Source organism: Acanthopagrus latus, chromosome 7, assembly GCF_904848185.1.
Source record: "Acanthopagrus latus isolate v.2019 chromosome 7, fAcaLat1.1, whole genome shotgun sequence".
NCBI lineage: Eukaryota > Metazoa > Chordata > Actinopteri > Spariformes > Sparidae > Acanthopagrus > Acanthopagrus latus.
In genome coordinates this window covers 18,801,275-19,377,990 of record NC_051045.1, presented here as the reverse complement: position 1 = coordinate 19,377,990, position 576,716 = coordinate 18,801,275, and the positions used below count along the sequence as shown (strand labels likewise).

Sequence of the window (576,716 nt, the reverse complement as noted above, 5' to 3'; positions counted from 1 at the left end):
GAGTTAATCCACAGTGTGTTTGTTTTTCCCCCTCTTTCCTCTGGTGCCTTGACAGCTGAGAATCACCGTCTGGTCCCTGTGCACCAAAGCTGTGTCTTACATCAAGTATCCCAAAGCATGTCAGAAGGGTCAGTATGAGAATAACATTGTTTTATTTGTTTTCTTGTGGCTTATGAGGTAAATGTATCACCAGGAGTACCTGAGGACAGGGCCAGTGGTCTGAGTGCCTCAGCATGCCCCCATGAATCACATGCCGTTCTCTACCTTGTGGCGCGACCCTGGGTATGCGGCCAGACTATGGTCCTCTTTGCTGACAGCTGTGCCCCTCTTCAGTAAATGGGGCATGCTCCTCATAACAGGCCTGTCAGCAGCTTGGGGAAAAATGATTGTCTATGACTCTCCCATTTTCTGCGTGCAATACTTTGCCCTGCTGCAACCCACAGCCGCCATATAAATAATATTGCCATGATAGTTACATACCACTGACCTGATGGTGCCAACGTGACGAGATAACAGAATATCCATTACATAAAGATTTTTTTATGAATATATTTTGTGTGGTGTCATACCCCTGAGGGATTCACTTTTATCATTAGGGGCCAAAAAATAATATTATAAGCATTTGTTTACTTGATACATGCTTTTCAAACATGGAAGAATTAAACCTAAATAAGGTGGATATACTTTTAGGATATTTAGTATATTTTTCAATTCAACTCTGCTGTTACTCTGTAATTCTAAGATATTTACATCATACTGGGGATTATATACCAGAACATGGTAGTGTCTTCTGAAATTAAAGTTCTCGCCCATCATCTTTCACCCACAGGTATAGATTTCAGCAGGGATGGCTGCTACATGGCCTTGGCTGAACGTCGTGACTGCAAAGACTATGTTAGTGTATTTGTGTGTGATGACTGGCATTTACTCAGGGTAAGTATGACATTAGAGTTTGAACGTTTTATGGTCATTACAAATGTAACAGTTGAGTAAGCTCTGTAAACAACAGTGGAAGAAACTTAAACTTTTGGTTTAAGATTTGGTATTAAATCTTCACCACCCAAATATTCATTCTTTGAAATTGTCGCTGACCGAGATGGAGAGTAAACTCTCATCATTTGAGACGCCCTTCAGATGTGTTCGTAGACACATTGAGGCCGTTCTCCCATCTTCTTCAGGAAGAAGTTATGAGAAGAAAGCTGCCTATGTTTTGTGTTTTTTTTTTTTTTTTTTTTTTTGTAAATGTGTAGTGAAAACGTAATTTTAATCAAACTTTCCTCTGTCACAGCATTTTGAGACTGAGACACAGGACCTGGGAGGGTTGGAGTGGTCTCCCAACGGCTGTGTGCTGGCAGTGTGGGATAGCTGTCTGGAGGTGAGTAATTTGCTGCATAGACTCAACAAGAGAATGTGATGGATTAAAGGTTGAGGTTTGTCATTAAGATATACAATCATGTTTTAAACAGTTTGGCTTGTTTGGTGTGAGTGACATCTTTTCACATCATATCATAAATTATAAAGAAGTACACGAGTGTACAGTGTACAGTAATCAAGTACGTCTACGTACTAGCATCATAGAAAAAAAACAGCCTATGACATCATGTCAGACCCCTGTGTAACAGAGCTGTAAAATAAAGCATTGTTATTTTTAAAGCACTACAGTATTCCAGTTGACAATGTGTTTTGCGTGTGTATCATATCCACAGTACAAGGTGTTGCTGTATTCTTTGGACGGCCGGTTGCTGTCAACCTACAGTGCCTATGAGTGGTCGCTGGGTGTCAAGTCTGTGACCTGGAGCCCCAGCAGCCAGTTCCTGGCCATTGGCAGCTATGATGAAAAAGTATGGACAAAACAAATGACGGCTGATGACAATGAGAAAAAGTATTCAGCATATCACTTAATAGCTGACACAACACAACTGCCACAAAGGAGAAGTAGTCATGTGTAAAGCAAACCCCACTGATTTAGCATAACCAACATTACACTACACTCTTACATTTTCAGTTACAGTTACAGTCAGTTTCACAGACACCACACAGATTTGGTTATGTTATGCCAGACAATGCTGCCTCAAGCAGCGATGACCAGTGGGCTACAGAGGTGTACTCATTTTGAACTAAACACCTGTTTTTCTTTTGTTTTTAAACTTATCTTTCACCAACCAACACTGACTTATGTGACATCACTAATTTATCAGACTTTGTGCAGGTATCTAAAATATCTGGACTATTATTTGGAATGTGCATTCATCAATAAGAGTACAAAATGACTAACAGGACTTTACTATCCTCATGTCAGGTGCGAATCCTCAATCATATCACATGGAAGAAAATCACACAGTTTGAGCACCCGGCAACCATCAACAACACAAAAGCTGTGAGTATTTTCCAGCCTTCATGGTGATGGGCTGCAAAGACACTGTAGTGCAATTATTTATGGTTTGTTGTGTTTCCAGGTTGTGTATAAAGAAGTGGAGAAGAGGCCAGCTGTTGGCGCTGATGACCTGTCACTACACAGCATCACAATGGGCACCACTCTCTTCAGCACCCAAAGCAAATGTATGTCAGTTTTCATTTAAAAAATATTCTAAAAGTAGTATTTGAGTGAATCTGCTGAAGTCTGATACAGTTTTGTCTAATCATAAACTAATTTGTTGTGGTCACCTACTCCAGATGAGATCTGCTCACCGCCAGTCCAAATACCTGTCGTCAAACCAGATCCAGACCGAGCCAACCCCAAGATCGGTGTCTCTTCTTTGGCTTTCAGCTCAGACAGTCGCTATCTTGCCACTAAAAATGGTAAGACTTCTTACAGCTGCTCTCTTTCACCTTCATTGGCAATCCAAGAGACCTGTATTATGTGAAAATTACAGTTTCTACTTACATAACACTGACTGTAGTGTTAGTAGTGTTCTTGTTGCTGTGAAGCTACTGTTTCATGGCTCCACAAACTGAGAGTGGTTTTTGACTGTGTGTCTGTGTCTCTTTGACTGTAGACAACATGGCCAGTGTTGTGTGGGTGTGGGACATGCAGAATATGAGCCTGGAGGCCGTGCTTGAGCAGAGCTCGGCTGTGCGGTGCTTTCAGTGGGACCCCCGACGCCCCCGCCTGGCGCTGTGTACAGGCAACAGCAAACTCTACCTGTGGTCCGCGGCAGGCTGCGTCTCCGTCGAAGTCCCCGCTGAAGGTAAAATGCTCTAAGTCGGAGATATCAAGCAGCTGATCACACAGCTCTATTACAGTGTTCTCAGATGTAGAAGAGGGCCAGTGCACTCAGGATTATTTAAGCTTCATGAGAGAACTTCTGCATGCTGGCAGCAAGAGGTCACTGTTTCAGTTTAGAAGACTAGCAAACCTCGAGCTCATGTGGCAGGTCATTGGATTGATCGCAGTGAATTGCTTTTAAGTAAAAGTTTTTGCTCTATATTTTCCAGTCATTACTTCCCATGCACAGGGAAGATATCTCACCAGTGAGCCAGTGTCAGAATTTAAAATCCAAACAGAACGAGATCTGTGGTATCTCAGTGAAAATCTATGTGAAGCTCGTGTGTCACATTTTGGTTTACAAACTGAGAGAGGCAGGATGTGGATTCAGGATGCACAATAAGGTTGCCACGATACCAGAATTTAGAATTCTGATGCAAACTAGTGAAGAAAATTATACTTGATGCCTGTTTCGATACCACTGCAAAAAGAATAATGTATCAATAGGAAAATAGGATAACAAAATTAGCTTCTTTTTTGTTTAAATTAGAATGTAGATCTCTTTTATTTATTCATGTATTTTTTGAATGCATGGTATCGAAATAGTATCTAAGTATTGATACTTTTATTTTCACCTTTTATTTGATGCATAATCATCACACTTCTCTATCTCGTCCCTGCCAGGTGGCTTCCAGGTCCAGTCACTAAACTGGCACTGCAGCGGAGACTCTCTGATCCTGCTCGGTAAGGAGCAGCTGTGTTTGTGCTACATGGACACCGACCAAGAGGACAAGTAAAACATACAGAAACACAGTGCACACTTGAGTACACCTCAGGCTTACCTAACCACACACACCTGGTGGGGAATGTATAAGGTGATGACTACAAGACTCCTCAAAATCACAACCATCACAGGTTGAGCTCGGAGCCGCTGAAGAGCCTCAGTGCAGGTTACTGGGTGCTGCTTCTCTCGTCAAGTTGAAAACATTTGAAAAAAAAATGGACCTGACTCTCTTCCTGAGAGATGTACAATGAATAAATATCACCTTTTAGGTACCAAATGTGTACAGAGGCACTACTTTAAAACACTGTGAGAAAAATAGAGATTTACCAAATTTTATAGATTTCACTGCATTTCTAGTTTTAAGTATTTTGTATGTGTGTAACTTTGAAATTGTGTAATTATTTTTGAATAAAATTTGTCTTAAATAATCCAGCATAAGAAGAATTATTCAAACTTGTGTGTGTAAATCTGTCAGTTTATCAGCTCTGTAACCATACACAATAATGTTCCAAAGAAAACTGTAGCAGAGTTGTAATTAATCGATATTTATAAAAAACAATACAAAGATCCATGACTCTGCACAACGCGTATTTGTAATGGTGAAGACTACAAAGGGTCCTGGAGGATTGGAAATGACTTCGATGTGAAATGGATACTGAGTGGGCTGGAATAAAGAATGGTTTAGCAGCAGGACATTCTGGTTTACAGAGTACATTTTCAGCTTGGTGCCATAAAAGGTTTTAAGTGTTGACATCTGATAAAAAAGCTTTTACTATTTGTGGTGATGAATCTACTTGATAAAACAAAGACTTAAGAGGGTTTTTAAAGCACTGTACAGTGTGCGGTTCTTACATACACGTGGATGACATCTTTGATCTGGAAAAGAAATGCATCATTACTGTTTGGATGTAATAGTTGATACCTGCTATGAACAAACTGAAATCCCAGTAAGAATCCAAACTGCTAGCAGGCAGTACTAAATATGTAAGGAGTGCATTACATGGCCACAGGGCATCATCTGTCAGTCTGTATGATGTCCCATTTATAAAAGCTTGAATTGTGCACCAACCCGGTCGGTAACTCATTCACATTGTTGCAGTCCTTGACAAAACAAGCATGGTGTAAATGCACTTCTTGACACTGACCAGAGCTGAGGCCCCTGATGAGAACATGTAGGCATTTATTAATCTTTGTTGTGGCTACTGTGCTACAGATATCTAGAACAAAAAAGGAAGCCTTCACATTATTTGTGACAAACAAAATCCCTACATAAAATGCTTCAGACTGTGCACTGAAATATTCATTATCTAGAACCCTTCATGAGTTATCTGCAAAATAACAACAAATAAATAAAACCTATTATTTAGTATTTACAAATCCATTTAGGATCGTCCTTTAAAAACATCAGTCATGCAAACTCAACGTGCAGGGAACAGGCAGAAGTTACGACCAGGAAAAAGGCATTTTAAGACAATTATTCATCGGCATCGTTGAGCGTGAAAATATGGCCGGTTAACCTTTGGTAGCACAATGATTTAAAAAATAATCAGCTAATTCCTGGTCACAAGAAATATACAGTATGTTAATAATGAACTAATGCAAAGCGCTGTCTGCATGTTTTTCATATTGTAACCCAGATATTATTAATAGTGCAAAGGGGTGCCTAACATAAATGCAAGCTGCAGGATCTTTTAAGGCGACTTACAAACATAAAGACATGGTTCACAAGTTTATGTTGCATAAAACATCTGTAACGTACAAGAACGTTTTAGAGATCGTAGCTATTGCAGTTCCCTACTCTGAGCAATGACATATATCAGGCTGATGTAAGCATGGAGAGCACGACATTGGCCAGTAAGAGAGGAGGGTCACAACATGTAACGTATTTCAACTTCGACGTCTGTTTTCTAGCTCTTATTTTCCACAAGCAACAGCTGAGCCCAGGGCTTTTCAGTAAAGCAGCGCAAATTGTTGAACATTCTTCCCGGTTAGTCACATTTATTACAATAATCATGTGACATTGTGACCGTTAAACTCAATCGGTCAGCTGCTATTCCATACCAAGAAGCTACTGTACGGCCTTGTGATCTGCATAATGCAGTCCTTTTATTTCAGACCTTGTTAAATTTAGCAAATATTTAACATATTCTTGGATGATTCACTGCATGTTTCATTACCCATCTCTGTGTGGCCTGTTTTTCTGCAGAAAAGTAAAAGCTCAAAGCACATCTTTAACCCTGAAGAGACGACCCTGGCGTTTGCGCTCCTCTACCAGACTCTAGACATCCCACCAGTTTCAGTGGTTACATGGGGAATATCAGACTACAAGAAGCTCCATCTACAGTATGTACAGAGGCGATTAATTGATGGTAATGCTGTGTCCTTCCTCTCCGACTCTTTGTCACCTGGGCGTACACTCCTGAGGGCCCATGTTGGTATGGTGGATCTGCGAGCAGCTTTTTTTTTTTTTTTTTTTTTGAAGAGAAACAAATGAGTAGACAGTCCATGCAGTGCTGCGCGCCATTTACCTCCAGTAGGCTGACCACTTGTCTGCAACACCAACCTCGGGAGGTGTGGACATCTCATGGGCTCAACTTACACACACAGACTGGTTGCGCATTGCACTGTAGTGGAGCGACAGCTTCCCTCAGACAGCGCAGTTTTAACACAGACACATGGGTTGAACTCTTTTGTAATCAAGAGAGAAGCTGTGGGCCTTAGAAGCCGATCTTGCCACGGGTCATCGAGTAGCCGAGCTTGGCCTCGTTGTTGATGAAGGACATGATGCCCAGATAGGTCTCGATGAGCAGGGGTCTCTCCAGGATCAGGACGCCGTTGGCTCGACCGGGGATTGGGTGCTCCTTGTGGGCTTTCTTTACTGCCTGCACCAGCTGGGTCCTGAAGTTATCCATCTTGGCAAGTAAAGGGAAAAGAACATGAAGCTAGAACTGATCCTGAGGCTGATACCGATATTAGGAAGTGAAAAATGCTGCTCTTGAGGGTGAATTGCTAATGGTTCTGCACGAGAAAAATCAGTCATGTCCCCAGAAAGTTTCCCCAGATACTGTCATTGCCTTGCCAATAATAAATAAATTACCAGCTTTGAAAACAACGGCTCGCACACAAAGTCACGACTACACTGTTAACAGTCTTTCTCTCAAGGGGTGAGTTTCGCAGCAGTCGGTCTTTTGTTTTCAGCTGGACTGTGACTGCTAGAGCCATTGTGCCACCTACTGTGCATGAATGACCTGCTGCACCAGTGCTCACCACTGTTTGTCTTGAGAAATAAGCAAAAGGCCACCATAAAAGATGTTAAAATACCTTATAGGGCTGCGACAATCACCTGATTCCTAAGCTGTTTGTCTATAAATGTCAGAAAATGGTAAAAGTCCTCAAATATTATCATCAGTTTTGTCCACAACCCAAAAGTATTCAGTCTTCATTCATAGATGAAAATAGAAAATAATCACATTTAAGAAGCTGGAATTATTTAAAACGTATGACTTAAACCAACTGAATAACTGCAATAGATAAAGAGATACTACCTGGCAGAGGGAGGCCACCTTCTCATCAGCGTGGGCCATGGGGTGCTCTGTGAAGGTGGCGTAGGGCATGTCTGTGGACCAGGGGTTCCAGCGGTTCAAGAATGAAGCCCGAGGACGTTTGTCCCACTGGACACGTATCCCGTAGCCCTCTCTCCTGCAGAAGGACAGGAGGATTAGCCAGAGATAAGGCCCGCTTTGATTCAGAAATTTGTCCCAATTCTAAAATAATGATTAATGATTAATGATTGCTCATGTCGCAGCTGACATACAAATACTGAGAGCGAAAAACTCCAGATGTCGGCCTACTTGTTTAGGGACTTGGGCGGGAACTCAAACTCTCCCACTGAGATGGTGTCCACAGCGTTGAGAGAAATCCTGACGACCTGCTGACACAACAGGTTGATGAAGTCGTACTTGCAGACCAGCAGCGACCTGCACACACAGCAGAGCATGTCACACGTGTCAGCAGACAATCGTCACACACTAGGTACACCATCTGAACATTTGGACTTCGCCTACCGGAGGAGAGTAGGACAGCAAAATCTATGACTTCCTTTAAATCACTTCTTAAAACCCACTTTTACAGACCTGCTTTAATGTGAAGATGACCTTTTCTTCCTAAAACATGACTAATCTGTCTATCCTTTTATTCTTTTTGCTGTTCTTATTGTATGTATCTGTTTCTAATCCTCTAATGCGATGTTGTCTTCTTTCTGTCCTCTATTGGTTTTGTCTATTTATTTGATTATTTGTGTAGCTATGATGAGAATTTACCTTTTTATTGATCGCTTCTATTCCTCTTATCTGTATTTATTCCTACTGACACTTTGTGTTGGATTCTGCAGATGTTTTTGTTTTTAATTTTGCCTTCTTGTTTTCGCTTTCTGGTGTTTGGCCTGACTGTTTAGTGTTTCTAGCTTTGTCAAAATACTTATTACAATTATCATTATTAGCATTACTATTATTACACTGATGACTTCTTTGCTTTCAATAATGGCTATTTTAATGTAAATATAAACAGTATCAATTAGATATCGATTATCAGTGAACATGACTTATCAGTGAACCACATTGGTGCAGGTGGGCACTTCCTTCAGCCCTTTGCAGTCTACTATTAAATTAAATATTAAATATATTGATATTCTGTGATCAGTTCTTAGTAGTGCTTAAGAAAAGCGTTGCTAAGGCAGACACGTGTTAACTCCAGCTTGTTGTAGACATCAATGTGCACTTGGTACTGAAACAGGAACATGTTCCTATTTAAATGTGTGCAGACTTAAATGTGAAGCTTCCAGTTTCTTTTACCAATGAGCAGTGCTTTCTTTTATTCCAACTGAGCTGTTGCTCAGATTTTTCTTTGTCTCTTTCTGCCCTCTGAGCTGTCAGTCTGGTTGAACTATTGTACTGCGTGTTCTTCTCCATGTACAAAACATTACCTAAACCAAAAAGAATCCTGTCTTACAAAATATCATCTCCTTGTAATAGTCACCTTTAACAACCTAAAAAGCTTTAAAGATAACGAGAAGTCCTCGCAGACACCTGGTCGTACTGAATCAAAGCTTTGGCAGCGGATGATTCCAAACTTTTAACAGTATTGTGTGTTGTAGGTCAACAGAGTATTATTTCTGACTTACCGATCAGTTATGAGCACAAGTCTCTCCCTCTCATTGTTCCAGTGATCAACTCTGTAGGAACAGACACAATATACCAGCTGTGATTTGATGGTCAAAAAGCACACGTGTCATTTACTGAGTCATATAGTTGATTAAAAGTGAAAAATATATAGATGAGGAGGAAAAAGCATCAACTTGTTATCATTTAATAAACATTTAGCATGAATACATGGTCCAGCTGGTGTCACCCCCCCGTGTAATGTAACAGCCACATGCTGCTGGGATACTCACTCGGCCAGCAGCCACACACTGAGCACCTCTCCATCCTCGGAAGGGAGTGCCACGGTCCTGATGTCGCTCACCGCCTGCTCGATGGTACCTGGCTGAGATCAGCATCACGCATCAGCATCATCATCATCAGCATCCTATCCTTCCTCCCTGTGGTGTGCTGGTGCAGCTCTGAATATGCTCTGCTTCTTCACTTGTGTTTGTTTACCACGGGGGGTTATTTTGAGACATGCGCATAGGATCTAATTAAAAAAAAAAAACAAACCGGCCTTGGTGCCTGTTGACACGAGCCGTCCTCTACAGTGGAAGCAACTTACCCTGAACACGAAGTAGTCCTTCACCTTCGCCTGGATCGTGGGGTTGTGCACATGAAAGGGCGTCAGCGTTTGCAGCGGGGGGCAGCAGGCCACCGCGGCTCCGTGCCCGAAGCCTCCTCGTCCGGCCTCGGGCGGCGTGAAGGCAACCTCGACCCCCTCCTCGGTCTCCGCGGGGTGGAGGATGGCAGCGCCCGGGCTCTCCGGCTCCACCGTGTCGTTCAGCTGTAGCATGGTGCGACGGAATAACGCTGACCGCGGAGCCTCCCGACGATGTGCGCCAAGTGCTAGACGAGAAAATGTCCTTTCGGGGATGCAGACTCACCCATTGCGCACGAATAGTGTTTTGATTCTGAGAGCCGCGAGGAAGTAGGCTCGTGCCCTTCTTACTTCACCCCCCCCCCTTTCATTTACTTCCTCTTAAAGGGACATGTTTGGTTTTAACCCAGCCAATTACATAAACAGGTGTTTAGAGAGAGGATGAGCCCTCTTCTATGTGACTAAATACTAATAATTCTGGTAGCTAAATTACTTTAAATTTATTTGCTTATTAAAACAGGGTTATGGGTTATGATAGTTTGATTGTAGCCCTAGTCTAAATGCTTGGACTGAAAGTACCATAAGTTATGTTGAAAGTCTGTTTTCCTTCTGCCTGCAAAGCATCCCGCAAAAGCAAACTCACAGGTTTGCACCATGATCTAAATCAGATACAGAATCTGCTTTATTGGCCGGGTTTGTGTGTTCACATAAAAAGAATTTGGACAGTGGTTACAAGTTGCTCTTAGCATCAAACACAGTTCCAAGAACAAATTTCAGGAAGATGACTCAAAATAATCAGGGCTTCTCTGCCCTCTTGTGGTCACACTGCAGAACTACTGACAGTCAAGTCAAGTTACACAGCATTGTACCTCCCACAATAGTCAAGATGTAATGATAACGTGACAGGCACCAGCCTGGGGGTAATTGCTGCTTCTTAAACCCAGACTTTAAGGCTAATGACACAATCCTCATGAACCAAATAGAGTTGTAAAGCTCATCTTTCCCCAGCTTACCTTCTTACAGCACAATCTTACAGTAGCAGTTGTCTCACTAACACAAAGGCTACCAAACTTGTCCTCGAGAAAAAAGGCAACGTAGCCCGAAATTCTGGGTTTAAGAAGCTAAACAGTAGCCACAGTGTGTTTCCTCTCATGTCACTAGGTGCAAACTTGTGGTTAAGCTCTGGTCAATTGGGAAGCCATGGAATACTCCTCACTCAGTTATTGTTTGATCATTGATCAGTGAAAAAGAAGAAGAAGATGCATTTACAGATAATCAGGCCTATCCTTAAATCAAAATTACACTCCAGTCAGGCACCCAAAGTTGGCAATGCTGGTATGACTTACAATAAATGTTGGTCAGTGAAAAAACACAATCAGTGTCAGTTAAGGTGTATGCTTTATTAGCATTATCCTATACAACTTACTGAAACGTTATTGGCCCAATACCTGAGATTAAAAAATGGAAAGGAAAAAAAAACTTTAACGAGAAAAATTGATTTTTATACTTGTGAAAGTTTTAAAGAGAGCCGATGTCAGTTGATTTCAGAAAAGCTTTGCACGGTATTGAATGGACAGACAAATCATTTTCAATTCAGTGTGCATCGTGTCATGAATCATGCACCATGTTTGTCGATTAACAAGATAATTTTCCATGGAAATGTAGTTGCAGTTTGTCATGAAACTTAGACTGTGAAAATACGTAATTATAAAGAGGACACAGCCAACAGTCATGGAAGTGACTTGTCTTTGAAGAGTCACCAAACTAACTTAAACACTGTAATATATATAAAACTGACAAACTCATTTCACATAACTGCATAACTTGTCGATACGACCAAGTTTATTGTGATTTTCATCTTTTTTAGTATCTTTTCTGTGCCAAGTTGCCGGCCATGTTAGTGTTTTCATGTGTTGCAGTTTACTGAGAAGTTTAACACAAAGTAGATGATATTTAACTTACATTGAGACAAACTGCCACTTCAGTATCTTGAAAAAGTATCTTTTAACAGACATTACATGTGTAGTTCACGGCCCAGTTCAAGTGGGATCAAAAAGGGATTTTCTCTCTCCATTCATCAACATGCAAAGTTTTTTCAGAAATAAAGTCCCATGGGGCAAACCGGAAGCGGCGTGAAATAGCCAGATCCTCCAATATAATCCACAAATAACGGTTTTCGCACCTGAAAACTAAGCGGCACGGCCGCCATTACGGCTCTGAGCTGTACACGAGTACAGTGGAAGGGCGATCCCGGTCAGAGCCAAAATGGTGCGTTTTCCCCTTTAAACGAGACACCAATCAAAATAATGGAAGTTTTTTCTAGCCAATCATAATCCATTTGGAAGGCGGGAGCTTCGGAACCGGGAGGAGCTGATTTGGGGTGTTGTGAATTCATATAACCACGAAATCTTGAGTGGGAGTTGTCGGACCGATTAGTTGTGCATTTTGTCCGTCGATTGGCACAGATTACCGACGCGCCACCCGCAGCCATGCCCGGGATAGAGAAGCTGCCGATAGAGGAGACGCTGGAGGACAGCCCGCAGGTAACGGCTCTGTTTCCCGGGGGCTTCAGCTGGCAGGCTAACGTTAGCCACTTAGCTTATACGGCTAGGCTAACTGTCTTTGTAGACACCCTGTTTGCCAACAACCAGCGAATAGATGCCAAGTTCACGCAGCTTGCTAACCGCTAACGGCCCAGCTAACCGTGGCTGTCAAGCGGACAGTGGACAGGGGGGGAGCAGCTGTGCATCGGCATCGAAATGTGACGGCTACTCCGATCAGCTGGTGGGAGTTTCCGTCAATAACGTGAGATCAAAATGTCAAGCGGAGGCATGCCGTTCAGTGATGTTTCGCCCAGAAATGAAGTCTGTGAATGAATAGTTAGCCGGGTACTTCCTTAGCCACTTGGCTAGCTTCCCACATAGTTTCTCCTCCTTTTGTTAATCCTTTGGCCAAGCAGCAGTGTCATCCCGCTGCTTAATGTGAGACTTGAAAGTTACACGGGGCAGAAAGCTGCAGCTGCAGATGAGCTTAGTACCCCCCATTCAGTGGTGCTGTCCCCTGCAGCACATCCAGGGCAAAACACCTGCTGTGACGTCACTGATTGGGATTTGGCCAAATGAAGTCAACATGATTTCACAGCCCAAAATCCCAAATCCCATTGCTTCAGTGGGCTTCATAGTCTGTACAGTGTTTGACACCGTCTGTCCTTAGACCGTCGATTTGAGTGAGGGAAAAAAAAAAATCTTTTAGCAGGGAAATAAATGGAAGCAACCTCAGGATGAGTCACAGAGGAGAGATCCCTCTACCCTCTACAGAAAGACTTGGTGTGGATCCAGGAGGATGACTTAGTGAGCCGTGTAATTCCAGTTAACTTGAGCCAATATTGGTCTGTTGTAGATTTAAGGATATTGACATATGTTGTCCCATATATGATATGATAAGAACACTTTTTTTTTTTTACAAAACATTATGCAGAGAAAGATGCTTGGGGTAAATTATTATTCTGTTTCCAGTCAGTTGAACTATTTAAGTGCACTGGTGTCTCTCATTGGTATTGGCATCAAAGATCAGCTCAGACTCTACAGGTAACATCATCAAAACCATGAGTGGAGTTGTTTGACACTGAGCAGTGTGACATGTAGGGAACTTTGGTCATTGTGGCAGTGAAATATGTTCATTGTAATCGCACAACAAGAATGTGCTATACTGACACTGATCTCTTGATGATGACTCAGTAGTTATTACAAATGCTTGTGCCATCTGTCCTTATGTGAGCTAGGAGTGGGATTAGAGCATCCACCCAGCCTCAGCAATACCAGTGTTCAAGATCTTTCTTATCTTTCACAGTGACAGAGAGGCAGGCTTGCTGGCTAGCTGAAGGGAAAAAGAGCAGTTTACACAGAGGGTTTGGTTTTGGCAGTTAAGCTAGGGTTCATTTGTGGCCATAACTTGCTGAGGTTTTTTGATTTTGGTGAAATGATCAACACCGACTACATTTTCACCTGTTTCATTGTGTGTTTTTTGTTTGCAGACGCGCTCTCTGCTGGGAGTGTTTGAGGAGGACACTGCAGCCATCTCCAACTACTGCACACAGCTCTATCAGGCCATGCAGAGGATTTACGACGCACAGGTACACACCCACACACATAGGTTCACAGGTGTAGCCCCGCTGGCTTTGCAGGTATGGGCATTACAAACAGTAATACGTGGCAGCTGACTGGAAAATGTGCCTCCAGCTGCTCAGTGCTGTCTGCTGTGTTCTCTTTAAGAATGAGCTGAGTGCTGCGACACACCTGACGTCCAGACTGCTGAAGGAGTACGACAAACAGGTAGGTCTTGAAACCAGCCAGCCGTCCTGCGAGCTTAGCCACACCTTTATGACATTAGCCATCAACCCAGTAACACCTGCAACTGACCGTATAACATTAATCACAGTTTCATAACATTAGCTGTTTTTCTCGTAACACTATCCATCAGTCTTTTTACATATAATCTAAACGCTAAACACAAACCTTATAAAATTAGCCTCTAGCCTTGCAGCATGAGCCATCAGCCTTACTGCATCAGCTATCAACATTGTACCAGTAGTCTTATTGCATCAGCCATGGACATTACACTATTAGCCACTAGCTTACCCGCCGTGTAGCCATATCACTTTACCCATCTAGCCACTTTAAACAGAAGCCATGGACATTAAAACACTTACATTTGCTACCACAGCAACAACAGCACGTCGTTGCAGAAACCTGCCTAATCTTTCCTCCGCTGTTACTGTTGTCTGCAGCGTTTTCCTCTAGGGGGCGATGATGAGGTGATGAGCTCCACGCTGCAGCAGTTTGCAAAAGTCATAGATGAGGTGAGAGAGGATGCTAACACAACCAAGTTCTGTCCTCTGCTGTCGGTTGAGTTAGAGTCAACCTGACATGATGACATCAGAATTGATTTCCTATAAATATCTGTGTGTGGGAGAGTAAGACACAGTTTCATGTAATCATCTTTTTTGGTTGCACTGTGGTCAATCAGCTGATTGATCCATAATTTCCTCTGTCTCTCTGTCTCTCTGTCTCTCTGTCTCTCTCTCTTTCTCTATCTCTCTCTGTGTCTCTAGTTGAGCTCCTGTCATGCTGTCTTGTCCACTCAGCTCGCAGATGCCATGATGTTTCCCATCACTCAGTTTAAAGAAAGAGACCTGAAGGGTAGGAAACACACACACACACTAACATGCAGTACACTAATAACCTGTCGCAAATCTGTTAGCGGGATCTGTTGTCTGTTGTTGACACAGCACACTAACACACACACTAAACATAGTCAGTGTTCCAGTTCATTCCAAAGATGAGGGTAAAGTCAGGGCTCTGTGGGGGCCATTGTTCCCAAAAGTGACTCTTCCTATACAATGGGGGAAAAGTTCACTCGTAAACAAGTACATAAACAGAGACAGCGATGATAACTTGCAGTTGTTTTTGTCTCCCTCCAGAGATCCTCACTCTGAAAGAAGTCTTCCAAATATCCAGTGATGGTAAGTTAGTGTTACTACAAGAACTGCAATTTATATTCTGTATCTGTTTATTTCTATCTTCATTTTCGTTTTCAATTATTGCTATTCTGAATAGCCATCTCAGCTGTAAACACTCATATCTTCAGTTCTGCAATGGAACTTTACACTGCGGTGCACATATTCATGTCCGCCGGAGAGTTGATGTAAATTTTATGATTAAATCACATTTGTTGACGTTTCTCCTTTTGTGTCACCACAGTTAAAAACCCCAAAGGATTTAGTTTACAATAATCGGAGAAGAAAAACCTCAAATCTTTATATTAAAGAAATCTGTACATAGAAATGTTTGCCATTCTAATTCACTTCAAAACAATTAAACCTTGAACCTTTTTGCTTTTTGTGCGGTGTGTATGCTAATGTTAGCAAAGATAAGATGAGAATTTGCAGCTGCTAACTCTGACAGAGACTTGACGAGCCAGAATGTAACGCAACAGTCTAAAAGAACAAAATGTCAAATGTGTCAATCAAGATCTATGTGTTACAATGACTCTTGGCTCCAGAGAGCACATTTGACTTTCTCCCACAAGACTCACATCTGTTGAGGATGACCCTTTGCTTGTTTTTTGAAATGCTTGCTGGTTCGGTATTATTGTTTCTGTTTTATTTGAAACACATACATGGAAAAGAAAACAGAAGGAAAATGTTTTATCACCAAAAGTCTTATGTATCTGTTTCTGTATGCAGATCATGACACGGCCATTAACAGATACAGCCGCCTGTCCAAGAGGAGAGACAACGACAAGGTAATCACTTTAGTGACATAAACGCTGCTCATATTAGGTTTTATCTCTCAGTACTAATGATCTGCTCTGTAATCTTTTCTGACAGGTTCTTAATTTTTGAATAATTTTCTGGGCTGTATCCTCAATATATCGGTGTAGTTTGGTTACAGGGATAATCCAGATTACGCTCTGAAATTGATTTGAGTTTGTTTGAGTTCTATCTTGAGTTTTTGTTTGTATAATCTGTAAAGCTCTTTGTGTGACATGTGCTCCATAAATATATCTGCCTCGCCTTGTGATTAGTTTATCCAAGGAAATTGGCTGTAGACACACTTTTCATCTGACATGCTGCACTCGGGCAAAAAGACTCTTTAGGACATGCCGAAAATTACTTTAAATTGAATGATTAATGAATGTAAAATCTATTTGTCTTTACCAAAATGACATTATAAAACATGTGCAGAAATTATTATGAGATTATAGACTGAGCTGTCGCTGTCACCACCACTTGCAGGTTTTAACCCATTAACTTCAACCTGGTACCTGCCGCGGAGCAAAGCATAAGTCAGTAGTATATTTTGTTAGCGTTCCAGTAAGTGATAGTTATGTGAGGACGCAGCTGCGAGGGGGCGAAGTGTCCTTAAAACCCTCCTGTGCATCATCTGTGGAACTGTTCAATTGTTTGCAGGTTGATTTTCATAGAAATTGAGATAAAGTAGCAGCTACCTGAAAGGTATAGTGTCAGCCGACGTTATGTAGCAGCTACCTGAAAGTATTGGCCGGTATTGGCTTATCTTACAATCTTGATCCAAAGTATACATTACATTATACATGTCCGATTGTCTCTTGATGCTAAAATTAGTCCTGTGTGTTGTAGTTGCGGGCGGAGGCTGTGGAGGACGTCTACACCTCTCGTAAGAAGCAGCACCAGACTATGATGCACTACTTCTGCTCACTCAACACACTACAGTACAAGAAGAAGACGGCTCTGCTGGAGCCGCTGCTTGGCTACATGCAGGCCCAGGTACACACACACACAACACACACAAACACACACACACACACACAGGCACGATCCACACCAAAGGCAGCTGCCCCTGTGCAAAAGTGTGATTGGCTAAGGAAAAGCAGAATGAAAGTCTAAACTTTTGATACCAAAGTCAGTCTGTTAACACAACAATATATTTATGTTCTGTGCAGATCAGTTTCTTTAAGCTGGGTTCAGAAAATCTCACCCAGCAGTGGGAGGACTTCCTGGGAACCATAGGAACCAGTGTCCAGAAGTAAGACCCCTGAAAAGTTGTTAGTCGTTTTGTTTGGTCTACACTCAAGATCCTAAAAACCTGGTGTTATTTACTTGGTGTTATTTATTTACTTCCTCTGTTTCATGGATGGAAACATGACGGCGGCAACATGAAATGTCACCAGTGAGTGCCAAATGTGAAGGGAACGTGTGAATTCAGTGCGCGTGTGTGTTTGTGTTTGTTCGCAGTGTGCGTCGGGAGATGGAGGAGGAGGTTGGGCAGATGCAGCAGACCATCCAGGACATGGAGAGATCATGTGACCCACTGTACGCACCGTGTGACCCTGACCCCGCCCACTCACCTGTCTGCCGCAACCTGACCAGGAAACAGGGCTACCTGTACATCCGCAAGTAGGACAAACATATATTTTGATACCTTTTTTATTTAATGTTCACGTTAAATCTCACGTCTGTCTGATTACGCCATCAGTGTTATGTTTATTAAAATCAGTCTGAACTTACAAGGTGAAATTACCAATCCTTCACATATAAACTTGAAACTTGCAGGCTTAGTATTAAGTTAGTCTTAAACATTTCCTTCATTTTAACTGTTTTCAAGGTAGGTAATATACATTCATTTGAAATGTTTCATGTTTGATCCATAAAATCAATTATGTAAACCTCAAATGTTAAAATTATTATCCCATCGTCTTATTTTGATGTCTCCCGCTGTCAAAATTGGCAAGATTCAAATATTCATGGTCAAACTTGGGCTGTTGTTGTGCTAATGTTGGTATCTGGTGTTAAGATTAAGAATAAATTGGGAATTATGATCTTCACTCTTAGTTTGTTGTCATCCGAGGCGTCAAAGTAGCTCTTCTGTGTGTCTCTCAGTAAGACGGGGCTGGTGTCGACGTCCTGGGAGCGTCAGTACTTCTTCACACAGGGCGGTAATCTGATGCAGCAGGGCCGAGGCGAGGTGGCGGGCGGGCTGGTCACAGACCTCGACAACTGTTCCGTCATGGCGGTCGACAGTGACGACCGCCGCTTCTGCTTCCAGGTCACTTCCTTCGATGGCAAGAAGTGAGAATGCAAAAAGAAAATTGATACTTGTCTTTCATGAATACATTCTATCGCTTGTCTCCATTTTCGGTAGTAAACTGATTCAACTTTTTTCTTTTTTCTTTGCGTCATGTTCTGTCAGAGTGGTGACGCTTCAGTCAGAAAGCAGGAAGGACTGCGAGGAGGTAAAATGTCTTTTCTGCCATGCTTCCATTTCTGTATTTACTGTTGGCTGTTCTGTTGTCTCCTCACACCGTCTATCTGCTGCTTCCTCCATCAGTGGATCTCCACCATCAACAACATCTCCAAAAGGATCTACCTGAGCGAAAACGCAGAGGTCCGTGTCCTCCTTCTCTCATTAGCCTTTATTTCTCTGGTCCCTAAAATCTTTTCCTATTGACTGACTGTTTTGTCATCCTATTGTCAGGAGCTGGCAGCCAGAGTGAATCAATCAGCTCTTGAAGCTGTGACACCGTCGCCATCCTTCCAGCAGAGACATGAGAGCATGAGACCCAGCAGGTTTGTATCAGATGTCTGTGGTAAAACTTGACCAGTAAGTCGTAAAACCATCATCTCAATCAGCTGATTGATCCATAATTTCCTCTCTGTCTCTCTGTCTCTCTCTCGCTCTCTCTCTTTCTTTCTTTCTTTCTTTCTTTCTTTCTTTCTTTCTTTCTTTCTTTCTTTCTTTCTTTCTTCCAGTAAAGGGCGTGCGGGCCGAGCGAGCAGTATTAGCTCTGTGGGCTCAGAGCCTTCGCCTGCTCTTTCTGTGCTGTCATTGGATGCTCTGGTTGCCCCGGAAACACCCATTCAGTTTGACATAATTTCCCCCATCAGCGAGGAGAACTCAGCACAGAGCAAGACGGCAGCACAGTCCGGCAGGTAGGGGTGTGTGTGTGTGTGTGTGTGTGTGTGTGTGTGTGTGTGTGTGTGTGTGTGTGTGTGTGTGTGTGTGTGTGTGTGTGTGTGTGTGTGTGTGTGTGTGTGTGTGTGTGTGTGTGTGTGTGACGACAGATGTCAGTTTCCTCTGAGTCCCTGTTACTCTGATTAATACACAGAACACACAGAAGACAGTTTTAATTTTAACTAGGAAAATTCCCTCTGACAGTTGACTGAAACTAATTATGATTTCTAGTCCGGTTAAGTTTGTATGTGATTGTGAAAGCTTGTGTCCTATTAATGTAGCAGCTGGTTTTCAGTGTTCAGTGTTGATGTGTCCACAGAAGAAGTAATCCCTTTGGAGAGTCAGGAGGCGGCACATCAGAAGACACCGAAGGTACAGTAAAATACATAATTCGTGGTTTCTGTTGAAGTGATGTTTCCAGTTCCATGTTTATCAACTTTAAGTTTATGAAACTGTCCGAGTAAGTCTGCATCCAAATCTCCACCCTCCAGACATGCGGACTGAGCCCTCACAGGCTTCAGTTGTACGTACCGTGACGTGTTCACTGTCATCTAGTCAAGTGTGCGAGGTGTATTTAAGCTAGGGATGATGGCTAACATGAATCCTGGGCTGTGTGTCCAGACTCGATCCTCCACCAGCTCTTCATCGTTCGCTTCCTCGGCTCCATGGAGGTGAAAACTGCTGAGTCAGCAGATGTCATCTCTGAGACCATGAGGCAGATCCTGGCAGCCAGAGCCATCCACAACATCTTCAGGATGACCGAATCACACCTGCTGGTCACCTGTGACTGCCTCAAGTATGAACCACAGAGTGTGTGTGTGTGTGTTTGTGTGTTTTGTGTTAGGTTATCATTGTGAGATGAATACTTGGTAACACACAAAAGAGCAGGACCGTCGTTGTTTAGTGGGTCAGATACAACATATCATTGCCAAAGATTAAAACATAGAAATTGAAACGGTAAGAATGAGAATGAATTTCTTGATTTGTAATTTTTTGCAACTCTTTGATATCGATGTTTGTATTTTTTTCTTTTCAGGCTCATTGATCCTCAGACACAAGTCACCCGACTCAGGGTAAGATGATCTCTGCTTCTCTGCTCTGGTTTTAGTCTCTGACAGTTTTCTAGTGATTTATCGTCTCCTCCTTCCCCCTGTCCTCCTCCTCTCTCCTTCTGCAGTTCCCCCTCTCCACTGTGCTTCAGTGTTCGTCTCATCAGGACAACAAGAGGCTGTTTGGTTTCGTTCTGCAGCCAGCAGGCGGGCGCGGTGACAGCCGACTCGTCTGCTACATCTTTGAGTCCAACAACGACGGAGAGAAGGTTCGCCTGGTTTTCATCTGTTCGTCTCGCTGCCTCACTATGTGTTCAGTCTGCGTGACACGTTTTGTCTTCTTCATGTGTTTCAGATCTGTGACAGCATCGGTCTGGCCCAGCAGATAGCTTTCCACTCTGAGATGGTGAGGCTGATTTGAAATTTCATCGTACTGAAGCTAATGCTAACACCGACCGATGATGGTGCCTTAAAGTGTGTGAGGAGGTTGATTATTTGTTTTTTTATTGTGTAGGACCGTAAGGCTGACGAGAAGAAGAAGGAGCAGGACAAGGCCAAAGAGAAGCAGCAGGAAGAACTCAGCAAACAGAGGCAGATAGAGAAGGTGACCTTTAACCTTTGACCCCACACTTACACGTACTCTTAAACTAGAGAAGACTTGCCTGCACAGGTACAAAATTGATTTCAGATAACTGATTTACGTTAATCTACTTGTATTTGAATACATTTGTGATTTATACTCTGAGTGTTTTCTTCCACTCCCCCCTCCACCCCTGCAACTCTCACCACCATGAAAAGAGAAACAAATGCAGTGTGTCATGTGTTGTTGGTAGTTGCTAGGCTTTGCAGAAATGGAACGCGATCTGGTTGTCTTTGTGATAGCAACGCCAACAATGAGTCCCTTTAAAATACCAAATACATGAAGTGACTATTAGCCCCTGTTTCTGTCTGCTTATGCTGTATTCTCAGTTATAGGGTCTGTCGTAGAAGCAGATTAATGGGTTCATTGTTTGGTCAGTAAAATGTAAATTCTACATTTGGATCCGAATTTTGATTATAAAAAACAAAAAAAAAAAGAAAACAGCAGTGTCTTCAAATGACTTGCATTGTTCAGAATCCCATTCCCTAACCCTTCGCAGCTTGAAAAATGGCTTAAAATTGTAATCGCTAGTCAACAAAGTTATTTGCTGTTTATATGAGATTGTTCTTAACAGTTTGCAACTTTATCCAAAATGATTATTGTGTTGATTTATCAAACAAAAATCAAATGTTTCTTAATTTTTTAAAAATGGCCTTGTTTATTTTTGAAACAATGCACATGCTTAAATCTTATGAGAGATTTTCACAGGCCCATTAATGGAAGCAGGTCAAAAGCTCCCTGGTGGATCATTACAACTGTGTCTTAGAAAGAAATAAAGTTCTTTAGAAACATGCAGACTGAAACATAATTTAGAACCCACTGATTTGATATTTAACTTGTTTTTTATGTCATTTTGCCTGCAGGATCTTGAGGAGCAGAGCCGCTTGATCGCTGCCTCGAGTCGCCCCGCTAACCCGCCTGGCTCTGACGGACAGTTCCTTGTGCTTAGCAACAGCCAATCGGAGGACAGCGACGCCGGAGAGGAGGGGAAGAAGAGGGGCGAGTCTGAAGCCTAGCGAAGCTAACAGAGGATGCATGTGTTACCACCCAGGCAAGACCCAGCTGGTACTGTCAAAGCAACAGCTCAGGAATCAGAGGAGGGGAACACCACCCGCCCGCTCGCCCGGGCCGTCAGGGACTGAAAAACATGTGCTCCCTCCCTGCTGAACTCTGTTTGAAGCTTGTGGTGGAGCGCGTCACTCTGAAAAATGGAGGATGAACTAAACGCACCCTCACTGTAAGAGGAGGAGGGGAGAAGGCGTGGAAACGTCTCATCACGTGTTTTATCCTGTGTGTTAAAATGCTGCTTTTTATACCGGCTCCACAAATATAGATTAACCTGTAAGTTTTTGTTTTTTTTAATGTTTATTTTATAAAAAGAGATGGCAGCAATGAGATGAGTGGAATTATGAGCCAGGATCAGGAAACGTGGGAGAAAAACACAGGAAGTCAGATTGGGACGGCATCAGCTCTCGCTCAAGGGCTCCTCAGCAGGAGGTGAAGGTTTGATGAGGAGGAGGTCCAGCAGAGTGCTGTTGGTAAAAAGTATGAGATACAATGCTATTAATGGAGAGAGAGAGAGAGACAGAAAGAGCATGGAGTCTTATTTTGAAAAGTCCTACCTGTTGTGATGTGTTCATCAGCTGATCAGTTTTTCAAAGCATCCTGCAGAGTTTTACATTTTATTTAAAACATGTTCCTTCCTTCCAGGCAGCCGCTGGTTTTCAGTCATTTGACTCCAGGATGAAAATCAACCTGCAAAATCTTTAACCTTGCTGCATCATCATTACAGTAAAGCTCCAATGATCGGTCAGTTAGTCCGATAAGACGATCAACAAAAAACAGTATACTTGACAATTGACTTGACTATACATCATTTTAGACTTTTTTCAGGCAATAATGTCAAACATAAATGTGAGAATTTGAAGTCAGTAGTTGTGACTATTTTTGGATTTGGTATTGACGAATTGATTAATCAAAATTTTTATTTCATTTTTTAAATTGGCAGATTAATCAAAAACCATTTGTGATGCGATTGTGATGATAAGCGAATAATCCATAGATGATTTTCTCAATTAGTTAATTAGATGTTTGGTCCAGAAAATGGAGACAATGTTGATCAAGATGGCGTTCTCAAATGTCTCATTTTGTCCACAACCCAAAAATTATCGGTTTACTGCCACAGAGGAGAAAAAAAAGTCAGAAAAAATTTGCATTTAAGCTGGTAAAATGTTGCCTTTTGGAAAAAAAAAAAAAAGACTCAGAACAATTGATCAATAAACAAAATAGTTGGCAATTAATGTGTAGGTTTCATCCAACATCACGGTGTATGTTGTGATCTACTTTTACTGTCCGTGCGAGCTGATTTTTATAGCTTACTAAGATGAACTGAAAACAGCGGCTGCATGAATAAAACCTATTCAGAATTCTGCAACATCATCCAGTCGGCAAGGATTTGATCATTTGCAGGTCAAAAGGCTTTCTCGACCTCTGAGGTTAAAATTCGGCTGAGTTTGGTAGAAAGCCGCCAGTGCGTCCTTCAAACTACATGACAAAATATTTTGGTTGTCATTGTTTTCAAGGAAATGCCTCATATTAGCATTAAAAACCTGGTCACGGTTGGGGAAGGTCATGGTTTAAAAAGATATCAACACTGACTGTAACATTTTCCCGACAAAGCTTGATGTGGTGCGACAGGCACGCTGAAGATCAGTAATCATCAGTCATTTTGGGCTCACAAACAAACAACAGGTGCTGTTGTTTTCCTGGTTAGCACGACATTCTCCAGACTACATCAAAAATAACTGTAGTTTCAACATGTAATCACGATCTGCTTCACGGCGAAGTGTAATCAATAAAATGCCGCTGAGTGAGAGGTTCAGCCATTGTAATTGTCTAAGAAAAGTTGCTCAACTTTTCAGTCCAATTTTACCCAGATATTACAAGTTTTGACTGGTAAATCTTTAAATGAGTGCTCACTGAGTGTGTTGTGCCTTGAAAACACAGATACTGTTGCAGTACGTACTGCAATTTTCTGCAACACTAGTATTGAAAATAAAATGATCTGTAATCTTTTAAGTTAAAGCTAAACCACTGAAATTTAAGCACAGCATTTTCTTTTTGTCCTGTGAATAAATGACCTGATGCACAGGGAACTCTGGGGGTCAAAGGTCATCTCTAGTTTGGCCACTGTGAAAATATTCTGGCCCGACCTCTTTCTGAGCTGTAAGAAAAGATCTATAACCTTCAACAACCTCCAGTTGACAAAATTAACCTTTTATGTTGCTGTGTTTGTTGAGGTCATTTGCTGAAAAAAACATATCATGAATCACGCTTTGTCCAGCATCCCATCTCTTCTTATGCCGCTTGTATGCAGTGTTCTTTAGCATGTTCTCAGGACAGGAGCCAACATGGCTGCCACAGGAGATCCTGAAAGTCTGAAACTACAGAAAAGTTAATATTGTACCCTTTTCATTTGAAGATTTTTATTCCAAAATGAGAAGTCCATAGCTTCTGCCTTTTGCAAAATGGAATAGTTGCATGAAAGTAGTGCTCATTAATAAGAATCATATTACAGTTCAGATTTAAGGCCTCAAAAAAGACCCAGAGATGCTTCGCCTTCCTTTTTAGGTTCGTTCAGATTGTTAAACACTGATTTTACATTTGAAACCTCGAGATCTGTCAACATGAGCACGAATCTGATCAAATGTCCTTACTTTTGCTGTATCTGCTACAAGACAGTTGTCTGTTTTGAAAATTGTCTTCTCTGTTTGTCTGATCTGGTGAAGGTTATTCATCCAGTAAACTTTACAGAAATTCAACATTGTTAAGGACCATGTCTCAGAAAAACAGTTTGACATCCTCTCTGCCAAATAATGAGCTGGGTCAGTGCGTTTGTCCTGGCACCAAAATATTTCTCTGCGCATTCATAAATGTTAATCTGGGTCACTGTTTGAGGCCTTTTTTGTTTTTCACCAGTTTAATCAATTAATCTGCCTTTTTATCCAGAGTGATTCACAGTGATTATCTGTAGATCTGAATAAGCTTCAGTTTAACATCATTACCTGTAGGGATGTTAAAGGTCAGAGGTCACGGCTGTGGGGGGGAAGATGTTTCTAAAAGCCTAAATCAACAGTTACTGACGGTGATTTTATTTTTCTGTATTGTGGGAGGAGGTTTTCTCGCTGTAACCAGGTGAAGGACTCGCTGCACTTTACCAATGCAGGAAAACACAACAAGATTGATCATTTTGAAGTGTAAATATGTTCAGTGATGATTGTGTCAGTGTCATGAAAAATATATTAAAAAAAGGCTTTTCAGTGATAAATAAAGCACTAACTCCACCCGCCCGAGTCAGGCTGCTGATGTTCTCAGATCAAATAAACCTCTTCAAGAAACATTTACTGGTGTAAATTTAGGACAGAGCCAAATGGGTTTTTTATATTTTTATATTTCAAACCACTTTATTATCAATTAAATACAGACAAAATGCATTCAGTATACAAAAATATACATTTCGATTCAGATGAAATAGTGGAACAGGAGACCTTAACTGATTGTCCAAATACTGACAGAAAAACTTTAAATCTTTGAATACAAATGTACCCAACAAAACCATTAACATTAAATAAAAACATTAGCTGACTTGTAAATGTTTATGTCAAGTGTAAAATCACTATGAGAGATGACAGAGTAACTGAATATCAGCGAAAAGAGGAAGAAAATCAGTGCAGTAACTTTTAACCCACAAATATAATCCACATGCTCGTCCTCAAAGGTTGGACGAGGGTCACTGGCTACTTGTTAAACACAACAATGTACATGCTTGATTTGGGTCACTCCATTTTAGAATCAAAAGATTTGGCTTCAGCACTGCAGTGTCATTTTGTGAATAATGATCATTAAGTTATTGTGAGAAAAAATAGAAATACATTAATGCCTGTCTTGTGAATGTAAAGTAAAGTAAACAGCACTTGTAGGAACGCTATACAGGCACAGGAGTTTGCCAGTTTTTATGACATTTACAAAAGTAGAACAGCAGTTTGAGGTATTAAAAATCTAAATTGATCTATTTGTGTCTAAAAAAATTATCTGAATATGACACAATGTGTAAATCATGTTTTCCAGAAGGAAGCTGTGCGTGCTGGGCAGATCCTTCATGTTTCTTCTGGGTTCTCTGGCACGTTTAAGGACTGTGTGAAGATTCAGCAGGAACCAAAATAAGGCAGAACATCGGAGCATCACATCAGTGTCGCCCGCTTTTCATGATCTGGTCGGAGAGCCAGTCCAGACCCTCAGCCAGACCCGTACCGCTAACAGCACAGGACGCCTGGACAAACCACTGCATGGACACACAGAGGGACAAACGCATTAGCTCAGCTGCAGTGTAGAATTACATTTAGACCCAGAGTGACTGGAAAAAATCAGTTAACACTGTGAACATCTGAACATTCCTTGTAACAACTGTACAGCTCTTTCATTTGAAAAATGATGCCTGGTCAAACTTGGCCGATTGTTATGTGCGAGTGCCACGGACACCTACCGGCTGTGAGACTCCTGATAGGCACAGGGCCTCTGTGATGTCACTGACGGACATGGCTCTGGGCAAATCTTGTTTGTTCGCAAATACCAGTAAGGCCACGCCCCTCAGCTCGTCCTCCCCTAGCTGCAACACACAGACATAAGCAGGGTGAGTGAAACAGAATGGTTGGAGGGAGGTTAAAAAAAGCTAACCAACATTCAGATATCAGTGATGTCCTCTCTGGATGTAAACCAGTTGGATTTGAATTAGAATTTGCAGATCTGTGCTGAACAATTTATGGTGTGTGTGTGTGTGTGTGTGTGTGTGTGTGTGTGTGTGTGTGTGTGTGTGTGTGTGTGTGTGTGCGCGCGCGTGTGCGCATTTACCATCCTATGCAGCTCGTCAGCAGCTTCTTTAATCCTCTCGGGGTCGTTGCTGTCGACCACAAATATCAGCCCCTGAAGAGAGAGACAGAAAGATAGAAAGAAATCACTGCAAATGACTTCAATTAGACTTTTTCGTGGGTCTTTCTGTAGACATCGCTGTAGCAGTCATAGTCATAGTTAGTATTTGTAGAAGCATTACCTGTGTGTTAGTGTAGTAATGTCTCCACAGAGGTCGGATGATAGTCTGACCACCAACATCCCAAACTGTAAAACTGATGTTCTTGTATTCCACTGTCTCCACATTAAATCCTGCACACACAGAGTGTAATTATTGCATATTTTATTATTCATTTTATATTTGTATCTATTTATTTACATTAGGTGTGTGTAATAATATGAACACATATGAAAATCACTGACCAATAGTTGGGATGGTGGTGACGACCTCGGCCAGCTTCAGTCTGTACAGCAGAGTGGTTTTACCTGCCGCATCCAGCCCGACTGCAGCAACACACACACACACACACACACACACAAACACACGTACAGACACAGCACAGTTACTCTTACTGTTTACAGTGTAACTAATAGGGCAGCAACTAAAGACTGTAGTATTGTACTTTAGACTGTAGTTTTGTCAGACATACACTCCAACAGTGAAAGACATCTAGTACACAAAGGTTAATTAAGTGCACTGTGATATAAAAAATACTCCATTACAAGTGAAAGTCAGGCACTGAAAAATGTCCTTTCAGTCAGAGAATGCAAGTTATTGTATTATTTCACAACATTCATTGTTGTAGTTGTTCAAGGCAGTACTTGTAATATGCTGTCAGGTAGTTTCAACTATAATAGTGCATCAAATGCATCATACATTTTGTTAAAATGTAGATTTCGTTATGATCTCTATCTGAAAATGTTCCTCTCCTGGCATTAATTAGACCCCTGAAAACTCCTCTCTGATTCTAATAATTATGTATTTGGATATTTATTCCACGACAAACAGGTGTGAATGGTTGGTAAACTGTCTGGGCAGGGAACTCAGTACTGCATTGTTGGTGGGTGATAAGTAATGTTGTAGGCCACCTCCTCCTGTGTTGTGCCATTCGTTCATAGAGAAGTTGTTTTGTGTGAAGCAGTTTATGCTGTTCAGTGCACATATTTGTACTTATTTGTATGCACATGTTTGTGGCACAACACAGGAGGTCCAACTCCTGAGAGGACAACAATGTAAACATCTTGGTTTAAAAGAGGAGATAGACATAAAGGACATATACTTGAGTAAATATGAAAGAAATGTGTTACTGCTGCACATCGTTACTACTACTACTAAGAATACGAAGAAGCAGCAAAAGGAGCAAATTAAGAAGAAAAAGAAGAGGAAGCAGCAGGAAAAAAAGAGTATATGATGAAGAAACAGAAGAAGAATATGGCGACAAAGCAGAAGAAGAATAGAAAGAAGAAAATTAAGACGAAAAAGAAGCATCAGCAAAATTAGAATAGAATAGAATTTGAACAAGTAGAAGAAGAAAATTGAGAAGCAGCAGAAGAACCAGAAGAAGAATATGATAAAGAATATGAAGAAGAAGTTCTCATATTAAAATTATAATTAGAAAGAAAGAAAGAAAGAAAGTATAAAATCCAAACTGACCCATTAAAATCCTGACCGGTGTCTTGGAGGCGAACCTGGAGAAGATCTGTGAGATGATGACGCCCATTGTTCAGGTGCTGGAGGTTCAAACAGCTCGTTGTTGGTCTCCGTCTCAGTTTGTGTGCTTTTATAGAGCCGCAGCAGCAGCGGTGCTGTGTGTGTGTGTGTGTGTGTGTGTGTGTGTGTTCTCCATGGTGTCACCGCGGCTGCTGTCAGCTCGGTACACGGTGGCAGAGGAGACACAGGAGGAAGAGACGGGACAATGCTGGAAAACACACTTCCGCGTATATAACCTTCAGAATAAAGGCACCGTTTTGATAATTTTAAAAAAAAAATAATCAAAAATCAAATGTGAACTTGCGTTAAACCGTATAATCACGTGACTTTGACTTTCACTGGTGTATGAAAATCTTGAATACATTACTACCGAAGAGCAAACAAGATGGAAAAATTCAAGTGTGTCACCACACACTTGGTCAAAGGTGCGCATATGGGATTAGAACACACATTACTCCACTGTGTTCCAGAATGTTAATGTTATCCATGTCTTGTTTCTTTTCTTTACTACTTTTACTACACCACCACCCTATCAGATGGCTGTCTACCTGTAACATCTGGTCAATGTTTATTCATTAACTGCATCATAAACATGACATCATGCCATTTTTCAGGTTAAGATCAAAAACATACTGTGATCCAATGACAAGACTGATATGTGTTTTTCTTCTGTACCATTGAGCTCCATTGTAACATTAAAAACACATCAGGGAATCACACTGTTGACCTGACACATACCTTTATTAGCATGAGCACACAAACTGCAATTTATTCTGACTTTATCCCACATACACCAATGAGGTTTGAGTCCGAGAGGGGTAGGGAAGTCAGAAAGAGAGACCAATACATTTTTGGGTTTGGTCTTTTCATTGGATTTGAGTATGATAATATAGTACAACGCCAGTCTGATTCCAGTAGAAGTTTTCAGTAAAAGAAGAACCCACACATTTTCTCCAAGACAATTCTGAATTTAGTTTTGTTCTTATAATGATTTGAACTGCTGATGTGAACGTTTTATTTTGATAGTAAGAATGTGTTTCCTGTGTCTTCCTGCAGACTGCAGGTATCAGGAAGTGTTGCTCTGTGTCTTCATCTTGTTGCTGCTGGCAGAACTGACGCAGTGTGGAGTTTTTATGTATTATGCAAGGTTGGTCTCAGAGGCCGTTATTGCCTTTACTCAGGCTCTATTAGGTTTAGTCTCTCTAGGATTCAGATATATATTCAGACCTTTTAAATACCTATTCCTATTCTTTTAAACTCTCAGGACGTGCAGTCTCACACATTTGTTTATTTTAATCTATGTGACTTACTGTTTTTCCATACCTCTGTCTTGGATTCCACTGTACTGTCATGTAGCTGTAGGCAGCACTATTGCCCAAACAACATTTCCCCAATAAATAAATGTACTTTTTAATTTTTAAGTGTTTATGAATGTATTTTCGTCAATAACTCCAACTTTTTTTTTTTTAAATTTTCTAATGATTACATAATTAGGATACATGTATTATTATTACCACTATTATGATGGTGATGATGATTATTATTATTATTATTGTTAGTAGTAGTAGAAGAAATAGTAGTAGTAGTATTGTTATTAATATTTATTAATCACTTAACTATTTATCTTTTATAAAACCGCCTTCATTCTCATGAAAACTAAGCAAACTCAGTCTGCTACTGAAAGGCCTCAAGATGCAGCTGAGAGATCCAGGAGACATCGAGTAAGTGGACCTTGAGTTCATTATTTCCAAAGTCACGAGTGAACTTTGCTGCTCTGTTTGTCTTCATGAGCTCTGAACAGATTCATAAACTGTTTTAAACACACCTGTGAAAGATTTGTACACCTGTATGAATGTAACACGTTTTAGAACACACTGAAAGTATTTTCTCCTGTGTGTTTGTTCATATATCATTTGATAATATTACAGTTCTCATGTTGCGTTATCAGTAATACTCTACCTGTTTATAGATGCAGATATAATAGATGCTTCATCAAGTGAACAAAATTGTTGACAAAGACATTAGTAAACACAGTTATGACCCCAGTCTAGTTGAAACGTAGACATAACACGACAAAACGGCAGTTTAATATAAACTATAAATTATTTAGAGCATTCCCCCCCCCCAAAAAAAAAAAAAACCGAATAAAAATCATTTATATCAAAACTCAAAACTTCTCTGACAAATAAAGATATAAATCACATGTTCCTAACATTAACTCCCAAAGTGGAAAAGGGAGGGGGACGTTCACTGAACTGCTTATACATTTAGAGTTTAATATTTACAACAAACTATTTGAAAATTAGCACAACTGTAGCAAAACCAAGCCCATCAGACTAAAGCTCAAGGTCAGAAAGCTGAAACTGTACTCACAAAACACTGTCACATGTTTTAAACAGAGCTACAGTATACTGGCTTCAAAGCTGTAAGTCACAGAGGTGAAGAAAGGCTGGTCATTGTCAGTTGGGTTAAATTGGCAGAGGTCATCAGCTCGTCCAATCTGAAGGAAGCAGTTATTTCTAGTCTGTAGGAAGTGGTCACAAAACAACCATGGGGCACCACCTCTTACTCATTACCATACACTTCCACACAGTCTGAAGAAAAGAGGTGGAGAGAGTTATTTGTCACATCAATCACCCAAACATATTCTGTATATTCTGTATGTCTAGGTTCTTCGGGGCTGAGGGTTCACCTGTCACAATGACTGGAGACCTGAAGTTTAGTGATTCTCCAGGATCCAGCTGTGACCAGTCTAAAGACAGATCCTCAGACATCAGTAATGAACCTGGGCCCTCAGACACAAGGCGAGAAAGAGTTTCTCCTGTTAACTGAGTTGAACAGTAGAATTATTAAATTAATTGTGACTTTCTACTGTAAACACATAATTGTTACAAATAGGGATTGCCCGATCACATGTTTTGCCCTTGATAACAATTGTCGATCTTCCTGAAGCCATATCGACTGATACCAATCGTTTTTATGTTTTGTTATGGCAAGTGGTATAGCAGTATTATAGATCAGTGAGTTTAACTGCTTTGTAGTGTATTGAGGTATATGTCCACCAGGTGGCAGGTAATTTTGACCAGTACTGTGCTGTGAGGTCTTTTCCAATTGACATTTCATGTGTTTGAATGTGAGCAAGATATTTTAAAGTGTTCCGAGTGACAGTTTTCAAGTTTTATGTTGTGCTATCATGAGGCTAATAAGATATGATTTTGCTATTCAGGTTATCAATTAAGATGCTAATCTGCTACAGTTTCTCCATTTCATGACAATACACTGTATTATCTGGTTCTTTTGTTCTTGTGAAGTAAAACGGCTACACAGTCATGCACACATGACTGTACTGTATTCATACTATTTAGTGAAAATAGTAACGTTTTTGTATGTTTTTTTTCATTTTAAATATGATTGTGTTATGATGATTAATGAGTCATTGATTGATTGATTGATAAGCATTTGTTATGATGAAGTACAGTCAGCGCATCTACAGTGTCTTCTTGATGCTACCACCAGGGGGCACCAGATGACCAGCTGATCTGCTCTCTCTGCACGGCTCAGCTTCAGTCAGAGTCTGACAACCACATTATTCCACTTGGAGATCAAACTGAAGCTGAGAGAAGAGAACCAACAAATGCTGCTGACCAACAACAGAGATGAGCGCCTCGTTGGCTAATTTGGTGTCGATTGAGTCAATTTTGAAAAAGAATGTCACTTTACTGTTTCAGTGTATGCTGACTAGAGCAAAATCCATCATGGCGGCCCCACATGCTCCTGGAGACTTTTTACAAACAGCACTTTGAGCTGGACTTAGTAGACTGAGTGTCCAATTTCAAGTCAACCAGACTTACTGTTTTGTGGCTATGGCCTCTCAAAATTTGCATTAATGATAGCACCACTATGTGACCAATTTAGTTTATATTTCTTGAGAAGCATTTGCACCACAGGCCAAGTTTCATGTTTCGACTCATGGGACTTTGAGTGGCGATACAAGACCAATAATTTTAAATCGGCACCAAAACAATAATTTTGGCTCGAACCCTAATTAGCACTAACATAGCGTACAGCAGAGGTAGATATGAGCATCATTTAGCATTATAGATGAAAAGTTAGATGGTTGTTGGAAAGACACTTAAAACCACAAATGTCAACATCATTGTGCTAATTGATTGAAATGTTGAGCTGATGATAGCAGCAGATGAAATGTCAGAAGAACAGCCAAATTCTTACAATCCATCCTATTGTGAACATGTCTATCATGCTGATCTGTCCGGTCATGGTGACAACATGTGACTGAGCTAAAAAAGGTTTCCTGCTGATGGCAGAAAAGTCAATCCACTCGGGACCAAAATGTCCGTACAATATGTCCCAGATAAAACAGCTGTGAAGATATTTCAGTCCGGGCCAGAGTGGTTGAATCACTAACAGTGTCATCACATAAAGTCATGCAGTTTACGTGGCTACAAAAATAAATCAATTTTTTTCAAGTTTCTCAAGGAAAATGATGATGCAGTTCATAAAAACATACAGACATTTATTTCTTTAATCAAGTGCAAGGAGCTAAACTGAGAGTACTGGAGTTACAGAAGATTAAGATGGACAAGTTGAAGCAACAACTTAAAAGTACAGTTAGGACAATATTTTGGCTACGATAACAAAAGTGTAATATTGGATGGACCATAAGAAAATTTACAAGTGTTTTATTAAGTCCTATCCCAAATGTACCATAAATACCCAATGGCCAAAGCAGACCTTAATAAGGAAAGTAATGATTAAATACTTATAAATATTGTTATGTCATGATGTGACTTTTCTCCAGCACAAACAGCAGAGCTGATCTCCATTAAAGCCAGAACTAATGTCACAGAAAACCAGGTGGAGGCTCTAAAGAGAGATGGAGAAGGTGAGACTGACAACTAATCCACAATTCAATATTCAAACAGTTTAGTTCTCATAATATTCGTCAAATGTAAGTGAGTAACACAGAAACACTGAGAACAATATGAGTCTTTAGATAACTTCATTTTGAAACGTGCTCATCGTTGCTGTAACATCAGACACATTAAAACAAGTCTGTTTCTCTCTCAGTCAAACAGGTGGCTTTCTCAGCTTCACTATTGGCTTCTGGTGGTGGACATACGGGACCATTTAACACACACACTCCTCTGGTCTTTAGACACGTTGTGACAAACATCGGAAGCGCCTACAACCCAAAGTCACAAAATTAAATAATTAATTTGAATTTTTGACTATATTGACATCAACCTGGTTGACAGATGTTGTAGCAGTTGATTCTTATTAAAATGTCTCACAGGTTTTTTCATTGCACCAGTGAGAGGAGCCTACCACTTTGAGTTCCACATATATGCAGGTGGACATGCTTCACATGGTTCTGGTGCTGTGTTGGTCAAGAATGGAGAACATATTTTTTTTCCTTATGAAAGTCAGCTGTCTTATACTGTGAACCCTTCTAATGGTGTCACGCTGCTTCTAGAAGTTGGAGATGTTGTGTTCATGCGTCTGTGGGCTAACACACGGATATATGATGATCAAAATCATCCTACCACCTTCAGTGGTCATCTGCTTTTCACCATGTGAGCAGGAAACACTCCTTTTCTTCAACTGTATGTAAACCTGACCACACAGTAGCAGTGTATTAGTACTTCTTGATAAAAGTGTAATTTTGTTTTCTTTTAATGAAAGCTGATTGACCACCGTGCACAAACAACAACGACAACAACAACAATCTTTTTGATATGAAATGGTTCATACATTTTTAATATGCATTTTTTTTCTGGAATAAAATCAAACTGCACAGTCATTGACTATAGAGAGTACTTCTGCCATTTCTTTAAACAATGTATTAAATAAGTGAACTAATTTGTGAGAAAACTGTAAATGTCTGTTTTTTGTAAACATCTAAGTCTTTGACATAAAGATTTACTGCATGAAAAAGACTCAGTTAATGTTTTAATCCTCATTATCAAAGCTGGATGACAAAACTTTGCACCAGTAATTATTTGTACGTTAAATATATATATATTAAATATATTCTTATTATGTTCTTCTACATTTGAATAAAAGCATACACATATCAGTGCAGTACTCTTTGTGGACCTTTCTTCAAAACATTTTACATTTTAGTTTTAAAATGAAATATCTTCTTATCGTCGGCATCTGTTTGGAAGTATGAATTGTTAGGCTGACCAAAGTTTTCATGCCCTCCACCTCCTCAGCAGTCTGTTTCTCTCTCTGCAAGTGTGTGGGTGGATGTCTGAGTGGAGACAGGTGAGTGGACCTGGGCGGAGCCACATCAGCTGCATCCTATCCTGCAAATAAGAATCCTACAAAGACTCAGCTCTGCCATATCCACCTGCTAGGTCGTAGTACTTGCTCATTCCTTCGGCTTGGCTCCAGTCCAACCCCGTTTAACTGCTCTGTGTCTCTGTTCATTCACACTGAACTTCTGAAAAGCTGTTGTCACAAATGTTGATGAGATTAAAGCTGATCACCAGCCACTCTGATCCATTTTCAGCAGAGAAGTTCTACGCTTATCATATTATGACTTTATGACTTTGCACTTGTCTGTCAGTGGATGTCGTTAAATGTGTTGTTGTTCTTCCAAAGTCAGACTTTATGATACTGTATTTATTGAGGAAACAAAGAGAGGAAAATGTTTTTATCACTCATCTAACATGTTTCTGATGTTATCTCAGCCAATTAACAACCTGAGGGAGGTCACTACATCTGACTGTGTCGTTAATGTTTGAACAGGTTGGGCTGATAATGTTTTATTTGTTACTCCTTTAATGACTTGTTTTTCATGTCAGCTCGTTCAATGTTTACACTCTCAAACTTCAGTGAGGATGATAATTATATTGATCTGATGCTGTCTTTCTTACCTGCCAGTGTTATGAACCATGAGGTGATTTTATACATGATTTTGACCTTAATAATGCACATTTTAACAAGAGAAATGTTTCAAATATTGAGAGCTACATACCTACGTGCACAGATTAGCCACAATATTAAAAGAACTAAGAAATAAAGTGAATAACATTGATCATCTTGTTTAAATGTAGCGCTCTGCTGGGAAACTTTAGGTAAAAAGTATTGAATAAAAGGTATAAAGTATTGAAGGTGTCAATTTGGATTTAAATTTTTCCAGTTCCAGCATCCATGGTCTGAGAAGGAACAACTCTGATCATACATGCTCTGCAACAGTGTTCTGGTGGGTGGTGGACGTCAAGTAGCATCCACATGAATATCAGGACCCAAGGTTTCCCAGAACATTTCATTGTAACAAGGTGATCAATGTTTTTCACTTCACCTATTAGTCTTTTTAATATTCTGATTGATGGGTGCACAGGTTCTAATGAATAATTTGTGTTTGTGTGCTGTGTTTTCATTGTTCTGATGACATGCTCCATGTGATCAGTGTTATCAAACTTATGTCCTGCACATGTCTGTTTTCTGGTCATTTGTGGTAATGATTGATCAGCATGAGAAACTATTTAAGGCTGAGATGAACACAGAAACTACACAGTAGAACTGAACAGACCGTCACTTTGAGAATGGAGATGACAATGTGTTTCCCTCTGTTGCTGCTGATCTGCTCTCTCTGCACGGCTCAGCTTCAAACAGAGTCTGACAACCAAATTATTCCACTTGGGGATCAAACTGAAGCTGAGAGAAGAGAACCAACAAATGCTGCTGACCAACAACAGAGATTTACAGAAGACATCCATGCTGTGCTGAGAGAGATGAGCGCCTCGTTGGCTGAACAGAGGGTGGAGATAAGCCACTTACAGAGAGAGAATGAAGGTACAGTAGTATGTAAGGTAGTGAGGGAAGTTATACCAATAAGAACCACTGCTTTGTTACAGGAGGTTTTGCTATAATGTTGTAACACTGAACTGTTGTGCAGTCTGACCTGCAGGTAAAGATGAGTCAAAGAAAAGCTCCTGGGAGACTTTATAGTGTTCTTCTTCATGTGCACAGTGTGTCAGTTTAACAAAAGCAACAGAATGTTCTCAGTCTATAAATCCTTGTCATCTACACCTTTGAAACTATTTTGTTTCTTCAATTTTTCAATTACCGCAACAAACTCAGGTCACTGTTACAGTGTCCTACAATATCACAGCTTCATGCACCATTGAAGGACAGAAACAAATCAAGACCAGCGTGCTCAGATATTAATCAGCACAATTACAAAGTACAGTATATGTGTGTGATGTGTGCATCTGTAGGTTTGGTCATCAACCAAAGTATTGGACTGATTAAGATGTTTACCTGATGGTGGCCTAGATAAAAAGATGAGGGATCACAGAGGATGTTACTATTCATCCTGAGGAGAACATGGACACGGTACCAAACATCATGACTATCATCAAATAGTTACTGAGACGTTTCAGTTGTTAAATGTTAGCTGAATTGTGTAATTGAAATCCTGACCTGCTGATCGCAGTAGATAAAATGTAAATATAAATTTCATTGGTCCGATAGTTGCAAGGATCTTTCAGTCTGTGTCAACGTGTTTGACTGAGTGACTGACAGTGACATCTCATAGAGTCATGCAGCTAATGTGGCTACAACAGTAACTCAGTAACAACAGTAACACTTTACAGAAGCTTTCTAAATAAACTGATGTTGCAGTAAAAACTCACATACAGGGATTTATTTCATTCTTCAAGCTCAAGCAGCGAAACTGAAAGCACTGGAGTTACAGAAGACTGAGCTGGAGAAGCAGAAGACTGAGCTGGACAAACTAAAGCAAGAGCTTCAAGGTACTGTGTGGAGAACACTGTAGCCATCATGATGTGTAGAGAGCAATGACAGATAATACCATATCAAATCTACAAATTAAAAACAGGAACAATCAAAGCTGTTACATTTAAAAAACACTGAAAGAAAAGACAACTGAGGTTGACAAGTTAAATCAACAACTTCAAGGTCTGTGTGGAGAACAACTGATGATTGATGAGTGATTTACTTTCATCATGAAAAGAAATCAAATGAGAAAAAATCATGCAGAGGTGGGTTGAGTAGCCAAAAACTGTACTCAAGTGAAAGTACTGTTACTTCTCATTAACAGTTACTCAAGTAGAAATGAAAGTATTCATCAAAATAACTACGTGAGTAAGAGTACAAAGGTGCTGCTTGAAAAAGGTCATTGAGTAGTTATTGATTGAATAAATAAAAAAGAAGAAAACTGGCACATTTCTGTCTTATTTGAAGCGGGTCAGGCTGAAATGTTTCCAACCACACATGAGCTTTATCAGGTAAAGACGTGAGCACACACCCATATTTATTTTAGACACAATAACAAATCGTCTGTGGAAGGACTGATAACAGAGCTCCAGCAGACCTGGACCCAGCTGCCTCTTAACAGAATGAGCATGAGTGCAGAAAATAACAAAAGTAGCGCCTTTGTTTCCAAATGTAACAGAGTAGAAGTACAGATCTTTTGAAGAAAATCTCCTCAGGTAACAGTTAAACTAACTGCATTAATAAGTCTCCAAAAAATACAATTTACCCCTTAAAGTTACTCAAGTACACGTAACATATTTAATGTAACTAGTTACCTCTGAAATCAGGACAATGAAACACTGAGTAAACACATTACAATTAATTCTGTTATTTATGTCTGAGTCCTGCCGACCAGTTTAAGCGCTTTTTAATCACAATATCTAAATGTTAAATGCCAACCTTGATGAAGACAGCTGTGGTGAAATACATGTGTCTATCTATCAAACACAGGTGTATGTGTAGACAGGTTACAGACTAATATGTCATGATGTGACTTTTCTCCAGCACAAACAGCAGAGCTGATCTCCATTAAAGCCAGAACTAATGTCACAGAAAACCAGGTGGAGGCTCTAAAGAGAGATGGAGAAGGTGAGACTGACAACTAAACCAGCAATTCAATATTTAATTTAGTTCCAATAATATTTGTCCAATGTAAAACCTTATCTAATGTGAGTAACACAGAAACACTGAGAACAATATGAGTCTTTAGATAACTTCATTTTGAAACGTGCTCATCGTTGCTGTAACATCAGTCACATTAAAACAAGTCTGTTTCTCTCTCAGTCAAACAGGTGGCTTTCTCAGCTTCACTGTTGGCTTCAGGTGGTGGAGATATGGGACCATTTAACACACACACTCCTCTGGTCTTTAGACACGTTGTGACAAACATTGGAAACGCCTACAACCCAAACACAGGTACTCAAATTCACAAGATCAAATAATTTGTTTGAATTATTGACATCAACCTGGTTGACAGATGTTGCAGCAGTTGATTCTTCATTAAAATGTCTCACAGGTTTTTTCATTGCACCAGTGAGAGGAGCCTACCACTTTGAGTTCCACATATATGGACATGGACATGCTTCACATGGTTCTGGTGCTGTGTTGGTCAAGAATGGAGAACATACTTTTATTGCATATGAACATCAGCCGTCTTATAGTGTGAAACCTTCTAATGGTGTCACACTGCTTCTAGAGGTTGGAGATGTTGTGTTCATGCGTCTGTGGGTTAACACACGGATATATGACAATCAAAATCATCATACCACCTTCAGTGGTCATCTGCTTTTCACCATGTGAGCAGGAAACACTCCTTTTCTTCAGCTACATGAAAACCTGCTCACACTGTAGTGTGCATCACTACTTCTTGATAGATGTGTCATTTCTTTCTCTTTGATATGCCAGTTGATTGACAACAACAACAATCTTGTAGATCAGAAAAGGTTTATGAATTTTTCATTTATTTCTGATTTACATGAAAACAAACAGTGATGACAGCTAGAGAGCTTGTGACATTATTTCAAACACTAGATTAGAGAAGTGAACTCATTTGTGAGAAACTTTTGGAAATGTTTGCTTTTTCGTAATATATAAATATGCTGACATACAACATTACTCTCTATTTTGTTATGATTATGAAGGCTGGATGACAAAGGTTTGCATCAACATTCATCATTTGAACATATTAAACCTTTTTATTGTGTTCTTTTCAATTTGAAAAAAAAACCAAACCATAAAGATATCTGTCTGTGTCTTTTCTTCAACATGATGTGACTGTAAACTAATTTTAATTTTTGAGTCTCCACCTTGGAGTAAATAAAATGTGTTTGCAGCTCCTAAAATGACACAGTAAGATTTCCTGTGTTAGTGACATACACAACACTGAGCCACATATTAAAACAAACTCTCTGAATTTTGGTAAACTGATCATTGAAGTACTGGGAGCTACATTCAAACATACAGCTACTAATAAATCATTTATGTTTGAGTGCTGTGTTTTCAGTGTTGTTTTCCTGATGTCATGCGCAACATAATCAGTGTTATCAACCAAATCTCCTGCACATGTCTCATATAATATCTCTGGTAATGATTGATCAGCATGAGACACTATTTAAGGTTGAGATGAACACTGAAACTACACAGTAGAACTGAACAGACCGTCACTTTTAATGTGGCTACAACAGTAACTCGACAATTTACAGAAGCTCTCAAGGGAAATTGATGTTGCAGTAAAAACTAACATGCAGGCATTTACTGTATATCTCAAGCACAAGCTGCTCAACTGAGAGAACAGAAGAGGTGGAAAAGCTGAAGCAACAACTTCAAGGTACTGTGTGGAGAACATCGCGGCTCTGATGAAGAAAAGAAACAATGAAACACTGTTTGAAGAAACAAATTACATTGCATGTTATTCAACACTTCTGGCTTTGGCTCAATCTTTCATTCTATACATTACATGCCATGTTGTGACTTTTCTCCAGCACAAACAGCAGAGCTGATCTCCATCAAAGCCAGAACTAATGTCACAGAAAACCAGGTGGAGGCTCTAAAGAGAGATGGAGAAGGTAAGACAGAGAAATAAAGTTGAAATTTGATGTTAGGAGAAATATTTGAAGAAATACAGATAATGTTGGTCAGATTGTTGTCTCCACTGTGAGTTCAGAGCAATGAGATGTCTCTCTCTCTCAGTCAAACGTGGCTTTCTCAGCCTCTCTCTTGGATTCAGGCTCTGGAACTCTTGGACCATTTAACACAAACTTTATTCTGGTCTTCAGACAAGTTGTGACAAACATTAGAAACGCCTACAAACCCAATCACAGGTAGTCATATTCTCAAATCCAAAGATCTGGGGTATTTTCTTGCTATCCTGACTCTAACCTGATGTTGCAATACAGGATTCTCATTTACATTCACTCACAACCAAAATGTGCCACAGGTTTTTTTTCACTGCACCAGTGAGAGGAGCCTACCACTTTGAGTTACACATCGATCCCTCAAGCGAGTGTTGGAGTGTTGGTCAAGAACGGGCACAAAATCTTTGCTGCATATGAGGTTGGAGATGTTGTGTCTGTCCATCTGCAGACAAACTCAAGGGTGTTTGACTATGAAAATCATCGTAGCACCTCCAGCGGTCACCTGATTTCCACCATATAAGCAGCAAACAGTCATTTTTTTGTCAGCTATTGCCACACATACACTGCAGCAGTGTGCCAGAACACACAGAAGCTGTAATCTATTTTTGTAACGTCTGTCTAATATTTCCTCTTCCCTGCCACCTCACATTCAGATTTTAAAACACTGCTCTCAGGCACTCAGATCCATTTTCAGCTCAGAAGTCTATGCTTGTCATGTATTGACTGTTTGACTTAGCACCCATCTGTATTTATTCCTCCTTATATAGAAAAATGTTCTTGAGGGTAACACTCAGGGTATTGTGATGTCCTCACGTGCTCATTACGAGCACTTTCTGTGCTTCTGTTGTGGGATGTGATTGATCTGCACTCATTAACTTTTACCTACCTGATCACCTGGACTAAGTGTTTCAGCTGTCCACAAATAATGAATTGGACACTAAGAGGGAAACCACTTGAGTTGTCTTTCACTGATCACTCTTAACTCCCTTAAAACACACACACACACACACACACACACACACACACACACACACACACACACACACACACACACACACACACACACACACACACACACACACAGTGGACTTCTCATTTAAAAAGCACACAGGTTTTATTGCATATCAATTTCATGTATAAATTCTTCATAGCATTGGAAAGATTACATTTGGTATACATTGCTATTCTACAGAATTAACATCAGAGTCATATCTTTTCAATGAAATTTCTCTAAAGTACATCTTCAATAATCACAAGCATCAAAAGAACTGCAATTTCAGAATTGTTCAATATTATTCTACAATCCTTTATTGTTTTTCATTATGTCGTGTCCCACAAGTCTTTTCTATGTCTTTCAGAGCCACCTGTAAGGCAGTCAAGAACTTGAAGTCAAACCTACTAACCTAACCACATGTACAATAAGTGCATCTACGGATTTCTTTTTTTCTTTTCTTTTTTTTTTTTTCTCGCATTTTTTGATTTGATACACATTTCACAAATGGACATCATTATGACTGCTAAACACGTCATGCACAATATCTTTTTTTTGTTTGTTTTCAATAAACATAACAGAGGCGATATACAACTCAGATTCAAACAAAACAAGCACCATCCATTTAAACCCATATTTTTCAATGATTTTTTTTTCTTCAGACAAATGCATCATTGTTTTTCATTCTTTAAAATACTATACAGTTCAAAAGAAACAATATGTATATTTTTTTTTTACTTTCTCCTGTAACAGTGGGGGGAAAACAGCAACCATGTTCGATTATGCTGAAATACATTTCAGCGACCATCTGCCAGAATACTTTCTGAAGTTGGCAGAATGGAATACTTCAATGCCTTCGATTCCTTTGCTTTACACAGCGCGTACTTATTACAGTAGTCCATGACATGAATTACTACATATAGTCAACCTAAAAACTTAACAACCCAAGTCTTTACATTTTATAACCACAAGTTGGAAAACAATGTGTTTACCATGAATGAAATCTCATTCAGTAGAATTATAAAAAAACAAAGACTTCTGTCTTTAGAAAAATGAGATGATGCATCAGTCCTCGCATCAGGCCACCACCTGCTGTGGTGAAGAAAAATTACAGTGCTTCTGTTTCAGATTTTTCTTATCCCTCCATGTCGAGCATGAGATGCTCCATCTACTGAAAGTGAAACTAGTCTAATCTATCGGTGATCGTAGTTCTAGAGACCTAAGCCTGATCAATTTATGGCTTGGACCCATATTGGTTTAAGTACTAGTTTGAAAATACAGCATCAGGCCTAGTTCTGAAAGTCCCAGTACGCAGGGAGGATCAAGGCAACAATGATCAACAATGCTCACCCCCCCCCGCCTCCTGCAGCTATCTACAGTTATCTACAGTAAATGACTCGTGCCCTCCGCGGCACAGCTACCTTGTAGACCACATGGAATGAGTTTTCAGTATGATCTCACAAGACGAACAGGGAATATCAAGTTCAATTCACGATCAAGTGTTTTCTGTTTTCCCTGTCCAGAGTAGACATTTTGTTTTTTTTACATGTGTTGGAAGGACCGACCAGCAGAATTATGACACCCATGCTTGACACTCTCCGTGGTTAACTTTGCTCTTGTTTTTTGGTTTCATCAGTCCTTGCCTTCCTTCTAGCGCAAATAGCGAATTTGTCACTCCAATGCAGCAGAAACCAGATTTTCATGCAGATGTGACTGTGTGTTTTCAACTTTTGGACCACGTCATACAGGACAACTACTTTTAAAGGGAATATTTATTGGTTACACTTCATGTATCGGATGAAAAACAAAGGGAAAGGGGAGCTTGATGTGGTGGAAACTAGTCAGATTCAATAGCGACAATGTGATGCCCCTTTTCTGACGTTCATAGTGAGAGTTGTCCAAGTCTGCTCCCGCCATTATAACCCTCGAGCCAATTTGCACGCCAATTTGAACAAGACACATTCAGCATACTGGGTAAAATGGTTGAACTGAAACAAGAAAAAAAACAAAACAACAAAAAACTAAACACTGCAGGATGTTACAATGCCAAATAGGACCTAATAACTAACTACAGCTATCTTCCACTATAAATAAACAACTATTAATTTCATGGGTTCTTTCCATTTTGGCACACTAACGCATCAATACCAGAGATTCAGAATCTCCCTCACGCTCTGACAGGCGTTCATTCCTTCAGCAACAAGAAAAGAGGGATAAAATGACTTTTCTTCATTTTCACTCCTCCAGTCATGACAAAACAACCAAAAAATAAATACATACACACACTTCTGAAATCAAATTTATAAGAGCGTAATAAGAAAAGAAAAGAAAACAAAAAAACTATGACAGCAAAGGCGAGCCCCTTGGAAATGAAATGATTGTCAGAGAACAAAACATTTTCTATGGGTTATTTGGCACATACCACTCTTGCTATGAACATCTAGGTTATTTTGTACACCATATGACAATATCATACAATTTTGGTCCTTCTCTAAAATAATTATATTAACAATTTTAGCACTGTGGTGCCTACAAAGAAACAATACTGTGGTATCTAAGAGGACAGAAAGTAAATAAAATTAACAAATGACGATGAAATAAACAAGCAGAGAAAGACTTTCCTCATTTTTCGATTTCAATTCATTTGCAGCGTGATCACATTGGGGAACCAATCACGATGGCTAGTGTCCCAAATAGCTCATTAAAATCACCAGTTGCCATGCACATTTGAACATCATTCTCCATGTAATCATTCCAAAAACAAAAAAAAACTAAAAAAAATCAACAGTCTACTGGAACTGTTCATTTCCTCAAGTAACATTTAGTGTGGTGCTATCGTTGATTCTGCAGTTAGAACTGAAACAAGATCAGTAAATGAGTCGCCCATGATCGATGGGGGAAACCTGGAGACAATAGTGCACGAGCCCACTATGTTCCTAGTGAAACAGCACCACCTTGTGGACATGCAGTGCTGATGCAGTGCTGATGCTGCAGTGCTTATAGTAGGCGGTGTACACAGACTTTAGAGACATACTAGTCATTAAGTGTCTTTATGAGAGCCTTCCGTAGGGTCTCTGTGGTGCCGGGGGGCTTTGTGGACGTGGGGAGGATCGGAGTAATGCAGAGTTTCAATGCTGTTGAGAAGCATTCATCATGTCCTTCACATCAACAGGAGCTTAGCAGTGCTTTCTCTTTGACAGAGTCTTGCGAGACGCCTCACCAAGGGACAGTCTCTCCCTCCTCTCTCTCACACACTCACGCACGCACACACACACACGCACGCACACGCACACGCACACACACACACACACACACACACACACACACACACACACACACACACACACACACACACACAAGTGAACACACATATCCACACAGACATATTCTCTCTAACTTGAATGAATGTGAAACTGAATTCTTCTCCGGCCGCCGTGACTTCTCAGTACTCATGTCCACATGTCACTCTCTCGCTTCTGTCTATCCTCTTCCTCCCACTTCCTCTCTCTCGCTCTCTCTCTCGCTCTCACTCTCTCTCTCACTCTCTCTCGTCTAGATGTGGTTGAGCGGGTGAAAGCTGCTCGTCTCAGACGGTCCACTTCCCATGCTCAGCCAAGCGTCCAGAGAGTTCTGGGAGGGCCCGTGCAAAGGGTTGTTCTCCGAGAGGGACAGCATCATTGCATAAGCCTGCGGGACAAGACAGACGACTTTTAACAAGAGGAAACTGCACAGTTTCTCATTCTCACTAACATTTCCTTCTGTCCAATGACCTGTTAAGAAATAAAAGGACGGTTCTAGTTTATTAGGTCTCATTTCTGTTACTTTGCGTTCTTCGTAGTGATGTTGCCATGTTCCTAGATCTCAAGTTGTGATACACCATATTATCTTTTAAATTCATGACACTATACCATGTAATTATACTTCTTTATACTGTTTTGAGACTGGAGATAAGAAAGAGCGGTTAAAGGTAATGTTAGTAGGTTAAGTGAAAGGAAAAGACATGATTGGGCAGGACAAGAGGCACTTTCAAGCTACAGTTTCAGCTATCAGGAACCTGAACATGTGAAAGGGTCCCTCTCATCTCTCTATCAATCAGCTTTGCTCCCCTTCTCCTGTTATCAGAGCATCTTTCCTGTCCCTCCCTCTTTCAGCGGTCATCCAAAAGCCAGTCACATACCTGGGTTTTAGCCTGTCTGTACAAAGTCTCTTTCAATGCCTCCGACTCTAGTGAAGTGTTAAAAATGTCTTTAACGTCAAAGGGTTGCTCGCCACTGGCTGCTTTACGTAACCCCTCCAGGCTCTTAGGAAAGCTGGGCAGACCCTCCAGGTCCAGGAGAGAGCCCTCCTCCTCTATACACCTGCACACCGAGGGATGGATGGACAGAGGGGTGGCAGAAATAGGGCGGTGTGGATGGGTCGTTTGGGGAGGGATGGATGGAAAGTTAATGCGATGGAAGGCCGAAGGACAAGGAGGAAGTTTAGGTGAAAGGAAACACGGAGAGAAGAGAAAAGGAGACGTACATTTAATAAAAGGACGAAGAGGAAAAAGGAGAGAAGAGAAGGAGCAGAAGCTGACCTCACAAGCTGACCTTTGAGTGTCTGTTCAGTGAATCTATATGTTCAGTCTTTGTTTTACTTCTGTCTGTCCTGCTCAGTAGACAGTGCTGTTTAGTATTAGCATGAGTTATAAAGACAGAGGTTAAAACAGGCAGTTTCGGTTAATAGACACATTATATATGGTTTACCTGCGAGTGTGTTCATAGCTCATGGCTAATGGAGCTGACTCTTCCTCCTCCTCGTCCTCCTCGTACACTCCTGTTGTGACGGGAGACGGGGACTCGGGCGCCTCGTCGTGAGACTTCTCTGTCAGACTGCCTTCCTCCTCCTCCTCATCGTCGCCTTCTACTTCCTCTTCTTCCTCCTCCAGACCCTGCAGCCCTAGCTTGGAGTTGGACAAACTGTGGCTGGGTGGGCGATCCTCCTCAGCTTGGTCTGATCTGCAGGGAGGGGGTCAAAGGTCAAAGAAGAGAGGAAGTGTCACCAACGTTGGGAAGTGTTTCTGAGGCCACTGCCTTCTTCCTCATGAGTTAGTGACATTTCAGTGTAGGAAACAGCACGTGAAGTTACTTTTGTCTAGTCTTGTCTTGCAAAAACAATGTATAAAATTGTATATAACAAAAACTGGTGATACAATGGTGGTTGGCACTGCTGCTCACTGTTTTAAATCGTGCAACGAATGTCCAGTAAAAGAAAAAGAGACAGGAAACAAGTTTTGCTCTAATAGGACAGATGGAAGGATAGAAAAACAGATTTACAGACAAAGGGAGGAGATCTGACAGTACCCCAACCTCATTTGCAACTTAAATCCGCTTGGTGCTCTTTTAATTGTTTACCAGCTCTGATCTAAAAGTGAGAAGGATTTTTTTCTCTGAGCGGTGTGTCCGGACCGGAGCTGGGTGGTTGTTCCACCATTTCCCGACCATTTAAAAACATGACTCATCAAAGGCAGAGAGAGAAACATAAATAATCTGTTGACAGCATGCACGGTCTCCAACTCCAGTGTCCACACAAACAACATGGGTGCTGACAGTCTGCCCGCGGCGCTTTTCAAACGGCCCTCGCATGATTAATTGGCGAGCTCCTCAGACACAGAGCAGGAGATGCCCCGCTTCAGACCGGTTCCCCCACACTCCGTAATGGCGGAACATACTTTGTGTGACTGAGAGAAGACGATGGCTGATCTGCAAACAGGCTATCAGCACGCCACCATTACGACCTGCCATCTGTACATTTTCCAGCCAGCACCCCGACTCCCCCCCACCCCCACCCCTCCATCACCCCCAGACCACGATGTCATGGCTCATGATATCATTTCCTCCGGGACGGCAAATTTACCCTTTCCATTTTTTGCCACACAGTGGACATTTATCAAATCAGACAGGATTACCTCTGGGGAGGGGTGCACAGGGACAGGATTGGGTCACACACAGTGGGTGGGTAAATGTGGGAAGGGGGGACTTTTAGGGGGTTGGTGGGGGGGAAAGTTCTCCTCTTTCAATCTAGATTAAATATCACCATAATCAAATTGCAGAGCTAGTTGGCGGGGAAAAAGTCCATGCCTGTGTACGGAGAAAAGAAGCGTAGCTCTGACATAGGGGGCCCTGGGTTTTGTCATTTAGTCTAAACACGTCAGTTGGGTGTTTGTGTTAGCGGGCTGGGGGTATGGGTATGGCGGGTGGATGGGGGAAGAGCTCCATCATCAGTGGATCTCCTAGATAAATGCCTCAACCTGAGTCCCCTCGGGGTCCAAACTGCCAGCCCGGTCCCAGACAAGGAACCAGCTCCAACTCTACTTTTATCCAAACCATAGAGCTCAAGCCATGGCCTGGCTCCTCGTTCCAGCCCTAATTACGACCTGGATTGTGGTCCCAAGGAGACAGATACCTCTTAGTCCTTCAACACTGCAGTGCTGGAAATATCCATGTACGTCTAAACCCTCTAACTTTTTGTTTGAAACTTCCCACCCTCAGAGCAGCAGTGCTGCCTCAGCATCTACAACGTCCCCAGCCTGGAAACCGGTCAAACAGAGTTTTCATGTGAAAACAAAGAGCTACCGGGGGCTTTTATTTTGACTGGCTAGGATGCTGAAAAAAGGAGGTTTAAAAGGGGGAGAAATGTTGCAAGAGCGGTTAGGAGCGATTACAGATAGTCACCCATGAATGTGTGTTTGTGTTTGGCGTTTAACTTCAGTCACTCAGAGGGAGAATAAACAGTGGGCTGTCTGGTGGGAGGACAGAGAGCACAATACTTAGTCTGAATTACAGATATTAAAATGTCAGGCCAGCTTGTTGTGGATGAGACTCAGTATTGATCCCAGATGGCAGAGGGGCTAAATTGCCACTGGGTCTGCAGGCCATAATGCGTGTTGACAAGAGGGAGGAGGGGGTGATGGAGGAAGAGACAGACAGAAAGTGAGATGACCAGAAAGGAATTCGCACTGAGAACGAGAAAGAGAGAGAGAGAGAGAGAGAAAGAGAGAGAGAGAGAGAGAGAGAGAGAGAGAGAGAGAGAGAGAGAGAGAGAGAGAGGGAGATGAAGAGCGTCAAGGAAAGAGGTAAACCGCTGACCAACAGAGAAAAACATGTCGTCCCCCTTTTCTTTTCGGAACACTCTTCTACCCTGAGACCTCTGAAGCTTCCCACCGGCTGAGCTAATAACACTGAATGCATATGAGCACTTGTAGTAGGGAGCTGACCTTTTCATCCAGCCATTTTCAACATTTTACAAGTAAGTTGTATTTTTTTTGAGTGGGATGATCACTCCTGCCAGGGTTACCAGCAAGCAGAATAAAATACCAACTACAGTGGCACACAGTAGGTATAAATCAAAACTCTGTTAAAGGAATTTATGATTCATTTGGAATCATAAATGACACAGTGCCTGAAATTACAAGTTTAATCTAAATAGTTGGCGATTCATTTTCTTTCGATCGACTGATTGATTAATCAACCGATCGCTGCAGCTCTAATTCAAAGCACCAAACTGCTGTGAGGATTCAAATAAAATGTTAAAACAGCTGCAGAAATATATCAAAAAACAGACAAAATATATAATAAATGTAATTCAATTCAAATAATTTTAACTAATGTAACTACAGCGACTTTCCTTAACATCTAATCCAACAGCAAATACTGTTAGTATGTAGAGTGGTAATGGGTTGAAGCTATGATATTGGTGACTGCTGCCATACAGATTTCAGCCACTAGAGGGCACTGTGCACCAAGTATAAATTTGTATGCTGTCGTGCACAGGTAGAGGGAAGGAGAACACAGATAAATGCATTCGTGTTATTGTTCCTGCTTATTCGTATCTCTCATGAGGACGTGTCCTGATAAGAGGAGAGGTACAAAAAATGTCTTCAAGTGGGGACATTTTACTGTTTGCTTCAGAGTTGGGTTTACAGTCGGATGGGGTTGGCATGAGGAGCAGAAGGTTAGACTCACAGATCAAAATGTAATCACTGAAGGCCTTTGCAAAAATCTTAACTCAAATGTGGTTGACACGGGCGAGTTTTCCTGTTACCTCTTATCCGTGGAGCTGGAGGCCTGGTTCATCTCACTGTTGGAAATGAAGTTGCGTATTTCTGAGAAGTACGAGTCCTCTTTCTCATCTAAAAGTGCATGATTGTCTGGCTCGGAGTTTGGGGAGGAGATGGTGGTTCCCAGGTTGGAAAGCATCCCGGACTGTTGGCTCACTGTTGGGGGAAAGCGTGCAGACATACACACGAGACACACAACCAAACACACACGCTTGATTAGTTTGATGATCATCAGACATCCTGTAATAAATGAACTGATGAAAAAAAAAAGCTTAACAATATGAGGGTTGTTGTGCATGTTGTTCAAATTTAAATACATATCAAAAAGCTGTGTATTGTACATTTCTGGGGGTTGCAACTTTGACAAACAGGAAATTTTCATAACATTTTGTGCAGAAGATGAACAGACGATCTATCTATCTATCTATCTATCTATCTCTTTTACATAAGGTTTGTATCTATATTTTACTGTTTATCGTACTTATCATCATCATATTTTATTTATGTTTTCTGAATCAACTTTTACTTATAAGCTTTTATTTTATCTTGATTCTTAATTTTACTGCTTGTATCTATCTTTAATTATTTATCATGTTAACTACTCTACATAAGTGTGCATTAGTCTCTAAATCCATTTTTTGTTTTCTTAAAATCCCATGTTTTTTTCAATCACCTGTAAATCACTTTGAATTTAACTTTGAGCCTTGTTATGATTTCAACAGGTGAATTATATAAAAGGTTATATAAAACAGGTTAAGTTCCCATGAAATGGTTAATTAGCTGTAGTTTAGTTTAGCTACAGAGACCAACAAAGTGTTTTTTGCACCAGGTACCAGCATGTTCATTTCTACTGTGAAGTTTTCAACTCGGGCGCTTACAGGGTTTGACTCGCTTTTGGAGCCAGCCCCAAGTGGCCATGCGAGGAGCTGCAGTTTTTGGCGCTCCCATGTCGGCTTGGTTCATTAGAGGTGACCACTTGGCAGCACCCAGCTCAACACTGAGGCAGGCGCGCACACACAGGAGATGCCCAGTTCCACCACAGTTTTCTACTGTTGGCCAATGTGTAGTCAAAGTCGAACCTTTCTTTAGACTTCATATTTAGGTTGCATTTATGGGTCAAGAAAAATATTTTTCTCTTCATGTCGTTTTATTTCTGCTCTCTTTCTTACAGATTCCATAACATTGCTCTTGGATGAATCACAGTGGTATTTAAGGGGAGAGGATGGTGTAAATTACAAGATGTAAGAATAACTGTATTTGTGTTCAAGTTAAGGACAGTGCTTGGGTACATGCAACAATTCAAATAAAAGAAAAACAGGCTGCAAATGCACTGTTTTGCGAGAAGGAGTCACTCGGTGTTCTCTCAGCCTTTATATTTCAGCAGATGTGCAATAAGGATACAACAGGAAATAAAACACCTGGGTAGTCTGCCACAGAGAAATCCTATATATTAACATACATCATTAACAACAGCAGTCCTTGGTATTCAAGAAATGTGGTTAGTATGTTGATGATGTCACAGCAGTTTACAGCCCCACTGGGGACAATTTGCATGAGGTGGAAACCAAGTGAATTGCCTTGTTTCATAAGGCCGCTATTTCAAAGTTAGAAATGTCAGCACACTTGTGAAGCTCCGCTCAAATACGTAATCACTGAGTTCACAAAGTTTCTGTTCCTTCCAGATTCAGCTGCATGCTTCCATGCTGGACATGAAAAGGCTGTTTTTGGCATTGCAGTCGGAAAAGCGAGTGTGATTTCTCTAATTAAGTGGTTTTCCTACTTTAAATCATTCGCAAAAGCAAGCTAAACATTTATTGAGGTGAAGATTTGAAATTTTCCAATTGGGTAAAGTGAGCCATTCATTATTCAGACCATTAACATAGCACAGAAATACCAAGTCCCTGTTTAATAACTCCATGTCAGTTCTCACAGCCTCACTTCTCTCAGAGAAAACGGAGTCGCAGATGTTGCAGACTAACCAGGAATGTTCTCATGCTCGTGCTTCTTGAGATGGCGGTCGAGGTTGGTTTGCTGACCAAAGCAGCGGTTGCACAGGTGACACTTGAAGGGCTTCTCCTTGTTGTGGATGTTGCGAACGTGGCGTTGGAGGTTGGATGAGATGCTGAACGAGCGGTCACAGTATTTACACCTGGCAAAAGAGAACAGAAGGAAGTGGGTTAAAAGAACAGCACAGTGGCACTTTGAGTGAGGGCTGCCCTTCAACCAGAGACAAAGGCATTATTTATGGTGACTTTATTATCCACCTGCTGAGGTGAGCAAAAGACCTCTTAAGGTTCAACTTACGTGTGTCACTGGAGTCCTGCAAACGTGTTTTACCTCTCGTTCCTACAGTTGAATGTTTGACACTAGACGGCTCTTTTCTCATTCAGTGTTTTCTCTGAGCTCAATAAAAATCCGATACTAAGAGGTGGTTTTACGAGCACAATTACAAATAGTTTGTAAACCAGTCCAGGTCTAAAATTCAGCATACACATTTGCGATGTGTAAACTCCAGTGAACTTTACAGGGAGACTTTACAGGGAAATATGAGATGTATTGTTTCCAGCAGTTAAACTTGTGAAATTATAAATATTTGCATACTCATATTTTGAATTATACAAAAATTATAAGTATCTTATTCATTTTATGATAATAAAATTATACTGCAGGGCACAGAACTCAATGAGATTACTGTTATAGAAGTAACTGATAGAGGACACGCTTGGATCACTCATGTCTGGCTGATACTCGATCCACCTAACCAATCTGGTAGATCCAACAGATGCAGCCCTCATTACTGTGCCTTGTTTAAAATTAGATTAATTCCTTGATGTTTTGAAAAAAGATAAATCAACAATATCCATGTCGTCAGTTGATTCAGCCGAGCACAAACATCATAAAGTCTCAGAAAAAGCAGCATTAACAGAAGGGATGTCAAGAGTGTAGAATAGCAGTGAGACAAGCATACGCAGGGAAATACACAGGTGGACAAGGTCTGTGTGAGCAAAGAGTGTTTCACACAGATTAAAGACTTGACTGAACTGAATGGAATAGAATACCTGTAGGGCTGTTCCCCTGTGTGTGTCCGCAAATGTCTGGTGAGGTTTGCCGAACGAGGGAAGATTTTCCCACAGTACCTGGGGGGTGGGGTGGGGGGGGGGGGGGGGGGGGGGGAGTGGAAGAGAGTGAGGATGGTTTAGTAATGCAGTTCAATGTCACTGCAAACATTTCATTTAACATAATACATAATATCAGTTTTATCAACACTGGAAAAAAACACGCCGCACCACACTTTACCTGCATGCGTAACGCTCCTTGCCTTTGCGAAGGATGGCGTCTGAGAGGGAGGGTGGCGGCGAGCGGAAGTTGAACAGTGGATGAGCCGACTGTTGCAGTGAATTGGGCGGCGCGTCCAGTTTTAGAGCGCCAAAGCTCTCCAGCTTCTCTGTCATGTTCTCCATGGCTGACATCTGGGTGGGAGGATGACAACGAGATGGTAGAAAACAGAAAAATGGGAGCTGAGGACAAAATATTTTCACGAGGGTTAAAATATCGCATTCAAAACAGATGTTTGTGTATTAAGGTTATACCAAGAAACTCTGTAGTGACAAGCTCAATGCAGCACATCTTAAAAGAAGCCACCAATTCTGGTGTATATATAGATGTAAATGTGTGTGTGTGTGTGTGTGTGTGTGTGTGTGTGTGTGTGTGTGTGTGCGCGTTTGTGTGTGTGTGAATGTGTGTGTTAAAGAAGAAAAGGAAGCATTGAAAACAAAGACACAATGTCAGAGAAAAAAAAAAAAAAACAGGGAGCGAGGGAAAGAGACAGAGTGCGGAAGCAGTATATCAGACTTTAGCCTTGTTGTTTGTGCTAAAGGCCAGTCACCTCCATGACCTATAACACATTCACAAACACTCAAGTACCATTCCTCCAGCCAGTACCCCCCTCAGTACACCCTCACCTCCAGCTTCATCCAGGGCTTTGTTCTCTACCTCTTGCTTTCTCCTGCCGAAGCTACTGCTGCAGGCCGGCAAACTGGCCAAACGAGGCATTCAACAGCCCCGATAGGAGCAATACAATATAGTTTGAGATACCCCCGACTGATAGCTTGCTTCCCCTCCCGTAGAAGCTTGTGAACAAAGGGGGCCGGTTATGCGGGAGTTTATTTGCCAAAAACAGCTTACATCCTTCCTTTTTTAGTGAATACGGGACGGGAGAGACACAGGGACAGACACTCCGTCTCAGTGTGTTTATTCGCAGTCTGAGAACGGGTGGAGGGGGAGCGGGTCATTCCGTCATGAGACTGAATTAGAGGTGGCATTGTGTTTGGATCACTGGGAGTATCACAGCTGAGACACTCTGATATGATAAGTTTCTGGATGGGAGCCTGTGAAAACTTTTCATCCTGGGTTTATTGGTCAATTACGACTTGAGAGGAGTCTGGAGCTGAGGTCATATCGGTAACATTCAATGATCAGTTAAAAATATTGAATAACACCACCACTCATCTGGTTAAGGGTTAACTCCCCACATAAATGAGTATTGTAAATTATGCAAACACATATATGTGTATATTTATCTGTCTGCATATGCACCAAATGAGCCTATTGCAAAGTCACAGTTGATAGAGGACACAGATTTCCAGGTCAGATTAAAACCGTTTCCCCAACGAGAGCCCCCCATTCTCCTGGAGACAAACACAGGATGTCCTTGATGGACACGGTGCTATTATCTAGCCAGCCAGCCAGCCACAGAGAGAAAAAAAAAATACTTGGAGGGGGTTGAGTTATTAGCTGGCCTGTGGGCTCCCAGTACATGAAACAATGCCACAACTAAGATTAGCGTGGCCAAGAGAGGCAGTTTGTTACAATTCAAACGGCTATTATTCTCTCTTTTATTAATACTATCATTCCTTGTAATCAAGATTTGTAGAGGTAGGGAGGGTCTGGGGACAGTCTAACAATGTGACTGATTATCAAAGGGGCTGCGATAACAGACTGTGTCTTCTGAAAAAGGTAGAAGTGACGAGGTACACAGGCGCCACTCAGTAAACAAAGGAAGAAATCATACCGAACCCTTGAGAAAATAACATCAACACTGTGGAATGATGGTGCATAGGGCCCTATCAATTCAGGGTGAAGCAGCGTGGGAGGCAGGAGTGAGGTATTTTCACATAATACATGGTTTGAAAATAATAGTCGATAGCATCTGGGAATAATCAGCCTGTATGCAATACCTGGAGGTCGATTTCTCTGTTTGGTATTCCCTTGCTGTAGTTTTTGTTCAAACATGTACCATTTATTGTTTCTACCTACATTTACACCAAGTGCCCTTCTAGATTTGAAATGTGTGGGTGCTGTAAGCCTACCTGTGGATGGAAGAGTGGTGGTGAGGGCCTGAGGAACTTCTCCTTCAGAGCTCCTACGGGGTCGAGTAACTTCCTCTTCTCCACCCTGCTGGACCAACAACAAGGCAGAGGGTTACGTACCAAGGTCAAAGTTCATGTACAAACTCCAACCGTACACTTAACACCTGTCTCTACCTTTTATGAACATAGAACATAAGTATTGTTCTTGTGGAAATAGCAGTTTCTGGTCTAATCGGGGCTGAAATACCTGTATATGGGGTCCATGAAGAATGCTGATGGCTTGGCGTAGTGTAGGTGTGGCGGCTGGTGTGGCTGTGCCTGAGGCTGCTGGTGCTGGGCGATAGAGGATTGGTGTAATAACTGGGAATGAGGATGTGGAAACCCAGCTGGGCTTTCGTCCTTAATCGAGACCCCCTTTCCAAGTCCAAAGATGTGGTTCTTTCGATTTTGTGACTCAGCCACCACACCGTTATGACCACCTCGGCTTCGGCTGCCAATGCTGAGGTCCAATGGCTGTTCTTCACCACTAGATATTGCTAAAGGTCCACTACTGGTGCCAGTACTACTGTTGGTGTTTGAGGGCTTTGTTGGGGTGGGGGGAGCTAACTTGGTCTCCTTGGATTTTGTTGTGAGATCAAATGGTGACTCAGCTGTGGAGGCGGGAGCTCCTGGGGCACCGGACACCATCTTATGAAGCTGCTCACGTGAGGACTTGGGGTCTGCCTTAAAGAACATGCTAGGATTGAGGGCACCTCGATCAGCGCTGAAAGGATAGAGGGAGTTGTGGAAGTTGGGCAGGAACTGGAAGGGAAACATGGAATGGTAGGGCAATGGACCCATCTTCTTCTCCTGATGAAGACCAATCAAACCTGGACCAAAATATTTCTCAGCAATGGAAGCGATGGCTTTGATGGAATCTGTGCTGGCTGCATTGGCATTTGTGGTGGTGGGTGGGAGGGCTTGCTCATCTGGCGGGGGAAAGAAGGAGTGCTGGGATGATGCAGACGAGAGAAATGGACGATCAGCAGTGAGGTTACCTGAACTCGAAACAGCTGATAACAACGCACTGTTTGAGTCTACTAACTGGTGGCTTTCTTGAACTAATATGGCTCCAGATGGCTTCCTTCTTTTACCACTTCGCTCACGTTCACTGTCTCCATCACTCTCCAGGTCAGAGCCATCACCTGAAGCAGTACCAGTGGTGGTGTCCAAATCTGTCCCACTTGTAGTATTAATGTCTTCAAGGTCACTCCCATCAGACATGTCTACCATCTTGGATTTTGGCTTGGCTTCTCCACTAGAAGACAAATCCAGTTTGTTCTCTTTTTCTTTGTCTTCCTGCTGACTAAAACTGTTACCTCCATTGCTGTTAGTAGAGCTAACTAGGGACATTGGAGGGGCATCTAAGGGACTCCGAGGCAGCTTCACCTCCTGACTGCTACCACCCAGCGGGCTCTTTATCAACGGACTTGCCGGCAATAGAGGTGGTCGCGGATACAGTGATGGTGGAAAGATACCTGGGAAACCATGTGGGAGTGACGGGAAGCCATGGGGTCCTGGGGAGAAGGGCAAGCCAGCGTGAGGATGAGGCTGTGAGGGAAAGTAGTCAGTGAAGCCTAAACCTGACTGGTTTAGACCTGCAAGGTGGGGATGGTGAGACTTGGCCTTGGCCATGATGGGGCTGGAGCTCATAGGGATGCCAGGGTTGAACATCCCTGCTGGAGAGCCATAATGGTTTTTGCCCTCACAGAAGCGGCGATGCTTGTTGAGGGAGGAGGTAGTGCTGAACAACTGCCCACAGTCCTTACACTTGATCTGGGTGCGGCAGTCAGCATGCATACGCTTGTGGCGGCAGAGGTTGGAGAACTGGGTGTAGGACTTGTGGCACACCTCGCCTGGGGGAGCAAAAAGACGCAGCCCATCAGGGCCTGGTTAAACCCATTTTAACACTGTCTCTAACTTTGTATACCAAATCAACAACAAAACGTGCATCTGAATGGAAAATGCTGATGAAATAATTCTTGAAAGGAAGGGATTTTTTTCAATGAATGAAACCAACCACTTATTCTGCAAAGTGAAACTGCAAAACCATTCCTGATTTACTGTATGTACACTGTATGCATTTTACAGCAAAGAAATTGCTCACCATAGGCAATAAAGTCCAAAAAATACAATAAAATGTATTCTATTATCTTCAACAGAGAATTAAAATAAGTCTTTCATTCATAATTTAAGTTATGTATCAAATTTACCACTAATCTGATCTAAAATATAATATATATCATAAAGTTCTAATGAACAAAAACAATAAAATGTATTATTTACGGCATATGATCAAATTAATAGCAATACAAATATGATTCTTGTACGTGTGCGCTCGGTTCAAGAATCAAAACGCTGGTGCAGATGAAAGAGACAGCAAGGTCGATGAGGTGGAAAAAAGAGCGTAAAAAATAAAATGACTGACATGAATGTTTTCTACTTTCAGGTGAAGGAAAAGGCAGTCGCTAACTTCCAAAGCTCTCACTTACAGATAAAGGGTTTGACACTGCTGTGGATGTGCTTATGCTGCTTGAGGCCTGACGAGGTGGCGAATGTCTTGCCACACTCAGGACATGTGTGAGCACGAGCCCCCACGTGCTGGGAGCGGATGTGACGTTGAAGGTTGCTGGGATCTGTGAAGACCTGAAAAGTTGAGACAAGCATATGAAAATACAATGTATTAACAATACCAAAAAAGGAAAGGAAAAAAAAAAGAAAATCCCCTGTTTGTATTACATTTTACCATTCTTAGCATTAATGAAAATATATGTTTTTTTATTACTTTAATATATATATCAATATATATATATATATATTGGACATGTTGCTCTTACAGGATTAATCTATGTCCAGTTCCGTTATAAGTGAAGCCTAAAGACAAGTCCAGCACAATTTCTTAAGCAATTAAAGCCTGTGTGTCCAGTGCACAACTTACGTGCTGGGTATGCTGTACCTTATCACAGTTTTCACACTCAAAGCGCTTGCCACTGTCATGTGACATCTGGTGACGGATGAGGTTGGACTTCCAGTTGAAGGCTTTGGGGCACTGGTCACACTTGTACTCCCTCTCCTCTGTGTGGACTATCATGTGTTGGCCCAGACTTGATAAGGAGAGAAGAAGCTCATCAGTGATTTCAGTCAATCATACAAAAACACATTAATAACCCAGTGCATAGATATGTATCAACAATTTGTGCTCACGCATCCGTGTACCTGTACTCATTTGGGAAGATCTTCTCACAGTCTTTGCACTCGTGGACGGGCTCATCACTGTCCTCGCGTTCCTGTTTGAAGTCTTCTCTCAGTGTGTCAAAGATGGAGCCGGTGCTGGAGCATGAATACTTCTGGTGCCGCCGCAGCTCGAGCGTCGAGGAGAACAGCTCATCACAGTCTTCACATCGGTACATCTGCTCATCTGCACACAAACACACACAGATTTGTTGAGCCATTACAAAAATTGAGGCATATAATATCTATTGTCATCCACCGTAACTATGTGAGGAGAACTTCTGTTACGAGTTATACAACATCACACTTTTAAATTCTATAGTTTAACATGAGGAGTCTACTTTTCTTAAAAATCAAATCAAAAATACAACTTTTAATTTCTTCATTTATTCCTGTAGTCAGAATACTTTTCTTTTCTAGTTTCTCCATTCTTTAAACAATTTGTCTTGTATATTATACTATAAAATAATATAAAGGATTAAGCAGTTTTTGATTTAATACCACATATTTATCAAAATGAAAATAAACTGAATGCAAGACTCATAAAGAAAAAGAGGTGTAACTTGGAATAACATTCTCCACTTAAACCAACCTGTCCTTCACTTAAACCAGCTTAAGATTGTTTAGTACTATAAGATTGTCAACATTTTTAGGCATTGGAGGACATTGTGTTGTGTCCGCTGGTTTTTGATGTCTGCAAAGGCAAAAGCAGATTTCCTGTGCACAAAGAAACAACTAGAAGTTCTGGTTTGCATCCTGGCATTTACCCCTGCATCTTCTCACCGATGCAGAACCAAATATCCAGTTGTATAAAAAAATGTCGATACCAGAGGGGAAAAAAAACAACCCATTAGCTATCTGTGCGTTAGTTACCGATAAACAGACTCCCATTCAAATGGTGAAAGCAACAGTCCTGTAATTGACATTCACATAAAATGGAAATCAATTAGCAGTGAAATGTAGCCTTCATTAACACTGTTAATTGCTTGTTAAAGCAAGTATTTGCTTGAGTCTTTAGGTGTAATAGCACACAGGGGAAACAATAGGGGCCGGTCTTCCCCTTCCATGTTGATAACCTTTACAATACTTCTCACCAACAAGGTCAAACACATAAAACTTGGGCCAGCTTTTTCAATAGCCGGTTCCTGAGTCAGACGCCAAGTTCAACAGATCAGGGGAAAGCCCAGCGGAGTGTCTTTGTGCACGGACTGTGTGTGTACGTATGTGTGTTTATGTGAACATTTTCCAAAAAGAATGAGGCACAAGGAACGGAGGTAAGCAGGGGCACTGTGGCGCCAACCCCATGGTGATTTTAGTGCCAACCTGCCATACCCTCTTTGCCATGACCCAGGCAGCCAGCGCCTGAGTCGGCCCCCCCCAGGTGTCCCAACATGCCGTGCACGCCCATCCATCATTTCAAGCCGCACTAAATGAGTTTATCCAAAATGACTTACAGTGCACGGCTCACCTGTTTTCTACTGCATGTGACCGTTTATCCAGCTGGAACTTCTTGGACACATTAAAAGGGCATTAGTGTAGCAACATCAGTGTGTCCAACCTTGGGGAGAAGGATAAATGACCTTCTGGTCAATGGGCCATTACGCTGAGCTCAAATGCTAAACTAACTCGCTCCCTCTGACACCAGTGTGCACATTATTTCATCGAGCGTGAGTGTTTTACTGTGAGAGAGTTGGTCATCATTTGCTTGGATGCTCAAACATCTCAGAACTTTTTGTCGGCCGTCGTTTAGAGCAGGGGGATGGTTTCGGAATCAAGGATCTGGTTCATACCCAACGACAACAAACTCCTCCTTGGCAGAAACTCTCGGGGTGTATGGGCACGTCCGCATGCTCGAATGAGGACGCACGTTAATAAAGCCACTTACGTACGTGCATCGGTGTGCCTGTGTTTCTTCAGCTAGTCTGGTCCGGGCGACTATGGCGGGGTGGAGTGGGAGGGTTATAAAGGGGAGACTAATAGCTCTCTGGGAGACGAAGGGAAGCACAATTATGGGCAGTTTAGCAGCTAATCTGGGAGCATGGGTGAGGTCTCAGGGGACTCCTCAAGTCCTCTACTTCAAATTCCTTCTCCGATAAGCCAGACACAGAGAGCAGGGCTGCGCTGCCAAGCTCCCACTCAGCCCTGCTACCTTTCTCTCTCTGTCTCTCAATAACGAACACACTCACACTCACACACACAGACACACTCACACACACAGACACACACACACACACACACATACACACACTATAATACATTAAGACAAGCACACAAAACAGTCGTCCCCATAGTAGGCTGTCTGTCTTTGCTGTCTCCCTCACTCAAAAATGAACATCTTCAAACAACAGTCGGACTGTTGCACTCGTTCCTTCCCTGTGGCTTCACCCCTCTCTCACACCAACACACGACGCCAAATACTTTGGCTCTGACACACACATTCTGGCAGGTGGAGAGTCTCTCTTTTCTCTCTGTCTGCCTCCGTCCCCCCGGACTTCACATACGTTGCTACATACACTCGGAGGAATTGAACAAATCATTTACAAGTCTGCTCCGTCTTCGACGCACTCCTCCAACATGCCAATCTGCTTCTTCTCAATAATCAAGCTCGCTTTGAGCTCCCGTTTCCTCCTGTTGCTTTGACATGGAGATCCGTGCATCATGCAGGGGAGAAAAACTGGTGAGCTGCGGAGCATCTCACGAAACATCTTGTTCTGCCCTGCACCATTTTATCATCAACGACAAGTAAGAATAATCTGATTTTTTTTTTTCCTTTTCATCCGCAGTTCCAGAGAAACTGGAAACGCAGCAAAACAATGTTACCTGACAACAGCAGTTCACCACAATAAGTCCAAGATGTTTCAAGAAATACGGCGGAACTACGGGCCCTTTTCCGCTCGAGTGAACTTTGAAGAAAAAGCCCAGATTGACAGTGAACAGCTGTCTACGTTAGATGGGGAGATAAAATATTGGAGATATTCGCTCTGACGTACAGAGGCACGGTTGAAAGGTAGTGAGCACGGTGAATCAGGTTACCCACTCAGAGGGGAGACAGGTGGGCGAGAGCACCTTAAAAACATGACGCACTTTGAAATGCGAGCCAATTTCAAGACAACCAGTACTATAGAGAGATGGATGGATAGATGAATCAATAGATCATATATTTTCTTACAATTGTTATTTGAACACCAACCTACAGCCAGAGTAAAGGAAAACAATTATTTTTTCCCTTCCACATAAATAGTAATTTGCTCATTCTGCAACATACATTAAGCCTCACTTGTTTCTTTTCAATATTGTATCAGTGCAATTTATCAATCTTATGCAATGCTTCTGTGATATTATAACCGATCAAATGTTTTTTCTTTCTTTTGTATTTATCCTTATTCCAAACTGATGAGACCCACATTATTAATTCTGAACACAAAATTAAGAACACACAAAGAGAAGCAGTGTCAACAAGGAGCTGATTCCCAGGAGGATTATCGGAAGTTAGTCTGATACTACATTTAGCCTAATGGTCACTAAAACTTCCACCAAAACACAAACAACAAAAACAAAAATGAGGCTAAGGCTGAATTTCTGGGGACAAACATTAATGTACTTTTTTCTTTTAATTCCAGCATTACCATGTAATGTGTTCTTATGGATCAGGCTTCCTAATAATTCCTGCTTGATCTTGGCTTTCCGTCAGCAGCAAATGTCCACTCACTTTGGATGGAATCTGACAAGTGCCAATTGATACAGTATTACAGGCAGGCAGGCATTGTGAGCGCACAATTCAGACCAGACCCTTCGGAGTAGCCCTTCGATATTGGCAGGCCTATTTTAAACGACAGCTCCAAAAAGGGCCTTCAACCAGATGCTTTAATGCGGGATTTAATTCCATCCTGGAATTTTATGATTCGAATAATTCACATTTCTTGAGGAATGAAAAAAAAAAAACTTGGAGAGAGAGATGGTGTCTTTTTTTTTTTTTTTTTCCTTCTCCCCCCCCTCCCGTCACATTAGCGAGGTTATGGAGTGTGTTGGCCGCGAACGCAGCACAGGATGCAGGTTGGAGTTTGTTTAAAATGTGCGCTAATGACGCGCATTAATCTTACCTTGCAGGTTGGGTGCCATGGATCCCTCGGGGAAAATACCGTCCTTCATATACACTAAAAGCTCCTCCCCTGCGTCAATGTCCCGGACAGCTTTATAATAAATCTGAGGAGGGAGAGAAAGACAGAGAGAGACTTTAACTTCAGCTCAGGACGGAATTTACAAGTCTGGACTGACGCTTATTTAGTGTCGCGCTTAAAGGAAAGGCCTCGTGTTGTTGCGATACTATTCGACTATAAACTGGGTTTTCAGTGAGAAAACTGCACGCAGACTAAAATCAGCTTCAGAAATGTTCATACAATTTCACAATTATTATTATTATCTTACTAATTAAAAGTCGTGTCGCCGAACTTTTTTTTTTCAATACGCGATGCGCACAGTGATTTATTTCATTCCACATTTCACATGATAAAATAAACAAAACGAACATAAAACACACACACACACACAAAAATCCGCCTTCCAAATCACTTGAAATAGAAAAAAAAACTGTTCTGCGGTCTTTTCTAAAAAAACAATTACTCAAATGTTTTTTTTTTTTTTTTCAATTTTAATGAAAATGTAGAAGGAATCCAGACGATACAAACACTGCTGTAATGAGTCTAAACAGTCTGAAGGAAAAGTGGCGAGTGAAACGAAAATAAACATCAAACCGCTCAACTGCTCTGTGCGTGTTTTTTTTTTCCTTCTTCTTTTCTTTCTTTCATTTACAGCTGCAGCACACCGGGAAATGTCGACTGTGTATCTGCACACAGCGACTCCTTTGACTGAGACTATTTAGCGTGTGTGATCAGCCAGAAATTACTTTTTATTATTATTAGTATTTATTTATTTATTCATTTATTTATTTATTCATTTTGCAGCTAAAAGTAAAGACGAGGAAAAATGGCAAAATTCGACGCCACTCAGGAACGAGGGCCTCATCCAGTGTGTGCGTCCAACATCGAGAAAACCTGCGAACCAAAGTAAGTTTACACACACACACACACACACACACACACACACACACACACACACACACACACACACACACACACACACACACACACAGTCTGAAGACAACTCGGTCAGAATCAACGTGCATAATTCACCTGTGAACAATATTACAGCTTCATGCAATTAAACCACAGCGCAAACTTCCACATCCAAGCTGCTCAAAAGAAGCTGCTGCGGCCTCTGAACACATGGGGGCGCTCTGCACCAAGTCAACGAAGCGGACTGAACACACACACACACACACACACACACACACACATCGAGTCGCACACACAGTAAAAGGCCGGTGAAACTAACTTCCGAGACTTAGTCCACTGAAGACGACACAAGGAGCAAAGGCCTAAAATCATTATTATTATTATTATTATTATTATTATTATTATTATTATTATTATTATTATTATTATTGTAACTATTATTATTGTAACTATTGTTATTATTATTCTCATTGTTATTATTGTAATCGTAGGCCTACATATTTACAACAACTACACAACACGGCGGCTGCGGCAGCCTGATGTTTTCCGACCTGACCTTTCTTTTCTCCGTGAGACGGAAGAGTTGGGAAAGTTGCGCGGCGCTGCGGAGAGCCTCCAGCTGCTGCAGTAGCACTTCAGTCCCGGTGGAGTTGGCGACGCAACCCATAGTAGGTCTGCCGGAGAGGGAGCGGAGCGCTGGGGCGGACAGGGGCCGGGGAGAGGAGGTCGCGGAGCGGCCGGGCGCGCGGCGGACGGTCGGTGATCGTTCCCTCTGGCTGGATGAAGCTCCTCCGCCGGTGCTATTCTCTAATCTAGTCTGTGAGCGCGTCTTTCATGATGATGATGAGCCTCTCTCTCTCTCTCTCTCTCTCTCTCTCTGTCTTTCTCTCTCGCTCTCTCTCTTTCTGACTCTCTCTCTCTCATTAGTGATTCCCTATTGCCCCTTGGTGCTCTCTCGGTTACCCGTCGGCCACTCCTCCTCGTCTTATCTCCAGCCAAAAGGATTGAGGGATCTGCGGCGCAGACCCCTCCCCGCATCTCCGATCCCGGCCGTCGCTTCGGCCGCCTGATAAATCTATTATTGATGTAAATAATGGATAAAGCAGCCGGACGGACTTGCACTCACGGTGTCAGTCACTCGATCACTCACACTCACACACACACACACACACACACACACACACACACACACACACTCCTGTGAGAACGCGCAAATACGCGCGCGCGTACGAAGATAAACGCTATATCAGTGGGGCCTTTTATTGATTATTGTCAGGGGCCTGGTCAAGTTTTCTTTAAAATGCAGCAACGTTATTAAACTGGTCAAACCATGGGAGCAATTTATTCAGACTCTGATGGTTAAACTCAATCAATTGGGATTAAAACAATTCAGTAAACTAGAGCGTTTAAAGATGGTATTTTAATACTCTAAATTTAAAAATGTCTCTCTGTATTAAATCAGCATCGAAGTTATTTAAAGAGCCCAAATCATTAATATCATTATCAGTTTTTTTTTCCTTAATTATTTTAATCAGTAGTTGGGCAAAATCATTCTGAACGCAGGACACAAAAATGGACTTGAAAGAAAAAAACAGTTTATAAATATAAAGGATGAACAACGTGGAAATATCACATTTGAGTGCTTCAATATTTCATTTTAAATTAAATTAACCTTGTTGTCTTTTCATTTGAAATCCTCTAAAACCACTTCATGGCAATATTAATAACATATCTTCTTCATTATCATCAGAGGCCTATGAGGATATTTTAGTCATTTTTTTTCCTTTCAGTGAAAACGGGTGTTTTTCCGGGTGATAACTGAGAAAATAAATATTTTTCTAATAAATATTTATTGCATTTTGTGTCTTTTTTAATCTTTGTGTGTTCTACAGTAACGTCCACACACACAGACCTGTCTTGACCTCTTCCCATCTCTGTCCAGTGTTCATGGGACAGATGCCTCATCGATCAATGCCAGCCGCAGGGCTCGCAATAATCCCCCACTGTGGCCACAAACACACACACACACACACACACACACACACACACACACACACACACACACACACACACACACACACAAACACATGCACGCCAGTGTCTATTTATTGATGGATCCATCGTGGGGTAAGAAGGGCAGATCAAACAGAGCTCCAAAGGGCTCCAGTCCAAAACACAAAAGATGAAGGAGTGACAAGAAGGTGGACAAGGTTCATCTTCTCTTCAAACCCCATTCAACTACCCACGCAACACACACACACACACACACACACACACACACACACACACACACACACACACACACACACACACACACACACACACACACCAACCCCCTGCACTCTCTCAGCTGTTTCCTTCAGTGCAACTTGGCCCTAAAAACACTCAATGGGCTCGCTTACACACCAGTTTTGGGTGATTGTTGGCATTCGAAATGAATGGGAACTATTTAATCGGGATAGACACACACACACACACACACACACACACACACACACACACACACACACACACACACACACACACACACACACACTCACTCACTCTCTCTCTCTTTCTCTCTCTGTCTCTCTCTCTGTCTCTCACACACACAGGAAACTGTTGATTTGCCTTGTTTTGCTGGGCCATAATTTAAGGCATCTGAATATTGCATTAGGATGAAATTGCAAGCGGGATTAAGTGAGAACAGTTACTGGAAACGTGTGTGTGTGTTTGTGTGTGTGACAGAGAACTGATTGGGAAGAAAAGAAAAAAAACAACATGGCCATCTGCGGATGCATGCACAACGCACTAGTAAATCTTTCTGACACACACATTTCTCTAAAAACTCTCAACACAGCAGCACTTCAGGAGAAACTGTCCTCAGCACATTTATTTTCTGTACCTGAGGTATATGGGAGAAAATATATAAAACAATACTAAATTATTGCACGACCACAACTATCTAAATTATGCATGATCGTGCGCACATTTGTTCATCTTACATCATTAATGACAAACAAATAAACAAATAAATTATCCACTTGCTTTTCTGAAAGGTTACTGCCTGCATTTGAATTTGCCTCGTGTGCAGATATTTCCATAAAGTCATGCATTGTGCAAAAGAAAAGAAAAATCACTGAAATAGTCTGTTAAATTATACATTTTAGCACTTAGCGGCTATGCATGTGTGTGTGTGTGTGCTGTTTCTGAATAAATGATGGGGTCTACCTGTGAGCCACCACACAGAGCAACTGGTCAGGCAGACAAAAGCCCCTCGCTAAGTACAAACAACCGCAAAACACGCCGGAAAACAACCGCACGCGTGGCCTTTTCTGGCTCTGATAATTCTCCGCAATTTTCGCCAGTGCCCCGATTCTTTCTTTGACATTGTGTGGCAGTGGCAGGGGGCACTGATGTGAAAATCTTAAAAGGATTAGACGGGTTGGTGTTGCCAGCCAATTGGTGCTTGTCAATCTCGGAGGCCCCTGTGCGTTTCCCCTCTCCTGGCCGGTCCAAGCCCCCTTTTCTCTCCATCGGTCAGGCTTAATGTCTGAAGCTTAAACGGACACACTAGCCTGTCCCCTCGGTGTGACAGAGTGACAGGTGGCAGATCAAGACATGAGGACGGAGAAAGGAGACAAAGACAGCGAGAAACAGGCGGCTCGAGACCGAGACAGGCGCGGGGGGGAGAGCGCCGTGTAGGCAGGGATTAGGAGACAAATAAGAGCAGAGTGACAGGAATGTGGAAACACTCGGGTAAGTCATATGGATACATTTGGCTGTCAACCATCATGTGTTGTTTGTTTCTGGCAGACGAGTTTTTCATTCCCATCACTCCTTTGCAACAATAATTTTCGTTGTAGTCAGCATGGTTTTTCCAATTGATCGACTGTTTTTATTGTGAATGTAAGAAAATGGTGAGATATGTTGATCAGTGTTTCCCAAAGCCCAAGATGACACCCTCAAATGTCTTGTTTTGTCCTCAATTTGAAGACATCCACTTTACAGTCATGGAGGAGTTGTGGAACCAGTAAATTATCACACTTAAAAAGCTGGAATCATAAAATCTTGTCTTTTTACTCCTGAAAAATCATTTATCAAAATAGGTGGCGCTTAATTTAGTTGATCAGTCATTTGCAGCTCTATTCCTTTTTTTTTTTTTTTTTTTAAATCTTTCTCTTTTTTTATTGGTGCAACTTCTGCATTTATTCTATCCCAGTGCATGCCTGTGGGTTATCATAATAGTCCAAACTGAACTGAAAGAGTGAAATGTGTGTCAAGTAACACTGCTGGTATTTCATTTAAAGAAACTGGGACAGGAGTCGGCAAAGCAAAACAAAAAAAAAAAAAAAAGAAAGAAAAGAAAAGAAGGAACTGCCTCTGCAGGATAAATAGAAACAGAGAAAAACGGTACCATACTGCAGCAGTAAGTTGTGGCACACACGTTGCATGGGGTTGGGGTTAGGGCCTAGTTAAGCAGTTGGGGCTTTTATGGGCACTGGCTCGGGCATCTTTCCAAACGTATCCAGTGCATCACCCAGGTTTCTTCGGGGGGAGAGATGGGACGTAAGCAACTGCTGCCTCCACAGACGAGGACGGGGCCCTTGATAACGGTTATTATGGGACTCAGGAGTGTCAGGCTATTCTTCAGCCTCTTTACATGGGTCATTTCCTAACAGCAACTGGCAGCTGGCCCGGCCGCCGACACACAATAGAGCCATTCCTTGATCATTTCTAGCGCACACGGTAAACACACACACACACACACACACACACACACACACAAATGCCCATGCGCGGATTCAAATACATCAACCCAGCGTTCCCGCTCTCTCACGTCTCTTGTCTTGTGCTCACAACACAATCCTTGTCATGTCACTCACCTGGTCTCCGGTGAGGTGACAGGCGGCGAGATTCTGCTCCTCAAATGACGGGGCAGAGCGGACGTATTTGAGCCAGCTGTTGCCGTTGGCGTCCGGGCCCGTGTCCAGCGCAAACTTGACGTTGCCCATGTCGTCGACCACCTGTTGGAGACAAGGGCGACAGGTTAGAAATTGACAAATATAAACCACCGCATCAAGTGGAATATTTCTGTGAATGACATTTTCTGAGAATGCTCTGAAGCAATTTTTTTAAGGTGCACATCAAGGTATAAAAAAAAAAAAAAGTCTGCGGCAGGAGTCTGATGTCAGTCACCTTTAAGACAGACGGAGGCAACATGTCAGTGGGTGTTAGGGCCACCTAACCCTGTCAATCCAGACAACAAGAAGAGGAAAGAGAGAGAGGAGGAGAAAGGAGGAGGGAGTAGACAAACTGTGGCTTCTTTCACTTGTCTAAAGACTTTCTCTGGCACATATTGATCACCCTTTGTAACCCCTACGCCCCCCTGAGACTCCGAGAGCGGGTTTCATGTTACCTGCTTTCACAGAGAATGAGGGAGTATGGAGGCAGAAGTGAAGGAGGAAGAGGAGGAAGAGGAGGAGGAGGAGGAGGAGGAGAGGACAATAGGGGCTTACTGTTGAGCAAAAGGAAAAACAAAGAAGGGGTAACAATCTGTGATGTATGTATATACATATAAGAAAGAGTATTTATGAAACAGCAGCGATCTCAATCCTTCAACTCTTTACTACTTCGATTGCTGTGTGTGTGTGTATATATCTGTCTGTGTGTGGTGGAGTTTGGTGGTGCTGGGGAATCTGGGGGGGGGGGGGGGGCAGCTCAGTTAAAACCCCCAAACTCACCCTCACCACCAAGTTGTGGGGCTGAATCTCCGGTTACGCCCCAGCGCTGCATGTGATACTGAGCCTGTGCGAATCCTCTGGGGAGAACTGGCCTGAGACAGAGCAACTCCTCTAATTACAACTCCCAATCAGCCTGGCCTGAGTTCAGCGCTGACCTCTAGCTTGACTCTCTGCACTGCTAATCACAGTCAAATGTCTCTGCTGAGGGAAATCGAGGTGTGATGGAGAAGAACCAACGAACCGCCTGACGTTTTTAGATGCGCAAGAGTTCTTGAACCTCTCTAAACTGGCTGCTTTTCTCATGGTTTTTTTTTTTTTCCTACTCAGCTCATAAAAGTGTGAATGGTCATGTTCTTGTTGTCTGGGCGAGCGCGTGTGGAAGGTGTATTTTCGTGGGTGGGGGTGCAGGTGCCAAGTTTGGTGAGTAAATATGTAAAAGGGGTCTGGCTGGAGGTGTGGAAGAACTGCCATGTGCATGTTTGTGCAAATGCGGCAACTGTTTTTAGGCGAACGCATGTGCGCATGGTCGAGTTAACAGCTTTAGGTAACACGAATGTTGTGCTACTTTGGAGCCAAGGTGTGAGTTTACCCTCTCTGCTGAATGCGCCTGCTTTAGAATAACAATGCCTGTTAGTGTCGCGGCTAAAAATAATCAAAATCTTGCCCCTGCACTGAAAAACCCTGAAATAAAAACTGCTACTGCTTATGTAAATTGTATTTGCTGATTGTGAGAGTGGGAAAAGAGACAGTTTATGCAAATCAGTTCCTGGTTTATATTTTCCGTCTTCACACTGAGATACTCAGAAGCACATAATGTGACAACATCCCCTGGAAAAAGCTTATAAATAAAAAACTGATCCGTTCCTCACACACTCACATCCACAGCGACTCCCTCTTCTGCTTCCAGTTTACAACTTAAAACACTTGGCTTGATCGAGTCCAGGCCTTTATTTTATGTGTGAAAACAGTCACTGAAAACTAACCAGGCATACCCCCGCCTACACACCTACTGCTCCACCCATTATCCTTTTGTGCAGGCGGAGGAGTGCACTTGTTGCAGCGTTCCCGGGGAGCTTCGACAGGTATCGTGCATGTTTTATGAACACATGGAGAAAAGCTGAGATCCAGGTGGAGTCAAGGTGGGATTGTGTTTTTTTTTTGTTTGTTTTTGAGGGGGAGGGAATATGTGTGTTACACACTCGTAAGAAAGCTGCCATGCAGCGGGCACGGAGGTGTACACACACAGTGGTTCCCTCGTTCTCCTACACACACACCCAAAGGGTCTGATCATGGGCTTAATGAGCAGCAGACCTGTGTGTGTGTGTGTGTGTGTGTGTGTGTGTTGTCGGGGAGGCCTGCTAACACCCTGTCTCCGGGTGCAAGTCTGATTTATAAGGCTTCAAATGAGGTGCAACAGAGAAGGAGAGCCAGAGTAAGCCCGCGGCTGATTGTTTGTTTATTTACCTTTCTTTTTCAGTTGATGAAACTCCCTCTCCCCCCCAACAACCTTCCCTACGTCATGGGGGGAGGACACGGGTGGAAATTATCAACTCCACGTGCTAAAGGTTTCAACAAAACAAAGCCAACTCGGCTGTTCAAAGTCAGACCCTTTAGTCCTCTCTACTCCTTCAGAAACGGAAACTGACACTAAAGACGTCAAGAACGATGTTTCAGGAGGAGGGATCGTTTTCATACTTTCATACTCTTTCACACTGCTTTGATAGTTTACACTCATTCAAAGTTTTGATGATTATTCCTGTTAATAATATCTAAACCACGTTAGCCAGGTGTTTTTTGCGTCAATCTGGAAATGCAGCAAAATGTCTTTAAAGAACTTTGACAGGACAACAAACGCCGGCAGTCAGACAAATCAAACCTCATCGGCTTTAAATCAACTCCCAGGTTTAACAAAAACAAGTCGAACAGTAGATTTATTACCCGGACTGCCCATTGTAAACATCCATCACAGTTTAGAGATTCATTTCCTGGTTCAACTTTGACCCACAGAACTTGCTGTAGTTGTGAGCGCACACTGTGTGTAATGAAGGATTATTGTCCACATCTCAGGACTGAATATGTGGTTTCAATAAAACAGTCACCCTTATCGTGTTTATTCATACTTTAATTTACTTATATATGATTGATTTTAGTAGCAGAAACAAATTTCAAATGTTAATTTCAGAGCCTGACCAATAGTCTTATTTGATTAAACAGCCTCAGGATGTGACTCCTATGACAATGTGCAAACACACACACACACACACACACACGCACACACCCACACACACACACACACGTACCAACATGAGACACAATGAGACTTCAGTGAAAGAGAAGCAGCACTGAGTGGACAGGATGCAGAGCGAACTCCACAGGAAGCTCTGATAAGAGCACGACACTTATATCGCTCCTCACAACACAAAGGGGAACCTTTGACAGCTAGGAACCTTTAATGGATGTCTCGGCATGCCCTCTCCTCCACCAGTTATATCTGACGGATGTGTGTGGCGCGCAGGGCTGAATTAGAAGAGGAAAGTTGCTTGTACGGGTAGACGTTGATGACAAGGTACATATTATTTTCTGCTTGACGGAGGGCAGAAAATGGAAATGGCAGCTCGGAGCGCAGTGGTGATTGTGATTTTGATGTGAGATGGAGATAGAAGCAGACTTACAGCATGTGAGACATAACTGCTAGGTTATTGTGTGTCTCTGAGGGGAATATTTTTATGAAGTGTGATGTTGGTGCTTTGTTGCACCCCCCCCCCCCCCACCGGCCTTCAATGTGTGTGAACACACCCTAGTTTGCATGTATTTGTATATGTGCCTGTGATAGAAAGTAGTTGCTGTTGTACTGTTCCTCTCATTCTGATTTTGACTTCGATATTTTCCATGTTAGGATACAGACAATGCTTTTGTTTTTTTAATTGTATTACATGCTTAAGAAGTTTGAGAAATCAGTGATCGGTGGTGATCAGTGATTTTGCCTTGGCTTTTTCACATCACAAGTTAACACTAAAGGCAACCAGACATGGCCATCCCCCAGCATGAAAGTCGAGCAACATCTTGTTTTGAAGATCAACAAAAGTCTCTTTTTTTGAAAAAGGTTAGCCAAGAGATTTCTCTAAATTGAAGGTTTTACCACCTTTGGTAAACAGGAAAGCAGCACTGTGAACATGCAGATGGAAGGCCAACTCCTCTGGTTCACCTCTGCATACCTATGCATAGAGACGGAGGAGAGGTTTTCTCATCCTGGCCTCTGTCAAAGAACTGGCCGAGGAATGAAAAAAACATTGCTCCGAAGAGAAGGAGCAAAAAAAAAAAATAGGGAACAGAGTACCTCTCAATATGCATTTCTCTTTAGCTTATCTCAAGAATATGTTAAAATATAAGGAAAGACAAGGAGGTAAAAAAGAGTGGGGTGCAGGATAACATGCACTTCTCCTTGAAGCAGCTAGGGGGCAGCCTGGAATGAAATCTCTCCAGGTAGAAGAGCAGAAGTGGAAATGAAACTTCCCTCCTCTCTCCGCAGCTGTGCACACACACACACACACACACACACACACACACACACACACACACACACACACACAGACACACGTATACAAAACAAAATATATAAATGGTAGAATGGTAGAATTACATGCATGCATATGTGTGTGCGCGCGCACACACACACACACACACACACACACACACACACACACACACACACACACACACACACACACACACACACACACACTCTCTTTACCCCAACGAAAGGGCCAGTCATGGAAACAGAGCAGTGACAGTGACAGATTGAGTGGCTGTGAAACGGGCTGCGGAGCTGGTTGTTAGAGGTGTTGCAAATTAAGGCACAGGACGACTAACAAGAAATAAAGAAGTGTGTGTGAGAGTGTGTATCCTTTCTGGAGAAGGGTCTGTTTCCAGTTGGGAGGCCCCTTTAACATGCATGCACACACACACACACACACACACACAAACACACAGGCGGACTAATAAAGTGTCTGACAGAGTACAGATCCCCACAGCCTCCAATGTGTTTCTGCACATCCACATGTGTGTGTGTGTGTGTGTGTGTGTGTGTGTGTGTGTGTGTGTGTGTGTGTGTGTGTGTGTGTGTGTGTGAGTGTGCTGGTGTGTGATGGATGGGGGCCTGCAGAGATGACCCTACCCTGCCACATCACTCAACAGTCTAAATGAGTGTGTGTCCGTCCCTGTGTGTGTGTGTGTGTGTGTGTGTGTGTGTGTGGAGGTGAGAGGTGGACAGACACACAAGGGGGCCTGTCAATAAATGTTCTCTGAGAGCAGGAAGGGAAACGACAAAATAAAAAGACAGAAATTAATAGGGAGAATGGGAGATTATTCATATCTTATTAACTTCAGTGGTCTTTGGGTAAAAACGATGTGGATGAAGAGGAAGACGAAGAAGGAAAGATGCAAAGAATCTTAGATCTTGATGCTTGTTAATGTTAATGTTAGTAAATGTGTGAAGACTGTGTTTTTGTCTGTGGATATGAGTGTACATGTACTGTACATATAATGTTTCTGCAAAAAACAGTTTAAGCGTTTCTACATACATACACAAGTTGTTATTTACAGGTTAACACAGGAGGATGTGCGATTAGAGGCTCGGAGATTATTTCTGAATACCATTTCACAAGCTCAAAATCTTTGAGAAAACACTGCACACAAGTTGGTTCACAAAAAAAAGAAAGATATAAAAAACCAAGATTGATGAGGGGGAAACCATACACCTGAACAGTTATGGGGGAGTTGATATATAGTTTGATAAGGCTTCATTTAATTTCAGTTATTTCAAATCCATCTTTCCACCTGAGTGCATTGTTATCAATAAAGAGAACTTTGCTGTTCTCAGAGTTTGTCAAGCATGACTCGTTCAATTTCGTACCCAAATTTTCCCAGCCAGTCCAGAGATTTACAAACAGACACGAGCCCGAGCAGAAGGAGTCGGTGTTAATGTGACCCGTCCCTATATGAGACTCCTTTCTCAATACTTCCTGACTGATTTTTTTTTTTCCCGCCTCTCCTTCTGTCCATCTCATTCCTTGCTTTCCATGCATACACAGAAACACACCGAACCGCCTGCACGGCACAGCAACAAAAAACATAGCAGTCAAATGTAGCAGTTGAGAATTTGTTTGTCCAGCTAAATTCAAATTGCATTCAAATATTATTCAAATATGTTCTTCAGACAGCTTGAACCTGAGAAGACGCATACACTTGAATCGCCTTAGCTCTTTTGTTTATAAATGAGTTAAAGAAATTAACAACGAAATCATTTAATTGCAGATTAAGCTGTCAGACATTAAATTGAAAGATTTGAAATAGTCCAAATAAAAAGAATCAGCAGCAGAGCCAAGTGCAAGTGTTTCATCGCGAGGAGCCATACCATGAGTATAGATTTGGCCTTTAAAAATAGAGTGTATATGTGCATACGTGTGTGTGCATGCATGTGTATGTGTGTGTAAGGCCAATTACTGATGCTGGTAATAGTACACCTGTGTAGCCATGTCTGGCAGCCTAATGACAGCTAAAGAGGAAACAGGCTGTAAATCCACACACACACACACACACACACACACACACACACACACACACACACACACACACACACACACACACACACACACACTTTCTTTTATCATTATGTGGAATATCGCATATTTCTTGCTTGTCTTCTTTGTATGGCGAGTGTCCGTACGCCCTATGAGCGTAAGTATGTATGCAAGGTGTTTGAGTGTGTACATGTGGATGCATGGTGTGTGTGAAGGTGAGTGAAGGCATGTTAAATGTGACCCATTTTATCTGGGCCGGGCAGCCATCGACATAATTAAAAACCAGGCAGGCAGGCCAGGGAGGGCCTGGGGCCTTGTAAAAGCCATCTGGGTTGTAGTGTGTGCGTACGTGTGTGTGTTTCTACTTGCATTGTGAGTGTCAGAATGTGGCCCGGCTCACTAATGACCCAACTTGCTTCTCTTAAATCAGCGTCTCCGCAGTCAGCTATCATTTGCGGTGAGTGTGCATGTGCCACACTGGAAACAGCATGTGGAAAGTTCCTGTTTCTATCTCCCACACTCACCAAATCATCGTAAAGTCCAATCTCATTTCGTCTGAGACTGACACATCTACGTTTTCCCTTTGAGTGAGACAACAGCTCCAATGCAGGTGGGGGATACAAACCTTAATGTGGGGATTTAATTTCAGAATTGTTGAGTGTGGTAGATGTAATGATAATAGACAGAACTGATATATAAAAACAACAACTATTATGGATCTTTGCATTAATATGTTGCAAAAAGATTTTACTTATTATTCAATTCACCCAGTAGCACCTCATCATTACTTTTGCTTTATGTTATCAGCAATTGCATTAAGTCTCTCTTTTACTCTCCAACAGCAGGAGGTCAGACATCAATTTTGCCTGGAACTGCAAACAAATCAGAGGCAGCATATCACCAGAGTAAGCGCTAACCATTGCTAACTGTAGTTTCTGTTAGTTTGCAGTCCAGGCTGGGAGCTGCAAGTGGTATGATGATAAAGGATGGGCTGGGGCTAGCTGGTTAGCGTGCTAACTTTACGGATATCTCTCCAACACATCAGCTTCTTTGAAATGAGATCAAAACTCTCTTTCTGCATTCTGTTGATCACTTTAGTTAATTCTAAACTTAAATTCCTACATATTGCACCTTTAAAATCTTCTAATAACCATGTTTCAGGTCTGGGTTGCTCCTATGTCTAATTGAAACAGCACATGAGCTTTTTCATGTGTGCAGCCAGTGATTACATATCTGAAGCCACGCTGCGTTATTTTTAGCATCACGCCACGACCTCCACCTACGCACCCCTGCAGCTCATCTGAATGAACAGGTTGCCATGTGCCGGGTTGCCAGGTTAGGGTAGCTTTAAACAGGAAGTGTGCGAGCTTTAAAAGAAGAGAGGCAGCGAGTTTTCAGGCTGGACCTCGTTAATGAAATGGCTTTGTGTTATTTACAGCCCCTTGTTAAAAGGCTGGATGAGTGTGTGCAAGACTGTCTGTGTGTGTGCGTGCGCATTCATGCTTGTGTATGCCGCGTGTCCGCACAGGTGTATGTGCTAATGTGCACGACTTTTTGCCTGTGTACATGTGTGTTTTTATGCACGTGTGATGTGTTCAGTGCATATGTGTGTGTGTGTGTGTGTGCGTGCGGAGGTTACCATCATGCCATGTCTGTTTTACTGTCGGACAGCCTTTTACAGGCCGGCCTTTATGATATGTATTTAGGGCAATTAGTGAGCAGATATATTGGCTCATTATAGTGAAGCAGGTGCAGTGTAAATGGGGAAATATATGAAGAGTACATCAGGGTCACACACTCTGTCTGTGGCGTTTGAAGAATAACAGCTAGACTTATGTGTGTGACACACAGCAGCACACATACTGATCTCGGTGAGAACCAGACTGAGGAGGCATTTTCTCATACCGGCCTCTGTCAAAGAAACCATATGATCAACGAGGAACATTTATCACATTTAAGAATGGCTAAAATAATTGTTAGCAGGCTCAAGAGGAGAACAAAGTGAGTTAACCGATTAAATATCCACTGAGCGGGAGGCAGAGTCAGTTAAGAGTATGCTGATTGGCTGGAAGGAAGGCACAGTGAGCAAAGTGGTTGTTTATTATATACGAGGACAAATGTTTGATGGGGCCGCCGGGCTTGTCCACACACACAGACACACATGTGTCTAGTGAATCACTGCCAGTGCTGTAAAAAATACTCAAACATCCTACTTGAGTTCAAGTAACGATATGGTGTTGAAATATTGCTTCGGCAAAAGTGAAATTCACTCATACAAACAGTAAGTCGGTAAGTAAGACTTCAACTGTAGAGCCCTTTTCTAAACACAGGTTACAAAGTGCTTTACATCAACAATAATGTAGATTAAAAATGAATTACAAGGGAAATAGCAAGTCGTGCAATACAAAATACAGTCAAAGTGCATGCAAAAACAGCAAACATACAGAGAAAACACAAACAGAGATCCACACTCACACAGATGAAGCCTAATGATCATGGGAAGGCTGGACTAGAAAAGTATGTTCTAACAATGGTCATTGTACCACTATCAAGTTATATTAAGTGATATTAAGTGCACCTAACTACCAATATATTTACATGAATGCACAGTAGATACTACGGGTCAATTTTTCTGATCATTAGAACGTCTTTTAGTTTTTTTGTTTGTTTTGTTTATTTTCTGATACCTGATGAAATTAACGTGACAATCCCTGTAAAACTCTTCTCAAATAGTATGGTGGATATAAAGTCAACCTTCCTGAGCTCAGGCAAAGCAACTAAATCCATCAAGCCTAAAGCATCCATGCCAAGAATAATGGGAAATAATAAGACGAGGAAGCTTGCATTCAACACGGACACAACTCGACCTCCACTCTATCGACTGACATCGGAAGGGAAACACAAAATGGGACAATTCCTGGAACTGTGCAAACACAAATAGGGAAGTGGTGCTCGCCACAAATTTGTAGAGCACGCAACACTATCAATTATTTATTAACACCCTAATAAAGGAATACTTCCTTCAACAACATTTGCTTTTGTGATACAATAGGGAGTGATGGAGGGAGAGAGAAGCAGAGATGCAGCAACAAAAGCTTTTCATTTGCATTTGTACGGATCTAAACCAGACAACAGGGGTTTCCATTATGATCTGAAAGAGAATTTTTCCCTATACAAGTAAGCTGCTGCTCAGTATCAAATCAACACTGGCCTCAGCATTCATCCCAACAAGTGCTTCGGTCCTTGACTCTCAGACAATCGACTGATACAAAACAGGAGATGTCATGTCCAGTCAGCTTCAGAAAAGTTCATTTTTTGGGTGAAATTTTGGTCCCTGTGTTGCAGATCAGGACAGCAGAGAGAAGAGAAACTGGACTCTCTGAAGTACAAACCATTCAAAGTGAGGAGAACCTGCAGGAGAGTGATGGACACATATTCCTCCTTCTTTTTGTCTTGTAGTCTTCCTCGCTTCCTCTCACATCTTTGTCAACCGTGCTCCAGCCCGATTTAGGAAGGAGGCTGAATTTGAGATTGAGTTAGCTCAAATCACCCAAAAGTGCATTGTGCAGTAAAAAGGAAAAAAAAAATGAAGAAGCATTTTAAAGCAGCTAGCCGGGACAGCATGTGGCAGAACCCCTGTGTGGCTGCAGGCCTGGGACTTATTGGAACCATCTGAACAGAACACTTCATTTACCGAAACAAGCAGACTCCACTTTCTCCTCTCACCACCTCCTCCTCACCTGTAGTGAGTGACCAGACTGTTACTACTACTAACACAAAGACGTTTGCGAAGTTGAACAAGGGACATAAACATGGCTCAATAAAAGAGCCTTGTCATTAAAGGGCCATACTCTAATTTATAAAGACCAGTTTATTTATATAAAAGCTTTTTGAAGATAAGAAACAGAAGAAACTGAGACATGCAGATATAGCAGGTTTTTAATGTTTATTCACATAATTAATAAAAATAATAATGATGATTTCCCCCTGAACACCCGTTTTAAAAGAAGTGCAATTGGAATCAGATCAAATAAACACACTAAACTAGACCTCCTGATTTTATCATTTATCACACACTGTTACATGAAAATGTGACAGGGCCGTGGCCATTTCTGCAGCATGAGAAGAGCCTTGTTTTAATTTATATGCTCCCATTGCAGTAAAACATGTGTCATTAGCAGAACATCTGTCATCCTGTCTTGGGCTGACAAACTGTAGACTGGCGGGTAGAGAGTGGCAAAATGAAAGCCTTCAAATAAAATAAAACAAGTTCTAACTCTCGACTGCTCTTGTGCGGCGATGGTGAGGAGAGGCGCTCTGCCCAGAAGGATTAGCTGTGGCCGCAGAAGCATGCGTGATGCTATGAGACGTGTTACTCTCCTCGAACAGGATTAGAAGAATATCTGGCTATTCTCATTTCTACCAAAGGATAATTTCATGTGTGTGTTCTCATCTGCGCTGCATGTGCTGCTGCTGAACATGGGGCCTGCCTATCTAAGCATGTCTCAGTCCAATACTATAGCCTCTGTCTACACACATGTTGGTCTGGCCCTCCCCTCCTTTCTGCCCGACCGGGGGCTGAGACTAGCCAGGACAGGAGGGCCAATAAAGCTCACTCTCTGAGTGTTGGGCCTGCTGGCGAGAAGCAAAGGAAAAGACCTATTTCACTGTTGTGTAAACCATTGTTTCATTTCCACACTTCTCTCTCCCTCTCTCTGCTCTGATATTTCACAGGGTTTTTGGCCCCCGTTCAAGTGTGAACACAATACAGCTATTGAGATCATGACTCGCACCTCCTGGTCTGAGCCAGGCCCAGCGCTGGCTTTAGCGCCCGTAGCTAACAACTCTTGCTCAAAAACGCGACATATTGATATCTTCCTTTTCTTTCATGTCCTTGATTTTTTGTTTTGTCTCAGGATGCGCCACACCACTCCCTCCCCATGCTTTCACCCTAACTCTCACTCTGGAGGGCCCCAGTGTGCAGGTAATGGATCCTACTTGACCACCTCCACCCAGAGGCCCATATATCTAACTTTTAATTAAGAACGCTCATCCCCTCTCCTGAGAGAGAGGCTAACGGTAGAATAGGTAGGGGGTAGCTGTGTTTGAGTATTGTGTGTGTGTGTGTGTGTGTGTGTGTGTGTGTGTGTGTGTGTGTGTGTGTGTGTGTGTTGCAGAAGAGCCCTGCAGCCATCTGGATTGTGTTAGACACAATATTAAGAGTGTGTCAGTGGCCGAGGCCTGGCTGACGGCTATCAATCTGCCCTTTAATGTACGATGGGACGTATGGAGGGATGGATGGATGGATATGGGCCCCCCTCAGAGAAGCTAATGGCTAAACGGGCGCATTAAGGTGATTGAGGCCCTTGGTGGAGATGGGGCCCATAGTGAAGCTGCACAAGGACGCTTGAGGGGCCTTCCCATCACCAGTGGCCTTGAAGCCATTGGAAACGGCAGGATAGCTGTTATGGGGATGGATGGAAGGAAGGATGGAGGGAGGAAAACTCAGCAGCGAAGTGGCGACGGATACTTAAGTGTAACGTCAAAACAGCAGGGAAATATAAAAACAAATTGCCAAGATGATCTGTCAATTAATCAGTTGAGTTGATTAATCGTTAATCACATTTTTTTCTTCAAGCAAAAGAAGAAATTGGAAGACATTTAAAATATGATCAACAGATTGAACAATAATTCATTTAATGATTCATTGTTCATCAGTCAAATGAAAGGTAATCAACAATCATATATGGCCATAAGAAATCACTGCATGAGCTTTTGATTTGCGAGGAAGAAAAAAAAGAGGACAGAACAGAGAGAGATAAATGAGGAGGAGGAGCAGCTGTTGACACAAGCCCTCTTCTCTCTGTCAGATAAGAGATAACTGGGCTGCCAGTGTTTAGACACACCATTAGTAGTGTCATCAATCACACACACATATACATTCACACACACGTACATATACACACAGGGCGAGGAGACGGAAGAAGATTACTCGGGGGTGACACAACATATTGCTCTATTACTGCTTCGAGCTTGTCAGACTACATCCTTTTTTTTACAGCTCATCACACACACGTGCACACACACACACACACACACGCACATGCATGCATGCCCCCCCGTAGCTGCTGGAGAGCATTCAGTCCCTGTTCATCTGCGCTGCACAGAACAGAGCCAACCAGCATCAGAGACTTGATGCTTGCTTGCAGCATATCTAGAGACTCTTAATCCCACTGTGGCATAAGAACACAGGCAGCAGTCCGTCATCAAACCGGGCTGAAGAGCAGATTGATGCATTTATGGGATTTTTAAAAACATTTGGTCTAGCTCTCCTTGATGTGCTCTTGTGTTTCAGAGTTAAGGAGATATGCTAATGTTGTAGAGGGTCACTACTCTTAATGGGCATACAGTAATTGTCTTTATTTATGACTGCATATGTGGGAGGTTTATGTGTGTATGCATATTAAACTGTAGTTAATAGTTATATATTATTCATTATATGCTACATTATTAGTTCCAGAGCTAAAGCATGCAGTCAGAGTTAGATATGCAGAGTAGGGGCTGGGCACACAGGGGTCATGGAGGACAGACAAAGGGCGCAGATCCAACGTTTACTCCCACCTGGATACTTCTCATTAAAAGCTCAAACGGCCCACGGCATCCAGGTCGCCATTAAAGTCACACCACAACAACAATGACTTTCAAAATATCCGTTGACTAATAATGCTGTCATTACAAGTTACTCGTGGCTTTGCAAAGACCAAAAAAAACTTTTTTTGAGTGGTCCTGGGTTCCCCGCGGTCACATTAAAGGCTAAGGCATAATTTGGCCATTCACTAACAAGTCTTGGAGAATTCTTCCCTCAAGGAACACAATCAGGCATAATTGGCCAATCAAGATCGGGAACAAACACAACTATATACCTCACACAGTGAGGCTGTCGGATACAGTCATGCAGACCGGACTCCAAACTCAAAAATAAACAGTATTACTGGTATTCTCCTGAGATTAAAAACTGCTCTGTTAGGAGGCTGGCTGGCTGAAAAATATGACCCACTAAAAATGTGTTTTGTTTTTAAAGTAGGTAGATGAACCGGCATATGGACAGTGGAGAGAAGAGAGAAAGAACCACTAAGCTTTCATTCCTTTCATTGATTCACACAATATGTTTTTCTTTAATGGTCAAGTCACGACAATGTCTGAGAAATTACAGATGTTGTAACATAGGAATGTATATAATTACACTGTACTGATTGTTAACATATTTCAATATGTTATGAGTTTTGGTGATGAGTGTACCTTTGGTTTTTTAGGAGAAGACAAATTACTCAGCTGCAGTTTGTCGAAAAAGTGATGCAAATATTGAGCATTTAAAATATCATAAGACATGATTTAAAACAAATCCTGTCTATTGGGTGAAAACCTCCACATTTACCATTTTTTTAAGTTCAGGTGCAGCTTCAGTACAGCAAGCACTCTCAAAACCTGATCAACTCAAATCCCCATGGTTGTCTTTTCTGTCTTGTTTTTGTTAAAAGTTGTACATTTGGAGATTTGAGGCTTCTAGCCGACAACAGGGAGATGAATTAAACTGATGCCAGTAAATAGAAGCTGATCTATGAGGCTGTTTGAGAGTGATCAATAACGCTGAGGACACTTAAGGTGCAGCGTGTCATCGCTCAGCACTTAGACATCGTTATCTATTATTGACTGACTATGGATCACTTCACCCCAAAGGAGTCGATACAAGCACAGCTCACTTAATTTGATAGACTTTGTGAAGTCAATTGAAAGTATTATAATTTCCGAGGGTTAACTCATCTTGTATGTCGAGGAAACTCTTCCCATGTGTTTTGGCACTGTTTCAGTACTTAAGTGCACCGCATGCATTTTATCACTGCAATAAAATGAACATAATGGAATTCATTTATGTAAACAACTTCAGTATGAGTTTATATGTATGTACACGTGTGTGAATGTACAGTGTGGCTCTCCTAATGTTGGCTTGAGCTTGTTAGTTGTACTAATTACTCCAAACAGCACAATGGATCTTTTTAGCCTGAGGGGCGTATCCACTGTGACCTCCCCGTGTGCTGGAGCTCAGTGGTCCTGGGGGGTATTTAGGAGGTAAACATGTTGACTGCACCTCTACTCCGCCGTACCACCATCCATTTAGTTCCCCACATGTCCAATTAACGAGCCACTAGCTAATTTGGGGTTGGCGCATATATGTAAATGAAAGGCAAACAAAAGGAATGGGTGATGGATGACAAGAAAGGGGGCTTGGGAAGGGTCCATGTGGGACACTTAGCACCGCAACACTAATTAAAAAGCCATAGCACTGTGAGCGCTGAGGTGACTCATTAGCCGCAACCTGCTTCTGAGCCACATGGCACACTGAGTGCTATCGCTAGCTAGCTGTGAAAGAAGGAAAGCCACATTGAGAAAGAGAGAGAAAAGAAAACAGTAAGGGAATGATGGACGTGGGCATTGTGCTAGACTGAGGTGTCCGTGTGGGCATATAAGCCCTGCCAAATTAGCTTGGTTGCATTAGCCCTCTGCGCCATTAGCCATTAGTTTAGTGCAGGGGGTAGCAAGCTGAAGAAAGGTTACCATAAGCATGGCAATTAGGGCTATAATAGGATAAACAACAACCTGGCCAATGGAGGGAGCGAAGCAGAACACAGTGTAGCGAGTGATTACAGAGGCCAAGTTTGTGGAGGTGGGTGACTTCAGCTATATTGATCTGTGGCACCGCGGTGGAGGGAGCTCAAAGTGGCACCCACTGAGCCTGCATGGCTTCTCCGCTCAGTGGAGACAATGCCAACAGCTTCTACAGGGAAACGCAGGCACAAACAGATGTGCTCTTATCCCCTCGTACCTGCAAGCGCGTACACAAATGTGCGCGTCTGTGTGCATGTGGTATGCAACGTAGCCTGTGTGAGTGACCAGTGTCTGTGCGGTGTGTGTTTCTCCTCCGGTTATTCATTTCATCTCAGTATGAATCGTCACGGTCTTTCACCTGCTGCTCTTTATAAAACATAGTCATCTCCTACCATTTACTTCGTCGTTGAACAACAAAACCTCAAGAAAACATAATTTTCGTAGAGGAGGACCAGGAGGAGAAGGACGAGGGAAAAAAAAAAAAACACAGGCAGGAGAAACAAATGCTGTGGGATCAATGGTGCAAAAAATTGTTTTTATCGAATGCTGCGTGGCTCACATTTCCTGCAGACACAGATAAGAGAATGGGAGCAAGCAGAACCTTCTGTGTAGTTGTGTGTCTGTGTTCGGTAGGGAGGGGGAGAAGGAGGGGGCGAGAAAATAAATGAGATTATTGATGTTACATGTCAAATATAATTGCTGAGATTTGAGCAAAGAGGAGGAGAGGGGCAGGCTGATGGGCTCGCTGATCCGTGGAATGCTTCATTTGGGAGAAAGGCCAACGAGTCACTGAATTTGGATTGTGACCTCCGGTGTGTGCATACAGTATGTGTGCGCATGTGTGTGACACTGTGGGGGAATGAGATCGCTTAGCCTCCAAACTGAGGTGTTAACTTTTAAACTTTAACACACATGTCGTAATCCCAAAACAAGGCGTCACAGAGTCACAATCTGTCAGATGTAATACAGTATGTTTGCCTGTGCATGTACTCTTCATTTTTCACCTTTCAGGTCGGACTTTTCAGAAAGTCAAAAATGTTCTGTTCACGCTCGAAGAGTAGTAAAGAAACCTGAAAATGTTTTCTTAACAAATTACTCAAATAGGTTCATTGATCATCAAAGTAGTCGGAGAATAAGATAATTAATAACTGATAAGTAGTCAGTTAACTGATTAATTGTTGTAGTTCTAAAATGTGTCAGTTGAACAGAAGTGTGCTCATGATATCAGATGCTGTCGATCATAACTTTCCAGTTGGGGGCCGACAGCTACTGAATTACATGAGATGAAAAAGCTATGGCAAACATTTAGATAAAGATAAAGACAGATAAACAGCTGGACGAATGGATTGGTGTGTGTGTGTGTGTGTGTGTGTGTGTGTGTGTGTGTGTGTGTGTGTGTGTGTGTGTGTGTGTGTGAATATGTGGGTGTTTTGGATAGTGTACAGTGAAAGTCCCACAGCTGGTGGCTGCTGTCCCACAGAGAGAGATGTTCAGAAATTGTATGAAATTAGTGATTAAATGCAAGGCCAAATAGACATCCTGTCTGTGTATGTGTGTGTGTGTTTGTGTGTGTGTGCGACCGCTCACAAAGACACATTCACGGGCCCGATGGCTCCGGAGAGTTTTGGGCTTCGTGATGGAGTCAGAAATCTCATCTCATTCACAAAGCAAACATTCCAGCTTTGCAGCGCTTTTCAACACTTTCCACTAATTCTGCTCATTTCCAGCGTACATCGTCTTCGAAAGTAAACAGCGGCCCTCTCCTGCAGGAAAATCTCAAATCCCGACTTATCCCTCTTAAAAGGTAACGTTTTCCAGCTCAGCGGCCAAGATGGCTCGACCATTATTTAAATGTCAAACGTCAGCATCGGCTTCAGGACAATTTGTTCCTTTTAACAGAGAGATGTGTTTGCGGCAACAGAGGAGAGTTATGAAGACACATGTGAGAGAAGGAGAGCTGCTCCCGATGGCTCAACACTGTAGTTCAGACTGACTGAAGCAGGCCTGAACTGTCCATACGTACATACAGAGGAAATGTGTGAGGATTTCATCAGGAGACAATTTACAACTGTAAATGTTGCAACGTGGTGTTGTAGCTCGGTTTGAGAGAGTCGCTGGCTATGACACAGCCACAAATTATTTAATATTGTTATATAATTATTTGAAAAAAAAAAGTTTAAGACCCTTTTACGGAAAATGCAGCTGCAATGGTGAATCAATCAATCAGTCACCCGAGAGAAAATGTGTCGTCAACTATTTTAAAAATTGCTTAATCTTCTTATCAATTTAGTAAAATTGTTCAACAGTTGCTGATTCCAGCTTCTTAAATATCAGGATTTGCTTTTGTTCTTTGCCATTTATGATAGAAAATGAGGAGTCTTTAGATTTTGGACTGTTGGTTGGACAAATGAAGCAATCCGAAGATGTCACTTTGATCTCTGGGAAATTGGATTAGACATTTCTAATTTTTTTTTCTTTTCCATTTTATCAAAAAAATTAAGAATCAATGAATCATGAAAATAATCATCAGATGAATCAATAACATTTTTTTTTATTTGTAGCCCTAAAATCAACTTTGAAGTCCACACACAATCTTCTTGCCACAAGAAAATAAAAATCATTGCAATTTATGCAAACAAACAAGACTGTAAAGAGCAAAGTCTGCACAAATGTAAAGAAAATGCAAATGGGCGCTCATAAGTACCATACATGAACTCAAATATTTGTAAGATTTTTTTTTCAAAATATAACCCAGCACATTCATTTTCCAATTAACAAAAAACTTAAAGCCTAAAGACACATATCAAGTGAAATGATGTATGTAAGATTACTTTGATTGAATCTGTCCTGTAGGGATGCACTGATGAAACTGTGGACTGACACTGATGTTTAGCTGTTGTTGTTTATTAATCATTATCATTATTTTTTCTTTTGCTGTTTTGCAGCACCGCCCCCTGTCGTACCAGGAAACAAAGAATTTTTTATTGTAAAAAAGAAAAAAAAAAAAAAGCTAAAATTTTTAAAGTCATTAAACACTTGTCCTAACAATTATATCACAACTTTTCAACATCTACAACATGCTGCCTCACAAACTGTCTGTCTGTTGAAGAGCTCGTGCTTTTTCCTTCTTTCCTGTGTATCTTCAAGCAAACCCTTCAAGGAACATCCTGTCCATCCCCTGTTAAAGCAGGCCAATTTGCAACAGGATCCCGAAGGTAGTCAAGTCCCCCTGCCAGGTCTCTCATATTTTCAAGCTGACCGTTTTATGGTAAGATCTATAAAATAAGCCCTCCACCTTGGCCTTGGGTTCACACCACCTCCGTAAATACTGAGCTTATGACAACAGGGCACAAGGGTCGGGCCGGATTAAAGAGAGTGGTGGTTGTCGGAGAACATCTCCAAGCCAAATGGTTTTATTGGATCCTGTGAGTTTTGTTTCATCGCAGTTTAATTCCTGCTCTACGTCCAGTGTTCACAGCGCACCTTTCAAAAATAGGACTATTACAGTTGTGTTTATAGTGATTTGTGGTTGTTTGCCAGCAGCCGTTTTTATTGCTTTAAGTGTTGCATTTTAAACTTGGCAGATATGTATTCCCCAGTACTGCCTCGCTTCTCGCTCCGCACAAACACTCCTTCACTCTTCTGAGTGCGTTTGTGTGTGTGTGTTCAGACGCTGGTCGAGAATGTATCTAATGAGTCCGGTGCTGCCCTATCCATCAGCAGCCTTCTGTGGACAGTGAAAATCAATGGTTCCACACAGAGCTACCTGAGGTCCCTCACACTTCCTTTGTCATAACCGCTCAATACGTCAATGAGCAGAAACTACAACACATTTCAGTTAAGGGGGTTATTGGCGAGCGTGGTGGGTGTAAATCTTTTTGGTGTTTTTCTGATGATTGTGAACTTCTCCATTTCAAAGCGCCATTGTGTCGTGTCAAAGATCACCTATTCAAGTCTGTGGCTGTAGTCTTTCTTTCATTGATAATTCATTCATCCGTTTCTCTTTGTCACCCCCCCCCCAGCCTCTCATATTTGGCGTGCATGATCTTTCTCTGATGGATTCAGTTTTTTCTCTCTCTTTCCTGTCTACATTTTTCTCCCTCACTTTCCCTCCTTCCAGCTCCGAACTCTCTTCTCTCTGGGCGCTTATTGACATTTCCCTGCTAACCTTCTCTTTTACGCTCACCTTAATGTGTGCTGCCTTATCAGATGCGCAGGTGGTTTGGAGTTTCATTCGACCTCACTCCCTGCTCTCCTCCTTTCCTCCGGGTTATTCATCCCTCCTTCCTGTGCTCTGAAAGTCAAGCTTCCCTTTACAAAACCCCTGCGGTCTTATCTGGGAGACCCCGCGACCCCGCAGTCATTGCTGCAGCCAGCGGGAGAGAATAGAGACCACAGCTCCCTCGGGAGGAGGACAACGGGACGAAGGTGTGTGTTTGTGCGTGCGTGTGTGTGAGTTCAGTGCCATTAGAGCAGTCTATTTACTGCCAAACTGTCCAAACACTTGTGATAACATACAGTGGTGCAGCGGTGGAGTACAGTACTCCAGGGACACTGCTGAAGCTGCTCAACATGGAGTGAAACTAAAAACTAGAGCTGCAACTAACAATTATTATCCTCAATGATTAATCCAATGTTATTTATTTTTTTATTTTTATTAACAGATTTGCTGGTTTGTCACAGGTTTCTAGAACCAACAGTAATGTTCTCAAACTGCTCGTCCAAAGCAGTCATGGTAAAGCATGGTATTTTTGCGTGATCAATGGTATAAATGATTAATCTATCAATAAAGGTGCACTATATAAGAAATAAAGTTAAGTTGCAAATGCAAATAAATACGAGTTTTGACGTTATTTCAAAGACGGTGATGTACTGTGTTGCAGAGTTACTCCATTAGCATGTTAACTAGCAAGTTAGCAGTGAAAATCCCACTCAAAACTGCAAGCTCATTGCTAATTGAGCAAACAAATTTTACATATTGTACCTTTATTCATTTATTTTTTTCAGTCACTTGCTCAGTCATTTCAAAACTAATACACCATTGCCACAACCTTCTGCTCGGCACACTAACCAAGATCTACACATCATTCGCAAATGTGTACATTTCAAGAATTACACAGTTAATTAAACAGTTTTGTTGTCATTGTTATAACAATAATTATTAACAGAAATTATGAATAAGACCAAGTGACTTAGAGAAAGATGGTCGCCAAGTTCAAGATGACTTGCAACGACTCACAGCAACATCGACACATTAACAACTTGCTCTCATAGTAAAACAGCCAATGAAATCCAGTTTTAAGTGTGTGACAGAATCTCACATTTCCTCCCTGTGTCGTTTGTTTGTGTGTTTGCATGCTTTGTTTTTTTGTGTGTGCCTGTGTGGTCTTTTTCCACAGTCTCTGCAGGTGCACCACAGTGCACATATCCTATATTCATATCCTCATCCTTTTCTGACCAAGAGAGCTCCCCAAGGAGAGCACCTGCCAAACACACACACACACACATACACACACACACACATACACATACACACACACACACACACACACACACACACACACACGCACACACACACACAGGCACACACACACAGATTTTGATTAATGGAGAGAACAATGGAGAAAATACGTGTGGAAGAGCAGGAAAGAAACCGACACCAGAGGGAATATATAGGAACTAGAATGACATGAATGGGTATTGAAAACACAATGAACTCCGGAACTAAACAGAGAAGGCATCAAACAAATTAAGAAGTCATGGGTGAAATCCTAGCAAACAGATAATACAAGATTGAAGAGCATAACACAGTCTGAGACTTGCTCAGACAGAAGTAAAGTGGTTTTTATTTGAATCATAAACTTTATGTCAATTTTGGACTGAAATGGTCTGGGCTAAAATGTCTTCATATATGACTATTTAAGGTCATACATTCCAAAATGGTGAGATGGGCAGAGATAGACAGACAGGCCCTGGCTGTTGCTGCTGCCTAGTGTATTTATAGGTATTATCATCCAGTCTGTAATGCTGGTGATCTGCGCTGAAGGCATGCTATTAGGTTACAACGGGAGAATGACATCACATCAAAACGAGGACAGATGATCAAGAAATTAGAGTTGCTCACAAAACTTTACTTCAATCACCCTTTTTGGAAAAAAAACCCCAAAACAAACAAAAAAAAAAACACCCCAACTTGAGATCTGATGTCAGATCTTTTTTAAAAAACTGAATTCAGAAAACAGTTATGAGCTTGTGGTTACAGATGCAAACAAACCAGGTCCATTACAGCTACCTACAGCGATACGGTTTTTTGACAAGCTGATTACAGTCTGTGCAAACCTGCTGTTTTCACCCAAGTACACAAAGATGATAGAGCAGGGATGTGTCTGTTTGTTGACTGCAAAGTGCTTGATCCCACAAAGGGAAAAAAAAAATTAAATGATGCTGAGTTAGGAAGTGTACATGACTTTTGCAAACAGCACAACCCACAAAAGAACCACAGGACTGTCCTGGAGATGGCATGTGGTCTATAATAATGTCATCATGCTTACAACACACTACTTACTTGCCTCTTCACACTTGATCAAGCTCAGTCATGGTGTACCTAACAACATGTTTCTTGTGCCATATTAAGTTTAATGCAAACTTTTCTGAAAGTCAGAATCAGTACACACCTACAACATTATAATTAGGTGTAATTACCATATAGGTTAGTACTATTTCTTAAGGGAGACCCACCATACTTTTTCGTGTCTCTATGGGTTCTTGTCCATATAATAGTTTTTAAACTGTTCCAACTTCCTCAGCATACAATGCAGTATACCAGTTTGTTTTGCTTGTTCATTTATTTGTTTGTTTCACATATAGTGCGGCTCCTACCATGTTTCTCACCAATAGAATCTCCTACAGAAAATGCTGCCCCTGAATGCCTCTTCAGTGGTCTTTTCAATTCACTGACTATGTGACATCACACTATGATACAAAGTCACATATTTGGACAATGTATGCCAAGTGATGAGTTCGGCATTAAATAATTAATTAGCACAGCTGTTCTGTTGTTGTTAGCAGTGATCGGCTCAAGCATGTGTGAGCTAACCAATCACAGGAGAGAGGGTGTTAATGATTGGGGGGTCCTTAAAGAGACAGGAGTTAAAACAGTGTTTCAGACAGAGGGGGAATACAGTGCTGCAGCACTGGGCAGTATGTTGTGTTTTGTGAGAACTTAAAACTATTTTAAAGCTTTTTCTGTGGTTGTTGGGCCAAATGTTAATGTTGTATGACTTCAAAACTGTGATATTTTGAGGCAATTTCAAACAAAATATTTGCTGTGAAAAAAGCTTCCACCACATTTAGACTGTGCAATCAATATACTGTGTCTGTTAATGTAAACAGCACAACACATGCAGTATTTCTGAGTGCTAATTTCTCACTATTTTCAGCACAAACACAATTCATGTATTCCACAAGTTGCTGCCTAAGTGTTTCAGCCATGTTCCTTTTATTAGGCTTTTAGTGAACATTATAAGTGATAACAGGATGGAGTAAACAGCCACATTATAGCCTTTGTAGAATTTGTCCTGTTGTGATGCTAAGAGCAGCAGCTGTCTACATCCACAGCCTGAAAAGATGGATGATTTGGGACATATAAAGAAAGAAGGAGGCATAATAAGAAAGTGCAGAGAGAGAAAGAGAGAGAGCGAGAAAGCTCTGTGTGAAGTTGAAGGCAGGAGGTGAGAGCCTGAAGCAGCATTATGCAGGAAGTGACAATTTGGGTGTCACACCGCGCTCTATAATCTACACCTCATTCTGCAGCCATGCTCTGCCTGTTGGACACTACCCAAGGTCGGTGCGTCCATGTGTTCGCGCGTGTGTGTGCGCCAACAGTACATGCTTGTGTCTCGGCTGTAATGGGGTATAGTGTTTCACTGCATGCACACATAAGCTGGTGTCTGCAGAGGTTGATATGTGTTGATATTCAAGCCAGTTTCACTCGGTGTTTAGTTTCATTTTGTTGGTCGCGTGTCCGTCCTCATAAACACGTGCACGCACACCCAAACAAACACTCACTGGACTCCCCGTCTTGATTCCCCCATCTCCTGCTAACCTTCTTCTCTCATCTTTATCTTTATCCTCAACAGGGCATCTGTAAAATGTGCACAGTGCTGTGCCTTGTCTCTATACTCTCACATCAATTTAACTCTAATGTGTTTATCATATCCACTATATTGCATGCCATAATTCCTACTCTCTAAGGCTTGTGCGCCCTTTCATATGCTCCGCAGACACAGTGTCACGTACACACGTGTTTGTGTTTGAGTTCACGTGAGCACAAAGCCTCTCTGTATCAAACAAAGACTAATATGTGAGGCTCAGTGCATGATAACCAACAATCTAACTGGACAGTTTGTTACTGAGACCTGGGGATCTGTGAAACTGCCGAGACGCCAGCACGGATTAAGCTGACATGTTTGCAGAGGGGCACCGGGAGTCCACACACGCACACCCGTGCACGCTCACACCAATGACATCATAATCCAGACAGCCAAAAGTTTAGATTCGACAGAAAAATATAAGGCAAAGAGCACTATGAAAAGGAGTGTGTTTGAAGCCAGTATGTGTGTGTGTGTGTGTGTGTGTATTGGTTGGACACACAGACACCCAGACACACACACACACACACACTGAACATCCAGCTGAAGGATACAGTAGCCAAACTCCCCGGCAGAAGACAAGTCTTGCCTTTCACCTAAACACTAAAGGTTCTCTGTCTTTTCAACTATTAGCCCAGGGGCCAACAGATATGTTGTTAATGGCTAAAATAAATGGTTCTCCAATCACGAAGGGCGACCGGTGGAGGTTATCATCCCTGGTGCAGGGAAAGAGAGAGGGAGAGACAGCCTAATTCCTTCCAGCTGTAAGGCTCTCGGAGTGTGTGTGTGTGTGTGTGTGTGTGTGTGTGTGTGTGTGTGTGTGTGTGTGCACGCGCGTGCGTGTGAGAGTGACTGAATGTTCAGGGGCTAAAATGACAGATTTACTCGGCCCCTTAAACGCACCAGACAGGCCGGGATGCATATACTGTAAGAGAGGCCTTGTTAGAAGAAGACGAGGCCCCTCAGACCAGACTGTAGGCATGTGTGTGTTTGTGTGTGTGCATGTTAAAGCGAACAATTTGGTTTTAAACAGATGTATCAATTCTATTATCATCACCCAAGCGCTGCTTTTTGTGGGACAATTTCCTCGCACCTTTGCCGTGTGTTTAATTTAAATATACTGTAGCAGCCACCTGGACACACACACCGTCCACACACACCTTTTTCTCCAAAGTCCACTTAATTCATTTCCTCACTTATGTAGTTACAGTAGTGGGACCACCACAACCTCTCCTGCAAAGCCCACCTTGTGGCGAGGGGCACCTAGTTCACGGCCTCTCACAAACACATAAACATACACACACTTAAGTGGGTCTCCCGGTCCTATACGTTGCTCTTGGCCAACGCTCGGCCAAAACGCACACTATGAGAGAGGTTGGCAGCGCTCACTGTAAGGGAAGCCACACGTTTGGAAAGGGAGAGGCAGAGGTAGGAAGAGCAGTGGAGTGAGGGAGGGACAGGAGGTGGATGGAGGAAAGGTGGAGAGGATTCTCAAGGTTAGGGTGTTAATTTGAAAGGTAGATCTGTTAGAGAGAAAAGGAAAGAAGATGTACAACATCCGGATGCTTACTTTAGGTCTTCTTTTTTCTCTGATGTTTGGTTGATTAGGTATGTGTTTCAGGAAGTGGCTCTTTATTGTCTCATTATAGCCATATCCATACAAAAATAACAATTTCATTCCTACACAAACATTACAATATTGTTATTGAGCTATTTGGTTAAAAATATAATCAAAATGCATGTATTGTGTTACAGCATGGAAATACTGTGATATTGTTTTAAGGCCATATACTACCCAGCCCATTCTCATTGTAAGGCAACTGAGCTCCTGATAACAGAGGTACATTAGAAATACCCTGAACTCACTGCAAACCTTGACACAAACACACACACACACACACACACACACACACACACACACACACACACACACACACACACACACACAGAAATGTATCAAGCACATGGAGAGCAGAGGCACATCGATATCACACTTATACAGTAAAAGCACACACACACACACACACACACACACATTCATGTACATCGATCCAGGAACACACATCCAGAAGTACAGATTAAGCCACGTACATTTGGTCCCTTGACATGTATGCATATGTGCAGATACAAAGAGAAAGAAAAAAAAAAGACAGAGGGGGAGCACAGAAGAAACTGCAAAGGGTATAATTTTCCACAATCAACCTCCGCTTGAAACAAGCAATTAGGGGGAATGTGCAGAGCATCCCCTTGTGCTGGGGGAGGCTTAGAGAGTGTGTGTGTGTGTGTGTGTGTGTGTGTCCGTCCATGTTTGTGTAGACCTTTCGTCTCCTCCTCTAGGTCTTTCTTGTGGTCGGGTAGGCTGGTTCAGGGGCAGTGCACAGCAAATTCGATAATTCCACCACCAAATGGGCCAGAGCATGCCCTCATATCACGGCTATCCCACACAGCATCGCAATGCAGTTTGTCTGTTACACTTACAGCAAAACAACAAACATGTTCTATACTGTGTTTAAAAATAATTACTCCCACTGAGGTTATTTATTACAAGCAGGATAGTTGCATTTTTTTGAATATTTTATGACTATTTTGGGTAAATCATTAAGAACTGATTAATAACTGAAATATAAATCACTTTATTGGTTAAATTATTTCCACAAACAGCATCTTTCAGTGTCTGAAATATTAATGACAAATTAATCCCACGCAGTAAACTTGGTAATAATAAAATAAATCAACAGAAGGGTCAAGAAAAAAAAAAAAAAACACCTCAGCTTATAAAACAGCGCCTAGTAGGCTGCAGTGAATATATAGTACATCATAAATGGATATATGCTATTAGTGCTCGTCTTGGGGGGGTGGCGGGGTTACTTTATGATGATCACGCTGATGAAGACAGGAGAAGCAATGGTACAAGACGAGCAGAACAGAAATATATTGTCCGAGGCAGCCACGGCAGAAAATTGGGGAAACACAAGCCTTAATCCCAGAGGTGGAGTTTCCTCCTTCAGGTTCCTTCAGGAGGAAAAAGAACAGAGCACGCTCTTTTATCTGTGTGGTCCACCGGCTCAGCTTTCTCTCCCTCTGTCTGTCTCTGCCCCTCTCTCCCCTCCTGCTATGCCTCGTTCACAGTTCACAGATGCGGCTTGTTCTCTGTTCAGGTAGTGTGTGTGTGTGTGTGTGTGTGTGTGTGTGTGTGTGTGCACGTGAAGTCTGATCTCCTCCCCCGAGATACCCCCTTACCCCTCAAGTCACCTGTATGACCTGTCTTCCCTATTAGGACCCTGCATTTATACTAAAGACTATTTCACCACTTCTGATTTACTCGACGAATCCTCTGGTGTTTATTTTGTCTGGTGACCTTTAACCTTTCCCCTTACCAGTTTCAGAATCCACCTCATGCAACTGCAGAACATGTGAGGTAACAGGATACGTGGTGGCTGCTATCGTCTTGCAGCCTCATCTGTCTATAGAACAGACACCAGTGTTTGTCCACCAGATCGCTTCAATACGCGTTCCCATCCAAAGTACACGGTGGCAGGATCTTACGCTGCTCAAAAACTCTGCATTCTCCGAGCGTGATTATTTTCCTACAGGGTACTTCTGCCTAACACATGTCTATGTGTGAGGCTGTGTGTTTATCTTAGATTAATTACTGAGGCCTGTGTGTCTGTAGGAAGAAGTGAGGGTGCGCGTGCGTAGGTGTGAATGTGCGTGCGCGCGTTATGTGTGTGCAGGGGCCAGGTTTATTGAAAGCCGCCGTCCTTCGGATAAACATACAAGCACCGACAAGATTCTCCAAAGAGGAACAAGGTGTCATGGGAGATGCAGGGAAAATAATCGAGTTCAGAGGTGGAAGGGGAGAAAAGCGGCGGACGGGAGAGGAGCACCGAAAACAACATGGGAGAAAAATAAACGGCAGGTGTTTGAGAAGATTTAGTGTAGCACTTGCGAAAACGGGAAACGGGTTCACTCAGAGGAGGAGGAGGAGGAATTCCACATTCTTGGGAAAAGACTAGCGTCAGGGGTACTTTGGAGTAGCAAAGCAGGCAAGAAGACTAAACGTAAACCTTTCTCTATTGTTATGCTGCACTCCCCCTTTTGCTTGGAAAAACACAAGGTAATTCAATAAACATTTAGTGCTTGGACGAGAGGGGGCTCACTCCGACTGCAGACTATGGACTGAGAGGGGACTGTGCACAAAAAAGTGGCAGCTGGATCGAGGCTGGCCGGGTTTTGCTCGGTGGGCTGGTATTAAAATGAAGTGCTTGTGGCTGGTGTGCAGAGAGCGAGGCATCTGATACGGGGTCTGTAAATGGGAGCAGTAAAGGACGGAGACTCATTCCACCTCCTCATTTGGGGGAATTACGGTGACAAAGAGCAGACCTAGCAAAAGCAGCGGCATAGCGCCATACATATGGGCGAAAAACACACACACACACACACGGGCATTAAAATAGACACACATCCACAAAAGAATTCTCAAGCATCTCTGTTTGAATCTCTGTCATTCACTGACTCAGTAAAGGAAAAATAAATTATGCTGCGATTCAGTAAAAACGGTGTAGTCCAATCCTGAGCAGGAACACAGATTAAAATAGGAACACCTCACAAACCACAGACCTGCTTTGTTGGGGAGAAAATCCCAGAAAGTCCCAGAGGGGGAAAAACAGGGCAACGTGTGTAGAAGATGGGGAGAAAAAAAAAAAAAATAGTCGGCTCGCTCTAAGAGGTTCTTCCTCGCTGCCACGGCAGCAAAAGCCACAAAACGACGGCAGTACCTGCTTCCCAGGACTGGAAATACGAGCGCTCCTAAAATAAACCTTTAACTCTTGCCACCAGGCAAAAACGGGCACTAAATGGGGTTTTCAAAACAGCAACAGCTAAAAATACAATATTGGTGGAGTGTGAGGTCCAGCAGCTGTGCATGTGTGTGTGTGAGAGGCTGGCATTTCTGTGGCGGGCCATGAAGCGTGAGCCAAAGGACCCGAGGCAGGCTAGCCGCCGGAATGCCTGGGCCAACCACCGGCTTCCTCCTAACAGTTATTGACAAGTCGCTGCTGGCACCTGCTAGGGACGCCCGTGGGACAGCAAGAAGAACCCCTCCACCCCCCCGCCTCCTTTTTCTCAGCTCAAATAGCAGGAAAAAGAATGAATTTCATATTTAATCACAGTTCATCCTCTCCAACATTACAATATAAAACAGGAAAGCATAACTAGTTGCTCCATAAAAAGGGCTGCAGTCGCTTCACGGTTCATCTGATGTGGACGCCGTAACCCTCAAATTAAAGCTGAGAGTCACTACTTTGACCTTATAAACATTTCTGTCTTTCATATTAAATGGGTAAGGAACCAAAACAACAAGTACTTTCACAGAGACTGCACAGTGTGTCTTAAAGAGACATTTCACACCTTTTCTTCCATGTGTGTAGATTATAAACACAGCTGCTGAATGTTTAGTCGGTTAATCTTTATTTGACTCCAAGAAAATTAATTGATCAGCATTTTCTAGGATTTCTGGACATTGTGAGGACAAAATCATTATTTCACTTATCAATAATTAAGGTTATTGTTAGCTGCAGTTTAATAAGCTTTACTTAACAACAGGGTATCAAATGTTTTAGATCATTCAATTTTCCTCCTGATGCTGGCTTGGTACAGTTATGGACAGAGAGACTGACACAGGGGAAGATTTCTGGAGCATGCCAGGGAAAACATGAGCCATGTTTCTTTTGGACAAATGGGGGGTAATGTGAGGGGATTGGAGGTTTAATGGGGGGGCAATGGACAGCGCATCTCCAAGCACTGTCAGCGTCTGGCACTGTGTCTTTTCTTGTTTTAGGAGGCCAGAAGAAACCACCGTGGGCCTTTGTGTGTGTGTGTCTGTGTCTGTTCTGGGCCCATCTCCAGAACCAATGTATTACAAGTGTTCCCACTGTAAGATTATATTTGGATTCTCTAGGCCCGGTTCCAATTATTACTGGCACTTAATACTTTTCGCACCATTCACAGATCCCCTTACCCCAGCACCCGTCATCCTCTCTCTCTCTCTCTCTCTCTCTCTCTCTCTCTCTCTCTCTCCATCTCTCTCTCTTCCACATAATGTGTGTATATATACAGTACATGCACACACACACACACACACACACACACACACACACACACACACACACACACACACACACACACACACACACACACACACACACATCTTGTCTGCAGCTCCTGCCATTTTTTTATCGGTTTAAGAAGACCCGTATAGGGGCAGGAGATTGAATAAGTAATGGAGGAAGTGATTTGGCCCTTTTTAGGCTGAAACACAAATGTTACGGGGGGCCACTACACCACGCACACGCCAGCCTGAGGACAGGAGTTTTAGTTTGAGAGCACATGTACATTTGGTCATTCAGAAGAGAATTCTGGCTGTATAGAAATAATCTGACTAAAGACAGACACCATGTTCTGTCCATCTGTTAAAGGAATGGCAGAGAATTATAGTCTGTATATTTTACTGTTGAAATGTCTCTCCAGACAAAGAGGAAATCGGACGAAGTGACTATCGGGCAAGAAAGTCAGACAGCAGGGGTGAAAGAATGAAAGAGGAGATGTGGAGACTCTTCTGCATGAGAGTGAGTGACGGGCTATAAACAGAACAGGGATTGTTTCAGTGCTGATCTGTTTTTCATTACACGTGAGGTGTGTGTGTGTTTGTGCGTGTGGCATGAGAGGAAAATCTGAAAAGGTAAGGCTATCAGGGAGAACATCAGATGAACCTTCTATCATCCCATGTGTGCATGTGTGTGAACGGTAAGTGAAGAGGGGTGAAAACAATAGCCGTGCCTGTTAAAATTAATCATGCACTTTTGCTCCAACTATCTGCATAAATGCGTGTACTTTCAGCGAAAACATCCATAATCACCACAGCATTATCCGACATTATCCCAAAGCTGTGATGATTCATTCTCTTCAATCCAGTGAAATGTTTTAAGATGTCGTTTTTGCCATTAGGAAAGCCCAGAGCTGGGAAAAGACAAGAACTGTAATGATGTTATTTTTCTTTCCTGGCGTGAAATGGAGGTCGACACACTGCCAAACAGTGCCAAGCGCACAGTCACTTTTAACAACCCTTTCAAATAGTACAAAGGACACGAGCTGCCAACCAAAAGTAACACAACTTCTTGCTTTATAATGAACGGAGACTGTGCTTGTTTGGATTTTATTACTTTAATAATAGAACAGCATAGTTACATGCATATAACTAGGTGCAAAGTCTGTGTAAACGCGGCCATTTTCGAGTGCAAAGTCTGCTCGGTGAATCAAACTCAATTTTTCATTTAACTATATACTTGTGTGTGGTTGTGGTTACCAAACATGTTGACTTGGCAAGAGTCCATTTGAGATGGTAATACTGCTTTACTGGTTGTGTTAAATTGCGGACAGGATTTTGGTATGAAAGCAATACTCTGGATGAATCTTTTTATTTGAACCATAAGCATGCATCGATTCTTTAAGGCACTTGACAGCCTGTGAATTAGCTTACATGTCTGTTATTGCAAGTGCAAGTAAGATATTATGAAACTCTGGACCACCACAGACCATTTGTATTAAGAAAATACTACATTTGCTATGGATTTGTTTTCTCTTATCACCTCGCTGCCACTCATGTCAATATCATGGCAGTATTGACAGAAAATATGCTGAGCAAATAGAATCCGTAGCCTGCTTATTTTAGAAAAAACACATCCCTCCCTCTGTCTGAAACAATCTGTTATAGCTCCTGTCTCTTTAAAGTCCCCCCTCCTGGATACCCAGTCTGCTCTGATTGGTCGGCTCACACATGCCCGACCCAGCAACAGAGCAGCTGTGCTATTTAATCATTCAGTACCAAATATAAGAAAAACCACTAGGCATGAATTATGCAAATGTTTGATATGGTAGTGTGATGTCACAAAGTCAACAAATGAAAGTTGGGACTTCTGACTAGAAGTTTCAGGAGCAGTGTTTTCTGTGGGAGAGAGGAGCTTCCATTGGTGCAGACTTCGACCTTTTTAACTTTTACTTGCACAAGAACCTATATTACATGCTGAAGGAAAGGAAAAAAAAGAGAAAAAATAATACGTCTTCTAAATTTAGTAGCAGGAATATTGTTTTGGACAGAGCACCTTCCAACCAGACCCCAGTCGACAGGCACACTAAAGCTCTGTGCTTGAGTTTCAACCAAGTTCTACTTTATGGAGCAGTGAGACACACTCTTCCCACTAAGTCTGCTCGCCACCCAGCTGTACGCCTGGTGTGTTTGAAGCTTTCTGCTCTCATCTTTGGATGAAGGCGGTTTGTTCTGATTTATTCAACAAGACTGAAAATAAATGCACAATCTAGCAACATGACACGTGCATTAAGGTGCTATTACAAAGAGGTATAAGGTATACTTCAGCTCGCAGATGCTCAAACACTCACACCAATCAATTGGCCATGCCCCAGGAGAGCACACCTTTCTTGGGGAAAAAAGGAATTATAATAATTCAATAAATAAAGACGTGTATTTCCCAAGTCAGCGGAAAACAGTATATTCCTTTGTGCGCGCGTGTGTGTGTAAGATTCCTTTTAGTTCACAAAGGTACAACATCCCCCCATACCAAACACACACACACACACACACACACACACACACACACACACACACACACACACACACACACACGCACACACACACACCGCCTGACACAAACGCACACACAGCCACACAGCCTGTGTCTCATCATCTGTGAAGAAATAATGGAATTATATATATTTTCTCCCCTGCGCGCGGCGAAGCATCAAAGTTCAGTGCTGTGATAAGTTGCCTGTGTGCTTTGCCCCTGGCCATAACGGTGTGTGGTGTTTTCCTATTACTGGCATGTCCTGTTTCATAGATGGATGGACCTCAGGCTGACGTCTGCCACTGCCTCTGCTCTGCTCTCCGTGTTATTACCGAAATCGATGTCCATGTCTGCCGCCATTTATTATCCCCCCACCAACCCCAACAAACAACCACACACACACACATACGCGCGCACAACCAAATACACACACACGCACGCAACATAAACTGAAACAAGATGAAGGGGGGATATTGGGAAGTTCTATAGCATGGAAATTCTGCTGGGCTTGTGAATCCCTGAGTGTGTGTGCTTGCATCAGAGTGCGCTTTCGCCTCGAGATAAGCAACGGTTTGCACATTTCGAAAAGTAAGTAATGTTATTTGTCTCATGGCGCCTGTTTCTTCCTCCCAGTTTAATTTGCTCTGTACGCACAGCCCATAATTTACTTTTTGTATTGTTTCTCATAACATGAGATCATCATAACAAGGCAGAGGGAACACATGTTAATGAGCAGAACTAATGGAAACCAAATGTATTAAAGTAACATGCAGTTTGAGAATATAAATGCTAAAAAAAGAACAGATGACATCCTCACTGATGATAGGGATATTATACATTTGACTGCACTGATACAAAGTCTCGACTGGGGTGAGTGGAGATATTTTTCTCTATAAGTGCAATTTTAAATTGTCAGTTGTCATTTCAACAATACTGATCAAATTGATAATTTGGCTTTGTTTTCATGTGCAGTACACTGATGCAAAATGTCAGATTGTTTTCCATCAAACGCCTCCCGGTGGCAGGAAAGACTGGCTTTCTGATGTCCCCTTGGAGCAGAAGTTCAAAAAAGTGAGATATTTTAAGCTCCATCTGAATGTATGCTTGCATGTGTGTATTTGCGTATACTTGTATGGATACGACCGTGTGTGTCGGGTTGAATGCACGTGTCCTTGCCCCTGTGTGTGTGTGTGTTATGAGAGGGTAGCGTCTCAGCAGAGCCCCCGTGGAGCTCCGGCCCTTCTGTCCTCCCCTCATAACCTCACAAAGACACTAATAAGCCCCCCGATGATGGACGCTTATGGATTTCTGCGCCGCTAATTTCCGTAACTATCACTGTTTGAAAGATAGCTGAGGGATTTAGCAGAGGGGGCCAAGAGAAGGCCCCCTTGTATTCTGTGGGAACACAAGAGCTGTATTATGCGATATAAAAAAAATGGAACGTCCCCCCCTTTTCTCTGCCTCAGGCTAAGTCCATGATATTTATCTACGCACAGTCACATGAGACCATTATGTTTATGGAATATCAAATGCAGGCCAGCACTGTTGTATTGAGCAGAGCCTCCATAATTACCAGGAGGGACGCACACAAGTTACCTGTCACAGTCCGTTCTTTCAGAGGGGACATTTGAACTTTGGTTAATAGTCTGAGATACATTTGTGTGGCCCACTGTGTGCAAAGTGCAATTCTAATATCACAGCTCACCTGGTTTGGAAACAGCAGCGTCCCTCTGATAAACACACAGAGAAAAACAAAAACCAGGATAATCAGAGTTCTTTCAAAAGCGACAACCTGTAAGGTGGCTACAGAATGTATTAACTTACTACAATTGATCTGCCTATAGATTTCCTATCAAACGTCGAGCTCTTCGAGCAAGAGGAGTTTGTGATTCAGAGGCCGTAGGGCCCAAAAATCCCTTAATTACATTGTAAAGACAAATGCAGGCAAACTCCTGTAACCCTACCCCATGCAGCTGAACCAAACACAGGCCAGAGACTGCAACGTCTGATAACGGCAAAGAGCCAGAGAGCACAACTTCTACATAATACTCCCCACATAACCCCACAACTTCTTGTGATTCAAAAATAAACTTCTGCTTCAATAGAGTTTAAGTGTTGCTTATTTACACCGCTTACGATATCCACTAATGTTACAGTAATGTTTACTTTCTTTCCTCGGGATCTCACACAGATTCACACATGCTGTCTCTCAAAGGTGAATGCGGAACAGGTTTGCCCCCCACTTACCGCTGAGTCCAACACTAAACACCCTCCATCACTGCCTGTCATATCAACATGCTACGGAGCTCAGTGGATACACCAGACAGGGTAAGTCAAGCCACATGCACAGTAGCTACACACAAAAGAACATGAGTGTATCAGTGTATGTGTGTGTGTGTTTTTCTCTTCCACTTGCATTAATTAATTTGTCATCACCGGTTATACCCCCCCCCCCCTCCTGCCTTCACCTCTACAGTGGCTGGATCCTCCCCGTGCTCCAGCCGTGCTATGGTGGGTTTCGCTACCTGGGCCTTTTTATGGGGGTGGTCAGGGGCCAACTTTCTGTCAGTGAGGAATGTAATTAGGGAGAATTAAGCGGCATGGGGCTACAAGGGAGGTCAGGAAGAGCTGGCAGGGTCGAGGCGGGTCACTACCAAGCATTCTCTCTCTTTTGCCTTTTTTTTCTCTCCCTTACTCTTCACTTGTAAGACAGGGTCAGGGTGAAGAGGTGTCATATTTAGTCCTTTGCCGCACTGTGGGAGGCTGACACAATAAGCCAAGGATGCTTTCTCCCTCGGGTCCTCCCTCTCTGTTCAGGTCTACTGTCTTCCCCACTCATATATGGTCCCTCTGTAAAGATTTGACTCATTGCTCTTATTATTTCAAGCCTGTGCTTCACATAACTCTCTGCTTTTAACTCTTAAGAATGATGAAATTCACAGATGACACTTATAATCCTGTCAAGTTTATCGGATCCAGTTAAAAATATTAGCCACCTTGGTGGTCACCCTCGCACTTCCGTTTGTGCTTCCCCATGTTGGAAAAAAACAGCATGAAAGTGCCCTCTCGAATGCCCCTGTGGTAGATAAAACATGATAAAGTCCCCTCTAGAGTTCCCTTCCAGCGTCCTTAATGCTCACTGGTGGGTGCCCCACTGCAAACAGCTGGTGCCCCTTTCCCTTTTTTATTCCCCCCAGACATCAAACATCCTGAGTCCGCCACTGCCTATAAAAAGGTGTCTCACTTGCTAGCTCCACATTTTTCTTCAAACCAAGCTCGATGCACTTTCCATGTGAAAGTTTCCTCAATGATTTTCAGCCAGAAAATTGTCAATGGTGAGAAAGAGAAAAGATGAAGAAATGCACTTGTAAATTACACTTCTCGAATATTGCAGTGCCTTTGGACATCTGCTGTGCAATCCTAGGAGGTTAGGTGTGTAAGCTAGGATGCGAGTGTGTCTGTGTGCAAGACATAAAAAACACATGTGTGTTAAGGCCATCAGTTATAGTGTGGAACAACATTAAGACAAAATCAGGCAGGAAGCCCCAGCCAGAATACATCCAAACGAACAGAACTGCTCCCGGCCATCTGACAGAGTGGGAGGCCTATATGGCTCTGAATATATTAAGTCCTCTGTGTGTGTGTGTGTGTGTGTGTGTGTGTGTGTGTGTGTGTTCCAGCAGAAGGTCTGTATAAGTGCTTTTGGATGACATAATATAGACAGGGAGTCCTAGGGGTGGAATACACTGTATAAACTGAATACACCCCTCTGACTGTCTCAATTACAATGCGCACGCGCACACACACACACACACACACACACACACACACAGAGTGCAGCTGGGTGATTTTATTGAATGTGTGCACAGAGGGGATTTCCCCACTCATCTCCGGTTCAGTCTGTCTGTCATTGGGCTACTCACTCGCTAACTCACCCTACCCTCATCTCTCCCGGGACGTCTCCTCTTGCGCTGCCTCTGCATCTCCTCGTCTCCTTCCTTCCTTGTTTTTGGCTCTCAAACTTTCTGTCTCTTGGCCCCGGTCTTTGTTTTCCTTCCCCGTCTCTCCCTCTTGCTTGTCTTCAAAACTTCGCTCCTCATCCGTCACTGCTACACCTGCACTGTATGCCTTTTCTGTCATCTTTGTATCCCAGTCTCTGTGTGTCAGCACGCGCCCTGCTTGAATAATGAAGGGCGCTCTTTGCTGTGAAATAATCTGACAATCCAAAAGGCAGTTTTTGATCAATAAAAAATGTGATGGCTAAGCGTCTTTGAAATGTCTTTTGAACAGACCAGAACAGTCCAGACCAGATCTATCTTTTGCTCACTGATGGCTGTTTCCAAAGTCGGCAAAAACAGCTGAGCCAATCACAGCTTTACAGGGGGGTTTGGGAGTGTTCCTTCCTGTTCCAGCACCAAAAAAATAACATTTACTACGTTTACATATACACTACTAATACACTATCCACTACACAACCCACTATTACTCAAAAAAAAAGATGAACAGAATTTGTAAAAGGTCATGTAAACAGCCTACTACGTTCGGGTGTTCATGATTAGGCCTTATCCTAAATGTAGCATGTTCGTATTAAGACATGTGGGATATGCTGATATCATTCTGTTCTTCGGATCATTTCTTTGAACACGCAAAAAGCCCATTTGGATTATGAGTCTCAATTTGGGTTCTTTAAAAACTTGTGAAAGATTGATTTAAATAGATGTATGGATATGCTCAAATATTGGAATGCCAACCTTTTTACAAAAACAACATTGGTGGAATAGTCCTTTTCATGTGCCATGTAACCAGCCTAAGAGGATCACTGTTTTTCATCTTTTTGCAGGATAAGGGCACGTAAAGGTCGTCAATGACACAACTTTACAGGTTGTCTGAAGTCAAGTTACATGAGAATTTTTTTTTTTAACTAGCCTGATCTTTGATCAGAATGACAGATGTTAATTCACCGAGCAACCAGCACTGCAGCTTCTGTGTCAGCTGAAAACGGGATGAAAACGTTAGTCACCACTGATCTGTTCAGTGTGGAACAACCCCTCCTCCCACACATGGAGTCAGTGTCAGACTGAGGAATGAAGTGCAAATGAAATGGCAATTCAGGACTTCACTGGTTTCGAATAGGATTCACAGCTTCACCTATGACACACACGAACTGTCAACTCATATTAAAACATGTAAAATACATATTAAAAGTCTTTTCAGTGACAGGAGGGAGAATTCCTTTGTGATCTAACCAGGTTTTTACAGGGCTGCAGTGAAAACAAAAACCTCCTTTCCTTCCTTTCTCCTCCCAACATCTCCTTCTCCCCCTCGCGTTTCCAAATACTGATGAGACTGACAGGCAGCAGTGTACGCTCTACACTCCTCTCCTCTTTTTAGCTTATGGCAGCTGCCAAATCCTCTGAGGTAGAAGTGGAGGGGCGAGGGTGATCGAGGGGAAGGGAGGGGAGAGAAGGAAACTCCTGAAGTTTGTGTTTTTCTGCTGGATCCAATCAGCGTGTAGATGGCAAGAGACAAAGACTGGCTAGACAGAGTGAAAAGGAGACTAAGGAGGGATATTTCATGAAGGTTAAATCATGTCCACACCGAGGAAATAGGAATGGGGAAAAAGAATGAATTCTGGTCCACTGCACGATGAATTCAAGTTGACCTGTAACTAAAACGTAAAGTATTTTGGACATTTAAATCATGTGCTGGGTTTCAAAAAAGCTTTTCACATTATGCTGTTACACAACGTTAAAAACAACCTCATTTGTAGCATTAGCCTTGTGCTACATTCATGTGGGCACACAGAGAGCGTAAATATCTCTATCTTGGTCAAGTCGGCTTTGAACGCCATCCATCCCCGACGCCTCCCGTCCTCCATATGTTTTATGATACAGCTGGAGAGAATTACAGCTATGTAAGGTTTCGGAAAGCGATCCGGAGGTTTTGAAGAGACAAGCCAGATTTAGGCCTAACATACAGTGTTTTAGACCATAATTACATATGTATCGTATAATGGTCCGAAATAGAAAATGCCTAGTAAAAAAGCATAATTAGGAAGAAGTGCTGCTGCTGGTGACAGATCTGGAGCCGGAGCTCGCTGTGCAAAGAGGTGATCATGTTTTATTGGTGGTGGTTATTTGCTAATTTTTTGAAGTCACCTTTTTAAAAGAATACTATGCACATATACAAAAATAAGTCAAAGCATTTTTTTTATCCATTATTTAGATGTTATGAAACAATATTCCTTATGATGTGAGTCCCGCTCTGCATTGACGCATTTGTCGAGTAGTACCAGCAGAGATCGAGCAGATGTGTCATATCTGAGTAAAGGAATAGTTTTTATGGTTTCACTAAAAGTTCAGTTCAAGTTTTATCTTCCGATTTAGGTAATGAAGACAGATGTATCGCCCAGGTCTTCAACTCTCAACTTCCTGTCTGTGTCTTAAAGCCTGAGGTTGCCAATCATGTTTTTGCAACTCAATCTTACTGCTGAAGCTGAGACAGTCACACACACACACACACACACACACACACACTCTCTCTCTCTCACACACACATATACATAAACACACGCTAACAAGTATCATTACGCGACGGATGGTTGTATGGGATGGTGTTTCTGTAGAAACAGTGGGGGATATTGGAGCCAGACGTGTGGAGCTGTCAGGGTCTAGTGATAGGAATAGGTGTCAGTCACATCCCAGGGGTCCACACACACACACGCGCACACACACACACACACACACACACACCCCCACACTCACAAACACACACACACAACTTTATCATTCACCCTTTTGCTTGCCTTTGAATACACACACACACACACACACAGATGAGTGTGATTTGATGTGCTGTAGCAGATGTAAGTGGACACCCTTATTCTCTTTAATGAAGATATATTCCTGGCCAGGGGTGGATGTGGGGCTCTGACTCTGCACCTTTACCATGCAGGGCTCAGTCCACATCTGCTTCCCATCAGCCACAAGGCTTACCTTTTTAAGGCAGCGGCGAGGGCGGCCGGGCGAACGAAGCAGCGTTCAGTTTTGGCTTGATTCAATTACTAGCACCACCGTAAGAGAACATTCCCCCTCGGGTGTCTAGCTCTGTGAATGTGTGCATGTGTATGCATGTGTTTGTATCAGTCCTTGAGTGCTTGTGCGTATACATGTGCGCAGTGGTTCGCAGTGGTGTGTCTGTGTGCGTGTCACATGTTGGCTGGTCACCCATGAGGCCCGAGAAAAAGTTTTCGGTCTTCTCATTATTTCTCACCTCATCTAACTCTTATCTTTTCCCATTTGTTTTGGCAAATCAAAGTGACTGTTTCTTCAAATACATGGATTCAGTCAGGGGAGTTAGTGGAGAAAAGACTATAACCTTCTTCATGGAAGAATTATTTTATCTGTGTTGAAAAAACGGGGATAAATCCCCGTTTGTACCACTTCATAGAATTTAATAACAGTTAAAAAACTGGCGTCGGTTTTTAAGGGCAACAGCGGTTACCACAAATATTCACTCGGTGCCCATGATAACAGCCGGCAGCACATGGCCTGTGTGTTGGCAAAGAGGGTAGCTGACAACTACTCATCAGGACCCTTTAAAATAAAGTGGATGAATACAGACCAGACGCTATTCTCCTTCTGGTTTATGTTATTTTCATGTTGCTGCTGGTTACAATTACAGGAAAGCTTGAGTTAGTTATGAGGGCTCATCTCTGACTACAATCATGGCAACAGGAGCCGGGTTATACGACGGTATTTAACAGTTGTCAACAATCATACAGTTTGAATTTGTTCACATTCAATCCAGTAATTACATTCTTTGCGCAGCGGCGACTAATGGATTCATGAAGGTGTTCTTCCCAATCAAAGAAGACATGAGATGATTAGCACAACCACCACAGAGGGAGAGGTTACATTAAGTGCTGTCACATTTCATAGTGATCCATCATCTAAATGTGTGAAAAAGTGCTTACTTTCATCTCTGCGGTGATTGTGTAATGCATACATTTACATGAAAGCTGCTGACATTATCATTTAGTGAAAGCAAAACTAATTGGATTTTTCATCATGTCCTCCTCCTCCTCCTTCTCCTCCTCCTCTTGAAACTATGTGACATTTTCATTTTAATAAATGTCATACTGATAAGGAGCGAAGGTTGGCCACGTATGGGCTAGAATGGACTGTTGCACTGTACCCTCTCTAATATATATTTACAAATGATGACAGAGCTGCTGTCTCTGCTTCTTATATGGACACACCTTTGTGGATTTATGGTCTTATAGCTAAGCTAAGCTATAGCTTCATGAACCTCCAACATGTTTCCATTGCATTCATTGGTACAACATGATGCGTATCCACAGTAATCCGCAAAACAAGATTAGCTATATTTGTGGCATCTTTACACATCTCAAATACAGGTTAAAACAAAAAACAAAAAAAACAGCACCTACTCAGACTTATGAACCACAATAAGTACACAAACACAAACCCTGCATATCCATCAAGAAGCCGACTAACTACAATAACCTTTGCTCAAATACTGTAGTTGCACTTCTCTGATTCTCAAAGACACACACAGACCTTTCCACTCTTTTCGCCCCATGTGGCATGCTGTGAGTTTCAGAGAGCGGCTGCCTGATGGGTTCCCTTTTTTTTCTCTCCCTCTCTCTTTTGAGAGGGGGTGTTGGTGTCTGAGACGGTGAACAATGGCCAAACTGTTGAGCAGCGACTTGACTTGGCCCAGAGGATTTCCTCCTCAACTCTGGACCACCTAATAGTACATGACACGCTACATCAGGAGAGGAGACACACATAAAAAAAAAAAAAAAAAAAAAACACAGGAAAGGAGAAAGTGAACTACATATAAGGCTGTTTCTTGGTGAATCAAAGCTTTTGTGTGTTTGATTGTAAAGAATTAGCAGTGAGACAGTTACACCTCTCACTGCACACACACCCTTACCTTCTCTGCACACAATCAAATCGACTATTTAACTCACACATGGGTTCGCTCTGCGCTGGCCCAAATGCTTTTACACCATAAATCAGTAGTAAAAACATCGCTCCGTGTAGCAGCTCCACTCGTCACATGACTAGCTTTGACCTCCTCCATCAAATATCTCCCACCTTGGCCTACTGTAGCCTTTAGCAGCGCTGCTAACCAGACACAGATGGATATTTACAACTGACAGCAGATGGAAAGAAATTCACACTGCTTCAGCCTTGACGCTGTAGTTTCATCTGTGGTGACACATTAAGCCCTGTTTTTATAATTATCTTTGCTGCAGCATTAAAACACATTTAATCCACTTTCTTCTGTGCTCGGCTAGACATTGCCTGTGACGACGAGATGTTTGCTATGAAACATGAACTCATCAAGATTGATAATTCACTCAAGTTTGTACTTCAGTGTTGCCTGTGATCATCATGCTTATTAAACATAGATGACACATGAAAGCTATTAAACATCATCCAGTCCATTATCTTGCATCGATTCTCTGCTCCTGCTCCTCTCCTTGTAACCCCACCTACCCTAAACACACCCGGGGTTGCCCCGCAGTGGTCAGACAGGGCTTAGGCCCGGGGATAAGAGAAAGTGCTGGGTAGACGACGCGGGCTAATTTGTAAAAGATACAGCGGCTGCCTGGCTTTTCCAAGGCGCTGTGGGGGAACCAAAACATTCAGCAGTTGTCCAAACAGATTCCTCGCTCTACTCCGCAGTGGACGACGACACAGCGCTGCTATAATTTACACACATACACACACATGCACACACACACACACAAACACACAGGATCTCTCTTTCCTCCGGCGCAGGAATTTATTTTGCTTGGGGTGATTGCTGTGTCTGCAAGTTTTGAAGCCTTGTTAATGAATTTGAAACGGGGTCATGCTGGGATTGATGGGTGAGAATTATGCGTGTGTGTGTGTGTGCATGCGTGTGTGTGTGTGTGCTGCTGGAAAGGGAAGTGAGGTGTGCGGCTATTACGAGATCACGCAAGCTAAGCACCTTTGTTTCACTTAAAAGTCTGATTTCGATTAAGCTGATCAGCTGCGGCAGGTTTGATGACCGTATGATCTGACATATGTGTATGATAATGTGTGTGCATTTACGTGTTTATGAGCTCACATACGTTACTTTTGACCAGTTTGCTTTCTGCAGGAAAGTGAAAGGTACTAAGCGATAGGGGGCGCCTGCACACAGCTGGACATTCAAGTAATACCTCTGCATCCACACGTATGACACACACTCACACACACACACACACACCCACACACACACACACACACACACACACACACACACACACTTACTTGTGTCTTTTTCAGCACTGATAACTTTGGCATAATGTTGTAACGTAATGTTGTCTGCTCCTTGGGCACAAGCTGTGCCACTGTGTGTGTGTTTCTATGTGTATGAGTGCGTGACCACCGCTGCCCTTCCCATATCTGTCTCCCATCGCTCTGTCTTATCACAGCACACATACCTCAGCATTGCCTCCTGTGATTGTGTAAAAAGCCTGGGGCTTTTTTTCCACGCCACAGAGACAAGGAGAGGAAAAGTTATTTGTGACAATACCAGGGCGAGTGGGCGCTCGGGTACTTGGGAGATTCTGTTGTTATAGGGACAAAACAAATAAAGTGTCAGCCATTCAAAAGATGGCTCGGCTCAAGAGGGTCAGGCCAAGCTAATTCCTTTGGAAAACAATCAGCTGCCATCTTGTTCTCTCTCTCAGCAGCTGTCTTGACTTTTGCAGCTTGGATAACACTGATGGACAGTTTGGAAAGCTCTCCAGTAGTGGCACCAAGGTCAAAGGTTAGGTTACAAGTTGATATATACAATAAACTGAATGTTAAAGGGTCAGTCCAGCCAAATGAGAACAAAAAAGTCTCACTTGCCACTAGTGGTATCTAATTGGTAGCAGATAGTCGGGGTTTTATTTTTCCACGGTTTGGGATATCTGTAACCAACCATTAACTTGTGATGATCACAGCTGTTAACATGACATACAAAAACATTAATGTATATAACTTGTTCTCCTCCCTGTTGTTCTGGAAGTGTTCATTGGAACTAGAAAAAAAAGAAAAAGAAATGTTCCCTATGAAAGCTGCTGATGATGTGGATTATCAGAGTCTGGGCAAAGATGTTTGTGATAATACCTTTTTTGGAAGTTTGGTGAAGTAACCCTTTGAAAAAAAACTTTTTTGAAGCGCACTTATTATGTTGACGCTACCTCTTTAAAATTTCTTAAAATATTTGCTCAAATGTTTGATGCCAGGTGGGGCAGGTTGCCAGTTCATCCCTTGCCTGCCATGTCATTTACGGGCAGCAGTCCAGTGGCTCCCACTGAGAGTCAGAGCTTTTAACTTCTGTTAGCAGTGGAAATGGCTGCACTAGCAGGCTCAATACATAGGTCAGCCAGGATAACCCCCATATCCTGATTACTGACACAGAGTGCCCTCTGAAACATAGGCCGGCAATAAAAAAGGCTTCAATGAGCTGCTGCAAACCCGCCTGTGTGGCTGTATGGGCGAGTGGGACAGACGCTGAAACTATAAAGACGGAGATTTATTCACTGTGGAGAAAATGTGACACTGTACTGTGTGCTTAGCTACTGAGAGAGGACTCGCTGAAAAAATGTTACAAACACACAAAAAGCGAATATGCGTGTGTGTAGAAATCAATAGGATGTGGATCCAAAGAAGGACTAATCAAAATGGTTTTGTGGCCAGCACATTTGAGAGCTCTTTGTTTCCCCTGCTGCCTCCAATCTCTCTTAACAGGCTGTGAGATTGATGGGGAAAATGATGGAGCCATAAAAAGAGAGAGATACAAAGAACAGGAGAGTGTGTATAAGAAAAAAAACAAAAAAACAGGGCTTTTAAATCTTCAGCTGATATGGAGTGGGAGCCCCCCCTACACATATGTCTATGAATATCTCTTTTATTATTACTATTGACCCATGCACCATAAAGAACAGCAGGGGCTCTGCATCACTCAAGCCTCAGAATTATGCAGCTACTACTAAAGGCCAACGGGCGCGCAAACACACAGACAAGAAAGCACTGCCACATACGTTTTATTGTGGCCATGACTAACTGATTGCTCTCACAGCTCATTTGAGTTGCATTGTTTCATTACGATAATTCAAATCCGAGTCTGAAATGTGAGACACACTCGCCTCATCAGTTCTATGTAAGCTAAATAGAATAAAAAATAAATAAATACGATATTTTCTAATCTTGAAATTTAGACATGTTAAACAGTGAGACCTTCTGTCCATAATATGAGGAACACTTCTAATGAAAGATGACAAAAGATAAACTCAATAAGAGACTCAAAAAATGTACTACTGCCAATGTACCACTTAGACAAAACTCTGGCACAATTCCTTTTATACGTTAGTGTGTGAATGTATGTGTTTGTTTATGTGTGTGTGCACGTCTTCTGTGTGTGTGTTTTTGTGCTTGTGTGCAGGCCTTTGTATGTGTGTGTTCTGGGGGGACACTTTGATAAATGGCCAGTTTATGGTGCTGTCACACTGAGGATGTCTATGGGGAAATCCCTCCCCACAAGCATTAGTGTGTACGTGTGCATGTGTGTGTGTGTGTGTGTGTGTGTGTGTGTGTGTGTGTGTGTGTGTGTTTGTGTGTGGAGAAGGGTCCAATGCTCTGGTCATCTGATTGCAAAACCGTGCTCCGGCGCATGATTAATCAAACTGATTGGATGGGGCAAATATGGTGTGTGATAGCACAAAGGGGAAGTGAGAGAGAGAGAGTGAGAAAGAGAGAGAGAAATGGATTACTCTGTTGTATGTGAAGACGTGTGTGTGTGTTTGTGTGTGTGTGTGTGTGTGTATGATGATGCAGAGGTGTGAAGTGAAGCTGCTGTGTGTTTGAGGGTCAGGGGTCAAATAAATGGAACATGAAGGAGTAGAAACACAGTGCGGCGCTGCTGACACAGCCACAACCCTGTTAATATCTCACAGGGGCTACGCACACTGCGTGTACACAGACTTGCTCCTCGAACACACACACACACACACACACACACACACACACACACACACACACACACACACACACACACACTCACCTACAAACACATGTATCCCAATGCGGTACACAGCAACGTTTGAGTAATTGAGCTGTGCCGTTGCAGCTTTGTAATCGCTGACGTGTCTTTACATAGCCTTTGTGCCTGAACAATAGAGCGCCTGGACTAAGTTGTCGCTGGTCACAAGAAAGGAGGAAGAGAGGGAGAGAGAGAGAGTGTGTGTGTGTGTGTGTGAGTGTGAGGGAAGGAGGGGGTAAAAAAGCAAACAAGCAGCTCAGCCTGCATGTATGGGTGCCACCTGGTCTTAGATCAATGCACTGACACATAGGTCATTTTTAATATGCTTTGATCTGTCACCCCAGCTGGGCCGTGCGTATGTTTGGTGTGTGTGTGTGTGCATGTGTGTGTGTGCGTGCGTGTGTGTGTTCAGAGAGGTGTTTGGGTGTGCTCTATCAAGCACATCTTGTTTCAGGACACCAAGACACGGTTTGTGAACCATCAAATTGTCCCGTTAATAGCCCCATTCTTCTTCACTCATTATCTCTCTAACTGCCTCCCGGGAGATGTGGAGGGGGGAGACTGAGATGGACTAACTCTCTGAGGAAGGAGTGACACGGGAAGCTTTTTTATTTAGCTATAGATTACAAATTTACTTTTCTAATTCTTGAAAAACTCTAGTATATATATTTATTCATTTTGTCAAGTGCCCTATGGAAGTTAGTAGCACTTGATTTTTCAGAGAGATTATTTGTCATCTTTTGAACCCCGAAAATCATTTATGTTAGCTGAACCAAAACACAACATTTATCGCAGCTCTCAAAACACAAAAGCGAGGCTCAGCTAAGTATCTTTTCATATTTGCATGTTTCTTCGTATTTACACAAAAGCAAACTGTCAATCACTGTCAACCGTACTTCTTACAACCTCACATTCTTCTCCCCTTGCGCCACACCGACCTTGTCAATCATGTGAGAAAAACAACTCCTAATTGTGAGAGGGTGGCGGTGGCACATAAGAGCATCCCCGGGTTCAGCGATTCATTGCACCCAATCAGCAAGACATAAAGATAATAATACACGTTTCTCCTTCTTTCTTTACTCCTCACTCGCTTTCATTTTCTTGTCTCTTTCCTCTCTTTCTCTCATTAAATCTGTTCCACCCTTTAACCCTGTGGGCAGGTGCTACAGTAATTAGCCATTATTTGACTATCAAAAGTCAGGAGTTGATTAAATGGCCGCGAAGCAGCACGCAGAGCACTTTCCCTCTGAGCCCAGCCCCATAATTTCAAAAGCTTCTTGCAACCTGCTGAGGGCCTTTCAGGTCTGTGAGACGCCGCTTCCGACCGCTGGTAAGAGCCTGTTGCCGGCGGTAATCAAAACTGATAATCTTACAGGAGAGAAAGGGGGGTGGGGGTGCGGGGTGTGAGTGTAGGAGAGAAAAGAGAGCGAAAGAAAGAAATGGTTGGGGGCTTTTGGGAGGTTGGAGCTCAAGCAGAGAGCCTTCCATTAGAAATGTGTTGTGGCTCTGAGGGGGCCGGTGGCCAGCAAGTGGTGAAAAATGCTGCCTTCTTAAGGCAAGTGAATGGCATCTCTTTAGTGATTAGGAGCGGTAATAATGGGCACCCCCGCCTGTTACCCCTAAGTCCATTTTATTGCTAATTCATTTACCTGTTATTTCAGACAAACTTGACAGGAGTCACCTGCTAAGAAGTCATGTTTGTCAGGCAGGTATGCCCATTAGCTGGGGATCTTAAATCAGCCTCACAATGGTGCCGGTAGGGGACTAGAAAGGCCGGCCTTGTTGTTAGCAGATAACACCACACCGCAGTTATCCGAACCAATGTGGAAAATCTTTTCTGCTCCAAAAATAATTAGACTTCATACCCGGAGCGTTTCTTAATTAATGCATTTTTTTTTTTCATTGTAAGTGGATTTTAAGCCGAGCTGATCTGCTTATATGCTCTGCTGTGAAAATCCTGTACACTCCGGAAAAAAATATTACATCTGACCCGGTACATTAAGGAAAAACAGCTGATTGAAAATGAGTTATGAAAACGTGTAATAATCTCTTTTTGTGTGAAATTAAATCTTGCTTTTGTGCCCAAAGATCTTGGATTTGGCGCAGTTTCAGTTGCGGAGCAACCCTTTTTTTTTTTTTTTTGCATTTTCACAGCAGGATCTGTTTTCTCACTGAGCAAATCCATTAACATCCAAATAAATATTAGACCAGATATAGTTTATATTAGAATAAATCATGTCATATACATGCTATTATATTCCCCAAGGAGAGTTGGGGCAAAATAATCACTTTGACTCCCTGGTTAATGTTCTGGATAATTCTCCCCAGGGAAACACTCTCTATGATAATATCCTCATATGAGCATCTCGATCTCAAATGTCACAGCTGAGATTAGTGCGGGGCTGACTCCAAGTGTATTCCCATGGAGTGTGGAAAAACTAAATGGAATTCAGTATGAACCTAGCAGAGTAAAGAAGCACAACAAAATATGTAAATACATACAAAGATCTGATTGGATTATTACGTTTGGGTACAGATTTTTTTTCTGTGGAAGTCTAATGCTTCAGACAATAATCACCAGTGAGAAAGAAAAGAGGTGTAATTTCATTTATATTGAGCCTTCGCCTAACATCTTTGTATTGTCATCTCCTTCAGGGCCCAGGCCACAGGCATTGTCTGTGAGGGACTGTATCAGCAGAGTGCAGGTCACTCTCTCTGACTGCAGTGTTCACATCACTTTCAAAGTTGCTCGCTGAATAAAAGGATTATCCACTATGAATTAGTACTAGGACAGAGAAAACCCCTCTCTCCGGATGATGCTCTGTGTGTGTGTGTGTGTGTGTGTGGGATCCCCCTCTCAGTGCCGGCCTCTCCTGGGATCCCCCACTTGGCCTAATCATTGTTTCTCTAACAGATAATTCTCCATGTCCTCACGCGTGTCTGTGCGTGTGTTTGTGTACGTGTTAATTAGCGCCGCGCCGGCTGAGTGTGCTCTTCCTTGTAATCACTTAATTAGGGGTGACAGCCCCGATGCTTGTTTACTCAATTAGCCATCCTCTTTAATTATCTAATTCACAGCAAGTCCACTGTCCTTGTTAGCGAGCTCAGCGGACGAATGATTCATTGCATTTGTTAAAAAAAATATACTTCCACCTGAGAGAAGAACAGAAGAGTGAGAGGGACTTTTTTTTAAAAAAATGGGTAAGCCCCGCACAATGAAAGGCCAAGTGCAGAAAAGTGAGGCCAGACCTATGTACATTTTTCTGCATGGCATTTTTCGTTTCAAAAGAACACACACACACACACACACACACACACACACACACACACACGTGTGCATCATCAGACACTAGGCCATGCTCACGGACTGCATATGAGTGCTTAGCCACATGCCTCAGATTACTGTCGCTCCGATTCCCTGAGATTTAGTCATTAATGATAAAATCTATGTCAAAAAAAGAAAGAAAGTGAAATCTCATGGTGAGCATGATTGATGGTTGCTTTAAATGGAAGGGTCCAGGGCCGGCTCTATTGTTTCTCCTGACCAGCCTCGCCACCTACCCCACCGCGTCCACCCCCGCTCCTTCACGTGGATTAGGGCCTGCCGTTTATTTAACAGTTCATTTGAGCGAAGGGGTGACCAAGGTGAAGCTGGTGGGGGTAGAGGGGCGGGGGGGCGACGGGGGTTGGCAGGGTGTCTGCGCTGTGCCGTTGCGGGACGTCCCTTGCGGGACAGTGCCAGGCTGCGCTGTGGGGAGACGAGACAGGGCCTCCCCAGTGGACTAATGCCCTGTAATGAAGATTAAGACTCAGTCAAAGACCATACTGTTCAGCCGAGATCGGAGGGGAGGAGAGAGGGATGGAAGGAGGGGGAGAGGGAAGGAAGTGAGGATAAAGGATAAAGTAGGGATAGAGAGGACAGAAACCCTGGTTTTCAGAATGTGTTTGAGGCTGGATTATCCTAATTTGCAGCAACAGGTACTGATACCGCCGACTATAGAAAAAACAAATTCTGTGACTCATTGTTTGAGGAACCGTATAAGCCAACATTTCTTTATGTTCAAATTCTCTGAAGCAGCAGGGAGACTGTCGTCAACATCACGCTGATTGAATTACAAGCTAGTGATCACCTCTTAAAGCATCACTGCAGCCACAGACCTGCATAGAAAAATTCAGTGAAACAAAAAACTGTTATATGAAACACTGTTCTGCATTCAAGCTGCCACAAAGTGCAAACTAGGGACAAAAAGAAAACATCCATTACAGTAAGATTGGTTGAGTTTATTTTAGCTCTGTTTCAAATGCACATTTTCATGCCCCTTTCCTCCGTCTCGCGTGGGATCATGACAATTATGTAAATCCAGATGTATTGTGAGAATCGAGCCAAGTTAAGAGCAGCCAGAACTGTATTAACAGAAACAGACCAACACAGACTGTAGCAGTTACAGACTGAGACGAAAAAGTCAAACGCACACTGGGATAAAGTGCTGATATATAATTTTTGCTGTTTACCAACACATCTAATAGATATGTAGCTTCATTATCATCCAACATTCCTGTTGAAACTCAATATTCGCTGTGCTGCTAGATGTTCAACTTTCATCGAAACACATTTAGTCACTAAATTAATCCACTGTGCCGGCCGGCCTATCGGCAAGTGATGAGCCTGCATCGCATGTGATTTGTCTAAAATCAAACAAAAGAGATGAAAGTAGGGATAGGAACTGATGAGATTTTAATAATACCAATGCCATTATCCATTCTGCTTATTCTTTATTGATTCTCTTAATAATTCCCGATTATTTTCGGTGTGAAAAAATCGTGCTGAGCTTACCCATATGGCGCTCATGTTAGAACTTCAGGATATTTACCTTCCGTAAAAGACAGTGGGAAGTACCAAGTCCATGTTTCATAAGACATTTCAGCATATTGTTAGTTTGTACACTCTGACTTGAAATTATGATTTTACAGACATTATTACTGGCACTACAATTACACTTTTTTTTGTCTTTTTTTAAGTTAAGCAAAAAATGTGACCATTTCTTCACTTGGTCACTGAGACTGATGGGACGACTTCAAACCGACTCTGTATTCTTGTACTTATCCTTAAAAAAAACAGAGTTGTAGAGTTGGCTGATCATTATCACTTCAAGTTACCACTTCTACATTACACAACATTCGATTCAAGGTAAACCAAATAAAATATTTATTAATTCAGCTTTAAGTAGTGATGAATGGGCTGCTTTTTATTCATTTTAAATAATTCCTTGCATTAGCTGTTATCAGAGCAGCAGCTACTCTTCCCTAAGCTAAAGAGTTGTGTGTGTTCTCTTCAAGAACAACTTAAGGGTCGTGGATCTCACTGTATGAGAAGTCTTGTTTTTCCCTCTGATTTTATTCTGTGCTGTTACAAAAAAATCAATTCATGTGTGATTTTAGTTAAAGTAGCTCCTGGATTTTAAAACTCTCTAGCCGCTGTAGCTGATATAGAAAGCCGTCCATTTTCTGGCCCAACAAACACTAAAACACATTAGCAGAAATACACACACACACACACACACACACACACACACACACACACACACGTGCATTTGTGAGTGTGTGTTTCTGAGGCTCTTCCTTCAAAGTGCGATGACAGTTAACCAGAGCTGCCTCAACACACGGCGCGCTTCACTTACCACTCCATCGCTAAAAGCTCCCCTAAGACCTGTTACGCCCAGACACACTTCCACTGTCTCCCGCCATCCAGTCCCTCCTCTCCTCTCTCCTTTTCTCCTCTTTCTTTCCAGAGCAATTTTTGAATGTTTTGTCTACGTAAAATATTCAAGGGGGCAGAGTGATTGCAGACACAGGGATGGACAGATGGAAAGATGGATGGATGGATGGATGGATGGATGGATGGATGGATAGATGGATGGGTAGGTGGGTGGGTGGAGAAAGGGGGATCTTTTTTCACATGACCTTGTGTTGGCGGGGGCCAGCCTCTCACCCCCACTCTCTGTCTCTCCTCCCCAGACGGACTGTGTCTGTGACTAGCCTGGCAGTTCTTGCCTCTCTTGGGCATTCTGGCATTCCTCCCCGTCGTGCCCCCCCATCCCCCTGCCTCCGGCTGTTTCTTGCCCTCTGAGGGTTTCCATCTTTACCGACGCTCACTCTCTATCCCGCACTCTGTCTTTTGCCCGTCCATCTATGGAGGTTCTGGCGTGTCAGCAGCTCATCGTCTCTTGTGCCGCCTCTGTTTCTCTGGCGGCTTTGGAAATTTCCCCTGTTCTGCTCGATTAATTAAATGTTGGGGAAAACAGCGGCAAAGGCTAAGATGTTGCGTGTAACACGAAGCCATTTTCTTCCCTCAAATGCTAAGGTATTGTGGGAGATATTCTAAACTGATGATCCGGCAATATTGATATAAGATTCTGTACGAGATCTCGTTCGCTGCAGCAGCGGAGGTTGATTTGTTTGTGATACAGTGTGACTGAGAACTTCTCGAACACAAAAGGAAAAAAAACACTCCCCCTTGCGATGCGGAGCCTCAAACGCAGCCAGTCGTTCTCACGCACAGATGAACCTTTATCTCCCTCGTCTGACACGTGAAAATATTTCTGACAAGCAGGACCACACAACTCTCTGTTCTCCGCCTCCCCCCTGGCTCCCAGGTCTCCGTGGCAACGGCATGCGGGTCGTCGTGTTATTATCACCAATGCTTGACCAGCCGGCCCTGCGCATTCACTCTATGTGCTTTAATGGACTCGCTGCTTTCTTGACAGACAGGACAGAGTGCATGTGAGTGTCTTTTGTGTCGCTTTATAAGCCCATGAGCATCAGAACATCATGAATCCTCAGAAGTCTTGACATTTCATACCAACAAGTGGAATGGGATTGTCAAGTTCTGTATTTAATAGGGAGAAATATTGATGCTTTCAAAATGTCCATTCACTCACCAAGACATCAGCACTGGGAATAAGATTAGGAAATAGTATGAGTTAAAGGAAAATTTACACTAGTTTGTGACGTGTAAGTGTTAAAATGAACTTTCAGGCTGCTTTGGATTGTGGTTTATTAATACTACTCGCATTCCCCTCCTCTGCAATGGCTTTGATCGCTGAGTACAAACAAAAAAATGGGGAGCCCAGACATCACCCTCTCTGGGCTGTTTCTGCTGTAAAACACCTCTCCAGTTGCGAAACATTTATAAAACCAAGGTGTTACTTCATCTCAGCCTGTGTTTCACAGGCTACCCACAGGAGCAGAGACAAAAAAAAAGACCCAATATGTCAAAATGTATTCCATTTAAAGTGCTCCAGAGGAGAACTCTTTATTGGAGAGGGTGAAAATTAGGGAGCAGCAGAATGTTCTTATACAGATAGTAAAGAAAAAAAAGAAACAAACGTGTGAAAACGAATGTGTGTGCGTGTATGAATTTGTGTGAGGAAACTCATACGACAGCCCCCGCAACTGTCAAGACCATCGCCCTCCTCCTTTTGTTGGGTGACCCCGGAGAATGTGGTGGGAATGGCCACTGGGAGAGAGATTACGGAGAGAGACAAAGAACGAGAGAGAGGGAATGAGGGAAGGACAGAGAGTGAAAGGCGCAAGAAAAGAAAGAGAGGAAGCGCGAGAGAGCGAGGGAGAGGGAGAGAAAGAGAAACAGAGAGAGAGACAGAGAGAGGGAGGTCAGGGAGCCAGCTGATGTGAAAGTGCCTCCGATCACCTCGTGCTTCTCCTCCGCCCCCTCGTTCTGTCTCTCTCTATCTGTTCCACTCTTTCTTTCCCTCGTTCCCACTTGAATTCCTCTCCCAGCGCTTCACTCCACTGTGACGTCGGCTTTTCGATCGGCGATAACAACAGAGATGCGTCAGTCAGGGCCCACACATGCACACACACTGGACGCACAACACACACACACACACACACAAGTGCCACTGCAAGTTAAAAGTGGCCGCTCACAGTCACACACACATGCATGAACGCAGTGACACACAGCAGTGGCCTTTGAGTGAATGCTCCTCACGAGGCATAATGACAGCATTCTGCAGTAACCATAGCTGGGACAGTTCCCACAGACGAGACAGACAGAGAGAGAGAAAGACCATTTCTCTCTGTCTTCACCTCTCCTCCTACTCCCCACCTCCTCTCCAACAACCCTGACTTTGTCCGGAACATGTGACCTTACAAAGATCAACGCTATTGACTGGCAAAGTCTGGACAGATGAATCTTTTAACGCAATCGGGGATTATGGACACATTAAAGAAATATTCCTCCAAAAAAAACCTTTGAGTACCAAATCTTTTTCACTTGAAAGTTGGCTCCAGAAATTGTGACTTATATTACTAGAAATATCTCCAACCATTCCTTGAGCATAATCTGTCCATGATCAATGATTCATTGTTGAATGGGTTAGGAGGAGGTAACTGCATGACAAAGAAGGTGTGAATTTGAATATGTTGAGTACTTTTAAGGAGGAACCGGATAAATTTTCTTCTTTTAGAGATGGATCTTTGTCACCGGTGATATTGATCCATACGCTGCTGAGGAGCACGCTGCGAACTTTAGTGGCCTCCTTTCAAACTTGCGGTGATTGTTTTAGTAGTCCTTCGGCTGAGCCCAGTCAGAATTTAACAGGATGATGTTAGGAGGTATGCTTTGAAAGATTATCCTGTCTTGGGATCCAAACATTCCACAACATACATGATTTCCACCATGTGAGCTAAATCTCTGCATATTTGTCTGTCTGTCTGCGTCGGACCGCTCCCCGTCCCTCCGTAACCTACCACACAAACACTACATGGAGGCTCAGTGCTGACTGCCTCCGGTTTCAAACCACTTTTTTTTTTCTTCCTTGTCTGACCCAACACAACGCAGGATTTGGCAGTGTATATTTTGAAGGGGGGGGTGGGGATGAAGGTGGTGATGGTGCTGCCAGTGGTGGTGCTTGATGGGATGGGATTGAGGGGGGGCAGGTTACGGAGCCAAATGAAAACATGTCACTCAGGGCCCATTAAAACGTAACCCTGCCTAGCAGAAGAAAGGGACCCATATCATCATTAAGTCATCTCGGGGCAAAGTGAAAACCGCAAATATTATTCCTTCACCCCCCCAACACCACCGCCACGCCCAACACACACACACACACACACACACACACACACACACACACACGGTCTGACACTCCTCCCCTTCTTTTCCTTCAGATGACAGAGAAGACGGGATGATTGGAGCTACGGTGTGTTTGCTCACTGCCTGAGAATGACAAGATGTTTTCTTGGAACTTCCTGATCATGGAACATTTTGGAAGTTTTCCGAGCAGACATGAAGTAATTCATACCAGTAAAGTTGTCTCACTTTGGGTAGACAAACTGGTCCATCTGTATGTATGTATGTATGTATGTATGTATGTATGTATGTATGTATGTATGTATGTATGTATGTATCTATCTATCTATCTATCTATCTATCTATCTATCTATCTATCTATCTATCTAATGTCTGAAGAAGTTTCAGCTGTAAATCACAATATCCCAGAACGCAAGTGATGTCATCAAATTGCTAATTTCATCTGAGAAACAGTTGGAAATCCTCAAGATATTCAATGTACAACAAATTGGCACTCAGCCAAGTGTACACCTCCACCAAGGCCCAACTGTCCCCGTTTTATACACTCAGAGACACCAAGGAGGCTGAGACACTGGAACATCAAAATGATCTGGAGCTGTTATTTGGAGGTAAAGCAAAAAACACAATATTGCTTTAAACAAATCCGTGCTCAACAGAAACTGACATCTGCCTTTGGTTGTTAGAAGGCCATCCCAAAGGTCTGAAGAGCCTCCCATGCTGCACTCTGATGTCAGCTATTACTGCACTGTGCTAAAACCAAAGATGGAGGATTAGTCTACAAAAATAAGCACGGTGTGGTCGAGTGGTTTTGTTTTGTTGTGGAATTCACAGAGATATTTTTGGTCAAATTCAACTTTCTAGACTGTCAGTATAGGCTTTGTGTTTATGTCTGTGTGTGTGTGTGTGTGCGTGTTCAGGCCATTTCCTGCTCTTTTGGCTCATCCCTCCACAGTCAAGTCATGGCCCTGGGGAGCCCACTGCCAAGCCCTGGGCACTCACACCCCCACAAACAGATAAACACCTACACGCACATAGACACACACACACAAACACACACACACACACACACACACACACACACACACACACACACACACACACACACACACACACACACACACACACACGCAGGCACACAGAGTCACCCCGTAACCAGGGGGCATTTGTGACGTTCACTTTATGAAAAATTACTTGCCCCCATGGCACACCAGGGTGGCAGTGATTATAATATCCAGATAATCATTTCAAACAAATTATCATAATTATCAATCAATCATGAGCCTATTTAAGCAGGGGGGAGGGACGGGAGAGCGTGGTGCTGTTGGCAGGGGGTAAACTATGGCCCGGAGCACTGGATCGCTTCTGTGACCCATGAGCCTCCCTCTGTCCACATGATAGCCCTCATACATTTAGGGTCATTTAGATAGCGTATTTAGAGACTCAATTCCCCAGCTTGATGTTGGAAAAAATAATATTCACACACGCGCACACACAACTGCTGCGTGCACACAGAAACGCACACACACACACACACACACGTAGAGTCGCGACAGCTGACCCCCATTTGGTGCCCTAGTCTTTCAACATGGAGTGGGAAAAAATCTACTTATAGGTCAGAGTTCAGATCAACCCCTCTCATTTTCCCATTTACAAATAAAGCTGCATCTAAAAACACACATTTGCTGCACGCTAAAGGAAGAACAACTCGCACTGAAGTTTGACCGAAGGAAGAACATCCCTGTCGTGTACAGAAAGCAAGACATGTAGCGCTATCTGGAAATCAGAAATATGTTCACTCACACAAATAAGAGAGGCAGACTGACACGGACTTAAAGAGGTATTCCGCTGTATTTCCTTTTTTTTTTCACGGTAAATCCCCCGTGAATAGCGGCGTGAATTGATTCAATCTCAGTGGTATTGAGAGGTGAATGAATGGGGATTGGAGAGAGGGAGAGAGAGGGAGAGACAGAGACATTGAGAGAGAGATAGAAAAGGAGAGAGAGATAGATAGTAGCCTTCGGGGGGAGATGATCGTCTTGGGAAAAAAGCAATCAGTGCTCATTGATTTTCTCTGCTGGTTGAATGGAGGGTGTCTATCTGGAAGTCATTATCTGCCATCTGATCTGCTGGAGTGTTTACACACGTCGGGATGGACAGCGGCGCTCCTCTGAAGATGGGGATTAACACACACACACACACACACACACACAACACATGCAACAGAGCACAGACTCCTTCTCTAACCCTGCTCCCTATCTGGTAACCACTTTTAAATCCAAAGATTCCAAAAAAAACCCCACAAGTCCTCCGATACCCCATTAACGTCCACACACACACACACACACACACACACACACACACACACACACACACACACACACACAGACTTAAGTGTATATTTAGGGTGTAGATGAGAATATACGTAAGCAGGGCCTAGACAGCTAAACAGACAGAGAATCCTTTTTTATGTGGCTGGACCAGACCAAATCAAACAATCCTCGATCCTATCGCCAATAGCCACTGATAGTAATCTATAGCTCCAACAACATGCTGTCTGTCAGAGAGAGAGAGGGGGGGGGGGGAGAGAGAGACATTGGGCGAAGTGAGCAGAGAGGGGATTCAGATAACACATCTTTTTTTATTTTCTGTCCGTGGGTGGGATGTGAAGATGCATGTGCGTAAGCCAATATTGCTCGATCCACGTCTGAGCAAGGGCAGGATATGAATCCAAAGCCTTAAACCTCACACACTCACACACATGCACACATAGCTGTAAGCTCTGGGCAGCTTTCAGTAAGTGGGCTTGTGAAGCTACAATAACATCTTTGCTTCCGTTTTATCCCTCGCCTTAACCCGGACTCTACTAGTGCCCCCCGCTCCTCACACTCACTCAGCGGCGTGGAATGAGCCCGTATTGGTGGTCAGTTTGAATGTGCTAACATGAGGAAAGTGTGAACACATGTTAATAGTTTTAATATCACTATAAAGTTATTATAACTGCTTTTATCAGAGAGAATACTGACTCAGAAAATCAGCAGCAGCTGCAACATTGGACACATTATGTATGTGATTCCTTGAACACTATGGCGAAAAGTGCTCGAAAAGTTTTTGCCCCCACATCCTGGTGGACTTACAGAGACACCTTAATCTCTTACTGGATAAGTATCTAAGATTATGAAATTAGGAGCATGGACTTTTTGAGCACTGACTGCACATGTTCTGTTACTGAACACTGCTAAATTCATCAGTCAGTCAGTCAGTCACTTGTTCCTTCCTGTGAAGCTTTTATGTTTTTTACGCCTTGGCCTGGACCTTTGATTTGCAGCCTTTTGTGACTCACTTTTTAACCTTTTTTAAGTTATTATTTCAATATCATTATACAAAACTGTTATAAAATTACTACCCCATTTGATATATTGGTAGTAGCTCCTACTTATACTTGATTTTTTCGGGCAGGTGCTGATACCCATATTAGGGAGTAAAAAAATGTGATGTACTGAGGCATATTTATAAGTAGGATACACGTGCTATTATACAATTATGAACTTCATTGTCAACAACATAAGTGCACTAAAACAGAACTCTTCACTCATAATTTTAACAAACATAAATTACTTCAACCATCTTTTTTTGCAGTGCAATCTCTAAAAATATTTTTTTTTCATATCAACGCGTGTTGGATAACAAATACACCGATATGGTTATATCTGTGACTGGCCGATATCAGCCAACAATAAAGGGCCACCGATATGTCAGCCAGGCTCTAGTAGCTTCTGCCTCTTTCTAATCATAAAGTTTGCTTTTTGCAACTTCACTTAAAAATGAGTATAGAGTTTATATGCACAGAGAGAAACAAAACACAAGTGCTTCGTGTTTTCCAGTGCCTACACTGTACATGTCAGGTCATCCAATAATCAGTGGGTGTGTCCAGCCTATTTCATGCAGCCTTCCTTTTTTAAACTAATCTGCGACTAACAAATGGCAAAATAAAGTTTACAACAACTTTATCAGTTGTTTGCATATAGATATTTCCCTCTATATAAACTATAAAACATATTAACAGAACAACAGATCCGTTTTACTGTTAACGTTAAGCGCAGCAGTAACACACACACACACACACACACACACACCTTTCAGCAGTGAACTAGTTTATTCACAAGCTACAACTCAATTAACATTCTGCCTTAATCAAGCATAGCGATGGTAATGACACAGTGGAGGCAGGAGAAGTCAATGTTTACGTGCCTGTGTGTTTATGTGTGTGCCCATGCCCTGTGCTTGTGCGTGCGTGTGTGTGTGTGACTGCCCGATGTGGATGAATGAGTCATGTCATAAGGAATGGCTCATGCATAATTTCATTCATATTCATAACAGGCATGTGGTCTGCCACCACCCGATGAGGGCCCACCGCAACTCACACTCTGCATAATGAGATGTGGCCTGTGTGTGTGTTTGTTCGCGCACGCTTGTGTGTGTGTGTGTGTGTGTATTTTATGTACTGTAGGTAAGTGCACTGTATATCTGGGTTCTGTCATCTGTGTGAATGTGTGTATTACAACTTCTACAACGCTTCTGTTGGTGATGTGTGTCTGCGCGTTTTTTCTGCACTTGCGAGTGTGAAAATGTGTGCGCATGCATGAGCGAGTGCACAGACCACTCTCATATGGGAGGTGGTTAGGTAGTTTATAAAACCGTGTACGTTTTTCCACATTGTACGAACATGTGGGGAACAGGGACCAGCCCAAACCACCTGCGGTCAACTCTTAAAATAAGCTCATTGACTAATGTAGGATCTCAAATCAACCGAGCAGTCGGTGATTTGCATGCCTGCCTGTTTATAAACGGTACGGCAATGAGACCCTTGACCTGAAATGCAAATGAGGAAATTTAAGTGATTTTGTTTTTCTAAGGACCAAATTGGCCATAATTGTAAATTACGCCAAAAGAGATTTGAGGTGAAATACGTCTTGCAAAGGTTGAAGTGTCTCTGCACACACACTCTCTCTCCACACACACACACACACACACACACACACACACACACACACACACACTGACTTTATTAAGAGGAGCTTAACAACACATTGAAAGTTACCATTAGTTCGGCTCCTGATGTTTTGGACGTCCTGTCATGTCAGATAAGAAGCTCAAAGGAGACAAAATCCAAATCTCAGTTTTATTTTCTTTGCTTGCTAAAGTATAAACGTGACATAATTAATATGTTTTGCTCCATTTGTCGACCACCATTAACCAAAGTGCCCATGAGAAATGTAAAGAAATGTTTGCATTCAAAACTCCTTTTTCTACCATCTTATACTGATATTTATTGTACTACAAGCTCAGCCAATCAATTCTGAAGTTGAAAAAAGAGAAGAACAGTCTATTTTTCAAGACAGTGCCAATAATGGTGTTTGGTTTGCTCTAAAACTCAAATCAGACAAAAAACAAACAAAAAACAAACAAAAAAAAACCCCACATAATTTACGACAGTCCCATTTTCAGCCATTGATTTAGGTTTCAACAGCCCTGCCATTGACTTGAGTCGGAGCTACGCCTGCGCGGCTTCGGTCATTTTCACAAAGAGTGCCCACTCTGCTGTAGCCATTGTTCTTTCATGGACCATTAGATGGACATGAACTCTCTCGCTGTCCTGTCTTGACCTGGCGACACTGGCCGTAAAAACAAACTGCCCAGCCTCCTCAATAAATTTATCACCTCATAAAGTGGTCAGTGACTGGTCAATGGGACGTATCGGCCACAGCGAGTGTGTGTGTGTGTGTGTGTGTGTGTGTAAAGAGAGTGAAGAGAGGGTTACCTAGAGTGCTGATCATATGAAGTTCACGCACTCGGCAGTGAATCTAGTGTTAAAAACTGATTTATTTGTTCAAGCCTTTAGTCTTTGATCTTCATCCCTCGTATGTCTTGTAGAAAGCTCAGCAAACTTTATACTCATAAGAATATTCAGTTATATTAATGAAGACACTTAATTGCATTAATCAAAGCATGCTTTTTATGTGTGTTGCACAACAAGCATCTGGTTCATTTAGTTACTGTGTATTCATGTGCTGCCAGAAAATTCACGTAAACGACTTGGAAAGTCAGAGAACATTTTGGTAAACGTGTTGCTGAGTTGATGCATAAGATGCTGACACATGGCGGATGAAAACAAACTCTGGGCTGATGTTAAGAAACTTTTAACATATTCATGTATTGTGCAGTCTTTTCTCCTTTGGGCTTCCTTGTCACTCCAACACTGGAGACAGCTGTGATGTTTAAATGCACACGAACACACCAAAGTCGGAAGAACAACTTCTTAACTTGGCAAAAGGGGCCATCGATAACATTTGATAATCCTGTATTTACACACATGAAAAAATGTATATAAAACCACCAACATGTACACACACACACACACACACACACACACACACACACACACACACACACACACACACACACACACACAGAGCCACACATAACAAAACAATCACAAAAATGATTAGAACTACAACCTATTAAACATTTGAAGTGAGTTTGGTTTAAAGCCAAAATCTCAGTCCACCATGAAACATTTGTATAATTGTGCTATTAACTTTACTCTCACAATGACTTTGATACTTATGATGTGGAGGTAAACTCAGCAGGATAGTTGTCATGCAGGGCAAAGGGACGGAGACTCAGGTCGTAAAATCATACAGATATAACAAGCCTACCTTTTTGATGCAGCTGTCAGGGGAGGCGTCTTCATGGTCATTCATCATCTGCTGAGAGAAACAAAAAAATATGTATTTGCAAAGTGCTTTGTGGTACCAAAATCCACACCGGAATCCAAATATCTGTTTATTAAAGCATTAATAGTGAATACGGCCATGGGTTGCGACCGTAGCTGCTTGATGACACGAGCACAGGGTGTTCACAGTTCATCGCACAGACCCTCTGGGCTACAAATGTGACCGGAGGGATATCATAATGGTCGGAGAGGTCACAAAAACACACACACACACACGGAGGCAAACATAACACAACACACACACACCCACTCTGATGAATGAATGCCCCACAGATTTGACGTTAATTCTCCGCTTCAGCGTTGCAGGAAATTTTGCTGAGACTGTGTTTGTGTGTCTGCGTGTGTGTGTGTGTATGTGTGTGTGTGTGTGTGTATAATTAAGCCTTCGAGCAATATTTACTGGGGGCAGATGGGTGGTAGAATGCTCCCAGTGTCTGCCAGAGGAAATGAAGGAAGTTGGGGAATGATGAAGAGATGGGGCTGCTCTGCTGCGACGAGGGTGCATTTCACATATAATGGCAACCCAGAGTCTCTCCCTGTCTTTCTCTCCCTCTCTGAAGCCCATTGATGGCGGGCGAGCATCAAAGACGAGATGCAGACTGTTTTCAGAGCCGTTTTAGGCGGGGTTGGGGAGATCAGCGTGGCACTTTGCTGAGCTGAAGTGAAATTAGGCCCATAAAACTTCCTCAAGCACAGACACACAGCGTATCTGAGCCTCCCTTTTCCTGCGCCCTATCCTCCCCATCTGCCCTTTAACAGTAGCTGTGTTGTTTGGGTGTTGTGACAAGACTGGCTGCCTTTATATTAGAGCTGACATATTAAAGTTTGTATTTCCTAAACCGGTGTGGCCCACCGCGATTGGGAGAGAGACATTTATCTGCTGTGGAATCTGCCGCGGAAAACTGTGGAGCTTTTCTTTGAGTTCTGGCGCACAGCAGCTTCTTTTATGCGCCTTCCTATACAAGGCCCCGATTCACAGGAAGTGATGATGAATTGTGCCTATGAGCTTATGGACGTGGGCACTCATACGCACCTCAAGATAAAGGTCCATAAGTTTGTCTGTAAGGCTATTAATTCTCCAGTAAAGGGAAACCAAGTAGCACATAGAAGCTCGCTCTTAATTCCTCTTACTCCCCTCTCGCTAAACAGTGAGCCAGATGGGCCATATGTGCACCCATGTGCCGTACGCCGTGGTTTCCTACATTAAGCTGTCAGGGGATCTGTTTCTCAGCCTCACCAAATGGGAGCAATTATGCCACAGATACTTATGACAGTGTTCTCAGCCTACTTACACATCATCTAACCCTTTACAGAAGCATCCCGTTTCTGAAATCAGTTCCAAACAACGCAACGGTAAACATGTCATCCCCCCGGGAGCTGCAGTCTCCCCCTCACGGCCGATGCAATTTGTCACATCGTTTGGACCTGTAACTGTGAGGGATGCAAGTAACGATTGTTTTCATTGATGATTAATCAATCATTTATTTCCTCTACCAATTGATTAGTTGTAATCTATAAAATGTCAGAAAATGTCAATCAGGGTTTTAGCTGTAGATGACGTCTTGAGCGTCTTGGTTTTTTTTCCACAACCCAAAGGTTTACCCAAAGTTTACTGTCACAGAGAAGAAAGACACCAGGAAATATGCACATTTAAGAAGCTGGAATGAGGAATGGGCTGATGGAAAGGGGTTTAAAGAGACAGGAGAAAACTGATGCGTTTTTCGAGCAATAAAGCAAGTTCTGAACCTGAAAATGAGCATAATACGTCTGAATTAAGTAAACCAATTAGTCTGTCATCAAAATTCCTGGCGATTAATTTAAAAGTTGACAGCTAATCGATGAACTGTTGCAGCTATAGTCCCTATTTTGTAGATGTGCAAAACAAATCATAAAAGTTTCATTAAAAACTGATGTGTGGCCATGATGAATGAACGGATGTGCTCACAAAGCAAAGGAGTCTGGTTTATCGCTTTCCTTCAGTAAAGAGGGAACAAGAGTTATTACAACAGTCGATACGAATGATGTAAGGTGTGCTGGATTCTTTGATTTCTTTGCAGATTAGGTTTGAAATTGTTATTTAGTTGTGGCATAGAGATTCGTGTATCCGTAGATAAGATCTCTGGCCTCTATGCAGCTCTCTAAAGACGGTGTGTATGTTCATGTATTGTGTTTCAGATGTGCTTTTGCTCTTTGGGAAGAATAGCCACGGGTGCACACACGCTGGTGTGCGGCAACAAAAGAGAACGGTTATAAAATGCTCGTGTAGCCCAAGTAAAACAAAAATTTATTTCTCTCTGTTTTTGACTAACTTATAAATTGTTTTTTTTTCAGTGTACCCCTGTGTGTGGGGTAAAGTAGGAGAACTGTTTTGTGGACAGATCAATTAGGATTAATGGGTCTGCTCTGTAAGTAAAAAAAACAACAAAAAAAAACAGCAAAAAAACATGCATGTGAACTTTAAACATGGCGATAGAGTAGATAAAGAAAGAGAGAGTGAGAGGGAGAGAGAGAAAGAGTGAGTAACTGAGAGAGAGAGGACTTCCCCTTTCTTGTAATGCACAGGACCAGCTGCAACAGTTTACAAAACCAACAGCTTGGCTGGCCCGTCTAAAATGCTACCAGGCGTTCAACAACTATAGGGCAATTTCTGGACTTTCCCCCTGCTCTGTTCAGCTGCATGCCAAGTGTAAATATGTGTGTGTATCAAATTGTGCAAGAGTAACCTAAAACTGTAGAAGACATGCAAGCAGACATGAGTGGTTTTTACTGATGCCTTAATGTCTTTCAGCTTCAGGTGGGGGGTCGAGCCGCTGTGGGCCTTCTACCGTCCAAACCTCAAGTCTTCGGGTCCAGAAACACTGAGCTGACTGTCAGGAAAATGCTAATTATAAACCTTCCTGGCTTTGAATTCTATGTAATTCTAATCTAAATTGTTTGTCTGTTGAAAATAGTTAGCCAGTGAGGGTTCTGTTGTTGTTGTCTTTTTAAAGCAACATTTAAAGATCGGTGGTAAACAGGGTTTCCAGTGGTGAAAAGCAAAGGCTTGTGCAATGATGATAATAACTGTAACACAAAGGCAGGTGGAGTTGCTCTTTCAACACTGGTATACCGCGCACGCACGCATGCACACGTGCACGAAACACACACACGCACACACGCACACACACACACCAGACAGACAGAAAAGCATAGAGAATAGCCTTGCAGCAGGACCTGCCAAGCAAATAAATAAGCTATTAATTAGGGAAGGAAAATGTGATTGGCCACCGACTGGCCGTGCTATGATTTATTGCACGTGTCACCGTCATCTCAAAGTGACTTTTACTCTGGGTTGGTGAGACAGGTCCAAATAGAGACTGGCCTATGTTGGGGAGGGATAGGTTTTCCACTACACACAGTGAGAGGTAAAATTGTCCATTTGTTCTGTATCTAGCCTGCTGAACGCTGACATGTCAATATGTCTTATGGAAAAGAGAAAACACTGAAGCGAGGGTAATTAGAAAGTGTGTGTAAGTGTGTGTCTGGGCACACAAACTTCTCTCTCTGGCCCATATGACCTCAAACATAAACAAATCCAGTCGTGGCTTGATGAAAGTGCAGCCACCTGCAGAATCCTTCCACCGAGAGCTGTCCAGACCCTCATTAGGGGTATGCGTAAAAAGTGTATGTGTGTGTGTGTGTCTCTCACCATGTCTGCGCTGTGTGCTTTCACACTAGGCGAGAGAGGGAAAGCCCCGCCATTATTAGTGTTTCATAGCGCAGCTTTTGTTATTGGACAGAGTCAGGAGTTTTTCAACAACACGTTAGCACCATGCGTACTGACATGCCACGATGACCAAGCGGACAAAAAGAAAACACGACGTGGGGAGAGACACTCAGTGAGTTGACTGCCTCATTGTTTTTACAAGACCTGTCACAGCCTAAAACACATGACGGAGCGAAATCCCGCTCAGTTTATTTCCAGAACTCATTTAACGTGAAAAAACAGCAGAAATGCCCCGAGGGGGGTTTCCGTATAGAGCCCATAAAGCATATGTGGTTTTTCACGTACAGCTCAAAGTCAAACCTAGAGAGAACGACCCATACAGTGATATTCTCGTCATGAAATTCACCAGTGAGAAGGCTGAGTGAGTAGCCATAGCAACTACAGGACCTCACAAAGCTTGCTCATCATCATCCTCAAGAGAAGAAGAGGGCCCCACTTGGAGGTTTTGCGTCGTAGGAAAATGTTAGCGTTCTGTTGCCAAAAACAATTCTCCTCAACTCTGGATAATATGAGGCAATACAGCAACACGGCCCAATGGATGGCTGCGGATGTCACAAAGCCGCAAGTTTCCAAAAAGAACCAGCAGCAAACAAACCTCAGGGCTTTTTGAACCGGGGCCCTGACTGACAACCCATTGGCTGCAAGAGCCACACCAAGAAAGCCACAAATTGAAAGTTTTGCTACGCATTTATTGGGAACTTTTGCAGCTTCTTGGCACGTTGACAGGGCTTCACTGTGGTGGCGATGCCTCGGACGGGTTATTGATCTTTTTGACGTAAAGCCGGGAGAGGAAGCAGTCTTTCACTGTGGGTCGTGTTGAATAATAAACTGCAGAGAAAGTGTATTTGCGTCAAGCGGGAAAAAGAGAAAAATGAAAGGCGAGACTGTTTCTCATTGCTGGAGCCGTTCAAATCGGAGCTAACTATCATGTCAAACATGATCTCAACAAATGGATCTGACTCCTGTGACTCCCAGATACTTGCAAATCTGATCGGAACACTTTAAAATCAATGCAACGACATGACTGCCCCCAAAAAAGGAAGAAAAAGAAGTGGGGATATCAAGTCTCCAGTGTTTATTTCTCTGGGGTCTGGTGCTATCATTTCAACTCTGTGATAAAGAACCTTTACACGTTCCTGCCAGAGTCTGCCAGATTGTTTGACTAAGGATACGCGTCTGATTCGGTCTGCTTCTTAGCATCAGGTCAAGACGGTGCCTGGTTGTGGTTCCAAGACCTTTCTCTTGCATGTCCTTTAAAAGGGTGTAAAATGGGGCTATTTCGGGACTTCCCAGAGATAGGGGCCTTGACAGCTGACCCAAAACAAGACCAGAGCTACGACTTCTTAAAAACATGCCTCAACAATGAGGTTGCTCGCAGGGCTTAAGTAGGGAGGTGGGGAGACTATGGCAGGAGAGGAGGAAACGGGGTCGAAATTTGCACTGTTAAATACCAGGAAGTTGGGCGTCCATCAGATAGAATATATTTATGATGACTTTAATAAGCGGAAGACTTGAGGTGCTTTGGCCAAGACAAACATAAAGGGGAGTGCTGGGACTAAACTTTCCCTCTCTTTCTCTGTCTTAGCTGATAAAGAAGGTAATTATGAATGTAATCACTGTTCGGTCCCTTATCTCCACTTTGCTGTGAAGCTTAATGTGAGAAAATTATACAGCTCATTGGCAAAAGCAAAAGAAACTGATGCCAAAGGAATGCATGTGATGCCATTAGAAAGAGGAAAGGTAGCCTGACACTTATCACACCAGGTTAAAGCTAACACTGTTACCCAACCCTACATCCAGATGGGTCTACGCAGGGTGCGGCCTGTGACGGAACTAAGAACTGTTGGTGAGATAGAGCTTAGTGCACAAAGGTTAGATTTGGAAGGCAAACACTCAGAACTATTGTGCGTCTCTGGAAAGTCACGGCCACTTGTCAAATACAAACGGCTGGTATTTACAGAACGAGCAATGACCCTGTGTGTCCTAAGAGTCTTTGTGTGATTTATGAAGAAAATGCCATAGTGAAATATCCTGGCAGGGTTGATGTTGACCTCAGACAGGCTTGTCTCATCATTTCAATGTCTTTTATGATTCACTGGTCTTGCATAGACATGCGTGGCCTAGGTGCCGCACAACACACACTGGGTACAAACGAGGGATTCAAACGTTTGTATTCATACACCCTGACAGTTGTAGCGTTTGATGTCTTTTCTCTGTAAGAAGGTGATGTCTCAGGGCGACGTTTGAACTTAGTCAGCAAACAAACCTTGGAGCTGAAGCACACTTTCATGAAAAAGAGAGTGAGAGGAATGCGAAGGGAGGCGGAAGAGAGCAGGATTCTGCAAATTTATTAAAAAGGGTCATATTTTCATGGCAGCCATGTACAACCATTCATCACCTGACGTCCAAGGCCCCTTATCCTTTTAAGGCCGTTGACTCTGAACTTGATATCGACAGAACCATACAGATAAATTATCTGCCTGGCCTCCGCTTTATTGATAAGTCATTTGGGCAGATGATCAGTAATAATCATAAGTGAATAAGGGTGCGCCAATAGATCTTCTGCCACCAGATGCTGTGACAGCCACGGGGTTGAGGCCCAATAAATAACCCTACCTTTTGGCCTAAGAGGATTGCCTACACAGCATCGGCAGCTGCTGTGGCATGCCTTTCAGATAATGATATATCACGTCCTCCCTCTTCATTTTGATAAAGGTTGCAGTTTATCGATACGTGGCAGCAGGAAGAAAAATAATATTGCCTTATTTCTAATGATCTCCTCTTCTTCCCATGACATGTATTGCCTCTCAGCAAGCAAGGGGGTTATGGGAATAAGATTTAGGGTCTTGACTTGAGGGCATATAGATCGAATCAAAGGTCATGCCACGGATACTTTTCATTTCACAGACCTCAGCTGAACGAGATGCCTACGCAGCCTATGCATATATGAATGTTTACATTTATGCGCTACATAAATCTGACACTGGCTTTTCAGCTCAGCAATGTCATATGTTTCATATCTCCATTTCCCCTTGCAAACTGAATTTGTGTATTTAGAAACATACTCCAGACCACACTGTCTGTTCCTCTGTCAAGTGCCAATATGAATCCCTAATTCAAACCAGGAATTCCTTTAGGTAGGTAGAAAAGGACGCGGAAACACGGAGAAGGGGATCTCTCATCACGCCGGGGGCTTTTCTGGACGGCAGCCACTGAGATATTGTCACGTGACGACGGATAACTGGCGAGTAAATTGCATATCGTTTATCGGGGTCCGACTAAATATTTATACCGTTTGCATATTTCAACATAAACAGAGGGGTTTTAGTAGCTTTTCATTTCTACTCTCTCTCTTTCTCCTTCTCTCTCTGTTACTTCAAATATATGCGCAGGAAGCTCAAGCTGGCTCAAAGTGGCTAGACATAGACGAAAATGAGGAGGAAAAAAAGGACATTCAGAGAACACAAGTTTTAGAGAGTACAATTGTTTTAGATCTGTACTTGTGTGTAGTAGCCGGTCAGGCATCCTCCCCTGCAAATCCATCCTGCAGCTTTTCTGCATGTTTGGACCACATGTACAAACACGCACAAACACACACACATACACACATTCACACACACATCCACATATACATACACACACACACACACACACACACACACACACAGACCATGGGCACGGGCCCAAGCATAGAAATGAAAAGTCTCTAGTGACTTGGAGGCTAAGTGCATGTATATATGGGTCGGTGCCTAGGACAAGCAAGGGCTTTCTTCAGGGCTCCGAGGGTTAACACTGAGGTCAAGCCCTACACACGATGAACATGATGATGATGATGATGATGATGATGATGATGATGCTTGAGAAGGTCAAAGCCACGCCAAGTGACTCTCTGATGAGATTGCTTCAGCAGATAAATAAACAAGGCCTGGCCGTGGATTTCCTGCTCAGGCGTATGTGTGTTCCTGTTTGTATGCAGCGGGGTGCTCCAGATAGTTTGAGCCGATGCGCCAAACAGACAAATTGTATATATACGAGAACCATTACATGATAACAGTAGTAACAGGTCTTCAGGTCAATTATCAAACACTACCCGCAAGTTCTCTGTCTCCTGCATGCTTCGAGTATCGACATACTTAGCTCTTTGGCCTGTCTTCACTCTCTCAATGGTCTTTTTGTGCGGATGTGTTTCCAGGGAAGACGCAAAGCTTAGATGTTAGGTCATCAGTAGGACAGAGGTGAATGGTGTGGCGTGTGCTGAGGAACGAGTAAACAGATCCTAGTTTTCATAAGACACTCTTTGTTAAACAGGTAGCCAGTGATTATAGTAGCTTTTTATTGCACCAATACACTTAAACACACACTTTTTTTTTTCAATATATATATGATTAACCACAACAAACAGAAAGCTGCATCTGTTCGTCTGTCCTACTGAAACTGGTCCACCAGAAGAAATAAAGACTGTTTCTGTATCAAATGATTGATTCTACAAAGCCATCATCAAACTCAAATCAAAACTTTTTGTGATGTTTTAATTCAAACGCAATTACCGCTGACTGAAGCACGTACGCGATATAAATACCAACAATAATAACGGCAGCTTAATAGTTCTAATAGCTGCCATTAACATGTGTATTATTTTGAGTTTGATGAGGAGATAAAACACAAAAAGCATTTGTGTATAACAAATGGACTGTAACGAGTGCACTGTTTATCCTTTGGATTTCTTTCGGTGGCCAATCAGATTATTTACACGGTGGAAACATATAAAAGCGAGAGCAGTTCAAGGCAGCTGCTACTGCCAAGAGATACCGTCTGGAGATAATGGCTACAAATGGTTTCTTTGACTATGGTGGCCAGTGAGGAACATATTTTGCACGGGGGTTACACAAAGAAAAAAGAAAAATACAAACTTCATTGCCAAATGCATATAATGGCCCCTAAATCATGATGACTTGCTATTTTCAAATTCTGTTCTTCCACCAGTCGTTAAGTACATGAACGATTAAATACATTCCAAATAATGGCATAAAAGTCTCCACAGTCTTTTAGGCTATAACAGCTGAATAATGAACAATACAATCACAGCTATCTTTAGATAATTTTGACCATTGTCACGCTCAACAATCCACATGAAAAGGACCATAAAGAACTGAGAAAATACATCAACTGGAAACACCAAGGTTACACTGAGAGATGGTAGATCGAACCCATTGTGCAAATGGGTCATCCACCGTTCTGCGCTCATTGATTCGCTCAGTTTAACATTTGTTGCTGCACAGCAGCCTCTTTGGGGCTCTCGTGCTCTGTGTCCAGTCTTTTCTTTCTCTCCAGCCCTCCCTCTGTCTCTCTGAGCACACATCATATTTATCCTCACTCTCAAGAGATAGCAACATTTATCACCACGCGAGCTGTCTCCAAGTCCACAGGATCAACCCATCACCCCCACAATAAATGTCAAGCTGTCATGATTTATGCAGCTAATGAAATTGATTAGATGGCTACAGAACATTGTAATCGCATGATTCACTATTGTCCTGTTTACTCCACTTGCTTGAAAGACGTGTGTGTGTGAGTGTGTGGCTGGGATGGAACCGGCAGCGGCAGGGAAAAACTGGTTTTGAGACATCTTGTCAGCCACCACCAGTTAAATTTTTGAAGCCACGGTCTTTATGATTTGGCCTTGAGGACTCTTCGTAAGAAGATATAATTGAGTGGAGATAATGTAGCAGTCCCACTCCCTTGTACAAAGGCCATTGTCTGATGTTTTTGCCATCAGAACCCAAGATGAGTTGAAGTGTTACTGACAGTGATAATTTCAGGGATGGTCACAGACTTCAAAAGACTGCGCGGTTATGATGTTGCAAAAGCGATGATACGATGCTGCTGGTTGTTCTGGGTCACTGAATGGAAAGACTGTGCATAAGAGTGGACTTTGTGGTGCGAGACAGTGCCAAGTAGAATTTTAATATCTGACAGACACCTCATGTCAATACAAAGTTCAATCTCTCTTATGACATATGAACGGTCACATCAAAACCAAAGATCGCAGTTTTAGGCACTCCATCACAGAAACATCACACACTTCATACTTCTATCAAACATGAATGTAACACCCCCAATATGTGGGTGAATGTGAATATCAGCCCAGCTGACCTTCGGGCTCATCACAAATGGGTTTATTAGCTGGGCCATATAAGGTGAAGGCCCTTTACAACCCTATTAGTGAAACAGAGACTATCTCTGTCACTGAGATTGATGTTCCCCGGCTTATCGAGCGCTTCCGTTATCAGCAGAAACCTTCAGCAAGGGATACTAAGTCCCATTTGCGCACCTCAGACTTGAGACTCATCAAACTTGCAGCCCGTTATCATCGGCATCATCAACGGTTAAACCTCTTATCATTTTTATCTTCACTGGTGTCAGTTTTATTTATTTAATGTAGAGCTATCATCATCATCCCGCCTGTTAGAATGACAAAGGTACGATATGATACAGATAGGATGCTCCGTCGTGGTCTCTGAACCCTGGTTTATAGCTGTCTGTCTGGCCAGTCCACGGGATGATGACGGATGACTTTATTGGGGGAGTTGCATGGTCACAACTTGCAGCCGGGACTTTCCATTAGTCATCTAACTAGAGCAATCAGCATGGAAAATGTTTGTGAACACCCTCCTGACCCTTTTTTGTTGTTTTTGTATCTGCGGAGCCAGAACGTAAGCTATTCTTCGCCCACGCCTTCGTCTGTGTCAAAAAAAAGGACCAAACAAATCGATTTTGGAGCGTTTAATTTCTTCTCATTTTTTTGGCCCCTGCAGTTTTTAACAGATGACTTGGGGAGAGAGTTATTGGACAAAGGAGGAGGGAAGGTGAGGGGCGAGCTTGGTGAGAGGAAACTTATCTGTCCTTGGGCTGTGGGACAGAACACAGTGCCGGCTTTATTCAGCGTCTCAGCCCCGTCGTTAAGGAACGATGACACACTCCTCCAGGCCCGCATTAATCTTTAACAGTGTGATTTCTAAAATAACACCAGTGTTTTCCCTACGGCACGTGGGGAGAGAGAAGGCCCCGTTTCAGTGCTGCTGAGCTCAGTCGGGTTTTGTTTTTTCTTTCTCTCTCCCCACACTGTTAACATCGGCAAGCGTAGGGGAACGGTGGGGAAAGAGTTAGAAAACCCAGGAGTTTGAACAGCGAGGAAAGAGGAGACACTGGGAGCACAGAGCAGAGCTGGAGTGGATTCGGTGCAACGTCACCAGATGTTAAAAGCCCTTGACCTCACTTACTCACCCTGACAGTGGCAGCTCCAGTGGCTCCCTCGCGCCACACATTACTGTTGTTAACAGTGTTATCACAGGGCTGCCCTGGGCAAGATAAAGACTGTGGCCGCTGATTGGTCTTAAGTGAATGAGGGACTGGCTGCAGACATATAGACGGAGAGGGGAGTGTCAGTCAGCCTGCCTCTGGTTAATGACAGTGGAGAGATAGAAGCTGAAACAACAACATTTTGTGGGGAGCTGTGTGTGTTTAACAGCAGGCTGGGAAAGAAATAGGACAGTGCCACTAATGTTGTTTGGGTTTTGGGAGCCAGACAGGAATCTCTCTTTCTCCCTCCCTATCAGGGCCGAGGGAGGTAGCTTTGGCCGCTTGCGAGTGACCATTACACAGCACGATAGCGCCGCAGTTTTGAGGTTTACCATCGGGACAAGCGGGGGGCCTCGTAAGGCACAGAGAAAAAGATGGAAGATCCAGTGAGCTGATTCTGACAGATAACCGCGTCCAAAAACCGCTGGATTAAGAAGCCAACGGATTCTTGCAAACATCTTGTCTCACAAAAATCGCATCTCACTCCCTTTATTTCTCTCTCCTTCTCACCCCGCTGTGTAGATTCAGTATATCTTGTTTCACAGCGTTTTGTTTTTTTTAAATTCGGTAGATGTTACAGTGATAGGAGCCCTCTCTTTTACAGACTTTTTTTTTTTTTAGGCTGTTAAGCTGTCGGATAGGCTTATCCTCTCTGTAGCTTCCAATAACTTCCATGTGCATTTCATTTCTCATCTCCTCCCTCCTTCCTCTGTCTCCTTTCCGCTGAGTGCTCCACACAGTGTACAGAAGGTCGGGCCAAGGCTAACATGTATCTATAATGTGTTCGTCTCAGGCAGCCCCCTGAGGAGTGGAGCGCTGCTTCGGCTCCTTGGCACAGTGGACAATGTGGGTGTTGTGTGGAGGAGCTGGCTGGCTGTACACTCACAGACGAGTCAATCTGGGGCCACTGCTGAACTGCTGCCTGTCCTGCCGCTCTAGTGCCTCAATAAGACCCCTCTTCACTGATTTTTTTTTTTTTTTTTTAATTATGCTTCCTTTATTTGTTTTGCATTAATTTATTTTTGTTTTTTTGAATGACTCAACTTTTTCTTCTACTCCCCATGCTGCATTTGATCTGTTCTCACCCCTCACACTCACTGCAGCATGCTTTTCTTTTATGGGCCCGTGTGTCTCTATAAGTGTGTGTGTGCCTACATGAGAGTCCTCCTTTTCACAGTGCTGACACCCGGCAGATTGAGACATCAGGCGCCTGCTCGCTGTGGTAAATTAGCCATTCTTCTCGGGGGCTAATTGGAAATCTAAATGTTTTGCAGGGGGAGAGAAGAGCTGTGAAGGAATGCGGTCTGCCTGGGAGCGGAAAATCAGATTACACATTTTTTTTCTTCAATATTTTCATTCAGGGATATTTGATATAAATTTACTCTGATCATCACTATGTTGAGGGAAATTGCACAGAACAAAGCCTACTTAGTGAAAATGGATAGTGGAACAGAGTAAACAATCTTTATCAAGAGCCCTTTGTGGAGATGAATTCCCATCCTGAAACCCTTGCCACTTTTAATGAGCAAAAACTCAAAGCTCTGAATTAGAGGGAAATACATTTCCATGCATAATGACCCAACCAGAAAAAAGAAAAAAGGGCATTAATTACAGTGCCTCCATCTACATAATTCAGAATAAAATATGAAACAAAAATGCCACCAACACTAATTGACTAATTCATCACAGGGCCTTGTTGGTAAATGTTCCTCCCTGCTTGAGTAGTTTCTGCAAAATGAAAATATTTGCATAAAGTTAAGGTTTTAGGCCTGCCAGTGAACACTGAAAAGTGAGACAAAATATTGTTAAACAACGCAGCATTTCTTGGTGTGATAATTACGAACACAGCTTTCTCAACCCATCAGTAATGAGTAGTAAATTAGGGCTGCACAATTAATCAAAGCATTATCAAAATTGCAATATGACCAAGTGCGATATTCCAATCGCGGAAGCTGCAATTTTTTTGTGATGAAGGTCACATGTATGGCCTATGAATCTATTTCACCAGATGATGGCAAACGTGTTTATCTCGTACAGACCCCGCCACATGTCACATCACTGTGATTTTAATAGTTTTCCCAGTGAAAATCTACTTTGTGAATCAAAGCACAATCAAATCACAATCGAATAACAAATAGTCTTATTTTCTTTTTTAAATAGTGACTTTCTTGCAATAAATGTAGTAAAACATGTTGTTATTGCACAGTTGAAATTGTGACATATATCTGCTTATTCCGTTGAAATTTACCGTTGAAACTTAAAACCTCAAACATGCACATGCACTACAATGTTGAATTCCCTGCCAAGCGTCATCTTCAAAGTATCTTGACAAGTCAAAGTGGTGTGACTTTGTTCTTTCTAAGCAGACGGTCCTGTGAATGTGGCCGGAGGCTGGCCCGTGCACAGTTATGGGCGGTACTCCCCGTTGTTGGGGGTGAGTTTGAGGTGCTGGGAAAAAGGGCCGTGCATTCACAGTAAATGAAGCCTTCTGAGTAACCGTGGAGAGAGTGCTTCTTAACTGATGAGTCCAGAGACAACTTCCCAGATCTTCTCTGCCACATGGAGACACTCACAATGCTAAAGACCTACTGCCATCTTTAGAGCAAACCACAGAAAGCCATTGAATAGCCTGGTTTTAGCTTCGGCCATGAAAACAAACCTAAACACTGTGAATTGAGTTTTGTCTCATTCTTCTTAATTGGCAGCAGCAGGTTTTTGCCTCTTTTTCTTCTCCGCTCAATATGAATAAAAACGACAAGCTTCTGATCCCGGCTTTTCAGCCTATGGCTGTTTATTTATCTATTTCAACTACACCCGAGGGAACAAAAGGCATGCAGAATGGCCACTGACAGCCATGTCGAATATCTCTTTCTGCCAAATCTGGCTGTTTTCTCTCACTGCTGTCACTTGATGTCTTTATGCAAGGCTGAGAGTTCGCCACTATGAAAAGGGCGGGGGCGAGCTGAGTGAGTGACCCCCACAGGAGGGGAGTATTAAAGTAAAAAAAGAGAGCGAAAGCGAGGGATGGATGAACCAGAGGGCGGGAGAAAAGTGGAAGGGGGGAGACGGGGGCACCCCTGCCGGGTCCCAGGCATCTCGGCTGGCAGTCCCCATCTTGGCTTCAGACGGCTTTTGTCAAAGAGGGGAAAAGAGGGTCTCTTCTTCACTTGGGCATGGGACAATAGATGTTTTGTCAGTCAGGGAGGGGGTGTCAGTGGGGGAGTATGGAGGGATGCTGAAAGAGGAATAAAGCCAAGGACCCATCTTCACAAGGGGTGGGGTAGCGGTGGTGGTGGTGGTGGGCAGCCCTTTGGGACTGGGCAGATGTTGAAATGAGGATGATTTATTAGCCTTAGTGTCCTTGGTGGCACTTGGCCACCATCCCAGATTTGGAAGTGAGAGAGAGTGACTGAGAGCAGGAGACATGGGGAACAGGAGGAGGAGGAGGAGGAGGAGGAGGGCAGCTATGTATCAGAGACATCTTAATACCTTCTATGGTCATGGGGCACTTCTTGCTCTCCGACCGTCATGGTATTTTTGTCCGATTCTCTCGTAGAAAAATAACTTGGTTGGGAGTCATCTGCATCACTGAGCTGGACCTTGTCACCCAGCATTACCCTCTCCTTCCACCGCAACCCCCCAGCACCACCCCAACAAACCAAAACACACAGACTGTGTGTGCTTCCCCTCGCTGCTGCACCACCACCATCACCGCCATCCCTCCCCTGCTTATATAAAACAACAAATTACCAAATTAACATTCCCAACCGTCCTCACTCTCCCTTCAGAGTTCTGGGCAGAGACACTCCCAAACTTGCCAGAAAACAAGTGTAAAAAGAGAAATGGGCACAAGTGGCTGTGTGTGTATGTGTGTGTTTGTGTGTTATTCACGCTGAGCGGTCGGCGAGATCTACACTTGTTGCCTCTGTTGCTAAAAAAGGGAAAATTTAAAGAAATTAATTGAGGAGCCTCTGTGTATGTCCGCTGTGGCTGTGCTGCTCTGTAATTGGGAGGTGTCACATGTTTAAAGTCACAGCACGTCACCCTGTCATGCCACCCACGAACCTCGTTGTGTGTGTGTCAGAAGCTACTGAACCTAAAGTGAGAAGAAATACGATGCATTCCTCAGTGCAAACCTTCCCTAACAGTTTTTTTTTCACAGTGTATGAGTGCCTCTTTCCATCCTCACAGCGCGCGCACACACACACACACACACACACACACACACACACACACACACACACACACACACACACACACACACACATCTTCTCCCGAACTTGACCTCCCAATTTCTCTCCCCGCTTCCTACAGCCCTCCTCTCCTCTCTCCTCCCAGCAACATTTAATCTTGTGACTTGTTTGTCCACCCCGTTTCCCAGCCCTCTGCTGACAAACTGTAGGAGGGTTACTTAAAGTAGTGGGGGAAAGTTTGGACAGCTTTCATCAAGCGTACCCAGGGGGAAGATTGATTGGCAAAGTAATTTACTGCCCAGTGTCCATTCTGCACTCCTCGTTCTCCACCTCCCTTCTCCTGGTCCATCTATCCATCCATTCATTCATCTCTGACTCTTTACGAATCCATACCTGCTGCCTGGAGGTAAAGGTCTCAGTGGGAGTGATAGTGAATGTGTGCGTCCGTGACAGGTCTGCAGGTTGAGAGGCTGGCGTCTCGGTAACCACTGGCACAGAGGAAAAAAGACCGATTGTGTTTGGGCTGACGAGGAGATTGACTGGACGGTGGTGTGTGTGCATGGCGTGCGTGTGCTTACAATAAGCATGTGACTTTGGAGGTCTGGGAGTGGCGAGAGCTTTTGACATGAATGAGAGGGAGGGTCATCTATCATCTACAGAGAGGGGTCAGAGGAAAAGGCAAGAGAAAGGAGGCAAGAGGTTGCGGGGTCAAGTCTCCATCGTTCTCGCCGTCTTGAGTTCTCTCACTGTCAACCCTCATGGCGACTGACCACTCAACGGAGCCCGCTTTAGCCTCTCCCTCGCAAACTGCCATCGCCCCCCCCCCACAGGGCCCCCGGAAACTTTTGTTCCGTTCATTAGTACAACAAATACATACAGATGCTCGAGGAAGGAGGACAGGGCGAGAGAATGGATCCTCCCCTCCATAAATGAGTGCTGATTTGAAGACAATCTGCTTCTTTGTAAACAAGAGGCATGCCGAGGAGCTCATGCGAGAAGTGGTCTCATTATTCAATGTAAACGCGGACAGTTTAATTCTTAAACAGGGTATTAGCGATAGGACGGTCTGCGATTTCAGGTTACGAGTGGATGTATGGAAAAAAGAGATAATGTCTGGAAGTGCTGGAGGTGCTGATTTTGTGTGTTTGTGAGCGTCTTACATGTGTGAACGTGTGTGAGTCCTTACGGCTAACGTCAGCATCACCTTGCCATAATCAAATGTAATTTCATCTAAGCAAAGCCCTGCCTCTCGTTCTCTCTGTCACGATGGCTACGGTACGTTCAGGTTAATGACTTTTGCCTCTGCGGTGTCCATCAAAAAGTCCGCATCAGCAGGAAAAAAAAAGGGGCCATGAAACATCTATTTCCCAGACAGGATGAAATGATTTCTTTTCCCGTGGAGACACGTCTTGATAGGACGAGAGGCGGTCGACTTGTACCAGAGGTTAATGACGAACATGGGACAATGACTGTGTGTGTGGGGAGCGGTGATGAATGGAGAGAAGCGGGGAAGATGGGTCCGGGGGCACAAAGACTGGCATACATATCCCTCCGCCCCCCATGAGTGCTCCATCCAAACTTTTTTTTACCGCTCAATGGCCCGTTTTCTCCTGTGTGTCCCATGAATTATGTAAACGACTATGGAATCCCTTTCTTCCCCCTGGCCGGAGGAAGGCAGGAAAAGGGAGGAAGAAAAGATAGAAGTGAGAGAAATGCCTCCTCCTCCTCCTCCTCCTCCTCCTCCTCCTCACTTCTCTCTCTTCCTCACGCTGCCTGTGAACAACCTTTCAAGTTGACAGTGTGGGCCTGGGTTTGAGCTCTGCGGCCATGTGAAAGGACGATGGTGGCCGCTGAGTTGGTGGAGGGGGAGGGTAAGGGCACAATGACATATACGAGGAACCGAGGAGGCAGGCGGGGAAAGAATGCCGGCCTTGTTGTTGGACGGCTTGACATTGATTAATGAGAGAGAGAGAGACAGAGAGAGCGAGAGAAAATAAGAGGAGAGGGGTGGCACTGGTATAGTAGACCAGACACGGAGGGGGAGCTGGACTCTCGTAGGGGTGAGAGACTCCGGAAGAGCTCCAGGCTGCACTGCTGATCAGGAAGAGGGTCGCTGCAGTGTAACACCGCCCATCAAAAAGTGTACGTTTGTGTGTGTGTGTGTGTGTGTGTGTGTGTGTGTGTGTGTGTGTGTGTGTGTGCCTGGCGATACCCTGACTTTTTAGCCTGGGGGATTGTCTGTCTTCTCTCATACACAGAAACGCATGTAGGCGCACACAATTCAACGCAGGTCACATCAATCCTCATCCATCAAACTGCTCTTAAAAGACTGTCAACATCATCATCGTCGTTAGGAGTTTCTTTGTTGTCTGTTTGTCACACACACTTGAGAAGCTCAGCTGCTCCACGAAAAGTGAAAACAGCAGTGGTCTGAACTCCGCGACTTGAAGTGTCATGGCATGGCATCGGTTCAGCGACAAGCAGCAGTAGTGGTGTTTGTTCTTTTTTTTTTTTTTTACGTCTCAGTGGAACATTATTATGATCACATTTGCCGCATGTTTATTTATCTCAATGATGTGCAGTCGTTGTGTTCCCCTTGGGGGACATGTATTTTACTTGTAGGTATATTAACAGCCGGCAGAGTATATTTGGTGACCCACTTTAGCACTTTATCAGCAATCGATTAACTTCTGGACAATTCTTATAGTAAATTGTAGGTGAAGGTAATTCAAGCAGAATGGATTTGAAAAAAAAGTGAATATTTGATTCTAAAAATACAGGTTTGGACATGGAGTTGCTATAAAACTATTCCAAAATTAAAATACCATAACTAACTCTTTGTAAAGCCTTTGATAATTTTGTGTTTGAGTTTGGGTTTTTTTCTCATATTATGGAAATCTAATTTTCCAAACTAACTCTAATCTTCCCTGTCTTTTCCATCCTTGCAAATTTCAAGTTAAATCCTCGTCCACTCGGTGTCTATTCTGACTGAGCACTGTTGACCTTTTCTACACCAGGAGCTACTCCAGGCCACCTCCGTCTCCAGCCAAGAGGGATTTTCAAAGCCTCTCCTGGATGTCCCAGGATCCTTTGTCTCCACTCTCATCTATAGGTAAGCACAGTGTGCACCACCCTCCCCACCACCAGCCTCTTCAAAACTCTGCACAATAGCCAGATTTCCTCCCAATTTGCTGGTAGAGAATAGGAGGCTCAGGAACTCCTTTCAGGGGCTTTGAATGGTGGGCCTAATTCAGACTCAATCTTTGGGTTTGCCAGGCCTCACCCCAACCTTAGCTGGCCTTACTTTGGAGCCCCTGACTTTGGCTAATGCTAGGGCAATCCTGCTGTTGAAGGGCTTAGCCTTGGGCACATTTGTGCCTCTTTGGCAAAACACACCGCCTTGCATTCGGACTTCTTTGTATGCCAACTGATAATTTAAATCTTACTTGCCAAGAGTAAGCCGACAGAGCACACAACCCTTTTTCTCAGCAATGTTATGCTTCACGCGCCTACGCTTATTTCCATCTGGGAGCGTCCCACTACAGACTTCAGGCCTCTACTGTCGGTCATCCCTGAATGTGGAGTAGAACTGGCAACCTTTTTCCATCACAGCCTCACTTCTCTAACCTCAAAGTGACCAATGCCCTTTAAACATACATATATATGTGGTGAGTGTTTGTGTTTTTTTATAGACTTGGAGTTCACTCGGCTGACCATTTGTTCTACTTGACCTCACTGCACTCCTCTCAGCCCCAATTATGCAGGCGCACACGTCCACTTTGCATATTTGTACTTCTTTTTCTCCTGGCACTCTTGAGGTCAGTTCTAATCAACCACCCTTCGGTTGTACATACAATGCACACACACATACACACACGCACCGTTCTCACCAGAGTTCCTTAAAGACGCCCACCTTCCAGGTCCAAGGACTGCCATTAAAGCAATCAGGAGCTTTCTAAGCTAGGTCAAGAGCAAGGTGCTCACATGGGGATTCTGATTTGAATTATGCAAAGGGGGGAATAGGAGGAGAAGGGAGGAAATAGAAAGAGAAGGAGAGACACAGAGAGAAAGATGGGAAAGAAAACAACCAAGCCCTTTGTAGTCACACAGAGGTAAAATCTTGCATACAAAAGAAACAGTAGAAGTGGGAGCGATAAAGGTGGGCAACTAACTTCTGATGATACAAAAGGGACTGAAACAGTGAGGAATTTAAAAGATTAGTCTTAAGTCCGAGACCCTGACCTTCAGACCTGATGAAGCATTAGAAAATGGTGAGGACTGAAATGGTGGGACCACACGCAGTTTTGTGTGTGTGTGTGTAAGTGTGTGAATGTGTGTGTGAATGTGAATATGTGTCCGTGAGATCGGCTTTCCCTGTGGTCCATTCAGTGTCTAGTGGCTCAGGATACTGAGACAAGAAGAGCGAGAGGAGAGAGAATTATCTTGAAATAGGACTGGATCCTGTGTGTGTGTGTGTGTGTGTGTGTGTGTGTGTGTGTGTGTGTGTGTGTGTGTGTGTGTGTGTGTGTGCACGCGCAAAAGAGACATTGAGAGAAAGAGTCAGTAAGTGAATGGAGACAGTAAACACAGTAACTGTAGAGCTGATATAGTGGCGAAGAGGGAAATGGGACAGGCAGAGTAAGTGTGCCTACTTTGTGCGAGCCTGACATTTTGTGTGTGTGTGTGTGTGTGTGTGTGTGTGTGTGTGTGTGTGTGTGTGTGTGTGTGTGTGTGTGTGTGTGTGTGCATGCTTGTGTGTGTGCTTATGTAGCAGCTTATGCATGTTCAACTATTCAAAATCAGTAAAAGTGTTAAAGAGTGGCTTCGACTGCTCCATAAGAAGAAAAGAAAACATATTTTCACACCTGTAGAGGTATTCAGTATCTGATGCATTTAGAGATCTCTGCCTCCAATCAAATGGAATTTTGTGTGCTGAGATTAATTAAAAATGCCATTTAAAAATCAGCAACACCTCTTCCCAAAAGCAACATCCTGCAGTTCTTGCAGTTTTTATTAGAGCGATTTTACGCTAAGAATACAGTCTCTAACGAATATTTCTGGAAAGAGATTCTATTGAAATGACCTTTTAAACAGCACAACAGTTCAATCTTATTCTGACACTAACAAAGGTAGACACATCAACGTGACACTAGTTCTCTTTCGATATTTGGAGAGAACAAGTTCCATTAAATGACAGCAAAAAATAGAACTCTGTTGAAAAAGAATGAAATGAAATCTAAAATTTCGCTCTAAAAACTAACTGAAACTTGTCTGCAATGGAAAATGACTGAAAATGTAACTTGTGGAAAATATAAGCCTATAATTGCCCCTGTGTCAACATATGTCATTGTATGCGTGTCCCCTTTGTGTGCAGAGTTGAGCGTCCTCTGGCCAAGCCTACCCTGCGGTGAACATAATCATGGCCCTGTCGTCCCCAGGTTAAAGGCCCACTGCTGGGTCTTCTGGCACTAATGCAGTGCCAAACTATAGGGGTCACATTAGCCCCGGCTACTTCAGCATGCATTACAGTAGAAAGAACTCCATTCCCCATTAAAAGCCACCAGCGGGCTATGATGTGGGCCTACCTGTGATGGCCTAAATGAGTCACTTAATGATAGCCGTGCTTGCAGGGAAGGAGCGCTCAGACAAAGAAATACTGATTGGATGGTGATTTAGAGCGAGGGTCAGAAGAATATGAGTCAGTGTATCATATCACTTCTGTCACTTTTGTCATTTCAGGAACAGCAGGGGTCCAGGCTTTGAGTGGATATTATTAGAGATCACATACTTTACATACTTTTTGTTATTTCTATCACATTAATACAATGTGCAGTCGACTGTCCATCTTGCAAAAACTACAGTATACATGCTTTTTCGATTTTCAAAGGTATCGGACAAGTTATATACAGACACAAACATATCAAACGACAACACAGTTTATGTTATTCTTTATCTGAAGATACCAGTAGAAGATATTTTCTGTAGATTATTGATTTATTATTGGGTGGTAGTGGCTCAGGAGGTAAAACAGGTTATCTTCTTATTAGGTTGGCAATGAAATCCGCTGCTCATTCTGTCATTGTGTTCATCAAGACACTAAATTGCATGGGTTCCATGGTGTGAATGGGTGTGTGAATATGGGTGAATAAAGGTAAGTTGTAAAGTGCTTTCTTACAATGTGCACTGTTAAAATAGAAAAACACAACATAGAACAGTCATCTTGCCATTTGTGTCCCAAAAAATACTGTTTAATTATTACCCAGAGCATGCGGTGATGTCATTAAATTGTTTTCAACCCATTTTCAGTTTACAGTCTTTTACATCTATAAGCAGCAAATCTCAACATTTGAGCCGAATCACTGAACTGTTACATTGAATTGTTAATGGGTTTTCAATAAATCACTGAAAATAATTAATAAGCTAACTCTTTCTGCACTACTTTACATTAATGGCTGTGCAAGCAGCAAGCCATTGTATCATCTGAGCTCAATACTGTTTCTTATCCTCCACTAAACATCTACAGTGTGTTGTGCTTCTTGTTTACTCTATATGTAGATTTTCTTAAAGTGAAAAACACAAACCACCTGTGGGTCATTATAAGATAACTTGAGCTCTGTTCATCTATCTGTGAGTTCATCTATTTATCCAGCGGACCAGGAAGAAGGCCTGTAACATCCTGGAGGACAGAAATCTGCTCCTGCATTCCCCTGAGTCCGTCAGCAAGGTCAAGTGCACGGCAAATAGGTTCAGAGCCTCCTTGGAGTCTGGGGCCATATGGCAGGTAAACAGCATGATTAATGAGAAATCTGGGCTGATATTAGGGTTAATTGACTGTTAGTCACCCTTTGGATTTGGAACTGTGTGTCCTTTGTACTGCTACTAGTGTTGACAGCAGAAACTTCTAAAGAGACAAAGTGCATTTAGATGAATTTTTTAGGTGCATATTTCCTTTTTCAGTTGTAGTTTTCAACCAAAACATACAATTCTCTGTGCCTGTACTGATCTTTCTCTTTTTATTAGCTATGAAGCAAATATCCCCATGAAAATCAACAAAGATTAACTCTATCGGGTGTAAACATCCACTAAACCGTTCTCAATGGATGTTTGTATCCTATCTGAGGGGTGTGGGAAGAGAGGGCGAGCAGCAGCGGAGATGAGAAGAGGGTAAGTGAGCCATGCGGAGGAAGCCAGAGGGTGAGTGGTGATCTGTAAGACGATACCCTGCTACCTTCCCTGACCCCCCTGTCGGGCCACTCTGTTACCTGGACAAGATGGGAGGTATTAAGTGGCCCGCTGTCCCGCTAGGTTGAGTTGCTGATCCGCTAGCCAGAGAGGAAAGCCAACCCCTTCTCCCATCTTCACTTCAGTGGGAGCGTTTGTTATGATTTTTGTCCTCTCTTTCTCACAGACAAACCTGAGAGGCCCAATTTATCTGGGATAGAGTGAGGGGAAATAGGGCGCCTTGCCACTTGAACACTAGAACTTTAAGCCGGCAACGGTTCGCCGACTCTCTCTGCCAATGTCTTCCTTGACTGTAATGCAATGCTGACATACACAGGACAACAGAGGGCTTTTGATAATACATTAATGGCTAAATAATACATCTTGATATAATCATAACACTGTAGAAAATTGGAATCAGTGACTGAATATTCTGGTTCTTGGTTGATGGATCTGGCATCCGATGGCTGAAAATCAGATGAAACGTGGAATCAAAAGCCACCACTTCAACCATTATATATTTTTTCTTTTGAAACCAGAGGACATCTCAAGGTTTCCTGTTGAGGAGTCAACAGTGTGTGCTGGTGCCCACCCACATCTTTAGGCCGGGCAACTCAGGGACTGCCGAGAGAACAGGAGGAACAATTTGCTCATTCTCAACCAAGACATGGGGGCTTTGGACGAAGGGAAAAAAAAGACACCCAATATCCAAAATCCCTCTCTCAGGGCCATCATGTGAAGAATTCCCCCTCTTCTCCTCCTCCTGTGCCCTCCCTCCCTCCTTTCCTCTTCTCTTCTCTTCTTTTCTTTTTTAATCAAGCCGTCTGGGGTTGTCAGGTCTTTTGAGACGAGGACTCCCAGCCATGTGAAAAGTTAATCCCTTGTGGGCCTTCTTCTCCGTGGCGCTCATCTCCCTGGGAACACTGGTGGTGGCTTGCAGGCAGGTGGTGGTGGGCGGGGGGGTGGAAAGGAGGAGGGATGGATGGAGGGATGAACACAGGGCCACCCTGACCACCAGATTGAGTCGTGCAGATTCTCTCCAATCCATCCCTAACTCTAAAGCCCACACCTGGATTAAGGAGTGAGCTATGCCCTTGTCCTTCGCCTCCCACCACCTCAGCTCTACACATCTTTCCTCCCCTCTTCTCCAGCATCCTGCCTCCCACCAGCCACTCTGTCTCAATCCCCAACTCCAAGACCTTTTGATGAGGTCCCCTGCCTGACCGACAGACTAGCTAGAGTAGAGATGGCGAGAGGATTTGCAGCGTGGAGAGCCAGTCGAGTGGCTTCTGAAGGATGACAGTGGTTCACAATAGAGAGGGTACTCCTGTTGCATTGTGCCCCAAACCTCCCCAGCACAGCATCGACCCCCACCCCAACCAACCCCCAGCCACTTGGCTTCAACCGTTTCTCTCTAGCCGTTTCACTGTGTGTCAAAGCAACAATCCCGACAGACTCCTATTGGGCCTTCTGCCAAGGAATGAAGGACATGATAGATAACAATGGAGGAAAGACGAGGGGTTCAACGGAGCTTTTGTCAGGATTCTCTCAATGAGCCATTTCAGGGACATCAACAGCAAGTACGAGGAACTAAGACACAAGCTGTCTTTTACTTTAACGGCAAATAAATCATATTTCTGGTTGCAGGCAGGAAGGTCAGAGAATGTGGCACACAACAAGCCTTCTCCAGCAGTCTGAAGGAGACAGAAAAATGCACACTTGAATGCTTTGCTTGCAGTGCACTTTTTCCTCCTCGGCCTCCCTCTCAGAGCAAAGTGCCATTGGAAATATAGACAGGCTCAGTCAGCCATCTTAATCCCTCTCCCCTGTCCATCTCACGCTCACTCAATCCACCCTGACCCCACACACTCTCACTCATGCACACACACTCATCCGCCTTCTCCCTCCCACTTGATGTGCCCCAATGCCCCCCCACCCCATCCACCCCCACCCTAAAGAAAAGAGCTTGAGGCAAGAGAGAATCTCTGTTGGAGGGGTGTACACAGCAAGATTTGGGAGTTTGTAAAGGTCAGCACGGACTTTGTTCAATCTGAGGGTTTATCTCAGCAACAGCAGGGCAGGACAATGGGGCCGCTCGCCGCGCAACAGAAACCCAAGCTGTGGCAGCTAAATTACTTCACTGATAAGGCCGAATTAGAAGCACTGGGACCCCGGAGGCCAGGAGAAGAGGAGGGGGAGCAAAAAGAAAAAAAGGAGAAGGGAGGAATAGAGAGGAAGGGCAGATATGATTGGAAGGGGGGTTGAAAAATCAATGAATCACAAAAGGAAAGGTTTGAGCCTGTGATCTGGATATAATTAAAGCATATGGCCTTTTTGGCATGAAAGCACCTCAGCACTTGACAGTGCATCACGACAACAAAAGAGATCAAAGTCTGCTATCTGCAAGGATTATGAAAAACATCTATATGTTCAAATATGAGTGTATAACGAAACACAAAACTCTGTGAGGGATGGTCAAGACCAGTCCATTATTTGAATGCTTGAAAGAAGACTGCGATCAGACAAAAAGAGACAACATGATGTGGTAAGTGGTGTAAAGGCAGAAAGTGATGGTGAGTCCTGTCACCACAATCCCCACTGTACAGAAGAGGAGGAAGAAGAACGGTTGGAAAAAAGCTGACTTGTACTGCTCCAGTGATCTGGTAGGCACCATGCTTCAAGTGTGTGTGCACTGCTCTCTAATACCGGACATTTTCTCCAGTTGTACTAGGATATCTGCCCCCCTCTCTGTCTCTCTCTCCCTCCCTGACTAAACAACATTGGCCACACGGCATTAAAAGCACTTAGAACTTGTTCAGAAAGTGGCATTGTGAGCTCTCGGCCAGCAGAGGGGAGCAGGCTTTGTCACCAGAAACACTGAGGACCAATAAAATAACAGGAGACAAAGTGGCATGAAGTGTTTCATTTAAAACCAGAGTGTACGGTATTTGATCTCAACAATTAATACTGACACATAACGTACCGAAGTGACAGAGAAAACGAGGACAAGATTTCTGCATAATGACCAACAACCGACACAACAGAAACAATAACAAGATAACACCAGTGTTATCGAGGTAAGTGTGTGGATCATGTGCATAACACTCTCACGCAATGTGACAATGCTTTTGTTCTGTTGTTTGGCATTTTTTCAGCATCACATGGCTCAAGCCTAAGAGTCTCAGAGACCTAGAGTATTTTTTCTGTTTCTTTTTTTCTAACCTTCCTGTGGTACCGGGTGGCATGCTGGGTACCGCTGCGTACCAGCTGCACCAACGTAAAGGCACCTCCTTTCCAGAGGGAGTGACGCAGAGCAGAATCATATGACAGAGGACAGAATGACTGAGAGGCTTGCAGTTCGCCACCTCAGCCACTAAGACGATTTGCAGGAATCAAGTCAGCCTCTGTCACCTTCCTTTGCTCTCTGGACATCCAGACTAATAGTCAGGTTACTGTTGTTGATTACATGGTGACTGATTTGTTTTTATCAATTCACGCATTTGCCCACCACCAAGATATTTTCCATCAGTTAAAATGCATGCACAGTTTCTATACCTCTGATGGTGGAAATAATACAAATAATAAGAACTGACTGCGTATCACTGCACTTCACTCCATTGAACATCCAAATCCATTCTCACTGTGACTAATTTGCACAATAATGCAAACACATCGAATGAGGCAATGGTATCTAATGCATGAAATGTCTGGGAAACATCTGTTTTAACTGTTATTTGTCATCTTGACACAAGCACTTGTACTAAATTAAGATATTACACCAAACTCCTGGTGAGAGCTTGCTTTCGGTGGGGAAATGTGACAGATTTAGGATTATGTGGAGGCTGGACCAGTGCCCAAGATGATTAAAAGAGAGACATGTGGACATGTGCGTCTGTGTGCACAATGAGACACACAGGCGCACACCTCTACAAATCTTGACTCTGTCATAAGCTCCTTGTTGTCTCATGCAGACGAGACTCCCGATGACACTGGTGGAGAAAATGAGTGAAAATCACTCAAGCCATTCCGAGACTTTCCAAAGTAAAGACGTCCCGGTGTTTGACACTTCAACAATTCAACACTGTTTTCAGATCTAATGTCGTCATCGTGCTTAGCTTCTCACTCTACTCTGTTATTCTAAATTGCCGAGTGGAGGAAAGAATAACATGGGGGAATGTCTTTTCCCTGCCTGCCTGTGTCTCTTTATGTTTTTGTGGACCTCCTATGCCTGCATATGTTCGTGTTAAACCCCATTACATTACATTCAAATGCAAACATACAATACATTAATATCAAGCTTTTAAAACAAAGCTATATCAGATCTTACATAGAGAATGTTATCTGAACTTTCATACTAGACAATTGTGAGTGAGAGTCCTCCCTCTCCATCTACCAATCATATGCTTTTAAGGTCTCTTTATACTCTCTGTTTGTACCATGACTGTTTGACGAAGATGCAAACTGTGCCGAAACTTTAGTCCTTTACCCAATAAAAAGTAATTAAAAGGCACAGCCGTGCGCTCCAGTTTCCTCTCGGGCTCACTTCTCTTGGATTGAGTGCTACAATACAAGAACTGTAAGCAGTTAACGAAAAGAAGTATTTCTACAGCCAAGCCTTTTGGGCCATGTTGTGTATCTGATTATGGAAAATGGCAATCACAACAGCCACGGGAACCTGATTAATAGGTCACCACCTCCTGCTTGAGTCACACAAATGTTAAGCAGCACAAGGGATTGAGATTTAAATTGAGGGAGAAAGGGAAAGTGAATAAAAATGGAAGAAATAGTGAGCGATCTGCAACAAGATCTTGCATTTGAGGCCTCACACCTATATGATTATAGACATATAAATGTGATAAAATATAACAAGTAAATATGTGAAAGCTTCATTATTATTTTATAAATATCAGCTTAGCATAAAGAACTTGGATGGCAGAAAAGGGTATGTCTACATAACAGCATAAATCTAATCACCAATATAAACAGCATTTGACAAATGTCATCCTCTTCCACTGTGGCAAAGAGCAGTGTCATTGTCTGCTCGTGCCCTGAGGCCCTAACTGATGGGACTATTCATCAGGGCAATGATGAACGATGGGGTTTTTGTGGAAACATAGTGAAAAAGAGGGGGAGAGGCGAGTTACCTGCGCTTCACCACAGAGGACTGATGGGCCAATGTGATGGTTTTTAAATTAATGTTTAAAGCACCTCAGCTAAGAGAAACCTCATGCAATAAAGGATAGCATTGTGGTAGAGATGCGTGAGGAGACTGTGGGGGGGTTATTCGGGCAAACAAGAGGTCCCATTGAGAATGCTTGGCTGGAGTGGCTGAGGTCTGAAACCAATGACCAAGTAATAACAGCCCAAATCCCAGAGACAATATTTGTCGAGTTCCACTCTCTTCAAAGATGGATGACTTTGCCCCATGCACTTCCTCGGAAGCCTTCGCACCTTTCGTTTGAGCCCCCCAGATTAATTTATTAACTAATTAACAGATGTTGGTAACGAGTTATGAACAAATGATAAGGTATCAGGCTTCTAATCAAACCTGACATTTAATTTGCTGCCCTGCTTCCTCATTATCAATTACCGTGTTCATTGAAGATAATTGACAATGGTTTTCTCTGGGACACAGGAGGCTTGTCTTTAACAGCTCTCTTAAAAAAATATCCAGCGCTGCCATGGTGTTTCTAGGGGCGACGACGACCATATGTTTAATATTAGATGGAATCTGTTCCACTGGAGTGCTCCGAAAGCTGGGAAAATTGGATTAAATTGGCTAATGGCATGTTTAAAACCTACATAAAATGAACGTGAATGGAAGATATTACAGCACGCAGGCCCGAGACTTGTGGTGTTACGCTCTCTCTCTGGTGTTTTTGCTCTGTGTGTAAACTTGGGGTTTCTGTCAAAGTCAAATAATGATGACAGAAAACCACACACTGTTGGTCAATACTGTTATTAGAAACCACAGGTTTGATATCCTTTTCATTATGATGTGGGATTATATGCACATGTGCCAGAGTAACTCCTTACGTTTACACATAACTTCATCTAACAAATCGTGACAAAATATGCTGTTGGTTTTATATATATATTTATATATATACAAACACACACACACACACACAATAAGAATTTCAAAAGACTTCTTAGTTCGAAGTTTTTTCATCGCAGCACTGAATAAGGATATGTATGTATCTTGCAGTTTGTCCCTTATTGCAGCATTCAATTCTGTCGTGTGATCTTGTTGGATCACCCGAATCACAAAAACATGGGTTTGTTTTAAATTCAGTTGATAACCATGCAGGTAGTTTCAGGTTTTGAATAATGCTGCAACTCTCCAAAAGTTCAATGCTTGTAGCACCAATAAAGGAATCTATCTCTGTAGTTTAGCAGTGGCAGAGGAGGTTTACATAACTAGATAGTAAGGGTAAAGTGGAAAATGTTTTTTTGGTGTGCAGTTTAGATGAAGTGACCCTTTATATACAATTCATCTCTAGTTTTCAGTGAAACTGGATCTAATTGGTAAGGCTTAGAAGGCCTGCTGTTTTCCCTGTTTAGGCTGTACGGAGAAGTACTCTCAGCTCAAGACCAAGCTCATCAGACCATGGTCCTGATTTGATTACTAAAAGACATGATAATGACTCCATTTACTTGAAGAGATCACTCATGCTATAGCCTACACAGTAGGGGTTCAAGTTAACTAGAGGTAATGTTAGGTCTGACTGATGAATAAATGGATTCCTGTGTTATGGTTACTGAATGCTCACTTTAAGCAACCTTAACCAAGGCTCACAACTGAAGCAGCAGAACACGACAGTCACTATGAGAACACTAGAAAGGCATTAGTCAAATCAAGCAGGAAACGACTCTAACGACTCGTTCTCGCACTCCATCTCTTTCTCTCTCTGTCTCGTACTATCCATTCACTTGGTGTGACTACTGTCTCCTGGCAGCTCCAGGGAGTTTCTGCCATATCAGTTCGGTACCAGTCACCTCATGGCCCCGAACATCGAGATAAGGAACACCTTTCTGTGGAAGGCAAACAGATCAGACAAGTTCCAAGCTGCACCTTGAATGCCCTATAGGGATATCTAGCAGCATAAGAACTTGGCCATCCGCCCTCCTCGGGCATAACACAAAAGGTGAGCAAACACTTTAGGAGGCGAGAGGTGGGTCAGGACAGATAAGTGTCAGGGTGCGCCAGGACTTCTTCTCCCTAAAGTTTGGATTCAAGGACGTTAGCTTAGCTAAACGATTAGGTGGGGAACAAAAGGACCACTGCGTCAATACAAAAAGGGCAGTCAAACTGGAGATAAATTGCCTGACGGAGGATGAGGGAGATGCATGATGCCATGGCTGGATGAGATCTGTCACGTAGGACCTTGGTGACGCGAGAGTGCCCGCCAGATGTCTTAGCCTATCACTAAGTCAATAACGGGGTAAACAGAAGAGCTAGCATACTTTTCACCTCTTTCCACACATCACTGGATGAATGATACTGATATGGAAAATCACCCCACAAAAAGTAAACAGAAAAAGAATGAGGGACAGAGAAAAAGAAGTTTTCCCGGCAACAAAGTCATCCCAAGGTCCACTGGTGCAAAGGGACAAATATGGCTGCGGGGCTGACATGGGGTCTATGATAAATGTTTTTGTGTGTGAAAGCATTTGTTTTGACCTTGTCCAAAGGGTCTACATCACTGCACATCCCTAAAATCAAAATGGACAATGTGTCCTTCTTATATCACCCACATTACACCACAAAATATGCGATACCCTGAAGGGATCGTGCTGTGTACCATTTACATTCTATAAATTGAAAATGGCAAAGCACCAAGGTGGGTAATTATAAGTTCCTCAGCCAGTAAACTGTCCAAAACTGACAAGCAAATGATTTTCCCATGTTCTCACAGGTGAAGAGATTGTGCTGCAACACCTGATGTGCGTTGACTTTCAAGCAAGAACCTTGTGAGATAGCAAACACTCAAGCTGTGAGAAATACTAGATAGTGAGAAAATGCAAAGCTAATAGGTGCCAGAGGAGATTCAAAAGCAATGATTCAGGGGTGCAAGGACACGCCAAGTGGTCCCAGTGTAAGAAGGGAGAGTAAACACCATTGATGTTGCTTCGATAGGGCTTCATGTCATTTTTGTTTGCTTCAGAAATTCTGTGAATGCAGACCAGAGAGAGAGAGAGAGAGAGAGAGAGAGAGAGAGAGAGAGAGAGAGAGAGATCAAAGTTGTTAATGTCTAAAGGATTTAATATCGCTTATAGATCCAGGCTGTAAATTTGTAGTTTCTTCCTCTTAACATGCACTGCTTCCTCCAAAAATGTGTTGCACTCTTTCCTGCCATCTGAACACCCGAGGGAGTTAGATCAGTGAGTCCATTCAATGCCAGTCAGCGAAGAGCACAATACCTCCAGCCATTGTATTGTGACATGACTCTATCAATAGGCAAGTCAGGTCAATCTACCAGCCAGATAATAGCGGCAGTCACTCTGACAGTAGATCCCCACAGTGGACTCTCTGAGGGCCTTGCCTCACTCTGCTTGGTCCTATCCTGAGGGGGTTGGCAGGCCTACACACACACAAAACCAAAGAGACAGACATGTGCGGTAGACCTGGGGCCCTGGCGTTCTATCATGTTGTGCTAAAGGGGGAGCATAATGGTTTTTAAATGGATGACTCGGTGCTGGCCCAGAGAGAGAGTCTGAGACAGAAGAGAATGGCCATGGCCTGCAGCGGAGCAGCTCTTAGATTGAGCTGTCCGTCTCGCTGAAATGAGTCTGAGTTAACACCTCTTCCAGTCCCCGGTGCCCCAGGACAGACAATAGTAGGCTTCCTCTCTGCTTTCCTCTTAATTCTTTCCCTCACTCCTACTCGTTCACCCTCTCTTTCTATTACTCCCTCTCTTTCTCTATGCCAATCTACACTTCCACTCCAGAAAGCGCTACAGCGTCCGCCATGTGATTGTTAGAGCTGTTTGGCTTCGTTGGTAGACCGCGGTGCTCGCAAAGCCAACATAATGAGTTATTGCCAGTCTTCGTAAAACAATCCACAAGAATGCAGTCAATGCAGTTAAACTGTTTTGGATTTGAGTGTGCGACTGCAGATGGCATGTATCGTTGTTGTTGAGTTAAAATCTTTTAATTGCCATTTTGTTGATTCCATGTTTTGAGGGATTACAGAGCTACATGTATACAATATAGTCTACGACCTTCGATTTTAAAATAATTCAATCAACTTAAAATGGTCATCAAGAAGAAAACAAGGCTGTTTAAGTCTTGGAAGCATTTAGCAAATTGCAAATGTATAGCAAGACTGCATAGTGCAATGTGTTATAAAGTGGAAGCACAGTTAAACTAATCACTCTGATGACTGAATGCAGCACTTAATCCAATTTTGTCTTAATACCAAAAGACTTGAACTACAACTTTTGAGGCCTGGGTTAGATATAATCACATTTACACCACAGAGATCTCGGATGACTTCACTTATTACGTCACATCACGCATCCCACTGTTTTGGCAGCAGAGTAGAGAAACACACAAACACATTTACAGAAATGAAAAGAATTAGACTCCATTGTTTCTGATGCTTTGAAAAATAGGTTATTTGCATCGTCTTGTCTTTCTCTATAATCCCCATTAATCCTCATTTCTCCCTCGTTTCTTTTAACATCTTTCTTCACTCAGCCGTACTGCTGTCGCTCCCTCGCCTGTCTATTTGTCTAAGACCAGAGGCAGTAGATGAGTAGAGGGGTGGACGGGGAAAAGGGGGAAAAAGGGGGTGTATGAGACTCCTAGGGGAGTCTGTTGATGACTATCAACAGGCTGACTGTTATGACTATCTGTGATAAGAGTCTGGGAGAGGAGAGCCCCCGAAGGCTTCCAGCCGCAAACCAGACAGGATATCTTAAAAAAATAATACAGCCCAAGTCGGACTGAGTCCTCCAACGACCACTCAGGAGAAGGAGGAAGAAAAGACAGATCAATCGTTTGCTTTTGACAGGTTGGGAGGCAAAATACCAAAGATTTTACTTTCAGGGGAAACAAAATTGACCTCAGGCTAGAACACTTGGTATTAATCTGAAAGAAAACAAAAACAAAAAAGAAAACAGTATTGCTTTCAAATGAAAAAAATCTAAAATGTAGCAGAAGGCCAAAAAATGTGCTGATAATCACTGGTAGTTAAACCTCACCTTCTTGAAAATGGTAGCTATCTTGAAAGTGCAACAACATGCAGAGTTCCTCCCTTTTCGGGGAGATGTCTGCGCATCTGTGCCGGGACGTTTCTCTGAGCACATGCGTGAATGTAACTCTTTAAGGTTGAAGGTGGCCTTTTTTTCCTACAAGCCAGAGAGCTGAAGTGTAGCTGATGAATATGCATTAGTCGGGTGTCTGGGGAGAAAAAAGGAAGGAGGAGGAAAACTGAGAGAAAACATGAGAGCTACGGGGAGAGTGTAGTTTTTGGAGAGGTGCCCTTTGCACCCCAAATGGCTAGCCATAATATGAACTTTTAAAAAGGAGAATGTTCAGCCTGGCACGCTGCCACATAGCGTGTGCCTGTGTGCTCTAATCGCCTGCTCCTACAACTGTTAAGAAGAAAATGGGGTGAAAAAAGAAATGAAGGCTTTGGTTAGAAACCACCAGTTCATCAGACAGAACCTATTAAAGGACGCTTAACGATTTCTTTTAATTCCCTCTGGCCAGTGAAGAATTCATGAACACAATATGAGCCACATTTTTCAGAGCTGTAATAATCACAATAAAAATGAGGAACATGTTGTGAGAATATACCTGCTAATATCTACTGCAAAGCTATTGTTTTTATAAACTTATACTCTCCATTATCTTAGGTCCCCTCCACTACTATGCTACCACTTCAGTGACAGGAATCTGGGATGTTTTGATAATCAGAAATATACCCGCAAGTTAACTTTTTTTTTTTTTTTACATGCCCAGCTTTCACCATCTTTGTAACTGCAAATTTACTGGAAGCTCAACCCAGTCACCAGAAAAAAAATCTTGGTGTTTTACCTTTCTGCAACCCTTTACGATAAGTTTCACATCACGTTCACATTACATGCATGTGAGCTGTGTTTAATGTTGGAAAGTGGAGGGGATGATGGTGGCGAGACAGCTGATGGATGCCAAGCCAGAGAACCGCGAGTTTCAGATGATGTTTCACCATTTGTAAGCGTGAAACCACTGGGTATTTTTGACGAGACAGTCGGCCACTTTCCAGCTGTGTTTGCGGCAACAATACCGGTAAGCCAAAGACAGATCCTTTCCTTACCCTAACAAGGTGCTTTTTCGTACATAAACCTCACCAGACAATAACCACTGCCCTAACACTACATAAATATGCCAAAATTAACACAAAAAAGCATATAGTTGCATCAGAAAGACATGTGAATTGCATTTATTCTGGCAACTGGGTTGCAGAAACTACAATTAAAAGAACAATTATTTCAGAATCACGGCATGGCCTCTTTGGTCCAAATCTAAAATTTTATAAACTTCTAACTGTGCACATGAGCTGGTGGCGTCTGATTCCACCACATCATGCCCTTTCCAGCATGGTGTTCCAGTGATTAAGTTCTAGATGTCAAAGTCTCTATTCCTTATTACATACAAATGTAATATAAGACTAGGTGAATGACCGGCCCCTCAAACAGTGAAGAGTCAAGGAGTCAGTGAAATGAAAAGCAGGCCAGTATATTTCATCTCTGATTAGCCATATGAGAAGGAGAGAAAGGGAGACAGAGGGAGAGACAGAGATTGGGAGTTTCTTTTTTTTTTCTAATGAGCTTACTGAAGCAACTTCAATATCCTCTAATGTCATGTTGAAATGAAAATTAATAGTTCAATATGCCGCCACCGCATTGAGGCATGCTTCTTCCATTTCCATATCGGGTGGCGTGACCAAATGAGTGTGCTCGCTCGGACCGACGCCCAGAAAAGCTGATACCTCCACTAATCAGCCAGATTTTTCCATCTGACATTGCTGCGCCGCTGGAATTCTGGTGCGTTTTGTATGTGCGCGTATATCTGTGTGCATATGCAGGATCAACAATCAGGTCCAATCACACAGGGGATGCAAATGGAATGGAATTAAGAGTGATGGCTAGTTATGTGAATGCACGAATGAGGAGCTGCTCATTCCATTCCCTTACCTTCTCGAGTGTCTCATTGTGTCCATCACTCTTTCATTTCATATCTTACTGTACATATGTGCCACAAAATATCTAAGCGGTCAAGAGTGATATATGATTTCAGTGAAAAAAAAAGAAAAGAAAAAGAAAGTGCAGGGAAGCTGGAGTGGTTCCTACCTCCCATCCGAAGGAGCTGTCTTTGCCCGTGGCTCCATGATGCAGCGTGCTGTGCAGACCGAACCTCTCACCAGCGCTTATGTGGGTCTTGGCCCAAACGCCCAGGCCGGCACCGGGCACCGAGGACTCCCGCAGCTCCAGGTCGCTGGGAATGGGAATGTCATCTGGAATGTAGACAGGTGCCTCGTAGGGCGAGCCCTCCTTGGGTGTGGTGAAGTCCTGGTCATTGCTGCTGCTGTTGCTGTTGTTGTGAAGGTGGTGGTGGTGGTGGGTAGCGTAGATGTGGGGGTGCAGCAGGTGGTGGTGGTTGTTGTTTGGATGGGAAGGGGTCGGTGAGGGCAGGGGGGACATGTTGATGATGCCATCTTCTGCGTCATCTTCTGGGCTGTCGGCACCACCTCCGCCGCCGACCGCTAAACCGGGGAGGTCGGCCTCTGTGTCGTACATGCTGTCCACTGGCTCACTGTCATCTGTGAGACAAAACAGTTTATTAGGAGATTACATCATGAAGGTCATGCTTGCAACATTAGCGCGTTAGGGAAATAAAAGAGAAAAGCTCTGTTTACTTTCAGAACTTACACGGGGATGGAAACATTGTAAGCACGGCTGAAACAGCACACAAGGTTGCATTTAGGGCTGGTTGTTTAAGGTACTGATAAGACAATGACATAGTCTAAGGACAGTGATCCAGGAAGTCAGGCTTGAGTTCAAGTTTAAAGGCTTATCAGATGCCAAAACAGTTTGTAAAGCTTAAAGAAATAATTTTACAATCCTGGAGAGTGATGACCGCGATAGCTTTTTTAACTTTCTTTGTGGTGATTGTGAGGTACACAATAGAAATACTATTGACGCAGTTCCTTGGCAAAGATGTTGCCCCGTAGCAAAAGTTGAACCAGTTTCAACTTTGCTGACAACGGTGTGGTTTTGCCAGAGCCCTGCTGCGTCAACGGATTGGCTCTGTTCAAATAAATGACCAGGCCTCATTTTTTTGCCCACATCTATTGGCGGTCGGCACAGGGACTGAATCATATCTCCATCTTCAGTACATACTACACATCCAATGACTTCTTGACCCTGAACTACAAAAAAACATCGCACTTCAATCTCCAAACCACTAAACTGTCAGAAAACCACACAAGTTGGGGGTCCTCAGAGAAGAATATCCATCCGTCTGATCGCCTTTATTCACAAGATGCAGAGCTGACAGATTTGCGCTATACTGCACGTGAGAAAGCCAGACAGACGAAGAGACGAAGCTTGCGGTACACCAAGTTCTTGATGGGAAAAGTTTTCAGTTCCTTTGCAGTCGCTGTTTTCTGCCAGGACTCATCTTACAAATAATGGCTGCGTCTATCGCTGACCTGGTTAGCCTCATCACTTATTATTATTGTCACGTCCAGAGATTGACAGTATGATCGTGGCTGTGCTCCAGGAGGAGCCCACCATTGCAATGCGTGTGAAAGTGATGATGAGCGCTACAAGCGTAGATGCACATGACATTTGCCCTCTCCCATTTCTCTAAGTGTGTTATTGAGGTTTTGTTGTGGACAGTGAAGGTTTATAAATGTGTAAATGCATCTTGGTGGGCCGCTTCAGTCCTTTTTTGGAGTAACTTATTTTGACTGATACAGACAAGATTTTCCACAAATACGTTTTTACAAAAGACGTCAAACACAAGCCGTAAGAGAACTTCATAAAAAAACAATGGTAAAATTAGGATTTAAGTCTGGAACAAGGTGAAAAAATAAGGAAGATCACAAAGCTGACCACTTGATGCTGAACTTGACAGTGTTCAGTATGTGGTGCCAGCACCATAACTATAGCAGTTCAATACCCAGTCTGAGTGTGTACATATTTGTGTGTGTGTGTGAGTGTGTATGCCTCAGCATATCTATGTGAGCCTCTTTCTTTTCCTCCTTGGACAGATCCTGGTGTCTTTAGTCAAAGCACCACTGCAGTTTTACTATCTAAACACAGGGACTGGCAATCAGCGGGCTAACTAGGCCCAAAATTACAGCAGGAGTGGTTTCAATCAAGCTCTCTCCCTCAGTTAGCCTCCATCTCGCCTGCTGCCAAGCCTGCCACCGCTTCCCAGGTCTTAGCTGGAGCTGCGACATGACATCTTTTAGAAATGTGCTTGTTAGTACATGAAAGTTTATTAGGTCACAAACAAAGTTTGTGGGTTGAATTTGAATAAAACTTGACGTGAAAAGTATGCATCATTAATAAGTTAAACTAAACCATCAATGCATATGTTTTCTTTCTGTTTAAGGAGTGTACTCATTTCTAAACGACTTGTATATACTCTGTATATGCTCAATAAGGTGAGAAGGTAATCTGAAGCTTGTACGTTGTAGAATGATTGAACAAGCTAATCAAGACAAACCAAAGTAGGAAGACTCACAACTGAAATTGTACAAGGGCACATTCATCCTACAGAGCATCATTTTTTTTTTTGTTCCTTGATAAATATTTGGGTTTCTGCCCAGTGACGGACTGTGAAGGCTGTTAAATTAACTGACATGTACATTTTAAACGTGAAACGTGAAACTACAAAAGCATGCGACGAGGGCTTTTCAGCGCCTGGCAAACCTGCTGCCTTGTCCACGCAGATCCGGGAAACTTATCATATAAAGCTGCGGCAGTAAAATCCAGCCTTTTATGACTGATTCTGCGTCATCCAGTGATTTTGACTGGAACAGAACCCATTTTTTAATGATTGCTGTTTCATAGGGGCTCAGACCAGGCGTGCAATTAAGCATTGGAACATGTGAGCCAGCAGTAGCTTCCACTTTTCACAGATCAATTAAAGTTTTATAAGTCAGCCCTATCTGCAGCTCCCTCTGCACAATCAAAAGTGTTTTCAGGCTGTTAAACACTTTTTTTTTTCTCTCACTCTCCCTCTTCACTCCCCCACTCTCACTGGCACTTGACCCATTGAGAGCAATTTTGACAAGCAGAAAGACAGCCTTGGAAAATCTATTAAATAGCATTTGGCTTTAAGAGCCTCTGTGTGAAAAAAAATAAAAAATGCACAGATCACTACATCAAATAATTAAGTAACAAGGAGAAAGAGGGGGGAAATCTCCTTAATTTGAATGAATAAAACATCTTTTGTGACACACGGAGCAGTAAACCGACGCAGAAATGGCAGCTGCAGCATGATATTAAATTAAAGTTCAACTCTCAGTTGTAACCTTGTTAATTCATAAAAACGTTGCTTGGAGAGAAAACTGCGGAAGTTTTAAGATTACACGCCACGTGAGACGAGCTCTCTCTCTCTCTCTGCTGTCCTCGGTAAGACAAGCTGACTATGTTCGACCAGCGCTGAGAAAAAGTCACAGATGAGAAAAGTAAGCAGGAAAATAATGAAAGGGGCCAGGAAGACGACGAAGAGGAGGAGCCAAGGAGTCTAAAAACTGACGACTGAGCTGCTTTTAAACAGCTGTATGTTAGCTCTGAGTCTCCGAAGACCCAGAAAGAGATGTTAGGTTCGTCTCCCCGAGGGCTTCTTAAAAAACACCCGGGCCAGATAGTGCCTTCCTCTCCCTGGCTCCTTGTGTTGTTCTTTCTCTCTCTGTTCCTCTCGCCATCTCTTTCTCTTTTACGGGGAGCTATTTATCCTGATTACATCAGGGGTCAATCATTAATTCGCACCTTGGGGGTCCCGGTGCTGGCTGTGGCTACAATGGGCTGCTTGTTCAGCGGCTGTTATTCCAGTGGAAAACTACGCCGCTCTGCCTGAGAGCCGGGCCCAGGCCACATGAAGGCATCCCATTTATTTGATGAATTGTAAATGCGTGCCATAAACGGAGCCCTTTGCTTTGTAGCATGGCTTGCAATAACAGAGATTTCAGGGCACGTATGAACACAGACGCATGCTATCACACAAACACACATCTGTTTGCAACTGCAGGAGCTGTTACCTCACTCTAAACACATGTGCGGCAGATCAGATGGTGTCGTCGGTGAAGATGATATCTCATAATCACTGCATGTCGCAGGGAAATTACAAGATATGACAGAGATATGACATTTATAGACACTGACCTCTAAAACACACATTTAACAATGTCACATATTTGAAAAGACAAGCGCGTTACACGAGCAGGAGCCGTTTAAGAAAATCTGACTGTGCCTTCTTTCATGAGTCAAGATCAAAAAACTAAAAATACTGAAAAATATGAATAGCTGATAACGCTGTAATCAGCGTTGCCATGGCAAAATAACTTGACACGGTGCTGAAAATCAGCGGTTTAATCGGAGGGTCTTACAACGGGCAAATTGTTCTGTGGTTGTGTTTAATCAGAGCACTCTAGACTTAAACGCAGAAAGATAGAGATCTGGAGTCATTTTCTGCCGTCTGCCTGGACGCACATAAACACATGTGCCTTGTGGCATACAGACTGAGCAGTATTGACGTAGTCTGGGTAGAGAGAAACAGCGCTGACTGCATGCACGACTTCTGGGAGGGGGGACCTTTAAATACTGCATCAAATAAGGAGCCACTTATTTCTTGCAGAGTAAGCAGCCGTGCATCCATTAAGAAAAATCTGAAATCTTCGAAATTGTACATAAAGATGCCGTTTCGATTGTATACGAGGATGCACATACTGTAAAGCACCGCAGACCACAGGCCAGAGAACATGCCAACAAAAGCTGGAGTATTCAGAGCCAGGTGCATGCTTTTGCTAGAGAGCAAGCAGCACAGCGGAGCCATGGCCATGGCTATGATAACAATAAAAAAAAAAAAATGCTGGAAATAAGATGCGTGTGCCAACGATGGCCATCATAAAGCACACACGTCCTATTTCCCTCACTGCCTTCCCTCTCCAACGCACACAGAGACTGTATCTTTGTCTGGCAGTAAATTGATCTGGTTCAATTCAAAAGGAAAGCCAGCCACTGATGAAAAGACAGTATCCAGGGAAAAGGCTAAACTATGCAAAATTCTGCACCGGCTCCAAATATGGGGAGAAAAGATTGCCTGGTGAAAGAAAAAAGAAAAAAAATCCAAGGCAGAGGGAGAGTGTGTGAACTATGACAGATATGAAAAATGGCTAGCTGGTTGAGCTCCGTTCACGTGTGTGCGCGAGGGGCGGCATTCAAACCCGAGCTTAATCCGCTGTTTGTGCCGCAATATTGTGTCAATATGGTCCCACTTAGCCGCCTTATTGGGCCGTGCAGTGATATTGGTACCTGTTCCTGTGTAGTAAGCAGCTCTTTGATGACTGTCTGCACACAAAAGAGCCTAAAACAGCTGTCTGCATTAAAACAGGAGGGGCCGAGGAGAGAGAAGCGGCTGTAAAAATCAAACAAGTGCAAACTGAAGGTGAAGTCAGTGAGAAGGCGAGGTGAGAAGCTGTACAATGGTGTATTTTTCCACGGTGGCACTATATATTCAGAATGACGTACGAATGTTCAGCATGTGACGAGGGCAGCCAACGGAGGGCGTTCGGGGGAGAAGGAGCGTGTTTGGAAGCAGCGAGTGAGCGGCGGGGGCACGGTCAGTTGCAACACCAGCAAGCCTCTCCGAACGAGAACGCCACGCTGTTTCCCCTTGTAAAAAAAGCACCGGGGAACATTTCCAAGCAACAGGGCTTCTTCTTTAGGAGTGTAAGAAGAAGGTTCGAAGAAAGAAAGAAAGAAAGAAAGAAAGAAAGAAAGAAAGAAAGAAAGAAAGAAAGAAAGAAAGAACAAACTAACAAAAAAACAGATAGGTAGGAGATAGAAAAGTGTAAAATCATATCATGATATAGCAAATGCGTCTTAAATTTATATTATTTAACCCACATGCTTGCACGTGTACTGCTGCTCTGCACGATAACTACAACATGTTTTAACTAACCGCTACATTAAAGTTTACGCTACTGTGAGTCATAATTTACACTGGTTGGCAAAATGTGTGGTGCGATGACGTGTTCTTTTATTACTGTAGGTGCTAACTGACCCAAAATGAAAACAAAACTGAAATCCTGCTTTTATTTATTATCTCTGCACATGCACAGTGCATGAGCTCGTACAAAGGTTGAAATCCACACACGCTGCACCGGAGATACCTTGTCAACACTCAGGGCATGGTATTTAGTGTGTCTGCGTATGAACGGGTGCTCTTCCCTTACTATATTTGACTCGGTTGGTTATCTGTCTGTAAAACCTGCTAGGGGGAGCTGTCCCTGTCTTGTTCTGCTCTCTCTCTATGTGCTTCAGTATGTTTCTCCCTTACTTCCCTTCTCTTGTAGTGAGTGAACAGTAAAAAAGAAAAGAAAAAAAACTATAATCACACTTGTAAGCAGCTGCGACATTTCCACATAGAAAAACAACAAAAGACAACTGGACTGAATTTGGTCACTGCAGAACGGAGCTTGTGTGTGTTGTTATACGTGAGCGCGCACATTCCCTGTTTGTGTGCGGGGCCGATACACTGCGGCTGATGTATCGATGTGTTATTTGTGCTGAGCAGCCTCGAGGCATTCTGTCTTCCAATAGTAGGTGTGTGTGTGTGTATGTGTGTGTGTGTGTGTGTCTGAGATCAAGCCTCCAGGCAACATAGAAGACAGCAGGCAACCTCCTGCAGCTGAGAGCAGGTGCGTGTGTGTATGTGGTGGCCCTGTGGTCCCAAGGGGCCCCGGGGCCCAGGCTGCTGCAGACATTTATTAACAGGGCAGATTAATAGCACTAGAGGAAAACATGTTCACAAACATGATAAATATTAATAATAATCAATATCGAGTTACATTTGCCAAATTGAGTAGCAAACATCACCCGGGGGGGAGGAGAGGGAAGGAGAGGGGAGAGGGGCAGAAACTGAGAGGATGGAGAGAGAAAGGCGCAGGATAAAAGAGGAGGGAAAAAGAAGGGATTGGCCAGTAAAAGTAGGCTGTAACACGGAAGAATCACATGAAAACAGATCTCATCTACATGGGACATCTTCGCAGGCAATAAACTATTAAAATCAGAGTCAGATTCAGCTTTACAGTGACGTACCTGTCCAGGCAGATCAAACAATAGCAAAACAAGATCATTTTGAGTTTATTTAAACCAAGACATTCCTAATTAAGGCGCCGTTGCACCACGCGAGAGAAACGCTTTTCCAGATGAGCCAACTTCTAAATGTGATACATGCATATGTATATATACTCTCCTCCTGCAAGGCTCTCTGACATGGAAAACATTTGTGGGACGGTGGCACCAGACCGGTGACATCACCAGCCCTGGAAACATTTACAAACAAGGTGGTGCAGCTAAGTTTGAATGTCCACCACTGTAGTCAAATCTTCTCTACCATGTAAAACAATTCGTAAATCAATTTGATGGGTTTTGTCCTGTGTCACCAGGGCAGCCTGGTGAGTGTTAGAACTCAAAGAAGCGGGGGAAAACAAAAAAAAAAAAAACAGACAGACGTACACGTGTATAATTACAGGAATGGAAATTGTAATAAAATGCCCTTCACAAACTTTAGTTAAAACATAATGTTACAGTATGTACTGTAAGGTGAACTGATGCAGTTGTCCCAGATAACCGGACAGAAGAACACCTTCCACTGTGCAAGTGCAAACTATTGCACTACTTCCCACTGTCTCTTTCTCTCCTCATCTGAGTGTGTGTGTGTGTGTGTGTGTGTGTGTGTGTGTGTGTGTGTGTGTGTGTGTGTGTGTCTACACCCTCTTCTGGTGCAGCTTCATTTAGCAAGCCACTCGGGAGGCCAGACAGCCAGCTCGGGGAGCACCAAGGCAGACAGCGTGCAGAACAAACCCATCCATTCTTATTAACCAGGGAGCAGAGAGGGTTAGCCCCATGTGTCCACTTGGGTGCATGTCATGGGTGCATTTGTGTAAGGGAGACTTTTTTTTTTTTTTTTTGGAACATCTTTTGTTTCAGTATTAGTCTTTGATCTTAGGTGTGAAGCGGTGGTCACATTCTTTGTCTGATTTAATACAATCCAAAAAAAAAAAAAAGATCAAATATCTAATGTGAGGCCCCGCAAATCAGAGATTCTTGGCGAAGACAGAAACAAGATTTTAATGTTATTTTTGTTTTTATTTAATTCATTAATAATCTAACCAGTCCTTCTGACTATTTATGATCAACAAATACCACAAACATATCCAATAGTTTCAAATTAAAATTTTTACCAGTCACCTCAACTGTCCACATAAAACACACATAATAACCTCTCAAATTTAAATCTGTATAGCTAATGCAGAAATGTCAACAAATTCCTGAGTCTTCTAAAAACAGTGTTTAGTCTCAGCTGGAACTCATGGCTGTCCTCTCAAGTGCAACACAACTTTTAACAGAAAACAACAGAAATAGTAGAATCTTTTTTTTTTTTTTTTGCTGCAATTTTATTTTGAAGTCACAAATTGAGTGATTTGCCAATAATAATAATTTTAAAAAAATTCTGTGAGATCCTGGAGGACCTGATTAACTATATCACTGACATGTGTGAGTGTGTTCAACATCCAGGATTTCTGGTTACTATACAGTAGCTGTATGTCTGAGGTTGTTCTAGTGTGTATGGGTGGTGGTGGTGGAGGTGGTGGTGTGCACTGATGTGGGGGAGGTTGGAGGGGGGGTGATATTCACCTCTGCCACTGGAAGCAGCCTACACCCATACATCAGTCTATTACTTTCCAGCCTCACTCCACTCTGCTCCTCTCTTCTTCTCGCCCGCTCCCTCCAGTCATTAGCCAGTGAATTAACGACAATCCAGCGTGCTATTAATCACCCTGACAAAAGTGTTAGCATTGCCTGGCTAGGCCGGCACGAGACTGTGGAAGAGGAGGTCGAGGCGGAGGAGGAGAAGGAGGAGGAGGACGACGACGACGAAAGAGGGGGTGGTGGGGGCAAGGGAGAGAGACGGGTATCCAGAAGGGTCATGGGTAGCCTAGAGAGTCTGTGTGGTAGGAGACGAGAAGTGAGGAAGGATGGAAAAGCAGTGAAGGAAAGGACGAGGTGAGTTGCAGAGCTGTAGGGGAGCGGGGGAGGCCGATATGAGCAAGAAAAAACAGGGAATATGCCCGTGTGTGCAGGAATTGATTTTGTATTCCTGTTCTGGAACAGTTACAGACAGTTAAATATAGGTACAGAAAGCAAACTGTGCTCAAGGTGAGAGGCTATCAGGGAACAAAAATAACGATACCAGTCGGCCAGCAGTGGCGTTGGTGAGCTCGAAGCTGCTGCAATTAGAAGTTCCACGTTTAGAATAATAAAACCAACTGCTGTTGAGCACATGACTCAGCACAGACTTTTATTTTTAGCTCAAGTTCAATAAATTTCATGCAATCAAATAAAGAAAATCCAACAAAAACATCTGCAGCTAATGTAAACACCAATGTAAAGGGTAGGTTCAGCTGAAAATGAAAATGAAGTCTTTTTCACCTCATCCCAGTGCTAGTAGAACCTTTGGTGTTTCACAACACAATTCTGGAGCTTCACGGCTGAACAGGGTTTTCACATTCTCCTCAGAAACTGAAGTAGATGGGGGCGTTTTAACACTCAAACAAACAAGTAAAAAAAAATGTAAAAAAAATAATAATAATAATAATCTGATTTGAAAAGACGTTATTTACAGCCTTTTAAAGCAAACAACTTCACTAAGTTGCCAAGGTAAAAATATTAGCTGGCAACCTGCTTAAAGCTGGACCGCACATTAAAGGTGTAAATTATGTATTTTCAGGATTCCAGAGACTTTGACTAAGTGTATCTCTGTGGAGCCATTTTATGTTTTTTGACCATTTTTTAAAACAAGCCCCCATCTTCTTCAGTTGTATTGGGAAAAAAAAACAGTTTTCGTCTGAAGCTCCAGAACATTTCTGTGGACTACAAAACGTCACCCAACTTTCCACTGGAACAGCGGTGGGTAGATAATGACTAAATTTTCATTTTTGTATGAACTGTTCCTTAAATGGAATATGTCTTGAATGCACATAATATGTAGTTATCATAAACTGCCATGTCTGTGGTTTTTGTGATTTACATGATTGCCCTTTTCTGTAAGGTCTCATTTTCTGGCATACACACAGCTTTTAATAATGAAAGTATAAAATCCGTGTGACAAGTGTTTCATAGGCCTGACAGGCCCGATGCTGTGTAAAGCGGAGGAACAACAGCACACTACAGAAAGCGAACACTAAGGTGTAGTGCTAATGATTAATTTACAGAAACAAAAGAAACACATAAATACTTTGGTCAAAAATCAGCGTGGAGACAAAAGGGTACAGTATGTTTGCTGTCTACCTAAAACTGCTGAGAGCAGGACTTTGCCTCCCATAAGACCATCTCTGACTCGCCCCCCCACCTCTCGCTCGGTCTCTCACCCTCTCTGTCTCCCTCTCAGAGTCAGACCACCTGCCGGGAGGCCTGAGCTGTGGACGTCAGGTGGGTCGCGGCCGTCACACAGTCCCATGTCATCAGGCTGTCACAGTGAATGGAGCTGACATGGGAGATATGCTAATCCACTTAGCTTCAAACTCAGCCAGGAGGCCGGTACGCAGCCCTGTCTCAGCCCGCAATGAGCAGAACACACACACACACACATGCACACATCTTAGGCCGACAAATTAAGCCGTGTAACACCGAACTTTCCAGAATATGTATCTTAGATTAGATCAGATGAAGCTTAAATGATCCCTGTGGGGATATTAAGCTGGTGCTCAATAGGATATATATTATAAGAGAAGAATGGGCTATACAGGGGGTGGACACATTAACACAAACACCTTTAAACATAAGGCAACTTGATACAATGGGCTTTCAGTAAATAATGGCTTTGTGAAAGATTTTAATGCTCAGGGCTTGTTAAGATGTTGTCAGAGGGGAGTTGATTCTGCTCCACACTCACATTACAAACAACGCTTAAATCACGACATAAATGACCTGACCATTTTCATTAGCAGGCAAAAATGCTAAACATTGTCTGGTTATAGCATCCCAGGTGTCAGGATCCTTTATTCACTCATATCATTTGATTAATAAACTGAATAACATGTTTTAAGACTTTGTTGAGCTGTAAGTCAGAAAAAAAAACAAGCAGTTTAAAAAACGAACTGTGGCCATGTTTCTGATCTTTCCTAGGACATGACAACTGGGTTTGGTGTAAGTTAATAACACAGAGTGAGCTGGGAAAAGTTTATAACTTTAGCTTTGGTAAAAATACTATTACAGAGCAACCATATGTGTTACTGCAGGATACCAGAAGGCTAACCTGACCTGACCAGAGCCATATTACATTATTATGTTACATTATTAATCTTACGGAGCTACAAATAGATAGAGCACCACATCTCTAGCATATGGATGCAAATGGGAACGGCTATGTTTAAAAGAAGAAATGTAACACTAAAACATGTTGCTTGTTTCTGGCAGTGCTTCGACTGTTTTTATGTATAGGGGCCGCCAACATAAACAAGAAAAATAAAGTTCCTTAGATGCTTAAAGTTACTTATGAAGTAAGTATGAAGCTGTGAGGCTGGGCTATTTCTCACGTGTTCAAATATTTCAGAGAAAAATGTAATTAGGAAAAAAATAATTGGCTAAGTAATTGCTAATGAAAATAATTGTTCCTGCGATGAACAATTATTTTCATTACCCTTCAATCAGCAACACAAACTACACAGAGCTGAATCTTTCCTACCCCATCTCAGCAAATACATTAGCATTATAGGTGTAACTAAGGATGTTTATCCAATCAAAAGCAGCCGCGTACAGGTCCTATTAATAGCAAATGGCACCTCTGACATTTTAGCGTAAGGTGTAAAAAAAAAAAAAAAAGAAAAGAAAAAAGATCTAAACATTAGCATGATGAGTGAAACAGCTTAAGAAGGTTAAGAACAATACTGTATATACCATCTTGCACGCACACACACACACACACACACACACACACACACACACAAACACTCTGCACCAAAGTGATCAAAGTCAGCCAGCTCACAGCTAGGTGTCAGAGTTCAAAACTATTGCGCCACTCAGCCTGATGATATCTCAAACCGATCCATCGTATTTCCCGACCATGACTTCCCCTATTAGGAGCCGCGGCGGTGCTATTACTAATCTGTTCACTATCCCACAGAAACAGGAAGGAAGAGAGGGAAACAGATGGGAAGGCAGGAGAATGGCGAGCAAAGGGACACAATGCTTTCTGCTCCCTTCCTCCTCCTCCTCATCCCCTCTCCCTCCGTCTCCCTCCTCGACTCTGCCTGCTCTCTAGCCGTCCGCGGAGCGCGAGAGAGCGGAGGCTCACAATCAGTCTGACAATACTGTATACAAGTGGCGGCGAACAATGGAGGCCAACCACAAAGAATTCTGGGAACAGGGGCACAGCCTTCTTCTCCTTCGGGTGGCTCCTGCATGCCGGACCCATCGATACACATCGGCCTGCTGAGACTGACCGGTGCCAGAGAGAGAGAGAGAGACGGGGAGAGAGAGAGAGACTTGAGGCAGCTAAATGAGCTGCATAGTAATATTCATGTGTGTGTGTGTGTGTGTGTGTGTGTGTGTGTGTGTGTGACAGTGTATATGAAAATAGAAATAATCAAACAAATACATTTAGACACACACGCACATACACATACAGGCTCACTGTCAAATCTTCTCATAATTAGGCCACTTAACAACCAAAAAACCTCAGAGGGTGTGTGTCACTGTGTGTGGTGCGTGTTTGTTTGTGTGTGTGTGCGCGCGTGTGTGTGTGTGTGTGTGCGTGCGGTTGAGTGGGAGGCTGGCTGGACTGACTGCGCGATGCCTGCAACAATAAGTGCAAAATCATTTCTCAGTGAGTAAAACAATGCTGAAACAAGAGGAGCAACGATGAAAAGAAAGAAAGACACTTTATTGAGATGGAAAAACGAGCTGGACAGACACAGGGCGGAAGAAATAGAGAGAGAGAGAGAGAGAGAGAGAGAGAGAGACAGAGAAAGAGGCAATTTCGTCCGTCTCCTCTTGAAGTGTGCAGGGTGTGGGGTGAATGTGGTCCATTTGGAAATAATTGGCTGGTAATTAGGCGGGGGTCGACAGGTCGATTTGGGAACAAATGGCTGTCTTTAGCTCAGGTGGCCCTCCACATGAGATAATGGGACCTTTCCCTCCGACTCAGCCTCCCCTTCCCTTCCCTTCCCCTCGCCTCCTCTCCCCTCCTGTCCTCTCTGTTTCATTTTCTTTGACTTCCATATCTGCATATGCACTCTGTCTGAATGGCGAGCAGTAATATGAAGACTAACTTGTTTCTATCCCTCAGGCCAGCAGCAACACATTAGATAAACCCTGATACTCTAGCGGATGCTGCACCCACGTCCAAAGTAGTTGAGGACTGATGCATACTGTATGAGGGAGGGATAGGTTACCTGTAGATACACATAACCAATCGAAAACACAACCAATTCACCAATTACACTTGTGAACTTGCACTGAGATGATGCACGGAATGGAAAGTGGAAAACAGTGCCTTTAACCAGCATACTGGTCGAGTTTCTTTGTTTTCTACTGTAAACTTTTCGTTCTAGTTCCATTGCCACCTGGATCATTTTAAGATCATGTTTGCCTGAACAAAACCCCTTTGCAATCTGTCACAAACAAGATGTTGTTACTTGAAAGCTCCCCTCTTCTCTGGCTTTTCGCTCTGCATGTATTCTCCTTCAAGTTCATATTAGTGACAAATGACACTTGACGGACAAACTGGAAATGGTGTTGACCAGAGTCAGCTCTGTTTGCACTTGAAAAATTACACTTCCTCCGGTTTTGTGGCCGAATACAATATCTGTTGGTGGCGCCAACCAGTGACAAACATTGTGATATTCAGTCTGGTAAAGACTGCTTCACTACACTTCTCAGGAAAAGTCATGTTTTCAGTGTTTAAAAGCTACGTGTTTGACCTTTAATGTGAGCTGCATGCTATTCAGCGTCCCTGTACCTTTTTTTTTTTCGTACCTAGGAAATAGCAGTGTGCACACACTGTTCTGCCTAATTGTGAAGTGGAAGTGCCCCAGTTTATGGGCCCCTGAGTTTTACTTAACCTTTATTTAAATCTCAGTGAACATGTCGAGGGTGGAGAGCTCTCCTTTACAGAGCTGTGCTGTAACAGCATAATGAGTGTGCAAATTAAGAATAATGTAATTTGGTGTTGTTCAGTGTTATCATGCAAAAAAATAAATTAAAAAAAACCCCGTAAACTGATTTTCATGCAAGAAAATACAGAATGTTTGGAGTCTATTAACGACCAACAGTTACTACTGCGCACCTTCAAATAAATGCTGATGTTAAAGGAAACATAATTGATCAAGCACCCAAACAGTTTGTGTGTGATTGTGTGTTGGCACCCCCAAAACTACAGGCTCCCCTCTTTCTGTCTGTCTGTCTCTCTCTCTCTCTCTCTCACTCTCTCTCTCTCTCACTCTCCGTCTCCCGTCCTCCCATTCAGCAGCACCGGGGCCTTGTTTGGCTTCCTGCTGTTTGTGTCCAGACAAGGCCTTGATTTGAATACTGATTCCCCATTGATAGGCCCGCACTTCCGATCTAATTAACTTGTTTTGTCTTTGGCTAAATGGAAACGTCCGAGGGAGGGTGAGAGAGGGAGAGAAAGAGAGAAAAGAGGAGCGACACCAAACAATGTTAGAGATCTTTGCAGGAGACACGCCGTAAATAACAACAAGTAAACACAAACAGGATGGAGGTTAAGGAAGGACATGCTGGGAATTAAAAAAACTCTTTGTGCGCACATTAAAAGGCTCACGCTTGCTCAGAGGGAGAGACATTTGTCACGAAAAAAAATTGAGGGGTAACGATCAAAGCATCGTCGAGAAAGGCGTCAGAACGTAGGTGCACATTCACTGAGCAGAGAGTGCTGACCCAAGCAATGAAAACGAACTTGATGCAAATCTCTTCAAAGACGTGATTAAAAATAATAGATGTCAACTTAATTTTGCAAGAAAAGCCTCGCAAGTTGTTGAGGCTGAGTTGCGACTGTGTGGCCGGCCCTGATAGACTTTCTCCTGACAGTTGGGAAAGAGATCAAGGAGGATTTTCTTTTATAACCAACTTATTCAACCCAGATGTTTGCTGACTTAATGGCCGAGACATCAGCACACATCAAATCACCACGTCCTTCGATTTGATGTCCAGTCAAACACAATTGGTTTCAATTGTGTCTAACTATTGATTTTATGGCATCGTTTAATGTCTTTAACACATGCAGTACATGCAAAACAAGTGCGCCTGTGGTTTTCAGTGCTGCGCATTGTCCCGTGGTCCCATGTGTGCGTCTGTTTGTGCGCGTATGTGGCCCCTTGCAGCTATGTTGCCTCAGCCCAGGTCATAATGGGAAACAACAGCGAACAGGGCACCGGAGGACAACACACAACACAGAAGACACACATGTCCAGCGAGGGGAGAGGAGACGGAGACGTCATTGCGAGGACGATGACAACAGCGACAGAGGGGAGTAAAGGCAGGAAGGCAGAGGGGCGGAGGGGCAGATAATGACACATGACCCAAAATAAACTGCATAAACAAAAGAAGGCCGAGATGGGCCAAAGGAAGAGGGGGGGGGATGGAGGAAGGATCAAAGGGGATGTCCGCCGCTGATACAGCACCTCAGATAATGTGTGGCGCAATTAGCGCGCCGTGACGATTTCCATTAGGGCTAATCAAATATTTATACTGCCTTCTGAGCATGTCACAATGCTGCCCCGGCCCCTTCATATCAATGTGACAAATGCCTAATGAAAGGGCGGGTGCACAGACAGTGAGAGGAGGTGGAGGGACAGACAGAAGGAAAGAGAGGGGAGGTGGAGAGGTGTTAGAAGCAGAGTTTGCTCTGTCTCCCATTTCCACATTTGGTTTGCAAATGTTCAGTCCTCTGTCATCAATTACAAGGCTGGTCTGTGGCAGTGAGTGGCTGTGTGTGTGCATCAGTGTTTGTACCTGTTTGTGTGTGTGTGTGTGTGTGTGTGTGTGTGTGTGTGATGAAACAAGGGCAAGGCAGCGCTGATGCTACCTCACCTAGAGTCATTAATCAAACGGGGCCGGCTGCAGAACCAGTCCAAATTGGGCTCATCAGTCTGGGCATTAAGCAGGAATCAAGGTGCAAGGACAGGGAGAATGGGAGAGGGAGGGGGAGACAGGGAGAGACGGAGAAGGACGGGGGATGAAATAAATTTAAATCTACATTATTTTACTTTTACTCTCCTCTGTAATGTGTCATTCCCAGAGAGAAAACAGAGCTCCCCAATGATAATGATGATCTCTTTCATATTTGGATTTTTGACTTGTAACTGAAATTTGCTAGAGTGTGACTGACTGGAGGCTGTGGCACCTACTCGGGTATAACACCGTTGGGACAAAAGATGTAGATGATATTTAAAGACCTCGTGTCGTGTGGAGGCTCTTTGTGCTAAAACCCAACATGGGCAGAGCCGATATCATCAGACGATACTGGCCTACCGCACATATCAGCGTAGATGTTGTTCTAAATCTCAACTGAAATAAGAAACAAAGACATCCTGCGATCAATAACCCGATCCACCTCATTGATACATACAGTATGCAGGTGTTGTTGCTGTGCAAAGCATTTGTTATTCCAAAAATGTGTGAATAATGTGATTGCATGTTACCTTTCCAGAGGTGTGTCTGTAAACTGTAGTTGGTAGACCTTTGGTTTTAAGCGACTGTCATTTACTTCAGCAAAGCTCATGACTGGTAACTCATTTTTCACAGTCTGGACCAACTCCAGAAGACACCATGGTAACTCTGCGTAAACAGGTACTTTTCTCTAAATAGTCTTGTTGTCCCCCCTTTTCTGGTGCCTGTGACTGAGGGTTAAATTCACAATACAATACAATACAAAATGAAATTGTATCAGTTGCATTTAAGGACCTGATGTGTCAAAGGTCCTGCTGCTGTTTTCAAAAGCGTCAAAGTGGGTGATCAGTTTCATCTCATCACTTTCAATCTCTGTTCAATAGTCATGTTTAAAATCATCTGAGAAAATGACCTGTGAACTCTGCGGTATCATACTACCCCAATCCCCCATCCAACCAAGTGCAGGCAATTTATCTTAACCTTTATGCAGTTTTACAAAACCTATATTAAGTTTTCACCCTGAGTCATTTTCTTTATGTCTTCCAATCAGTTTCTGTGAACCCTGCTCCCAAAACTACCTCTTTTCAGACAGTGCAAAAAAAAAAAAAGACACATTAACCATCGCTGGTCAGTGACACAATCAACTGAGGGGTTAGGGGTAACAAGATGGGCGGGCCTCCAGAGGTGAGAGGTCAAGTCCCGATCTGACAGACAGATGGAGGAGAGTGGTCAGGACTTGAAGGATGAGGAAGGGGATGAAAGATGGAGCTGGCTGGGTGCTGTGACAGTCTGGGATATGGATGACCCTCCACACCAATGTGACAGAGGTTCGTAATGTTAACATAGGGAAAGACCTTTTTTGTTGTTGTTAATTCAGTGGTCTTTTCGTGGGCTGTGGAAGGAAGGAAATTGGAGGAAAACAGCCTGGGTTTTACAGATGTAAGATATTTCAGTATTTGGGATTTGTTGAAAGTGTCCATAGAGGCAGAAAACCTAATTGTAACTTATTATCAAAAATCCTAAAATATTCTATAAGTACTAAAGTAAGCACAAAAAACCTTTACATTTTCTATCTATAAGCTATAAAAAGCCCATTAGAGAGAAAACATACATCGAAAGATAACAATTGTTCAGTTATTTAAGGTTGCTTAAGTGAAAAAAAAAAAAAAATGTGCTAGACATGCAACAAACCTGCCTTGCACATCTAAACATTATTTCCTCAGCATTAGGGGATTGGGCAAGTAAAGCCTGGAAAGCACAGACACAGACCCTCTCCGTCTAACCTACATAACTCAGGATAACAGAATATGTCAGGATAAGATGCTACAGCGAGCTAATCTCCGGCACAAGTGATAACATTCATTGGGTGAAACCATGACAGATGGGTATTGATCCGAGTTGTTGAAAGGGGGTAAAATAGATAACTAGACCACTTTATTGATATTGATTGAAGAGTCAAATGGGGGAAAATAACTTCCCTTAAAAAAAAAAAAAAAAAAAAAAACCTTGTTAAATTATCACGCAATAGATGAGGATTAGGTTGAGCGGAGGAAAAAAAAGGGTTAATGTCTGATCTACATGGATATGTTGCCATTTGAGAACCACTTTTGAGCTGTGTGTGAATGAAAGAAACGTCACCCACGGACTCCCGCTGAAAACAAATACCCAGTGCTGTCCAAATCCGTCCACACTCAAAACGTAAGATGGTCGCCCCTCTCAACAAATGCCTCCGCGAGACAAAAACGACACCGCCACGGCACCTCGACACCTCGGATTCAAATGGCACACGAAAAGACCCTAATCTCACACAGCGCCCTGCTTCAGACATCTCAAACACTCACACGTGTGGTCATAACTCACCAAAAGCCGACATATTATCTCATGCGTCTTCTCGCTGTGGCGAAGTCAAACTATAAGTTCCCGGCTACCCATAAACTCTAGTTACCAATTAACCACGTGTGTGTGTGTGTATGTGTGTGTGTGTGTGTGAGACAGAGATACTAGGAGAGCACAGGGGGTGTCTGGCAGGCCTATCTGCGGCGCTGCGATGCGCTAACGTGAAAGAATGCCAGTGTCAGTGCGATAGAGATAGGGGAAGTGCAGGGGGCCGATGGGTTGGGTGAAGGTCGATGTCGAGGTCACGTCCTGAAGTGGTGGACACTTCAGGGAGCACCGCACATTCAGAAGGTGCCGGGTAAAAGCTCACACTGCGATTCGTGTTGAAAAGTATTTAATGCCAAAGCGGTGCGAATGTGACTTTTGAGAGTTTGGGTGAAGTGGGTTTATTTGGGCCGTGTGACAGCTGCTGCGAGCTACAGTGAGAGCAGCACCTCCACGTGAAATCCATCTTCTGTCGACACATTTCTGAAGCCTTTTCAACACCGTCTGCTGGATATTCCCACTTCCTTCTAATCCTTTTCGTTCTCTGTCACCGAAACACATTTTTCATTTTTTTTTCGCCATCCATCTTACCCTGACAAAGTATCTGCTCCCTCAAACGCGTCGGCACCCACCTGAACATGGTGACCTTTGTTTCCTCTGGTGACGGCAGAAAACAGGATTGCTTCGGGTGAGTACAAGTCAAGTGTCAAGTCACTCAAGAATGTCAAGGGTAGGACTTGAGTCACTGAAGACCAGATCGAGTCTCAAGTCAGTTAAGACAAGTCCAAGTCGAGACTTAAGTTCAAGTCAGTTTAAAGTCAACTGAAATCGTCGATAACAATTTTTCAGACGCAAAGGTGCCAAAATCGAGAACCAGGTCCCAATGTGAGACTTGAACATTGCTGCTTACAAAGTATAATCAAATTTCTCTGCGCCGTAATTCAAATCCCAGGCGCTCATTTTTCATGACTTAAGTCGGACTCGAGTCTGAGTGTCTTGTGTCAGGTGTGAGCTCTGGCAGGATATGACCAGAGGGGTGAACGGGTGCTCGGATGGGTAAAGCCACGGGACACTGGAGCCTGTACAGGCCAGCATTCCTTATGAAGGGATGATACCGGCCAGGACGGAGTGATGTGGGGTGGGGGTTGGAGGAATGGGTGGCAGAGGGTGGGCACAGAGCGGGGGGGAGGTGATGAGGGGTGGTGGGGGTCATTAGCACTAAATCTGTTCCATATGACACACGCTCACATGGCCTCTGTCTGGACTCTCTCTTTCTGTCTGTCTGACTGTCTCCCCACCTCTCTCTCTCTCTCTCTGTCTCTCTGTCTCTCTCTCTCTCTCTCTGTCTGGGCTTTGCCATGAGGGGAAGGAGGTGGGGGGGGTGGGGGGTTGAGGTGGATATTTCTCAGCAACAACAGGAGCTCTGCGATGACAGGGGCCAGGCCATGTCACACACCAGGGACTCTGGTGGCTCTCCTTATCACGCAGAGAGGGCTTCATTAAATACCCCTCTTCTTTCCCTCCCTATCTCTCTCTTTGTCTGCCGAGCCCGACAAAAACAACACACCTGCTGAGGACAAACACACTCGCTGTGTGTGTCCGAAATACACCCAGCACAGATACACACCCATGCCTCTATGCGCACACAGTACTTTGACGGAGAGGAGAGTGCAAAGCTGATGAACAATTAATATTCAGTGTACAGAACAAATAGCAAGGTGGTATCTCAGCGTTTCAGACGGGAGGGTGCTGTTTTCAAGTTTCGGTGCTGAACCTCCGCTGCATACCTTTCACCTCCAATGGAGATAGTCGGAGTTGGCCTCGTGGGTGGCCGCTCGGTTTGCCCCTTTTGCTCTGAATTCACAAGCTATTGGGTGCAGTGGGAAAATTGGATACAAAAATGCTGCAGGGTTACAAACAGGCTTACCAAGTGTATTTGTCTAAATTCGAGTCAAAAATATCTCATTACACTATATAATATAACAAAATATATAAGAAAAATCAGCTAGAACATAGCATTTGAGCAAGACAAATGGAGCTTGTTTTTTTTTAGACAACTTTCACTTGTTGCACTTTTTCTACCTATTACAGGCGTGAAAAAAACATATTCATTGTTCTTTTTTACTTATTTTTCGAAGTGGAATTTTCTCCGGTGACAACGATCCCTAAGACCTTATAACACTGACCAGCACATGATTGCCAGATTTAAAACACACACACACACACACACACACACACACACACACACACACACACACACACACACACACACACACACACACTCTAAGTGTTTGAGCAGTTCTGTTCTTAGTCACAGTAGTCTCTAACACGGTAACGTCAGCAGCGCACTTTTTGTGATTAATAGAAATTAACTGTGCATGTGTCACTGTTACAACTGATGACTATCAACACATGCCATGTAAACAGCTTAACCAATTAAATATTTCGTTTTCCCTTTTTTACTATCCTATCATTTACTATTCATTTCTCTTTCCTAGGTGACAGGTAGGGGATCTGACTGCTAGTACATGGCCTGATTGTTATGCAGCCACCGCACACACACATACACAAACTGGCCAGGATCAGTCTTGTACCCTCATCCTGCACACCACAGGCCTGATGACTCCCCACCACATGCACACACACACACACACACACACACACACACACACACACACACACACACACACACACACACACACACACACACACACACACACTAATCACACCATGCTCTCTGCCACTGCCTGTGAAACAAAAGAAGGCCTTGTCTGACCAGGTCCAGCGCTTGTACAAGAGGCTTAGGGACATTTTTCTCATTTTTGAACAGCTAATATCTTGCAAAAGTTGTCTAATCTCTTTGCATTTAAGTTGAGATTTGTGCAACCACCCCCCCGCCCAGCCCCGCAATACCCCCACCTTCTCGGCATGCCTAACACCTACCCCTGCTAGGCCCTGACGCATGGTGCTTAACCAGGCCATTTTAATTAGGTTAGGTGTGTGTGTGTGTGTGTGTGTGTGTGTGTGTGTGTGTGTGTGTGTGTGTGTGTGTGTGTGTGTGTGTGTGTGTGTGTGTGTGTGTGTGTGTGTGTGTGTGTCAGCATCAGGGCCCCGTAGACTTACAAGCTGACATAATGAAACACAGCAGGTGATGAAAAGATCAGGATTGCTTTGAAATCAACCAACTCAATTAGTAGAGACTCAACAAATATGAGCTGGATCCAGGACAAAAACAGCTCCCAACTTGTGTTTTCTTATAGACCTCTAATATATTTTCATATAAGAAGGCTATTTAACCTTTGCCTGATTAACATTATACCTATTTTCTATTCACTTGATACTGTGTGTCTACCACTGCTATGTTTGTCTAGTTCAGGTGTTCCCAACCTTTTGCGTTGGAGAGCCAAAACTGGAACCCAAAGTGACAAATTTTTACCCCTGTAGCATTTCCAGGTGAAACACTAGCTGCCACCAGTTTCCAAAATACAGCACCATTCTCCTCAAAGTAACAACTACTAACAACACAGGACATAAAGTGAGTTCATTCACACATTTAGTCTATAATGAAGACGTGAAAGCAGAAAGAATCGACTCCATGACAGAAGTCAGCCTTCATTTTTCCCAAAGATTTCTGTCCCGATGGCAGAAAGATTTGCATGGTGAAAGCACGATTTACAGGGAACCAATCTAAATGCCATGGCGGCATGGTGGCATTATTCTATAGCCATTACACGTGCAAACAACATTTATGTATAATGATATGTTACAGCAAAACAGCTTGTCTATTGCGAGTTTAATGGTGGACCACGGGGCAAAAGCGAACAGTTACGAACTTATACTGTATTGTTAAGATGAAAATTAGTTCTGGGATCCTAAGCTCCTTTAATTTCCTGAGCAGTGTGTCTCTCTGCTTGCCAGATTTAGAAAATTGGTCAATGATTAGGTCACCTGCATATTTACCTCACAAAAAATAAGCTGGCACTATAAATCATATTATTTATGTATCTTTAAACATTTTGATTGGTGACCACTAAAACATCTGTCTGGGCCAAAACGAACCAGGTGGGCCATCTTTGAGCTGAGGGCCACAGTCCTGATAGTTGTTACAGAATCATACTTGTTATTAACTGGTGTGGCTTCATTTGACTCCTGTCTATCTCTCACAAACGTACCAAAGCGCACACACATACGATATATCGGCGCAGTATTCACTTAAACTGACATACACGGATACAAAGCATATTGTGTATTCTCAACTAAAGGTAGAGGTAGACAGTTGCACCAAGTCCAGTTCAGTCTCCCTCCCTGCTTACTGCATGAAAAGGACCATAGACACCAAAGCCTGACAATGCGCCTGGAGCTGCAGTGCAACTACAAACTAATTCTCTCAGTGAAAGGAATAAAGGCTACCAGGGTTACAGGAAGTAAGACCAAGTTGGACAGTGACAAAGAGACACAAAAAGGAAAAAAGAGAGAAAGAGAAGAAGAAGGGCCGCTTTAGAGGAGTGAGAGACGGACGGGCTGTTTTCCGACAGCTTGCCATGCCAGCTCCAAGTGTGCTGACGGCTGTGATTTCCAACAGGCTTTTAAAGAGGGTCACTTTCTGGCCTCTGCTTCGCTTTGTCTGTCCACCTCGCAATCTATCTTCCTCTATTTGTCATTCTTAATGCCATTCTGTCTGCGGTGCTATCTCGCTGTCTGTATGTGCACAAGATTTCATGTTTGTGTATCCACGTATATCTGTGCCAGTGTTGAGACAAACTGAGATAGAAAAGGCAGGGACAGGGAAAAGATATTCTTATAAATGTTCCAAAAGTGTTTTTTTTTCTTCCCTTTTCTCTGTGTGTGTGTGTGTGTGTGTGTGTGTGTGTGTGTGTGTGTGTGTGTGTGTGTGTGTGTGTGTGTGCATGTTGCCAGAGTGAGACATGTTCTGGTATCGGGGCAGTGCGCTCTACAAAGGCAGCTGATTAGAAACAGTAGGTGAGCTTTGCTAACAATTCCCAGTGAATATGCAAAAAAAAAAAAAAGAAAAAAGAAAAGCAAAAAGACAGGCCAAAAGGAAAAAAGAGATGGAGTTGGAAATAGTAAAGAAAGAGAATAAAGGAATGACAAGGGGAAAATGGCAGAGATACGTAGAGATCTCGGCCAGATGAAAATGAGACAACTCAACTCTTGTTTCTCTTTCTCCCGACTCCTCTAAGTTCTACCGCAGCTTTTGAACGCAGACCTTATAAGGCATCATTTCACAAAACAACATACACACACCATCACGTGCATGCAGACCAGTGGTGGAAGTATATTTACTCAAATACTGCCCTTAACTCTGCACAATAAATACTTTTTGATGCAATACCGTTGAACTTATACTTAAAGGTTTTCTCCACCAAAACTGAGCAAGTGTGTTTACAGGTACTACTGTGTGAGTGAAAAAACTAGTATACAGCCTTTTGAGGCTCCAGAGGAAGCTGCATTTAATCTGAAAAATTGCCTCCAGGGAAGTCACACAGTGGCTAAGAGCAAAAGCAAAACTAGGTACAAACCAGTTTAACATTAGAACAGAAGCAGCAAATGTAGGTAAAACACGACACGAGGATAGGACCAGGGAACAGATTATGAACACAGATGAAACCAATGAAGAGCAAGGTGAAAGAACGCTTCAATACACGGGTTTGATTGACCAATGGAACAAAGGCGAGAACAGAAAAAAGGCGGGAAAAAGCTAAGACAGCAAGTGGAAAGTAAAACATACACAGAGACACATAAGAATATAATTTACACATTAAAAAAACAGATAAATAAGTAACAGGAAACAACTAACCAAAAACCAAAACTATGACAGCGTCTACATTACCCACATTGCAACGGCTGTGCCACATCACTGGGGGCAGTTTATCAGATTATATGCAGCTTCCTCTGGAGCCACCAAAGGCTTTATACTACATCTTGAGGTAATACCCAGGACAGGGTTTAAGCCTGACATTTCGAGAATACTCGAGACACATCCTGACCCTCTGAACATCATGCACTGCAACATATGAGATCATAAAGATGTTCGTGTTGTTTTCCATCAGTAATATAGACACCTGTAAAGGAACACACAGACTCTTCTTTGATACTTCTGTAGCTCAACGGGAACTTTGATAAAAGTTTGACATTTCCTGCCATGAAGCGTTCTGTTTAAGCTTTTAATACTTCCCCCACTTGAACATGTATTGTTCTCAAGTACATCCATAATTGTATTAAATCGAATGCATATGGCAGAGGGCTGCGATTACTACTTGTTTTCTCGTCTCTGCCAAAAAATGACATATTCTGCCGTAATATTCCCGGGAAGCGTGAGTGTAGCTGATCTAGAGTCCTTTCCAGGCCCTGCTGAGGTCCAAAAGACGTCAGACTGATTCCAGAACAGCACTTACACTCTCAAGAGCTTAACTTCCATCCCTATTACTAGAATCAGGCACTGTAGCTGGCAGTCATTCCTCTCCTCCGACAGCTGCCGAAACACTGAAACAGAAATCAAGCAAACTAAGCTCTAAGACAACATCTCGCTTTACGTCCAGGAAATCATCATAGTATGTAACCTCTTCATTACGTCTACCTGTCTCCTCTGTCTCCACCCTGCAACAGACAGTCTCTGAGCTCAAGTCAAACAGTCAGCGTCCTCTCTTCATTATAAAAATACCAATTTTTCCCTCAGCTTGGGAAGTTGGCAGGCTACTCTCGTAGACATTCTCTTCCTGTTGCTTCATGTTTTTGGATGGGGGCAGCATGTACCCTTCACTCGCTGCCTTAGAGATTCTAAATAAAACGTGTTTGGGCTATTTTGAGGCCAGATATGTTTTCAACCCTCTTTAGCTGACAGGTCCAGGGGTCAACGATAAAAGAATGAGGGTTGGAGATAAATAAGGAGAGAAGCTGGGTACGGACAGAGCAGTTCTTGAAAGGAAAACATATCCTCTCCCATAAAGCCTTTCTCTTGTGTTTCAGCAGTCGGCGTGTGTGCGAGCTCGTGTGCATCTGCGTGTCTCAGCAGGGCACTTGTATTCAGGGTCGCAGGGGCTCTCGCCATCAGCTGCTCCGATTAGAGCTGTAATTAAAAGCTGTGTTAATTGGTGTTGAGGCCAACACTGGCCACCCAGTTCATTAAGGCCCACTATACAATTCTCCCTCTGCATTCCACTGAACGGTGAAAGAACGAGCCTTATTAATCTGCTAAACCCGGGGGACAAGTCGAGTGTGAAGGAGAGAGAGATGGAAAGAAACAGAGGCAAAGAAAGAGAGAGAGAGAGAGAGAGAGAGAGAGACAGAGAGCTCCCTCTGTATTGATCAAGCTGATCCCTGCATGGTCAATGTTTAAACGCGGAGAGTTCACAGTGATAGATTAAAGCAAACTGAAGAAAGATCACGAGAGAGGTGAGGTGTTAATTCACTTGACGAACAACAGCTAACTAAACGCTGAACAAATATGAAGTGTACACAACACAGAGTGGAAACTTTCATGTTTTTGGATCGTGATCAATCTTGAAGGCATATGATTTTTCCGGTGAATCACAGATCAAATAGATCACACTATTCAATTCCACAATCCAAATGGAAAAAATTATGGGCAATTTAAAATCCGGCAAGGTTGTTTCAAAACTAAGGAGATTGTTAGCTGTAATTGTTAACTGTCATTGATATTGTGGACTGTGGTTCAGATATGTAAGAAAATAAGTGGAAAACATTAAAAAATCAAATTAAATTATCAACAAAATGTGGATAAACAGGAGTCTCTACATTATGATGTCTATGTACTGTGTAGCAGTGGTATTTATAGGAGTTAGCATGCTAACCAGATTGTCCTGGCCTGTCCTGGTTCAAAGCTCCTGTGCTGGAGGCGTTAACACCAACACTTGCCTGGTTGCTGAGCTCCCAGTCAAACTGTGAGCTGCACGGCTAACTGAGCTAACTGGCTAGGTGCAGCTACAGTTAGTGGTGACTCTGGTGCAACAGTGCCCACTATTTGTTTTGAGCGCGAATTTGACAGCTGGCTAATTCTTACATACTGCTATTTAACTAGGGATCACTGCAATCTTATAGTGTAGGTTGAATATAAATCTGTCCCTTTCTCTGTCTATCTAGCTCTAACACAACACAATGCACATCTTCTCTGTTCAGTTCAATCAAGACCATTGGCATGTAAGCTATCATTGACATACAGATTTCCTTCAGTGGTCTTATGGTCTTCTTTAACTCTAGGTGTGCTGGCTAATTGATTTCAAATGTAAGCACAGCAGTGCATTCAGCTACAGGAGGTATAGGAGAAGTCGGTCCATTCTATTGACAAACTGACCGAGCACCTTCTAATGTCCATACTAACCTCCATCTGATTTTGCTAATTGCACTCAAGTGCCAAGTTACCGGCAGACTCATTATCACCCATTTCCCCCAAATTACTAATCAAGATCCAAGAAACAACTACTTCTCGCAGGTTCACTGCAGTGAGTGCTAAGTACACGTGGTGCTGATAATGACATTTTTTTCTGGTTGTCCTTGCCCACACCTTACTCATTCTGGTGTGTGTGTGTGTGTGCTGTCGGGTGGGGTCTCTCTCTCTCTCGCTCCCTCTCTTTATACACAGATGTCTATCTCACTGCCCTGCGTTCCAGGAACAAGCTCAAGAAACGCATTCATGCTTCAAGGAATGCCACTTTCTGCCAAACAGACCAACAATGTTTAGCAAATGTACCAGCGGAAGTCTGTGATACATGAAAGGTCTTTAACTCCCTCAATGCCAATATTCACCAGGGCCAGCCATTAAGACCTTTTTTTTCTCGGACATCAATTTCCTGGCCTCCTAAACTCAAGGGTGGGACAATGTGTGTCATGTAGATGTGAGACATCTGCACAGCGACATTACTGTAAGGGGAGAATCTCAGCACCCTTCCGTGACAAAAATGTTGCTTTTACTGATTAGTTAGCCGGGTGCACATAAAGGTGAGCTGCACGTTAAATAACGCCCTTGTATGCCGCTCCCTTTGTCAGTAAATATTCTAGACTGTGCCCCCTTTTCCCTGATGGAGCTCACCAGCTAAGATGTTGACACAATGAATCCCTCGCAATAACACTTTTGTTTTTGCGCCCTCTCTGGTTCACCGAGCTCACAGACAAGGAAGCTGTTCAGTGTACGATGGCCAAAGGTTCTGTATGTGTGCACGGCGGAGGCGGGAGGAAAAGAGGGAGGAGATGCAGGAGGCGGTTCCTGGTAATTTCCAACGTTTTTTTCCTTCTTTTTTTTTTTTTTTTTATCTGACATCGCGGAGGGTGGAACGACAGGTAGAGAGGAGAGGAACAAACAGGAGGGAGGAGCTTGAGACTTTTTCAGGTGCCCAACATTTAGACGTGGTGGAGGCAACTCGGGTTTCACCCACCCCGTCCCAAGGTCAGACTCTGCTTTTCATGCAGCCTGGCCCGGTACAAACACCTGGCATGCTCCAGAGGCAGGCCACTAGTCATGCCCAGCGTTCGTTAGTCATTACTGGCAGGGCGGCATGGCCCCACCATTCTCATGTAAATATCCACACCGGTCGGCATTTTGCATGGGAGCCTGTGATTAATGATCCAGATCAAAGAAAAAGGTGCTTCAGTATGTGCGATGTAAATGTGTCGCGAGTGACACAACAAACGCCGTAATTATACGAAGAGGGAGAGTCACAGCACTGTTGTGTTTAATGCACGCATGACATGTTTGGAGGAGTATGCAGCTGGACTACAGCTCCATCATGTTTGAATCAGAAGTAAGCCAGAGCCCTTCCTCATACACTGAGCAAACACAAGCCAGCATTCCTCTGTGTCTGCCATTTTAGCTCCAGTCAAACCCCACGTCGACGCGAGGGCATTAAAGCATTAGTGGCTAATGTTTTTAAAAGTGTACGGTATCTTGGAGGGATTCAGGAGGTGGGCGCCGTGTGCGTGTGTGTAATGGTGGATGAGATGGGTCCGCACATGGCAACCATTACACACACAGCCCCTCTAATCGCTGCCGACCTGCCTCCTCGCCTGCAGCCATCCCACCTCTGACTGGTGTGTGCGCATGTGTGTGTTTGTGTGTGTGTGTGTGTGTGTGTGTGTGTGTGTGTGTGTGTGTATGTGTGTGTGTGTTTGTGTGTGTGTCAGGGGGCATCCCAGGTTCAGGAGGGCAGAATGTTCACATAGATGCATATTTTGCCACATTAACACACTCTTTAAGACACACGTACACACACACACACACACACACAAACGTAAGCACACACGTGAGCTTTGAACATGTTAGACAAAACTTTCCTCAAATAAATAAATATGTAATAACATACATAAATAAACATAACACTCGCCGCTTTCTCCAGTCAATGAAGCGCTGTCTGCGTTCAATAGATTTTGTTTGCTTTTATTGATGAAAAGTGGCTGGAAGGAACTTTGGCAATTGAAGGAGGGAGGAGTGAGGAGACGGACAGAGAGACGGAGAGTCAAGAAGGAAGCAGGGAGAAATAAAAAGAGATTTGTGTTGAATAAATGAACGATTTAGTACGGCTTTATTGTTTCCTCAGAGAAAACGGCCAAGGATAGTTGAGGATGAACACAGATTGATGAAGCAATGGATGGACAGGACTTTATCAGGAGTTTAAAGATGCACCATTTAGTTTTGGGGAGGAAATTCAAATCAGAAGAGAGAGAGAAGATCCCTAAACTAACCAAACAAAGTGTCATCGTTCTCTGAATGAGCGGAATAAACAAAGTGGCCTTAAAGGACAACACAATGTTTTCACTTTGTTTACATTTGGCGGACCGTGACACCTTTTCTGGCTTCAAATAGTGTCCTGGAGACTTTCCTCTGAGAACAGCTTGTTTATTCAGTTAAAGGAACACATTTGCATTACAACGTCATTATTATTTTGAAATTTTAAAATTCTGAGTCTGAATTTCCTAAATCCAAAGCTTCGTGGTGCCCCTGTAAAAACATGTCCACATCCTTTACTTTGAAGAATAGAAACAAAAAAAACTTATTTTATTGTAAAAAGCCAAAACTTCAACACAAGCAGCTGTTGAAAGGCAAATACTTGATGCCAGCTTTTGATACTTGGCACTTTTTGATACATCAGTGCCACAACCGGTACTGAGGTTTTAACAGACAACCTAATGGTTGGACGGATTGAAGATCTGTTGCAGCACTCTTAGGCCCTCATCCGACTGACAAAGCACTAAAGCTGCTGTCTGCTTGAACTCTTCAGTGTGTGTGAGACTGAAACGAAAACAGATATGAAGCCAGACGGAACGAGGCAAGAACAATGTGTCTTCGTGTGTGTGTGTGTGTATATACATGGGCGTGCACATGTCTGAAGTTGTGTGCATAGGAGAAATATCTAAATATTATGGAAGATTTTGTTGTATGTTTATGTCCCAATTCCATGTGAATGTGTTCGGCTCTACGTGTCTGTGCGCACATGTGTAGACTGGACGTCGGTGGAAAGAGCAGCGTGGCCCCAAAACATTCGTAAAGATGCGTACACCTACTCACACGCACACACACACACACACACACGCACAACAAACATACATCCACTGCCTCAGGTGAGCGTGTGTGTGATCTGGAGGGGGATAACTTTGTGGTGAGACCACACAGGAGACAGCTTTCAACTGAGTAAACACCACATCAAACACACACACGCTCTCACACACACTAACACACACACACACACACACACACACACACACACACACACACACACACACGCATACACATATAGCACTGGATACAGTTTGCCTCGCTCCCTCCTGCGTAATTGAGAAAAGCTGCCGTCCATTAAAAGTTGCTGACATCACTTAGACAGCTAAATATGCAGGGAGCTAACGAGCTAGTGGGGCCTTTGATTGAGCTTCCAAACAGGTTCAAACTTTATCGCCAGCTACCCGCAGGACAGGACACAGGCCTGCCACACACTCGCAATTGAGCATCTCAAACAAACAATCCTAGACACCAGCAGTGGAGGTAAATATCCGCGGAGTGGAGAGCAACGTTTTTTTCCCATCGTCTATACATGCAACCCCATCTGTCACGCCGTGCCCACTCTAAACAGCAGGCGGCAACACAAATTCAACTTTTGTGTGGTTGTGTAGGTTCACTGCAGCATCCGTGTGGACACGCTCATGCTTTAGTTTGAACATCGGCCTGAGTGTGTGTGTGTGTGTGTGTGTGTGTGTTTCGAGAGTGCAGCCAGCCAACACGCAAAGAGGCCTGACTGCAGTCTTCAGTTCCTCCCCCACATCCTTCCATCTCCCGCTCGCTGCATCACCTCAGAGAAAGACATAAGGTTGGCTGGAGCCTGAACAAGCCTAATTAAGTCTGGTTAACTTAGCTCTGAGACTTCTATTACACGCATGCACACACACACACACGCACACACACACACGGCAGAAACACACTTGTACTGCGGCTCTCTTCTCTCTCTATTAACACCTGCTTCTTTTCCAATTAGCCCTCCAAATAGAGACAAATGGGCCAGAGGGGTCTGATTAATTCACTTCTGTCAAGGACTCTGCTGCACAATACCGTCAGGGAGCTGAAGCAGGCGTGGACTCGTGCACGTGCAGACTGACTGCGCGCCCTCACACACAAATGCAGGTTACGCTGCGAGCTTAGCATCAGAAATACAGTGCCGATAATGCCAAAAGACATTTGAATTTTTCCGACACAACAATTCATAACTTGACTTTTGAGCAAGACACAGTATTTCCACTGCTTGCTACAGTATGCGAACAAAGAGAGGTGGGAAATGACGTTTTAAAAAACACAGACAGTGACTTCTCTTTCTATTAATCCTCCTCCACAGATCGACGGTTTATCTCCGCCACTCCTCTTCCGGGGACAAATTCCTCTCGTCTTTGCTCCGGCGAGTTTGTGAGTGTATACCTGCTTCTGCGTCCGCGTGTGTGTCCATACATGTGTATGTAAGCTGCGTGGATCCCATCATTAGTCTTGCTCTCCTGTCCTCCCCTGTTTGTTTAAGCGGAGCTCTGTGTTTGCTTGGAGCTGCGTGTCCTCCAAAGAGACTGCCACAACGCAACCACTTCAAAACCGAACCTGTTCCCTTTACACACACCTACACATAAACACAAGCAGGTAGCGCGTAGGCAGGCCGCGGCTTGTTAATCTGCGACTTTGACTTTTTCAAGGAACCCATCTTATTGATAAACACCCAAGCCTTTTTTTTGTCTGAAAAATATATCATAAGTTATAATAAGTTACCCCTGTCCTGTTTCAGGCTACTGCTTCGAGATGTGTTTCGAGACATTTGCTGCAGCTTCAACTTCGCAGTGAAATGCAAAGACTGTCGATATCCATGAGCATATGCAGGACGACTCGGTGTCAAAAAACCAAGCTACACCATTGTACATTAAAGGAATCGTGGGCAGCGAAAAATGCGAGTATATATGTAGAAATCTATCTCTTGACTTTGTGGGTGTGAAACAGCACGGGAAGATTTGATAAATAGCCGCAGAGGAGGATCTGACAATCTCACCTTTGAACTATGAATGATGAAGAGCGATCTTTTGATGAGGATTATAGCTGTTTACTGAGTGGGCGGAGGATTGCATTTCTCTCAGAGTGACAGAATGATGCAATGCCTTAAACTTCTCAAAAAGGCAGGTGCCTATTTGTGTGTTTTCCCTGCCTTCACTACGCTTGCAACCGTCTAAAAATAGAGCGCTCAGACGTGTTCCTTAGCAGGTAAAAAACAGGAAGAATGTCCCAAATGGAAAGGTTGTGCGTTTGTCCGTTTCGCCATAACTTTATTGGTTTTTCCGACACATGATGATTCATTCAGCCCCCCCCCCCCAGTTGTCAGCAGTCTTGAAATGGTATTAGCGGCCGAGTCTACTGACCACCAGCTTATCCAAGCACACAGCAACTCAAACACAATGCTAACATTGGTCCAAATCTCTGCACAATGGTACGGCCACACATTAGTTCCACACCAAATAAATAGCTGCTGCTTCACTTCATAAACTCTGGGTTCAGAGGTCGAGCTATGTCAAGTAGGGCGCTGAATGAGACGCCGTGGGATAAAAGGAGGACAGAGAAAGGGATTTAGACGAGGAGGTGGGTGGGGGCGCTTATAGAATACCCCGGCATCTCCCTTTCTCCGGTCCACCCGTCGAGTCTCAAATGCCACTCTACCGTTGGCCCTATTGTGCGTCCGTCTCAAAGAGCTTGTCTTCAATTAGCCTGATAAGAGGAGAGAGGACGAGGGTGGGGCAGGACTGGGGGAGGTTACCTGGGCAGCCAGTAATCGCTTTGATGCCATAGGGCTCTTGGTTGCTTTTGTCTTTCTTGCCCCCTGCATCGATGCTAAATTTGAGTGTGTGATTTATCTTGTGGCCGGGGCAAACGGCAGTTCTGGAGGCGGCCACTTTCACTTTTTGCTGTTCTATTGACAACGGTCGGAAAAATGTGAGAGATTCAACGGTCAACCAGTTGCCTGAGTGACAGACAGATGTTGATCACTGTGCATCATCACGTGAAAAAAAAAAAAAAAAAAAGAACTGAAGGTTCAATTTGTAAAAAAGTTTATTTTTGAGTATCATTCCCAACTTGTCAAATACTGACTCTTTGGGATTGCAGGTCATCCCAACGTGTCAGTATTTGATTGGAATTCTTACAAACTGGACTTTTGAATACCTAAAAATGAATAAAAATAAATAAGCATGCTAAAAGAAGTTGCAGAAAACTGAAGAAAAAAAATCAGTCTTGTGTCATTAAACCTTCTCTCTTCTTACAATTCCTCTGCTTTATTCTTCATCTGTCATCAAGCCTTCCAGAAAAGCTCAGAGAAGCAGGGGCCTCTTTCTCTACCCCCTCTTCTGACCCCCCCCCCCTTTCTCTCCTTTTACAATCTGTTTGCTGAATGAAAGTTAATTTTGAGCATGCGGTGTATCACACCAGGGCGAACGGCCATTCATTCAGCCACCTTTGTAGGTAGGATACAATCAGACGGATGGAGAGGTACGGGATGTGAAAAAAAGAATGGGAGAGGGAGGCAAAGAGAGAAGACAGAGGAGGAAAAAGTATACGAGTGAAACTTATTACCAGCGGTGTCTGCTGATTGCATTCGGCAGGGGATAGGAAATGGGCAGTCGGTAACTCTAAATCTAAGTCTGAGATCCTACTGGTGGGGGGGGGGGGGGGTCAAAAGAGAGACGATAAAATAGAAAGAAGGCATGAGAAAGACAGGATTTACGAGAGCTTTTAAAGACATTGAGACAAACAGTGGCTGCAAAAATGCAGCTGCTGATGTGTCATCTTAATGTGGTTCCCGTTCTGTGTAGTTGTTACTCTCATTAAGGGCTCTACAAATAAACCTCACTCCACATGATAGATCTCTTGTTACAGTCACTACAAATTATGTGGCTGTTTACTCTTCAGAATAGCCGAGCCGCAGAATTTATTTCACCTTGCTCCCCTGCAGCTATTTACTGCCCCTGCTCTTCACCTGTTGATGGGAATAAGCTAATGTGACAATCCAGCAACGCCGTCTGCCAGTATCTTGTCAGTGTGTTATCACCATGAGGCAAGGCCACGGGCTGTCACAGCTGTAGACTCTCACACACTGACAGACTCACAAACACTCCCGTATGCAAGCAAAGCCCCTGACCCCAACACATCCCAATTCAAACAGAGCAAGAAAGATGTTCATTTCAGTGTACTATCGTGTTCGAATATTCATCTAGAACAACATAAAAAGATATAAATCAGCTTCTGCAAGAGCAGTAAGTCGTCTAACTGGCGCTCACATTGTCCCTCACACACACAGACCCCACAGTCCAGTCCAAATGCACTGCAATCCACCTACTCTGCTAGTAAACAGCCACAACACAAAGAAAGTGTACTGTACTACCCACTAATAACGGAAGGCAATTAGCTTAAATGTTTGCTAATACAGGTACGGAATGTGCTAATGTGCTAAGCCGGGGTGCGTGAGTGTGTACGTGTCTCGTACTGTGTGTGCTGGATGGCAGAGCAGGGATCTACGAGCACTGTGTGCGTCCTGCCTAATCACTGTCATATGGAAGGGATTGAAGTGACCACTGCCACGCAATGGGCCGGACCACACCGCATCTGTCACCAGCTAGGTCACCCGTGTGTGCGTGTGTGTGAGTGTGTGTGTTTATGAAACACTTGTAGCACATGTCAGACAGTCTCTTATCCAGACTGGACGACAGCGAGAAAATAGGTAGAGGTTAAGTGTTCTGCCCATGGACACCGACCAGAAATGCGACTGTTGGCAGGCATGATTGTAATACACACAACCTTCCAGTAATGCGGCCATTGCTGTTTAATGCATGACAACCACCTGTGTGTGTGTGTTACTTTATCTGTGTGAGAGTGCTTGCCAGGGTTACCCAAACACCTCCCATTTTTAAGATACTGGCAGAAAGCTCTTGTCCGTGCAGGCATAGGGTTAAATTACAGTGTCATTGGTGATAGACACCAACATGGATACAACACAGATACAAAACATCAACCCCTCAGTGTCTTTGTGCACACCTGCTTACAGACAAACTGAGGGAGGACTATCTAACAAACCTCTGAAAGGAAGGTCTGCTAGCATGGCAGGGCTAGCAGCCCATCTGTAAGCGCTTATCGTGATGGATCCAGCCCTCAAACCATGCATCAAGCTGCCTGAGTACGACACAGATAGAGGGACAGAGAGAAGACTGAGGTCATGAGAAATGAGACAGATGACAGCCCAGCCCAAAGGAGAAGAGGCCGGGCGAAGCCGAGACCTGCACATTTTCAGAAACCCCCATTTCTAAATAAAGAACACATCATAAGACCGTATCGATCAAAAGTGAAAATGCGTAACGACATAAGGGACTGCAGGGTGGACGTCATTTAGTGCAAGGATGATAGTTTAGTCAGAAGTTAGGTACAAGATCAGGATTTACAAAGCTAATTACGGTGAATCCCGATGGATATGTAATGCCAGAATCATCTATTTCTCAAGTAAGTTAGTCTTTCTCATTTATTTTGCATAATTCTAAATGTTTGTTTCAAGACTAAAGACAGAAAATAGATATTGTTTCTTGCAGCAGTATTAGGCTTTTATCATTTTCTACCCTTTATCACACCTTCGATTATTCTTGACCCCCTGTGAGGAGGTTTTTTCCGGAGCTACAGAACCCAGGAAAAAAAAAAGCATCAAAGTCGCTGCTGTGCAGACGTTTCCCCACAATGGCGGCTGTCACCTCTGACCCCGCACACCCAAACATTGTCCCGGAGACCATTTGTCCCCAAAACATACCAACCAACTGCGCAAGTCTCCCCGTCCTTTTGGCCAACCCCGTTTCCTCGACTTGAAAACAAGCGGTCGCCCCCTCCTACACCCACTACTAACCCCAGCATCCGGCAGAACATGAGGCCCAGCACCAGTCACCAAGCGGCCCGCTCTTTATTGTGCCTTCTTCCTGCTGTACTTTTCTCCTGACCCCCTGTTGTTGTCTTTCCTCTGCCACCCCCCCCACACCCGCCTCTTCCTCTTCTACGCCCTCCCACCCTCCCTCCACCGATCCCTGTTTCGTGCTAATTAATTTAATCCTGTAAGCAGGTGTAAGCCCCGTCATTAAGTGGAGCCAAGTCACAGTAAATGGGGGGGGGGGTGAAGGGAAGGAGGGGTGCATTGTGAAAGCCAGGACAGAGTGGGCATAAACAGCAAACGAGGAAATTGGTGGCAAAGCAGAAAAATCCTGTTTTTTTTCATACAGGGGGGCAACAGGAGGAGGGTAAGGAGAAGCGAGGGAGTCAAAAAGAAGGGAAAATCTTGTATTCACTTTTTTTTTCCTATGGAGAGGAGGGCTAATGCAAAAGGGGCCATTCAGTGAATGTTATATCAATATCTGTCCTTCTCTAACTATCCATTTCTCTCACTTTCCCTTCCCTAATGTCTCTTCCCCGGAGATAGCTCCAATGGGGGTAGGGTGAAAGAGAAAAAGGGGAGAAAGGGGTGAAAAATGGAGAGGCAAGGCTTGTTTTTCTCCTTGGGCCAAACAGAGCAGGACTATGGGCTTGAGTCTGCGCAAGTTCTTTTTATTTGCCAACCACCCTTTCTCTGTCTCTGTCTATCCCTTTTCGTGGGACCAGGGGGGTCTGAATTGAATCTGTTGGGGGGGGGGCATCCGAGTGTTGTGAAGCACTGGGTCTTAGCAACTGGTGATGCCCCCTGGACCGGAGTTAGAGGGATGCTGCTGCAGCAATAGGGGGCAAAGTAAAGGGAAGAAAGGGAGGGAGGGGGGCGAGTTTGTTAGGTGGCATCCAGACCGCATGCCAGGAGCTCCCAAGTGGTTTCTTCCGCTGGGGCTCCTCTGTCCGTCCTCCAATGGGGCAGCAGTTTACCATGCTGCTCGCAGCCCCCGGAGAAAGCAGTCTGAGCGGGCCGCTATTCTTCTCCGCTGGCCTCAATCCCCCGGCAGCAGTCAATCAATCCTGCTCTCCCGTCCCCTCTCCTCCTGCCAGCCTCTATCGGCACCTCAATCTGCCTCCCAGCGCACATCCTCTGGCAAAATAGGGGTCGCAATTCAGGCGCTCACTTTCTCTCACTCTCTCTTTTTCCCCCTTCTAATTCCTTTTTAACTCAGTGAGCGGGTGTCAGGGATACAACTTGGTGCATTCCTGCCTGGCTTGTAGCGCAACAAGCTATTGAGCAGGAGATAAGCCTCTCTTTTAGGAGGGGTTGAGGAGAATTGAATTCAGGCCCTGAGTGACGGGAGGAGGAAGATTTATCCCCGTCCGCGGACAATGCCGCCTTTTCGGGGACTTTAATCTCCTCGGCACAATGGGCCTGGTTTTCCTCCTACCACCGACTCCACCGCCGCCGCCACCTCCATCCCCCCTGTGCTTTTCCCACGATGGTTGCTGATTAGCACCACGGGCCGATTGGACATAAGCCATTATCTCTATCTTGTCGGGGGGTTTTCATCTGTGTTTTTGTCGTGAGAGGAACATGCTCGGAGGAAGATGATAAAAAAAAAAAAAGACAGTGAGAGGGGTAGAAGATTTGTAAGGCAATGAAGAGAAACGAGGAGACCGACAGAGGAAGAGAAAGTGAAAGGAGGCCGGCAGTGGTGAAAAAAGGTGGTGTGAGTGCCAAGTTCATTGAGTGTGCCCGGGACAGAGGGTGATTCCACTCAGCTGGGTAGACACTCACACAAACACACATGCACAGTCATTACTATGAGGCGTGCAGCCCAGAGGTAAAGAGGAAGGGTTGGAAAAGGGTTTTTGTCAGGATTTGGGGCGGGGTAGGGTTCGGGCAAGGTAACCTGCACCAGCGAATGAATGTATTATAATATCTACGATTATAACTCAGCCGAAACTCATTAAGAGAGGAGCTGATTCAACTTCAAGATTGTTCTCCAGTAACAATCATACACACAAGCCAGGAAGAGTGAAGAGTGTGACATGAACAATCAGAGTGGTTTGAAAGTTCGGTTTAATCTAATTACCTGAACCCAAGATAAACCATTACTTTAAAATGTAAACATTTGCATCGCTTCTTGCATGTGTCTATTTTGACTTACTGTATCTCCTACCGCACTCTTGCAATGCAGGGAATGATTATAAGAAGGCAGACTTTTTTTAAAACCAGTCCGACCACAAGTGGAACTGTTTTGTAGTGTCATCACATCCGTGTATCTCTGTGGAAACACTAGTTATATGACATGAAAAGAGACAAAAGGGGAAAAAGTCAAAACTAAGAGACCGGTAGTTTGCCAAAAGACAGAGTATTTTTTGCTTATGACTCAGTTGGTCACATTTAAATAAACTGTGAAGCCAAGACCAGTCGAAGAATTAAAATAAAAATAAGTCACTGACCAAACACTCTGGAATACAGAAGCATTTAGCACTTATTCTAATAATAATATATCACATACTTAATTTATTGTTTACTAATCCACTCTATAAAAGGTTTTATAATGTACTTTCAGCACTAGTCAGTTTTTGTAAGATAGAATCACTTTCACTCGCTCACAAGAGATGTGATGTCCTGAGAAACTGGAAACTGACAGGCTTTGAATTTGCCTTTTTTTTTTTCAGTCAAAGAGGTTGAAAATTCGAAATACACTACTCATGCAGAAGTTGCTACAAAGTCAGTCAGGCTTTGTGTGCGGGTCGAGAGTGTTATGTAATGCAAGAGAGGTTATAATATCAAATCTCTCTCTCCTGGCTAGACTCAATCTGTTGAGCGATTGCTCCGCTGTGAAAAGTTACAGCCTCATTCCCTCTATCCTATGCTTGCATTCACAGGCTCGTGTACACACACGCGCGCGCATGCGCACACACACACACACACACACACACACAGGCACACACGCACACTTCCTCCACATTACATTAAATCTCTGAATTATGGGTTACCAATTTCTAGTCAATGTACTGTGTGCCCTTTTTTTCTGCTAAGCTGGATGTCTTGAGCGGAGTGCGTTTCCACGTCCAAAACCACACCGCGGGACGCTCCTAACCCAGCGGGACCATCTGAAAAAATAAATACTGCCATAATTACAGAAGAGAGAGACATGGGCCATGTCTGACATGACAAACCCCAGATGGATATCTCAGGCTGACCCAGCATGTGTTTGTGTGCGAGTGTGAGTGAGTGAGTGTGTGTGTGTATGTGTGTGTGTGTGTGTGTGTGTGTATGCGTGTGTGGTAGTCATGTTTGTGTATACGTTTGTACCCCCTTTTGTGTGAGTGAGTGAGTGCGTGTGTGCGTGTGTGGTAGTCATGTTTGTGTATATGTTTGTGCCCCCTTTTGTGTGAGTCGGTGCGTGTGTGTTTGAGTGGAAACATGACCTGAGTCCCACGTCTACATGGGCCCCTGCTCTGCTGTGTGTTCGGCGGGGGGGGTCCGCGATGGCGAGGATGAGACGAAACAAACAAAACAACGCAAAGAGAAAGAAGAGAGTGGGACAGAATCCCTGAAATAAAGCAGTTATTCTGGGAACAGAATAAGGGACAGAAACCAAGGACATGGGAAGAAGAGACAGAGAGCTCCGACAGAAACCTCTGGATGTGATTTGGGGAAGCTTAAAGTAAATATTTATTTCCCATCGCTGTGCCTGTCAGTGGTAACGTGATGGATTCACCGCCTGATGTCTTCCAACACACACTGCTGCTATTCAAAGACGCCTGTCCCCTCCTTGTGTTTATGGTGGCATGACTTGCACTGCGGCAGACTGCTACACAACATTAACAAAAAATGAGATACTTCTGCTGTGGGCACGCGGGTACACAGTCGCAGCCCCACACACACTCACAAACACACACACACAGAGGCACACACAAACAGACAAACACACGTGTCTCGTAAATGCATTCCTTTGTTGGAGGGAAGATTACCAGCTCAGCTTATCCCCGCTTATTTTGCACTCTTTCTCTTTCTGTGTGAATGTGAATGTGCGTGTGTAATACCTGTCTTTGTGGCTACACAATATGCCGAATCTAAGATATCTTTCTCCGACTCTCTCTTGCCCACACACACACACACACACACACACACACACACACACACACTCAGACACACACACACACACACCCACATGCATATAATTTGTGCTTGTGTGATGTCTCTATCTTCGCTAAACACATATTCTAAAACAGAGAAGAGAAGAGAAGAAATCTTCTTTGATATATTCTATCTGATGATTTTCAGACACCAAATCCAGCCTTTCCATTTCTGTCACTGCTTTCTCAATGTTTCTCGCTCTCTCCAAGTTGTGAAATCCTGTCCGGGAAGCCGGCGTGGATCTCGGTCTCTGGAGGCCATTTTCCCAGAGAAAGCCAGCTCTTTGGCTCATCTCTCGCTCAACACGTCGCAATCGGACTTCGCGAGCCTCTGCGGGCTCGCCGTCCCTCCGCACACCCCCTTCTGGTCATCCCGCTCCCCTCAAGCCCTCCGTTTTTTTTCCCCTACCGTCTTCCGAAATAGTCCTCCTAACGAGTGTTGGCCCATCCCTGTTCCCAGCTATAAAAACAGGCCCCGGTGGCCGAAGATGCTTAGAGAATGTGGTTATTATTGCACATACACACACACATGCAGGGGCCCCTCTCCAGTAGTTTGGTAAATGATGCCCCAAACTTAGCTCGAAGCAGGAATGAGTCCAAGGTTTCTTCTCATCATCATCATCATCATCATTCCTCGGCAGGCCCATGACTCAGCCCGAGTCACATTATTTGTTCCAGAGAAAACATCATTTTTTTTCTGTCAACCTCTCCCTCCCTCTGTTTTCTCTCTCCCTAACTTGCTCTGTTATTCTTTCTTTTCATATCTTCCTATGTCTCTATCTGCTCCCGCTGTAAATTACCTCTCGTGTCTGTCCTATTCCCCGAAATTCTCCCTCCGTCTGTCGCTCGCTCTTCTTACTCAATACAAGCGCTCTCTGCCCACTCTCTTCTCCTCCATGGGCAGACTGTTCTTTAAGAAGCGGGCCGGAGTAATTCAAACAACATGGCTCTAATTTGCTATGACATGTTTCATTTCTGACCTCACTTCAGATAACCATCTTGCTCTCTCGCTCTCTCTTCTGCATGTCTCTTTCTCTCTCACACACGTCCAGGGACATGCTTTGGATGAGCCCGGCCTGTTTAGGGAGGATTCCTCGAACCATGCGCTCATGGCTAACGGTTTTTGCGGCCACTCAAACAGACCAAATTGTTTGGCTTTTGCTTTGTAGGTCATTCAAACAAATGTGTTCGCCGGGAGCCAAAAACTGCCAAAGCCTCCGGGAGCCGTCAATCAATCTCATATCTGGAATCAAGAGGTTTTTGGTGAGCGTGTTTTTTGGAGGGCCACTTTGTGAATTCTTTATACATTCAGCGGAGGGCTGGGCAATAGGGTCTGAAATGTTATTTCCAGTATCGGAGGAAGCGTATGGGGAGTTTGCTGCGTACTTCTACCTCACTCAGCTTCTGCGCGCTAGCAGCTCCTGTACTAACGGTTTAAAGAACGGTCTCCAAGCTCCCAGCCAGGGCAGAGTCAGCTAGCTAGACGGCTACCTGCACAGCTAACTGAGCTAACTACCTTCTATCAACTATGGCTGGCAGTTAATCTCTTGGTATGCTGCCCCCTATTTGTGTGGAGTATAAATTCAACAGACGGCCGATTCTTAAATGTTGCACCTTTAACAAAATATCAACACAATAAGATTGTTGATAAATACTCAACAGTAATATGAATATACTGGTAAGTTTATGAAATGACATCACTTCACTGTAATGCGGTCTCTAATACACAACAGACAACACTTATGCCATGTCACAATATAACAATAATCAAAATCTATGATGATACGAAATAATATCAGTCGCCCACCCCTTATTCAGTGTGAGCGACTACGTTGGACAGGAAAAGGACCTGATGTCTCGCTCTGGCAGGCTCAACGATGAAATTTGACATTATTGGCAAATATAGGATAGGGACGTGGTTGAGGGGGGATGACAGGAAATGACTGAACAGTTCAATTTGGGTGCTGGGGTAAGTCGGAGTGAAAAAACTTGACAGGCGCAGCACACTCTGCTGCCAACCCCGAAAGCCACAAATATGAGCGTGTTCCCTGAGAAGTCGGCCATGTGAAAACAAAAGTGCCTGGCAGTGGGCAGAGGAGAGAGGCTGAGGGAGGAGAGAAGACGAGAGGAGAGGGAGCAAACTGTGGAAGTTTAATTTGGGTGAGAGGTCAACGCAAAGCCAAAGCCAGAGGACGCTCACCCAAGATGACATGTCGTTCTGCTCGCCCTTCGCCAACACACACACATATAAAACATGTCAATGCCTTCTGTCGCTCCCTCCTACGCGTACATACACCACTTCGGGGCCTCCGTCACAGTTTTGTGCCCTGTGTGTTTGCAGCCTCGAAGGTGGGGCCTGTGAAGGGCAGGCAAGTTCGTACGGACTGTGGAAAGGTCAAAATAACCCCTGTATACACATACACACCGCGATCGCAACCACATGGGGGAAAAACATCCGTCCTAAAATAATGTTTCAAAAAATAAAAAAAATGTTTTTTTGACAAAAAAGCTACTGGAGTCATGTTTTCCTCTTTTAGTTGCGATCGTGTGAGGAACATAAACGGACAAAACTGGTGATTTGTGAGATGTGAATCGGCAGTTCAACAATACGCTGTAAAAATTATTAGGCTCTGGCCTGTGAATGTTGCTTTTTGGAGCTCTCCAATACAGCCGACTTTTACGACTGAGCTGTGGAAGGGAACAATTCATGAATTTACAGCCATCACAACTCACATCATAAATATGCCAATAGTTGTGTCTGCGACACCGCCATTCTAGATGAGGCAGTTGAGACAGCCAAACAAAGAGCCCATCCAGGACACTGATGGTGATCGTGTTCATCTCTAACAGAAGCCTTATTATTTGGATATGGAAATGCCATACAGTAGGCATCACTGTGTTATACTGTGGCATCAGGGTGGCCTTGTGGTTGTTGAGGGGTCCCGTATTAACTTAAAAGTAACCTTTGACTCCTATGAGAAGCGAAGCCGACAGACATCCACGGGTCCTGCTGTGTCTGTGTCTGCGGCTCACTGTAGGTCACCCAGAATCAAAGTATCAGCCAAATGGATAAAATGTATGTGAAACAACATCTGAGAGACATGCACATGGTAACTCATTTGTCATCTCACACAGATTTTTCCTGACAATGTCAAGCAAGAGCTCAGGCCAGGGACTGTCTCTCGGTACATAATCTACCCAACAGAAATGTGTATCGGACTTCCTTCGGACTACTTTAAAAACCCTGTGATTCATGTCCGGTCGGTGAGCAAGAGGACAGATGCTTGGTATCTATCACAAACCCTGTATTCCCCCTGGAACGACAGCAGCACTGTAAATGGCTAGCAACCCTGTAAACAAAGCCACCCCCTCCCATCAAACCGCACTGGGCCGATGCAAAGCTGCTGTACTGTACCAGCTCAAGCCTTTGGCTGCTTTAACAGCTGCGTCGCCCTGCCTCGTCCCTCATGCGCAGTAACAAGTGAGAGAGGAGGCGCTCTGTGCACATGTGAACTTTACTGCGTGTGTGTGTGTGTACGCACGCAGCCATTTGCATAGAGCGGGCCGTAAGAAAGACTTCATTCACAGCTTCTGTGAAATTAGCCAGAGGCTCACCTCAAGATGTTCACACTCCAGACCTGCCAATTGTAAACAGACTCGACTCTGTCTCTGTGAATTAACCCTCTACCTCACTCGCTCACCCTTTGGTTGTTTTGTTGGGATGCCTCAGAGTTAGCTCAAAGAAGAAGTTTTGCTTTTTTTTTTTTTGCTGAAAATGTAAAAAAAAAAAAAAAAAAAAAAACTCAAATGTAAATAAATAGCAGTTTTGACATTATGAAGTCTAGGTATTTTGTACCCATGCTGTCCAGCAAGCCCCATCTTGTCCCAGTCCAGAGCTCCTGTGTCCTAGTCTGAACTACAACCTGCACGACAAAGTGAGTTAACTTGCTAACTAGTTAGTTAATGGCAGTTACACTTAGCAGCCATTGGCAGCTGGGGATATGCTTTTGAGCTGGTAATGAGACTCCAAATTCAACTATCTTACAAATACAACCTTTAACGTATATAGATTACAAATCTGTCTTTTATCAACATGCTTAATAGAAAAGAGGATGCGAGCTGAGATAATCAACCGTGCTCCAGTGAGTCTGATAAATCCAAGCATTCAGTTGCTGTTTCTCACCTAAGATGGCAAATTTGCTTGTTTTATTTCACGAACTTCTAAAGTCCTCTGATAGCATTTTAAACAACTGTTAGAAAAAACGCGGTGGCATGCAGCATGGGCTGCTGCCTGGAGTCGAACTGGCAATCCCGTGGATAGGTTCATGCTAAAAAGCCTTGGTTTATGTTGCGTGCAACATTCAGTGGCAGTATGCTGATACTGCTTCATCTACAGTTTCTGTGCATTAAAACAGATGGTTTGAAACGTACCTGGTGGCACAAGGTGAGTTGTGTATCGTTCCTTACAACTTTACGTTGGCTGGACACCATTTCAAATTGAAAGCTGAGATATTTTTTCCACTTCATGACATCTTTCTGAAGCCTAGCGTTGAACCAATGACCCCTCAATGGCCCACACTTCCTCTGATGGCAGAAAACCTGCAGAGTCAATTCGATTAGCCGCCACTCTTTCTTCCAATACAGCCTCAGGTAATGAGGTATGTCTGGAAGAAGGTAAGGCAAGATAAAGAAGGGGGTATTGGGGTTTTTCGCTGAGGAGGGTGTGTGGAGGGGCAAAGGGAGCCTTCAAACTTCAAAGGCTTCGAATTGGACACGAAACACACGTTTGGAAGAGGGGGAAGAGGAGGGACCACACAAATCTAATTTTCCTAAAAAGGGGAAATGCAGACAATGAGGAGGTGGAGGTAAACTACTCGTGACCCCACTTCTACCTGGTTACCCCCATCTCTCCGTCCCTCATCCCTTCCTCCTCCTCTCTGCTTTCCAGATCTGATTAAGCCGCAGTGGAAGGGAGCCTCCACTCGTTAAGGAACCCTGTCATGACAAATAGAAACACAAAGCATGACCTGCCTTCAATTGGAAACGGATCCACAGTGGAGGGGCAAACGGGGAGGGAGCCGGAGGAAGAGAAAGAGGGAGAGAGATGGAGATAATTGAATCAAGGCTGCGGGGGAGGACAGATAAATCTTATTATTGATACTTCAGTTGAGCAGAGAGACACAGAGACAGAGCAAGAGAGAGAGATCAGTCTCACTTCGTTAGAAGACGGCTAATATATCTGAATCATTTAGCTGCCTGCTGAAGTTAAGAAAGTACGCGGGGCAGGGCATGACCGTGCATGTACGTGCATACATGTGCATGCCCCTGGTGTATACACAATGTGTCCAAATTGTAGACTAACATTGTCTTGACTCCCTGCAGCTATTAGATCAACTCATCAACTCAGCGATGTAAAATAGCCCACAATTTACTTCTTCTTATGTCTCCCATGATGCCTCTAAAAGATTTCCAATCACCAAAGATGGAAAATAAAGGTGGAAAGCAAACTCTGATTGGTCTTTTCCTCAAAACAAGGTGTTCTGTCCAGAACAAATACAGAACAAATGTGTCATTTTCCCAGCTCTCCAACCTAGCTCATTTGTCGAGACCTCATGTTGTTATTCTAATGTTCCTCCTCACAGAAATGCCAGCTAAAACAATTGTAGTCTTGGTAACTGTGCTCAGATAGGTGGCTGCACAATAACTTCGCCTCGCTCGCTGGCTGCGCTGAACTGCTGAGCTCCCGCGCCGGAGTTTCAGGAAATTGACTACAAATGTACCGTCTGTGTGTGCGCGAGTGTGTATGTGTGTGTGTGTGTGTGTGAAAATATAGGACCCGGCGTTCAACTCTACAGCACTGCTGAGGAAACAACTTTGAAATCTGTAAATTATCCCGATGACAGTTCATACTCCGCAGTGGTCACCTCGGCCACACCGATGAGTTCATGCCCTTGAGCCGACACACACACACACACACACACACACACACACACACACACACACCAGTGGTCCGACTATATCACTCCTTGGAGAGAAGTTGAGAAAACAAATGCGCTCTTCTCTTCCGAAAGCCACACAGGAGTTGTAATGAGTTCTAGAGGCTGGTGTGAATGAATGTGGTCAATAATGGATGAAGAGGACAGCGAGGACAACCAGCCGTGTGGAAACTCAAGAGGCCGGCGAGCCGAGGGGACTGTCTCGCTCACCTGTTCCCTGCCGTCTCCCTTTATCTCTCGCACGCAAACACGCTCCGCGCAGCTGGCGTGTACATATGTGACCAAACACGACATATATGCATTCAGACGTGCGCACGCAGACGCACACAAACGCATATATGGAAAGAGCACCAGCTGCCATTTGAAACATTCTGATGTGTAAATAAACACCTGAGAGCTTTCCAGCCAAACAAAACCAATTTCCAAAGCTCTACAAACAGCATCGGGCCAGTCGCGACACTGGCCTTTCTTTTCTTTAGAGGAACCACTCAATTAATATGTCACCACAAGTCAAGACCACGAGACCCTGCTAAAATAAGCGAGCCACTTCAGCCCTCGCCTCTGGAGAGAGACGAGGGAGAGGGACATAAATTGCCCTCTTTAGAGTAAAAGAGTCATCCAAAAAACCAATAAGCTGTGAGCGGGCACCTGCAGCCCTGTAAATAAATAAGGTGTTTTTTGTTTTTTTTTTTCATTCCCACTCTGCTTATTCCCTCATCACCTCATGAGCAACCTGTGAAAACAATTGTGTTTATCCACTTTCATCAGGGGTTCCCTCCGTCTCCACAGCCACCTACATCAGTTTTCCACACAAGTCCTGCTCTTTACGCCAGCCACTTAACCAATCCTGACCCTCAACGTACACATTACCTACAGCATTCAAAGACACACAAACACTCACGGCTTTGGACCCTATTTTTTTCAATATTTATATATACTCTTAATTCATTATAGCTGTCAGTCTAATTAATTCTTTTTATCATCTCATTTTTTTAACCTCTTCATTTCAAGTGAACTTCACAACCTGAATACCAACAGGTGCTTCTGCAAATAACTGGTGAACAAGAAATCGCAAAGACGCCCCTACACAGTCACAGTAAATGTGTTAAGTTTAACTCAAAATGACAAATTCCTCGGGACAGTAGAGTAATCCAAGATGGGAACAATAAATGTCAAATCCGTTATTGCAACAAAATTTTAATCTCAAAGACATAATGGGTGTCAGAACTGCCACTTTTGCTCAGGCATTGTGGCATTGTTTTTCTTTGGCGAGCCGTGTCGACCGCACACGCTGCGACTGTAGCTGATGAAAGAGGAGAGGAGCAGCTTTGAGGAGCACACTGCCGCTGTCACTGTCACGGACACCGTGTTGGCTCGCTGCTACGCATCCCTGCATTGTCCCCCGCTACACCTGACACTGCCCCTTCCACCTTGTGGTGCGTGCGTGTGTGTGTGTGCATGTGGGTGTGTGTGCGTGTGTGTGTGTGTGAGTGTGTGTGTGCGTGGGGGAGGGGGGGATCTGATCTTTAGCACAATGAAGGTATGAAGAGCTGCGGAAGTGATCAAAGTGTCAACCAGAACCCCTGAAACCTGTAAAGCCCCAGATCAGAAACACTATCTACACAGGTAGGTACCTTAGATGTACTGTGCTACCAAGTTTACAAAGCCCATATAACAGAATCAAAGGGAAAGCCGAGGTGGTTAATCCAGAACAACCTTTTAAATTTTCATTTGTTTTTAATCCATATAATTGTGATTATTTTGAAACTGTTTTCTATTCCTCGAGTCTGGATCAAAAGGGGAGAAAGAAGTCGAGACCATAGATGGCTGTGACCATTTATCGCTTCTCCTCTGTGTGATATCGGCTTCAAAGGTACAGTTTTAAGTGAAAGACACAGGTTGGAGCATGAGGACCCCTGTCCTAACTATGTTGTGTGTGTGTACAAGTGTGTTTGTGTGTGTGTGACTGTGTGTGTGTGTGTGTGTGTCTCCTGGCAGACCCAGATGGCAGGCGGGCAAGGGGGAAGGTGGGCCAAGCGGACAGGAAGCAGTAAAGGAGAGTTCTGGTTACGAGGATCAGACGGCGGGACGGACAGTGCTCAAAGCTGCCGCCGCTACCGTACTCAAGGTGTGGGTTACACCCCTGGACACAAGGGACACACACACACACACACACACACACATTCTTGTATATTTGCTCCCCAAAGGACACTGGGCTGCCGGCGTGCGTGTTCATGTACGTCCGTTAGCGTCCCAACTCACATGCAAAGGCGAACATGCACACACACGCGTGTGCATTCGGTCACACACGGGCTCTCACAGGCCCCGCCCCTCTCACCCCCTCCTCAACCAAGCAGATCCACTTAAAAGGGCTCGTATCAATTGTCAACGGCCATGTTTAGTTGTTTAGGCCCCTTCTCTCCTCTGATGAGGACCAGACCATGGAAAATGCAGCCACCCATTAGCCACATGTTGCTTCTAATACTGACCCAATAAAATGCCACCCCCCCCACACACCCCCCCGCCGCCATGGAGAGTTCATCTGGCCTCCCACACAGAGAGATGAGGGACGAGGAGGAAAAGACAGGAAACCAAAAAATTTAAGAAGCAGGGGAGGCACGGACGGGGAAGAAAGCGCTTAAAAATAAAGCTGTAACAGTGTCAAAGAAAGAGGGAAGCGCACAGGCCTGCTGCTAATTTCCCGCCCTGAGTGCAGTAATCTGAGGGGGAAGATTAAGGTGAAGGAGTTATTCTTGACTATTTTATTAAGAGGTGCTTTAGGCGCTGGAAGAAGGGGCTTTAGCGCTCCTCCAGCAGCGTGCCATACAATACAAGACAAACATTTGCTGTTATTTCACCAAAGTACTCTCAGATGTGCTGGGTCGGGGCCGTGCCTTTTTTCGCCGCGGAGGAACTTGGCATCAAAGTTCCCTGCAGTTCTCTTAAAAACAAAAATCTGCCCTTCTTTTCCGCAGGTCCTGGCCTGAGCCCATGTGCGACAGATAAACAGCGAGGTGTCAAAAGCGAGGAAGGGCAAAAACCTCACACCTAGTTTTAATTCAAATGAGAGAGGCAGCACTGAGAACCACAGAGAGACGCAAAGAATCAGTTCCTTATTCGATCTGCATACTGACATTAACATCTGCTTTCACTGGATATTAAAGCGTATTTCATGCAAGAAGTCCCTTTTGGCCTAATGGTTAGAGATCAATTCTTACTCTGTGGAAACATGTAAAATATCAACAGGAAAATGAAAAGAAAAATGAGAACACACAGTCTCCTCTAAAGAATGATTTCAAAAACTGTACCCTGTAAGTTCGACTTCACACGCCATCCTCAGAGATGCTGTTATTTCATGTCACAAAAAAAATTTTAAAAAACGACACTGAAGTAGTTTTAAAATGGAGCCAAGGCGACAGGCCAGCAGCCGCCTCACCCACCTGCCTCTTTTGTTTGCTTTGTCACTGCTTCTCCGAGCCATTCTTAAACACTTACTGCTCTTCAGTGCTGTTGAAAAGCAAGATGCCTCTGTCACTGCGTGCGTGTGTGTGTGTGTGTGTGTGTGTGTGTGTGTGTGTGTGTGTGTGTGTGTGTGCGTGCGGTCATCCAAACTCAAGAGAAGCAGATTTGCAAAAGCCAACATGGCGCTTAAAACGCAACACTAACACCAAGCTGCATGTCTTCAACACGCAGCTTCCTGGAGGAGGCATTTGTTTGGAATAACATCTTCCCAATTAAAGCGGCTTAATTGACACGTCTCAAAAACCTCAGGAACTCTGAACCGAATGGTCAGCGCGGACAGACAGAAACCACAGAAGTGGCCGTTTCAACCACTCATAAAACACAATTCAGAAACCGGATCTTCCTCTTTCCTTTTCTGTACTCGAACGAGAGGATGTGGCAAGACTTGATGAGGAGAGAGGTGGAGAGTGAGGGAGACGTGAGACTCGGGAAGCCTCTCCTTAAACTAAACGAGAGCAATTCTAAATGTGTCACCTCCGAAGTTTGAGTCCAACTAATTAAACTTAAACCGGTGAAACATCAGTGACACGTTCCAGATCTCAGTTTCTCCACTAACACTACAAACAATAATACAGCCCAAATCAGACAGAGAACATTTCGAGCTCTGACTCCTCTTCAACAGTAACAACTAATTGTAATGGAACATTCATAAATACTTAACGCATTAAATAACACGAATTCATACCTAACAGTGTTAAAGTATCTGAGTGTGGAACCTCATTTTAATCCGACATGCATCAAGTCGACGGTGGTTATACTTGAGACCGACAAAGAAGAAGCAGCCCCGCTCATGACATCATCCGAGTCCTATAGGTGATGATGTGTGAACTGTACAGGGAAGGGCAGCTGTGGCTGGGAAATGGCAGCAACAGAGAGGATGTCCAGACTGGATGGCAGGCGATGTTTTAAGACAAGATGTGTATCATTTAAAACGGTCTCTGCTTTATAAAAAAAATTTTTTTTTTTTGGAGTGGATTTAAAACACTAACAGCCAATCAAAACAAAAAACAGCTTGCCTAATTCAAAGTCCTGGCTCATGAGCAACACTAGTGTAACTGGTCTGGGTGTGTGCAGCTCTCAGTGCCACCCAGTCGATACTGGACATGCAACCGCTGCTGTGCTATGCTATTTCTACTGAAAAGATTAAAAAAAAGAATAGAAACATTACTGCAAATGACTCATGGAAGTTTGAAAGATAATCACACTACATCATAATGATGATTTTCTATTGTATATAGTTTATTCAGCCATTTAATTCCATCTCAAATATCTAAAAAATGATAATCAAACATTGTAATTCTTTGCACACATTATGTTTGTCTTGGTTGAAAAAAAGATTTGCCTAATGAAAGACACCCCATGATCCACTAACAGTTAAATAAGTGTAAGATCTACATCTTATTTAAGTACTCCTTCTATTATTTACCTCAAGCCATATATGTAATTAGCCTAAAAACAAAATATTAATGGCTTTGCACATAAAAAAACAATAATCCCTATGTGCACCGCATGTTGTTTGGTTGTGCTTCTTAGAAAGATTGTGTCTAATTTCGCTCAACACTCTCCTTCTGGACTCTGCCAGGTGAACCGGTGTCATGCTGAAAACCTATCCTTTTTCCTGTGTGGGGAACATACAATTAATAAAGGGCCGAGCACTTTGCCTTTGGGACACTGAGCATCACAGAGACGCGAGCTTGTAATAGAGCTATTTGTTTTCCTCAGAAAGCTGTCCAAATGCCCTCGCTGGGATCGCTAGGCTGCACAAAGGCGAGCTATGAATTGGTCAAATCCACTGGGGCAGGCTATTGATTAGGCCTGCGGCTGGTGGAACGCAAATATGCAGCTAAATTAGATGGTTGTGTTTGTGCATGTGTGCACGCATGCACATGTGCATGTGTGCATTACTGCCGCAATAAAATCAACTTAATCTGCATCAACAACTGCAAACCTCCAAACCTAAAGACCTCAACATGCAATATCACCTTCAAACCTCGTCTTTTAGGCAAATCAAAAGCTCTGCACAATGACGAGGCATCGGTCCTGCAAAGGTGATTTTTATAGATTTTTTTTCATTATTTATTTTATTAGTATATTTGGCAGAAAGTGCTCACTGAATCAATAAGAATAAAAATAAACACTGAAAATAAGCCATGAGCAAAATGAGTTTTGATCTATTGCCCATCTATAACTCACCAAGATGTACCAACCCTATAAGTGAAGGCAGTTTTAATAATCTCAGATAAGAGGAAAACACATTTTCCTTCAACATATGAGCAAGTACTTAAAAGTCAAAATAAAATATCAAGTCTCCTCGGGGGGGGGGAAATTGGGGTTAGTGAAGGGTTGAATGCTCCTTAGGCAAACCTCTAGAATCTGACAAAACGTATAGTGGGCTATAGTTACATGCATACATAACAACTTTATGCTGCCTCGCTCGCCTCTTCCATTTCTTGCTCACATCCGCTGCCCTCCCTCTTCGACATCTCCCTTTTCAACAAGAGCAGTTTGTCAGGGTCAGAAAGCAATTTAAAACCTCTGGTAATGAGAGTCAGTGAGAGAGAGAAGTGAGAGAGGGAGAAGTTAAAGGGAGGGAGAGAAAGAGAGATGAGGTAGTGGGGCGGAGAGAAGAAGAGGATGAGGACGGAGGGAGGGGTAGGCTGGGGTGTCAGCCATCAAAGCAGGCCAGGAGAAAAGAAGGCCAGGTGCTGGTTGTGGGAATGTGCCGTCCATGGTTCCAGGGACCAGGGAGCTGGTGGGGGCTGCAAGGGAGGGGGAGCAGGGTGGTAATTAGCCAAGCCTGGAGGAGAGAGAGGGCCCTCCAGGGCCCGCGGGGATAGCCCCTCCGAGAGGATACCATTTGCACTTCTACAGGAGCCGCCAGCCCCGGGCCACAAAGAAGGGGAAAAGGGGAACTATGGCATCCTTTATCAGGCCGGACAAAGACGCCGCATCTTTTCAAAGGAGGCCGGAGAGAGAGAGAAACTCCAGTGTTCCAGAGAAGGAGGGGAAGAAGAGAAAAAGAGAGGGGAAGAAAGAATCCTAGGACTGGTCAGGAGAGAGACAGAGAGAGAGAGAGAGAGAGAGATGCCAGTGTGTGGGTTGTAAAGCGAGACAGGAGGTTACGGTCATACTGTGACCCAGTCAGTCCTCTGAGACACCAGAAATTCACTAGTGTCCCACACACACACACACACACACACACACACACACACACACACACACAGATAACACATGAAGTTGCACAACTGTGTTCCCAGTGCACAGCAATTAAAAACAATACTATGTTGTTTTTTCACATTTCTATCATTTTCCATCTCCAGTTCCCATCAGGCATGAAAATATGATGTGTCTCTGTATCCAAAAGAATACATATAAAAAAAAAAAAGCCACAAAAGAGGCTGTGCTTTACACTTCACCTCCCGGCGAGCTAAGTAGAGGCAGTGGATAAGGAGCCAAAATGGCCACCCTCTACCTTTGACATTATCAGGGAATCTTAAGAGTTTTGCCCTCCCGTAGAGGGAAGGAAAGTGGAGGTCACTGACATTACTTTTACCTATTACCTTTGGAGTACGGCTGCACGGGGGGCTGAATGGTGGCCTTTGAGGCTGTGAGGCTTTGTGCTCCCTGTTGGAGAGCAGCCTGACAGTCTTCGCTGAGTGGGGGGGGCCAAAGGTCAGACAGGTCATGTGATAAGGCATTTCAGACCTTCATATAGGCCCCTGGACTGAAGAGGCCTGAAAAACCTCAAGACCCCTCCCTCCCCATCTCTGTGTCTCTCCCCTCCTTTTCTCTCCCCCCCTCTGTCCCCCCCCCCGACTCTCTCTCTGGACACAAAATGCCATTTGTTGTCCGTCAGTCAGTAGCGCAGGGCTCGGGTCGGGCCCGGCGCTGAAAGCTCCATTCACACACCCTCTCACCCAGGGATGTTTTTGCAATTCAATATTTTCACACGCAGGCAGCTTCATCGTTACTTTGGAACCGTATACTTGGCAGGATGAGGCTGGGGGCCTCTGGGACATAGGGGCTGAGCGGAGGAGAGGGGGTCAACACAGAGGAATCCTAGTGTCGGGAGGGGACGGGTCTGCGCCGGCTAATGGGCCATCTTGAAATGTTTTAACCAAGACCCCTCCGACACCTACACACACGCATACGCCCACAGACACAAACAAGTGTGCACACACACTCATGAATGGCTACATGCACACACATTCTGCTCTACTCATCGCCTCACATCCAATCTGACTCCAGGTTAACGAGGAGGGCTCTTACTTCCTTCATCGAAATATCTGGGCTAAAAGAGTCTCACCATCCCCCTCCTCCTCACTCGCTCGCTCACGCCACGCCGCATCTTCCTGGCACACATTTCAAACACACAGCCCATAGTTAGTAGCGACAAAATTAGAATGGCTGTGCATATCTGTCACAAGGCACCTTTTAAAGGTATCTCTCACATGATGAAATACAGAAACTTTCGAGAGCTTGTGTTTGTTTTCGAGCGGATTATCGGGGCAAAACGGAAACAACGGGTCAGAAAACGAGAAACATCCGAGAACAAAAGCATTAAACCCTCGTGGAAATGTGCCTCGTTCAAACTGAGCCGTTTCAGGAGATTTGTTCCAACTCCGCGACTGTGACACCGAAGGATTTGCTTCGCATACAGAGTGGCTGAGGTAAATGGAGGCAGCTTTTAATATATTTACCCTGTGCACCACACTCTACTTAATGAAATTAAACTACACCAATAGTGGCCCTTTGTCTCTGGGGAGTTCGGTAATCAACATGCCACCAGTTTTCATTTTGTATGAAAATAAATGGCAGCAGGTGATAAGGGCCTAATTGTGTTGCACCGGGGAGGAGCTGGGCGAGAAACGGAACTTGCAGCGGTTGTGTAGTGGAGCCCATTTTCATGGACAGCGGCGCTCAAGAGAGGTGGTCGAATAAGCAGAGGCATTCATCTGGGGAGCGGTACCCCCACTTCCACTCTCTCCCCCCTCTCCCCCCTCCCCTTTCTATCCATCGTACGCACAAAGAAAGTTAGCCAAGTATTAAACAAATAGAGAACTGGTGAGCCCTACGCACTAGCGCCTGGCAGGGTCACTGGATAATGACAGCTCAATTACGGTGAATCTCCTTGTACACCGCCACCCACCTCCCCACCGCCATCACCCCCCAATTACAATCCCCACCAGCCGCCCCACCCAACACGGCAAATTTGTCAAACTCACTAAAACGATGGGTCTGACAGTGTAATCGCTAACCGTCCCCACCGACATGAAAGAGGTCTTTATCTGGCCAAATCAAAGAACCTGATCTCTGAGAGAAAAGGGTGGTTGGGTAGGGGTAGGGGTGGGTAGGGGTGGGTTGGGGTGGGGGGGTCGACTAGAGAAGAGAAATGTCCCGCTCTGGCCCTGTGAGACGCGGAGATGTCTCTAATCCACTTTAATGAGACACCGCATGCCCGTCTCTGTGGTAATGACGAAACGCAGTGAGAAAGACGGTGGGGTGGAGGGAGGGAGGAGCGGGAGAGATAGAAGTGAAGATGGAGCCAAGACTTTGAACTGGCGGTCTGATGAAAGGAGAAAGGAAGGCGAGGGAGTTTAAGAGCCACGCTGGTACTGCTGCACGCCGCTGTCTGTTACTCGACACAGACAGACAAACAGCCCAGGGGACAGAGCAGTTTGTCTGCTTATCATATCTGGACAGGATGAGCCATCATCATCAGCGCCCGACTGGGACCCTGACGGGAGGGTGTGTGTGTGTGTGTGTGTGTGTGTGTGTGTGTGTGTGTGTGTGTGTGTGCGCGCGTGCGTCTAGAGATGAGCTACAATTTGTGAAAGCACAACAGATGAAGATGCAAACTTTTGATGAAAAGGAGAAGTTTGTTTTCAGTGCTGTTCACTGAGACTTTCAACAGAATTAACTGTCACTTCTCACACTGTCCGAAGCGTTTCCTTGGTCACTCAGATCATAAGCACACTCCAAACTTACAGAATCATAAGACTGAAGTTCAAAGCAATGCTCTGTCTCCCACTGTAGTGCATTACATCAGACCTAATCCCTATTCGTAAAAAAAAGTTGGGACATGTGTGAAACATAAATAAAAACAACCTGAAACCTTTGGGGTTTTTTTTAAAAAAAAGAGGTTCCCGAGCTCATGTGGAAATAACCTTTATACCGTCATGTGTTTTACAGAGCGGTGAACCTTTTTCTGGACAACAGAAATGTGCAAAACAACAATATGACCTCGTATCATCGCATTTTGTTTATTAAATCCTGAGAAATAGTAAATATCCAATTATTGCCTAACTTCTGTTAATTTAGACCGAATTTTTTTGTTGTCACCCCCCCAAGCCGCACAGTGTTCTTGCAGAGAGAACGGAGAACGTGGCGTGAATGAAAGAGACGACGACATAAAGGAGACGGGAAGTTCGGGGGACGGATAAAAGGAAAAGAGCAGGCTAAGGACAAATGAAGAAATAAAAGGAAAGAGCGAGAAAACGAGTGAGAAAGCGCGCGGGGCTAATACCAAACAAATCGGGATTAGGCCCAGATAAGACTAGTCACAATGCTGAGCAATCCCTGGGATATCACAATGCAAGAGGGAATCATGAGGGCTGCGAAAAACAGGCTAATTAGGGACTCGACACATTTGCCCCCTTGTTTTGCAAACAACACACACTGTTGAACAGCGGGCGGTGCACAATCACACCAGACACACAGAGAGATAATCATTTAGCGTTAATCAGCACACTCAATAAGTAAAGGATGAGGTATTTCCTCCAGGATGACTCCAGCATTCGTGGAGTATCCTCAGCCCCCAAGAAGCTGGATGGAAATCTTCGAGACACGGCGGTGTAGCGATGAAACTCGATAAGCAGCCACAGGTCAAGACAAAAACGCATTTAACGACGCTGTAATGGCTTTTCTTTTCTATTTTTTTTTTTTTTTTTACCCCCTTTTCGCCAACACAAACCGCTGATCGAATGCTGCTCGGTTATTTTTAACAAGACCCTGCTCCCCATGTGCGGGCTGAAAACGAGGGGCTATGAGGAGAGATGAAAAATGGGTTGGGGGGGAGGGGGGGGGGGGGGGGAGAAGCAGCTAAGACAGAAAACATCAGGGATATATCTTAAACTCTCTCGGGCATGCCGCGATCTCCACTGCCAAACGATCTGGAGATTGCTGTTTTTTTTTAAAACATGGCGGGTGAGGTCATGGTGCAAAGAGGCATATTTGCCAACTGGATAATGTGAGGTCAATGTATCAGTGGAATGAATGGGATTTAGAGCCATGTGCAAGAGCTTAATGCAATGGTATTTGTATGTCAACTCAAAATTTGACTTAGCCAGCATGAGACCAGGCAGGACGCAGGAGGCTGAAACGTGTGTGTGTGTGTGTGTGTGTGTGTGTGTGTGTGTGTGTGTGTGTGTGTGTGTGTGTGTGTCTGTGCATATGTGTGTGAGTGCCTACGTGTGTCCAGGTGGAAGACATGCCCACCCATCGCTGTGCCAGACTCAGCCAAGGTCAGAGCTCTGAACAGTGACAGGACCGCCAACAACTGTACAAAATGGTGCACAAACACGCACACACATACGCACACTCAAACACACGCACACACATTTAGCCAGCCAAAAGTGCCAGCTCCTGCTGTTTGGATGACATTTACACTCAACCTTTCTAGTTTGTGATTGATTGGGGTTAAATCCTAACATTGCCCAAAAATCTGTCACCACTGAGGTGTGTGCGTGTGAGTGTACGCGTGTGTCCCGGATCCATGTGCATTGCTGTGTATGCGTGGTTTCTATGTGTGCGCGCAAACGTGTCACAGAGCTGAGGAAAGCCAGTCAGATGTTTCAGTGTTGACATTAAAGAGTCACTGTGACTTCAACGTTCAGCCAAAGTGCAAACGTATTTTCTTCTTACGCTGAAAGCAAAAAAATTAAGAAATAACAAAGCTCTGTCGTCATTTCTATAAATTTAACACTGAGTCAGACACTATTTCTATCTTGAATGAGACACTATAAGCCATGTGTTAAATCAAACACATACACAACACTGAACGTGGATTAAACAATGGACACAAAAATCTTTAGTTTAAATAACGTTTGTATAATTATATCTTATTCAAAATGCTGAAATCAGAATGTGAAAATGCGACAAAAAGCATCATTTGCTTTGTTGTTGAGGCCCCATTTTTCACATTTTCAGGCGCCTGTACCTGACCAGAGTAGAGACATCGCTCCTCCAAGGGACACTTTGCCAAAACAGCAGCGGCACATTTACAGCAGTAACTGACTGAATAACAATAAAAGCATTTCCCTGGAGATAAACCCCCGTGTCCAGGGAGGAAACGAGGGAGTCGCTGATAGTGAAAGAAAACATTAAGAAGCTGGCAGTGGAACAGTCATAAAACAGGCTTTTTAAAAACATTTTATTGTATCATTCCATCTGAACTATGCTCACATGAGTTAACCTCCCCTTCTTTGAGCTTCACAGCACAGGTAATTCACAGACCAACCAGTACTTTTGCATTGCAATTCTCTCCTCAGATTTTTTTTTTTTTTCCCCTGCACAGGTGGGAGAGATCACGGACGGTGCTCTTTATTGGCCGACTGTTTCAAAGATTTAGGGGCAGTAAGCGGAGCTGAGACTTCAGACTACACTGTCCTGCACATTTGAGGGTAATATGAATACTTTACTGGAAGGAACATTCTTCAAGAGTCGGCTCTCGCAGCAACTACGAAGATATGGTTACAAAAGGCAGTGCATCTTTATTTGTAATGTATAATGTGAATCAAATGTGGAACATGTGTTAGTGAAACAGACAGCGGCTTGACGTTGAAGAAGCAGTAACCGTGACGATAAACCTCACCAACCGAAGTCACTTCCCCTACGACAAACTAACATGTTACAAATGAGCAGATTCATGGATGCCTTTTTGAGTATTGAGAAAGTGTTTTTCATGTACAGCTCAGAGGAATTTCACTGAGCAGTCACGGACAAAGATGGGTAACCAGCCACGGAAATAAATATGGGAAGAAGACAGGGAGCCTTACAACACACACTGCACTGTATCGTGTGTGCGCACGCACGATGGGGAACTCACATCCAGAAAAGTTCCATAATCAAGTACTTATGCAGCATTTGGCCGTGCCAAATGTGGACTGATGCAATTAGTTAGGCTACACAATTTTTCAATCCCTTCAAAAATTGACACAAATGGTCCTAAAATCAGTCCAAGCGCTGAGAGAGAAAACCCGGCAGACTAGCACGAAGAAGAGAGTCAATGAAGCGTCTCTGTATCAAAAAAACAGATTTCACAAAATCACTGCGAAACACGTCTCCTTCCTGATTGGACGGTGAACAGCATTTCCCCTAAGAAGGAAAAAAAAAAACTGGGACTCCTGTACAGAACCGACACACACACAGTCTGACATCACCTGAATGGCTTCAGTTTTTCTGGCTGCACAGATTCACGAGACTGTGATTCTCATAGCGGTCACTGCAGTCACTTCAGACAAAAGAAAAACTGCAAAAGTGCCTGATTCAGAGCGCTGCTAAGATCATTCACATCATCACACATGAATGCAAATGGGCTCAGTGGAACCACAAGAGTCTCGGGTTTCCCACTGTGTTCTATCTGTGAAAGGTCCGTAGCTATATAAAATAAAGATGTATCCGGTACTTTCATTTTGCATTAAGACCAGCGCAAAATAAAATAAAATGAATCAGTTTCTATGTGTGTAAATGCACTGCAGGCTAATTATTAGGCTTCATTTATTAACTTCGTCAAAATCGCCTGCACCACAAGGAAGTCTTCTAAAACAGGGTTTTATCAGAGTAAGAGCCATGTAGAGGATCCCTATGAATTTCCTTTGTCTTCACTGGCTCACTGATGCACTAACTTCAAAATAAAAGCAACTAAAATTGAAAGATTTACAGCTTCATAAAAGCACAAAAACACAAGTCAATGATTTGCAGTAACTACCAAACATTACACTTCCTTTTCACTTGATGATCCTATCATTTTTATGTCCAGGCTCTAATCTGCGAACACGCTGCAGTGCTATCTGACAAAACATTACAGCTGCATAGCAGCAATACATGGGAGAACTGCACGCGGGACCCTGAGCGTTTAGCCAGAAGTTCAACATAGCTACCATTGTTGGTTTTAAAGTGTTATGGGTTGGGTTTTATTACTTCTGTCAAAACATCAGAAGCTGTTGAGCCAGGCCAAGTTCGTGACTGGGAGTCCATCTAATAAGGAGGCATTTAACACAGAGATCAATAGGATATCTGGCAATTAGTATATATAGGCCAGAAAGAGAGAGAGACACAGAGAGAAAGCCAGAGAGAGAGAGTGGGGGGGAGGACTTTGTATTTGATCAGTGTGGTGGGTGATTTTGTGCAAAATCAGCAAAAAAAAAAAAAAAAAGGGACAAAAATCAGGTGGTAAAAAGGTAACAGCAAAAAGAAAAACAACATTATCAGTTTATTGACCTGATAATGCAGAGGGCCGAGTAACTTACAAACAGGTTGAGAAAATCAATAAGGTGTGTGCGCTGCCGCGCTGAAGCAGATACAACACCTTCCTGTTCCTCCCAACTGTTCTCTGTTTTAATCATATTTCTATAGGTTTGTGCACGTGCATGAGAGAGAGAGAGACAGAGAGACAGAGAGAGAGAGACCTCACCTTCACACTGTAAAATACTGAGGGGGGGATCTACACCCACTGCACTGCAAGTCTTAATTGATCCAAACCCATTTTTAAAGCTGCATATGGAAGAAGAAGAAGAAGACAATAAAAACAGCTGCAGGGAGTTTAACCTGTCATACACACACATATGGACCGTGGTTAAAGTAAACTGAATTCATCATCACTTTGCTGTTGCCTGTATTGACTTTTTTTTCTTGTTGTTTTTTTTTTGTTTGTTTGTTTGTTTTTTTAGTACAGCAAGTACCAAGGGGTCAAGTCTCCAATCAAAAACCGAGATCTTCAATAAATTAGATGAGGCGTTCAGTCACCCAAAAATAACCTGGGAAAATACGGAACATTTTAAATGTGCAATAATCAATAAACGGTATATCATAGAGAGTGGTCGTCTATGTGTAACTGAATTAAATTAAACATAACACTAATAATAATAAACTCAAAGTAATATTGCTGTAAAAATTAAAGAAGAAAGGCCACCTGTGAGGGAGATATCACAGTGTCCACAGTCCACACACACTCACTTCACCCTGACCCCTAAAAGCATTATGTAAACAAGCCGGAGCGACTGCACACTAATTAACGCGAGCTCCCATTAAACACACACACACACACACACACACACACACATATTCATATCGTACATGAGGGACTCCTACACTTTAAGATCTGTGTCGGAGAGGAGAAAATAAGGCCGAGGGGGACGAGAAATAAATGATAAAACAAGCTGCTGAACGTCGCTGTGGGCCTTCTGTGTGGAGAGCGTTTTCACCCAAAAGAAGAAAAAGAAAAAAGGAGGGTGGAATATACTCCCACGCGTCGCATTCAAAAGTTGTGGGCCTGCATGTTTTGAATGTTAAAAAGAACAAGATATGTTTTTTGCTTTTTGTTGGGTTTTTTTTCTGTTTTCCCGTCATGCTCTGTTTTTTTTGTTTTGGGTTTTTTTTTCCCCACGCACCGCTGCGACGCAACACATCTGAGGCCTGTGGACTTCCCTTCCAGTGGTCCGGTTGTGAGAGCGCCACAAAGCCAGGTATTTGTGTTCATTAGCACCCGGATCAACAGACTATCAGGGCTGTTTAGAGATCAAGACCAAGTGCAATTACTGTGGGAGGGAGTTGGGGGGGGGGGGGGGCAGACGCGGGATCCCTCCACATGTTTAAGTATTTTTCAACAAAGTAGCCCCAATTAGCGTTATGCTTTTCGTTCCCTTCGTTCCCCCTGCTTTTTTCTCCTCCTCCTCCTCTCGTCTCTTAATTTTCTTTTCTGTCTATTGTTTAAAAAAATAAAATAAAATAAAAAACTCTTATAGGGGAACTTGACCCTCTCTGAAGCAAAAGTGGAGAACATGTAATAACAACAGCATGACTCCAAACAAAACAGTGTTGACATTTTATTTTTTTTGTTTCATTCTTATTCTTATTTAGCTGAACGCACGTGTGCCAAAACCACTACTAGACGTTTAATAATAATCCCACAAGATTAACAGTTGGCATTCTTCTTTAATGAATTTTCAAAATACACACGTTTCAAATTCAAATGTTCATTCCACTTCAGGTCGGAAATGTAAATGGTAAATTTAAAAAGAAAAAAGAAAACAAAAAAGGAAAAGTGTGAATTTGGTCTGATTTTAAGATCCAGGTTCATGTTGAATTAAGGCCAGTGGCTTTGGCAGCGTTTTAAAAGGCCTGTAAACGTGCAATCGAGCATGCAACATGATAAAAACACTGTCAGGCATAATTTTTTAAATTGTGATATTTTAAAATAACATGTCCGAGAAAAATAAAATAACGAAAAACAAAGAAAAACGTGTTCTGTGTTTAAAGCTCTGCGTCTTCACACTCACACACACACACACACACACACACACACAACCTCACTCATGGATCAAATCTAACAAACATACAGAGACATAAGAAATGCCAACAGGCCTGCACAAAATCGTTGACATGTTGATGTGGATTTTAAAAAAAAAAGAAGAAGAAGGAGAAGAAGAAGAAGCTGATTGACCCACATAATTGGCCCATGGAAAACCGAGCAGCATACATTCGTGCAGGAATAAATAGAAATAAAAAAAGACGCTGCAAATAAAAAAAAATCAACCCACCGACAACAAACACATGTGGAACAATAAAACACGCTCCGAACAACAAAAACTCAATACATGAATTTTTTTTTTCCCCCCCGTGTGACGCGAGCAGCAGTCCTGTAAGTAGCAGCAGCAGCAGCAGCAGCAGCAGCAGCAGCAGCAGCATGGGCGCCTTCCTGCACAAGACGCATTATTGATTGGCATTCCCTGGAGGAGGAACCAGTCTGCAGCAGTTCCAAGGGGCCCTGGGACCACAACGAAAAAGTTGCGGGAGAGCGATACATTCTGCGGGGCTCGAGAAGCAGGACAAAAAAAAAAAAAAAAAAAAGAGAGAGGAAAAAAAAAATCTGCATGAAAATATTACTGTCGACATTCACATGTCGGCGTCTGGCGTTTTGCAAGGCGAGTGAAAAGAGTGGCGCTCAGCTCGGCTCGTTGTAGCAGCTCTGCAGCAGCAGCAGCAGCAGCAGCAGCAGCAGTGCCACAGCGCCCACTATTTCAAAAGCCGGGAATGTTTATTTCACAAGACTTTGCTACGGGCTCTATACGAAAAAAAAAAAAGAAAAAAAAAGTTACTATCCATATCGAACAACTTTTTCTCGGTAACTTTCGGGGGGAACGAATGTGCGCCTTCCCTCCTCAACCTTCAGAAGCTCTATATGAGCAAATATTACATGATTACATTTTTTTTCTTTTTGCGGACGCCAATGTTTATCTCTGCCATTACAGCCAAGGAGCGCGATCAAGTCAAAGCACCAGCGGCGTTTTTCTCATCACACATGAAAACTTTGTGACGCCGGGAAAGCGCCGGAGCCAAGACCGCAGCGTGCAGGGGGGAGAGGACGCGGAGCGAGCCGGAGCCGGGACAACATTTTCAGCAGAAAAGTTAACTCTGGACAGAAAGAGTCGCCCCCTCCTCTCTTAAGGATATGACAAATGACAAGGACACGAGTGGACATGTAAAGAAGACGCAGGAGTTTTGGAGCCCGGCGGCTGAAAAGCGGTAAGAAGCGGAAAAGAGAACACCTACTTTTGGCCAGTTTTCTCGCCCTCGCCTTGGATCTCATCTTGTCGGCTTGTAGATTCCTCTCGTCGTCCTCCGTGAGCCCAGAAGCAGCAACAACACTATCTTCATCTCACCAGCATTGTCAGTTTGGACACCTTCGCACATGCGCACAGGCCATTCAATCTGACACCCTCGCCGGGGCCAAAAAAACTTTCCAATGTATTCATCATCATCACTTTTTTTTTTTTTTTGTCCTATCGTCTCCCCTTTAGATCACTTATCTCTTCCCCTCCTCCTCTTCCTCCTCCTCCTCCTCCTCCTCCTCCTTCTCCTGCTCTCCCCTCACCATCTCACCTTCCCTCCCTCCCCCCCTTTACCATCACCATACCCTCGCGCACCCCCCCCCCCCTCCCCTCCACCGACCCCCACCCACCCCATTCAGCTCCTGCCAGCACCTTTCTTGGATTTTTTTTACCCCTTTAACAGCGACGACTTGGTTTTCTCCGACCGGCGGTGGACACAGTGAGGTACGGTGAGGTCAAGGTCTTATCATAATAACTGGAACGCACCTGAATTATTATTATTCACAGTATTGTTCATATCGTAATTATGACTGGACTCTTTCATTTTGAAATGTCTCTCATAATATTTCAACTTTAACGGTAAAATGTGGACAACAGAATGATTTTCTGTCTGACTCCACAGAAACTTTGTATTGACGCAGCTGCTCTCGTGCCAAAAAGAAAAAAGAAAAAAAAAAAAAAAAAAAAAAAAAAAGGTACTTCAACTGCAGGGGGTTATTTTTAAACTTCATTAATGTACACGCGGGCGTAAATAAGTGCATTTTATAGGCAATGATTTGGTGTGTGTGTGTGTGTGTGTGTGTGTGTGTGTGTGTGTGTGTGTGTGTGTGTGTGTGAACCTTGTTGCCCTCAGGACAAGCAGCGGCCAGCAGCTGTTTTGACGCATGCACGGAGGCACCAGCAGCGACAGCAGCAGCCCCAGAGTTCGTACAACGGAGACAAATCCAGCCTTTTTTTAATTTATTTGTGTTTTTCTTTCTGACTTTCCGCCAGTGTGTGTGTGTGTGTGTGTCCGTGTGCGTGTGCGTTCAAATGTGTAACAATCGTATTTGCAGCAGTCCTTTCTCGTGTTTGGGCGCTTGTGCTGTGTCGCGTACAGATCACCTGGGCGGAGGCGGACAGACCGCAGACCTTCTGTTTGTGAGTATGACTTTTGCCCTGCACCTGTTTTGTTTGTTTGTTTGTTGGTCTGTCTGTATGTTTGTTTACATGCTGCAGGCAGGAGGAGCTCGGTTGTACGTTGTTTGTCCTTTCACCAAGCAGCGTGATGCAGCCAGAAGAACTACAAGGTATTTTTTATTTTATCTTTAGTTATAAAAGAATATGTTCATTCAAGCACTAATTCCCGTTAGCGTTATTTTATGTTTATTTATGTATTTATTTATTTAACTAATTTGCATTAAATAATAATGAAGATGCAATTTAGGACAATAACTGTATTTACATGATTTCCTTTAGACAACTTGCTCATTTTAGTGCAGCTATTTTGTTTGATTTCAAATGTGAAATAAATTTCATGGGTGTCAATTAAAATTCAGACTCACAGTGAAAAGGTAATTAAATAATAATCATAATTGTTATTAATATTATTGTTATTTCTAATAATAATAAATTAATTAATTAATTAATTAATTAATTATCCGAAACAATTTTGTGCTCGTATATTAACGGTGCATTTTGGTATTTATTAAATTGTTTGGTCGTAATTGAGCGAAACCAAGGAGGCTGCCGGTATTTAAATCGATCTGATATTGTATTATTCATCAGAGTAATACCGTCCAGCTTGACTGATGGTGGTGTGGGCTGCTCGTCTGCTCATGTGGTGCCTGGGCCTTTAGCCTGCATGTCATATGGGAATGGTTTCCGTCTAGTTTGGCTGCATAAAGGCGGCTCTATGCTGGAGCCTATTAGAGCGCGGCGGTGATGGAGCGGCTGCAGTCTGCAGGGAGCGAGCGGCGGGGATCAATTCTCCGCGCACTAATCGCAGCGCGCTTTTTTTTTTTATGGGATTCTCTCAAATCCACGCATAAAGAGTTATTTTTAATATCACGATGATTATTGTTACCGTTATTATTTTTTTCATGTCTTGCCATATTTTTTTTTTCTCCATTTTTTTTTCTTCTTCTGCTGCTGAACACTACACTGGAGTTCAACCAGTGTAAATATGAGTCGCGGTCTGTCTGACATTTCCTTGGTGTTTCCGTGGCTGAACCGCAGCTTGTTGCTCATTACAATGCGCATGAAAAACAATTGATTTGAATAAAAAAAAAAAAAAAAAGAAAGAAAAAAGAAAAAGAAACAATAAAGAAAAAAAAAGGCCTCGAGTTCATCAAACACGTCTCCAGCCTGTATTGGACACAAACTGCCGTAGGATGTTGTCCCATGAGCTGAGGCGAAATGAATCATTAATCAATAATAATCAGCAGTAATTAACATACATTATCTGTAGGCTATATGAGGGAGTTTGTCTTGGCACAGTGAGACGGGAGGAGGGGGTGGGGGGTTAATTTTTATTGGCGTTGCAGGACGCAAGGAAGCGTGTGAAGTGTGCTTTCATACCTATAGGGAGTGTGAAGTGCCAGCTCCGCGGCCTGACAGGCAGCGCGGAGGTAAGAGTGGAGAAAAGAGAGAAACAGGTCGATAAACAAATAATAAATTACGTGAGCGACGGTGGCGTGCAAAGGTTTTGTTTATTCCTCGGTGTCTGAAAGGGAGCGTGGGAGCGTGGCGACAAGCTATCAATAATCCATTGTCTCGATCGATTGGCCCTATCGATGGCCCCACCGCGTCCCCCATCCGGCTGCAGCCAGAGGAAAACTGGAGACGTTCAGCAGAACTTTCCGCTGTTCGTGGAAAAATTATCCCCATCAGCCACCCGAGACAGCTGAGGCCAGGCCTCCGAGCACTTCTCGCACATCAGGTTGGACAAATGATTTCACATGGTGCGACACCTTTTAAAGAGGAGCAATTAACTGGGATTACGCGCGCAGAGAGAAGCGACGAAAATACTTTTCTGAGTCATTTAGAAAAAAAAAAAAAAAAAAACTATGACTCTTAACGAGTTTGTGGAAACGCAGGACGGCTGCGCAGAGAAAGAAAAAACCTGCGTTTTGATGCGCGTTTTCCAGAAATGTGCCTCTGTCTTTTCTCTCTCTCTCTCTCTCTCTCTCTCTCTCTCTCTCTCTCTCTCTCTCTCTTGTCCAGCGGCGGCTGGAGGGAGCGCAGGACTGCCGCACCGCTGGCTGCGGCCCCGGAAGAGAGGTGCGCTGCTGCTGCTGCTGCTGCTGCTGCTGCTGCAACCATCCACACAGTACCACCACCACCCCCCTGTGTGTTTTATTAATCCGTCTAATTAGAGTGAAGAGAGGCACATTCATAATCACTGACAACAAACAAAACCACGACAAAAACAGCGCGATCAAGTTCAATGGAACGCGCAGAATTTAGCCTTCGGTCCAGCTTTTGCCATTATTCAATCATCTCCCCCCATATTCTTCATCCCAGTGCTCCTCCGCGGCAGGTAATCTGTATAAACACACTTCTGTCCACAGCAGTGTTTGTCAGGATACCGTCTCCACGGCGCCTATACCAAATAAGGCCCTTTACGCACGCACCGGAGGCGCTCTCTGTGCGCTGAGGCGGACTGTCTGGCGGGTTGGACAACGTGAAGGACACAGTTTGCAACAAGTCGGTTCAGTTCCCTTAATCTCACCTGGAGGAAGTGATGACGTCTTCACATCACCTGAACTGACAGTAGGCCCATGACGTTTCCCCAAAATATGTTAGGTGTTTTCCTTACAACCAAGGCTCATAATAACAATAATAACAACAATAACCATAATAATAATAATTTTGACGATAATAATCATAACAATAATAGCAATTCAATAATTAACAGTAGACAATGATACAGAATAATGTTTTAGACAATGTTCTGATAATAGTATCAAAAGATTAATCTCATAATTGTACACAAACATACTCATGCCCGCTGGTATCAACATCATCGTCAATCATTAGGCGCGAGCTATGTGTTAATGCGCGCGTGCGTGTGTGTGTGTGTGGGGGGGGGGGTTACAGAAGTTTATAACACTGTGGACTGGTGTGGTCAGACTGCGGTGACTGTAAGCACCCCCCACCAACCCACACACACACACACACACACACACACACACACACACACACACACACACTCAGGCCGCTGAAACCCAAGCTTTATCCACGGTGGAAAAGGCTCCGGGTCTGTGGATTAGACGCTACGCGCAGATAACATCAGCGCACATTAGATACGTGAAACGGAGCACCTCGCGCTCCGGCCTGCTGGATGAGGACATCAAAAAAAGGGGGCCGGGGCTCTTTTGTGAGCGTTGTAAATTTGCTAACTGTAATTCTGCCGCAGTCGATGTAATGGGAGAGTAAACATGGTAACTGGCTGCGGGGCGCGGGCAGGGTGCGGGCAGGGTGCGGGGAGGGCGCTGCGGGGACTGGCGTGGAGGCGCGCGCACATGCACGCAGGTAGGCCTCGGTGGCGTGAGCCGTCTGCTGGGAGGAGGGCCCGATGACCCTGTCAGCGATGAACATGACTTTTTTTTTTTTTTTTTTTTTCACCGAGTGATCGATAAACAAAAATTCCCAAAGATCACAGCAGCTAATCAATTAGAAAAACAGAGAGGGGAGGCGGGAGGAGGGAGGAGGGAGGGTGTCTGTCCCTTTTCTACAGAATTAGTTTGGAGTGGCACTCCACAGCGGGCCGCTCCCCCCCTCCCTCCTCTAATGAAGTCCCCAGAAGCGGTCATAGTGAAGTTGCCTTGGTAATTATTAGCCATTAATTGGGTTCAGGACCTTGTGCGTCTCTGGGAAATGGGAAATCTGACCGCTAATCCAAGACGTTTCTTTGGGGCCTTTTCGCAGCGTTGTTAACACGCTGTCAGAGACAAACGGGCGCTGCGCCACAGCTCCCGATAGCAGGAATATGACGAGGTTAGAGGGCAGCCTGCACAGATACAGACACACTGCAGGAGGCCTGCTGCAGCAGGACCGGCTGCACATCTGGAGAGCTAATAAAGCCAGAAATGTCTCAAGTGTGTGTGTGTGTGTGTGTGTGTGTGTGTGTGTGTGTGTGTGTGTGTGTGTGTGTGTGTGTGTGTGTGTGTGTGTGTGTGTGTGTGCTGGAGATTAAATGAGAGATTTGTAGTTGGTTTTGGGAGGAAAAAAAGTCAAATAAAATGTACAGTCTGCAACATGTTTTTTACAAAACACAGACGGAGGGTGAAGCTTAAATCTTGTGATTCATCTGTTTTGGCGACATATTCATCCACACTTCTGCTAAATATTCACATTAATCTCCATCATTTAGCGCCTGGAACTCAGTGCAACATACACGGGCCTGAAGATTTCTCCCGTGCGATTGTTTGATCGTGTGTTCAGCGAGGCCCGAAACACGCACTCAGCTGTCAGGTCACTTAAAAACACCGCCGACTGATTATCGATCCGGCCAGAACCCACAAACACAAACCGATCATTTCGTTTTTGTTTTTATTTGTTTTTTCCGTTTTCAGCCTGGAAATAAAAAGAAGAGTATTTCATTTTTCTGCCTGATTTATTTTCGGTGATGACTGTTGGCTAATTCGGCATTTATAAAAATAAAAATAAAAAATAAATAAAAAGAGCAATCATACTTAATAGCAGCGGTGAAAATTACAGGGTATCCCATGACTGTATTTTCTTGTGTCAAATGCCAACGAATATATAATTTCAAACATCGTCATCGTGCGGTTGGATTCAGGGAACACAAATTATTATTCGGCAAATAATATTCGGTCTAAGCAAAAAAAAAAAAAAAAAAAAAAAAGCTGATCGGTTTAAAGGAAGTCTGACTACAGCTGACCTCAGGTGTACCGAGCATCCCATCATCATCATCATCATCATCATCATCATCACCATCACATCATCATCATCAGTGTTGTTTTTTTAATTAATCGCTCGTTAATGTCGCCATCCATTTCCCCCGCAGATCAGAGGAGCGAGGAGCCGACAACCCCGCCAAACAAATGCACATTAAAATATCGCCGGGAGGCCCGAGTGAAAATTACCCCGATGTAGAAACGACCTTAATATGATGTAATCAATCAAGCTGTCCGCGGGGACACTGGGAATCACAATGTTAATCTTTGAGTTCGGAGCGGCGGGGAGGAAAATGGCCTGTCATATTTCCACAGCTCAGCCAGAGAGCGCACGGGCTGTGCAAGCTCGGTGACATAGACGGAGAAAAGGCAACAGCACGGGCTCTGTGGCGCTGGAGAAAATATATTCACATGGAGGACTCAACCCGAGGGTCCAAACGTTTTGTGCCTCAGGCCAAAAGGCCTTCGGGCCTGTGGCTGTTTTCTCTTTCTAACATGTGCCCTGAGGGACACACAGTGCTCCTGAAGAGAGGCAAGATAATGATCAAAGTGTTGCGATTTATTTGAATATTATAAAAATCAAATGTCAAAAGGGAAATTAGATGAAATCAATTCTACAATTAGACAAAATATCCTCAAACTAAAAAGTAAGTTTAGCCAAGATTCCTCATAGACCGTAATTCATTTCGAATTCACAAATAAATAAAGAATTGAAGAAGACCAAAAATATTTTAGGGAAAATATATTTGAGTCTCTGTTTCATTTTTGAATGAACACACATTTTTCTCACCAAGAAACTGTGGTCAGATTTAATGTGAAACACGCCATGATGACGCGTTACTGTTCATGTGTTGAAGCGCTGCTATGTAGTTTGGGAGAACTCGGATTTGTAGTATTTACGATATCAATGAGGTCATAATATAAACCAATAAATATACATTGTTTCCATAACTGAATAAACAAGCTGTCCTCAGAGCAAAATAAGGTCCTCAGAAAAAGGTGGCGGGGTCCGCCACATATAAACGAAGTAAAACAGTGTGAAATTGTGTCGTCCTTTAAGGTCAGTTTGTTTGTTCTGTTTATTCAGTCATGAAATCAAAAAGGGTTTCTTTATTTAATTTGTTGAGGCATTGAAAAAAACAGTCAATGAAGATCTTTCTCTTCTGACTTAAATGTTTTCCCCCAGAACTACATGGCACACCTTTAAACTGTAGGTAAAACACATGAACTGAGGAAGGAAAAAGAAAGGGCGACATGATAAGCCACTGGATAAATCGATGATTATCACAGAAATAAAGGTTGCTGTCGACAGCGATTTCCCCCCTGCTAAATGTTGTGATCGCTGTAACACACAGAATGAGTCCGGCGCAGAAGTATTCTCACCAAGTACATACACACAAGTTGGCAGGCGACAAAAGGCTCGTGAGGGCAGCATGAAGTGCTGAGGCCCGTGCATGTTATCATTAACAACTGTGGACAGACAGAGCAGGCCGAGCCCACAAGTGTCCGTTTCACACCAGCCTGGCATGGCGGCGGGTTAGGACTCCAGAGAGCCGGCTGCCACCCCCTCAGCAGCCCTTTGAAGCGCACCAGCTTCTGGGATTTCTGGTTCTCATCTTTGAAACAAACCCCCCTTGAAGGCTCCCAACCTGAGATGTGTGTTCTCACCTCCAGTAACGGTCTGATCTGGGATTTTGTTCTCATCATACAGCAGCTTCAGTGACCCTCTCTCGCTGCCGCTTGGCTTTGATAACACACCGGGGCTCGGGGAAATGTGTAGTGACGAGGCGTAACGGATGAATGGAGGTTGCTGTGCTACAATATCAATAGCAATATCCACGCTTATGCAACAGCTTTAAAAGCAGGGTCGGGTATTTATTTTAATCACAGATTTAAAGTCACTACAGTGCATTTTCATTTCAAATCTGTATAACTAATTGAAAGTCACAGGTAAAAAAAAAAAAACAATAAATAAATACGGACAAAAACACAACAAGCACAAAATGTGTATAACTTTAAGCCAAACAGCTTAAAAAAGATCCAGATGTTTACATGAGAAATCAGTTTCAGGAATATGGAGGATGTGTAGTTTCTATTTCCATGCAGCTCCAGATCCCACGGTCTCCATACAGCCACCGAACCAGCCCTGATGTATTATAATACTGTATGTGGGGAGTGACGTCACTGCAGCCAGCTATAGCGGGGCCCCACAACACAACACACACACACACACACGCTCACGGCGGTGAAAGTGCTTAGCAGGAGGGATGGGGCAGGCTCGGCGGTGGAGCATTTTCTCCGCCCAGCCTTGAAGGAGAATGGCGAAAATGTGCAGTGTGGACGTGCTGGACATGTCGCGTAATGACCGCTCGTAAATAAATCTTTGCAAGTTTGTGTCTCGCAAATGTATTCAGCGGAGTTATCATCTCTCCCTCAAATCCACAAGCCGTGTTGACATTCTCGGGCTGCTTTTCACTAATACGTTTCCACTGCCAAGGTGCCCAAGCTCCTGGGTCCAAGGGGCACTGCGAGGGGATTCCAGCAAATCTCTAAAAAATGACTAAAACACACACCCACGCACACTCGCACCAATCCGGTGGCGCGCCACTGAGAGCTGCGGTGGATTGTACTCGGAGGCAAACATTTTCAAGTTAGCCTCTTTCCCCCACAGGAGCAGGCTACTTCCCAGCACGGGGGGAAAAATAACTTAGGGCCAAGCTGTACACTTACACTATAAGCCTGACATCACATAGGAAACAAACCATAAAACACCAAACACTCTACAACCCAACAAAGACCAATAAAGGTTTCAGCGACTGAAGCGCAAACACTGCAAGTAGCAAACAAACTCGGCAGCTCTCCCGCACCGGTTCCATTTCCATAGAGATTATTTTCTCATTCTCTCCTTAGCCTGCTGTAGTCTGGCAGTGACCGGCCACGTTATTTATTTGTTTGTTTTGTTGCACAGTGTATATGTGCAGTGGTGGTGGTGTGTCGGCGGCGACAAAGCGTGTGTGTGTGTGCATTGCCGGACTGACAGGATGATTAATAGGAGCTCTGGGGCTGGGGTGGAGTGTGTGGGGGGGGGGTTGATGGTGATGGGGAGTGGAGGTGGAGGTGGAGGTGGGGGACTGGGTGGGACTTCGGCAACACATCAAAAACAACAGCACTTCCCGGGGTTTGCCACCACATCCCCTGTAGGACCACCCCACTCCCCGGAGTCCCCTCCAACCCAGCACATGACCCCGGGGTGGCTGCGCGGGGACAAACGGAGAGGAGCTAATGAATAATTTTGTGAAAAAAACGCACATCAAGAGAAATGAACTGCACAATTACTCTGTTCACCGCAGAAAGAGAGAGGGGGAAGAAGAGGAAATTCAAACGTTCACCAGAGCCGCATGTTGTTTGTTGAGGGGGCACAGCAAGTGCTGAAATGGCAGACAGCTTCACGCTCAACCTGGAAAAAATATTGACTCTGGACACATTTCACTTATGAGGGCTCAAGCAGGAGTTGTGAGCGTTCTCATCCGAAAAGGGCGACGGAGGGACAGGTGATGTGGTGGCGGAGAAAGGAGATGGAAGCTGAGGATGGAAGTGACTTTGTTGAGAGTGAGCTACAGTTGGGAATCCAAGGCAAGAGGGACAGAGAGCTAAAAGAAGTCGCGAGAAGAGAGTCAGTCTGTTCAGTCCATTCAGGAAGTTGCAATGTGACGGCTTTTAACAATCAACGCAAATTCATCCAATCACTCCAGCTCTCCTTCAAATTCGATCAGTTATTGTAGTTACGTGTGAGTTTTCGACGATCACAGCAGTTCAGCGTGCAAGACGTGGACATCGCTGGACCCACTTCACTTCTGTTCATGAAGATAAATACGTGTGCAACATAAACTTCTCTTTTTTACCAACAAAAGTCTCTAGCAAAAACCATGCAAGGCAATTCCCTGTTGTTCTGCATGAAAGCAGGTTAACACTGGAACTACGGCTGGCACAAAATCAAATTTTCACTCCTCAACAACTGTATCTACAGGAATTAAAAAAAAAAAAAAAAAGATGCAATCAAATCTGTTTTTAACTGTTTACTGTGTGTTTTGTCTCTTTTTTAGCTACTAGATTACCCCCAAAACATGAGGAAGTGAAGGACACAGAGTCTGTCCAGAGCGGTTTTTAAAAAAGTGTACAAAAAAAAACCAGTTACTATCTACTACACAATTATTAGAGAAAAGGCAACCAGATAAAGTCATTACCAAAAGATGCACTGAGCTAGAATCTTCATTGGATTATTCACGACATTATCATACATCGATACTAATCTTTTTAAAATCATGATCATCATCAACTTGTGACACCCCACTTCAACAAACTCAGAGATCTGCTGCTTTCAGACTGACTGCAAGCTCTGAAACAATCAAAGGACCTTAGTTTCAGTTTTCAGTAACAATTTATCAATGGTAACATTAGTGTAGTGTAAATCAAAGTAATTTAAGTTAACTTAAGTTTGGATAAGAACATATTTCAGTATTCATTCAAAATATAAGGCTGGAGGTTGGAGATTTCAGAGAACAGCATAGGTTACACAAAATAAAAATGTAACCTAACAACACTGCAACATGGTTCACATTTTTTTTTCTTTTTTTTTTCGAAAAGCTGCCATGAAATCAGGCATTTTTCATGCAACAATCAAAAATAAATATTCTTTTTTTAATAAAAGCCCACAAAATCCTGCAGGGACTGCGTCTTGTTGGAGATGAAGGAATAAAACCATGATCCTATAAGCAAACCTAACACTTGACATCATCATTAGAGAACCTTTACAACTGACCTGACAGTCTGCTGCAGCTGTACAGTAAGCTGCTCTCACACAGATGGAGGGGAAGCTTTGAAAGACTGCCCTCCTGTGTCAGACACACAAACACATGTTGCACAATAGACTCTCTCTCCACTTATTGACAACTGACCTCCATTAGCAGAGTGCATGTTCCAGCCAGTCAGGACAAAGAATACTGTATCACTGAGGTTTCTGGACATGGATGTATTCTGAAATTAAACAGCATATGAAAGGTGAGCGTCTGTCATTTATGTACGCTATGCATTTGTACAATGCCCACATGTCAGACAATACTCACTTTGTATTGACTGTATGCACCTATATCATACGAGCCCCGCTTCCTATGCTCACGTGTGTTCCTTGTTCCAGCTAATCATGAGAGAAACAAACACTGGATTTTAACAGGTTGTCATCCTCCACTCCTGCTCTTTTCCGAAGGGAGCCGGCTGCCAAATCCCTGAGCGTGCTTAACAATTCCATTACCGCCGTGCAGAACACCCACACTACTCTTTTGAAGCCAGGGCATTTTAGAGGAGAAGAGTTTATTGACTTCAAATTGTTACCACTTGAGCCTTCTCCTCTAATTTCTGGAAAAAAAAACAATAAACCTGAACGTCAAAGTGCAGCATGTAGCTCTGAGGTGAATTTTTAAGTGATGTTTGTTCAGATGAGGTCCGGGAGGAGGAGCGCACCGTGACAGTTGCTCGGTGGGACGCCGGCGTGCAAATGTTAGGCCGCGCACTAATGCTTATTGCTCATCATAGGAAGGATTTTATTCGGCGGTGTGGTTTCTGTTAACATCCAATGGCTTGTTTTACAACGGAGCTCATCTGTGGACCAAATGTGTCACACAGTGAGATGGGAAAGATTTCGGTCTTTCTGCTCTTTGCGCTAATAAAGTGTGACAGACGATTGGATTCGCGATCCGCCCTGTCCTCGCTTGCCATTTTCATAAGCCCATATATGTCACACTGTGACATTTGCCATGTGGTAAAACTGGACAACTTGCCACTCTATTTTGGGGGATTTTGACTCCCTCCACCCCACATCGTCACATCACACATATGCTGAAAATAATGTTTTGCTGTGACCCATGCAGTGTAACCTTTTGAAGTTGTCAGTTGGAACGAGGCTACTGTGGGACACTTATAGCCTGTCAGCTGCTGGAACTTCAGTGTGTGGAAGACTGAGCTTACAGACACCTGTAGGCCCTCTCAACTTTCCCAGCACTACAGGATGGTGTGTGTATGTGTGTGTCTGTATGTGTGTGTAACTACAAGGAATCACCTACATCTAAGTAAACAAATCTGCAAACTACATTTCCAGATCCGCTCCACAATAAAACGGCTTTATTTTGAAATTTAATGGTCACTATTACCATCTGGACTCTCTCGCCATACGAGTTTCCACTTTACTAAAAGGTTATTACGATGTAAAAACTGACTTTTATCCTTCTATCATGTGCTCCGCTGTTCACACCATCATTCACCATATGACTGTGTTGTGATTTCAGACTGATGTACAATGACTGGTTGTTAGCTCCATCCACATGTGTGATGTCACCCAGCAGTTCAGCAACAGTCAGCTATTTGGTGCCAGCAAGGAGGAAATGAAGTGACCACGATTAACACCAGCTGACGTCTTTGTGGTTTCTTAAAAATAAATGGATTCCTGGTTTCTGTTCGCCTACAACAGCTACTCCTGATTGTTGAAAATCTGGCTTTGCTTTTAATGCTGTGTGCTGTGATTTTTACAAACAAACCCAAAGCCCAATTACAATGGACTGTTTCATCACGCTGCATCTTGGAAAACAAACGAGTGTGTCAGTTGTTATTCACTTTTCTTTCTATTCGTGGTTATGTTGAACTTCTAGCTTTTGTCCTTTCCAGTAACTGCATTTGTGAGCTTACAGATATGTGATCTATATTTGTGTACAATATTGCATTCATACTGTTGTTGTCTGTGGTATACTGCCAGTTTGGCTGGTGGTATAAAGTGGGAGAAGTCACATTTCCTGCAATAGTCAATATAAGTAATGATTTTTGTTGCATGTTTTTTGTTCTTGTATTGGCACTCTTGCTGATATTTTGTTTTTGTGTTTTTGTTATTACGGGTATTATAAAGTGGTAGAACCTACCTGTCATGGTAAGCCTCATATTTCTTTGCATATTTTTTTTGTTCTTGTACTGCTGCTCTCTGTGACAACTTTTATTACAAATCAAAATGTTTCCTGTTTTCATTGCGTGTTTTTTTTTTTTTTGGATGAGGTCCGTCTGGAGTCAAAGCACGTAGGCTTATCCATGAGCTAATAAAGATTAAAATTAGTAATTTTATCAGAATGCCTCAGATTCTTTGTCAAACTTACTACCTACAGTATACCATGGATGTCCATTACAAATAAGCTGGAAAGTCACAGTTTTTAATTTTTACTGTCAGTTGTTGCTGGACAGAAAAAAATACATTCATGAAAAACTAATGTTTTGTCGATTGCCACTGGGAGCCAGATTTTGCCGATGTTCATGGGATGGAAGAGTTAGGGAAGAGCTTGTTTGCAGAATGCTCTAAGTCTAAGAAGGATTAACTGAGATTTATCATTCAATTTCTGTGGAATACTGATGATTTAGAGTCTTATTATTCTGACATGACCTCTTATGAAGCACAATATGACAAAATTACACAGAACTAAATGCAGATAATAAGAAGCTGACTGAAAATAAAATGTATGTTGCAAATACATGTGCACCTTCAGTATCCTCATTACAACTTACAATGGTTCTTTAAGAAATGAAACCAGAAGAGTGTTATGTTGAACAAACTCTTGTTATATACCTGGACTATGTGTATCTTTAAAATAACACTAATACAGTAGAAATCACACCGACAATAAACAAATGTACATGGTAACCATCAATTATCATACCACGGTATACCTGAAAACCAACATACCGCTGCAACCCTAGTGTGTATATGACCATGTCCCACGCACAAAATCCACCAATCATCACTCACATACCAAACTACGGTGGGGCTTGTAGCCAGGCAGACTGATCTGTTTCCTCACATTCTCAATCGGCTGCTGTCTGCTCCCGGTGGCTCAGCCCTGCCTGGCTCCCGGCCTGCACAGGGAAACTCAGGATCTCCATCTGCAGTATACAAACTGAAAAAGGCCCAATCAGAGGAAAAGAGGAAAATCACACTTGTCTTTGTTCCACTATATACTGAGCATTAGATCAAGGCAGGGAGATGGTGAGAAGGAAGGTGAGGAGGCATGCAGTGGGAATAAATGTGTACGCGTGTGTGTATATGCGTGTGTGTGTAGGTGGGTGGACAGGCACATGCGTGTGTGAATCTGTGTACATGTGTGTGTGTGTGTTGTTGTGGGGGCCTCTCTGCCACTGGGTGAGCTTATCCAGAGGATCTGTTCTGCTTCAAGAGAAGGAGAGAGAGGTCTGATAGGAACAGAGTGTGCCACACACTTGCACTGAGACACACAAACACACAGAACAACACACACACACACACACACACACACACACACACACACACACACACACACGCACACGCACACACACACACACACACACACACACACACACACACACACACACACACACTCAAGCCAGGACTTTGTCAGCCTTACCTACCGCTGAGTGTGTGAGCACCCCTGGTCCAAAATCAGAGCTCCAATAACAAACTCAACCAGCTCTTCTGATTGGTTGTGATGAATGCTATCTGCTCGCTGCACCCAGGTTATGTCTGCCACAAGAGGTTTGGAGGTCTGTCACATTTTATGCTTGTAAATTATGTATGTACATTTTATGTATGTACTTTAAGATTTTAAGTTTTTTAAAGACGATATAATGTCGGCTTGAAGCATCTAGTTTGGATAAACTAAGTGAGGAAACAATGCCAAAGCAGATTTAAAGAGTGAAAGAAAACGACTCCATCTATGCATTCAAGCTGTTTTGCCTTGGCTTTAATTAAAATGTGCTTTGTCTTCCATCAGAGAGTGGGCACAGAGGTATGGTGGACTTACCCTTTATTTTGTCCACTGCCGTTTTCAGTAGGAAAGCCAGTGGGTGCCAAACGGCAAAGCCTGCCGGATCATTATTTGGGGGCCAAAACGACGGGAGAGGAAAAGGCAGCAGAAAGCCGGTCATTAAAATTCCTACCACCTTGTTGACTGCATCTCCCCAACCAGCTTTCATTTCCCTCTCAGGACTTGGATGCAAAGAAACAGTGAGGGAGTGCAGCTTGGCTAAAGTCAAGAGAGCAAAACTTTAAATTGGACACAGAAGGGATGGCCTGGAAAATGGCTCTAGACACTGAGATGTATCCAAGAGTAGACAATGCTGACCCCAGATCTGCAGGAGTTTGTGAGTCAGAGGATGGAGGAAGCGATTCAGGGATACTACATTGGGTCATGCCAATGATACGAAAATGGGACAATAAAAACCCCTAACGAGTAAGACGGTCTTGTCCTCAAAGCTTTAACAGTAGCAGCCAGGATAAAGTGAGACACCGATGACTGTTTCATCCTCGTGTTTTCAGTCTCCCCATTCACAGAGGAAGAAAGAACCAGCAAGGAACGAAGTCAGTTTCTTATCTAAATTACCTCTGAGCCTGGATAGATGACAGCAAAAGGCAGAGCATCTCAAACAGAGATGTCAGCTCTCCTTACCGTTTCCTCTTTCTCTTTGTCAAAGCACAGATGAGGACCACACAGAGAGCGGCGGGGCAGATAGTTGGTGTGTATCAACGGACTGGTTGGCACAGAAGGGGATTTGTGCAGTGAACCTTGGGAGGCTCACGCGGGTCTGGCGGTGGCCCTTCGGTATTGGTGACAGTGTCCAGGCCACTGGCCACTGAGGGGAAAGGAAGCAACCATATGAGTCCATGATTCACTAAAGACTGGTAGGATTTACAATACACAGGGGCGACCATCTGAAAGTGGATATTATGCGTAAATATAGTAAGGACACATTTTAAATCCTAGTTTAAACAAGGTTGATGTAACATTTGACCAGCACATCCAGCCCAGTTGGTCGGATAAAATGTTGCCTTTCTTTCAGTAAATATGTGCGTGTCACATGTACCACATCGATATCTCTACAGTACAGGTCTGATTACATTTACATTTCATGTATGTAAGCTTACTTTCGTATTAGCAGGTGGGAGGAGGAGAGGAGATGGTTGCGGGGCAGGAAGTGGTGTGACAGCTGAAAGCTGTGGAGCCAGAGACCACTGTTCAAGTAAGTGTGTCAAGATTTTTTTTTTGCTTGAAACCACTGGACATTTCCAACGAGATGTCAGAACATGATCATTTCCTCATAAGCAAAGTGTTTATAATATGCTATATAACATGAAACATTATACTGAGCATAAAGAAAATGAATGATAAAGATGCGCTGTGTGCCAACATTCATTCATTCTGGCATGTGTGTGTGTGCGTGTGTGTGGGTGGGTGAGTGGTAGGGTGGGCGCAGACCCCCCTCTGGTTTAAATTACCTGCTGACAGACAGGCCGACGGCTGTCAGCAAAGATGTGCTGATGGGCAAACACTGACGTACTCCTCCCCTCCGTTGCCACCAATCCTGTCCCATCAGCCATCCCTCACTCCTCCCCCTCTCACTCCAGCCTTCCTCCGTGCGCCGCGATACGCTGCGGTAGGTCAGGCAGGTAGAGATGGTTAGCAAAAAGAGAGAAAAAGCGGAGAGGCGCATGGGGTGAAAGGGGAGACTTTTATTATCACCATTGTTTCAAGCTCACTGATTCTCCCCCCCGATTCCTCATCACTGACTGCTCAAATGTCCTGTCTTTTCAACACACCTGAGCTCTCCCCTCGCTCTCCTCACCCCTCGTCCCCACCGCTACCCTCTCTCTCAAATCTCGGCCCTGCAAATCCCTCCTCAAGCCCCGCACAGCTCCTCCACTCCCCCGTTTGCTCCTCTCCTGTTTCTACCTTCCCTCTCAATGGGCTCACACTGCGTTTGGAGGACTAGGGAGAGGGGGGGAGGAAAAGAGGGGGAGAGAAAGAGAGACAGAGAGAGGGAGAGAAGGAGGGAGAGCGGCAGGCCTCTGGCTGTAAGGGAGAGTGCACCTGGATGGGCAGGCTTCCTGGACACGCTGTAAGGGGCTATTGTCCTGCATGTCAGCAGCCCCTCTCTTTTAATGGGGCCCGTATATCATCGTTCTGATTATGGCAGATGACTGGGACTTGGGGGAGGAGGGGGTGGAGATGGTAGATCTGGGAGAGATGTACGTGTGTGTGTGTGTGTGTGTGTGTGTGTGTGTGTGAGAGAGAGAGAGAGAGTGAGTGAGCGAAAGAAAGAGAGAGTGTCTTGGGGAGGGAGGTGGGTTGAAGGCGAGGTTTGGGGACAGAGGCTTAAAAACGCAGGGACCCCCAAATCCCCCATCGACTGAAATCCTAGCACTTAACCCCAGCTATGGCATTGTGCGCTGCCGTGGGGATTTTTTCCTCTCTTTTTTTCACAGCCGTCATTCTTTTTAATGGACTCTCTCTTTGCTCCATCTGCCCCTCCCTCCTCTCCATTCACCCGGTGGATTCTTTGACTGAGAAAGTTTTTTTTTTTTTCCTCTTTCTCCCTTTTGGTTTATGACTTGTTTTCTTTTCAGATGTAGGAGGAAGGGAGGTGATGGCCGGTCACCTGTCCTCTCCAACCCGAACGCCCTCTCAGACCAGAGACTGTTAACGCACTTCACAAAGAAAAGAGCCATGGAGACCGCTTCAGTGAACCATCCTCTTCGACATGCCATATTTCTTGCAACCGCGTAAACGTCATGCAGTGACAGGTAGCAGGAGTTACACTCACTGACCTCATAAAGTATGACTTATAAACCTGATGGAAAATCTCACTCAGTGAGTAGATAAACATCTAACTGACACGTGACATGCTCACTATAACACATTCATCCGTCTATCAGCGACCTTTGGATTAGATCAGCCCAGTCGCTTCAATCTGCATACAAATAACTCAACTCTGGACTTTTAAATTCTGAGGTGTACGTACGTCAAAGTCCAGTCGTGAGCACAGGTGATACACACATCCTTCCACTAAAGACCTGTCAAAAAAGAGATGTCTAAAATACACACTTAAAAACAGGTCAAGTGGACTGCAAGTTGGTCGAACAAATACTCAACTTTAAGACTGGTGTTAGTGGTGAACGCTGGAGCATGCACAGCACACAGTTTGAACACGTAAAGTCCTTTCATTTGTACGCAGATTGATGAGACTGTGTATCAGATCCAGAATTCATCATTTATTTCTCTACAGGGATTCACTTCATCCCCACCCTGTCTTTGATTAAATTGCCACCTTGGATGCCCTTATGGCAGATAAAATGTGATGTTCCCAGTTCGATGACTTAAGCTCACGGGGCCCTTTCCAGTGGAGAAAATGTGATGTAGTGCCATAAAGGTGCCATATATGCTAGAAAAAGGTCTGAAACAATCCCACCATAGATAGGATGGGTCTGCATCTGCACGCTGGTGCTCTTTTTATCATTATTTGCTCCACACATTCAAAACCAGGAGTTACTGTTACTTGATTAGAAAAGGATGTCAGCCTCAGCAGTGATGGTGTCACAGAAGCTTCCCTCTTTATATCAAATTCAATGAAATGTTCACTTGACTTCACAGGAAGCCTTTCATCTACCTTCAGTAAACTGGCAATACACTTTTTTTTGCTGTCTGCTAAAGTAAATGTTGACGGAGTTGTCTGTTTCCACTTCGAGTTAATTCTGGGAATCTTTCATAATGAAACCACACTGCTTTGCACTGATAATACTTTGAACAGACTAAATCACTGGTATAGGGCCTCTGTAATAAAGCAAAGCAGTTTGCTCACCTAGATTTCAGTAAATAAATAAAGCCCATTCCAAATCCGCAAGGCAGCTCCTCTCATTACATCTTTAAACAGCTGATGTGCTTAATCATACTTTTTTAAAAGGTACAGTTTGTACAACTAATCCATTTAAATAACATGCACACTCTTTCCCCACTGCGCTGACATCTAACTGTTAAGTGTTTCAGCACTTCAACTCGTGGAAGATCTGATCCAACTCAGCAGCAGATCAAAGCCTGAAGTGTTCGTGTTTTGGGTGACTGAGGAGAGAGCGAGTCATTCATTTCAAGGGGACAAATGGCAGCTAATTGAGTAGGTGTTGTAAGAGCTTGTCTGGATATATTTCAAATGAGTAAAGGGTCATTTCCCCCATAATTAGCTACCTATGTTGGATTTTGTACAGCATGTGTGTGTGAGTCTGTGTGTGTGTGTGTGTGTGTGTGTGTGTGTGTGTGTGTGTGTGTGTGTGTGTGTGTGTGTGTGTGTGTGTGTCTGTGTGTGTGTGTGTGTGTGTGTTTGAGTGTGAGCAGTATATATTTGGAAACATAATAGGTGTCCTTAACAGAGGGGTGATGCAAAGTTAAGGCATATTAAAGACAGTAAATTAATGAATATGAAACTTTATTTGCCACAACACTCTTCCAACAAATCATCTTATTTCATTTTTTTAGGACACGCATGACAATAGAGCAACATTGATAATATTTACTGACCACAAACTTCAGTCGACCAACAAAAAAAGTTTGTTCACAGTTATTTAAACATTACAAGCAGTTCGTGTGTCTACATGCGAGCCCGTGCATGTGTGCTCATTTCCCGCGGCTGATTAGGTGACAGGGGCCATACATCACCTGTGGTGCTGAATCTGGAACAAATATTTAGAGTTAAACTAAAGCAACAATCCTGTAGCTTTCATCATTAAAAAAAAAAATCTTTTTTAATTCTTCAATCATAGTGTTTAACTATCAGTAGGCCAAATTAACCCTTACTTTAGAATTGTTGAGAGCCTAAAAACATTATTCTGAATGCTGGGAAAAGTTGAGTGCTCCTCTGAAGCTGAGGACAGGGTGACATTACATAGAGTATGTTTTGCTTAAGAAGAGTTCGTGGCTCATTATTTTGTTGCACAGATGGAACTTTATTCAATTTCTGTACATTTCTTTAAATACAAATACTGTGGCTGACTGAAGAAAAAAAAAACACTGATGAACACCTATAGTGGATCATATATTCCTTTTTTATTTTTCCAAGAGCAAACATGAGGTGGTAGATTTACAGAGTGTGAGTGCGTGTCAGAGTACTTCCTATTTGGATGGCGGTAGCCATGTAGAGGGCAGAAAGAAACCCATAATCCCTCTATGCCGCTTGAATAGAGTCATTCTGAAAACAGTGAGTCAGTGTCCGCTCGCTGCTTGGTGCGTCAGATGAGAAGCAGTTAATGTGTCAGTAATTGGACAAGCAGTATATTTTGGGAAAAGCCCTTTATAAAAATATCCACCCACCGCCTCAAAGAGAGTGCGTGTGTCTGTGTGTGTGTGTGTGTGTGTGTGTGTGTGTGTGTGTGTGTGTGTGTGTGTGTGTGTGTGGCTCACAGGCAGCGCTCTTTCCAGCCTGCAAAATAAACAAACAAACAAATAGAAAAAAAGAAGAGATGGAGAGTGAAAAGAAAAGGGACGTAGAAATAGCAGCTGTATTCTTCTGGTGTGTCTGGCTGGCAGCTCTCCGGGGATTGGCGGGATTAAGTGAGAGCTGCGGATGACATCACGGGTACGGACGGCCGCCTGACTCGTAAAGTGCCCCTCGGTTTGTGCATCTACAGGCCGGGTGCCAGAGCCAGGGTGTGGGCGAAGAGGGGGCAAGGGGGGATCATTAGTGAGGTTTTATTGGAGTGCTGGGGAGGAACCGCTGGTACATGGGTGCAGACTCGCAGGAAAACAGGATTCAGACGGGCTCTGTAGTGCAGCTATTTGATTGCTCCCAGACCCTCGCTGCAGCGTGTGTGTGTATGTGTGTGTGTGTGTGAGGGAGAAACAGAGAAGGGAGGATTGTGTGTTTGATATGAGAGCGATTCGCGTGTTTGTGTGTGCAGGGGGAAATTTCATTTGTACGTAGGCAAGTCTGTGTGTGCAAGGATTTGTTGGCACGTGTGTATAATTGTCCTTCTATACATGCTCGTGCACATTTACGCGCGCGCTCATTCCCCATGATGGAAACCAGAGATATCCTATAGCTGTGGGGGCCTGATCTGCAAGTGGGCTGTCCAATGACGTTTGCTCCCAGTTTCTCATAAAAATGCACGAGGCAAAAGCCAGAATTCCTTTTGGTTTTTCCCCTCCCTTCGCTACTCCTCCTCCTCCTCCTCCTTCGCCTCCGTCTCCCTATGAATGTATAAAGGACGACAGCGAGGATATCCAGCGCTGGCTGATACAAATCCCACTCAGTCACCTCCAGATGGGATGGCTGCCTTTCACATTGAGAGCTCAGCAGTAGCCCGTCCTGACTCATTGTTTCACTCCATATAAAATGAAATCAACCACATCTTCTGGGGGTGGCTAAATACTAGCCACCCTTTTCTACTTACGCTGGAGCAGATCTGTGTCTTCTGAGGAGATATGTTGCACTGGAATGGCTCATAATGACCCATGCGGTGTTAGGTACATGAAGCAGTTCTAGCAGACAGTGGTTTGACACACTCTTTAAGATTTGCTCCGTCTGTGTGTGTGTGTGTGTGTGTGTGTGTCTCGTCACTGACAGCCCCGAGGAAAGGCTAAGAGGAACTGTATCCTCTCCATCATGCCACGGCTAGGAAATGAGCCATTCATTCTGACCACTGCTGTCGAGCCGTCTGACCTCTCAGGGCTGGAAGGCCCGCTGTGGTCTCATAAAAAATGCCAGTCATAAAACAGCTGAGGGGGTAAGTCGCTCTTGAGCTATTAGTCGGTGATGCTGGATGAGATTTCAGTAGGTGTCGGGGTGTAAGATTGGACGAGGCTAGGAGGTAGGCTTGTGTCTCAGAAATTGATGGACAGGCTGAGCGTGGTGAGAACGTCAGATCATGCAGAGGTGAGGTGAAGTTATCAACTTCTTCCTTATCAGGCCTCCGTGAGCCTTTCATTTATAGTAGTGGTGCAGGCCGTTGAACAAAACTACTCAGCCCCCGTCTGTCCATAAAGAACAGGGTCTTAAATTAACCGTAATAGTAACATTAGTTGACTTTCTCAAAGTTTGCATTGATACAAATCTCTACCCACACACCGTCTTAATGCACTAAATGCACTTGTTATCAATTGGGGGGGAGGCGTTATTACCTATTAGCTGTTTTAATGGTGCAAACAGGGGGCGCACAAAGTAAATACTGAGGTTTACGACTTCCCCTGCTCGAGAACAGCATATGTTTGATTGTGGCTGCTAATGTTAAACTAATTAGGGGGGTCGGAGCTGAAATACTACGCAGAACATTCACGTTCACTCATTTGTAACTAAACACTGGCTAACTGGGAGCAGAATGGGAGCATCCATGCCTAGTAATGGGCTAAATAAATACTTAATATTACAATTTATATTTATCTGTAGAGGCTAAACACAATTAATCAGCCAATAAAGAGGGACTATGATGGTGTTATATGTTTCTGCACTGTGGATAAATGTGCTTGGCTAAGATTGTTAAATGAAGCCTTATCTGAGCGAACACTCCTTTTCACTAGTAATTTCCCTGCTGAGATAAAGGAATAACATTGCATTTATATAGCCATTAGTTGCCATCTGTTTTCTGAGACTTTGCTCCTCTGCAGTGCTTTGGACACAACCAAAAATGATTGTGGATAATATGATATGTCTAAGCATATTTCAAGTAATGTTACTGCTGAATGATTTAACAGTATTTGGGGAAAAATTAGTGCAAAACTGTTTAACTTAAAAGATATGGAGAAATTGATTTCAGATTCAGGGAATTTAATGGATTAAGTTCCTTAAATCTTTTAACACTCAAGTGGTAAACCATGGGTCCTCATATATATATACAGTGTGGAGAGGTGGCATATAAAAATAGGAAAGACCCCCAGTCTGATAATCAAGAGCTAAATTAATAACATACATTTGAATTACTTGCAAAAGAGCATTGCTTTATGACTACATGGACGGACAAAAGACTAAAACAAAAGAAACAATTAATCTGGCAAATAAAAATATTATGAGCCAGTTTAGATGTTTTTATGTTCGTTTATATATCCCTATTATGGATTTTTATCATGGCTCATATATTTTTTGCTCATAAAAGGCCTGCTCAGAATAAAGTTTCCATATACAGAAACAGTATTCTAACACAAACAAGTGGTCTTTCTCAGTTCTCGTGTTATCAAAATATGGAAACATTCTTTTCAAACATGGCAATGCTCTTAGGTCAGGTCGAAAAAAAAAAGACGTTATCTCTAAAAACTGGACTGGAGTGTCTCAAGGAGAGTGTGTGCTGATGGAAGAGACAGAGCCACAGACGTGACGTCAGATACTATGAGAAGAGTGACGGTTAACAAACAGAATCAATCAAAATCTTCTCTTCACGTTATTTTTGGTCCTATGACTCCTCTTTGAAAATGACATGGAGTCAGGATTTTACTGAGGGATGAGAGTGGTGTAGTGCGTGTGTGTGTGTGTGTGTGTGTGTGTGTGTGTGTGCAGTGTACAGTATTAGCCTGGATAAGTGACAGAGAAACAGTGCTGGCATGTATTTCTACAAACAGGGAAAGAAACTGACAAAAAAAAGAGACTGAAGACCATTTTCAAAGCACTCCACTCAGCAGAAAACCTGCCGAGGTAGTAAATCAGCTGACCCCTATCAAGCACGTACTGCGCACGCATACACTGCGCACACACACACACACACACACACACAGATTCTTGACCCCCCCACCATCCTCTTAATCCCGTAAATGTTTTTACAACTCGGTCTGTCACTGAGAGCGCCGGACACTGAGCTGTTTACATTAGGCTAACCATGCTAGCTAGCGGCACGCCGCATGGTCGTCTATCACAACCAGAGTGCTCTCATAAACATACTAATTAAGCTGCACTTTATTGTCATTTAGCCCATAGATCATTAAGTTAGTGTAAACCAGCATATTAACCTCTGATTAGGTTGACTCTGCTAACACTGTGTCATCACTGCACCACATTTATCACAGCACTTTCACATCACATTCATCACAGGGTCAGTCACCTGTAGCAGTAATGAACGGCTCATTAATCATGTTAATACCCAAAATTACAACATCGATGCATTACGGTGTCATAGCAGCTCCAGATATTAGGCTGTTCATTTTTTAAACCTTCGGATGAAGCTACTAACATAAAACATTACTATTCATATACGTGTGTGTGTAGGTTACATGATCCAGCTGTGAGCCTTCTTCCCTTACTTACAACAGTTTTTTGAAAAAATGCAGCAAAATATGATGGGGAAAAAAGGTGGTGCAGTGAGACATCAGGAAGGTATGAGACAATATGAAATTAATGTGTTTTAGGTATGAAAGTAAAGAGACTATCATAAAGATGAACAGCAAACTGGTGAAGTAGACTACATCTGCCTCAGCTGAAGCAAGACAAACAGTCATGAGTCTTATGAGTCGTAGCTCCCTTAATGCTGGATGTACAGGTTTGTTCTCAATATGTCTGATGTAAGAATCCCATAAAAGAATGAAAGCAGAAAAGCTAAAATCAGAATTGTGTCTATTTTAGCTTTGAGGACTATTTATGTGTAAAGTTGCACTTGTGTACCTAGAAAATAATGCATTTTAATGTAATCCTAATAACAAGTCATAGGATGCATGATAATATGAGTGAATACACAGTATCTGCCTGAGTGGAGAATTATTCTAATGGGAAAATATGCTGTTTGGGACATTGCCCTTAAAATGAAAGGCTGTGTGAATGGAGAAGTCTGGATCCAATAAAACACACAAAGACTTTTGAAATTTTGATTTGAACCACAAAAACAGTGAAACTAAGTGAGAGATCAAATACTGTGAATCAAGTCTTTACATCACTACCATGACTGTTGTTCTGCATCAAGGAGACTTAAATCGGGATTTCAACCCTTTTTTTTTTGGAAAATAATCTGTTGTTTCCCAGACTTCCACACAGCAGATGCAGACATTATGGAGTGTACAACTCGACTCAGTGGCTACTAACATTTTACTGATACAGGACGGCAGCTTGCTGTTTTGCATCAAGCTACAGGAAACTAAAAACCTTTCAATTGCAAAAATCTGGGAGTCAGCCTCTGGAAACATTGTCATCAAACATGTTGCCAAACTTGTCTTGTCCATGTCACACAGAAGAATGTTTGGGCATTTTAACAATAAAAATTCAAGCTTTGTGTGTGAGAATAAATGATGTTCACATGCAGTATTTCTTCCAGGATCCAAAACTACAGCAGCACAAAAGTAAATGTTCTTGTGCAGGATGTGGTTCCATTGTTGGTACTTCTGCAGAACTCGGTCAGGGGGTTTTACCAATCTTCTAAATTGTTTTACTGTTAAACGAGTTAGACAACTACAATGCAACACATATTTCACAATTACAGCACCAGCAGAAGACATATCAGCATGCTGTTAATTGTCTCAGTAAGGCTTCTGTTTCCCTGTGTCTCTCCCTGCCTCAAACATTCACAACAATAAGAATTCAGGGACACACACAAACCACCAATTTAAGCTTTGTTACAGTTTTACTTAATGGTCTGTGTTTAATTACTTTAAATAAGCTAAATCCACCGCTCCTCATAGTGAGCCATCCCCATCTGGGAATAAACTTAAGCTGCTGCATTTTCAGTTAATTTCCATGCTGTTGAGATGTCCTTTTCCCAGCTCAGTAAAAGCAGTGTCCATCCACAGCTGCATATTTCTCATGTCACCTGCACCACCATGTGACATGACTTTTTTAGTTCCATGGTGTCACGGTGCATTTGTTGTTAGTCAATTCCAGCTTGTTTGCATTATTTGGATGCTTTAATATAATTTTCCTACAGATGAAATAGCCCTGCTAGCCTAGCTTCTGGCTAGCATCTGGACCATGCTATTATGTTCATATATATTTTATTGATTTATTGAATTTTCAAAATTCAAATGATTTACACAGCTCATTTTGCAAGTCTAAATACTGTCTAATGCAGTAAGAATTTTTATTTATTTACTGATATATTTCTATCTCACACATACAATCACAAATATACGGATACTTTAAACACAAGGAAGGCTTCCCAACATTTCCCAAGACCATCTGTGCCAACTGTAAACTGTACAAAAATAAACGTGTCCACATTAAGATGATGCATGAGACACTGTGCAGACTTTTGTATGACCACAACGACCAGTATCAGTTAGTGGTGGCGATTACAGTTCTGTCCATGACACGATCAGTAGCAAGTATAGTACTAACATGGGGCTTGCTTGGAGCGACTCATTGTCTGTCTGCTTCGTGTTGGACTTCCTCCTCTCAGTGCCGCTAAATATTTTGGCTACAGAACAGTGAAGTCATTGTTTCCACTTTTTCACTCTAATATATTTCACAACAATGTCCAAGTAACCCATCCACGTTGGTGCATTTCTAAAAATGAAAAAGTGTAACATTGTGGTGTGTTCACGTTCCATTTTAGAAGCTCAAACATGTGAGAGCTTCTTGGCATCCGCCTCTTTGATGCAAGCAGTTCCCACAATCATATTATCCTTTTACAATGTCAACCTTTGCTTACAATTTGTCTTTGGGTTTAGCGTCTGATGTCAGAGTTTGTGAATGCCGTGCCGTCTGCTATGCTGCACAAACAACACAAACATACAGGCCACGCTGTATACATTTTGTCTTTTGTTTTCCACGCTGGTTTAGACCACAAGCATGACTACTCAGACTTGGCTTCCAGATTCTGAATTGACCCCAGCTTGGGGTCAGGGAGCTCCTTACTGTATATACCACTGTGTATATACGGAGGACAACCAGTGGAAGCTGTACTTTTTTTGTACATGCTTGCATGATGAATTCAACTAAAATCTGTAACCGTGCTGCCAGAGAGTCATGAAGCAGTATAAAACCACGGCACCTGGATACTGCCACTAAGGCCGGGCTTGCACACACAGTTCCAGGCCGATTTAATCCTAATTCACTATTCCTGACAAAATGAAGAAATCTGATTTGGGAGCTGGGTCGGTAATGAAGACTGAAGCTTAATGTGAGGAGTTTACAGATCCTATCTGTAAGGTAAAACAATGAAGAAGGAAGGAGAAATAGGTGCAAGGTGTCTACATCAGGTGAGTCAGGTGAATGCCATCTAACACAATTTAGAGGAAAAGTCAGCAGAGTAAAGGAAGGTGTAAAAGATACCATAAAGTGACTATATGGAACTTTTAGTTTTTGCTGATTCTAGCGGCCCCTTTTGACAAAAGCAGTACGACACCAGCCCCTGCTCTTGGAAATGAGTGACAGAGAGATCGCAGGATGGATCACGATGAGGTAATGTATATATTATACTGTATGTTTTTATATGTGACATATGTGATCAGACCCGAGCATAGGCATTAATAATGACTAAATAAAAATAGCAGTCTTTCAGGTCATTTATAATCATCAGAGAATTCATGAGACTGTTTCAAAAACACTTAAAAGGTCCTCGTGGTCACTTTAACAATTGTCAAATGTTAATGGTGACAGAATAAGGCAGTACCTGGTCTTAATGTGCAGGGTTCTGGCCCAAAGGAAGCCCCATTGCTGTCCGTTTCTCTTTATCATCCTCAAGTTCACAACGCCTTTATTCAGGGTCGATGTCTGCGCAGAAAGGTCCAAGGATCTAAACAATCAGAACATAAATACAAGACTATTTTCTCGGACTCTATGATTATGTGAACTTGCAGCACAATGCTGGATATAATCACATTTCAATCATGATTTATGTGAGCCATTAGCAAAGTTCACATCTTCCTTCCTCTAAACAATGAAATCCAAAAATCTATAGATGGATTATTCTAAATCCAGAGGATGGCTTGGTGATTACACTAACGACCTGAAATAGCACATAATGAGGGACGTAGTGGAACAACATACAGCAGGAAAAAAGCTTGAGGGAAGAAATCTTTCCGGGGGAATATTACTGCTGACATCACACTGATAATGGATTTTTATGGACAACTTCACTATGCTTCGTACACTATGAGATCAGTGGGGAATAAACCAGGTGGGTGGAAGGTCTTCAATTCCAGTTTTGATTGCAAATTATGAATGTATCAAATCTAAGATCGTGTGCTCACAGATGTGCATGCTTATGTACATACATGCAGACGCAGGTACATTTACTGATGCTCAGTGTAGATGTGTGTGTGTGTGTGTGTGTGTGTGTGTGTGTGTGTGTGTGTGTGTGTGTGTGTGTGTGTGTGTGTGTGTGTGTGTGTGTGTGTGTGTGTGTGTGCGTGCGTGTGTGGGTAAGAAAAAGAAAAAAAAACTCTGGCACTGAGTAGATCTTTGCGTGAGTGTCTATAATTGGCGGCAGAGGGAGAATCTGCGAGCTGACATCTGCACTTGATTTTTTGGTGATAATAAATCAGGTTTCTTTCTCCGCTGGTGTGCTTCCACACAGCCCTTGCTCTCTCTCCCCGTCTGTGTTTCTCTGCGCATTACACACGCTCTCTCCCTTCCTCTTCTCCTTCTCATTTCCTCAAGCCCGTGGAAACCCAAGGACTAGCTGTACAGAGTTCCTCAGAAACTTTGGACTCAGCCGCACATTTTGGGTGGCCACACAAGCTGAGCTGTGAAAGCTCCTTCCTGGCCAAAGCTGTAGCGGGAGAAAAAGGAAAGGAGTGTAAAAAGGAGAGACCTGCTTTGTGATTATCAGCCAGTGGAGGTGGATGGAGACAACGAGGTGCGAACAGGCCGCAGCTGAGGGGAGCACAGTCTGGCAAAACCTAAAACTGCCTGTGTGGAGGCCAATTTTTGCTGACTGCACCTATCTCTGAGTTTATGGTAAAGGTTTGCCACTGAGCCATTTCTCTCCACATCAATTTCCCGTCTAGCCACAGCCTCGACACCAGATTTAGGGCTCAGAGACTGCTGATTTGATTATCCCTCTTCTCGTTACATTAAACATGATCTGGAGTCAGACATAGTGAAGAATAAGGGAAAATCCCCTTGGAGGGAGAATGGAGGTGACCGGGGTTGTGAAGGTTACTCTCAGTACATATTCCACTCATGATTACAGGATTAATGCTCCAAAACACGATCTGTACTCCTAGACACTGAATCAAACAATTCAAGATTATGTTTACTTCATATGTTTGTCATGTTAAACTGAAAAGGGGAGAATATCATGTTTGCTTTGGACTGCCACTGCCATTGTTTATATGGAACACAATGCCTCATTCAAAGCCGTACGTCTAAAAGATTTTGAGTAGTATAATTCAGTTGATTCACATGAAGGGAGGAAAAGTGTTAAATACTTAAATAAACATAAATGTAAGTCACACAGGATTAGGAGTGATTTTCCTGGAACCTCAGGATTCAGTTCACTCTGATGTGATTAGAAAATGGTAATCAAAGCACTGATGCATCAAAAGTTTTGATTTCTACACATGATGTATTTTTTTTTCTCACTCTCTTGCTACCTTTGAAACAGAGTCTGTTTTTAATTAGAATAAACAGAACAATTTGCTTTCATTATCTTTGTTCAGCCACTCTCACCAAAACATCCAACTAGTTCAACTGAACATTCAGCCCATTCTCACAAAACCACGACGATCATAAAGTCAAGAACTGGGTTTTAAAATGTCCACATTGATTTTTTTTTTTTTTTTTTCTCAAAACCCTCCACAGAATGTGATGCTTTACAGAAAGTAGCCCTGGTGAATGATAATGTCAATTAGAAATCTGGAATAAAAGAAGTTATGCTGTTGCTCTGCAGAATTAACTTTAACCAATTTAATGATGTGAAGACAAAGCCAAGGGTTTTCTGCATGTGTACACACAGAAGAGTGATGGGGGCAGATCCAATGACGAACGGCCAAACAATCACACCATGCATACCTCAACACTGATTATAGAACAAAACCTGTGTCTGTGTGCATACACAAATACAGGAATGGAAAGCTGGAGTTTGAATATGGATGTGTCTGTATGTGCATGCCAAACCTTGCAGATGAACAGACAGGGCTGGAGATCATTTCTTGAGCCAGAGTGAAAAGGCCAGGCTGACACAGTCAGAGAAAAACAGGCCTTGATCTTTCACAACACACAGTTCTTCAGAAAGTTGTGACTACAAAGTTACCTTGGATCATTTCCATAACAGCAGTTTCACACATGCAACCTCGGAGTATCCAAGGCCAGGAAGGTGAAATGATCAGGTATTTAAACCTGGCTGACTTTTAACAAGCACGACAAAAAGTCAGTAGCTGGAGAGAGAAAAGTAGAACTTCCTGCCTCCTCTGTTAAAACTTTAAACAGGAAGATAATTAAGACTCTGAAAGGAAACAGTGTCTTTTGGATCCAGTAATAACTATCTACTTTCATTTTATCAAGATTTGTATTAGTACAAATAAAAGGTAAATTAATTGGTTGATCTGCAATTAGACCAAGATTGATTAGTGTCCAGTGTCTAAGCCCTGTGTCAAAAACTGATTTCCTCTGAGAGTCTCACTGTAGAGGGTGTTGCTGTATTTGTGCATCCAATCATCTTTCCTTCACAGCATCATTCCCTCAGGCAAATACTCAGTAAACATTGGGTCTCAGTCTGTCAACGCTGTTGTGTGTTTAGACATCTGTTTCGACCACAACTTTGTGCTGATCGTCAGTATCATGTGGCTGTAGTCTGGAGTCACATCCGCACTCCCAAATACATGTTATCTATTACCACATTTGGATCTCATTCGAAGGAGTGCTTAGCGGTCGGGGTGGTGAAAGACCTATCCTCTCTTGTTGTTATGAAATTTGTAAGAGATGGTTAGCATCTGAGCGTGCATGTGGTGCAGTGTTACAGAATTAGTCATGTGTGCTCTGAATGATAAAAGGGTGTAAGCTGAACTGACAAGAGTACAAGTAATGTATCATCATGTATCACACACTGACGTTATAAATTGTTCTGTGGCACGGTACTGTTACTGTACCACTGCACTGTTGGTGACGGCTTTTTAAATGTAAGGCATCACACTGGGCTCTGGGAAATTTATGATCAGCCTTTGTCATTTTGTTTTTTTTTACAGAGGGTTTTACATTTTACGGACTACAAGATTAGCCAAAAATAATTGTTAGTTGCAGCACAATGACACGATGTAAACATGTAAATCTATGTGACAAGAGACAGAAAATGTCTCATCCTCCATTACTAGAGATGGTACTCATTAAAATAGAAACAGTACATCAAACTAACTAGCGGGACCACAAACCTCATCCCCCTACCTTAGCTTTTTGAATCTCGCATAAGACGAGAAATATATGGCCTAGTCCGGTGTACCATTAAACTATATGGAGCATTACCCATACTGCACATAGGGGCCATGCCACAGTTTTATTGCAGGTTTACAGCTCGCTGGTGGAATAACAGCGGCCTGTTTCCTTAGGTGGAAGATGGGAAAAGAGAGATGTGTGTGTATGTGTGTGTATGTGTGTCTATTAGGACCAGGTGTACTGTAGGAGGCCAGGTAGCTAAAAGTAGACCTCTTAAAGTCAGACAGTCCGTCATTAGTCAAGATGATGATGTAAAACTGTCAGAACAGAATGAACAGTGTCAAGCAGCAAATCCAAAGCAGTGTATGAATAGATATTATCATAGCTGGGGACCGAAAAGGGCAACAGTTGTGGAATAGGTTTGATTTTATTTGACCGTCATCCTTCCATCACAGTAAGGCAGATGGTCAAATAAAATCAAACCTCTTCCACAACTGTCCAAAAGTCTCAGTCCAATAAGCCCTGGTCCTGGCCTCTCAAATGTAAAGAGTTGTTCCCTTTTTGTCCTTTTTAACACTCCATGAAGTCTCTTTGGGACTGTTGATTGGACAAAAGAAGCACTTTGAAGACATCTGTTTGGCTCTGGGCAATTGTGATGAATATTGTTCACTCTAATCAAGTTTATAGATTACAATTGATCATGAAATGATCATTATGTGCAGCCATGCGAAATAATACTCTTTAGGAGTAGCAATAGTAGTAATGGTACTACTGTAGTAATACTACAAACAATAATGGTAATATTGATTCTTTTACTTACCTTACCTGTGACATTATATTGTTGTAGTAAATTACAGCAACTTACAAATTATCAACAAACATCACAAATTAAACAGGAATATCACTGCAAACTTGACAAGACTCTGGTTTGACTGAAAAATAAACTCAAATCACTTTAATTGAGATTCAATTGGTAGTAATATGAACAGATGCATTCAGTGTGTGTGAAAATGCTCCTTTAACACCAGAATAATTATCAATTGCTCAAGTCTTCTGTGTAGATATTAAATTCACCAATACTGGGAAATGTAGTTGTTCTCATTGGCATTCTAGCTGAATTTTAAGTAGAATTTTAATCCTGTTCATATTTATGAGCAATTCTAGTGATTCTGAAGGACAAACTGGAGAGTCGATGTGTGATATCAGCTGTGACCACAATGTAAAATACAGACAGATTCTAAGTTGACTCAGACATGTGAAAATGGACCCAGTGTCAAGCCTTATGTATTGCTCAAGAGTGAATTTCACTGCTCATACAGTGAGTAATCACATTAATCTCTCTAATGGCAATAGATCTCAAATAACCTAAGTGCTTCGGAAAACAATACCTGTTAAAAGCCTTTTCATACTCATACTATGCAAGACTTACAGCTTAATCGCACGATTGAGGTTGTTAATCTATATAGAACTAAATCAATACTGGAGGGCAGTGCGGTGGGATCAATTCCCTGAGGGGGAGGTTCGCCATTGAACACGACACCAAGGGACGAGCGTGCCTAATCCATGTTTGAACTTTAAGTGAGCGTGGGCCTCTCTTCTTTACATGACCACTCCATTCCAAAGCTGACCGGGTTACTCCGTGATCATACAAGTCCAGTGTCCATGTGTGAGATAGGAACCGGACCGGTCACTGTTGTATATCCACTCACTCACCAAAACCTCCACCGGCTCCCTGAGAAAGGCAAAATTTTCCCTGCACTCCCATAGTTCCAGGTGTTTTGGTCATTAGGGCCTCTGGCTATTAGAAGCGCCGTGGTGCTTGCTTAACGGTTATAAGGCCAACCGTCGTGCTCGGATCACACCTCCACAGCTGTAAAGAGCGACGGGGAGGGGGTGGCAGCCGGGGAGGCATGCGCAAGGGGGGACTGGGCCCAAACGCCCGCTTTGTTCTCTGGGGGCTCCGGTTACCCCCAGCTCTCCCCCGCAGCCTGCGTGACATTCAATACCGCAACTGTAAATTTTACATTAAGCGTGTGAAATCACAGATGCACATGTCACAGCAGTGTCATAAAGTGAATTTACTTAGCTCGACTTCAGCACGCACCTAAACTCTTTACGTCTCTGTAGGGGGGCGGCTAGGGGATGGGGCTGGTGGACGAAATTACAGCAATTAATTCTTAAAAATGGCTCCCAAAAAGTGCACTATATGTTGACATGTTCAGGGTCCACACCTGGTCCTGTTCACCTTATTAACAATAGCCCGCCGTCATTATTTTCCTTTGGTACTGTGTATTAAAGAATAATTGATATTCAGTCAAGGCTTACAGCTTGTTAAAGGTTTAATGGTCTGTGAATGTGAATAATAACTATGGGTGAAAACTAAGAGAGTGAGAATGACCTTTACAGTACACACAAATAGCACAGTAGAAGTGTAATGTGAACACACACACAAACAAACACGCACGGAGCCCGATTCAGGAACAGGATATGAGACGAGGAATATGAAATAAAGTTTATGTGCAATCACATCCCGGAGTTACAGCACTTTATTTCAGTCTAACAGCATTTTAAACATTCACAGACAAGTGAGCTGCAAATCTGTGCGCTTACTGGTGACAGAGTCCGAGTCCACCTGTTCCCTCTCAGATCATCCCTCCACTAAAAATACAAAGAGAGGAATCCAGACAAGTCTCAGTCGTAAACAGCAACCCAGGGAGACCCACACATAATGTGCCTTCATACTTGCCTTAAGCAACCATGACTGTGCAAGCGCTTTGATTATGTCACCCATTAGAGAATCTGGTCATTCTTTGAAATTTGGACACTCTTTTAACTTACATTTAAATGAGACCAAGTCAGCAGCACTGTCAGCATTGTGTGCGACTCTACATAGAGACTTGAGGAAAAAAAACATTATGAGGGTCTACCCCATGCCACTTCCCCACTTCCTATGCATTAAAATGCTGAATATGACTAATTCATGCATTCCCTTAAACCCCCACTGTTCATTTGGCAATGGCTCACTAAATTCTGCAGAGCACCCCGTGCCGCCTACCCTGTAAGAGTATTCCCCTGCTCAAAGGGCGGAGGGGAGCCAACATTAAGACTGGTGGCTTGTAAAGTGAGCTGGGAAGTTTAATTGATCTAAAAGAATTTAATGTGGCGTAGTGAATCGCGGCAGACAGCATGGATTTATATCACAACCCTGCAGAAACGAACATAATATTGCCGGGGTTTTACAGCAGAACGGGGGATTTTTTTTTAATTGTGGCCACAAAAATGATTGACTTTGTGTTGAGCCAAACTGCAGTTCAATAACAGCCCTGAATGCCCATTTTAATTCTGACACTTGCATAAAAAGTTGTGGAAAGTCTAAGACAATGTACTTTACTTCACACATAAGTTATTTAAAAAAAAGATAGTTTAGAGCATTAATTAAAGCCAGCGCACTTGTAGAAGAGTATTTGTTGGCACTGACCCATTTCACACATCACAAAGCAATATTCACGCCTGAGCTGCATCATTTTAAACTAAGCTCTTGCTCTCTCAAGTGTTAAGTCCATCCTGCACGGACCTCTATGAAAGCACAGAGAACTCTGCAATGTGTTAGAGATTTTGAATGTAAAACCAAGATTACCACACAGCCACAGGGAAGGGGATTCAGCACAATCCCCACAGGATGTGTAGCAGCCAAGTCAAACAAGAGAGCAGATATTTACTAATATGTTCTGGATACCGCGGCCACACAGACATAGAGATGCTCACAACAAATAACAGATGGATGTTGAGTAATGTCATTTCTTTTATTCGGACTTTGAATGTCCATGTTGTGTAATGCAGAGTGTTTTGTGGACATAACATGCTTTACAGAGTGTTGGATGCATACACATTTAGATAATCTTAAAACAAGTTTCCGTTCCGTTTCTTGGGGTCCGCTTGCGTTTATAGCTCTGCAACAAGTACATAACAATCACAATGGCACTTAAGCCTCTGTGTGTGTGTGTGTGTGTGTGTGTGTGTGTGTGTGTGTGTGTGTGTGTGTGTGTGTGTGTGTGTGTGTGTGTGTGTGTGTGTGTGTGTGTGTGTGTGTGTGTGTGTGTGTGTGACCTGGTGATCAATAATCATTATTCTTAAAATGCAAAAAAAAAAAAAAAAAAAGTACAGATCATCAAAAAATAGTGAGCCATCAAAACAAGCTAGGTCTGCTCAATTGCCCTCAGTGGTTTCCATGATGTTGTTGATGCAAAGAATAAAAGCATGGATCCCAATTGCACCATACTGTGCTTTCTCTAACTGAATAGTAAGGGATTCACCTGACTCAATATGTAATAAGTGGACAGGCACCAAATTAATCTCTGCGCCCTCATTAGGCTGTGCCTTTTTCTCATTTTTTGCCACTGTATGACAAACACTAAAATCAATAAATTAATGCTAAAAGACAGCAAACTGGATCTATATTTTTGTATTTTATATAAAATATAGATTATATATTTATTGTTTAGGAGATTATCACATTTTAAAATGTTTTTTCCAAGTTTGAATCATTCCTATAACTTACAAGTACTGTTGGACTGGGTACTTCTTTATTTACATGTGCATTTGAAAGCTACATTTTGAAGACAGAGATTTGGTTGGCACTGATGTGATTATTAGTCCATACTTGAAAATAGTTGTTAAAGTCATTTTAACGCAGGTACGTAGTGGCTAAACTGGGTTCAAATCCACAAATGAAACGGCTGATATGTAAATTTGTGCATGTAACTACGCATAAACTGCTTCACTAAAACTTGTGTTGCCTTAGCTAAGCCATCATATCTGGGAAAAACCAGACAGACCACAGCTCAGCAAAACGTATTTACATTACAGTAGGGAGCACCGGATGAGGAACATTGAGTCAGGGAAAATGTATGATGTATCATAAAATATGTGATTCTTCTCTGAGGAAAAAAAAAATGTTCCACTGTGACTTCCCGTTGGAATGATTTTCAGACAGACACAAGCTCATGGGAGGAAACCAAGCACTCGTTAAACCTACCAGACCTGGCTCAGACCACACCTAGACCTGGCCATCCATCAGACTGACTGAACAGAATTTACAGTGTGACCTGATCGGTCATCATTTATTACTTTTACTGGTCCTAAGTGGAGGCAATCACCGGCTAGTGTTTGTGTAAGAGGAGACCTCCACCTGCGAGGGTCTCCCATTAACACAAACCTAACTTGGGGGGAGATATGTCATCTGTCGGCGTTGGTTTAGACTGGGCCTGGAGTTATCCCTGGCAGAATTCTGTGGGGGAATTTTTCTCCCCAGATGAGCTGCTGTGTATCTTTAATCAAAAAAGATGACTGAATAACTGGGTGAGTAATACTGCCCTCAAACAGTTTCTCAGAATTTCTCGTTCAGGAACTGCTTTTCAACCAGCCATCTGGAACACTATCAAAGACAAAGATGTGCAACTGAATTAACATGTCTTAGTATTTAAACAGCAAACAGAGAATAATAGGCAGGAACCGCAAAACAGAAATCAACCATGTGTGCAAGACACTAGCTCCCGCCCAGATCTTGCTGCATTCTTATCTTCTTGATCAGTGAAAGATCTGAGGTTGAGGTTGGACTGATAAACCAGCGGCTGGATGATGGTATAACTACTGGAGCTAGTAACACAGCTCCCTTGAGGCTACTGCCACCTCAGGGGGTATAGGTAGCTTGTAGCTTTGAAGCACCGCAGATACTGGCTTCTGTTCAAGCTCATGACACGTCCTTTGGACGCTCCATTGAACTTGATCAGTCACTCAGCAAATAAATGTACAACCAAAGAGAGGGACAAAGAGGGGCAGATACAGGGAATGAGAGGGAAGCAACCGTAAATTAAAAATACAAGGGTGACACACACCATGAATAGTTTGCAAGGTCATGACCTTCTGGATACTTGTACAGAGTTCATGTTGAACAGTTTGGGCCACGGTGTTAATGTTACAAATAGGGAAAGGAAACAAAGAGAAAACAGAGGGAGTGAGATCCAGTGCCAGGGCATCTGATGAAAATATGTTTGGCCCTGCACCACATCCCTCTTTTGGATGCTCATCAATTAGCCCAATTTGATCTCGTGCCACAGGTGAGGCGCTCCAGCATGTTCACCCAGACACAACTTGAAAATACAGGGCTAATTCTACATAATGGGCCACGAGGGGATGTGAGAAGGTTTTGTGTGTGTGTGTGTGTGTGTGTGTGTGTGTGTGTGTGTGTGTGTGTGTGTGTGTGTGTGTGTGTGTGTGTGTGTGTGTGTTTTGGGGGGGGTGGGGGGGGTGGGTTAAAAATTGCACGAGAGAAATAGAAACAGAGAATAATAGACAGAGTCCACCTGAAGCTCACCTTCAATTCCCTGTCTAATCACTACCATATGCTGATGAGAGGCTCATGGGAAGTCCCTCCAAAACATACACATTCTTTCTCATTCACCTCACTTTCCAGGTTTTTGAAGGGTTTGAGATTTCCTAAGAACATTTTTATATCATCAAGTTACTCAGGGTATGTCTGAATTGTAGCTGAAGTTGTAGCTAACATCTAATTCAAAAGCTAATATTAACTGAATCAAATAATAAATGACACAGAATTCATGGCTGGGAATTAGTGTTGTAATAATATTGCTAATGATTGTATGGGAAATAAATTCCTTTGACTTCATAGAGTCCCGGGCAGGTTTAAACCACTAAAATAGCAAAAAGCATCTCCTCCTGGCTTGGACATAAAAAATTTTTTTAAAAAAGCCTCACCAAAATCAACCTTAACTGTCCCAGTGAAGGTGTGGGAACCCAGGCCACAAGCTGGCTTCACGTAGCTGACAAATAAATAGCGTGCCCTACCTCAACTCTCATGTAATTACAGGTATGGTTTACCAGCTACGGCTTATTAGTGTTTCCTTAGCAAACTATAAAAACTAATGACACCATTTTGTAGTTGCCTTGGTTTTCTTGCACCTCCCTTTCTTTCCATGTTCTTGGACAGCGCAGCTTATTTTTAGCCCTGACTGGTGAGAGTTAAACACTCGCAGCCAAAGCTAACGTCTGTTTTCTCCCTGGGTCAGCATTTAACATCCTGCAGAGTTTCGCTTTGAGTTTGAAGACACTGCGGCTGCTTTGACTCAAACCAAGACGGTCACGTCTGCCGTGGCAGTGTCTCTTAGAATTTAGAAAAATAATCTACTGTGTGTTTTGATGGTGAAATGATGAACACATTTTAAATGGATTATTCTTCAATGAATTCACCACAGCAACAGCCACAAATTCACCACAGAGTCTTCCACCCCAAGTACACTTACAACAGCACTCTGACACAGCAGTCCTCTGTATTGAGTACTTCTAATAGACTTGCTCCCCCTAGTGCCAGGGGCTTTAACTTCAATCAAAGCTGTTCCACATGTGCACTGCTGTTTCTGCACTTTGCTTTGTTGTCACAAGGTTGACAGTCTGCACTTCCTTGTGCATGTCGGATGTCAATCTTTTAAGATTATAAAGATTAATATGCATATTTTTGACAAACCACATTTTTTGACCTCCTGCTCCTGCTACTATTTGAACATTAGAACCATCAAGCCATGAATAAGATGCCAGATTACTTGGAAATACTGTGAAACTTTGGCCAAACATAAAGCCAAGGCCACCGTGTGACTGATCAGAGACCAGAGTTTCACTGCCACAGGTAATACTTAAGCAGTGTGTGAGTATCAGGGTGTCCGGACACTAAAACAGGCTTGAATGACTTTAGTGCTGTCCTCAGGGCAGCCAGAGTGCTCTGACCTTCCTGCACGCACTTCACAGACAGTGCTGCTGAATACTTTGTGGGCATGTTTATTAACGTTCAGTTCTGCTTGGGTAAGAATGGACACAACACATTGGCAGGAAATAAGACCAAAAGTCGCCATTGGCTGTGTGGAGTTAAACTTAAAATATAAATGATTGTAAGTAAGGTTATTATGAGCAAGAGTGTGCTTTAGCATCATTTGTGTACGCACGTCTGCCTGAAGTGCATGAATTTCTCATGCAATGTTCACAGATGAGCAAGCCTACCTGTGCGACCACTAAAAAGTCGTGTTTCAAATATACATTAAGATTGGTGAAACATCATCACTAAAAAGTAAAAGCAAGCAAAACTGTCAGAGTCCCTTTGTCTAGAAAACCATGCGCATGTAGCCTCGCATCCATTATCAAACATTCACCGCCACCATCCATTAAAAACATCTTGTTTGCTTGTTTGTTTACTTGTCTATGCAGAAGCCCGCCGGTTGTCACGTCCGCGTATACATTCGACCCATTCAGCTGTGTTTCAATATTCCCAATGATGTAAAACATGCACATCTAATATATTATTTAGTCATATTCCCCAGTAATAAAACACATTTTTGATTCTCTCTGGTGTGATCCCGACATTGAATTTCCATTATTTTCTCTTTAAACATTAACCATGGCTTTGTTGGGGATGCATTCCATCTTCTTCTTCTGCTGCTTAAAGATTCAAATGGCCTGCTACTCAGGACAGGCATGGGCATAAGGTTTAAACAGAGCTGACAGGAAGCCGAGGAAGGAATGTTTTGCCTAAAATCTGCTGAAAATTCACTTTTTCCACGTCTCTTTCTCTCCCATTACAGTACAGTGCTATGACTGCAGTTTAAGGCTCACAAGGTGCTGAGTGGGGACTTCTTCCTCACTCAGGCTGATAATAACCTTATGCACGCGCGCACACACACACACTAACACACACACACGGTATGTATTGTATGTCAGCAGATCTAAATCATAAAATGAGTATCTCAAATGCTTTGACAGTAGAAGCGGGAATATTCACATTATTTTGTTTTTGTTAACATGTTAATATAAAGTACTGTATTTAATAATAAGGAGACAATAAAAGCAGCCAGCTAGTACTAGTGAAGTTATATATTTGCCTTAAGTGGGACCATTAAAAGTCACGTACTGTACCTAATGTGAAATAGAAAATGCCCATGCTGTGGCCACTTAAATGAAGTCAGATTAAATGTTTCTTAAGTACATTTTATACATTCTACAGTGGTGAAAAATGTTGAAAGCTCACAACCTGAAATAGATCACAGTAATTGGGGCACATAATAATGATGGTTTATTTCCCCCCCTACATGGCATACAGGCTCATTAGTCAATCAGTTCTTTTAATACTCAGTATTGAACTGAATAGCATGGTCACATAATTCTTTTCACAATTTAATCACTTAATTAATCCATAACTCATTTAACAATTAAACATCCCTTAATTTAGTTTGGCTAAATATTTGGACAGCTTGATTGAAAGTCATTTAAAGAAAGAAGTTTTTAGGAGGTTAATCCACAATAGCCATTGCTCTATTCTTATTATTTTTAATCAATTTTAAAGGCATTTGAGAGACTATATAGGGGCCAAGTTATTTACTGCTGAACAAGAGTAAAATATACATTTCAATGACTTAGAAAGTGATAATATCACATTGTTCTGAATCATAACAGGAATGAGATGCCTTCATGTATTAGCCATTAAGGCCTTTTGGACAGGGGTAAATTGTCATATGATTAGTTTAGACAATTAAAGTCACACAATGGACCATGTTCAGCATACATATACATTTCAGCTCCATTAAAATATATATATATATATATATATATATATATATATATATATATATATATATATATATATATATATATATATATATATATATATATATATATATATTCACTATCATCTATCATCTTCCTGAATCACATAGAGGTACACATTACAAGTGTCAAGACCACCCTCCAGGTGGAAGAAAAGACCCTTGTTATCCCAAAAGTTCCCATTCTGTTTCAGTGATTATAGAAGCCATGGGTCCCCTACAGAAGCACTGGATGTCCCCTCTTGCTGCCAGTCGACTGATTGGCGAAGCCTTTCTCACATGGTGTCCTGACTGAATCTGAATCAGAACCTGATTAGATCAAATTGCAGAGAGAAACCTGTGTGCCCCTGTGTCCCCACCTTTGTATCACCTCAGTGCCAGCAGTTAAATTGGGACTTTTGGAGGTAGGGAAGCCATGTCTTTGATTATACATTGACATATGGAATATTGAAATCTATGGAGTTTTTGTATCTGCCTGTCAGGAACTGAGGAACCCTGGGTTTAGGTGTCGCCACCAACTGAACCCCAGCTGGAAGCAAAAAGCAATATGCCACACAGACTTGAAACTCAAAATATTGCACAGTTACCTCTGAATCTATCTCTAGCCTTCAACCTTTACTCAGTGACGGAGCAGTGGCTGCAGATTTCCCACTATGACATCCATGCATCATCACAGGGACAGACAAGCTCATTTCACAGACACGCAGAGGGGAGGGGGCAGCGCTTTGACTAACTGGTTAACATTACAAATGAGCCACACATGTCTCTGTCTCATCATTTATCTGTCAGGTGCACTCTCAGGATGTTAGGGCTGGCTTTGCCGCAGCTAAGGCAAAAGAACCGAGTTTATAGACCAGAAATGTTAATGAGAGGATGGAAAGAAACATGGCAGGGTGGGGGGAGGGGCAGAGGTGTGTGACTGAATGTGTCCCCTCTCTATAATTGTCTTATTATAAGTGAAGCTCATTATTAGCGAAGGAGACAGGAGGGTAATGAATGACACAAAGAGACGTCCTCTACGGCTGACAGCTACACCAGGATGAAGGAGCGTCTCCTTGGGACAGAGACAGAGAAGAGAGAAGTGTGTGCGTGTGTGTGTGTGTGTGCGTCTAGCAGATATGACTATCAATCTGAGTCTTCAATTATAGTGCAATTACACTGCTAAACTGCAATTAAAAAGCAGCTGTATCAAAAAACAAGATTATCCAGTTGCTGGACATCTGTTCATTTGTTGGGCATGTGTGTGCACATGCTATGCAAAATGTGTGTGCTTGTAAAGGCAAAAGAAAATGAGCCATAGGGAGAAAACTGAAAAAAAGAGACAGGGGTAGAGGAAAAAAGATGATGATCATTAGCTTTTGATGGATCTAATGACTGGGTGGATTTATGTAAAGCGAAGCTGGATAATGGGAAAGAGGCGAAAGGAAGGAGAAAATCATTTAGAAGAAGAGAAGGAGGGGGGAGTATATCAATGGCATGCTGAGGGGCTAACGACAACAAGCTGAGAGGCATCATGACCAAAGATATAGATCAATAACCCCTCCATTATGTTATGAAGAACAGGGAGATGGGGGGGGGGGGGGCAATGGAGGAATAATTTGCTTGATAAGTACACAGGGGAGAGGAGCGTGCATGTGTAGAGAGGGGAAACTGACAGGGTCACATAAACAAGTGGCAGCATCTCTCCCCAGAGGACCAACAGTGATGATGAGGAGAGGAGGCGCCGCTGGAGTCTACAGGGGTGAACGGCGGGACGCGCTCCAGCAGCATCCCTCTCTTGGCAGGTAAAAATAAAAGTCAACAGGAAAGGGCTGGTGCGCTGGCGCGGCCGTGATAGCCGCCATCCGTTACGGGTAAATTGAACTGTCAACCCCTCGGTGTCATTTCCACGGCTGGATGAGAGGGAGAGGCAGAGGCAGAGAGAATTATGGGGGTATTCACTGGGTGATCACAGTGTGCTGCGGGACTGTTCCGGCAAATTAACTCCCGACGGAGAGGGGGAACGATGTTAGGACTGTCAGGGAGATAGAAGGATGGGAGGATAAACAGGCAGGAGGAGAGGAGAGAAAATGTGCGGCACTACGTTTTGAAAAGGTATCTGCCCTGCTTTCTTTTGCTCAGTTATGGTGCTTAAAGACATTTGTGTCATTGGGTGGTTCATATTAGTACCTTGCGTGCTGCTAAGACATGGCCGTTGTTTATATTCTGCCAGTGCCATTGCCAAAGCCAGACCTGCTGTGTTTACAGAAAGGGGTGTAGTGCCAAAGCTGATTGCCCGTGATTTGAGATGTACACTATGTGCAAACATTAAAACATTTAATCAGATTCACTTAAAGTTGCCCACGTGCTGTCATTTTTGACATGCATGTGTGAACATTAAGAGTATTATGGATTAGCCTGCATATGCGCAAATACCAGAAACATCCTCGTATAGAAGCAAAATAGAAACATTTGAAAAGTTAAAACATGAACCAACTTCTTGCTGCTTCTTTCCTTCTATCTGCATAAGTGTGCCTGTACACCAGTGTGACGTTTTGCACTCAGCCGTACACACAGCTCCTCGTACTTTTTGCCCCCACCTCTCTTACCCTCCTTCTTAAATATTTATAAAGATTCCTATTATTGTATTAACTATTTATTGATTTATAATTTAAAAGATTTATACTGAACCTCTAGAACTGCAGGGGGAGAGTGTCTTTCCCCTTTACGAGTCAGACATCCATTGCCATTGTTTGTCTTTTAATGTTAAACCTGTGCCTGTTTGCCTCTTGGCATTCAGGCAGAGAGGAAAAATACACTCAAAGAAAGACACATGGAGAGACAGAGAAAATGAATGGGAAGGACAATTTGGCTCAATAATGGCCCTGGTTAGATATCGTTGAGCTATGCTCCGTCTCCCTCTGAAGCAGGTCACGCGCTGGCAGTCCAGATAGAGGCTCAACAATGAAAATGTATTGCCTTGCTCCGTCTCTTATTGATTTACATCTTAACACTCTTTGGATGTAAAGTGCTCTTCTATAGGGCATCAGCTCTCACCTCTGCTGTCAGTGGAACAAAACAAAAAAAATATGACTGAGAGCACTGCGTGTCTTGTGACTGGCATTTGGCAAGTTTCATCTAAAGATCAAGAAAAAAAACATGACGATATTAAATGCTTATTAAATGTCAATTGTCACACTGAATAAAAATCCCTAAGATGAACTGCAGCTGTAACAAAACCAGTTTTCACTAGAATTACATCATCACATTGCAGTGTTTCGACCACTGGTGTTTTGAATTTGTCAAATTAAAAAGAAGCAATGTTTCATGTATACAGTTGTGAAAAAATGTCTTACAAACAACAGTTAATTGGCAAGTCCAGAGTCTGTTTGGTTAAACAGTATTACAGTCTACACGATTGCAGCTAGTAAGTAATTTGTTCTCTCATTAGGGAGGAGCGAGAGAACCTCCTAAAGCTGACAAGGGGCAGATTCATCATAATTCAAGGGCTCAATCAAAAGACAAGAGATGGAGGGAGGGAATAAAAGAGGAGGTCCGTGGTGGTCAGCAGGAGGAAGGATGCTTGGGTCTAGGAGTGGTGGGCTTGGGTACGAGGGATGGAGCAGAAAGAAAGGAAGGTGTTGGGAGTGAAAAGCAGAGTGTGCTTTTATGCAGTGCCCGGTGAGTGACAAGGAAACCATTAACGGAGTAGCGCTGGCCAAAGGGATTAAGTCCACACATGTATGGCTATTATTCAAGCTAATTAAAGGCTCTTTTTTCTGGGAGGCCAGGTTTGCTTCTACAACAAAGCCAGCAGAGAAAGAAGCAGGAAACAGCTCAGGCGATTTTGCTTAGCTCGCAAATCTTTAGCATACGTTGATCCAGGGGGGACAATGATTTGAACAAGTTGGAGGCCCTTGTCTGTGCTGTGGTTCAAACCTAATAAATGACAATCAGTTTTAAAGGCTGCTATAAAGGACTGATCTTTGATTCAGTCCATTTCATTACAATATGTTCAAAACACTGAGATTTTCTTACACTGTTCTACCAGAGGGTGATAGACTGTAACAACTCTTCAGCTCTACTGGTGAGTCTGAGGTCTAAGTTGTAGTATTTTGCACTTCGTAACACGCCCAAGAAAAATCAGCTGCATTTTTCAATACTGTCGACATATGGCTTTTTCTTTTAATGATGTTGATTTTAATGAGTTTTGTATTGCATATATATTTGCAGCGACGACCTGAGTAAACCAACAATGGTTTACTGAAGGGTTCCCAAGCCTGGTAATGTCCTTTATACAATCAAGTTGTTTTTTTTGTCCTCATGCCGGCTAAAGGAATCACAAGTCACAAGCATTCAGTGTTGGTTTTTGATCTTACCCCTTACATGCAGAATTTTCTCAGAATTCTCTAAAACTTGAAATGATATTATGGAACGTAGATGGTGAAATCTACAAATTCCCTGTAATTGTGAATTGAGAACCTCGTCCCATCCTAGCTTGTGAATGGCTGAACCTTCTTTCATACCCAAATCATATAACCTGTTAACAGTTATCCTGTAAAATGTCCAAAACCCGTCTCCCCAGAGCATTCTGCAACTTTCACAGTCTTTCGTTGGCCCTGTCCAAACCTATTCAAAACATGTTGCTGGCACCAAATTCAGAATCAGTCAGTTAAAAGATTAAATGTATTGTCTTTGTACCGTTATCAATTGAATATGGGTTGAAAAGGAAAACACAGTAAATGACTCATGAATCATGGTTGTATGAATATCATTATATCCTAAGAATTCAGCGTAGGTCAGGCTCTCAGTCTGTAGAATGAGATGTTAGCGATATTACATTACATTACATTATAATGACTATAGACTTCTATCTTAACATGTCATGGGGCAGAGCCAGTTACATGCTTGTGTCCCTTGGAACCCAACAATTGCACCTAACCCTTCACTTGGTCAGGATGATTCGTACTCTGAAAGAAAGGTTGGGTGGATGCTGGCTGGTTGCTGGCATCAGCATTAAGAGCTGGAGGCAGCATGCTACAGGTGCAGCTAATTGAGTTAATAAAGAGCATAACTGTGTGGTTAAGAAGTAGTCGTTTTAGGCTTAGGATTTAGGCTTGATTGGATAGTGTGATCCAGGAAAGATTTGCCCTTTGCATTTTAAACTGATAGGAAAAAACTGAGGATAGATAGATGCGGGTGGAATATGAACAGACAGCAGCCAAGTGTAATGTGGAGGGAGTGAAAGATGAAGAGTGGGATGAGAAGAAAAGCTGGATTCACTTATCATATTTCCACACTATATCATAGTGAAACTGTTTTTAGAGGGCCATATAAAGTAGAGTAATGTTAGTGCAAGATGCATTACTAAAGAGGCTTTCCATCTACTTACATGTTTATGTACTTCTGACAAGAAGTACTGCTACTGCAGTTGTGTAATGTCTTCTGAGGATCAGCAGGAGCTTTGTCAAGTCTGACAAAACTCCAAGAAAGACCACTAGGCTTTGAAGTCAGCTTGACATGGTGCCCAAACAGTGTAATTACAACATCTCATGTGCAGTGGGACCCAAAAAGTATTTTTCCCATCAGCTTACATTGTAAAAGTGGCTGTTAAACAGTGATACATTTTTTGATTAGTTTCACTATCAGAACTTGATCCATTCAGTCCAGCAACATTTGGAAAGTCAAGAAGAGCTGCACAGCTAAGTTTTTTTCATCACAATCCCAGTTAGCAAATGGCTAAACAGGAAGTTAATCAGCTTCAATTATGGGAAATGTAGTGTCCAGGGTCTGCAGCGCTTAACTCATACTAGGAAATGAACTTATGACACCCCAAGCAACTGCTACCATTTTCAACTTTTTTTTTAAACTTGTCTCCCAACTTTATAAAAAGTGATTTGATCACTTTAATTATTACTAGTAACAACAAGCCCTGATTTAACAAGTTGGTCACTCACCCCCCACCAAAGACTCAGCCTGTCAATCTTTAAAAAAAAAAAAAAAAAAAAAAAAATCGAGAAAGCAACCCATGAATGGCCTGTGAGACACAGCCTGCTACTCACCACCAGTAGCATTACAACAGTGAGATCAGTAAAGGTTCCGTCCCTTGTGGCTGTAAATGGCTGCCAAGTATCTCTGCTGGGGGGATTTCACCCTAACAGCTCCTTTGAGACTGCCAAGGGCCTGCTGCCCTCTCAACAAGCAGGAGCTTTACCAGTGCAGACAGCTCCGGGGACAGAGGGAGCAATGTGGCAGAAAGGGAGGGGAGCGACTGGGGGACATCACTTTCCTGGTTTTACACCCACGCACACAACACATTGGATCAGTCAGCTGGGATTGCACCTGACACTTGACATGCAGCCAACAAAGCAGACAAGCATGGAGGGATGAGAGAGAGCGTGAGGGGCAGGAGGACGGCAAAGAGCGAGGGAGTGGATGTTAGAGCTCCGTGAATGACAGACAACAAGCTGATAGGAAGAGGCGGGTGTAATGGGGTGTGAAGTGGAAGACCTCAGGAGACAGCAAGAGAGACCATCTGCCTGTCAGCACAACTCTCAGAGAGAGAGAGAGAGAGAGAGACAGAGAGAGAGAGAGAGAGAGAGATGTATAGTATAAAGGCACCACTCAGATTAAGAGATAAATGAACAAGACAATCTACTAATTAACTAGCTGACACATGTTCATCAGAGGCTGCTATTTACTAAATTGCAACACCTGAACTGTGGTTAAGAGCATTATGGAAGATGGGTAGTAGATGTTATGAGAGAGAAATCAGAATCATTTGAATTTGGATCTAACATATTTTAAAGAAATTATAAGATGAGAAATTGTTTCTCCACTTTTAGCATTACAGTATGTCAGTAGCTGATCAGTCTTCTCTCATCTGAACTTGGCTTATAAGAATTTGAATTGTAAACTGTATATAGCATCAAACATAAATTATATAAAAAGCAATATCTGAAAGAGGTTTTAGGTTAGGAAGCTGTGTTGGATAGCGCTGGAGGTTTTTCCTCAGATGAGAACTCCACCAATCTCGAGAGGCGGCTCTAACAAACTGAAAATAGTCAACAATTAGTATCTGATAAACAATTAGTCTTTCTGTCTTGACAGTGTATACTGTATACTATAAATAGCTAAGTAATCCATCCAAACACATGTGTAAACAATGGTAATGTAGCCTGAATGATTTCATGCTGACAGTAAAATACATTTTTCCATCAGTTAGTTTAAACTCAGACACATAATTTTCTGACTTCATCAGTCAACACTGACATTTGTGTAACCGCTCTTCTTTCAAGTATGAAATTTGTTTCATCACTATAATAATATACAAACAAAAAAATAGAAAAACTTACTGCATGGGTTTACTATATGACTGTTAGCAGCAGTTCAACCGTTGGCTATGATAGTTTCAGAAATAAGGGAATGGATTTCATATATGTCAGAAATAAAAATGTGTACAGCCTTAAACACTTGATCCAGAGTTTACTTAATGGTGCTGTTTAATTAACTGTCACATTAGCAGGTGAGTGTCGGCTCTCAAATATCAAAAGAGATCAGTCTGGGTATAGGCCAAAACTGAAAATCACAAAATTGCCTCGAAGAGTTGTGACAGACAGACAAACATACTACAAAATACAAAATAGATGTCAATTAAATATTACTATCAAGTCTAACAAAATTACAGAATGAAAAATAACAATGACAACATTATGGACAGATTGCCAGAGTCTATGAAAAATATGTGTCTGAGATGACATCACAAGACTTTCAGGTGCCGCCAAACAGATCAGACCTGATCCGCACAACCTTGTCTCCTTCGTGATTCTTCATCAAGTGACAAAAGACACTCCCACACAGGTGAAGACATACTGTATTCATATTACTATATAAGTGAGGACTTCAAGTATGTGATTTTATGTCATGACAGCAGATCCCAACATTTACCCTCACCAGCACGTGAGATCAATGATTTAAAGGATTTTATTAGTTTTTAACTGCCATTGTCGAATACTTAAAAAAAAAAAGATGAGGGAATTTTACGACAACAGCTTTACTTTATCCAGGTGGATTTTATAGGTTTATAGGTTAGGTTTCAAGCTACCGGCAAGCTAGCTTCAGATTTGATTATCAAAACTGAAAGCTCATTTAAATCAATTTACAATTAAGAATCAAAAACAAAATAGCCCTACATGTGACTGAGGGATCGTCATCAAAATGTCCCAACAACCAATAAATACATTTTTAAAAAGCAGTTATCCTGGCCTTACTATTTCTTGCTTTGGTTTATGCAGTATTTGTTTATTGCAGAGGCAGACACCATCCTCACAGTTCCCTCGTCTGCCCTGTTTAACCATCCATTCATCCATGGCTTCTTCTGAGGGGTCTGTTTTTGTTGCCTAATTACCCCTCTCTACCTTCTGTTTGGTCTCTTCACCTGTCTATCTGCTGACTGACTCTCTCTCTCTAGCCATGATAAAAAACAGTAACACGGGAGGGGAACCAAACTGCTTCTTAATTTTCCCTGACAGCCTCCTTTAAACACACGGGCCCAAATCCACACTCTAATTGAAAGCACATTCCTATTCCAAACAAATTAAGCACAATTAAGGCCCCTGAGTTATGAGTATCTATCACTGTGCGATGTTTTTGTAAAAATCACTGCGCTCTAGATCAAAGTCTCTCGACCCCTCAGCTTAATTGCCTCATTAAGAGCTCCCTTCTTTGTGCTACGGGCTTCATAAATACAGGGTCTGCTCGTTTCATTTGGGAATTACACTAAAAGACGCCCCTTAAACTAATCGCTTCCACGTTTTCAATAAAAGTTCATCTGTTTTTAGGTAGGGAACAGAATGAGATTTTCCTCCATTTATAGAGCATAATTTGCAAGGGCCCTTTAGCTCAGAGTGTGATATATCATTTCATTGTGTCTGTGACAAGGCACAAACCTGTAACCATGTTTGGCTACTTTATAACACGTGTTAAAAAGGCTTCCATAACATTTCAAAAGTATGGTTAAACTTGGGAGAAGAAAAAAAAAAATCCAAGAGCTCATAACCCTGGATACATTAGCTTTAGGGTCTTAGGTGTGGCATTTGACACATCATAGCAGGTGACAGGAAGAAGGTGTCACCACCAGGAACCAGCAAATCACATGACAGGAAGATGATTGTGTGCAGCTGAAACGGTTCCCTCCTCCCATAAGCACCCTGCGCCCCTACTCGCCACCCCCACATCGTGATCACAAAATGCCATCCGAGCATGGCTGGCTTTTAATTTAATCTTATAAATGAGGTGCGCACTCCTAGACAACATGCTGTTCCAATTTAAATGGCTGCTTTATTGGGGGACAGCGACACAGGGGAGAGAGTAGGGGGGAGCAAGAGAGAGAGAGAGGGAGAGATAGAGTGGGGGGGGGGGGTTGCGAAGAAAAAAGAAAAGAAAGCCAGAGGAAAGATGGTGGTATGGAACATTTGTTAGTAATCCAATTCCACATACCATATGGCTTCATTACCATTATGCGGGAGAGAAGACTTCAGTCAGTCTGAAAATAAAGACCTACTTAGCCCCATCCAAACTGACCCCAAATGAGACATGTTTGTCTCCGTGTGACAGTGTTAGTGTTATTGCCCTGCTCTTGCATTCTTTGTGGTCTCCTTAGATTGAGCCTGCAGCTGCGCATGGTTTAAATGTGTGCGTATGTGTGCGCACGTGGCCGGCCGCCTGTGTCTGGGTGTGTAAGATAGGGATCCGGCAGTTTCCCAGTGACTGATTATTACGGAAGACAGTCCTTAGTTATTTCTAAAGAGAGAGAGAGAGAGAGAGAGAGAGAGGAGAGGGCCCATAAGCCAGCTCCATTCAGATGTGAAGATGACTGATAATGCAGGAGCAGCAGGACCCCTCGCTGGGTTCATTGGCCCCTAAGTGCTCCTTTGCTGAATGTGTCCCTTATCTTGCCCTGACAGCAGTAATAGAATATGCATAGCTCTATTAGCATACAAGGTAATGGCACCCTTGAGGGAGGGCACTGACATAAAACTTTAAGTAGAAATCAAAACATTGGTGAAGGCAGAAGCAGAATAAAAAGGGGTTATTGTCACCCAGTGCAAACACGGCCCGAGGCCTCGACTGTGGCTGCGCACAAGGTATGCCTGCTTTACGCTTCCATGCACATCTGTCTGCACACAAGCGCTCGCACACACGCAGATCCACAGAAAATGCAATGGGCTCGGTATACCCATACATGTCGTTTTATCATACACAAAGAACACATCACATTTAATCTACACATTCTGCACGTAGGCAGGCATCAACAAACTCGACCGAATCATCGTCCTCAGGGCATCTAAGCAAATGAAATGAAATGGGGTGCAATAAATGGCACTCACCTCAAAGTCCTCAAATAAAACAGAATATTGGTGAATTTATGCCATTTTCATTAACATTCCCACAGTATAACAGACCTGAGAAACCTCAAAATCTCTGCTGAAGTGCCAAAATGAGCTGCAATGAAAACTCATTTGGAAGACATAAAACAGTCCTTGAAGAAGCCCGTAGAAAAATTTGGCCGACGGGAGAGGCTGACAAGAAGAAAGGAGGGGGGCTGATGGATAAGGTAAGGGGATGAGAGGGGTTTGCACACACATTATCTGACTATAGTTTCCACCAGGCTGCAGCTACGACAAGTTCAAATTAAAGCAGGTCAGACAAACAACACAAGGCCGTCTGCAGAACGAACATTCAGCATAAGAAAGCAATTTGCAGCCCCTCACGTGTCATCCAAAAAAATGATAGCGAGAGAGGCCGGGTCCAGTCAGCAGTCTAATTTAGTCTGGTGGGACAGACCCGAAGAGTGTTAGCTTTTCCACATATTAACTTTTATTAAAGATATTAACCTTGAGGAAGAGGCCGTGGAAGCTGTGTCGGTGGAGGTTAAGAATTAACGCCACCGGGGCACGCAGTTAGAGAAGTGTAATAGCGCTGACGTCCAGCACAACCTCTTCCTTTTCTCTTTTTCTTTGTTCAGCTATGGTAAGTGTGCGCAACAGAATCAACACTAATAAGGCAATAATATCCGTAATTGCATCCTCAATTGTAATTACGGTGATTACGCAGTCCTCTTTGATATGCACTCCTGCTCCACTGTCGATACGAGCCATATGTGAACATGGGACAATTATGCTAATAATTCCACATCCAAGCATTTAAAGTGAAATAAAGTTCACCACCTTAAAGCTGCCCTGGGAAGAATTCCTCCCCTATGTTGAAACTTGGACCATTAAGAAATAAAAATTAGGGTATGCCCAGCCATCAGTGTAGGTCCGACTGACCAGTTATCGACTGTTTTATGTTAATTACCATAAAGGCGTAGGGTAGATATCAACTATAGAGCAATGTTGACGCATTCCAAAACACTTAATAATATAAGACTGGCACATAATTACACTTGGCCCAACTTTTATGGGCTATTTTGGCCCCTGCTAATGGCCCTGTGCTCGGACTCAAACAGACCAATAAAGAAAAGTCTAGCGCTGTAGACACTATTAAGAGCCATCAAATCCATCTCAAACTGGGCAGCACAATTTCTTTTGCTACGAGACGGGTAAAACAAAAAGACAGCCTTTTCTAATCTGTGGTTTATTTAATATGTTTATTGCATGGGTGGCCAGTTTAATGAGCAGTCTCTGGGCTGCATCTCTATAATGGAGATCCGTTCCAGCAAGAATCCACCATGCGAACGCAGCACAACAACTGCGTAATGTCAAAAATATTTTGTCTCCATGGTAACCCCACAGCATTCATATATGCAGTGGATGGATGTTCATTGAAAGTGGCTGTTTCATTGTTAAGGATTTCAATGTTGAGTTCAGCCTGTGGGGTCCCACTGGTAGGTTGCTCCCGCTCGTTGGTCGGTTTAGTTAAAGATGGATGGAAGGAGAGAAATACTGTTCTGACTTTCGCTCTCGTCTATACAGATGGTTTGGCAGGGTGACAAGACAAACTGGGCCTGGCATCAAACCCCGACCTCTATTTCATGGTGGCTTAGCACTTTCTCTCTCACTAGATTACACTTGCTGTGTTACGAGGTTCCAGCCCTTCAGACTGATTTACCAATCCAATGGCCGATTCATTCTGCAAGATATTATTGTCGAGAGCTTGTGACGGGGGATTAAATGAGAGCTGATCATAGATGCCGCAGTCCAAGTCCAAATCCACAACTTCTTTTATTTGATGCCCCTGCAACTCATTTTGAAGGTGTGGCGTTAACGTCAAGAATGATCTGTTGATTAGAACCATAACTGCTACATGAGTGTGAGCTCGACTCAGAGAGCGAAGAGCTGCGTAATGTGATATGCATTGTGCGAATGACTGTTTGAGTATTAGCTTCTCTCTACATGGCCTTTCCTCCAGGCCCAAGGCTGAAAGCCACTAACACATAAAGTGCAAAGTACACACCAGACACACAGAGAACACATATCTTTTCAAGAAATGGGACCAGAGCCTAGGATTTCCTGGATTTCACTGCGGGCCTCTTTCTCCACCACATATACACATGCATGAGCGCCCACACAAACCACATGTGCACACATGCGCGCACATGGACGGATTCAGCAGAGGGACAGGCCAAGGAATGAGGTGACTCATACTGGTCTATTAACTGTAGTGGGAGAAATATGATGGTGCCTCAGCTCAGCTACACTCTGACCACAAACCAACTGTGGAGGTCATGAGGATTGAAAATGAGACTAATAAACATCACCAGTATTTTTAAATGCCATACCTGAGGGCACACCATCTTCCGAGATGTCAAAATACACACAATTTTAGTAGGGATGTTCCCTGACACCTAAATGGATGGTTAAATTTTCGACTAGTCGTCCAAACTCCTGCAAGATGGAAACGAACAATTGACGGCCATTGTCCCACCTCGAAGTGAAACAGTGATGATTCACCTTTTCTAAAAGTAAGACATCACTTAGAAAATAGTCATGGTGAGTTGAACGCTGTCCCCAAAAAATTATACTATATACTCTAAGTGCAATCTGACACAATGAATCACATTCTTCAATCACCACATTTTAAATGCCACTGAAATGTGTAACACTTCACACCATGCATTGTGAACATTATAGCACATTATACTACAATACATGACAACAACTCTAACTAACTCTAAATAAAAGTTAACAAAAAACATTTATTGAAAACAATATTCAACATACCAAACAGCTAGAAAACATGCCTGATTAATCCAATAGCATTTTCACTGATGATGATCACAGAGCAAATACATAAATATATCTGAGACGCAACAGCTTTTAAATTAGCAACATTTTACAATTGATTAAATTATGTCAATATGTAATTCAATGTGTACATACACAAAATATTGATGATTTACAAGTTTAACTGACTAGTATTTCAGGTGCCAACTAGAAAGGTTCCAGGGTTAAACCTACTGGTTGACTAAATTAACAATTTGCAACAAAATAATTGATTGGTGTTATTACGCTACGGGACAGAAGAGAATCTGCACCTTACGCCCAGCATTATTCCTTTATACCAACAAGTGAGTCTTTGAAATGCTAGAAGGATTAGGCCTAGTAGCCATTTTAGCTACAGCTGAATGAGTCAATGGATGAGTCATTTTGTCATCACAGTGTGGTTTTGAGCCAGATTAGTTCTTCGCAGATCAAATGTCCCTTTTCTAGAGGCGGCAGCTTCATATTTACTGAAACATGAAAAGGATTTCCTTAGTATTGAAAGGCACCTAAAAAGCGATGAAAATAAGAGAACACACCAACACTGACAATCAGTCCAGCTTTGTAAAGCCATTTCCAGCTCATTTTGTGCATTTTACATGATAGCAAGAATCGATTTAAACTCCCAGAGTGCCTACAGGACATCTAATCATGTGCAATGTCCGATTTGATGAGCAGATTGTATTGGTTTATAATTACAGTATTTAGGCTCATGCATTTCAAAAAATGGCATAAAAGAAATTGGATCTTCCTCCTAACAAAATTAGAGAAAAAAATGACGTGAGAGTTGTCACACCTTTTCTTATCTTCGTGCAGATACCAGTGAGACACAAAGATCAAAGCTTTACTTTAATTTATGCACAACGCTCTGTTGGGAAAAAAAAGATCTGTATTCATTCTATTAAGATTCTGAGTTATATTTCTGAACTTATTTTCAAACAGGCTGTGCATTTACAGTTTCACAACAATGTATGAGTGCAGCGTGCACAAGTTTATTTTGCAATGTTGTACTACTGACTGCGGAAAGGAAAGTTCAAAGTGAAAGATGAGAGAAGGCCAGCCATATTTTAGCATGGTGTTATATCACTGCCAAACTGACCAACAGTTAAAAGATCAGTAGGGCAAACATAACGGCTACACATCATACTACGACACAACAAGAAAGGTACAGTAGCAACCTCTGATTCCCCTTTATTTTGTCTGCCCCTCTCACATTCTCTCTACGTCTTTGTTGATTTATTCATCAAAACCACCAGGTATCCAAAGGGGATTCTACCCAAGCACAGCTATGGCTCACTTAACCATGAGATTGAGTGGAGTATGCATACACACAGAAGGTGCTATTTTGATTACTTATTACTTAACCTGTAATGTATTCTGCCCCTTTTTTGTCTGCATGTCCTGCTTCCCCCCCTGCGCCACCACCGCCCCCTCCACCCACTACCTAAATAAATGGAAAAATATTCACTGCCCTGGGCTACTGCTGAACTTCTCACTCTCTGCATCCAATTTGAAGCGGAGCTGCTGTGATGTCACCGGAGCGTCCAAACAGAGAGAAAGAGGAAAGGGGAGGAGGCCGGGAGGGAGGGAGAAAGAGAGAAGAGCTGGCAACCTTCAGACCTCCAAGGTCACACTTCTTAACCCCACTGCTAAAAATCCAATAACACTTTATGAATGTTTTAGTTAGAAGTCGTTAATGCAGCAGAGCATCTGTTTCGAAAAGAATACAAATGAGGTGCTGTCTTGCACTGCACTTTCCCAGCTTCCCTCACATACACACACACACACATACACACACGCGTTGCCTCTGGGCACAACATCCTGATGTTCAGGGAAAAAGTGGCCCCTAGGACCTGGACTCCACAGTGCTAAGCCAGAGCCATCTCTTTGGATTTGACTGGCCGCATATTTAAAATCACTAGTCAGGTTAAACATCTGGCCCTTCAGATTCAAAGCTATGCAGAAACTCTGTTACAAACCAACTCGCTGGCTTGCATTACCTCTTACTGGAGTTGCAGCTCAAGAACAAAGGGTCCGCTATGCACCGACTGTTTAACAGCAGAATGACACAGGTTCAGACGTTGCCATCGTATACATATATAAACCGTTCTGTGTACCAAGCGTGAGCCAGGTAGCAGAGAGTGAAAGAAACTTGGCCTCAAAGTCAAGGTCGGCTGAAGTAGTCTGTGGTGAAATCATCCCAGAGGTTTTAGTGGCACAGGCTTCCAGCAGAGGTCTGAGTGCTGCAGACCTCAGAGTGGATTAAGTGGTAGACCTATATTTCCAGATAGAACAGTCTCTCAAGCATGACTCAATACCAAACACTCTCCGACACACTCTGCAAGCTACATGCTCAGTCCAATTGGTAGAAATAAATTCAATACCACACTATAAGAAAGCCTGCATTAAAAGAGGGGAGCTGGCGTTTGTGCGTCTGTGTGTGTGTATTGTGCACACGAGAGGCACAAAAGTGAGTAAGACGGCTCGGTGGTTTAAATAAGCCAGCAGGGTTGTGTACCCTCCTATTTACCCGTGTGGGAGCTTGTGGTCGCAGGAGAAAAGGCCACGGGGAAGAAGGGAATAGAGGTGTCGCAGCGGCCATGATGATGATGGAGTGTCTACAAATATGACTCCAAACAGGGTCATTTTGATTTGGCGGCAATACGCAAAGGCTGGCCCGTTAACTCCTGACCTTTTGAGTGTGACCTGTGGGGGAGGGGTGTATCCGCCAGGAGAGGACAGAAAGAAAGGGAGAAAGAGAGAAAGAGAGGGGCTGTGCAGTGTCAGGCCCATTATGACCCGCTAAAAACTCGGGCCGCTCTCCAGCGAGGAGCCATCCATCATCCGGGCCTCTCTAATCAGCATGTTTGTCACTGTAACTAAACAGTGGGCTGAGCCACCTCGCCACGCTATTGGCCCTGACAGGGAGAAATAAATCTGCTGCCGGCCAATGGGCTGCAGGCAGCCGAGCGTGACAGGAAAGGTGACAGACTCTTGAGGTCTCAACTAGTGCGAGATTAAGGGGAACTAGCCCAGACTCTGGGGCGGAGGAAACATTTGAACAGTTTTACTGGTCTTTAGGCAGCAGTCGGGGCTGGGGGCTGCAGTGGCGTGGGTGTTGAAAGTGAGAATGCCTTTGTCCCCCCTCTTGCACAAGACAGGTCCATTTGTTCAGTTAGGAGGAACTCTGGTTCCCTTTGTAAAAGGTAACAGATAGGTGTTCTGTTCGCTTTCCCCATGACATCTCAGGAGTGAAAATCCTTTCTGCAGTAGTCACACGGGATTAATCCTGGCACATTCTTCGGGAGAAAATGCTCCTCTGAAAAAACAAATCTGGTTTGGAGTATAGTGCCTGTGATATTACGATATATAATATAATCATTGCATCTTTATATCCATTGTATTTTAGAGTGTGCATCTCAGGAGAATGCATTATGTTCCATTTCAGAATATCTAAAAAAATGTAAGGGGAAAAGGATTCAGACTACCATCTCTCGACCCAAGATTTCCCAACCCCTCTGCAACAGCGATGCAGTCTGCTGAGCCTGCTTACTGTTGTTTTGTTTGGTTTTGTCTGGCCCCTTGCTTACATCTCAGCAGGCGGGCTGTACACAGAAGCTGAAAGAGCTGCAGTTATTTGACCACTTGGAGCAGGGACCTTTTTTCCACTCACAACAGCTAACAGCACCAGAAAGAGGGAAAACAAAATTTTCCTGACGATGCACTGCCGTTTACTACCAGCAACTCGAAACAGAAAAAAATTCTGGGAAATCTCAGGAAATCACAACTGGCACTGTTATTTTCAAGGTTTGATGGCTTACATCATAACAATGTGCTTCTTGCATTCTCCTCTGCTCCTAAGAAAAGTTGGCTGGCAGTCAGGCTGTATTGTACTCTATGGGTCCTGGATTCCTCCCAAACACACATTTTACTTACAGCCGTCTGCTTACAGGCTGAGAACACTAATGCATATCAGTCCTTTCACAGTCTGTCACTGCCTTGTAAGTTTGCAAGGATTCGACATTTCGTTTCCTTGGAAAAGGCTGAAAAAAATTCAAGTTGCTGCAACATAAAGGCTTGGCAACAGCGAACTATAGCTACACTGCCTATGTGCTGTGAATACATAGTATTGTGAATATAATTTGAACGTCTGGAGTTAAAAAAATCAAAATAAAAACAGACAAAAGAACTGAACCCGAGTCCAAGGTCTTAATGATGTCACCGTCTACCACGACAAACAATACAGTATGATTTATGCACGGAGGGTTTCTACTCAGAAGGAAAAATATGAAACAGGAAAATATTAAAACCTAAAATGCCTTAAATTCTGTGAAATATCAAAAACTTACACAGTGCTGTAGTGGAGAGCAAAATATTCCTCTGTGAAAAGATTAGGCCCTATCCTGGTGAATGTAGAATTTTTTTCTGGCATTGTTTGACACTGAAGGAGAACTGGGCCCAGGGAAAAATCCAGTGGGCGACATCTTTTACATATCTCCTTTATGCAGGTTTTACAGGACATATCGCACATTGTCTTCTTATCAGATATTTTCTAGCTCCAACCCATAATCCTCTTGTGTCAGTAAATAATCATTTAATAAGAACAGTGTTCTTTTTTAACAGCACTGGCAGTAACCCTGGATCACATTTCACACTCCATGGGTTACAGTGGTGGTGGTGGCGGGTTGCAGAGAGGAGGAGAACATGCATATACTCATTTCTGCAAAGTAAAATGACACTATATCAAATCAAGCATTTCCATATGTGGACTGTTGCTGCTGTTGTGGGTCTGGCAGCGTACAGGGGGCAGGGAAACAGACCAAAAGATGGGCTGTGCTCCTTGACTTGGTGAGAGGCACAGGCATTCTGTGATCTCTGGAGCCTCCTACTGAAAGAAAACAGGAACTGTGTCCGTCTCTCATCCAATGCTCGGCAAAAGCAGAGTCTGTCAAACAGGAGGCAACCATCAATATCTGTTTTTCTAATCTACACACTTAAGGCTTATTATTGCAAATACTGAAACACTATTAGATATAGAATTATCAGCCGCATGACAATATAAAAAATAAATAACTTTTCTGCTGTAATCCCCAGCCCTGTAGCAGCTGTACCCATTGTTAATCAGGCGGTTAAACGAAGCCTGTGCAGACACAGAAATGAAGGGGGACATGGGTGCGTGGGTATGAGAGACAGACTTACTTTGAAAAGTTAATAACTTCTGCTTTACCATTAGACGTGGGAATTCGGGCCATAAATCTCAAGGGCACTCTAGACTTGTCTGGAGGCCAGCAAAGATAATTGGACGGTGTTCTGCAGTGTTGGCCTTTCTGCTATAAGAGGATGTGTTTGGCGTATTAGAGAGCCACATGTTGTCAACCGTTGCCGATTCGCAGCAAAGGTCAGCATGACCCTCTTTACTCTCATCGCAAGTTGTCTGGATGGGGCAGGGGGGAAAAAAACACATCCAGGGGAACATCTGTGGAGCCCCAAAGTTTCCAAGATGGCAGACTTTTTTTTCTTTTTTTCGTGGTAATAGAGACATTACAGCTTCCTCCTCCCATCTTAAAGAAATTAAATTAGCCACTTTGCCGCAGTGTGGGTCAGTGGCTCAGGCAGTGGCCTTTTACTGGAAGCTCCCCTTTGCCAAGCTCGTCTTTACAGACATAAATTAGGCCAGGAGTGCTTGGCTAAAACATGTCAGGGGCTAAACGAAGATTGAGTGATGAGGTCGAACAGGGGAGACTAAGGACCAGGAGGACTGGAGGAATGGAGAAACTCTTGTCCTTCACCCCTCCCTTGCTGATCACCCCCCCGACTCCTCACCCAAAATAAAGGAGGAGGGGACCTCCAGTTCCCCATTACATGAGTTGGCACAAGCTAGAGCTCAGGAAGTCCAGGAGACGCCTCTGCCTGCCCTGAGAGTGAAACCTAAAACCAGTGACATAGCCAATACATGTCATATTCTTTCAGTCAAGAATGGTTTATTTTTCAAGGAATTTCAACCTAAAACCTGTTCTTCATAATTATCCTGATTTGTTTGAAAAACCAAGGTGGATAGGTTTGGCCCAATTGCCAACAAGAGACCACTGTTATGTTTGGTTGTTAAAAAAATATAGGCTTCCCAGCAGGACACAATTTTTCACATTTCCAAAACAATGACAAAATGTCTTCATCTGCAGCTGAAGCAGTACATCTCTTCCCTGCAGTTGTGGTTACTGAGTCAAAAATTCAACAAATCAGCAAAAAAAGACAGCATATTAGGGCATCAACATGCATGTTGTGAAGGCAGCCAGAGTCGCATACATTCAGTCTCAGTGCCTACGGGTGTTTGGAGCAACTCCAGGTGCTGTTCTCCATCTAAACAACCCAAGTCATTGAAAAAGTCGAGGGAGAGCCCGATCCAACTGCTCCCTGCTTTTGGCAGAATCTCACTACAGGTCTCAACGAGACGTTTTTATGTAAAGGAACAACAAGAATTACTGGAAATCCTCCCAGAGCTGTGTTGAAACAGATTGTAGGAAACGTATTTAAACTTGTGCGTCTGAAGGGTTTAAATTGTCTATAAAATCAGTTTCTTCTCATTTTCAATCACAAATACAAGTATCTTTTTCTGCCAGTACACTCTTATTAATCTTACTAATTACCGACTTCCTGTGGTGTAAATTAAATGTACAAGTATAGTAATGTCTAAGTTTACCTCCACCGGTCAGTGTGCTAACAGCAAAACAGCAAACAATTATGCCATTTGTGTAAATCTACAAATTTTGGTGTCATTCAGTGTCATGGGCAGGAAACCCTAGTTCAGGCTCACAGAAACGAGGGAACATAGTGTGCATATATCTGTCTGTGAATTGAATAACGTTTTATCATTATCTAAACAACATGTTTTAAAATGAAAACTACAGTGTTGGTATTAAAAAGATTAGCCAAACTGTCTTCTATGAACATCTATTAGTTGTTGTTGACCTGCATTTTATTTGGTTCATTCAACATTTGTTTCGATTTAATCATAATTTAAGTTATATCAACTAGGTTAAATGATTTGTTTACAATTTGCATTTGCAGCCTGACTCTTCAACAAGGTGTGACTAGCCATCTGGCTCCATGCCCCAACCTAATTAAAGTGGTGATTAAATTGTTATCAGAATGCGTAATAATGGACAAACATATGAACATATGTGCATGTTTAATAAAAACATTCATCTGCCATGAACTGGGCCCTGAGTTGACAGGCACAACAAGCTGAAATCACTGGAATAAAAAAAAATCCAAATTAATGGGAAAATAGTTATAAAATGATTACAAAAAATAATTATAATCTGAACCTATCATTGTGTAAAGTCAGTGAAAAAATTACGCCTGTTCCTTTAAAAGTTCTCGTTCCACTATTAACACCAAGTTGGTGAGGCTTGGTGTGGAATGGGTGGGGGCTGGAGGGACTCCGCTCTTCTGTTTAAAAAACCCTGAGGTATTAGGGTGGACTAATCTTTAAAAGGTTAATTTATTCATAGAGATTTTGACAGAGATGTATGGCCGAACCAACATCTCAGGCACCTCTTCCCAGAGGGAGACGACTTGTGCAAAGACCAGAGAGGGAGAAAGGGAGGAGGAGGTGGGGGAGTTAGGCAGAAAGATGGAGTGCAGAGGAGAGACAGAGTAGGAAGTCAACATGCTATAAACACAAACACATAATTACCTCATACGGGCAGACAATGACTCTGGCCTTTAACCCAGTACACTCAGAGCTCTCCAGTCTGTCCTTTCAGCTATGGAAGAGAAATTCAAACTCGGTGTAATTTGTACTCCACGCACACAATGTATAAAACAGACCACATATGTTTGGACGATGTGAAAATTTGGTTCTTTATGAAATTGGTTTTGTCTTTTTTATAATTATCTCTGTTGGAGGTTGAAGATTTACAAAAAAAAAAAAACAAATACATGAAGGTGCGGCTGAACCCAAGGAGAATCCTTCTAAACCCTTTCTTACCAATGTTGTCACACAACAAACAAAATTGACAACAAACAAAGACATGCAGTTTAGTGTACTGAATTATTTTAATATTAACATTTTTAGTATTTAGTGATGGTTCATGGGTGAGACCCTTTGACGACAAGCCTGGACCCCCTGAAATGTAAAAGGCTAAATCCAAATGTCCACGCTCTGGACGTGTTAATCATCATCACACTAGTCTTTGAGGACACAAGACTGCGAGGCTACTGATAGACAAACTAAATCTTACAATAATTTAATTTTTTATAGAATTGTTCGTATTATAGTTCATTTTATTATTATTTTACCTCTAGCATGTACTTCTACATGTTTATGTGTCTTGATCTTTTTGGATATCCTTTTTTAGGTTTTACAAATTCATAATAAGTCCACTTAGGTCACCCAGCAGACCAGATGAATTGTTTGTTCTCGACAGCCACCAGCACTTGCAGACTTTAAAAAAATAAAAAAACAGCCTTTTCATGATTCGACAATAAAATAGCAATTCAAGTTAGGGTGCTTAGACAGATTTGTATGATAACATTTAAGGGGGTGGCCTTAAATTCAAGTTTTAAAAATCATCCAAGTCCCCGTTAAAGAAGATAAATAGTCAGCACTGCATGAATCCGGCTGTCATGTCTTTTAAAGCAGCAACTCTTTGTGATATTGGTGGTTAAATATCCAAGTCTCTTAGTGTAACTACCCTCGGTCAGGCATAGTGAGAGTTTATGACCTTTGGAAAATTATAAACAAATGCCCATAGGAGCCAGCTTTTAAAGTAGACAGGAGCAGACTGCAGGAATGAAACTGCACGCATATAAACCCTTCAGTTTGAGTTAAATGATGCTGAAAGCATAACATAGAGATTTCAGACTGTCAGTCTTTAACGGTGAGGGGTTCTCTCTAAAACATTTAGAGACTGTGAAAATAAACAGCAAATTCTAAACAATCGGGGCTTTTGCATGGCTGTGCCAACAGAAACCTAAACACAGGAGGGGCTGATGTGGCATTTCATACAAAAGGCCAGCGCTCTGGATCGGCAGGACGGGGAAATGAAGTGATGCCTTGTAACGGTCCATTTACAACATCTGCGGGGGGGTTTCAGACTCATCAGCTAAATTTAGTAGAGTGCTCATATTAAGTGACTGCAAATGTATTTCTGCATATGTGTATCATAATTGTTAACATTTTTGCAATATTAGCCAAGTCAAATATCAAGCAAGTCTCTGGAAAATCTCAGCAGTGATACCCAATTAAATAAAATTAGATATGTCAAATAAAAAAAAGCCTCATCAGAAAAACACCTGGTGTATCACTGCAAGTCACTCACCACTCAGAGATGTAACTTAATTTGTGCTCTGAGGGTTTTTTCATCAATGCATCAAAGCACATGACTACCTGGATCACCTTGTACTGCAAGCTGCTGAATTATTCCAACTGCCTGAAATTTTAATGTTTCAGGTGGTTATCATGACTCATTTCTTTCACATTTTCCATGTATGACCTTTTTAATTTGAACATCTCAGTTTGGTAATTCACTGTGAAACTACCTAAATAAAGAAAATGGCATGCATTCTGTTCGCAAGACAGTCCATAGGGGAACTGGGCAAACCTCAGACAGACAAAGCAAGTAACATTTGTTCGGTCAATACTGATGTGTGACAGCTCGTGTATGATGTTAACAGGGCCAGCTCCAGGTCATCAAGCAGACACATCGTGGCTGTACAACACACTGGGGTTAAATCTTGTCTGTGTGCAGTGGGCAGCATGCCCAACGGTTGTCATGAATACATGAGTGTCATGACTGAAAAGTTCCAGTTCCCTAGATGAGTTACATCTGTGGTGGTGTTGTATGTATTCACTAGCATGTGCAAACTGGTCAAGTGTGAGTGTGACATCTCTAATTATGGTTGATGACAACAGTCATTACATCCTTCTAACGACATACGAAGGACATTAAAGCTGCAACAACATAGCCTGCTAGTTCATAATGCTTTACAGTAGTCTCACCAAATTGTTCCAATTTGTAGTGTATTTTGTGAATGGTCATTTTTTTAGTTGCCAAGTTTTACAGAGTTAAATAAACATGAAAATTAAATCAGTGGAAAATATTCAGACTGAAAAATCTCAATAGTTTTTGTGTGTGCTACAGGTGCAACAACCAGTTATTTTCCTTGTTGATGAATCTGCAAATTAATTTCACAATTAATTGATTAATTGTCTCTAAAATGTAAAAAGTAACATCTTCAAATTGCTTTTAAATATAAGATGATGACTAAACAATTAAGTTATTGTCAGTATGGTTGGCAATGAGTTTTTCTTTGATCGCTAAATCAACTAGTTGATTCGTCGTTGCAGCTATAGTGAGGATGCACTGAAACAAATGCATGTTTCACTTCTTTGATCCATGTTGCAAAAGTAAGTTGTAAAAGGGGTAAGTGACCGAAAAGGCTACAAATAATCCAGTGGAGCTATGTTCAATGACCACAGGTGAGGTCGCAATTAGGATTTAAGGGCATCACTGGATAGCGAGTATATCTACATTTCCTTGATGGATGCAGGTTTAGAAGTAAATAAATAAGCTCGTATCGAAGCTGTCATTACGTATGGGCGTCTCATGTCCCGGATCTGCTGGACTGCGATACACAGACATGACCCGGACAGCCCAGACTTTGGCACTGACGCGCAGGAAGAGGAGGAGGTGGGAACGCAGCCCTAACTTCTCTTTCACCTTTCTTCCCTCCTTGGCCCAGACATTTTGGGCCATGCCGGTCTCTCACCCTCCCTGTCTCCCCAGTACCCTTGCTCTGGGCGCATCTAATTGAAAGCGATCTCGGGGCTGAGAGAGTTCCGTTTCTTCTCTAATCCCTCCACTGGGGGAGGCTCACATGGTCTCAATTACCCCCACCCCACCCCAGAACACTGGGTCCCCTCTCTGTGCTCTCTCTCTATCCGTCTCACCGGCCTGCTCCTCTGCCAATGCACCGGCCCGGGCCCTTTTTTTCAGCAGTTTATGTTATTAAGCACACACTGCCGAGTTCCTGTCCTTCACAGGGGCCTGGAGATGTTATCTCCCCTGCCGCCGTATACAGTTACCTCCAAAATATTCCATAAATTAGATTGGGATTGGCAATTCAGAATATAGAGGTGGAGGCTGAGGTGGTCAGGGATTGGCTATGGATGGGAGGGTGTGGGGGGGCGGTGGCGGGGGTGAGGAGGATCAGGGAAGCACGGTGTAAGTAATAGCATAGGAGGATCTCCTTGTGTTTACACTGGATGGAGACCCACTGGGAGGTATGTCACTGGCAAAGTGAAGGTGAACAGAGGAGAAGTGGAGGGTGCTTAAGGGCTCTGGGATAAGGAGGAGAGGAGACGCAAATCCAGTTCCTATTTGGATAGAGATTCTTGCTGAGGTGGAGTTGAATATGTACTCTGAAAAGAGTTTAGACTGGGCATTTATTTGGGAGTTGGGGGGGGGTTATGTGCAGTGATATGCATGCACCCCCCCTCCTGTAATTAAACAAGGCTGTATTTGGACAAGTGACTGTTCGAGCCCTCACCAGTTCTGTCAATCCCCAGAGCATGGAGAAAGGTCCTGAGCCAGGACATCCGTGGCCAATTAGATTAGGAGGAACCTGTGAGGTCTCCAAACAATGGGCTCTCAGAGGATCTTCAAAAACACAAACATGGCCCCTGACACACAGCTCGGGCACTTCAAAAGAAACCATTATGGGTCTTAGCTGAAGCAGGTAAAGACACATATTAACAATCACAAATTAACTAAGCTGGCCCCCTGACTGCAAAAGTTCAAGGCTGTTTTGACTCCAGAAATGATTCTATTATACAGCTTGTCTGACAGATAGGGACTTAATTCATAATTACTGGTTAGTTATCTGTTCTTCACTTACAGTTTCATTATATGGCCTCTAAAAACTGAAACAGCAACCCAAACAAATAAAAAAAATGTATTAAATGTATTAAATTCTACTATATTCACTAGTTTGAAGGAGAGATGTAAAGAAACCAAATGTGGCAGTGTTTTTGGTCCCCGTTCAGGGGTTAGTGGGCAGGTGAAATATTAGCAAGCTTTAGCAAGGAAGAAGTAAATGGGGACACTGGGTCTGGGTCAAGGGTTCAGCTTTATCCTAAGGGCTGGCCGGCTGATCTAAATTCTGTTATAGACTTAACTCCACGCATGGCTAATGTGCCACACAGTCCCATTAATTAGGACTGACCTCCTAGGAAGGCAGCAACACTTGAAAGCATTTCAGAATAGATCACCTAATGATCTGGGAAGGGTAGAGAATCAATTGAAAATGTATTCCTGCTAACTCACTTATTACCACAGTGCACATTTGGTTAAAGCTCTATGAGGGACTTGTAAAACTTTATTGGACTGGGAGAAGAATGGAAACACAACACTCCAGCATGCACATCAGTTTTATGAAGGAAAACATTAAAACTAAGAAGTTTTCCAATAATCTAGACAGCCACCATTCAGCAGACACAGTAGCTCTGGTAACAGTTGTCCATCTAAAGGTGCTAAAAGGCTGGAAAAATGTTTTGGGAATATCGGAAGGATTCTTTGGCTCCATTCTCCTTTGCTTTATTTTGTTACCATCAACAACTTGTGTTGCCGTTGTCAGAGAACTGTTAAGAACGTATGTAATGCTATCTAGCTATGCGAACACTTGATCTTGTTCCAGCCACTTGGGATTTATTACCACAATCTACATTTGATATACAAGAAGGCAATATTGCATGGAGAGAGCTATATAATACGATGTTAATTTGATTTAGAGTCAATACTTCAGGCCTTGGACAATCTGGCATTGACCTAAACTGTGAAGTGTTTTTGCCCACAAACTGATCAAATTGTATAATATTTTGTCTCATAGGTGGCTCAGTAATGGTGTAATTGATGCAGTTATTCCGTGGCTGATTGGCAATTATGTTTGGCATGTTGTGCGATTTGACTGTGAGCCACGGGCTATTGGTCGTTTGTCATGTGTAATATTACTTTTTATTATGTTGAATATCATTGCCAATATTACTTTTCAATAACACTGCCAACACTACTTTTTTCTATTACAGTTTTATTTTCGCTCAAATATTTTGCTCTATTCATCTTGCTTTATTGTGATTATATGAGGTGTTGATGTTATGATTTAAGGCTTTTACACTCTACATTTGTTACTATATTGTTTTTATTCCTTTCCTGAAATTTTGAGCAATGACTGGCACAAGAATTCCCATCATGATTAATAAAGTATCAATCTTATACTTGCGTAATATTATACTGTATATTTCTTTAAACATAAGTTGAAGAAAGTTAGTGCTCAGCTGCAAATATTATTTAAGTTTAAATCAAAATGTGTCAAACCAAATGTGTTTCCTTTCTTCTCTTCCCTTTACATGTAACACCCATCTGTATCATCCCACAGCATTTTTGTCAGGGACAATCTGTTCTTGATTTGAGTTTCCTGATAAATAGAAAATGCACTACGTTGAACAAGAGTGTTGCATTCGAGTCAAAAAGGAGCCCCTGAGCCCCTGATGATAGGGCACCAACTCCTGATGTGGAGCTGCAGAGCCTGCCTGTGTTTGTCTGTCCTCCACTCTGGAACATGTGGTTTTAGTTACAGAATGTTTTACTGCTCAACAATGTTTCTGCCTTGGAGCTCGGCACACTGCATAAAGACTACTTTGTCCCCTGATGCCCACACGGGAAGAGTCTGCCTCATTGTACACACACACACACACACACACACACACACACACACACACACACACACACACACACTCACACACACACACACACACAGGTGATGATGACATCAGCGAGGCCATTGAGCCCATGTTGATAAAGGTACTATTTTCCCCACTCACGCTTTAATAGTGCTTTGCCCCACTGTCCCCCTCCTCGAACAGCTCAACTAAAAGTCAAAACGAATATTCTTAATACTGTCCATTTCAACCGCGCTGGTGTTAAAGTCTGTCTGCCTGTATTCACTGCAGCACCAGCGTATGCTAAAATAGCACACGGTACCAAAGCCCAGACCTACGACAGATGCATCACTGAACAAAAGTTAAAACAGACGTGCCACCATGCCATGTGCACAGGGTTGAAACCAATAAAAGATCAGACATACTGAGTAGTGCATATAATAAAAATAACAATGAAACAAGAGCTCAGAAGAGGTGGAATTACACATATGAACGCAAATGAAAACCTTCAATATTGAACTGTAAATTACTGGATTGTAACGACTGGATCTCATCAGCCAATAATCCTGTTTGGAAAAATGTACAAAGTCAAGGGAGTGACAAGCGAGCGCATTTAATGTCACTAACGCGACATCACACCTGCAGCTCTTTTCATTCGCAGTGGTCTTTTACAACAAGAAAATGTGATTGTGATCTCATGGCTCTATTTGAAGAAGGTGATTAGCACACCCAGGGGTGCAAAGCGAAAGGCTGCGGGCAAGTTGGAGGATGTCTGGCATGAAGTCACTGCGGCTGTCACTTGGCACACTTAAAATCATGTTCTTCAGAGGCGAAGTGGTGCTAAACACTGGTCATATGCATGGACAGAGCTGGTGCAGAGGGGCCACTTAACAGCTTCGACCCTGTGCTATGTTTAAACTCCATTTCCCAGCAGCAAACCCACCCTGGCCAACAAATCCTGACTTGTACTGGGGTGGCATGAAGTAGCACTTAATAAATGAAACTGTTTTTCTTTATTTTCATTTTTACGTTGCTGAGCTTTATTTAGAAAACCATATTAAACCAGGAATGGATAGATTACTTCAAACATATAGACAATTTTGAAAATATGGTTGTGAAGCTTATCAGTGCTGAACAAGAAAAACTATATTTTCATGATCACAATACGAAACATTTCAGCTGTCAGATGGAGTCGTGGATACATGGACCATGCATTTACACCATTTAATAATCAGATTAAGCCCCACTTAGACATCATATCATTTTAAACTTCAGATATCGTAATATGATGTAAATGTTGTCTTTTCCTTGTTCTAAATGCTGCGTTACAACCAATAGTCGTCCATTTAATATTGAGGTAACTGCTCAAAAATATTACGGAATTTGGTGGGGATCTTGTTGTCTGGTACAATGGGTGATAAAGGACAGATAAGCTAATATGGACACTTTAATATTTGTTTATTTATCAAAATTGATCAAAACAGTTATTGTTCGGTGTCTATTTTTTCTGTATCAATGAGGCTTACGGTCTATGCAAAATAAAATGACTACATCATATACATAGCATTTAAAGCTGTTTCAACTGTGCTTGAACTTGAAAGGTCCACACATAGGCCAAATGACTACCTAACTGTTCATTGCAGTATCCATCTTACACCCAAAACATTTGGCCCAAACCCTGAGGCCAACAACATGTGTAGCATTCGGCAGCCTTCTAACCCTGGACATGGTAACAGATGGGCGAGGGTCGAAGCAGAGTAAGAGAGATCCATCCAGGAATTCTACAGAGTGCCAAAAACATCTCATCGCAGCACACGAGAGATTGAAAGGTTACATTTGTTAAACATTACTGCTTCTTGGGTTCAGTGAATGTACTGGAAGCCTCACACCTGCTGGTGTCCGAGGCTCAGACAGCCATTGTTGTGACGCAGGCTGTTGCTCGGCAAAGAAAATCTGTTCGGCAACAACTCATATTTCGTTGTTTCTGTAAACGAGAGCATTACACGCCCACACACGATGCATCTTGGTGTAAATCACGAATAAATGATATATGAAAATAACAGTAATTGTTTTGGTGACCCCTCATTGTTATGCAACAATCTAAATATGAAATATACCACAGTGATGGGGAAAAAATCACTTGAACAAATTGTTGAAGTGTCTTAGCAGTCTGACCAGTGAAAAAGGATTCACTGAGGAGTTTGTAAATCTGCACCTACTAAACTATTTACAAATTACATCAGAGCTGATGACAGATTTTAGCTAAAAAAAAAAAAAAAAAAAAGAGGGAACTCGAACAATAACTCTAAAAAAATCTCTAATCAATTTAAGAGAGCCAGTTTGGTTATAAAATAAATATGCTCAACCATCGAGCAGCTGCATAAAGATGTGTGTCATTAAACTGTCTGTGTTTAAGTTTTACCTAGTAAAATGTCATGTAATCTTAATCACAGAGTGGCCTCAGGATTTCTTGAATTAAAGAACGCATTTTAGAAAGGTGTTGTCCTAATTGGGAGTTATCGTTAAATAACACACAACAGTTGCCAACATACAGTATAAATGATTAATCAATGTGCTGTGTGTCATTGATGTCAAATTTCTGCTAAATCAAAGCACTGTTTAAATTCACAGTACCTGTTAGTACTACGTCTTATTTCAATAGTACAAAGGTAAAGCAGCCTTTTCACTGTGACAGTTATTTGTCGCCATCTTGTGGCAAAAGAAAACAACTCTCAGACACAGAAAAAATGGAACCTATTGGAACCCTGCCGTTTTTCAGTAAAAGGAATCATTTCAGGTTATCACTTTTTGGAAAGAGACATACAAATATTTACTGAAGAATGCGTGGATTAAAGAATATGCAGTTCATCCTGTTAAATTTCAACACAGGCAAATCAAAGTTTTACCTGTCTTGCGAAATTTCACTGGCATCTTTCCAGCAGAGAGAAGTGCTCCTTGATGAAAATCCACTCAGCCAAACCTGCAAATGCATAAAAACTAGTGACTGTTTTTTTCTGAAGTTCATATTATCCCTCACAGTTTTATGATAAATAATATGCTCATATCCAGACCTTTAAGAACTGCCAAAAGCAAATATTACAAAAACATACGTACACACATACAATTACAAATCTTAAATCAACACCATTTTCTCAGCCACTTGTCCTACCAACATTTCAGCAGGTTCATCACAGCTCTGCTAGCAAATGGATTCATAATGTGACTGACACTTTCCTTTCACTGTTGATCTCGCCTAAAAGCATCCAGCCACTTGATAAATAACAATATCTATTAAATCAAAATAGAGGTTGTGAGAACCAAGGTGAACGGAAGTCATCTGAGCACATCAGAGCAATGGTGGAGGACAAATGAGAGATATGGCTGCTGACGTGACTTGTTTTCTTTCCTTGCTAATGATAATTAACATGCAAATGAGCCCTGGGAGCAAAACAGGGGGCACAGTGGTTCTCTGTTAATAATTACTGTGGAACATCAGGGTTATGAATGAGATGTTTCCAGGTACAGGACAGGACAGTAATTAGGGTTGTGACTAAAGAGCCTGTAACATAGAAAAATAGTATCGGAAAGGTGGTGTAAAAATGGCTCTCTGCTCTTTTTATGTGTGTTATGTGTTGCCAGGGGATGGTGGTCCATAGTGGGTATATGATCTTAATAAATAACACATTTTACCAATGATGAAGGAAAAATAATTAAACCTTGGAGGTGCATTTTACTTTGTGCTTTATTTTCACCGAAGCTACATTGCATGTGCTACGATTAAGATAGACATAATGTTTATAGTCTTCTAGCTGTTTTGTTGTGGTGCCTTGTGCTTAAAAGCTGTATATTAATGCATTTCTTCTAAGATGCAGTGACACATGAATCCCTTATTCTGGATCAATAGAGTTTGCCTCTATCTTAGATATTGGAAAGTATACAGGCAACAAAGATAAGAGCTTTGCAGATTAACAATGAAGTAATCAGAGATGAGACAATACTTTATTGATCTCCCAGAGGGGAAGTTCAAGTGTTACAGCATCACAAAGCATTTTAAAATACTACAGTAATAACCTAGAAAAATTGATTTACAAATTGATGGAGTATGATGGTGACATTTTATTTTGAAATAAGCCCTCAAAGAGAGCTTTGAAATAGAGCCCTGGTATTTTGTATCACACCTCTAAGTAGTAATGAAACTTATGATCTTAGAAATGTAATGTAACAACAGGTTTGGCTACAGTACCACATTTATAGATACCATGAATTTCTTTATTTCATTTCATTTTTATTCTGCTTAAGAAATAAAAATATTAAAAAAAAAAAAAAAAGTTTGGGGACCTCATACTGTCTGCATGCTGTGGTGGAAACACACGGCTCTGCAATCCAAAGGTAAATGGACCACAGTCATATAACGTTATATGTGTCAAATTAAATTTGGGGACCAAACTGGGCAGAAATTGTGCATTTTTGGACATTTAGTTGACGTCGAATTGTGGTTTAACAGTGTGTTAATATCATCTTACCTGTAGCTAAACGGAGAGTTGAAGTCACACAAGCTAGCTCTTTGTTTTTTTTTCTTTGAGTGTTGTATTGCAGGTGTTACTGATAACCTGATTCAAAATGCTATGTTTGCTATGTTCAGAGTTTAACTGATATCAACTTCTGTACTACCGAATGATATTTGAGCACCTTGAAAATTATTAGACAAGTCATTCAGAGCTCTGTCACTTGACTAACAGCCATCAACAAGAAGAATTAAAGATGCTTAATGGAAGGACGTTAAACTAAATCAACGCACCAGAGGGCAGATAACATTTTCAGTGATAGTCTGGGACATGAAACCTAAAGGAAAGGTGTGTGTAAAGCACGAAAACACCGTTGGAGCGCAGCCAGACATCTTACAAACTCACTTCAGTCAGTAATTATGTTAAGTTTGCCGATGATCCAAGATGGCGACTAACTTCTTCCTCGCTCGTCGTCCGGCAGAAGAGCTCCAGGGGGAACAGCGACACGCCGCGAGGCGGACAACGTTGGAGTTGCAGGTCGTTTAGCTCCATAAACACACAAAGTGCAATAGAAACAGAAAACATCAACAAAGACAATTTAAAACGCTCACACATTCAGAAACCAATCTTTGTGTTAACATCACTTCATATAGATAGAAGAGAAAATGGACCAAGCGTCATAGTATTGGTCCAAATCTCTGCTGTACTTCTCTTCACACATGTACAATGAGCACTTTCCCATTCACAAGAACCGGTAAATCTTTTTTTTTTTTTTTTTTTTCACTTTTTTAAAGGGTTTAACTACCGCTAATAAGTGATTTCCTTGTAGCTTCATACAATACCTTATACTTTAAGAGTGTGTGCTCTTAAATTGGATAGTTTTATAGGCTACAGCCAAAACAAATGTATATTATGGCTTTGCTGAGAAGGGTTACAACAAACACCATCAATTTAAAGAAAATCTTGCTCACTGATGAATAATAAAATATACAAAATGTGAAATAAATTTAAAAAATATGTAAAAGAAAAACAAATGGAGATTAGTTCACACTGTCTTTAGGGGGGGTTGAGTTTATAACAGTGGTTGTTCTAATCAAACAGAAGCTGCACCACATTTGAGGTCAGCTGTATAACATCAGAGGCAAAATGTCTGATAAATATAGCTCTAGTTGTTTTGGAATCATGGGAATTTGTTAACATTGTAAGTGAGTGAGGGGATAGCCTCTTGTTGTATCAAAATTCTTTGATATAACATTTTTGCTGTCTACAGGGACATCTAGTGGCCGTCTCTGGTCAAAGCAATCTCATAAATCCATTATCAATGGCATGTAATCATTGTTTATTTATATAATACAGTGACAAGACTCGAGAGCAAAGAGAGGTTGCAGGACAGATCTTTCTCTGCATGCAGATCTGTATGTTTGTGTGCTCTGTCTTTTCACATGCAGGCCTAATGTGCTATTTTCATAAAATGATGCAGTTGAAATGAGGCCAAATATGTTTTTTGTTGTTGTTTACTTTTAGTCCTCAGTGTTTTTGATGGCATCAAGCTTTGCTTTCACTCTTTTCATATCCACATTTCTATTGTCTGTGGAATCTAAAAACGCTTGTAACATTTCCAGCACAGTGTTGTGCAACATCTTGAAAATTTAGTGAATGCTCAATTTTAGTTGTTTTTTGTTTGTTTGTTTGTTTGTTTCAAGGACAAGGAATTGCATGAATGTTCTTTTGATAGTTGAAACAATCCTGATGTCCTTTTTGTTTGTCTCCTGGTGTTGAAAGGTCATAATGAAATCATGCAATCAATCACATGAACAGCTTGTAAAATAAACCAAACTAATTGCTGTTGTTTGTGAACTTTTTTTTTTTTTTATCTATTTATTTATTTTGGGGGAATTTGTTTCTATAAGAATTTAGACGTGATGATAAAGGTTTGGAGTGTTTAGAAAATGTTGTAAGCACCCTGGAAGTGCTGGAAAGGTGTTTTAATTTCACTCTTTAAAAGCTGTACAAACACTGATCAAGGTCAAGGTACCTCATCATTTTCCAAGAAGGCTTGTAGTGAGAGAGATGACCATCACTAAACATACAACTACAATTAAAGCAAAGCCTGTAAAGTTCCGTCAAGACTATTGTGTGATTGCTGTCAAACCAACACATAGGTTTGATGAAGAAAACACAGAAGACAGTGGATTATCCAATAAGTTCTTTACTTGATGCTCAAGCGCAACAACAATGGCAAAAACCAATCCACAGTTTAGTTGGAGGCCATCACCTGGAAAAACAAAACAAAACAAAAAGGAGAGATGAGAGAATGTTTTAAAATGTTCCACTAGAGGGCATCAGAGTGTCAGCAGCTCCTTACTCCTCTGAGCCACTGAGCAGTTCAACTTAGACGGAGATGAAAAGTATTATTTCATTTAATAATTTTCCGGTAGATTACCGATGTCGCCAAAATGGGGGGAAAAAAGAAAAATCATGTTTATTCATCCTTTTAAATAATATCCCTGCAGTCAACAGTCAACAGCACGGAGCTCAATCTCCAGAGAGAAAGAAAGTCATGAGATCATTTGGTCTAAAATTTTACAATCAGGTTGTTGTTTTTTTTTTTCACTTACGTTGTTGATCCAGCTCATGTAGGCGCTGACCCTGGTGAAGACGGAGGGCTTCTTGGGGTAGTTGCAGCCCATGCTGGAGCCGAAGCTCACCACACCATGGACCTCCCAGGAGCCATCGTGGCTCTGGCAGTTCAGGGGACCACCAGAGTCTCCCTTAAATGGAAACGCAGAGACAGATGTGAGTGTGAGGCTGGGATTTAGTTTTACAGGAACTTAGATAAAACCGTACCAAGGTCTCTAAAATAAAACGAATCAGACTCACGTTGCAGCTAGCCAGCTGTCCGTCTCCTCCAGCACAGACCATGTTGGTGGTGACCAGGCTGCCCCACCAGTCACTCCTGCTGCAGGTAGCGTAGTCGACCACGGGGAGGAGGGCCTGCTGCAGAATATCAGCAAGAGGACCTCCAGCTTTAGATGAAAAGAGAGCGGTTAGATTCAGGGCTGGAGGCATGACTACTTTTCTTTTTTTCTTTGGCGGGTAGAACTTACTCCAGAGACGGCCCCAGCCAGTCACGTAGCAGGGAGCATTGTTGGGCAGGACGTCTCCAGAGGCGGGAAGACAGGCAGCCATGATGGAATCAGAGAAGGTGACGGGAGTCGCCAGCTTGATCAGGGCAATGTCGTTACTAGAGTGTGAATGCAAACAACGCAATTACAAACAGAACGCAAAGAGCAGGGGTACACCCATCAGCAGTCTACCAAACAGGACGAAGGGAAATGACTGAGCCCACCGGATTCTGTAAGAGTCCCAGTTGGGGTGGACGATGATCTTGGAGGGGCTGATGGCGACGGAACCACCCTCGTTGTTGGTGTTCAGGCTGTGTTTTCCCAGGTACACTCTGTAGGTGCGACTGCTGCTTGGCCACAATAAAACACAGAAACACGGGTCAGAGTTGCTTTGATCTGGAATCTATTTGAGGAGTCTTTATTTAAAACTCCAAACTTATTTGCAACACGAACCAATACAGTTACTTCTGTTACCATTACATTAGTAGAGCACTACTCCTGCTAACACACAGTGTTCATTTCACTCTGAAATGGACCTATTGTGCCTTTTTTTTTTTTTTTTTTCCCAATATGTGTTATAGGTTCTTGTGCACCTAAAAGATCTTGAATGTTAAAAAGGTCAGAGTTCCCACCTCCTTTCTCCCACTTAGAACGCCTCATCAGTAGTCCCGCCTGTGATTACGTGACATTGTTGCACTACTTCACGGAGTGACGGACATTAGCGCAATGAATGCCTAGCAGCTAGCGTTGCATGTGGACATTGATTCAGCACAGCTGCTCAGTTGTTGTCAGTGGCACTGGGTCAGGCATGCATCAGCTGACCAATCACAGCAGGTATTCGAGGGGTGGGGAGGGGCTTAAAGAGACAGGCTCTAAAACAGCATGTTTCAGACAGAATACAATACTGCTGCACTGCACTGTACGAGAACACTAATGTGTTAAGAAAAGAACTAAGAAATTCAATTCCAGTTCTCTTTAATCATTCAAACAAAGTTTAGTAAAGGGCCGAAAGACTTCAGTGATGTTTTAAAACATCAGTACCTTTGTTTCCTTTCACAAAAGGGGGAATATAAACAGTAACAACAAGAAATATCAGTTTTAGCATCGACTGAGTCTCCTGTGCCTCTTGATTTTACATTCTTTTTCAGTCTTACCCGATGCAGTGAGCAGCAGTGAGGACCCACTGGTTGCCGATCAGGGTGCCACCGCAGGTGTGGTAGAAGTTGCCTCCACTCTGGTACTGCAGAGATACCTAAAGAGGAATAGATGTTTTAGGAATTCAGGAAAAAGAGAGACAACACAGAATCGAAAGGAGAAGTATATTAGAGGTGGCATACCTGCCAGGGCCAGCTGTTCTGACGGACATCATCTCCACCAACCACCCTGGTGAGGACGGGAGGGTAGGTAGGCAGCCCACAACCGTAGGCTAAGAAACAACAGTATAGAGTATGGGAATTTACAATGGTGCCTTAACATCAGCAATGCAACTCTGTCTAACTCAATGTGTTCAGTCAGATGTCAGATTTCTGCAACTCCTCATGTAGAGAAGTGGGACAGTTGTATGTAGAAACACATTTAATGGACTGATCAGAAGAGTATCAGAACTCACCGCAAGCGATACACAAAGCCAAGATCACGAACTTCATTGTGACTGTCTTCAGTAGCAGTTCGGGGGATCTGCTCCTCCTTATATACTGCTTTCACAGACCTGTTTAAAGGCGTCGCATGTGTTGCTCAACATTCGCCTCAGGTTGGCCTGGGAAAAGTAGGTAGGAAAAATAAATCAACCTTGGAGATAAGCGGCCACAGATATCCCCAAATACACCTTATCGCCCCGAGCCAACCTCTGTGTGAACCTCACAGGTGTCTCACAGGGACCTGAGTCAGTCAGCTTTACGTAAGAGATGATGTTCGCACTCTTGTGGTCACTTGTTAAAGAATAAAAAAGTCTGATCCTATTAAGAACACACACAAACCTCACTTTTACAACAGCAGTCAGTTTCTGTTCAGGTCAACAGAAATTGTGTGTTACATGTACTCTTCAAATTGCATAATAATAATAACAATCCAAGAGCTGCAAAATATGTTAGTATGAGCTTTTATACATTGTAGATATGTGACTAATTTCATTTTATTTTTTTTACAGATCTATTTTAATGCATGGTTCAGAGACACCCAACACTTCAAATACATGGTTGTTTTGTCACTGTAATTATAGGGAATAAATGTTATTTACAGATTTTTCTGAACCACTGCTGACATTTATATATTATATTTAGCTGTTGCAATATTTTTACTACGATGCAGGAGGTAGTGGATCACCGCAGAGGAATCATTGTGTGATCATTGTTAGAGCTTATAATGCAACCAAACCTTGTGATCAGACCAGCTTTTTGCGAGGTAGAAGTAAAATTCAGTATGTCAAGTATTTCAAGTTCATGTATTTGTTATTTGACAGCAAAGGGTGGCACAGAAAGCTCTACTCATAACTTTGCACAGGTTAACATTCAGCGTTTTCTTAAGAAATAGAAACTTCAGATAGATTTCTCTATAAAAGGAAATCAAGAGGAGAGAGGGCTACATTTGATATGTGTCAGCTCCAGCTCTTGATGTTAAAAACGATCAGACTTGTTCAACAAAATGACACATATCTCCAGGACACACTGGCCTTGACCTGGTATTCCCGGTCATCTGTGGCCATTTTGATGTTTTGATGTCCACTTGGCTCCACCTCGTCGTTTAGATTCATCAAAGGTACATTTCCACGAATTCAATCCAGTTTCTGTGTGTTGCATAACATTGTGGGAGGTATAAATATATCAGGTGTTTTGCTGCAAACTTGTGGAGATTCAGACATGATGAAGTTTGTGGTTCTCGCTCTCTTTGTTGCAGGCGGTAAGGATCTTTGATACACAACACCATTACAGTGTTCTGTCTACCAGCCGAATGCAGTTTTACGGTTGTGAGCGCCCTTTCGCGTTTTTTGTTTTTTTTTAAAGTGTCTGTCTCTGTCTGTCCCCTCAGCCTATGGGTGCGGCCAGCCAGCCGTCACCCCTCTGGTGACCAGCAGGGTGGTTGGAGGAGTGGATGTCAACGCTCACAGCTGGCCCTGGCAGGTAAAACATGCTGAGTGAGGAGTTTCAACTCAGCAAACGAGACATCAGCTGTCTGAAAAAACACTTTTTCAGACTTCAAAAGAGTTAAATACATTGTAGGCATAAATCATACAGTACGTGACAAGTATAGTGCAGACTAAAAAGGTTTTAATAAGCGATGTGGAGTCAGAACATAATCAATTAAAAATGCTTTAAATAAGGCAAATAAATGTAGAACAACGATAAAAAGACAACAAGAAGAATTCAAACAGAAGGTAAAGAAAACAGTTCTTACTTTGCAAAAGTAAAAAATAAGTATGAATATGATGAAAACCTAAAAAAAAAAAAGAGAGAGAGAGAAAGAATGGGGAGCACCTCCTGCAAGTCTTTGAGGGCAGACACAGATAAGCCATAATACAATAGATATAAATATATAAATAATATCATATTGTTTTCCGTTTTCCGGTGAAAATGGTTAAAATTGTATTTGTTTTTTTGAGACCACAAATTATCTATGTTATTATCATGGAATGATAAGTGTTGTTTTCCTGAGATTGTGAGATCATTTTCTCAAGATCTTGAGCTAAAAAAGCGCATGAGAGAAACCAAAGATTGTTCGCTCTTATTCCTTATAGCTTAATGTCTATTGGATCAGAAGTGCCGTGCCAGCATGCATACGTGACAACTTTAACAACAATAGCAGTAGATTAATGCTGAAAAATGTCAGACCAAGGAGTAGCCTTTAATAAACCAAACTCACACAGAGCACACTGTGTGTATGTAATGGTCCATTCTTATGAAGTAATTTTCTCATGATTGGTTGTCTTGTTATCACGGGAAAACAAAGGAAATAATGTGTCTGAGCCATGACCAGTGAGGCTAATAAGGTAAAACTCTTGGTTGTGTTCACGTGTATGCTGTAGATTTCCCTCCAGTACAACAGAGAGGGCGAATGGAGACACACCTGTGGAGGCACTCTGATCTCCAACCAGTGGGTCCTCACCGCTGCTCACTGCATCAGGTAAGAAACAGTGGAGGCCCAACAGCAATTCATGACAGGCTACACTGTCAACTACAGCTACATTGACACAAACATGTACATATATTAGCAATCACAGACAACATGGTTGGTCGTCGACTAGTGGTTGTTTTTTAATATCTAGAAATGTAACGTTTGAGGTCTGAGGTCACATACATCACTGCTTTAAATCCTCCTCTCTGTCAACATGCAGCAGTGGCAGGGAGTACAGGGTGGCCATGGGAAAACACAACCTGGTGCAGACGGAGGACAGCGCTGTGTTCATGGGCCCTGCCAGCATCATCGTGCACGAGAAGTGGAACCCATTGTTCATCCGGTAAAAAGTTACCGGGATATGAGCTGCAAGAAAATCAAAAGGATACGATCATTTCAGTCTATGATGACTCTCAACTTGTGTGTGTGTATGTGTGTGTGTGTTTCCTCTGCAGTAATGACATTGCCCTGATCAAGCTGGAGTCCCCCGTCACCTTCTCTGACTCCATAATGGCCGCCTGTGTCCCTCCTGCCGGCGCCACCCTCGCCCATGACTACCCCTGCTACGTCACCGGATGGGGCCGCCTTTACAGTGAGTGCACAGTCTCCTCCCTCAGTTTGAGGCTGAATCGGTTTGCTGTGTGTGTTACAAAAGTAAGACATTTTGACAATTGCAGCTGAGCTGATCAATTTCTTAGTATTCGGGTTTTGTACACAGTCCAACTGTAATATTTGACCACAATAGTCAAGTTATTTTCTGTTACTTTATACTTCCACTCTGCTGCATTTTAGAGAGAAATATTGAACTTGTACTCCACGACATGTGTTTACTAACTTGTTACTTTGCAAAGTAAGCAGAATATTTGAATTTAATACATTTTTATCAGTAATTGCATAAAAACACACTGATTCTGACAATCATGTTAAATAGTGGATCCGATTGGCCAAGCCAGGGTGATAATCATTTGACCCTTAGTATATAGTATATACATGAACATACATGTAAATACATGTGGACAGTAGATTTTGTATGAATATATATAATTACCTCTTACTTGTCTTTAACCTGAACTGAACTCCAGCATGGATTCTATTCATCTCTCCTTCTCACAGCTGGAGGTCCCATTGCTGACATCCTGCAGCAGGCCCTCCTGCCCGTGGTGGACCACGCCACCTGCACCAAATCTGACTGGTGGGGTTTCCAGGTGAAGGACACCATGGTCTGCGCAGGAGGAGACGGAGTCGTGTCTGGTTGTAATGTGAGTCTGATTTAGATAATGACACATAATGAGACATCATCATGTAGCATCAATGTCTTCTGACATCAAGTGACATCAGTGTTTCCTTGACATCTGTCATGTATTATAGACCAAACAATGAATCGTCTAATGGAGAAAATAACCTACAGAGTCATCGATAGTGTCAATAACTGTTCAGAAAAAAAGTCAGAAAACGTTCTCCTTTATTTGTGAGTGACATTTAGTATTTCAGAGGACTGTTAGAAGTGAACACTAACTAATTGTCTTCAAAGGACAAGAATTACTTGTTGGTTGGTTGAATTTGCACACTGATCACATGTTTTCTGTCATGTGAATCAGGGAGACTCTGGCGGCCCTCTGAACTGTAAGAACTCTGCTGGTTCCTGGGAGGTTCACGGCATCGTCAGCTTCGGCTCCGGGCTCAAATGCAACTTGAAGCAGAAGCCCACTGTCTTCACCAAAGTCAGCTCCTACGTCGACTGGATCAACTCTGTAAGCCCCCGAACCTCTCACTGAAACGCCTCAGAGATTGAAGGCTGAAAAACTACAACTGTTAATTTTTTATTTGCGTGATTTCAGCGATAAGACTAGAAAGAAGATGAACCGATTAAAACAAATGATCGATGTCTTATTGCTTAAAAAATGTGGGACTTATTCTAACATGTCTCTATCTTCTCCTCCACAGAAAATGGTGGCCTATTGAAACGACGGGCTTCCCGGACCAAAACCGCCATGTGCACATATCAAATAAATAAAATGTGGAGCTGTTAATAAAATGAAATAAAGTGCCAAGATTTTGTGTTATTCACTGTTTTGCTCGTGTTTTGTCTTAGTCCTCAGGGCAGCAGCCTATGTATATATAAAACAAGTAAAGCAACAAAGTACAACAGAATCCTGAGCCTCAAGTTTTGTAAGTGATTCTTAAACAGCGGAGGAGGGTCCCGTGTTCGCAGATGGGAGCGGTGATGGGAAAACCCTATCACCAACCACATGCTGCGTCCTCAGCCTCAAACCACTTGTTTGTTCTTCTGCATGTTAGGCCCGGTCTCTCAGGAAAGTCTATATGCTGTTTGGAAGTTACTAACAAACAGTATAAATACAAGCCTCTTCCTGACATTAAATTTCAGCCTTCGTCACATACTCTGCAGTCATGAGGAGCCTGCTGGTGCTGACGCTTCTGGTAGCTGGCGGTAAGACGGATTCACTCTTCTCACCGAGGAACCTTAAATGTATTTGCTGTAATACAGTCCAGATAATTAGCTCCAAACAAGTCTTTTAGAGGGTGATAATAATCATTGTCCATGCTGTCCTATAAGTAATCAAAAACTGGCAAGTGGATGAAAGAGTACTAAAAATCTGTACTCACAAGTAAAAGTACTGGTGTTAAAATAATACTTAAGCAAATGTATAAAGTATTCTTCTCAAACATTACCTGGTGGAGTATTAGTTACTTTAGTAGCCTGGAAAAGGTGGATCTTTAATGCATAGTCATTGTCAAATAGCTCCCAACTCCTGCTCTGTTCTGTTCAGAGGTCACCTCTCCTGTGCCTGCTGCAGAGGAGAGCCTTACTGGCTACAAAAAAGCAGAGGAAAGCTTTAGTTATGAATTGAAATTGCATACATTATAGCAGTCCTGTCAGATCTAAGCATTGGAATCTGTAAGGAGCAAAAGGTGTTGGAACATCTCTCTTCACAACATGCGTTATCATTTCGTCCCAGCCTGTGGATGTGGCCTCCCCACTTTCCCTCCTGTGCTGAGCAGAGTGGTGGCGGGAGAGGACGTCAGGCCTCACAGCTGGCCCTGGCAGGTGAGGTCTGCTCCTCAGACAGAAGGAGTGTCACCTATCTTTACAATTTTACTCTCTGATTCTGATCCAGGAACAGGTATATATAGAGGGATGATGAGGGATGAACTGGATTTGTGGGGTGTTGGAGAGACATTTCGTTGTGTAGTAATGCACCCTTGTCTTCTGCTGGGCTCCTCTCAGATCTCGCTCCAGTCAGACAGCAGTGGGCGCTGGCAGCACATCTGTGGAGGCACCCTCATCTCTTCTGAATGGGTCCTCACTGCTGCACACTGCATCAAGTACGTTTAACAGGCTGCCAAAAATAATCACAATTACACAAGTGTTCCCTATCTTTTTCAGCAGCTCGCATCTGTGGTAAATTACATATTTATATACAAATATCCCCAAAAATAGGGGAAAAAATGTGTCACCTGGCTGTAAATAGACTTGGAATCCTATATCACCTGGTTGGGACAATATAAAACAATCTATACACAATTTCTTTGTACATGTGTATAGTGACAATAAAGGCATATTCTATTCTATTAGGTTAAGGTACTCTAATGCAGTTGAAATTTCGAGCATCTTTGTGCAAAATTCTAGCTTTTTTTTTAAGGATTTCTAGCATCTGTATGAACCCTGATTACTAAACTTTTTGCAAATCTCACACATACAATTGGGAGATTGATGATATATGACAGTTTTATGCAAATACTGTAAGAAAAGAAACACTTTTGCTCTTGTTAATCAGCCATTTAGACTCAGTAGTGATTCACTTTACATTTTAGGGCATTTAGCAGACACTTTTGTCCAAAGTGACAGATTCTTTCACTGATGACAGAGGCTGCCATGCAAGGTGCCAACTGCTCATCAGGAGTAATTTGGGGTTCAGTATCTTGCTCAAGGACACTCCGACATGCAACTAGGGGGAGCCAGGATTTGAACCAGTAACCCTCTAATTACTGGATGACCCGCTCTACCTCCTGAGCTTCAGCTGATTCAAGTTCATGAGAGCACTCATATTTACTATGCACTATCCAAACAAACTGTCCCTGGCAAGAAATACTGCTCCGTCAAACAGGAAATGACGATGCATTTAGCTATGTCTATGACTGAGGAGCCATCTCACAAGAGGTGTTCATCATGAGAACGAACAAAAGAACAGGCTGGTTCTGCTAGAATCAGCAGCAATGGCCACCATGTGGAGAAACCAGCCAGTGCAGGGTTTGCACACCCAAACAGCCATGCATTACCTTTCACAGGACTGCTAAGCATCTGCAAGCCACCATCACCTTAATAACAGTGTTGTACACACAGGCAGAAGAGTCAATGCTGCTGTCCAATCCCTCCCTAACACCATGTCATCTGCTACGCCACAGTGACCGCTACAACTACAGAGTGGAGCTGGGTAAACACAGCCTGAAGACTAGCGAGGAGGGCTCGGTCGCCCTGAGGGCAGCTGCAATCATCTCTCATGAGGACTACAACATCCTGCTCAGCCGGTAACAGCAACAGCACGAGGCAAAAGATGAAGCTGATGTAGCAAAACATTAATACAGCATATACCATGTTTTTATTCTGCTTCCTAAATGTTTGCAGTAACGACATTGCCCTGATCAAACTGTCTTCCTCCGTCACCTTCTCGGACACCATCATGCCCGCCTGCCTCCCAGACAGGGGCGTCGTCCTGCCCCACAGTGCACCCTGCTATGTCACCGGCTGGGGTCGACTCTCTAGTGAGTGTATATACCTCGGCAGAATGAATCATTGACAGCCTGCATTACACATTTATTTCCACGTTGATTTACTGAATGCCAGCTGAGTGGTGCCAACGCAGTTTCTGTTGCACCTGTCAGTCACATTCAGGGCAAACAATGAGGTCGAAGCCACATAGGTTAGAAAAATGTGACATAACCATCACCCTGTTTATTAAGCAGTAGACCTTGCCATATCTGGAGGAGAGTGTCACTCGTTCTGTAGTTCAGGGGCTGTGCGCTTTGTGCCTCTGGGTTAAATGCTGAGAAACAGTCTGTCGCTGCTGCAGCTACTCGTGCTTCGGCTCCGGGCCCCAGTTACTCACTGTGTCCAGCTAGCATGTTAATATCTTTGCTGCACTTTGCCTGTGATTTATTGTAATGCTAGCTGGCCAGCGGCTTTAGCAATACAGCCCCATCAGTGGTATCAGTGGGGCTTAAGCAGACATTATCTCCATCCAGCGGCTAGCCTGTCCCTCAAGTGAGCCTCCCTCAAAGCAAAGTCTTGTTCCTTACCACTGTTATACCAAACCCACAGCTGGTGGCGCTCTGGCTGACGTCCTGCAGCAGGCTCTCCTGCCAGTGGTTGGCCACGACATCTGCTCACAGCCTGACTGGTGGAGCGTCCTGGCCACAGACAAGATGGTCTGTGCCGGAGGCGACGGCGTCACCGCTGGGTGTAATGTGAGTTAAAACAAGGAAGAGTCATCTTATGGCGCAGCTGTAATTAAAAACAACGACGGTTAGTCACGCTGTTTGTTACATTTCCCTCCATCACAGTGTAAAAGACGATAAAGTAGTTTAGAGATTCAATTTCATATGGTGTAAAAGGAATATTCAAACTGGTAAAATTGCACCTATCTGTCTGTACATAAGCAGCTAGTCAACAGTGCGTGTGCTCACCCACAGGGAGACTCTGGTGGCCCCCTGAATTGTCAGAACCCTGATGGCTTCTGGGACGTCCACGGTGTGGTGAGCTTCGGTTCTGGTCAGGGCTGTAACGTTCTCCAGAAGCCCACTGTCTTTACACAAGTCAGCTCCTACATCGACTGGATGAACACAGTGAGTGAGGAACATTTTCATTTTGTGGTTAACATGCCAGCATATGTAATGTAACCTCAAGAAACCAGTCATACCAGTTATAATGTCTTCTGTTGCTTCCTCTGCAGGTTATGGCCAACTACTGAAGAGGCTGTTAAAGTGCTTTCTATGTCTGTGTCTGTCACTATCCACCTGTATCTGTTTCAGAGATCCGGTGAGATCCAAAATAAAAACAAAAAACAAAAGTTTCTGTCTTCAGTGATTTGGAGTGACGTGGCATCAGTGGTGAATTTGAAACGTCACTGTATTTTAAAACAAAGTGCCACTGAGTCTTGGTTTAACAAGGCAGATACAACAGTGACCAGAGACACCTCAGAGACAGTTTCCAGGAGTCTCAGTAGATTGTTTGAGATATGATCACATGATCGGCCTAATCTGGTTTTTCCCTTTTATTGCGAGACAAAACACAGAGAGGACAAAAACACGTTAGACAAGCAAATACAGTGAACACACAGTGAACACTGAGTACAGGTCATGTTACCTTGTGTACGTATGTTTTGTTGGTGTGATAGTGTGTACCATTGTGTGTGTGAGAGGGTGAGAGATGTGTGCTCTAAACAGTCTATATTGTTTTATCATAGCCACCATTACCTCTACCACCACTGCCACAAGCAATGATATATAATATTGTATAACAATAATGACAAAAATAATAAATAAATCAATTGAATTAATGAACTAATATAAAATAAAGTACAAAAATCATAAAGTTACAGGGATGTCAGGTTGTCACACATTATGGACATGTGAGGGGCTTGTTTTACAGGGCAGTCTAAAGGTTGTCCCGTAGTTCACCACAGGACAGGTTTTTATAGCAAAGTAAGATATAAATGGAACCAATATATGGAAGCCAAGCCCACGCAAATTGATGAAAACGTAGCCTTGATAAAAATCATTTGAAAATTCATGACATAGTGATATCTATAAGATTAAAAAGTGGAAAAATATTAGATAAAAAGTCATTTTTCTGAGATGAAAAGTCATAATTATTGAGTTATTAAGTTATTAAGTTGAAATGATGAGAAGAGAATAAATGATCTGACACATTTTATTAGGAATAAATTAATTTGGTGACGTCAAACAGCCATCACATAACTTTCAGTAACATTCAGTGCTACAAAAGGACACTTCATTGTACCAGCACATGCACATGACTGTATACTCTCCTCTGCATCACTCACAATAAGTAGCCTCGCTTTTCTTCCTCTTTTTCCTTGTAAAGGTGGGAGGTGCAGTTCATTTTCTAACCCTGCTGACGCTGACGGGAGGCTTAATTTGGTGACAAATATTATTTACAGTAAGGGGCGGGAACTGTCTTCTGAGACAGATGAGCCCAGAGGAGGCACTTCCTCTCTTGGGCTTGTTGTTGGATGGAGAGAAAGTATGTAGGGAAATAACTTTGGTATGTAACCTCTGTTTATATGGTGATAGTCCAGCTTTCTGCAGTCGGAAGCATCTGTAAACACTGAAATAAACTAAGCAAGTGCTAATATTTAAACATGCCAGATGATTTGCTGTGAGTTTTTCTTTCTCTGGTCCCTTTAAGCTATTTAATCTGCTGTGTAGTTGTAATGCTGGGAAAATGCGCCTCAGCAGTAAAGATTTATAATGTCTGATGATCATAATACCTGTGGCTAACGCCCAATTGGGGGATTCAGTCTGGGCAAAAGGGACACTTCATTTTGGTTTTGCTGCTAAAGGGCACCCCAGAGGGTATTTTATCACGCTGTGTGGCTCATCAGGTAAGTGTAGAAGCAACTCATATATCGGCAATACAATTTGTTATTCTTTCTAAGGTGCTTTAATCGCAACCTGGGGACAAATAACATTTTTTTGAATTGAATTAAATTGTTACGGGGTGGGGTAGGGTGAATTTGCAAAAAAAAAAAAAAAAAAAAAGTATGCAATGAACTATTTGGGTTTTGTTTTGTTGCTGCCAGGCTTCATTCTGACCGACACGCTCACCTAAAAACACTAAAAAGGGAGTCCAAATACTGTTCACCATATTCACACAGCGGCCATTTTCCTCTGACATCACGCTTAGGGTTGGAAGCTAAACCGTGGCACTGCTATGTTCCAGATTGCAAGCCCTACAAAGGTAGGGAATCTGACACTTTGTTTTCATTTCACTGCTTCCAGATTGATTCATTGAAAAAAAAAAATACAATGAAGAGTGAAAATACAGAGGGACACTGGATCCTTTTTTAAGGTAGAGCAGCATTTTTAGTTAGTTAATTATTTAGTTACTTAGGGTTAGGATTAGGAGCGGTTGAATGCTAACGTCAGCTAATGGGTTTTCAAATTTGTAGGCTGACCTCAAACTATGGCCCAGATGTCCCTCCAGATTTTCATTGTCCAATACATTTTCAGCTGCTACTCAACCTGTAAGTGATGAAATGACAACAATTTGACTTGCATTTATACGACCTGGAACTCAGCAGGTTCTTCGCGTCCATGAGAATATTCTCGACCCGCTGCCTTACACCGCAGATCACAACTGTTATCAGCGAATAAGCCCGATGACTCACTCTGATCTCAGTGTTTCCCGGCAGTACACTCACCCTGTGGGCACTCACACTCAAACAGACAGTGTTCCATACTGCACTGGGACAACACAGTGCAGCCGTCTGTGTGTTGGTGCCTGTTCACATGTCGTCTGCTGGTTAGGAGCGACCAGAGACAGTGTCCTCCTGTGTGTTGGGCCTGCTGGAAGGAGGGTGTTACTATCTTGGCTGCGCTTCCTCATGCGTCAACTAGCGGGCTAATAGCTTTAGCATTGTAGCAGTCTGATCTCGTGGAAGAATCAAGCTGGTCATGTGCAGTGAGTGCTCGGGTAAAGTGAACGAGGGCAGGCGGTTAATCTATCAGGTTTATTAAGTTTTATTATTATTTAGGTTTTCCTGTTTTGCTTTTTTCCTTTTAGGTTTATTGGTTTTGCAGTTTATTAGGTTTACCTGACTTCGATTTTGCTCACCTTTCTGCCTTTTGGTTATCAGATAGAGAGAATGTATTGCAACACCTTTAACGTGACTTTCCTGTGAGCCTCCTGTCTTTTACAGGAATTTCAGGGACACACGTTTGCACAACTGAACTGTGTTTAAGCTCAGAAGTTGCAAGATAACGGAGACTCTGTCAGTCATGAAGCTGTCGGTGAAGTTGTACACATAGTTATAAACAATAGGATATAACATTTCAATAGTGTCTGGGTTGAAAAACTGCAAAAATAATAATAATAATAATAATAATAATAATAATAATAATAACAACAATCCAATTTAAACAATGTAACTGTCTTGCTGTTAAACGGATCATGAGGAATCCCATGCAGTCATTAGGTTTGGTATTATATGCCGTCCTCTAACCATCTACCCTGAACACCGTCTGTAACTGCAGACTTTATCTCCATCCAGCACCCCACCTGTAGTCATTTCCATCTATCACAGTGTAAAAGACTCAGGGATGACAGAAGCCAATAGTTTCACTTTCAAATGGTGTAAAACGAAACTTCAGCATGACTAAATGATCACTGATAGTCATTCCTCCTTACTGTCTGTACATAAGCAGCAAGCCAATAGTGTGTGTGTGTGTGCTGACACCCATAGGGAGACTCTGGTGGCCCACCTGAATTGTCCAGACCCTGGAACGCTCCTGGGAACATCCACGGTGTGGTGAGCTTCTGGTCTGGTCAGAGCTTAAACATCCATTCCTCCAGAAGCCCACTGTCTTTACACAAGCACATACATCGACTGGATGAACACAATGAAGAACATTTTCATTTTGTGGTTAACATGCCAGTATAAATAATGTAACCTCAAGAAACCAAAACACAGGAAGTGTGTTAGAACTGTGTCGTCTGTTGTTTCCTTTGCAGGTTATGACCAACTAATGGAGAGAATGTTTAAGTACTTTTGTCAGCAATAAGAACATATTTGGTTGATCATGTATTGTCTAATTTATATACTGAATAGTAAAAGTGAAATTGTCAGTGCAAACGAGTAAAGCTAAGGTACTGTCCATGTCCTTCACACTTAAAAACAAAAAACCTTTACCAACCAGATAGTATCCATATGTCTGACTCTCCTTCAGCTTTTTATACTGGAGCTGCATGATTAACTAAGAAATGATAAACAGTAATGAAGTTAGAAAACTGGATGGATTACGACTTTTGAGTCAACATACAGTTGTACTGTCCTCACACAAAGGAAACACATCTTGAATGTTAGGTTACTTAACAAATACTTCCTTTTATTTCTCACAAAATGTTCATGAGACTTTTTCACTCTTCAGAAAAATAGAAAATAAGAGTTATCATAGAAAAGCACATTTTCACAGTACATATAAAAGAAATATAGATTCATAAAAAAAAGGCGACAATGAAGGAAACGGACAACAAATAGCATGTTTCTGGCACTCATCCAATTTAGGCAGTAAGTGACCGCTACATCAAAACACTCAAAGTTTTTTTTATCACTGTCAAACATTTGGATCACGTAATAATGAAATCAATCATGTAGTCACCGGCCCTTTTGTAAAAGTGAGGTACAACGACTCTGTCTGCAGCACTGAACATGACGAAAAAATAAAAACTTAATACATTGTGTGGAAAGTTTCAACTTCAAAAATAAGTCAGAGTCATGCTGGCACACTGCAGCTTGCTGTGAACCAATCACAAAACCTGAAGTCACTCAATGACTTTGTGTCTTCAGGCTTAACACAAAACCTTTCAACATACACTAAAACCAGCTGACAATGATTGAGTGGCATTAACTACACAGAGTTAGACTTCAAGTAGACAGTGTAGGACTGGGTGATGAAGTCAGTTATAAAATATTCCACCTGGCTTCTGCTGTTCATATCGAAACGCATCTAGCCTGAAGGAGAAAGAAAAGTTTGTTGACAGCCTATTTGATAAAAAAAAATAAAAAGTATGGCAATAGAACTCAAAAATTCCCCCTAAAGAGACCTCAGAGCTGCCTGCATACCTCAAAGTGAGAACTGGGTTGCAAGACAAGCTGTGGTTGGAGGAATGGCGATGAGTAAGCGAGTGAGCAACAGTTTTGCTGTTATTACGCTGCAGCTGCACAGTCAAAGAGTCTTTCTGTTGGTCATCGCTGGTAAGAACAAAAACAAGCCCGGAGAGAAGCGGAGACGACACTGCTGCCTTCACAGCTCCGCGGCGTTCACCATGGCTACGGGGCCGACGCTTGCAGCTATCCACGCTCTCACACAGACGAATGGCGACAACTGCGCCGAGGGGAAACACATTAGAGCTCAGGTTTCAGTCGTACGTCTTTTGAAATGTTTCACGAGCAGCAGCAGCGTTGTTCTGAACACAAACACACTTCACTTCAGTGTGTACGACTGGAGGGCAAACCCAGAGCTGCAGTCAGTTAGCATTAGCACTCCTTGAGGGCAACATGAAATAAGTCGCTCTTAAAAAGTAACCTAATGATGACCTTCATGATGACCATTGGTTTAAATATACATTTCAGCCTGAATACTAAATCCTTAGCCAAAGTAAACAAGTTCTTCGTGAGGACCATTTAGCATTTAGCAAGCTAAATAATGAGGAGAATTAAGCATTTAGCAGGATTAAGTCCCAGCTATACTTTTTAGGATTTGTTGGAATCCAAAGCAGCGCTAAAAACACATTGAATTTGGCCCTACATGTATCACTTAGCACAAAACAAGGCGCCAGTGTCATGCCAATTTTATTCAGTAGCTGCTAGATGTTGCTTGGAAGCTGTTTGCTAACTGCGACCTGCTCAGTAAAGAAATGTCACCATCCTTAACATCATGAACAGCTGAAGCAGCACTCCGATTTACAGGCGAGCTTGTGTTCCACCAGCCCTAAAGGTGCACCGTGTCATTTTAGGAAACATTTTGTTTAAAAGAGAAAAATCTTCATTGAGTGATTTTTTTTTTTTTAAACAAAATAAACTACTTCATATTTATGACTGAATACACTAAATAAGCAACAAACAGTGTTGTGAATACCTTATTATCTTCCGAGAACAGCTTGTTTACTCAGATGAAGATAAATATTCCAAGTTTCTTTTATTTGTCGTTGTGAAGTGAAGCATAAAACCGGGACTGTTAAATAAATATACTGCTGTACTCGACCATAACATTCAAGTGTCTTGATATTATAACTAAGATAAAACAAGTGACATTTTGTTAGCATTAAACAGTACATTTCCTAGGTTTTGGTAGAGTGCCTATGGCTGAGAGTCATGGGAGCTGTAGCTGATAAATGCTAACAGAGCTGTGTATTATCTTGATTGAAAATAAGAGATTCCTAAACTGTTTGGTCCAAAGACCTCATTTCACAATATGTAGCGTAAAACCTGTTTTTTAGCTTTTCAAGGAGGCAGATAAACAATTTTAACTGAAACCTAAACAGAGGCTAACATGGAAGTGGGTTAGTGGCCGGGCTCTGTGCAACACCAATAAACATTGTCTTGAAGCTCTGAGCTGCAAAGCTCTGGAGGACCAGGAGAGACAATTCTGTTGACAATGAGGGAGAGTTTCTGAGTAGATCACATCACATCAGGTCAATCCAGTTGAGTTTACACAATGCTCAGTCACTCACCATGGGGCATATGTTTGGTTAATCACTGGCAGTCACAATCCAGAGTCTCCCAGATGAAAAAGAAAAAACTGTCTAAACAGCCGCTACTTCACAAGAGAAGCGCCCCGCAAGTGTCCACACAAATCCTGGTTGATGTTCTGTGATCTCTTCCACTGTCAACTCCCTACCCAGTCCACTGGGGAGTGGGTTACATGAAGATAAAGCATAAACTGAGAAATACTTTGACAAGAAAGGAAAACTGTATTTGGCGTGTGCTTTTAACCCAAAGTGTCACAGTGCGACAGAATCTGTCACAGTAATGATGGATCCAGCAACTATGTCCGTCACGCTTCTGTTTCAGAGATCCAGTGAGATCCAAAATTAGAAAAAACATAAAGATTTCTCTGTTCAGTGCTTTGGAGCGATGTTGCATGAATGATGAATTACTGAGCCACTGAGAATGTTCTGAAGAAACAGCCACCTTCAAGTCTTGGTTTAACAAGGTCCATCCGGGTCCACCTGTCAGAGACTATTTCATGAGTTTCAGTAGGATGTCTCAAACACGATCAGCTGGATCTTAAATCGGTGGCACTTTATCCTCGTACTGCGGTGGTGGGGTAAGTGGTTCTATGCTGATTCCAGCTGCTGGCTGAGAGTTATCCAAGTTTTTCATGTGCAGCTTTTCCGATTTAATCCTGCGGATCTTGATAGGGAGGAGCTTGCGGCCGGTTTTCCCAGGTCTTCGATTTGATGTGGAAGCAGCAGCAGCAGTAGCAGGAGTTGGCGCCGGCTGCAACCCAGGAGCCGTGACCTCTGACCCCTCGAATTCATACTGTACGCCATCGACTTGGACCAGGTCATCGTAGGAAGGTAGCTGGGAGTTGCTTGGGCGCAGGTTGCTCTGACGGACAGGGTACTGGCCACTGCCTACTGCCTCCTCATACGATGGTACAGCAAAACGCTGGGCTTGTTCCTCAGCCCTGCAGACATTCACAGAAACATGCAGATATGAATGACAGGTTAAGCATTATGTGCACACTCAGCGGTGGAAAGTATTTTTGCTAAGCATTGTGCTTAAGTACAAATTTGAGGTACCTGCAATTTATTTGAGTGTTTCCGTTCTTCATACTACATTTGTTACTAGTTACTTTTCCAAATTACAGTTTCTTTTACATGTCAATTGCAAAATGTTGACAAATCCATGGCTGACATATCCCTTAATGGGTTGGGCCTATTTTCCTATTTCTTAGGCTAAATAAATGATTTAAAAACACTCTTGGATAGGACAGTCTTTTTCTCTGAGCTAAAGACATGCTGACTTTTTAGAGATCTGTGGTTCTCACAGGACAGCAGTGCTACAAACATGATGATCTTATTAAAAAAAACTACCAAAATGTGGCATTAAGGTGCCAATTCATAGGTATTACAATATAATACCAATATCGACTGTTTGTCATTTTGTAGAAGAAATTCAAACTCAAATGTTTTGTATTTTCAATATTAATGAGGTAATAATACAAACCAAATGAAACAAGTTGTTCTCAGGGGAAAATAAGGTCAGCAGAACACTGTTTGAAGCTAGAAAAGTGGTAGTAAAACAGTTTGAAATTGTGTTGTGCTTTAAGGTCAGTTTGATTATTTAGTTGGTTAAGCCATAAAAACATCAGTCAGTTACGATCTTTTTCTTCTGATTGAAGTGACTGCACCTTGAATGGAAGCTGTACACTACCCGTCAAAACTTTTAAAACACCCCAATTTTTTTTCCAGTTTTTTATTGGAATGTATGCAGTTTATTCAGTTGAAGTTAAAAAAATAAATCATGGAATCAATTTAGAACCAAAGATGTTTTCTAAACCTTTGATTCACTTGTTCTTTTTCCCTAAGGTAGTTCTGGCATAGCTTGGACTTGTGTTTTGGGTCATTATCTTCGCTGTAGGATGAACCCCTGATGCAACTAGGCACACACCAGAGGGTACTGCATGGCGCTGCAGAATGCCGTGGTAGCCATTTTGGTTCAGGGTGCCTCACACCCTGTACAAGTTACCAACCCTGGATCCAGCAAAACAGCCCCAGACCATCATGCTTCATCATCCATGTTTGACAGTTGATGTCACACACTGAGGAACCATCCTTTCACCTACTTGCCATTTTTATAGCAACACAATTCTTTCTGCAGTATAACACTGTTCAAATAATGCTCATAAGGGTATGGTACCAGAGTGTGACCAACACTACTTTTATGCAGAGGGAGTCGTAAATAATCAAGACAAGTTGGGCCGCCTGTAGGAATTGGTAGCACCAACTTCTAAGGTGTGATTAACCTCCATTGCTGCAGAACAGCTCTAAGTTGTTAGCCCATTTCTTGTTCCCTGAAAAAGGCCCTTTGTATCATTCTGAAATGTACATTATTTTTCAGTTTTGGGTATACCTACCTGTTTTTTTTAACCTCTGGCAGTTCAGCACTTACCTTTGTACCATTTCAAGATATACACTGGACTTGAACTACTTGAATTTCCATATAAAACTGGAAAAATTGGGGTGTTCTAAAACTTTTGACCGGTAGTGTATATGAGAATATTTTACCACAAATAACTTTGTGATTACTGTCAATCATGCGCACACTATTCTGGGAACTAATCTAGACCTTAGTGCCTGCCATGAAACGGCACGGACCCACGTAGCTATGATGTCAGTGTATCAAAAAATAGACCAGGGTGGAAGTTACTCAATGGATCATCTGAGTTATTTATCAGACTCTTGAATTAAATCCGTTGTCAACGAAGTGTCAGATGTCAAATTTGATTATCAGTAATGTAACTTTGACAAAAAGAGTTTCAGCCACAGTTTATGGATTATCTAGCTTACCATTGATTTTCATAAAGCTCTTAAAATAAAAATATTTTTAGTAATTTTTCATCCTCATCCATCATCAATTTTTTATCACTTCCACCAGATTGGTAATTTGCATGGTCAAATCAATGTTCTGCCTACACACATGACAACAACAAAAAGTGTCCATCTTCTTAAATACATGTACTTATTCTGATGGTCTCCTCTGGTTATTTATTCCCAGGTGCTGATTAACAGTAAAGCTGTGATTTAACTCACGTTTCTCTTTCCTCGTGTGCACTTGCTGCCGCTCCTGCGTTGTTCTGGGCCTCCTGAAGCCTCATCTGCTCCCGCTGTTTGTTCCTCATTCCCAGACACACGGACAGCAGCAGCATGACGACACCTGATCCCACCAACACAAACGCCACAGACGACGCTTTATTTTTCCTGCTGCTTGTATCATTGTGTCCTCCTGAACTGCTGCTGCTATTCACGGAAGCGTCCACAGGTACCACGCTCCACACAATCATCACAATGCCGAGGGCAACGAGCCCGACCCCCAGAGCACACAGTGCATACTGGGAACCTGAGTTTCCGTTGTTTTCGCTGCTGTTGTTGTTATTGTTGTTGCTGCCAAGGGGTGGTCCTCTGTTTGCTGGTCTGTCCACACTGGAATGCATATTGTTAGTCCAAAAATGTCTGTTCCACCAGCTCCAGTGAGGTCAAAGACTGTAGAGAGAGAGAGAGACATGTGAGGCTGGACACAAACTGAGAAAGATTACAAGAAAAGTTTAGTTTGAGATCACAACTCATTCCTGCAATTATCCTCCTACATCCTACAGACAAGACCTTCAGTACCAACAAAACAAACAAACAAACAAAAAGTATATCCAGGGAACTTAAAATGTTCAAAATAGTCACTCCTGGCCTTTCTGTTTTAAAAACAAAGCAAAAAACAAAGCAATAAATAAAACACCAAATATCTCCTCTTCCTCTGACTCTCACCTGTCAGTTGTCCCGTTAAGAAATAACGCTACTGCTGTGTATGTCACCACCGCTGCCCAGAGATTTTTATTATTTTTTTTATTGGAGTCCATGCCCTTTCTTGGTGGTAGGAGAGACTTCTCTGAATGGGTGTGTTGCGTGGTAAAAAAGTTACAGCAGACTCACCTTTCAAAGTCACTGGTTACCCAATGTCAACACATGACGAGGGAAGATAAGTACCGCAAAACAAGTCCCTTAAGAAATAATACAATACCTTGGCTGTAGAATAACAGGTTTGTTAGATTAGTTTCCTACTTCTTCACCTATCTTCTGTAATGATGAGTTCTAAAAAAACATAGTTTAGCATTCAATTAAAGGATACCTAGTATACTTTTATGCATATGTATGTTTTTTGATCCTTTCCTTCTGTGTTTTAAAAGGTGTGATAAAAAGGTTCTTCTTGTGCATTTAAAAGTTCTTAAAAAGTCCGAAGCACCAACAGAAGCTCCTCTCTCCCGCAGAAAACACTGCTCCTGAGACGCCTTGTCAGTAGTCCCGCCTCTAATTCTGTGACTTTGTGACATCACACAGTTGAATAATTTATGCCTAGCCGCTAGTTTTGGCATGAAGAACTGATTTAGCACAGCTGCTCTGTTTTTGTTAGCTGTGCTGGAACAGGCGTGTGTGAGATGACCAATAAGAGCAGACTAGGTATTGAGGAGGAGGGGGGCCTTAAAGAGACGGGCGTGTTTCAGGCAGAGGGGGAATACAGAGCTGCAGCAATAGACAGAATGAGAAAACTGATGTGTGACTAGAGCATTAAAGCATGTAAACCTATTCCGGAAATGACCTAAAATAAAACTGAGCTTATTATGTGTCCTTTTACTGTTGTACAAAGTAAAATGATTCTCTGAAGTGCACTGAGCATAAAGTGCAGTAAGCATGAAATGCACATCAACTGCATACCTAGAAAGGATTGATGACAAGGCCCGCCTTTTTTCTAAATCTTTTGCTAGATCAGAGAGTAGAGGAGTGCTGCTGGGAGCTATAAATAATCCCAATCAAACGTCCAACAAACTATCCATAAATAACATCTGTGACCATCCGAGAAGCGTATTCCACGAATACCGCATTTTTTTCGCCCTCTGATACACCGACAAAGTGTCGTTAGTGTGTGGTCGACAAACACGCCCGGGCCTGTCGAGAGAGAGAGAGGAGCAGGCGGGCCAAAAGCTGACAGGACCACCGCTCCAATATTGGAATACCACCTCTCACTGAGGAATGCGTGGCATGAGACTGAATTGGGATCACGATGACAGCTGGACACACCCACACACACACACACACACACACACACAGGCCTGTTAGCCTGTGAACACATAAAGTCAATCATAAGCCATAAAGTTATAGTTGGCCAATCCAGAGGTGCAACATGTTTTAATACCAGGAGCTCACGTAGTATGTGTTGGCTTTGTTACTGCAGTCCAACGCTGGAGGTTATAGGCTGTTTCATCACAGGGCAGTTTCTACACTGAAGTAAGACATTAACATTCCTGCTCATAAAAACACCCCTTTATTCCAAAAAGCCTTGTACAGCATGCAATTACTGCACTGTGTGTGTGTGTGTGTGTGTGTGTGTGTGTGTGTGTGTGTGGTCATGTGTGCGAGGTGGAGTTTTCTCCTCAGTCGGAAACTAGTTGTGCCTCTTGCTGCAGCCAGCTGCTGACAAAAAGACTCTTTACATTGCTCGGTTAGAGACAGCTCGGCTCAAACGTCACAGCTGACACACTGTGGGAAGGTGATGTGTTGTTTTTTTAGTGCGTGGACACACTCAGTTCTAAAAAAGTAAAAAAGAAAACTGTTCTACCATTGTTGTTTCGCCAACACCCTGCAGCGTCCGTCCGCCTCACTCACACACCAGGCGGGGTTTTTCTTTTTTTCTTTTTTTTTTTTTTTCTGTTTTGTTTTGAACACCGCTGGATACAAAACGTCGCGGGAACAGGAACTTCAGCCAACGTGTAACTTTAGAAGTAACATTCACGGACACACAACAAGAGCGAGTCGGCTTTCCACTCACCTCTGCATCGCTCACAACAAGTACTCCCGCTCTTCTTCTTCCTCCTCCTCTCTCGAAGCTGCGAGGCGTTCAAATGTATTTTCACAGCTCCGCCGACGCAGACGGGAGTTTAAGTGACATAATTTCTGGTGACAAACATCGATTAAGGGTCAGGGACTTTCCTCTGAGACGGATGGGCCCAGAAGAAGAGAGGGAGGAGGGAGGGAACGAGGGAGAGGCAGCAGACAGGAGGGAGTGGGCTCTGTGTGCTTCACTTCCAGTTTCATTAACCCTTTCTCTTCCCTTCCAAAGCATGTCGGGAAATATTTGAGGTATTTCACCTCTGGAAACCTCTCTGGAAAACCATGTTTCTTCTTTCTTCAAGTTTTTTCGCTGTGAACGCAGACGTGAGCATGTGCTTCTCCTCAAACACCCTCCATGCTCTGCAATGAGTTGAACGTCCTTCTTGTGTCTCCCTTTACTTGTTCCACTTTCGTCAAGACAGGATTTATGATGTTTTGTGACCAATAAACAGTGTGTAAAGCTCAGAGGTGGACTCAGAGTTTTGTCCGAGGAGCAGGGGTGACATAAGGTAAAGGGCACCCTAGGGGGCACTTTATCACATTTTTCTCAGCTGAATGGCACCGTAGAGCGGCGGTTCTGGAAGTGTGGTCCTTCAATGGGCGATCTTTGGGATCCCAGGCAAGAGCCAGAATTCATTATTGTGCAATAAATCTATATATAATCTATAATACAATGACAGAATGTGTCGGGGGTCTCAGCGTGAAGGTGCATTTCGTAACTGACGACACACTTGTCTTGAGAGGTGGTCAGACAAGGGTCTGATGCTTTGGGGTTGAACATTTCCTGTAAAATCCTCAAATTAAAATCCCCCATTATGTAGCTATTTGAAAGCTTTTGTTATGAAGCAGCACAATTGGGAAATACTGGGGTTTTTTTCCGGCCAGCAGTAACTGAGAGTAAGAACGGGGACACAGGAGTGAAACAAAAGAGATTCTGCTAAAGGTGGAAAAGCACTGATGACTGAACACACACAGACGTCTGCCTGAACATGTGATTGGAGAATCGCAACACTCGTGTTTGTACAGGCAGAAGTCTGGGCAGAAGCAAGAGAGGGGTTTGGCATGGTCATCATCGCAGCCCTCCAGGGGGTGGGGCGGGTCGCTCTGGCTCCACTCTGGAGACGGTATATCTTGTTCGCTGCTCTGCACAACTTCAGCTTCTGGTGGAAAAGAAAAGCAAACCAGCACAGCACAGTTTGACTGTCACAGCCAAAAGTGCCAGTGGAAAATTCCCATATGACCATATTGGTCATGGGCTTCATACACTTTCTGTAATATCTGCAATCCCAACTTTTCTTGTGTTGACACATAATGTAGTCATCCAGTGTTGTAGCACTCATCTTTAGGGAGGCTTTACCTATACATGGGAACCTTTTGCTTAAGAACAGAAATGAACTGGATGTAAATATGAGAGGAGTGTTTTTATTGTGGGCTAAGCTGCAGAAAAGAGCAGTTCAAATTGGTAGGTTGTGTTTATTGTGTGTGACAGCTATACAATCAGACTAATCCTTCTGTATATTTACAGGCTTCACGGGGTGGTCAACAGTCACTTTCACTCTGTGTGCTTGTCTTTGACTTTGTAACAGTTAAATCAATTTGCATAAATCTATTTTTGATGTCCATGAGAATACATACTGACCCTCTGTCTTTCCCCATGGATCACCGTTAACTGTTATCACTGAATCAGAATGAATGACTCACTCTAGACTCAGTACTCCCCCGTGCAACATGCTGTAAAACGTCTGTCACTTTTTTGACACTTGAATGTTATCGGACTTTTACTTCCTCTTTGTAAATTTACCATCTCTCAAGCCCTTAGGACCGAGAACTCACACTATCAGTGCTCAGATACACAAAAAGTCTCCCATAGTGCTTTTGGAAGGCAGACCACAGACGTCTGCGTGTTTGTGCTTGTTGTATGCATGTTGTATACGTGTTTGAAATAACCCAAGACGGCAAAAATATCTGCCTTCTAGAATGAGGACTGGGCTGTTCTACAGTAATGACAAAACCAGTCCCAACCTGGTCACCCGCTGCATTGTTTCGTCTGAGTGAGACGGCCCTGCTGTTCGGGGCTCTGGGGAGGTCTTCTTCCTCCTTAGCTTTAGTCTGGTTCCTCAGTTGTAACACCAACACACACATGCACACACGTACACATACACATGCACACACTCTCACACACTCACACACACATATACAACATATACAGATGGAAAGATAGACAAAAGGCGCAGTTAACGAGCCATGATTACATCTGGAAGTCTTGATCTCCTATCACTGTCAGCCTGTAATCAAATTAACTGACGTTTCCGCAGCTACAAAGGAAAAATGTACCAGTAGATAAACTTGACTTATGTGGCCTTACAGTGTAGCAGATGAACTTGATTCAATCTGTGGCATTAACCTGTTGCGTGCAGTGTGCGTCTCCCTGCATAACTCAGACTGAGTAACCGCTGTCTCGATTTTGTTGTTGCAAACTAAGTCACCTCCACTAAGGTGTAATTATTGATTTTGGTTTTATGGCTGCTACGTGAGCTCATAATTACATTTTGCCATCGAATGCTTCCTTAATGAGTAGTTCAGTTCACTTGGCACACCTTCCTAGCTTACACCTCGGATAACCCGGAGCACAAAGGGGGCATCGGATAATGAATTGCCCGCTTTATTTCACCCAGCTGTGGGCGGATTACTGTAACAGGCGGGATGTGAGTCAGGTAGCATTGTTAGTAGCCAGAGGGCAGCCCAGCTGTCTCATTTGGCGCTGTGTCATCCTTCTCGTGCCCCAGTGAGTAAGAGGAGGAAGTTGCACCATGTCGTGTTGCGTAGAGGTTTGAGCAGACGCTTGATGTAACATGTCCGACACCGAGCAAAGATCGGAGGAACGGCAGTGGCTCACCAAAACACTGTTGAGAAATCACTCAAGTGTACAGAGTCAGTATTAGCACACAGACGTAATCTGTGTTTAGTATTGACTGCCATTTGCATTGCAGCGGGAGCAGCGATCCACACACAGAGAAAGTTTCTCCGACATTTAATACAATGACTATCTGCAGTCTAAGTCCCACACCCTGTTGGCATCCTTTATTCATAAATTTCAAAATAGTTCTTGTTGCCCTGCACACTGAGAACCAAAATCAGCCAACTAGTTGTAAAAGCACCTAACTTGGCAAAACTGGCTGCTGAATGTGTGACTTTCTTTGCAGGCTGGTGTTCTAACCTTCTTGTTTGGTGCTGAACAGAAAGCCTACAAAAGGTTTCGGTGTTGACACCAGGACCAAGCTGTGGCACACAACAGTACAGTATGCATCACTAAAACCAAAACAATGAGTTAAAATAGGCTAAAAGGCTGCGTAGATCTGCAGAGTTGGAATTGGTAATTGGTAATAATTGTACTGTACTGTTCCTGCTGATGTTGCTGAGAAGTGGAGCTCCTCTCACTCCTCCTCACCGTCGTTGTCGTTTTTGTTTTAATGGAATCCAATCCCAAAACCACAGCACAGCCAAATACGAGATATCGTCTTTATTTCATTAAAAGGAACTCTTTCATTTTCACATATATGCATCCTTACACTTTCCAGGCTCCGGGCTTCCATGGACATACAGTTCTGCAGTCATCTTTTTTTTTCTGGCATAGTTCAAATATCTTTTTTTCTTTTTTTTCATGTTTACCGCACAGTATAAAACATAAGAAGAGGTGCTACATTTGTCTGGACACAACTGTGTAGGTGTGCAAGATGAAAAATGACATCAAACATATAATCTAGAATTTAAAATTGAGTTGTTTTTTTTTGTCCATTGTCCTCAGCTACACTGACAAGGCATCACAAACAGCAGAACTGAATGAAACATGAACATTTTACACTGATATGAAACTTTTTTCCTTTTGTCATAAAGTACCCTGTATATTACACTCTTTTTTTTTTCTTTTTTAATCTCACTTCGCTCAGAGAAACAGACTGTCTGTCAGTAGCAACTAGTCAACAAAGACATGTCACATCCTGGTTCACAAAGAACCATTTACACACATAAAAATACAAAAATAATCATTTAGCTTGAATCCTTCAGCTCTTGATTCTGGCGAAATTACTGCCCTCAGAAACATCAAAATAGCACCCGCCCGCATGAGTCCAACAAGGTTTTAATTTTTTTTCTTAAACCAGGATTCTTGTAAAAAAGAATCCTGCCTCGTTTGAAAAGTGCAATCTGTCCTGTAAAGGCTCATCTTTAGAAAAAGAAAATGATAACCATCCCATGTTTAGGTGCACATGGAAGACAAATGTCCATCATGTCGATTTATGTGTGATGAAGCTGATGTCTGGTGTTTGTCACGACTCCGATGACCTCACACGTTGGTGACCTCGATGCTGGTGTAACCGCGGATCGGGCTCCCCTCGGTTCTAGGAGGAGTCTGGTCTCGAACTTCCCGAGGCAGGGAGCCGTAGCTGCCGTGGCAGCTCAGGTCTCGCCCGTTGCGGCCTTTGGGGCTGAACCCTGTTGGAGGCTGGAACAGAAAACACAGCTTGTTTCCCTTGTGTGTACTTTTTCTCTATTTAAGTGCATAGTCGGAGTTCTTGCGATTCTTGTATTTAGCCTGCTGCCAAACAAGATCTCTTGTCTGCGCCGTTTATATTGAATACCTTCTGTGACAAATATGTATTGTGGAACTTTCTTTTAATGCCTTGAAAGGTGTTAGTACAAAGCTACAAGAGCTGCAATGAACAGCCGATGGACAGAAATTAATAACTATTTGATAACCAATTTATCGTTAAAGTAATTTTTTATGTAAGAAAAATGGTAGAAAATGCTGTTTTCAGACACTGAAATATGGAGATTTCCTGCTCTCCTCTGTTCTATATCATATTAAACTTACAATCTCTATTGCTGACGCTACCTGTCTCCACACAGGTTACAAGCCTTGGTATTATTCTCGACAGTACCCTCTCTTTCTCCAGTCATATTAACATTGTCTTCCGAATTGCCTTTTTACATCCACGAAACATCTCCAGACTACGCCCTGCATTAACACAACACTCCTCAGAAGTCCAAGTCAACGCTCTGGTCACATCACGCATTGACTACTGCAATGCAATCCTGGCAGGCATCCCCAACAAACTCATCCATCGACTACAACTCATCCAGTACTCTGCAGCACAGATTATTACGCGTTCAAAGTCCACTGAGCATGTCACTCCCCTGCTGACTCAACTACACTGGCTTCCTGTGTCACAACGGATTACCTTTAAAATCTTACTATCAACATATAAAGCTCTGCATGATCTATCCCCTCCTTATCTCACGGACCTGCTTCCGACCTACACCCCCCCTCTCGCTCCATGCGATCTTCATCAGCAGGTTGACTGGCACCACCGGTCATCAGACTCAGCACAGTGGGTGCCAGGGCTTTCTCCCATGCTGCACCCAAACTCTGGAACACATCTTTTTAAACTAATCTACTCACTTTAACTGCATCACCTGCTTATGTTTGTTTCTAAATGTCAATCTTAACTCTTTACCTAGCTCTGCTCTATCGAATGTTTTTATTGTTGATTATGCTGCTGTTTTTATTAATGTTTGTTGTTTATTAATTGTTTCTGTACTTGATGTAAGGCGACCTTGAGTGCCATGGAAGGCACCATCAAATAAAATTTACTATTATTATTATTATTATTATTATTACAATCTTTGGGTTTTATACTGACACAGCAAGACATTTAAAGATATCATTTTGTTTTTTCTCAAATTGTATAGACCAAATGTCGAAAAACAAAATGAAAATAATCATTGGTTACAGTCCTATTGCAGAGTAAAAGCGACAGAGCCTGATTTAGAGTCCGAGGTCCAAAGAAATCACTCATGTCAGTTTCCAGCACGGTAACTTTTTCCCCACCTTGACAGCCCTCCGTCTCAGCGAGCCTTCATCATCGGTGTGTCGGCCCGTGGAGCTGGGCGGTCTGCCCACAGAGTTCTGGCGGAGGAGGGTTGGTGGCGTTCCCTGGCCAATGCACTCGTTGTCTTGCTTGGTATCCGCCCTGCAGGGCAAATGAGTTGAGGAAGTTAAAGGGACAGTTCACCCCAAAATATAAAAATATGCATGCTTTTTCCTCTTACCTGTAGTGCTACCTATATATCTGGATTGTTTGGTGTAAGTTTTGGAGAGATAAGCGAGATAATTAGCTTTATACCCAGAGTTGGGCGTGTTGGTAGAAAGAACAGTTCCAAAACAAGGTTTGTGTATTATCTTGAGTAGCCGCCATCACAAAAACAGTCTGAATGGATGAATAGCATCACAGGTAAGAGAGAAAATATATATTTTTGATTTTTGGCTGAACTGTCCCTTTAAAGAATCTGATCTACATGCTGTAGGGTCTCTCCTGGTGTCTCTGTATGTGATTGTCTCCTCTCACCTGGCCGAGCCAATCAGGGCTTTCATCTCCTCGACAAGGTGTCGTCGAACCATGTGCTTGCCGCTCTGGATCCCCAGCACTGTTGCCATGGAGTCGGTGTTAAACGAGGGGTCAAGCACCATGACAGCACCGTGAACGCCACTGTTCAGAAGATTTTCCGCAAACTCCTGGACAGGTGGGTGGGAAGAAGGTCAAAGAGAACATTTGAAATTCTCTAATGTAACACGGTGGCCATTACCAACTAACTGAGGCTCAGATAGTCACCAGAGCTGATGTCGAATTAGCTCAGAGACAAAGAAACATATTGATCTGTTAATGTCAGCATATATTCACGCTCCCTGAGGATATAACAGGATGTCAGTCCAGACGGCCTTATCTCTCCTCACCCTGAGTGTGGTCATGCCTCATAATGGAAACATGTGTTCCCTCCTGTGCCAACACAGCAGACAGTGACTGGGGATATTCATATTGCACCATAATCTGAAAGGCTTTTGTAATCAACTAGTAGCAGCTTAGAGATACAACAACAAAGGCCTTGTGTCACTCTGTGGAGATAGGGAGCACTGAGCAAACACGAGAGCCTCGATTACCCACAGTGCCACGTGATAGTGTTCTTATAATGCTCAATACATCAGTGTGCCTTGGTTATTAATATTTAATCAAAGTGTGTGCTGACAACTTCTGCTCGACAATTTGTCAGCAGCCTTTTTTTTTGTCTCAAGATGTGAGTTTTAAAAAGACAATAGATTGTTTGCACAGTGAGTGTTTTCCTCTCCGTTCCCACCTTCAGGTCTATGTCTTTGATCCATTTGATGACCCGGTGAGAGGTCCATACCAATGGATCCACGTTCTGGTGCTCGCACTGTATCCGGCGAGCCTGCAGTGCCTGGAAACCATTTTAACGAACACCTATTATTAGACTGATAGCTTCTATTTCCACCTCCCACTGGAGGATGCACCAGTATATTCAGTGCGGTCCTGTGCGGACTCCTACTCACCTCCTTGTCAAAGCTGAGCAAGTGCAGCAGTTCGATGCCCAGCAGCAAGCTGACCTGGTGGAACTTCTTGGTGATGTTGAGGTGACGCTCGAGGTCACGGCGCGTCAGGGAGTTCAGCATGCGCCCGTCTACCAAGTGGTTGTGAAAGGCCTGGGAGTACTGAGGCAAGCCCACGTCGCTTAACCAGGCCTTGGCCACCCAGTGGTGGTCCATGTCTGCAGCCTTGGATAACCTGCGGACAAACGGAGCAACGGTTTCTTAAAGGGTCACTTAACATAAATTCTTACTCGCTCAACACATGAGTCAGATCAGCCGCGTGGCTTTATGGAGGGCAACGTCTGTTGGTCTGTTTCAACTAAAACATCTCAATATCTACTGGATGGATCGTTTTGTTCTTATATTCTTGTTGCCTAGAGTACAGTATTAATCCCACTGGATCCCCTGACTTGTGTTTGACATTTGTGGTTTTGACTGAAACGTCTCCACAGCTATTGGATGGATTTCTACCAGATTTTCATTTTACTTAACAGGATGTATTCAAAACTGTAACTATGATCAGCAATGACAGGAATTACTGCTCCCTGAAGGTAGTTGAATTTTATGGCTCTACTCCTTTCCGGGACAAAACGACTTATTGTTCTTGTTTCTGATTTGTCATGGGTGGGGTTTCTTCTTGGTTTATCAAGGAAATAATCATTTGGATACTGACGGGGTAAAATTTGGATCAGATTCAAACTACCACCAATGAAATATATTTTTAAATGTGTGGACTGTGTTTAGCAGAGCGACCTGTGTGACATCAATCTCTGAGAGGAAACCTGCTGTTAAGACAATGAGACTGTTACATTTATTGAAACTTTGTGCCTCAACATTTATCTCTCAGTTTAAAGTCAATATTATGACTTCTGGGAGTTTTTTGGCGGCAGATGATCCCACAGTACACTTACATGTCGTTACTATAACTCACCAACAGATGGCCCCGTTGCACCGCTACATTATGTGCAGTTTAAACAAGAATTCTGTTTCCCGTCCTCACCCTCTACCATTCTCAGCCTCTCTGTAATCCTCGATGGCCAGGCGGAGTTTGCGGCGATGCATCAGGCTGCTGACACCTAAACCGAGCTCCAGGTCTTCATCTGTCAGCCCGAGCAGAACCTGCGGGATGTTTAAAGAGAGGCAAACTGTGATTGCAACCGAAGGACGCAAAGTGAGTCCCACAGGCTTCCTGCCACCGATGTGACCCTACCTTTCCGCTCTTGACATTCTCTGAGCAGGTGCGGATGTACATGGGCATCGCCATGACAACCTCAAGCCAGGCCTGCACGGTGCCCGCCCTCCACTGGGACATGGGTGTGGTCCTGGCCAGCTCCACCTGCTGGAGGCGGTCCAGCTGGTCCTCCCCGTCTGACAGGCTGAGGCTGTGGCGGGTGGGGCTGGAGAGGCTGTCCGAGTCTGAGTGGGGCGGGTTGGAGGAGAGGGGGAGGGGTGACATGTGGGTGATGTGGTTGAGGGCGTGAGTGAAGGCAGAGGTGGCAGTGGGTATAGTGAGCGATGAGAAAACAAAATGTTAATTCAGTCCAGTGGCGGCGGTGGTGGGGGAATCAAAAGTAGACGGTGAGTAATTTCTTCAAAATAAACAGCCTTCTCCCCTCCTCACAACATCCTAAGCCTTTGGCTGCCTGACAACAAGCCGAGCGCTCTGCCAGCGACGCTGCAAACAAGGGTGCAGCTTCTATAAACAGGCTCCTCACTTCAGGAGTCCATTAAGCGGACAGCTGTTTGAGCCGTCGAACGAAACATGACTCATCTGTCAAAATCAGCCTCCAGCAACAGCTCGGTGAAAAGGGATGAAAAGGGTCTCTCGTTTTCATTATTTACCGCAGCCAAATTCTGCCTTGAGATTGCAAATACGTCCCATAAATGCTCCTTGAATGAATCCCTGCAGTCTTATTTTGCTTACCTGTGATGTTACTTTAAGTTGGGTAAAAATGTTTCCTGTTCACATTTTTTATGTATGAATCAAGCCCAGAGAATGATTCACTTCTGTTTCACCATTGCTGTGTCCTCACCAGCGGGTGGCAACCTAGCACCAGCTTTGTGCTCGGTGGCCGGCGAGGCAACATGAATCGCCCACAATATTGAACGCATTGTTGTCGCTCTGCCTGCTCACAATATAAGTGTAATAATATGTGTGGTGTTGTGCGGTCTGTGTCGTCTTTTCACTGACAGCCAGCACATCGGCATTTTATTTTATTTTCCATTCGACACCAAACATGACAGACCCTCGAAGTCACCTGTCTCCTCAAATACTCACTGAAGAAAACCTCCACATCAGCACAAATACTGGACAGCTCTCCTCATTCAAGTCCCCAGAGTTTAGCCATACTCTATTACTCTATGGCTCACCCACCGGCTGTACATGGGCATTAGCCATCAGTGCTAAAACTGCAAGGACTCCTGGGAAGCTAATGAGCCTTGACCCAAAAAGCATCCACCTGAGAGTTCAGTCAGACGAGAAGGCCACAGAATCTTCAGCCTGCAGCGCGTCAGACCTGTTCAACATGCAGCCCGTGAGCAGAACGCGGCCCTCTGATGGCCTCACTCCGGCCGTCTCATCATTTCCTATGTAGGCTAATTAGCTCTTTAATTAGTTCTGTATGTTCTTAAGCGCAGGCACTTTTTTATTTAATCAGAAAGTTGTTTACCATGGCTGTTAAAGCAGAGGGAATTTAGGACACTCAAGCTAAGAGCATACTTCCACGTAGGGCTGTCAGGATATCAGATTTTCACTACGAGGTTACATGGCGCCATGAGCAACTCCGTGATAATATTATCAGGGCAATAATAGAAAATTAGCAGAAATGTGCTGAACTGGTCACCTGACGTCATCATTTGTGTGATATTTCTTTTTGAATATCACAGTTATCATCATATCACAGCACCCCTGCCTCCAAGACTAAAAAGGTGCGTTGTTTTTTTTTTCCTGAACTTTTGCCTAAATAATGTTTCTTTTTCAGTCCTGGAAACTAACTTACCAAATAATTAACCTTTTTTTTTTGTTTTCACACATTTACACATCAAACATGAGGAATGTAAAAGTCTCCTCAGCACTTCATGTTTTTGTCAAATGCGGCCCTCCTAAGTAACAACCTGTTGTTCCGGCCTGCCCGACCTGTTGCACCCTTTACTCGCCAAAACATCCATTTTGTTACCATTATTCTTTTAGTGGAAATGTTAAAAAAATCACTTTGGAACAGACCAGAAAAGAAGTCAACAGGTTCTTTGCTTCCTCCACGCTTCTGTGTTCTCAGCAAAGACAGCACATGGAAACCCCACTCGGTCAGGCTTTACTGTGCCGCCGTGTGTTTACTCAAAAAGAGATTCACGAAAGACTTTCGGCACAAAATAAACAGATTCTTATTAAACTCAACACCAGCGATTCATCTTGCGCTGAATGCTTTTATGTTCCCTTCGAAGAGCAATGTATAAAGTGAAGGTGCACTTCTGCTGCGAGTGCTCCTCTGAGAGCAATTCATACTTAGCTGAATAAATCTGCTCTTTGGACAGAAATGCACTCTCGTCCAGACGCAAGGTCTTCTCACTCCCGAGAGACCCCAAACAAAGACGTGTTACATTAAGAACTGCAGAATTGACTGTCTGACATCCTGTTGAAGGCCGAGCTTTTGGAGTCAGCTCTCTCTCTGTGACCTGAGAGTCAGGTCCACCTGCGGGGCTGACCCTCTTATGTCTTTTTTAAAAACCCACCGAAAGAGGAGTGAGTCAGAGGAACATCCAGAAGCTATGTGGCTGTGATTACTGTCAAGAGCTTAGTGTCCTTCATCTGAGGCCACGAGTGTTTCTGTAAACACTGCAACGGATCGTTAATCCTTTTGTACGGAGAGAGAAGCGGTATGTACACTTGACGTAAGACACAAGAGACTGTTTTGTTGAAGCAATCAATCGTCAGATGTGCCCTTCAATAGCTGGTGTAATGGATGCTATTGCTACAATACCGCAGCACTTCTGATGGCGGAGATTTGTTAGAAATTGGACATTTTCCAGATGCGAAATCAAAATAGTCTATTCAACGATAAATGAATAAACCCAAGGCGGAGAGCCTGTGCTGTACAGAGTACACTGCACCGACTAACTGTTAGTTAGCTAGAGAGGAAAGTAGCTTAAAAGAATGGATCCATTCCATGTGTTAGGAAATATGCTCATCGCAGAGAGATTCAAAGATGGTTACCACTCTAATGTCTATATGATAAATATGAAGCTACAGCCAACTAGCTGCTGTGCTTAGATAGTCGACTGCTTGCCAAGAGGTGGATGTGAGAACTGACACCACTCTCGTGTTTGTACAGTAAATATGAAGCTACAGCAAGTCTGTTTCAAGTCTACGCTAAGTCAAGCTAACTGGCTGCTGGCTGAGGCTTGAATCATAGATGAATAAAGTTTGAAGAAAAGTTTGACAGACTGGGAATTGTGCTAACTCACTTTCTTACAAAGAGTTGCATGAGAGGACTCATAACATTCAGATGCATAAATGGTAAATATACCGCAGCCAGCCTGTTTCCAGTCAGTGCTAAGCTAAGCTAAGCTAAGGCTGTAGCTTCGTTCTAAGCTTACTGACACGGAGGTAGTGTCAGCTCTGGACAAAAAAGCAACTCATTGTCACGTAAACAGAGAATGTATCATAGACCTGGATATGAAGGTGCCACCAAGCCTTGCTTCAAATTTTGCCCAGTGGCCACTTGTGGTATTGCAGCAAAAAATAAAATAAAAAAATAAATAAAAACTGTGTCCTTAAAAGCATTTTCCCCATAGAGCACCATCATATTATTATAGACACAAGAAAAAAAACTCTTCTTTTTGCCCCTAAATATGTATTCATGTAATTAAATACATGGTAGCACTCAATTATTTTTGGATGGTTTTCATCAGAATTTGACTGAACTTGAAGAAGTGCATCATAGACCTCATTCACACTACAGCCATTTTACCCCAACATCATGCTCGGGGTTGGAATCAATGCTGGGATGATCTGACGCTGCCGTGTTTGAGGCTGCAAGGTAAACCGAAGTAATCCGACAAACTGTTTTTCATTTTAAAGGTTTTCAATTGATTAGGAACTGAAAAGATGATGGATAGTGAAAATATGGAGGCACAATCTGCCATTTTTTTTAAAGGTAAAACAACATATTTGATAACCTTTTAGCTGATGTTAGCATTCAACAACTTCTTTGCTAACATTATGGTTTAATTACATCCTTAAATAAATATTTAAATACATTTCTCAAAGATGTATGTTGATATATCTGAATGAGTACACCTTTCCTGATAGTACTGAATCTAACATTATTGTATCACACAGTAACATTAGATAGAATGTGGCTGATTGCTAATGCTGTTGTCTGATGAGAGCTAATCAAAAGCTGTGGTTTTACCTTGAAACGTGGCCTAATGCCCCTCCGGATCAAACTATCTGTTGTCTCTACAGCTTCTAATCAATTGGAAAACAGTGGAAAAACAACTGTGTCGGATTGCCTATGTTTATTTGATTTGCAACCCAGCACACGGCAGTACAACCTATGACCTTAGCACCCTGAGTGTGATGTCAGAGGAAAATGGCTGCCGTGTGACTTCGGTCTACTCGGTTTTTTTTTTTTCGGTTTTTTTGTGGTAGTGTGTGTGAGGGTTAGAAGGCATCTGCAAACACAGCTTGCAACCCAGCAGCAGAGCTCATTGTTAAAGCAATTGGGACTGGTGTACCTTTGTTCTCACTGGGTCTGATTGATTACTTCTTGGGTCACTTCACTGTGTTGAGAGTCCGGTGGAGGTCAGACAGGAGGGGGGGTCAGTGTTAGAGGTGAGGGGTCATATCATAGCAGAACATTATTGACACCATGTGCTGACACGTATGAGTTCAGTTCAAACAAATCTGACATGGCTTCCTTTCCCCTCGCCTCCATTTTTTTCCCTGATTTGTGGACATCAATATCGCCGGAGGAAGAGGAGGAAAATGCTTTTCGGTGTGGATAAGGAGTTCAGATTGGGGAAAGAGAGGAAAGCAAGCCATGTGGAAGCTTTTTGGGATGCAGTCCTCTCACAGATGGACTCGCAGGGCTGAGAGAGGCCACCGCATATGTTAAAAATGGCAGCCCCCCCAGCATAAAGGGACGAGTCAGGATTAGAGCCATACCACGACAAATGAACACATACACACACACAAACATCATCACAGGGAAAGAGAGGACAGCCACATGGAAATGCAACGTCATTTATTTTATTTTAAAATAATCTTATTTTGAGCGTAATTTGTTGCCATGCCTTTTAAAAGTTCGCTACTATCCACTTCTTCTAAACATCTCAGGACCTCGCAGCAGAAGTCCCCCCGCTGAGGCCTACATCTTCGACTTTAAATAAAACTCTTTGATAATAATATTAATTTGTATTTCTGTAATGTTATCTCATTTACAAAAAGTAAAATATTTGTGGAAAATAAAAAGTAAAGAAAAGAGACCGTGGCTCAAAACATAAAACTCATACACTTGATATGTTTCTCCTCCCGTCAGCGGAGGATCAATAACGGTTGGCTGGATGAAACAAAATAAAAATAGCCTAGATTTTCATACATTTCATTAAGTGTTTAATGAAATAAAACTGCTTTGAGCTGTTGTTCTTATACATACAATTTAATACATGATGACTTATCGTTAATGATTCACCTCTAAATCCAATATCTGCGAGCCCAAATGTAGGTTGAGCCAAGGGTTAAGAGATAATCCCCCTCGCTGCTTACACAGTCGCTCTCTTTTTTGACAAGCACTGCGCTTAAATACAGCTTCCAATGTAATCTGTGACTCCACAGTGTTTCAGATGAGACTGACAAATACCCAGTGTTAGTTCAAAAAATCGGGGAGGGAAAAGATTTCCTGGGGGAGGCGGTGCAGACTCCGGCTCAGTCCAGTGAAAGGATGAAAAAAATCCAACGCCTCTCGTCATTCTTTTGCTTGAAGAAATGCTATTAACCTTTGGTACCGAGTTAATTGCTTTTTTTCAGCAGTGGCCTGAACCTTGCATCTGCATTTTTGGGTGAGTTCACTGGGTCATGGAGGAAGGTATACATTTACTTCAGTTTGATTAGCCTGCTTAAATCTGATTTTCGACCTCCCGAGTTGGCTCTCGTTATTGTTATAACGCCTCATTTAGTGTCCGCTCCGTGCTCAGGCCTCTAAATTAAAGCTCTGATTTTTAACGGTGAAATAACTGTCAGCCTAGTTCTACTATGTAAGTATAACTGATGTTTAAGCTATCTCTTATTTTGCGATAATAGCTTTAATTTTTTTTAGACTTTTCCAAGAATAATTTTACTCCCAACAGCCTTTGTAAGTACTAATAAAACGATAGCTACAAGCTACTGTAAGATCCTACAGGAAGAAAAATGGCACAAAGCCTCATGAATAAGTGGAATAATGATATCAACATTTTAAGTGTAGCGCTGGATTTTCTTTGTCTGTTGCATTTGCTGACCTTTAAGATTTCAAAAATACAATTTACATAAAGAGCCTTGTAGGTGCACATTAAAGTTCTATGTCTAGTTTTTGCAACTGTGTCGAGCTCTCGAACATTAATCAGAGCGTTTTCTGAATAACAAATGGAGGAAATCATGAATAAACATCATGAAATCAGTAACTGACCTCTCTTTGTTTTATTTATTTATTTTTTATCACCTCCTTGACAACATACCCAGAGAAAGACATTTTCTGTTTGGCAGGGTTTTGTTCAACATGCATTTGGGGACTGGGACTACGTGCATGCATGTCACACATGTACTTTAGGCATGTACCTTCTATCTTAGCAGATAGAAAACACACTTCTTACATTTCCTGTTTGGCTTCATGTTGCCATGGAACAAACTGTTCTGCATAGAAAGTTCATTCCTTGCACGGCGGTTTTTCTTTGAAGTCTCATTTGAGCAAACATCAAGGAGGGCACGGTTTTCTTGGCGGGTTGAAGGATGTGTTGTGTAACCGAATTAGAGGTGGATTTTAAGGAGTCTGCATGTCGCCCACAGGAAACTGGTCTCGTCATGGCAGTGTGGAAGGGAGGAGGGGGGGATGGACCAGGCAAGACAATAAACAGGGAGGGGTTAAGTTAAAAAGGTTGTGAGAGGAGCAGGAGGAGGAGGAGGAAGAGGAGGGGGTACATGTCAAAAAGGAACAAAAGGCATTCAGGACAAGGAGACATTTACACGCACAGAGTGCACATCAACTGTTGTTATTTACAAGTACAGCAGTCCTTCAAGTTTCCAGTTGAGTGAAAACAAAGAGTCAAAATGTAAAGAACAACTAAAAGAACCAATAACACAGCCTCTTTTTTTTTTTTTTTTTTGGAGGGCAGATACAATTGAACATATCCACATGGTCGCCGTGTCACACTCTATTTACAGGGCTATACATACATACAGGTGCAACTTGCCCATTAAGGTTTCACACTTCAGCAAAGCAAAGACGCGCCGCCGCCTTCTGACATGGCCCTCGACGCATGCACGCACTCTTCAGCCGCGTACAGGCGACGCATGCATGTGAGACTGCACAGGTGCGCACGCTGTCGTACCTGTGCACACTCACATCGAACACACACCCATCTTCTCACACGGACACACGCGCTTGTCTTCTGATAATTGCAACGAAAGGGCTCTCCAGGTGGTTCGCTCGGACATTGTGTGCTTTTACCAGTCTGCATCTTCCTCTATGTAATAATCAGGCGTTGAAGTACCATCAAACAAACCGGGGTCGAGGGATTTGCGCTGCTTTCCCCGGGCGAAGACACGCGACAGAGAGCCCAGGCCCATCTTCTCTTTCTTCTTCTTACGCTTCGCCTCCTCCAGATCTTCTAGGGACTGGAAGAAGAAGGGTAGAGAGGAGAGGGAAGAGGACGATGAAGGGATGGGTGAAGGGAACAGAGAGATGCAAGAGCAGAGAAGTCAGCAAAGGGACGCAGAGCAGGCGATAAAGACCAGCACAGATAAAGATCACAACACAGAAGGCAAGTGATACTTGACATGCTGCGACACATGCACAGATTCGACAACCACAACCGGCTTTCACATAAATTCAAGTCACAGCTGCAGACAGGCGACAGGCATGAGCTCAGCCACAACGATGGCAAAGTGGGAAACGGCAGCGGCCAGCGAGCAGGACAGTCGGCAGCTACTACAAAGGAGGTGATTACTCGGGAGGGTGCAGCGGTGGGCAGCTCTTACATTGCACAGGGAGTGAGTCCGGTGGCGCGGCGAGTTGATGTCGCTCGGTGTGGACGACCGGTCTCCTTCCAGCGCCGAGGCGTCGGAGATGATGGAGGGCTGGCGCGAGTGGCACGGGCTCACCCGCACGGCAGCCACTGCAACGGGGTGAGAGGGAAAAAGAGAAAAAAAAAAAGGCTTGTTTTCTTTTTGGGGTGTGTGTTTGGGCACCAAAAGTAGTGCACAGGGACAATCTGATTCAACGCCACAACACCCTCAAATAAAAATATATTTCAAAAGCCTGAAATTATTTGCAATCATCTGCAGTTGCTAAGCAACAGTGAAAACAGCTTCACAGAGGATGAACGAGTGTGTTGTGTGTGTGTTTGTGTGTGTGTGTGTGTGTGTGTACCAGTGAGACTGATACATATAGTACAACCAATTGCATAGCAATTTAGAGATTCGTGACTGTTCACACATTTCCCTCAGTTTTTTGGTTTTTGTGTGCTTGCCCCTCCAGATGTCCCCAGTTAGTCAGCAACCCATTTGAACCCGTGGCTGCCTTTTAAAACAAGGACTGAGATGGACTCCTACTCTGTTGGAAGCAAAGGCTGATTTGTCTGTTGTCTTCTTTTTCAGAGGGGAGGTGCCAGTAGCTCAGCTTCTACTCCAAAGTTTACATGTTTAGTCTTTTGTTTTGGGGCGTTCTGGATGAACCGATCAGGCTGACAGCTTGGATGACAGTGGAGATTCTGAGTTGTGAAATTAGACTCATAATGTTACCTCCAGACTATAGTTATTTGATATTGTCTAATAACCAAAATAATTACAATAATCATCATGCTTGTATTCCATGTTGCTCAGCCTGATACTGTTCCCCGTCTGTGGTGCATGTCTGTGAACCTACAGTTGTAAATGTTGTGAGGGGCCTGAAAAGTAAAAATAGGGTCCAAAACATAAAGAAATGTAAAAATGTATGATTTTCATTGTCTCTTCTCATGTTTTGTGAAAGTACATTTAACTAAACAAACACAGTAGTTAACACCCAGCTGATCCTCAGCTGCCACCAAAGGCTTCTGTGCGGCACAGACAAATGAGAGCCGTAAAGCCAAAAATGTGTTCGCTGTAACAGCTACAATAAAGCGCATGAAATGTCACAACCGGAGCAATCATCAGTGGCCAACACCGTGGTCATACTGAGCAGATGGCAGGAGTGGATGTGTGTGAAGCAAGTTCACATGAGCATGCAGAGGGCGAGAACCACCCGGTGTCAGTCGGTCCACGTACGGGACGAGGGTGTCGTGTCGGCCTACCTTGTCTGTCCGTGGGATGCCCCGTGTGGACGTAGAGGGTCTGCTGACTCTGTCTGATGGCAGCAGTCAGGGGTAGGTCGGCCTGCATCACCCACTCTTGGTTGTTGCCGTTGACAACCGTTTCTGTGGGCATGGCCAGAGAGTGGCGCTTGGGCACGTCCTTGGTCAGGGTGGCCAGTGACTGTTTGGCCTTGAGAAGATGGACAGATAGATGCAGTCAGTCAGTCAGTCAGAAAGCAAACAGTTAGAGACAGTCCTGGAGGAATAGCTTTAATTCTTATTTTTATTTAATTCTAATTTTTTATTAAATTTTTACTTTTCATTTATTTTTTTTTAGTTGGTGTTGTTGCAGCCCAATCATCAGAATAAAATGTTGGTAGTTTAAGTTTTTGCAAACCACGGACACATTCAAATATATCTTATCAACATTTCAACCATATATCTCTCACATCACATTGAAATGATATGTATATGACCGGACTCTGATGTCAGGCAGTTGAGCGGATAGTTTAGTGTTACTGCAAGTCTGAGAGAAGTCTGTCAAGCCAACAACCACTGTTCAAGAAGGCTTTTCAACATTTTTTGAAAGCACTGAATATTTTCAAGAGGATGTCAGGGTATTTTCTAGCTTTGTTAACGGCGACAAATATGGATATTTTTTGAAAGGATGTTGGAGCATCTCCAGACAATAAGCACAGCGTTGTCACAACATCAAATGTAATATTGAACCTAAAAATACTATATGATAGAATTTGATAAGATACAATATGATACTGTATTCTTTATTGTCTCCATATGGGAAAGTTGTCTGGGACTCAAATGCTGTGCACATGTAACTTCCTCCATATTGGAGATAATAGCATAAAAACATAAACAGAGCAGCACACACCAACATGATTTACACAAATTACACATATTGCACATATGATACCACCAGTCATGATCAAAATATCATCAGCATTTGCACGCTTCCTGGATCCTCAAGCAGCATTAGCAACTTTAAACATATCCATGGTTTACAGAAACTCAACATTACCAACATTGTTCTGGCAACTGGGTGTTTGTGTTTCTGTTGATTTATTTATGCACGTAGTACGTGTGCACACATGGAAACGTTACATATCTGGAATCCCACTACAAGTCTCTGAGTGCATGCAGACATGTGAGTTGTTTCCCCTGGGCTCTTCATGTGGTTGTTGTCTCATGAAAAATGCAGCTGTATTCATGTTGGTCTTTTGTTGTGTGAAATCCCTTGTTACCACTCCTGGGAGCGCAGAGAAGAGGGGGAAAAAACAAAAAAAAAAGACCTCATATCTGGAGGAGGTTTTTGCTGTTTGCTTCCTTTCAGGGGCGGAAGTCAGGAGTTGTAAAGATGCAGAAACTGTAGGAAATAATGACGCCTCTCTATAAGTTTAACAAATACATTTTGCTCTGCAGAGACTGGTCGCAAAGCGGGACTCGCCACATTTTGAACAGGAGCAACAATGACCCGCTGGAGCCCTGGGAGATGAGTTGGTGCGTGTGTTTTGTGTCTGTCAAAAGTTTTTTTTTTTTTTCTCTTTGTGTGAATGTTTTTCTGATTAGCCTTCACATGTTTTTCAAATGCCTGAAATCTTGTTATATTTGTGAATCGTATCATCATGCCAGGCAGGCTGCAAATCACCGGCGGCACAATCAGCCTCACCGCAATCATCTCTACCTACCAGCGGTCAAACGATTATCAATCATAGTCTTTGACATGCAAAACAGAGCACAATCACAAACCTTCAGAGCAATCATTAGTGGGCAGAATATTGATGTATTTCCTCCCCCCCGGGGCATTTCTTAGCTCAATTACACATTAAACACATTCAGATCAGTCACAGCGGGAAATCCGTGGGTTCACTCATGATAGGATCACTGGGATCACTCAGGGTCGGCTGTGGGTTAGTGTAAAACGTGCAGCTGAGAGGAGGGGCTTTCCAAAACGACAATTAGGTCATAAGTAGGAAAGATTTCCAGGGAGCAGAGGGGTCGAGAAAAGGTCAAAATTTAAAGCTGGGGGGGCCCATCTTACCGCCATGACCCTAGGAGAGTAGTAGTCCCTGTCCGCAACCCGCTCAAACACCCGGAACTCCATTCTCTGATTGACACAGTTACTCATCTGGGGGGTTGGAGACATGAGGGATGTCTATACTGTACATTCAAAGGCTTCCTGCGTTTGATCATATGCAGTATATCCAAACTAGTACATAGTGGCTGACAGCGTATTGAAAATACTTCAGTAAACACAAGTGATGCATGTGTGTCTGAGCCTCGACGACTGTACTTTCCCTGATCTTGCTTTCTATTGTTGGTTTTATTCTACGCATATAAAAAGTGCCATCAAAGACTAAAAATGGAGAAAATTGATGTTTAACAATGGCAAAGAAAGAGGTAAACAATTTTTGAAAGCACTGATTAGAGTCTGTCTGTCTGCCTGCCGGCCTGTCTGTCAGTCAGCTCGCCCCTGATCACCCATCTCAGTCTGTCTTCCTGCCTCACCATGGCCAGCTCAGCCTCCAGCTCCTTGATGCGGTTCTCCTTGAGGTCGAGCTGGGAGCGCAGCATCCCCGTGTGCTCCGTGGCTTCCTTGGTCTGCCGCCTCAGGTCCCACTTCTCTCTCTCCAGCATGTCTTTCTCTTTGGCAAGCGCCTTCACCGCATCCTCGCTCTCCTAGCAGACACAGAGATCCTGATGGATTGGTTCACTTATCAAGCGCACCATTGAAAAATAGTAAGGATCAAGCAAGTCTGTTTGATTATAGCACCAAACCCAATTTCAGATCAGTTTAGTGTGATCATTTTTTTCCCAGAGAAAGAAAAAGGTCTAAGTGATTAATTTCACGTTCTGGAAGTGACACGTGACAAAAAACAACAGCAACACACAAACCTGAACGTCTAACCATAATGCCGAGAGAGAAATATTTTCAGTCATTCTGACAACTTTACTCGTGCAACAATTTGGTCATTTGTTACACGCATTTTGTTAGAAAGAACTCATTCTGTTTCGCCGTGCTCTTGCTTGGACGAAGCTACATTCATCTTACAAACAGCTACGACGGGAGAGATCTTTCTTCCTTTTCCCGAAACTCTTTTTGTGCATGCACTTGCTTTGCTGACTGATCGCGGTCAGAACACGGGCGCCATACTTTTCTGTGCTGCTCATAGTTGCGTATGAAGTCGCGGAGCTGCTCCTCGCGGCTCTCCAGTGTGGCATAAAGCTGCTGCATCTGGTTCACCAGGTCTGCTTTCTCCGCCTTCAGACGCTTCCGGTCCGACTTCATGGCTGCAGGGAAGGATGAGAGAGAAAGGGAAAGAGAAAGAGAAAGAGAAAGAGGGATTCTTAGAGACCTAGTCATATTTGCTTATGTGGTGAAGTTTCAACATTAACTGCAGAAATGGAAATTACTCTAAACGGGTCACGTATGCCACTGCTTACACTTTTTGAGATGATTCATGTCCAGTATTTTTTCTTCATTTAGTCCACATTATAGCAGGTTCTTAATGAATAATAACAAGTTATTAAGCACTATGAAGCATTTGAAGTGAAAGCATTAAATCCACCTGCTGTTGCTGGTCTAATGTGGCGTGACTGCGTGATGATAAAGCGGGGTGAATCACACACGAGCCCCCCCCCCGTCAATCTCCTCTCCGCTGCTGGATTCATTAAGAGGCTGGCTCTCTCTTCTCATCTATCTCCCTGCCACACACTCTCTCTAATCCCCTGGCACCTCACCCACGCATCATGATAAAAAATGTGGTTTAGTGTAGTTATTCACAGAGGCTCTAATTTTCTCAAAGACAACATATCCTTTTTCTCTCTCCCCTGCATCTGCCTCTTCGCCTGCTTTCTCACGATTTCCACGCGAGGTTTGTTTTCCAGACATCCGCTGGCTTAAAGCGGCGTCCCCCCCCAGCTATCTATCCAAACTGACAATATATGTTTTATTTACATTTTATGTATTCTTTCGGTGTCTGTCCACCTCAGTTTTCTTCACTTTGACATCGATTCCCTCACAGCACTGACGCTCTGACAGTCATTTCATAACGTCGTGCAATTCTTTGTTTTTTTTTCTCTTGACGCTTGTTATCATGTGCTCACCTTTCTTCTTCCTCCTTCTTTGCCCCCCCCCCATCCTCCGAGCCAGCTGTGTGTCATTAATTAACTTATACCACAGCATGGTTAATTGCTTGACATTCACAAGTTGCGTCTGGGGAGCGCGCTCAGGCGTGTGGAATGGAAGTGTGGTTTCACAAGGACAGATTCATCCCTCCCGTTTCCTCCGCTTCATTTTTTTTTTTCCCTGTCACCCTTTCACATGACTCTCTTTCACCGGTTATCCCTGGTGGAAAGGGGGGATTCGAGCCAAACGAGCCGGCGAACGAAGAGACAAGAAACATCCCTCACTGGCCAAGAGAAACAGGAAACCTCCCAGCACCTGCCTCAGGAAGCGTAATCAAAGCCGTCTTTGAGATGAGCCAAAAATGTCGCTGCGGCCTCACATCCTGCACCTGTGACCGATTGGCAACGTCAACCCTCCTGGTGTCGGATGCAAGAAAGCACTCACTGTGCCTCGGTAAAAGGGTCCATTCACATACGCAAATCATATTAGCACTGTTGCTCACCATTTAATACCAAGGTATGGAGACTCATAATGAACAAAGATGCTCCTGGTGCTAGTTACCTTACACTGAACAATGGAGATGAGACGGGCAGGGGAAAGTATGTCTCTTTTCTGCTAACAGCCGTATATATGAGTGAAGTGCTCCGCGGCTCGGCCAAAGCCTGCAAGAATTATTACCAGATGAAACAAGAGGAAACCACCTGGGAGCCATACAGAGCTGAAGCTAATGTGTTCTGAGCTGGAGGAGGAGGGAGACATGAAGTGGAAGCTACTAGAGAGGCTTCAATTTAATAGTCGTTTCATGGAGGAACAATATCCGTGCAAGCGCCTGTCTCCTTTCCTCGCCACGCACCGCATTCCTGTATTTCCGTGTGTTTTGAGAATCTTCTTTTACTCTATGTCTAAAATGTTCATCAGTGGCTGCCTGTGTGACACTGAGCACCGTGTGTGCCTGCATTCACACACTGAAAGCTGAAGGAGAACAGATTTGGACTGCACAGAAACATTCACCACGAACAGCCGAAGCCACTGTTCCCGCTGTCCGATGTTCAAAGCACCTGCCTGTATCACGCTCTCCTGACTTGCTCTCTAAAATCTGCATAAGAGTGTTTTTTTTTTGTTTTTTTTTTCAGCTCATCGCACAAAAACTCTTGAGCAACCAAAAAAGCCCTTGTGCTTCAAAGTAGCTTAATGTGGGCATCTACTGTAGTGGGCTAAAAGCTTTTGTCTGCTGGGCTCTTTTATGACGCTTTGCTGCACTGGAGGGCTGAGATCGCCTGCAATGAGTGGGCCAACTCATTAACTACAAAACAGCTGGACTTCTCAGGAAGTTATTGGCTGGAGGCGGCCCCATATAAAAAGTAATCTAAAGGAATCGTTCAATATTGTATGCTGTTTTTCTGAGAGTTAGATGAGAAGATGGAGACCTCTCTTATGTCTCAACAGTCTCCACTGATGTTGCCAACAAGACCCTGTAAAGTCATAGCAAGGAAATAATCCTACAAACTACCCAGGTATTGGTACCTTCAAAGATTGGTTTGGTCCTTGGTTTGCATCCCTTTTTGTTCAAAGGTTAGATATTTTGCAAAATGGCAAACGATTCCTTTAATCAATTAAATGTAAAGATAGGCTAGATATATTTCGATAGAAATACACAGGAAACGACAGACGACGAGGGAAGATGGCAAGCTGGTTACTACTTTTGTCTTTTTCATTTTAACTGCATGTTATTTGTTGTTCCACTTCCTCTTTGTAGAGGTGAAAAGCGTTAGGGTCGGTTCCTGTCGCTACTTTTGTGAATGTCTTCTCCTTCCTGAGAATTTACTGACAGCAGAAGAGTGGAATATTTTGCAGGAGGAGAATTTTTTTGGTATGTTTTGATTCTCTTTTCCTGCTGTGAAAAAATGTCACCGCAGGAATCCTTTTTCTAAGTGACGTGAATTCGAGCTGACCAGAGCTGCTGCTGCTGTTTGTGAAGAAGCAAAACTACAAACTGTTTACAGCTGCCTTTCAAGCCTACAGGGGGTTCACAGTTGGATGCTAAGGGAACACATTTTTTTGGTGGACTATCACTTTAAAAAGAACATGGATATATGTGGGTAAGTGTCAGTCGTTATTCATGCTCCCAGAAAAGACTCCCTAGCACTTTGTACACAGCGGGGATGAGGCACCGTTATTCTGCCTGACGTTCTGCATGAAAAGTGCAATGAATGTTGTTATTTCACCTCTTTGCCTGCAGTGAAGACAGAATCAGAGCCAAACCAACGTGTTACCTGACCCTATGAGCTTGCAGGACGGGACTGGGGGGGGGGGGGGGGGCGACAATTTGACAATTTAAAAAGCAGCTAGCGACAATGACCATTCAGCAGCGGTTAGCATCCCTGCTGCTGCTGCTAAATGATTATTGTCATGCCATTGTTCAGAAAGCGCAGCCTGGTAACTATTTAAAATGGCACACTAGACACAGACAATGTTGTTGCGCCCCTTTCGCTCGCTCAACGATGGCGTGCTATCCAAAAATCACACACTGGCCTTTGTTTGGTTCAGTGTGAACAAACAAAGCCAGCATGAAGAAGGGTCTTCGTCGGGGACAGTGTTGCCTGACCTCGGTGTAGAAAGGGCTTCTGATTAGTCATCAACCTTATAGAATCTAAATCAACCGCAGCCATCTTGGTACACTTACCAACCCCTATTGCTCGATGTGCCCTATCTGTTACAGCAACAGTGAAACAAAATCCCAGCCACAATTTCAGCTAAATGACATGGATTTTCTTTACGGACCAATTAAATTGACAAGCGAGTTTGGCAACAACACACGGGGGTCTTTGAGGAGTCAGCGTCCATAGCATATGCAATTTTTCCAGCTCAGTTTTCCGCGCCATTACGAACGTCAGGATCACAAAGAGAGACCCACTTATCAACACCCCCTCAGAAAAGGATGTTCTTCACATAAATGAATGAAACCACTTCACACCGACGCTACTTCATATAACTTCAGCCCTAAAGAGAAGGGACAGGCTTTTAGTCGGCTCTTAACATAATTATTTGGGGAGAGAACAAAAGAGACACCAGCTCACTGGAGGGAGTCCAGTGTTCACGGATTGGGATTTTAAATCTGCCAGCTGAATAATGAAGTAGGAGCCTCGGAGCTGCACAGCCTATCACCTCCTCACTTCCTCTGGAAGAATAAACTCACAGGATGTACGAGCTCGAAATAATGTTTCCACTGTATCACACTTCGTGGTGATTTTTCCCACACGGCAATTAGAAGTTCATTAATGTTTCATTGAGAATCTACATACCGCAGCGACGACATTTGACCCTTTTATAGGTTTATGCACAACCTATGAGCGAGCCATTAAAAATAGATCAAACATCGCTCGCTAATAGGTGATCTGGAGGGGTGTGTGCGTGCTGGTGTTTGTGCGTGAACGAGTGTGTGTGCAAGCTATTTGAACAGCAGAACGGACACATCGGGGGAATCACGCTTTGATCCCATAACAGCTCCTCATTACTCACCACACTGTCTTCACTGGATCCACAACAAAATTAACTGGAGCTGTATGAGGCCGAGTGTGAGCTAACGCGGCGGTAACATTCGAGCGCGAACAGCGAGTCAGCTGCGATGTACCCTGACTCCACGGCGCTGACTGAGATACGCTTGATTTTGCTGTGATCCACCCACGTGTTCTCACTCCTGACCGTCCAATTCAAATGGACTGAGGGGCAAATTAAAAAGCAAAACTGTTCTCATTACCTGTTAATATGGAGCTGCCAGCACTGAGGAAATAAAAGGTTTATGAACACATGGCAGCCCCTAAGGATTTCCAAAATTCAATTGGAGGATTTCTTATTTCGTTTGTTTAAAAATTAAACTCATAACTAAAACTGTCACAATTAATTTAATATTATCAGGTTAAGTAGCATAATGAGATTTGGCGGCACTGAGTGTGTGTGTGTTGGTTGTATTTAGTAGTGGAGTAAAGGAAATGCACTGTACTTAAAGCAACAATATTTATCTGTTTCACCTTAAAATAACAACTTATCCCCATCACTTGTTTCTGCACTATGTAACGTCAGTGAGAGGGTCTGATCACAGCGTCACACACGTTCAATTTCTCAACACTGTTATGATGTAGCAAGTTTTGTTTGTAGTTAGCGCCTACATTGCGTCTGACATATTGTTACAGACCTGGGATTTGTATTTGCAACACATTCAGAAACTGTGGGGGGCACCTATACGCACAAAATTGCAATCTCTAATCTCAAACAAATTTGAGGTACTGTACTTTATATGAGCATTTCCATTTTATACTAATTTATACTTCGACTCCACTTGGCATCAGAGGCTGATATTATGCTTTTTATTTCATTACATGAGTAATGAGTTACTGGGTGCTATAACGAGAACACATTTTTCCTTGTATCCTTTCAAATGAAAACCATGTATCGGAAGGATTAAGAGTGTCTTTCAGGGTTCACCTACTACTTAAGATAGATAAACTTTAAAAGCCTTCTGGATTTGCTGGAAAATGCATCGTCACAAAGCTGAAAACACGCTTGTGATAAGTTGTCTTTTTAGAGATGCGTGATCCACACAAGACAACGACGCGTCAAACACGATGCTCTTACATAAACATTACCATAAATTCAACTACTGAATATATTGAAGTTAAAATTAGCTCAAACTTAAACATGTACAGCAATAAAATGCTATATAATATCAATCCAAAAACATGAAATATATCTGTAAAAGATAGACTCGGACCATTTCACTGCACAGTGAGTAGTTTTTGTACTACAGTACATTTTCCTCATCTGAATTATGCTTTGACTCAAGTAAGGTTTTGAATGCAGGACTTGCAGTGGAGTGTTTTTACAGCGTGGTTTTAGCATTTTTTACTTAAGTAAAATGATCTGATTACTCCTTCCATCCCTGGATGTGTCTGGATGTGTTTGTGTATATGGGTATTGTGGCGCTTACGCACCTAGTAAATGAAGAGGCCTTGTAGCCAAGGACAGAGCTGCTTTCTGAGCACAGTGTAGCGTGAAATGACACTAAGCAGAGCAGGCAGCACTGTGCTTTGATGATACATGCTTTCATTTGAGTTCTGGATTGACTGTGGGTCCCTCAGTGATAGTAATTAGCCAACAGCTAATTAAAAAAAACAAAAAAAACAAAAAAAAAAAACAGTGAAGGCCTGCTATACTTTGAAAATTCCTCACAACACTTTGATTAGAAAGTCCAAATAAGTACTGGGTAAACCTATAAAACTCTTTCTGAGCACAGACCAACTGCGTTAACTAAGCACTACATTTTCTCCCTGTACCTTCACTCAAGGCTTTGGCGATTGTGGGGCCAGTTTCAGTTCATTTCCATTTGTGTACTTCAAGGTGGGGTGGGCGAAATGATTTCAAGCAGCAGCTTTTGGGTTGGACAGAGCTCCTACAGGCATCACAACAAAACCTGTAATTGTGAGAGATTGCAATTACCCACGATTACAATAACAGTGCTCGCAGGCTAATGTCTGGCACACAGTGGGAATGAGCTCGGGTCTTAACACTGAAATGGCGTGGGCATCGCACCAAACGGAGACGGAGGATGAGACACCGAGGGAGAAAATGAAGGAGACAAAACTGACTACGAAGCAGCGTTCCTCTCCGCGTTCTCCATTTTGTATTCATGGGCCCCAAAGAATCTGCATGTAATTCAGCTACAGACTGTCGAAACTGAAGGCAGGAGTGACAACACAGTTTCTGTGAACCGTTCCCAAAGTAAACAGGTATTATCTCAAGTGGCAGAGAGCAAAGCAGGGGATGATGCGTTTGGATCAGGCGACTTCATCACTCCAGTCCTTTGCTTTGTCATCCAAAAGCAGAACAATGGCAAAATAAATAAATAAACACGAGAAAACGCAAAGCTCCTCCGCATCACAGTAATTGTTTGTGGGCCCCTGGGGCGCTTAAAAACTCCAAACATTGCTCTCGCTCTTTTAGGAAAACACTTTTCCAGAGCATCTGGCGGGATGTTCACAATATGCCAGCCTTACGAAAACAAGGGGAAATCAAATCGAGCCGACATCCTGCCTCCAATCAATCGGCAGCATACGGAAATTGTTGTAGTTAATGAGGTCTTCTCCGGAACATGTCCTATGTTTTTATTTATTTATCTAGTTTCCATCAGAAGCCACCCAACTATTTCCGATGCCAACAACTACTGTATCACAAACCTTTGAAGCACAAAAGGTAACCAGACAAAGGATGCTGAGGAACATTCGAAATAAACATGACCTCAGACGTGAACTATGTGGTGCTCTGAACAGGCAGATGTCGACCTCCAAGTTGCCCTGACACCCGACAGTCCAACGCTGAACGAAATCTAAGGATACGCAACTTAATGATGATAAACAAAAAGGCTGTCTAATCCATTAAAAAAAAAAAAAACAGTTACCTCTGTTAGTTGAGGTGTTAGAAATGCTCTGTAATAGTCAACTTAAATGTAATCCTAAAGTAACATTTCAAGGTAAAACAACATATTTTAACAGTTGGTATGAAGATTTTGATTGAGATTTTGCCTTGACCTTCACTGTTCGAAACAGGTTTAAACACTTCTGCCTGAACATCTTTGGACATCTGGCCCACAATGATCCCATGGACAAAGAACTGCTAGCTGGTTAGCATTTACTCATATCTTTCTGCTTTCCTCAGTTAAAATGTCTCCATCATCTTCCTCTATCGTCCCCCATGGCCGTAAAAAACTCGTCAACCTGTTAACTTACACAAAATAAACCTGTCTTTCCTTGACTTTTATAGTTTCCCTCTGTGCACTGCTCTCATCACTTTAAACCCACACACTGCAATTACCACCACTGCAGTCACGATTGTGGCCAAGTATCTGCAATAGAGAACAGGAACGCGTTCTATGGATGCAGCTGGAAGAGCAACACAAACAAGAAGATGAGACAAAATGGGATGACAGATTTGTTTCCACTCTCTGCTCAGGAACAGCTGTAAATACGGGGGCCCGGGGACAAAGCCAGAATTCACTGGCTGCAACCCACTGCATGCAAACACTGTAAGAGCAAAAAGCTAGCTAATGCGTTTGTTGGCCTTTCATAGCTGTCATAAAAAATAGTATCCTTGGAGTCTGAGCAAGCCGCTGTGACAGCGCATGAAGATGGAGTGTGACAACCGTGGACTAACAAAAGAGCTCGGAACCAGCTTCTGCTGTACAGGCCAGGTCATGTGGAAAATAACAATAAAAAACATAAATAATTCTTTCTGCGTCCACCACTGAAGGCAAATTTATTTTTTTTCATGGGTCAAAAGCCATATTTGAACCTCAACTTCTGCTCTCTTGGTTATATAAAATAGCTTTGAGAGCAAAAACAAATATGAAACAGCAACAGGGGCGTCTTCTCACTTGAGTTCACAGTCGCTTCCATTTGCTTTCCGAATTACTCCAACAAACCCGACTCAAGTATGACAGCAGCCAATTTCCTGTTGTCCTCCCACGTACCCCGTCTTAATTGCAGACCAGATCCACCCTGCTTAGCGTTTCTGGACCTCGTAAGCCAACCCAAGTCCTTTATAAAGCTTTCATTAGCTGCTGATTGCTCTCGGTGCCTGCTGGGCTTAGTAAGCATTGGCCTTCATTAACAGGCCTGAGTCATACAAATGACTGTATGACACAGTGTGCAGTCTGCTCAGACAGCCAAACATCCAGCTGAAGAAGAGATAAGTATTTATTTGAAGTGTTCCCCATTGTACGCATCCCCGCCGTCCGTTTTGTCTTTGTTCAATTCTTTCAGAGAGCGTAGGCTGCAAGTGTCAAGTGAAATGTCGCAGCAAACAAAATCCCCTGACAGCATGTCATGCGTTTTGTCTGATACCAAATGGTGGTTTTTGTGCCTTGCTTCGTTCCACAGGCGATAATTCTTTGAAAAGAATGATTTGGTGCCACGCTGATGATATTTCTGCTTGATGCCCTGCAATCCGCTGAGCCTGGCCTGGCATAAGTTCTTCATTACTTTCCCCTGCTCAAAGACTCGGCGAAGGCAATATGTGAGAGTATTTTCATTTTGTTTGTGCATTAGATCAAGGCACTGAACACTGACGCTGTTGGTCATTAAGCGCGACACACACTATATCAGTCCTGACAGGAGAATTATTCAATGTGATACTATGAGATTGTTAGTTGGAAACATTTGAAACATAAGAAAATTATCCAAAAGAATGGAAAGAAATAACAGTTTGTGACATTATAATGTCTATGGATTGTATTACAGAGATGTCTACTGAAACTGGCATGCAGGCTGCAGCTACAGTTAGCAATCGTTAATCTGGTGATGTGCTGCACCCCTATTTGTTCTGAACGTGAATTTGAAAAGTAACACATTTCAATATATTGCGCCTTTAACACAGTTTCCAAAATGCTCTTTTTTGCAAATAAAATGTTGTGTCAGCCAGTGGTCAGGAGGTTAATGCACATTCTACCCACAGTCCACCAAATTTTCATGGCAGCATTTATCTTTTTGTTGAGCTATTACTCAACATATTTTGAACCAAGGAATAAAGCATCCTTACTACACATCTTTTTCTAAATCAGTATGGTAGAAAAGCACACATTTTTAATGAAAGGAAGCACAAGAAAAAAAAAAAACATGCAAGTCTGAACGGAGACTCTAACCATTTCAATGGCACGTTCACCTTTGAAAGCCGTTAATAGTGTTTATTTTCAATGCATTGCTCTGATAATTAGATATTCACGCCCTGGAAAAACAAGAGCAGCAACTAAGTCAAAACATGTCTTTGCCTTTCAGCAAACTCTCCGGGGAGTTTAGTTTCAATGCAGTCTTTTCACAGCATTCAAATCCCTATTTATGTGAAGTCTCAGTTTGGTTTTAGTTGGAGAGCTCGTTTGTATATACACAAATGAGTGTGATAAAACACTGAGGTGAAAGATATTGCTGGAGCTAATAAAGACATCCAAACTTTTAGAATTTCTTCTTCTCTCATCCGTAAACTGAGAATCCAGCATTGCTCGGATGATACAGTGGAGCTGCCGCGGCACATCGCGCTGTATGTACATCAGGGTGCGTGGGCGATGCAGAGTGGGAACATAGCGGTGTGATTTGCCTGCAGCATGGAGCGGCTTTTTTGAAAAGGGAGAAAAAAAAAAAAGTCAAGGCACCAGCATCTCCTCCCACCCCCAAGAAAAACCACTCCATCTCTCGAGTGGAACACATGCTAATGGACCATAATGCGGCTAATGGGCAGCATTAAACACACTGTTAGAGACACTCATGTTAATATCATGGTGACAAGAACAAAATGCACTGGTTTTCAAAATGCAGCAGCTTTTCTCTCAGCGTGAGTGGGGAGCGGAAAACAGAAAAGGCTGAAGCAGCTGGGAGCAAAAATAATTAGAGTGTGTTTTCAGCAGGAGCAGAGAGTTAATGAAACTTCAGTCGGCTTTGCATACGTCCAATTTTCAGCTAACAGGGCAAAACGACCTATAGCTGTTGTGCTACTCAAGATACGTGGCTATGAAAGGTGTTTAAACTGTTAAATACTCTCTGTGTGTCTCTGTGCTGAACTGTCTTGTTCAGGTTCGTTAATAGGCTCTTTTGCACGTTAAGTGGCTTTTTCTGATTTTTATATGACACCATTTGACATTTGTCCTTGGTGCTGGGGTAGCAGACCAGAATTATAACTCACATCAGAGAAGTAACTTATCATTCACTATTTCAGTACGAACAATTGCTTTGTCAAAAGAGTTTGGGACGATTTTGCCTCATTTTGACAGTTGACAGGAAAGACAGAAAAATCCTGCCTTCCATCTGTTTACACCATTGTCCATATTTTTTTGATCAAACAGATGCTACTGAGCGAAATGACACACACAGCTTCATGTTTGACCGTCCTCACCCTGCAGGGCCTCCTTGGCTCGGTCCAGCTCCTGCTCCTTCTGGGCCAGCTGCACGCGGAGCTCGGTGGCGGAGAGCACGTCGGCAGAGCAGCCTCCCTGGGTCTCCTCCAGGTCCTTACTCAGCATGTCCTTCATCTGCCGCAGCAGGTGCACCTCCTCCTGGAGCTGGGCCACCTCCTCGCGCAGCAGGACTACAACACACACACACACACACACGCACACACACGCGCACACACACACACACACACACACACACACACACACACACACACACACACACACACACACACACAGACAAAAAAGAAAAGCAAGCTTTAGGAAGTTGACACTTAAAACATGGCCAAGTACATTTGCGGTTGTATTCTTAACAGGGAGTCGGGTGTTGAGCCAAAGTTAAAAATGTAATTCCGGCAGCTACAGAGGGGTCATGTGCAAACTGCGATCCAATCCCACAGAGGTGGAACAGCTTTGAAAAGCGACACGGCTGCAGAAATGGTTATGTCTGAAATGCTAAAATCGATTTAACATCACCATAGGAGGTTATGGTTCCATTTGTAATTGAGATAACTGCAGTGCCAAATTACTGTCGGTAATAAGTGTCACAGGGGTAGGTGGGGTCCAGGAGATGAGCAGAGATAAGACATTGATATTATAATGAAATTTGTCTTTGTAGTTGCCTGTTGAATCATCTCTGTGTTGGCAGAAGTTATGAGAAAAGAAGGGGGGGGGGGTGTATCCATCTAATATTCAGCGACTGGTGCCTTTAAAGAGTTCCTCCCTGCCATCGTCACAAAGAAGCAAACAATGGAGTGAAAACAGCAGCGGAGAGAAGTCGTCTTTTCCTCCCAATTTGACTCACTGCAAATGTTTCAAAGTGCTTCCAAAAGCCTCGGCAGCAGAGAGAGGACTTCACACACGTTTAAAACAAGCCACAACAGACAAATGTCACACTTCAATTTCTCACATCAAACCTCAAAAGAGAAATATTCAATCTAAAAATACGTCTTTTTTTTTTTTTCCGCTCTGAATATGGTTGTCTAGGTGGAGCATATGGAGAGTAATTTATAGAAGGATGAGTGGAGTCATTCTGCTCAATTTCATGCATCCTCGGGGCAGGGGGGTAGGGGGAGGAGAGGATGGGGGGAGGAGGAGGGGGGGTGTGGGAAAACTCCTCAGCCCACATCTCGCATGGCTCCACTATCAAGTGCCTCACATAAATCACACTTCATGCTCTCATATCCCAGCTCCAATATTACTGTCAGAAACACTGAAATCGATCGGAGATGAATGGGAGAACTGTGATGAGGGGACCGAATATGACAAAGTGCTCGGGGACAAATCAAAGCAAGAATACAGGTTGCACTTCTAATAAATGGTCGGACGATTACTTGAAGTGTGAAAGCGTGAAGAAAGGATGAACGAGCAGGGCGAGAGTTCCAGCAATGTCTGCCAATTCGGCAAAACAGTGCAGCGAGTACGCCCACGCTGCCCATTTAATATTGCACGGCGTCCAAAAGCATCGGTGAGATTAAAAAAAACAAAACTGTTCGGAAAATGTAACTTTACATTGGCTGGATCTTAAAGTGTGTCCAGTGTTCTCCATTCATAATTCTTTCTGTAAAGGTTTTGCTATTTCCGAGAGGACAGGAAGCTAAATGCAGCACAGCGTGTTCTCTGTTCACACAACAGTTGAGGCTTTGAATCTGTGCCAACTGGAGTGCAAAGTCTGAGCCAATCAGATTCTGCCACCTGAAGAGGAATTTCACCCGCTGAACCGCTGATAATGATTTAGTTATTTATGGTTTAATTGACGGGGACAGATAAATGTTTTTTGTGAATGGTGTTAATGAAAATGAGAGAATCACAGAATGAGAAAATAAATGAAGTTAAAGTGAGCACAGGGAGAAACAACTAGACGTGATTTATACATGTACAGTGAGCGATCTTCTTCGTCAAGTTCAGCCCATCTTCACCTCATCACCCTGAACAGCGATCCAAGAAGCTGAACATGTTCATTTTAATGTTTTAAATTTGTTCTGTCCAATCTTCTTTTGTACCAGAAAAAAACATTTAGGAGAAAGAAAAAATGGGTCAAAAGCATTGTTTGCCATCTAAAGTAGGTATTTCTCTTATTTTGTCATTTGTCATGTCATGTCTAACATGTAAATCTAAATGACCTTACAAACTCCCCATGACCAAAATACTCACTTGCTCTCAATTCTCCATTCTGTACACATGCTCGTGTTTTTCTGTTGCCTGAACGTGTCGGCGGTGACACACTCCTCGCTGTTGTTGTTGTTGCATGTTGCTGACGGAACAACATATCATCATCTGTAATCCAGCGGTCGTGCCGAGACACTAACAGCTCATTCCTGACTCCTCTTACAGCAGGCCTGGTGTTAGGCTCCCATCTCCCCCTCCAGCACCCACAGCTGTGATTGATACGTCACTCAAGGAAACCGGACGTTTCAACAAAGTACACGGAGGGCATGTGGCGTGTGCAGCCTTTTCTCTGACAAGGATCACTCAGCCACTCTCACCTTTCCTTTCCCCCGAAACACGAACCCTTAAGACCAGTCCGCTGCCCGTGCGGCGAGCACCTGCTTCCTGGGGCTTTTGAGTCGTTTAATTTGTGTTCACTGACTGAATATAAGTGGCTGAAGATAAGGGCAGCACACTAAATAACGAAAATGAAATGTAAAAGAGGTTATTAGGCAAGGGGTCGAGAGAAAAACGTCGGCGAGTGGAGTGTCATTACACAGAGGTATACTTAATGGACCCGGTAATAGAACCGCATTTTACGGAGCAACTCAAGCAGCAACGGCCTTATTGGCAAACCAAAAGAGCCGACCCCCCGTTTCTGCGAACACCCGGCCGCAAGGATACAGTTCATTGGTGTTTAAAAATCCTATAATAGTCACAGACTCGATTACTTATTCATTAAGTTTGTATGTATTGATTGTGCAATGGCAGCAAACCAGGGAGTCATAAATAAGGGACAGGGACACTGAAAATGTGGGGTTTTTATTTTTAATAGCCAACACATAAATTCTGTCCACAAATTACGGTTTATGTGTCGCCAGCTCCCTTATAGAATCAATGTGCTGCTTCAATAACAAGGGTCTCATATGCTTCACACTGTGCACAAGTACAAGTCTTTGGATTCAAAATACACAATATGACATTTGGCTTGTCTTACTTGATCTCCAGTGTGAGCTCATCCACACTGTCAACTTCCACTGTAAGTTACAATAATTACTATATATATATATAAAAAGCAATCTCACCACAGCAACAAAGAGAAGTGCACCTGCGCGATCACAGTGGGATGCCGCAAAACTTTATATAAACACCACGTCATCAAGTGACAGACAGGCAGCATGGTAAACTGGCTGCCTAGTAACCGCCTGTTGTCTCTTCACAGCCCAACAGAGAAAAATAGCATTCAGTTGTGATGTTCTTGGCAACTTTCATTACTTTTAAATCCTGACTAATAAAATGTCATGTTCTTCAATGCCTTTGACTCAAACTTTCATCATTATCCTGAGTTGCCTTGATCTATACATTTATTTTGAAATCTTTTTTTTTTTACACCTGAAATGACGACTGAATTTTCATGGTGTTCATTTTAAATGTATCATGTGCAGCACTGTGAATTACCTTTGGGAGTGAATATGATATATCTATGAAGTTGCTTTGCCTTCAGGAATTCCATGACTGACAAACAAATAGTTACTTATACATTAGTTCGACAGAATCCTGCCCACAGCTGTCTGCATTTAACTTTGAGATGGATGTCCATCCCTAACAAACAAAAAACTAAGAGAGCATCAAAACAAGGAAGGAATCCAGGCTCTCCTAAGAAAGGACTCTGAAATCAAAAGCCTTTTTTAATGGAAGCTAAGTCATTAAAAAAAGTCAACATGTTTTGACCACTGGGTCTTTATTAGGGCTTAACAGAGCGTGCACAGTCCAATGGTACTTAACTGTGTCGTGGTTTGAGTTTTGGATTACTTATATTGTGTTTAACTTTGTAGTTCTCTCCTCCATGTTTTGCTTTTCACTTCCCCCCTTTGACCTTTACTAGCCTTTTTTCCCATGTTCACCAGAGTGTTATTTGTTAATTAGCCCCTGTTTATTAAAGTCTGTATTTTTCTCTCACTCTTTTGTCTATTCTAATACTCCCCCAGCAGTCCTGTGTCTCCTGTGTTCCCAGCGCGTCTTTGGCTTGTACTTTATTTAGTATTTGTATTTTGTACTTATTTAATTCTTTCAGGGTTTGCCCCCATCTGCTCCTTCTGTTTTCGTTGCTTGTACTTTGTATTTTGTTATTTTGGATTTACTGGACTTTGATATTCGACTTCGAAGCTTTACTTTATTAAGGCTCGCCTTTTGTTCTTCATCCTGATTGCCTTGTGACTGTCTTGTGTTTGGGCCTTCGTTATTTTTTTTGCTACACATAACAAATTGGAGATGTCAGTAAGCACTATATCAACAATGTGTACATAATATGACATGATAGCAAGTTAGAATGAATATGTAATGCACAGTACGTGACTTGACAGAAAAGAGACCTGTGCTCAGTCAACACCCTTGTCTTTAAACAGTGCATACTGATGTAGAGAATATGTTGCAGATTAAATAAACTGGTGCTAAAAAAATTTAAGTGGACACAGATGCTTCACGATTGAAATAAACCCGTGGAAAATATGGAGAAGATGCAGATTTTATACCTGCACACTGCTGCCTCCTGGTTTTTAAATGAAACCTGGAGACCGGATTATCTGTCACAGCACCGCGGTTAAATAAAAATGTCCGACGCCAAAGAAATTCCTACAATTTACAAGCGAGACGACCCTCAACATCTCTGATAGGAAATGCTAGATTAGCTGAGTAGTTATAAGTGTGTGCGCGCTGGAAACAGATATGTTATTGTCTTTCTCTGGCTTTCTGCGGGCGGGCACAGCGCTGGAGCACTCTAGATAAGGCAGAAAGAGGTGTAGGGGGGGAAGGGTGGGGGGGTGGGGGGAGCAGGGGAGCCACCTATTCTTCAATGTCCGCATCGTCTCGAATGGCTGGCAGGAAGCATGCGCTGTAGCTCTGCATTATAAATGACAGCGAGAGTGGGAGCTTCCTGATAAGCACTATCTCTCCCCGCTCTCCCCTCCAGGACTCCAGGACGTGCGGCTCATTCCCATGGAGACTCCTCCCCGCGACGCTTGCCAACTTTCGGTGTCATGGAAATCGTGAGGCTCATAATTTAGGATGACTATGATAATGCAAAGTAACACATTCACTTTGTTACTTGTTTCAGGTATTATGTTTCCCGATTCTTTACATTTTCTTTATTCTATCCTTTAGTTCTATCTCATTTTGAAGTGAAACCCATCTTGCTCAGTATCCATGATACCGTGCACTTTTGCAAACAACATCAAGCCTTATTTTCTTTGGCATCAAGTCCATGAAATGACTTCTCTTATCTCAGAATGCACGTGTATGAAGATTCCTGTGTTTGTTATAATACTCCATTGCAAAAGCTCATAGAAAAGCTAAAAATATGACTGATACCATATGTGCTTGCAAAATAAATGGCTAGCATGCACCTTGGGCGTTTTTTTTTAAGTGCACTGAAAGAAGTAATGTAACCCTGAGAGGAGAAAGAATATTAACAAGTCTCCGAGTTTGTGTTTGTGAAATCATTTCACCCCGGCAACTGCAGTCGAGAGCTGCACGTCTCCACTGACGCTGCTGTTTTTAGCTCCACTTCCACTCAACTGTCAACAAAAAAACCTTCTGGCTTTAATTACTTCTCCCAAATAGAAAAAAAAGATAAATAAAAAAAAAATAAAAAAAGAGAGATGTGTTTGTCAGTGTGTACCACTGCGAGCACACAGAAAGTTTGACAACGCGGGGCTGTGTTTGAGTTTGCAGCGGTGTGAATCTGTTGCCATCACAACCTCGGCATAGTGGGGATGAGAGGATGTATCAGGGTTGATGTTTGCTGCCTCTGTGCTGTTAGCCCAGCCTTCAACACCACCTGCTACCCACTGGCTGATGGAGGCAGAACTTTTTTTCCCCCTTGATGTTTGCTACCACATACTAAATCTGGCATATAGTACAGCACGGGGTGAGTTAGAAAGGGGAAAAAAAAGGGTATTTCCAGTATTGCAGGTTCTATTTTTGTAGGTCTTTTGTTTTTATCATTATAAACTGAAGTAATTGTAATCGCGTCGTAATGGCAAGAAACCCAACTAGTCAAATGAACAGACAGTTAAACCAGATCCAAACCATTTTGTCTGGAGGAACAGTTCGATCCCCTAATATTTCTGTAATCATTTCTTAATTTCTTACAGGGAAACCGTGATTTCAAACTATGATGGCAAAGAGGGTTATGACTATATCAGGAAGTCGGCCTGAAGACTGAATTTCTGGCCACTTGGGGGCAGCAAAAACAAGCCATGAACACATCACTGACTTTTAAGATGATATGGCCTATTTGTAAGCTAACAATTGCTTATTGACACGTCTAAGAGTTACAGAAGAACATTATCACTCATTTGGCGTCATGTCTCTGGGCACTTCATGAATTAAAGTCCAATATTCACCTCTTTCAGCTCTGTTTAGGTCTCTACTAACTCCTAAAGGGATATATCTGGCTCTTTAGCTACTTAAATGTATGCCCCAGTGAGTTCAGCAGCTAATTGCTGCCTGCGTTTGTTTGCCGTAAGATTGCTTTTCGTGATCCGACCCTCTCATTGAAGTTACATAGTGCAGAAACAAGTGATAGGGGGGCGGAGTGGCTGAGACAGAGACACCATTCATCTATTACAGGACACTGTTGCATTAAAATGATTTTGAATTTGCTATTCTAAGGTAATAAAAAAAAAAGTCACATGCTGTTGCACTAATTCTGCAGACAAATGTGATGCTGACATATAAAATAAGAATAGTACGTAGTATTGCAGCATTCACAGAAAGATCACAGACAAGCGAATGTATAAAACTGGGTTTTCAAGACACATTAGCAGCTTTGCTTGTGAAAGCATTGGCTTGGTGCTTTTATTTTCTGTTTATAATACTCAGAAATACACCAAATTGTGGACCGGGAGCTCCTTTAAATAGTACAGGCTTAATGTATTTCGTATTCATATCTGACTGAAGTCTTACGCAACTACGAAGGACCACAGGGATTAAAGTGAGGCTAATGACGACTGATCTGTGTCTCGGACTGGATCAGTGAGGAAATATGTGCATTCATTGACTCTCGCTCCCTCTCTGCCTCCATCCCATTCTGATTCCCTAAACAGGCCCGCCTCTGGTTATTATGATTCATCGAAACAGTAAATAAAATCTCCCTCCTCGGCCACTGATGTAAATGGCTGCTTAAATGTGTGCATTTGCATAATAGCGGCACTGCATCAGCCGACGTGCAGTTGGTACCAGCGAATTATGAATCTGATCAGTGTCATTTCCTATTTGTTTGATTTAAGCAAAACGGCTGAAACTGTCCCCCTAAATAATCCTGCAGCCCTTTGTGGGACAGCTTTGGTATGGTGGAGACCAGTCGTAAAAATTGTTCCAAAATATCAGCACTTTCTCCGGGGACGCAGAATCTGTCATCTTCTCTCCTGGATTTAATGGTGCAAAAAACAGATTAAATATTTGAGGAGAAAATAGACCTTTCTCAGAGTGCGAAATGGCTTCCACTGTGAACACTTCTTAGATATTATCATTTGTCTTGGACTCTGCCGGTTTCCTGGATTCCACGTACAGTATTCAGCCATGTAATCAGGGGACCTCACACATTATGTCTCTATGGGTCAACTCTCCTCGTGTCTCCAACAAACTCTTTTGTCTCGTCCTGTTCTCCCCTCCCTCCGGTTCTACCTCCCCAGTGTCTACAAAAAAACAGCAGGAGTCACAACCTAAAGTTGCAAAAAGGTCCAGCAATCTGTCAGAGACTCCAGTGGCCACGAGGCAGCTGAAATTGCACTTGGCTGGAACGGGATTGGAGGTCGAAAATTGATAGGGAATGACAGTAAGTGTCTAGAGGGGGAAATTTTTAGATTGGTTCTCCCTCTTCAGAGTGAGTGGGAGGGAAAGGACGAGGTGGGGTTCAATTTTTGCCTGTTACCGGAGACAAAATCAATTAACGGGGCTATTGTTCCCAACAAAATTCTCATTCGGTCAGCTGGCAGAGTGAGGACATAACAGCACAGGCCAGCAGTCTGGAGCCGACGATGGCTGCCGCTGTGACAGGCAGTCCTGCTCCACCAGCATACTATATAACAGCTGCAAAGTCTGCTTAACAATGTATAAATCCTGGGGCGGGCACACAAGATTATCTTAATCTTGATAAGGTATTTATTTCACATAATAACTTTGCGATTTACACACATCATGTGAGCATGGCGCTTTCGATTCATGCCATACAATATCCCGTCTGACAAAATCGACACATCATGATGCGACAAATAATCAATTCCCTCCAAACGTACATCTTCATTCAGCAACAATGCCGTACAGAGGTGCAGCCCCAGCTGAGCTCCAGCAGCATGTTTCTCAGTCAGTGTTCAGTAAAACCTCATCCTCAGCTGAATGCAGAGCGCATTGTACGACAGGACAAAGGCACAACCCAAATCAGGAATGTGTTAAATTAATAAAAAAAAAAAGGGGGGGGTCTGAAAAAGCAGTCGGGTCAAGAATGCGAGCAGCAAGTGCTTCCATGAGGCAACAGCCCACATCCTCTTATTTGTTTTGGACTTGGCAACTCAGCGGTGGCCCTGCTTGAATAATTACATTCAAGCAGATTCTCTCTGAAAAAAACCCATTCAGAGATGACACACTGGGTTAGAAGTTAACCCTTCACAGCACTCATTTGAATAAACTTCAAATACAGAAATCATTGATTTTGGTATACTCTTGCGATGCCAATTTTACAGCGGATTTTTAAAAAAATGTATTCTTCTGTAACAATATAATGAGCCTAAGGCAAAAACAGACGCTCATAGGGGCGGCAGTGAAGCTCATCAGAGACGTTTGCCCCGGGCCCTTAGAGAGTCAGTGAACGCCACTGCCTCTCAATGATGATCGACATAGCAGGACCCCCGTGATTAACAGAAATATCGACATGGCCAATTATACAAAATGCATGCCCCACCTTTTCAAAAAGGAAACGGGAATTATTCTTCTCTTCAGGATATCAGAAATTAGCATAAGTATTTTTTTTTCCTTCTCCATTCCTCTGTGCATCTCTCACTCAACGAGGAGGACACGCTGTACCGTGCCAGAGACTACGATTACGATTGCTAAAAGAGGGAAAAAAAGGAGTGCACATTTTTCATAAATTGGGAGAAATACAGGAGAATTGTGACCGCGGGAGGAAACCAGGGGAGGACAGACACTGATAATTCATCTGAATGTCCTGTATCTGTAAGAGGAGTATTCTTTTCAGTGTTTGTCTTCGAAACGTCTCAAATCTCCTCAGGTCCACTCATTATTTTGACTCTCTACGCTTCCTGTTGCCTCAACAGTCTTCGTGATAGAGTGAAGAGCACGAGCACTTCACCAGCTCCACTGATATAAAATCTATGAGTATGAGCAGTGTTATTCCTATATGCAACAGAGCCCTCGGGCTAATGGAGCTCCTCCGTCATGGTTCTATTTCCTTGTAGTGATTACATCCCAGGAAGTGCATGAATTTCATGGATTTTATCCACAAACTGCAGTGTTGTAAAATTGACATATGGATATTGTGGTTTCCATGCCCTCAGCGTCGCTCTGGATGCCTTCACAGAAGCATCGACTTTTAATATGAAGCATGATTCTGTTTTAAAGAAATTTTCATCCAGCACACCAATAGTTGGATAGGTAGTGCACACTCCTACACACATTACTGAATGCATGATGGGATACTGATTAATGTTTGCCCTTTACAGGCTTGCCTACAAACAGCAGCCATTATCTGACCTTTCCTTCCTGAGGGAATCAACGTACTCGGGGGGAAATAAATAAAAAAAACTGTATTGCAAACGATGATCTGCCCTCCGAAAGAGTCGCGCAAGTGAATTAAGGTCATTTGCGACAAACATGTACACTAACCAAACCAAACTTACCGTTTTGCTAATGACGCTGTTTTAAAAATTCAACTGCATTTTTTTATTGTGTGTGTGTTACCATTCCCTCCGTTCCTCGTAGCTGTAGTCTAAAAATCTATTAGCGCACTCATATAAGCAGCTTGACTTTTGTAATCCATCACAGTGAACATCAAGTCTGCTTTAATTTTTGTCAAAGTTGCTTAAGGCGAAGCGGAGCAAGTTAATACAGTGCTGACATTTTCAAATCAATCTGCGCTTGAACTACAGTCCACGCAACTGTAACACCGGCAAAGGGAAACGCGGGCTTTATGCTTTGACGAATTACACAACCCAAGCAAATCTCAAGGATCTGCTGACTGATTTTCATACTGTGAAGAAATTAATGGAAACCAGAGGCGCCTGAGTCGGTGCGAACACGCTGATATGGTTGCAAGTGGCAACCTGTGATTTGAGCTATTTATTACTACTCCAGTGTTAAACAAACAGAGGGAGTGATCGCCACAGGTACAAATGAGGTGTTACACATCTGCCATAAGGGCGGCAAAGGTGAAAGGCGCCGCTTTCACGTGCAAATCCTCACGACAGAGAAAAGCGCAGGTGAATGTTTCCGCATCAGATCCAGCACACCCTATTCAGGCCAGGTTGAAAAAAAAAAAAAAAAAGAGCCTTTCATCTTTCAATGAGATGCTGGAGCCATTAATAAAAGTCAGAGTGTGCATCTTTCTCTCTGTCTCTCACACACACACACACACACATACACACACTCATCTTTATGGACCATTGATAGCAAATTCATCAGCGGCTCATGACGGCAGCAACGCCTAAGCTCTGACTGATGAAGGCAGCCTGCAGTGTCTGCTCGGGTCTGGGAGTGCTTTCGCTCTGGATTAGCTAGTCAATTCTCATGAGCAGAACAATCTCCCCGCGTCGCCTGAGGAGATGACAGGGTCACGCCTGATGAAAACGAGAAAAAAAAAGGAAAAAAAAAGAGAACACACCTTGCCTCTGGGCCACTCCATCACAGAAATCAGGCTCTAATACTCTGTATTAACGGAGACAGTGATGAAGAGGGATTGGTATTCAGGATAACACATACACGGATGGATTGCTATTTATTGATGAGCCCACCAGAGTGAAGGCAAGCCTCGAGTCCCCGTGGTCTTTAGCCTCATATAAACTCAAGATGGCTCTGAAGTCGGAGGGATCATAAAAAAAGGAGACTATGAACGTGTCACTAAAGATTAAAGCAGGCTAATGAACATACGGGATCGTTTAGTCCGTAAAATGTCAGAAAATTATCCTAATAATTCCCACGACTGAAAGGTGATAACTGGTAATGGTAGCAACTCCACAATATGAAATAAAAGATCATATAAAGCAGAGAAAAAGCTCATATTTGAAAATCTCCAAGCGGCTATCAATCAAGTTATCGTTTGAACCAAATGATGTTTCATCTCGCGTGACTTTCACTCTCCAACCTGAATTCCACAGAATTCAAGGATGTCACGGTTAATTCACATCAGCGGCATTTAAATGGCGATGTCACTCATCGCATGACTCCCTTGCCTCGAGTCAGTCGGTGTCGATCAAGTCGCTCCGTGCCTCACCATCACAGAATTTGACATCCACATGCTGGCAAGCCTATTTCATGCTTCAGGTCCTTGGAGTAATGGGGGCTGAACTTGTGCGACAGTGGGGTTAGAACAGAGCTCGACAGCCAGCAAAAAAAAACTGATCAAAGAGAGAGATAGGCCGTAATCTCAGCCGCATTCCACCACAATCTGCGGCTGATGGCTTAAAACCCTCTCGTGTGTCTGCGGATGGTATCAGTTGCACTCGCCAGAACTTGCATTGCTGCTGCTCTCAGGAAGTCACAAACATAAAAACGAACCTCACTTACATGCACTTGCTATAACTGAAAAGAAAGGCACAGATGTGCATTTTTCACTTCAAAACGTTTTTAGTTTTTTTTTTCTTTTTTTTTTTTGTGGCGGACTGAGCACGAGAGATTTCCAGCCCTCTTCAGTTTTGGCGGAGTTACATAAGAAGCCCTCACTCTCATTTTCACAGTCTGCACTTGAGCCGAATCGACAGTAATCCATCAAAACAATCTGTTTGCTTTAAAGTCCGTCTCCCGTCTATGACGCGAAAAGCCGCAAACAGTGAGATTACTGTCGCTCGTGGGCTGCAGATGCACAGATACTCAGGACAGCTTTTTATTTTCCCGTTCCTTCGTCATGCAGATTAGCAGCAGAGTTTCCACGAAACTGGAAGAAGTGCTGCTCGGGTCATGAGGGATGGACGGATTGGATGGGAGATAAGATGGACGGTGGGTGCATGGATGGATGGATTCAGCCATTAAAAGCAAGACTAGGGGAGTGAGAGACTGCAAATGAGCCAAGATGGCAGCCCGTCTACAAGGGTGACAGTGAAGGTGCAGGCTGGCAACTATCCCCCCTTCCTGATGTTCTTATTAGCTCCGTGCTATAAATCATACTCCGGCATGTTGCACTAGTAGGCATTCAGGTGGCAAATAATCCTGTAAAAAAAACATACGCAGAGCCAATTCTAGGATATTATGATGGTAGGAATATGCAGTATTTGCTTATTTGCAAAGGTAAGTACTTGCGTGTGCATTGCAGTCTGAGTCGGTGCACTAATGAACCTCGAGATAGAAGCTGCTATTTTATTCTGGACAGCTCGCTCCAAAACATGATGAGACTGTTAATTGGCTGCGTCAGGCCAGGCAATAATTGCTGCCATGGTTGTGCCTGATGAGCTGTGCTGCTATTATAATGTGAACAGGAACATGTCATTCATTCGGTCATGATATGAAACAGCATCTCCTGGATGTGAATACACAAGCCATCAACTCTGAGCTCATTTTGTAACATCTCTCTCTCTTCTTTTTTTTTGTAACCACTCGTTTTTCCACCCTGCTCCATGTTTGTTAAAAGTTGTTAACATCATGCTATTACGTTTACCTCATTTTGCCAGGCTGTAGCCACGCTGCAAACAAATCAGCAGTTATTTTCTGGGAATGATCTTGTTGTGCATGAGTGGGAGTCAAGTAGATAACACAGCAACAATTTCCGACGCAACAGTTTGGCGGCAGAAATTTCTGTGACAGAAAATTCAGACTCGGCTGATCTCGTCTCATCAGGTGGGTGAGCCGATTACCCGAGACACGTAGCTGAAGGTGCTCGGGTGTGTGTCCGTGCTTGTATGACAGCAGGTGTATGCATGTGTGGGTCTGTGTGCATGCAAAGTTGAGAAATGACCTTTGGTGCCGAGGGCTAACAGTGCTGTTATTTATAGTCTGGGCTAAACAGGAGGGCAGACACAGTGTCACCATGGATATTTCATCAAACTGTGCATGAGTCCACATACACACACACACACACACACACAAACACACATATAGTCAGCATACCTGTGTGAGGTGGCTCCTTCCACTGTGACAAAACCCTTAAATCACACATCAACTATCATGCATCTGTTGCCAGAAATAAATATTACCATCTAGAAAAGTCTAGACAAGATGACAATGATGATTTGGCAGACAAATTAGAGTGTGAGGGTGCCAAAACAACCCCGGTCACCTCCTGAGATACCTGATAAGATCCTGGGACAGAAATATTTAGGAAACGGTCGCGGAGTTACATTTGTTTTCGCGGCTGTTAAAATGAGGAGGGCGCCCGCTGACAGCTAAATAAATAAAGCTGTGAGACTGAGCGCGGTTGCCGTTTCAGTGGCCTGCACAGAGCAAATTCTGTCGCCCGGTCCATTTATAATTGATGAGCAGAAGGGGAATGGACAGTGTCTGAAAATTGGGATGAATTTGATTTGTGATAGCGGCAGAGTAAGCAGCCAAATTAATCTTGTCCTTTTCGGGCAAATGTGATCAGGCACAGAGGTTTTCAAACACAAAGAGATGGATGGAACCATAACAAAGGCCCCAATCAGTCCATCCTCAGTGAAATGCAAAATTACTTCACGAAAGAAGTGACATGGCTCATGATTATGACAGTTGCTTTAAAATCAGCCCTAACTTGATTCTGACAGGCAGCTGATTGTCTTAAAATCCGTTCTAAATTGTCTCCTGCGTCCGCCGCGATGGCGAACAAAGCGGCTAACACCTGAGGGAGAGACGCTTGCCGCATTCACCCGCAGCACCGGCAGTGAAAGGAGGAAATTACACGGCGAGGACCAAACTCAGCTGCCCTTGCAATTATGCTGTCAAACGCTGAAAGAACACGTGTTCGCGCGTTGACTGACATATATGCACAGATGGACATGTGGGTGCCTTCAGAGGGGTTCAAATGCAGGTACAAGCACAACAGCCCTGGCCTGGCTGTGAGTGAGTGCCAGCCGGGTCAGTCGGACACTAACAGGCTGTCCGGTAGAAAACCAACAGCAGCCCCTGATTTACAGGCCGGTTCATACGGTGTTAAGCCACGAGGTTAAGCCTCCTCTGACATCATGTCACTCATCGGAAAACCCTGCTTTCTTTCTGAGTGGCAGGCATGAGACATAAAGGAGCAACAAAATCTGAAATGATTTGGGGTGTCGTTGCTTGACTGACAGGCCTGACAGCTGAGAATTTCTTAAAGGTCTGAAGTGAATTTAGCAAAGAAAAAACCTGATCATGTCTCAGAGATTCTGCTTGGAAATTATACAGCAGATATGATTACACATAATCTGCCGCTATCCTTACAGGCAGTAATGGCTACATGACTAATTTTGTCCAATTTCAGTTTACAAAGACAGACTGTACATTGCCTAAGTGGTATAATCACAGAGGCTGTCGCAGAAATGTGAGACGGACAGGTGAGTAACTGAGCACAATCGCAAATACATAACCACACCTGGGATAGTAAGGGTTAGGCAAATACAGCCATCCATAGCCTCCAGCTGTTTGTTTTGCTTTGAAAGCACTAATTGTGTCACAACCACACCTCAGGTTTAAGCTTGGAGGATTTAAATGACGCTCTTGAACAACATACAACTCAGTCTGACCAGTTTTACGTCACATATGTGAGTTTTCTGCACGCATGGAATTTCAGGGGGAAAACACAGGGTTTCTCTGTCTTGCCGTGTGAACTTTTACCTCTGTGTTTGGCCAGTTTTCAGGATAAGGTTGAAGGGCAGGTGAGATACCAGCATGCAGATAAAAAAAAATATGCAGGTATGCTGGCAAAACAGCAGAGAAGAAAACCTATAGCTGTTCTCACAAATCGCACCGTTTTTTTTCAGCCGTTGTAATTTAATGCTTTGCACTTAAGTTCTGAGAAGTCTGGAACCAGCCTGGCTGACGCAGCAAGAACTCCTGTGTGAATGTAAAATGTGCTGCATTCAGGCTAAAAACTGCAGCCAGCCACCCCAGACCACAGTGTTTACAACAGAAACAGAGCACAGTGACCATGAAAACTCTGTTGTTTGGAGACAAACTTTACTGTCCTAACCCCCAAACTGTGATCCAGTCAGTGAAGGATAGTAAAATTCATTCACAAAAATACTGTGTATGGTTCCTGGAAAAGCTTAGAAAAGGGGCAAAGTTTTAGATCCCCACACTGGAGTGCCTGCCTCCATGTTCAGATAATAACAGCTACTCTGAGGTCAGTGCAGGTTAAAGTCTCCTAACGGTTCACCAACACGTGAACATGTCACTCAGGAAAAAAAGAAGAAGATATGCAATATCCTTAGTCCAGAAAGACCCTGAACTACCACCTTCTCCTTTTCACTGAAAGACCTATACATGTTCAGGACTGAAACTCACATCACACACTATTGTCCAACAAGGCACAGAGTGGCAGCTGCACTTGTTGTTTCCACTCACTCACCAGACTTTCCTTGCTCCCCGTCCGACTTCATCCCCTCCTCCGAGGGGAGTTTTCCAAAGGATTCCAGGATCTGTCAGGTGTGAGCTAGAGACTTTCAGGACCGGCGCAAAGACAAAATCCAAAAATCCTCCTGTCTCAAGTGCCCCTCACTCAAACCAGGGACATTTTGTGTAGTCTCCCCACTAGAATCAGGCTCATTTGACACCAGGAAATACATCCACGGGCTGCCACTACGAGTGTACCTGTTCAAAGCAACTCCCACGGGTTCAGTGATACAGTACATTCAGCCCCTCCCCCCCAACTCAAATGGTTTACTAGGTGAGGAGAAGGAGGAGCTCAGAGGAGCTGTCACTAGGATTTTCCCACATTATTCAAACACACACACACACACACACACACGTAAAGACGAGGGGTGGAGCCCAGCGTAGGTGTGGGCTTACAGGCAGGTGAGCGTCGATGTGTGTGTAGTCTAACACCGGCAGGCAACGCAGCAACAGGTCTGCCAGCTGTTGACTTGCCTGAGGGGCTCAGTAACTTAACACTAAACACAGTGATCACATTTAAATGACCACTGCAGAGAGAAACACTTGCAAAAAGGAAGGTTTTTTTGTTCTTGTCTGATTTCATGATCTGTCAGTAAAAAACGTATTTTTGTTTTCTTTCAAGGCCATTGGCCCACATTTTTTTGAGCATGCTAAACAAACTAGGGGAGATAAGGGAGTCAAACGGAGTAAAGTCAGCCCAGGCATCGCAGTAAAGGCTGGATTTAGTGGATGTTATTGTCATTTAGTGGATTAGAATACAGCTCCCTTTTGAATTGCAATAAACAGGCCATGTTTACATTTCACTGTAAAAGCCATCTTTTCAAAGCCCTCTACATTTCAGCGCAATTACATCCTCTTAATCTCTTTTGGTTGGCATGGAGAGTAAACAGAATTTCACTATTAGTGCAGACGGAGGTTATTATTCACCCACCCTTGCAGTAACATGTAGTTAGATGCAGGTGAGCGAACGATTGATGACTGCCAGCACTCAGATGGAAGAAGCCTCGATTTTCAACGAAGGTGATAAGCCCGTGCATTAATGAAGCTCTGCTCATCTGCCTGCAAGGACGGAAGAACTTCAAATGAGCAGAACGATGAGTCAGACTTTAAATGAAATCCCTACAGCTCAAGTGCACGCACAGAATCAGTCACACAAAGGAAAAACAGCAGACTGACTGAATGGTATGTTGAAGTTACTGCCTTTCCATCCTAATCAAGTATAAAGCGGCGCTCTCTGCGGGGCCTTTGTGCGTCGAGCTATTATCATTGAGCCTTTATAGTAAATAATTAATTATTTACAGGTGCAAAAGTCACATTCAAATGGAACAATTAATTTCCATCTAACACCTCCATATGTGAATCCCTCTATTGAACAGAACAATCCTACGGGCCACACAACTGCTGCTCTGCTGCAAAAAATAAAAGCACGCGGTCAACCGTAGCGTGAGGCGCCCTCGCTGTGCCTGTGCTGGGTCCATGTTCCATTAATTAACACGGCCACTTCAGACTCAGCCTCACACGGATGTTCTTTTAGAAGATGCTTCCGTAACAGTGCAGCAAAACATACAGTAGCATGTTATGAAATTGTTAATTTAATTAAATTCTCCGACTGTTTTTAATGTATCTATTAATCAATCAAATGTAATTAACGACCGAACTACGCTTAATTACAAGCCTCATTAGAGCCTCCATTGATCAGCCAAACAAGTTCCAGGCTCAGAAAATCACAGAAATGTGGACAAGTATATTCAGTAAATAATCTGTATTTGTATTTATTGTTTTTACATATTTTTCATGTCGGTTTCAAAAGTCCACGAGTACATTTCATTACAATTAACCATCACAAAAGCGTCTCTGATGCCTGTTGCTATTGTTTCAAAGTCAATCAGCGGCTATGCCAGGAAAAAAAAATGATCGGGCTCTCCGCAGAGTGTGACATTTAATAATCATCCAACGTATCCTCCCTCTCTCTGAGACAACAACGCAGCAAAAGAAAATAATCTCTTGTTGTCTATTGTGTCCGTGCATAATGGGCAAAGTGAGGAAATTGAATACTGCCCACTCAAAGGGGTGTTTGTGGTCCACGGAGTCCTGCAGCTCAACCGATTCTCCGCAGATTACAAGCTGAAGGTACGGGCACAATGAACTGCGAGCTATGTGAAGCCAAATGACAGTGCGAGGCTTTGTGTTGTTAACATATGTTTGCAGTGAGCGTATGATGATTACCCTTCACGATAACCGACAAAAGGACGCCTGGCAGATAACAGAGAGAGCTGCTGAGTGGCTTTTTGTACTACATAAGTGGAATCCAGTCATTGATTTTTGTTGGACTTTTCCTCTTGCAATCATGAGGCCATTTCATGAAAAAGTAACAAATGCCTTTAAACGCCACTGAAGGGGGAAGGCTGCAGTAGTTTCACTGGCTATAAAGAACATCATGTGCCCCTGCGCACTACACATAAATGGTTTAAGATTACAAATCCGAGGACGAGCGAGGACTCAGCAATTTTATTTTTTTTTTCCCCTTTCTGGAGAGAGGGAACTCGGAAATAGAATGAAAAGAGGAAAAATATAATTGTGTCATTTATCATGTGAAGCTGTGGGTTGTAGAATTATTTAAAAGAATCACGCTGGAGTGCATGAGAAATGATTGCAACGCAGTTCTCTAAACGCTGGATGACCTGGAAGAAGGGCAACGTTATGACAAAAGGGGCCTTTACCATCTAAAATGAGGTCCTGCTGAAGGGGATACCACCATCTTTATCATTGTAGGCGACCAAACTTCTAGCAGAAGTGGAAAAAACGACCATATTTAAAAAATACAATAACTTACCAGTGATTAACGTGAGTCATATTTACACAACCACTGTTGCATGCACAGTGGATGGCAGACTACAACATAATAATGACGTACTTCTTGCTCGGGACCTGTTGGGACATGCTACCTAGAGTGTATGGTAACTAGGAAGTGGTCCAGCTGCAGCTCATGCCCAGACACTTATGAAGATAAAGTGCTAATCAGCAGGCCTGTTGGGTTTCCTAATTAAAAGAATGTACTTGGCACGCGCTGGCTATTTACACTACATTAAAACAGCATCGAATCACACTACAGGGACCGGCGCACAACAGGAAATTAGCTCTCTGGGACACGCATGGCTTGGAATGCAGGATGATACGCAAGATGAACGTGTTAAAAAGCCGCTCAGTTTGAACCGCTGTGTGATGCAGCATCCCACACGAGTGCACGCAAGCACATACACATGTTTCTAAGTTGTGGGATGCTTGAAGGTGATGAGCTGAGAGTGCCATCCCTTAAATGAAAATCAATGGAAGCTGCCGACGTGTCTCTCTCTCTCCCCGTCTGCAGTCAGTTTACACAATACCTCGGAGGACAGCAGCACCGGCTCGCGCTGCCAAGAAGACGTCAACCGTTCATTGTTTATGTGAGATATAGGAGAGAGTAAGGTAGAATGAGAGAGAGATTAGAAGATAATTCAACTCGGGTGCGTGTGAGCATGGATGCAGATGGTCAACACTTTTTTTTTTTTATCACTGCAGTTCTTCTCTGCGTCTTGTGAACAAGGTGTTGTTCATCTTATTAATGCCTGTGTTGAGCACCGCCTAACCGCCCTTTGTTATAACAGACAATGTACGTGTTAATGGACACCCTCACTTCATGAGGTCACACTTTCTTGTTTTCCTGTTCCCATGATTTTCCCCACAGCTGCGCTGCAAAAAACCTTGACACAACCATGAATGGAAGATCGACATCATGGCAGGGTATAAAAAATGGCCAGCAAACTCTGAGGATGACAGACTGGACAGAGAGAACGAAAGTAGGGTTGTATGGTCACATTGATACGTTTCCTTATCAACGATATATCAATTCTACCACACTAACGTTATTATGAGGAAAATATTTTAAGTTATAATCAAATTTCAAGTCAGTGAGGACATGATATTTTGTGAAATTAAACAAAGTATTTGCTCGACCAAATATGTTTTTAATTCATCCCTTTAAAGGTGCAGTATTTATGAACTGGCCACTAAATCAAACTATACTACACTGATTACTGAGTTATAGCTAACTGCTGCCAACTGTAGCTGCCTTTAGCTAGTTAGCTCAGTTAGCCAGAAAGCTGAAAGCACCAGGAGAAGTGCTGGTGATGACAGCGTTTGAAGAGTTTTGGACTTGTATGGGCCGCGTCTGGGAGGTTAGCATGCTAAACATGCTTTGAAAACACAATACATAGAAATCATGAAATTGAAATTCCGTCAAATTCTGTTAATAATTTTTGTGACTTTTCAAATATTTTCAACCAGAATTCTTCGTAACTCAGATTAATAGTGATTCACATGTAATACCGTGAAAGCGGAATATTTTCTGAGGTGGTTATTGTGCCCTGAAAATCTCACACAATTGTAACCCTCATCTGAACGAGGATTAAATATAACTCATGCTACACAAAAAAAAAAAAGGAGTGCAATGTCGAGGTCATGTTGTGGTAATAACTAGCAGCTGGAGTTATTATAAATCACTGCAGCGGAAAAATGCTGTCATGTTCCCTGTTTGAATTATCAAGCATGTATCCAGCATTTCCAGCCACGAGCATATCAGTGAAGTCTGAGCAGGTGTTTTCATTGAGCTGTCAAAGGCAAAAGCACTTTTCTACTCTCTATGACTCAGGGCTGATTTACATTTTAACACATACACATATCATCAAAATGTGTGCTCACATTGTGTCTATCCTGGAATCAGGTTCTTAAGAATACAAATACCAGTGAGTTGCTTTTGTGTGTGTGTGTGTGTGTGTGTGTGTGTGTGTGTGTGTGTGTGTGTGTGTGTGTGTATATATGTGGGTTATAGGTTCAAGAGACAAGATCTGTAGTGAAGAGTAAGTAAGTGCAATTGTTAATAAGGATTACTTGGGTACTGGTTTACTTGATTACATCCATTACTTTAAACTTCTACTGCACTACGTTTCAGGTTCATTTTGTACTTTTTAATTGTTTTAGACACAAGACATATATTGAAGTTTGATATACTGTCAAATATATTTAGTAGCCTAAATACGATTCTCATGAGTGTATCATTGAGCATCCCAACCGTACACACTGTACGTAACATAATTCAATCAATAGCAACATCAAAGCTGCTCACATTGATATTCACTGCAGAAGAAAAAATGGAGAAGGCCACTCTACATAATGAGCACTTTTACTTTAATTGCATGAAGCTGATGATATTTCTGTTTGGACATCACTCCAGAGTTTAGCTGACTACTGCGTTTTTCAAGTCAGTGCATACTTTAAATAAGTGGTTCACCTACAGAAAACAGAAAGGGTTTAACAAGGAATGTTAAGGTCCCAGATTTGCTCTCACACCTCCCCCTGCTTTTTTTTTTTTTTTTTGCTCTTGCACCTGAGGCAATGCACAGATATAAGGAGGGTAGCTCAACAGTTAAATGTCAACTTTAAGTGTTTTGTTTAAAATGACACCTAAGGGGGTGAAACCTTATATTGCTGATCTACTATGAATCTAAAAAAGTTACTGCATCTTCTCTCACACAGTTTCTTACTTTTCCGGATTTCCCAGCGTTCTCATCGTTACTATCACGCATCACACCTGCCCGTGCACTCCTTCGATCTTTGTCTCCGTGAGCTATGTGTCTCTGTTCTCCCACCTTGCAACCTTTCGCGTTCAGTAATCAGCTAAAAGGAACTGGCAGCCAGCAGCGGCCACTCAGCTCTCGTCCAGATCTGCCAGCTCCGATAGCCACCGTCCCTCTCTCCGCCGTCGCCTCCCCTGCCAATTCACTGCTGCCAGACGCCAGCTCAGATTAGCTGCCCCTGGGCCTTTTTAACAGCCATTTGAAGGGCAGGCAGAAGGTATTACAACCGTTGACCGTTCGTACCAGTCGTGTCAAGACAAGGTGGAATTCAGAAATAGAAAATCCGCGTTGAGTGGAACCTTGGCGCAGTGCAGCACCGGGGTGTAAATCCTAATGAGGTGGGGATGTTAAGTGAAACATGTGAAATGGCTGTTAGACTGCAAAACAAACACAAGCCAAACACAATGTATAAAGTGACAGGGTGTACTGGGGGGTGTTTCATCATTTTGTAAAAGTGCTACACTGCAAACAGTGTGTTTGAGTATTTCTTCAAATCTTTTTCATTAGAAGCAACAACAGCAGCACCATGTTTCTTCTGGACGTCTGATCTCCTCGGGGTGAGTCCAGACAGCCTGTAAAGCATGTCTATTTCTGCTTGGATGAGCACAGATGAGAGCTGTGACGAAGATGAACTGGCCTGAACATCTGCCTGCTGATCTAATGCTCCATCGTTGCACCACAGGATCAGATTTGGAAGTGCTCATTCCCGTACGAACCGACGCAACGTGTAGGGGAGGTCGTGACTCAGCGAGGCCAACAGAACTACTTCACTGGCAATGAGAAGACTTTGGCAGAGCCCGACGCCTACGTACGAAGCTCTCACTCTAGTTTTAAGAGGACAGTCAGATTAATGGACCGTGAATAAGCACAGACACCCAGAGGGCCACGCTTTGTCCAAATCTTCAAAAAACTCACAATGAGCGAACTATTCTCTGGGTGGCTCAAATTATGAGAGTCAAACAAGTCATTTATGGGGGGTGTGATGCTCAAAAGAATAGGAATAACAATAGGTGGCCAGAACACTGCGATGTCACAGTGAAGTTGACCTTTGATCTGTGTTTTGTAACTTCACCTTTGACCTCTGACCACCAAAATCTAACCATTTCATCCGTGAGACCAAATTTCCTCAAGGCGTTCTTGTGATATGGTGTTTAAAAGAAATCAGAGGTACAGACTCATGGTATGGTAACCTCTCAGTGCACAACACAGAATCATCTGTCCAATATCATTTAAACTAACAGCAAACTAATTGGCACACAGCAGTTTTCTGTGTCAGATATTGACAGTAATGAGGAAGGCAAGCTCTTGACCAGCTCTGACCATCCACTCTTGAAGGAATTTGATCTTCTCCCAACTGGTTGGAGATGCACGCTCCCTATAGCAAAGAGTAACAGGTATACATCTTCCAAGTGCAATGCACTTAAATAGCTGTAAAACCATGACTGCACTGCTCAGCGACGGTTTTCCTTTTGGTTGCCATTCTGCTGTGATGTCATACCTCCTCTTGTATGTTGTGTTTGAGTTGTTACCCAAATTTATCAGGCAAATTTCCCTTAAGATCCCTTTGCAATAATAAAAGTCTGAACTGAACTGAACCGGACAATATGGTGCCTCTGGCTATGGCTATCACTGACACAAAGGCATAAGAATTACAACTTTACCTGAAAATCTGGCAACCATCACTGCGGTGGAAATTATTGAAAGTGAGACTTCTGAACTGACGTGCACTCTCAGACATATTTATAGACGTGCATTTCTGCTACTACAATTGCTTGAGTATATGAATGATTGATGGATTCATTGAGTAACACAGCTTCAGATCTACATTTAGATTACAATAGAGCATGTGGCAAACACTTTGGGAGGTCAATTTATATATATCTTGGTGGGGCTACCTGCCTATGAAAGAAATTCTGTGATAAAAGAGAAGAAGAAGACAGTGAGGGCAAATACTGCTTCCCCTGCTCGAATCAAGTCTTGAAGCGTAACTTTTTGACTTTTTGACCTTTGCGCCTCACTTGTCAGCCCACTTTAATGAAGCAGTTAGAAAATGACAAAGAGTGCAGATAATCAGACTGCCGGCCTACTCCCTTTGTCAGTTTCAACCTCTCAGTAACCTTTAGTGGAAAGGCCAGAGGAAACACAAGCACACAGAAAACCCATTTTGTCTGCAAACCCTGTGTAACAATTTTTCAGATGTCATGTGATCACATGCCGATGGGTCCACCACTACTTGTCTACGACGATTATGTTTCATGTAACCTCACATCTGTATTTCCTTTTCTCTTTTTTTCTGTAGTTGCGCGAGTCTGGTCGGGTTGCGTCAATACTGCGCTGGATTCTAATCAAAAAGTGAGCGTGACCACTTCCAAATCTTATTTTGAAGCTGACAATACCAACAAGATCCGGTTATTGCGTTCTTGCATTATTGAATGAGTCACAATTATAACAAGTCTAACTATAGCCATTGTGTCTGAGCATTTCTGAGTAGCTGTTTCTAATGTGTGTAAATTACAATGGAGAGGCCTGAATACTGTTGATGGAGGCAATTTAAGTGCCACTCTCTCATTGGCCGTGAGAGCGCTTCGGCTGGGGGCAGCGAAGTGTCAGCGTTTGGAGAAAAATGAAAGCGCTGAGCAGAGACCACTCCACACATGCACCCACACCTACTCATACACCCTCACAATGTCACTTCCTTTACTGTTCTTTTGTTCATTTGCCTCTCTGTACTCCCTCCGTCACCATATGACTTTCTCTCCTTCGCTCTTTAGAATTTGCAGGCGCCACAACGTCTGTGTGAGATCTCTCACCTTCTCATCCTCACGGTGCTCTTCACTGGCCTTTCCCCTCTCCTTCTCTGACTTACCTTCCCTCCTAAGCCTATTTTTTTTTTTTTTTTCCCCTGGACGCCCTGTTTGACCTTTTTGTACTGACCTTCCTATTTAAACAAGCCCACAAACCAAAGCCTCACCCGGGTTAGCTTATGCAGAAGCAGCACCTGTCTCCGTAATGATACAGTGCTCACGGCTTGCGTTTGTTTCCGCTCTCCTTCCCTGTCTCTCTGTCTCTCTCTTACTGTGGACCTGAGATGAATTTGCTGATAGCACAGCCCGAGTTCCCTGCTCTCATCCTGATGAAGCTTGTGGTGATATATGTGGCCTTGGCCACAGCAGGGGTTGTTGGTGCGTGCGTACGCGTTCTTCCTGAGTCTGCACATTGACAGCGCCCAGGAAATGACCACAGACCTAAAGCACCAGCTGGTTCATGCTGAAGGAGGCCGTGCACATACAGCGTGATAACTTGTGCATGATTTTGTCTAAACTCATCGAGTACAGAATCTGATCTCTTGACCTCCAAATGATCCAAAGAATACAATTATACACAACTGTAGTTGAGTCTTTCAGCATGTTCTGTAATGTGATCAGTTGAACACCTGCACAAAAAGCTCTCCAGAGATCAGCAGTGGTAGAAGAGGTTGAGCTCTATTACCCAAATAAAAGTAGTAATACCACAATTATAAAGAAACACGCCATTGCCAGAATTCAGCCTGCATTCAAAATCCTACTTAGAGATATATTACATGCATAAATAACATCATTTCTGCATGAAAAGTCTATATATTTCATCAAGTTGTGTACTTTATTCCAAATGTTAATAAATGGTCAAACCCAGAGAAATCGGTATTTTTATTAGAGACGGAGGATTCATTATGTTGCCTGTCGCAATGATTTCCCTCAGAGTGAGGAAGGAAGTTGTCAAACAAGACTAAACGAAACTTAAATAAAACTTCAACACATCACTTCATCCGTGAACATCTCTGAGTAACATCAGATAGATTTTCATCAGCAATGGTGGGCATTGGTGTGTAAATTATTACAAAATGGAAATACCTTAAAAACTTAAGTTAACCTAAAGTACCTTAAAACTCTACTTACGTACAGGAGTTGAGTAAATGTACTTATTCATGTGCAACCATTGCAGAAAATTATCACATATGGTTTCAGGTTTGTACTAATGCACCATTTTAACCAAAAAGCCACAAACACTGCTCCCATTCTTTCAAACAATGACATGTAAACTCTCTCATCTCCACATCGACAGACGCTAATAGGAGAGAAGAGAGAACTGGCAGCCAAACAGACCCCTTAAGCAGGACACTCTAATGAGGCAAAGGGCCCCCTGGGGGCTCTCTGGGTGACACTAGAGATCCATAGTAGAGCTGGCAGCCATACAGGATCCAAAATCCATGAGATGTGTTTGTACTGGAGCCATGATAGCTACTTTGATCCTCTCAACGAGACTCCATCTCTTTGAAAGGAGCTTTTGTGCTGGTCGAGAACATGGAAGCAGACCGCAGATAGACTACTAGAACTGTGTCTGTCTGGAGAGCTGATGACGCTGATGTGAGATCCGTCTGACCACCCACTCAGATAAGAGTCTGGAGACGAATGAAGACTTTCAACTTTATAGACTGCTTTTTGGGATGAATCACGGTGACTGAGCACTAACGGCAGAAAACAGATCAGTGCGGAGTGTGATAGTAGTCACTGTGTTGTAGCATAATTTTACAGGAGGACCGGAAGGCATGAATGAATTAAATGTTGGGCAATAAAAATTCAGATTGTCCTCAGATGAACCACGAGAATGTCTTCAGTAGCTGAGAGCCGTGAAATATGGTGAAATATGTACATGGGCAACCACTCGGCTCGCTGAGTTAATAGATCTTTTTTTTTCATGAATTTTCATCAGTTTATAATTCACAATGTGAGAGTTTGGTGCAAGAGGCTTAAAGGTGCAAAATTCAGGATTATAATAGTTTAAGTAGAGTGAACTAAAACTCATGATCATGTGGGTTTAAATCTGAGAGTTATTAAATACACACATTTTAAATTGATCTCATGTGATTCTAGGATTCTTGATTCTAGGTGTGAGTATCTAACTTTTATTCTGGATGAGTATAGAAAAGTGAGTGAAAAAAAAGTGAAAAAAATGTGTGAAGTCTCATTTGCCTAAATGTCAGAGATCACTATGTGCACAGTTAAGATGTGGTATATTTCCACTGTATGTTAAAACAGAAAGATACAGAGGTGTGTCCGAAGATGTAAAAAATCTATTGTGACCTAAATGAGGTGAAGGATGACATTCGTCTTATCTTATACTGTCCTTTATATCATGATTTACGACAAATATTGTTTTAAAAGTACAGATTTGGCACTAATGGATGCAGATGTATCTTAACATGCCAGAATGTGTGATTGGTTGTAGGTGAACGTGTCTTAATAATTCCATTCATTCATTCATTCGATTCTCACATAATGTCCATTTAATTAGAATTCGATTAAATGTAAATACCTTTTAGTATAATGGAATAATAATTTTAAAAAAAAACACTCATAAAAATAGATATAAATAGACAATACAAAAATGTTGGATTTGTCAGCAATTAATGTTTGAATCTTACACACCATGTAAAGTTGTGTTTTTCTAACAAATACAACAAATATGCATTTCAGTGTGTACTTGGAGCGTTTTCAGCCAGGACCATTATTACTCACTCATGTTATTACTGTGCATGCTGCAGTTAGAGCTATAATTTCTGTGCTGCTGTTCCATCCGAGCATTTCAAACTGCATTGAAATGTCAAAATGGTCAACTATTGTAATGTTCCTGACTCAACAGCAATGTGCATGCAAAATAAATTAAGAGGCGGGCTTTGCCTTAGTTTGGGTATTTCAAAAAATACTGTGTGTGATGTTTCTTAAACACAAGACTTGTTGGGGTCATGAGCAGCCGTTTGCTACAATCACGCGTAATGGATGCCAACTGCTCCCTTGACAGGTGCAAGCTGCAGATGCTGAGAAGGGAGAGGAGCAAGTGACTGCAGAAATGCTGCTGTTGGCTCCTCTTGTTCTCTCTCCAAAATGAAATCCTTGTTCACCTTTTGTCAAAGCCCTTTATCTCAGACTCCAAGCTTTTGTAGATTTCCACAGGGCAAAAGGTATTTGCAGTGGCAGATGTGTCTGTATAAACTGTATATTGTATAAATTTGCTTTGGGCTCTCATGAATGCACATGTATGCCCTGCCTTGCCACAGCATCGTTCTGTTGTGGCACTGCAGGAAAAACAAAAATCACCAAGTCAAACAGCTTTGGTTCAGGAGAACTGATTAGGTCTAACCTTTGTCCAGGGAGGCATCGGGAGAGTTGAAGTCCATCAGGCTGCTGATTTCAGTCTTGTAGCAGAGGTCAGTGGCCGGCGTCTTCTGCCTCGGCTGGGAAGATTGATCTGGGAGAAAAACAAATGGCACACAGGGTTAACTTCACAGATAAACCGTGTTATTCATCTGTGTTTGTAGAAAAATACCAGCGGAGCTGAAGCGCATGTGGCAACTTATTTGAAAACAATAAACAATTTGAAATGAATAGACGGGGAGGAATCGACCCGTCTGACCTTTTCACAAACGCCTCTCACTGATCATGGCCAGCTTAACTCGTGTTTCTGTGTGTGGTTTTTCTTTTTGTAGAAGCAAGTAAGAAAGGCCGACAAATGGAGCACTAAAATGGATCTCTAAAATTCATAACGATCGTACAGACAGCGAGAGCAAAATGTGAGAAAGAGAGAAGAAGCCAAAATGTGCACAAATGAAAGATACATTAAAGTCCTCATCAGTCTAAGTTTTCCTCCATGCAAAGGATGCGAGAAGACGTTTGGGAAACCAAATGATTAATGTAGCACACACCACACCATCCCTCTCAGCATGCACATAATGAACTTTTACTCCTCACTCCTTACACTGTACTAACTCCACAGCAGCTCACCATTCATCAACGCAGCCACTGTCTCTGGGGGAAGCAGGAACACGCCGTTGTAGCGGAAGCGTACAAGCTTAAACACATGCAGGCGCACAAACAAAGTCGCTACTTTGAGAGACGGCTGCACATAAATATTAGCATTTTTATGACCGGAGTGTGATTTGATTTCTGGTGAGGTTCAGTGGTTTCAAATATAGTTTTGGCCAGCCTCACTGGTGGCACGCAGAGAATGCATATTGAATGCATTGCTCCGGGTCAGCTCACATAAAACCGCTCGCTAAAATGACTCTGTCTCTTCAGCATGCGGAGTCTACTTCTGCCGTCCTCCTGGTCCAGCCCACGGACGGATGGAGAGTTTCATTCCAAAGTAAAATTCGCAAAAGGTCACTCCAAGTGTTACTGTGCTACTTTTCTGAAGAAAACTAGTCTTTGGCTGGCAAAAAGTAGAAAAGAATATTAAAGGTTTTAAGATTCTGCTGGCTCGCTCACACAGTGAAGTTCACATTTCAGCGCACTACATCTCTTTCACATTACTTTTCCACCTCTGCTCCTCCTCCTCCCTCTGCCATCAGTACACCACCCACCTACTTCGATGCTGTTAATTGCAGGTTGAAATATTTGCACTAATTGAGCACAGATGTGTCTGTGTGAAGAGCTCGAGGTCTACGTGTGTGTGTGTGTGTGTGTGTGTGCTAGCTGTCATTATGGCGAAATTATTCATCGCACTTGTCGAGTTGGACATCATAGGGCAACAAATAACAGCCTGGCTGCCTGTCCCCACCTGAGGTGATTGCTAAGAGAGCAGGAGGGCTGTTTTTTTTAAAAAAAACTGTGCACAACACTTTACCACCCATCACCTTGCAAATGTATAATTTTTTTAAACTAGCCCAGAGTGCAGCCTTTGGCACCAGAAACGCAGTTGTCACTTTATTTTTGAATAATGTTAAAATTCACAGCACATACTTATCTGGCAGCTTCAAGCCGCAGCTGCCCAGTAGCCTCATGAAAATGTTTTATCTTCCCTGCATCGTGCCCTTGACAGGCTTTCACCAACATTTAGAGACTTACCAAGGGAGAAGGGGAAAGAGTTTAGTCAAATAAATGCAAAGGAACAAGTCTGCTTGATGGGGATGGAGAGGAGGAGCTGTTATGAAGAGGAGAGCGGGGAATATGCTGCAGAGAGTGAGTTGAAGTGTGACATGACATTTTATTTACTGTGTGTGCAATAAAGTTGGCTGAAACTAAATTATTAGATGAGAACCTTTGAAAAGGCAGCAGACAACTCTGCACGCTTCACAAGTCTTCACTTCCTCAGAAACTCAGCTCGTTTCAGGTCAGATTTAACTCTGGAGTCCTCAAGTCTGAAGCATCTTTATAAAATGTGTATAAAAATGACATGAATGTGATACTGGAACTGATGTGGTACCTTACTGGTGACCAATTAGGCTACTGCCCGACAGCTCACCTGCATTCTCTCGTTTGACTGCCAGACCATCGCTTACTTTCTATGTTAATCTAATACACAATTCGCATTCATATTTCTTGACTGTGTATGCATATGTGTATAGCCACTGTAACCCTTAATCTTCCATTTGTATTTTCCTAAAATGTTGGTATTTTTACTACATATCCTCCACAGTACTCATTATCCTTGAACTGTCTTTACCTTTCATTTTGATCACTTTGCATTGTTGGACTGTCATTTACTGGACATGTTATGGTATATCCTATCATACCATAGTATTAGTATGTAAATAGTATAGGTTAGACTGACTAAACTTCACGGCTGTGTGTTCATTCTTTTTATCCTTGTTTTCATTTGTATATTCTAGTTCGTTTTTCATTTATACTCTTGCACTCAAGCATCTACTGTTTCTATTAGTGTTGTCAAAAATATCAAGTAACATTGATTCAGAATATTCTATACTGTTTCAATGCTCATTTTCCACAGTGTCGATACTGTTACCTCTTCCCACTCTCCTGACTATGGTCAGAGGAAAAGGATACAAAACGCTTTTGGGCTCAACACAGAGTACACAAGCCTTGTTATATTTATCGTTAATTGAAATGCCATCCTACCTAACCCTCAAAGTTGTGTTATACGTGGCACTGCATATCAATATTTTCCAAGGTATTGCATCAAAGTAAGATAATCCAGAACTGAGACAACGAGCTTTAAGATATAAGAAGAAACAAATCATTATCACTTGCTGGGCTGCAAACAATTTTCGGTGATTCCTTTTGCCTGGAACCGTAGATCAATTGGATGTTAGAGGTCGAGAGAGAGAGAGGCTGCTGTACTTATCATCCTTTCAGCTTTCAGACCCTGTAGTGATGTGTGTTTGTGTGCAAGTGCATACCAATGAAAACAGTATTTTGAAAGGTACATTGAATTATCAAGCAGGTATTTGACCTCTAAAATGTTTTCTGAGTCACTGTCCACCTCTCTCTGAATCAATGTCCCTTTCAACCCGCTGGATATCTGTGTGGTGAGGTCCAAGTGCCTGATTTTTGATCTGTCAGTCCATGCAGGATACAAAGACAGCCAGTGGGTGGGAGAAAAAAGACTGGCTGAGATGTTTCAGGGGGTGATATTATAGAAAAGCTGTAGAAACAATCAAACAGCACAATCTCACAATCTCTGCTGTTGCTCTCTACATTTGCTACCTGCCACACTGCACCCTGAATGAGAGCGAGGCTTTCTACAAACCTTTACTTACGATCGTCATACAAATCCCGTTCGGGGTGATTTATCGAGGATTTGAGATAAGAGCATCATTTCCCCTCGCTGTTTCCACCTTCTCTCTGTTCTTTCCTCATTTCCTCTCACGGCAACAGGAATATTATCTCCCACCGACACAAGCCCACCTATCATCCCACTGCAAGTGTGGACGCCTGCCACGCACTGCTGTCTTTTTCAGCTCGGCATAAAAATTAGACACTATGTATGCAGAAGTACAACGATGCATACATTATGTGCTGTAATTAAAAGAAAAGAGGGAAGTTTGGAAAACATCAAGTTTATACGGAAACTTTTTACCCATTTAATTAAAAAGTTCCTCAATTACAGTAAAATAACATCGAAACAGAGCTGTCTGAAGCTCCTCTGTTAAGCAACAGAGAATACAGACATCTTACGGCGAGTAATCTGATGTTCACATCGCTTCCATCAGCTCTGTCCTCAAACACTTCCTCACATTTAAGTTGTGTTTTTGTTTCTGCGAAAAAGGTTCATGTTCGCAAAATATGACTGCGAGGCATGGGCTGTAAAACTCCCGCAAGATATATAGCTTTGTTGAGAGAGCAATGAGCTGCACTGCAGCAGAGATGGGTTTTTTAAATGCTGATGAGAATTTATCACACTTTATGGCTTGGTTCCATTTTCCTCCCCATCAAACTTCCTCACTTTATCAATAATAAGCAGTTTAACCAGCCAAGCACACAGCTGAGGGAGAAGGTAATTCTGCTGTGATGAAATAAATAATGATTGGGCCCAGAGACTAAGACAACTGTTGTACTGTATGTGGCTTTGTAATGATGTAATTATCCATATCACAGTGCTCCTTGCCAAACAGGGTTTTCTTGCACTGAGAGAACGACTGTCAGACTTAAAACAGCTCCGTCCTGGAGTTGTACTTCTTAAGAGAGATTTACTTGTGTTCAACTTTCGGAGACTGTAAAGCCCACTTCACACAGCGAGGTGGAGTTTGATCTTCTCCCTCAAAGTTTTCAGTCTCAACACAGCTACCTCTGCCACTATTTGCTCATACAACAAAGTGCAACACCACGAAAGCCTTTGAGGAGACATTGTCCGCCGATACATCCCTATCCGTACAAATAATTGTGTCAAGACTAAAAAAAAAAAAAACATGCTAAAGGCACGGTTCTAGAAGAGAGACGAGGAGATGTGGAGAATGACAGCGTGAAAACCGCCTGTCTGCCCAGTTGTTGACCATTCTGAACATGTACACACACTTGTTTGATTATGGTCGCTTTGAAATGTATGTGGTCGCCATTTCCCCCCAGCGTTAACACACACTTTTTCTCCGACCGTGAAAACTCATATATATTCTTTCTTTGACTGAGAGAGGCAACAGATGCGTCTTCAGCGACCCCCTCCCGACTGTTCATCCCCATGATAGTCTGACGCTAACCTTTACAATGTTGCAGTAAAACTTAAGTGGAGGACTCAGCCATTGTCAACACGAGCCCCCTGTTGTTCCACTTCTCAGCGGGGATGAAACACAAAATCCTTGTCAGTGCGGGACGTATCTCCAAAAATAAACTGTTTCCTCAAAATAGAGGCCGCAGAGCTTCCTTTGCCACAGCGAGTCTGCGGGAAGATTTAGTTCAAAACTTCAGACTGCACTGCGCACTTTTCTGCAGACGCTCACTGGCGGGGACCCAAATATTTAGCTGTCGATCAAAAAGATAATCTCTGAAGCTGAGGGAAATATTCAGGCACAAGTTTAAATGTTGTTATTGTTGCTGTTATTGTGAGTCCCACTGCAAATAGGTCTCATTTAATCTATTTCCTGCTGCACATTATTATTCACTGCGGCATGACTGTACTTTCATGTGCAGAGGATGGGAGTATTACCATATCTATACAGGCCAATATGTCGTTCTCCATGCGGGGGGAAACTGACAGCAGTTTATGTGACACAGTGTGTTTCTCCATAATGAACACTATGATGATCTCTGGTGTGCCCATTATATCAACTCAGTTAGCTGTTAGCTGTGGTTCTCAGCTGTTTGCATGGACACATTCAAACCGTCCCTCATAACTTTCTCCCTCTGGAAGGCTCTGACAGGTCCAGGCATTCATTACTTCACTCTCAATTGAGCGCACTAACCAGGCACAATTCTAACAATCTTGGTGTGTTTCCATAGCAGGACGAGGGATCCCATGCGCTATTAAGGGGCAAAACCTCCAATTTGCATCTGTTTCCTGCACATTCACACAGAGTTTAAGTTCACAGGTGTGAGGAGATTATTGTAGCCGTAATTCAAGCGGACACAGATGTAATGAGCTATGGGGACGGTATAAAACTTCCCACACTCCTCTGGCTGAGTGTTCCAACAGTCTTAAAGGGAAGATCGAGATGAATTACATGCCTCCGCGGTTGGACGGTCCTCTCTCTTTCTCTGCGCCTCACACTCCTGTCGCCACCTGTCTCCCTCGAGTCCTCTCTTCCTCCTTAGCTGACTGACTCCACCACTCGGACGTCACCTCTCCCTCTCCCCTCCTCATTTTCCGTCCCTTCCCTGTCACCTTCTAATGGGGTTCCCCGAGCGCTTCTCTCGTCTGAGCCCGCCATATTTTATCTGCTGGCACAGCGCAGGAAAAAGACGCCGGCTGGAACAAAAGAAGGCTCTAATGAGTAGTGGAGGTGATTAAGGGATGAATAGGCGCTGTTGCTGGAACCTTCACCGAGCGGCCCGAGTTCCCCGACTCGGTCTGCAATCTGCAGATAGGAACTGCCTCGCTTTTCTTACGTCTGCCACCCGCTTTTAATTGCGCTGACATTCTGCGTTCCCGAGGCTGCCGGACTTGTGATAAAGCTTGCGTATTCATGCATTAATCAGCAGCGGCCAGGACAGGCCTTTTCCCCCCCGCATCACCTGCCATGAGACCCCAATTCAAGGTGCCCTATAGTTATCCCGCAGATAAAAGAAACTAATGGACCTGGGCTGTGATTGTGGGGAGCTAGCACTTAAAGTTTAGCCGCCCACACGAACCATTTCCCGATCTCAAGACGACCCGTTGTCAATTCATATTGTAATGAAAGATGGCTGAATGTACTACGCGGGCCATTCAAAGGAAGTGTGCAGGCTGGGGCTGTTATTAGTTGGTGTAAGGAGGACGCGGAAGAAAATGAGCTACTGCCTGAGAGACTAAACCGACGAGAAGTGGGCTTTTGTTAGCGTGTGAATGTCATTTTCACAGCGCTCGTCGGAGGAATGAACGCATCACCAGTGACTGAAAAACGGCCCATTTGCCGTACTCCATGACAGGCCAGAGACAGGTGCCTGCAAGCACCACAGCTTTAAAATGACCTGAGCGTGGCCACTTCAACACCATATTTGTCACTGGAACCAAAGCACTTCGGGAGATGGAGAGCTGTGTGACAGCTGCCGACAGGAAACTGAATGGTGATGAAAGTTGTGTCCACCGACAACATGCTGCTTTGGGATCTCATTTGATAGGCTTGTGTCTCCCCCGCTTTGTTCTCGTGTTTAGTGATGAAGCTGTGAGTATGTTCACATTATGTATTCGGAGATAATGAGAGATTATAAGTGGATTTGTTGATGACATGTAACTCTTAACTCACAGAAGCAGAGACAGATCTCGTTAATTAACCTGCTAGTCTTTGAGTGTGAAGATTGGCAGTGTGGTAGGATGATGTCACGCTGTCATGGTGATAAATTAAAGTGTGTGTGTTACGTCTTTTGTCATTTTCACAGAGCTAACATAACTACAGCACGGGTTATTGTTGGAAAATCTTAAGTTGCATTTGGTTAAAACACTTTTTAGCTTGACTGTCCAGAGTCAAATTAAGAAATTAAAACCATCTTGTATCTGTTCGTTAAGCCGATGAAATGTATTTACTAAAGGTATTCCTTTAAATCTAGAATATTCATTTAGACAAATTAAACTGTATTAATGAGATTCTGACAGAACACAGTCTTACAACATTAGCAAAATGCACCCTGGGACTTGGCATTACGCCACATTACATGGTATAATAGAAAACAGAGAAACTGTGGATACTTAATAAACTAATTCCAAATTTGCCTTGAGAATGAATATGGAGATATTTGAATAATTATCCCAATGCAATTATGCAAAAAACCTAGAAGGTAATGTTGAAAGTAAATCCTCTTTGGCGCCTCTCAATTTGTTCAGAATCAATTTAATAAATACCATCTATACCAAATGTGTTTCATGAGCAGCTTTTAACAGCAATTATGACTCAAAGGCAGTGCAAAATTATTCAAGTGTAGTATTCTCCAAAGGACCTTGGGAGGCTGTTGTTTTTCTTTCATATCCCCTCGCCTTGGCAAAGCACATTACAATAAGTGTTATATGCATTGTTCGCAGCTTTTCTTTTAGTGCTGCTAAGTGTAATATTGTATAATATGATAATCTGCTATCATTTCGTAACATTTCGTCTGAAAAGCCACTTTAATACCACAGAGTTTGGGCTGGAAATTTTATATTCGACGTTTTGTCACTTTAATGGGTTTCTAACGAGTCTCTTGCGTTGGGCTTTCTGACAGGAAAGGTTCAGACAGAAAGAACAACGTAATTACTCAAACTGTTCGGGATCCAGATAAATGGAAGGTAGTTAGTCTACTGTCAGGATTTGTTGTCTGGTCTGAATTCTTGTGCATTAACATCAGTTTTAATGTGTCAGCATCTAATGTGCATCCATGGGCCCAGACATCCAAGAGAACTGAAAAAGACAAATCAGATTAAGATATGAACATATAATGCTCCTCAGATAAAGGTGCACCTGCTTGTCTTTCTAATTAATACGGGTCAATAGGTGCAAAATTTGATCCAAAATTTGATTGACAGTCGGCTCAGTCCTCCATCTTCACAGCTAAGTGGCAGAAATCACCACACATCCTTTGGCAATTATGTTTACAATGTATATATAAATGATAATAATAATAATAATATCTGAAATGAAGATGATTATTGTTATTGTAGCTGTTAGATGTGTACAAATTCTTTACATCTTTGCTTACATATGGTATGCTGCTAGTTTTTTTTATTTTTTTTTTTAGTATTTTGTTTAGAAAAACTTAAAGCAACATTTATGTAGAAAGTGCCCTTTGTGCGATTTGGTGCCCCCCACAGTTTCTGTGCAGTGCAACACCACTGTCACTGTAAACACCAATCCCAGGAGTGTAACAGTCTGTCAGATGTAATGTACGTGCTAACTACAAACAAAACTCATCACGTCATAACAATGTCATGTGTTGGAAACTTGTATGTTGCAGTAAACATGTACGTAACACTCTGATCCAACCCTCTCACTGAAGTTACATAGTGAAGAAACAAGTGATTGGGGGGGCGGTGACACCATCCACCATATTACAAGACACTGTACCATCAAATGATTGTGAAGCTGTTATTCTAAGGTCAAAAAGTTATAAAATGTTGCTTTAAAAACTACGAAAATAACGATAACGGCTTGTTGTTTGTTTCCCTTCCAAGTAAATCATTCACGATGGACGACTGAAAAAAATATTCATGGTAATCTGTGAAAGGCTTATAAAAATCCTTAGCTGACAATAGCATTATATTCTACAAAGGAGACAGACGTGCATATCCCCAGTGCATTGTCGAGCTGCTGGATACAACAAGTTGTGGCTTTGAAGCTCGGGGAGCAGTTCACAAAACTAAAATACGACTGGAACATCATGTGAAAAATTGTGAAACATGAAAACGACTTGCACCGCATGAAAGGCTGTCAATGTTATGCATATTAAAAAAAAAATAGAGGTCATGCTGTACAGCTCCAGTCTGTCAGTAGCAGATGCTTAAACGTAGTAGTGCACAGGCATCTACTTTAATCATCACTTTTTAGCACAGATAATACACACTAATTCACTTGATCCTGTTGTTTTAGTTTGTGTTTCCAAGTATTATTCTCAGAATAATCAGAAATACTGAAAAAGCAGGCAAGACTGAAGACAAAGGCTTTCCACGTATTTCCATAAACCAACGCTATTGTGGGTCCAACTCACAGGAAATCTTCAACACAGTTTTTATTTTGATGATAGATGGATACCGTGATCACATCTATACTGTGGCCCAACAAAAGAATATTGACGGGAACTGCAGCTGTTTGTGGAACTATTTGTCACTCAGGCAAAAAGATGCAATCACATCATTTAGGGTCACATCGTTTCTCTATATGAGCATCCAGCTTCGAAATCGCCAGCCTGTCGTTATTAATGCCAGCAAGTCCCCAAATGTGGCCCCTACGTCAGCCTCTCCTCCAATATGATGAAGAGTGAGGCATATGGAGAATCTGCTCTGAGGCTTCGCGTGCCAGCCATGCAAAGTGGACAGGCAGAGGGGAAGATAGCAGTAGAAAGAGAATAAATGTGAGAAGATACAGCAAGTCAAGTGAGAGCGTGAGAGAGAGGTGAAGAAAGGAAGATGGAGAAAATGAGAGGAACGGAGCGACCCGGGGAGTAATGACCAAGTGGGAGGAAGGTTAAGAGGGAGAGATGGCAGTGGAGACAATATATGAAGACAAAGAGCTTGTTTCCACCTCCTCAATCAAGGAAATAATGTAACTGCAGAGTGGGTGTGATGATGGAAAGGGCTCAGCTGCTGAGAGAGAGATCACAAAAGAGACAAATAAAAATAACTGTCACATCAAAGTATGCTGCCAGGGGAAAGTGAGAGTCTTTCCACCTGCACGTGTTTGAACTGTAAAATCTCACTTACCTATGTGGTAGCTATGTGATTCAGTGGTAGGTATAAAGATCTGAGACATCAGAAATATGGACTTCCACACAGAGGAGCTTGAGTCATTTTCGAAAGAGAAATTAAAAGATGGATAAATAAAATGAAACACGATGTTCGTGGCAATAAAGACCTCACAAATTCAAATGTAAGACTACTTACTTATTTATCAATATACTTATATTTAGAATTTTTTTTTGATCTAAGGCAGAATTTTCAAGGACCTGTAGACACCCTGTATACGTATATTTGTGAGCTGATCCAAGGAGATATCTTGGCTCTAAAGGCAACTCAGTGGTTCTCAATTCTGCAGCTGGAAGAAAAAGACACACATCAGATTTTCCCGTTATGATATAAAGCACCAACTCCTCCCCAACTCATCCCAGGCAGTAACAACTCCTCTATCCCTCTCTGATGAGAGCCCATCAGCTGAGGCTCTTCCCCGTTCCACTTTCTCCCTTCACTCTCAAACTCACTAACACCTGACAAATACCCATCTCTGTTTCCTCGCTTTCTCTTTCATCCGCTGACTGCAGATCATTTCTCTAACACCCTCCTCGTCTTCAAAAAAAGGACCCCTGCACCTGCCTCCAAATCTCGGCTCATCCCCCAGTCTCCCCGTCTGTCTCAGCTTCCTCTCACCTTCTGCACATTCAGCCTTTTTCTGACTCCATCCTACTTTCTCGTCCATATTTTCCCCATCCCTCGATCTCAAGTGTCTGGTCGTTTCTTCCTCTGTTCTTCCCCTCACCGGTTCTCTGCATTTGTCTTTTTAAACTGCGAGGCAGCACACTGGGAACAGTTGGAGCAGAGGCTTTTTGGAAAGTTATTTCCTTCATTTATATTTTCTTCCTCTGGCTCTCTAACATGCACGTACACAAACTGTGTTTCAGTCTGTTTATATCCAGCCTTTAACACTCCCGCCGTCTCAGGCAATTTTGGGGAAATGAGGCGAGCATCAAAAGCCAATATTGAGTGATGACAGTTAACTACTATTCAGACACAATAACAACACTGCCCCAATATGTGGACGAGACAGGGACAGACAAGCTGGCAAATTGATGGATTCTGTAATGTGCGTTCCTTTTGTTTATCCTATTCGCGGTTATCTGCAGGGGGAGGGTGATCTGTGGAAGATGTGAACCAATGCGGAGTTTGCAGGAGAATCTTCTATGGCTTGTGACAATGTTGCTACTGACAACAGCAACTATGCTGTAGCTACACAGTGCCATTAACTGGCCATACTCTCTGAGGTGACTGCGGTGTCTGTAGAAATGCATTGTGGCTAATGTAAAAGGAGTGAAAGTAGGTCTGACCTTTTAGAAATTAAGTGGCATCAAAACTTCAATTTCAAAACCAGATGTCCAACTATAGTTATGTTGTTTTTTTAAAATCATCTCAGTGACTAAAATCCAAAGGTTTAAACTATTTAGACTAGACTCACAGTAAAATGTAAAACAACCAGTCACATTTTGACATGTTGTATAATTCAACCTCTAGTTTTGGTGTTTTAATTATCTGGATGTCTCCAAAGTCCTTTTGACTTGATACGATTGAATGAAGTCTACTTTTATCTGAGCTAGAATTTCTGTTAAATCAACATCAAAATTAACTAACATTGTGTGTACATCATATCTGTAGACCTTGACTGTATACTTTACAATTGCATTCAGTTTGTATTTGGGTTGGACTGGGGGTGCAGGACACCAGGAGAGGGCAGTGAGAACTGGGGAGCTCCCAGGAAAACTGGGCTGGCAGCGTCTTCTTCCCCTCACTGATGTGGCTGAGTCTTTGGCAGGAGGATTTGATGCCATATTGAAGACATTACGCTGCCTGCTGTGTAATTTCTCTCAAAGTGGGGAGTCTGGACTGGAGCATGCAGTTCGACATTAAACTGGTAATTGTGCAACAGGGAGTTTCAAACTGGGCTAAACACTGCAGCAGTTTGAGTGATGGTTGAGGTATTTTGCACACTGTGTTACATTTGTGTTCATCCCAACCTTCAATTTGCTCACTGTTTGTTTAAGTCGACGGGTGTTATTATCGTTCCAGTGTTGTTCAGTTTCCTGTAGTAATGTTTGGGCAGTTGATCCTTAAAGATCACAGGTCAGAGGTCACAGAGCACTATCCCTGGTCCCGTTTCTGTGAACTCATTCAGATAAATGGGCATGCAACAGTGAAATGCAAAAAGGTAAACAAGCAGAAGCGAGGTCATCAAACAGCTCAAAACAGAATAAGGCTCGGAATGAGAACTGATCAACGGGGATTTGGGGGGATTCATCCTTCCTGTGAGCCATGCATTTTGTCAATACACAGAACAGCAGTAAACACAATGAATTGGATTTCTCCTCCCAATTAGAAGCAACACAGAAGTCTGTACATTCAGGGATTATTATGCGCACGTGTGTGTCTGTTCGACGCGGCGTGCTAGCTGTGCCACAGCGCTGCCTGGAGGCAGCAACAAATGCTCCCAATTATAAGACAACATGTGAAGACATGTGAGAACTGACGAGTGTGTGGAAAGATGAGAGAGATGGCGCAAAGCCAGGAGGAAGTATGTAAGGGCAAAACATGTGTGTTTATTTAAGTAGATGCATCCGTGGTGGTTTCGCTTTGATGAGCGTGTATTCTGAGGTGTTAACTGTAATTATGAATACTTATGCGTTCACCTGAGAAACCACACTGGACACGTGTGAGTGATTCTGTGTGAGAGGATTAATGAGTGGGACATAACAGCGTCAATCACAACAGCTTGGATTTGGCCAAAGTTAACAAAACCAAGCAAGACGTTGTTACTTCACTCGGTTATTATGATACTTTCCAGTTGAAAGTATCAGCGGTTAAAGTAATCTTGACACTGACATGTATTTTTGTAACCTCGTGTTGCCACATTAGACTGTTGTCACTGTTTAATGCTTCACTCTCACTCCTGCTGCGTGTTTAGCTCTGTTGGCAGTTCGATCCTTGAGCCACACTACAGGACTCTGCTGCCCGCCGCCTGCTCACAGCTAGCTTACAACAGCTACCTAGCTCGCCTTCAATGTTACATGATCAGGGAAAAAATAGGGTAGATCCAAGTTGACAGTGACTTTACTGCATCCGTTTGGATTTCAACATGCCATAGTTCAAGCAGGTCTTGCTTAATGCATCATTTGCTAAGCGATAGTTATACATTCAAACACAACTCTATTTCTCTGATCTGTGTTTGACCTAAACACATTGTTTATCATCCCCAGGACATGACCACCAACTTTTAAGTTTTATAACTGAGTTGAAGAAGCGATGTAAAGATCATAAATGTCAGTGCTCCAATCACAAATATCTCTGCATGGACAAAATCAGTTATTGGAACCATGTCAGACTGTATAAACACAGATTTAAGGCAGAATTACAATTGTCTTGCTTAAAAGGGTTAACTTGACATGGCGGTTTTGTTGATTTTAACAAATTACATTTTGACAAAATGTGAAGATAATGTTACTCTTTTTCTTACAGATGTTTAGATTCATGTTTGCCTCAAGGTTATTTCCCGCAAACACTGGTGGAAACATGGTGAAAGCATCTTGTAAGTATATACACAATCAAATTCTAGATTGCACAGCACTGACAAGAAGAAAAAAAAAAGGGACATCTTGGGAACACAGATAGATTTCTTTGTCAAGACGCACATCAAATTGGTCTCAGAATGAAGGAGGCACACTCTTCCTCCGAGGGAAGGAAGGCTGTGCCGATACAACAAATCAAACAGGTTACCGAAGGACCATGAAGCCTACGGAGCATGACGGTGCCCAGCGCTACACTACTTATTCAATATCTCAGGCTGCAAAACAAATTGCCAGTAAAGCATCGCTTACCCCCACTTCAAGGCCAACCGACTGTCAGACATAAACTTCGGTGGGCTCTGAGGCATGCTACACATCGGGCTAAATCTTTTCACAACTCAGCACTTCAGTCATCGACCGGGGAAAACCCTGCATCATGAATACCAAATGATGACCGCGGTATTCCCTCAGAGTTCTGGACGACACGAGATACGGGTAGTGGTCTCCGTCTCTAGACATGCTATGAATTTTTCATACAGTTACTGTATGTGTTAAAAACAGCGGAAAGTCCAAAGTGGTTTAAAATGTTTTTACAACTGTGTTAAAGGCAAATCGCACAGTAATTCAAAACAAACTAGACGCTCAAGGTTACCAGATTCATAAGCACAAGATTTTTTTCCCGTCATGAATAATAAAGTTTAAATCTCACCATTTGTGTTGTTTTCTTAGAATATTTATTGCCGTGGGGAAGTACTTTTAAACCCATTTCATCATTATTAATTCTATATCTCACACCTTGGATTAGTGTAGAGCCGACTGATTATTTCTGACAGGAGCATTAGTAGGAGGAAAAATGCACAAACACACTCCAATTAAAACATTTAAATGAGAAGAGAAAATAAAAAGACATAACATACAGTGACATGTCACTTTGTCTCAGGTGTTAGGTTACATGAAGTGGGATGAGATTAGGATGCACGGAAAAAAAAAACTGCTGCCCGGCCAACACCGGGCAGCTGACACGAGAGGGGGGTCAACGGGTTCGTATCCCACACCGGTTTGGGAAACGTGGGTGGGGTGAGTGAACGAATTCCTCCTCCATCAACAGATAAAACTGAGGTTCATGTTCAACAGGCCACTTAACCTCTCGCTGGTGCGGTGAAGTGGTTCAACAGCCAGCGGGAGGAAGTAACTCCCAAATGCCTGAAGAGGTGGGTCAGCGTGTGAGTGAGAAGCAAGGAAAGACCAAGAGTGCTTCTTAATGTTATCTGGATCAAAAAAAGCTTAATGCACGAGGCTTTTCAGGGCGGCTGCCCAATAAATCAGGATTTGGGATGTCAGAAGTCATGTATGCTAAATTTGTTTTCAATTCCGTTAATTTCAATTTAACACAACTTTATATATTCATTTTATTGTCTAAATTTTTATTAAAATGATCATCATTTTTTTCATAATCACTTAAGTGCTCAAAAATAGTCTCTCCTCTGAAACCTTTCATGTCCATCAACAAACAGCAAATGCACAAACTCATAAGGCTGATATGACCCTTCGGCCTGCACATTATTTATGTAGACTTACTTGACATAAAGCATTAGAGAAAGATGAATATCATTAATGATTCAGGTCAGCAGTATAAAACTGTCCAGTTACATTTAAACAATGACCAATTTGGCTGCCTCAATCTGCTTTTTATCTTGTGCCTCTCTCTCTCTCTCTCTCTCTCTCTCTCTCTCTCTCTCACACACACACACACACGCAAAAAAGAAATACTCTCTCCAATAGCCTGCTTAAAAGTTTGGCCATATCCACACGGCATCTCCAGATGCTCGTGCGACGACTGTTAGGTTCCATAAAGCCCAACAAACCCTGTCCATCATTCCACCAAAGCACTCAGCGGCAGCAGCAGCAGCAGCAGTGTCTTTGAGGCAGCAACCATTCAGGTGTGCCTTAGAGCTTATCGATTAGCCGGTGGGGAAAGGAGGAGACTGGAGGGGGGAGCGAGGGGTCGTTTTGTGGAAAGCTCAGCAGGGGGCAGCGGGCTGCCGTCAGCACCAATCAGCACCGGAGCTTCAGCAGCGTTCTCGTGCGTGATGGATCAATCAGCACACACTGTGCTCATACGGTACTGCGAATGTACTGTGCTTTTTCGTGTGTTTGTGTTATGTATATAAATGTGGAAACACAATTTTAAAATGTGTTTCTTGCCTAACATCTAAGTGCAGATTTTTTTTATTTTTAAAGTTCTCTGGAGTAAGAGAGAAAAATATTTTGTCTATTCATTATTTCGGTCACTAACTGCAAAATTCAACATAGACATTCTTAAACGTCTATTGCCACACTATTAATTTGATTATCTATTTTATGTGTTTGCAAGCAACCAAGAGGTCAGTGGGTTGTCCCTTGAACTTAAGTTCTCCCATCTAGAAAACTCAGTTAGGAGAAGAAAAAAAAAGGAAAATCTGTAACTTTTTCAGCTCTTCGGGAACAGGGGAGGGCGTCTGGGTCACTACAGGTCCGTGGCTAACAAGCTCCTAAGAGACATATTGGTCGGGGGTTGGCACTGGAGCGGTCACATTAGTCAATGTGCCATGAGAGAACAGAGTGGAAAACTCAGTGGCTGTAAAACCTTCCCTCCTAGCAAGAAAAGTGTACAACCAGACCGGGCATTTACCCTAAACTGTGGGACTACTCACAACCGCTCACCACAGATGCAGAAACCGCCGCTATACTTAAACACTAAACTCAAATCATGGGAGTCAATTACAAGAACAATGGATCAATAATAATAGATCATAACCAATAAGGGAAGGCCAGACAGTTTTACATACTCTGGAAGCATAATTACCGTGGGCACAGGAAGGGAGGAAGATGTCAAAGCCAGAGCAGGAAACATAAGAATAGCATTCAACATCCTAAATAACATCTGGAAAACAAAACAGCTAGCATTTAGAGCCAAGCCTAAAAAAAATCAATTCTGTTGAGCAGATGCGAGACATGGAAAACTTCCAACAAAATACTTGGTGAACTACAGACATTCATCAAACGCTGCCTCCAACGCGTGCTGAAGGCCAATGGCCAGACAAGTGGCGGAACTGGGGCTTTAGGCCCCATACTCAGAAAGCCAAATAAATCACTCACCAAACAGACACTGACATGGAACCCACAGGGCAGACGAAACAGAAGAAGACCTGCAATCACCTGAAGAAGAACAAAGGTTTGAGGCTGACGGGCTGTCATGGCTGCTGCTGGATCAAAAAGGATCCCTTAAATGACACTATTCTTATTTTGCTCGTGTTGACACAGTTATGGCATTGGGGAGGGGGATTCATTTATACAGAGGCTTATTATACATGCAACTCTCCTGACTTGTCTTTGCAGAAGCTGACGATGGCTGCAGGGCTCAGACCTTTAGTCGAGTATGTCACAGATAGGACGGAAATAATCTAACATTTTCAACCCAGATCATGTCTGCCTCTCATCCATGTCTCTGGCTTTAAAAAGGCAAATTGCAATTCCTGTCACAATCCAGAACTCGGATCCTCCTGTTCAGAGGCCACACAACATTTGGATATGACATCACCATCACTGGTTTAAATGGGAAATGTAGGGCAATGTTCTGAACTGCTGAAAGGGTTTGGCATGTGTGTTTGATCACAGTGCAAGCGCTTGATGTTTTACTCTCACCATAGTCGGGAGCTGTGGGGTTGTCAGGCCACATCGAATCCCTCTCTGTGTGTCACCGCAGATAAGCAGACCTTACACAGAGTTTAAATAGATAGCGAGGCACGGGGATGATTCGGTATTTTCACTTATCAACATGCAGTGAAGTCATGTCGCGCTGATTTATTCATGCTATTGTTACCTCCGCCAAGGTGGTCATGTTTTTACCTGTGTCCCTTTAACGGTTGGATGGTTGGTTTATCAGCAGGCTTACACAAAAACTACATAACAGATTTCCACCAAACTTGGATGGAGGACGGGTCTCGGTCCACAACATGACGCCATTAACATTCGGTGACAGATCCGGATAAAGGAACGGATCCCGGAATTCTGTTCTTAGTTTCCTTAACATTGCAAGATCGGATGTTGTGAGTACAAATGCTGCTGATGCTGATCCAATAAAAAATGCGGATGCAGCGGATTTAAATATGTATTATTTAATACTGGATTATGATCAATTTAATCAAGGGAGACTACTAGGCCGCTGGTGGAAGTATCCGCTCTACTGAGTGCCATTCAAGCATTGACAAAATGTAATGCCGTCTAAATCAACCATCAGAAGCAAAGTTTGAGTTTAATATTTGCAGTTCTATCGCAGAACACTGCATTGAACATCAACGTGATTACTTCATAAATGTCTCTTTATACGCTTATATGATTTATACCTTTAACCACAAGCAGGAGCATTTGACTGGGACAAATTACACGCCACTACAGGATTACACTAACTTGTTCTTCTGTGCAGACACTGACTCATCCATGCCACAGAGGCTAGGCTTTTACCGTAACAGCCACAGCGGCCGCATAGAAGACTTTTATTTGAAATCCCCACAGTGAAATGTGACCAAGTATCACTGAAGAGCTGCAAGCGCAAATTGTCCGCTTTACAGCATTCATAGGTCTCTACAGCTGTGTGACTGTTAAATTGCCGTGCCTAATGCAGTAAAATTTTCATCACTCATGCCATCCGGGATTCATGGAAAGGGTAGGAAAAGAAAAACAGGTGGTTCACTCTGCATCAGCACTTGAGGAAATATAAAAAGGCAAATATAACTGTGGCAAAATTAGTCAACTGAGAACGATCGAGAATACAATACATATTCACCACCACATTAATATTCTTATGCTTCTGTGAACTACGTTGTGATGGTTGAATCTATAATGACAGGCAGATGCTGGGGCCGTATGAGGGATAATTAGGCTCCCTGTTGCCCCACTAATATACTACATGACAGAAAGCTCCATCCCTATAATAAATACACGTCTCTTAAGACTTGCGTTACCAATGTATAAGTCATTAACAGTGAGAGACGTCGTTTATGAGACAAAGACCATGAAATTCCTGACCGTAGCCTGGAAGGAATGACATTAGGCTGTTGGCATGAAGGCATCCATCACATACCAGCACACACAGGTGAGTGATGTCATTGGCTTGAACATCAGACACGTTCACTGCAGTTGGTGCAGCCCATCAGAGACACAAAAGAAGATTAGAAAACCAGCATTCTCTCGAAAGTATTCGTGTCTGGTTTCCCTCTGACAAATAATATCACACAATGGAGCCTAATTGTTGTCAGCTGGAGGCCTTTCAAGCATTTCCTGTCACTTTTTCATATTCCACGCTTTGCCTTTTCCCATTTGCAGATAGCCGCTGAGAGGATTCTAGCAGAGTGCTCTGCCAGCTAGCTTGGTGATGTAAGCTGTCACTGCGATGTGTTGCTAGGCAAAGAATCCGAGGGAGTTTTTAAGTGCAGCGGTTACGTGGGGTTGACATTTCTGTCTGCCTGCCACCAACAAGAAGTGCTGTTTTGAATTGAAACACCGCCAGCAACAGCAGGAGATCGACAGGCAGAGGTTGTCGCTCTTTGAACCGTGGCACTGGCAGGTTGTTGACCCTGCAGAGTGGATCTATCTCTGCATTCCCTCCCCCCGAATGCTATTCTACAACCGTCCTTGTCAAACTGCTGCCATGTCCTGCCAATTGTGTGTCTCATTTCCACCACCGCTGACATAAAACTGACAAAAAAGCTCACGGCTATCTCACCAGTAACCACTCAGACCAAATGTGATTCACACTGCATCTCTTGCAACTCATGAGTATAAGCTAGCATGAGCTAACACTGTAATACCAGTGAGAGGATGAGAGTAAATTGGGACTGAATTTAATTGTAAAAGTTGCTGAGGTTCATTTCAATGGTTCCAGCTTCCCAACAGTGTGGAACTGATGCTCTATATCAGCGTCTTTGGGTTGTGGACATTTGGTCGAAGTAAACAATGCAAGCAATTTGAAAACGTCTCCATGGGCTCTGGGGAATTGTGTTGAAAGATGTTCACATTTTCTTTATTTTATGACCTACATATTTAATAACATGACATCCCTGACAACTCCACTCTAATGTTCCCTTTGCATCCAACCTTTTGGCAGCTCTTCCAAACACAGAGTAAAAGAAGAGCCCAAAGTTTATTTAGCTCTGAAAATCAGTGCAAGACTGGTGCTACACTGAGTGAGAAGTGACAAATGGTTATCAGCAAATACTGTCAGCAGTATCAAAGTTAACTATGAAGACTGACTAGGCACTTGGAAGCTCTCAAACAAGCTCTCCAAAATTCCATAAGTTTATGATGTCACAACTATACATGTCCTTGAGCCACTGAAACACAGTGGGTGATGCCTGCTAGGACAGGCTAGAGCTGACGAATCAGTGCAGGAGCTAAACTGAGGCGTCCAGACAGAGAGTGAATAGAGATGCTGCAGCAAAAGACTGAATGAGAAAAAGGAATGCCTTTCTGAACATCACAAGGAAGTAAATATATTCTAGCAGACACCAAAACTAAAAGTACAAACCTGGAAATGAGCATAATACGGGAACTCTGACATACTAAGACTTGCAGTATAGTAGAATTACCTTGGCCTCCAACCTTACAGTGCTTTTCCATCTTTTTTTTTTTTAGTTTATTATTCAGTTTCACAGTGAGCTGAAGCAGAAACAGCTTTCTGGAGAGTTTGAGGTATGTGTGACATAAGAGAGCTGACTGACTAGACTTGATAGTGTCCTATATTCAAAATAGCAGTCGGTCTGGCTGTCTGGTCACAGGTCACCTACAGTAGCATCTAAGCTAAATGAGGGGGGTTAAAAACAGCTTCTTGTAATGGATACCACACTACAGCATCACCGCTGGGGTCAGTGTCATTCACACACAGACTATGTGCTGGAGTGGTTGGTGCTCGCTTGCACTTTTTATGAATTAAAAAAAAAAAGAATCTCGTGTTGAGTGGTGCATGTTTTTACGAACAAACGGAAGAGTTCCTCTTCTCTACAACCTCCAGACGCTGAGCGGTACAAGTCTAGTCAAGGTTACACAACAAGCAAACCGCCCTCTCTGTGCTCTCGAGCTCTGTGGTCCTCATTTAGCAACACAAGTCTGTTCCTACCCTCGCTGCTACACCTGTGTCCTAGTTGGTAGCCCTAAATATGTCGGGTGAATAAGCCGACGGTACCTAACGCAGAGCGAGCTTTGCCTCAAGAGCCACTGGAGACCTGCCTCAACTCCCTACAGTCTCTCCCCCCTCCTCTTCATCCTTTGCATGTGTACAGAAAACACTCCCTCTTCCCCTCATGTCCGTCTGTCTCTGTGGGTGAATTTGGGTACTGTAGCTGAGTCTTTTGCCCTCGAGCAAGGCAGCAACGGTGAAAACAGCCACGTGTGTCTTTGTAAACAAGCTTAGGGTCCGACCTGGCATCATTAATCCCTCTGCAGTAGGTTTGCAGGCCTTGAGGCTCGCCTGACCCACAAAGTCTGTCTTTTTTAGGTCTGCCGTGCTCTCCGTTACTGTGCCACTTTTCCTCTCTCCCTCCTCAGATCTCTCGCTCTCTTGCATCGTGTCTCTGGCCGTCTCTCCACTTCGCTGGCTTTAGATCTCCCCGGTGAGTCGCTCTCTGTCACTCCAGGCTCTCCTTCACTTCAAGGATACTCATCCAACACGTCAGCATTTTGTTGCAGTCAAGGGTTTGTGGGTTTTTTTCCTCTTTTATTGTGTTTCTGTCAGTTAACCTTGCCAGTGGAGAAATTGTCATTTGCGGTCCCTGATATAATTCCTGGTATGTTCCTCGACACTGAAGGAGCAGGCAGTGATGGAGTTCATATTCATTTACACTGACATTAATTCATTTCATGGACAGTTTTTCTTGTCTTAAGTTGCTGGGAATAAAAACGAGGTTGTCATGTCCCTCCAACATACTGTGTGTCTTGTACTTTGACTGCTTTCTTGCACTTGTATCCTGCATGACATACTGCTTCATTTCAGAATCAGAATCGAAATCAGAATTAGAAGCAGATGTACTGCCAAGAGGGGTTTCACACCAATAAGGAATCTGTCTCGGTGAATAAGGTGCATACATTGAGACAATGAACAATAAACAAAGTGACTATTACATATACAATATAAACAATATAAACAAACAGAGACATAAGTGTAGGAATTGTGGGATGTGTGGGAATTTCATCCAATGATTCATGATTTGTTGGACCTCGTCTGTATTATCTGTAAAGTAACTTGAAATGCACTTACAATAAGGAGGCGTTCAAAGAAATGAACCGGAAATTATGCTGCATCCAGAATATAAATATCCCTCATTTGCCCATAAGAGTAAATGGAATAATGGTAATGTTCAATAGGAATAACTCCTTAGAGACAAGACAGGAGCTTTTACTTTACAGTTGCAAAATAATGATGGGCTGTGATACCAGTTCAATAGGTGATTCACAGCAGGCATAGCTCAGATTCTCTTTTCATCAGCTCATCATCTTCACACACAAAAATAATAACTTCTCAGCTGAGCTATTATTTTGCCTTCATGCTGTACTTAAAGGAAACGTTTCTCCCTCAGGTAATATCTCACAGTGTTACATCTATCAACCTAAGATCTTCAAGGCATCCTGGAACGTATTTTGTAATTAATCTTTTTGTAATGAACTTTACCCATGTATTATATGAGCGCTTTTTGAAATAAAGAAATGCAAATGCTCTGCGGTCAATACAATCCTTCCAGCGTTTTACAGAGTTCATAACAAGACACAAAATGTTCACATGCTTACAACATATAAAATATCTATCCATATACATGATATGGATCCCAAAAAGGTTTTAAAATAAAGGGTGACGCCTTTCCAGAAAAAAATGATTAAAGAAAACAAGGGACATCTGAATCACCATCAAAAAATCACTAGCACTGTGATGTTTACTGACGTGTGAAGCCAGAGGGGATTCACAATGCCTAGTTCTAGTGGCATACTTGTGCTCGGCAAGACAGTCTCTCAGACATCTGTTAGTATGGCCAAATGGTGTGACACAGATGGGTTGAACTCATGATATGTTTCGTTTTTGATGTAGTATGATATCACCGCATTATACAGCCTCGAAAATGACTGCAGTACTGAGTCGGCTCAAAGAACGCTCACTTCTGTTGACACAATGTCAACAGAAACAGAGCATTATGAGCTTCGCAGAGACAGATTCATTGAGACTTACTGGATCTTTTATTGGCCTTTGTTTTATAGCAACAACAGTAGTGACAGTAACGGCAAAGAAAAATAAAGGGTGTGTTTGTCCAGATGAAACATAACTGGACAGCAGCACTTGGCACTGTGGGTGGACACTGTGGTGTCTATTACAGTGATGTATTTCTAACACCAGACAAAACTACATATTTATAGTACACGCTTTAACAAATGCTTTGACAAACTCCTTTCTTGAAATTATGTCATCATTTTTCCATTGCATTTTCTGAGAGTCCTTCAAACTGCCTCCCAAAATCTCCAAATATCTCATCTCCTTCCTCTGACTCTGTTTGAATTGATCGTCCCTTGGCCCTTCTGTCCACCCGTCTCTTATTACCGCCATGTCCTCACGCTCTAAACATGAATAGGCTGCTCTCATCCGGGCTGTGCATGTTCGTGTCAGACAGGTTGCCATGCAAATTAGAGAATGATGGCTTCTCCTCGTCTCCTCTCACCCCCCCCTTTTCCCCGAAGCTATGCAAAAAACTGCAATTAGCTCAAATCAAATGATGGAGGCCAAATGAAAAATCTCAGCAGACTACTTCCACGGTTACACTGCCAAAGGATGACACTGCATAACAACACTTTCCTCCCAGATCTGCACTGACGCAAGTCTGTGCCCGCTAACGATTCCCTTACTGACTCTGTGTCAATAACACAAGAATCTTATTGGGTGTAATAAGAGTGCCCTGACATTGAATTCTTAAGTAAAATCTGCGGGATATTTAGACAACAAAACAGACTTTGAACCTCATTAGCCTTGCCATCTCAGAGTTTAGACAAATGGATGACAGATTACTCAATTTGTAGAGATGTAAAGACTTAAAATGAAAGCCTGACTGAGCCTGTCGAAAGTCAATCTGACGCCTTGTGTGTAAATTCTAATTACGTTGGTGCCAGCTGACACCTTTTCAGGAGAAGAGACAGAGACAGAGGGTGTCTGGGGATGGATAATTTGATGAATGAAGCTCCACACACTGTATGCTAGCTTTAAAAGCTGGTGTAATATAGGGGCAAATAGTGGCCTTTCATCTGTTGAGCCTGAAGATCCATCGCGAGCTAGATAAATTATTTTTCTCTGGCAATAAGATTTGAAAAGCAACAGTGAATTGTTAAAACAAATGGTAACAGCCTTCAAAAAGGTCATCTGTTTAAAATTGGAGCCAAGCTGTTGTAAGAAATACTCATTTCAGCAACAACAAAAAAAACCTCTGATTATACTCTTTACCAAATAAAACTGTAATAATTTGACCACTTCAAGAATGCAGTTCTTCTCACATTGAGTTTATAAAGCTGTTTAAAGTGGCAAAGAGAATTGACAAGAATAAAGGAGAACACAAACGCATTTTGTTCTGTGACAACAGCAGGGACATACAGCAGGACCAAGAGTCTATAGCCATAGCAACTCTGTAAGGCTGTGTTACTAAATGCCAAAGTACAGCTGAGGGGGATGAGAACACCGTTTACATTTTGCACCTAATATCTGATGAACCAAAATCACACCATTTGACCTGATGACAGGCCAGAGGATCACCAGGGTGAGATCACCCTCAGGAATTTCATGGTAATCCATCCAACAGTCATTGAGGCATATCACTCAAATGTGAATCTCGTGGTGGTGCTAAAGGGAAAAGCCTGGGGATCATTTAAGATTCATTAGATTTATCAGGAGAACATGAATGTCTGCACAAAAAAATGGTGCCAATTTTATTTTGTGAATGTTGAAATCTTTCACTGGATGAATTCAGACTTTAACCTGCTGTTGGTACTAGACTAAAGTCGGGAGGCCTGACTGTCTAAGCATGCTGGATAGTCCAATAGTTGAGATATTTCATTCAGGACCAAAGTGGTGGACAGGCTGACTGACTCGCAGACACTGCCCTGGAGCTATGCTGCTCGCTTGTCTATTAATCACTCTATCGGTACAGGCATCCATACAGCACGGTACAAAATATGTCAGTGTGCAACATGACGGGGGAGCTATGTTAAAGCATGGGATAGGTTTTGAGCTATGCGAGCTAAAACTGAAGAATCAGTTTGAAAGGTAACAGGGCCGAATACAAGACTGCCAAAGTAGAAGAAATGACATGTGACTTACTAGGCTGATGGCTATTGGAAAGAAGTAGCCGGTAACCTTTTATCCATATAAAACAGACATTCATACTCTCTTATGTTCACAAACCTGGATTTACAGCTGAGTTGATCTTGCCAACCGAGCATCAGCAGGTAAGCAGGATATCCAGAGTCAGTGAGTTTAGTGCCCAGCGCTGTTGTGACAGCCTGCCATTTTAGTCAATCACTTATCAGAGCATGACCAAAGGCTAAGGCTCTGAGGTGAAATCAAGCTGGCTTACCCAAGCGAGTGTGCCACTTTCTGGATAAGAGGCACAGAGGAGTAGAGGTCAAAGCTCCATGGCTGACCTGGAACAATCATGTCATTGCTTCAGTGGCTGCCACAAATTGCAGAGCTGGGGTTGAGGGCAAGTTTGGGCAAAGCGGAGTCCTTTGGGAGTGGAGTGAGAGAAGGAAACTCTTAAATGATGAGCCATAGCATGGAACCACACTGATCTAAATTCTGATGGCATTTTATGGATGAGATTGGCACAGCGTCTTTTTAGATAAACCAAAGCAGAAGCATGTGCCTGAGAGCCGAGGGGAAAAAAAAAAATACGTCAGTCCACCCACACTGACTAACCTTTAAACAAATCACAGAGAAAAAGAAGCTGGCACTGTAAAGCTAAAAAAAGAAAAGAAAAAAAAAGCTGAAGAGAGAGGAGAGAAGAGAAACAACACAACCAGGAGACTTAATTAAAAGAATGCAGAAAACAGGGCAGCACGAACAGCAAAGAAACACCTGAAGTTGACATTTGGAGAGAAGGAACAAGAAAATTAAAACCACATTTCCTTCAGAGAGAAGTCCCTACGGGGAGAGAGAGGGAGGGAAATGAGATGGAGGAGGACAGAGAAAGTCACTCCCTTTTTTTTTCTTTAAACAGGATGTAAAGCTGAGACGACTTCAATCACGCAGCAACTGACAGGTAGCTGAGATAAAGACGGAGAGAGCATAACTTAACTCAATTAAGTATTCACTTCTACCTGGCAGAGGGGGGTGCCTGCAAAATGTGGAGTTGCTGAACATATCTGACAAACACAAACGACCAAAATCACTGCACTCGAAAAAAAAAAAAAGGGCTACAATGTCCGACTTTATTCACTATAATAAAAACCTCCTCTGTGCAACAAGGTAAGAACGACTTACAAAGCCTTGCTGTTCTGCCATTTTGTTAGTAACAATCATATTTTAGAGACTATATGTTCCAAAACAAACATTTGGTTTTTACTTTCTCGGTAATCCTGGAACACAAAATTGATTCACGTGAACCCAAAGCTTGCTGTAACTACATATTTGACTTGCTGTAAATCAGCGATTTGTTCCTCCCAGAGAGATGGCATTCTGGTAATCAAACAGTAATTTGCAACATTACTCTGCCTGTTTGTATTTCATTTCCAAATTCATTAGGCAGCAAATATGTTCAACAAATTGCTTTTGGCAATATCAACAAAGATTGTCACTCTGAATTACACCTCCAACACTGACAGACAGAGAAGAAACACACTTTCAGTCTCGGTGACTTCTATTATTTGCACAACTGTGGTTTGTCTGCTCGCGTTGGCATGACTATTAGCTCCACAGTTTGCTTAAGATTGGCTTCGTTTGCTCCAGTTTGCTTGCTTAAAGGATGATGGTGCAGACAGTGTCACACAAGGTCAGGTCCATATACTTGAACGGCAAACCAACCAGTTCTGTGAAGAGTGTCTCTCAGATGCTTTAACATCCGCAGTCACCGCTGCAGTGGAGCGATGTAACACATTTGTGAACATTACCAACCAAAAAGGTCTGATTTGTCTGTTAAATCTGAGCCGTGGGAATTACATGCGACAACTCCGGCACTCTGGAGAGCTTTGCATCAGCTTCACAGTGAAGATCAATACCAAAGTAATCACCATGGCTACATTCATGTCGTACGGTGTAGTGTATAGCACAATGAACTGTACCTGTACCGTGACAAATTCAGCTTCTCGGCTCCCATGGCGCCACACATTCGAAGACGTGTTGACTGCATGTGCTGGCTGCCATTTTAGCCTCCAATAATGACGGGTTGAGATAAACTGAAGAGTGGAAATGCTTCATGGGACACATTTTGCTCGTATGTGAAAATAAAACAAAGTGAACTGGCCCGCTCCCCTTCCAAAAGATGATGAATACTGTTTTGGAGGCCAAAACGTGGGATCAAAGTGAAATTACTCCTGAACAGGACAAGTGTGAGTGGCTAAAAAGTGCAAGCTGGCAATGAAACAAGGGCGACCTTTCTGTACAAGCCCCAACAAATCATCATGATGTCAATATTTCTTGCAGCAAAAGTTAAATCTGGGAAACAATGATCATTCCCACTAACCGTGAATCATATCATAGTATCATTTTTGACCATGTCATGAGTCAAGTGATGAAATCTTATGCCTTTGTATGTCCACTAGATGCACTTAAATTAATTTGATAAAAAAGACAAAGAAGACTAGAATTACCACAGAGCGGTTTTATGCCTGTGCACAACAGTCAAGTTGCTGTTCCTGAGCTGTGGTGTTGACTAATGGCCAGAACACTTTTTTGTAGAATATCATGATGTCACAGTGCATTTAACCTCTGACCTTCTGGATATCAAATGTCATAATTTCATCACTTTATCCTATTAGACATGTGTATATCACATTTTCATCATCAGAATTACAGTGTGAATTCTGGAGAAGAGGAGGAAGATGCTGTTGATCAAAACAGGTCAAACTGCTAGATTTCACATCATGGATCATCATCAAACAGTAAATGACAGCTAATGCTATTATACATTTCCCACGTGTCCATGTCCCATTTAGATTCATGGCTTTCTTCTCTCCTGTGCACCTTACAGCTGCTAATATGAACAGTCATCCATTTCAATAAGGCAGCCGGCGTCGCCCCGTGGTGGGGGAGATAATGTTTGTAGAGAAGACCCAGCTGCAGTTCAAATCAGAGCCATTGATTTGGCCCTCGGCTCCGCGGGACAGTTCGGCTCCCAGAGGAGACAGCACAAGGGCAATCGCAGGGCTCAGCTGGCCCCTTGGCCCCCTGCATTAATAATCTTTCCAATTAGAAAGAAAACGTCCAGATGCTCTTCTGGTTACATAATGGTTGCTCCCTCCTGTTTGTGCCCCCGGGTCTAACTTGACTGATGGGCACCTGGATTTTCAAATGCTGCACATTTTGAGGACGACATGTGGGTTAGTTTCACTCTAATGGTTTGTTTCATTATTATGGCTTGTTTCAGTCCATTTGAGGATAAATAATCAGACTACCCGCTGCCTCCTGGGCCAGTTTCTGGTGGAGGAGCAGAGCGACAAAACTTCTTTCACGTTCAATTCTCACAGTTGTCTTTTTCGCTATAAACCGACTCCAGAATCTCCACAACACGGTCTAGCTTCATGACAAGCGCAGCCAGATCTTATAGAATGTATAATGGAACTGTTTATGACTGTGCCTGATGAAGGTAAGGCCTCCTTCTGACTTCAGATGCACGACTTTTTTTAATTAGGCTTCCTCTCGTGTTGTGAGGCCTTTACATTATCCGGGAGAGACGGCGACAGCTTATTTTACATTTTCCATACATCTTTGTTTGAGCATCCTCCTCACAGGATGCCACATGAAAAAGCTCTTCACAGCCACAACAACACTTCTGATGCTTTGGAAGACCAGAGGAAAGAAATCGTCTGATACTGCATTGCGCTGCCAAGTGCTTGAACAACAGCAGGTGCATTCAGGCCCGTATAATCATTACTTTCCGTGCATCGCTCAGGTTAATGTCTTTACAGAGCGAATGCCAGAGATCACTGTGTACACGACAAAGTGTTATCTTCATCTGCTTACCATTGTGAACCCTACTGGTACATCCTCTTAAGAATAATCCTTCCGCTTCAGTTCTTAGCAGCCTCAACAAAGGACATTAATACACCATCTGCAAAATAATCACACATCTCTGCCTATATTCACTGTGTTCATCGAAAGTGTAAGCCTGACAGAGAGACTTAAAGTTCCATGAGCTAATTTTGATGTCAGTATGTTGTGATCCAATACTGATAGCAGATATTGGTACGATGCCCGATCTACTCAACATTTCTGTTATATTCTAAACAATTGGTGTTCATTCTATGTTTGGTCTAAATGTTTAACGGAGAATCTTCATTCCTGTTAGTTTTTTTAATTTGTTTGTACATCTTGAGCAAATTGTGTTTAATTGATCAGATTAGTGCTGTCTGCAACTTAATTGTGATTTCATGTTCACATAAAGTTCAAAACTGGGAATTTAACTTCCTGAATTATTTTGCTGCATTTAGAGGAATTCCACACAAATTGTAATTTGTTAACAGTACATTTTAGATCTATGTATTTGGGACATTTTGTTTTGTAAGATTTGTTTTATTTTCTGTAAGTCAAGCCTGATGCTGCCTTACGCATACAGATCATCCACTGCCTGCTTGTCTGTTTTTGGCTTCATATTTCATTTGCATTTTATATTATTATTTAGAAAACACCATTTTGATATCTGTATGTAAAATAAAGGCGTGGTTTGTTGTACTCTGCAGTGTGTCTGAACCAGTTTCAGCTGCATGCTGTGTTTTGGCACCGTCGTTAATATGATTTGGGTTTCGATAGCGATGAACGTGCGGCTGAACTTCTCCAGCCTGATCGCAGTATTAGCCCTGCAATCGTCTGATGTCTGCAGCCTTCTCCGTGTAATCTCTGATTAAGCCATTCGTTACACCCGGGCCCTAATTTGCACAGCACTTCCCTCAAGTGCAATTTGCACCTACTTTTAAAAAGTGAAACACGGAGGATGGATCAAAAACAAAACACTTGTTTAGTGAAGGGAAGGATGCAGCCAGAAATACGCGCGTTCAACTTTGATGTGAGGTGTTTATTCCTTTTCCCAATAAGAACATGCAAACTGCACTTCAGGCCAATATCATGCTTTATAAATGGCGTCCGCTCTATTTTCACTCCAAGATGGAAGAGTGACGAAAGGCCTGTTTTCATTAGCAGCTGATCTTCTCTCAGCCTATCTAGGTGACGTACGTTATCTTGTGGAAGACAGGCAGCTGCAGAATCAGATAGGCCGTCTGTCAGCTGATATGCAGATTGTCTGTTTTCTGTCGAATCGCAAATGACCAGTTTGACTGATGAACTAGCCTTTCACTCACTGCCAGACTGCCAAAATAATACAGTTCACGTTTCCCCTCATAAAATCAATAACACGTGTTGATAGTTTTAAATATGCACTATGATGCCTCTTCAAAGTTCTATTGAGACCGTCTATGTGACAAGTGTTGGTACTCAAAATAAAACCTGAATTAAACCTGACTGTTTCTGTTCCGCCCAGTCTGCAAGATCTGAGGTTCAGTGCACCAACACTATTTGTGCCCTGAAGAACAGCCTGTGATTTCAACCCTCCATTTCACTCATTTTAGTGTTTCAATCTGTTTTACGCTCAAAATTAAATGTAATCTGAATCAACTCTGCAAACAAAAATGCTCCCCTCAGCTCCAAACCAACATCAAGACCAATAACAATTTACGGTTTGTTTGAAAAACACCATCAAATGCAAGCAAATGTTGTCATTTACACTCTGAGAAACTGTTAATAATATATATATATATAATTATATATATATAATTATATATATATATATATATATATATATATATATATATATATATATATATATTCAGATATATTTGGCTTTATTACCATCTCGCCACCTCTCATTCTTCATGTGTAGTAGCAATTTGAAGCATCTTCTGACAGACTGTGCATAAAATCTAAGCACTTGGATGTTTGCAGAGTGTTATGAAAAACTGCCCCTTTTCAGTATTTAACATATTTTAGTGGAAGTTACAACAGGGACCCAAAAAGAGTAAACTTTGGCAGGCCCACTGCACATCCCTAAGTGAATGGCATCATTAATGCTTGGCTGGCGCATTGGCAGCTGGGTATTGATGGTCCATTTCAGCATGTGACTGGGGAGTTGGGGTGAGGGGTGGGCTGCTCCTGCGCTAATGTGATTCAAACACGCCCTTTTTATAATGTGGCTTGTCCCTGTGCCAGGGGAAGCGGGTGGTATAAACTAGTGGGTGATTACATTAAACAAATGACTGCCTCATTAGCTAGACCCCCAGAGTGTCGCATGCATATATACAAACACAGACACACGCTCTTACTATGTCCTATGATTTCTCTCCTCCTCACACACACACACACACACACACACACACACACACGTTCAGACATTTACACTGACATAAGCATTAGGTTGGCTTTGTACACAGAAAAGGGCAGCGCACAAAGGCAATACTCAGGAGGGTACAAGCTCCATCCAATAGACTAATTAACATCTCCCAATTACACCAGCCAGCACTCTATGGTGCTCCAGTTAGCTTTGGATGATACTACACAGTACAACAGAATGTGTCACTATGAATGTCCATGTCCAAACAACATCTGAGCCGCTCCCCCTAAAGCCAAGCTAATGACAGCAATTAGCATCATTAGATACCGAGCTCGGGCCCCAGCTGGCATAAAGCTGGACAGACGTTTGGTAGTTTTTGCCAAACGGTACAATGCACGAAAATTAGGGACAAATGATTTAGCTTGTTGTTTATGCAACAGTATAATAACAGGCAGGGTTTGTATCTGTGGCCCTTAATTGGTCGACCTGATTTGTCCCAAACCATCAACCCCATGTTGCCTCAGAGAAAAATAAAGTCCGGTGTAATCACAGCCCTGTGCTCAGGGAGGCCGAAGAATGAAAACACAAGTAGGGCTCGAACTGGTAGCGACTATTTTCATTTTCCTGCCCCTACATGTTATTGAACGCACAGTATGCAGTTTCTGCCACGAGGGATCCCTTGGTCAAAACGTTAGTAGCATGTCACATTCACCGACTTCCTTCCTTTCTGATGTTACAGCGAAAGGCGGCCAAATGAAATGCACCATTACCCATGGAAAGAATGCCATATTTCACACGAGTCTGATCATAATCAGAATGTTTAGGATAATGCAAGCACACAACAAAATTTATAACAAAGGTGCAGTTGTTTTTATACATTGTCATGCAGAAATGTTGCATTTTAATGAAGTAATTGATTAGTCAATAAAATGTCTTGGCTCAAAGCTAAAAAATATTTAATTACAGAGATTCAGAGTCAAACTTCAACATTTGACTGTATCTTCTTCTTTGTAAATACACAGGGTTTGGAGATGGATTGAGCTCCACAGGAAAAGAGGACTTAGTTTCTCTGTAAATATTAACAGCAGTAAACATGAACTGTCTGCATTAACTTGACATTTATTATACCTATATATATTGATGTTTTAATATGGAGCCAAAATGAAACCGTGCACACAGCTGGCTTTATCTTTCAAAGAAAAGCACATCTCTCAACTGCTTTGGCGTCCTGGTGTGGCTGGTCTGAATTTGATCATGTAAATGTGAGGGCCGATTCTGCACACAGACTCGGATATTAGCCCTTAGAACTGTGGGTGGCCACATGCTTTCAAACATCAGTCCCTGGGAGACCACATTAACTACTGGGAGGATACCCAGAAAAACCACAGTGAGCTCACTGACCAGCTGAGAGGAACATCACTGATCTTACTCAGGGAAAAAATGAGGTGATTGGAGAGGCAGCCTATTGCCCATGGGGACACTGGTCTGACTGCGAGCACTCCAGCATCTGCCACCTGACCATTAGCTAAATAATGCATGGAGCTTGTGCGATGCCTGTCGCAACCAGCCACGCACTCATTATTAGTGCTGCTGAGTGGTGTGAAAAGTCAAGTTGGCAAATGGGCTGGAGCTGTAGGGACATGGCAGTGAATGCAAAACCAAACATATACACACAAACACACATGCATATAGAGCTTCCGAGGGGCTTATGGTGAGAGCACGCAGACATCTACGGATTAAAGAAGGGTCTTGAGATTATGTGGGAAAGCTACGTGTGGGTAGATTAAACCCACTACCAAGAATTTGATCAAGGTTTAGGACATGAGCAGGTCATCTGTCAGTCTCAGAGACTAGAGTGAACAGTGTGTGTATCAAAATATTAAGAGAGAGAGAGAGAGAGAGAGAGAGAGAGAGAGAGAGAGAGAGAGAGAGAGAGAGAGAGAGAGAGAGAGAGAGAGAGAGAGATTGTGTTTATGTTGTGTTTGTGTTTATGTTACAGATAACGCACAACTTTAAAAACTGAGGAGCAGGAGAGACGTGCGGTGTACTGTATATCTGCATCTCAGCAGGCCCAGAAGTCACAGTGACCCGGGGCTCTCTTTCCCTTCAGGAGCATTTCCCATCAGAAGCCTTTTACACCGCAAAGGCCATTTTACTCCCAGAATAGCAAATCTGGGGAAATGTAATCTTTGAAGCCTCCGCTAAAATAGCCTGACAAAGCCATTTTCTGGAAGAGCAACAGAAGGAAAGGCTCCAACACCAGGGCTATATTTCAAATGAGTCACTTTTAGACCAAATGGGTTGGGGGAAATACTTTTCATATTATTGGTTCTTGGCCTGACATTACTGGTGTAATGGTTGACCTTAACACAGTGCTTGTTGAGTAGAGTACATCAAAACAGAGGCTTGTTTTAATAGACTGTTGCCAAGTGACAAGTCAAATGTATTATTCTCTCTGTCGGGGCTGTGCAATGCAACATCATTTGCAGTACAGATCTGCGTTCTGTCTCACCTCCATGTTTGTGTTGCCCTCATGCATGAGAGAAAATACTACCACCAAGAGTGTGATTTATGAGGCAATGAAATAAAAATAGAACACCTTACGAAATAATGGGCGCTTGTGTCCCATCACACTGTAAGTATCATCACATATATTGGACAGCCTTACTCTCTACTGATTAATTTTGTTTAAGATACACAGGGACTACAAAGAATGGTGCACATCACAAGATGTTTAATGTAAATAGATACAACAAAGAGAAAAAGAGCAGATCCTCACATCCGCACAACTGTATAATACTCTATTGAGGACTCTATTAAAGTGCCCCTATCCCCCTGCCACTCATCCCATTGCCATCAACTCCCCCATGCTCTGGATAATTAACAATTGGGTAAGGTCTAATCATGTGGACATGGGAATTGATTTGATTTAACCTTGGTTTAACTGGGAGAACCTCCCGAGACTCTGGTAGGAGGTTCGCACGTCGGACATGAATGGTAAAGAGCCTGACAGAGAAGCAGGGGGAATTCGATCAGCGCCATTGGCCGCTCTCCCAATCTGGCGAGGCGATGGCGCGAGACGACAAGACCGCCGCTGCCACAAGAAGGGAACGCGGGGTTGTGTGCTGTTACTACATATGAACACGTACACTTATACAGGGATGAAATGCTGTCAAAGATCCCATTCTAGGAAGCGCTTCCGTCAGACCACAAAAGCAATACAGGACATTATATCTTACACACTATACTGTACCATAGGTAGGCAAAGGTTACAAATGTTGGTGGTTCTTTTTTTAAAATAACATCAGAGAATATTGCTAAACTTTGGCAAAAAACAAAACAAAGAATGCAGGCGTGCTTTGCCAGTATATAGACAAATATAGCACCAAAACCTGAACTAAACTCTGCAGAAATCACATTGTAAATAGCTCCCAACACGCACAGACTGACCCTCTAAACCCAGTGATGGAGTTGTGTGTTGCAGGCGGGCAGCAGCAGGAGTAAAACAAACCAAAAAAACACGAAGGGGGTGGATGAAAACAAACAAACAAAAAAACCTCCAGGAAAACATATTAGATCTTGCTCAGAAAGCAGTTCAAAAGGTTGCCCAGACTTCCCAAGTGTCTTGCCTAATAGACTGCGTATACATACTGTGTCTTTGTCTACCAGTAGGAGCAGTTGACAAAGGCCTTTCTCTAAAAACCCAAAACAACAGTTTTTGGACGTCAAATCTTTTTGGACATGAAAGAGAACAATTGTAGTGAACCAGACAAAGCAAACCCTTTACATGTCAGAAGTTAAGTACAGAGAAGTGAACACGACGTGTCTCAACGTTCCAGTCGATACTCCATTTGAGGCATCTTCTTTTTTCTTTTTTTTCCCATGCAAGCAGATTCTCATGTAGCTTTCGCACGGCATGTTCAGCGACAACAAGTCTGTCCTAGAAATGTCAATGTGCCAAAATGAGACTGCGGGATCACAGTTAATTTTTCGCTTGGTAATTCCTAAAGCCTGTAGCGACACTGAAAAGAAGGTTTCAGTGTTGAGTAAATTGAGTCGGGCAACAAAATTTGTCCAGAAGATGACAACCCCGGAAAGCCTTGAGACGAAAGTGGATTTTAAGTGTCATGATTCAATTTGCAACCTAAATTGCACTGAGCCTTACCTATTAGTTTTGACTTTTCTGTGCAGATAGATGAGGGACGGGCTAATGTGTCTGACACTACAGTGGCGTTGAATAAAGGGTAGCCGGTGCAATTATTCCGTCATACCTTAAATGCCCTTCTTTCATTACAGTTTCAATGTTTTCTCTTAAAAAAAAACTGAAAAAAAAAAAAGTTCAAACTATTAGAGATCAAGCTGCAACCCAGCCAATTAGGCTATAATCATTTCACCAGTTACTGTATATCCCCTTCATCAGAACAAAGTAGTGAAGGATTAATGTGGCAGATCACTGTTATCTATCCTAATGACCCTGGTTTCATGGGTTCGCGACTGACGATCAACATCAGGCCATCTGGCCTCATAATGTACTATACAACAAGGGTGCATGTACCAGCATAATACCTCTGCTCCTCTTTCATCTAATAGATGACTCACTTAACCGCGGTGCCACATCTGGAGAGCTGAAAATCGCACCACTTTAGACAAGTATAAAATTTAGACCATGTAGATTTTTTTCTCTTAGTTTATCTTATCTTCTACAGTGCCACTTGCATTATTTTAAATAAGACGGAACAAACTCAAGTGCTGCTAAACTCTCGAGAACGAAAAAGGGATGAAGATAGAATAAGACCTACAGTGGCACCTGTCCGTGATATGTCACTATACAAAGACATGGGGTTTTCCCAGGCATCCTATCAATGTATTCCTTCCCGGGCACAGTGAACTAGTTTGCCTTCACGATTTCCAGTCACATTGCAGTTTGCCCCAGGGGGAAAAAACAAAAACAAAAAACAAAAGAAAAAACACACTGGTAGCTGAGTATAGTATATCAGTGTGTCTGGTATAGCCATTACCTCCGCTGGTCCCCATTCTCCCAGGTTCAGGGCTGATGCATATCCAACGTGGCAGCCGGTCTCCAACACTGTGCCGGGATGAATAGTTCGTCATCCCCGCGTCCCTCTCTCCCACTCCACTCTGCTCTCTGCCTCTTGCCGGAGCTGTTTGCTCAGCTGTTCCCCTCTCTGACCGCATTTATCCCAGATGAGCGGCACAGCTTACCCCGTTAATCTGTGTGTGAGTGCGTCTGTGCGCCCGACTGTGTGTGTGTGTGTGTGTGTGTGTGTTTCTGTGTTTCTGTGTATCTCCATTCCAGGCATCCTCTCATTGGCCCCTCTGATGACCATCTGAAGACACGCCCTGATCAGCGGGACACACACACACACACACACACACACACACATACACACTGTCACACAGGAGACAAACGCAGCGCACACAGGACGGGCAGTGTGCTTCACGCGGAGGTCATTCGGAGCACATGTGAGGTTCATAAAAACATCTTGTGGAGATGTCACAGCACATAAATGTCTTATGTGGCCTCTGGTCAGTGAAGTCGAATCCACTCATACCCCCGATAAATTCAGCAGGACTACAATAAATATTCTTGAAACAGTGGGGAAAGCAGGGAATGTATATCTGTGTTGATGCTTGATGAAAGGGTCGACACCCACCTGAGATATGTGCAGTTTGAGTGCCATAATGCATTTGTCAACCTGTCCCTCCCCATAAGGCTTTATTTACACGGTGAGTGGAGAAGAAATAGTGCTGACTGACCACAGTGATAAACAGGGAAAACAAAACGGCTTGCTGTGTTTGTTTTTTTCTCTAATTCACACTTGAAACATTTCTAAATGTTAGAAGTTTGACAGTGCATAGACGGACATCACACACTGTGGAGCTCATATCAGAAACAAGAAAATCTTTTCAAATGGCATAGTCATTTAAATAACTATTTACTCGAGCTGAAATGTTTTCAGCCTCAGTGGAAACATATTCAGCTAAATTCATGCCCACAAGTCTGAATCTGTTTGCCTCAATTTGCATGTTTCCATAGACTTTGCATTCACACCGCTTCTAAATGTGTTCTCACAGTGAACAGCTGCATCCATTAGAGTTAGAAATCACTGCGCATCCATTAAGAAGAGTTCGGAAAAAAGTTTAGTTCAACCTAGAGCTGTAATGGTTAATCGTTTAATCGTCTAGCCGACTGATAGAAAGTGAATCGGCAATCATTTTGATAACTGATACAAAACATGTAAAATATTTGGAGGTGCAAGCAGCTTAAATGTGAGAATTTACTCTTGTTTGGACAAAAAGATACATTTAAAGAATCACTTTGCCCCCAGAATATTGTGATGAACATCTCTTTTTTCTATTTCAGAGACTAAATGATTAATCAATTAATAATAAAATCAATTTGGCAGATTAAACCATAACAGTAATCATTAGTTGCAGCCCTAGTCTAACTAAGTTGTGACATTTCTACAGGATGTGGAGAGAGGGAGCTCATTGTGTCACGGAGCCGGTATCTTATGGAGGACATTTGAATTTAGACTTTATCTTGAGTTTTCTTTAGATAAGGATCTGTTTGTAAAGCAGGCTAATTGATGTTGTTGTGCACAATTCTTTGCCTTTCACATTAAAGAATTACATTAAGAAAAATGCTTTTTGTACATATTTAGCCAAACAGAACTCAATGAATGCATAGCCTTCTGTCATATTGTCGTTTGTTTCCTATCAAACTGGTCGAGTCACATGTGTCAAACATTCACACCATTCAGAGCCCCTCGCACCCACATTGTACAATGTGTCAGAACTTTGTGTGCCTGGTACAAATACAGCACGTGCTTTCATACACAGCAAATAAGCAGTGTCTTCCAGTCCACAGACTGCATGGCTGGCTGCAGCTACCATGGCAGTGGCCAGACATGAGCAGCTGTTGTTGTGGTTGAACCAATCCCCAGCTACCTATTTATCTGCCAATGTGAGTGTGTGTGTGTGTGTGTGTGTGTGTGTGTGTGTGTGTGTGTGTGTGTGTGTATGTGTGTGTGCATGTGAGCGAGCGAGTGAGCGCGAGAGAGAGAGAGCATGCATGTACTGTTTCTGATATGAGACTTTTTTACATTTCACACACAATCAATCAACTCTTGCATACAACAGAATAACCGTTCAAACGTATCTTATCTACAGCTTATATATACAGAATGTGGAGTGTTTAACTGAAGGCCTACCATCTTAATAGGCCGACATATTCATGAAGCCTGCCAGTGTTTCAAAAATGCAGATGTCACGGCTATACAGGATGTGATCAGCACTTTTCTGCCTGCCGTCCAAACTTTTTCATCAAGCTCTAAAACTGTCCCAAAGACAAGGTGAAATCTCCACCACCCACCTCCTACGGACTCCCTGCAAAGTGAAACAAATAACCCCTCTCACCCCTCTCGGAGGAAGCACTTTGTATGCCTTGACTGAGATTTATGTCACGGACGACAGTAAAGAACAGTGGGCAGCTCGGAGCTTAAATGCTGGCTTTGTTTTTCCAGACTCGGGCTGTTTTGTGATCCATCATGTTTGCGAGGGAAGAGTTGCGACTGTGTTGCTTCTGCAGCTGCACAGCCTCCTCTTCCTGCTCAGTTGGCGGTGAGACAGGTGCTGCTGTGAGGTGACACGTTTCATTTGCAATTTTATACAACAATCTTTCATATAGAGAATAGACAGAAAACCAAAGCTTCCCGACGCTCCAGATCAAATTGCAAACTGATAATGAAACTAACAAAGAAAAATAAACAGACTGTATAAGAGAAGTGGATGTAGCCTCCATGTCTGAAAAGAAAAAGCCAATGTGTAAGTGCTTTCAAACTGCATTTTTTTAAACAGCCAGCAGGGGGCAACTCCACTGGTTACAAAAAGTAGTCTGACTGTATATAAGCCAATGAGTAAATCCCCCTAGTTTTCACTTGATTTATAACATAATTTAACAGTTTTCAAATTAGTTTTTGGTCTCAATCACTATTTTCAAGTCTTCTTCAACACATCATGATGTCTGTTTTGTAAACAGTCCCATTCACAAAAAAATAGACAATTTATATTTTTCTGAAGAGTAGCTCAAAATAATCAGTTTAGTTAGTTAAAAGTTAGTTACACAGAACAATATGTAACATAGGCATATACAAGCATTTTGTTTTTGCTTATGTAATACATAGACTGTTGACTTTGTTTGTACGGTCTATACTGCTTGTATTTATTCTATTATGTGTGATGACTGATTCAAATACTACTGCTACTACTACCATCGTATGATTGACAGGTTTCTATCATGGTGTTCCTCTCCAGTTCCACTCTCACATCAAAATATGGTCATTTCTAAAAAAAAAAACAAAACAAGATTGTGTCAGCCAAAGAGGTTGAAAAGACAGACAGCACACCAATGTGTGACATCCTAGTGGCTATGTCCACTTCCTAAATGTTGTCTATGGTCTTAGCAACAATATAACCCTCTTGAATAGCAGCCTCGAAGCTCATGGAACATCGAGCTATTATTCTTTATTTCTTACACACCAGCTTGTTGTCTCTGTGCTCGTACTGTTCACAGTGACAATAAAGTTGAATCTAATCTAATCTCATCTTAAAGGTCAAAGAATACAAATAAATAATAATCTCGTAGTTTTACGTATTACTGCCGTATGCAGTGCAGAATTTAAAGCTGTGCAAGAAAATTGATTTGTTTTTCTGTTCCATACAGATTTGACTCGATGATCATTTTTTCATTATTATGTGTCCGTATGTGTTTAAAATCACGTCCCCATAATGCCTATATACAGGACCGGTACACATAGTTTAAAATATATTTCTCCTATGTATAAATCCCATATTTTTCCATCTAATATCATATATTTAGTTCTGTAGAGAATCCAAGTTAATTGAAAACTTTTATATAGAAAGGGACAATGAACTTGCAAGGCGGTGATCAGATATCTCAATTACTGGCTCAAGTTAAAACATAAAGGTGTGTTTATACCACTACAGAGATGTGACAACAGATTTCAGCAAAAATAAAGAATACTTTGGGTCAAATCCTCTAAATATCTGTGACGTAGTTAAAACGCTGCTGCAGCATAACCAACATGGAGTGCTCAATAAAACAGTAGAATTTCTTCACAGGGATTGTTTTTTCTCTCTCACAGCAGCCCAACACCACACACTGGTGTTTTGTCTCAACATGTCTCTCGAGCTAACTCCGGACCATTGCTGCATGTAATAGTCTCTCCCAGCAGATAGACAATTCACAGTCGATCTCTTTCAAAATTGTGCCATACACTGTATACCACAATTATGTTGGTTTCTCGTATACTTTGCCATTACACAGTTCCAGCTCCCGAGTGTAACAATGGAATTCACATGTAAGTGTGGAGTCTCGGATGACTATGAAAAGGGAAGAAAAACGCTGTCAGAAATAAAAGCATTCATCATCTTAGCTCTCTCCGTGGTGAAAAAGAAAATAGAAAGAAGATCACCATGTACAACCAACTGAGATGCATTTGTGTGGGCTGTATGAGTGAGTCAGTGGGGGATGTTATTGTTTGATTCATCAAAAACAGTCCTTTTTGAATATCTTTTGGTATATATAAAAAAAATGAGTGTGACTGTTGTGAAAGTGATCTGGGAGGTGCGGGTTGTATCTTGCATTCTGACAGTCCTATTTTGTGTGTGAAAATTATAAATGCAATGACACTCTGTGTGCCACCGAGGGATCCTGGCGGGTTTGGAGAATATCAGAGAATAAAATGTCTTCGTCTGAAGATGGCACGAAAATCAGTTTATGGGAAAAGACGATGTGTCTCACTCAAGTTCCAGTATCTACAGCTGCTGTTTGTTAAGTTAAAATCCACTCATCAGTACAAGTAAATACTCCCATTCATCATTGTTGACAGTCGTTCAAAAAGTTTACAGTGGAGTAGCTGTTCGTTTTCATCATTGACACTGAGGCTTCCTGTCTGGTTTAGTATGCAGGGCACTGTGTGTTCTCGTGAAACCCTGCTGCTAATAATGCTACATTGAGATGCAATGGCCAGCTCTCAGTTTTAATGGTGACTGATGGGGGACGCAGATGCGTTATTGCTCGCCGTTCATCAAGTTAACTTTGCACATTAGGAAGTTGAATGAGTTTCGAGGAGATTCTATCAGTGTTAATTATACGATGAGCTGGTATTTTAAGCCGGGGGGGGGTTTGATTGCATTAACCCTTTGTCCTGACTGTCCATACCCAGCAGGACTCGGATGTTGTGTGGGAATCATATGGTCTAGAAAACAGTGTGGATCTGGCTTTTGTTATTACATTTTTGCCCACACACTACAGGCTAGTGTTTCCCAAGGGATTTCGTGAGACTATGGTGGGTGGACCTCGGATACTGTAGGAGGGGACTGCAGGCACACTGTAAGATTAAGTGCATTAATCTACTGCACTTTGAGGCACTTGACTGACTGAAGCAATGGCGCAAAAAGTTTGGATTTTGTTGATGCTATCATGAGAAGTGAAAAATGTTTTCGGTTCATTATAAGACTACAGTAGTGTAAATGAGACATTGGTGGGCCACCAGACTCTGGTGAGGAGCTAAACACACGTTGTGTTCATCAACGATGATGAACACAATGAATGATCACGTAAGAGGTACGGTGTGCTGTGACATAATGACCGAACAGAGCAAATTACAGCAAAGTACAAGTGATTTTACATTCCTTTTCTGTTTCTGTGCATGTTTTATGTATCCTTCAGTTTCTCTGTCTCCTTCCTCCTCTCTGTGCAGCTCTGCCTTCAATCTCCTCACCGAATGTTTGTCACTTTCTTTCTCAGCTTCTCTCTCAGCCTTCCATCTCCCCCTATTTCTCTTTTCCAATTTCCGGTCCCCTCGTCTCTCCTCTCCTCCCATAGTCGCGCTGCAGATTGCAGTAAACCCAGAAAATCCTCTTCATCACACAGTGCAAATACCATCTGTATTGGGTTTGCCCTCAGCCTCAATTAATGGCTAGATGTGTGCCCCGTAGCGTCTGGGACAGCATTGGACGCCGTGACATGTGAGCTGCACAATCTATACACAAACACGGCATCACAGGGGCAGAATGTCAAGCACCTGCATGACTGCACGTCTGAAGGTTCGCATATGCTGCTAAATGGTGTCATTAGACTGCCTGACAACAACGTGTGAATGTAGACGAGCACACAAGTCAAAAAATTGTTTATACTGGGACTTTGGGAGAAGGAGAGACATCAATATTACCATTTTGTCTGACCTTTACAGAACAAAAGTGCTGTGCGCTAATTGGTCCCTACAGATGGCATTACTTTTCAGAATTTGGCACATTAGAATTATTAGTCATAGACTTTATGGGCAAATGCAAATGAAGTTTGGTTTGTGGATATATTTCAAGGGTATGAATTCAAATGAAAGTGGTTTCACTGCGGAGGCTTATGGAGGTGACTGTTTACTCTTGGAGCAGCAGGTAACAGCAGCCCAGCAACTGCAACTTATTTGAAAAATTATTTAAAAAACATTTCCTTGTCTTGCTAATAAAAAAAAACAAAAACACAATCATGCTGCACTAATATTTTCTTTCAAATCGTGCTGGTGCAAATGAGTAGCATACTGTAATTCACTGCAACACATGGTTGCACGGGGAAATTGTGCAGGTTCAGAAGTGAAAAGGAATGCCGGTTTTGTTTATTTCTGTTTGGCTCCCTGGTTTAGTCTACGATGTGGTGGAAATATACTGGTTGCAACTAAGCTACAATGCCCACTGGGCTGTGATATTTCCGAGACAAAGCTTTGCACACAACGGCTCCAGATATGACCCAAAGTTTACACTGAGCTCACAGCGTAAGAGGGGCCGTCTCAACAACGAAATGTGACAAAACCACCCGTCTGTGCTGCGCTTTGTGTGTGGGCAGGTGCCTCTGCATATAATTAGCCAAGTAGTAATGACTTGTGACTCCGCGGCAGCAACTGTGGTAGCAAGAGAGTGACTCAGAGCTCAAAGGCATAAATAAACGACAGAGCAGCTTTGTTCCCTCATCTAGAATTAGGAACATTAATAATTAAATTGAACAATAAATGGAGGTGGCCCAGGGGTTGTGGCGGGAGTGGGGTTGGCGGAGAAGAGGGAAGAGCAGAAGGACAAAGAGGGCATTTAACAGCGCGGAAACATGGCAACACAGTGCGAAGAATTATGACTAGGAACCTTACAGCTACATCAAATAAAAGAACACACAAAAAAAGTCTGTGTTAAATATGCTGGGCTCAGGCCGCATGGAGCTATTCATCTGTGCCTGGGAAATTAAAAGGGGCTCAGAAAGTTGAATCCGGGATGGGGCGAAAAATGAAACACGTGGACGGCGAGTTAGAGGTTTTGTACTGGAAGAAAAAACAGTGAGTGAGTTGGGTGGTAAGTCACGGCGAGGGTGGTCTAGTGAGTCTAATGAAAAAGCTCCTGGATGAAAGAGATGACAGACAAACACGCTCCCACGACATCCTCAAACACTGCGGCGTGTCTCTGTGTTCGCAGATGCTGAAGCAGACCCGCAGAAGCGGTGACCTTGGCATTGTTTACTTTAACTGGGCCCCTGAAAGACACCGGGTGAACGCAATGCTGGCAACTTTACCTCAGTCTCCATGGAGACGGTGTACTTTTGACTGGGAACTTTCCAGGCTCATTACCCGATGAGGTAGTGGGTTCTACCTCGCTGCCTCGCTCTATTTGCTTCCATTCCACTCATGGACCCGCGGAAATACAAGAGAGAGACGAGCGTGGTGGCAGAGCGAGGGCTAAAAGGAAATATTGCCTGCATGAAACTGCAAGTCACAGAAGGACCGGAGGAAAAGGACAGCAAATGAGGGAAAAGAGAGAAATAAGAATGCAGCAGGAGGAGAAGAGGGGGAGAGAAAGGTTAACCAACAAGAAGGATGAAGAAGCGGAAGGACTAAAGGCGATGTTTCTTAAATGTCGCTCATCCGCAGAGCTCCAGAGCGGCCAGCGCACTGCTAATGGTCTGTTTGGAGAGAAGGGGGAGGACGGGCGGAGGGATGAACTGCTGAACTGGGGGGTCACGTTTTCGAGGAGCTGTAATTATCTGATTCAGACTCTGGATTCACAGCTCGCACCGAAAGGCTTAAAAACCTGCCTTTTAATAAATCATGACAGGAAACCGAATGTGCTTTTGTATTTTTGAGCATCTTAAAGAATCCCACATAAAACATCCGCTAATGACCTCGCTCACATCTTTCGGTCCTCTGGAGAGTCAAACGCCAGATATTGAAATGCACTCAAACTTTGCGAAGAATAACCTGCGCCTCTGCCGAGACGTGCGGCTTGTCAGATGAAGGGCTGAGGAGCGAGAGGCCTTGAAAAACACAAGAGAGATGATGAAGGCGAGAGGATGAACAGCCACTCGGCCCCTGACAGACCAACCGCATGAAGTGAGTCAGACTAATGGAGCGGAAAATAGAAGAATCATGAGCCTCTTATCTCTCCACTAATCACAGTCAGAACAGCCAAACTAAAGGGAGATAACGGCGAGAGGAAAGAGACGGAGTAAACGAAAAAGAGCGAGTCGAGCTGGAGGGCTTCTCTAATCTTCATCCTTCCCAATCACAACCAAGACCCCTTCTTAACCGTTATCAGCATTCCTAAATACTTTCCATCATTAGCAGGCTAGCTCGTTGGCTATTGCTATCATTCTCCTGGGCGCCTCTCTATCTGCAATCCAGTCAGACAGCACCATTTAGCGTGTCCAGCCTTACAGGGCCAACATTCCTTCCCTCCCCGTGCCCACCAGTACTCCTCCAGTTTGGTTTTGATCTATTTCTGGCCCTCCGCTGCCTCTCCTCTCATCAGTTCCTCTCATCTCTGCCTCGCTCGGCAGCCACTGCAGAATCCTAATGAGCTGAGAAAACTCGCAATTCTCCTTTCTGTGCCCTCGGCCATGCACTCCTATCTCACATCTACATGGATGCCGTCACTGAGCCTCCACATAGGTGGAACCGTGGATCACACCTACAGCGAAAGCACACAATCGAGCTATTTTGCATGATTGCGGGGCTGTGCGTCTTGTGGAGCTGTTAAGATCTGAACAGGGCCGGTGAACACTTACACCCAGGCATGGGCACGAGCTTTGATAGTGTGATCATGTGGCTGTGATAACTGCGTGTTGCTGGAGCGGAGGCAAACGCTTAGAAAGTGACTTTAATCCTCAAGCAACGCTCTGATCTGGGGCAGCAAGCCAGAGCCCTCGCCAGCCTAAAGACTCCGTGAAGCTTTGTGTGAAGAGTCTACAAGGTCGCGGTGTAATTACAATCAAAATGAAGCTTAAATTATCTGCATCTCAACAGAATAGGGCTGCAGTTTACATTACTGATTATTCTGCTGTGTCTTTTAATTTTAATCAGTTATCAAGTCTATAGAGCATCAAAAAGAAAAACACTTTTTTCCTTGAGCCCAATGTAACGTCTCCAAATTGCTGCTTTTGGCCAACCGACAACCCAAAACCCAAAGCCTCAAATTTAAGGAGCAGGAAACACAAACTTCTGAAAAAGGACTGAAAACGACTGATCGATAATCAAAGTTGTTGCCAACTGATTGTCTTTTAATCGTCCAACTTGTCGTGGCTTGGGTTTTCAGTCTGGTCATTTCCTGTTTTATTTTGTAGGTCATATCTTTGTATGTCACGTTTTAATTTACATTTCATTTCTTCATATTTCTCTCGTCTTTTTTCCCCTTTACCTGTGTTTCATCAGTTAATTAGTCTTTATTAGTGTATTTGGTCCAGTTATGTTCCTTCACTTGTTGTCAGTTCTTCTCTTCTGTTCCTGGTTTGTACTCAGATAAGTTTCAGTTTTGCTGCCTGTTTCTGTTCATTAACCCTTTTTTTTCTACCTGCCTGCCTTGGTGTTCTGCGTTTCGGTTCCCATTGCAACTCTGAAGAGGCTGGGACTTTTTATGCTGGTGTTAAAAATATAGTTTAATCAGTACTTCTCCTATATACATAAGAGAACTAGTTATACTGCACAAATTGTCAAACAATGGTCTCCAGTTAAGCCAGCAGAATGAAAGTGATCATAGGCATTACTAAACTCTAGTTGTTCAACCGTCCTTTACTGTAATAACATGACATGAGAGGAGCAGCATGACTAACAAACACTGCAGAACAACCACAAAGTTTCATGTCTCCTTCCTTGAGGAGAGGAAAATTTGACAGCGCGCCCGTGCTGTTTCCACTGAATGGTCACCGTCCAATTTCCTCTTTCATAGCCAGCGGCCCATTTCTTATAACCACTGCATACTTACCTGCCCTCTCCAGAATGTAGATGTCTCTCAACAGACCAGCAGGAGTGGGACATTGTACGTGAACTAAAAAACATTAACATATAAGGGTAACTAAGTATTACATAAGATTTGTTCGTCTAATGTAGGGCAATCGGGTTATTATGGATTGATCTTTAAGATGTCCACAATCAACTCTCTGTGCTGCTCTGTGGTATAGACGCATTTTGTTCGATATCAAAACAGCCCTGCGGTTTGATACCCAGGCTAAAGTGACACACAACTGAATTAATGATCCATAAAAACTTGCAAGTGATAAATGTGGTTGACACTTGATTATTAGGGAGTATTTTTAGGCGTAAACAGACCACCTAAGTTTTTAATGTACACTCAAGACTGTGAAACTAGGACATTTTCTGAAGAGCATAAATACGTACTTTTGAAATTGTCTGAGCGATCTTTAAATAACTTTTTGATGCAAATTTGTTCTTCATAAACCCTCAACCATATTGACAGTGACACCGTGTGCAGCAGATGTACAGAATAGCAAGAACTCAAAGAGGCTGACAATCAATGAATCAATGATACACTTTGGCACCATGGTGAGGAGCATAAGCCTGCGAGTAGTTCTCTGAAACCCCGAGCAGCAGAGCAATATCTGAGCGCTAAGCCTGATGTAAGTCAATTTTGTGGAGGGAGACAGACTGCGCGAAGGCTGGCACGTCACTCCTGACAAAGATCGATTGTCTATGAGGCGATAGCCTTTATTCCTCCTCGCAAGCTGTGCTCACCCGCCACACAGGGCTGCCTAACCATCTATCCACTCAAGTTGAGATATGCAAAGAGAGAACGTCGATCGCATTACAAGCTGCAGATTTATAGGACATTATAAGGTTGAGGGTTTTGGCAATCCATCAGTGAATTTTTGGAGCATCCAAATAAAGTTTGTGTGAATGGACTGATTATGGATTACCGAACGAAAGCCGAAATGTTGTTTGGTGATGTGAAGGATTTAAAATCTAATATAAGCAGCTTACTGCTTCGGATCCAGATGCACACAGACATCAATCTCGGGGATATTCTTACAATAACAAGACGTAATGACAGTGATCCAAACATAGATACGGGAACATACCCTCAGCATGATATTCTACTCACTCAAAAGCTTCTCTTTATTATAATAACAGTGATGGTTTTCACTGTGATCCCTCAAGGCTTTAGGACGTCTGTACAGCAGCTAGCAAACTCACAAACTGACTGAACACTTGTCCTTGCATTAATATGGACACTTAATCTTGTATTGAGGAAATTGTTGCACTGATCTCTATGGCTTAAGTTTCATTGCACCTGTGATCAAATCCCCTTTGCTTCAATTTAGCTACAGTACAGACTCCAAAAAGTAGAGATGGCAAATAAGCATTTTTTGTCAAGCTATTTTTTAAATGGTTAAAGTTGTCCTGTGGAGGTGACTTTAATCAAATGAAAGCAAAAGTTATTTTTTACAAGCATTGCTCACCAACACACTGAAGCTGTTTTTAGTATTTAAAATCCAGAATGACATCCATCTGTTTACCTGTTGGCAGTCTGTTGATCAGTGGAATACTTGGCGCTTGACCCAAAAGCTTTGAGGCTTTTACCGTTGCGGGGGTTAGCAGCCCTTTAATAGGTATTTGAACCCTTTGAGTTGAAAGTGAAAGGAGACGTTGCATTTAATTAGTCTCAGTACTGGCACAAATAAAAACCAGACATGTGAACATCACACCTTTACACAGAACAATAAAACAGGCCTCACAAGGGAGGTTTTCTGCTCTGCTTGCAAAACTGTGGTCCTGCAAGCACAGGGCTGTGACAAGCGGCAGCTCAACCCTCGTATGCACTCACGACGGCTCGCTCGTCTGGACAGTGGCTGACATCTCCCCTTGTTTCCTTGTATACAGGTAAATAAGTGACTGCCTGTGTTGTCTCCCTACTGGCCAGAGCTACGAACATTAGAGGCTAATTCTCTGACACGCCAGAGCAACAAGCCGACTAACTTACTGCTATGAATACGTCACCTCTTTTCAGCTTAACCTGTTGAGATAAAAAGAAACAGTGGGTCATTCTACCACCAGCAGAAGTTGCACATGATAAGATAAGTTTTGGGGACTTTTCTGTGAGCATTAGTTCCCGACCGAAACTACCTAGATTCCACATTAGACATAGAATTGGGTCAGCAGGAGTACAAAAGCCCAGTAAGTTATAGCAGAATAAAGTTGTTTTTTCTATATCCATCACATTATCCATGAATCTGTTCGGCGCTGGCATCAACTTCCTCTCAAGGTAATGGCCTTGTAGGATCTGACAGTGAAAAGCTGTAGCAATGTGTTTTATGGCCTGAACCAGAAATCAATTCTGTCTACACAGCCAGTGACATCAATTAATGGCCAGGGAGCATACCAACACATGGATCACTCACTGCACAAAGCAAATAACCCAGCAAGGCTCTCTGGATGTGTGTATGGGTGTACGTACATGCATGTGAGCATCCATTTGCGCAAAAATGTGCCTTGCCAAAGTGCCTCAAGCCACCAGGTGTTAATCTTAAAAGTTAAGCAACTGGCAAGTCCCAGTAAGACATGATAACTCATCGTGCTGTCATCTTTTTCTTTGCTCAATCTATCACGTGGAACTCCAAGAATAACACCTCCTGTTTTGCTAAATATTTTTTGTTTCAAGTGATATCACATGGGTTTTTCATTGGCTGGATGGATTGTACAGCAATTCTCCACAATCTTTGATAAGCAGAAGTGCTCCTCTGGGGCTGGCTGAATCTAAGATTCCTCCTGATATTCCCAAAAAAGATGCCAAAACCTCCTTGATGGCAAAATCCATTTCAAACAAGAGGCTGGTAGAGAGGAAAATGTCTCCAGCAAATTGCGTCTCTTCAACCTACCAACTGTCAAACCAAACACCTCTCTTGCCAGGTGGGGAGGAACTGACACAGAGGGAAACAAAAACCTCCCTCTCCCTGTCAACTTCCTTTTGAACTCTGGCTGAACTCTCCTTGTTTGGATGGGCAGGATACGAGACAAATCCTCTTCGCTCGAGAGAGATGAAGTGTCATGACGACTTCTAGACTGACAGAGCAGCTGGCGGTACCTGTGCCTTTGTTACGTCTCAGATAAGAGCCAACTTCTAAACTACAAATAGGAGCACGCTGCTACGTTTTAGAGGCTTTTTCTGTGGCAGAGGCATGTTCACAGCTTGATTTTTAAGTAAGTAACTTGCAGCTTCTTGGATGTCTGTCTGCAACCCAGGACATGCAAAATCAACAGTTCAGGTTAAGGACAGGTACTATTTATACATCAGGAGCGAGCTAGCGAACGACAGCCGAGATGCAACAAAAACATTTTGTGAAGAGGTGGAATATTGTTAACTTTTTTACCATAAGCTAATTCGTGTTGGAGAAAAAAAGGTGTTGCACTGCCAGTCAGATACTTGTAGCACCATCCTCCCTCTTTCAGAAGTTGAAAATGCAACTATGTGGGGGTTTGTTTACGAGAGCACGGGCCAGAATGTTCGATTCTAGATGCCAGGAATCCCAGCAATGAGTGACGTTATCTTTATATCAGTGGTGTTTATAGTGAACCCTGCAATGTGCCGGCAGTTTCGCAGTATTGTGGGCCAAAAGTGCACATTTACGGGCGGGCCAAGTGCGGAAACAATAAAAGAAAAGAAAATTAAGAGGTTAATAAAAGCAACATCAGCAATAAAATGCAAGTGACAAATGTCTGGTATATATAACAGACCCCTCAGATCAATGGCTCAAAAAGTGAAGGCCAGGCACTTTCTTTGGGTGACGGCTTACAAAAGGATCACTTGGCCGCGGTGACACTTCTGTTCCTTTTCCCCTGCCTATTGATCAGGCATCTGCTCAGCTTCCTGCTGATAAAGATTCAATGGGCCTTAAACAGGCATGGTGACGCATTGAACGCTCTCTAATGGGGATGTGTGAGGACACTGCATCCTCCGTTTGGAGGTCGTGTGGTCCACGTTCATGGGTCACGTGGGCTCAATGAGAGTCAAAGTACGCCCTCAGATGCATCGACCCAAACTAAGCCTTGCTTGTTGCCCCTGAGAGGTCTTTCGCTTTGCCGGCGTCTCAATGCGCTCCCTCAGACCAGCAGTTCAGATAATCAATGTCGGTTGAATTCAATTAACACTGCGGAGAGACTACAGATCACTCTCAACACAGCATCTAATATTTTCTTACTTACGTTGTCATAATAAAAGCTACACTACAGGAAGCTACAGAGTTGGTCATTGTATTATCATCCTGATCAATAAAATGAAAGACAATGACAGGACAGATCCTTAAGTGGGATAATACAGATCTCTGTCTGCCAACAAAGCCGCAGACACAGAGCTTTTGTTTTTGTATCATCACACCGGGAAATCCTTTTGAATTAACAAACCCTCAAACCAAAACACTGAGGAGGAAGGGTTAGTATTTTCAACTCAGGAGAAACATTTGAGTTAATCCAAAGTGTTTTTTCCTGAGGAGAATTTAACTGTGAGAAATCGGTAATTGCTTTAGTTGAGTGTAAACAAGCTACTTTGTTTCAGCTTCTGAAACCTCTGATGTAATGATGCAACATTTGTCACAGCACACCTGCAATGTGTTTGACGGTTAGTCAAATGTTTTTTGTGCTTGGACTGGTGTGATAAATGAACTTTTTCTTGGTTGATACAAGTAAAAGTACTGTAACTTACTGTTACCTTCACAGATGCTACACAAGAAAGACTTTAAATAGTTGTTCTATTGGGAGTATCTATTCCACAGAATAACGTTAATTAAACTGTATCAAATTTAGGGCAATCATGTTTCCTAATTGAAGTGATGTAGTTAAAATAACACTTCCACCACCTTCAGGCAACACTGCTCACTTGCTAAACAGCCTCTCCACAGTTTGCCATGTATTGCACGTCTCCCATTCTGCCAGAACAAACAGTGCAGCTAAACTGACACTGCAAGTTTGTGGCCATTTTCAAATCACAAATACATCAGCAGATAAAATATTACTTTCGAGTCATTTTTCACTCCAGGTAATAGGAGTGGAAAGGCAAAAAAAAAAAAAAAATGGTTTATGACACATGAAAAAACTAATGAGGTAGAGGATGAGGACTCTCCCTAGACAGACACTGTGTACGTGTGAAAGCTGCACCATAGGAAGCATTTTTTTTGTTTTTTTTGTCTTGTTGCTGAAGGGCAGGTCCTGTTTCTCTCATACACACACATAAACAGAGACATACAGTCTGCTGATGTCCATTTGCGTAAAGTAATGCCTCCTCTCCTTCAGCATGATGCCAAAGTTGTGATGACACACACATCTGCTGCCCGCCACCCCCACCCCTCCCACCGTTTGCCTTCTCCACCCACTGTGCGAGTCCTCTTCATATGTCAGCTTCACACTGGCACTGCCCTTCCTACTCACTGGAGGCTTTATCCAATTTGTCAGGGTTGGCACACACATGGCTCAAGATGCCTCCTTCTCCTCTCCGCCACACATGCCCCGTCCCTTCCCCATCATGCTGTTCTGAGGCCGCCCCGTCTGTGCCAGTGGGCATTACGGTACCTGATGGCGGGCCCCACCTGCCGCCGCGGTGACTTCCAGACTTGCCCAATCTGCCGCTCCAACCCAGCAGGCACCAGCTGGCTGGACAGCCTGCGTGCTGATAGATGGACAATTGTAGACTGGATGATCACTCATATTCACAACAGCCAGGGCCGCAGACTAACTGACTTGAACAGACACCGACACAGTATTGTGTCTGCGTCTGTTGCTGATCGGTCTTATGATAATTGGAAGTGAAAATCGGAGGTAAGATGGCAAGAATTGGATGAATAGAAAAGCTGATTTGTGAATCTGTGTCTCAGTCAATTAATACTTTTTCAGTATGTGGGTCTCTTCCAAAGGAAGGGCACATTGCATTAAGGGTGCACTCCTGGGATCTCCATGTACGTAATGGTTCTAACTAAGCTTTGATGAACTTCAAAATGAGCAAACAGTGACAGTGAAGTCATGTTTCAACACCCTTACTTTTTCAGTCCTTTTAGTCAAAAGTAAGATGAGCAATCACTAACTTTCTCGCTGCCGTTATCTTAAACACTTATTCTGTAACATACATTAATGCAACTTGGAACCTGCTGCACAGTAAACACAGTAATGATGTAATGTGTCTACACCCATTCTCCTCTGGTTCTCTTGACACTAGCAGGGCTCACAGCTGCACATTTTGGCGAAGCATTCCAATGTGAACACAGCCAAAGAAAGAGTGACGCCTTTATAGTAATAGTGCGAGTCAGATGGGTTAGAAAATCTGGATTGTGACCTTTAATTTAGTGATGACAGGAATATAAACTAAAGCCATCCTAAACATGATCGGTAGCTCCTTTAAGTTAAGGAAAAAGGCATCAACAGAGGAAGGAAACTGTTATTGGTACACCTCCATAGTGTACTTATCTGAATTCAACACCATCAACAAGATTTAAGGGCATCATTCCAAGCAGCATGTCAAGTGCAAACTGTGGGAGGTGGAGGAGAGTGGTTAATACACAAATAGCTGTGTTAGTGTCTGCTCTTTATGAGCACCTCTCCACGCCCACTGGTCCTGCTCTGTAAACACTGATCGTCATCGGATCAAGCCAAGAACATAACATCCTGTGTGCGTTTTCCAACAGCGGTGTAGCAATTTCACGGCAGTGTCTCACAAAAACTTTCAAACACCTTCACAGTTCCCTTGACTGGTCCTTCTGAGCTGGTGGAGGCTGTTTGACACAGCAGAGTAGAGGCTTTACAGACTCACTGATCCGAGAGCCCACTCAATTTGTCAGGTCCTAAACGGTTGCAGTGGGATGTGTGCGAGGAGAAATCCGACCCAGGACCAGTACATACGTCTGAAAATGCTCCGAGGCAAGCCAATACCTCTGCAGAGCTATGCAGTAATTCTATTCGACTATACCTACGCCCAAAATATCCTTATCTACTTGGGTTGCACACACCATGTACCCCCCAGCTAGCATCCAAAATTAACATCCTGAGGAGGATGAACATTGCTCTGCATTCAATTTTATTAATGAATAGGGAGTTATTTCAATATATGGTACAGTTTATCAACATGTAATGCTTTTGCAAATGTTTCTTTGGATGCCCCAAAGGTCAAAATATAAAGCCTTAAAATCAAATGAGACAATGAAATACTTTCTACTTCACTGCAGAGAAAGGGATGACGTCAAGATTTACACCGTCTCCGCACAGTGCTGCAGCACTTTGTACTGGTCAAACATACTGCACACCGACTCACAGAAAAGGCACAGAGGACAGAAACAGGCAAAAACTCAGATCCTTTCAATCCACCACTGCCAGAAATTTGAGATGAACAGAATGTCATTTCATCATTGCTGCTGCCATGGCTGATCGTCTGACTGCACCTCATTGTGAATAATTGCTGACAAAATCTTGGGAAGCCCTGCAGTGGACCCCCTCTTCCCCCTCAGTCCCCGTCACATCACATCATCGAGAAATCACTGGGGGGCTGCGAGCCTGACGAGCACACACTTTCCTCATCTCCTATCTCAGTCTATTAGGAGTCATTCTCTGGGGCAGCAGAGCAGACCTATCAGCATCCACTGGGCTGCTTTCTACACCAGGGTCCCATCTGATATAATTGCAGTATAGACTGGCATAGATTCAGCAGCTCTAATTTCCCATTTTATTTCCTTAATGATCACTGGCAACGATACAGTAATAAATGATTCGCAGCCACATTATCTGGAGGAGCAAGTTTGTTCTAATATGTTTGAGCGGGGCCCTGTGGCAAACACGTGAAATGAAGGCCATCTAGAAACTAACAGGGTCTGCAGTCTAAAAACAATGATGCCCACCACCCACCATCACCCACTAATGAAGCTTTCCATCAAATTAATGAGAGTTTTAATCATTGCTCACAGTGGTCCATCCTCGTCGTGCTCTATCCATTATACTGGCCTGTCACCTTCAAGGAGCTACAGAATATTCCAAATCCTCTCTCAAATGTCTTTCGCCGTGACATTTACATTGTGCTTAAGCACTTTTTTCCTCTCCTTCTCACCCTCTACTCCCAAAGTTATGCATGACACGGCTCAGCGTTTGCACTTCATGGCATCTGCACATGTGCAATGTCACCGTTTACCGGGCACGCTCGCTCATGCCATCTGCCGCTGTGCGAGAGAGTGCTGTTAGCATCAGTTTTCAGGAAAGACAGGCTGAAGGACAGAGGGCAACATTCATTTACACACCCGAAAGCCACTCAAACTCATTAATGCACAGTGACCAACCCAAAACATCAAATTTATACTACACACACCGACCTACATAAATGCAACGACGGACATCAAACGGTGTTCTGGTAGAGAATAAATAACGTGTGTGTGTTCGTGGGAGTGCAATTATATTCGAAATAAAGTTGTAATGTCAAACCAAGCCACTGATAGCGAGTCAAGGCCTGTTGGTAAGCGATGACTGTCGGGGAAACAATTTCCTCCTTTGCTCAACAACTTTTGACAAGGCCACACAGAGAGGAATGTTTGTGTGCGGCAGCTCTGTGGACACACACCCAGAATATGGTGAACTCACGTCATAGACGGCTTGTCATATATTTTAACTGTACACTACACTGTAATCAATCTCAAGTCATAAGGTCCTCTCACTCAGTTGATGACTACATGTATATGTAAATGAATGACCTTTAAACATACGGTTACAGACTAACATCACTCATCATTAACATGCTATAGAGGCAAGTAATTACTACCTTCAACCACATGTTCGGGTTTCAGCCTTATTAATTATACCGACATGGGTCGTTCCATTTGAGATACAACCTCCAGTGGGTGGTGATTCACTCTGAAGTTGGAATTCATTAGGAAAGTTAGTGCAGCTGACGCCAGGAGAGGAGCTAAATGAAGTTCGCCAAAGGCAATTGTAGCGTTTCCAATTTTGTTGCACTTTTGAGGACTGCTTTCATGAGCAACCATCTGTTCCGTAGCTTTGTCAAATAAATGTCCATAAAATGTGCCATAAACATGAAACCTGAGGAGGACTATTTTTCCTCGCACAAGTCATTAAGTTTCTCATCGCCATAGACAGAAAAGAACTCAAAAGCCATCTCCATCGACAAGAACACTAATGAGATTTGGTGCCATTTTCACAGCTTGGGGTAATTCATTGCAAGGTTTTATGACTGCATTATCCTGTTATATATTTCCCGTCTTTTTGTTGCTTTGTTTTTTCAGACACCTAGCTGGCATTCTGCATCAAATGCCTCTCTGAGTGACAGCAGCTTTACACCAATCCCTCTTCATCAAATCAATGGCAGGCAGAGTGAGGTTAATGGCATGTCAGGCTTTCCAGATATCGTCTTTGCGCAGACAGAAGACAGCAGGAAATGCTATTCATGGAAAAAAAACCTGTAATCTATGTGAGGACACTTACAACTGACTGTCTCTGCTGGGATTTTGACAGGACCACGTCTTAACAATAAAAGAACACAATGGTGGAAATTATCTCTTTTCCTTAGAGCTTGCTTGATCTTGCAAAGCCCATCCATCCCTCCACCATCCATCCATTTTTTCCTGCTTATTCAGGTGGAATCACAGTGGCAGCAGGTTAAGCAGGTTAGTGCAGGCGTACCTCTCCTGAACAATGCTTTCCATCTCCTCTTGTGGGGCTTTCCCATTGGCACTTCAGGCCGCATACGTGAACCCTCGTTTTTGTTTCAGACACTATCCAGAGCTCATGAACATCGGTGAGGGCCGGAATGTGGACTGACTCTCATCGCGGCAGCTTCACACTTGGCTGCAAACGACTCCCATGCCTGCTCAGATTCGACGGTTTGATGAAGTCAACAGAACCACTACTTTGTCTGTGCCTTGAGATCCTGTCCATCAACATCACAAACAAGGTGGTAAGGTAAAAACCCTGGCAGAGTCCAACACAGCTCTCACTTTGATTATAAAAGAAGCAGATGGCTCTTAGCAGCAGCCCCAATACTCCATACACTGGCAGTTGCTCCAGCAGGACTCCTCTACTGACACATCCTTCTCCAAGTCAACAGAACATATACAGTCTTAATGGTCTACATGAAGTAAGGGCCAAGATCAAATGTTCACTGTTTGGGCATCTAGTCGGTTTTCAATATCACACAGGTTTACAAAAATTGTTTACCTGTGGTTCAAATATTACAAGGCAGTTGTATTTATAGCAGAAATTTCCTTCAAATTTCACAAATAGCTGAAACATTACGCAAAAGCCTTTTGACATTTCCAAATAGCTGAGATTAAAAAAAAAGTGTCTTTCCAAATTATGCAAATCCTGTCTTTATTCCATACATTTAAGTTGTGAATCTTCTGCGACTCTTTGTTGAGACATCTGCATGTTTTTAAATAATGACTTGGAAATTAAATGTAGAAACAGTTTAGCTGATAGCAGTCTGTGAACAGCACAACATGTACAAGCAATGTTGTACCTCAATATAGGTTTAAAAAAAAAATGGTTTAATGCAGGTGTGTGCTGTGTAAAGCAAACAGATGCTAAAATGTTCATGGTGGATCTGTGATAGCTGCTTCACTGAGGAACTTGGTCTTGGTCTCTGGCAGTTATCCCTCTTTCTCTTTCAGCTTCAATTACCTGAAACCTTTGTGGAGTGCAGTGAGAGGCTGAGCAGAAAGTCAAATTATGCTTTAAGAGTGAGGGTGCAAATAAGTTAAATGTAGGGTTAGGGTTAGGTTTGTGGAGGACTTTCAGACTAGTGAATACAACATCAAACTCAATCTCTAGAGGTGGATGTCAACGTTTTGCGTAAAAACTGAGCCCCTCCCTTTAATGCTTGGAGTACTTTAAAGTGAAACTCTCGCCAAAAAGCAACCAAGGCTTTATTTGTGATTGAATATGCGACCTAACAGGTAGGAGGTCCACCATTATTCTCCTGCCTGTTAGGTCACACTCGGTGATCGACACTTTTTGTCTGCCATGACAGCAGCGCGCCAGAGATCCAGCTCCTGCCGTGAGTAGTTCAAAAATCCTTCTTTTTTGTAAAAACTGCGTACACAAACAATGTTTTCAATGCTCATGTTCATGTGTAGAGACCCTGGTGATACTACGAGCAAAGTTTCATGTTGTGTCGAGCTTTCTTAGTGTTTTAAAAATAGCGATTTCGATGTCAGCATGCCAGTGCCCCATGCACTCCACTGAAAATTAGCTTGCCCAAAAACGAAACTACAGTAAATCTTAAAAGTGCCTCTTTTGTCATAATTATGTTTTTGCATGAAGGTTTGACTCATATTCAATCACAAATAAAGCCTCGGTTGCTTTGTGGCGAGAGTTTCATTTTAACGTTTGTGGCACATGCTGCCAACTGCTGACAGAACATGAATGCACCGTTATTTTGGCCATTGGGGCTTTTTGGTGTGGTGTATATATGTTGATATATAATGTGCTGTTTTGTAGGTTAAATATATTCGTTGACTTATCAGGTTCATCATGCAGCATCAATATCATCTGAATATTTTTTTCTGTATGCGGTATACTCACTCACTTTCAAGGTCAAGTACATTTTACACTTTTACACTAATTAACTTTATTATATATTTATTTGAGTGAAATATTCTGGAAGTATTTTCATCACCGTTGCTGTGTACACATTCCATTTTTATATCAGGAATTAGGAATGCATGTCATATGTGTCACTGCATGCACGTGTGCAAGCTGAACACTCATGATCTAAGTAATGCAGATGTCTGGGCTCTTGTCAGTGTTAATGAAGCATTTATTGTGCAAGTAGTGTCTCTCTAATACACTGACAATTGGATGTTAACGCTGTACGCAGAGCGACGAAAGCCCTACTGAGCACAGACAATCTGCACTCACGCGTAAAAATTGTAATTACAGTGCACAGTAATTCACGGCAATGCCATGTTACCTTAGTAAGCCTGAGGTTTGTTATCAGGGAAGTCAATGGTGGGAACACACAATATCCTAGTTACAATGGACATTTCTAAAGCAATTCATGAACTGTCTGGTTGTCACAAGTACAGGGAGGAGGCATAAATTTGCTGTGTCTCGTCCATTGTAGAAAAAAGCTTAGGCTTTTGCTTTTGCTTTCAAAATTCTCTATTAATGAATGTACCAGCCATCACAGTACTGCACTGATCGGCGGACTGCAGGTGGGGCCGATCTGAGAGAGGTGTGGGCTATTCACCTTGCTTTAAGGTGCTTGTGAAATAGAGTTTTTAAACACATTTTAAATAAAAACACCCAGTAGCACATGCTGTGCAGATGCTGGTCCGGAGTACTCACGTCTTTACATTCCAATTCAAGCCCTGGCTAATAGTATTAAAAGCATGAGTAGTCTTGTCATGTCTCCATCGCTCTTCTCTGCTCATCTACTTTTTACAGAAATAGCCTCCCGATATTCTTAATCCTGTTTAATATCTAATGTCAATGGCAGAGGAGGCTTTTCGTGAATAGAATTACAGAACACCACCAAACCATGGACTCAGTCGCGTTTTAACATGCCAATCTCGGCTGCTCATTAATGATGTATAGAGAAAGCAAATCCTCCACACTAAATGATATAATAGCTCTAACCCCTTCTTGATCTTCTGGATAAGTCCTCCTTGAAGATTAATATATTTTTGTATTTTTAATTATCATGAGGATAAAATCTTTGCTTAACCGAAATGATTATCCTGACATTGTGTAAAACTTTGTGATGAGCTTCAGATGGAAAAGCATGCCCTTTGTGTTGAGGCGCCGAAGTAGTCAATAATCCTGTGAATGCTTGACCAACCCCGTTTGGCTCAAACACTCTGACCCTCAACTACAGGAATGGGTAAGTCATTAAATGTGATAGGACTGACCTTCTCTCATAACCTTTGGATGCTGAGTAAATAAACATTATTATGCCTCATGAGAAGCGGTTAAAATACAATCAGTGGCAGAATAAAATATCTAATGTTTTCTCCAAAACGTATTTCAAACATTATCAGCAGATTTTCACACTCAGAGCCAAATCAAACTTTGGGGAAGTCAGTAACATTCACAAAGTATTAAAAAAATACTAGCGCTAGGTAAACAAGGAGGCTGCTAGATATTAGGAAAGAAGATTCAGTTGACTGATTTACACTGCTTGCATTCGCTTTTGACTCTTTTCTCTCTGGGAAAAGAAAAAAGTAGCTGAAGAAGATGTGCCATGACTTCTAAAATCTGTCTGCAGCATTGGATGTATGTTAAATCAGGCACTAACCTAATCAAAATAAATCAAGTGTATTGTTATTTTACTGTTTGCATATGCATGTTCCTGGTCAGGCTCCAGCTCTTCCTATAGAAGCTCTTGAACATCACACCACAACTGTAAAAAAAGACTGAACGGCCCTTGTGTTATACCTCTATTAGACATAGCTATAGTTTTGTTATCCTTTCCTGTTGGAGAAGGATTTTATTTTGCTGTAACCAATTGCTAGTATGTGATGTATCTAGCTGACATCACTTGACACTAATGCAACAGTATACTCACATTAGCCAGTGGACAGTAAGCATAACCTAACTTTACTAACTTTGTTTTAACTTTATATAGAAAGGCAAATTGATGATATCTGTAATTTATGCAAAGAGTATTGGCTGGTCGACTCAGCCTTAACGCAAAACAATGCAATGTACAGAGTCATTAAAGAGTGAAACATTTTCACAACAGTAGATGCTAAATAACCGTTTTTCAACATTGGTCCACCTTACAGGGAAATGAAGATGATTGGCTGGCTAATACACGCTAGCTCGTTAAGTCACATAACTTGTTTCAGTGGAACAGACATTAAGCTAAAGACATGTCATCTCAAAATGTAGAAATATGAGTCGAAACAGAAGCAGAATTGTAACAGAAACAAATATAATAGCTGTTGTATGATGACAATAATGGCTACCAGTATTTCTAGGCCGTCTTTGTCTCCATGAATGCTATCATGAATGCTAGCATAATAAAGCCATCTTTAATTTGATAGGATGAGAAGATAAATGTTGAATGTGTATCTATTATATGATTATGTGCATTTTAGTGTATTTTAGCAGCGCTTAAAAGCAACAATACAACTGCTGATAACATCTCAGGTCAAGAGATGACGAATAGAAGCCATAACCATGACCACATAGCAAATGTCCTCCCCTGAGATTTTGCTGAAAGCCCTGGAAATAGCCGGACCTTTACAGACTGCTGCTAACTGTATTGAGGATGTGTCAAAGTTGGACTGACTAAATCTGACACAGCAAGTATAACATGTTGGAAAAATGTAAATTCTAACACTCTAACACTGTTGATTGTCTGTGTAGAATACAAAAATAAACCCAACCAGTTTGATGTGAACATCACACAGTCACGTTTTGGTACAAACTTTGCAGCAGCTCTGTGTTGGCTGCACTAGATTGACTCAAGGTAGCCACAGTGGATGTAGTGTGACCAATTGTTTGACTATGCCTGTCACACACAAACTGCAGACTGCAGATAGAAGAGTTTTTTGCAGCATTATGCACCTCTATTAAATGGGCTGTAAGATGCATTTTATTCTAAAACCTTCTCATCTGCTGCAACCATTACTGAAACACGATGACGGTAAAATAAAATACACTTCAAAATACCTTCAGTTAAACGACTATCAGAAAGCGGCAGACACATCGCTACAATGGGCTTCTCATTTGCTTTACCACTTTTCAGAATGGAGCTGAAAGTGACATTTTCTCCCATACACAAACACAACATGAAAAAGGCATGAATTGGGGCCAAAGGCAAAGTTTTGATTCAGTTTTATGGCTGCTCAGCACTTCTCTACATAAGCAGCCCCTCAGCGCCACAACAAAGCAAAAAATGTGGTCCATTTAAGTCCAGGGGGAAGCTCTTGAACTACCGCAAGAAGATATGAGTGAGCTCAAAGGATAGACAGGGTGCAAGATGGTTTGAGAGAGATAAGTGGAGGCTGGATCTGTATGTGTTTATGTGTGTTTTAGAAACAATTGTGAGAGGAAACCTCAACTGCAAAAAGATAATACATGACGTACTCCCATTTGCTCTTAATTTTTGCTCTTACTGGGAAGAATGCAACACGCAAATGTAAATCCCCAGGCAGTAGAAATGCAATTAAGGTAAGCTAGCCTGCTAGCAAGGTTAGTGCTGCTGATAGCGAAGTGCCAGGTAGCACCTCCAACACAGTTTCCCTCAGGACTCCCACACTGCCGGCTGCGCAATGAACCAGCAACCCCTAGCACACACATCTCTTCCCAACACAGCCAGTGGTGATAAATTACCTAATCCCCCTATCCCCAGCCGTTTCTATTATACACCCTAGGCTTGTAAAGAACAGCTAGGAGGAGAGAAAGGGAGTTGAGCAAAGACTGCAAGGGGTGGGTGTGAAGCTGGAAAAAAAAAGACTTATTGACAGAGACACAATGAGGTGGGAAGATGTGCAGGCCAAACAAAAGCGGGAATCAAAACCATGTATCTTCAGTATCAAAAGGACATGCGTGTCATTTTTTTGATGTTGAAAAAAGGAGCACTCAGAAGCACTTCGCACCGCATTTCTAGACAATTATGTCTGACAAAATCCATCTCAAGAGAAACCTGCAGATAGCTGCCGGTTTCTGAAAGTGTGTCATTTCAGACGAGCTGCGAACATTTTAAGAATGGACCAGTGAAAAAAGTATTTTTCTGATGTTAATGTGGCATTCATGTGAGCTTTGTCAAGCCACTCTACAGATGATTCTGCAGTGATTCCAGCACTGAACATTCACATCTCGGGCATAATTTCAGCTGAGCAGTGAAGCAGCTATGGGGGACAATGACATCAGTGCTCAAACCCTCCCGGAGGAATGCTTGTCGTCACTCACGCTGGCACACACACTGCTATGGAAACAGCAGGAGTGTGAGTGTGCATCGGGGTTAAAGGGATACCGCAAGGCACACACACACACACACACACACACAGAAAGAAATAACTGAAAAACAAAGCGACAGGGGCAGTCCATTGAAAAACAATGCTGACACATGACCAAACTGTTCCTGACCAGCTGTGTAAGGCAGCATGCGTTCACATTTCCTCTTCACAAAAACACTGCAGGGGTCAACTGAGGACTTAATAACTCTCTGTCACTGTATAGGGAAAGTTAGCCGGCACTTTTTCCTTGTGATCATGAGAGAGGAAATGCAGCAGACTTTTCAGCGGGCTTGATCTTGGAAGCGTATGACAGATGTATGGGTTTGGAGCAGAGTGCTCCCAGTGTATCCACTGTACCAGCTGACTGCTATGGAAACAGGAGGAGTGTGAGGGTACGTGTGCCAAAAGTTGAAAGGACATGACAGTCCATGAGCACGCATGCTAATGCAGCCACCCATGCTTATGCATGTACACAAGCGCAAAAAAAAAACACACACACACACACATCTGTTACCTATCTATGTGTCAAACTGACTGTAAGAAAAGTTGGAAAAGGGGCAAACAGAGCAGCTGCGGCACACACACACAAAGACACACACACACACAGCGGACACAGGGGACAGCATTCTACAGACTGGGCAGCCATTCAAACAGCTCTCGGTAACAGTAACCCACAGCAACCCTAAAACCACCCCCCTTTCCCTTCCTCCTCAAGAGACACAGATCCATTGCCCAGTTAAGGGAGAACCGAAGGAACTGGCAGACAGAGAGTGCCCGAGAGTGAAAGGAGGTTGTAACTTTACCCACTCTGCCCTTACTAAAGTGCAGCACTACCCTCTCTTAAAGGTTCAGGAGGTTAATTATTCAACATGAGAGGGGATTTGTGGGAGAACTGAGAGTGGACACAAGCCAGTAGAAACCCCTCACCTCTTTTGTTTAACTCATCCACTCACTGACTTTCAAATATGCACTTATTCCCACGGACAGGGAGTTTTTTTTTTTCCTACTCACTCTTGGACGTCATCCACACACATGTGCATAAAAATACACTTGGGCACACACACTGAAAGATTAGACACAGCTGGATCAGAGTACACTCATCCTTCTACAAATGTTCACAGCTTTCCAGCACACAGTTAGTCTCGCTCCACTCTCCGATCGGCTCTCCTACCGTTGTGGTTGTGCTGCAGGGTCTCCAGCATGCTGGCAGACTCGGATGCCCCCAGCTCGGCCAGTCTGCGGCTGGTGGCGCTCAGCTCCGAGCGCAGGTTGGTCACCTCCTGGCTGGCGGACTGAATGGCCCCATCGATGCGCTGGGCCAACTGCTTGTTGTCATCCATCATTTTCAGGATTTTTGCCTGAGGAGGAGAGGGGAATCCAGACAAGGTGTCATGCTGACAAGTTGACCATTTCCTGTGAAGGAAGGTGTCCCCGAGTAAATCCCTCCTCTTTCCCTTTTCTGTCTGTCCTCGCTCCTTTTTTTGTGAGAAAGCCAAGTAAAATCCTCAAAGCAGTTTGTCCTTCCCCTTAAAGAGAGGCATCCGGCTCATGGGAAATGTGTATCTGCTTTGGAGATGGTGTATGTGTGTGTGTGTGTGTGTGTGTGTGTGTGTGTGTGTGTGTGTGTGTGTGTGTGTGTGTGTGTGTGTGTCTGTATGTGTGTGTGTGTGTTTGTGTGCGCACGTGTGTGTGTGTGTATGTCAGTGTGCGAGCATGCCTGTGTGTGTCCAAGAGTTCCGTAACAGCACCAGTGTGTGTGTGTGTGTGCGTGTGTGTGTTAGAGAGCCAGCACTGCCCCTGTGAAATGTGCTCCCTGCAGCTGACTGTTGAAAGGACACAGAGCATTGAGAGATGACAAGCACCTTTTTAAATGGACTGTACCATTTGCAGAGAAAGTGAAGGGGGAGGACCGAGCTAGACCATATGAGCACATGCTAGTCAGAGGTCCTCAGCACAGCTGTCTTGTGGAGATACTGCTGTAATGTTCTGGGATTGTGTTTTAGACAGAACTGAAGCGCAAGAAATGTCACTAAGCCTGTGAGAACGGACTTCAGTGAAACTCCGGGGCTTTTCCTCTTTCTCTCTCTCTGTGTATTCTCCATGCACCTCCCTCCGTGGACTCGTGGACAAAGGGAAGGAAATCATTAGTTTGACAAAGAAGCAGTTGTGGAGAGAAAACAATAATGGTTATGAAAACAAAGCTTTCATCACACTAGCACAGTGAGGTATTCCCTCTGCAAACAAATGCATTTTTGTAGCTCGACTGTAACGTTTGAGAAAAGTTCAACAGAACAGGCCGGCTTACTTTTCTGGCTAAAGCAAAGGAATGTGTATATTTGCTCATGCATTCAAGTGTGCAGAGGAGTCTAGCTGTGATGGATCTCGATCCAAACTGAATATTTTGAGGTCTATGAACCAAAATAATGTAGACATGACCAGCTGATAAATGGATCAACAGAAAATTGTTTGGCAAAAAAAAAACTAATTAGAGGTCCAGTATGTAGGATTTACAGCGATTTACTGGCAGGTATTAAATAACAATTTTCCAAGTTTTGTTTCATTGGTGTACAATCATTTGAAAATACAAATGTGTATTGTGTATTTGTTATCTTATAATGAGCCTTTTATATCTACAGAGGTAGCAGGTCCTCTTCCTCAGAGTCCGCCATGTTGCACGATATTAGATATTATCCTATAATGTGATATTTGCAGTCATTCCGATTCCTTATAATATCAAATATCAAACAGCTGCTCTTTTGGCTTTTATTCTGAAAGAAAATGCATGCTGGCAGAGGAGGTAATGTGTGCCGATGAGACCAAGCTGAGAGATGTAAGTACAGGTTTCCTGGCCTGATGTAGCAGCATGAATGCAGCAAAGAGGCGGTGGTGGCCAAGGGATCTGAATGAGGCTACATAATATTGATTACCACGATATTTCAGTGGGAGAATAACATAGAAGACTTTGGATAAGACATCATTGCTGATTCTAAGGAAATGTGATGGGCAACTCCTACAATAATCAATAAACTGGAAAAATTATGATGAGATAGTGAAATACAAATAGTTGAAAGACGCAGCCGATAACCTACATGCCACGTCTCAAAAAGGCCTGCATCTTTCACTGTATCTCATATCAAACCCTTCTATTAAAGTTCTGTTGTGCATTCCCTCTCTTCTCCTTTCATTAGACGAGGGAGAGACTCCAAGTATAGGTACCAGATACAGTCACCACCAGCTGTTTACAGAAGAGGCTAATCACAGAATGTAAATGAAACATGGATACTTTTTTCTTCCCTTTGCAGGCCAACCGAAGGGTATTTTTCAAGTTGTTTAGCTATCAGGTTGTGAACACATTTGCTTTTCTTGTATCTGAAACATTGGCATTACTGCCCAATGTCAAATATGCCTGAGAAATCAAATAAGAGATGAATGGCTACTTGATGCTTATTGGATGAAAAAGCCTTGCAATTGATCCAAAGTAGCTCAATACTGACACTGCAGAGCTGACACATGTTAACGCGGTTGTCAATAGGAATCAGATCAAACACTATAACCATAGAGAACTGAACAGATTTTTTTATTTCCTGGTGACTCCACATGGATCTTTATTTTGATTTAGTTTGACATACTGTCACATTGTTTCCACACACCGATCAGAATTTAACTATATTACAATATGAGTGATAATCTGATGACTGCTGTCAGACAGTTCGCTCATCATAGCAGAGACAACAATGTCAATCAGTTCTGCTCCACACCCACACAGTCCTGACTACAGAGAGTAAAAGACATAATATGTAACATTTCCACATTAAGCTGTCTAAGAATGCTAGAGCTTTGCTGTGTTTGGTTGTGTACTTTTACATCTCAAGTCCCAAATGTTTCCAACACTGTTAAAACTCACAGAAATGATTTATTCTATTCAGGGTAATGGTGCATCTCATCTGGTTGCCTGTCAATATAATTTCTGGGGAAACATCAGATGAATGTGAGAAAGAAGCCGTGAATGGGGTTTACCATATCATGAAAACATTTGAACGTCAGATAGATTTTAATCGCAATGGTGGCTCTTTTACAGTGAAGACAGCAACTCCCATGATCCCACGCTAATTCATGATGTTATCAAGCTACATCTGCTGTGTTTGATGTCACTGTTTCATACTGAGAGCGTTTGAAAGTTGCATTAAATAGTAACTAGAGAGGTTTGTTTTCTTTACACTGACTTTAAATGTTGCCTATTTAGACATGAATATTTTATGCCACAGAGAACTGTCTGCTGCTGCATTAATCATTTATACTCACAATGGAAAAACGGAACTACATGTAATGTGAAAATTGTCTCTTATAGTATCAAACCACAGAGAACTATCATCACTGCAGTTCCCCTCAGTCCTACGAGTGTTTAGCCTCTTTAAGCCAATTGTTTTGCTTTTACGGCACCAAACTTTCTCTCATTGTTCAGTCTCACTGCTCTCAACAGCCTTGTTGCCAGCTTCAGCCAACAGCTGTTTTCAGTGAAAAACCTGTGGTCGACCAACTAAACACTGCCAGTCCAGCAGCAAACAGCAGACAGAAAAGTCGGCAAATATAGCTGGTGAACATTCTCAGCAGTTGGTGGAGGCCAAAAACAGAGCTAAAAGGAGAGTAAATATTTGATTTTCATTAGTCTGGTTGATAAAAACACAGATCCTAAGCCATTATACTACTGTTCTGTGACTGCTGGATGAGTAAATAAACTGAATAAATAATAAATAAATAATACATAATAAATGTTATAATAATGTGTTTAGAGCTTGTTGTGCTCCCTCAGACAATGACATGACATGAGCTTCTTCCCCTCCACAAGCCACAACACCAGCTTCAAACAGCTATTTGTGGATGGTAGAGATTAAGTATCTGGTTAAAGGGCACTTATGAACCCAAGACTTCTAGTTTAGCACTGTGCACTACATCGCTGACTGCTAGAGTTTTAAAAGTTTCTGAGAAAAAGATATCTGTTCTCATGCTCACAGTATCTAATCTCACAGCCCTAAAAAGACATTTCGACAGTATAGACTCTAATTGTTGGTTATTAAAAAAATAAGCACTTGTAATTATCCACAGTCATTTTCTTTGGGCCCAAGGGTACGGAGGAAAACTGCCCTGGTTCCCACCCAACACCCCAACTCAATCCTGCATTTCTCAGCTATAATCTGACATTCGGCTGTCAAAGCATGCCCACTCACTCAGCAAGAGGCCTACAGCTGTGATGTTATTGTTTCTCAAGGTTATGTGAACTTCCACCCTGGCCCATCATACATGTGGTGAGCAAGGATCTGCCACCACGTTGCACAAGCCGGGGTAGAGAGGAACTGCTATGCACTCCAGAAAATGTTATCCTAGCCTCCGGCACTCCGAGTTTGTGTGTGGGCCAAATATTGAGGTCTCAAATGAAACCTGACTGACCGTCCGCTCCAGTATGCAAGCAAGGGGATGGGGAACAACACACACACACACACACACACACACACACACACACACAGACACACTCCACCCGTTCATCCATCTGCCCAGACACAAGTCACCCCTCCCGCTCAGTAAATGAACATCATGTTGTTATTTATAGACGACCCTGCTGCCGCATATGATACATTAGTCACAGGGAAGAGCAGGCACAGACACACTCATACACACACACACACACATTCACTAGGGGGCTAATAATCCCAAAGTCATTTGATGTTCATTAATGAAATTCATCTCTTGTCAGGTGTCATAAAAGTCTATTGGGCCCTTGTGGGTAATTAAGATGCTGTGGTGCCCAAGTTTGTAAGAGGATTTGTTTTTTTTTTATCTATTTATATGTCTTATATCCTACATTTACACCACTTGTCTTCCCTCTGGAGTGTGTATCCTGTCAGAAAACCGGCATATACTGTATGTTGGTACACACTTTTGCCTAGGGACTAGGTGTTAAGTATGAGGTGGCTGCTGTGCAGGCGGCTAAAGTGACATTAAGTGGGAAGAGGAGAAAAACATTGTTAATAAAGGCCTGAAACTCAATGTGACCATGCATCCTCTGATAGAAAGTATACATTAGCATGAATTAACTTGAAAAATTATGACTTTTTTATTATTTTACCCTGCATTTACCCTGAAACATGTTGTTGGCCATTTTTGTCATCAATCCAATATTAATCATAAATTTGATCCAAGTATCAAAAACATGTTTGACAAATATTGTGTTCAGTATAAAGAGCACAATTTAATCATACCTATATTGTATGTGTGTATATGTATATATTTATGTATAAATTGTAAATGTGGGTCAACCAATTGTCAAACTGACAGATTATCAGATAATACATTCAGCATTTTTCTGAATTAGTGTTTACATGTGTTTTTCTTTTTAAATTAATACTGACACAAATTAAAACTAAATTAAGAATAAGCTTTTTTAACAATAAAAATTAAACTGAAATCAGGAAATCTCTCACTCACTCTGGAATCTTCCTCCCACACACTCAACATCTAAGAGTGGTTACCTCTTTATTGTGAGTTAAGCTCCAAACACATGAGCACGAGCTGTAAACTTGATTCATGTCTGTGTGTACATCACATAAACGACCCGTTGCTCAAGTCTCTCTCCTGGGGTTTTGAATGTGTCTGCTGGTCAGTGGAGTGAATCAGGACTCAGTGGCTAACTGAGGATCAGTAATTAGTGGGTGTGCTGGAGGTTTGGATTAGCATATGAAAAGAGATGTGCGGGGGGGGATCATTCTTCATTGTGCTACTGCCGAGTATCTGTCCACACAGCAGGCCTTTTGCAGCCAAGTCACTGAATTCAACTTAAGTCATGCAAAAAAGTTGCAGAACTGAGGTCTGTGTACAGTAGTTTTTAAGCCTCACTGGTTGTGTTTTTTTTTATTTATTGGGGCAGAAATTTGTTGCCAAGCAATAGCAGTCAAGATTGAGAAGTACTCACTGGGACGGCATTTGTCTCTTGTCAACAATAGAAACCGAATGCAGCTGTGGTTTATTCAACTTTTGTCAGAATTTGCTTTGCTTATAATTCTTTCATGGCAGTTTCATTTTTGTATTCTCATTCAAAAGTACAAAAGAGTACAAAAACCACCAAGCTCTGAAAATATGGCCAATTGCAACAATTGCAGCCAATTCTCAAAAGACAGACATTGTGTGACAACAATCATAAACAGGACAACTATTTAGGATGTATCTTTTTTTTCCAGTAGCTGACAAAAGCAAAAATTTGTGATACTTTCCACCCATTTTCCTAATCAGTTTCTGAAGGTGCAAAGAATGCATAACATTAACATGTAGAAAGTGTACACATGAAAGCCGACATGATAAAAACGGTTATATACAGAAAAGGTTGTTTACTAAAGCATTAGGTCTTCACACAACAAGTTTGTTGTTTATTGCCGCATGTTAAAAATAAATACAATTTCACATTCGATTTTCTGTGTGTTTTTCATATCCTTTCCTGATGTGATGGTCGGGCAGTGTGTGTGTCTCCTACCTTTAACATAGAATTGAAGTGAAATGTGCCAAAGCGTAATTTGGGCATAGAATTTTTTCAGTAATATAAAACTGCAAAAGGATTCAGACAGACAGCCATGGATGTAGATACAGTAAGTTATTTCATTTTTTTCGCGAAGATATGCTTCATTAATTAATCACTGTGTGTGTCTTGTAGAGGGCCAAGAATACTGTGTGTGTTCAATCATAATCTTCGCTAGTCTGAAAGTAAACTATACACATATTGTGCATTATTCATATGGGAAGAAATAGTTGGTACAAGTCAAAAGTTATACTCATCAAAATTGGGAACCTTTTATCTATAAAATAGAGAATGTATTTTATTTTTTGCACTTCCTGCATTCAGCAGTCAGGGTTCTGCCTTGAAGTCAGGGTTGCTGCTGTGCAGATAGTTTAAATACAATTTGAAGACACCACAACCTGTATTTAGTGATTCAGACCATACCTCTGCAATGCAGAACTTATGGGCTGCACCAAAATCACCTGCTCATTGATAGCATCTGGAAAGGCCAGCCAATGAGGTGGAAAAGATGCTGTAATGCGGGGCCGTGCTGATGTGAATTCTTGGGTTGCCTGATTTTCATTTTTTTCGAGCAAAAGGAAATGGTTTAATGCCCCTGGAGGAGTAAGGAAATGGGGTTTTTGTAGCCGAACGGTATCTTGATCTCTTATCGAGATCATCTTATCTTAAGGGAGAATGGAGCTCAGCAAAAAACGTCTTTCTCTGCAGAGTCTGAGCACACAGTACACCCACATAACAAACACACACACGGTGGTGAAATGAGGGGAGCCACTGGGGAAAAAAACAGAGAAAGAAGAGACTGAGGAGAGAGATGTTCCCCAGTAAGATCATAACATTTACCACGTCTGTGTCATTTATGACCACCATCGGCGCAGACACTCTTACATCTTGTGGGCAGAGGCTGCAGACAGCATCCAAAGAAAGAAACCAAACATCCCCTCAGGCTCCTTCGACAGATAGAAAGCTTACACCGGGGTAGCAGATCCTACGTGACAGGAGCAGAAAGATCAGAAACTATGTGCGCGTCCTCCCATGAGTCACAACTATAACCTAAACAACCCAGTATCTTCCAGAAAATGTTCTCCAAAGCTGATATTTTTAAGGATCAGATCCCGATTGAAGCATTTTTATTTGCTCATGCTGGGTTGCGACTTCATGACTCTGTATGGGTTGCTTTTGACAAAATGGCCACAGTGTATATGAAAGTTCTACATAATGAAGCAGCTCAGGTTTGTGACATGAGAAGAACAATACAGCTCCCGCAGACCTACTCCCATGCATTACTGTAACTTGGCAACTGCCCACAGGTCCTGCTCTATCTAGCTGCGTGCCAATGTGATCAGTGAAGCTCAATCTAATATCGCCATGTTGATGTTGTTCCTTGAACACCATAATTAATATTGCTCCTGGATCATTATTGCAACTGACTAATCAGGTTTTTTTTAATGTCATAGTTTTGAGCCTCAGTAAAAAGACCACAAAAATATGCACATGGAAGAAGTCATCTTTTTTAACATGTGGTTAACATAGTGAAATGATGTTTTTCCTAAACCACACAGATCCTCACAGATGAACACCATTTTTATGGCTTTCGATGAATGAATGCAATCAGAAGCAAACAATGTGTGTCATAAACAAAGTATATCGCAGTCACATGATTCACCATCACCACCTCTATGCCTCCTACAACACTATACTATACACATTCAAAATAAATATATAAAGATCAGTCTACTATAGTTGGAAAGTTAAAGGTAGCACAGCTTGCAATTTGGGTACTAGAAAAGCAAAACTGCTGACGCGTTTCCAGGTTTTAAGACTCATTCCTGCAGTACTCCAGTCTACTGTGCAATTCATTAATGTAACCCAAACAGCCACAAGAGCTTGCTCCAAATGTTGACTTCACAACTTAAATTATGATGATCGGGGGAAACTCACCAACCGGAGTCACAAAGCTATTACATCACTAGAGCTTTCGTCTGTCGTAATAATGGTCCTGAGACAACATTAATTATGATGTTCTAGGAACAACATCAAGGCGATAGTGTTGCCGATCAATGAAGGTCTCTAAGACCAGCTACACAGATCATTTGAATCGTGTAACATGTCTGAAACAAGTCATTGTTAGGGATGTACTATAAGAAGCACTAAGTAAGTCAGGATTCAGGCAATGAAAGACTTGAGTTATTCAGGTAATAAAGGGTAATGCTGACAATGCAGTGGAATCCATAATAATAATAATATCAATAATAATACATTTTATTTATAAGCCTAAGTGACATTCAGCTCACCCAAGGATGTTCCTATAAATCCAGATAAGACAGTAATGACATGGTAAAAGACAACAGTGGAAATAAAAATGCTTTGTGCCAAGGTTTCTCAAAAACAAGAAGAGTCATGAGCTCATTCCACTCGAGTGGGTCAACCCAAGACAAAGAGCAGGCACAAGTCTTGTGAAAACACAGAATTATGTTCACTGCACTAATCTGTTTATTCTCAGCGTCTTACTTCACTGTTTAAACTATCTCAAGATGGATAATACTGAGCAGCTGAAGGATTGTAGACAGACAGCTCTGTGCAGCGGGAAGCAACTTTCTATCTAACCCCGAGGGATTACACAGACAGTTGTGTAACTCAAAGGTCACCAGTTTCACACCAAATGTTCATCCAAACCAGCTGAATCTCCAAAGTGGTAGTGATAGAGACTTACTTCAGTTCCTTATCTCTGAAGATACACAAACTTAGGAACTAGCTGGTCAACACTGTGGGGCATTAGCAGCATTTAGCAGCTAAGAGCCAGATATTTTTCACAGGAGTCTGAGACAAACACAAAGCTGAAAGGAAGTGAATATTGGGCATGTCTAAATGAAAGCTAATGTGGCTCTGTGTCTGCTTGATGTTTAAATATGTACATTTTTGCATATATGTTCATCACAACAATTCTGTGAAATGTATATGTTGTGTTTTCAGCTCATGCCGCAAGTGGTCAAACACATTTTAAGGCTTATTCATATTTTACATCATCATTCAGTCATGTGACCAGCCAGCTTACCTCCGCACACCTTTTATTCGTGAGATACTGTCTCTAAATATTGAATCATCAAACTGATGAGCTTAAAGCGATACTATGTCATTTTGTGTGATTTGGCACCCAAATGAGGGGCGCTAAAGAGAAAAGAGACAAAGGGAGCTTCCTGGAAAAAAGACAGGGTTCTTGTGAGTGTGGTGATGTATATAGAGGAGGGAGGGCACTGATTACTGCAAAACGGACAGGAAGTTAGCTAAAAACGGCTACAGTGCCTACAGCAGCTTTAACTGCTGCCAATGACGACAAGGAAAAATACTTTGGGTTCATAAACACAGTGCACATTTTTCTGTTGATTAAATATTACACAAAGTCACAGTGCTGCTATAGATCTCTAAAGCAATAGCTTCTTTGGTTTTTGATCTTAATCTCCGATGGGAATGAAGATACATGCTTCTTAATGATCACGATCAGCGAATCATGTCAAAGAGCAAACTGGCTGGAGTGAACAGATATCGATGCATCAGCTGTCCTTGCCACAGCCAGCACTGCATGTACCACCGGTTAAGAAATACAATACACAGATGCAGCCGGGTAAACACAGTTTGCTGACACACACGGATAAGTTTCCCATTCTGTCTGACAAGGGCTGAGGAAGTGTGTTATTGGAATATCCTCATCCCAACTCTCCCAGTTTCTCTAATCTCTTGTTCTATTAAGGCTGAGCTTTTGCTCACCTCCTCCTGCTTTCAGCTGGCCAATGTGAGCAGGAGGCAGATCCAGACAGCGATGGTAAACAAAAACATTTTGGGCACACCATTCCGCAAAATGGACCCTGGCTCCTTGGTAAGGGCTCAGGGCTAATCTCAGAAACAAACAGGTTTGCAGGCTCCGACGGGAATTAGGATACATGCTTCTTTGAAATGAGACAGGCTGGGAGCAGAGATCTCCTACTTGTTTACAGGCAAAAGAGGAAACTTTCTTCATGTCACTTTGAATAATATTGTGTAATGCCATCGATTGCCTTTCACTAAAGGTGTGTTTGTGTTAAGGCAGGAACACACTGGCCCAACCGTTGGACGTCTGAAGCGTCTGGGGAGACTCGGACAAGGTTGGGAACAAATATGTTCGATGTGCTCAGCTGCGTTGGAAGCTTTCGGAGCCACTCGGACGTTGTTTGCTCCGATTCAACATGCGAAGTCCAATGAGGTTGGCTGTCTGTCATCCGAGCCATTGGATTCTCTGATTGGTCGTGTGCTAGCTGTATGACCATTCTGATTGTCGGTGTGCTAGTGAAACAGAGCAGTGTGTGGGAGGGGCGGAATACTGTGTGGGCTTTGTTTTTCTATGCTCTCCATTCCGTCATTTCCTGTTTTAATGTAGTGCCACCTGCTTATAGTATCTTGTGCAAGCGCAGAACGTACACGCTACTGTGGAGCCGGCAGCACGTCAAAGCGGTGTGTTCAATGCAACTTTTCTGCTGAACGTATCAGACAAGAGGCAACATAGTGGTCGGATAAAGGCAGTTGGCTGTTGGTTTGAGTCTGGGCGGCGTGTGGGGGCTTTAGAGTTGATGGAAGTGGACTTTGTGCCCACGCAGACATTTTAACCTTCCAACACAAAGCCCACCATTTAAAAACCCTGAAACTGAAAACACAAGGTAAAGACTCTTCTAAAGTTTTATGTCGAAATACATTTTAAAACTGGTGTCCATCCTGGGCTGCTCTTGGCTCCCCCATTGGGACAGACTTTGGTCTATTCCAAGTACACGTTGCAGAGACATACATCAGTCACACAACAATTAGTCTGTTAATCGACAGTTAATTGCCAACTATTTTGTTAAACTTAGTTAACGTTTCTGAAAACAACAGACAAGTCCAAGATTGACATTTGTAGCAAACGTGACATATAATGTTCATGTTAAATTATTCCTAGCTGACTTTCACATCAGAAGAAGGAGGAGTATGACATTAATTAAAGTCAACAAGCCAGCCGAAAGGCCAACTGCGGTTTGAGTAACACCAGTGAATACTTTTAAGGACATCTGGGGATTTTCCATCTATTTTTTGATGCGAGGTCGAAAAACATTCTCATCTGTATTGCTGGTGGGCAAAACTTTAAAGTTTAAAGTAAAGTTTTCTTTTGGAGCCTAAACCTAACCAAAGCATAAGCACATCATTGTGACGATATCTGACCCTTCTTGAACAAAAGAAGCCATTGGAGGACATCACTTTGGGTTCAGGAAATTGCGATTAGCCTTTGTTACAGTTTTTTTTAACATTTCATAGACATTTTTAAGTTTAGTCTGGTAAAGTAGGCCACATTTTAATGTGTCAGACGCACATTTAATTAACATTTAAGTAAATATAAGTATTAGATCGAACTCAATATTAAAGGATCAGCACTGGGGCCAATCAACATTAGATCGTGACATCCCCACTCAGTACACACAAGGAGAAGTCAAACATTTTCCATTGAAATATTCTTTCAAACTAATCCATTTGGTGATCAGAGGACTGTATTTTCTTTGAACTCAATATTCAAAGTCTTGAAATATGTGATCAGAATAAAATCTCATTAGCATGACGACTTTGTGCTTTTACCACCTCGGTACATTTGCTCAAAGACGACTGTAGTTTAAGAGAATACAGTAGCTGAGACATTGGTGAAGCGTAGCTCTATTAAAAAAAGCTCCTTTCACATCCACACACAGATGTTTGCAAAACAACAAGAACAAAAAAGCCTTTTCAAACACCAAATGCTGGCAACGACTGCACAAAGATTCAGAATGCAGTTCACGACTGCTGTTAAAATGAGTCCTAAACAATGTCATTGGCTGGTGGCTTGAAGAGCACACAGATGGTCCATTTTTCCTGCTGAAAGGGAGTGTGTGGTTGCATGTCTGATGCTGTTAGTGTTCTGAGCGCCCTGCGTAGGTGTGTGCTGTTTCAGTTAGAGGAGTTAATTGCATGTGTGTATGCATATGCATGTGTGTCCATCTTTGTGTGTGTGTGTGTGCGAGCGTGTGCGTGCGTGTGCGTGTGTGAGAGAGAGAGAGGGGGAGTGAGAGAGAGAATAATGGTGTGTTTCAGGTTGAGGGGCAGCTCCTGTCTCTTCTGCTCAGTATTCAGCAGTCGTCGTCTCTGTGACGAGGATTGAGAGAAGCTCTGTTTAGGTGCTGTAGGGGGGTTGACGCTGGCTGGCTTGATGCATCCTTTCAAAACCACTTTCTTTCAAAGCCTCAGCACATGGATGACAAGCTCCTCTATACTTCAACAACAAAGGTGGTGGGAAAAAATATAAATGTATTCTTTTATTGGGAACAATATGAGAATTTGAGATTTCTCTATAGAAAAACCTCTTTTTAAGACACTGTCTGGAGCCATCCAAATACACAACAGCACCTTTCAAAGCTGAACAGATTAAAGATGAAAATGAAGACTAAAATGATTTAATTCATCCTACATGTTTTTTGTTTATTTATGTTCTTAACTGTTGAAACTTGTCATTTCTAAAAAATAGGCTTTATATATATTTTTTTTTATTTCTTTCTAAAGTGACAGTGCCCCCTTCATTCATTATCTTTCTCCTTTCGGTACAACTGACAATACTGCTGCAATGGGCCAGGACTAGAAGAAATCAATCATTGCACTTCCAGCAGGCTAACAGGCTTTTACTCAGCTGGTGAGCTGATAATGTTATCCACAGCTTCATATCATTTATGATTTCAGCATCACACTTGTTACTGTCTCTGCATTACATCGTGATTTGAATCCTGACACAGTGTATCATACAAGTTCTGAGGTCAAAGGGCTGCCCCTTGCTGTGAGTTTTTACAGTCCGATCACTTGCTAAACCACATCCTTTCTATAAAGCAGAAAGAACACAGCAGTGAACATGCAGGAGCTGCTGATGATTTTTAAAGTAACATGAACTGAAAGAAAATCTAAGTAAAATCGGTGACAGTCAGTGTGTTAGATAGCCAACTAGTTTCTGCTTTCTGAGGCATACAAAGTAAACACAAGGAAGGTTCCTCACAAATGTTGAATGTTGTAAATGTTGATAGCTAATGCTCTTTGGACTTGGTTGTATTAATATTGAACTAATGTCTGTAGATTAAACGCTATGACATGGTCAGCATGTAAAAGGCCCAATTTGAGGCTTCGACAGTGTCTTCGAAAAAATGTTTTTATCCTTTTAAAATTTACAAGTTTTCCTCAAATAGCTGTTATCATTACAGTTAATACTTTCAAAAAGTAAGGAGAATTCAAACCTAATTTGACTTATTATACCATACTATTTACCATACTAGTGTTAGGACCAAACCCAAACTCATTAGAGGTCAATATAGATACTACTGTCAATGTGTCTCTATTTCAGCATATTGGTACTTTATCTCAACCAAAAAATGTGTGTTTCTCCCTTTCAGCTCGTCTTTCTCCTTCTTATTAATTTTTCTAAATATCTAATCACCAGGGAAAGCTATCCTTGGTGTTGAGCCATAACTGCCAACCTAATGAATATGACTTGGATGCGAGAACCAGTCAGAACCATCACTTAAGAATGTTTGACTGCTGCACTATGCAAAGACACATGCAAATTAAACACCAAAAGTATGTTGGGTTAACAAATTATTTTCCCATAATATTCATTTCTCGATTCAGCTCAGTGCCAATGGGTTGCTCAAGTGGAAAGTACCAAACTTAATTTTGAAAATGAATGCAATTCATGCCAATACCTAATGATGTTTACACTTGATTCATTTGCAGCAGAATTAAGCAGGCTCCCATTGTCATTATGATTGCTGAGAAGAAACACGAATCAGTTACAGGAATGGGGAGAGAAAACCTCCAACACACCTAAGGGAATCAGATTTTCCATCACTCCTGGCGTTTTTGCATGGTACCTCTCAAAATATGCAGATCTTTGCAAATGAACTCATTACCTCCTGTATTAAATTAGCGTAGAGTGCTTGCCAACAGCTTAAGTGCTGATTATGGAAACAATAGGATGTGGGCATCTATTGGCGCTCTGTGATTACAGCCTGAGCTGAGCAGGGAGAGAAACACTGAAATCAGCACCTGTATTGTATGAGGTGAAGTGTTTATGTGATGCTGTGTGTGAGAGGCGTTGCTGAAGTCACAGATCCATGGGGTGACTGTTTCTTTCTGCCCTGTAGTGATAATAAGTTAAACAACAGCATTGATTAGAGTGTTAAACGGACTTGGTTGGTTCATGCATTGAAAGAATCAGTCTTCTAAACTCGAAAGAACATAAGCTAGTTTGTTTTTCAAGAAACGCACCATAATAACAGCATGTAGAACCGCCAAACATAGACAGCTGGTTCTTTTAAAAAAAACCTTTAACAGAACAGAGGCGGAACATTAATGAATTCCTCCTCTGTGTGCTGAATATAAGGAAATCACACCACATCGAGACAATTCATGGACAAAAGAAGACGATTAATCAGCCCTAAGAAGTGAAGGGCTTTACTGTACAAACTAAGGTGTGCTTTAACTGATGAAAATGAATTGGTTGTTTGTTAGCTTTTTTGCTAACCCCTCTTTTCAAGTTGTGTGGTGTTGTACGTTTGTAATGTATTCATTATTTGTGGAAATTAAAATAAAACCCTTGGACAATATCTGGGGCTGTGAAGATAATATTACACATGGGCAGTCTATTTTGGATAGTTTTTTAAATACATTATGTCACACTGCAAATCAGGAGAGGTCAGGATTCATATAGTTGGAGTTTTAAACACACAGTATGTTAATGTAATAAGTAACAACAAAACTAACGATATAAGTAGCATGGAATCATGGGAGCTGTTGTCTCCGACCACTGCTGATGAAAATCTATTAGATGTTCCCGAGGCAACCTTGAGTAAGTCACAGATCTCTCTCTCTCTCTCTCTCTCTCTCTATGGTGGCCCTGAGAGCTCACAGCACTGCAACTCAACAAACACATGCAAAATGAAAAAACACAAGCAAATTAAGAAAACATCTGCATCACTTTGACAACACATGCGCAGCATTTACAAAAAACGCACCACAATGACCACAATGCAACACATTAGAAAAAAGCGATGCAAATAGACCGCAACACAATGGAAGTGTTTCCAGAGGACACTTTATTTCCCTTTTTTTGTTTCCAGAGGACACTGAAAAGTAATGCATAGTCCGGACACACTTGTTGTTGACAAGGATTTTGAGTCATAGCACTATTTAGGCTCTCTTTCCTTCAGTGGTGTTGGAAAATGAGCTATAAATTGCTTTTATTTATTTTTACATCGTGATCGCATGATTCTGATATTAGCCTATTACAGTGATCTGCTGTTAAACTGTCATTAGCCTTTAGCTTGTAATTAGCCTGCCAATTCTAATAACCTGATGAAATAAATACACACGGTTAATTCATTGTAAAAGCCAATCCCAGTTAGCTCTCTGGGCGAAGGCAGGGTACTTCCTGGACGAGTCACCAGCTCATCGCAGGGCCCTTACTGATGGCAGAGGCCGCCATGCAAGGTGCCAACTGCACATCAGGAGCAATTTTGGGGTTCAGTATCTTACTCAAGGATACTTCGACCTGCAGCTCAGTTCCGCCAGGGGAGCCAAGATTTGAACCAGCGATCTTTCGATCACTAGTTGGCCTGCTCTACCCGCTGAGCTACAGCCACTCCACCCTCCATTTGGGGTAGTGTCAGTGCAAAACTCAACAACATATATGACAAAGGTCTAGTTTCTGGGCATGTTAATGCAGAAACGTTCAGTGAGATAAAACTTTATTTAGTAACCTTGTTATGCAAGAGAGGCACCTTGTATGAAGGCAGTATTGCATTATGACAAGGCACTAACTCACACCCTAAAAGGTGACATATAGCGTTGTCATGGATATTGGGTCACACAATCAATCAAAAGTTTGGAGAGTTTCTCTTTTGTACAAACAAAACACAGCAATAACTTTCCCACCAGGTGTGAAAATGCTGAAGTGAGCTTTGGAATATGGTGACAAAAGATTGATGTCCACGTTTTTTTGTCTTTTGCCAGGTCTCCCTGTAAATGCTATCTGCATATGCTAAATGCTACATATCCTAATCAATAAGGTAGGTCCTCCTCACTATCCAGACTTAGATAAAAAGGTCAACTCTGCTTGAGCCCAAGCTGATAGAGCAGCAAAAAACCAACATCCCCCAGTACTCTACAGCTGGGTTTGGAAAGCAAATGAAGGGAATGGCTGCATTAATCAAGGGGCAAGAGATGAGCCCAAAAGTATAATAATGAAAAAAAAAAAATCTCGAAGAGACTAATCCGAGTTTTGCCAATAGGGAGATGAAGCCCCAGCGTCTGAGGATGCCTTGCAGCTGTTACCAGTCTGGTCCAGAGTTCTGCATGGTTGGGATTAGTTTGCTAGCTGTGTATCAAAATATGATTTTCTAACTCAGTGAGCACAGTCAGGCCCCCTGTGAAGTCAATTATAATGGAAAAAGTGGGGCTTTAAAGAAGTGAATTAAGCAGAGGCGCAAGGTGCGTAAATATTAACGTGTCAGTCATTCAGCTGAGCGTGTGGGTGTCTGCATGTGGCTCTCCATCAATGTCAAAAGACCCAAAAGTGTGAAAAGCACAGGGGACCTTGGTGACATCTGAAAACTGCATTATCTGAGGATCATGTCATTTAAGCTAATCTGACGTGATGTTTTATAAATTTCTTTGTGCTTGGCCCCTCATCCACAGGACTACTGTGTTTGACTTAAGGACACTTAAGGCCAGAGGTGTGTCCAGTTGAAGACACTCTCCCTACTGACTAAACCACCCTCCGGCCCAATTTCACCACCACTGAAAACATTTTTTATAAAAATGAGTGAATGTTTGGATAAATATTCTTTACAGAACAATGTGCCTTGAATCGAGTTCATGATTGTCCAGCCACAAATCACAAATGCGGATCAGTCTGGAACCCCTAAGTTAATTTTTGATTTCCGAGGGGCGTCATTGTCAGGCTCAGACCAAAATGCTTGTGGATTGTAGAAAGACCTACAATCAATGAGAGCAACAAAACAGCGGCGTAACACTGAGCTTCAGAAACAGATACAGTGAAATCAGTGAACATTTAGTTACCAAAGCCTCCTTCATACAACAGAACCCTACTACTCATGCTCAAACCATAATCTGTCTATGAAGTCTGTGTTATCAAGGATAGATAAACAGCTGTGACTGGACCAAAACCAACCAGGATGTGGGGAAATCTCTTGTATTGGAACAGGAAGTAGACGTCTCTACCAAAGCAAATGAAACATGAGATTGGTATATTTCAATTATGTATACAAAACATCTAAGTAAAAAAATAAGCAAAGCATAATCAAACTTACAAAACAAGCATTCTATTTCATAATCAGTCCCTAAACAAATTAGAGGTCAACATTTTGTTTTACCAGCTCACACATCCTCTATTACACACATACCCTGGTACAAGAGGTTGTTATTGTACATCATTCCCAAAATTCTACTCAATTTACATCAGTAGGACAAGATGCACAGGTGGACCTCAAAGGCACACGAGTGATCAATCAGGCTGAGAGGTCTGGAGGAAGAATTAGCATGATTTATGGCCTTCCTCACTGTTATTTACTACATGTGTCAAAGGCAGCCACATAGAGGGGAACTCGTGGGAGCATCCCGATGAGAGAAGAGGAAATCAAAGATAGCTTAAGTGTAATTATCTGAAAGAGAACAGAGACAGAGGAAGAAGGAAGACGAAGAGAGAGAGGAAAGAGAGCAGTTCTGGAATACTATCCTTGTTACCTTGTGTCCACAGACAGGTAGCACATGGCAAATAAACACTGCGAAACGCATATTTCAAAATGTTCTCATCGTAAATTTGAAATGAAATAAACTCAAATAAAGACAAAGCAATAATGTGTGTGACGTCTTTCTCCTTTTTCACTTTTTCCAAAAGAACTGCTCGGGAAATGTACTCTGCAGTCAAGTGAATGATCAATACTCAGCAACGCTCTTCTGTGATGAGTCATTCACGTAGCGATACAGCCCGGATCAATGGTCTGCTGCTGAAAGATTCCAGCTATTCATATTCTAAACTTAACGCACTCCCAAAGCAAACATGATGAATATTTCATGACAGTGACACATTCTGACATCAGAGTGGCGTCTGACTGTGTCCCTCTCTTTCTTTTCCATCAAAATATGGAATATTTGTCGAGATAACTTCCAGTGCTGAGTCAGGATCCCACAGTTCAAGGTGAACGATAAGGAAAATAATAAATAATGTTCATGTCAAGTGACTGTCAGTAAGTACACCCTCATATCTATTTTGGCAGTCTCGGTTCTGATATATTTTCGTTTACGTTGTCAATCTAACAGGTTTCTAACCTTGTTTTGTTTTGCTGTCTGAGAGGTTGCAAATTGGCAGTAAACTGGCCTTGCAAGGTTTTATTTTGAATAGCACATACATATGCAGAAAAATGCCTAAACTGAATGCCTTTTAAATTCAATTATTTCTCAACATAACAGCTTCAAAAGTCTTTTAAATGAATGTGTCAGAGATCTGTAATAGGGAGAGTGGTGTCTCTCTCTTGGCTACTCCGCCCCCCTATCGCTTGCTTCTGCGCTATGTAACTTTGCTGAGCGGGAAGCATCAAAGAGCATAACATTTCACAGCACTACATCACACATAACACCAACATTCACTGATTTTGGTGAAGCTGGATCATATTTTATGCAAAAAATGAAAGCAACCACTTACTGTTGCACAGTGGAGCTACAAGGTACTGTATCTCTGCTAGCCTAGGGGACTCTGATTGGAGCACTTCCAGACAGAGTTGGTGTGTACACCACTGTCACAGCAGCCTTGAACTGCCGGAAGGAGGAGGTTTTAAAGGCGCAATGCTAAGTTATACGTCTGGTGCTGTTGCATTTACTTGATGTTTGGCTGTTTTGCCAAAACAACCTACTCACTAGATTTTGTTAATAATCCGAGTAGCCAGGTGTTGTGTTATGTTGGCTTAGCATTATTGTTCTGAATTGTGTGCATGTCTGCATGGCAAAACATGCTTGACCATGGAGGTCTTGGGAGTCACTTCTAGACACTGGATTTCAAGACGTCACATTGTAATGACATGCAGAGTTGTTTTGTTTTGTTTGTAGTTAACACGTAACATTACATTACATCTAAAAAAGAAACCGTTACAGAAACCGGGGATTTGCATGACAGTGGGGTGCTCCAAATTAAACAAAATACAAATTACTTCACAATGTTACTTTGAAGCTTTAGACCTAACAATCTAGAAAAAGGCTCATCCTTTCTGTACCACATAACACAACGCTGTGTGTGGTGCATCAAAGAGAAGCAGGTTCTCCCATTATAACACTGCTGTTTACATACTGTGAACAAGTGACCTTTTCAAACAGAGCCGCAGCACTGCAAACACAGGGAGGAAGTCAGATGTAGAAAACTCTGACCTTTTTTTAATTTGGCAGGAGCTCAGTCTGATAGCGAAGTTATCAGACCTTTCCATCAACATTAATATGAATCGACATCAATCAAAAGTGACTCAGCTTTCTCTCTCTCTCTCTCTCCTGGTTGTAGCTAAGGAATCGACCCGAGCAGAGCTTCGAATAGATCATGCTAATTCTACCTGCGCTCGGGTCATTTCCATTTCGTCCGCATAATTAAAGCACAAAACATATTAAACTCATCTTGCAGTATTTATTGGAAAATGTCAATCATTTTCCTCCACAATTCACCAGCTTATGATTTGCATATGACTAATTTCTCATATAGTGTCTGGAATTGAAATGTAAATTAGTGCAGGCCATCAATATCCATACGCAAACCACAGGGGACCTCTAGCTCACCCTTATTTGATAATGAATGGCGTTGTCTTCACAGAGAGGTCACACTGCAGCTAAATGGCTGAGGACAGATTCTGCGGCGCTGTGCAACATTACCCAGTTCTCTCCAGGTGAGCACTCTCACTCTGGGTTTGTCAGGCTTAAAAAATGCACTCAGTCAAGAGAGAGACATAAATTAGCATACTGTAAGCAAAGATAAACAGTCATTTTATTTATTTCCAAATCCATATGGTGTCGGCATAGAGGCTTTGCAGCTGCATTGCAGATGTGCCAACAAGAAAATGCCCACAGAAAAATGACAGCATTAGTTCTTTCAAATTGCATATTAAATTCAGTGCTAAAACAGGACAAGCCCATTTAGTTTGGTTGTCAGTGCCTGCCAAAATGATCCATATGAGGATAACATGGGTGGTGGCAGCGTTAAACAGGAAGCTGCGTGGTTTTCTGCACAGTGACACGTTTACGTTCAGTCTGTAACCGATATACAACACTATAGTTTCCGCTCTAATCCCAGAAACCTACACTACCATGGATGCATGCTGTTTCTTTATCTTTTGGTACTACCACGGAGTCAAATCCCAGATCAAAGTGAGTGTTTCTGCACTGTAATCCTTACATCACTTATCTTCCCAGATGGCTTACTTAAAGACTACGAGTTAAATAAATTGTAATTTCCTTCAGCAGTAGAGAAAAATATATGTTCTGTCAGAGGCATTCATATCAGTGAGCTCCATGTGTCCTTCTGTCGTTTTTCTGAGCTTTAATTCTACAGACACAATGTGAAGGCAGTAGCATGACAGTCGCATCCCACCGTACTGTTCTCAAACCAGAGAGGCTTTGAAGACACACAAACAGCAGAACAGCAGAATATATTTATGTTAGCTGGGGGAACCTTGATTCACAGATTACTACAACAGGACTATGGGTGCTTGTACTCTAAAAACTCACATGCAAACTGTACAGTGATTATAATACTACTTAAAGCTGCTGAATATTTAAAAAAAAATGTGTAAAGTAAGTGTTAAATAGCTCTATACTCCAACATTAATCTCTGTTTTTATAGTGTTTCCCACACACAGAGTTCACTTGGGCAGTTGACCCAGAGTTATTGATGTCTGCCCACGTACATATCAAGCAACCCATTTTAGCATTTTATAATAAGAGAATCCATTAATCAGTATTGACTAGTGATGTAGAGAGGAGGGAAGGGACTGCTAACTGCAAACCGAACAGGAAGTTGAAGTGAGGACAAGGATGGAGTATCTTTAGTATATAATAAACAAACAAAAAATAGAAAGGTGGCTGAGAAGAATTCAGAAACAAATTAACAGACCGATACCATGCCAGATAAATAGATGGGCCAGCAGACAGAGTATCCAGCGGTATCAATATTACAAAGATTGATTTACTGTAACAACTGCGATGTAGCAAATTGCATACTCGCTTCAGGATATTGCTCTGACTGCTCCACATTGTCGTCTTGCTACTGCTACACACAGAGATATGAGCCATCTGCAGCAGCTTCCAGCATGGCAGCACGTCCCTATCACACAACCCATCTATTAACTCGTGCCAGATAGTCAGATGCGACACAGTATTACCTTCATCCAAAAGTGTTCCCCCGGGAGCGACACCCAATCAAACTCACTTGTCTTTTGCCATCCAAATCATGTTACACTAATAATGTTACACACTCAAACAGGCTTACAGGATTACAACCTTCTCTGGAACCTAGAATCTGTGCTAAAAACAAACATGAAAAGGATTTGCAAGAAGAGTAATTCAGTGTATATGTATGAGACACTTATCATGCAAAAGTAAAAGCATTCCAGCAAGCAAAATCTTGCTTTATTTCTTAAAAACCCCATCAGAAATCCTATCCTCCACTTTAGTAAGGAATAATTATAAATGCAGACATAGTCAATAAGAAGAAAAGTGGTGCAGTTAGCAGTGTATGACCCCAATGTGAGTATACAGAGCCGGTGTGAAAAATGTCCAGTTATCCAGGGGAGGCAGCTGGATGGTCACCATCGATAATGTGAAGGGCGTTCATTTAGCAGTGTGTTGGTGTGTGTTTTGGTTTTTTTTCCACTCCTAATTACAGATAGCAGCAGTGCTTGTTTAGCTGATGCTAAAAGCCTCTGGGGATGAAGACACAATTGTCTGCTGAGAAAGTGAGAGTCATTTGTTCTAATTTAATATTTATCTATTGGAGGAGGCTGAGTTATCAGAAAGAGCTAAATTGAAAGACGCCCAAGCGTGCCCCGACAGAGTCAGCGAAAAAATACTGAAAAACAGCAAGCTCTGATGACCCTTAAGCAGAAACTGGAGAAGTAAAATGAGTGGAAGACAGGGACACACTGTGTGTGTGTGCATGAGAGAGACTGCAGACTTTGCATATATATATATTATAGCAGTGATTAAGCATTTTGTTCTCTCCACAACATACAGTCACATAGCAATAAACACTGCTATGGTTTTGGATGGTGTTTTGGCCCATATTAATGTACAGCCATAATCTGCTTGAATTCTGTTCAGTGTCATGTTATGTCAGTCAAAGACAAACTAACTGTTTATTTTCAACCGACTCCATTTTGATTTATATTCCCAATATCATGTTTTACTTGTGCGCTCAAGAGAATATCAACCAAACTTGTGTTGACTTATTAATTTTCAGAATGGCTCTTATCTTTTTTTTTTTTTTGCATTGATTGCAAACATTATTGTTGGTTAAAAAAAAAAAAAAACTCAACAACTCCCAAAGAAAAAAAACATTGCACAAGCTGTTCTGACATGACAGAATTATCTTGCTGTGGCAGGGAATATGACGTCCCCATTCTTAAGCTCTCCTACGAAGCTATAATTGGCTTGGTTGTTCTCCCAACCAGGAAAACAACTGTCAATAAGCAATACTCCGGAGCCGCTGTATTTGAATAGCAGGAAAAATTAAATTGGAGAGCAAATCCAAGGTCTGGTAATCAGCCTTTTACTCTCCAAAGAATCTCAAATTTAGTGTAGAATTTTTACACAGTATGATACGAAGGTCATTTCATTAACTGGAACAAGCTGAAACGAGTCACATGCTTACCTGAACTTCTTGTATTAGCCAGTTCATGATGAAATCACATACCAGTTATATACACACTTATGAGGAACCAAGGGCAGACTTACTTTCACTTCATGTCTTAGTCATCGAATAACCTTTGGGAAATCTAACTCATTGCTATGGTCCTTTTTTCATTCTCTTGAGTCTCAATTTTGCATCGTCCATTGTATTTTCTTGCTGTCCATGTGCCAAATTTATTAAACACTGGATATCCCACTCTTGCATGAAACTTGCTCTTAGGTCATTCGCGAAGCTCACTGAACTGAAATGCTAAGTATGGTCAGACAAGCTGTGTCCGATTCGCCTGTAGTAACATCTGAAGCATCAGAGCGGCCGCCCTTACTAAACCCCCTCAATAAAATATCTGAATTCATTGTTCTGCCCAGCGTTTCCAAAATCAATTAAAGCCATGGCAAGCTCACTTTAATGCAAACCCAGTCTACTGTCCAGGTAAGTCCTTTGAAAATGCCTCAGTGAAATTAAAAAGATTTAGACATGCACACACAGTGGCACCATGAGCAAAGGCAAAGTGCTGTGTTCATCCCGAGCACGTCAGCTTTGTAGGACGGCTCAGTAGATCTCATGGGAAATGGAAACCTAATCCCATTTGCTCTGGTATTTAACCACAAGGAGATCCATCCTGTCTACTTTAACAGCCTGTAATCACTGCCCAAGATCAAAGACAAGACCGATATCACTCCACGTTAGGCATAATACTAACAGAATTGTTAGATGGCAGAAAGTGCATAGTTTGGACACCATTTACCTATTTGAAGTACACAAATTTGGTCCTCAGTTTTTTTTGCTGTTGCCTTGGGCGTTACTTTTGCATCATGTTTGGGAGGGAGACACTCGACGGACAAATATATTCCCAAGGGAGCAGGCACTCTTTTGTTTGTTTCTGAGAGAATGATCATAACAATGCAACATGAATGTGCGACTGAACTGCTGAAATGAAATATCAGAGGCATCTGTTGCAGTAACACTATATCAGAGCGCATTCTAATAGCTATAGCTGCTCATTTCATTTTCTTTTTCGGTCGGTTGGCTGATTAGCCACGAGGATTATCACCATTCAGTGTACCACCCTGGTCCGTGGACCCTCAAAACTGAGAGGAATCTGCATTGGAGACATAAGCCGTACAATGTCTTAGATCTGTGTGTGATTGGATGAACATTCAGCTCTCCCAAGGGGTAATTCAATTAGATTTCTCCATCTTCTCTAACGATGTACTCTGTGTTTATGCATGGATAGATGTAAAGCAAGGAATGGAATTCCAATTAAGTTGTCACAATGGAAAGATTCTTATAATATGTTTATGATTGAAGACCATAATACCTATCAACATTTCCACTAAGATTATTTTTTGCCATCATGAGCTCAGCCACTGAAGATAAAAGAGACTGCCTTCAACATAGGCTCATTTGGTGCTTTAAAAGACAGGTTGTATTGGAGAAAAACTCAATCCCCCCCCCACCCCCAAAAAAAAAGAAAGAATCTAAATCAATTTGGGACAATTATAACTCAAAGTCCAAGTGTTGCACTGGGTATTCTTATCTCAAGACTTCTACGAGATCCAATAAGCTTTTCCCACAGCTGCATTACCCAGATAAATTCTTCAAAACTGGTGAAATGAGGAGGGCTGCCCTCAATTCATGCTCAAGCACAACATGTTAACGATTCCAAAGATAATACAACCCTTAATGATTTTTTCACGATGAGCCACTGGAAAAGTGATTCTTCCAAATCCAAACACCGCTGAGCAGAGCATTGTTAAGTTCACTCTATTTATTGATTTCTTTAAACCTCTTTCAAGAGAGAATAATCCGAAGTGAAGAGAGGGCTTTGATGACAGCACCCATGCTTTTCAGATCATGGATTAAGCTAGAAAGAATTGTTCTATTTGTCATCTCTTGCTGATTCGCCTAGCTGTGTTTACAAAAGTGATGTGAGTTTGGCACAGCGACATCCTCCTCTTCACCTTCACCACATATTTCAAAAACATTTTATCATCTTTCAATCAGCACAGTCCAAAGTGGAGCTCCTATTCACATGAAATGGGTGGCTTCAGGCTAAACAATTTCTATTGTGATTTCAAATACATGCAGAAACATCTGATATGAGGGGTAATCTATTTGTCCATGAATCAAACATTACAAGGCCAACCACAAAAGTCAGTTTGGCAGATGGAAGGAGTACAGTTCATCATGAACTTATTGATTCTTCTCTTTCAGACCTGAAATGTGATCGTTCACTGGCTGTTACTGTGAGTATGAATGTTGTGTCTGCCTGTGTTTGTTAGCCTGACAGACTGGTGACCTGTCCAGGATGTATCTTGCCTCTTGTCAATGCATGTTGGTGAAGGTTTTCAGCAACACTGCAGTGACATAAACCTCTTTCTAATGGAAAATACCTTAAGCTTGCTCAAAATTATAAATTGCTAGTCACACGATTGGTACATGCTGTACTGATGTACAGTGCGGACATGTTGGTGTAAAGACAACCAACAAATTGGTAAAGTCTCTTTTAAAATCGAAAAGTTTCTACATTTGTACAAAAAATAGGAGAAAAGAGGTATTAAATTTCATAAAAGCTAGCAAGAGAGTCACAAAGTTGGCAACACTGGCCCCCTGTGACCCTGAATAAGGAATGATTGATGAACACAGTTTTAAGATAAGAATTTGTATTGATTTCTGTTCTATCATTACAACAGAGGTTTTCAGACTATATGCCTCAGCACGGAGAGACATGAGGCAAAGTTACTGCGTGAGATGGAAGGGAAAGGTGCATGGCGGTGCTTTAAAAACAACTGGAATTTAATTATTGTGTTTTGGCCCACATTTTGCCAGCTTAGCAACACAGTCAGCAGCTGAAGCAGCAGCATCACAGGTTGTGACACAAAGCTCACGGAGTCAGAGCACTTTAAAGACCTTATCTGATTGCTGAAGGCTGAGGCAAAATTTGGTCTACGACGAGTCATGGCTCTGTCAAATCTGAACACACAGACATGACAGCCGTGATTTTAGATTTGAGGTGAATGTATTTAAATTAAACTTACTGAGGATATCATTATCTCTGAGGTCCATCACAAATAAACTTCCATAAATCCACGTATAGATCAAAAATCTTCAAAATAGACACTAAATAATGATTCAGAATAGAAGTAATCCTGTAGTAGGTGCCTGAATCCACGAGTACACTATGAAAAAGGAACTGCTAAAAAAGGTCTTAAGTTTTAGCCCATCGCAAACTCACTGACTCCAACTCCTGCACTATACTTTCAGCTTACATTCCTCTAAGCTCCTAATTCATGGGAACTGTGGCCTGAGTCTGCCTTTGTACTTTCTCACAGATACCAGACACCTGAATATGCCTGATTTTTTTCATCAAGATAATATATTATGCCTTCAGAAATGAAGAAGTATGTCAGAACCCTATCTCAGATTATTAAATCCTGGATTGATCCACACGAAAAGTTCACAGGGTCTTTTCTGGGCTGAGATCCATCCAAGTTTGTTGAAATCCATTAACATTAAAAACAACGAATTCAAGTAGTTCAAGTATTTTCCCAAACATGTGTTGCAAAAGAGAGGGGTTGCCTTGTCATAAGCATCATCTAATATTCAGGCCAACAATGTGCGCTGTGTGAAACATGACTCCCACTGTGTGAGGTCAAGAAAAGAGGGCCGAGCTACTGCAGTGAGCCACCTCACTCATGACGCAGAATTCAAACTTTGCAATAACACCACCACCTGCGGTCATTAGCTTGATTTACCTTCTAAAGCCTTGCAACCTTGATACATACGACCAGCTGTTACCAGGAATAGTGCGCTGCACTTGATAGTCAGATGCAAAGTCAAAGTTAATTTTGGGCTGCGCAAAGACAAAGAAAAGGTCGGCGGAGTCATCTGTGGAGCACAAACGGACGCCATAAATGCATAAATACATGCAATTAATGATTTAAGGTGAAAATGATGTCACCTAGAGTCAAACACAGGTCATGAGTTTACCTCCTCTAAACAGCGTAGCTATGGGCACAGCACACATGTGCGTCAGAGGCAGCAGAATATAGCTCTGAAACCCCATTCTGAAATTGAGGGCAAAGCCTTTGATCTTGGGAGATAGCTGCTCCTACCCAGTAATACATAGAGAACTAACACTAGGAGGAAAGATGGAGCAAAAAGACAGAGCAAGAGGGGATAACATATACACAAGCTTGGGCTATTACCCATCAACACCTATGTCTCCTGTTTGTACCATAAAAATAACCTTCTGATCGTCTCTTTCCACAGCAGTGCACAGCATCATGTGCATGTCTTCATACAAATACACACCTGAACCAGCAGTCCCATTCACTGTGGTTTCCACTGAATCAATGGGTAAGCAAGTTAGATCAGGAGAGTGTGGTGTCCGCCTGAGTTTACTCCACATGAAGAGAGAGATCACTAAACCACTGTGAACAGCAGGCTACTAATTCGATCACATGTGCCTGGCACCCTGTTCTTCGTTTGTGATCCTCTCAGTATAACCACAACATGCTTCAAGTTGCTCCAGGTGAGCTGGCATAGGGCAAAGAATATCTATGAAAACAAATGAATAAAACAAAAACAATATTTAAGCAGTGCCAGTGCCCACACAGATACGCTTCAGATGAAGGTTTCTTTCTTCCATGACAAGCAGAGGAAAAAAAAGCTGATGAAAAAAAGAGTTTGAAAACACAGATTCATCCATGAACGTGACTGTCTGTGACAGTTCCTGTAAGACAAGCCAGGTTGCCTAGCAACCCCTGTATGACTTGGCCAGTTAAGCAGATATTTCTATTCAACACCTGAATGCATTAGCTATTGAGTTGATTGAATTTCCCAAGAGTGCCATACTCTGGGTCATTAGACACAACAATAAATGCATTGTTGGCAAGTCTAAGAGGCTCTAACAGCATATAATACTCCATTCATATACATCCACAGCCTAAAAGAAATACAGATGATGATGATGAATTCATATCAAAATTAAAGGTTTCAGACAGCATTTTGCCTGTAAACAAGGTCGTCTACAAACCACTTTGTATCTATCATTGAAGTGGGTAAACTAGATCTCGTTATTAGCTTTAGTTTTTATGATCCCCTTTTACCTTTAACAACTTGCAACCTAAAAAGCCCCATATCTATTTGCAGACATTCCCACGTGGGGTTCGCAACCATTCCATAGAACCAGATCAAGCTGAGGCAGCTTCTCACTTAATACCAAAATCAATCACAACTGGTTTCGGGAGGACAAGTGCAGTGTTTCAAGCAGCTGCCTAATCTACAATCTGAAAACATTTTGTTCCGGGTTAAATGTCTTAATTTAGCTGTTTGCTTGACTCTGACCTCAAGCTTGCATTTCACCTTGAGGGATGTACATTTATCTTTCCCCTATCCCCGGAGACTGGAAAGGACAGTAAGTCATTGCTCCGGCTGTGTTCGGAGACAGGCTTGGAGGGTTGGTCGTCGCAGAATCTCCAAGGCATTGCATTCTGGATTAATGCAGACTATCAACCATGTTGCTCTGCTATTTCCACAGCTTGGGTATGTGTTTGTAAGAGCCAGACTCTGACCTCTGATGGAAAGGGTTAAAGCTGGTAGAGTAGAGCTCGCACAATCATCAGCTCTCTTGCTCTGGTAAGCACACCTTCCAGATCAATAGACTAGTCATTTTTGTTTTTCACTGCAGAGAGCTAGCTTGAAGCACACCCTTATTTATTCCCCTTAATGGCTCTTTAGATGTAAGGTGAGTAGAGAGACCCCATGTGTCCCCACAGACCTCTGCTCTGGACAAGAATTGACTCTGGATTTTCAAGGATGTTAGCACAACATCACGTGCAAACACACTTACAAATACTCAAAACATGACTCGTACTGCTAGCCAAAAGGAACAAAGAACTGCAGAAAGAACACAACAGACACTGTAACTGTGGGTATACAATACAACAAACCCATACATTTGGTTATCAAAGAACTGTGGAGATAGTTTGCCGAGAAATACATTTGTCAGTGCTTATAAACTGATCAAAGGTGCCTTTGCTGATATATCAACGAAAAGCTATCAGTGGGCAATAAACTTTTTGGCCCCAGACACTCAGATCCATCCATCATGTCTATCTATGTATTTCTGACACAGTATGTGAACTGTGTCTAATTATTCTATAATTGTTGTCTTTTGGCACAGTTAATGGCAATTCCATCACTGGTGCTGAGACTTTCGCAATGTTAGACGGTTACATCTTTCACTCTCATGACATGATGCAATCTGCAGAAAGTGTGTATTTGGTCCCAAGCTGACAGAACTAACTACCAAGCATGTCAGGCAACAGAAACTATTCAGACAGGGCAGTAGGATAATTATAAGTATTATGTCTTTCAAACAAGTCAAAGTCTTTCTGAATGTATGTGAACTGACTTTAAACTGGTGAAGGTGGTTCCAAGGTAGGTTTCCCATCATGCAAAAAGTGTGCCTTAAATTAACTCATAGTTCTTAAGTGTCAGGTCAGCAATGTTCAAAGCCGTTCTGAAACAGAAAAAGGGCACTGCCCTCATTCATTTCCATTAGATCACTGTGTTGGAACTGGAGGGGTGCTGTTGCAGCATACATGACATGGATTTTGGAATACAAATGGGGAATTCTGCTGTGAATTCGCTGTGACAGAGATATAATGATTACTGAATGGCAACATTTTGTTAGGCCTTTGCAAATGCAAGACGCCAAGGCAGACACAAAGCGAGCATTAATGGCCTAGCTGAATGCAAAAACAAAAGGCAGGCAACAAAACCAAGAAATAATAAACTAAGTTCAGAAAAAAACAGGAACACGGGCAGTAAAACGAAGAAGATATGAGGAGAAAACAGGACAGGGGAGCAGACAAAGGAAATGCAGAGAAATTGACAAAGAGTGAAAGAAAAACACAGACGTAAAAACACGGGGCCAATTAACAAGTGATGCACAGGTACGCACTGAAAAGGAAGGGTAAACATTTTACTTTCAGCATAAAAGAAGACATGACAAAACTAAAACTCAGTACCATGCCTCTCCCAGAGTTTCAACTCTGTCCTTGTTATTATAAACACATTTTATTTGTTCAGACTCATGGATCTATGACTCAAATCATCTGAGATCATTTTTCATCAGTGCAGCTTCTTGGCATTTTCTTTTCTTTTTACACAGAGGTTTTTGGTCTAAAAGGCTGGTAACGCACAAGCATGGAGTGAAAGATTCATAGTGAGGGCAGTAAGCCCACATCAGCCATGATCAAAGCTCATCACTGATGTTCCCCCCTCTGTGCTACTGTTCTTTGGCAATGTTCACCTGAGCTTATCACGGCCCACCTGCTCAAAACAGATTTTTTTATGAGGCAATATAGATACTGAAAGCTCATTTTTTTTGTAATATGTCTATTTTTGTGTAAACTTTTAAGTTCAGTAGATCTGTTTCAGAAAACAGTCTGTGTCCAAACACCGAACTGCACAGTGACCAAGTAAAAATAAATAATAACTGTTATTTGCCTGAGTTCCTATAATGACTATCTGATTTCAAGTAGAAGCAAAGGATCCAGTGTCTTATGTGATACGAATTTCTACAAATTCATGACAATTCCCATACCATTACTGTTTCACTATGATAGAGCTCTTTTCTCTGCAGGCAACATTCAGAACTGTATTCTTATAATGAAATGGTTTTCAATTTATTCCTTACAAGATAAGCCTTCATTTCCAATCTGCTCAGCATACAAGTCTTCATGCTGCATGAGTACTATGATGCGTCTCGCACCCACTATTCCGTTTTGTGTGTCCCAAAGAGAAAAAAAAACTGATCGCAAGTAGCAGATAAAGAGTAACAGACATAATTTTACATATTCCTTCTGGATACTATCCACTCAATGAACGAGATATCCCAGGGGAGTTTCATTAAGTGAAATACTCTTGACCACAGCCAGCGCTGAAAATGACAGGGGTCTGACCTTGTCTGTGGGAGCACCATCTCTGCAAATAACATTCACTAAGATCAGGCAATTATAACTTTCAGTGATGGCAAATAGAAAAAAGAAATAAACTCATCTGAAATGTGAAAATGACAGAGACTTCGAAAACAAATGACCTCAAGTTCAAGCTCTCAGCCTTTGATGTGGAAGAATCATTTTCAGATCCAAACACGAACTGAAGCCGTGAACTTGGGGGAGCTAATTCTAGTATTTTGAAAATACTGGTGGATGTTTTGACAGCAGAGTGAAAACCCAGGAAACACTCCGGCTCTTTCTAACAGCGGATGAAGACAAAACTCGCTTTGAACCAAATTACCCAATTTCCATTCTCATTTGTCACACTGTGGGATTGAGCTGGGCCACAATAAGCCATCACCATTGTGGCACACAGCAGCGAATCTGACTGGCCCTTAGCTGAACAGGGCCTATTAGACAGGCCTGGCAGAGTCAGAGGAAGGGTTGAGAGGGCAGATGGGACCATGGTGATGTATAATGCATGGGTAAGAACCATGCTCTTGAGGGCCAGCTGAGGCCCCAGTCGGAGAGGGACAGACTGACCCAGGCAGACCCATCACACACCCGCTCCCTCTGCAGCACCTTGCCCCAGTCCTCTGAGACTGCGGGCAGCCTGCGCTCTTCCATGACCCTGGGCACAGGTCCAGCACTATTGGTTAATATATGTGGAAGTCAGTCTTTTGTGCTGAAATATTCATTTGGACTGAGACAGGCATCAGATTTGCTACAACTGACTTATCCAGTCTACACTTACGATGGATAGAGTTAGGTTACTGACTCATTACACGGTATGCTGTTATTTAGGCAACATTTACTGTCTTGTGAGCACTTTGGGGCGGCAGAACAAGAAGTAAACATTGACATTTTGTCGACTCAAAAAGTTAGATAAAAGATGATGCAAGTTATAAAACTGTTCACAGCAGATGTGGAGTAACATTAGCATTGGAAATGAAGTTGATGAGAGCAGCGAGGCTGAACAAAAACAGCAGAGCAGTGAGTCTGAACAACAAAACAATGACTGCAAAGATTGATAACTACAGAGTTGGATGATAATTGCATATGGGTTCATCACTAAGAGAGGCTCCCTATATAATACACTCAGTCATTTGACCTATCATTAATATGAAAATATCAATTGGTGAAACTTCAATTATTATAAGCCTATATATTAAATTATTCAATTTGAATCTGCAGCCTCACCACTCATGTTTTTATACTCTCCAAGTCATAATTACGACACATTTATTCCCACACAAACACAAGTTTTTTTTTAATGATATTGTTTCTATCTGACTGAGTTCAAGAAAAAAGTGTGAAGCTAGGTTTGTACACTTCTCAGCCATACAATATCGTTTCTCTCAAAATAGCGGGCAATTCCAGCAATATTGATTTGCTCTTTGTTAACAATTACTAACCCTAACCCGTCTTTTTGTTAAAATTTCATTATATAAAATATTGATCTGATGCATTTCTGTATTCATTCTTTTTAGCCCTAAAACTTTGCATAACTTGCTTACTTATAAAAAAAAAAAGGCTGCTGTGTGTTTGAATCTGCTTCTCCTGTAAGGTGGACAGACGTGTCTCCAGCACTCCACTGATGATTAGAGCAGAGTGGAGGTCGGAGGGAGTCAGATAGATCTTATTTATCAGTGTCTCCACTCAGTCACTGTCAAAGTCACCTTTACTGGCCTCCAAACTGCATCCACATCCCCCATGTGCTTAAACCTACCACACACCCCCAATTCTCCTTCACTGATGATTGACAGCTCAGCTAATGCAGTCACAGCCGGGTACAGCACGGGGAAGGGGAGATAGAGGGAGGGTCTGGTGGCAAAAGCTCAGCAGCCAATCTCCTCCCAGCTTGACTGCAGGATACACGGCAGATGGGCCTTTGGAGGAAAAGAAAGATCCACAGGAAGCAGCTCTGCAGCGAGCGGACTCTTAAAGGACATAGCAGTGGTTTGTTAAAGTATCCTTATTTTAATGATGTTATGTTAAAGCTGAGAAAGATGGAGGAAGATTTGATAGCCTCATTTTATCAAAGACTTGTGGTCAACTACCTCATTAGGTGAGTGTCTCGCTCAGCTGGTGTGGTGTGCCCCCCTCAGTCACTGCAACACTGCAGGGGACCCACAAACAAAATAAAGTAGTGTTTTCATTTAATCACAGCCAGAATTTCTGTTAAGTGTAGTAGTAGTACTGCAGCGTATAATTCTGTTTTAGTTTTGAAATAATGTTCATCCCTTTCAGAGTGTATGTAAGTTCAAATGTTTTATTTCTTTATTAAACTGATCCTTTAAATCCGCCATTTGTCGTGTTTCCATAAACTAGTTGGTTATCATTTGCTGTTGTCCAAATCTGCTAATCAACTGTCACAAATCACATAACTGTCACTCTATAGGAGCATTTCCATGAACAGGTGATAAGGTTTCCATAACCACAGAATCAAAGAGGGAAAAATGCTAATTGGGTACGCTAAGTTTGGATCAGCGTTGTATCCCATTTCAGTTCTGTATAAACTATGACTTATACTAATGAACAACTGGAGAGGGAGCCAGCGAGCACTTTAAGCCTTACACTTGTAGATTAAGTTTAAACCCAGTTCTATTCAACAACATCTGTGTTGTCGTAGCTCACACTGCACATTTTTTTTTCTGGACAAATGAATTTGGAATACACCCAGCACAGCAATGAATCGACAGCACAAGCATATGCGTATTAAACACAAACAGCTCAATCAAAATCTTGACATTGCCACTCCAGCTGGTGGCTTCCTCCCTTCCCTAATTGGAGCTCCTCCTCTTCCTCCTTTTCTGCGCACAAAGGTTACAAGAAAGTATCGGCAGGAACGTGAGTGAAACGGGAGGAGAAAAAGGAGGGAGGGGGAACGCGTGGGGGGGGCTATTAACGTCATGTCCCCATCGTCTGTTTGACACAACAATAATGGTTCACCAAATGCATTTATTAACAAAAGCTGTCACGCTTGCGGTCCACAAGCATCAATCCTCAAACATTCTCACTCTGCTCACTTGGGTGATCGATGCCCTAGAAAATTCATTTTTGAGGACACTGAGGTTATCTCTGAATAAGAGGACTTGGACAGGGGGCGGGGGGCTAATACAAAACAAATTAACTGTTGGCATACTTTCTAACACTAGGCTGTATTCAGTGGAAGCATCATTTTGCACAGGGAATTTAAGTGGCAATTGACTCTCATGGAGGAAACATAACGTGCTGTTGCATCCCTATTACACAGTCAATATTTTCATTTCATCTGGGGCCCTTTGCCGGTGCAGCACACAAATAGCATTCTGCGTCTTCACAAACAATTTGCACTGGTACAAAATGAAGCATGAAGTCTACTCCTACACTACAAGTCTGCCAGGTGCTGGCACAAACAAGGTTTTTCCTCTGTTTAACAAATTGCTAGAGTCTTTTTTTGACCTTTGTTCTCCAAGATCACATTATACAGCAATTTATAAGGTGGATTAAATGTGTTTTATCACACCAACCGCTATTCCAAAAAAGTTGGGAGGCTGTGCAAAATGGAAATTAAGACAGAATGCAGTCATTTGGGAACAAACTGTGTTTACTGTGAACTGTGTTCTCGCCCCATCCTTGCATGTGAACGACTGAGCCTTTAGAAGATGCCTCCCCCCCCATTCCTAATCGTGTTAATATCACCTGTTACCACTGAACCTTGTATTTTTTGATCATTTCACAATTTTCCCAGTTTTATGATGCTTGTCACAACTTGTTTGAAACATGTTACTCTCATCAAATTCATATTCACAAAAATCATTGAAGTGATGAGGTAAGACACTAAATATATTGTCTTTGTACTGTTTTCTAATTGTCAATTATTAAATGATCACATTCATAAACAGCACTGCATTTTATTGGGAGAATCTGGATTGTATATCAGTTCTGGAAATCTCACTGCATTGCACATATGTTTGCAACTAATGATTCATTTCAACCTAATTATCTCTGAGTCATTATCTAAAATTTAGAGAGCAGTTAATCATTTAGGTCAGTGTATGGCCCCCCTTTGGAATCTAAAAATATTTTCAAGCCCCCCCGCCTGCACACACATACAGCCTTTGCTTGCAAACTCCTACTGAATGCATTTTAAACATGGTGTATAATTAATACAGAACTGCAACTTCTGTGGCATTTCACTAAAGGACAGCGTCCAATCATTTATTCATTTATATTAATAGTTTAGCAGAACAACTCTGTTGTGACAGTTGAGCATTTCTTTCTGAGGAAATCAACAGGCTTCTCTTTGTGTCCACGATGTTTGGTCTACCAGTGGCATCTAAACTTAGTCAAATTATTACTGTCAGAAGCCAACATTTTTAGACACACAACACACTGTGGTCCCTCTTCATTAACCACCATTGCACTGGTGAAGCTGAGGGCAAGATATGCCTAGTCATATTTTTCTGGATTTGTTTTGACATTGTTTGGTAGCCTTGCCGTGTGCCCTGTGTGATAACTTGGGCCTTCCCATAGGGATCCTGCCCCCACATTGGGAACCACTGATTTGGTTGATAAAATTCCCATCATAGCTTTTCTAAAGTGAAGCCCTCACATTTTGTTCTGACAAGGCAAAGTCCAAAACATAATATAATAAATCAAAAACGGTGGCATAAAAGCTTCAAGCTTAAACTGTTGTTGATTCATTTTTGCTGAAATCATGATGATGAAATGAATCATGATTTTTGTACTAACCGCATATAAACATTATATTAATACAGTCAAATCACTTGGTCTGCTGCAGTTCTCCGGTTTTGGAGTTCAAGAATTGGTTTGAACAACATAAGTTTGAAAGTTAAAACAGCAAGATGCATCCAGAAATAAGCGGCGAGAGAAGGAGGCAACATTGTTAACAGATCCAGGATGCGTCACAGAACTAGAAAGCAGTTGGTCAACGGCACAAAGTTGTATATCGAAGCTAAAATATATAGTAAATATAGTAAAGCAATGCATTAATGTATTTACATCACCACTACTACTGATGAAAACTGCTTTATGCACTTTTTTTTTTTTTTGACTGTGAATTATTTGAGTCATCAGTCGGGAAGACCCAAAGTCAACTTGCATTTGGTCAGCCAATTCAATGCACTTTATTTTCACTCCTTCGTTATACACAGAACAAATGCAGGACAGCTTGGCAGCCTGAAAAACTTTTAAAGATAACCAAGAACCACAAAACTAACGATGATGAAAGCAGCGGGGTGATCGACACAGAGGACAGCAGGACAGTGGGACAGCGGGACAGTGGGACAGCCGGACAGCGTGAGGCGGAGCAGATCGACTCCAATCTGTTGGCCACTCTGACGCTCTCTGCTCCAGTGATGACTGTCAGGGAAGTGGGCTAAACCACATTTGAACCAGACGGTGGTACAACCTCCTCCACTGCTGTCTACTGTGATTGAGTCTTCGGCTGACAGCGCCGTCAGTAGCCCGGCAGGAGAGACTCTGGGATTTTATAACTGAACAACGAGCAGACGCACACACTTACTTTCTCTACTGTGTGGAAATCTGTTGTATTCTCATTCACAGCCCGGGCAGGGTGGTGAAATACATATTTCTCCGTACGGTGAACGGGAGGAAAGACATGATGAAATAATAAACCCAAGACAACTCCCCTTGGTTTGAAGTGAAGGCTCTGACATCCGGATTCATTGAAGGCCCTAGAAATGTCACAACTGGGTAGAGAAAGCTCTGGGGAGGTTAATCCAACAACTATTTTGTCAGTGATGAGCCTCTTTTTCTCTAGCTGCACCTGCCTTCTTTAGAGCAAACAAATACTACTCTTTCTTGTACCTGTGCATCCACGAGGAGGTGCCTCATCAGGGTCATGGACTTCTGCATTGTCTCCTTCTCGGGAGGACGGAAGGCAGGCTCCTCCGGCTCCACGGGCTTGGGTCCAGTCACCATGAAGCTTGCAATCTGGTCATTCAGGCTGTTCAGAGACTGCACAGCTAGAGGGACACACAAAAATAAATAAATGTCACCAAGCAGCTGTTAACATGCAAAGCATTTGTTCTATTTGGACTAAAAAAAATATCAGTCATCAATCTGGTGAATTTCACTTCAGCTACATTCGTCTTGATCCTGCAGGAGAAAGACGGCTTTACAAGATTTATTAATTAAATAATAATTAAAAAGTAAAAATTACAGCTTTTCATTATGTCCTCTTTATCAGAGCGCAGGCAGGCTCAAGTGGATCATAAAATGTTTTCAATAGCAGAGTGCCACTACACACACACACACACACACACACATTTCGTCTTCCTTTGTGGATGCATTGGCAGCCTCTTAGTGAGCAGAAACAGCAGAGATAACGGGGTGGAAGAACACTGCTTCCTACTGTCACATTGTCACCGACTTTCTCTGTCAACGCCCTTTACTGGTCCACAATGTTCCATGTCGGCCTGAGAGCCATCCTGTTTTGTTTCCCCATTCTTGCCCTTGTGTGTTCCTGGCAAACCCTCTCCTTTCAGGTTTCCTCCCCAGCTAGGCGGCCACATTAACAACTAGCCAGCCTTACTGTACTTCCTCCTTCTCACACACACACACACACGGACACGGACACACAAACACAAACACACACACACACACACTTCCTCAACCCTCTTCCATTTGCCATTAATCCCCCTTAGTCTTTGAAAGGTCAACACAACTATTTCCGAGGCCACCCACATGGTGGAAATGTTGGATAAATGAGAGTTTGAGAAAAAGCAATTTCCATTTTTTTTTGCCTTCTTAGCATAAGTATCTTTTGTATTTTTCATGAGCTGCTACGCTAACCCCTAATGTCTCATTATCCCTCTTCCTAGCATTTAAACTTTGCTAAAAGCTCAAACTTACAGCTTTGTCAGTTATAAAGATGGACAGAGGTGATCAGGGATCGACCTCCTGTCCAGAGGTCATCTGATTCATACTGTGACCCATTAAATCTCTTGTGTTCCGCTGCCTGGAAACATGCACTAACAAATTTCGGCCAAATAAAGAAATCCAACCTGCTTAATCCATTTAGGATGGTTTTAGGCCAAGAATCTGGATAGGGTCTTTTCAGGATGAAAATATAAAGCCTCTTTCAAACACAAAAACCCACGCGAAGAAAAAAAAAAGAAAGAGTGCGAGCATAGATTAATGTGTTACATAACCCCGAAATTCCTTTACTGTGGCTGACATTTCCAAGCAAACAAGCTTTGAGGAGGAAATTTGACAAGACGGCACTGAAGGCAGCAGAGATAAGAAAGGGAAGAGGGGGCTGAAGAGGAAGACTGCGTCCCCCCGAGGTGAGAGTTGAGCAGACGTCGGATGTTACGTGAGTGGGCTGCATGTCGCCTGAGTTCACAGACACTGCGGCCAGTTCACCTCTCTAAACGCTGCCCTGACGCAAAAGATGATGGACTGCAGTAAGCTGGTGAGTTAGCGAGCAAGAGTCTGTGGCTGCACATTTTTCAATTAACATTTGATTTAAAGTCAATTTCATTAAAGACAAGAGGACAAATCATCTGTTCCTGCTAATTTCAGCATATTTTGACTTAAGAGGAAACCACACAGATGTACATTCACAATTATGTATAGCGCCTCTTCTCTCCTCCAAATGAGCTTTTGCAGATGTGATTTCTGCTGCTTCCTCTTAGTGCCCTCTGCTGGCCAGCTGGTGAACGTGCATCCACTTGTGACTCAAAATCTGGGTACTATGGATCATTTTTCCCGAAAAGCACTGTAAAGGTTTTGCGGGAAATGGAGGGAAATCATTTGAAGCCAAACACAAAGAATGCAGAAGAGCAATATCAGAATATACATTTGCCACTGGTTGTGTTACATGGGACGAAAAAATCAATATGTTGGATGATTTGTGTTCTTTTTGTCAAAATATACACTCAGTTTACTGCATGTGGAATCAAAAGGCTTCGTTTCATAAGAATGATGACGACAGCCAACATATTAGACAAAGTGCGACTGTGTAAATATTTCTGATAAAATTTCAATTCATAGCCATTGATCATGAAAGCTACACCATGCGCTAAAATCAATACAGATAGTGGCTGCAGTACAACGGGTCTGTCACACACAGTGACCTTTACAGTGTATATTCAGCATCACATTATCGACTGTGTAGTCGCCAGTACTGCGATCATTAAGCCTCTGAAGCAACAAGGTACAACCAAATGATTTGGAAGCATAGCGCGTCATTTCACAGACAAACTATTAACCAGTTAAATGAAGCACATATCATCACAATCAATAAATCTTTCTTTAAAAGGCCTCTCCTCCGTGTGTATCAACAAAAATCAATTCAGGACAATAATCATACACAAAAATCAAACACAAACACTTGTCTCTGAACTTTAACGCTGATCAACAATAGACCAGCTGGCTACAATAACTGATTATGTATTTTCATCACATTACAGATCATATTAATAACAAGGGAAGGTGCTGCTTGTCAGGGCCAACAACAATAAACATCATAGTTTAACAGCTTTAGAGGCTGTAAGTGATATTGGCCACATAAAACAGTTACAACATTAACTCAGTTACTGTCTATCACATATTCTGTGCTACCAAAGTAACCTCATGTATCACCGTGCCAGACAGGGTAATGCTGTGACACAGCTGTCAACGATAACAATGCAAAACACACATAACTACAGGGATTGTCATTCTGCGTCTTCATCTGCAAAACCAAAATAGATTTCACCTGCGGCCTGCCCTCAGCAAATTTGAAAGCTGATGAAAGCAAGGCAAAGGTATGGAGGTGGAAAGGGAAGCCAAAGATAAAATTGAACTAGTTAGGTTCCAATGACTGCAAAGGAAGTAAAATTGTCATTCCAGCTCAGCCCTCGCACTTTTTCAGCCTACTTTCTCCTTTTTTCTGTCTCCGTCTTGTCAGCATAGGCAAATCTCAAAGTGCCTTGCATGTCCTCCTATATAGAGCAGGAACAGCGCAACAAATGAGGAGGCGAGGCCGCAGCGGCACCCCATCAGGCCTTTATCTGCTCAGGAGGGAGAGCTCTGGGTGCCAGGGGATATAAGATCACTGCAGATGAAATACGTTTGAAAATATGTATGCCGCAAACCTAATAGGATAAGGTGTGGTATTCAGGCTGAGGCCGAGATAAAAGGGGCTTATTTCATGGGAATTGTTCCCAGCACGCGTGAAATCTTGAAGAAATGTTGAGAAACACGGAGAAGTGACGGGACAAAATCCATTTCTGCGGTTTCTGATGGCAGACTTACATTTGCCGCTTTGCAATGAGCGGTACGAGGTCACGCTCACCCAAGTTCTCCATATCAGTGTCAGGTATTGAAAAACTTCACTTAACCCTGCACGTAATGTGGACACAGCATGTGACATATTGTAGTGTGAAGTTGTAGCTATAACTTTGATTTGTTAATTGTGTTCTTTATCTAAAATGCTTTTTGTGAGATGGCACATTTTACCCTACGGTGATTTTGTATGAACTACTTCATTCAGAGGAATTCATACTTTATACTTTTTTGATACCAAGTTTTTAAACTATATAATATCTGCATGCAACAATACCCAGCTCATTGAAATAAACAAAAAACAGATCTAAGACGAGATTTTAAACCTTTGGTTGCACAGATAATACAATTATTATAAATGTGCTGGTGTGTGTTTTGTTGGCATTTTCTGTCCCAGTACAGGTTGTTAATAAAAATAAAATCATCCTCTTTTGTGTGCCTGACATTTCTTTTTTTGCTGTGGTACTGAAACAGGTATCGAGGTTTGGTTTTTACAAGCATTGTATTATGGATGGTGTCATGACAACCACAGTGTGAGCAAGTATTGAAATCTTCACACAATACCCAGGCCTAATTATAATATCCAAGATGTTATCGACGTATAATAATGTATAGCTTCTAACTTCTAGCTTCTAAACAGGCTGTTTCTCCATTTCTGTAAAATCCTTTGAGACATTCCTCTGAAGAAAGGCAGTATAAATTAATTAAATCTAATTCTCTCTGCACTCATCAGAGTGGGCAACAATTTCACACATGGATAAACAGTGTGAAGAAAAAAAAAAACACCTAGCCTTTATTTATCAGACGCGGGTTCATTAGTTTGAAGCTTTTACAAGGTTTCAGTATGATTAGAACTTAATTTGTTTTTGCTGCCATCGACACGTTATAAAAAAAAAGCTGAATGATAAATGATTTGTCCTACTGCTTCTTCTAAAATAACATTTTCCAGATGGGTTTGCATCAAAGTATCCAATGGGCACATGATGGGAGACGGCTCTGGCCAGGGAATAGTCCTTTTGTTGTTCATACTGGTGAAAATAATTCCTTTGGTGCTTAAGTGAGAGCCTGGCATGTGGTTTAGTGTGCACAATTAAGCCCAGTTTGAAATGATGCACTTCTTAAACATCTGGCAAATGGACCAGATGGGCTATAAGAGCTGTAAAGATAAAACTAATGAGTTGATGTATACGTAAGACCATAAATGGCTTCATTAACATCATAATAACAGAGTTATTTTAGGCAGGCAGAAGCAGTATACAGTATGTAGAGGTCATACTGATTTCAATACATAAAAACAAATCTAACAGGACAAATACAGAGACAAGGCTTTTTTATTACAGGGTGAGCCGCAACCCAGACACGACTCTGAAGGTGGAAACTGAAGAAATTAGGATAGGAATTACCTACTACAAAAGAAATCTAGGCCGAGATGAGGTGTTCAGAAATCAGCGACATCATTCATGGTCTGATCGAATACATCTATAAAGATCAGAGATGTTATGGCATGGATTTTAATGGAGGGACTGCAGCATCCAAAAGCATTTCCTCACGGTAAATGCTGGTAGTAGCACAATACAACGCTGCCCCCTACTGGTAACAATGAAACACCACAGTTTTTTCCTTCTACTGATACGATGCCTGCAAACTAAAGCAGTCTAATGTTGTTTACAGCACTCCCATTTCATTTAATTACACTGTGAAATGAATGGAAATCAATCAAATCACTGGGGTGAGAAACATTCCTCTGGCTTCACGTCAGAAAAGATAAGAAAGGAGCGAAACGATCTTTAAATTAATTTTGAGTTTAAGCCTGTTAGTGTGAAAATATTTGACCTGACAGGACTTTGACATTGTCGTGCACACTTAATCCTCACAAGTGAGTCTTGGTTGTTTTTACAGGGATATTTCCAATATATTACTATTATATCTTTAGTGATCTAGAGTAAGTGATGTTATTAGTGCTCAACACCTGATGTGTGTTCAGACGATGTTTTCAGAAGTACTCTGTGGGTTTACAACGTGGGGGCTGGTGGAGAAATGAAGGTGGGACATCAAAAGAAACCACCTTCACTGAAAACTAGGCACAATACGTATCAGCATACAATATGCATGAGCACAGGCTGCTGTCCTCAAAAGTGATATGTGAATCAAACTGAATGGAAAAGAAGAGCCGATTTTGGCAACAACAAAAAAAACATTCACAAACAACGGATTTTTGAGGATGATTTCCTTATCCAGAACTCAGGACACACATGCTTACACTCTGAATTAGTGCTGAAATCAAACCTATTGGTCAATTAGTCAATCATATGCATCTGAATCTGAATCGTCGTATTAGCTCTGGAAAATTGTGACATGCATTTTTCTCAATCTTGTGTCATTTATTGTGCTAAAATGCTGAAGCTGATATAATAATCTTTGTTTGTAGCGCTTGTTTTGTATGTATTCTTGCATGCACACATAAAAACACAGCACTGTAGAGAATCGAACTGAAGAAAAATGCACATATTGCCACCAGACTCCCCACCTGCCAAAAATCTACATGCTGACGATAAAGAGACAGAGATGGCGCAGGAACACACATCACTCGCTCGGTGGAGCCGAACCCCGGGGGTTCTGTGGCTGTGAAGCAGAGAGCAGCCAGCAGAACTCTCATCTCTGCAGAGCTCATTAAACTCCACTAATCGTATCTGTTACTGCTGTAATGGGTGGAATAAAGGGAGAGAAGCAGAAATGAGATGAGGTTTCCTGGAGGTGGTGAGTTGTGCACTTAAAATGGTTTGTGTATGTGTTTATGTAGGTGTATTTGTGTGTGTGTGTGTGTGTGTGTGTGTGTGTGTGTGTGTGTGTGTGCGCGCGCGCGTGTGTGTTTTCCCATGACAGAAGAATCCAGCGCTGGCTCACCATATCTCCCTATTTCTCCCTCCAGCAGAGAATGCATCCCCCTCGAATTTTTTCCCTTCTGTTTCTGCTGAGCTTTACATGACTGAAGCTTTCTTCTTCTCTCTGCCCTCATTCTCGTGTTTTTATTTTTTTCCCGCTGAACAACATCCTCAATTGTTGAATGGGTTCCAGACTAGCGTGAGCTTGTACTTGAGTTTCAGCGTGAGAGGCAGAAATAACAAAAAAACACAGTATCTGATATCTGGGCACAAAGGGACAGCTGCTCTAATGTTATTAAACTAATGTTGTTCATGCATTAACTTCATCTTCTGCTAATGTAGCCTCATAAACAGAGTCAGCCAAACAGACTCAGGGCTCTCCAGTTAAAAGGAAACACATCATGTCTTGTGTGCTATAGTCTCTGGTCGGTCACCGCCAACACAAACCTCTGCACAAACAGGAAGGATTCGTTACAAAGATCCCACTGCCAAAGTCAAGATGAGATTAAACTGTTATGTCAACTCAAGACTGCCTGGCTTTCATGCTTCGAGAGCACTATGTTGAGTCTTTTCATAGATGCCTGGTGGTCTGACAGCGTGCTGTCGCAGCGCATCTATAAACTATAAGAACTTCCTTTGTAAATACTGTCAAAGTTTGGATCTAGGCCAAGTGTCTTGAGGCTGATAAATCTCTGCCTGTGTTTGTTGTAAAAACAGATTTCTCATTTGTTTATTGAATCTGCCTTGACAATTATGATTAAAATGTGGATCCCAGGGTAAACGCCTCCGACTGAAGTTCAAAGTTGAACTCTCAAGCACTTGAACACGAACATCAGGAGGCAGGATTTCTGAATGCGGCACAAAAGAAGCCGTCTCTCTGAAATGATTTCAAATGCTCTCAAACAGGATTATGCACTTTCTCTGAACTTCCAGAAGACCAGTTAACGGCTAATGCTGAGAACATTAGCAAAAACATTACAGCAAATGAAGGGAAATTTAAGTCTGAAGAGAAGAGAAACTGGCCGTACTGGTTTGATGTTTCTAGATAAAACCTACTCCCAAACCTTTCACAACCCCGACTGCTTTCAATATTTATGGAAGTTTGGTGGCCAAGATGTTGGTCAGTGAAAATGAGGCTGTAAATAGGAAACATGTCCAGCTGTAATGTGAGTAGACATATCTGCTGTACCACAGCTCCTCAAACTACACTTGAGAAGCCTGTCTACTGGCACCAGGAGAGAAAAGAGGGGGGGGGGCATGAATCACACTTGACAAGACCATTTCCTTTCACTGTCATCCCTGCTGATTTGGCTGTGGGGGCTGGAAGCTGCTGCCAAAACATAAACAAGAGGGATTACGTGTATAATGACAGTCCTCTGTCAGGCTTTAGTGTTTAACTTAAGTTTCATCAGGGAACTTTCATTTAATGAAGCGGCTTCTGTAGACCTGTGTCTAATTAAATGAGATTTACATGGTTTCAGTGCACGAACAACAAAGGAAATGCTCATTAAATTGGTCCGTCATGTTGCTGTTTCCTGCATGGTTACCTACAATGACATGATCAGAAAGAAAGAGTGTCATCTTGTAATGACCAGTAAAACATTGTTCAACATTAAAGGGCTGGTTCACCCAAATTACATTAAAAAGAGAGTTTGCATCTTATTTGCCCAATTTTACAGATATCAGTCTGTAACTTCTACCCTGATCCCATCACAGAGAACTGAAGGTGCATTTGTCAGTAATGCAGATTTTAACTATATAATTTATATGAAGTTATATTGTATCCATCATTTAAAATCATATGCAAACACATTACATTTGTCCCCCATACCTATATTACAAATGTAATATAGGTATGGGGGAATATTTAAATAAAGGTTTGTATTGAGTGTTCACTGAAATATGAAATTGTCAGCACTCCCTAGTGGATGACACTGTTTCTAACTTAACTCAAGCATCTTTTTGGCTTCTTTCAAGCTGAAACAATTAACTGATTAACTGATTACTCAACAATGTTATTCGCTGTTTGGGCCAGCTGCTTCCCCTTGTTTCCAGTCCTGATGCTATGTTAAGTTAGTATCAGAGAAATAAAGCGTATATCCCGTAAGTTGAACTATTCCTTTAAGTTCATTTTAAATTAATCCCAATATCTAAGGTTAAAATAATCAAATAGTTTTAATCATTTTACACTGCAATCAAATTATCTCACAATTAGGGGTGTAACGGTTCTGAACCAAAATCAAAAACCTCGGTCCAAAGGACTTCTGTTGAGAAACTCATTCATCTTCCCGAACTGCGTTTCATCCCTGCCCCGCCCCTACCGCACATGTGTCAGGTTAGTTTCACTTCTGCAAGATGGCTGATAAACCTGAGCTCGCAGATACCTGTGTTTTATGAAACTTGTTGTGGGAGGGACCGCCAACACTTCAAACATGCAAGTGCATATGCGGAGACATCACCCCGACACTGAGCTCACTCAGCCCAGCAGAACAGCAAGTAAGAAACCACGACAACAGCAAACTCTTCACGAGGCCTTTAAAATGAAGCTCCCTCCGAACTCAAGAGCAAGCAAAAGCACAAATGCTACAGGGGTTTTCATGGCATTGGGTATGTGCCCCTTTTCAGTTGTTGAAAACCGTGGATTCATTTGCCAAGTGTCCTGGAGCATCGATTTGACGTACCGAGTCGACCGTATTTCAGCCAAAATGTGTTGCCAAAACTTTATCAGGATGTGAAGGGTAAACTGCAAGAGGACTTAAGTAGCGTAAAATTCATTGCATTAACTACCAATGGTTGGACATCTCATGCAACAGAGAGAGCTTCATCACAATAACAGCACACTACATCTCCGACAACTGGGTAATGAAGAATCCCATTCTTCAGACATGCGGTGTGTATGAAAGTCACACAAGTGTCCATCTGTCGGAAATACTCCAGGCAGCTGTATCAGAGTGGAAGACTGACAGACCAAACATCACTATTCCCGTGACAACAGACAACGCCAAACATATCGTTAATGCCGTTGAAGCATGTGGATTTTCTCCAAGCATCCGGTGTTTCGGGCACACAGTTAATCTGGCATTTTAAAAGGGCATGGGCATAAACCAGGTGTCACAGGTTTTAGGAAGGGTGACAAAAGTGGTATCATTTTTCCATCGCAACACGACTGCTGCAGCAGTGCTGCAGGATAAACGAGACTGGCCTAGAAATTAAGTTCTGTTTTTTTATTGTAGACTGGTCTTCAGAGAAGGGCTTTTTATTTATTTTTGATATACCTCAGACTGGTGTAAGAGAAGTTTTTTATTTTCATTCTATTTATTTAGACAATGTAGACTGGTCTTAAGAAAAAGAAAAGCCGAAGTCTGAACCGAACTGTGAGTCAAAAACCGAAGTTCAAACTGAATCATTTTGGTTTGGTGAACCGCTGCACCCCTACTCACAATGTGTTTGGTTTGATTTCTTTTGAATGTTGTCACTCCCACTTGAGTCAACAGTGACTACTTAGCTGTAAAGATGTGACTGATCTTTGAGGTCAGCTCAGGCTAACATTTCTGTGTGGTTTTCCAGCCCGCTGTGCTCTTCCACCCTCACACCTCAGCCAGAGTGAGATTACTCCCTTAGGCAGTGGGGCCTCTGATAATTACACTGGAAGGTGAGACTTTAAAGCTCTCTACAGATCCGGAGAATGAAACATACTCCTCTAACCTTGGTTAGATAGATGATACGGTAAATCATTTTTATCATGTCTTTGCCTGATAACCTGCAACTGATAAAAACTTTTCATTAGGTATTCAGGACTTAATTAATGTTTAACATTTAATGAGAACATAATTTCTCCATCCATTAATCTCGTGAATCGCTGAGACAGACGTCCGAAAAAATACAAACTTATTTATATGCATGTGTATTATTCTTTCATCAGCCTCGCTGTAAACTGAGTTAGGCAATTTGGCTACTTTTTACTGATTGTCTACATGCAATAAAAGCAATCAGGGGGTTTCTTCTCTTATGTTTGGTAGGTTAGTGCTGACATCTGCAGCCACAACTAACGCTTATCGTCATCGCTGATTAATATTAAGATTTTTCTCTCACTTAATCAATTAGTTGTTGGTCTATAAGTATCAGAAAATGGTGATAATGATGACAATTGTTTCCTGAAGCCCAAGATGATCTATGTTTGTTTAGTTTTGCCCACAACCCACTACAGTCGTAGAGGTGTAAAGAAACTAGAGCCGTCCAGAATAACCATATTTTGAGCTCCGGAGCTTTGGTAGCGATCAATAGCAAATAAACAAAGCTTCTGTCGGTTGGGGCTCTGAGGATGACTCATGTATAACTCAGACAGACATTTCTATGTTCTCGGCTGAGATCGAAAAGTGAGAGCTGAAGCATTTTACATGTATTAATTATAAGAACCGTGCTGCTGTACAATATTGCCGTGTTTAATGTTATTGAATGAAAAGACATTTTCCAAAAGATTTGGTGTCTTTTATGGATAGTGTTACCAATAGAGACTGGTCTGGTTCAACAAGGATCTATCTTAATTTTTCTGACATAAGGATCCTGACATAGCTATTTTACAGTTCCCCTTTATTGCTAGACTACAATTAGCAAAATTGATTATCAAAATAGTGGTAGATTTAATTTAATCGATCCATTGCTGCAGCTCTAATGTCATGCAGGCTACAGTATGAACTTCAAGACGCTTTCATTCTCCCTGCTATCATAATCTAAACTAAATGTAAGGAGTTTCTCAGGGACTCTATGTAACACTGAGGATGAAAACCTTCTGCACTACGAAAATACTGTAGCGTATTGAAGGCAGTGAATGCAAAATTACTTCAGCCCTTGGTCGTCGTGAGAGTTTCATCACTCATTTCCCAACGCGCTGATGTAAGCCGAGGGTTCTTTATCCAATGCAGTCAATTAAATAACATCATGTTTGAGTGGAGGCAATTCAATTTGCCATTGAAGTCCTGCCTTTGTTTTCATAAAAGGTTGGGCTGTGACAGCTAATTGTCTCTCAGGGTGATTTCTTGAGAAGGTGTCTAATTTGTAAACCAAGACAAACAGAACACTGTATTACAGGCTCAAATCACCTTGTTCTGGAAACCAATTAGCTTTTAGAAACCTTCTAAAACAATTTTTTTGCAACCTGAACTCATATTTCACAGATCAAAATCATCCACAGGCTGCTTTATTGGTGGTTATTCGTATGACAATTATTTAGTGTGGCCAGATACTTTCCTGAATAATTATTCCCACTGTTCTCAAAGTCACAGCTGGCACTATTGCCTTACTTCAAAAGTGCAACACTTGTCCTATAATCCTGTATGTGTTTGGGATTAAAGTCTAAGCTTTTATCACTCATCAATGATCTCTCGTCTCACAGAGGAAAGCTTGGCGGAGATGGATTGTCTAGATGGGAGAGCACAGACGCCTGAAGTGAGGATTTAGAAGCCGGAAAGTGAAGGATTAGAGACTAGGATTGAGGTGATTGGCAGAAAAATCACGCACCGCTGCTGACGCATCATCCACCTGCCGCCGCAGATAAATGCAGCCAACAGAAGAAAAAAAAAAAAAAAAAACACAGGACGAGAGAGGAAACGCGTGTCATATAAACGCCAAAGAATACGAAACACGCTGTGAAACAATCACAAATGCAAACATAATCAACTTCCAGTGATTAGTGAGGATTACAGTTCCCCCGCAGATGAGCCAGAAGAGAAATCGTTTGTCCTAAAACGCGGCATGACTCCCCACGATCCCTCAAATAGAGTTAAACCGACACTTCAAGTTTTAATCTGAATCCCATAATTCTATTGTAAGCGGGATGGGCAAATCTGACGTAACACTCCCCAGAGCTCTATGTGCCTTCAGACTTTCTCTTGTACACACTGGAAAAGAACTTGTTCCAGCCTGTCCAATGTCTAACAACCACAGTGCACAAATCAAATTTTTGTTTCCTTAATTGGAGCACATCGGCCACCAAGGGAGGGCGAACTGAGCGAACAGGTGTCTGCGAGAAATCCTTTCAAGGGGCGGACATTTTGTAAGGTCATAATAGGATCCATGTTATAAGTTACACTTGTGCTTTTCCTGCTGTCAGTTGAAACACCTAAATGATACATAAAAGCAGAAATTAAGGTACAGGTCATGTTGTCTGTGGGGGGAAGAAAAAAAGTAGAACAGTCTTCCCAGCTATGTTTCACGGTTCACGGTCCATGGCTGAGGCTGCCACTGCCTTGCTGTTGGCTAACGTCCAGCCCTGCCAGCTTGTGGGCAGCCTGAGTTGCTGCTGTGCATCACTGCTGGTTGATATGATAATCACAGAACCACTGAGAGCCTGCTGGTAGCTTGTACAGTACACCAGCTGGACACTTGTGCCAACTGAAATCGAGTCACTACACTGCAGTAAGCTTGAGCGTAGACGGTTTGCTTTGGATTCTGCTGCCAGCACCTGTGAAGTTAAGAGTTATAACTAATAAAGCAATGTGAGTTCAACCTCTAACAGCAGCCAAATGGAACTAGGGTGTGTTGCAGCTGTAAGCCCCGAGTAACCCAAGAGCAATGCAGGAAAAGTCGCTTTTCCTCCAATGCCGAGATTTTCTATCCTGAAAAAATAGACGAAAGGTGGATTCCCCCACAATCACCGCTCAAATCACATTTATTAAAAGGATAAAGTAATTTGTAATCTTTCAGAGAACACACAGCTCCTTCTAAAAGATACCGGTGTGTTTGATATCAGTCAAGTAGCCCTCTGGGTTCAGGACGATATCAATTAATATTCTAACTTATTTCCGCACAAGTTATAGGCCTGTTTAATCTCTGAGGTACTTCAAAAGTAGCACAATAAAATAAAGTGAGAGTGGCCGCTCACCTTCAACACCCACAGTCTACACTGGCAATAGGGCCGCACAGTATGGCAATATAAAAAATAAAAAAATCGAATGTGATTATTTTTTGACAGATATTGTGATGTGACTCACAGTTATCATTTTAGCGTCACAATTTCCATGCTCACTGTAAAAAACGATTATAATCATGGTGATGCAATATTTGTTGGGGTGTGGAACAAAAAAACTTGTTTTTCTTACATCTGGAGAACAAAACTTGTACATCTGGTACATCTCTGCAGCACTACAGTATTTCATTATAGAGCTGTTTTGCTACACATTTGAAATTATCACATCTTCTTGCGATTTTGGATATGGTTAATTTCTCCAGCTACTTATACTTGTGAAGAGTCTGCTTTCACAGCCATCCATCATCAATAAGGAGCATTATACACTCCAGCATCTCTACTGTCACTTTTCGTCTCTGCAGTGTCCATCTCGGCACTATGACACTAAGAACACTTGAAGACTGAACACAGTAGAGATCCAAAACATGAATATTTGATGTCTTGTGCAGAAACACAGCACAGCGATATAAAGGCAAAGCTCCAGTCAAAAGTGCCTGTATGCATCAAGACAGGATTTCACCAGTCAAAGGAAATCAGCTCCAGAGGCACATCAAAGGCTCTGCGCACACCTGTGAATCACTCACCACAAATCTGTTGATGATAAATCTCAAGAAAATGTTGTATTCTCTCTATCAAAATGTTTCAGTAGCCAGCTCTGCTGGGACACAGCAAGTCTAACTGGCACTCATTCACTTAGCAATTAGCAGAAAGTTGGTCAGTCAGCTCCACAAACTGTCCCACTGTTTAGTAATTAAACCAAAAAGGATCATTAGCCCTGGTGAAAAAGCAAGCTGTCTTACCTTAAATCAGGTGTTCTTTGGTGTCATTCAGCAAACACAAGAGCAGATATGTTGTAACTCCCAAAAAAACAGTTTCTCTTGGTCTTAATTGTTCATTCCAAACAGAAAAACTTCGAAAACGGCCGTTCACTAACTGCTTGTTTATGACGCCAATGCTAGGACGGCTAACGTTAGCTTAGCATCGAAGGCATTTTCTCTGGCCTGCTGTTTTCTTCTCAAAATCTGCTCTTTCACCGTCCTCCCCCTGTTATTATTCTAGTTTAATTAATGTGTCGATTATGTAGCTGAATACACCTCAAACTTCAGTATAGTTTAGTTAGCACGCTGACTGAAACACACCGGGTATTGGCCGCGGTGTTGCCTCATTAATCCTGGTTGCAACAGTGCCACCGTGTGTCTGTGGGTGTAATAGCAGGATGTTTAAAAGCTTCCAGGCTCAAGCAAAACACAACAGAATATAGTTGAAAGAAATAAACAGTGCAGGGTTCTTTTGGTTTGTTCGTGTGTTTGTTTGTTTGATTGTCTGTTTGTTTTTTACCTAGGTTATGACAATAGCCGTGTTATTCTGGTTAACTGCTTAAAAAAATAAATTCTTGAGACTATTTCTTTGGCTGAAGATAGTAAGTTCACAATGAGGACTTGTCATTTTGCTATTATGTAAGCCATTTCTCTGAATAACAGGAACATACACAACACTTTTTGTTTTCTACCAATTTTCTTTTTGTCAGGAGCAAGAAGTTCTTACGACACAACAAGTTGCCATTTTTCACTTGTTTAGAAAATGGTATGTGCAATACTGACACAAAGGCACTACATACATTGTGGCACCCCTTTATCTTGATGGCACAGATGGAGATGAACATAACTGACATCACAAGTGACTGTGAATAATTGAAGCAGTGAAGCAAGCTTTAATTTGATTGTAAAAAAGGACCTTCTTTCCATAAAGGCATGAATTTGTGAAAAAAAAACATAGTATATTCAAAACAAGCAATAATGATGGCAAAATGTTCCCATTAAACAAATATTCATCCAGAGCTGGAACCACCTAAATTCAAACTCATACGAGGCGAATGTGGTGAATTCATGCTTATTGATCTGCTGTTAAATAATGTATGCACACATCAAAGTTGATGGTATTGAGTTGAGCAGCAAGCAGAGAAAGCTAATATTTTTGCATTAAATTGGACGTGTTTGTGGAGCTCTGAAGCACAAATACAATCTGATGTCCTTGGAGGTATGACATCCTTTCATTATAGTGCAGAATCTCCACTCTCTCTCTCTCTCTCCCGCACCTTATCTTTAACAGTATCAAACATGATATCTTTTTTATGGCTTCTATTGCATTGTAGATCAGTTCTGCAGGCTGAAGTGTTTTTTTCTTAAACCTGCATCTCTTGTAAATGCTCCTGAGGTGAGTGGCACAAAACAAAAACAGCACAATAATTTTAAGTACACAAAACCTGTATTCAGAATGACCCTTATGTACGACAGGATGTGCTAACACACAAAGCTTGTATTTCAAAAGGTGGTTTAGTGGAGGATGGAGGAGAGAACGAGCAGAATGAGATGGAGGATTTGCAGAGAGAGAGCCTGCTGACCCAAACTCTGCTTTCAATCAGGGCTCCTCTGGCAGCGTACTCATTCATCTGAAGGTTAATGGAAGTTGGAGATGTCGAATTCTAAGCACAGAAATGGGCAGGGAAGGGGCTGGCATTGTACATTTTTCAGAGTGTGCCAGGTGTCCCATGGTCCGCCGCTTAAACTCAATTGACTGCCTTGACAGCAGTTTTTCCTCTGTGAGTTTTGAATAATAAACTTCTGCTTTAAAAAAAAAAAAACATTCCCAGAACAACTTGACACAAAGTTTTTTTGTTGCTGCAACGGAGGAAATATTTGAGGAGTTTCGAGCACCCGTCATCGCACATACGGCCTTCTGCATTGGCGGCTGGGTGAACACAGTCTATATTTATACATGTGATCCCGATGCCCTGCTGTGGTTTCAGCTTTGCACGGGGCGATACCATGGTTCCAAACTCATGTGAGCAAGAGTACAGCCACTGGTGCAGACGGATGACCAGCGTTCATCTGTGACTGACTTGTCAATAACAGGTCTAGACATAAAGTACGTCAGGGAATGTTATGTAACCATAATCTCTTTCTTTATCTGGGAGACAGACCTGTGTGTTTTGTTACTGACTGCTGTTCAGGTTGATAAATGCCCTGTTTATCCAGACTTTTCCTGAGAAGAGATCCACTGATGTGAAAAATACCGAATGAAACTACATCACAGTCACAATAATAATGAGAGTTAATTGAGTTATATGATTTATTTGTGAGCACTACTATGTATGCTGTATGAAGACTGTGCGGTATGATGTTAACACAGTTTTCAGAGAGATTAAATGTCAATGAAGATCCTAATATTTGTTTTCGAGAAACCAAAACCAGTTATCCGGTTGCCTGGATGACTCAGAACCTTCATCAACAATATTTGTTTTAATAGTAATAATTATTTTCCAGTGTGATGAAACACTTCGCCCTCGCTAACTGAGGCTCTGTGAGATCATTTAAAATCTGGTTGAGTGCCAATGTAGCTCCTGTGGCTTCAATTCCACAGTTTAGCGACATGAATTTATCAAAATGCACATCAAAATGGCAGCAGATGGAGCGTGTGCAATTGTTTCAGCGCACAGATCCTGTGGAGTCACAGTTGGCGCTCTGTTTCATTACACCAGCTCCTCTAAATACTAAACAAAATGAATCAAAAATACATAAATAAGAATCTGTAAAGCAGCACAAATCAGTGACTCACTCACAAAAAAAAAAAATGTGTTACCTTGCTGAGTGCACACACTGACTGTACCGGCAAACCTCTTGCAACGTGACTCCTTCTACATGATTAGCAACACCAGGAGCATGAAGCTAATCTCTTACTGCAGGAAAGCCCACTGGGTAAGGAAGTGTGAGCAATCTGCGAGTTCGCTGGAGCCATAACACAAGTGGAAGAAGGAGAGGAATTAATCACTTCAAAGAAGACCAAAATATGTTCTACACCTGCAGTGGTCACGTATTAAAACTTCAAATCACGTTCGCCTCTCCTGAGCAGGGATTTACCAGCGGTTTATTGAGGCACTAAGGGGATATTCAAGGGTAAAGTGATAGCTAAGAAAGGAAACAGTTTCCAACTAAACTGACAATATATACTGTACACTCACCTTGAGCGTCTCTAAAAGTAACTGTCTCATTGCAATTTTATTGGAAACACTGCAATTTTTAACAGTAACAATAACATTATAATAATTTCAGGGCCATCAGATCCTTAAAATGAAATTAAATGAATTGTAAATGATGTAATACGTAACATTTCTTAATTAAAATGTCTAGACAACAATGTTAAGAGTAATCCGTGATTCACGTGGTTGCTTGTTGCTATAATTTTCAGGAGACGGAGACGAGTGAGGAAGGCACTCAGCAAACATGACACGGTATGATGTGAATAAAAATATAAAACGTCACCTCGCCTGTGAACGTCTCTGACTGAGTCACGGAGATAGACTTTTCATCAGCAACTGTCTTTTAACAACGACGACAACTCCCACGATCCCATTGATTGAGAGACCTTGAGCAACAGATTACGTAGGGCTCTTCTCGGGGGTCTCTCTCCGCTGTCCTCCCCCCCGTGACCCCGAGATCCCTCTCGACACGCCGTGAAATGCATCTCGCAGGAGAGGAGAGAGGACGCTCAGTCATGAGCACAGTCATGTCCTTTTTGCCAAACATTGTTTCAGCGCCCATTAAATAGTGAATGGGGTTCCCATGCAAAACATCAGCTGCTCTGCAAGGCCAATAACCATTCATACACAGACCAAGAGAGGTGCCACTGGGAGCCATCTGGGGCTCAGTATCTTGTCCAAGGACAAGGACACTCCAAAATGTAGACTGCAGGGGCCAAGGATCGAACCACCAACCCTCCAACTGGTTCACAACCGCTCTGCCTCCTGAGCCACAGCCACCCTTATTATAAGAATCATGAGACACAGCTGGCATACACAAGCCAACGAGGGCAGAGAGCAGGACTCTGTAACCGTTCCTGTGCATCAAAAAGTTGTATGAGTTATTTACGATGATAAAATCTGCAATTAAATCTTTCTGCCCTCTGTTAGACCATGTGAGGTGCTGTTTCAACCACACGCCTCACTGACGTTCCATCTGATATTATTTATCTCTACACTGTGAAGTGAACAGGAAGAAAATGTACGAGCGAATATATAAGTTGTCACGAACACTGTTCTGCTCGTCTGACAGAGATCATAAAATGCAGCATTAGGCTGTGAGAGAACGCCGGACAGACGATGCAGCTGTGCTACACCGTGACGTCGCTTTCGAATGATGCTCCGAAGAACGGACATCTCGTTTCGCCTACTGCCTCGACTCATCTCTCCTCGTGTCGTTTTACCTGCCTCCTGCCTGAGAAGAGGAGAGCATGTGCATCTAGAGGAAGGCTATATTTTTTTATCTAACTTGTCAGATTCTTTGTTCCTTCCTTGAGAATAAATGAACTGGGTGACTTTTCTTGTGTATTTTTAACACATTATTGCACAAACATGGTGCCACATGTGTCCTTGTCATCACATTAGAGAAATGCACAGCAGAGGAAAGGAAAGAGAGTCAAAATGAATGTTGGACATTAATCATTTTACACGCTGATTTTGGTTTTCAGACCGACAGTGGTTTTATATCTGGAATTTGGGCCGAGAGACAAAAGCCTCCATGAGAAAACAGGAAGCTTTTGTTCACACCGAGTAAGAGCCAGAAATCTCAGGTCCTGCTGATGCGATATTATTAATCCACAATCCCATCAACAGCCTACGGGTACACTCCAAACAGACACTGCTACGTTATGAATTGCCCTCGATCCTCAAGAGGAATAAGATCGTTTATTTCCATTACGTGTGCTAAAAATGAAGCCGTTGACATAATTACAGGGAATGAGTGACTGGCGGGAAGAACTTTGAGAAGTCGCACACGTAAGAAATAAACTTTTCTCTGAATACTTACGCAGCAGTGGGGGGAACAAAGTTGTTACGCTCTCCTCGACAAACGGGAGCATCGGCTGCTCGGGGAGTTTTGACAACACATCACAACACCAAACACAGCACATATCACACCTCCAGCGGGGAGTAAGAGAATTGTAGCAGGATCGTGCACCTGGCACTGCCACGTGAATGTGATTCATGAGAAGAAGAAAAAAAAAATTCTGTCAAGCGTTTTTCTTTTTTTTTTTCTTTTTTTTTTTTTTTCTCCTGCCGGGGCACCACCAGAAGGTTGTTAATATTCAAGTCTTTGGGCATGTGCAACACTCATGTAATGGATTTTCTCTCTGCAATTCAAGGCAGGCCTTTTGCATATAGCTGAGGGACTTCTGATCCAATGATGGGTGACAGCCAAAGATAACAAAAAATCCCCCCTATAATTACTGTTCAGATATTGCCAGCCAGCGCTACTGTGGATTAGTCTTCCAGCAGCTGTGTAACACTATGTAAGGTTGTTGCTAAAAATAGAAGGAAAAAAAAAACACCCATGTCTTATTCACACAATTTGCAGCTTGCTCACTTTTTTTTTTTGCCCCGATCCCCTCCCCTCCCCTCTCCCCCCCTCCCCTCTCCTTCCCTCCCCTCTCCTTCCCTCTCTTCTTCCCTACCGTCTCCCGCACATCCGAAATCATAGACATGCAGCAGAAGCTTCAAAGAGCATAGATAACTTGGGGAGCACAAGACTGACTATAATTCACCACAACACATGCAATGATAATGTCGTTTTTGCATAACCGCAGAGAGTGGCGTTTAGGTTTAATTCACCCAGCGCTCTCACCTACACTGTGACTGATAAGTCAAAGGCATCAGAAGGGGGGAGTCGGTGTGAATGAGCTCCGCAGTTTGACTTTAAGTTGTCTTGGAGTTTTGGTTTGAATGTGGGGGGAAGCGAACAGAGGAGGAACACAAAAACATCCCTCAGGCATATGTAAAATAAATGCGCAACAAAAGACTCAATATTCAGTGAGAGTGGATTTGCAGAAAGTCCAAAAGAACTAATTGCACAAAGCTCGACGCGCCTCCAAACATTTAGACAGCCGCGTCCTCTCTGTTGATTTTTCTGCCGTGTCACGCTGCCTGCTGCGTTTCTCCTCCCTGCGTGGATGTGAAGTGAGTAATCACTTCGACTCCTCAAATCAGGACACCTATCCAATCTGAGCCACTCTGATTATCACAGCAACCATTAACCTACAAGCCGAGCGAGTCGCTTACGAAAGAGGCCATTCAGAAAAGTTTGAACGTTTTCTTCCCTGTTGCAACCCCCAAAAAACAAAGCATTGTTTATTGATGAATTACAAAATACAATCAGACAAGGAACCCCTCAACTCGCAAGGCAATTGAACTGAGGAAAAAAAAAAAACTATTTCTGGATCAAGATGCCCTGCAGCCACGAGCACGTAGATACAATCATCCGAATCTGCAGCAAAACCCGTGAAAAATCACAACTCGCATTGCTTCACATCAGATCAGCCATGGCCAAAGGGATCCCTCTCCTGTTTTAGAAATTATATGACACCTTGTTACAGAGCACCAGAGATGGATTTCGTCGTGCTGTGAGGTTTGAACCTGCAAAAAGAAAAAAAAGCCACAGGGCCACAACAGTTCAAGCAAGTCACATACAAATAATTCACACACGCACCCACATACGCAGAGTCTGACTGGGGCTGTGGGTGTCTGGCACCCATACTGCAGAGAAAACCCTTCAAATATTGATATGTAATAAGTACATAAGCATAATTATAAGCAAACATCATCTATTTTTCATCGCTAATTCACTCAGCAGACTCAGACGCATTTGCAAAGATGATATCTACAAAAAATCCATTTAAGTGGTGCAGCAGTTAATGCAGAGGAACTTGTTTAACTTGCTAATTGAGGAACAAACTATTTCTAATTAACGCAGCATTCTGTTATTTAGTCAACCAGTCGGACAAAAAAAAAGAAGCAATATAGACTTCATGAAGGTACGTATTGCATTTCCCTTGAATTCCTGGATTGTAACAGTTGAGAATGTATCATCATTTTTTTTTTTCCATTTTTAGACCTGTGGCATGTTCAGACAAACAGGGATCAAAGGTTTTCACTCATACATGAAAGGTGAGCTCCACTCTTCCACATTCACCTGCACACACACATGTACACACACACACACATACACAAGACACATCCCACGCGCATTCACACCTGCTATCTCCCTTGTGCGCGCGAGAGGCGCATCAAAGTCTATCAACATTAACACGTCGCTGTGTCGAGCCGCATTACAACAGAGATGATTCAATATCGAACACATAAAACCTGAGCGCTCGAGCGAACCAGTGCTGCATGAAAAAGCGTGAAATCACAGTGATTTCCCAACAGAGATGAGAGACAAAATATAATAATAGCCCTTGTGAAAAAAATAAAAGGATTCCATGATTAAAATATTGAGATAACTGAATGATTAATTGCGGCAGAATCTGCTTTAAAAGGAAAATGATGTTTTAAAAATGTTGTTGCCTACCCATTTTGGGGGGAAAACTGGGACGCACATCTTTCAACTGTTGCCTCCTTTAATTTTGCATACTGAAATTGCTCGATTTAAATGTGTCATAATCAGAACAGTCTGTGTGAAAAGAGTCTAGATCTTTAGCATTAAAATCAAAAGAGCCGTGGGGGGCATCCGTCGAACACTGCATGCAATCAAGTTAAACTAAATCAGGAATCAAGCAAGGCATATGAACTTTTAGATTTTCAATTGCAGACTTTAGGTGTTAACACTCACTGGCTTGCATGAGCTGACCCTGACGGCCAAACACCTGGGAGAAAGGGCTGCGGCTGCAGGTGAGCGTCTCCTCCATGGCTGAACTCCTCCGGGAGGGGAAAGGTCCTGCGTCTTCAGAAAGAGGGTCAGCCTCCGAGCGTGGAGAGGGGTCGGCTGTTGAAGCGCTGGAGCAACCCTCTCACTCTCACTCTCTCACTGACTCACTGATAATTTGCACCTCACGACCTCTCCTACGCCTCTCCCAGGGCTGTCATTTGCTTCTCACGGCTGTCTCCCCGCTGACTGCAGATCAGTCCCGCGTCTCGTCGCCTCAGATGCCGTCAGAGCTGTTGCTGCTCCTCAGCTGATGGGGGATCTGCGTTGGGGTTGCTCTCAGCTTGCTCATTAGTGCTCCAGTGTGGCGCTGCTTCAGACAGAGAGCACAGGCAAACACAGCATGAACAAAGCAAGAGAGGGAGAGAGAGAGAGAGAGAGAGTAAGCGTTGAGGAGGAGAAGCCTGCTGCAGAGAGAAGACACACTCTCTCCCCCGCTGGAAGTGAGAATAGAGATGATAGTGTGTGCGTGCATGTGTGTACAGCCAGCTCTGACATTACACTGTGGCTGCTGCTGCTGCTGCTGCTTGTAGTCTCTAGCTGGTTTCCTCTTTCTCTTTTATCTCCCTCATTTTTTAATCCAATCTGAATCATCTACAGCATCTACGATAACATCTGTCTGAGGCAGAAGACTCTGTAACAAATTTGGTAAGTTCCAGGGAGTGAAAAGGCAAATATCAGCATGATTTCGGTGTGGCCTGTGGTCTGTTCATTCAGTTTCAGGTGCTGGGGAAGTCAGATACAGGGGGACCACAACTTGTGGTTCCTCAAAAAACAAAAGCTAAACCCATAAAATAGAGGTGGCCTCTTACTCATCACTGGATTTTGACTTGGTGTAGGTTTATGTGGGGTGTTCAGGTGTAACATGGGCATTTACATAGGTTCCACATGGATATTTGTATTGGTTTAACAGGGGCATTTATATTTAGTCATGTATTCCCATAGGTTTCATATGTAATCCCGTAGGTTTCACGTTTACATGGTATTCACAAATCATACCACGAAAATGTTCCAGAATCATGTTCCCCATGTGCAAAGCACTTGGTTTAACACATGCAATCCACATATTTCATGTGATTTGAACATTTGGACACACACACAATCAAGCATGACCACATGTGTTTTTGCACGCGGGATATTCATGTGTTGTTTATTTCTTCTGTAAGGGTGTTTATTGCCTGACCTCCAACCCAAATTTTCCTCCGGGATAATAAAGTTATTTCCTTGTGTCTTACACCCCTCCCTCTGCCTTTACTTCCCTACCTCTGTACTATCTTCCAAATATAGACAGAATAGACTGATCCTACTTTTCTGTCTCTCACTCACTCACACACACACAAGGTGTACGCAGTGTCTTATGCAGCAATTTGCTCATGCAGGCAGAAAATAGCACATTCGCAAGCCCTCCTCAAAGCAAAAATAAAAAAATAAATAAAAAACACAGATACTGAGCGGAAAACTCACAAAAATCAGTTTCAAACTAAAGGGGCCAGTAGATCATTAAAAATGAATCGGCATCCTTTATTAATGTCCTCATTACTGCTCCGCTCCCACATGAACAGCATGCAGAGAGGGAAGAAGAGACTTATACAAAAGTACTTTATCCAAGTATCCTGTTTGTATTATTGCTTCCGCCCAGCGCTACTTGATGGGGGTTGTTACAGCGGTGGGTTCATTTTCCCTTCGACTGCAGTCTTACATAAGTTGGCACAAGTGAGATCAAATATTGGAATTTGACTTTACTAGATAACTTTTTTTTGTTGAGATAAAGACCGTGTTTTTCAAGGGATATCTGGCTGAAGTGTTCTGACTGCACCCCCTGCAAAAGAAGAAACATGCGCGACTGATCAGTAAAGAGTTATTAAACAAAGTGACAAGTGACTAATGATTGTGCCTTCCTGTCACGTCAGCCAGAATAAGCAGTGCCAGAGGTGGTGTGACTCAGCTCTCTCATGTGTCTTCACCTGAAACACAGTGATCCTGACAGCTCGCTGTCATCGCTTCATGCACTGTTCACGTGTTCATGCAAAGTTAATCGTCACCTCCGGATGACACGCGTCATTATCCCCGACTCAACTTTTTGCCTTTTCCAAAAAAAAAAAAAAAAAAAAACTGGGTACAGGACGCACCTCCAGCCCACCTAGGGGAAGAAAATACATTTCATCTCAGTTACCGGTTTTGGTTCAGCATGAATATTGTTGATCAGACTTTCAGTAATGATGATGAAATTAACGAGAAGCAGATCAAAGGTTTTCTCCCTCAGACTTCTGGGATGGATGTTTTTGTTTTTCGATCATCTCTGATCATGTGTCCTCGCTCCTCATCACAACTTCCTGTGAGGATTCAACATGGCCCTGGGCGCAGATCCTGAGCTGTGTCGAGCATACAAATGCAGCTTCGCAGTTTGAAGTTATCGCTGAGCTTGTGAGCACTGGGAGATCCTTGTACCTCAGGGCTGCGTTTTGTCGCAATAGGTACACGGTAACAGCTCAGAACTAAAAATCATCTGCCTGGCACAACTGCTTGAAGCACCCCAAGGCCGATCCCTTATTCCCACAGACTGTAATTTGATTTTTTTTTTCTTTTTTTAATTCTTAATTACTACAAGGACATCAGGTGTCTTAAATGCCTTTTTATACTCGTCTGCAATGGATCCTCGGAGATCCAAAATCTGGCAGCTTCTGTTTTTTTTCTCATTTAAATTACAGAGTTACATTACAACATGTGCCGTCAACCTTTTGTTTTCAGTTATGTAAAAATAAAACATTTGAACTGCAGCTTTGAACTTTTCTGAGAGGGGGGAAAAAAAAAAGACGTCCAAAAAATCCAAACCACTTGTGATGATTTGCCACAAAGGCACTAAAAGCTTCTGAAGAGTGGAAATATAAGCTTCGCCGGGAGAGAACAAGCCTTTACATAAGCGCACGCAGCAAACTGAACCAGCTCGCCTCACCTGCTGCTGCTCAGTCGTTTGCATCCGACTTTTATTACAGTGTTGGCTACAGCCGTAACACAAGGGGATGGAGGGGAATTACAGTGATAAGTCAATGTCACAGGCAGATGTACGCCACGGCTACTGTTTCCAAAGCATTTTCATAGAACTGAGGAATCGTAAAAAAAATTATCTTTCCCCTGGAACACGTACATTATTCGCCTGCAGCAAATAAAAGACTCCGCATAACTGCCAAAAATCCAATTAAACTCATGCCCACTGCACTGCATGTTGATGAACAATTAAACCGAGGCAGAGATAACTTCCCTCTGTTACTGTTTGATTGAGACAGCGTGCTGACACAGGCTGCCACTTGGGCCCGGTCCTAACAGACAGTATCTGTGAATTTGTTAAAGGTAGAACGTGTGAGACATGGCCACCTGTCGAAGGCAGCTCCAAATATATAAGGGGGCAACATATCACCAGAGTTACCAGCTACCACTGCTAGCTGCACTCTTTTCTGTAGGTACTTTTGGTGGCTACTAGCTGCTGTAAGCTAGTTAGCTTGGTTAGCCCGGCAGCTAGTGGCCCTGTTAGCTGACTTGACTCTGACGTGACGTTGACACCATTGCTACTTTATAGTAATGTACATTTAATCTTCAAAATTGTTCAGCAAATATCGGAAGACGTGACCAGAATTCAAAACACTGAACTAACATTATCAACAGAGTGAAAAGAAACGACTGTTATTACGTAATGTCAAAGATCAACTGTGTTGCAGAGATGTTCACTGAAGCTAGCGTCCTCAGATAGCACTGCCAGCTGATGGTAAGCAAAATAATGAACATAATAAGCTCACAAAATGTCAATGAAAAAATTCTTGCTTCTATTTTCCTTGCCGAACAGAAAAATACAACTGTACACCTTCTGAATTCAAGTTTCTCTCTTTTGCCAAACAAAGTCGAGCTTAGCGCTAAACGCATTGTAAGCTTAACTAACATCACACCTTCATTCAAACTCATGCAACTCACCAAAACAGTCATGGCTTATCTTTCCATGTCACCTCTGAGTTGTTCATAGTAAATCTTCAATTCACCAAGTGAAGTGTGAAAATATTCCAGCTCTACGCGCCATTTTTTTTTTTCAACTCTCTGCCGCCACTCTCTCCTGCTGCAAGCTTCTCTCGCACCCACCTGCCACATGCTGTCAGCCCCAAAGTTTTGGTCAGAGCTGCTGTACATCACCTTCATGCCATAACACATTCGGTGTTGTCAAACTGACCTCCAGCGGTCTTGGAGGCTGTGCTTGGCCTCAGTCTGGTGTCATGCCATGCTAAACCTCAGGTGAGGTGGAGGTGGGGTTCGAAATAACATACAGTACATGAAAAAGACTGTTCTGTGTTCGAGTAGCCACACACCACATTTCGTTGCACACACCTGTGCTGTAAAATGAGAAGTAAATGACCTTGATCGCTTGAAAAATTCAAGTCATGTTCTATATTCATTAATTCAGCTGTTTAGAGAGAAAAGTTGGCATTCACAAGGCCCGTGATGTGTGAGACGCTGACATTTAATCTGGCTCCATCTCCGATCTCATCCGTCTCTCTCTGACATTATGATAGGGTGACATGACAGATGTCCATCATGACTTTTACACCCCTTGTCTTTCATACGCTCATTTATTATTCATAAAAAATCATCTGAATATCAGCCCTTGTTAGATCATTCACATTTTCGACACTAAGCGTACTGCAGAAGTCTATTTTAGGTGTGAGTCTCGTCGCCAGTAGATTCTAACTGAATTTTCAGAGTTCTGGCATTATAATGCAGTCAGAAGCATTACAGTAAACTCTACTCTGTACATTTCTACTTTATCGGTGCTGACTGTGCGCTCGCAGGCTTGATACTGGATACATATTGACAGCTGGAACCCCGACTGGCCCAGCAGCCCACGGCTCATCATCTGTAGCATCTCCCACAGCGGCTCCCCAGTTGGCTCCTTAGAACTACTGTAGGTCCTCCTATAGGTTGTAAGTCGGGCTCCTCTAACCAACCTCAGGCACCCAGTGAGCCTTTGAAAGGGTGCAGTGCAACTATAAAACACCCGAATCACCAGGGTGAGGAGCTTGAAGAGAAGAAGAGTTCTGCAGAACACGAGGATGAGTCTGCATTTTTGTTATTTTACATGATATAAGACGACATGCAAGAAGTGGAGAACTTCCTTGTGGTGTCTGACCTGAGGGCAGGGTCATGTGTTTCTCAAACTAATTCTGATGCAACTTGTTAAACTTTGCACATTTGCACATGAGGAAGTTAATGATTTTTTTTGTATATCACCATGAGTCAAAATCTAGATTAAGGAGGTTTATTATTTTAGGGAATATTGTGCTCACATGCTGGATACGTCCCTGATAAATAATCAAGTTATCTCAAAGTAACACAAATGGTTTGGTTTTCAGTGTACTACCTACACAACAGGGGTCACTAGCAGCTCAACAGCAAATTTTTTGGTCGGGTTAACCAATTTTTCACTATAACATTACCAAAAGACAAAAAGAGCACGTCACAGAGTTGACAATCAAAAATGCATCTAAACTTCTGAAGAATATTTTAGAACAAGTATGAAAGTAGTTTATGAAGTAAAATGTTTGGTAGCCACAGTTTTTATGCAATTTAGAATTAGATAACTTGATCATTTAGTATTTTAGCTACAATATAGATGCTGTAAGACAGGGGGGGGAGAGGTAAGTAAACCTGGCGACGTACAGTACCTCTCTCAATCAGAGTAACAACCTATAAAATGATAGTAGAAATAGAAGCTTTTATTCACCTTTTTTTGTCAGCTAGTTCTTTTCGCTTTTTTCACTTTCGCCCCCCAGCTTGGTTCATCAGACTTTTCTCCACAAAACTGTGCTTGTGCAGATGATTTTTCTTGAGCGGGACAGTGAGTTGCTGTTGACTTACAGCTGAAGTGTTCTTGTTTCCACCTCACAGTTTATAGTGATGCCACTGCTGTTGCTCTACTACACCAAGTTGCAAAGGTCAGGGAACGCAGAGAGAAAGAGATGTTTAGTTTATTTTTTAGAGTTCAAAGGTATCACAATTCAAAACATGTTCATTACATCTTCTGACATTTCGATTCCCTCCTTGTTCCTCATTCATACCAAATCTGTGGGATGAAAAAAATGGGCTGATGTTCAAGATTAACATCTCCAACATTATTTACCGCTTACTCAGAAAAGGGGTCACAGAGTGGTGGCTCATGATGTCTTTCCACTGAGACTTTTTGCCATCCAGATTCCAAATGTTCAAATTCTGGTCGGAGGAGAGAATGCTTTAAAAATAGCACGAAAACACGTGTCACTGAACACTCATGTTTCAAACAGAATGTAGGAGTGCAGAAGAGACGCAGTGGTATCACAAAATCCCCCCCTTCTACTGAAGCCACTGCTCCAGTGGTTAATGTGAGGAAAGTGTGCCACCACCTGGGTGATTTCAGTACTTTCTGTAAAAGGATCATGCTGCAGTAGACACAATATGAAATCCGGCGACTCATATAAATAACTTACCGACAGTAATGTGATTAATTTGATTTGTTCATTAAAGAAGATTCCACACAAACTTCACATATAACCTTAACATTCTCCATTTATTTTTTAATACTCGCTTGAAAAAACCTTTAGTGCAAATCATACAGAATAACTGTTTAGAGATTGATAACATGATTTGTTTTAAATTATTAATAAATATACAAGACTCAATTTACACTTCAAAATGCTACAAGCACTTTTCACAGTTAACTAACAGTCTCCCAGACGGCCCTGTACATCCAACACACTGCAGTCAGTTTTTCGATGAGGGAAATATTACCAGCGAGGATTAAAAAGGCTAAATGTAAAGTACCATTACACTTTCTCTCCCTCAGATACAGGCCATTGTCAAGTTTTAGTTTGCCCAAATTAATAAAACTCAATTCAGTCATAATCAGAATAACTACCCTGTATAGCACTAGATCATCAAACTAGTAGCTTATCAAAAATTTAAGAGGAACAACTGAGTTTCAGCATAAATTACACCATGATCGTACATTTCCGGTTTTCGTGACTTATACTGTACACGTTAGAATTCATTATACACACTTCACACAATAAACTGTTATACAGATTGTAAGCAATGATAAAGCGCCTGTATGCTACAGATGACAAAGACCTAGATAGACTGTACTTCTAACATGAGGTTTTCTAGTCACTGAATGCAGAGAAAAAAAACCCCAAAACACCCCAATATATATATATATATTTATATAAAAAAAAAAAATCATATTTCAGGATTTCAGAAGAAATGCAGTGCAGGCCAAGCAGTGGAGCGGGCTCCGTCGATGCTGTAAGGAACTGAACTCTTATTATTGATGCTTCCAAACTGTACAGAATATAGCACTTCTGTTTGTGATTGCAGTGCAAACACATCAAACTGCCGTGATTCCCACAAGCTGAAAATGTATTTGTGGTGGCCCATAAATTCATGAGATTAGGCTGTGCAGAGAAATGCTTTTTTTAAAAATGCGATCGCACATAAATGGTTTCCTTTTAAGTGATCTGCACTTTCAGCTGCAGCTTCACACAGACTTGTGAAGAGAAAAACAATTTGATGTGGCCACCAAAATAAATTTTTCTGTGGGAAACACCAAGCTATGTTTGTTCTTCATCACCTCTATGCCACATTTAGTAATAATATATACATTTGATGGCACATTAAGAGCATTACTCTCAAAACTTTCATACAAACACATAGCAAACGGGACAACCAGATTATATACAATTTGGATTTGCAAAGGCTGTAGCATTAAATCTGCCAATATTACATTCACACCAAAAGAAACAACAACAAAAAACACAGACTTTCCAAAAAGTAATCAACAGTGCTGATATTGTTAATAATTTGTAAGCTACACTACACAACTGAGTGTATTAGCCTCTGTGATTCTTTAGTCTTGCGTTCCAAAGCAATCTAATGCGTCTTCCGTGTCAATACACTGTTTACTGTCGATCAGACCAACAGAGCAGCATCAGATTCAGTGTTTACGGCCTAATTGCATCAACATAATTCATCCAAAATTAATGTAGCCGTCACATGAGCTCACAGCATGCAGGAAATCAAAAGGCCACAGACAACAGATAAGGAAAAGTGCAAATGCATGCTGAAGATGATTGCCACATGCCATCCTCTCTAAATAACCCACCGAGTATGAAATGAGAGCAGCCTCCCAGCTCAATTCCTCCCACTTCCTTTCCAATTTGTGACATGTAGCAGTCAGATTAACTTCAAAGTGCAAATCCAAGCCGTCGACAGGAAAGTTTACGAAAGAGAGGAGAAATTTACAAAACTTTCAAGCTACCACAAAAGCATTCAAATACGCAGCGGCGCACAACCAGTCACTGCAGGCTCTTCAGTCGTCCCGTTTTATCCTCAGTTCAGTCATTTATTGTACAGCATGATGCAATCTGGGGTGCACATGGAGTTTACAGTGTGATTAGCAGTTATCTCCCTTTAGGATCAGTGGATGCATGTTCCACACAGCAGGGTCCTGAAAATAGAACAAAACACACACTGAAAAAGATGTAGACGTGAGGCTGCTTAGCATCTGGGTGCTGCGTTAATGCTTATCATTTAGGATGTTTCGTTATTTTTAATGCTCATCTTCATACACCATTAGGTTTTTTTTTAAGAAGATGGCAGTGCACAGATATTATTGGCTGCAAAATCTAATTTCACAATTAGACTGTTTATGATCTTATGAGAGGCTTGTTATCATCACTTTGTAAATCCATTTAAATGACGTACTCTTACTACCTGATGATCCCGTGTGAGCTGCTGCGTAGACCTCAAGCTGTAGGACTCTGATCAGAGCTGCTGTTAACGGCTTCAGTCGTTTCCTCTCGGCTCTGGGTGGGAGGCAGCTTCTCCTTCTGTGCCGCAGTCTGTTGCGGTTTCACTATGGTGATTTTAATGGGGATCCCTTTGACGCTATGCTGCACTCTGCTGTACTGACGCATAGAGGGGTTGAAAGTGCGAACAATGGGAAGTTCATTCAGAGTTGATGTCTCTTGTTGTGGCTGCATGCTTTCTTTTATGATTATTTTGCTCCTTTTGTTTGAAAAGACAGTTTGCACCGGGAGGATGGCGGGCCTCTTTGCCGGGCCAGAGGTCTGGAGTCTGGTTTTATGCCGAGGTGAGGCTTGTCGCTTCTCTTCGACGCCTCTGTGCAGGTGTCCATCATTTTCCTTTGTCACAGAGATTCCTCCCTCTTTACGTTTCTTCACCTCTTTAGGTTTCTTGGGGCAGTGTGCGAGGTGTTTGGTTCTGCTGCGACGCATTGTGAATGCCCTGCTGCAGTGCGGGCAGACAAAGATCTTCTGCTGCTCGTCCACCTGTGCGGGGGACATTTTATTGGATGAAGGGACTGATTTGTTCCTCTGCGGCATGACCCTTTGGACCAACTTTTTCTTCCTTTTATTCAGTACCTTTAACTTCACCTTTACTGGTGATTCTGGGTTTTGTTTTGACCTGTTGGACTGGCTGGATCGGTTTGAATTATTCATTCCGTTAGTAGAATTAGTGGTAGACAGAACTCTATATTGAGTTTTTGCAAAATGGCGCAGTGGGATGGGATTCTTTTTGGGTGTGTATCGCCTCTTATCGCTGGCATTTGCACAAGCCAGGATATGCTTGTGAAGCTCTGGCATGTTATCAAAGCTTTTTCCACATTTGGTGCACCGAATAGCCGTACTAAAGGTTTGTGGGATGTTGTGGGTGGTGAAGTTTGTGGCTGAAGCCACTGAGCCGGCGGGTGATCTGTTATGGTAAGGAAATGGAGGTGGCTTAAAGCTGGGATAATGTTGGTTAATGCCAAGACGAACATCAGGTCCTTTGATCTTGCCTCCATCTGAGGCCAAGATTTTAATTGTTGTAAACAGTTCTTCAGCAGCCACATCGTCTTCACCTTCTTCCTTTTTCACCAGTTTTTCAGGTTCCTCTGGAGCATCGGGCGCCGACTGCACATCGGGAGGCTCCGTCTTGACTTTTGTTGAGTTGTTGTGGTTCTGAGGTCTTAGTTTTCCCTTTTCTTCTTCGGTGTGTGTACACTGCTGGCCAGGATGTAATTCTTCTTGATGCTGCTTCAGATTGCAAAGGTAGACAAATTCTTTTGTGCATGCACTGCAAACGTAGGTCTTGCCCACGCCGTGAAGGCTTGATCGATGTTCGAGCAAGGCGGAGGGTTGCTCAAAGAGCAGCAGGCAGAACTCGCATTTGTAGGGCCATTCATCAGCATGGTCACCTACGTGGTCGCCTAGTTCCTTCATTGAATGGAAAAGCTTATCACACACATTGCAGATGAAATTCTTGGTGAACGTCTGCGGTTCTGCATCACTTGGTGTGTTGTTTGACAATTCGTCCTCTTCGGCTTTCACCGGTGAAGGTGAGGTTTTCAATGGGATTTTGGCTGTGGAAACGGTGCTGTCAGCAGCTTCCTCCTCTTTCATAGTGGGAGGCTCCGCATCGACAACAGGCTCTGGGTCAGGATTTAATTCACCCACAGCAGGAGAATCAGATATCACTGAAGCGGTGGTGGACAGAGTTACTGATTCTGCGATGGAGGACACAAGAACAGTGGGGTCCACAGTTTGAGGGTTGGGCACAGATACAATCTGTTGCTGTTCTATATGATTAACAACCATCTGCGGAGGTGCCGGAGGCTCAGCAGTGTTTTCTTGTAAGGTAATGGCAGCAGGGACTACATTCCCCGGGGCTTCCAGAGCTATCGTGCACTCTATCAACACTGTGTTGCTGGTAATGTTGTAAGAGTTGATGAGGGAGTCATTTAAAGTTACAGTGGGTGCGAATGACACTTCTGACACAGGAGTGGGCTCAACCATGGGTGGGTTGAGAGCTATTTGATCAGTGAGGAACACATGACCTGGTAGACTCAGAGTCGGGTCAAGGGATTGGGAGAGAGTGACAAGGTTTGCAGAATTTGTAGAGGCAAACGCAGTAGTTAAATCACACTTTGAGGAATTTAATGCATTTTCCGTGCAGATTACTAGAGGCTCAGGAGATATGTTTGGAGCTAATACCTGGATTGGTTGGCTTGAAGGGTTAGAAATGGGTGGCGGTGCCAAAACTGTGATTAATGAAGGAGTAGTAGGGAGCATGGTGTGTGAGGCTGGGGTAGCAAAAGCTATAGTGCACGGTGAAGCTGGCTGCAAGGCGACAGGAGTAAGGGAGGAGGACGATGGAGTCAGAGAATTGGGAGGTAGGGCAAGTCCATAAACAAGTCCTTCTGCAACAGGGTCCACCGGGGTCATCATATCTGCACCCGTAACTATGGTGAAGTCTGCAACTAAAGGGGTCTCAGGATTCCCAAGGCTTATATTCTGCTCTCCAATATTAACTAAGACCTTCTCCAACAAGCATGTGTTAGATTTACCTTCATTCAAAGCTGCCTGTGAAACTACATTTAACGTGAGGTCGGTTTCCCCAAGGCTCTTTTTTTGAAAACTCAAATCCAGTGCAGCTTCATCCAAAGCTACATCTTCATTTCTTTTGACTGTATTTGAAAGATCTAGTGGTTGCTGATTACAGGAGTTACCACCAGTCATGGGGGGCCAACTCTCTGTCGACACAGGTCTCACTGGATCCTCTACAGATGGAGCTGTGTCATCCTTTTCATTGCCTGTTTGGTGCACAGGTGAGGAACTATGTTGTGTTTCCATCTGTCCTGTAGTGACAGCATCACTGTCTGCTGTATCTAGCATTGGCGTTTCCTCATTAGATGCCGGGTTGTGTTGTGGGGAGCTTGGTGGAGATCCAGTCCTTCTTTTAAACCTCCCGGTTCCAGCGGGCAGGACCGAGAGAGAGACAGGTGAACAAGGCTTCTGACCATCTGTGATGAGGGCGAGTGTAGGTTTAAGGCCATCCTGCTTCTCCAGAAGCTGCTTAAGCTTGGGTGACAGAAACACGGTTCTTTCCTTCTGCACAACGGTAGACTCTGTGTTCTGAGGAAGCAGATTTTCCATCAAGGAAGATAAGAGTGATGAGGAGGATGACGACACAACCACCTCAGACTCCAGTTCAGTTTTAATTTGTGGTAAAAGAGGTGGCGTTGCAGTTCTTCTCTTGGCCAGCTGTTGACCAGGTATCTCTTTGCCTGTAACAGAGTCTGTATTTAGAACCTGGCTGATCTGGGCAGGGTCTAGAATAAGGGAATCCAGTCTAACTAATGTCGAAGACCCAGAGTGAACCTCAGCTGCTTCACAGCTACTGACTGTGCTTGTTGACACTATCTTTCCATCAATGTAAAAGCTGAGGTTCTCCGAAATATTGCTAGAGACATCTAGCATGTATTGTTCTGTGCGCTCCCCTTCATTCTCCAGGACAGTCGGGGGTTCCGTACTGTCACCGAGCTCTGTTTTGTCTTGAGATGTTTCACTGACTATCCCCTGAGGATGTTCGTCCTGGGTTCTGATGACATGTGCTAGTTGGTGCTGCTCGTGGATCCTGCGCTCATGCCTTCGCTTGTTGATATGTGTAGTAAATATCTTTTCACAGTACTTGCAAGCATGATGGCCATCTGACACTCCCTGTTTGTCTGGCTGAGCAGTATGCTCTCCAGCAGACAGAAGAGAAGTACTAGAGTTAGTGGGGGATGATGTGTGAGGCTGCATCACTGAGCCCTCTGAATCTAGACGCTTCATCTTCTCATGCTGACCCAGATTTGAACCAAGAGACACGTTGCTCTTATTGCTTTTGCATGCTTGTGCCTCGCTGTTTGCCAATGTGTGGATGTGCATGTGTCGTTCCAAGCCTTGTTTGCTGGTAAAATGTCTCTCACAGTGCTGACAGGGAAAAGAATCCCAGTCTCTCTCTGTATCCTGATTCGGATGTTTATTAAGATCCGGGTGCAGCGTCTCTATCGTGTCTGGTGCCGTGTCAATTTCCTCCTCATAAATGACCTCATCTTCCCCCTCATCCATATCCTCATTGTCTCCAAGTTCAGAACTGTACAAATGAGGAGAGTCCTCCATCTTCTGCGAAGGTTGTATCCCGTTATCTAAAGGAAGGCTATCACACCTAATGAAAAGATCAAGGTGATAATGTCAATTAGCGGCATAATACAGTTTAAGTGCCAAAAAAGTACTGAAGTTAACGTTATTGTCTGTTTTAAACCGATCTGCAGTCTAATCATTCACACCTTGTACAAATGTTGTTTAAATGCTGTAAGTTTGGATCACTGAAGTCTGCTTTATAAAATGAATATGTAGAGAAAGAAATAAAGACCAAGGGCACTCTTCTAGCAAAAAGGTCGAAATCCTTATACTGTAGCTGGATATGTCATGTTGTAATTCTGTTGATCGAATGCAAAAACTTACAAAAATACATCTAGTGCCAAAACATTTGCAATGTTTTGGCACTAGACCACCAGACAAATTGTTTCTTAAAAAGAGTAGCCATCTAAAATAGGGAGTGACAGCAAACCTGCCAATTAGGATAAAAACAATCTGCTTTCATTGCAGCATTTGTGTCTATATGTGTGTACTTTTGGAATACTCAATAAACAATTTTAATGAAACGGTGACAGCTCCTCCTCAGAACCAGTCCAAAACATGATGATGATGATTATATTGTCGAATTTTTTAATCTTAGCTATGATAATCAGCCATGACAACCCTACAAATACATTTAAATACAGAGACAAGGAGTCATCAATGAAGTAAAATAATACACAGAACTGTAAACACACCATCTTACCATTTTAATGGTCAGTGAGGAGTACAAAGCATGTTTTGTTGGACAGATGAACCCAGGCTTTTCTTTCTGCTGAAAGAAGAAAGAAAACCGCAAAGATCTTGTTTTAAAAAAAAGAATGAATTAATTTACATGACACATGATAATATGATATAAAAACAAAGTATCACACTTAAGATCGAACTAGTGAATAATAAGAAAGACAAACTGAGCAGTGTGAACAGCTGTGGTGTGGGAGTGGTTGACCACAGTGTACTTCAGCCCATCTCTTTTGTCATTTGGTTCAAGCCTCTGGTCCTGACTTGTTAACTTATGCTGATGTCCCTCGAGCATATAAAGGTTACATTATGAAGCAGGAAACACAGCATGAGCCAATGGACTCACACTTTGCAACACTCAATGTTCTCTATGGCAGAGCTGCACTGATGAGTCGACTAAAGGAAAATGAGACCCCGACTACTCTGATAATTTGATCACTCATTGTTTGAATTTGAGGAGGACTCTTTTCACAATTAAGGCAATTAAGCCATCAATCCTGAAAGTAATCGACAAATTAATCAATAACGAAAATAAACACTGGCTGCAGCCATACTCTACATGCAAGTGTTTTCTTTTTAATAATCAGTCGCCTGAGAACAGTCCCAAAAACACAGCTAATCTGCCCTCATGCTTCACCTCATTTACCCTCGTATGGCTGCTTTACATTACCTGCTACACTGATTACACACATTCACATCTGGTAACTACTGCACACCTCGATCATCATCATTCTGACCTCATAGCTGCTTTACTGTAGCCATGGGATCGGCTATATTACTGTAAGTCTTGTAAGAGCATCAAGTTTGGCGCAGTTTAAGACTCATCTACTTCTTGGTGGGACAAAATGGCAGGCTCATGACGTGTGGCTGATCTGTCGTGATCTTCCACCTGCTCCCCACCACTGCACGAGCGCTTACAGCATCACTATCGGTTTCATTTAATTGTTTATTGGTAACTTATCAGCTTTCTCGTTGTGCACAATTCATTTCATTCAATTAACCGCCTATTTGTACCGTAACAAGCAGTTTTCGGATACACGAGGTGATGTAAACACAGACCTTATATCTTATGATACACGTCCAGGTATTCTAACACAGGTCTGTGGTGTGCTCCTGTCGCACAAATAAATCTGAATCTGTCACGATATCACATTTGCAGAACCGAAAAGTATTCCACCACCATACAAGGGCCTACATAGTGAATTATTTGAGCCAGTCTCGAAATATTCAACTTCTATTTCCATCCATCTGCACTGCAACAGGCTTAGTTGACACTAATAACACACAAATTATATATTTTTCAGCAAGAATCCATCTATATTTAATGTTATCATTACAAGTCGGATTAGCTTTGGTGTGCGTTCACACGCATCTGCTTCACCTGGTCTGGTGACGCTCCCCCGTCCTTGCACCATTGCTGCCTGGTCACACAACACGTCGTCACTTCACTGTTTTGCTACAGAGGCTGCTAGCTCGTCCACAGAAAGGTCAACTGGCATCTCCAAAATAGCCCCACCACTGCCCTCCAGACACAAGGAAGACACTTGGAAATCAAATCCCCACACCCGCCAGGGTCCCGAGACAAGGCTTCACATACCAAGTGGGGAAATAAAATCAGCTGTTATCGCCATTAAAGCATTAACGATGTGCAGCTAGCCGCACTGCTAGCTCACAAGCCCTGGCTATATTTAGGACAGAATGTTCGACACGACCGTTACGGACACCGACTGTGACAGGCTACAAAAGTGCTCGTAACACTGTCATACATACTTCTGTTGGCAGCCAGGCAACGGGGTCGAAATATTCCTCTTGAGCAGGTTGTAGACAGTTGTGTGTTTTTCTTCCCTTAATGCACCTTCAAGTTTCTGGCGCTGTGATTGGTCAGAGAACGTGGATGTTATATCCGGGCCAATCAGCAACAGGTTTGTTGAGCGCTGGAGGAAGAAGAAGAAGAAAAAGAAGAAGAAGAAGAAGAAGAAGTCACCTCAGGTTGAAATGAGAAGCATCACTGGCACCCTGTACCATTTGTTTCATGATAATGCATATCACAGACATCCACCAAAATTACAAATACATACATAGATATATATAAAACTTGTTTTCATTATTTAAATAATATAAATGAAACAGTTGCCTACTTTTACACGATGACCATTTTTAATTTTGAGTTTTTAACTTTGTTTACCTAACAACTTTACATTCTCAAAAATGCATTCGAGTTCTCAAATATGCGACAACAAATTCATTCAATAATGATAATGATATAATTTATTTAAATTTGAACTGAATGCTTGAATTTTTTAAGAACTCGACCATAAATCATGTGTCAATTCTGAGCAGACTCTGTCCTTGCAGTGTATTAGTCTGGCCAGTAGAGGGCGCAATATCATAAAGAAAAGATGATAAAGATAGCATATAGAAGGAGGGAAAAGCTTTGCTGTGTTGTTTACCTGGCATATACATTTTAAGATGTGTAATATTAATATCTTACGATATTAATGGTTTAACCATATTGTCAATTACAGCATATAGTAGTTTTGAGATTATTTTCAAATATACTAAATAGACAACCAGATGACCACTGTATTGTACACTTCTCCGCGAAAGAGGTTACTCAAAAGTCAAGACAACAAAAGGCCATTTTATTTTAATCTACATACATGCACACACTTTTTCCTTGAAAGTAGTTTCATCTTGCACACACATGTTCACGTTCAATGGCAATTTTAATTTGAATGTTGTAGCAAAAGCCATATGTCAGTGTGCTGAATCCCCATTGTCATGTCTGTTTCACAGCTGCTGAGAAAACAGAAGCCAAACTGAGCTGACAGAACGAAGATTTATGATGTGCTCCAGTGTGTGTTCTCTCCCCCTGACCAGCTCTCTGTTTTCCCTCAACAATCGTCAATTGAATCACAAGGCACCATCTCATATAAAGCTCACACCTACACTGATAGAAAGCTACCAGCTGGTTTCGCATGGTCGTATTTCCACCTCCGGAATCATACCAGAGTAAAAGACATTCTTTGAGAAGGAGATGTAGGAGTTCACCAGACCCCACATATATATCTGTGACATTGTGCAGCACATGGGTGGTGTTCTCATGGCACATGCATGGTATGTAGGCTGAGAGGTGTTTCGCTATCAAACTACATGCCAGCCTGCCAGTGAGCTATAATGAAAGATCATAAACAACAGGCCTCTGTCTGCTCAGGCTTTTCCCTCGCTCTGCATTTGAGATTCAACCCAAACTTTGCAGCACAGTCGCTGACACGGTGCTATGCCATGAGCTCTTGAGGAACTAAATGTGTTGTTAGACAGTGTTTTTATTTATAACTCATCATAGCGACTCACTCTGGACACGGCCAAGGCTCCAGCATGTCGTTCACTGGTGATGGCAATTGCAGCTGTGGAATTATGAGGAGCAGCTCACAATTGGGCCCACTGGTCAGACACATACGTCAAATCATCGTATAAGCAGGTGCTGACCGCCTGGAAGCCGTGTTACACACATGGCTAAGCAGTCAAAGTCTGTCACGCAGTAGGAATGACTTGTGCTCAAACTGAAAGCAGCTCAATATATATAGGGGAGACCTGGGATCATTGTAACAGCACTTTTGCCAAGAAGGGATGACATAAAATAAATGTGATCTATGTCATATATGACTATTTAGTTTCCTAATCTTACACTTGAAATCTCACAGCTGTGTGAAGAAGTATGCACGTTTGATCCACACACTGCTTCAGTTAATGATGCCACAGAGGGCTAAGCAATGGCTGACGGGGATACAAACTGAGAGGTGTGCTTGGGCCACATGCAGTAAAATGTGCATCAGATGAGGTCAGTAAGACAGTAAAAGACAGTAAGGTTTGTTGCTTGTGGCCTGTCACAGCAAACTGTCTTCAGTGTGCAGCAAATGCATGTCTTGACTGGTGAGGCAGCATACTTGTGTTCTGGACCTCCCTCCATGTGAAGTTCTGGAGCATCTGAACGGGAGCAGGTCAACAAGGCAAACCTAAGTAGGAATCGGTTACCAGTGTGTGTATCAGTGTGTAATCAGGCACTATTTTTACTTTCCTTTGGGTCAGGAAGTTTGCATATCAACTTACAGTGAAGTACAACCTCAAACACGAGGTTACAAGTCATGGGCATGTCCTGATTAGTTCTCCGGCACTGTAAGCATCTATATTTTGTGGTGTGGTAATATTTTTTTATTTAACTTTCTTTATTTTCTTTACTCTTATTGATACAAGCGACCCCAGGTGGTGCTGCGAGTTGCTGCTGCAGGTTGTTACAGTGCAACTCTTAGTATCGTCCAGATTACCAGAGCACAGTTTCACCAACAACAGCCTCTTCCAGGTTGACACCTAGCAGTCTATTTTTGTATGAAGTGGATATGTTAAATCAGGAGAGTTTTTTTATTTATTTATTTTTTTTGAGTGACCTTTGAAATTCTAAATTCTTACATATTGCACCGTTAATCACAATAATCCAACCTATCTGATGTTTCTGCCGTGTTTATTTGATGCACTTTGTCAGTTTGCTAAATCTTTGATATCTATCCGACGGTTACATCTCAGATCAGCTGCTAGTTTTGGGCAAACTCAATTTTTTTTTAATCTGCAGCCCAACAGGTAAATTATCTCTCAAACGTAATGTTAGTAAAAGTGTTGCTATAAATCAGATAAAAAGCTTCAGATATGCATTTAATAGCAAGTAATATCATGAAAAAACAAAATGACATTATATTGTAAGCTCGTGCATGATGCAGGGGTTCTCTACCCAGAAGTTCTCCTAAACAAACACTGGCTTCGGTTGGTACATTCTATTGTACAGTCGGAGTAGTCGGAAACAAAACACGTCACAGCCATCCCTTGTCTCCCCTACAGGTTTATCAGAAATTGTACTCTGTTGCATCATGGCTGAATATAGATGATAGTACATCTTTTAAAAGGCAGTTGACATTTAAGAGAATAGAACAGGAGATGTCTCATATATAAGCCTCTGGTGAAAATGTACTTTCCCCCTCTTTACATGATTCATTTCCTGTTTCCCTCCAGGTGATTAAATTGCATCACTGCCAACTGTAATGAGACCATTTATGCATACCGACTGTGTTGTGATATTTTTCCACGTTTATGACTGTGCACTTGAGAGGTGGGCTCTGCAGGCGTTTGCATGCATGCTGGAGTATCCAAGTTGGATGTTTGGTTCTTGTGGTCGCTTTTTTTTGCAAATTACAGCACAACAAAAAATGGAAGGAACATAATTTAAGCACACCAGAAGCTCAGAAAACGTGTTACTTTTCTTGGGGACAAATTTAAAGCAAACAGGAAGCCGAGTGATGGTGAGAGAAAATTGAGACAAAGTGTGCCCCAGATTACATGCATGGCAGCTTATACTGTGGCAGTGGGCGCCGGTTCGTGCCAACGACTCTGTGCACAATGAATCATTCACCATGCACATGAACATGTAGAACAAGAGAGACAAAGAGGGAGAGAGGTGGTCCACAACGTGTCTGTGTATCTGGAGGATCAGTGAGCAGGGCTTTGGCATGAAACAATAAGGGCCCCTTATAGGAAATGTGTGCCACCCAGCACAGACAAAGCCTCGCCTGTGATCAGACAACAGGTCATGTCACTGCGACGAAGTCAAATTTTATTGCTTCATGTCGTGGGACGCCAGATGTGCAGGGAAGAACATGTAAATGTGAGCATGTCGGAGCACAAATACAAACTGTTCGGTGCAAAAACACATGATACTTTACATAAGTGCGCACAACTGTAGCTCTCTGTACTGTGTATTTATGTACTGACAGAGCGCGCGCACACACACACACACACACACACACACACACACACACAAGCCACACCCATGGCAATAATTCCTCAAAGTCCAATAAACACACGTGTGCCCTCTGGAATCACTGCCCCTTCTCACTTCTGCACACACACAAACACACACACACGCAAGATACTGTACACACAGACACACATCATCAATCCTTCTCCCCTTTCACTGTCTTCAAGTCACACACAGTCACACACAAGCAAAGTCGGTTATTCCTTGCATCATCTGTACAGTATCAGTGCCACACACACACAAACACACACACACACACACTAGCACTCAACTTTATCCCCCCCCCCCCCCCCCCCCCCCCAGCCCTGCCCCACCCTCTCCATCCACCCAGCTGTCTGCAGCACTCAAAGCCCACTGGCCTATAGGCTGACATTTATCTCGTGACATCACAAACCCCTGCGCTCTACGGGCCTGACATATGGCGCTCCTTGCACGCAAGTACACATTCACACACTGCTACTGGGCTCCAGTCGCTGCAGGATCGCATTCATGTCGCCTCCCAGGACATGATTGCTGAAGGGTGCAGACATAAACACACATGGAGAAAACTGCTGCTTGTTTACACGAGTGTCTTGTCTGTCGTATGGTGTAAACATATTTTAAAGCACCTCTTTGTGTCTGTAACAGTAATACAACTGCCGAATCACTTCCTGTGAAACCAGATAAACTGTGGAGTTGAAACCGCAGAATGAGCTTTGTCAAACAAGAACTTCACGTCCCAGATAGTGGTTTTATACAGACGCTGAATTGAGGCCATTCGATGTTCTCGCACAGTTTCTGATACAGTGACACGATATTAGCAAGAGGGTCAGCTGAGGCCTTTTGCATGTTCTCTCTTCTTACGAGGCTCCACAAACCGTCAGAGGAAAAAGTGATTCAGAGAATAAATGGATGTTTCTTACATATATCCCAGTGAGATGTCCCTGAACACGCGGAACACCAGCTGAATCAACAGTTAGTTGTTCTGGTTTTGTCCCTTAATTTATCAATTTGGGGGAAAATGTAGGATTTCTACAAGAAGTCATTCTGTGTTGCAAACTGAATAATGCCATTGTGCACAGTGATGGAATGTAACTAGTACATCTACTCAAGTATTATTATTATTACACTAAAAGTTGATGTACTTATAATTGAGTATTTTCATTTTCTGATACTTTATACTTCCACTCCGCTACATTTCAGAGGCACTGTAGTTACTAGTTCTTCCAGTTGCAGACTGCATGCTGCATCAGAGCCAGAGCAGTGCACTTATGATTTTTGCTGTGAGTAATTGCATAAATTAAAAACAGTGATTCAGATGTTCGTGAAAATGCAACAACCCGACTTGTTCCTTGATCCAGGCTAATAATCAGTGTTGTGAGATTTTTGGCCACCTAACAGTAAGGAAAAGTGAAACCAATTGATACATTAAAGGACTAACCAGAATAACTAACTGTTGATTGCTCAGTGCCATCTCAGTGGGATATTGCTACACACCGTGCAGATACTCAAGCTTTTATTGGCAATTTAAAAAAAGGTTGATGTTCTCAAGAAACCTTTTCTTGAGAAGCCTCTTTGTGACCGGAGAGAAAATAAACACGACGCAACACGACGGAATTTGTGGAAGAGGACCTGCTCCTTCTGTATAGATAAAGGGATCATTTTAAGGTAATGAACGTGATTCTTAGTTTCAGGTGACACACTTTTTAACATAATTCTGTTTATTATATTCACCTGTACTTGTTTTTTTTTTACATCTAAATACGCTATGATAGGCTGCGAGGGAAAACATCTTGTAGGACAGACAGCATCAACTGCCCAAGAACAAATGCTAACAGAATTAGCCGGATGCCTGGTGTTTATGTTAAGCCCTGCATTCGGAAAAAAAAAAAAAAAAAAAAACCTCATTCCTCCATTGTTATACAGTCTGTGCTTTCTTTACACTGCTAGGATTATAACTTGCTGAGTCGGCACCAACAGTTTTCCTACTATTAAAAAATGAAGACCAGTCCAGACCGCTGGTTTCTCCTGCGCGGAACATAACAGGCGGCTCACAGTCAGCTATAAGTAACCTGCTATTTCTGGGTTCCCGCTGCACAGAGAAAAATGCATGTAAACACACATTCTTGTGTTAATCAAAATACACCGGTCTGGTTTTATTTAGAGGGAAAGATATTTCCTCCTGTGTCTGTCTGCTGGAGCTTCTTCCTTCCCCGTTTCAGTCAGCCGCAGATGAGGGAAAAGTGTGTGTGTGTGTGTGTGTGTGTGTGTGTGAGAGGGGGTCACACAGTACATCGTGTATGTTTATACAGCTCATAGCATGTACAGCCCAGACACACACACATACACATGTGGATATGCAGAGCTTTCACACACTCGGCTCATATTTATGCCAGCACACCTCATAAGCAGGCGGTGTTCGAGTCTGATAATTAAATATGAGACAGACCTTTGTGTGTCATGAATGTGACTGAGAGTGAATCACACACTCTGAAAGCATTTCCTAATGGCCGCTTGCTGCTGGGACATTTTTGCTGGAGCGCGACTGCTGTGATAGGTTTAACACGTGTTGGGCTGAGGCACAGAGTAAGTAAGACGTTTTGGTCACTTTCAGAGTATTCCTAAGTGTGCGTGTGTGTGTGTAAATGCACATGATCGATGCCGTGCCCACCCAGGAAGTGACTCCACCCTGCAGCGATGTACAGAATTCCCCTTTTTGCTGTAAGGGAGAGAGAGAGAGAGGGAGCTGCTGGCGAGCGGCTTCACAGCCACGGCCCATAGCCTCTCCATCTGCCCCTCTCAAAAGACTCCATTGTTCCGGGCAGTCTGAGGCGCGAGAGTGAGCTAAAGAGAGTTATGAAGCTCGCCGGTGGGGCAGAGGCTGGGGAGGTGGGCGTTGGGCCCGTGCCTAAAACCACACGGAGGAGAGGAAGCCAGACACAGAGCATCTCTGTGCAGCTCGCAGCCTTCTGTTGGAGCCTTGCCTCGGCTTAACAGCACCGTATGAAAAAGTCCACAACATGACATAAAAAACACACCTAACTGTCAGAGGGCTCAACCGACTCAACGGTCCGAGGCCATATGTTCCTCCATATTTGGTTCCGTTTGTCTCCCTGCTGGAAAGGGGTTGTTTTTTTGTTTTGATTTTTTCAAATTTGAAGCAATGCCTGAACGAGCCAATCAGAGCGGCCTGGATGCTGCCCGCGTGGAAGCTTGCTAATGATGAGTGGATCACACTTAGACACAGAAAACAAGTGTCATGAGATTTTAACTGTCTCGAGCATGTCGGCCTGACTCAAGCCTTAATACAGTGCTGCCCAGGAATGTGTTGACTTTTAGGCGTTGCCACGTTAACGACGTGATCTAATTAATAGGAAATGTCTGCTGGGAATAAACAGCTATTATAAAAAAAAAAGGTATTGAGGGATGTTCCCACACACAGAAGGGCAAAAAGAGAGGAGGAAGAGACAGAGAGAGACATACTCTGCGGAGTGTTTTTCAGTTTTTTATTGAAACAATATGAACAAGAAACACTGCAATTAAATTAAAATGGTTCAAACAAATCAGATGGCACAAATTAAAGACCTAGAAGACTGATAATGTGTGGCAAAGCAGAAGGGAGGAAACAAACACATGTCGTTGCAAACATTTGCAGTGTCTAAAGCCTATTCATTAAACGTTACATCACTCATTCAGTGCACGTATTAAACGAGTTTGTAAAGCAAGCGGAGCTAAGCTGAGACTTCATTATTTGTACACCCATTTAGCACACTTACAGTTGCAAAAAACAAACAAAAAAAGGGGGGGGGGGGCATTGCCGCCTAACTCTGTGCACTAAAACCAAGTGCAACTATAAAATGTCGTCCTGTGCACGCAATCTGGGGTTAGCACAAATTAAAGACTGGATGGCTTGCTCTGGTAACTATTAACAGAAGTACTATGGATTCATTGTCGACACAATCACTATGTCTAATAACCGCCGGCCGCGCGTGAGCCTTTACAAGGAGCAGGCCAGAAGTCATCAGAGCTGTTTTCTTTTTTTTTTGGAATGGGTGGCAGTTAAAAAGTACAGTCAATTCACATTAATAATGCACTTCAAAAGTTTAAATCCTCCTAACTACCTAGAGAATACCAGAGACAGTGGCACAAACCCTTCTGCTAAATTTCACAGATATGTATTAGGTTTTTATATGTCAGTGTTAAAGTGGGCAGAATGTCACGTTACTCTTGCGAATGAGGGTGCCCTTTTTTCCTTTTCTTTCTTTCTTTCTTTCTTTTTTTTCCCATTCCCGTTAGCCTCACGCGAGCCCCCCTCAGAGCTCATGGGTGTCACGTCAAATAAACGACTTCTGCACACGGTGCTTCATACAGTCGGCCGAAACGTCACGCGGGATTTCTGGCTGCGTGAGAAAAGTGAGGGTTTTTTTTTTTTTTGCTGGTGCTCAGGGGTGCTTTTAAAAAGGTCTGTTAGCCACAACAATAGCCTGCATGTACTGTGTATTCCATATTATCAAATGCTAGCCTATGCAACATGTGAGAAAGTCATTAGCTGTATACTATGTAGTCCCCTTGCATTGTATATACATCCTGTGGAATTTGTAGCAGACTCTCCTGCTCCCACCGTCCTTTGTGTGCTTAATTTCCTTAAGGTTTGTCAGTATTTTTTCCTCTCAAACATCCATGCAAATCCAAACCACTCTTTAAAGGAGAGATTTTACCCCCAGGTGTCAGATAATCCCCTACTGTTCTTTCTCCCTCTTTTTTTTTTTTTTTTTTCTCAACAATGCATTTGAAAAGGCCTGAAAATTCTCGGCGACATCCTGCTGTCACCTTGTTTTGTTCTCTCCGAGGGTGTAGGGGAAGATGGAGCCTTTTATATCAGTGGGGGGGGGTTTGGGGTTGTGTGTTGGGGTGTGTGGGGGAGGTCAGGGAGGTAGCTGGGGGGTTGGCGGGGGGGAGGTGAGGATGTTTGCTCATGTAGCCCCTCTTGTCTCACATACATACAGTACATACATAAACACACACAAGCCTCCCTTCCCCCTCTCGTTTTTTTGGCAACAGTCCAGAGTCCTGGTTAGATTAGTTTAGTTCTGGTGTCGTGCTCGGTTTAATGGTCGGAAATGGCGTCACGGCTCAGTAGTTCAGAATTTCCAGAACTTTGCACGCTCCTGCTGCTTGGCCTGCTTTTTCCTCAGGGGCTGTGGGATTTTAAAAAAAAAAGAGAGAGAGAGAGAAAGAAAAGAAATGAAATAGAAATTGTCAGTTTGTAGTTGAAAAAGTCAAATAGAGTCATGTCATTGTGTATTATTCAGTTTCTCACACAGACGCCAACAAAATGGGTGGTGAAAAAAAGCTGGTTTGTAAATTAAATTTAAAAGATTAAAAATATTAAGGGTAAATATACAGAAAAGAAACAACTTCAATAAGATTAAATAAGAGACGTGTTTTTAGCAAAACCTTACAAAAATTGAGACATTTTCTTTTGAAGGAATATTGTTTGGGAGTTGACGAGATTAGTTTGGGGACTACTGTTGCCCCTTTCAGAGCGTCACTTAAGTCAGCAAAGATCTTAAAGGTCCCATTCTGTAGGAGGTGAGATTTTCAGGTCTTTTGTTTTTCCCACATAAAGCAGTCTGAAGTTGCCCTACAAGTACTGTAAAAGTATCAAAACGCTTAATCCACAGTTAAGTCGTGAGAAAAATCACGTGTTTTTGCACCTTAAAGCATGAAAATGAGCATAACATGGGACCTTTAAGATGATATACTGAGAAATAAACTGTAAATAGGCAAATAAACCAAACTGGAAAGACTGATAATTAGAATAAAAAAAAAAGAACTGAAGTTGACGACTTTGTGTTGCTGCTCCACTTCTGACAAACACAAACCCTCTGTTGACATGAAAACCAGCCCGCTTGATGACCACTGGCCACATAGACAGACACTGAGTCAATAAACAAGCCAATTTCAAGGCCAAATAGAGCCACTTGTCACCATGAATGCCCAATTTTTCCCCCTCGGGCCACGGGGCTGTGCGTCAGAAGAGAAGGCAGCGACGAGCATCAGGCTCATGTGAGTGTTTTCTTTGGAGGGTGGGGGGAGGACATCTGTTACACATTTTACACGAATTAGAATCATGATGGGCGAGGGGTTATAACAATTAGCGGAGAGAATCAAATGGACATGTACAGAAACCAGAACGCTCTCTTTTTTCGCCGGTCTTTTGTTCTTGGCGGACCTGTGACACAAGAAACATTCATCGTTAGCGCAGACATGCAGCTCAAGACGGTATTCTCAGAGGGGGAGGCTCGCGCGCCGTGGGAACACTGTCGCTTCTGATGGGACCCCTTTTGCTCTCATGAAGATCGGTCGCCTCTCGGACGCGTCTAACAGCAGAGACCAATTATGGTCAAAATGCTACCACAGTTTGTGCTGGGCATGCGAGGTCATCTTATCACACGGAGCAGCTCTCCCTCCCCCTGGAGCCATTACATCACTGCCTGTGTTATTTCATCACAGGATGTGTCCGTGATGACTAAAAAGCTCACGCTGTTTCACTCCGTGTTTACAGGAGAGCCAGAGGTGGTGACTCACCGCGCAACACCGCGTTTGGTTGTTTCTGAAACAATGACAATAAACATCTATCCTGTTCTAACATTTGTTCAACTGGCTGCGTTAACGTGGATTCCGCCGCCCCGAGGTGAGGTACTTACGAGTATTTGCCCATCCTCCTCACGGCAGCGATCACCACGGCGATGAGAATGACAACTGCCAACAGAGCGCCGATCACGATGCCGGCTACCTGGCCAGATGACAGGCCTGCAGGACAGAGAGTCGAGAGTTCAGGTTTTGAAACTACCACCCTTCATGTCACATGTAGGCAAGTGGATCCCACGCCATCTATCTATGGAGGAGATCAATAACATCTCTGACAGGGGGAATAACATGTTAGGCAAAAGAGGGAGAAGGGTCACATTTGAAGAGATTCCGCATGTCAGTCGATAGTAACGCCTGTCTTCAAGCAATCCTCACCTTCAACCTCAACGTAGAGCACCTCCTCCTCTACTTCGGCGGCTGACGTCGGCACCACAGGGGGGTCCTCCCCCTCTGCTTCATCGGTGGGGGCAGGGGCCTCCACCGCAGGAGCCTCGGTGATAAGCTGCTCTGGTGCTGCAGCCGTAGAGGCGACAGGCGCTTCTGTGTCTGCGACGGGCTCCTCAGTAAGGACTACAGCGGGCGCCGCCTCTGTTGCAGCCTCTCCTGGAGCTGCTGTTGCAGCATCTATTTCAGCTGCTACTGCAGCATCTGTTACGACCTGGTCTTGGGCTACTTCTGCTGCTTCGGTTGCAGCAGGAGCACCAGTGACGAGAGATAAGTCCAACTTTGGACCCTCTGTAACGGTAGGTAAGTCTCCCTCATCTCCAAGGTCTTCAGGGAGAGCTGTGGGGCCTGGAGAGAGAAATAAGTCGTCACGGATGGGTTCAAATCCAGGTGTAATGTAGGAGTACAATCTGTTGCTGTGGCTGTGGATTGTTTTGTTGTTATTGTATACATGTAAAAACATTTTTTTCATGTTTCGAGTTAGCTCAAAAATGTCCACAATACATAATATAAGGCTGTAAGGGTTGTAATACTTTCAAAACAAGAATGTTGAATTAGATTCAAAGTGTTTAATGTCATGAGCACAGCAAAGAAGCATGATTCCCTGGACAATGAAATTCTTCCTTGGCTCTCCACAGAATGCCAACAATGCAAAAAGAAATATATACAACCAAAATATACAAAATAAAGTAATTTTGTTGAGGTATATTTGTTTTCACAGCCAGCACAACACAAAAAACATACCGATATACACAATTGAATGATTGTCCAGTCCTATATCATTTTTTCATATTGACCCACTACATTGTTCTGCCTCTTGGTTGTTTATATTAAGTTCAGTAGCAGGACAAAATGTTATGTATGGATACAATGGAGGTCAAAGTGAATATGCTAAATAATTAGATCCCTCCCTGACATGATGGTGCGATGACGTGACCTTTCCTCTTTCTCATACTTGTAACATGGCTACCGTAAACGGGTGGCCACCACGCCCCATGACTTCATTAGAAGGATCCCTACCCCTCCCCTTCTCCATCCTGTCTGCGTTAGCGCATTGGTATGCCACATCCTCTGCCTCGCTCCCAGCTGACGTGCGAGGAGAGCACGGGATGGCTTGTTAACCCTCAGACACTTAACATGTGCAGCCTTTGAAGGGTGGGGCTGCCGAGGACGACGCCTGATCGTGCGCCCCTGAACCAAATCTTCTCCGGGAGGCCTGATGAAGGGAACGTCCGACGCAGATCGGATCTCGAAAGCATCTTTAACTTCTGTTTCTCTTTCGTCATGATTAGAAAGATTTATAAGCATCCTGCATGTCTTCTTTGGATGCTGAAAATCACATTTCGCCAGAGCTCAGAGGACTAAAATGGAGGCTCTCGTTTTGCACTTAGCGACTGTATAAAGACGTGTTTTCACCCTTGTGTCTCTCATCAAAGTCTGGACTGAGAAGCGGCCTGACTTCAACCTAATAATTTCCTTCCAATAACCCAAGCTCCATCCTCCCATCATCCCTCCCAGCCACAACTGAAAAGCCCAGCCTGGACAGCGCTGCTTCGAAAATTAAGGAGGTAGATTTTCACTGTGGCACTCAAATTACGGTCTGCAGTTAACTTTCCACTGACAAGATGTTGGCCCGAAATCGCTTCTTCTGCTTCTCCCTCAAAACGCTCTGACTCCAGGGAGGCAGAAACAAGCGTCTCTAAACTTAGCAGCTGACATCATGCTCTCTTCCCTCTCCGTTTTCCCTCCGATTGTTCCAAATACTTGAAATAATAGAGAATACTTTACAAGGGTAAAAATAACGCTGAAGAATGACTGGACTTGTCCAACAAACGGTGCAGTTATTCCTAGTCCCCGTGTCGGCTTGCGGGTTCATTAGGAACAGGCGGGGGTAAATATAACAAAACATTTGTTCCCACGGGGTACAGAAGAGGGGGGATTTTCAAAAGGCAACGCAGACTGTTTGTTTGGAACGTCTGTAAGCGATGATAAAACGGTCTGCGCTTCACAGAGTATGGCCGTACGCTATGTGTAATCGCCCCCTCAGCCCCCTCTAACAATTGGTTCATTATGTGTACGGTTCCCACAATTAGCTCAGAGTAGTATTTCCTCCCCACTGTGCTCACGAACCCGACTGCAGCTGCATCAGTGAGTAACACGGTGAGACTGTTGCGGTCTACATCCTCTCCTCTCTCCGTTCCTTTTAATCTACTCCTCGTCCGTCCCTTCGCCCCATGACCCTGCCACTCCCTAAGGAGAGGTTTGTTACCGCTGAAACCTTTGAGAAGGGCTGAATCCCTGGAGAGAAAGCGAAAGGGAGGGCAGGAGGGGTGGAGGGGAGCTCAGAGGGAGCAGAACCTGTGTCCCTTCTGCCGCTTGATTTTACACACTGAACATTGGTCTCTGGTTTGCTCGCAGCAAGAAGAAGTGTGACTGTGCGCAGCGGTTAGCACGCCTGTGAATTAATCCTCAGGGGGGTTGCAGCGCATGGGTCAGATCCAGAACAGGACCTCCTGACGCTGGTGAGGTTATCTACCAACACAGCGGGGCTTGAGCACAGGGCACACACTCGCGCTTACCATGATGACGACAAATTCAAAAACCCTCAGCTCAGCTCAACTCTGCGCACCGCTCAGCAAGTAAAAACACAGCCGACTTGGAGGCGCTCCCACTTTTTCTTTTTCATTCTTTCAACCCTAGACTGAGAAACGTTTATGTAACTGCGGCGCTGTCCTTATTATTCCACATTTTCAGTGGAGCAGCCAGGTCATTTTACCCGCGATTACATCACTGTGACCACACACGCTCCCTCGCATGAAACAGCCTGAAATCATCCTGGTAATTAACAAGCATCAGCAAGTGGCAATGGGTTCATACGGCAAGTGTTTATGTTTGTGTGTGTGTGTGTGTGTGTGTGTGTGTGTGTGTGTGCGTGTAAACCTATGGCTGCCTCGGCCACTGAAAACTTCCCCCACTCCTCTTAAAGCCCCGCTCAGTCCAAACTGTGTTTTTCCTCTTGTTCCTACAGGTGAATGTTTGAGCTTCACTTTGTCGAGTGATGCAGGCGCAGACTCTGACACTAGAATGCTGTTTTCACATTCAGTGCTGAACGTGTGAGGGTTCTCTGTGCTCATTTAAGATCTGATATTAAGAGGCGGGCCAGCGTGACATCACAAATAGCTCTGAAGCCGAGCCCGGTCCAGTATTCAGCAAACATGAGTGTGATTTGGAAACCTGAAGCCTCCAGTTCAGAAAACAACTTACGGTGCAGTAGGAGACATCCCGTGTTGGGCAGTTAAACTCGAATTTTTAATGAGGGGGAATGAGTAGGGGCCATTTTAAGTTTTCTAATGGGGTGATTATACGTTTTTCCTACAAAAACTAAGTCAGACACACATAAGAGAATTTTTAGGGAAGCTGGAAGACGACATTCAGGACCCAGAAGGAGCACAACAGGTGGGAAGTGTTGACGCTGTCTGTCAAAGAACAGTAATTCAAATACTAATACAGCATCATAATTTTAACTGTAAATGGTGCTGGGTTAGAAATTTCCCTCACACAAGGTTGAATGATGGGATGTAGATACACAGGAGGGGACAGAGGCAGGCAGGCAGGCAGGCAGGCGGAAAGAGATAAAAAGTGGCAAAGGGAACACGGCGAAAAAGCTGGGAGAGAGAGGTGGAGGCACCCATGTGGGGCTTCAGTCCAGCCTGGCACAAACAAAACCTCCAGAGAGAGTGAAAGACTGAGGGAGGGGACACGGCGATATACAGTGCGAGACAGGAAGGAGGGAGTAGCGGCCTCCATCCATTACGATCACAATCAGCTGTCACTGAGCCCCCCCGTCTGTGTGTGTGAGCCAGCTACTAATTCACAGCCCCGTGTGGGAGGGAGAGGGTCCGTGTGCAGACGGTGTGAGGGAGTGTGAGAGCGTCCACCTTCGGAGACCAGGAATGTTTTCGCAGCGCCGGAGGAGGGAAACGCAGAGAGAGACAGGCGCCCTGCCCACCTCCCCTGCCGCCCGGCGTGGACTCCCCCCCCGCGCCGGGCGGCAGGAGTCAGCTGTGGAGATGCCGGGGCGTGCCATGCAGTGCACGTGGGGGGATTTCATGCAGGAGACAAGAGTGGAATTTTCTCAGCCCATCTTATCGCCACGCAACACAATGAGCGTCCACACTCGCACAGGGGCTCATTTTTTCCCCTCGCGGTCCAACTTAGATAGGAGGACAGGCAACATCTGGATGCCAGGGGCGGTAACTGGTCCAGACTGAGCTCAAGTGGGCCTTTAATCGTAGGCCTAACAGGTCTGATTACATTCCTAAAAATGTAGTGAATCAGGGCAGGGATGACATGAAATGAAACCACAGCATGGCATCACTCTTGAACTCCAGATAAAAGCAACGCTCCTGACCTAGTTTTTCATAAAACGGGCCTCTTAATGTAACTCTAATCATCCCTCTTAACCTTCAAATCCAACTCCCACATCATAAAACACCCGCCCAGTTGTGTAAGTGTTCCTTTAGTCAGCAGCTCTACTTCTTTTTTTTTTCCTGACTGTCTCTTGCACCATGGCTCACCCTGAAACACACGTAGGTGCTAGAGATATGAGACATTTGTGTCAGTGCTCACAGAGGAGACACACACACACACACACACAAAAAAAAACTCCACAGGGAGTTCTGGGCCGTACCCTGAAGCCCTGCTACAGTCTCGAGTCGTCAGGGCTCGGTGCTGGCCAAAAATGGCCTCACGCTCCTTTCCATAAACAGATGTTTCTTTCTCCTTGTGGAAATTTTTTAAAGTATGACTGAGCGTTTTTCGTTTTCTTCTTCCTCTCAAAACGATACACAGTTGACGTGAGAAGCGCCCCTTTCGTCACACTCCTTACCGGCATGCGCCTCATATTTGGAGCGTGAGCGCAACATTCGAGGCTAGAAGTGGGCACGGACAAAGGGCATTGACCTCTCCCTTCAGCAGCCAGATGTGACGCCGATGTTATAGGCCCAGAGAGGCAGACAAAACTCATTAAGGAGGAGACCAGAGGAGGTGGGGGCAGCGGTGTGAGGGAGGAGGTGGGGGGTTTTACAGGATACATGGGGTATGCTAGTTAAGTAAGCAGGCGTGAGGGAGTTAAAAGACCCCATTTGTGAAGCGGTTTTCTTTGTTTCACCTCTGCTTTGCAAAACTGAGACCACTGAGTCCAGATCATTCACACTTTCTTTTTTAGAGTAAACCTCCATGGAAATGGTGCAGGCATGTCGTCTCCAACCGGTAAAGGTTGTTGTTTAAGAATAGTCCCAGCCCCTCTCTGCTGCCCCCGTGTCTACACCAAGCCTGTCCCCCAGGGACTAGACCCATCAAGCTGGCGCAGGGGAAGGGAAGTTGGAGAAAGGCGGAGGACTGTTAAGAGATGGGGGGGCTTCAAGTGAGTGTGTGTGTGTGTGTGGGGAGGGGGGGGCTTCAAGTGGTAAAGCTTGATACCCCACCAAAGATGGGTAAATGCCAAGGGGCGGCGCGCCGCACGGTCTAACAACATGCGGGGAAAAGAGGGTGGGGCACCTCTTAAAGCTCATCACGTACCGGGTGTTCTCTCTCTTCCCGTCCCTTGCTCCTCTCTCTCATCCATATGACCCTCTTAAATATAGAGCCTCTCTCTATTAATACTCACACGCAAACCAGCCCTGCCCTACAGTTCCCTCAGGCCTCAGCCACACGCCCACCGGGCCTGCCTGCTTCCTCTGGGCAAACACTGCTGCTGGTCAAGGAAAAGGGAGGAAGCAGGAAGGAGGGAAGAAAGGGAAAACATACGTACAGAGAGAGGGGCAACGGATGCAGGGAGAAATATCAGAGGAAAAGGAAGAAAGAAGCTGCAACATGAGAGAAAATGAGAAGATCAGGAGTAAAGTGAGAGGAGACAGAGGATAAGCTTTCAGTTAAATGTGCGCGGTGTATGTTACAGTTTACAGCCGGCCCCCCCCTCCGCCTCCTCTCCCTCCATCCCTCCCTGTGCATGAGCACTGCTTTTGGGAACCGTCCAAAGGATATTCCTTTCTTCTCTTTGGCAGTGCCAAGAATTAACAGACACGAGGCAGCAGAGCTCCTGCTATTACATCACATTTCTCTCTCGCGTGTTCAAATCAAACTTTTCCTCCTGTCCGGTGCTCACAGCGGGGCAAAAAAAATAAATAAATAAATAAAAAAAATGAGATAGCAAGACAGAGGGAGGCCAATTGCTTAAAATCAACACAGACCGACCGTTTGAGTCGCCCCCTCTTTGTTAAATTAACACCTTCAACCAGAGTTTTACTCTCCCATCAGGGGGATTCTCAGTTACAATGGAACATATGGCAGTTGTCAGAGGCAGCTTACAGCGATGATTTAAGAGTGAACATGTTACAAAAAAAAAAAAAAAAAAAAGCAAAATACTTGAGTGCAATAATTTAATTCATTAGGCACACGTTGAAAATTGAGTTTATTCTACCTTCTGGAGGCAGCCTCCATAGATTTATAGTCCAATCAAACAGGGATTAAAAGCAGACAAAGAGTGGTGTGGGCACATGGGAGGCAGAGGGAGTGAGGGGACACAGTGTGCTAACAGCAGGGACGGTGATCGCACAGGCTTCACTTACTTGCATGGGTGAGGGCGCAGAAAGGGCCAGCCAGGGCCAACAGGAGCAGCAGCTGAACATTCATGGTGGTGAAAACGTCTCTCCTTCACTTCAGTCACAACCTTCGGGGACTCCCTTCAGGGGCAAAGAGCGCGACACCAGAGCCCTCGCACACGCTGCTGCGCACACGCCAGACGCACACCGACCGGCCTCTCCGGAGGGGAAGGGTTAAGGACCGAAATAAAAAAAGGAGAGGTCAGGAAGGAAAATAAAGTCTTCAGGAGAAGTTTGGGCCAGAGGATCCCCTTTAAGACTTGAGGAGAAGACAAGCGGCCTTGCTCTCACAGCTGGAGGAGGGAGACAAAGAGTGGTGGAGGGATGTAAAGAGGACAAGAGAGGAGAGAGGAGCTCTGGCCACTTTGAGGAAGTGGAGGGAAAGAGAGAGAGAGAGAGAGAGAGGGACTGGCACACAGCAGGAGAGAGAAAAGAGAGTGTGTGAGTGACTGAGCTGGGAGTGGAGGAGGGGTGCTGCTGGTACTGGTGGCGGTGGGCTGGGCGGGTTGAGGAGCAAAGGGGGCAGGTTGGGCTGGGAGGAGGGCGTCTGGATTGGGGCAGTAAGGTGGTTTCAGCCCTCGTGGTCCGGCCCCGTGGAGGACGTGCTCTGCTCTTGGAGCGCAGCCAGCCCTTCTGTTTGCAAACCCCGCAATATCAGCAACACACACACTTGGAAACAGGCCGTTAACTTATTAATCAAGACGGCGCAGACTCCTCGAAACACAGCGCGACAGGCCGGTTCATGCCAGCAGAAAGCAAAGGCAACCAACTTTTTAAATGCTCTCTGAATGAATGGAGCGAGGTGTAAACAGAGCTGCGAGCTGTCTCTCATAATCCTTAATCACACAGCCAGGAGCCAAGAAAGTGTCTGTCGTAGGGCACAGCTACACTACAAGCTACCTCTCACCATCTTGGGCAGACAGTGAGTGACACAAGCATCCGCAATGCATCTGTATCGATCCTCTGAATAATCAATAGGGCAGGGAAAAGAAAGTCGCAGCACGCATCTGCTGCTGACACACAGCAGCAAAAGAGAAAGAGCTGCTCTTTTTAAAACAGGTTTTCCCCATGAAAAGGAGCCGTAAATACAGTTAGAACATTGTGTGACTTTCACACAGGCGAGCATGGGTGGTCTGCTGAGCATACATGCGATGGAGGGCAAACAAACTGTTGCTTGGCACTAGGCTGACACCTGTTGGACAACACCCCGCGAGGGTCCAAAACAGCATGAAGCCAAGGGAGGAAAACCAGAAAATGAAGAATCCTCTCTTTGTTTTAGTCGTGTTTAAAGGTGCTTTGAGTAGCTTTGTGGAATACATTTTAATCAGCAAACTAAATAAACAAACTCTTTGATTTAGTGACGCAATTTCACACTTTTTTTGTGTTGTCTTTGATGTTGTTTATATGTGGTGGACCCTGCTATCTTTCTAGCTTGAAATGGTGTTCTGGGGACCTTATTTTCCTAAGAGAGCAGCTTGTCAGTTATGGAATTAATACATATTTCTGTGTCTCTATTATTTCCTCATCAATAATGTCATCTCAATAGTCAATCGATTGTCATCTAAAGCGCAGATATTGTCCTGGTTCGTCTTTAAGTTGTTTCTGAAGGTATTATCTGATTCCCATGGCTGATGAAATAACGACAGGAGAAGCGAGGTTAGCTCAGTAAAAATGGTCAATGACATTTTAATAAACACTGAAACAGATTTGAACCGTTGAACCGCCATACACAGATTATTCATGACACACAAAACGCCAATGCCAATTTTTTTTGTTCATCACTTATTTACAATATACTGAAGGTATGTACATACTGTGTCTCCTGAAGGACGAATAATAAAATACTTTCTCTCCATTTTTCTGTTTTCTTCTCATCAGTCCGTGTTTTTCAAGGGCAAACGTAGGAGTTACATACTTGTATTTACAAGGACAACAACACACAAAACATACAAGTTATATATGCTGGTCACTGTAATACAGCATTTAATGGCAATAATAAAGAGTATTTTTTTTTTTTTTTTCCCAGTATGAGACCTTGTATTGACCATTAGAACAACCACTGAGATCTTCCAAACCAAAGAGCAGTTTAAGGCCCCATATTTCACTTTAATACCAACAAGTTACTTGTTTCTTTTGAGTATCTTTTGAGCTGTACGGAGCTGTATGCTAAAAGGAAATCAGAGACTACACACACTTGTACACACAGACAAAATTAAACATCACAGTAAAAAAAAAAGGAAGTTGAGCATTTGAAACCTTTTATTTTAGTCTTTGTTCCTTTGCTGCTGATTTATTATCTTTTTTAAAATGTCTTTATAAAACAAAGAAGTTAAAGGTTCACGGTTTTCTTTTATTTCTCTCACTCGCTAAGATGCGATCAAGTTTGGTGCTGTGCAAAAGAACTGCTCGTCATCGCCTGAGCGAGGCATCTTAAAACAACGTCCGGCCTTCGCTGCATCGTCATAATCAATAAGCACCTTCCCAAAACTATAAAACCTTGAAAAACTGAATCATACCTCAGGAAACTATGTGTTTTTGTTGAGTCGAAGTCTAGCCAACGTCTCAATTTTATTGTAATTAGTGGCTATAGTGGGAGCTGCTGAGAAGCTTATGCCGTAGTATTTTATATCAGTTAGCTTATAAACTTGACAGATGAAGCTTTGGAGGACAGTAACCAGGAGGCTCGCTGTTTCGCCAACAGGAGGTGAACACTGAGCACCATATGACACGCAGCAACCTCACACACAGACATGTAAATGGCTTCGTGTCGGTCTGACGTGGTATGTGAATGTAACACCCTGAGAACATGGCACTATGCACTATTCCACACACACAAATAATGACTTTTTAAATGACAAAAATAAAGAAGAACAAAGATCAAGACAGAACATATTGGCTGAATCCAAATGTCCACCCTCTGGACTCACATGGAGTGAATAGAGTGATGCGTTCACTGTCATTGCGTGAAGTTTGCGAGGCCAAAACACAACAATAATGAAATGCATTTTGATGCACCTCTATTGCCTATATGTCAAGTTTCTGCATCATGACAAGGTTGGATATAATATCTGTCCTACATATTATTATTATTTAACAATGTAATAAAGTTTTTTAAGTCGGCAACTGGAAAAACTATGTCACATCCATACTCAAATTGTATTGTGGGTAATTAAGGCCTAGTCCAAACATATGCAGGTAGTTTTGAAAACGGGGTATTCAAAAAGAAGTGACCTCCATCTTGACACGAGGCACAAATGCTCCAATATCATATGTCATAACACTCCCTCCAGCATAGGGCTAGATACACTGATAATGCCCAATTAGGAGACGAAAATGGGTGTCCATGTAATTTTTTCCCCAAATTTCTGCCTGTCAAGACATAAACACTGTTTTTTAAATCAGAGTTTCTTAATATCTTAACCCTGGGAAGAGTTTCTCTAAAGGTTTGTTTTTTGTGAGCTGCAATGCGATTTGCATTTGTAAAAAAAGCCAAAACACGGAAGAAACTAAGTTTAAAGAAATACCTGTGCATGTGTGGAGACGGACTAAATTCGTTGAAGTCTGCACCCTGAGCGGACTCTGTAGAAGCCTGCAGATTGTCCACTTGAAGGTCTGTGAGGACTGGAGGAATTGTGGGTTTGGACGGCCCCTCAGCACTCACAGACTTTCTGGGAATGCGCCAGCCTGAAAGTCTGCAAGACCAGTGAAGTCCGGACACTTGGATACAGCCATTGTGATGCATAGAATGTAGGCAATGGAAGCTATATGGTGCCTGTCGTAACCAGCAGGTGGTGCTCCACTCAACCGTTACTGATTCAAGTTGAACAGCTAACAGCCATCATTATTTTCTCCTTCAAAAATCCTTCCTCTAACCGTAGTTGAACTGCAGTGATGCCCCCAGTATTGTAGAGTGAACAAAGGATTAGAAAAGAGAATGAGATAGTGAGACCTGCTGAATGTGTGCGAAAGACGCTGATTCTCTTTGCAATGAGTTTAGTGAACACAAGCCTTTTCTTTTCATTACAGCCACAGGTGCTGAGACTTTGCAGAACGCACAAGTGTAGCAGGAAACACAAAAGATTTAAACAATTCACAGACAATTTTGACAACACTTTGGCGACTTGTAACCCTGTTGGCACTGTGGGGGTGGGGACAAAACATGAGACACTTCAGAGAGCTTCAGACGTCCTATTTGCTTTGGACGATGCGTTGGCTTGGTCCAATCCTGTGTAAGTCTCGTTTTTTTTTATGATTGTCTTTTGACTCATCATCCATTTGTATCAGAAAAAAAAGGCCAGCAAGATCAGAAAAATGACTTTCCGTGTTTGTTTTTTTAGTTGGATTGTCTTCTGTATTTTTTATCACACAGGTGAAAGGAGTGGTTTGGCCAGTTCCATACCTCACCTGGTGTTACATGTCTCTCTGTCATTTTCAGTCTTTCTCTCTCTCTCTCCCTCTTCACTCGCCTGTTCCAGCGCCGGCTCAGGTTAGACAATGGAGTCCCAGTCGAAGTCGTCCTGGATGTCGTCCGCAGTGAGCATGCGTCTCACCTGGAAGTGTCCTAGAGGCAGCCGGTGTTGTTGCTGCTGCTGATGGCTCAGCTGGCTCAGATGGCCTGAACATGGAAGAAGAGCAGAAGCTTTAATACTTTGAGATACTGTTACACACACACACACACGCACACAAAAACCCTTTTTGTTCATTGTTGAGATTGTGTTTTGCACCATCTCTTGTGCATCTGTTGTGTTTTATGTATTTTAGAGGCCCATCTGGGAACAGGTATTCTAAATTACCTTAGGCTAAAGCTGTGGTGTGTGGCATATACTTGTTGTCCTGGTATGAATAAACATTAAACTAATCAAATAAGCAATTAGTGGAAAATCTGAAAATCTAGTGTGTTTTAAATTCTCACCTACACTGGCTGAAACAACTGGTAATTCTACTGCAGTGCTACATTTAACTTTGTATAGTGTCTCAGTGTTTTAAATGACGTGTTGCATTTTACCTAGAAACTTTTTGATGCCATAACAGACCTTAAATACACAAACGGTCTATGTTTTCATGACTGAATAAACTAAATAAGCAAAGTGACCTTAAAGGGCACAGCTGTTTATATGTGACGGACCCTGCCAACTTTCTAGCTTCACAACTTATTTTCCCCTTAGAAACACATTGTTTTCTCACCTATTGAAAAAATAAATACAATACCACATTAATATCGTTAATATATAAATCCTGAGTTTAAATTTCTTCCCCAAAACTCCATAGCACCCCTTTAAATGTACTGATTTTATACCCAAAGACAAACATACTCAGCCTGTGCACACAGTTGGATTAAATCTACAATGAAAATAATTGGCAGCATATAAGCATTAAATACAGACACTGTCTGCTGGCAAAAGAGGGAACGTTCTGATTCTGACACGCACAAACTTGCAGGGATAGAAACCTGCATACACACACACAAATAATACGTTTCTACCTGCTCCTCCTGACCTGTTAAGTGGGCGACGGAGGAGTCACCTGTCATGGTGGGGGCCGTGTTGCTCATGGGAGGCATGTGGGGGTATCCTGGTGGGCCCATCAGAGAGGAGATGCTCTGTCTCGAGTCCATGTACATGTTCCCTGTGGGAGAACAAACAAAAGGGCAGTGACTAACTGTCAGATTAGTATCCCGACTTTCACACATGCAGAGCGCGAGCTCTCAGCACACAGTTTCACTGCTTTCTTATGCTAAGCCTGAGAAAAATCCTATAGAATGCGCTGTCTCTCTGTGGATTGCCTACTCTCATTTTCATATATCAACTTGCCATGAAGCTGACAACATCCATAATTCCCTTGTAAATCTATATTGTGCAAACAATGGCACAGTGAGGAGAGAGGCTGGAATTCAACACAAGGCATTTGCAGAAACTTTGCTGAGCAAGTATTTGAATTGTAGATGTTTTACTTTTCTTCCACTATATTTTGTTGTATATTTTTAATGCATAACATTTTATTTATTTTACAGCGAGTGAGATAAATTTGTGAATTAGTGCTTTAAAAATCTAACACATGGTCTGCTCGTCTTCAAAGACACTATTCTAACCTTTAATGCTTCAGTAAACTTGACAGTTCAAACTGAAATGCAGGACTTTTATTTTGATGGAATATTTTCATATTGTGGTATTGCTACTTTAAGAATAGAATATGCTGCAAAATATGTGAAACACAGCTCTGTGTGCTGACCCGTGCTGATGTGTTGGTTGTGCTGCCCGTGCTGATTGTGCTGGCTGGCCTTTGGGTGCATAGCCCCATGAGGCTGAGCCGGGTGCTGCGGCGCCGATGGTGGTGTCGGGTGTTGGACCTGAGGTTGGGAGTGGGCAGTGCCCTGAGGGGGGATGACCCCTGTGGCGGTGAAGAACTGGTTAATGGAGGAACACAGGTCGGCCATCTGGGCGGCGTCCAGCGACCAGTTGTTGAGCTCAGCCTGTCGCATGCTTTCCTTCAGACCTAACAGACGGACAGAGGAGGCTTTCATTCAAATATGTCACTTATTTTTACACTTAAAGGGTAACTCCACCAGTTCTCCACATTAAAGTGTGTTTATAGGTCTCGGGGAATACTCCTGCATATGTGAAAAAGGTAGTCTTTTGAGGCTCCAAAAGAAGCTGCTGCATGTAATCTGATAAACTGACTCCCGTGATGTCACTCAGTGGCTAAATTGCATTGTGGGTAATATTGCCACCATTGTGTTGTCCCATCCCAAACCATAAGGTTTTTGAGAATGAGAAGAGAAATGCTGAGTGTAGAGATATCAATAAATCTCTACATCCCTGCATGTGAGACAATGAAACTGTGATCAATTAAAAGGCGAACATGACCACTGTTGTAAGTAGAACGTGATGTTCGTACCGACTTGTATTTCACAGAGACACTTTTGCATTGAATCTTATCTTGTATTTACAGTTACATCTAACAATGCTGCAGTCTCTCCTGGCTTTAACTGTCTCTATTGTTCCACCCGTTCACATTTGAGATGCGCTGAAACGAGACCCTGAACCTATCGCACCTCCTTTTCTTATTCATTACTTCAAACAAAGACACACCTCGGCTCCTATTCAGCAAAATGCTCTGTGATATTCCCCAAAATCTAATCCACACGGCCTGCATCTGGCAGCGACGGAGACGCTTTGGAGGCGAGCCAGAGTCGACGGAGGATGGCATTACGGTGGTGTGAGGGAGGTCAAGCGCTGCAGGAGGAGAGAGGCGGCGGTGCCTGTGTGTGTTATAAGACCAGCCGTCGTCTTCCATCGTGTGTGTGGATGTTTGCCGGCTTTGTGCGCTGACCGTGATAAGAGGCTGTTACTGAGCCGGGGCCTAATTGGATTATTCACATCATACAATTGGGAGGGAGGGAGGGAGACAGTGTGTGTGTGTGTGTGTGTGTGTGTGTGTGTGTGTGTGTGTGTGTGTGTGTGTGAGGGAGAAACAGAGAGTGGAAACCTCTCAGATGCAGGATAATGACTTTTATTAGGCCAGCACTATTACAACACTGGATATTATAATATTGTGCCTCAAGGGCGAGTGTGTGTGAAAGTGCAGAGAGGAATCATAATGGTTTAATCAAAGTAACTGATCGGCATCACAAGCATTTTATCAATTCGGGCTGTGCTGAAAGGGGCAGCAGTAGACAGCTTTATCAATGTTCATTTAAGATGCCGTTCACTGTGACGGCACCGGGACTCTTCGTAGTGTGTGTGAGTACAGTGTGTGTGTGTGTATGTGTGTTACCTTGAAATGGGGAGAGGTCTACGTCAGCCCAGTTGTAGCTGGTAGCAATGCGGCAGCTCTCCTTCAGCCAGTCCAGGTTGGGGTACCAGTCTGATGACATGATGCCTGGGAGAGAGCGCGCGCATGCACGCGCACACACACACACACACACACACACACACACACACACACACGCACGCACGCACGCACACACACACACACGCACATACACACATTTAAAATTAAAGGATAAAGTGAACTAGTAGCTATTTGCACAGTTTGCTCACTTAAAATGTAGATTATCCTTTGGTTGATCGTCCAGTCATTTCACTGTTTATTTTTTTTCTAACTAGTGACACAAAAACCAAAAGCTTTTCTATTAAGAATTATTTAAAAAAGAGAAAAGCAGCAAATTCACACATCTGTTTGACCTTTTTTTCATAGTAACTGACTTGAACTATTAATTCAAACACAAAGCAGTGGATGGTTTTTCTTCTCTTACCTAACAACAAAATGAATACCAAGGTAACATGATGAGTCTGATCAGTGTGATGCTGTTAAATAACCTAAAACCAGGTTAAATGATCCAGACTAATAAGCGGAATTTGTCTCTGCAGCCAACCACAAGGTGGTGTGACTTCACACAAGAAAAATCTCGAGCCGCAGTTCTGCTTCTGGATAAATAAAAAAAAAAAAGAGAGAGAAGGAGATGCTTTCCACCGCCTTCACCGCCACAAACTAAACAACAATACATTCTGAGGCTGTGGATCAAAGACAGAGGGATTGCTTTCATTCATCCTCAGCTTGGTTGAGGGGAATACTAACCCAGATAAATAATGTCTGAATAGTCCCTCTTTTGGCCTGAGAGCTGTGATGCAGAGACACAAAGGAGGAAAAAAAAAAAAAACAATGACTGGGAATATGAGCAGGAAAAGCCTCGATGAAGCTTTGGAGATGCCTGTCTGTATGAGCCCAGCCTCATAATATCAAATGCTCTGGGACCTTACAGAGGAAGACAGTATAATATAAATGCAATGAGTCTGTGCAGACACGAGCCTCTTCTGGTGTTTTGGGGTGAATTGTATTTACACCAATGTGACTTTGGGAGCGAGGAGAGGCAGAATCGTTCTATAGTGTTGTTCTGTATCAAAACATATGAAACCAGAAGCTATACTGTTCACTGTGGGGGCTCATTTCACAAGAATTAGTTAAGGAAAGCAGCAGAGGAGGGAAATTGTTAAAGTGGGAATCAAGGCTTCCAAAGTAAAAGTACTGCTCATTTTTCATCTATTTTTTGTCATAAATAATGTGAGCTGACTGATAGTTGGAGCTCTTCAAATTTTCCATTCAGGAAGGTTGAGGAGATTTAGCAGTTTGAATCAAATTCAGATTCTGGATCAGTTCAGCAACTTTGGAATATCCTGTCATTGCTCTGGTGTAGGGCAAAGGGATAAAGCCTTTGAATAATACTGCAATATTTTGAGGTTTTCCGCAATCGATGATATATACATATATACACATATAAACACACATATATATATGGTTCTCGGTTCTCTCACAAATGATTAACACAATGAGACTTATTCTAATGCTGCAATCACACCACGGCACCAGAGTGAGACCAATTATATTAAAATGGTTACTCGCACGGCACGACCTGTAGCCACACCAGATACATTGAAATGTGCTATTTTTATGGTGCGACATAGTAGCAGCTCATTAACAAGTTAAACTGTGTTGGCTACACAGGCTATTTTCAGTCTGCACTGGTATGAGTTTTATTTTGATTAAACAGCAAATTCTCCATATCTCTTACTTAACTAATTAAACTAGGAAGCCGATGTTGACGGTCTTTCCTTCTTGACTGCTTTTAAGTTGTAAATCACAATAGTGAGCTTAACTTATGAGAGCTATATCAAACTCATGGAAATAACCTGATTTCTCCTTAATGACACTGAAATACTACAAATAACTGTGAAATAACTCAAGGAGTTGCCCATGTAAAGAAAACTTTCAAGTGCAAGTTTAAATTCTTACTGTGTGAAAAATGTTATCATCCTGATGATCTTTTTTTGTGGAAAAAGTAGATGAGTGAGAATTAAAAAACCCCAATTTGGCACATTTCCATCAACTAGTTAGAGCAAAAAAATCAGGCAATGCAAAGTGTAGTTTTGTCAGAGGATGGTGGAGGGTGGTGTAGGCTAAGAAGAAGTGAAGTTTGCGAACCAAGAGATAAAACAAGTTCTTAGTAAAGAAAAGGAGAAACAACAACAGTGATTTTCAATTTTCAAGGGAATGTAGAAATTAATATGGGAACGACAGACTTCTGGGAACATCTGGGAAAATGTCGACAACGGACACAGCTTCTTCTTCTTCCTCACGTGGAGTGGAAACAGCTGGTCAGCTGTGTGAGTTAGATGATCAATATGTCAGAACGTGAAGAGAAAAAGTGTTTCCATCCGTCCTATTAAGCGGTTAACTCTTTTTTTGTATTTTTTTTGTAAATCACGTAAGTTACTTAAAAAATTACGCTGTCTCCATCAACCTTTTGTAATGCGATGTGCCACAGTATCTTGTTTAATATGGTGTTCTGCCAGTAGGTGTCAGTAAAGCCAGTAAACTAATAAAATAATTTTAAAAAAAATCTCACCTGTTGTGGGGCAGGTCTGTCCAGTGTGACTCTGGTGGGAGAGAGACGGGTGCTGCTGGGAATGAGCAGGGTGCTGTTGGTGCTGGCCATGCTGACTGTGCGCCTGGTGCTGGCTGTGGGTGGAGTGAGGGGAGAGGTGCTGCTGAGGGTGGTGGGGGTGGTGCGACGCCTGGCCGTGGTTGTGTTGGTGGTGTCCGCTGCTTCCTGCACTGGGAGAGTGCTGGTAGGAGCAGGCGGTCCGGGCCTGCTGGCTAGAATCACCGGGCATACCCATCAAACCTGACGGAGGGAGAAATACCATTATTATGGCTGAACAAAACTGTAAAAAGATTAAACAAGGTGAAATTTTTCCTGTATTTACACCTACTCATGTCTATGGTCTTTGGGCTCTCTCACTCTCAAAAGTTTACATTTCAATTATTTCATCAGCTGAATAAAACAGTGAAAACCAGTTTTCAGGGAGCGGTGAGACAGATTTATTTTATTTCTTATGTTTCAGCTCCTTGTGCTTGTAAATCCCTGTGCACCAAAATCATCACGGCTTATTCCTCAGGCCTGTTGCCATCAACCCAGCCTGCCAGTTAATATTTTGAGCACTGAAAAGACAGTTGGAAAGAGAACAGTTTTATTATTATTAGTCTGATTTTGTGTGAAAAGTTGTAACTTTCTCAAACAAGAAAAAAAAAAGTTAAATGAACGGAGCTTGGAATAAAGAAAACACTGAGGAAGGTCTGTGAGTGATCTCATAGGAAGCACAGGGAAACTAAGAGGACAAATAAATGATGTAGGAATAAGGCAGCCTCACGGTGTTCAAGCATTTACCTCAGGCAGAAAATAATTATGTCCGTGTCTTGTATTAAACACAAAATTAACTAATGATGAGGCAAACATTTCACTACATATGAGTTTTAGCTTCGGTTTCAATTTTAGTTAAATTACCTTACGGACTGTTTCTAAAAATAAGTAGCCCTAAACAATATAATGATTTTAGCCCAGTGGCCCCTCTGTTGCTAGTTATGCAAATCTCTCTCTCTTTTTCTTACACACACACACACACACACACACACACACACACACACACACACACACACACACACACACACACACACACACACACACACACACACACACACACACACACACACACACACACACACACACACACACACACACGTCGCCCTTACCAAAGTGGCTAGTGGATTTTAGGTTTTCTGATGCACAGACAAACAAACATTTCGTGTCTGGGTTGTTTTTTTGAATGTACTATTTCACCTCACGAGTGTTTTATCTCCTTTACTTTTCATCATGGATACTGACAGCTGCAGAAACTGTCAAATAGGCAGCCGCCTTGTAAAATGTTCAGACAGTGATGCATTGTTGTCTTTTTCCTTCGTGTACAGAGTTGGACCGCGATTCTGCTCTTCTCCTGTGCCGAAAGCAGAACGTCTTGGATTTAATTTACTGTAAGTTTAAAAATGTAAATGATTCTTTGAGAGAGAGCTTTGTTGAGTGTTCAACAATCTATGAAGGTTGGGGATAACCTTCCTCAGAAACTAAATTCCTTCCTGTGAGAACATTTATTCTGAAATTGAGACTCTTTTCACCTTTTCCTTTATCAGATGTGTCCTTGCTTATCGCTCAAAGACAGATACTGGCTGAACAGTTACTGTTGTGATCTCTTCAAAGATCAGTGGAGAGAAACAGAGGTACTTGAGCTCTTTTTGTGACCAACAAATCAGAAGGAAATCGATGAGCATACCGAGTCTATCTGCAACACAACCTCGTGGGTGAATTTTCACTCCTGCCATTGGGGAGTCGTTACGCTTTGGATGCTTGTTAAAGTATCTCTCATTCCAATTCTTTTATTCCCACTGCAATGTGCCTGATCAAGGCTTTCTGAAAAATGCTATTTAGGATTTGATGGAAGACTCTGCACCATTTTTAACTGTCTCCATTGCACTGTCTGTCCTTAATTCATTTGTTGCTTATGTGGAAACATCAGATAATATGTCAAAGCATGGTGGCCATTCAAATAGACACGGCCATTAGGAAAAACAACGGTCAGTCATCACAGCAGAAGTACTCTAGGCCAGCAGGGAGAGCGAGCTCCGCCAACTGCAATAACCAGGGTTTTACTCTGTTAGCAGAGTGTGTCAGTACATGTACTTGAGTACTTTTATTGCTGTGCACTTGTTGTGTTTTCACATTTAACTGCAGCTCACTGTTCAATGCGCGATGTTCTTCTGAACAATAAGTCTTAATTTGCTCAGGTTCTGTCTGTTGCGTTTGCACTTGTTGGCCACTGTAAGAAAGTGAAGAAGATGGTCGTTGAACTTGATGCGAACAGTTATAAATATTTGATAGATTAGCTTGTCTAAACATTTCTGCCTGATACATTTTCTTCTCCGAAGGTGGTTGTTTAACAAAGAAGACAACAACTTCCCTGATAGTAAGCTACTTCACACCATCATCAAACTCTGTCTCTTGTTTTCAGTATTTTGAAACCACTTGTAGAAGAAATTACACACTGAGTGTTTAAAGTCGCACTTTAAAATTAGTTTTCATGCCCGACTTTGCATGTTGCTCCAACTGATGATCGCAAACCCTCATTTATCTGTCTACGGCTCATTTTGTCTGTTCTGTTTGACCCGTAATTCGTGACGATGAAGATGTTTCAGAAAAACAAATGCTCTATCACCTGACTCAGTTACAGTTTACTGTGTGGTCTTGGACTCGCTGCGGTTTTTTCCAAGGGAGACGATGAGCTCCGCCGTCGGGGTGACTCACTGTGACTCAGATTCTGAAATACAATGACTGCTGACACCGTTTCCTGCTAAGCCTCACACTTAATGGGCCCTTTCAAGGATCCGCTAAATCCATTTTCTTCTTCATTTTCTTTCTAGATCTCTGTGTCAAATCTTTTTTTTTTTATTCTTTTTTTTTTCCTTTACTCAACTAGTATTCTCATTGTCTTATCTCTTCTACGTGTGTGCACTACCTGACCGCAAACTGAAGGGGACCTTGTCAGAGGGTGAATCCAGGCAGGCAGCGGTTGCGGGGCTCAACAGAGCGCATCAATCTCTTCGGCTACAGAATGTATGCGTGTGAATGTGTATGGGGAGAAGAGGGGGTGGAGAGGGAAGGTGATAGGAGGGTGGTGGTGGGGGGCTCCAAGAGGGAGGAGGCCCGTTGACCTGAGAGCTTCAGGAAGCAATTAGCAAGATGCTACACAAACTTTAGAACCAATCTAATTAGCTGCTATCAAAGCTGCAGAACCCTTTGCTCTGCTCGACTGCAGATGTGTTTGTGAGCTCTTTTTTTTCTCCTTCTGTTGAATTCTTCCTCTTAATTGCCTTTACTCATTTGACTGAGCGAGCCGTAAAATGCAGATATGCGGAACAACAGATTGTTTTGTTTATTAAAATACAATAGAGTAGGAGTAAGTGTGTGGTGGAGGTTAATACTGCAATGCTTTTACTGTTATGAAAGCAATGTTAAATGATTTCCATTTCATTAGGAGCTTAAGCTTGACAGTTAATTATGTGCACGAAGCCTGACATGGAGGTTTACATGTTTGTTTTTTTCCCACAAACACATGTGTCAATTAAGATGTTTCACAGATACAAGTGAACAGATACACGCTAATCCGCGTACAAAGCGACAGGCGACTCGACACCCACCTTGCTGTGAGAAGGACTGCTCAAAGACGCACTTGTAAAGACTGCGGAAAGAGGCGCTGAGGTCCTCGAAGTCTGAGAAACACAGCTGCTTGTCCCGCGACTCTGGGACAGGCAAACCGTACTGGGGCTGCGGGGGAGGGGGGGGAGGCGGTGGCGGCTGCTGGGCGGGCTGCTGGAGGCTCAGGGACTGAGACGAAGGCTCCGAGTGGCTGCTCACCTTCAAGGCGGACAGAGAGGAAAAAGAGATCAGATGGACGGACTGTGAGAGGTACAAAAAGACAAACAGGGGAAATCGATGAAGGTATTGGTTTCAGAGAAACACATCAAAGGCTGAATTCACAGTGTAGTTGAAGGTGTAAGCTGCTGTCAGACTGATGAATAAACACAGGGCTGTCAGGCACCAAGATGGTGCAGGTTTGACCACAAACAAAATGCACCACCGACCATTAAAGCACCACACTGGCAAATAATTTGCGGTCATGAGCACATTCCTTGAGATCACTGTTCAGTTCAAGTCAAGATTTTCATACTCTATTTCAACATAATACCTATTTGAGTTTGGGCAGCATGGCTCTGCTCAAGTGATAATTTCAAACAAATCTCTGCAGGCTTGACAAAGACCCCCTGACAGGCTGAGATATATGACGTTAAAGAACTCCTGGAAAGATGGCCCTTGCATAACACTGGGCTGTTTATGCAGTAGAGAAACATAGTTATTTCTTAAATTGGTGCTACATGACCAGAGAAAACTGATAAAAGAGGGATGTGGTATTCTCTTTGGCTCAAAAGTTAAAAAATGCAAAAATGCAACTACAAGAATGCACTGCGCTGCACCGGACCAATAAAGTGCTTAGTTCTGGCTCGGCGTCCATTTTGAAACAGGAAACATTTTAGGAGAGAGATAGACAGTTAACAGGATCATGGAGGGGTTTTTGGAGTTGGAAAGTGGTGATTTCAATGTTTATCTAAATTTAATGAGAATGTTTACATATGGGCTGCCTGGTGTTAATAGATATGATAAGGACATTAGGACAGAAAGACTGCATATAGAAGACGTGACCATAACAACTTCTGTACTTCCCTGAACTACATAAAGTCTCAATTACCGAGGCAAACAGCATGAACTAAATTACTGAGCAACCCTCAAGTTACTTTTGGTGCCAACACTAACTTAGCATGAAGGACCAGACAACGAAAAAAAACCTCTCCAAATTATTTGTGAGAGAACAACATGGACGAACTGAAGAGTGTGAAGCCGCTAATATGAGCATTGGATGGGCTGCTACCTGTCAGTCACTGCACGGGGAAGCAAAGTGTTTCAGGTCGCTGAATCTAAATTGAGAGACCTGAATTTCAATTGGGCGAGCTGCATTGTCAAACAGATAAAAAGTCGAATTCAATAATAATCACATTCAGTTTCAAGAAATGCAATTTATTTTCCAATCGTGCTATTCAAAATTCAATTTTCACATTAATACTTCCTACAAATTTTAATTCAGTCATTCAGATGATCATAGCAAATTCAATTTTATGCAATTAGAAAGGAAATTTTAGCTGGCACTCAGTCGTTTCACATAAACACACCGAAAACAGAATACTTCCACCATCCATCCCACAAATACGAGCAATATGCTTCCATCAGTGTGCCTCCGCAAGAATAAGTCTACTTAGCAGGACACATCCCCATAAGATCCACCTCCACCCATTAATGGCAGCGTTTCCATCAACTTTCTTGGAGTCTTTGAGAGCTCTGCCAGTGATGCCGCCAGTAATCACCGTCAGTTAGGAGGGTATCACCTGTGCCAGGTAATGAGGCAGAACTAACCCTGATCCCGCTGGACTAGACCACAGATGAGGTCTGAGGCGATGGAGGAGGAGGAGGAGGGTGGGTGGGTGGGTGGAGGTGATGCAGGGAGGAGGAAAACAAAAGATGGCCTCTAGAAATGAGAGGTTAACGAGATGAGATTGCACTGACCTTTGCTAATGCAGGTGGGAGGTGAGTGGGGAAAAGTGATTGATGGTAAAAAGGTGAGCAGCTGTTACAAGGGAGAAATAATGAAGAGATGGGATTTTTTCAGCGCTCCTGTTATTTTGGACCGAGACTGGCCTTTAGAATTGTATTATATTTGGTTTAAAGGGACAGACACACACCCCTTTGACAAACATATCAAATGCACTGCAAGTCCATCAAAAGGCCCCATTATTACATTAGACTGAACAGAAGTTTAATGACCATGACGGGATAATCAGGCTGTTGCAGCAGAGTGGAGAAACCGAGTGTCCAGATTAAAATAAATAGCGTAAAATCTTACAAAAGCAACAGTGTTTCAAGCATCTTTGTATTTTATCCCCTGGAAGCATGAATTCACTTCACAAGAGGAAAGGGTCCATCATCTGGAGAGTATGAAAGAGCTGGCTACATGTTATATCAACAGCGGCTTGGGTTTTGGATGTTGCTACAAATGGAGGCTTTGGACCTAAAGGAGGCACTACAAAAAAAAATAAGCGGGGCAACAAAACATGAGGACTCTGGAGACCATGAAATACAAAAAAATGTTTTTGACCATGGACCCAAGTTTTGATCAAAGGGAAATTTTAATATATTCGTAGTAGCAGTTCTTGAGCAGTTCTGATCTGGACCAATGTGCTCTGCAGATCAACAGAAGTCTTCAGAACCCTTTTATTTTCAGCCAGTTGGGAGGGAAACTTGATATTTTATTGATGGAGCAAACTGCATTTATACTGTAATTTAAGCATCTTCAAAGGAATCCAAATGTTCAAAGGTTAATTTAATCATCTAAGTTGTAAGTTGTAAATTGTAGTCCCTCTATGCTACACACACAAAAAAACTATGGTTGAGTGTTGACGCTCAGTTCAGGAGTCTCAAAGCCTGAGGAAAGAAGCTGCTTTGTAGCTGATACTTCTGTATCTTTTGCCAGGTGGCAGCAGAATGAACAGACTGTGGCTGGGGTGGATGGTGCCTTTTTTTGTCTTCTGGAATTTAGCCTTCTCAAGTTTCCTTAAGAAGTATTTTTGATTTTTTTTTTTTTTTTACCAGGTTGGTGATGTCTGAAGACCATGACAGTTTCCTTAAACCTAAAATGATTCACCTGGTCCACCTCCGCTCCATTGATGTAGACAGGGGTGTGTGTGTCTTTGCCTCTTTCTTTCTAAAGTCAACAATCAGCTCCTAGGTTTTGCTGACATTGATCAGCAGATTGTTCACTGTGCACCACTCTGCACGAATGTTAATTTCCTACTGGTATGAACTCTCATGGCTGTTTGTAATGCGGCCGATGGTGTCAGGATCATCCACATACTTCACCACAGAGTTCTCCTCAAGTCTGGTGTGAAGGGGGGCCTTAGGGGCCTCCGGTGTTGAGCATTAACATAGAGGAGGTGTGACGGCCAATCCGAACTGTCTGGGGTCTGTTTGTGAGGAAGTCCAATATCCAGTTGCAGAGTGTGGATACAGGGATTATATAAACCCAGAAGTCAGATCACTGTTATTATTTTTGTCAAAAGCCTTGTTATGTCAAGGACTCGTGCTCCAGTAATATTTTCTGCATCTGATCGGCCAATAATAAACTGTTTGTTGCCTCCATTAAATATTTGTTCCAACTCTAAATTACTCAGCATGGGACAGTTTAGTTCCTGACAGAAGGGTTGCTCTCCTTCATAAAACTTATTATCATCCCTCACACACACACACACACTCACATGCTGGTTGAGACTAATCAATTTAAATAGCGGAGGACCTTGATTTATAAAGGATGAGGACTCATTTAAATGGCCAGCGTAAAATCTGGCCAAAATGTCTCAGTGTATCTGTGGCCTGCCAAGACTGTGGAGCACTTTACACTGGCCAAGACCAAAAGCACCGCAACAGCAGATGACATGGGCCCGTCCTTGATTTAAATATACCTCACTGTGTGTGTGTGAGAGCCAGTGTGTGGTTAATGGCACAGAGAAAGCAAAAGTTATGTGTTTAATTGCAAGCTAACAGAATGAATCTGCTTTTAATTGTGTACAATTTTGGCCCTTTTGTCTCAAGTTGTTGAACACTGCAGTTGGTTCAGTGTCATTTATGTGCACCAGAGACGACAAAGGTGAGTTGTCAACACAAAGGGACGACTCTGATGCTTCCTGCTATTTTATTTTTTGCACTTCTATCAAAGCATACTGGCATTTCCCATGCGTTAAGAATTCATTGGAGCAACCCTGAGGGGCTGTGAGGAGCTGCAAATGGTATTGATGGTCGACTGCAAAACAAAACTTTTATTCACAGGCTGAATAATCACTGCATATGAATGCAACATTCAACAAAAAGCAACAATCAATCTGTACTTTCACTTGTACTTCTAAACCCGTGAAAAGAAGAATACAAAAAATCTTGATAAAAAGGGGTAATTTGATTTGTTTGTGGAGCCGACCGATGGACTGAAATTGCCCTTTTGACAGCTGGCTTGACTTTACATAAAACAACAGCCATAAAGATCTGGAATTTGGCAACAACTTTTACTTACTAAGTAAGTGAGCACACCTGAAATATGAAAAAATGTTCACAGGCCAAAAAGACGTAAGACTGTCTCTGTTGATGCCACCTGCTTAACTCCACTGAAATATACAGTATATAATATATGTGCTTGCAAGGTCTCAACATCAAACAGTTTGAGCAGCGTGCTGTAGATCCAGCGTACATGTCTTCAGCTGGTTAACACCTCCTCAGTCTGCTAAGGGTGCAGCAGACACCTTCTGTACCGACTGAGAGAGCGTGGACCAGCGACTGAATCATCCAGATTATGTCAGAATCGAGTGAGCAGAGAACATTTACCACAAATCACTATGAGTTTGAATGCTGGTGGCTTGAAAAACGGTCAGCTCGTGATAAAGAAAAGGCAGAAGAGGAGCGGGGAGAAAACTATCCTAGCTGAAGTGTCCTTAAATTAGTCTGCAGTGTAGCGCCATCAGGTCAGCTGTTGTCCTCGTGCAGATGGACACAGGAAAAAAAAAAATTCTGCCACAGAAATCATTAGACCGTCACCCAGAACAAAGAAGAGGTCTTACTGGTGTGTAGCTGTGCACGTTGCCGCCACTGCTGACGGCCGTGTTCAGGTTAAGGTTGACGGACGCCAAGCTCTGCTCAGAGAGACTGTTGCTCAGGCTGCCGCCCAGACTCCCTGGACTCTCACTGCCTTCTGCCTCAGGGTTGTACAGTGCTACCTACACACACACACACACACACACACACACACACACACACACACACACACACACACACACACACAGGATCCATATTAATGTGACAATAAAGGCAATTATACAGGGCCAAAAATTTGAGGCAATGAACCATATTAACTCCTTCAAAGGCAGTGATTCACCGTTTTATTGTTCCTCGTTGCCCATTTTGCTGCTCTCCCTCATTTTATCCATTTGCCAATTCATATCGAGCCTAAAGTGAACACTGCCCACCTCAAGAAGTTACCCACGCACCATTAACTTATGAGACAGCTCATGAGGAAAAATGAAAATTAAAGTGCTGGTCCAGCTGCTGCATAAAAGCACAGAACCTAAACTAATGATGATTTTTTTTCCCCCCTTAAACATGGTGATTTTGATTAAATGTCTTGACCCAGAGACCATTGAGCAACTTCAGACGTGACTTTATTGTCTGAAAGTTTGGCAGCAATGAAGACAGTGAGAGGAAGTGCAGCATATATTGTCTTTTGGTGACAGATCACAGAGCTGTTAAAAAGAAAATGCCTCAGGATTATGTTGAATCATGTTTCTCTTGTTTTGTTTGACTGTCGGTACTTGTGAAGCACAGCGCCGGCATTACCTCCAGGCTACATTTAATTGTATAGACAAATGTGAAATTGTAGCCTTCGGGTGAGACAACAGTGAAAGGCTCTCTGGGGCAGTGCTCTAGAACATCTCGTAGCGGAGAAAGAAAGAAGTCACTATTTACGGTGTATTTGGTGGTATCTGAGTTCAATTCTCCTAACGTGTCAGTGTAATAACAAAGAAATGATTATGTGGTCTATAAAAAAAGGTTTACATCTATGAATTATTAATAAAATAACCTTCAGACAGGTGTTTTTAGACTTTGCAGAGCTTCATTTGCAAGGAATTTAGGAAGCCAAGTAAAAATCTTCACACAATGATGACTATAAGAATTTTTCTCAAAGAAAATATTTCCTGCTATCCCAATTTTATAGTATCATGTTACAGGAATGTCTTTCAAAGGCACAGGCACTCTCCAATGGAGACAGAATAAAACTAATGTGTTACTGAAGAGGCTTTGATGCACTGCTGTTCATGCAGGACGCCACCTGTCTGAGTGTGGGTGGGCATCATTGACGTTGGCATTAGCATTATCATCACCAAGGTCCTTCCTCATCCTGCTCTGAATCTCTTGTTTTTTCACAATGTATAGTGATGACTACAGTTAGTCAAGTTTCAGTCTTTCCTGAGGTAAAAGAGAATCAGTGCAAATTGATATGAATCAGGTTAATTAACTGCTTTTGTCACAATTCAAACTGAAACTGTTGCTTCAGTAATTACCTGATAGTGATATTCTTTGGCTGTTAATGACGCAATCTGTGTAATTTTATGACTTATTTGTCTGTGCATCTAATGGAACTGGACAAAACCTTATCAGAGTGGCTCAGTCATCAGCAACACTGTACACATGCCATAATAGTCCAATTTGTGATGCAACCGACTATTGTAACCACTGTTCTAGGTCACAGTCATAACATAGTAGGTGGGTAATTCAGCCCATTGCATTAGAGTGGTTAGTTGGGCAAAAATAGCAACTATTTAGATTATTGTCAGCTTTTATCAATCCATTATCCATGCACAGTATGACTTATGTAGAGATGCACCCATCGATTGGCCAATGACCGGAATCAGCCGGTTTTCAGCATGACCGGCCACCACCCTGTCAGTGTCAGCAGTGTCAGATATATTCAGTTCTTTGGGAAAGTTAAACATTGTAGCCTAGGGTTATGAATCTTCCATTAAAAAAAGGTTACAAAAATGTTTGTGTTGTTAAACATAGTTATTAGAAAGAAAGAAAATTGAAATCGGCATGTCAGGCTGTTAAAAACTGACAAGAATTTACAAGAATAATTTGGGTACTTAAAGGTCTCATAATGTCTCTTCTGGGTATAAATTAGTTCTAGGTGCTATTCAAATAAAGTGAAAGTATCAAAACGTTCAGTCAACAGATAAATGTACACAGGAGATATTCAGAAACGGTGAACTTCAAACTTCCCTAAGGTTGTGATGTCACAACTATCCAGTCACCTCACCCCCACCAGCACGACCGTAGTTGCAAAAACACCGGCAGACCTAATGGGAAAACACAGTGGGTGGTGCACCGGAGAGCTGACCAACCAGAGGAGAATGGGCTTTTTGAGAGGGGTTCCTTTAAGACATTAATGTCTAGACAGAGGGTGAACAGAGGTGCTGCAGTAATGGACAGATTAGAAAATTAGTGTGTTTTCTCATGTAACTCAGATGAGAAGTTTTTTTTAAGGGACAGCTGAATTCCCAAAGTGTGAATAATCTGATAAAAGTGTTTTATATCGACACATTCTGGGAAGTATGAGTCAAGACCTTGTGAGAAGCACGGAATGGAAACCTGGAATAAGCTGTCAAGTCCAGACCTTCACATCACATCCAGACCAAACACTTAACAGTTATGTGAGCTGCTGCTGTGGGACAAATTTTCTCTTTGGTCAGGGTCAGATGGAAGGGTCACATACCACACATCATCTTTCTTTCTGTGTGTGTGTGTGTGTGTTTTCCAGATCAGAGAGGTGTCAGAGGTCCCAGTCGTGGCTTGATCTCTGACCCTCGTACAAACGGTCACACCCCCAGCTTTTTAGTCAGCGCATACACACGTGTGTAGATGTGTCATTGCACACATTTTGTGTGAAAGTGAGGGTCTGTAAAACAGTCTGGGCCACTGATGGTGAAACAGAAAATACAGAGTCTCCCTCTGCTACGGTTTTCCGTCAAATACGTCTAATATCCAGTTAGTTTTAATTATAGCCTCAACAAAGTTCAACACATTCCTCTCAGCTGTGAGTACAAATGACTACATCTTCTTGACTAATTCATTAGTCAAAAATCATCATCACACATCATTAAGACATGAATATTCATTAGTAGCATCTTTCTGAGCTTTTTCAACTGCTTTTAAGTTCTAATATTAGTGCTTCTTGAAGCATAAGGTAACAACAGCATCTGCGTCAGGGGAATCAGTTCATTTATGTCAACTCTTCCTGTCAGGGGACCTGGAGTTCTGGTCTGGTTGAGTTCTGGTGAACTGAGACACTGGGCCAAACCAAACTTTCATAAGTGAGTAGCCAGTACTTCACCTTGTTGGTTACAGCATTAATGGCCAGAGTTGGCGACGCTCCTCCTGACATTATGCAGTCCATTCTCAGAGACTCTGACTCCAGGCTGTAAGGAGTTGACGCCTGAAAGAAGGGGACAGACGAGTGAAAATCCAGATCCAGTTTCCCATTGTCAGCTTAACAAATAATTAAAAAGACAGCCATATAATTTATGTAGATCAACAGCAATAGACCCTTTTCGCAACAGACATTTGACATTTCAAAGTAGACGTCTATATTCCTTTTAGCTTCAGTTTCAGGGGCATTGTGAATGCTGGCTCACTGTCACTCAGTCGTGTCTTACATGTTGTTTCAAAAGAACAGATCAATTGTTAATGTTTTTTGTAACACCTGTGCTTTCCCACTATTACACTAGTCACAATATACACTGAAAACTGCCTATAATCCTACAAAAAACATTGTGTTATTGTTAAGGTGTCTGAGTCAAGTAGAATCAAATCTGCAAGAGTGAGCACTGCATGCAGCTTGTGCATGGCAGAGAACATACACACTAACTGTATGTAGGTGTATTGATGCTGTGCTTGTTAAAGGTAGAACTGGTGAGGAAATGAGCAGAATTTGAAGGCAGCTCCAAAACTATAACCACTTACTGATGCTTACTATACTCTTTGGTGAAGCCACATCTGGCTGTTAGCAATTAGCTCAGTCACTTGCAGCTGAGCGGCACTACTAGCTGATGGACCTCTGTTGACCTCAGCCGCCTCCCAGTGAACACTGAATTGAGACTGAACAAAGTGACAGACGTCAGCGCGATGACAAGGAATCGGACATCAGCGACAGGTGCGAACGGTATGTAGAGCTGGTTTATTTTCACATCTTATTCTGTGAATTCAGGTTTTTATTTTGACCAAACCAGAGGTGATTATAGAGAGACAAACCAAGTGTGTTTTGGAGAGGTTTTTTTTTTGTGTTTATTTCAAGTTTGACTGAGGTTAACAAGGCATTCAAGCTTGTCTCAGTTTGGTAAAAGAGAGAAACTTGAGTTCAGATGATGTATGGTTGTAAATAATTGAAAGTAATTCCTTTCTTGACATTTATTGACATTATTTTGTTTTGTTTTTTGTTAGCCTCAGTAGCAAAACCACTGCTTTTATATCTCCCAGGTGAAACTATGGATGGTATCGGACTATGGCCACTTGCTATAAAGTGATATTAGGAGACAAGACAGTCCAGGGCTAGTTGGTTGGCATGATAACTTCCACATACATGTCTGCAACAGAGTACATAAACATCTCTACACCATACACCATCAACACTGTCATTTCTTCACACTCTACACGTAAGCGCAATATTAGCCCCATCTTACAAATTGCTCCTGTAAGTCACTGAACGCAATGTGGCTTCATGCTATCGGCTATATTCATCTGCAATAATCTCATTATAGAGAATAATACATCATTATAAATGGACCAGCCGATACATAGCGTGCATCCCTACTGTATGTGCTCTTTTTTTTAATTTCAGCTTTTAATGGCCCCCACAGAAACACAAGACATTTAATTATTTGTGTTGCTTTTCTTGACAAAGGGAAAATTGTGTTTATTCCATTGTGATTTTCTTCCCAGCTGCAGCCAAATTCAAGCTGTTTGTACTGATACTGCTGCATCTCAGGCAATGAGCTCAGTAGATTGATCTAAATCAGTGGATTGTTACACCCCAGGGAGATTGATGAAATTTACAGAAAACATGATAAAAATAATGAAGTAGCAGAGACAACTTTTCCTGTTTCCTTAGGAGCTGAACGGGTTGAACAATAAACAAGGGGAAAGAAACTGTGTAGCGCGATGAATACACGACTGCTTGCCTGTTATAAACCTAATGCAGCTGTACCGAGTTAATCATCTGTAATCAATGAATCCACAGGTCATACAACAAAAACTAATGATGTCAATAACAGAAAGGTCAGGCTGCCTCACTGGCTGTGACATTAAATGTATATGTTTAAGTGTATTTTTTCGAATAGCCGTATAAATACCTTTAGAAAAGTAACAGTGAAGTCCTGCCTATTAATTACTGCAGAAGTATTTCAAATGTGCTCTCCACTGATTGGAAATATGCAGAGTGTGAGAGCAAAAAAGAAATGAAGCAGGAAATGAAATGGGACGAAGGTTATGAGAAATTTCTGCATGCTGCAAGTTCATGATTCTGTACTGAGCCTCCTGAATCATCACCGTGCCCCGGGCTCCAACTATGTGAACTAGTTGAGGCGCACTTCATTTAAATTGCCGGACACTAACCAGCCTGAAAAGTGGACACATCGCTTGCACTTGATGAGATAAATCAAGCCGCCCTCATGCATTATTCAAGTGCCTAAAATGTATTCGGCAGCGGCTCATTTTCCGCCGTCCTCACAAAGAGCTAAAGTAGGGTTAACTGAGTGCTAAGATATGGGGAACTATTCAAAGATCGATGAGGGGCTAAATTGGTGCCTGGCGAAGTGGCGAATAAATAAATAAATAAATAAACAAATAAATACAAAAATAAATAAAACCAGGACAATATTTTTTTTCCCCTTGCCTGACTCCTTTCAGGGTTCAAGACAGCTCGCCTGCCTTTCCAAACTGCTTACAGTAAGAGGATTGGTTGGTAACAATGCAATCTTTAATTTATGATAAACTCCCAGTGAAACGGGTTGTCGGTTCCCTGGTGGAGGCACTTAAAAAGAAGACAAGGGAGAGGTGAAGAGAAGTGAGGGAAAGCTCGTGGGGAGAATATGAAGAATAGGTAGGGAGATAATTGAGTGACGGACAGACAGACAGGCAGACAGAGAGGCACACAGGAAATGAAAGGGAGTGATTATGCTAAGGGCACCGGAGACGCAGGTACTAAACAAAGTGTACACTGCCTGTCTACATATTCATACAATGCATTTATGCGGCTGACGTTTAGCCTTCGAATCTTTTCATTTGCACAGCCGCTGTCATCAGGAGACTTTAAAGACTTTGACTGTGTAGCCTTGGTGCACCGTAAAACCCGAATGAAAACAGTACGACATATTTAGCCTACCTATTTCTCCCTCCCCCCCCCCCCCCCCCCCCTTTCCTAACGATAACCCTGCTATAAATCTTAGCACTTAAAACCTCCCTGTTCCTCCTCAGCCCATGTGACAGCCCACAGTGTGTCTGCCAGCAGTGCAAGTGAGGCGTAAGAAAAGGGGTCGAAGGGCCCATCCATGTAAGACGAGATGACAAGGCTCTGAATTAATTAATGTTTGTAATAAAAAAAAAAAATGGTGAAGAAAATATGTCTAACGGCAGCCCCGGGGCCTTCTGTGGTAATTAACTGGAACACAAGCCTAGAATACGCTCCCTCCTTCCTCCTCTCCCTCCACAATTTTTTTTCCCTGCATACGCTTGCAGCTTGACTTTTCCCTCTCCGCTATCTCCACCTTGATGTCTTTTTCCCTCTCTTTTTTCGGCATCCTTTCTTTCCCCCACCCACCCCTTTCTCTCTCTCTCTTACCTCAATTCTTCCTCCAATGAGCAACTGTGAATGTGCACTTTGCTGCTCCGCGCTTGCCTGAGCTCCCTGGAGAAGAGGAGGAGGAGGAGGAAGAGGAGGAGGAGGTGGAGGAGGAGGCTATAGTGGCGATACAGGCGACGAGAAGGAGAGACAGGAAAGAGTGGCGGGCAGACGGACGCACAAAACAATAACGATCAAGACGCAGAAATAGAAGAGGAAGGAGTCCAGTTGTGCTTCACTGTGTTGAGAGACTGCTGGTTTTCCTTTAACGCAGCAACAAACATACGTAGGCGCACCTTCAGGGAAACCTCAGCGGGTCATCTGCTGGTCAACGACATCCACAATGACAACATATATCTGCACAAATTATTCCTGTTTTTGCCTTTTTTCCAAAAACGACAACATCCATACTAAGCTGTTTACATGGCTAATGAAAATTAATATCTCACTAACATTCCTGTTTAAGAGCAGCCATGCATACAGCAGTTAATTAGCATCGCCTCCCTCTTTCATTCATTCAACCACCTTCTTGAAAAGGCTGGCACTGTGGGATTTGAATGTGTCCAAAAACCTGTTAATGTCCAAGTTTTTAATGAAGTTTAACAGCAGGTGTTGTAGCACAGGGTTTCCTTACATGCATGCATCTGTACTTCAGCCTTGCAAACCGTTGGCCAGGCAATGTGCAGAGCTGACAAAAAAATGTTGCAACAAACTGCAGTAAACACCCAAACTGAGACGCATATTCCAAATGTGCAGTATGCATTTCCAAAGAATGCTCACGAATGTGCCCGGCAGAACAGGGAACAGTAAGCAACAGATCATATAACTCCTCAGACTGCATCCAGACACTTGTTTTCAACTTGTTGTTATGTTGATTTTTGAGTGTCATTCACAACTTGTGGGGATGTGGGGACTGGGATTGTAGGTCATGTTCACTGCAATCCAAAAGTGTTTTTGACAAGTTGGGAATAACACTCAAAAATCAACTACAAAAAAGACCCTTAGATAATTATGTAATTAATGAATTAATTAGATATATCCTTTTTTTTCCTAACAGAAGCTGCTGAGGAGTGAGACATCTTGCTTTGTTCTTGTCTCTGTCAAGAGTTGCACATGTGCAGTAGCGATCCGGCAGCTGACGGTCTCAGACAACACGGAAGCCACTAACACCGATTTCTTCTTTAATTTCATTTATTTCAGTCTCTCTTTCAAACTCAGTGCCGACTGAACAGTGCTCAAATGCCGAGAGTAAAAGCCGATAATACACAAAAGCCAGATGTTAGCGGGTGTTTGTGAGCTTTTTGTCCAATGTGAGTGGGGGATATATATACGTGGGCATGTAAACTTAGTCAGAATGCAGTGTAACACAGGAACTGTTTCTGCATGCAAGATTTAAGGTTCCCTCGTGAAATGAGCTTTACTGACGACGTTTCGACCGTGCTCGGTCCACAAGATGCTAGCAGAACTCACTAATTGGTTGCTCAACCTTGGCTGAAGGAGAGGTTGTCATGCTAAAGCCTAACGTTAAACCCAGGTGTCAATAAGGTATCACTACTTATCATAACATCACTGAATTCCAGTTTTTTTTATCGTCTATTTATATCCTCACCATGGTCTTTTCTGCTGCTCATGTCAACTCTGCATCTTAAACTGTTTTAAGAGGATTTTAATTCCATCACTTTGTCTTGGTGTGCTGCTAACTGCTAGCTTTTTTTTTTGTTCCAATCAAGATAAAGAGTGTGTGTACTCTTTTCACGCATGGAGCAAAGCTACTGGTTGATTTAATCTGAGCTGATCTGATGGTCAAAATAGAATTTCATCTGTTGAATGTTTAAAAGTTATATAACGATTCTAATAGTTTGGTTTGGAGGTAGCACTGAAATTTCAGTCTTTAAACCAACACTGGTTATGAGTGTGCTAATGAACAACAGAGATGCAGGCAGGCGGAGGTGATACAAGACCTGCAATCCATCATGAAGCTGGCTGTTTTTTGTATTAACAACCTCGGGTCGACGACTGAGCACCAGCCACATTCTGCCGGGTTGAAGCAGGGTTACATACAATATATTAATAGTCTCAGCATCTGTCAATCAATTTCCACCAATTTTTATTCCTACTTGTGAGTTCTCACATCTATTCTAGCTCCTTCCTGCTGTTTTCTGTCGCATCTTGAAATCTGCTCATCCAGGAGCCTGTGGTTAACATGCTCGAACGTGTAAGTCAACAACCTATGGTCATGACATTGTTTAGACCATACTGTAGGCTCTGGTTCTCTAATGGCACTTTGGGCTGGATTTTTCTGTCAGACACAGACTTGTTTTCTTGCATTCTGCAGTAGGAGAGGTCCTGTAATAACTTGGTCAATATCAATCAAATGGCACAAAGCAAATCTGTTCAACCCAGCCAAGGAAAAAGGTTCACATTAAGGTCTTTGCTATTTTTGTGGCCTTAGAGAGTAATAATTACACAGATTGTAGTCAAAGTCCAAAATCTTTTTCTGGCATGAAAGAGTCTTCAAACAAGAAGGACACAGAGCAAGAGAAAAAAGGTAAGCTGCACGTTCTATTTTCTACATAATAAGATTTATTTGTGCCACGGTCAAGCAGCTGTGGAAAGAATGTTTCATACAAAAACTGCACTTTCTCTGTACATCCTGTCAACCATACTATCCTCTGTCACCGGATCCTCTTGGCTGTTTACGTTGTATCACCAATACAGCCCATAATTCAAGCCTTTTACGTGACTCAAGAAATGATCAACAATATATCATCAGGCAACATTTTGGGACACTGCATCACAGAAATAACACATAACAGAATAAACTGCTGATGTTTTAAACTGTCATTTGATACTATTCAGTGTTGAGTCCCATCTAATGTAACACTTTCCACCACATACTGTAGGTCCAAGCTGAAATATCTCAACAGTTACAACAACAAGAACATCCACTTATCCGAAGTCGGGTCACAGCAGCAGCAGGCTAAGCAGGGTATTCCAGTCATCCCTCTCCCCAGCAATGCTTTCCAGCCCCTCCTGAGGGATCCTGAGGCGTTCCCAGACCAGCTGAGATATATAATCTCTCCTAGCGAGTCCTGGATCTACCCCAGGGTCTCCTCCCAGTTGGACGTGCCCAGAAAACATCCAAAGGGAGGTTCCCATCCTAATCAGATGCCCAAACCACCTCAGCTGGCTCCTCTCAAGCCAAAGTGAAGCGGCTCTATTTTCGAGCTGCTGCCGGACGTCCGGGCTCCTCGCTCTATCTCTGAGGCTGCCACCCTACAGATAAAACTCATTTCGGCTTGGGTTGGAACGTAGATGGACATGAACAGGACCCCAAGATTAAACAAGGAGCGTGACTCCAAAATCTCAAGAAAAGCGATAATTCACATAATTCACACTAATTACATTTCTACTAGCTTCAGCCCTTCTTTACTGCAAATGTCAGTGCGTCAAACTAAGATGGTAGCTAGTTAGCATATCATCATTAGCATTTAGCTCAAAGAACTGCTCTGCTGAAGCACAGCCTCACAGAGCTGCAAAAATGGCTGGAGATTCTTGTTTTTTTATTTATATTGCTTTAAAGGCACCTTGTTTGCCTGCTGGTATACCCTGGCATCATTATAGCGTGGAAAAAGGAGGAAGATTGGAAGTCTGCTCACACACAAACAGTTCTGTAGCATCTCAGGGGTATGGAGCAGCCCCCCCCCCCCCATCTCTTGTTTTTCAGCTCACGTGTCTTCTCACACTGCTACATCATGAACATTTCCTAAGACAATGCTCACAGTGTCAGCAGAGGCAAAATGTCATGGCTTCATTTTTATAACAGTGAACTTGAATTAGTAAATAAATATTTTAGCTTATTCAAAGCTAACAACTAAAAGAGAAAGAGAAAGTATTAAGATGCTGATAGAGGAGCAGGTTCAACACATTAAGAGGTTTTTAAACAATCAGCTCTTTTGTTAAAAAGGACAATCAGGTACTCACCCTTTCTCCGGAGCGCGGTCTCTTCTTTGGCCTGCTGGGTACCGTGTCTTCTTTAGGGTTGGTGTCTATGGCCCAGTAGGAACCCTGCAGAGTGACCCCAATAAAAAAAAGAGATAAGCCGTGTGTTTGAAGCTGCTCAGCTTGTGTATTTCTCCAGTGGTTTCGATTGCTCTGTAGGTTTATGTACACTAACATATATCTTTCTTTAATAAAGAGTCAGTGGTTGAAGAAGTCCTCAAATAATCACTGTAAACAAAAATAGCAACACAGGGGGAGATGTTCCACTACAGTTAGAAGTACTGACTTCACCTGGTCCAGTTGAATCATACTGAGCAGGATTACTACAGCATGAAAAAATACAATTTCTAGATTAGTAGATAATCTAAATAAGATAGATAAGTAGTAAAACTAATCTTTTGAATGTAAAATCAAGAACTGGAGGTAACTTTAAAAAAAAAAGCCTCTAAATGTGTTGCTTGAGCAAATGAAATTACCTGCATGTCATTTCTTTCTTTGACTTAATTAATCTTCAGAAGGTAAACTCATTTGATAACATACAAAAGACATAATCATTAGTCTTTTACTTAATAAATAACCTAGTAACCTTACATTTACAAAACAGTTTTAAAACCATTTACATTAACAAAAAGAATCATGTTGTTCATAAGTCTCACAGCTTTAGGCATAAAATACCCTCTAAATCTTTCAATTTCCCCTGTCTGACCACTGGACACACTCAGTGAACAGTCGGTGACCTTTAAAGTAAAGCAAGGTTTGAACTCCTGTCCTGATTCAGTCTTCTAAAACCTTTTTGCATGACTCAAAAATCAACGGTGTTGGGCATGTTACATTAAAAGGTAAATTACAAGTCCAGCCTCCACTACCACACGTCACAATTTCTGCTTTAACACAAGTAGAATTAGAAAACAACTTCTGGTTTAATCAGCCAGCCTACACTATGGAGGTATTTACTGACTACCAACAGTTTACTTAACGTTTGCACAGCTGTAGGCTAACCAGGGCTCCATGTGATATGACAGCAAGCCTTGCTTCAAATTTAGCCCAGAGGGCGGCAAAAAAATTCCCTCGCTATCCAAAAAGCATTTTTCCCCATAGACCTCCATTAAAAAAGAAATGTCTGTAAAATTGTTGAAAGGACGCCTCGAACTGCAAACAGGGTCAACTACTGTGAATTTTTGCTCCATGGGAGTTTGTATTTGTAAAAAGTCCCTCAAGATGAAAACCTGTGACATCATCTCATGCAAAATCTACGGGCCTAGTAGGAACATTTAAACTAAACCGAAAAGTTACAAAAAATATTTGCAACATGTCAGCAATCGTCTTTGGACTGAATGGACACCGTCTTTGGGTTTGGTGTATCTAGTCATATAATACGTCTGTGGGCTCATCCCCATGTTCTTAGGGTGGATGGGTGTTTAAAATGATTTACTAGGTTAGAGCTGTGGGTGGGTGATTTCAACATATTGACCCTGGGAAACATTCATTGATCAGCTGACCTATGGAAAAACATTGCTGAGAACATCAATCCCTTTGAAAAGACTCCTTAATGTATTATATGCATAATATATTGTATTAACACCATGAAAGGAATAAACCATAACTGCTGTGAATAACTGCAATGTAATTACTACGTTTCAAATTGTAATCCTTTACAGAAAAAAAACGGAACATGTCAGCAGGTAATGTGTGATTGCCTAACACTGGTAGTCGAAGCACTAATGTATCAAACCTTGTTAATAAACTTGACTAATTGTTCAGTTAATAAAAATATAGATAGATAGATTTCTATAGAAATATAGAAAAATATAGTTCCTGTATATACAATGACTTATAATGACTTAACTGATGACATTATTCATTTGAACATAATTCCCTGGTTTTATAGAGGTAGATTTGAATATGTATATCATCTTACGCATTACAGCTTCTATCTGTTATCCCTCATTACTTCCTGGAGTTATATCCATCACATCTTTTACAACATTTTGTTTGTTTCTGATGTATCTTCTCTTATTGTGGCTACTACTAATTTAAGTCTCCATTTTTCTTACTTCTTCCCAGTGAGGCGGCTTCAGTCCCTCTAATGGGGTGAAACAAGTGTCACTTAAACAAACAGTGCAGTAGATAGATTTCGTATCTGATAAACAGTCGATGTATGTTTTATTATTCCAGCTCTGTATTTGATCAGTTTTCTCTAGGTTTGGTGCACACTCCTGCTTCCTCTCCCTCCTGAAAATCCACTGCAATCCTTTTGATACACAACGTTAAAACACAGCAGCCTCCAAAATAAACACATACAATGAGAGAGGAGGAAATCAATTGCTTTTAGGTCCTTGATTTCCTCCCGGTCTGGGTATTTTTTTTTTTTTCTCTCCATCTTTCATTTTTCCTCTTCCCTCCCAAGGAGGTCCAAAGCTGCAGACTGAATTCAGGAGGTTCATCTAGGCCACACACACACACACACACACACACACACACACACACACACACACACACACACACACACACACACACACACAAACACTGCTCATCTCTCAACATCCCCCCCACCACACCTCCCCCCTCCTTGCCTCTTCTCCTCCCCCTGTCTCTCAGTCCCACATCACTGAACAGTACACAGCCAATTAACGTTAGCACATGCATGATTTAGCTTCTCCCCTCTCTCTATGGCTTCAAACAGCAGCTTGTACATTCAACTGCTCCACACACACATGACCCCGCCCCCCCATGCCGAGGTATCGACCACTTCGATCCACGGTGTGAATTAAGGTGCTGGTCAGGTCCAAGTCAGGCTAATCAGGGGGGAGCTGCTTTCTTTGTGTCTTCGCAGACTATAGGCCTCAACTAAAGCCCAAGGATTTTCTTTGAATTATTTAAACCTTCTTCCCCCTAATTCATTTTTCAATGGCTCCAAAATCCCCTCAGTCTGGAGAAACTCCCTCCTCCGCTCCCCCCCATCCCCCAAACAAAACGAGCAGAGTTTTGAGAGCTCAATGAAAAGTTTGGGCTTGTCAGTTTTTGTAAAAGTGGTGGATTGCTTCTCACATTAACCCTGTGATGAGTTGAAATGCGGACCTTTGAGCTTTTATTAAAAAAATCTTGTAGGGGCAAGCTTCACTGATCAACTGTAATTATATACTCTCCTCGTCGGAGCGGTTCCTTTGATTCAGCACAAACAAGGAGTTGACAAATTGTTGTTATCAAAGCGGAGCTGCTGAAGAGGCCGTGCCAACTCTGTTTCCTAACCACAGCGGTGGCAGTGGTGAAAAATATCTAATGCTTCCTCTGATTGTGTGTGTGTGTGTGAGAGAGAGAGAGGGAGAGAGAGAGAGAGAGTGGAACGGGGCCTAATAAAGCATAACAGATGCGTGAACGGCCTTGCATCCAAAGGAGTGTACCTACATATACTTATTATTCATTACTTCCTGTACCACATTATTACTTGGCAGAATCAATATCGAAGAGGTGCAGAAAACAGAGAAAGCAGCATTAGGCATTCAGCTGGTTATGGAGCTACAAATTGCTTTTAAGTGCAGATACTGTGTGTGTGTGTGTGTGTGTGTGTGTGTGTGTGTATATGAGTGCAAGCGTGTGTGAGACAAAGAAAGAGAACCAGTGTCTTTGGGTTGCACTTACGCACAAGTTTGTGCACACGTGCGGCACGAGGGCGACTAAACACGTGAAAAGAAATTGCCGTCGTCTCGCTCTTATTTGTACGCTCGCTGAAATAGGCTTGCATTTTCATTGTGTGTCGCGCTGAATTCAAGCTGAGCTTTTCAGTCGCATTACATTGTTCGGGAAATACTTACTTTACCAGGGTCGTCTTTGGAGCGAGGCACTTTGAGAAAACACTTGTTCAAGGACAGGTTGTGTCGTATAGAGTTCTGCAAGGAGAGACAGACAGAGAGACAGAGAGAGGGAGAGAGAGGAGGAGGAGGAGGAGGAAGAAGCAGGACAAAGGAATAGTTTTAGTATCTTAACACAGATACACTATTTGAATGGGTACATTTCAGTTGCATTCAGTTAATTGTATTATTAACTGATTCTGAGTGTTCTTTGCAAAAGCAGTTATTTGCTTTTTTTCAAACATGATTGAATACTGTGTCCTCTAAACCGGCGGTTCAGACCTGAGCGCTGGGATGGACAGATGAATCTGAGGGGTCACAAGATAATCAATGGAATAGAAGAGAGTCAGAAAATGTTCCTTCACATATTTCTGACTTCTTTTTGTGACATACTGAATGGTTTTAGCCTCTCTAACAATTTCAGAGGGGAACAATCACTTTGGTTGAACTGTTCTTAAGACAAGCACTTTAAACTCAAAAAAGTTTTTTTTTTTCTTTTTTCTTTTGTGTACTCCAAACTCATGAAAGTCCAAGACAATGTCATGTTCACTCCAATCTGGACAGTACCCCCTTATCAAGACAAATCAAAAACAGAAATCAACTTGCAGTGTACAGATCTCAATGTGCAAGGAGAGCTTTTTCAACGTAGACACATTCAAAGTCTACGATTTGATTCAAAGCCCTTTTCAGCACTGACAGCTATGCTATTGTTAGACTTTTAACTGTAATTAAAATTTCAATTCAATTTCACCTTCTTTCCAAAGATTGGGGTATTTTACAGCAGTCTGACTTTGCTTCAGTACAGCCGATACTATGTTTGAATTTGATTGTAGAAATAGATTTCATTTCTATCGATTTTAGATTTAAAATCCAAATCACGACCCCCCCTACATGCCAACTTGCTGCCTCTATTGCGTTTGCCTCTGCTGACATCACATTAGCTTTCTGGCACTGGACGACTGTCTTGGCCATTAGCGGAGACACTTGAAAGAAGAGCAGTCATCTATTATTTGTCATCCATTATTTCTCTGTTTACCATATGAGAGTGAAGAAAGACACGCCGGGTCACAGTCACACAAGAGTGAAACGCGAGCTGCGACGCTGCAGATGTGGACAGCTGTGCTGATTAAAGCTGAAGAGGATTTGCTCCATCAAACACACCTGCGACCCGAAGATGGAAAGAGGACAAGGGAGGCCACACAGAGATAGGCTGGGGCAACAATTGTTGGAGGGCTCCCAGTCTTTGTGGTAGTGTCCCAGTCTGGGGTGCAAAAGTGGCGTGTTCAAGCTAAGACAATGCGTTCATGAAGAGTCCGCCATTTTTTAAGCATATAACGAATTCATAGTTTTGGCCATAATGAGTGGAAACTGACATTTCTACAATTTGTAACACATCCTATTATTTATGTGTGTGTGTGTGTGTGTGTGTGTGTGT

At 42.7% G+C, this 576,716-nt stretch overlaps 16 protein-coding genes across 46 annotated transcripts in view; 5 read left to right on the top strand and 11 right to left on the bottom strand.

Moving 5' to 3' along the window:
- The window catches only part of wrap73 (WD repeat containing, antisense to TP73), a 13,894-nt gene extending 9,477 nt beyond the window's left edge, over positions 1 to 4,417 (top strand). Inside the window, exons 5-13 of the mRNA XM_037103058.1 lie at positions 56 to 128; positions 830 to 933; positions 1,289 to 1,375; positions 1,707 to 1,841; positions 2,300 to 2,377; positions 2,457 to 2,559; positions 2,674 to 2,799; positions 2,997 to 3,188; positions 3,890 to 4,417. Coding sequence (XP_036958953.1) covers positions 56 to 128; positions 830 to 933; positions 1,289 to 1,375; positions 1,707 to 1,841; positions 2,300 to 2,377; positions 2,457 to 2,559; positions 2,674 to 2,799; positions 2,997 to 3,188; positions 3,890 to 4,002 — 1,011 coding nt within the window. The 3' untranslated portion in view covers positions 4,003 to 4,417. The remainder of the gene's footprint in view (positions 1 to 55; positions 129 to 829; positions 934 to 1,288; positions 1,376 to 1,706; positions 1,842 to 2,299; positions 2,378 to 2,456; positions 2,560 to 2,673; positions 2,800 to 2,996; positions 3,189 to 3,889) is intronic.
- Positions 4,418 to 5,149: 732 nt separating this feature from the next.
- On the bottom strand, positions 5,150 to 10,161 carry tprg1l (tumor protein p63 regulated 1-like). The gene is made up of 6 exons (XM_037103059.1): positions 9,753 to 10,161; positions 9,439 to 9,530; positions 9,169 to 9,219; positions 7,841 to 7,966; positions 7,535 to 7,688; positions 5,150 to 6,901 (listed from the first exon to the last, which is right to left on the bottom strand). Exons 1-6 carry the CDS (start codon positions 9,981 to 9,983, stop codon positions 6,707 to 6,709), a joined length of 849 nt encoding a protein of 282 aa, XP_036958954.1. The 5' UTR covers positions 9,984 to 10,161; the 3' UTR covers positions 5,150 to 6,706.
- A 1,853-nt stretch (positions 10,162 to 12,014) lies between these two features.
- On the top strand, positions 12,015 to 25,311 carry appl1 (adaptor protein, phosphotyrosine interaction, PH domain and leucine zipper containing 1). The gene is made up of 22 exons (XM_037103057.1): positions 12,015 to 12,331; positions 13,822 to 13,920; positions 14,060 to 14,119; positions 14,575 to 14,646; positions 14,899 to 14,986; positions 15,268 to 15,309; positions 16,033 to 16,091; positions 16,948 to 17,094; positions 17,271 to 17,353; positions 17,563 to 17,724; positions 18,208 to 18,396; positions 18,518 to 18,560; positions 18,656 to 18,712; positions 18,803 to 18,894; positions 19,078 to 19,257; positions 19,599 to 19,651; positions 19,901 to 20,075; positions 20,316 to 20,352; positions 20,457 to 20,597; positions 20,684 to 20,734; positions 20,843 to 20,932; positions 21,832 to 25,311. The coding sequence occupies exons 1-22, from the start codon at positions 12,278 to 12,280 to the stop codon at positions 21,982 to 21,984; spliced, it is 2,127 nt and encodes a 708-aa protein (XP_036958952.1). The 5' UTR covers positions 12,015 to 12,277; the 3' UTR covers positions 21,985 to 25,311.
- A 400-nt stretch (positions 25,312 to 25,711) lies between these two features.
- LOC119022325 (ADP-ribosylation factor 4-like) lies at positions 25,712 to 28,791 on the bottom strand. The gene is made up of 6 exons (XM_037103067.1): positions 28,527 to 28,791; positions 27,296 to 27,376; positions 27,075 to 27,184; positions 26,876 to 26,947; positions 26,511 to 26,633; positions 25,712 to 26,309 (listed from the first exon to the last, which is right to left on the bottom strand). Exons 1-6 carry the CDS (start codon positions 28,591 to 28,593, stop codon positions 26,214 to 26,216), a joined length of 549 nt encoding a protein of 182 aa, XP_036958962.1. The 5' UTR covers positions 28,594 to 28,791; the 3' UTR covers positions 25,712 to 26,213.
- A 7,321-nt stretch (positions 28,792 to 36,112) lies between these two features.
- On the top strand, positions 36,113 to 39,879 carry LOC119022321. The gene is made up of 5 exons (XM_037103060.1): positions 36,113 to 36,407; positions 37,277 to 37,369; positions 38,397 to 38,480; positions 38,676 to 38,807; positions 38,908 to 39,879. The coding sequence occupies exons 1-5, from the start codon at positions 36,158 to 36,160 to the stop codon at positions 39,189 to 39,191; spliced, it is 843 nt and encodes a 280-aa protein (XP_036958955.1). The 5' UTR covers positions 36,113 to 36,157; the 3' UTR covers positions 39,192 to 39,879.
- A 2,363-nt stretch (positions 39,880 to 42,242) lies between these two features.
- prdm16 (PR domain containing 16) lies at positions 42,243 to 227,532 on the bottom strand. Of its 9 annotated transcripts, XM_037103043.1 has the most exons (17): positions 227,321 to 227,532; positions 163,937 to 164,406; positions 128,980 to 129,030; positions 68,191 to 68,331; positions 62,354 to 62,456; positions 58,239 to 58,440; positions 57,979 to 58,126; positions 57,515 to 57,668; positions 55,231 to 56,878; positions 54,984 to 55,071; positions 52,912 to 53,084; positions 52,674 to 52,751; positions 51,594 to 51,763; positions 49,599 to 49,770; positions 46,262 to 46,513; positions 45,694 to 45,874; positions 42,243 to 45,203 (listed from the first exon to the last, which is right to left on the bottom strand). In XM_037103043.1, exons 1-17 carry the CDS (start codon positions 227,355 to 227,357, stop codon positions 45,069 to 45,071), a joined length of 4,203 nt encoding a protein of 1,400 aa, XP_036958938.1. In that variant the 5' UTR covers positions 227,358 to 227,532; the 3' UTR covers positions 42,243 to 45,068. The 9 variants fall into 9 exon arrangements, with proteins under 9 accessions (XP_036958938.1, XP_036958931.1, XP_036958928.1 ...); XM_037103036.1 differs by lacking the exon at positions 45,694 to 45,874 and having other exon boundaries at positions 54,984 to 55,068; positions 55,231 to 56,911; positions 57,961 to 58,126; XM_037103033.1 differs by lacking the exon at positions 45,694 to 45,874 and having other exon boundaries at positions 55,231 to 56,911; positions 57,961 to 58,126; positions 227,321 to 227,531.
- Positions 227,533 to 241,031: 13,499 nt separating this feature from the next.
- LOC119022323 lies at positions 241,032 to 300,241 on the bottom strand. 3 transcript variants are annotated; one of them, XR_005075890.1, is made up of 8 exons: positions 299,524 to 300,241; positions 297,907 to 297,980; positions 254,677 to 254,799; positions 243,616 to 243,768; positions 242,789 to 242,972; positions 242,144 to 242,203; positions 241,752 to 241,863; positions 241,032 to 241,264 (listed from the first exon to the last, which is right to left on the bottom strand). XR_005075890.1 is itself a non-coding variant. In XM_037103062.1 (7 exons), the coding sequence occupies exons 1-6, from the start codon at positions 299,895 to 299,897 to the stop codon at positions 242,863 to 242,865; spliced, it is 621 nt and encodes a 206-aa protein (XP_036958957.1). In that variant the 5' UTR covers positions 299,898 to 300,241; the 3' UTR covers positions 242,261 to 242,365; positions 242,789 to 242,862. The 3 variants fall into 3 exon arrangements, 1 of the variants encoding a protein (XP_036958957.1); XM_037103062.1 differs by lacking the exons at positions 241,032 to 241,264; positions 241,752 to 241,863; positions 242,144 to 242,203 and adding exons at positions 242,261 to 242,365; positions 243,265 to 243,333 and having other exon boundaries at positions 242,789 to 242,965; positions 299,799 to 300,241; XR_005075891.1 differs by lacking the exons at positions 241,032 to 241,264; positions 241,752 to 241,863; positions 242,144 to 242,203; positions 242,789 to 242,972; positions 243,616 to 243,768 and adding an exon at positions 246,622 to 246,837.
- Positions 300,242 to 301,694: 1,453 nt separating this feature from the next.
- On the bottom strand, positions 301,695 to 304,311 carry LOC119023361 (chymotrypsin-like elastase family member 2A). The gene is made up of 8 exons (XM_037105226.1): positions 304,240 to 304,311; positions 303,968 to 304,056; positions 303,785 to 303,882; positions 302,855 to 302,977; positions 302,613 to 302,749; positions 302,386 to 302,531; positions 302,124 to 302,276; positions 301,695 to 301,780 (listed from the first exon to the last, which is right to left on the bottom strand). The coding sequence occupies exons 1-8, from the start codon at positions 304,274 to 304,276 to the stop codon at positions 301,763 to 301,765; spliced, it is 801 nt and encodes a 266-aa protein (XP_036961121.1). The 5' UTR covers positions 304,277 to 304,311; the 3' UTR covers positions 301,695 to 301,762.
- A 1,147-nt stretch (positions 304,312 to 305,458) lies between these two features.
- Positions 305,459 to 308,800, top strand: LOC119023359 (chymotrypsin-C-like). 2 transcript variants are annotated; one of them, XM_037105222.1, is made up of 8 exons: positions 305,459 to 305,525; positions 305,655 to 305,746; positions 306,649 to 306,746; positions 306,958 to 307,080; positions 307,193 to 307,329; positions 307,851 to 307,996; positions 308,336 to 308,488; positions 308,682 to 308,800. In XM_037105222.1, exons 1-8 carry the CDS (start codon positions 305,486 to 305,488, stop codon positions 308,697 to 308,699), a joined length of 807 nt encoding a protein of 268 aa, XP_036961117.1. In that variant the 5' UTR covers positions 305,459 to 305,485; the 3' UTR covers positions 308,700 to 308,800. The 2 variants fall into 2 exon arrangements, with proteins under 2 accessions (XP_036961117.1, XP_036961116.1); XM_037105221.1 differs by lacking the exon at positions 308,682 to 308,800 and having other exon boundaries at positions 308,336 to 308,527.
- A 149-nt stretch (positions 308,801 to 308,949) lies between these two features.
- LOC119023358 (chymotrypsin-like elastase family member 2A) lies at positions 308,950 to 312,822 on the top strand. 4 transcript variants are annotated; one of them, XM_037105220.1, is made up of 8 exons: positions 308,950 to 309,186; positions 309,716 to 309,804; positions 309,985 to 310,082; positions 311,163 to 311,285; positions 311,383 to 311,519; positions 312,076 to 312,221; positions 312,447 to 312,599; positions 312,707 to 312,822. In XM_037105220.1, exons 1-8 carry the CDS (start codon positions 309,147 to 309,149, stop codon positions 312,722 to 312,724), a joined length of 804 nt encoding a protein of 267 aa, XP_036961115.1. In that variant the 5' UTR covers positions 308,950 to 309,146; the 3' UTR covers positions 312,725 to 312,822. The 4 variants fall into 4 exon arrangements, with proteins under 4 accessions (XP_036961115.1, XP_036961112.1, XP_036961113.1 ...); XM_037105217.1 differs by having other exon boundaries at positions 309,716 to 310,082; XM_037105218.1 differs by having other exon boundaries at positions 308,950 to 310,082.
- Positions 312,823 to 316,857: 4,035 nt separating this feature from the next.
- Positions 316,858 to 325,334, bottom strand: tmem51a (transmembrane protein 51a). 2 transcript variants are annotated; one of them, XM_037105224.1, is made up of 3 exons: positions 324,890 to 325,334; positions 322,318 to 322,767; positions 316,858 to 320,189 (listed from the first exon to the last, which is right to left on the bottom strand). In XM_037105224.1, exons 2-3 carry the CDS (start codon positions 322,716 to 322,718, stop codon positions 319,787 to 319,789), a joined length of 804 nt encoding a protein of 267 aa, XP_036961119.1. In that variant the 5' UTR covers positions 322,719 to 322,767; positions 324,890 to 325,334; the 3' UTR covers positions 316,858 to 319,786. The 2 variants fall into 2 exon arrangements, with proteins under 2 accessions (XP_036961119.1, XP_036961118.1); XM_037105223.1 differs by having other exon boundaries at positions 325,100 to 325,314.
- A 3,332-nt stretch (positions 325,335 to 328,666) lies between these two features.
- LOC119023357 (kazrin-A-like) lies at positions 328,667 to 338,692 on the bottom strand. 2 transcript variants are annotated; one of them, XM_037105214.1, is made up of 8 exons: positions 337,266 to 338,692; positions 333,810 to 334,015; positions 333,600 to 333,718; positions 332,564 to 332,795; positions 332,350 to 332,451; positions 331,566 to 331,732; positions 331,049 to 331,190; positions 328,667 to 329,662 (listed from the first exon to the last, which is right to left on the bottom strand). In XM_037105214.1, exons 1-8 carry the CDS (start codon positions 337,399 to 337,401, stop codon positions 329,504 to 329,506), a joined length of 1,263 nt encoding a protein of 420 aa, XP_036961109.1. In that variant the 5' UTR covers positions 337,402 to 338,692; the 3' UTR covers positions 328,667 to 329,503. The 2 variants fall into 2 exon arrangements, with proteins under 2 accessions (XP_036961109.1, XP_036961110.1); XM_037105215.1 differs by having other exon boundaries at positions 333,810 to 338,692.
- Positions 338,693 to 340,827: 2,135 nt separating this feature from the next.
- On the bottom strand, positions 340,828 to 512,193 carry LOC119023356 (kazrin-like). Of its 8 annotated transcripts, none has more exons than XM_037105205.1 (12): positions 512,048 to 512,193; positions 507,992 to 508,394; positions 486,024 to 486,181; positions 448,773 to 448,959; positions 385,032 to 385,139; positions 357,198 to 357,389; positions 346,293 to 346,429; positions 345,647 to 345,817; positions 345,180 to 345,266; positions 343,124 to 343,313; positions 341,832 to 341,968; positions 340,828 to 341,468 (listed from the first exon to the last, which is right to left on the bottom strand). In XM_037105205.1, the coding sequence occupies exons 2-12, from the start codon at positions 508,065 to 508,067 to the stop codon at positions 341,298 to 341,300; spliced, it is 1,614 nt and encodes a 537-aa protein (XP_036961100.1). In that variant the 5' UTR covers positions 508,068 to 508,394; positions 512,048 to 512,193; the 3' UTR covers positions 340,828 to 341,297. The 8 variants fall into 8 exon arrangements, with proteins under 8 accessions (XP_036961100.1, XP_036961103.1, XP_036961102.1 ...); XM_037105208.1 differs by having other exon boundaries at positions 345,647 to 345,814; positions 512,048 to 512,192; XM_037105207.1 differs by having other exon boundaries at positions 507,992 to 508,397; positions 512,048 to 512,180.
- Positions 512,194 to 514,645: 2,452 nt separating this feature from the next.
- On the bottom strand, positions 514,646 to 523,760 carry prdm2a (PR domain containing 2, with ZNF domain a). Of its 5 annotated transcripts, none has more exons than XM_037104370.1 (4): positions 523,627 to 523,760; positions 521,822 to 521,890; positions 516,857 to 521,143; positions 514,646 to 516,599 (listed from the first exon to the last, which is right to left on the bottom strand). In XM_037104370.1, the coding sequence occupies exon 3, from the start codon at positions 521,095 to 521,097 to the stop codon at positions 516,898 to 516,900; it is 4,200 nt and encodes a 1,399-aa protein (XP_036960265.1). In that variant the 5' UTR covers positions 521,098 to 521,143; positions 521,822 to 521,890; positions 523,627 to 523,760; the 3' UTR covers positions 514,646 to 516,599; positions 516,857 to 516,897. The 5 variants fall into 5 exon arrangements, with proteins under 5 accessions (XP_036960265.1, XP_036960262.1, XP_036960267.1 ...); XM_037104367.1 differs by having other exon boundaries at positions 516,866 to 521,143; XM_037104372.1 differs by having other exon boundaries at positions 516,866 to 521,143; positions 521,822 to 521,887; positions 523,627 to 523,718.
- A 7,429-nt stretch (positions 523,761 to 531,189) lies between these two features.
- si:ch211-156j16.1 (uncharacterized protein LOC564557 homolog) lies at positions 531,190 to 541,871 on the bottom strand. Its single transcript, XM_037105575.1, has 4 exons — positions 541,426 to 541,871; positions 534,728 to 535,144; positions 534,409 to 534,514; positions 531,190 to 532,896 (listed from the first exon to the last, which is right to left on the bottom strand). The coding sequence occupies exons 1-4, from the start codon at positions 541,487 to 541,489 to the stop codon at positions 532,890 to 532,892; spliced, it is 594 nt and encodes a 197-aa protein (XP_036961470.1). The 5' UTR covers positions 541,490 to 541,871; the 3' UTR covers positions 531,190 to 532,889.
- A 1,244-nt stretch (positions 541,872 to 543,115) lies between these two features.
- Positions 543,116 to 576,716, bottom strand: part of LOC119023276 (forkhead box protein J3-like) — a 68,721-nt gene continuing 35,120 nt past the window's right edge. For 2 of the 4 annotated variants that reach the window (XM_037105083.1, XM_037105084.1), the window contains exons 4-13: positions 575,246 to 575,320; positions 571,416 to 571,499; positions 563,931 to 564,032; positions 560,608 to 560,763; positions 555,541 to 555,757; positions 551,861 to 552,139; positions 549,232 to 549,336; positions 547,687 to 547,950; positions 546,955 to 547,083; positions 543,116 to 546,073 (exon numbers count right to left, since the gene is read on the bottom strand). In XM_037105083.1, coding sequence (XP_036960978.1) covers positions 545,946 to 546,073; positions 546,955 to 547,083; positions 547,687 to 547,950; positions 549,232 to 549,336; positions 551,861 to 552,139; positions 555,541 to 555,757; positions 560,608 to 560,763; positions 563,931 to 564,032; positions 571,416 to 571,499; positions 575,246 to 575,320 — 1,539 coding nt within the window. In that variant the 3' untranslated portion in view covers positions 543,116 to 545,945. The remainder of the gene's footprint in view (positions 546,074 to 546,954; positions 547,084 to 547,686; positions 547,951 to 549,231; positions 549,337 to 551,860; positions 552,140 to 555,540; positions 555,758 to 560,607; positions 560,764 to 563,930; positions 564,033 to 571,415; positions 571,500 to 575,245; positions 575,321 to 576,716) is intronic. The other 2 variants (XM_037105085.1, XM_037105087.1) reach the window with 2 other exon arrangements.

Coding starts and splice junctions, on each gene's coding strand:
- LOC119023357 (XM_037105214.1), bottom strand. CDS start 337,401: ATGATGGTGCTCTATGGGGAAAATGCTTTTAAGGACACAGTTTTTATT. Junction 334,016..337,265: donor GGTGGCACCTTCATATCCAG/GTCTATGATACA, acceptor CGCCCCACTCAG/ACTCGGACAGCCTCTCCAGC. Junction 332,796..333,599: donor GAGGCTGAGAATGGTAGAGG/GTGAGGACGGGA, acceptor GTTTGTCCGCAG/GTTATCCAAGGCTGCAGACA.
- LOC119022325 (XM_037103067.1), bottom strand. CDS start 28,593: ATGGGCGTCATCATCTCACAGATCTTCTCCAGGTTCGCCTCCAAGACA. Junction 27,377..28,526: donor ACCGGTCAGGATTTTAATGG/GTCAGTTTGGAT, acceptor GTGTTGCTGCAG/TCGGGCTGGATGCGGCAGGT. Junction 26,310..26,510: donor TATCAGGAGTCTCACAGCCG/GTAGGTGTCCGT, acceptor GTGTCCATGCAG/TGGTTTGTCCAGGCGTCCTG.
- LOC119023356 (XM_037105205.1), bottom strand. CDS start 508,067: ATGGAGGAGACGCTCACCTGCAGCCGCAGCCCTTTCTCCCAGGTGTTT. Junction 343,314..345,179: donor ACTCTCCTAGGGTCATGGCG/GTAAGATGGGCC, acceptor CATCTTCTCAAG/GCCAAACAGTCACTGGCCAC. Junction 341,969..343,123: donor GCATCCCACGGACAGACAAG/GTAGGCCGACAC, acceptor ACCCCGTTGCAG/TGGCTGCCGTGCGGGTGAGC.
- tmem51a (XM_037105224.1), bottom strand. CDS start 322,718: ATGCATTCCAGTGTGGACAGACCAGCAAACAGAGGACCACCCCTTGGC. Junction 320,190..322,317: donor GCACACGAGGAAAGAGAAAC/GTGAGTTAAATC, acceptor GAATGTCTGCAG/GGCTGAGGAACAAGCCCAGC.
- appl1 (XM_037103057.1), top strand. CDS start 12,278: ATGCCCGGGATAGAGAAGCTGCCGATAGAGGAGACGCTGGAGGACAGC. Junction 16,092..16,947: donor AGAGGAGAGACAACGACAAG/GTAATCACTTTA, acceptor TGTGTGTTGTAG/TTGCGGGCGGAGGCTGTGGA. Junction 20,735..20,842: donor TAGCTTTCCACTCTGAGATG/GTGAGGCTGATT, acceptor TTTATTGTGTAG/GACCGTAAGGCTGACGAGAA.
- si:ch211-156j16.1 (XM_037105575.1), bottom strand. CDS start 541,489: ATGAATGTTCAGCTGCTGCTCCTGTTGGCCCTGGCTGGCCCTTTCTGC. Junction 535,145..541,425: donor CTGCGCCCTCACCCATGCAA/GTAAGTGAAGCC, acceptor TTCTCTCTCCAG/GCCCCACAGCTCTCCCTGAA. Junction 534,515..534,727: donor GCTCTACGTTGAGGTTGAAG/GTGAGGATTGCT, acceptor TCTGTCCTGCAG/GCCTGTCATCTGGCCAGGTA.
- LOC119023358 (XM_037105217.1), top strand. CDS start 309,147: ATGAGGAGCCTGCTGGTGCTGACGCTTCTGGTAGCTGGCG. Junction 311,286..311,382: donor TACAACATCCTGCTCAGCCG/GTAACAGCAACA, acceptor AAATGTTTGCAG/TAACGACATTGCCCTGATCA. Junction 311,520..312,075: donor CGGCTGGGGTCGACTCTCTA/GTGAGTGTATAT, acceptor CCAAACCCACAG/CTGGTGGCGCTCTGGCTGAC.
- prdm16 (XM_037103043.1), bottom strand. CDS start 227,357: ATGAGATCCAAGGCGAGGGCGAGAAAACTGGCCAAAA. Junction 62,457..68,190: donor GTCACCTCACCGGAGACCAG/GTGAGTGACATG, acceptor CTCCCTCCTCAG/ATTTATTATAAAGCTGTCCG. Junction 52,752..52,911: donor AAGGAGCGTTACGCATGCAG/GTAAAGTGTGGT, acceptor CCCACCCCCCAG/GTACTGTGGGAAAATCTTCC.
- LOC119023359 (XM_037105221.1), top strand. CDS start 305,486: ATGATGAAGTTTGTGGTTCTCGCTCTCTTTGTTGCAGGCG. Junction 305,526..305,654: donor CGCTCTCTTTGTTGCAGGCG/GTAAGGATCTTT, acceptor CTGTCCCCTCAG/CCTATGGGTGCGGCCAGCCA. Junction 307,330..307,850: donor CGGATGGGGCCGCCTTTACA/GTGAGTGCACAG, acceptor TCCTTCTCACAG/CTGGAGGTCCCATTGCTGAC.
- prdm2a (XM_037104370.1), bottom strand. CDS start 521,097: ATGGAGGACTCTCCTCATTTGTACAGTTCTGAACTTGGAGACAATGAG.
- LOC119022323 (XM_037103062.1), bottom strand. CDS start 299,897: ATGTCTGGCTGCGCTCCAACGGTGTTTTCGTGCTTTACACACACCTTT. Junction 297,981..299,798: donor AAAATGTTATCTGCCCTCTG/GTGCGTTGATTT, acceptor ATGCATTTGCAG/GTTTGGCTGAGTGGATTTTC. Junction 242,966..243,264: donor TCCCACCTGCTAATACGAAA/GTAAGCTTACAT, acceptor CTCAGTGGCCAG/TGGCCTGGACACTGTCACCA.
- LOC119023361 (XM_037105226.1), bottom strand. CDS start 304,276: ATGAAGTTCGTGATCTTGGCTTTGTGTATCGCTTGCG. Junction 302,532..302,612: donor TGGCTGGGGCCGTCTCTGGA/GTAAGTTCTACC, acceptor TTTCATCTAAAG/CTGGAGGTCCTCTTGCTGAT. Junction 302,277..302,385: donor GACAGCTGGCTAGCTGCAAC/GTGAGTCTGATT, acceptor TTTCCATTTAAG/GGAGACTCTGGTGGTCCCCT.
- LOC119022321 (XM_037103060.1), top strand. CDS start 36,158: ATGGAGATGACAATGTGTTTCCCTCTGTTGCTGCTGATCTGCTCTCTC. Junction 38,481..38,675: donor TCTAAAGAGAGATGGAGAAG/GTGAGACTGACA, acceptor TTTCTCTCTCAG/TCAAACAGGTGGCTTTCTCA. Junction 38,808..38,907: donor CGCCTACAACCCAAACACAG/GTACTCAAATTC, acceptor AATGTCTCACAG/GTTTTTTCATTGCACCAGTG.
- tprg1l (XM_037103059.1), bottom strand. CDS start 9,983: ATGCTACAGCTGAACGACACGGTGGAGCCGGAGAGCCCGGGCGCTGCC. Junction 7,967..9,168: donor CTTGTGCTCATAACTGATCG/GTAAGTCAGAAA, acceptor CTGTGTGTGCAG/GTCGCTGCTGGTCTGCAAGT. Junction 7,689..7,840: donor CCGCCCAAGTCCCTAAACAA/GTAGGCCGACAT, acceptor GTCCTTCTGCAG/GAGAGAGGGCTACGGGATAC.